At 38.3% G+C, this 576,716-nt stretch overlaps 1 protein-coding gene across 4 annotated transcripts; it reads right to left on the reverse strand.

The window, feature by feature from the left end:
- Positions 1-130,823: 130,823 nt before the first annotated feature.
- On the reverse strand, positions 130,824-356,822 carry DPP10 (dipeptidyl peptidase like 10). Of its 4 annotated transcripts, XM_054381323.1 has the most exons (28): positions 356,714-356,822; positions 348,386-348,481; positions 281,099-281,193; positions 271,040-271,114; positions 223,354-223,371; positions 219,270-219,298; positions 211,905-211,923; positions 208,135-208,187; positions 207,954-208,035; positions 185,106-185,226; positions 181,091-181,245; positions 177,759-177,856; positions 167,748-167,871; positions 165,627-165,665; positions 163,583-163,690; positions 158,872-158,963; positions 157,149-157,196; positions 156,942-157,063; positions 153,143-153,190; positions 151,019-151,117; positions 150,841-150,910; positions 141,477-141,671; positions 139,852-139,906; positions 135,410-135,509; positions 134,550-134,608; positions 134,393-134,465; positions 132,420-132,493; positions 130,824-130,961 (listed from the first exon to the last, which is right to left on the reverse strand). In XM_054381323.1, exons 1-28 carry the CDS (start codon positions 356,736-356,738, stop codon positions 130,824-130,826), a joined length of 2,310 nt encoding a protein of 769 aa, XP_054237298.1. In that variant the 5' UTR covers positions 356,739-356,822. The 4 variants fall into 4 exon arrangements, with proteins under 4 accessions (XP_054237298.1, XP_054237299.1, XP_054237301.1 ...); XM_054381324.1 differs by lacking the exons at positions 211,905-211,923; positions 219,270-219,298; positions 223,354-223,371; XM_054381326.1 differs by lacking the exons at positions 211,905-211,923; positions 219,270-219,298; positions 223,354-223,371; positions 348,386-348,481.
- Positions 356,823-576,716: the final 219,894 nt, after the last annotated feature.

A 576,716-nucleotide genomic window follows, 5' to 3' on the forward strand; every position in this document is an offset into this window, starting at 1 on the left:
TTCTTGCAGTGTCCATGCTACAGGTGAAGGGTAAAGAGATAAAAAGGAATCTACTTTGTTTATTTACAGGGTCTTTTTGTATTGTTGACTTGCATATAGAGCCTTTGTTCTTCTACATTTGTGCTTGAAGACACTGATGTATGCAAATGCCACTGGAAAGAAAAAACAAAGACACAAAGCACTGAAGACAAAGAGGAGGTTCTTCGGGACAAGTTAAAAGAGATAAAAGCAAAGAAGTGACAAACCGAATTAGAAATCTCAAAGGTAAGGAATTCTCAAATGCATATATACTCAACTAACAAAAGAGAAAGAAAGCACAGACTGGTTCTAAACTTTACAAAAAGTTTATATCAACCATTCAATGACCAGTAAAATTTATAAGGGTTTTTTTCTTTTTTGGTTGGTTTTGGCTTGGGTTTTGTTTCTTTGTTTGTGTTTGGTTTGTTTTGATGAAGTTGTGGATCAGCCTTTGAAAGACAGCAGAGAAGAATCAAGAATCAAGAATCAAGAATCAAGAATCAAGAATCAAGAAGGTTGGAAGAGACCTCAAGGATCATCGAGTCCAACCTGTCACCCTACACCTCATGATTATCTAAACCATGGCACCAAGTGCCACGTCCAATCCCCTCTTGAACACCTCCAGGGATGGTGACTCCACCACCTCCCTGGGCAGCACATTCCAATGGCCAACCACTCTCTCTGTGAAGAACTTTCTCCTCACCTCCAGCCTAAACCTCCCGTGGCGCAGCTTGAGACTGTGTCCTCTTGTTCTGCTGCTGGTTGCCTGGGAGAAGAGACCAACCCCCTCCTGGCTACAACCTCCCTTCAGATAGTTGTAGACAGCAATTAGTTCTCCCCTGAGCCTTCTCTTCTCCAACAGGAGAACAGGAGATAATAGCACTGGACTGAAATGTGGATTTTCTTGTTGCTTACAGGCTAGGCAGGATTAGCTAAAGCAACAGGCCCAGAGAACACACACACACACACACTACTTTTAGGTAATGAGCAAAGAAATCAGTGAACCTTTTAACTGACATTTAGAAAAGTTCACCATTTCAGGAGCGATTCCTGAGATCCACAAAGCAGAAAATAAATCTACAGCTAGAGAATAGACACTGCTTTCTGCTTTAGGTTTATTGCTTTCAAGCAATAAAAGAATTTAGGTTGGAAGACTAATCTCACCATGACCCTTCATGCAATTAGTTAAAATGAGTGACTGCAGGATTAGGTCCTTGCTCATAACACACGTTCCTTGTTCCACAGGATCTGTCTTAAACCCTCCAGAATCAGTTCATTCACTTAGTCCCACTGAAGCCAGGGGGATCAAAGCGTAGCACTGTGACCTGTTTGTCATCTTTCTGATGGCAAATGGGTCAATACACTTAATGTGACTGAAGTGCTTTAACTGCTTGCTGTTTCCCTGTGTGGTAAATACAGGAAAGTGATTTGTCTGCTCTTTTGCAGCAGTCTGAGAGACAGTACCCCATTGTGCCTCACTGCAGACAGTACGTGACCCCAGAAGAGGTACTGCCAGCTTTACAGAGGAAATACAGGCAAAGGAAAACTGAAACCCAGCCTGACAAGCTTAACATGAATGACAAGAGTAGACCTGTGCTACTGCTGGAGATGTTCAGGGAAGATGCACAAGGTAAACCTCAGTACATTTCATGAGGGGTCTCCAAATTGGTAGAGTTTTCAAAGTTGTAGATATACATAGGCCAGAAATTCTGAAACTGCTGGCACTTCACTCTCAGGAAACTGTGTTCATTTTAAGAGTTTCCACTTGTCCCAGAATTAGAAATGTGTTCCTAGATAGCTAATCCAGCACAGAGCCTTCTGTTACCACAGTTTCTTTATAGATATTAATAATTTGCCACCAAGTATGACCACTGTGAAGCTAAATAAGCTAATATGCTTTACTTACACATTAATCTTACGGAAGGCTCAAGGGGGAAAGTGGAGGCAAAATGCTTGTGTGGGAGATTAGTCTGGGTTATTCTCAATGGGAGACTAATCCAGAAATAATCTCTACATTTTCTACTCATTTATCCAGAACAAGAATGCATCAAATACTTCCTAAAAATGAAAGAGCTGGGGAGCTTTCCTGTGACAGTTCTGCCATAATTTATTCCTTTCTTTTTCTCTTCTACTACTACTTTTCTGTTTTATGTCGTAGCATCACTGGGAAAAAAACTGAGTATAAAAGACTTAGAAGGTTCATATTTTTCAGTAGACTTAAGAGAATAAAGATGAAAGGGATTTAATATTTTTGGTTTTTTACTCTCACTTTGAGAAAAGCTCTTTTTCTTTCTTCCTTTCTTTCTTCCTTCCTTTCTTTTTTCTTTTTTTTTCTTTCTTTCTTTCTCTCTTTCTTTCTCTTTCTTTTTTCTTTCTTTTTCTTTCTCTTTCTTTCTTTCTTTCTTTCTTTCTTTCTTTCTTTCTTTCTTTCTTTCTTTCTCTTTCTTTCTTTCTTTCTTTCTTTCTTTCTTTCTTTCTTTCTTTCTTTCTTTCTTTCTTTCTTTCTTTCTTTCTTTCTTTCTTTCTTTCTTTCTTTCTTTCTTTTCTTTCTTTCCTTTCTTTCTTTTTCTTTCTTTCTTTCTTTCTTTCTTTCTTCTTTCTTTCTTTCTTTCTTTCTTTCTTTCTTTCTTTATTTCTTTCTTTCTTTCTTTCTTTCTTTATTTCTTTCTTTCTTTCTTTCTTTCTTTCTTTCTTTCTTTCTTTCTTTCTTTCTTTCTTTCTTTCTTTCTTTCTTTCTTTCTTTCCTTTCTTTCTTTCTTTTTCTTTCTTTCCTTTCTTTCTTTTTCTTTCTTTCTTTCTTTCTTTCTTTCTTTCTTTCTTTCTTTCTTTCTTTCTTTCTTTTTTCTTTCTTTCTTTCTTTCTTTCTTTCTTTCTTTCTTTCTTTCTTTCTTTCTTTCTTTCTTTCTTTCTTTCTTTCTTTCTTTCTTTCTTTCTTTCTTTCTTTCTCCTTCTTTCTTTCTTTCTTTCTTTCTTCCTTTATTTCTTTGTCTGAATCATTGCTTTGCCTTGCTTAGAAAAATGTTAGGGGAGGACTTTTTCTAGCAGTGTGTACATTTTATTGTCTTTTAATAGGGCTACAAAATTCTACAGAATGTAACGGGGATTTTTTTTTTTTTTCCATTGTGGAAATGGATTTTAGAACTTTAGAAAATTAGACTCAATGTCCCATGAAAAGCCTTAAGGGAATTTACTGTGCATTGATTTCCATAGATACGCATAGATGATTAAAGATGCTGTTTGCCATAAGAAGGCTGTAGGATGCTGTCACTATGGGACAGGGAATACCAGACATTGTATCATTGTGTTATTTTCTTTTGTCACTGAGCTGTGTGCTGTGATATTGTGCAAAGTAAGCAGCTGTGCAGATGTCTTTTACATATATATAATTATTTTATTATTACACAAGTAAAGACAGAGTTATGTTGGAACAGGCAGATGTGCTTCACCACTCTTTTGATAGTCTGATAATTTGCTGTATTATTTGTTGTGCTCAAGCTACTGCTTACAGGGCATTAAGATCTTGCTGTGAATTAGGCAACATTTGAAATACCAGTGTGGTAATATTTCCATACAAAGTCAAGAAACTGCAATTAATTTATAAGCTCAAACTCAAATTCATCTTACAAAAACAAAAAACAAAACAAGAAAACAAATCAAACAACAACAAAAAAAAAAAAAAAAACCAAAACTCCAAACAACAAAAACAAACAAACAAACAAACAAAAAACCACAAACCCATAAAAAAACCCAAACAAAAACCCCAAAACCAAAAAGATCTGGCAGTTTTCAGAAGCAGTTACTCTTTATTCACCTGTGAATGTTGTTGCAACACTTTTTAGAAGTGGACAGAATTAAAGTTTGAAGAACTAGGGATGGAACTTGGAAACCATAATTTGCTGTTAGTGTGTTTTTCTGGTATTTCATCAAGATGGCTAAGACGCATGAGCAGTACAGCTAGGTGATATTTAATCCTGAATCTGGAAAGTAGAAATAGGGAACATTCATGACCAGTATGTTGCAACCTTCAGACCTGTCTTGTGCAATAGTATTTGCCAGACCCTAGAGACTGAGAATGAATTTCTAGTCAAATTTAACTCTTGGCTGCTATGGATAACAAGATATAGGATCTCATGTGGCTGTTACAATATGTCAGATTAATCCTTTTTAATCTACTTTTGATCAGACTTCACTCTCCAGAGCAGATACTTAAGGCTGAGTTTATCATGGATAGGATTATTTTTTGTTTTGTTTTGCTTTTCCAAAAGGGCACTTTAAGTAGTAAAGAGTCTATAGAAGGCTGCAGTGGCAATAAGGGGAACTAGAATTGACTGCTGCACATGAATCCACACATCTATTAAGTATTTTCAGACATCTCACAGACCTACCTGCTAGAAGAGCTCTGTAAGAGAAGGCAGGAATTTATGATTCTGGAAGCAAGAGTTTCTGGCTGCTGCAACATTGCTCTCCATGCAATCTGAGAACATCTCTTGCAGCACCACCAGCTCCCATGCACGTCTTCATCAACTTTGTTTTTGCAGACAGAAAGCAGAATTAACTTCTGCATCCAAGAGATGAAGGTGCTGGAGAGGGAATCCTGAAAGATAACTTCCTTGCCACAGAGTTATAGCTCAGCTGTGTGCCTTCAACTACAGGAATATTTTCTTTCCTTCCCTCTGAAATGATACCTTGGGGGACCTTTGGTAAGCATATACTGCTAGCTGTGATGGAGGAGCTGTCTGCCTGACAGGTAACTTCCCTTTGGTGAGTGCTGTAGCAATTGGTATAACAGCCAGGTCTTAATTGCCTTTTTTTTTTTTTTTTGAGCACATGAGATACATGTCCACTGCAAAAGCAAAGGGTTGGAAACAAGACCTTGCACACCCTCTGATTTTTGTCTGTCCCTGCACAGTCCTTCCCTGTGAAGGCAAAGAACTGGGACTTTTAATGGAGGTGTATTACTTCTGACAAAACAGCAACCCCTTTGCCTAGTGTACCCTGGCAAAGTGCATAACCACATGTGTACAACGTGTGTTTCATTTCAGTTGTTTGAAACCAGAAGGTCTTTATGTGGTGTTAGCAGTCAAAAAAAAATTCCCCAATAAATATAACAGAACTGTCCTCTCCAGAACACATAACTACCTCCTAAGGAAAACTAAGCAATATATGAAGAAAAATATTAACTTACTATTTTAAAAGATGAACCTTATAGGACATATAGAACCCTCTTAATCTGCATTTTGTTACAGGCATGTCTGGTCCTTTATCTGTATGTTCTAGCTTCTACCTGTTGTTCCTTGTCTTATCACCAGGCACCACCAAAAAGAGACTGGCACCTTCATCTTGACATCTTCAGATATCTATAGATGTTGTTAAGATCCCCTCTCAGCCTTCTCTTCTCAAGACTAAACAGCCCCAGTTCTCTCAGTCTTTCTTTGTGGGAGACATGTTCAAGTCCTTCACTCATCCTTGTAGCTCTCCACTGGATTCTCTCCAGCAGATCCCTGTCTCTCTTGAATTTGGGATCCCAAAACTGGTCACAGGATTCTAGGTGTGGTCTTAGTAGGGCAGAGTAGAGGGGGAGGAGAACCTCCCTAGACCTGCTGGATACACTTTTCTTAATGCACCCCAGGATGCCTATGGCCATCTTAGCTACAAGGGCACATTGCTGTCCTTCAGCTAACTTGCTGTCCACTCCAATTCCAAAGCTCCAAGGTCTTTCTCCATGGAGCTGCTTTTCAGTACTGGTACCTGGTGTTATTTGTCCCCAGATGCAAGACTCTGCACTTGTCCTTATTGAATTTACTTCCCCCCCCCCCCAACTCTACATATTAGGACCACTTTTGAAAAGATTATTAGATTATTTGCTGACTTTGTGAAAGGGTGATAATAGGATGCTTATGCTTACAAACCTTTACAAACAAATGGAAGATCTCAGCTGAAGGGTTTTACTGACCTACACAGAAAGCTGATCATATGTGTGTAGTGCAAATCACATAAACGCATTTCACATGGTGAAATCCTTGCACAGTGGTTTTGCAGTGAGTGATAAAGAAGTCAGGATTTCACAAGATCAAAAACCAATTGCCAGATTTGTCATTTTCTTCTCATTTTTATGCATCACTTTTTTTTTTTTCCTTTTCTTTTCTTTTTTCTTTTTTTTTTTTTTCCTGTGGTATCCTGGTAAGGACAAGTTATAACTTAAGTACTGAAGGCAGATTTTGAGATGCATATTGCATTTAGTGCACAAAGCTCCATGTACACATTATAAGGCTGTCATCATGCCTTTCATATTCTAGATTTAGCATATTAAAACTGACATTACAAATGCAATAAATACCTTTCTCTAACCAAGCACATACATACGAATTCTGAATACAAAACAGAGAGGACTGAGTATTGAAAATACACCAGGATCAAAGAATTCTTCTTTAAATTTTGAACATAAAATAGAGAATGTGGGCATTTTATAACTTGAACAGAGTTCCAAAAAAGTACTGTGAGCCCATATAGACATGAATCCTTTTAATTATCATGTAAATAAGTGAGCTTCTCAAATCCAAGCCCCCTGTGAACACTTATTCCATTACTCTGCTGGAGACATCATTCATCTGTGGTTCATGTTTTGTTTTGTTTTGTTTTGTTTTTCAAAACTTAATGAGTTTGGGGTTTTCTTGTTTGTTCATTTTTTTAATTAATCTTAATATAAGCTACCTCACATCTGCAAATTTAGTTGGTGTCAATTTAATTGGTGGTATTTCATTTCACAAAATGTCAACAGAGCGTTTCCTCTGTCTCACACTTTGACTGAAAGGCAGGAAAATAAAAAAAAAAAAATGAAGAAAAGAAATTGAGCCTTGACATCACTCTCCATTTTTGTCACTTAACTGACAAGGTCACTGAGCTTCCTCAGGCTCCCTGTGTTGCATCTGACTAAAAGAGTCAAAACCCACATCTCAAGAATCAGACATAGTCCTAAACACCCTGTCCTCTTCCCACTCTCCAGCTTCTTGTCCCTTAGGTCAGCACAAGAGGTAGAAATGTAAATTCTCTTTTTCCCCTCTTTCTTCCTCTGTCCCACATAAGCACACCAGATTTCCCTGGCACGTTTACCCATACCTAAGAACTGGAGCAGTCACTTGAGTGTTCTGAGGCATTCATCACAAATGTTCCCACAGACTGAGTCAGTGTTTGGAAAGTGCTTCAAAGTGATATTCTACATTTCTTCATTATCAGTAGAGATTAGGGAGATCAGCTGAGAACCCTAAGTAGCTCAAATGAAGCAATTTCAAGGGGCATCTGCAAATGAACTACAAATTTCTTTTCATTTGGGGCATGGTATGCCAAAGACATGAAATTCACTAAGATTTTCAAATAGATACTTGTGTTAGCTGACTTAGCTTTTGCTTCTATTGACTGCAAGACAGCTCTCAATCAGAGGACTTAAATATGGATTAAAGAAATTATTAACTTGAAAATTTTAGTCAACAGTAATGTAAGTACAGATATTATAAAGGAAAGAAGATCCTTGTATGCACTCTACTTGCAGGTGCAACTAGTTTTCCTCACAACATTTCATTTCATAAACTACATTCTCTAAGTGTAGTTAATGTAATACTAATGGTAACAGCTACTTGCTGAGGAGCAGCTTTTGTATTCAGTGGGTCCCCATGGTAAGGATAAGACCCACCTATATTAGCATGTTAGTTCAGATCTGGACTGCACTTGAAACTCCTGGTTATTGAATTTCCTGAGATGTCTACAAAATCTGCTTTGATTCCTGTTGTAGAGGAATCTCAGATAACAGGCTCTCTGTGGACCAAACCAAACTGAAAAATGCACTCCACTTGCGCATTTGATTTGTTCCAGCTGTGCACCTAATGCCCTCCACCTGTGCACCTAATGCCTTCCAGCTGTGCACCTGATATATTCCAGCCTGAGTCAGATCCAGAGCATGACCCTGCAGACACATGATGTGTAGATCCTGAGTTATCTTCTGCTTTCTAACTGATACAGTCAGAAGCATGAAGCTAATGTTGTGTAGGGAAGGTTTTCTTGGAAAAGCAACAAGATTTATTGGAAGATCTTGGCTTATAGGGCAAATTTAAAGAACTATAGGACTACAATCTTCAGCAGAAGAAATCTACATTGTACATAAAGGAGGTGCTTTAAAGAGAAGAATGCCATGTAAGTGTTTTGAGCATCTTGGCAACTAAATACATCACTTTTAATACTACTCCTCCTACTATGTTGATACATGTGTGCTGGCACTTTGTAATGATCTAACACACAGGTATACCTTCTGATCGTGTGCTGCAATGTTAAGTTTGGGGCTGAGAGGCTCATAATTTATAAAGCACCTTCAATTACTGATGTATAAACTATGTTCTTAAAGCCAGCTGCTGCCTGGTATGTATGAAAAGAAAGACATCATGTGTCCACTGAAGCAAAAAAAAAAAAAAAAGTGCAGCATTCAATAACAGAAATAAAACAAGAAGATAAAAAAAACAGATCATAGAAAATGAGATAAACAAGACTGCTGCCAGAATAGACTCCCATCCACCAATACCCACACACGTCATAAATATGCAGTGGGATATATAGCACAGATAACTTTTACTGAGAAGAATGAACCACTTGTACCCACACACTCTTGTGTGTATTTTCCAAGTTTGTGGGTAATGGTTGCTGAAAGTCTGGTTTGGTAGTGTTCCCATTTTTTTTCTATACAGAATAAGTTATGAGCAAACTTCAGAAGAGGTTTAAACTGATAGATCACATCTGTACATCCCATTCAGACATGCTCACAGCAGCCACTGACAAGAAAAAAAAGAAGAGTGTTTAGCAGACATCAACAAGGAGAAGAAGGAAGAGCTGAAAAGTCATACATTTTTCAGTTTAGTATTTCACAGGCAAAACACATGCAGTGTACACTGAACCAAAAAAAAAAAAAATCTTTTCTAAGGTACTATTAAAGGTGAGAACCAGCCACAAAAGCAATCATTTAAATCAACTCCAAATGGTGGGGTTTTTTTGATGAAATCTGCTATTTTTTTTTTTCATTTCAGCAGCTTAATACCCTATTTCAATCTTTTTTTTTCCCTTTTTTTTTTTCCTTTTTTGTGTCACTTTTGAATGAAAAAATGCCTATTCAAAACTTAAATGCAGTTTCAATTAGAAATGTAGAAATGAAACACAGTTCAACTTGGAAAATATTCATAGCAAATGTCTTGATGTTTTCTTTGTGTCCTTACTCCTTTTACTTTGTTCTTCTCAGCCAGAATGAGAACGAATTTATTATTGATCATGATAACCTTCTTTTTTTTATGGGTTAGAATCCTCAGTTCTTGTGGAAGCAGTTTAGGTGCCCAAAGAGCTCTAACTGCAGCCATGTGCATAGGTGCAAGGCTTCCTGACAGGGACAGCTAGTACAGACATATGTTCAGATGTATCAAAAAACAGCATTAGAACCTTACATTTAGACAGTTTTTTTTTCTTCTGAGTCAGGTCAAATAATTGCTCTTTATAAAAACTTCCATGTCATCTGATTCAATTTTCATTTTTCTTTTAAAGCCTATTGGAAAAACAAAAAACATTTCCTGCTTGCTCTGCCCAGCTTTGCCTATATTTTCAGTTACTTCTAGCTTATAGAATGGAATCATAGAATTGTTAGGGTTGGAAGGGACCTCAAGGATCATCTAGTTCCAACCTTCCCTGCCATGGGAGTTACCTGCTCCTGGAAGAGGAAAAACCCAATGACAGGGCAATGTTGGGTGTTACATCTTAGGCTCTCAGAGGAATTTGTGAACAATGTAGGTAGGAAGGTCACACAGCAATGTCAGTGATTTAGGAATAAGCCAAAAATAAGGAAAAAATAAATAAATGAACAAAAAATGTGTGTGCCAAAGAGGAGGCTTTTGTTAATCTATTGGCTCAACCAGCTTTGAGCAGTGCAAGGAGAACTGATAAATAAAGGTCTGTTTCCAAAGTACTATTTCTATTCCTTCATCAGCTGTTTTCTCAACCCATAAAATATCAAAATCAATTTAGTGTTACTTACTAATAGAGGAGGACTCTGTATGGAGCCCTTTACACTTATACTGATTTTTTAGAGTCATCTGGTCAAAATCTGTGACTCCAGTTCAGAACATGTGTTTCCTTGCAGGACTCAACATAAATAGAGAGAAGGATGTGAAGACTTGAGAAAGAAGCAATGGAGAAATCTCTGGAGGCTTTGAACAGGTCACAGACACATCCAGGTAAATGTTTTGTATATTTACTTATGTGTAAGGAGATATCTGTGTTGAGGGCCTGCTAACCTTCTATTCAATAAATTTGCTATGCAGAATATAACCTGTAGGCAGTCTGAGAAAATTCCTGCTTTTCCATATTCATTCCTCAATGTATCCCTCATTTTCAAGCTAATGTAGGTTCTGCACACCTATGCCTCTTTAAAAAGCAGCCACATCAGTCAGAAGTGAATGGTGACAGTGGGGCAGTAAACCAGACCCTCCTTTTGGAGAGAGATAAGTCTCTTCCCTTTGAGTTTGATGGATGCTGTTTGGATACAGTTGTATCCTGAAATAACACCAGGCATTGTTTTTCCCTTCATTTGCCTTCCAACACCAGGGATTTATGATGTTTTCCCTTTCCTTTCATTGCTAGGAAGGAAAATCCTAACTGGCCAAATGGAAAGATTTTTAGGCTTTTTGTTCTTGCTCATTTTGCTCTCCTTAAATCAGATATACTATTGTAGGCTAACCTGACATCATCCTTGCATTTCTGACAAGGAGCCAGAGCCCTCAGCTGTTTTTCAAATTGGCAGGCACTGAGTAACTTGTAGAGAAAATGAAGTGCTTATTCTTGCTTACAAGATTCATTATTATTTTTCCCAGTCATTATGAATTGAAATAAGCCATCTGTTATAGTAACAGTGTGTCTTGCACTAAGAAGCATGGCTTTAACTAGGAATAGAAACAAATGTCACATAAAAATGAGTCTGAGGATCCACATATACATCCAAATTAGACAGCATAATAATAGCAGCAATGGATATGTGCATAAAACTTGTTGTCAGAATATTTACTGCAGCTTTCAGATTGAGACACAGTAGGCTGATGCCAGTTTAAATTGATAAAAAAAAAAAATCTATTAGCTTGAAAAGAATAATTTTTATTCACTCTCACTTAATATTAAATCTATGTATTAGACCAGTAAGGCAAGAAAATGTGAACTTGGGTACTGAGTATGATTTTCTTTAACATTTTGGATCAGTGGTAGGATCATTTCCAAAACAGCTTAACAAAAACTGAAAAGCACTAAAAATCTCAAAAGCCTTTTGACCTGAAAAAGTTGTTTTCTATTACACATTAAACATAATCTACAAAATAAATTGCTGTGTTTGTGAGAACAGATCACAGCTCTCCTGCAGAGCTCAGTTGGATGGTCTGTTCTTTGGGGGTTTTATCACGATGCCTTGTCTATTCCTTGACAGGTTCATACTTGACAGTAAAATAGAGCTAAAAATTGTATCATAGTTGTACTTATTTTTTTTCCACTTTTTACAATTGTTTTCAGAATCATATTTTATTTGAAAAAAAAAAAAAAAGGAGGCATTTTTCCCAAATACCACTATCTGTTGCAATGCTGTATCCTCTCTTCCCAACTGTTATTTTCCTATTTTTTCTTCATGTCTCTCCTTAACCTTCTTCTTTCAACTTACGTACAATTTCTTTAGGTCAGGATCAGAATTGGTTCAGTGTTCATGAAGCATCCTATATGGAGAGATCACCAACAGTTTAAAGGTCTGTTTTATATACACTAACAGAGAAGGGCTGTGAGGTCTCATCCAATAAACATCTGCAAACATCTACCACCAAATTCTTTGAGTACCAGACCTGTAAGGATGGGGGATTTTAGCTTTGTATGGGCAATCCAAGCCCCCTCTAGAAAACGTGGTGGAGCTCAGTCAAAATGCACACCCCAACAAGCAGACAGTCTAACGTAACTCTGAAAGGAGTAGTGGAATGGGCAAATGGGTGCAGCATGAATTTAAAATCCAATATTTAAGGCATTGTTGTCAGGTTCAAGAGCATGGGGTCCTATTTGAAGAGCTGAGGAAAGACTTTTTTTGTGTGTGTGTCTTCATTGTAAATATGAAGAGGCTGTAGAGCATTAGAAAAGGAGGTACAGGTTCAATTCCTTTCTTTGGCTAGGGGAATTTTAACTCATGCCTTTCTTTTGTTAAGATAAAGCCTGAAACTAAACTTCCAGCAGCAGGTACTATATGAAATGTAAATGTTCTCTAAGTGATTTACAAAGGATTATGACAAAATTCTGCAGCAGAGCCAATAAGTACAGGATATTAAACATGAGACTTGTAATTTCTCTCTCATGTTTGGATTTGGCATTTAAATCAATGGTAATTTTTACTTTGAATTCACTGAAAAAAAAGCCCCACTTGGCTACATCAAAAGATGTGAGGCCAGAAGATCAAGTGAGATGATTCTGCCACTTTACTCTGCCCTGGTGAGACCTCACCTGGAGTACTGTGTCCAGGTCTGGAGCCCTCAATGCAGGAAGGATATAGACCTGATGGAAAGGGTCCAGAGGAGGGACAGGCGGTTGGAACACCTCTGCTATGAGGACAGGCTGAGGGAGCTGGGGGTGTTCAGCCAGGAGAAGAGGAGGCTCTGGGGAAACCTGATAACAACGTACCAGTACCTGAAGGGGGCCTACAAAAAAGATGAAGAGAGACTATTTACAAAGACCTATAGTGATAGGATGAGGGACAATGGCTTCAAAACAGAGAAGAGCAGATTTAGATTGGATGTTATGAACAAGTTCTTTACCATGATGGTAGTGGAACACTGGGACAGGTTGCCCAGAGAGGTGGTTGGGGTCCCATCCCTGGAGATATTCAAGGTGAGGCTCGACAGAGCTCTGAGCAGCCTCACCTCAGGTCTAGTTGAGGATGCCCCTGCTTACTGCAGAGGGGGTTGGAGTTAATGAACTTTGGAGGTTTCTTCCAACCCATACTATTCCATGATTCTGTGATCTGTTGAAAGATTTTATGAATACATAGATGAGCAGGTGACATTTTCTCTTGAAAACTGTTTATGACTGGTAGATTAATACCCACAGGTTAATTCAGCAAACACCCATGGGCACACGAATAGGCTTATGTAAATCCAAGAGAGAGAGAGAATGAGAACCACTTACATAGAACACAAACCCAAAATTTGTCTCAGACATGGTGACCTAGTAAGTGGCAAGCCAGCCAAATGCTGGTCCTGAAACTGAAAGCAGCCTGTGGGGGTTATTGCCAGTTGTAGGGCTTCTCTTCAAATGCTGTTATGACTTGGTAACCTCAAAACACTTGGCAGTCATCCTTCAAACATGCCCAGCTACTTGCCGTGCACACATTCCATGTCCTCCAGACCCACCTAAATGAATGGAAATCCTTGGAATGAAGAGGGTATGTTAACAGGGCATGGCTGCTGTACCTCATTGTTGGCTATCATGCTATTATAGGAGACATTCGTCTTTTATCCTTGTTCAGCTCCAGTAATAATGTGTCATCTAAGACTCCTGACTCTTAATTAGGAATCATACTGCTATTCCTCACCTAGCACTGTTGTACCCTGCTGTGACTTTTCTGTCAGTCTGCTCTTCCCTCTGATAAGATACAAGGTAGGGGAGCACAGGGGTTAATGCACTTATTTACATATGGTAATACAGTGTATAGCAGTGAATTAATAAAACAGTTCACAGTATTTCAGAGCTAAAAAAGCAATTAAGCACCATCTCATCCCTGGTTTTACTTTTAAACTTCCAATGTTTGTTTTGTTGTTTTTTTTTTTATTTTATTTCTTTAGTGAGCAATATCCAATCAGGTTGGATTTGGAGAGGCTGGAAGATAGTTGACATTAAAAATATTCCTTTAGAGCTCTCTTGGTGAATTTCATGGCTTGTTAATGAAATTAAGTATATAAAATGTCTCCTCTTATAGTTTCACCCCTTTTTATACTTTGCATTTCTCCAATGTGGTCGGAGTACAAAAACAAAGGAAAAATAATCCATGGTTACCCCTTTTGAAATGACTGCAAGTACTAAGAGAATCCAGACCTACTAAAGGGGGGTAATTGACTTGATTTGCAGGAGGCCAGCACACCACCCACAGAGGTGCCTGACTACCAGACAACGCTGGATTCCTGCTGTCCAAAACCCACTTTCATCCCTGGTGTCTGACATTGGTCAGTCAAAAGGTAGGATACTGAAATAAGCAGTGCAGGCTGGAAAAGCCAGGTCCTTAGCTCATGCAGAATGGTGTCACTCTGAGAGCAGTGGTACAGTGATGATTTATACCAGCTGAGGAACTAGGTATGTGTGATCTTGCATGTACAGTATGCATATTGTTTTCTTTGTATTTACAGCTATACCTTTGAGGGCACATTGGTTAGGAATACAAATATTTGTGCACAATGATGATTGTAATAAGCAATTACATTTGTTATTTAAATATTTTCATAATTGCTCAGTTCATAAAGCTGAGCACTAAAACAGAACATCTGATAATATGTTACCATTCTTCCTGGTACCATCCAATCCAAAGACAAATTAATGTTCTTTCTGATGCTGTTCATTTAAAATCTATCAGATTGTAACTGCAAATACAGACATGTAGCATCTCAATGAAAGTTGTAATGGAAGAGAATGAATCCCAGAGCTTAAAACCTGTTCTTATCAGTTACAAGCACCAGACAGCATAGGAAGAAACAGGGTAGGAGAGGCATGAGTGGTAGCAGAAGTGGATAGAAACATATTCTGTGGCAGAGTTTGTATTAAGGGTGATACTTTACTATGTATTTAAAAAAATTAAATAGGAAAAATAAGTTCTGCTCACTTTGTGAGTCTAATTCACAGTATCTCAGTATCTCACAATATTTCATCCTGATTCAGGTCAGGATCGAATTTACTCTAACTTGGATGTCATGAGAAAATATCAGAAACAATTCAATCCCACCCTGCCCCCTGGTTGGCTGATTCTACTTCCAACTGAGTAAGAAAACCACACAGCTTCTCAAAGCAGCAAAAATCTCAAGATTATAGTCTCAAGCCATTCTGGGGATGTTACTGTCCCAATCTTGAGACAGAATCTGCCTCACAAGTTTATTAAAGCTAGGTTTGGTGTAGAATTATAGAAAGCTTTGAGCTGGAAAGGACCACCAAAGGACATGTGGTCCAGCCCTCCTGGAATGAGCATGGACATCTTCAACTAGATCAGGTAGCTCAGAGCCCCAATCAACCCAAAACTGAATGTTTCCAGAGATGGGGTTTCTACCACCTTTCTGGGCAACCTGTGCCAGTTTTTCACCACTTCAGTTGTAAAATATGCCTTCATTCTATCTAGTTTAAATCTCATCTCTTTTCATTTAAAACCATTAGCATTTGTCCTACCACAACAACAGGCCTTGCTAAAAAGCTTGTCCCCATTTTCAAGTATTGAAGGGCCACAATAAGATCTTGCCAGAGCCTTTTTTTCTCCCAGCTGTACAACCACAGCTTTCTCAGCCTATTCCTCAGGTGTGTCAACCACGCCACTCAAACACAACTAAACTTTAGTGCTTAATGAAAGGAAGATCCATTAGAAAACCTTGTCCCAGTTGCAATGGCACTAGAGATTAAAGTTGACTGTGGTGTGGCACTGACTTAATAAAAGTGCAGAACCTAGATTCAAGAACCTATCAAGAGTGCTCTGGCTGAGTACTACTCAGCAGCAAGTGGCTCTCTGCAACTAGGAAAGGCAAAAAGTGATATTGAACCTAGAGAACAGGCAATAGATGGCAGGGGAAAAGGTCGAGTTTTTTGACAAGACCTTATCTGTTGGGTCAGGTCAGTAGATTTCCTGTACCCTGAGACTTCAGTATACATTAACAGTAATGGATTTCCTTTGAAATACAATTTATTCTTCTTAAGCTTGATTGTGCCATGTCTTATATCAATAAATATCAAAACTGTCATGATGACAGAATTAATATTGCAAACTTAGGCCAGAATGAATATTGAATATTGAAAAGAGTCCAAAGCAAACAAATTTATGCTGTCTTCAGAAACCTGACAGAAAAAGGTTGGAATGTGCATTAGTCCTTAGCAGAAGTGACTGCAGAGTTTATCCATCATAGTCTAGTACAGGGATGCTGAAGTCAGAAGAATTTATGGAAAGGGGAGAAGGGACCCATAGGCATACATGAGCAGAGGCAGGGATCAATTTATCAGTGGAGTCACTTAAACTAAGAAAACAACCAATAAACAAACCAGGCAGTGACAGCTATTAAAACACTGAATCATGACCATTCTGAATGCAGAATAAGTAAGTGCTATTATTTAGTATGTAGAATACACAATAGGTATTTGTGAGTTTTCTTTGTGATACTGAAGCTAAGGAGCAGCCTCTTGGTTCTGAGCTATGCAGGCCTGATGAGAGAGGCGGGGAGAAATCCCAGCCCAGATTAAATTAATGAGGCTTCTACCACTGATTTCAGCTAGGCAAGGATTTAACACCTTGTTCCCACCAAGAATCTTACACTGTAAATTAATTTTTCTCAGCAGTCTAATACTGCCTCTCCTTAGAGCACATCTTTTCACATTTGTATAGGATGATCACTCTGTATTCAAAATAAGGTAAAATGGCATGAACGTTGAAAACTGTGAGGCATTCTTACACCTCAAACAGCCTCTTAGGACTACAGAGCTAAAGCTAGACAGAGGAATATTTCTTCAATCTGGCCTGCCTGAAAAGCTCCAGTCATCCCCTCTAAATGTTGCTATAATCATACATCTCTTCCTCTCCAGTTCAGATTTGTAAATGCAATGAAATCTTCCATGGTTCATTCTGAGAAAAGAGAATTACTATACTTTTATGGTGGTGTAATTGCTCTAGAGTAGCTAATAATGATGCATCTGCAATATCATAAGCACGGTGTTATAAAATCCAGTGCAAACAATTAGATCTTCAGTTATATCACAGAAAGCTATTTCAGAAATGGGATGGGGTTCAGTCATTCATGTAGACAGATGCTCCCTTACATTTGGTCATGTAGTGAAAAAGAGAGGTTACCTAACCCTTTACAGCCACAGTCAGTTGTTTTAGAAGGTCTGTCAAAACAAAAAAGACTGCCAAAAGCTGCCTACAGATCTGGCATAAAAAAGGAAAGACAAAAAATGAGAAGATAAGTGAAGGCCTTCTTGAAAAACAGATGGCACTTGCACAATTGCTTGTATCTTTTGTGCTAGCAACTCTGTTACTGCAGTTTGGGACACACTGCTTTTTGAGGACACTGGCAGTAATCAGCTCTTGTGCAATGTGCTGTGTGCTCAGCTCTTGGGCTGCACTAGTTTGGTTAAGAGACAGCGTTAAAGAAAAGTTTTCTTTAGGAAACTGAATTAAAATACAGTTTTTAGTATACAGACTTTAAAAAAAAAAAAAGAAAATAAAATTTTGCATTTATTTTGGAAAGGATCAGGGCTATGGAAAATGTCAAACATTCAGTGCACTGTTAATGGATTTTCTGCCAAAAGCACTCTTGACTGTTGTGCTGAAAAGAATGCATCTCAGATTGCTTCTGGTAAATCATTTGTGCCACAGCAGTGTGGTTTGTATTCCTTTTCCACATACACGGAATCTATAGCTTGGCTTTTGTAGACCCATACTTCCTGGCACCTGGAAGTTCTCCCCACTGCAGTATTGTGCAGCATAAATGAATCTCTAGAAGCTCAAGGCTCAGCTTTTCCACAGGGGATCAGAAGTTTCATTTGCGCTACAGTTTTTCTGTTGTGCTTTTCCCTTGTCTTTTGACAAGTTCCTAGCAAACAGGCACAGAGCAAACATGACCATGCTGCATCTTAGGAAAGCTGTTAGGGAGCAGAGGCATATTTCACTATAGGCTCTTCCCTCTGCCAGAAAAGTCCCACTTTCTACCTGGGTGTTCTGGTGTCTCTAGAAAGCAGCTGTCTCTCATGTTTATTGAAAGATAAGCATGTTGAAGCATTTCTTCTTTTCACAATGTGGATAGCTTTTTTTTTTTGTCACATACAAGGTCATTTCAGATAGACTCTATCCACTGGCTCAAAATAGTTATTTTGGGTAGTTATTTTATAAACTGCTCCCTAGAAGCTTTTTCTATACAGACATAACTATTACAGAATCACAGAATGCTAGGGTTTGGAAGGGGCCTCTGGAGATCATCTAGTCCAACCCCCCTGCTAAGGCAAGTTCACCTTGATCAAGTTGTACAAGAAACACCTCCAGGGGGATTTTGAAAGTCTCCAGAGAAGGAGACTTCTCTTCCAGGACTTCTCAAAGCAAAGAGATTTTTCCTTAAGTTCAAGTGAAACCTCCTATGTTCCAGTTTGTACCTGTAGATACAGTGGTAACTGCATCAAACGTCTCTTTCCTAACAATTACACTAAACACACCTTTTCTTGATTCCAGCTGTGATCTATACACGTTTCCAGCCCCTTATTTAAGATGCTGAGACATTTTTCTGAGTCTTTCAGGAGCTGCGTATGTTTCAGCAACAATAAAGCCAGTAAATCATGTCCTCACTTGTTCAGAGTAGAGGGACATTATCAAGTGAGTACTGGCCACACTATTCCTGATAAAGGCCAGGATGCTGTTGGCCTTCTTGGCCACATAACACACTGCTGGCTTATGTTCAGCTGACTGTCAGCCAGTGCCCCCTGGCCCTTTCCTGGTGGGCAGCTTCCCAGCATTGCCTGGGGTTGTTGAGACCAACATGCAGGACCTTGCTAAACCTCATAAAAGTGACCTTAGCCCATCAATCCACCCTGTCCAGATCCCTCTGCAGAGACCTCCTGCCTTCAAGCAGGTCAACACTGCCACCCAATTAGGTGTCATCTGCAAACTTACACAGGGTAACTTCACTCCCTTCCCCCCCCCCCCCGCCCTCCCTTCTCCAGATCACTGATAAATATGTTAAACAAGATTGACCCCAAAACTGAGCCCTGGGGAACACAGCTTGTGACCATCCACCATCTGTATTGGTCTCCATTCACCACCACTCTTTGGGCCTGGCCATCCAGCCAGTTTTTAACCCAGCCTAGTGTCCAATCATCCAAGCCATGTGCAGGCAGGCTTTCCAGGAGAAAGTTATGAAGGTATGTGTTTTCCACATCTGCACTCCTGAGTAAGAAAAAGATACTAAGGAGGGGGAAATTGAATGAAACCCAAAAAGAGCAGGAAACAGCAATATCTTATTCTCCAAGCAGTATCTCAGATTATTCATTCACTTTAATTATTTCTCATCTTCATCTTTCTTGACAGCTTGTGAAATGAAGTCCTTCAGATGATGCAGGGTGTTTTTTGTATTTACACCTTGTCTAGTTTAGAAAATTATGCATTGCAAAACAGAATATTTGCTAATTACTAAGAATAATCATTTTTCTCACTGCAATTTCACGTCATTATCCATTAGTCAGTAACAAAGATTGGCAAGGCAATTGTCTTTGCAATAAAATTAATTAATATTCACCTCATTATCTGCTGTTCAGATACTTCTAAAAACAAAACTTGTGACTTTTTTAGCAAGCAGGCCATTAAAAGGACAAACAAATCATCCGATATGTTAGAAATGGTATTGAATACATGAAAAATGTGAGTGGAAACTGGCTTTAGAAGGACTGTTTCAATTAGGAAACAAATAAAAGAAAGAGTCTTCCCTTTTAGATAGCCCTGATGAATTTCTTCTGCCAAATTAGCAGTCTAGTTTGAGCCAATTATAATAGCATAATATGTGTGGTGGGTTGAAACTACCACAATCTGTCAGCCAGAAAAAGGGGGTAGCTTTAGGGTTTTTTAAACAAGTGCACATGACTTCACCTTTGAAATGGAGCAATCTATGTCAGTGCTTTCTCTATTGCATCATCCAAATCAATCTTATACAGAACTGGCTGAGAAAGTTCTTAAAGGTTTTATGACTAATTCCCTCTCACTTCTAAAATAGAAACATCATAACCATTATTAGTAGTATCAGGTGACTTGATGCCAAGACAGCTGACAAACTCCAGCTATTTTTCACATTTTTTACTCACTAGTTCATTTCATTATGGTTTTATAATATTCCAAACTTCAGCAGAGCTCCAGAAAGCTGCAATAAAAAGTTCACAGGGAAAAGAAAATGGTAAGGAATAGCCAGGAAAATATATTTATTGAATGCAGAATTTATCCATTACATCACCCAACCTACAGCATGGGATAAAACTGAGACTCTGGAAGTGAGATGGCACTTTTCTGCAAATAGGCTAAGAGTCATTGTGCATTGTATCATTTCCAGTCAAACTCTTTATCTCAATCCAGAGGGTTTTGGTTTTTTTCTGTTACCTTCTCCCCCATCTGTGTTGGGGGAGAGGGGGTGTGAGGGCAGGCTGAGCTAATTTAGCACAGGTACCCAGAAACCTGACCACAGGGCAGGAATTCCACAAATGAAACATCCAAAAGGATGTTTTATAACTATAAGAAAATATAGTTTTATAGCTATATTTTCTTATATATAGCTGTATAATTTCTTATATATAGCTATATAATATAGTTTTATAGCTATAAGAAAAGCAGCTGGCTTGTGAATGCACTTACTGTATATGGACTCATCCCATTGTGAGCCAATGAAGTATTTTGCAAACATCTGTTAGTTCAGCACTTACAAGTTCTAATAAAAATTCTGCTTGAATTGTGTTCGCTTTGAATGTTGCCAAGGTATTAGTCATAAGAATCTGAAACCTATAACACGGAGTAAGTTCTGCTTTTGAAGTGGTGTGATTGAAACTTAAGTAGATAAACAAAGCCTAACCAGAATAAACAGAGTGAACAAGAATGTAAGGCAACGCACAATTTTTTGCTTGTAAAGGTTTATGCTTTGTAGTAATTCAAATACTCCTCTAAACAAAACCCCTCAAACCACAAACACCCATAAGAATGCAAATGAATAGGGACTGAAAAGGGGCACAATGGTGATCAAGCCAAACAGCTGCTCAGAATTAAAGTACACATTGTAAACACTGCTTTGCAGAATTCAAGCAGCTTATCTGTTTTGTCACACTGTACTCAAAGAAACCTGAAGACCTCCTTGTGCTGCATGCTTGTAAGGATCCTGACCCATGATATTCAGTGTGGTTGGCAAAGAATTTTAGAGAAATGTCAACGGTATGTTGATATATTTTTTGCAAACCTTCCTTAGTAAATGATAAAGAAAAATATGTGAGCAAGTTGCCAGCGGTTGAAGGGGTTGACATTTAAAGAAACCTGTTTAAAAAGTGCAATTTCTTGAATAATTATATTACTTTTCCATTTATTAGTATCTGACAAGGTTGATATTAATAAATAATAGTCAAGATTTTAGAAATAGAAACTAGGATGTCACCATCTGTCCAGGTGCCTACTTAAAAATGTCATCAGATCTTTATGGCCAGTAGCCTACCCTCCAAATAGGTACTTGCTCTCCAAGACCACTTTATTGTACACTGAATTTTTATAACTAAATATACTAAGTTTTATAACTTAGTACCTTATGTAGCTCCCTCACCTGTAATTTTCCTGACCTGTGAATTTTAGTCTGTTCATTACACTAGAAACCAAAATTTGCCAAGTACAACCCTGGAGTCTTACAAAATCTGCAAGACCTTGTTTGTAACTCCAGGTTAAAAATGTTATTATATTTTTTTCATAACAGCAAAAGAAGGAAATATATTCCACTACAGATTCACTACAGCAAACAACAATAAATGCTGTGTTGCTGTATATTTAATTTCATTAAAAAGTAACTTTATGAATGTTTATACATTTAAATGTGTAGAGACACACATGAATAAAGCATGCTGAAGTGTCACTTGTCTGCCAAGCTATATTGCAATGAATAGGTCACTTGCCAGAGTGAAGTTCTGGAAGGAATAAGCAGGTGGTACAGTAGACAAAGCAGAGAGAAAGCTTTTGATCGTGCCTATTCAATGTGTTACCCAGTGGAGCTGCAATTACGTTTTCCTTTATAGCAAAGGAAGCCATTAAATAATTTACTTAGCTCTGATGTTATTGAAGTTGTTCCAGAGCTTAACAGCACATTGGTGCCTTTGGACTCTTGACTATTTAGAGTGCTTTGTTCATTAAAATTGGAGAAGGGGTTTCATTTTTTGTGTGTATTGTGCACCATACATGTCCTGCATAGCTTTGTAGGTTTCGCTGTGTGGAAAACAGATAGTTCTGACTTTAGGGTTTTCATTGCTCAAGGCAAACTGGAAACAATTTTTGACATCACTCATACTAAATGGTCAGATTTCCTGAATGATGTATATAGAAATGTTCCTAAAGTACCTAGGAACCTTGGTGTTCTTTTCTGAATGATGCCAGTGAAAGGAAACATCTTTTACTGGGTAGCAATGGATTGATGAAAGTTTTGCAGCCCTCTGAGAAAGTCAGTCAAAGGAGAGAAACTGATAATGATAGAGACTGCAGAATACATTGGGTGTTCCTGAAATACTTAATGAGAGTTTTTCTGTTCAGAATCTTGCAAGACTTATTAGAATGGATTAGTTCAGAATTGTATTTGAACTGATTAAAAAGAATTGGTTAAATTCAGATTGTGAGATAGTATTGGATTTTCAATTCTCATTTAAGGGTGATTTATATGAAAGTGGTCAACTAGGGAAAAACTCAGCATGGAAAAGTAAATTCAGAAAACTCTTTTTTTAAAAAAAGAACAAACTTCAAAAAGATTAAAAAAAAACAAGCTAAGGATATTCCACTGGATAGTAGTCTTAATAGGTAAAGAAGAACAGTTAGTTTTGCAATGACATTGATCATCAATACATTTCATGAGAACTTTATAAAATCAATAAAAACCCAAAGAAGATAATAAAAATACGCTAAAATGGAAGCAGATACACTATTTAGAAATGGTCCAAATGACAATGAGAAAATATTCTTTCAACTTTTCTTAAAAGCAAGAGGAATATAAGGTGAGATGTTTTCAAACAACAGGGAAGTTGAGCAAATAAATTTATGAAGAAATCTAATATGACAAATAGTTAGACAATGAAACAATAAGAGCAAGGGCCAGAACACAGGGGAAAAAAAAAAATCTTCTCTTATTGTAATAGAGAAACATATTCACAGCACCACAGCCTAGAATAATTTCCCCTTGAGCACTTAAAAACCAAACCAAAGCAATTCCTCCACAAAATTGAGAACTCTTGCAGAACAACTGGAAAAATGCCAGAAGATTATATGTCTAGATAGACTATGAATACTTGGAAAAATAAGTACAGGTGTACCTAATTTTGATTCCAGAATATATTCTGAAAACAAAGTCATGAAAAAACAATTTGTGAGCAGCAAATAATGAGGTAAAGCTAATTGTATTTTTTTTTTTCCTTGAAGCCATGTAACAAGAAAATATATATTTGATTTGCCATAGTATTGTGGATCTGGTTACACAGGACATCAAACATGGAAAGGGGACAACCACTTTGAAGAATGAGATTAAAACTCTATGTATTCAGAAGACAGGGAAGAGAAATCAATCAGATCAAATTCAGCCTATGTCCTACACTTCAGAAAGGAAAACGGGAATGTGGAAACTGTAGAACTGTAGGAAACCTGCAGAAAGTAATCCTCAGGTAATAAAAGACAAGTCAACAACTCAATAAATATGGCTTGAAGGGTGTCATACTGCACTGTAAGAGTAAGAAGCTCTTGGGTAAAGACCAGGTGCTTAAACTGGACTTTAAGCACTGGAATTAAGTCAGGCAGAATAAAGCTTTATTCTATGGCGAGCAATTGAGGAACTGGAATAAAACCCCACAACTATTTATGATAGAAATAAGAATTTATTAAGAAAATGCAAGCTATGAGTAAAGGCTTGTAGTATTAAGCTTAGGAAAAGAAAGCTGGAGACAGGTTATGGTAACAGCCTTCTTGTATACAGTGTTTTAATACAGTAATCAAAGACCAGTTGCTTCTTGGCATGTGGACAACATGAGCTTACACGAGTGCACATCATGATAATTTGGTACCATAGAAGTATAGTGGACTTTTTAAATTATTCAGTTGTGTAACCAAAATGGGATGGACACTCCAAAAAAACCCCAGGGGTTATAGTATCTATTTGACACACTGATATATTTCAACCCCATGGACTTGTTTCTCTTTGGTTCCTATCACTTTTAGCATCCACAATGTACTGCAGCAGGCAGCTCTGCAGCTCAAACAACTGAGATGTAAGGGAAGCTGCTTGTCTGCAGTCTTTGGGGTTTTTTGGTTTGTGTTTTTTTATTTAATCTGCTCACAGCTAATTGCATTTGATGCCTTTTAGTTCTTGTACTGGAAAAGTCACTAGATAATCAATCTCTTTTCACCCTCACCAGGCATGATTTCCCAGACTTCTATCAAATTCTCCTTCAGCTGCCTTTTCTTCAGTAGGGTAAGTCCTTGTCTGCTCAGTCAAAGTAAGGAAAGCATTCAATACTCCTTTTTGTCTTTGCTGCCCTTCTTTGAGCCTTGTTGCAGAGGAGTGTGGGAATGGTACAGGGTATATAGACTCATGCAAGAGCAGAAATGTTTTCCATTTATTCTCAATTCCTTCTTTAATGATTTCTAGCACGTTATTTCCTTTTTCTCTCTTTATGAGCTGTGGAAAATAACTGAACTACACATTATAAGCCCAACATCAGACTCATCAGCTACATTGTTCAATGCAGATCCCCTCATTTTATATGCAAATTCAGACTGATTCCTGATTTGCTGTTTTTACATTACATTTAATGACTTGTAGTTCACTTGAAAAATCTTCAAGAAATCTTTACTGCATCTGATGTTTTCTTGTTCTCAGGTATGGGAATGATGTTAAGTGATGCTTTGTATAGCACTGAGAGTTGTTCACCTTTCTGGCTCTTGAACTTACTTTGAATTCTTAACTAAATGCTGATGGATGCAATTTGTTCCTGTTCAATGTTGTTGTTTGCTATGTAACAGTTATTGACACTTCAATTTGATTCAGAACTTCAGTGAGCACCCAGTAATGAAGGGTTCCAGTGTGGGAACCTCCCCGTGAATACAAAGGCAGAAAATTAGTTTACTGGTTGGTCTTTTTGTTTTATGAGCGCCCCTTTTATGGCTTTTTTTGGTCTATTGACTCTCAAGACTTTCTGGAAGGCTTTTTTCTCCTAATGTGTTTAAGGAACAATGTATTAAGTGTATAAAAACTAGAGGTAAATAGTTTTCAAATACAAGGTTTTCTTGGTCATTCTTATGGTGTCTCTTACATTCAACTTGCCAGCACCTGCTTTCTATATATTTTTCTTATTTAAAGGTGAACTTAGATTTTCAGAAAGCTGGTACTCTCAGCTTGAACAACCTACCTTCCCCAGCAGTCTAGCCACACCTTCTTCCTTTTTCTCTTTCTCAGTTTGGTTTGGTTTTTTTCCTGAAACATGGTGTGCAATTGCTTTATGCTTTAAAACATCACTACTACCTGAAGGTTGCAAAGATTTAACTACAGCTCCTTCCTCTTAGAAGAGCTTAAAGCCTAAGCATATGAAAATATTTAAAGCTTGAAGAAAGTGTTTGAGATCATTATATCCACACCAATTCATAGGGAAAAAAATCATTATGTGCTTTTGTGTCTACCTGGAATCCATTAATCAACAGTAGCTTATTTTAATGGGTCATTTGAGAACAGCTGTATGCTTAAAACTGTGCTTATGTGAGTGGTACCTCAATGTGAACACACAAAAGACTTTTTTCCTCCCCAGTTGGAGTTTGTATTGACCATTGCTCAATTATTTCAAAACCTGAGGATTAGAGCACTTACTGTAACAACCTATTAACTGAAAGCTCTTTCCTCACTGTGTTATTTCTTGGTAGTGCTGAGTCAGTCACGTTAACTCAGTAACATGCAACAATCATACCTCTAGATTCTAAACAAATTTGCACAAGATTAAAATTTGGTTTATAATATTTCTGTACAAAATTATACTGGTCAAAAAGAACTAGGCCTGTTCTTCAGGTTTTCTGACATCTTCCTTCCAGGCAGAGACATCTTCTTGTTGTAGTGACATGCAGAAAAAAAACACACCTAAGCTTGTGGTAAATTAGAAAGTTAACTACAGAGAGGGAAAGGCAAGAAATATGGAGTGAAGTAATGTTGGAGCTCCCAGTTTGTGCAGCTGAAGCCTAATGCAAATTAGTTTCTCACATTAAGTTCCTGAGACTGATATAGGAAGGACATGGGCCTGATGGAAAGGGTCCAGAGAAGGGCCATGAAAATGATCAGAGGGTTGGAGCACCTCTGCTATGAGGACAGGCTGAAGGAGCTGAGGTTGTTCACCCTGGAGAAGAGGAGGCTCCAGAAAGACCTGATAGCAGCCTTCCAGTACCTGAGGGGGATCTACAGGAAGGATGGGCAGAGACTAAGGGAGCTGGGGTTGTTTAGCCTGGAGAAGAGGAGGCTCAGGGGAGACCTTATTGCCTTCTACTACTGCCTGAAGAGAGGTTGTAGCCAGGTGAGGGTTGGTCTCTTCTCCCAGGCAACCAGTGACAGAATGAGATGACACAGTCTCAAGCTGCACCAGGGGAGGTTTAGGCTGGATGTTAGGAAGAAATTCTTCACATTGGCCATTGAGATGGGATGCCCAGGGAGGTGGTGGAGTCACCATCCCTGGGAGTGTTTAAAATAAGACTGGATGAAGCACTTAGTGCCATGGTTTAGTTGATTAGATGGTGTTGGGTGATAGGCTGGACTCAATGTTCTCAAAGGTCTTTTCCAGCCTGGTTAATTCTGTGATTCTGTGCCTGTTTACAAAGGTCTGCAGTGACAGGACAAGGGGCAATGACTTCAAACTAGAGAAGGGCAGAGGGATCTGGACATGCTGGAATGTGTCCAGAGAAAGGCCACCAGGATGATCAGAGGGCTGGAGCACCTCTCCTATGAGGACAGACTGAAAGAGTTGGGGCTGTTCAGTCTGGAGAAGAGAAGGCTCTGAGGTGACCTTATTGTGGCCTTCCAGTATCTGAAGGGGGCTACAAGAAAGCTGGGGAGGGACTTCTTTGGATATCAGGTAGTGACAGGACTAGGGGGAATGGAATAAAGCTGGAAGTGGGGAGATTCAGAATGGACATGAGGAAGAAGTTCTTCCCCATGAGAGTGGTGAGAGCTGGGAATGGGTTGTTAGGGAGGTGGTTGAGGCTTCTTCCCTGGAGATATTCCAGGTAAGACTCAATGAGGCCCTGGGCAGACTGATTGCCAGAATATTGGTTATAGAGCAGGGCTCAAATGGCTGAACAAAGGTCAATTTCTATACACACAGAGAATTACATTCTACCTCTCTGCATAGCAGATATCAGTAAAGTCTCAAAAACACAGTATGAGGAACAAAAAAAAAAAAAAAAAAAATCACCTTCCAAACTTTCTATAAAGCTCATGCTGCAATTAGATGTAAGAATAAATAACACTTCTTTCTCACAAGAACAGATAGATAAAAAGTAAAGCAGTATCTTATATCTTTAAAAATAAATCATAAATAACACATCAGAAGTGAAATACAGTGACATTAAATAATAATGAAAGTCACTACAGGAGATATTTGTACATGTCCTCACATTTTTTTTTCTTTCCTTCCTTTATTACTGTCTCTTTTTCTCCCTTTTGTCTCATCTGTGGTTTATATCTACAAGCTTAGCTAGTAATTTTGAAATCATCAACTCACTCCAAACTCCCAAGAACAATCTGATCTTAGAAGTTTGATTACTCTGACTAGTCAAGCCAGAAAATTATCTGAGTTTACAAGAGGTTATTTTATTCAGATGCTTCATTGCAACTTTCCTCAAGAAGTTTTGTGAGTGTTTGTTATCCCCCCCCCCAAATCTCGATTCATTTCACACATGACAGTTTAGACAAGGAGGATGGGCAACTTGGTTTCCAGACTCTTCCCAAGACTCTTCTGTTTCTCTTTTACATAAGTGCCTGACTAAGCAGCCCATAAAAAGCTATAACACAGTTAAAGGGAAAGGGTGAAATATTATTCTACGTAATCATACCTCCTGTAAGGAAATTTTCAACACTAAAAAAAAAAAAAAACAGTGCCAAATATAGCCTCACAGCTTCCTCACATCAAATGCAAAGAGTGCAAATATGTTTCTTTCTTTCAGAAGAAATGTGTCTCTAAGAAGAAAAGGAGACCATTCAAAACCCCCAGATTGATCCCTATTATGCCGTGAGTCTCATGTCTACATCCCAACGTTTTTCTTGGAAAATATATTCCATAACAGAACAGCCATTTGTCTTAATACCCCGTGGCTGCCTACAAACAAAGCATTCTGCCAATGACTGGCACAAACCTCAAGCTGCAGCCTGAACTCAAGCTGGTGCTTTTTATTCTTTCCTTTTTGTTTTTTTTTTTTTTTTAGTCTCTCAAGGGCACATCTCACAGCCTGGATGAGAACACAGAGGAAAGCAGATGGCAACAGCATTTGCAGCCTGAGTAACAGCAGAGGAAGCCAAAATGCTAGATTAATGTCTCTGTCCCACCACAGAGACCCACAATTGTTAAATCAATTCTACTTGATTGCATAGCATTGTTTGAGGATAACAAACCGGGCAGGCAACTCTCTTGGTTGAAGACAGACCCCAAAAAGATCTGCAGACTATGTTCAAAGTTACACATCCTGAAGACATCACAGTGAGAGCAAAATGCTGGTGATGATCACTGGCTACTGTACAGCCTGGCAATTTAGGAGGGGGCAATACCACCTTCACACCATTAGTGTAGAATTTAGTGTGTAAGGAGAGGATTTAAAGAGTTCATTCATCTGTCTTGCTGTTCTGGGCTTGCCTCTTTTCCCCAGACTGTGGGGGAATAGAGGGGATATCTGTGCAAGTTTCTAACTACTGTAGATCAGCTTAGAAGTGATAGATTGCCCTGTGTAGCAGTTGCATAGGCAGAGGAAGAGCTCGTATCACAGGAAAGCTGGCATCAGCAAAATATTTGATGAAATGTTGGAAATCTAATGGTTGCCATGCAGCTTGGCACATAGAGGAAGAGTTCTTTGCCTGCTTTATAGGACAGGGGATTCTACTCCAACATGCATTTTTCTGCTTCAATTAATAATACAGCTCATCTCAATAAATAGGGATCCCTTCAGTGGATGTCTGTTTCACCTAGTGCCTACTTTTATATATTATCCAGAAGGTGAACATAATTAAGGTAGTGAATAAACATAATAATGAATAAAATAATAATAATAAATAATGAATATGAATAAAATAACCTCTGAGTCACTGTTTCATCTCTGGTGCAGCAGAACAATCAGAGAGTATGATATAATGTCACATGGTTCAGATGAGCTTTTCACATAATGTGTGATCCCAGACTAAGACCAGATCTCTCATAAGATAAAGGACATGGGATGTACAAGTCTAGATTAGCCAATACTCACTGCTTAAGAGGGAAGTAGGGAAAATAAAAGAGACGGAAGAAAACCTTTAGACTGGTTCAGTCTGCTCAGTGCTGTATCCTAGGAAGATTCCTGCAGGGTAAGATGGCTACATTACAGATGTTTTCCTAATCAGCATATGGATCTCAGTTTGTCACATACTGAGCAGTATTTCCAGAAACCACCCTATACTCAACAGTGATGGGCAGCACAGGAATGGCTGCTCTGGCGTGCAGCTGCTGAGATCTTCCTGTCCAGGAGGTTCTGTATTGCATAATCTAAAAGTAATATTCTACCATAGGAGGGCACTGGCAGCATGTTAAAGTGCCAAGCAGGAGATGGTGATCCTCATCCTCCAAAGCAATATTGCCCTTCTTTCCAGGGAAGGCCATGTAGACTGTTATATTAAAAAGACTACCACTGATTAGTTTTAGAATATCTTTCTCCCTGAAGATGGTCCAACTTTCTTGGGATAACACTTTTTCATGAAGCTGGCCCTTAAAACATACTCTGCAAGGTGCATGCTATGGAAAAAGAAAAAAGGCAAACCAAAATATACTACCATGTTTTTGTTGTATGTGGCTCTGCATTTAATATTCTTAATATTTTCACTTCTGCTTATTGAAACTCCACATACAGTGATTTTGAGGATAATCTTCTTGACTGCTTAATGAAAATTGCATGGTTAGAAAATAAGAATGAGTTACTATTTAAAATAGCCCCTTATGGTTGACAAAAACTGCACTTCTGTGTCATGTAACAAGCCAGAGGCCAAATGAAACTCTAGTTATAAGATGACCCAGATGCTTTGAGGCTGTTTACACATGTTCCTACCTTGTCTCCGTGCTGTAAAAAGGTCAGATGATGATTTTTCCAATTAGAAAGAAGGGAAAAAAGATCACAGCAACCAGAATAGTTGCATTGTTCTGTGTGGGAAAAGTTCACAGATGAGGAGGTAATTGACATAAAAGAGGCATTCAGATATCCAAGGATGATCACTAGGGACCAGCTGAGAATTTTGAGCTTGCTAAAGCCACTAAAGCCCAAAACTTGCTCTGGTTTATATGGGCAGAAAGAATTCTATCAATTGACCTGTTCCATGTCCTGCTCTCCCAGGCCATTTCATTTCTGATTTACACCTCTACAGTTCCAATGCACTTTCTATAGCCTATCAGACCTCATCACTTGGGCTTTCTATTTTTTGTACCATCATCAGAGAATCATGGAATTGTCAGGGTTAGAAGGGACCTCAAAGATCATCCAGTTCCAACTCCCCTGCCATGGGCAGGGACACCTCACATCAGATCAGGTTGCTCAGAGCCACATCCAGCCTGGCCTTAAAAACTTCCAGGGATGGGGCTTCCACCAACTCCCTGGGCCACCTGTTGCAGTGTCTCACCACCCTCACAGTGAAGAGTTTTTTCCTAACATCCAATCTGAATCTACCCATTTCTAGTTTTGTTCCATTCGCCTTAGTCCTATCACTATCTGACATCCTAAAAAAGCCCCCACAAGCTTTTTTGTAGGCCCCCTTAAGATACAGGAAGGCCAGAAGAGGGTCTCCTTGGAGCCTTCTCTTCTCCAGACTGAATAACCCCAACTCTCTCAGTCTGTCTCCATAGGACATAAGAGAGGTGCTCCAGCCCTCTCATCACCCTCATGGCCCTTCTCTGGACACATTTCAGCACCTCCAGATCTTTCCTGCAACAGGGGCTCCAGAACTGGATGCAGTACTCCAGGTGGAGTCTCATCAGAGTGGAGTAGAGGGGGAGACTCACCTCCCTTGACCTGCTGGCTACACTTCTCTTGATGCAGTCCAGGATACGAGTGGCTTTCTGGGCTGCAAGTGCACACCAGTGGCTCCTGTTGAGCTTCTCATCCCCCAGCACCCCCAAGGCCTTTTCCTCAGGGCTGCTCTCAAGCCAGTCACTGCCCAGCCTGTATCGATGCTTGCATCAACGTATTCTTGATTGCTCCCATCCTTCTTAAAGCTGTTTTTCTGTCACATTTTCATCTCAAGACACATGTAAATCTCTGCCATTCTTCTGTATCCTACCTGCTGTATCTTCACATGTTTTTAATAGCCTATTTGAAGATAAAATATCAAATGTAACATTGCCTTATTCCTCTCTTATTTTTCATTTCTTCATTTTCTCTTCTTGACATTGATTGAAAAATACCATCCAACCTCTGCACTTCATTGCACCTCATCACATCTGCTGACTATTCTTTCATTCACTGACATGTTACTCTTGTCCTAAGTTTCTCATACACTGTGATTTTGATTTTTCTTATCTTCATTATACAAGCCTGCTCTGCTATTTCCTATTAAAAACAATCTCACACTTTATCCCATTTGCTTCTGTAGGGACCACTTTACCTTCCTGTTCTCATTTATCTTTATTCTTATTTACCATGCTGTTTTCAATTCCCTCAATTTCATGCTCAGACTTGTTAGCTCTGCCTTGCATCCTTTACACTCAATCAATTCAAAGCACTCATGCCAAAATTTTTAATGGCCTATTCTTAGCCAAGTCCCAGAACTTGTGCTCTGTCTTCATCTCTGTGACCTGACAGCTGCCTTCAATACTGCCACCATTCTCTTTTTCTTGAAATATCATGCTTCTTGATGAATCAATTTTCTCCTAGTTCTTCTCCAAACTATTTACTCACTCATCCTTCTACTCAGATTTAATCCCACAAGCAAAGCCATCTTTGACTAAATGATTACCTGATCTACACCTCAATTCAATCTGTCTTCTGTCAAAAAAAAAAAATTTCTACCAGCTTGTCTTGTTGCTTAAGGATCTGTAGTCACCTGAGTTCGACCTCAAATTGAATAAGCATAGTTCTTCAGTCCTAACCTCTGATAGTTCTCCTTCAAGGAACAGTGTTATTGTCCAATGGTGACTAAGAAAGGCAATAGACAATACAAAGTCATCCCACACCATAACCCTTGCATATCACTTTTCATTTTTTCTTTGAACATAAATCTTATATTCTAATTTCAGTACTATTTAGGCAACAATTTGTATTTTTTTCCCCCCATTTGGCTGGGTAGCTTCCTTCTACAGCCTTACAGTACTTCCCTGTCATCTCCCGTGTCACATATAGGCTGTAGAAAGCTGTGTGTGGACCCTTCTTTTGCTCTTTCTACAGTGTCTTGCATTAAAGGATCTTTATCCCTAAGGAGGTACTTATTATAGCAATATATGTATAGGACAATAGTAAAATCACAAAACCCTCAGCTCATGGATTTTGTGTGCTCTGGTGACCGGAACCTTTTCAGCAATCTTCCTGGTTAAGAATCTTTCAGGCAACAAAGCTTGAAAAAAAAAAAAAAAAAAAAAAGAATTGCCATCAGATACTCTTCCACAGTAATCATTGCAGTTTCCAAAACAATTCCACAAAGATGGTACATCCTTGGCATCTCTACACCACTGTGTATATATAGCCCTTCTGACAGACATGTATATAATGGCCTTTATTGTATTAGACTACAGCAGTCATACGTGTGAGAGGCAAGGTCACTTGGGGTTATTTACCTTCAGCTATTTTCTGGTTTTGTCTGAGCAAATTGCACTTACATCATAGCAGAAATATTAAGACATAAATACATCCGAAAAGAAAAAATTATAGCTTAGATACACAAGAGAAAACTGATTTTACTGCATTCCTTTGTTTGAATGACCTCTCGCTGAGAAACCCAAGGGTCATTATTGTGGAAATTCTAAAGCAAAAGCTCTGTCACCAGGAATCATTTTGATGGAGCCTCATCTTCACATCCTATTGACTTATCTGCTAAGTATGAAGGGAAATCAATAAGCAGAATCATTTTCACATCTTTTAAACATCTACAGTAGTCAAAATATATTGTCCACTGCAGACATGCATCATTGGAAAGAAAAATTATATCCACAGTCTTGAAAATATATATTTTTTTTTTTACATTAAGAAGGTGATTTTCATGTTTTGTCTACCATATCTTGTTTGATGTATTTGTACTAAAGATGTAACTCATGCAGTGACAGTAGAAATGTCATTTTATATGAAACACACTAAAACACAGAGATTTTCCAGATTATAAAGGGAGATCTCAAATAAACCAATACAGATTCATTGATGTTTACTTGCTCTAACAGAGCAATTGGCTTAGTCATTGCTTTTAAATTATGAACCTCACTCCATAAACATCTAATGGAGAGATGATAGCTCCAGAATACTAATTCAGATAACCCAATTTAGGAGCATAGATCTTACCATGGATTATTTAGGGAGAATAATATAAAGTGTTTCTTATGTCAGATGCGTTTCTCATTCATCTCCACCTAGCTGCTTCAGTGGCACTGCATTCATGTGACAGAGAACTGCAAAATAAAATAGATCATCAATTATTCCATACAACCATTTAACTCTTAGATAAAGGTGTAAATTCAAAGCTTGCCACTTTTTATTTATATGGAAAGTGCTTCACATATGCTGTTTTTTCTTCTCTCCAGGGTTAATTTTGATATGGCAACTGGGGTGGGAGTAGTGCTCATGAGAACTAATACTCATGGGAAAATGGGTGGTTTAGCCACAACATTTGAATCCAGCCATTGATAAATGAATCAAATCATGCCAGAAAGTATGGAAAAGTAGTTTCTGCCCACTGGCTCCCTTAGCTGTCTACTTCTTTTCAAGAACCAGTTCCTGGAAACTGATTTTCATCTCCCTCATCTCAGTTAAAATAAAAGGGAATAAAAAAGCCCATAGTTTCTTTGCAAGTAATCCTAGATTGGAACTTATTGAGTCATACTCTGTCTGCTTTGCTCTAGATTCAGATTCTCTGCTCATTCACAGCTTAACTGAACTGTCAGTTTGTCATCTCAATAACCAACCATTACGTGGTCCTCAACAGGGTTGACTGTGAAGGCAGCAATCTTCCACAGTAAAGCCATCAAATCCGTGGGCCAAAACAAGTTTGACAAGCATCAGCAAACATAATGCCAAATTCTATTATGTCATTATTTGATATGATTATTTTAATAAACATCACTATCTTGAGTTATCAAAGCAATGGATGCATGATTTCTGATACTGGATGAGAAGCATGATGGTTTCAATGCATTCTAGAAGGAACTCTCTTCCAGTTAGCACAAAAGTAAATTTGATTGCTAATGTCTGCCTGAGCCTCTAACTGGACTTATCCATTTCTGCAGCCTTTTCCATTCCCTGTGTTCAGAAGATGCAGGTTGTGAATTTCCCCACCCACTTTAACAAGCAGGCTTAGCTCCAGGTAGTTTCTTCCCCATTAGCTACTTGCCAGATCAAAATTAGTCCTTGTCTCCTCACAGACACTGATCTCCTCACTGGCCCCCAGTTGTGGCTGCCTATGTTGAACAGCAGCATGGCACCATAGCTAAGGGATGCACAAAGGATAGAGACAAGGCTTGCTCCTATTCTGGCTGTATAAGCTCTTTAATTATGATCACCTAGCAGATGAAACACCTTGCTAATTCAAAAAAATAAAGTAATGAATTTTTATATGAAGGGCATAGTTTCCTCAAGGCTTTACAAACTAAATTAGTATTCTCTTTAAATCTTTCTTCATGTTCTAATCTTTGAAAATCTAATAACGCATTTTTCCTTTCATTGCATTACCACATCAAAGCAAAACTTGTTGTGTATATTTATTATTCTAAGCTCACTGTCTTTGCATACAACGATACTGTTATGGTCAACATTAGTTTCCAGTAACCTCATCTGCACCATCAACTTTTAAAATTATGTATTTAGTTATTTATTGTAGTAGAAGAATCTTCAAAACTTTTTAAAGAAACTACCAACCAAGAACAATTCTTTAGCCAACATAAATTGTCCTAAGCAGATTGATTTAATCAAGCAATTGTAAAATGCATTTTGGATATATTTACAACTTACCTGCTACCTCTATCAGCCTCACACAATCTTAATTGTGTATTGACTTGTGGAAAAAATTCAGCAAGGTCAAGCTCCAGCTAACATTTGGATGATTACTTGAAGATATTAATTATGCTTATCAATTTTATCAGTATTTGCTAATACTGTCTAATATATGGACTCGAGAATTCAGTCTTCCAGAGGCTTTCAGCAGATAAGCAGCAAGTCAACAATGTTATAAAAAGATCACTCTTACTGTTAGTACAGAAATTTGTGATGCCTTGCCTGTAACTCATCTCAAAATACTCAGCCTCGGATAGTGGAGTAGCCCTTGAACTGGGCAACCTTGAACAGAGAAGATATTTAATCTTGAGCTAAGTGAGGATCATCAAAGGCAGGAGGCTCCAAAAGCCACTTCAGATCAGCTGACCTGTCTAAGCTCTGGGCAAAATGAGACACCTCAGTATGGACCTGAGCTTTACTCTTTCTTTCTGTTTTTCAGATAGTTATGTTACTGTGGACACATAATTGACAATTTGGTTTGAGAGGAGTTATTAATCACTGCATTCCTCATACCAGTCAATTCTCCTTAGAAGTATCACACCTACCTGTAATACTTCTAGGGGGGAGGGGGAGAAAGGCCTGTAGCTAATTATTGGCTGTTTAGAGAAAAATGTGAGCTCTGCTCTAGAATACACTCTCTTACAGGAGTCAAAAGATGCTGCTGTTGTGTTCTAAGATTTCCCAGACTCCAAAAGCCCAAATGGCACAGATTGAAATTGCCTCTCCTCCTTCTTTTTCCCCAGTAGGGGAAAGCAAATTAAGCAGGAGAAAAGGAGAGGTGAAATCACGAAAGAAACAGTCTGGAATTGATTTGGAAGTAAAAAAATTAAGTTTAACAAAAATATATATGGCATTTGAGTAAAAGGAAAGTTCTAAAGTTATAAGGGAAAAAGGTAAATAAAAATACATACAAAATCAGGCCCAGCTGGCATAGGATTCTCTTTAGATAAAATCCTGAGGAGTTTGGATGCAGCATGGAGCAGGTCCCACCACGTGGTTACAGCACCAGCAGAAGTAGCCTCTCAGGCAGGTGAGGAGGAGGGAGAGGAAATGGCTCCCCTTAAAAAGGCTTGGTGGACAGGAATTGGGAGTGGAATAGGCTTTGACCCATGGACCCCTCCCCTTGGGAGGAGGGACCAAGTCTTTCTGCCCACCTGGGTCTTTCTTTGTCCACCTGGGGGCTAGGTTCTTTTCAGCCCACCCCCTCTCCAGGGCTGGGTGCAACCCAGCACAACTGCTAATTCTCTAATTAGTATGGTACCTGGTAGAGCACTTGTTTGTTTAAATCAATTTTTTTATTTAGAATGCAGTTGGGATTACATTCAGAAGACAATGTGTTTCTATGAGTTTAACAACGACCACCCTTTTTCATAAAGACTCTGATGTGAAACTCGAAATTCCCATCAAAACAAGGTAAGCAGACACTCTCTGACCTGTGAGAAATAACAATAATAACTCAAAACAAGCAAACAGAAAACTATCTCTGGGTTCCAAAACAATCTACAAGGATTTTTGAGAATATGCCAGAGCAAAAGCTCAGAAAATGCTGTTGTTTACAGAGTAGAGAAATAGATATTTGCTAAAAAGTCTGTCATGGCTATTTGATTCCTTAATGACCAAAGCCCATTAACGTTCTTGACAAGTTACAGGTCTATTATGTTCTGCTTAAAACTCTTCTCAGCCCTATCTTGGTTAAATTTTAACATGCTCAGCCTCAGGGATGATGCTGTCTGTGTTAGACTCAGGGTCAGAAAAGCAGAGCTGAGATAATCGCCAGACACCTCATAGGATGAAACCCAAAAACTTACAGTGGTGACCACTTTTCTGGTGCTATTGTATCTGAGATACTTTCTTTTATATGCAATAGAGTGTTTCTGGAAATGGAGTCAAGGCTTTTGTTTCCAATGGTGCCTGTGCTAGGCTGGTGGCAAGGCAGGCCAGGGAGATTAGATATTGCTGGAAAAGTCTCTCCATAATTTCATAAATCTGTGAGGCTTTGTTTGATGGTAGCAGTGAGGTCACTGCCGAGTCCTTCATAAAGAAATAACTCTTATGCACGAGAAAAATCATAAAGCAAAAGAAAAAGAGATTTTGCAACTTGTATCTTTGTTTGAAAGTACCTAAAGAACTAAATGTATTTCCCCCAGACAGCTGTTTAAAATGTATTAGAGTACCCACTTGCATTATTTATCTCAGTCTGTGTGTCTGAGCTGATTGTGCCATGTAACTTCTCAGAGCAGGAGAGGAAAATTTGATTAAACGATGTGTGCCTAACTGCCTTTTTTTGAACTCAATACCAACTACTGTGCAATCATGTCTACCTCTTTTCACCTCATCATTTATGAGCCACCATTTACTTCAATTTCCATTTCTATTTCAGTCAGTCTTACACAAACAGCCAATTTTTCACTTTATATTTGGATATATGAACTCTTTTATTGTATTTCAATGTCAGGTTATACTCAGAAAAGCCTTGGAAAATGCTGCAAAGAAATTTCTGATCTTGTATTTGGTTACAGTTGATAAATTTTGAGATAGATCATCATATATTCCTACATGATGGAGATCAACTATGTCTAATAGGATAAAATTTATCGGTTCCAAGTAATTCATATTAAAGAAAAATTAATACACAACTTTTCTATTACAGTCCAATTTACCATTTCATTTGGGAAACAAGTGATTTTGATTCCAAGGAAGACAAGTCACACCTGAATAAAGCCCTGAACAACCTGATTTTATCTCAGAATTGGCCCTACCCAAGCAAGGAGGTTGCACAGAGAGCTCCCTTCCAAAATTCGTTATACTATGACTCTTTATGCAAGACAATTCTGTATTTTCTTTTACTGTTTTCTGTTTGTTTGTTTTTTAACTAAGAGCATCTAACAAACAACACATTATTAAATTCATTCCTTTGCCATGGTGCACTTCTTGTATTCCCACTTCTTTCATTCTCCTTTTACTCAGCTTTTTGTCTTTGCAAGTGCTTTATCTTCCTCCAAACCACCTGCTTAGTTTTCATAATTGCCTCTTGAAGCCACAAGTATAATCACAGGAATAAAAGAGTCCATGGGAAAATTGTGAATGAGAAAGAAAAGAATGAAAAGGGAAGAATAAGTGAACAATAAGAAAAGAAAACAAAAGGCTGCCTTTGTACTTGATGGCCTTCCATACTGTGTCTACCTCCACTGCCAAGAAGCCACAGATGTTCATCACATAAACAGATGAAAGTGTTACTGTGAGGTGTTTGCTGCCAGTTCAGAATCTCTGGCTCCACTGCTATATTTTTTTTTCTCACTCTCTCTCTTCTCACCCTCTTTTCACACTCCCTGTTTTTAAATGACATATACTTTTACTGTGTCCAAAAGTTATTATTAATCCTAATATCAGAAACTATTAATGGCAAGAAGACAGAGTGTTATTTAAATAAAAACAACACCACAATTAGTCTCATTTTGAGTTGTTGAATACGTTCATGTTTCTCATTCTGAGCTGTTTAATGGACTTGTCTTTCTTCCTGAAACATTCTGCTAAGGGCGAAGGAAAGTTTTCTGTCTGTATTGAGCAAAATTGTCCACATAATACCAAACAGTTGTCTGAGGTTAGTTTTCATCACTGCCAAACAAACCCACAGAATCAGCATCTTTACATGTTGCCTCTTACCTGACACACCAAATAAAATGGCCAAGCTTTAAAGAAGCTCTGTGCTCTTGTTTGCATCAAAATGCTGTTTCACAGAATCATTCAGCTTGGAAAAGACCCTCAGGATCATCAAGTCCAACCATTAATCATACTATGGGTAACGACTTAAGTAAAAAGTCCTGCACTAAAAATTAGATACATTGTTATCAGGCAATCAGAAATACTAGACAAAACCAAAAACAAACAAACAAAATAAAACCACCAGAAAACCCAACTAACCAACCAACCAAACAAACCCACAATAACAAGGCTATGTAAAAATATCAATACCTCAAGGGTTTTTTTTTTTTTTTTACAGGGCACTTGCTCAAGAGATACTCCAATCAGTGAATGGAGCCTGTACTTATGGTCTTCAAAGGATCCTAGCAACTTTATGCAGAAAATTTAAACCCAAATGAAATTACAAAATGGTGAGAGATCTGCTAATGACATATCTCAACTGATACGTTGTAAAAATCAGTGTTTTCAATATGAAACTGCTGTAATGTTTGTGGCTCAGAATCCTTTAGAGACACATGAAATAGTTTCAAATAAATCTGAACATTGGGAGCTAAGGAAATAGATTTTGAATCCAGATTTAGGTAGGGACCTCCTAGAAGCAAAAGCTTGCCACATTTCATTAGCAATGAAAATGAAGTTGAAAAACTCTTGCATAAGATAATGGCTAAGGCTTTGTGTGAGGGAGCACCACCAAGATAATCAGCCTTAAGATGTGAGATGTGATCAAACCTCCATTTAAATCAGTGGAACCCTGTTGATTTACTGTGGTTAAGCACTTTTCTGCAAATTTTTTTCCTATTTGATTAATAGATTCATTTGAAAAATTATTGTGTGTTTTATGCAAAGTGCTTCTACAGAATTGTTTAAAAGTGACTTGCAGCAAGTGACCACAAGAGTCACACTGCTCATGGCACTGTGTCATCCCTGGGGCAAAGCATATATCTGAGTTCTGGAGAAATGGATATATGTGGTCAGAGGTTTGCCATGGTGGTGAGGGACACAGCTAAGGTAAGAAAATGTGAACACATGTCTGGGTGTAAAGGCAGACAAGAAGATTATATTCTGAAATGTATTTAGTTCTAGATAAGAAATCATGCTAAAGTATAAACAGGGCCATAAGGGACATAAAAAACTGCATTGATTCAGCCAAAATGGAAAACAAGGGCTCACTGTGGTTGTGTGAGTAAGCATTACCAGATACAGAATGAAGAAGAGAGTCAAAATGGCCTTCCTGACATGTTTTCCGCTGCTGAGATTCAAAGAATTGGAAAATCTCCATACAAAGGTGCAGGATTTGTGAAGCTGCAGACATTTAATACTCTGTGGGACAAAGGAAGAGTCACTATTGTGACCTGAAGAAAATAACTTTTCAGTAGTATGGGAGAGGCCAGTGATGATCCTGAGGCACTTAGGAGGAAAAAAATATGCTGCAATGGTTTTTGACAAGAGAATGTTTAGAATAATATGTTATGAATATATATGGAAGGAAAGAAAGTGATACCATCACATTTGCTTATCAGCTGGGGTTCTGCCCAATACACTCATGCTAGCCATAAAATTTATTACTGTGTTTCTTTCTTAGCTGCAGCAGATGTGGGAAGTATGACTGACACTCCTTCTATGCTATTATCACAAATAGATAGCTATCAGAAAGTCAATCTCTTCCTGGCTTTGCAATGTGTCTCCAGGCTGTGACAGCACTGACACAAGGCATATTTTAAGCTCCTGTAGATTCCAGAATGAATGAGAGATTTAATATGGGGGAATGTTCACTGATAAAAGTGGCTTATTCACCATGCCTATTCTGTGTGCAGGAGCAGATAAAAAGCAAGAAATAATAATAAAAAACATAAAGGTAGATATATTCAAATGTGATGTTGTCCATCACCAGAAAAAAATATTTGCTTCACTGCAGATCAGAAAACTAGGAGAAAGAGAGGGAAAATGCATGTGTCCTATTAATCAGAAGTTGGAGCAAGAAGAAATTATTTACACAGAGAGCACTAATGCCCATGAAGATTACAAGGAAGTCAGAGTGTGTTAGGATGTGCCTGTAACCCACTCTGCCTAGTGTTAGCAGCAAGGACAACCATTTATAATGTATTTTTGGCATTAGCATATTGCAATACACAAACTATGGATCTTTTATATGTTATTAAAGACGTGTGGGAGATGTCTCAAAAATCTTTATATTAAACACACACCTAGAAGTCATAACCAGTGATAAAGTAAACAGTTGTCTAGGGCAACAGGTAGAGGGAGAGGCTGCAGGCCTTTGCATTAGGAGCTGACTTATTTTGTCATTAGGAAACTCCGCTACCACTACAGCCATCCCTCCACTAATAGCAAGAAAACCAAGATACATTCAGAGCTCTCCTGTGGAATGTGTTGCTGCTCCACTCTTTCCTCTATCACTGCTTATCAATGAAAACTAGAGTGCTGTTATAGTTGAGATGGAGTATTTTGGTGCCAGGGAAAGTTTAGCCATTTTATATCTTGGCATATGTTACCCAAACCTTTCCTCTTGCCACAAATAAGCTGAATCGAGAATCATAGAATCAGTCAGGGTTGGAAGGGACCACAAGGATCATCTAGGTCCAACCCCCTCACACTACATCAGGCTGGCCAGAGCCTCATCCAGCCTGGCCTTAAACAACTCCAGGGATGGGGCCCCAACCACCTCCCTGGACAACCCATTCCAGGCTCTCACCACTCTCATGGGGAAGAAATTCTTCCTCACATCCAGCCTGAATCTCCCCACCTCCAGCTTTATTCCATTCCCCTTAGTCCTATCACTACCTGATAGCCTAAAAAGTCCCTCCCCAGCTTTCTTGTAGGCCCCCTTCAGATATTGAAAGGCCACAAGAAGGTCACCTCGGAGCCTTCTCTTCTCCAGACTGAACAGCCCCAGCTCTCTCAGTCTCTCCTCACAGGAGAGGTTCTCCAGCCCTCTGATCATCCTAGTGGCACTCCTCTGGACACATTCCAGCATGTCCATATCCCTCTTGTAATAGGGGCTCCAGAACTGGACACAGTACTCCAGGTGGGGTCTCACCAGAGCTGAGTAGAGGGGGAGAATCACCTCCCTTGACCTGCTGGCCACACTTCTCTTGATGCAGCCCAGGCTCTGCTTGGCTTTCTGGGCTGCAAGTGCACATTGACAGCTCATGTTGAGCTTCTTGTCCACCAGCACCCCCAAGTCCCTCTCCTCAGGGCTGCTTTCCAGCCAGTCCCTGCCCAGCCTGGATTTGTGCTTGGGATTGCCTCGACCCAGATGCAGGACCTTGCACTTTGTCTTGTTGAACCTCATGAGGTTGGCTTGTGCCCACCTCTCCAGCCTGTCAAGGTCCCTCTGGATGCCATCCCTTCCCTCCAGCCTGTCTGCTGCACCACACAGCTTGGTGTCATCAGCAAACTTGCTGAGGGTGCACTCAATGCCACTGTCCATGTCACCAACAAAGATATTGAACAAGACTGGTCCCAGGGCTGATCCCTGAGGGACTCTGCTTGTCCCTGGCCTCCACTGGGACATGGAGCCATTGACAGGCACTCTTTGGGTGAGGCCATCAAGCCAGTTCTTTATCCATCTTGTGGTCCACCCATCAAACCCATGTGTCACCAGTTTGGAGACCAGGATGTGGTGTGGGACAGTGTCGAAGAACTGTAAGGACAGTAGCAAAAATGCAATATAGAACACATAATCTTGTTTTCTATCCAAACCACTGTTCAATGAACATAAAAATATTGCATATAGAAGAGTCTAATGCCTCAGATCTTTACAAATGTCTAACAAATAACAGTTTGCAAGAGATGCATAAAACATCATCCATACATGTTGCCTTATTCAAAGAACATACTTTTGTACTTTGAACACATTCATTTCACACTTTAACATGCAATAGTCTCTCTGCTTGGATTCTGCCTCTGCTTGGACTCAGAGAAGAGGCAGGCAGCTGGTGGAGTCAGATACATGAGAATGCTTTCTCATTTAAATGGCTTAAGCAGTTGTCTTTCACAAGGACAGAGACCATCAATGAGAAGCTGCAAAGTGTATCTATGCTTTGTCAGACTGTAGCAAAGGTTGCATATTCTTGGAAGAATTACAGACTATAGAGGTATAGTGTCAGACATATGGTTGAGATATGCTTTGGAGTAGGCTGAATGGTAAAAAAGTCTTTTCAGCATGATCTCCCTATTGGGTTGGGGCTTTTTTTTGTGAGCTTCAACTGAATCCTTGGTGTTGATTTAACCCTTTCATTGTGGGGACAAGAACTAGTGGGGAAGACTTGATTATAACTCAGTGGTAATTCTTATTACCACTTCTAAATTATAATTAAATATATTTTAATTATAATATTAATAATATTTTAATATAATTATAATGTAATCTATATTCAATCTATATATAATACAATTATGCAAATATACAACTTCTAAATTATAATTAAATATATTTTAATTATAATATTAATAATATTTTAATACAATTATGTTATCTATAATTCAATCTGTATATAATACAATTATACAAATACACAACATCTAAATTATAATTAAATATGTTTTAATTATAATAATAATATTTTAACACAATTATAAGGTTATCTAAAATTCAATCTATATATAATACAATTATACAAATATATAGTATATTTAAATATTTATAAACTATGAATTAAAAAGTGGTAAAAAGAAGATCACTTTGCTTGCTGCTCTTTTTTTCATGAATTAAAAAGAAAACTTAGACAAGTTAAAGTGAAATTTTTGGGAAGAAAGAGATGAACATTATCATGAGCAAAGAGACTATAACTGCCCACGTTTAGATGGAATCAAAGAATAGGTTCATCATTTTTCCCTGAGGCAATTTAATTCACATTTTGCACTGTTCAGGTAAAAGTATATTAATGGCAAATTACAGAAAGCAGTCATTGTGATGTCGTGAATAGCTAATTCCATTGTTAAAATGTATCAGTGATTCTCAGTCAAGGATAAATGACATTGCATTTTCTATGCATAAGGAAAAATCTTTAGTGCAGTCAGGAAACTGATGAAAGTTAAAGATATTCCTTCTGCAAGCCAGGCCTGTTGAAAAAAAATAAAATTCACAAAGAACAAGTCCTGCTGATGGTTTTATTCATTTGTCAGTGCTCTGGGTTCGTGGTTTTTCACCAGTTTCCCAGCACCTTTAGTAAAATAATCCTAATATTTTAGCAACTGTGGTATTGACCAAGCCACAGAGAGTTCCTGGGATCTGCACCAGGCCACAGACTCTGAGGAAGACTAAAACAACCAAACTAAAAAATCTTCACAGTCACTGTAAAATCAGGGAAAAGTAAAAAAAAAAAAAAATCAGATTATTTGGAAGCAAAGTGATTTCAGGTCAATGAACTTTGTTTAGCCGAAAATTTCCTGCTTTTCTCCAGTGCTGGGGGTCAGTGCATTATGCTGAGTAAAACTCAGGCTCATAAAGAGAAGCAGAACTAAAAGCCTTCATCTAGTTCCTCTGCAAGTCTGTTGCATTTGACTCTGAAGAAGAGAGGCAAAAGGAGGCAAGAAAACTTATTTTACCTCCTGGATGTCATTCAAGTATTACCTAGCATTAAGCAAAAGGAGGCAAGAAAACTTATTTTACCTCCTGGATGTCATTCAAGTATTACCTAGCATTAAGCACAGAACAGCCCTTCAGATGGTCAAAATAACTGTTCTAGCCACCAAAGATATCTTTCCAAGGAAGTATTAATTGTGGCAAAGGTTACAACCTTCAGGAATTAAAAATATTTTCTTCTTGTTGTGATGTCATTATTGTTGCAATTCTGAGGAGCTATATACATATATATACATACATTTTTAATCCTTATGAGTCAACAGAAGCTCATACTTCTTGCTCTAAGTCTTCCCAGCTAGCAGCAATCTTTTCTTTCATTTCATTACCCTCCTGATAGATTCCAGAAGTTCTGACCAGGCAACATATGCAGAGAAAAAGAAGAGTTGTTGAATAGAGTACTCTTCTTGTACAGTGCTTCTGCACAACAAGTTTTCTGGGACAAATCAACCACTTGACATCTTGGGATGTGTTAATAACAGTGAAGTGCAATCCATAGCTAATGGCAAATTTTCTATTTCTCACCAGTTTACTTTTCTCATCTTTGTCATCCCCTGGTTTCATTCTTTTAACTTTCTGATGATGTTCTATTTAGTTGCATCTCAGCAATTAAAAAAAAAAAAAAAGGGGGGGGGTGGAGGCTTGAAATTTGGGCTTGAAAAAGTTTCAATATTGCTCTGTTGGTTTCATGGTTACACACAAATGTAGGGAAAAATCCCATAGGAAATTTTCCAGTTGGCATGACAAATTTGTATAATATATTTGTCAATTACTAAAATGGGCTAAACATTTTTCCTTAACAATAAGGCTTTAATTGAAAAGATGTTGAAGCATTATCATACTAATAGAAATGGAGACAAAAACCTTTTCCCTAAAGAATACAGCTAGAGCTGAGGTTTCCATCTGTTCTGCTATGGAAAATAAACTCATTCTGGAGTGGAGGATTTGCAGATTTTCAGGTAAAGATCAGGTAAGGTCACAGAAATGACCCTGAGGCTAATCTCATGGGTTGTTTATTTATTCCTTCCTAGCTGTGGCAGGTCAAACTTGCCTAAGTTTGTCAGATATACAAGGTAAGGTTGATGTCTTTGTTTTTGACTTCCAATTTCACATCCTAAAGCTGAGGTTTGAAAATTTGTTTTCTTTCTCTGTTGAAGATTCTTCCACAAGAGACTGGCTAACTCTTTTGTTCTTGAGGCAAAAAGAAGGAAAATATTGAAGATCTAAGTGCTAACAATAACTCTCTCCCTTGCTGAGAGACCTGCCAAGACTCATCCCTCATTATCCCCACAGGATCCTTATTATCTGTCATAATTTACCACAACTAAAGCATCTCTCCAGTGCACTAAGATGGTAAAGTCCTCAGAAAAATCAGCTTTCTTACCTGATTTTGAGTTGTATGTGGCGTAGTTTTTAGTTATTTCTGTAAACAAACTCTGAGCATGGTTCTACGTATCTTGGGTACTGTACAGGTATCTCCATGTCTACTTCATTATGCTTTACTACACAATATTCACATTTCCCTGTTAGGTTTCTCATCACTTGCTTTGTCATATTAGTCCACAGAAGCTCCTGTTTAAATTCAGTGTGATTATTCACAGAAAAAGGTACTCCTTAGCATAAGTAAAGAGTTGCAGACTTTGACAGCAACAATTAGAGGAGCCCATTTACAACTGCAGTAAACAGGCCTGTATGCATCACATGGACACTGCTGTGCCATGCCATTTCAGATAACCTACTTCTAGTTGGCTTCAGTAACTCAACGACAGTCTTCATTTAGTAGTCTGGCTGTCAGGAGGGGAAAAAACACAGCACAGCTTGCACAGAAGTATTTAAGCAGAAAAGTGGCAATGCAAATTGCAGTCTTCAATTACCATGTATTACCACTTAGATATATATATAAATCCATATTATGGTATATACCATTTATATAAATATACATAAAATACTTTGCACTGTATCCACAGTCTTTGCCTTGCCTTTTTATAAGTAATTTTAAAACCTGGAAAGGAAAATTTAAGTCGGTTCTTTGCTGAGAGTTTCTGTGTCATTCACCTTAAACATCATCCATCACAGCTTGCTCCTACTGCAAGGTCAATCACCAGTGAAAGGCTGTGGGATTCAACATGGGGTCATTTTTATATATTATTAATTTTGCTTGTTAATCTTTCATTGCATAGTGTGGAGAACTGGGGTGGGGCCAACATAACAAAGTTTTTTAACCTTTTCAAACAGCTGGGGATTCAAGATGAAAATGCCCATCTCAATCCCTGAATCTTCTCTGCTTTGAAATAAATAGCTAACTTGCCTAGCACCAATCTGTTAAATCATGGGTAATGACAAGCCACAGACAAAAATCTCCATATGGCTCCATATGTATAAGAGCTGAAAGAAGGTGGTTTGCTTGGGTTGCATCTTGAGTACCCATGCATGGCCAGCTACTGCAGCTGCCCCAAAACTGGGGGAAGATTTCCTGCAGCTACCACACAGCTCTGATTGAGTCACTTGGCATAGAACCATGTGGAAGGAGAATTTGATCCACTAGTAGATTAATTGCATCTCAAGAGTGAGGCTGAATACCTATGTCCTATGTACACCTATGTACACACCTACAGGACCAGATGTCAGCATCTGAATTTTCCCATTGAAGATAACCCTTGAGAAAGTCCTGAAAATAAACACATTCCTTGCTATGACTACAAAGAGTTGGTAGCCATCCATTGGAGATTGCAAAAATTGTCCTTTTTTTTCTTTCCTGTTTCTTATAATTTGAACTTTAACCCAGTCCTTTGAAATTCCAAACAGCTTGGACTTCTGGCCAGCCTTGTGGGCATTCATGCTCTTTCTCTTGTTCACTTGACTTTTCTGTCAAAATAACTTTTCCATTAAAAAAATCTACCCGCTACCTAAAGATTTTCTTTTCCTTTTTCCTGTCTCTCTTTTTTTTTTAATAGGAATTTTCTTTTCTTTGTCCACAGAGACTGGACATATTTCAGCATTCATTTTCAATATCAGATAGTAATATAAATAAATTCTTGACAAAAGGAGCAGTGATAACAATAGTAGTAAGATTTTACTTTTAGCTAATGGGATATGTTTTTCCTCTAGAAATTTTATTGCTCCATGTTTTTTATATATATATATATATATTTGTTGATAAAATAAATATATTACATAAAAATATTGCTGGCAGTTTTATGTTCCTAGAAATTCTATTTGAATGGAATTGTTGAAAGAACCAATGCTATTTCACTCTATTTTATCTTCTGGTACAACATCTCATAATATCCTGTTAAACATGACATTGTTAAGTATGCATCATTTACCACAAATATTGCCACTTAGGTGGTAGGGAACACTTTCAAGAAAGCATATATCAAAATGATGCTTGCATTTCTACAGCTATTATATTGTATTATCTGAAGAAATAGAAGACAGTGAAATTGTTTATTTTCTAATAGATTTGAGGTGTATTCTTTTAAAGTCCTGATAACACTACAGAAAGTGGGATTTTATTCATTTTTCTTTTTTTTTGTTTTTCATTTTTTTCCCCAAGAATCAATCAGATTTTTCAAACACACAGTAGGAAGCTTTGGTTCCCAGAAATGTTTTTTATTTCATACTTCTGTTGTTTCACTCAGCAGAACTACACTCTTTTTTTCCCCCCTTACTTGTTTGAATCAGTGTGATCCAAGCTCAGGACTGCCTGCTTCTTGGACAAATCTCCATCCATGACTTAATTTTTCCACATTTCAGCAAATTCCCCACTAAGTGGAAAGGGACATCTTTTGGGGAAAGAGACAGGAGTTAGTACAAGAGCTCTACCCGTACTTTTAAAGGTGATCATAGAATCATAGAACCAGTCAGGGCTGGAAGGGACCACAAGGATCACCTAGTTCCAACCCCCCTGCCATGGGCAGGGACACCTCACACTACATCAGGCTGGCCAGAGCCTCATCCAGCCTGGCCTTAAATACCTCCAGGGATGGGGCCTCAACAACCTCCCTGGACAACCCATTCCAGGCTCTCACCACTCTCATGGGGAAGTTCTTCCTCACATCCAGTCTGAATCTCCCCACTTCCAGCTTTATTCCATTCCCCCTAGTCCAGTCACTACCTGATAGCCTAAAAAGTCCCTCCCCAGCTTTCTTGTAGGCCCCCTTCAGATATTGAAAGGCCACAAGAAGGTCACCTCAGAGCCTTCTCTTCTCCAGACTGAATAGCCCCAACTCTTTCAGTCTGTCCTCATAGGAGAGGTGCTCCAGCCCTCTGATCATCCTTATGGCCCTCCTCTGAACACATTCCAGCATGTCCATATCCCTCTTGTAATAGGGGCTCCAGAACTGGACACAGTACTCCAGGTGGGGTCTCACCAGAGCTGAGTAGAGGGGGAGAATCACCTCCCTTGACCTGCTGGCCACACTTCTCTTGATGCAGCCCTGGCTCTGGTTGGCTTTCTGGGCTGCAAGTGCTCATGTTGAGCTTCTCGTCCACCAGAACCCCCAAATCCCTCTCCTCAGGGCTGCTTTCCAGCCAGTCCCTGCCCAGCCTGGATTTGTGCTTGGGATTGCCTCAACCCAGATGCAGGACCTTGCACTTGGTCTTGTTGAACCTCATGAGGTTGGCTTGTGCCCACCTCTCCAGCCTGTCAAGGTCCCTCTGGATGCCATCCCTTCCCTCCAGCCTGTCTGCTGCACCACACAGCTTGGTGTCATCAGCAAACTTGCTGAGGGTGCACTCAATGCCTCTGTCCATGTCACCGACAAAGATGTTGAACAAGACTGGTCCCAGGGCTGATCCCTGAGGGACTCTGCTTGTCCCTGGCCTCCACTGGGACATGGAGCCATTGACAGGCACTCTTTGGGTGCAGCCACCAAGCCAGTTCTTTATCCATCTTGTGGTCCACCCATCAAACCCATGATTCACCAGTTTGGAGACCAGGATGTGGTGTGGGACAGTGTGGAAGGCTTTGCTCAGGTCCAGGTAAATGACATCAGTTGCTCTCCCCTCATCTATTAATGTTGTCACCTGTTCATAGAAGGCCACCAGGTTTGTCAGGCAGGATTTGCCCTTGGTGAAGCCATGCTGACTGTACCCAATCACCTCTTCACTATTCTTCTGTCTCAGTAGTGCCTCCAGGAGGATCTGCTCCATGATCTTATTGGGCACAGAGGTGAGACTGCCTGGCCTGTAGTTCCCTGGTTCTTCCTTCTTCCCCTTTTTGAAAATAGGAGTAATGTTTCCCCTTTTCCAGTCCATGGGGACTTCCCCAGACTGCCAGGACTTTTGGAATATAATAGAGAGAGGTTTAGCAACCTCCTCTGCCAATTCTCTCAAGTAGCCATGGGTGTATCCTGTCGGGTCCCATGGACTTGAACACTTTCAGGTTCTTCAGGTGATCACGAACCTGATCTTCACTTATGATGGGCAGTTCTTCCTTCTGGTTCTTGCCATTAGCTTCCATGACTGTTCCAGGAGTGTGGCTGGAGGCCCTTGCAGTTAAGACTGAGGTAAAGAAGTGATCTTGCCACCACCACTGTGAAATGACAAGGATAAGAATTAGTATTCTGAGGAAGCCTACAATTTATTTATATTTCTAAAGCAGCATAGTTTTTAAATTTCTGGGCCCAGATTCTCAAAGATCATCAGACTTTTGAATTCATGTACTCAGGTTAAACTTTACCTTCACTCCTCTAGGAGAAACAAAACAGTAAGTCCACTCAGCATCTTCAAACTGCAAACTGATGCATATTTTATACCTGGCTATTTGGATCAGACATAAAGCAAATCATTAAGCCTGCAGATGTATTTCCCAGATTATTTCAGATTTAAGAAAAAATAATAAATTTTAAATGTTTCTTTCCTTAAAAGGCTGTTCTCCCATCCCAGATGCATGGAACAATTTCCAGCAGAGGGAGACCTGTCCACCATAAAGTCAACAGTTCAAAGTGCTACAGTTCAAAGTGCAGCAAGTGTGAAGTCTCAAAATGAGGGACAACAAATTCAGTAGGCTGACATCACAAATCAAGTACCTTTAAAGCAATTCAAATGTATAAATGGCTTACCTGTCCTTTATGTCACACAAACTCATTCCATATTTTCTCATCTTAAAATTCACCATTCACATTCTGTGGAAAACTGCAACCTTTTAAAAGGAAGTAGAATTGCACTTGCACAATTTAAATTCAGATCCTTATTAAAAATGGAGAGCCCTTTAAACATTTTTTGTTTGTTTGTTTCTCAAAATGCTTTTTAAAATGCCCTTTGTCTTTATTTTAAAAAATAAGCCTGGGAAAATTTCAAGGCAGATTCACTTTTGTAAACAAAGTTATTAGGAGCTAAACGTAAGGTTTATAGTGGAATCTGGCCTAACTGGAACAGATTTATGCTGTAATTAATTATGAAGGCTGAAACATGGCTCTGTAGAAAATAGAACCAATAAAATGGGTAAAAGAAAACATAAATAAGTTTGTCTGATAAGCTGAAAATAACAGCTTAACCACAGAGTTAGGCAAGTAAGAAGGTTAAATGTCACAACAGGAAAAAGCTGGCTGAACTACTAGACAATTTTAGCTGAGTCCTTAAGGAATACATATAAAGGGTATGTCAGGTAAAAATAACTTCTTCACAGAGGAGGAACTACTTCAGAGAAAACAATGGAAGGGAAAAAAGAAAGAAGGCACAAATGCCCTTTTCAGCTTCCTTTAGCAAGCAGGAGAATAGGACCCTGGGTTCAGTTATTACTTTGCTGGGGAGTGGAAGGCAATCATTGTGACACATAGAAAAGTCAAATGTGCTTTCTCCCCTCACTCCTGAATACTCCAATATCATTATATTCTCAGATCCCTTTCAGACTCAAGGTACTCAATTCTGACAGCAGAGTAACAAGGAGTATTGCTCAGAAAATAGAGAAGACTGATTGGAAGAGATCCTTTTTCATGTGACAGAAATAAAGGGGGGGGGGGAAGGGCATGTAGTTAGGAAAAATTAGTTGCATTTTTAGAATTCTGAACTCAGTCAACAGCTTTCTAATATAAGAAAAGAAGGGGGTGGAAGTGGGGGAATTAAACAAGGAATCATATTAGGCCTAGGGAAGTAACAGTTTGGAAGAGATGTTTCTATATGAAAAGCTGTATCATCATAATGGACTACCCACATAATATAATTACCCATATTACAGCAGAAGAGAGAGTTTTAATTTTACATAAAGGTGGACAATAGATGTCAGTCTTTAATTAGTGGGCTGTTGCCAGATGGAGACCTTCCCAGGTGATTCTGCAAAGCTTTGAACTGTGCAATATTTCAAAGCAATAGCTTTCATGCTAATCTGAGGGATCTGAAATATCACTGAAAACATGATTAAAGCTTCACAAGCGTGGTACAAGCCCCATGTTTGTCACAAATGCTGTCATGAAAAATGCAGAGCCTTAGTCGCTAGAGAAAACTTTCCAAAGCTATCTGACAAGTAGCAAGTTTAAATTCACAAGTATTTGGCCCTGTGGAACTGATGGCAAAGCCTATGTGTGTGTGTGTGTGTGCTGGTTTGCCCTCTCAAAACATGGACAGATACCTGACATTCCTCTTAGCTTATTTTAAGTCTTCAGCAGAGTGTTTTGTAGAGTCATCTTCATGTGCCTCCAAACAGCCTTCCCATTACACCCAGCAGAAATGACCTTCACCCATCTGAGCTGGAAACCTCAGTAGGCTGAAACAACATGAAAATATCCAACTCCTCTTAACAAGACATTTTTACTTAGCTTTTTAAACAACTTTCTCACCTGCAGCTTCAGCTCGCAGAGTAGAACTGCGTACATGCAGGCACGGCTGAAACGCCACCATGACATAAGCTGGTTTGATGCATGAAGATAGAATGAATGGTAAAAATGGGGGGAGAAATCCAAAAATAAAAAAGGTTTCATAGAATCATAGAATCAGTCAGGGTTGGAAGGGACCACAAGGATCATCTAGTTCCAACCCCCCTGCCATGGGCAGGGTTCCTGTGAAGGTATTTGAATAATTGTTTCAGTGTGGCTGTAGCAAAGTCAGTTGGCACAGCCTCGAGTAATCCTTTCCTGAAATGACATATTGAACGAAAGTACTTACAGGGTGTGCATATTTTAAGACAGAGAACATTATGAAAACCTGAATAAATTGCCATGAAGAATCTTTACTAATTTATTTAAAAATAATAGCAAACCTTTCTGAATACCATTTCTTCAGAGCTGATGAGCAAAGCCTACACACAGTCTTCACAAAAAAGCTGCCAGCACTCCACAGTATTCTTGTGAGCTAATTACTGAGCTATTACAGTATAGATTAACTTTCAGAGTTTATTCTAATTTTTCCATCCCATATTCCTCTTTCCACTAGGTAGGATTTTTATCCTATCCATATGCTGTGTTAATTTACATGAGAATACAATGGGAATGCATATTCTGGTGAGCAAAACCATAGCTCGTCCCTGTGCTCACTAAGGAAGATTATTACTGTATTTATTGCCAACAAGAGTGATGGCTCTTTCCATACAATTATTGGAACCCACTCAAAACATGCAGTGTTTACAGTCAGTGATATTCAGGGGCCAGAAAGTCAACAGCTTTGGCTAATATGTTAACAGTCACTCACTGAGATACAAGCAGACATGTTCAGCCTGGTGAAGGGAAAACTACATGACAAGAAAATCATTATGGTTTCCTAGTATCAAGCAGATGCAGATATTTTTCTTGGCATCTGGTGAAAGCTCATTTAGGAGCAGGCTGCACGTCACTTCTTCATGGCATTTATTAAGTGGTTTGTCAGATGGTGGTGCACTCTAGCAGTATCCCAGCATGATTCATTTTTGATTTCCAACTGCACGTCACAGATGTAATGAAAAGGGCAATATTCTGCAGTGGAGCAGCCACAGGTCCTCATAAAATGTGGCACATTAATTTCTGAGCTATAATATTATATAATCCCAGTAGATGTATCTTTCCAATTCAAGGGCCCTGAGCAGGACAAGACACAGTCACTTCTGTGAAATGTCTGTTTACTCCACATATTGCTTGTGGCTAAGTTTCTCTTCAAGTTATTGTCTCTAGGAGTAACCTCTGTCTTGAAAAAAAAATAGCACTCATGCATTACAGTGATAGAGAGAGACAAACAGCTATGCAAAGCCTAAGTCTAGTTGTTCAGTCTGACAAAAAAAAAAAAAAACAAAGGAAGAAAATATTAGTAATTCACACCTTGTCTTGAACTGATCGATGCTGGTGCTGAATAAATTTAATTTCATTTTCTGGAGAATTAAATTCAAATACCTCTTATTAAAAAAAGCCCAACATCTTCAGCTGGATGCATCTGCAGCTTTATTTGTGATACTGCCATCAAGCTGTCAGCTGCCTTGCTTTGCACCAGGTTTATTCTCAAACGTGATACACGATCAGGAAAAAAAAAAAGTGATTCATTCCCGTTTGAGATTGAATGTACAGTGAATATGAATTATACTACCATGAATAAGTGTAACATTTTATCCCTCTGTTGAAAAAGACCCCCCTCAGCCAGCAGTCTTGAATCATTTTGCTGGGTAGTGGTTCAGTTGTCAGCACTTTGCAGATCAAAGCACAGATGCACCTGAAGGTGCAGACGGTGCTTTCAGCATTACAGTATAAGCCATACAATTGCTCTGGACCTTCTTACACCCAGGCAATACAATTTCTTCTGTTATGAGGCCAAACCTTTTCACAGGCAGGAGGAAGAAAAGCAAAGAAATGTTACTCATGGAAGCAAGGATGAAGAGGGCTTGTGCAGCAGCAGGACAGGTTTGCACTGGCAGGATGACAGGCAGCTGCATCTGAGAGAACAACAAGCCACAGCACCAAATTTCCCTTATCTGTGTGAGTGGAGGGTCACCTGTGTGACACTTGTCTGAGCTACCTCAGAACGGGGCTTCACTGGAAGCACAATCAGGGATAATGATTTCTGAGAAGCAGCTAATATGGGGCTGGACAGCTTGGAGCACACGCAGGGAGAGTTTGCAGTAGAAAAATAGCCTGGACACAAGTTTGCAGCAGGCCTAGATCTCCCTGGTAACAAGCCATAACTTTACTGATGTTAGTTAGATGTAGGTTGAATTTACCACCCAGCATCCTAAAGCGCAGATCCCAGCAACACGGAGGCTTTGGGGCTTTCTGTCACTTAGCAAGATAGTTATCACACTTTTCTCCTGTTTTAAAAACAAGGGAACAGAATTAGCTTTTTTTCTTCACTTGAATTCTTTTTGTCTGAGCTGATTATCTCTGTGTTGAGTGTGGCAGGTTTTCCTCAGGCATTATCTTTTCCATATTTACTTGCCTTTTGTTATTGTAGATTACTGTGATAGAAATGTAACCATTCCACAGAAGCAGCAGCTTCATGCAGAATGACAGTGAAGTCATGTTTCAAGCTGATGTATCAAATTACTTAGATTACATATTTATAATCATTTTGACTTAATGTTTTCCCAGCACCAGTATGAAGCAGGATGTAAAATGCTGTGCCAGACTTCTGGGCAGCTATAAGAGCGTTCAGCAGCTAAGTGTCTTTCCTTACAAAAACCACCAACATGCTCTTTACAGTTTGAGCTGGTTACAAGTCTTCAAAATTATTTTGAAAGCTTCTCAGAACACTTCTTACTTGCCTATGTGTTAGACTGGAAATATATTCTGGGCATTAAAAGCAATCTGTTGTGCATGGCGATGAAAGCAGAATTATTCTGTCGGCATAGTGAGGTTTAGTTGTCAGAAATGATAGCATAGGGAAAAGGGTTGTTTGGAAGATACACTGTGAAGAAATACACATGCAAATTGACAGAAAAGATGATTAATGTAGCTATTTACATGGTTTAATACATCAGTTTTGAGTGATGCTCTTTGAGATGCACTGATTTTACCTATCCTTCTCCCCAGAAAGCATGAAGTCTCAGATGCTCAGCTAAGGCATTGAGACAAGTCCTTCTTTCTTTGCAAGAATTAATCATCCTTTGTCCTCATTTTTTTCTCATTTCAAATTCCTAGTCAACTTCAAGTTTTTCTTGTTATTTGTTTTGACTTACTCTAGAAAGAAAAGAGGATTTTTAAAAAAAAATCAACCCATTAATAAGGGCCTATTTTAAGCAAAGTAATGGGGAGTTAGCCTTCTTTCCATAATACATCTCAGATAACACAGACAGTTTTCCAATACAGAGGAAAACTCAAGAAATGATAGTATCTATCAAATGAGTCTCAGTGAAAAATGAGACAAGACGGAAAGAGATTCACACTGAAAATAAAAATTAGTAAATACTAAAACACATAAATTAGAAATCTGGCTTCTCTATACCTTCCTTTTTGCCAAGTCTTGACAGATAACTTATAACTTGACCTGGAATATGATAAAAGTAAATATACATATAGCTACCAATCTATCAATAGATATGACACATGAGATCATAGGCTGCTTCATGGATGTTATCTAAAGAAGCCCAGCTGAACCTGGACCAAAAGTGTATTAATCATTCATGTTCAGGTACAGATCAATATGCTGGGAAAAACTTTCATCTTTTCTTTAGAGATAATGTTCAGATATCTTCCAGCCTGCCTGATGCCTGCAAAATCTCTTAAGATACTAGTAAGGATTAGTCTTTGTCTCTCTTGCTTTAAACTCATGAGATACAATATAATAATATTATCCACTGACAACCCTATATTAAATATTTGCTTATTAATTATGAATGGAAATATAAGACCTGTGAAGTTATTGGCAACATTCTAACAGCCTGAGATTAAAGTGCAGGAGCAAATATAACTCCTTGGGATGCAGGACACATCTTGATCCATGTGTCTGTAATTCAGGTGAGGAGTCTAAAATTTGTAACATGGCTAAAAAATGTGGGGAGAAACTCGACATTTGCAAATTATTATCTGCTTTTCTCCCACAGTTATTAACCCAGAAACAAAGATTTCCATGTTTACTGTTGAATGTTTGCTGGTTCTATTACTGTCATTTGGAATTAAAGATACCCAGCATGCCTGAAAATCAGATCCATGTTACTGATTATTTTTAAAACATGTAACAGATTCATTCATTGCCTCTTAACAAAAATAAGTACATTTTTTTTTGCCATTGAACAGATGGAAGAATTGAAATATAAAGGAAACCAGATCCAGGGAGGAAGATTTCTAAGTGAAAAGTATAAGAAAAATGTGTAACACAACTATTCTTTTCTGTTAAAAAAAAAAATATAACTGTGAAAAATTTGGTTGTATATTTTGCTGGGTTCCAGACATTATTTCAGATCAAACCAAGAAAGTGAATACATTAGCTTGGCTCACACACAACTTAAGAAGTGAGAAAGTTTGTTTCACTTGTGGCAGCTCTAAACACTAGCTGGATATACATACAAAAACATTCCCTTTCCCATGGAAGGAACGTGTTTTTCATGGAGAGGCTTAGGCTGGAAGAGGTCTTAGGGATCAACTCCAACCTCTCCGCCATGGGCAGGGATGCCTCTCAACTAGACTCAGCTGCTCACAGCTTCATCCAACCTGGCCTTGAACAGCCCCAGGGAGGAGGCATCCACAACCTCCCTGGCAACCTATTCCACACTCTCACCACTCTGGTACTGAAGAATTTCTTCATAAGAAGTCTAAACCTAGGGTCCCTCAGCTTAAAACCAACCCCCTTTGCCCTATTGCTAGACACCCTTGTAGAAACTCCCTCTCCAGCCTTCCTGTAGGATCCCTTCAGGTATTGGAAGGCAACCATAAGGTCCCTCCCAGCATCTTCTCTGTTTTTCATGAGACTGATTTAAATTATTCTGTCTTTTATACTGCTTGTTTCTCAATAGAGATTAATATTCTTCTCTAGAATTGTTATTATGTCTCTTGCTTAAAACAACACTTGGTTTTGGCCTCTTCAAATACGCTTTCTTATTTTGTTTGTTAGCCTCCTGATCCGTCACTCTGTTGATCTTGATATGTTGCCTCTTACCAGATGTGTCCCTGCCAGCTCCCCAGTCCAATTACTTCAAAACAGAACTCTCACTTTCATAAAAATTCACAAGTGATCTTCCTTTTACTCATCCTACCTGCCTGGGGAAGGATGCTTTCTCGGGCAGAAGCCTGCAATGAGAAGGTCAATGCAACTGCCGTGGAGCATCTTCCTAAACTCTTCAGCATCTCAGCTCACCCCAGCAGGAGCAAACATCCATCAAGTTCCTGTTTGAAAATGTCCTTGGCTAAGAAGCCAAGAAAAAAGCCCTTGGGCTGCTGGATTGGTAGAGTTAGCAAGTTGATCAATAATACAACACATTTTTTTGTGTGTGTTGTGCTCCAACTTTCTTACTCTGCTCTGTACTGCAGCAAGCAGCCCAGAGACCTAGATCATGCCTAAGAACTTCAAATGCTTCAGTAATAAAAATACCAAGAATTATTTATAGTAAACATAACTCTGACAAAAATAAATGTGCTGAAGTGGACAGGTGGAAGGAAGGCAAGAAGCCTTGAGATTTCCAGACTTCTGCACATCATTTCAATCTGTCTTGCTTTGATGATTCACCCTGTGTGATCTACTACCAGCCATCAGCTTGGCACCTTTTCCCATACAAAAAGAGCTTCATCAGTCTTTCAAATTAAACCCTTAAGAACTAATTCTGTATCTATTATTTTTTTTTTTACTCTAAATACCTCAAGATGGGCAAATTCTGACCAAAAAAAAAAAAAAAATCTTTTTTTCAGCTTGCTACAACTGTGCTGTTAATATATATTGATTTCAAAGCTTCATTTGCAAGAAAATTAATCCAAAAGTAGGTCAAAAAACCCACCATATTTCTAGAGATAATGAAGAATGTTCTTTGACTAAAATTAGTTTTTTGCTGCTCTGTCACTACTTCCTTTTATACATGCCCCATGGTACCTATTGTCAAATTAATATGGCTATTCAACATTTCATTGCTTAATTGTAAATTTTTAAATAAGATAATTTATTTTTATTACTGATCAATCAAGTGGAATCTGTAGTTTGTATTCCCCAACTCCATTCCCAAAAATCACTTACCCCCAAAGGTAAAATAACTTGAAATGGGTATAAAAATTGAATTAAATCAATATGTTTTCATTCTGCTCCAGCTCTTTCTGCACTGTTCTACAATTAAAACTCTAGGAGGAACATGATATTGTAGAAATAAATCTTACAGTGTTTAATCACACAAGAAACTGTGAAACATCTTCCAATGAATGCATAAAGGAAATGGTAACTCTCCAGATTGAATGGATGGTTCTGTAAAAATATTTTTCTTATTTTAAAATGTAAAAGTTCACATTTAAGGTGTGTGATGAAGTAGTCAAGCTAGTGCACTTGGTATACCTTAAACTACAGTCAGTTGTGCATATGTGTAAAGCCCACCCACAGAATTTATCACCACCACCCTCCTATGGTACCAGTGAGGCTGCTAGTCATGTACTCACAGGATGCATACAAAAGCATTCTCCTACAGTCTAATCTGCACAGAATTTACAACTGCTAAAGACCTGCTGTGGCAGGTACAAACTACACCTGGGCCCAGAAAAGTCCTTTAGTTGCTCGGGGGACTTGGCCCTCCAACAAATTAACAAATTGACCACAGCCAAACTCTGCCAGGGTATAAATGGAGTCGTACTATGGAGACATGGGTTTTCTCCACACAGAAGCATCCTAGCAGTCAGATCTCTCCCCCTTAGCACCAGACCTCATCTAAAGAGTCCTCATGCCCTCCTTGGTGAGTGTATAAATCCTGGGTTGCCACAGTGAGATTTTCCTTTTCTAATTGAGTGTGTGCACATTTTGGTTCATCTCTCTCCAAATAGTTTAACTAGTTGTGTGACAGTATTTTCCCAAGTGACATCTGAATCTGTAATGTTAGTGTCAGAAGAAAAGCAGATTCATTGTAATAAACAGACTATTTTCAGGTGGTTGTTGCTGTCTGCTTTGTGGGTGCCTCTGTGACACCTGCCTCTGCCTGGTCTGGTGTCAGTGCATGGGCTGGACCTGTCCTGTCTGCTGGCTGCTCAAGGGAAGATGAAGCTCTGGAGGCAGAAGTATTTGAGCTCATGGAGTGCTCGTGGTCTCATCAGTACTTACCAGGCATGTTCAGGGCTGAGAGATTGGCATTGACAGTGAGGACACACAAAGAGAACTTGTGACTTCCTTTGGCCCCCAACCAGAAAAGCACTTAAGCCTTGTTAACCTGTAGACACCTGCAAAATATTACTGAAATCAGTGAAATTTTCTTGATTTGTATGGAACTGCTGAAAGTTTGTATTGAGTTTGTGCTGAAATCCTTGTAACTGTGTGACTGCAATCATTCAAGCAGCAAAGCAGGTGAATAGTAAATGTGAAAAGAGGAAAGCTGGAGGAGCACAACATCTGCAGATCAAGGATAACGTTCCAGATCTGCCCTTCTGCAGGAAGGGAGCAACAAGAGGGCCACAAGCCTGCTGTTAAATTTTTGTAACAAATGTACAACAATGAAAATGGCATTGTAGGAGTCAAAATCAGCAAATAAAGTACCTGCATTTAAGAAGGATGAGGAAGGAAAGTGGTTCAGGAAGTTACTTCTGACCTTGGTCTATTAGTCTGACTTTGATCCATTGCTCTGAGAGAATAATTAAAAACATGAAGGTAAATAGCAAGTAGAAGAAATAGCAACAGGACTTGGACATAAAAAGATACAGCCAGAGGAATCAAAGCCTTTTTTCATTATGTTAACTGCCTGAAGGAAATACAGTAACTCATCTGCTTCTGAAAGTCATGGAGCATTTGATGTGATTCTGCAAGATTATTTAAAACAAAACAAAACAAAAATGTTGGAGACTGTGGGAAGCAGTTGAAAGAATAGCAAAAGATGAGGTACCCAAAGGAAAGCATAAAATGAGAAGGTTGAAAGTGAATTTGCAAAGGACTGGTTCCCTGACAATCATCTGGTTATATTATGCCTTTCTCTGACCTACCTTTAGTTCATCAGCACAAAAATATAAATATGAGATTTGATGATGATGCACAGGTGGGAGGCATCATTAATACTGATAATAATCACTGTGCTATACTGACTGTACCTCCCTGAGGAGTGAGAGCATAGATTTGGGGATTACTGTGCAAGTTCAAGCACAGCTCAAAATGGCGAAAGTGATAAAGATGTGGGAATAGCAGCTCAAGGAAGGTCTGCAGTATTAATGGGTTATAGACTGACTATGAACCTCAATTCCATCAACCACTCTAGTCTCACCTATCAGGTAGTGAACTGACAGAGAAGCACAGGTAGTATTTCCTCTGTGGGACAGGCTGAGAGTAAAGGCAAGTTTTGACAGGAATTGTAAAGAAAAGGATATTAAAGTGATCTGAAGGATGAAAATATCATCTGAACGTGGAAGACAAAAGAGCCTTCTCCCACTTCTTTAGTATAGGAAAATTCAGACTCAAAGAGGACACGATTGTCTAAAGAATAACTAACACAAACATTAAGGAAACAAAACCCCACAACCTCCTAACCTAGAAAAAAAGTGCTGGTAAACAAACAAATTTATATTCTTGTTCTTACTATTAGTTAAAAAAAACCCTCCCAATCACCTAAAGAGCAAAGCAGCAAGACTTTGCCACAGACTTCCCATTGTAGTGGAAGTAAACAAGTCCTACTTTTATCAGACAGTTTGAGCTGTTTATAAAAAAGATTATATCATGGGCTTGTCTGGATTTAGGGATTTAAGAATTTAAGGTTAGCCCTGTGTGTCTCAAAAAAGTACTGTGAGATAGATATGCTACAATCCACCTGCTTATCAGACCACCAGGTTTGGCCCAACATTTAATGTGATATTTAAATAAGGAATATGCCAGGAAAGTGAAAAGCAAACTAACATGTGGAAAATGCCAATAATTGTTTAATAATTTAAGGGTTAATGTAGCAAAGAAGAACATTTTGCCTATGAATTACAAATTATTCAGTTGTCTTCTGGCACACAGCTTGAGTGGTTTTATTTTGAGAGATTCTATTATTTCACTGAAAGGGGCCCTGGAAGGGGACTGCAAGAAAACAGGGAAGTGACTTTTTACAAGGGCTTGTAGTGATGGAATGAGGGGGAAGGGATTAAAGCTTGAGGAGGGTACATTTAGACTGGGTATTAAAAAGAAATTCTTCACAATATGGGTGGTGAGACTCTGGAACAGGTTGCCCAGGTTGGTCGTGGGTGTCCCCTCCCTGGAGGCATTCAAGGCCAGGCTGGATGGTGCCTTGAGCAACCTGGTAGAGTGAAGGGTGTCCCCCCTGTCAATGCCAGGGGGGTTGGAACTAGATGATCTTCAAGGTCCCTTCCAATCCAAACCATTCTATGAATCTATGTAGATGCAAGTATCTGTACTACACTGTGCAGACGTAATCAGAAACAGGAATGTTCGTAGACTTGATTGTTGCATTTTTATTTCTGTAATTGCAGGTTAATGCAATTTACAGACAATGTGATACTGCCAAGCAATTTACAGCTGAGAGGAGGCTGTTTGGCCATGATTGGATGGGTAGTGCTTTGGAAATATCATGGCTGGATTTCTGTGAGCTCTGTGCAAAGAAATTGAATGAAAAATTCTTAACCATTCAAACATTATAACAACTTTGAGTAAATGGGGCTTTACAAAATGCAGATGATGTACCAGTTACAGAGGAGTTAGGTCATTCTTAGGAATGATTCAAGGCCAGGCATGAGTTCCTGGAAAGCCCAAACAGAACAGACTTTTCTAAGGCAGGTAATTACTTTCCATTATTAGGTGATAAAAAGCAGAATTGTTCTCATTTCTTATCTGTCGATATACTCTGAATTATATTCTGATTTAATCTCTTCAGTTTTGACTGTTTATACAAGAAGGGGTGACAATCATAAAGCCAATAAGGAAGCTAAGATATTATTTACTGTTGCCTAGCTGACTCAATCAAGAGTGGTGTGAAATAACATGTATTGTTATTTTGGACAGAATTCTTTTGGATGGGAGATTTTTGATCTTTTTTTTTTTCCCCTAAGTCTCAACAAAACCTCTTTTTCTGTCAGAGTTTCTCTTTGAATATTATGTGGTTTTGACCAAGTAATGAGGCAACAGAGAGCTACATTATTTTTTTTGTTTGCATAACACATCTTCACATCATTAAAGTATGCTACTGCAAAATACATGGTCTAGAATTCTGTGTCTTGAAACGTATCCGCCTAGGAAGAAACACATCCATACTGCAACTTATGTTACCAAAAATACTAGTAATACAATTTACCAGAAAATAAGTAAGGAAATGCTATTACAAAACCATTGAGGTCAGAAGAGACCTCCAAGATCATAGAGTCCAACCATAACCCAACTAACAAAACTCATAGAATGGCTTAGATTAAAAGGGACCCTAAAGATCATCTGGTTCCAACCCCCCTGTCATGAACCAAGTGCCAAGGGACACTTTCATAAGCAGAAACACAGTAGGTAGTCTCCAATATTATCCGTTTTTTTGGACTGTTTTCAGGACTAGGGGGAATGGAGCAAAACTAGAAATGGATAGATTCAGATTGGATGTCAGGAAGAAGTTCTTCCCCATGAGGGTGGCGAGACACTGGCACAGGTTGCCCAGGGAGGTGGTAGAAGCCTTATCTACCTCGCCTGTAGAGTGAGGTGTCCTTGCCCATGTCAGGGGGGTTGGAACCAGATGATCCTTGAGGTCCCCTTCCAACCTTGACAATTCCTTGATTCTCTAATTCTATGATTCTATGTTCAAATTTGCATTTGAAACTATATCCTGAAGCACATCTTCATGCTTCTTGAACACATCCAGGGATGGTGACTTCACCACTTCCTGGGACAGCCTGTTCCAATACCCCACCCCACCACTCTTACAGTAAAGTTTTTCCTAATATCCAATCTGTGTCTCCTGTGCTACAACTTAAGCCCATTTCCTCTCATTGTTATCATTAGTTACTTGGGAGAAGCGACCAACAGTGACCTCACTACAACCTCCATGCAGGTAGTTGTAGAGAGCAATAAGATCTCCCCTTAGCCTTCTCTTCCTCACACCACCCCAGTTCCTTCAGCTGCTCCTCATATGACATGATCAGGTTGGTCAAGTAGGACCTGCCCTTCATGAAACCATGCTGGTTGGGTCTGATCCCGCTTGCCATGTGAGCAGAGGCAAGATGAACCCTTCCATAATCTTCCCTGGTACTCAGGTCAGACTGAAGTCAAGCTATGACATTAATTAAAAAAGAATTGAAAGCAGATACACAGTGTCCATTCGTATCACACATAGAAGATAAATACACAACTTTAAATCAAATAATTTCATAGCAATTTTGAACAGATATACAAAGGCAGAACTGGTAGAATTTGGGATTAAAAAGAATAACTTCTTTGAAATGGTAGCATTGTAGATTAACCCAGAACAAACAGTTCAGATAAATTCTGAAGTCTGGCGGCTGTTGATGCTGTCTGACATCTTTTCCCTTTAAATCTGGCATTTTGTTACATTATATTATATATCAAAGTTTATAGAAACAGATGGAATGAAAAACAAAGAAAATGTATCCTAAAATCTTATATAACAGGCTTTAAAGGGTTTGCATGATTTCAATATTAAATTTCCTTCTCAATGAAAGTATCTTGGACCTCTGGGAAATTAAAAAGACATATTTCTGAGGGTTTTGTAATACCTTCTGACATTTAGACTGATAAAGTGTGCAACACAATAGTTTAGAAGAAAGTAATCAACTGTTGGCTTCAAAAAATACTCCAACCTCAGGCTTATTTTTATTCACACATTTTCTGGGCTATATATAGCATTTTCCTCAAAGGGAGGCTTGGTGTTTTTGGCCTTGAGTTCACTTGTTTTTCCACATTGTACAAATACTACTGTTGCCCTTCCTCCATTAGCTGCTGACATTCAACACTTCTTCAGATGACAGCAGACTGCAGAATGAGTAAGGACTTAGAACATTTCTTGGAGGATTTATTGGTATGTACATCTGAGGACTAATTGTTTTAAGTTAGGCTGGCATTCCTTGCCTTGGGATAAGATGGTCTCAGGAAGAGGCATTGATAAAGTGATGATAATACTATCTTAAGAGTGTACTGAGATAACTGGTTCCAGGGAAATCTTATCAAGGATGAAAGATCAGAGATTCCCTAAACACCAGACATACATCCTTAGAGATTAACAGAGTCACCAAAATCGCCCAGACTGGTGCCCTGATGTTGAACTTAGCTCATTATAATATAGAATACACAATATCATTATAATGTGAAAAACCACACCTCAAAGCTAGAGAAGCCCCCTACCCAAGTAAGCCCTAAACCCATGAACATGTGAAATGAATTTAAAAGTAGCTGAATCTTTAAGATGAAGCAAGAAATAAACTAACCAATGGCTAGTTAGCAGGCATTGACACTAGGCATAGCTAATATATTTTACTGTAGAAATATCTGCTACAAATTCCAACCAAGGTGTTAATTTTGTGGAATTATCACCTCACTCCATTTTCTGTGCAGAAATGGAACACATAACTGTGTCTTAATTGGGCTTTGCACATCAGGTAAAGAATCCAGTACAAAATATCTTTGGTTGGAGCAGTATCCTTGTCAACAGTGAATTACAGGCAGACACTTGCCTTCACCTTGGTAATTCCAAATCTTTAGTGCTATACTGCTTTTTTAATTTATTTATTTTAACAGCCGATGATACACTTGGAAAAATAAAAAGGGTGATTTTTCCCCTAATTAGGTTTGATTTTTTTTCTCCCCAAGTCTACTTGGTCCCTGAGTTAAAAAAACAATTAAGTATGCATTTACTTGATTGGAGTGAAAAGTGGCTTTTGTATTTTATCAAATAATGAAGCTTAAACCTGTCAATGTTCATTTGATAAACAGCTTAGATGACACTCTGGAGAGGGACTTTTAATAAGGGTGCCTAGCAACAGGACATGGGGGGCATTCAAGTTGAGGGAGAGTAGGTTTAGACTAGATCTTAGGAAGAAGTTTTTCAGTACAAGGATGGTGAAATATCCTTGTAGATGGAAGGTGGAATAGGTCGCCCAGAGTGGTTGTGGATGCCCCCTCTCTGGAAGCATTTAAGGCCAGATTGGATGAGGCCTTGGGCAACCAAGTCTAGCTGAGAGGCATCCCAGATGATTTCTGAGGTCTCCTCCAACCTAAGCCATTCTATGATTCTGTGCTTCCTGGCACATCACAGCAATGCCATCTATGGCAGCAGTGTTTGAGATGAAGTTTTCATGCTTATATTTTTTGCCACAAGCATTCAGGCTTGAGAGCACTGGGAAATTCACTAGTCCTCACACAGAGGCTGTCTTTTTACTGGTAGCAAAATTCAAATGAAATAGGTGTTTCCTGTAGTGCTTTTTTTCTATGCAATTTAAAACAGAGCCTGCATCTGCTTCAAACTCAGTAAGAGAGGCAGCTAATGGCAGAATTTCACAATCTGGACAACACAGAAGAACAAGATGTTAATGGAGGAAATTAGTGCCTGGTCTGGTAAATCATTACTGCTAATGCTTATGCAAGTACATCTTTTCTGCTTTTTGAAAAAGAGCTTTCACATAACCTGAGATGAAAGGGTCAAATTTCACATTAGTGATTCTATGCCAATTTAGCTATCAATAATGGATAAAATAACTGAATTTCAAGATTCAGTGAGAACATGAAAATAGTCAGTTGATGAGTAATGTATTTTAGCAGTTTATACTAAATAGCCTGGGATAGTGATTATTATAATCTGCACTTGTGTTTCATTTTTCAGCTGAGGATTTCAAAGACCTTTGCAAACATTATAATAAATCTTTTCAAACAGCAGGGAAGCTTCACAACACCCAGTGCAGCAGGTAGGTTGCAGGAAGCAGCTAGGAAACCATAAGCAGAGAACTGTGGGTGACTTGGTGAAGTTCAGAAGCAGATCAGTGAATTTGTCACTCCACTTCCACTCCACAGCTTAGCAGAGACTCTACACAATGATAATTCACAAAGTATCCTAAATTAACATTTTTTTAAAATATCCTGAAGTGAGAAAATCTCAGACTTGGGATTTTTTTAACTTCTTTTCCCAGCAGATGTTTAACAATGAAAAGTTAGCTGGAAAGCATAAGTGGGAGCTGAAGACTCATTGGGTTTTTTTGATATGTAGCTACCTGAATGCCTTTGAAACTTAGACACTAGATAAAAATAATTCAGGAGACACCTGATTCAGAAAAGTTCATATGTAACTTCATTGTAAAACTTAATCAGTTTTAAGTCCTGTTTCTATACCTTTCCCAGCTGCAAGTTTTATGAAGATTTAAACCTGGGGGGGGAAAGAAAGTCTTTCTTAAAGCTTTGGTAAATGGCATCTGACAAAATAGGAGCTAACTAATCTAATGTAACAGGCACATATACAAAGGATCACTAATTGCTCCAATTTCACATTAATTACTGTTAGATATATAGTCAAATGACCTTTGCATACTAAGTCTTTGTGAGAAAGCTGAAAAAATTACTAACTTTTCCTCCTCCTCCTTGTGCAAATTAATACATTTCTGAATTCAACCACAATTTTTGCAAAGAATGCTTTAGGAAAATACCTTCCCATTCACACTTTTCAGCTAAGGACTGACATTCTTGAAAGATACACTCTTTGTTCTTCTGTGTCATTTCCAATCTTCCTGAAAAGGTGATTATTTTTCCCCCTTGTGTTTTTTCTATTTCTCATAGGAATTTCTCCAAGGTAAAAAAAAAATAAATCCTTTGTGAAAATTCCTTGTAATAAATATCTTTTTTTTTAATAGAATTTTTATTTTAGTGTGCCTCAAGAAATCCATCACACACTCTTTTTTTCTTTTTTCCTCCTGACAGCATCTGCCAATACTTTTCCCTCAGCAGTCAAAACTCCCTTGACTCTTATATACCAAGGTCCTCTTTTAAAATTTATCTCTTCCTACTATTCATTGCAGATTTTTCCCCTTCTTGTCAACCAATAAGAAGGCTATAAATGAATTTAATTATTAGTTCATTACAGATCTGAAAGTGAATTACCAACTATTGCATTTTTAGTAGTACAAAGGCTTTGGCTTCAGCAGGCTGGTTAAGTCTTGTATGGTTTTGCTTCCTCTTCACAGCTCTGTCTTCTCTAACTATTCATATAAACTGATCTACAAATCTGTAGATCTTCTTGATCTGAAACTTCTACAGTTCTCACATAGCTATCTGTAATGTTTGGGGCTTTTTGTATAGGCCACTGCCTTAGGAGTTCAGTTACACCAAGATCCAGTTATAAATTGTTATACCAGCTTATTTTTAATAGAAGGGATCCTAAAACACAACATCTACAACTGCCATGGCACTAGAATCTCTGTGGCAAAGGTCCAGAAAGCCAGAGCTATCATTTGGCAGCACAATTTTGCAAAGCCTTTATGAAGATCTGCTCTTGGTGCAGTAGCAGTGAAAGCATTCAGTGCACAGTCTTTCAAACTGTAGGAGAACAGAAGGTGTCTAGTGGCAGCTGGGTTAACTCCTGGTTTGATTCTCAGTGACATTTATGTTCTTTCAGCGGCACTTGATACCTAAGCCCCCATTAAAATTCTCAGGCTGTCTTTATTTGATAGCTATGTACTTGTACAACAATAACATAAACCTGCAGTGCTGAAATGGGATATCTAACAACCCTGTAGACAAAAAAAATATAAAACCGAAACAAAAAAAACAAAACAAAACAAAACAAAACAAAACAAAACAATAGTAGCAATGCCTCTATCCACAAATGCACAATACTTTCAGTTTTCACTCAGCTGTGATCTTTCAGCATATGTTTCTCACCCAGTTTACAGGTGTAATAAAGTAAAAGGTAACTCTCTCTTTCAGCAGAAATTAAATTTAACAGTTGCTCTGTTACAGTTGTTGTAGGTGGGGAAGATCCTGCTAGAAAGTTTCGAGGCACTCTACAAATAATCCCAATATGCAACTCCAATAAACAAAACGTAATTGGCCCTGAAAGGACAGCAAATGCAGTGACTGCTTCTGCCAGGACCATCACAATGGCACTGCAATGTCTGCTCCATCCCAAGGTTATTGCTGAGGATGTTATGAAGGAAGCACAGAAGGGAGGCAAGAGAGAGAAATTACACTGCTATTTGTTAGTGAGTAACATTTCCAGGTACCATTAAAAATAATTTATCCATCATTTTTTCTTCTCAGCAATTGCCAGATGAGATGAACATCTCATCTTTATGAGGGGCTCACTAGGAGTGCTGCCTTACAGTCTTGCCCAGGGCTGTTTCAATGCCATACAAAGAACAATGTAACACAAGGTATTCAGCCCAGAATCACGAGTAATGAGTGCTTCATAAATCCAGTTCATTTTATAGCTGAAATGTTTAATTAACTTTCTTTTAAAACAGACAATGGCCCATCAGTCTGCCTGAGCAGGATGAGAAGCATCATTTCAGTTCTCTGCTTAGGGGCCCTGGCCTAGAGGCTGATGTAAAATTTAATTGCTGTGATGCCCAAGAACCAATACACTCTTGGTGCTGTTACACATGTCAGGAAATGCAGTGTGGAAGGGTGAAACAGTACCAAAACCAAGCTTTCAAAACTGAAGAATCTGGCCTCAAAAATCAGCTTTTATGTAATAGTAAACTGAGACACCTTCTTATGTATCTCAGTGATTTTGAGTTTACTGGACAAGACAGGTCAGATATATGAGCTCCCTTTCACACGTGTATGCAACATACAAGTTTCAAAAGTCATTCCTTTGCTCAGCATAAGTCCATGCCTCAGGGCTTTGAGAGGAATACTTCGTATAATAATTGATCACACCAAGTGTTCTCTGACTCTTGTGCCCCTAAGATTTCTCTGTAGGGCACAAAGACATTTTGCTCTCACATCATACTTACTTCAAGGGCAACACCATCAAAGTCCATGTCCTGTACATTCCTGTTTCAAGGCACCATCACTGGAACCTGATGCAATGAATATGGAAAAAAAATCCAGAGCCTGCAAAAGCAGCAAATCAAAATAGAAATATTTAGTAAATATTTATGATAGAAAATCTAGCCCTCAGAATCTATGTAAAGCCCTAAGCTAGAAAAAGGAGTCATAAATTGACCAGTTCAATAAGAACTGCTCAATGGGTTTGGATTGGATTGTTTTACTATTTATTGCCTCAAATTCTGTTTTGAATTTGAATGCTTCGTAAGAAGCACCTGAAGTTAATACATCTTACAAACTGAAGAAGTTCTCCTTTTTCCAGCCTCTAAAAATTCTAGTGGAAACAAGACAGTATGAAATCAAGGCCCCAGAGTGTAAGAATGTGTTTTTCAGCATCAAGAGAGGCACAGTATTTACCCACAGAAGTAACTTCAGATGTTCTTTGCTTCGATTTCTCCATAGCTTGTAAAATCTGATTTCTATCCATTCTTGAGGTGCAGGCTAGCTGGACTGTAAAGAGATATTCCTGACTGTTTTTCTAGTTGTTTAAACAGAAGGAAATACAGACAAGCATGACAAGGCTCACCTCCACTGACCATGTGTGTACAGAATTCTCCCTCATATGACACAGAAAATAGCTCAAGTTCAATAGCTGGAAAAGTTATGTGGTAGCTATTGGATCTTTTATGTATAGCTATATGTATAGGTAAGTAGGTAGTTTTTAAGGATTTTGAAGTGAAGTATTTCTCCAAAGCAGCAAAAACTATTCCAACCTTTTCAAGATAAACCCCACTCTACTTATCCAAGCCTTCTGAATACATTGCTTACACACCTGTTTCTTGACTCTTCCACAGAACTGTCTTACAAAAATCTGTCTGCACAAACCAGAGAGGAGGATACACATGCAAATGCCAGCAAGAGACAAGGATCAAGGAGTGATCTGTTGTGCTTACTGTTCCTTATAAATATCTGGCTTCTAGTTCATAGCTTTCACCCATATCTCAGATAACTCTTTAAAGGTTTGGTATTGGTCAGCTATCATCAAAAGAGAAAGTATATGTTGGGATGGCATGATATTTTCTTCTGTCAGGAGCTAGAGCTAGCTATTTCAGACCAGTCACTTGCCCTGTCTGTTTTCTCACAAAAGTATATTCATAGGGGTATTGCAAGAAAAAAATTGCCACTTCTAAAATTTTGCTCTTGTGCTTTAAAATGTATGAGAAAGTTGTGAAACTTCCTACCTTCTTTGCAATCCATCTTCTTGACTACCTAGGAATGATATTGCACAATTGTAAAATGTAATCTTCAAAATATTATGGAAAAAATAGAGCAAATTCCTAATAAAATGCAGTGATGAGAGTGATTGATGTTACTTTCTGTTTATTCCTAGAGAGTGAAGAAGCTTTTTCAGGTTTCCCCAGGAGGCCAAGGTTTACAGCATCTTTGATCTGCTTTAAAGCTGTGTAAGTCCTGAGATGGCTTTTGGGTGGATTTTTAAACCAACAAAAAGAATCCCTGATATTATGCATGTGTGCATCTCAAGTATTGTCTAAATGGTATCTGAGTAAAAGGCTAGCCTCTTCAACACATGGCTGCTTCAGTCCGTTAGAAACATGAGGATAAACTCAGTTTAAGTGAGTTTGTTTGTTAGTAAAGATCAGAAAAGATATTTTTAGTAAAGATCAAAAAAGACAGCCATGCAGTAACTCTGTCACTGGTGTTAATGCAGTTCCCATCCAGCACTCAGTCTTTCTGCATCTGTATTCTGCTTCAGGAATGAGAAGAATGGGGCCATAAACCAGTGAAAGCCAGGTCAAAAAAGCTGAAAAGAACAGTAAGAATGTAAAGTGCTTCTAGGAAGAAATCCTTCTAGGAAACCACATGATACCTGTACCTATACTTGCTATATAAACATAGTAGGATTCCTTGCTCTGAACTTTACCCTCTCTACAATAAGCTTTATGAAGCTCTGCCAAGAGCTCAGTGAGTTTTCACTCTTGGCCACAGCAAAGCAGGAGATGGTTATTTCTCTGACATGATAATGCAGAAATTTCAAGAGTTACAAACGTTGGTGAATTTGCTACTTGGTAGGAAATTTCCCACTGCATAAAATGTCATCAGAAACTGATAGTATTCGCAAGAAATTAAGAAAACTTCTATTTTTGTGTGATGGCACAGAAATAGAAAATATAGCACTGAATATGCTCAAAATGTGGTCAAGTGAATCAGAGCCTGAGGGATTTTTGTCTACATTCTACAAAGTTTCCTATTGGCATCTCAGATTCAGAGAACTCGTTTTGCTTAACTGTTCTTAAGCTGATTTAACAGGGTTTTCTCATTCATATTTATTTTTATTTTATACATTTTTTTTTTTAAAGCAATGCTTTTTCTCTAAATGCCACTGTCTAGTGAGACGGAGCTATTTACAATTTTAGGGCTTTGCTCTGCTGCTTTTTAAGTAATGCATAACTGCTCCAAAGCAGGAACTAGACAATAATGTACTACACACCTTTACAGTGTCCTCAGAGAATTAGAATATCTATACTCTGAATGTAAAGCAAAGAATCCATTCTGTCAAAGACAAGCAGATAAGCCTATAGAATCACTTCAGTAAGTTGTGTGAGTCTTAGAGAGAAAAGGCCTTTCATAGTTCTTTGTTAAGTATCAAATGTTAAAAAGCATTTCCATAATAATGGAAATAAATATACGACTTAGATTTATATCATTTGTAGAGAAAATAAGCCAAAGGAAAATGAGTTTTCTTATCTTTCTTTGCTTTGGCAGTGACAGTATGGGAGGAGAGCTCAGCTGCCATTTATGAAAAGCACACATTTATGAATAACACATTTGATGGGGTTTTATGTTAGACTCTCATCCATGAACATGCATAATGTTTTGAGGTATCATTTTTTTTACACCAATAAAAAACTTGATGGAAGATTTTATGTATGGCATTTTCTCACATGGATGGTGAAATGTTAAAATAAGATCAGTTGAAACATTCACCACATGCTTCATTATCTCCTGCGAAATGAATATCTGGATAATTGGGAAAGCAAAAGTCTTTGGTATAAGAATTTAGTAATTGAATAAAATTACCTTCTGCAACATGAATTTCCATAAGATGAGGATTTTCTTTTCTGCTGAAAAACATCAGGAGTCATGAAGTGTATCCTAACATATTTCTTCCAAGAATGACTTCTCCTGCTTTGTATTCAATACAGAAACTTTCTCTTCCCATCCTCTCTTGCCTTCCAACTTATTAATATTTGGGTTAAAATAATCTTCAAATCTCAAATCTAAATTTTCTGTCAGTTCTCAAGCCAGCCTCCTGTGTAGATCATTTAATTAGCTACTTCATTTACCAAAATCTTTGCCCTCCATTAACAAGCACAAAATATTCAAAGAGACTTCACATCATGAAGAAGCTGAGCTTCCTTGTAGGGTCCCTTTTCACAGAATCACAGAATCAATGAGGTTGGAAAGACTTCAAGTCAGTGACATTGCTTACAGGGTGACTCTCCATGTATTTATGTAAGGCGTATTCAGGTCTGTTGCACTTGGCCCAGACCCACCAGTTCCTTTCATAAAGAATCAGAAGATGCAAAGTCAGTGCTGAAATTCTGCACTGTCACAAGAGGAATTTGTGTTCCTGAGAGCAAAATATAGCTTTAATTAAGTGGAGCTTTTATTTTACATTGTAGCCCTTTGATTTTATTATCTAGAACTGTAGATAGTCTGGACTGGAAGTCATTTTGAATGTTAGCTCCCAGCAAGCAAAACCAAAAGATTATTTTCCTTTACCATCATTAGATCCCAAAATTTACACTCTTTGCACAGGGTTATTATCTCACTAGAGCCAGAACAGCTACATCTGGGGATACTGCTCAAGTCAAACATGCACTGACTCTAAGAACATCCAAAAAACCACCCAACATATTAATGTTTATAGCTTCAAAACATTTCACTGAAAACTCTTTTGGCTTCATTTCTGACATTGATCAGAATACGAAAAACAACAACCAACCAACCTGTACACAAATAGATCTGTTGTTACAACTACTAAAATAATATGTTAGTATAAATTATTTCATGCTCTGTCATGAAGCGCTTTTGTTATTAATCTCTACATGAGGTAGATCAGAACAACTATGCCTTTTTCCCTTTTTATACAGTGCCTGTGAAATACATTAACATGGAGTCCAGGTACATTTACTGTGCCAAAACACTATGAAAACACAATAAATAAACTAGGATCTGTGATTTCCTGATCAGCTTATGACACACATTATCTTTGCTATCACAGGCAAACATGGCTGTTTTTAGAATCATAGAATCATAGAATCAGTCAGGGTCGGAAGGGACCACAAGGAGCATCTGGTTCCAACCCCCTGCCATGGCCAGGGACACCTCACACTAGATCAGGCTGGCCAGAGCCTCATCCAGCCTGGCCTTAAACACCTCCAGGGATGGGGCCTCAACCACCTCCCTGGACAACCCATTCCAGGCTCTCACCACTCTCACAGTGAAGAACTTCTTCCTCACATCCAGCCTGAATCTCCCCACTTCCAGCTTTATTCCATTCCCCCTAGTCCAGTCACTACCTGATAGCCTAAAAAGTCCCTCCCCAGCTTTCTTGTAGGCCCCCTTCAGATACTGAAAAGCCACAATAAGGTCACCTCAGAGCCTTCTCTTCTCCAGACTGAACAGCCCCAACTCTTTCAGTCTCTCCTATTTTAAAATATGGATAACAATTTTTCTTTCTTTTACTTTTTTAATAATAATAGAATTTTTTTTGTTAGCTAGGCACACTGGGAAGCCAGAATGAACTGCATAGAAGACAACTGAGTAGAGAGATGTTTAAAAATGAAGGAGTTTTTAAAGGATGAGGAAAAATATTAAAATTTTGCTCACTCCAGAGAAAAGCAGGGAAAATCAGCATGAATAGTTGAGAGCAAAAAAAAAAAAAAAAAAGCACGTGGGCAAGCCCCTCAAAAAAAATAAAGAAAAGAGAAAGGCTATTTAAAGTACCCTGACTATACTTTAGGTAAGGAGTAATGACAAGCCATTAAGGGCAAGTGTATTGCAACTACAGTGCATCTGATTAAAAGTTTCCAACAGTGTATCCAGGTTAGTTAGGAATGTAATAATTTGCTATGAGACATAGTTACTGAACCAGCACTGGAGTGTTCAGAAGTGGTGCAAAGAAGGCATTTAGAAAATTAAAGCAATTACTGTGCTAATCACATAGGAGGCGAATTAGGAGGGAAAGGAGGAAGATCTTTCCACTTACGTCAGTTCTGGTTGTACAGATCAACAGCACGAGAGAGCTCAACAGCTTTGTTGAATACAAACACTTCCATGTGTGATTTATTAATAAAAGAAGAGAAGTAGCTGATAAAAACACATGCTGTTGAGTCAGAGTGCTATTCAAAACTATGATACTGTTGGGAAAATTCAGGCTGCTTTGCTAAAGTGCTAGTCTTGGTCCAGAATGTATATGTAATGATTGATGTCAAGTATTCAGCACTTAGCTGACTACATCCCACTCTCAAGCAGGTCAATTCACTGCACAAAGAGTTTTAAAGCACTTCTGGAAGATGATGGCTCAAGAAAATTTGCTGTGGTGTTGATAGACTCCTGTAGCAATAAACTGTAAGACTTACCAAAGCACCTTTGGGTGAGCTGGGGCTCTGGGCTATGGACAGCCTTTTCACTGGCGTTTGGTGCAACAGTGGGGAATTGGCAGACGTGAATGTGAGTGCCAGGAGTGCAACTACTGCACTGGTGATATTGTTGTAACTCCTTTGCTCATCACCTTACATTTTCTCATCAACAAAATGCAGGTGATGCAAACAAGATTTAATTTATGTGAGATTTCTTCTCCAGGTGGTCCTTACAGGCATTTTCCCCTGAATGTCACCAGAGTAAGTGACATGGTTGCCTTGTTTTCATGGCATTTACACCAACACCTTTGTTTCACACCATAAGGGGAGCATGTGTCAGTGTAAGTTAAAATTAGATACAGGACACAATAGCAACGTCGCAGAAAAAGAAGCTCCATAGAGAGAAAGGGAAGGTTTAAGAACTGAGATGTCTCAACCATAGAGTTGAAAGTCCTTCAAGTACCAGAGAAGTCCAGGGGTGGACACTGGAAAGTATAATCTTTTGTTATTTCATTCCCATCATGCCTGGCATCTCCCCTCTATAAACTGGCTGTACAGTCAGTGCCTGCTCTTTTTCTCCCTCTCTCTATTCCCAGCCAGACCTTATCTCTTGCAGGGGGAGGTTTGTGGCCTGGTTTTGGCCTTGGCAGAGCTAATTTTTACTGTGTCATTCGGGCCAGGGTAAGGTGGGGGTGGGGGGAGCTGTTGTGCATTGAGGCCTTGAGGTGAGGTCTGGTGGGGGGAAGGTTTTGGATGGTGATGGCCCTAGCGACGCTTTGCAGAAGCCCAGGCTGGAGAGCTGGGCTGAGGTTGAGTATGAATTGCTGGGTATTGTTGTATGTTTTCACATTGCTGTATATAGCTGTGAATAGTACTCCCACTTAAATTTCCCATTCTTTCCACTCCTGTGTGGAGTGTTTTCTTTTACTGCTTTAGGGAGGGGAAAAAAGCATCTGGCCACTCCCTACAGCTATGCCAGAAGGGTATTCTTTGCTCCTTGCAAGTTTTTCCTAAAACATCACATACCTCTGAAACCCAGAGGTCATTTATTGCCAATGTGACAAATACATTGGTAGGCACCAAGGGTAATAACTGTTGCAAATTAAGTTGAGTAATGACTGTACCATCTATTTAATTTCTACACGAGAGGCACACGTGGGACTTAATGTAAGTCAGTATTTATAATCCAATAGATGGTATGAGCCTCATTCAAAGTTACAATCACAGAAATGTCACAAACATTAATTTACAATTACTGCCTGAGGAACAAGCAGAATAAAAACCCCAGAACACCCAACTTAAAAAAAAAAACTCATTGTTAACAACCAATATGTATGGAATTTATAATGAATATCTTAATCATGAACTTACTTTATTTCAAATTAGGATTTTTTTTTTCTTGTAAGAAGATCTTGGGATTTAAAAAGCTAAAGGAGAAAAGTAATGCAGTGCAGCAGTTACCAAAAAAATCCTACTTCTTGTGTTTTTAACTAGATTGATTGCTTCAAATATACTCCAGCTTAGATAAACCCTCAAAATATTTCTATATGTAAAAACAAGGATGTCAAAAACGGAATTTCTGGTGAAGAATGGATGACAGGACAGGGGAAAAAAAGGCAGTCATTGCCATAAATAACTATAACTTAAAATGAGTTCTGAGCTGTTGACATGTATACAACTGAGTATACCGTGTGCACAGCTGATTTTCTAATATTTTAGGTGACCATAAATGGAGCACATAAAAATTATAGATCTACTGTTCCAACCAGCTACTTTTGTTAAGTAGATATGTGACAGGCTGGTTGACTTCAGCTTCTTGTGGAAGCTATAAGAAGCTTGAAGCAAAGAAGCATGAATAAGAAGCATAAGCAGCAAAGAAACATGAATAAATAGCCACTGTGGTTGGATGAACTAAATCCTTGTATTCTTCTCTCAAGAATTAATAAGACATCAATAAAACAGATGTTTATCAAAGATCTAGTGATTTTATTTATTACATTAGACAAAACTGTAATTCATTTCATGTCCTTCCAGCATGAATTTTTGTAGGCTGCAAAGTCTGCAAATGTATACCATGATCCTTAGATTCCCAACAAATTATGAAAGGATAGTAAATAGGGACTAAGGTTCTTTAGTTGGGTAATTCTTGGTTTAGACATAAAACACATTAGACAAAAGACATATTTTCTGCTCAACTGATTTTCATACCCAGAACTTTAGCAGTTCTTTGAGGACCATAGATATCCAGTATCAGTAATCAGTATCCCTTGCTGTAGTCTAGCACTCTTTCAAGAACAGAGCTATCCACATTTGCTTAGCAGCACTGAAAACAGCCTGTTGTCTGTTTTCTTTGATAATATTTATGCTTTACTAAGTTTTTGTTCAAATTTTTTCAGGAAATAAAAATAAAAAAAAACCAAACCACAAACATTTTCTTACACTGTTAAGAACATAATAATTAATCCAGATTCTGAAGTTAGTATTTGTATTCTTGTTCCTAAATCCTGAATTACCTTTATTCCTTCCACAGTTTCAGGGGAAACAAGGTGTGTGTCTAGGAGGTGCATTTTACTGCATGCACTATGTAAAAAGCCTTGCATCTATCATGGAAATAGGGGTTATATTGGAAAAGTTAGTAATAAGGAACCTGATAAAGACTTTCTTATTAACAAAAGACCTTGCTATTTTAACACTGCAAACAGAGGTCATGCTTAAATCTGGTACATAAAGAAAGACCTGACAATCTAGTTCATTCTAATAGAAGCCTGACAGTGTTCAGTACCACTTAGAAAGACGCAGTACCAAATATCAGAGAGTCACCATTCTGCTCTTTTCATAATGGACAAATCTACTCCAGGCTGTTTGCTGTTCAGTGTAAAATACCCCAAAGATTTTTTTTGTTTGGTTGGTTGTTTTAAGCGGACACTGGTAATGAAACAATATAGCAAGAAGGAAATGTTACCACTTCAGAGTAATGTATGCATATGCTCCAACTGGGTCCCTTGACCAGATTAAAGAGTTAAAGGCTCCTCACTACAAAGACATAAACAGGTTTTGTGAATCTCTGGTCACCTGAAATGCATGGCCTTAAACCCCTCCACATCCATGCCTCTGGCTTCTTTTGCATACTAATACTAAAGCAGAAGCACCTGAACACTCTCGCTCCATGATGGACTATGTGTGGTGGGTTCTTTCATCTGGCAAGTTATAGGAGGTTTCCTTTTCAGGGGGGACTTTGAACATCTAGGGATTTTTCTTAAAGTGTATATATATATATATATATATATATATACATATATATATATATATATTCACACATACACATACATATATATATGTATATAGGTGTGTGAGTGTATGCATATAAAATATATCTAGAGAGTGATGTATATATATTTCCACGTATACCTGTATATGCCTACACTTTTACTTTTTTACATACATACATATTTACAGCTCAGGATAATAGCCTTTACTTGAAGAAATCTGGCCCATACAGAAAAGTGAGCCAACATTTATTGATGACATTCTCTCAAGCAACTTTGGTTATCAAGGCTTGTCAGAGATTCAGTGCCTTCCCAACCATAAAGGCATGTACAGTCAATCTTCCTGGAACTCAGCGTGTGAGAGTTAATGAAATTTGACAACTGATTGATGTCAGATGCAGCTTTGAATCTGGATACCCAATTACCTCTTTCCCTTTCAAAGCAGAGGTCAATCTAGTCAACAGTCAACATGACTGTACTGCCATACTTTGCAATTTAATCTGAGAGGTTGCAGGAGATTCTGCTCTTCAGGAAAAAACTAACACAGGGAGCAAAATCTGCAGATGAAGACAACATACATTGACTAACAACTGGTCACATGAGCCAGGTGGAAATATGAACATACCCTTTCTCCATGCAGACAAAGCTGATTTCTTTTAGTAAGCTGGTTGCCTGTGGTTGAAGGTGCAACCACAACACTCTGTCACAATGTCTCCATTTCCCCATGGTAAATACTTTCACCAAGAATTTCCATAGTTCATAAACATTTCTATGCTACAGGTTCAGGGGAAATAGAGTTTTACACTTCATTTGGTGCACTGAAGGTAATTCAAATTTGATAGAGCTGGGACAAATTGCTCCAGCATAAAAATCTAGCTATATTTATAAGCTATAACAACCATTTTTCCAATTGTACAGCTAGCTCATTAGGAGCTGCTTACCTAAAAAATGGAACTGCTATTACTTACTGTGCAGATATCTGCAAGCAGAAATCTCTGTCTTGCAATTAGATGGGCAGACATGAAGATATAGTGATTTCTGTCCTTTCTCTATGCCTTAACTTGTTAGAGTTGAATAAATAGACATTAAGCAGTAAGGTGGAAATACCTCAGCTTGGCATCTGCCCCAGACTTAGTTTTCAGTAATTAAACATTGCATAAAGATGGTATAATATTAACATTCAGAAAGGCAATTTTTTTTGATAATGCAGAATAGTTCCAAAATCCTCTTGAGGGAAAATAATAAAGGGTATCAACAAGGCCTATGACAGAGAAGGACCACAACTATTACAGTCATCATCCCAGGTTTCTCAAGGATGCTTGAGGTAGTAAATCATAGCACTGATCTGAGAAAAGGAGGCTGGGTTTTTACTATAAGCACTTTGAAGCTCTCTCTGGATGAAGAGAGTGAAAGCCATGCAGCTCAACAACCCACTGTCAGGCCTGACTCTCCTCTCTCACTCACCAGTATAAATCAGAATCACTCTGGAGAAGGATTTACAGTGCAGTTTTACACATGTAGCACCAAATGTGCATGCAAGGTAATGAGGATGCCATTTCTAAAAAATTCTTCCTATTTTGATTTTATTTCAATTTTGAAGAGATACAACCCTCATCAACCCTGGAAGAAATGAGTCTGCCTCTAAAAGCACATCACCTCTCTGGCCATGTACAAAATTGTTACAAAACCCCTTGTTTATTTAATCCCATGCATTTTAGAGTTAACCTGGCAGTTTCCAAGGTTCCTCTTTGAAAGCGTTTACCATAATGTCTCACTTATCCACATTGCTAGTCTGTGCATCTCAAGAACCATAAATGCCTTCAGAAACACGATCCTTACCTTGCCAATGCCCAGGTCTGCTCCATGAAGCGCAACCCTGCTGAAACATCACCCCATTGGCTGCAGATGGACTGCAGTCTGCATGTGGTCTGGGATGTGTAGAGCAGTTGCAGAATTAAGACTCACTAGCTGTTATGTCTCACAGAACAGCAATATCTTTATCACCATGACATTGTGGTAGCTGCCAGTGGTGTCAGGCTAAAGCCTGCTGCACCAAGCGCTGCTCATAATACATACAGCTCATACCCTGAAAGACTGGCTTCTTTAGAAAAAGCAGTATAGAACAGTAGGTGGACATTAAAGGTGTGGAGAGGAATGAAATCACAGGCATCACCCTGAGATAGATCCCACAGTTCCTCATCAGTTTGTTGAACCTACTGCACAGCTGATGTGCTCCAGCACTGTGGTGGAGGGACCTCAGCGGAGCTCTGCCTCTCTGCTGTGGGTGAACAAATCCCCACCTCAAGCCCTTCAGAAACATCCCAGCAGTGTGGCCATTCAGCTTGGTACCAGGGCCAGGCTATGACCCTCTGTGCTGCACAAAAATATGTGAGAGTCTGTATTATACACCTCTGCCATCAAATAGAGTTGTGTGTGTGGATGGCTGCTACCATCTTATTTGAAGGAGTGGCTCTCAGAATTGCACCCTTGAAGAGCCATATTCATTTGCATCAGTTATCTATCCTTCAACTTAAATAAGCCTTTTGCAGTTTATTTTCCAGTCAAATCCATTCTTTTCCCATGAAATGGAAGATAGTACAAACCTAATACCTGGAACACTAGCTGTAGATTGTGATCTCCATTTCTGTTCGTGGTCAGAAAGAGGAGGGAGGGTGGATGGTTAATCCAATCCAGGTGAGGTTAGAGGTAAATCAATGCTGCAAATCCTCCTCCTGGATGGGGACATGGGTAAGCCATGTAGGGTGACCTCTGTAGGTCTCACTGGGGCAGCTCCCAGCTCACCATAACTTAAGTTTTGAAACTTTTTGGATTTTTAGTCTTATGCATAGCCCTCAAAAATTCCACTAGTAAATGAAACTGAGCTGAAGATCTCCCAAATTCATGGTTACTGAGTTTGTGGATGATGAGAAAGCTTCCCTTCAGCCAGACCATGAATGAAGCTGTAAATATCTCTTCAGAGCAGCTGGCATTGCTGAGTTTTACTTTTCTGTTTCTTATGTATGGGAGACATGATGAGGCAATGTGCACCCTCTTTTGAATTTCAATTTCTATAATTAATTATTCAGCAAAACCAATAACTTGGAAGAAAGTGATATAGGCCTATTATCTTATAATCTGTTAATGGTGTTAAATTATGGGCAAATATGTACTGTATCTAATTAACTCAGGTAAAACCAAGAGTATCCCTCAGGCACCTGGCCTTCAACCTCACATATCTGATACCGTGATACTTTTCTCATTTAGAAACATAAAACAATCCTAAGGTTCAGGTCAAGGGTCTGGTTACAGGAGAAGCTGCACTCTGAAAAAGTGCCGAGATAGACCTATGCATCATTTCAGGGCAGTTTGTTTTGAACTAGTCATGTTATTTAATAAATTATCCTTTCTGCAAATTCCTCTAATCCTTTATGCTGGTATTAAAAGTTTAGGATTAGCAAAGTCAGTCCTTTGGAAAAAAATAAAATAAAGGGAACCATCAATGCCTTTTCCATAGGCTTTGGGTAATATCAGCAGGTTTTCCAGGTCAAAACACAATTTTAAGAAATCAGACTCTTCTTTTTGCTGGGATTTAAAAATTTCACCTCGTTCCAAAATGTCACTTTTTCATTTAAATCACTACCTCGAGGGTTTACAAACCTGCAGATACAAATTTATTCCTTTTTAAGCAGAATATAGAATTTTAATATATTGCTTCACATTAAAATATGTAAAGGCTTAACTAGATGGCATAATTTACTCTTCTCTTGTATGAAAAAAAGTAGTATCTTGAGCAGAATTACATTACTCCAAGCCTCCTTTGTGCTCTACACTACAAGTGATATAATTTTCTGCTGAAGACATTAATCATTTTGAGACATTTTTCTCATGGAAAGCACCAGTTACAGGAGACCAAACTGCATTTTCCAAGAGTAAGTGAAGGATTAGCTTTCCTCTTATTTAGGTTGCCTAATTTGCATGTCAATCGAGATTATCCTTATGATTTTAAAGTTACTCAGCTCATCTCAAGGAAGATAGTTTGCTGCAGCTGAGGTCAAAGTTTTACTTTTTCACACTATGCAGCATTTGAAGTAAGACAGTAATCACTAGCTGTAACAGCCCTTCCCATATAACTGTGATAAACCTTCTGGTTGGCTCTCCAGCCAGTCTTATAAGAGACTAATCTTGCATGGGATGAATTTTCATATCAAGTAAACATTCCTAGAAATCATTTTCATGAATGTTGCAGAAGTTACCTTTTTTGCAAACTGGAACCACACCACACAGATCAGTCTGTATTTTTCTCTTTTATCTACCCCAGAGAGAGATGTATTACCCTACAAGTATATATGGCTGTGAAAATGGTCTCAACAGGGTTTCCTTTGCCTTTGTTAGATTTTTCTCTGCTAGTCAAGAAATAAATAACAAAGATAAATTTGTCTTTGTTTGTTTGTTTGTTTTCTCCGCCAGCCTGCTCAGACAAAGGCCTGGAATCAGGATCAAGGCTTTAAAAAAAAAAATCTAAAGGACTATTGTATCTATGGCCAGGTGGAGATTCTGCAGCAAAGTATTTTCTGAGCAGCAAATGCCAGTTCATAAACAGAAACACTCTGCAGCAGTTTGCCACATTCAGTGAAGTTTTGTTTAGGGAAAAAATACCTCTCACAGAGCTTCACCAAGAAAGAACCTGCAGACAGAGCTGTGCTGCTGTGAGCTGAGCAAGATGGACGTGAAAGGACAAGAGGACAGAATTAGGTAACTCAAAAAAAAAAAAAAAAAAAAGATAAATTTGTCTTTTGGAAAGTAACAATGAGGGAAACATTACCTGCAAGAAATGGGCAAGCCAACATCTCTGTGGCAAGAGTAAGCATTGGGATACATTTGAACACAGCTCTGCTCTTCGTCTGAGCTCCATTCCCCAATGTGAAATTACCAAGAAACAGAGGCAGGGCTCATGCAGCTATAAAGAATCATTATTTGATCTGAAAGCAGCAGGGGGTTTGCAGAAGAGTGCCAGAATATCACACATTACTTTACTACTGTACCTGCCACAGCCACTGAGGTGTCCAGAGCTCCTCTCACACCCCTGTGGCTTCCTGAGGAAGAACATCTCCACTATTTGTATGGAGAAAATCAAACAAGCAATGCTGTTTCCTACTGTCTCATGTTTTGATTCTTCCTGTCCATGTACTCACAATGGGAAAAAAATGAGTAATAAATTGTATGAGGAGATGGACATCTATTTCCTCTAATGCAATCTGTATTACTCTGAGCAGTCTTCTTTCATGTCACTCCAGTAATGCAGCTGCATCCATTTCCTTATGAACACACATCTAATAACATTATTTTGGTATCTTTATAGCTAAGGCTCTTTTAGGATCAAAAAGAAGGCAAGCACAATTAGGTTAAATAGGACTTGGAGAACTGAAACACAGCAAAACCAAGTGAAAAAGCAAACAAATACAGAGAAAATGATGCAGTGGGTCCAATCCGGATCTTCCTCTGCACTGAATCCAAAATTGTACAAGATGCTGCTTAGTATCACCTAACATCAGTGCCCCAGACCTTGTTTGGCCTTGAAGAATAGAAGATTTATTCAGCGTAATTTAGGTGGATTTTTAGTAGTCATTCTATTTTTTTCCATCAGCCCCATCAAGGAGCAAAATTTGCTTCTCAGCCTTCCCACTCCAATAACAAAAGATTGGCTACCTTGTCAATTAGAAACACACCTAATTACAATGAAAATCTATCCTATGGTAAATGTTAGCTAAGAAAAAACACAGTTCTGTAGGATCTGGGTTTTTACCTTGGATTAAAATGATAATTTCAAAATATCCACTTCAGCTATAATTGCAAAAGATGACTGTATTTGCTTTTATTAACCTCTTCTTGTAGTTTGCCAGCAATATAGAAACCAGTCACTGCCAGCCTTTGAGTGCTTTCATCTGTTTATTGTTGCCTTTGCTAACATATGAGTCCACTACAATCCTGGCTGATTCTAGACTTAATCACAAATAGCTTGTTTATACTGAAGGTATTTTGAAATAATGATTTTTATTTTCTTTTAAGAACAGAAGATTGTCCAAAGTCTACATTACACCCAGTAATAGATGCAGTACAATCCCATACTTACAATGTTCCAACATACTACAAGATGCTTCAGAAGTCATTTGGTGTTTTGAGTCCACTCCATAAAGAATTTGCATATCTTTTAAGTATCTGAGTTTCTTCTGGCCTAAACACAAAAGAATCTCTAGAGATACAAATCTCAGAAAGTGTATAATGAATAAATGGAAAGCACTTTGCATACTAATGCATTCCTATTCTTACCTTTTGTCTTGTGAGAAGGCAACAATTTATTGCAACCAGTTTTGGCACATGTTGGTAACTGCAGCAAACATGAATTAGTAGTGCTGCACAAAAGCAAGCTTATTCCTGAATTACTTGCATAATGCAAACCCTGAAGAGCTTTCAGAAAACTACCAAAGAAAACAATTTACTTAAGTGAAAATTCACCTTCCTTTCCCCCCGCTGCTGCTTTTATTCTGTAATTATGTCCTCAACACTGTAATACCTGTTTAAGACAACAGAAAAGAAATTATAGGACTTGTGAAAAATACTGCTTGGGGAAAATAGGCAATAAGTAACTTGGAATGTGATGCTCTGAACATACAAGTGTCTTTAATAATAATGTGCATATATTTTGGTTGCTGCCTTATTCTTTAAGTGCTCTCAGTCTGAAGCCCTCAGTGTCAGTAGGAAGTTCCTGAGTAAACACCATGCAAACTATATCAAGAGCAAAATCTCTCTGCATTCTTTGCACATCACTGAGGTAGAGAGAGACTGAGAGATCAGCTGAAACTCTCCATTAAAATAACATTCCTAGGAAACATTTATCACTAGGCAGGAACACCACTGAAAATTTACAATCTTAACATTTCCATATAAATGAAACCAAAACATCACCTGCCCTCTTCTCAAGAATTTGCTGCTAGCCATAAATACATATATTTGAAGAAAATGCTTATTAAAGGAAAAGTATAATGAATCTTCCTAAAACATCTTATAAAACACAGCTGTACAAAAGATGAAAACTGCATTGAGAATTCAAAACAAAAATAGAACAACGTTGAACTCAGGGTGAAAGGGATTTGTAAAGGTGTAAGGTGCCTTCCCTTAAGAGACTTACATTAGACATCAGGAAGAAGTTCTTCTCCATGAGGGTGGTGAGACACTGGAACAGGTTGCCCAGAGAGGTGGTGGAAGCCCCATCCCTGGATGTTTTTAAGGCCAACCTGGATGTGGCTCTGGCCAACCTGATCCAGTGGAGGGTGACCTTGTCCATGGCAGGAGGGTTGGAATTGCATGATCCTTGAGGTCCCTTCCAACTCTGACAATTCTGTGATTCTGTGAAGAGAGGTTGTGCCACAGCTAAGCTATTAATGACAGATGTTTGGAGTCCAGAAGTTTGTTGTGGGGTTTTTTTTTTGTTTGTTTTGTTTTGGGTTTTTTTGTTTGTTTGTTTTTTTTTACTGCTGCCTATGCTCAGTATTACAAAGTTCTTTTAAAGTCTAACCTAAATCTTCCTCACTGAAAATTAATCCTGTTATATCTTATACTGTTCTAAGTGGTCATGGAGAATAATTTATTACCCTCTTTGCAAAAACTCTTGAATGGCTCTAATTATACCACATATGCTTTTTGATGGTTATAATTTTAACAAAATAAGCTAATTGAAAGGTTAATTACTGACTGAAAATCATCACAGGTTAACTAAAATACAGATAATGAATCCCTCTCCTAAAAAATCATACTTGCAAAATATGAAGCCATGTTAAGAACTTATTTAGTGTAATTAAATACCAGGAAGGATAATCACAGTGAATTTACATTACAGTTGTGGCATTATTTGCATGTATTTACAATTAGGTGATTCAAAATTAATGGGATACAGGGCAAAAACTGATTCAAAATAAAATAAATATGTTTATGAGAAAAGACTGTAATAACAAGTCCCGAACTTATAACTATTCATGAAAATTGAAGCCATGCCTAGTTTGAATATGTAGATGGCTATTATGATTCTGAGTCAGAAAGCTACTTAAGCACATTGATTAAAATGAGGCTGGTACTTAATTATTTTCCTGGGCTGTGGGTATCTACAAAAATTACTTTCCCCCATTTCTGAGTAATAAATTCATGAAGCCTGAATACTAAGAATCTTTGGGGAGGGAAAGGAAATACCTGACTCTAACTCATCCTCTGGCTTCCCAGCCTCACCACTTGGCAGCTTAACCTCCACGTTTGTGAAAGTGGCTCAGACCTCCTTCTGAGGGATGGAGCCAGTGAGCAGGGCTACACGTTTCTCTGACTGTGCCTTCATTCTCCTGGCACATCTAGGACCAGCACCAACCCAATGATTTACAGAGGTACATGCTCTTCTCCCAAACTGCCCAGCTAGAAAAACCTGAGGCACTGAATCACATACCACCCTGGTACCTCCAGCATCTACCACCAGGCAAGCCACAGGCTCAGATGAGTTTCGGGATCCTAGGAGCCAGAAAAAGTTCCATGTATTGCTAAATCAGCAGCACCACCAAGGCTCCCATAACTTGTGCTATGGGAGTGGTGGTAAGGTGCAGATTTTCATCCACTGGGGGTGGTGCTCAGCCATACATTGTGTGTATGACCATAAAGCAAAGACCTAGTAACTGATCTGAAAGGGTGGATACAGCTGTAGCAACTGCATGGTCATTTAAGCATCTTGTTTAGCAGTCAGGTACCTGTCCTTTGTGCTGGCCCTGAGAAAGAAGGAATTATTCCTCTCTGAAGCCTATGGCTGGCTGTGCACCACAGCCTCTGTGTGGGAGAGATTGCTGTGCACCGTGGCTGCTGAAGCACTGAAACCCTGCAAAAAAGATAAAGTCTTGCCTTTTTTTTTTTCTTCAGCCCTTGTTTCCCACAGATCCCTGAGGGAAAGGTAGTCTTCAGAGATTCAGAGAGAGCAACTGCTTAAATCTGCTCTGGAAAGTGCTGTGCATGACACCAACCTAAATCAGGTTACAAAATCCAAAGTATCCAAGATACATTTTTTTATGTGTGAAAAGGTCATTCATTTATTGTTCTCCCATTAGTGCATTGGAAAAACAAATTGAATTGACTTTTACAGTTACCCTAGGTTTTTTAAGTAGGATGAACTAAAAGGCATGATGACAAAGGGTGCTTCTCCATCTGAGCATTAGAAATGGAAAGAGACAATGGAGACAAAATTTGCTCAAATGCCTCACTACCTGACAGCAAGAAGTGGTGCAGCTTTTTGGGTTGATAAAAGAGAAAGCTGTAATGAAGAATTAAAGAATCTAGGTTAGACTCTAGAGAAGAGCTCTAACTCCCACAGACTTACAATATACATTTTGTATAGTACTGTCAAAATCAAGGGCACATCAAAGAAAAATCCTTCAGGTTGCTATTCTCATGATAAAGGCCTGTAATTGGCCTTTAGCAGGCTTGTCTTCAAATGAATTATCATTATCTATTTCTATTGCTATAGCACATTAAGCAAATGCCCACAGTGGATTTTTAGTATGTTATTTTAGAGGATTAACAGCTTTTTTGTACAAATATAAATAGGTATAACGTGTATGTACATGTATGCATGCACACATAGCTATAGCTGAATAGAGATTGTTTCAAGGTAAGTTTAAGGCAACATTTTTTTTTCCAAGTAGAGGTTGAAAGGGAATACGAGAAGGATCCATGAATATGAGAATAAATGTATCCCAGAATTTTAGCTGCTTATCTGTTTTACTGAGGAGAAAATAAAAACAAATAAAAGATAAAAGAAAAAACAAAAGAAAAAAAAAGAAAGAAGAAAAAAAAATAAGAGAAGAGAAAAGAGAAAAAAGAGAAAAGAGAAAAGAGAAAAAGAAGAGAAAAGAAAAAAGAGAGAAAAGAAAAGAAAAAAGAAAGAAGAAGAAAAGAAGAAAGAAAGAAGAAAGAAAAAAGAAAAAGAAGAAAGAAGAAAAGAAAGAAGAAAAAAGAAAAAAGAAAGAAGAAAAGAGAAAAGAAAAATAAAAAGGAAAAAAGAAAAAGGAAAAAAGAAAAAGGAAAAAAGGAAAAAGGAAAAAGGAAAAAAGAAAAAAGAAAAAATATTTTGCATCTAAATGCTTAATATTTCTTTCTTTGATATTAAAATGCATTGATTTCAGCAGTCCAGGATAAAATAATTTGAACCAACAACACTCAAACGTGGCAACTGCATTTGGAGAAATAGTGGATGTTCTTACATCTCAAATGCAAGGCAAATAATTACACAAGCAAAACACCCAGCTTCATCCTGTGTCCTGAAGAACTAAAGCTCATCATTGATTTGCTGCCCAGACTGCATTCTTTCTTGGCCTGTTGATCCATCTTCTACATATATCAACATCTGCTTTATGTAAAAACTCAATATCTAGCTTAAGGGTTTGTACAAACCAGTCCAAAGAGACATAACAAAGGCAGATATTCCAATGTATAGAGCACTTCCTATAGAGACAGCAGGTGACAGGTTTGGTTTTATCTCTTGCAAGAAAAGCATATTTATTCTGCTTAAGTCTTGTGTAACATCTTTGATACCAGTTTCATCTACGTTATGCTTGATGACATGGGAGAGAATGTGACCTTACTTGCAAGACTGAATTGTCTCCTAGCCCCAAGACACAATAGGAATATTTCTTTTCACCTCCCTGGCCATAGATCAGGCTTAGAGGTTTCTTTGTTGCAGTACAATAAAAGGTTATTCTCCGTAGGTTTTCTCTGTGATTAAGTTTTGACAGCATTGGCCCTGCTGGCACCGTGTGTAGTGTTACAATGGAGCTGTAATGGGAAAAGGAAAAATTGCTCATCTCCTGATGGGGCATTGGCAAAAAGCCCAAATCTTGAAGGCCTTAGCTATAGAAGGTAATCATGCCTTGTACATACAGAAAATAAGCAGATAATGAGGGTGGAAGATGGCATTTTCTGCATCCCTTTCCACTTGTCCCCCTCCTTTCTTCAGACCAGAGTGCAGCCTAGTAACAGTATATAGTGGTTTACTTGCTTTCCATCTTTCTGCAGGCAGAGAGGGCTATGTTCCTCAGGGATATTTGGAAGCAATGCCCTCTCTTTCATTTCAAGAACCATACAGGGATTCTCCAATGGCTGTTCCTGATACCTAGTGATAAGTCTTTAATACATAGATCGAATTTTTTGTTGTTTTTCTTTGCACACTATCAGAAAGATCTGGCTTTGTTTTACACTTGCTTTCACTGGAAGAAATCCTGTCACAGGGCCTTTTGTGGCAGAAACTATACCAACAGAAGAGCCAGCTGACAGAACTAAGGGTCTTCTCCTGCCAGGGGACTAATAGGAGAGTAGAGATTCTCACAGCTAAATATATCTAAGGAATTTAAAGCCTGATATGACCATAAAATTGCCAAACATGACCTTCTTGTGAGAGTAACTACTACATACCAGCTGTGTATTGAGCACAATAACTTGCTTTTGGTCAAAGTATAAGCCATTCTAGGTTAATTTACATCTTCCTGGGAGTTATCCAGTTGTCACCTGAAGATAGAGAGGACCCTGGTACCTGCCATCTCCTCTAATAGCTTGTTGTGGTAGTTAATTCCCCCACACACACATGAAATTACTTACCTCTTCTCTCTCTCCATCTCTGCAAACACCCAGGAAACCTCCCCTTATGTCTAATTTGGCATTATAATCTTTGCCTAATGCCTAATTTATGCTTCACTTATAAAAGTATGTTCCTTTTTTGCCTTTTGCTAGCAAGCTAAGGGTAGTCAGTTCTACAGATTGGGTTCATTTTTTCTCTTGCTGCTATATATTGCAAATAATGTCTTTGTGGCTCCTCTGTGCCTTCTTTCCATTTTTTCTTCTTTTTTTTTTCTTTCCATTTTTTTCAGCAGCATTTTAAAAAATGTCTGCTGTATGCAGAAGTGTGTGCAGTTTATACTAAAAATTGAATAACTTTAGGCAGAAAGGCTATGACCAGGACACCTGTCAGATGACGTAATTCACTGCAGTCTCCTTACTGCCTTTAAAAATGTGAATACTCATCTTCCCCCACAAAAATCCAGCAGGGCATTGCAGGTACAGGAGGACAGCTTAAAAACACACTCTTACATGCCATGGCATTGCACAGGCATAAACAAGTATTACTTGAATCTGCCTGTAGTTTTGGAACCCATGCCACAACCCATGGAAATGGTACTTCCTTTTTCCCTTTCTTGGGTTGAGATACCCCAAATCCAAATCTTCCTATTTTCCCTAAGGAATTGATCTGTCATGACTTCCCTTTGCATACCAAGCAAGAATGACTCTGCCATAAACCACAGGGCTGACCACAACATTCAGAAAAGGCTATACTCAGAGACAAGATGAATGATTTGAGCACTCATTCACAAGACACATAAGGCTCAGAGAAAGTTAAGGACCCTCTCTCATCCTTCATGTTTCCTTATGGCTAATTCACCATGATGGCTCTGGAACTCACAGTGAAGGATTTAGCTCTTCTCAGGCACTATCTAGAGTGCACAGTTACTTAAAACTTTTTTCTGTGTTCAACTCTGACAGATAAATACATGAAAAGTGGATCTTGAAACTATTACTGCATCAGCAAGAAAATCTGTTGGAAACTTAGACCTAAATGCAGTGATAAAAAGTCATTTGCAATTAGGTAGAAAACAAACTTGCAATCCTGACACTTATTAAATGTTTCTACACATGAAGTCAATCATCTTTTTCAATCAGTATTGATTGGATCACCAAATAGTAAAAGAGCAGAGAGAAGTACATCAACTTCTAAAACTAAAAGTGTACCAGAACAAGTACAGCCTCTTTTACAGAAAATTTCTGACACAGAATAAGCTTAGCACTGTCAATAACAGAGGCTGTGAAGTACTTTTCTTTCCCATTCAATGCATCAAAACACATATTTAAAGACAGAGATGAGTCTCCACACTATAGTGAATGAAGGCCTTAACTCTATCATTGAACAACTGACTCCAAAAGTGACATGAGCTTAGTTGGATTTGATTTAATCAGAATGATTTTTTTTTTTACCCAGAATTGCTTGACTCACCACTGCATGCATACTGCTGAGCTCAGTACCCAGTCTAAATCAGTCATCATTAGTGCACTCACCTAACACCAACTGTCTTTACTCTTGAGCAACAGGCAGAAAACAGACTGGCCTTTCTGCATTTTGGAAGGGATTGTACTTCATTTTCAGTGCATCCAAAGTTCTTTCCATTACAGATTTAGCTGATGTGCTACATTTAATGATAATCTTCTGGAGTTTGAGGGCTAGGAAGAAGAGGCTTTCTTGACTTCAGTTGCACCTTAAGAAAATGAAGTACTGTCACCTAGTATTTTTTTATTTAATAAAAGTTGTTCCTAAAGCTATGTATTCTGGTCTCAGAATAACTGAACTGATCTACAAAGAGGTGCACTGCATTCATGATGATAGTACCAAAAGAAGGACTGAGCCCATGAACTGTACTAGGAGACATTTAGTTCCAGAAATACCATAAGGAGCCAACAATTTGCCTTTGATGGCATTTTGTTCTCAGACACACAACTGACCTTTTTTTTTTCTGGTGTAAACTTTCTTCCATCTTTGCATGCCTGAACAGGTGAAAATGTCTCCACTTCCCATATCTTCAGTTGTTTCCAGAAAGAAGGTGTCAGGGCAAAACATAAAAGATATCTCAAGTTCACAATCAAAGGTATAATGGCAAGGGGAGAGCAGCTGGTTATTTTCTCAAGAAATTTTCTCACTATGAGAAGAGTTTAAGTTATCATTTTCTCTCTTGACTAACAATTCAGAGTCTTTTCTCTGTAAAATCACTCCAGTGAGGGCTTTTGCCTCAGAAACAGGTTTGTTTTTTTTTTAATCACAGGATGTTAGGGGTTGGAAGGGACCCAAGGAGATCATCGAGTCCAACCCCCCTACCAGAGCAGGACCATAAAATCTAGCTCAGGTCACAGAGGAATGCATCCAGATGGGTCTTGAAAGTCTCCAGAGAAGGAGACTCCACAACCTCTCTCGGGAGCCTGTTCCAGTGGTCTGTGACCTTGTTCCAGTGGTCTGTGACCCTTACAGTAAAGAACTACCCGCTTGTGTTGAGGTGAAACCTCCTGTGGTGCAGCTTACACCCATTTCTCCTTGTCCTATCCCAGGGAGCAAGTGAGAAGAGCCTGGCCTCTCCCTCCTGACCCCCAGCCCTCAGATATTTATAAACATTTATTAAATCCCCTCTAAGTCTTCTCTTTTCCAGACTAAAAAGCCCCAGGTCCCTCAGCCTCTTCTCATAAGGCAGTGCTCCAGCCCCTTAATCATCCTCGTAGCCCTCCACTGGACCCTCTCCAACAGATCCCTGTCCCTCTTAAACTGGGGAGCCCAAAACTGAACACAGTACTCAAGATGAGGTCTCATCAGGGCAGAGTAGAGGGGGAGAGAACCTCCCTCAATCTGCTGGACACACTCTTCTTAATACACCCCAGGATCCCATTGACCTTCTTGGCCATGAGGGCACATTGCTGTATCCATGGATAACTTGTTATCCAACAGGACTCCCAGATCCCTCTCCACAGGGCTGCTCTCCAGCAGATCACCTCCCAGCCTGTACTGGTGCAGTTTATTATTCCAAGTCTGTCCAAGTCACGCTGGAGAGCTGGGCAAAGAGGAACCTAATGAGGTTCAACAAGGACAAGTACAGAGTCCTGCATCTGGGGAGGAATAATAAACTGCACCAACCAACTTTTGAACACTCTTATGCTGGGATGTCATTTTGAATTCTGCAAGCCAGGCTGACATAGAAATCACATCAGTACTTTCATTCATAATGAATTGCATCTCACTTCACAAGCAGACCCCTGGGAACACCAGGTTCCTGCTGATTCACAGGTGAAGCAAATGTAACTGCACTTTCCTCTTCCTGAACTCCTACCACCTCCTGATGCCATTTATAAACCCATGATAATTTATTTGGGATTTAATCTGAAGGGGCAAAAGTGTCTTTTCCTGTCTTAATTTGGTATTCCACACTACTAGGCAACTTACCACATGCCCTGTCACACAGAGTGTTTCCCAATGCCCACATCAAACTGTCCAGAGAATGCTGCTATAAATTTAGATAAGTACATATGGCTTCCTGTAGTTATCAAATTCAGTTACTCTGCAGAAGACTCTTGGGATCTGAACAAGGAAACAACACAAACTAGAAAGATTTTAAATTATTAGCCCCTATGCTTTAAGACAATGTTGTTTTTTTTTTAAAGGCAGTTTCAATCATAGAATTGTGTGAGTTGGAAAAGGCTTTTAGGATCATCAAATGCAACTGCAAACCTAATACTGCCAAACCCCTCACTAAATCATGTTCCTAAACACCACATCTATATATCTTTTAAATACCTTCAGGGATGGTGATTTGATTATTTCCCTGGACAGCCTGTTCCTACTCATGACAGCCTTTTCAGTGAAAATTTTTTTCATGCTGTCCAATCTAAACCTCTCCTGGTGCATCTCAAGGCATCTTCTTGTCCTGTCTCTTGAAACTTGGCAGAATAGACCAACATTCATTACAGCCACCTTTCAGGTAGTTGTAGAGAGCAATGAAGTCTTCCCTGAGCCTCCTTTTTTTCCACATTAAACAGCCCTAGTTCCCTCAGCTGCTCCTCTGGCTGTAGAAGATAATTTCTGTCTTGGAGATGTCTATTTCCCCACACCTGCTATGTCCTTTCAATCTCTGCCAATTATTTTTCCTGTTAAGATATTAAAAAAAGAAAAAAAAAAGGAGGAAAAAAGACATTACATGAAATAGTTTTCTCTGCAAAGGCAAAAGCAGAAAATGTCTGAAAAATGCACACAAATCACAGTATATTAGAGGTTGAAAGGGACCTCAAGAGATCATCAAGTCCAACCCCCTGCCAGAGTAGGATCACTTAGGGTAGTCCACACAGGAATGCATCCAGGTGGGTTTGGAAAGTCTCCAGAGAAGGAGAATCAACAACCACCCTGGGCAGCCTGTTCCAGGGCTCTGTCACCCTCACTATAAAGAAGTTTTTCCTCATTTGGAGGTGAAATCTTCTATGTTCAAGTTTGAATAAAGATGAATAGTGGCTTGGGACCTCTCCAAGTAGATGATTCATCAGCTAGCTGTTTCTCTGGGGTATGTTTGATGCTAACAACATTTATGCAATATACTCAGGCTTGGGTATGACATGGCATGCCATGAAAGAATAAACAAACTCCTGCTCTACTGGAGAGCTCTCTTAAGCTTTATTATTACCTGCTATTAGTACATTGAATTGGCAGAAAATTAGTCCTTTCCAATATACATCAGCCTCAATAATTTATTTTTGCCTATGTAGTGTTCTAGTGCTTCCTAATTGTGTCATTGTGAGCTGAAATTCCCCCCCCACACACCAACAATAACCAGGCTAGCTCAGTTTCAAACCATCACACTAATCTTTTAACTGTACCTGTGCTAGGATTTTTTAAATTATTAATTCAGTGCCTCATATTAAAAATAGAATGTCAGGTCTTTAAAGAGTGGACCATGAGAAAGAATGAGGACAGTGTTGAGCACTGCATATACAATCTGAACTAAAATTCCTTCAGCTATGACACTGATGAGTCAATAATAAGCTGCAGCTGACAACAACAACAACAACAAAAATCTAAAAAGTACACAAAAAGGTCAAAAAGGTTTTGATCCAACATATTGTGCCAGGGAAAATCATGGAGCAGATTGTCTTGGGGGCAATCACTGCGCACCTGAAGGATGGCCAAGGAATCAGGCCCAGTCAACATGGATTTAGGAAGGGCAGGTCCTGCCTCACCAACCTGATCTCCTTCTATGATCAGGTGACCCGCCTGGTGGACGTAGGAAAGGCTGTGGATGTAGTCTACCTGGACTTCAGCAAGGCCTTTGACACTGTCCCCCACAGCAAACTCCTGGCCAAGCTGTCAGCCTGTGGCTTGGACAGCAGCACTCTGCGCTGGGTTAGGAACTGGCTGGAGGGCCGAGCCCAGAGAGTGGTGGTGAATGGTGCCACATCCAGCTGGCAGCCTGTTACTAGTGGTGTCCCCCAGGGATCAGTGCTGGGCCCCATCCTGTTCAATATCTTTATTGATGATCTGGATGAGGGGATTGAGTCCATCATCAGTAAATTTGCAGATGACACCAAGCTGGGAGCAGGTGTTGATCTGTTAGAAGGTAGAAGGGCTCTGCAGAGGGACCTTGACAGGCTGGACAGATGGGCAGAGTCCAACAGGATGGCATTCAACAAGTCCAAGTGCCGGGTGCTGCACTTTGGCCACAACAACCCCATGCAGAGCTACAGGCTGGGGTCAGAGTGGCTGGAGAGCAGCCAGGCAGAAAGGGACCTGGGGGTACTGGTTGACAGGCGCCTGAACATGAGCCAGCAGTGTGCCCAGGTGGCCAAGAGAGCCAATGGCATCCTGGCCTGCATCAGGCATAGTGTGGCCAGCAGGAGCAGGGAGGTCATTGTACCCCTGTACACAGCACTGGTTAGGCCACACCTTGAGTACTGTGTCCAGTTCTGGGCCCCTCAGTTTAGGAAAGATGTTGAATTGCTGGAGCATGTCCAGAGAAGGGCAACGAGGCTGGGGAGAGGCCTTGAGCACAAGCCCTATGAGGAGAGGCTGAGGGAGCTGGGACTGTTTAGCCTGGAGAAGAGGAGGCTCAGGGGTGACCTCATTGCTGTCTACAACTACCTGAAGGGAGGTTGTAGCCAGGAGGGGGTTGGTCTCTTCTCCCAGGCAACCAGCAGCAGAACAAGAGGACACAGTCTCAAGCTGCGCCAGGGGAGGTTTAGGCTGGAGGTGAGGAGAAAGTTCTTCACAGAGAGAGTGGTTGGCCATTGGAATGTGCTGCCCAGGGAGGTGGTGGAGTCACCATCCCTGGAGGTGTTCAAGAGGGGATTGGACGTGGCACTTGGTGCCATGGTTTAGATAGTCATGAGGTTTAGGGTGACAGGTTGGACTCGATGATCTTTGAGGTCTCTTCCAGCCTTCTTGATTCTATGATTCTATGATATTGCACCAGCTATAAACACAGGTTTTACAAGGATGGTTCAAACAGTTCATGCCATCTTGATCAGACTAGATAGCTAAAATGTGATTTCAATCAGTACAAGGACCAGGCATTTACATCCCTTTTGAGGTCAATGATACATAAGAGTGGTCCTCCTGGGCCAGAAAGAAAGCCAGGGTGTTCAGTATCCTGTTGCTAAGAATTGTCATTTAATGTGTATTCTTATAGTACACACACACACACAAATATAAAAATTAAGTTTAGCACCTGTTTAAGGTTGCTTCAGATTCACTTTCTGCTTACATATTACCAAAAATGCCAAGCCTAACTATTACTGCTGTGTAAGGGCAGCCATGAGGAAATTGAGAGACAGAAAACAGTTTAAACACTGAAGAACAAGGTATTGTTGTCCACCATAATGTTAATGACTCTCTACAGATGCAGAGGTAACATTGTAGAGGTTGGTAAGCATGCAAACACAGCCCAATGGCATGGACCTAACACAGAGTGCTGCTAATGACTGGAGCTGAATGGGAAAAAAGGAATTACTCATCCAAGAAGAAGGGAAAAAAAAAACAATAATAACTAGCAGAAATGTATATGAAGCCATATATAAGAAAGTAGTTAAAGTTACATCAAGTTAAATTCTATCTCGAGCTCTTTAAACACAGCCACAATGAGGCACGTTGTGCTGAGGGGTCAGCAGATGATAGAGATAGAGATAGAGATGGAGATAGAGATAGAGATAGAGATAGAGATAGAGATAGAGATAGAGATAGAGATAGAGATAGAGATAGAGAGATAGAGATAGAGATAGAGATAGAGATAGAGATAGAGATAGAGATAGAGATAGAGAGATAGAGATGAGATATAGATATAGATATAGATATAGATATAGAGATAGATATAGAGATAGATAGAGATAGATAGAGATAGATATAGATGAGATATAGCTATAGCTATAGCTATAGCTATAGATATAGATGATATATAGATATACATATAGATATAGATATGGATAATATGGATATAGATATAGATATAGATATAGATATAGATATAGATATAGATACAGATATAGATAGATATAGATGATATAGATAATTTAGATAGATATAGATATAGATACAGATATAATATACTGGACCTGTAATTCAGACCTCTGAATAAAAAAGCCCCCAGATTTGTTTGGGTAAGAGCCTGATCTTGGCGCCTGGATGAAGAAAATGTACTTGAAGCCTCAGACAAACCCTGAAGGGACTGGTGAATATAGGTCAGGATCCCTCAGTGGCTGTGGCCCTTGGCAAGTCTCAGCCTGTGACAGCCCCAAGGTAATGAGTTGCAAGCTTTCTGCAGAGTGAAGGCTCCTGAGCAAGAACTGCTCCTAAGCGCCGAGTAACTGTTATCAGCCAGGACAGATTGCTATGGACAGGAGGTGAGCACACTGGAAGATTTCTACAAGGTGAAGAACAATTGCAATTCCAAGGCAAAAGTTAATAAGCCATTCAGTATGAAGATCAGTTACTAACCAATTCCCCTACCCAGCAGGACAGAGACCAATCAGAGCAGCAGCACCTCCCAGCTTTCTTGCTAATTTTAACCAAGATGCCAACGTCAAAACATTGTTGGATCAAAGTTTTACAACATATTTAGTAACAAGAAGAAAAACTGCCAAGTTCCTTCACCTATGTAACAAAATACAGCTGTTTATGTTGGGTAATTCACAGTGCTTTGCTTGCAATGTTTGATGAAACACTGCTACCACAAAACAGATTTCCCTGCTTTTGGTGTCTGATTATGTTTTTGAATTCTGACAAATCTGCAACTCTCCCAAAAGCTCTTCCTTGACCAGGTGAGGTTTAGCCAAGGAACTGGATTTGAAAGTCATTCTTGGGCCCCAAGCCTGGTCTTTAGTTATCAACTAAATGCACACTCTATAAGCCTCTTTAATACACTGATCAAAGTCTGGTTTTTAAGTTAGGTGAAGTTTTTGTTGCTCATATTGACTGTTTCAGAGCCTCACCTTCAATAGGTAGAAAGTTTCTTCTTATTTTGAATTTGTACAGACAGAAATAGCTTATTTTCTAGATAAAAGTGCCTCTGATTTTGGCATCATGAATACAAATTTTGCCTTTTACATTTAAAAAAATAAAGTGCATATTTGACTCCTTTATCATCATATTGGCTATATCTCTGCACCATATGGCAACAAATGTAAGGGTTTTTTTTCTGCTCTGTCACTGAACCCAGGAAGTTATTGCCAACCAAAAAAAAAACCACTTTTTTTTTTGCTTTTCCCAGGGTGCATGTCTGGTCTCACTGTCAGGCCCACACAAACTGCAGAGATATCTCACAGGCACCTCTGGTGCTTTAAACTAGACCACAGACAACCTCTGAACACAACACTTAATAAAATACACCATTTCATGAAGAGTGGAAAAAGATGTTTCATTTAATGGGAAGATGAATGGACCTGAGTAAACACTGAACATGTAACTAAAAACTCACAACCTGGTAGAAGCTTGATTCTGTAAGTCATGGAAATTAGGTTTGCAGGTTGTGCAATGCATTGATGTGCCTGGGATGCTGTAGGGCATGGTCCCACATCTTCTCCCAGCCACATACCTCCTCAGATCAGGAACTACATAAGACAGAACCTGGGTTGCACACCTTGGAGATCACTTGTAACAAATCCTCATGGTTTCCCAGACAGCACAGGGCTGAGACACTCTCTCTTTTCTCCCACAGTGCAGATAAACCAAAGCTATCACAGTAAAAAAAAAAAAAAAAAACAAAAACAAACAAACAAACAAAACCCCCCAAAACAAACAAACAAACAAACAAACCCTAGATCGTTGTGGTTTTGAAGCAACCAGAAGAAATCCCTTTAGAAGCCAAGTCCTGTTTCAGTCATCTGTCATCCCAGCTTGACTATTCCTCACAGCACTCCCAGCTCGACTAGCAGCTTTAACTGAAGTTTGAAAAAGCATCAGACTTTGTGTAAGCAGCACCCTGTTTTTATGGCACTTCAAGGAATATTTTGTGGCTGCTGTAAGACTTTGTATGACACAACTTTCCAATACGGAGATGTTTTGAAACTTTTGCATAGCAAACTTGCTAAGGAATGCAACTTTTGCTGGTTTAGAGACAGGAGACTCAGTCCTTAGCAGGTGTGGTTAGGAACAGGTCCAGCAATTGATATTCACATTCTTCAAAATTTGCCCAAAGAAGAACATAATTTGACTTCCAATTACAGATAGAATATAAAATTTCTTAAAAATCATAGCATTTCCTGAAAATACTTTACTTTTAACAATTTGATAAAGCCCACAAGGTGGAATCTCAAGCATTTGCTGGTCAAATATGATCAAATCATACTGCATTACTCTATTATCTCTCTCAACAGCTCTTACAATCTGTCTATAATTTTCAAAGCAACATTATTTATTTTTCTTTGAACTTGTTTGTTCTATTTGGTCACCTAAAGAATATTTTCTCTGAATTTGAAAAAAATATTCTCTGAGTCACACTTCTCAAAGCTGCCTTTTGGCCATTTGCACTTGAGGACAGTTCCAGCACTGTCTTCATTTGTCTTGGCTGGGTTTCCTGTAAAGGCCCTTAGTTCTAATGAGCATCCTCCTATCTCATTTCGTTAGGTATCAGCACATTCAAAATGAGGTCTTTGTGAACAGCCCTGTGTTAACTCCTATCTGTTTCAGCTGGCATCATGTATGCCTGTCCTCAAGCAGGAAAATTTTCAGGGTCGCTCTCTAATGTCGGAAAGGGCAAGAAGAAGGAGAAAATTAAAATATCTGCAAGCAAATAGGTCATCCAAAGCTTCTGTTCCTTTCCTTTACTAATCCATGAGACACCACTCTTTTGTTGTGAAAAGATGTAAGAAATGTTTTGCAGCTACCCCAGATTTTTATGTGACAGCCCAAGACTGAGGTGCTGGAGCCACATCTCCCTCTCAGCTGTGGGAAACTCCTCAAGCAGCTGTACTCGCTTGTACCAAAGGGATTCTTCTCCCACCTTTTCCTCACAACAAATACATCTCTGTTTCCAAATTCATAAATCAATATTCCCCATCAGTTCAGTAAAGGATATAAGCTTTCCAACAGGAGTTGGCTATGAACTGTAGATAAGCTCTCTGTAAGTCATTTTAGCAGAAGCCTGCAGTCCTTGAATGTCATGAGTGTTGATGCATATTCTGAGTCCCTCCAGTAGTTGTGGAAAGCAACCACTTCTGATTTATTTGCCTCAGCCTTGGGAGTGAGGACAACATTTCTACCTCAAATAATTAACATGTTGTCTGCAAGCCCATTACTATACTCTGTGTAAAATCTATGACTCATCCTAGGTATCCCTTAATGTTTTTCTGAGCCCAGTCTATATGTGCATTAGGCACTTGAGATGCATAACTGTTGTTAAGCTACAGTCATTAAAACTACAAGGTCATTTTGAAAATTGAAAAAGTCAGGCAAGCATCTTTTGAATCTGTACCTAGTTCTTTTCACTCCTCATTAAATATCAATTGGTGAAATCTATTGGTCTCCCTTAATCTTTTTATCAGGGGGAACTATACCACACACAGACCATCTGGTGGTGAGCAGCAGGTTAGCCACAGTGGGCTGTTAGGGTTTCATGACAAACTAGCCTCCTGTTGTCCAACAGCTGTCAGTTCTGCCTGTGAAAGGCAAGCTGACATTTTCTGTGATCCCATTCCTTGGGCTGACCTATTCCAAAAGTGTTGAGGGGATTTTCTACAAGAAGCAGTTGTAAGCAGGTGCCTCATGAGATCAAAGTAACTTGGTTATTCCTACAGCAAAATATAAGATGTTTTCCCTAGTGGTCTATGTTTTTCCTCATGTGAGCCTCCATTTCCTTCTTCAGGAAACCTTTCCCTGAAGGCTTCTGCGGTGGTTTCACCTCACCATCATCACCTGAGTACTGTGTCCAGTTCTGGGCCCCTCAACTCAAGAGAGATGTTGAGGTACTGGAACATTCCAGGAGAAGGGTGATGAAGCTGGTGAGGGGCCTGGAACACAAACCCTATGAGGAGAGGCTGAAGGATCTGGGGTTGTTTAGCCTGGAGAAGAGGAGGCTCAGGGGTGACCTCATTGCTGTCTACAACTACCTGAGGGGAGGTTGTAGCCAGGTGGGGGTTGGTGTCTTCTCCCAGGCAACCAGCAACAGAACGAGGGGATACAGTCTCAAGCTGTGCCAGGGGAGGTACAGGCTGAATATTAGGAGGAAGTTCTTCACAGAGAGAGTGATTGGCCGTTGGAATGGGCTGCCCAGGGAGGTGGTGGAGTCACCATCCCTGGAGATGTTCAAGAGAAGCCTGGATGAGGCACTTAGTGCCGTGGTCTGGTTGATTGGTTAGGGTTGGGTGATAGGTTGGACTGGATGATCTTGGAGGTCTCTTCCAACCTGGTTGATTCTATTCTATAAAGCAGAAAAGAAGTAGTCCAACCAAAGGTGGTAAGTGAGAATGGCTTTAACATCCATCAATAAAAACGCCAAAACATTTCAGGTATTCTTAATAATTAAAATTATTACATCTGATGGATTAAATCAGCGATTTTTAAAAGTGGTAAATTTAATGTCATAGGTTTAGCATACAGGAAGTGTTTAGTTCACAGCCTCATTTTAAGTGTTCCTCCATTTTCCTTTTTTAAGATACTTTGTGAATAACTCCTGGGTTTTTTGTCATCATATTTTATGGTTTGGAGAGATAAAAGCTTCACTACTACTTTACTTACTGACTCCTAAGGACATACATCTTTATATATAGTTTGTGAGGCAGAAAAACCTGGATACTTGGAGATGTAGTTATGTTAGATTTAAAAATATTTATAGCATCCTTTCTTCTTTTAAATTACACCCATCAGTCTAAACCAGCACTCACTGAAGAAGCATCCAAAACCTGTGCACTTTGAACTAATTTCTGTGTTTCTGCAAACACAGACTGCTTGTTTTGCCTGTGGAGCAGCTGATGACCTTGTATTGATCACATACATTTTCTTTATTTGATGACTTTGGTGGTGGTGGTTGTCTTTCATATATCAACATGCTTTACAGATTGGCATAGGATATTATGCATCCTGTTTCACCCTAGAAAATCTAAGCTCCAGTTGGCAGAAGTGACCCAAGTCATTGGCAATGCCAGTGGAGTTGTCTAGCAAGGCTACTGCTGGAACCTGGGAGAAACAGGAGCCTCTCACCAGGAAGCATGGCAAAGCTCTCTGTTTGCAGTATCTCCAGCCATTCATCTCACAGAAAATTTTCCATGGAGCACTGTGTGGGAAAGGTGATTCTAACCAGTCATAGCATGATACATAACACAGCAAACTGGGTTTTGTTGCAAAATCATTTGGTTTATGGACTTTTCAGAAGATTAAGTTAAGCCTTCTCAACAGATTTTAATATTTATACCTTTCCTCCAGTGCCTATCAGAGTTTATCAGTCCTCAACTAATCATCCTTGCAAAGAGCAGAAGCCACAGTGGGCTCTCTGACAGAATGGAGACTGCCTGAGGTTTTAGATTTGACAGCACACCACCATAAAAGATACAACCCACTTCTAAAATCCCAGCTGACAAGCAAATACTAAGAGTCATCATAGCACTGCTATTTGGTCTTCTCTTTCAGAACAGAGCCAAGGGCTGCTATGATTGTTCTAGTCTCCCTGAATGCCTAGTGGCCACATGCTTTATTGCTTCATCTGTTCTGACTGGCTGTGTGGCACCTTTTCCCTTGGCTGCAGTAAGTAGAAGGGCTGTGTGGCTAGCACATGGACACATCTAGTTTGATCACTACAACAACTATATGCATAGCTCAGCCACAGCACTTTTACACAGTGGCTTTTGCATACCTTTGGAGAAGAGCTTTGTGAGACAGCTATGAATGATGCCACGTGCTAAAAGAGTCACAGATATGATGATATTTTAATTTGTTCCTCCTCACAGTAAAACTGGAAACAATAAATACTGTCCTACGGTCAATGGGCTGGAAGTAGCTCATTGAATTACAGTGGGACTGGCACAGGATTTGTCTTGTTTTGGTCTTGTCATCTGTTGGCTCTAGAAATACACAGTCCTGTATAAGCGGATGAAGGAGGCAAAAAACCCCTTCACAGTCTGTTCACCTTATACCTCTTAGATCTGACAGAAGCACAGAACAACTTCAGACACCTGTCTGAAGCAAAACCAGCTGAACACCTTGCTCAGGGCTTTCTCCAGTCAAATTTTAAGCACCTCTACCAGGTCTTTGGCATTCTGTTCTTGTGTCCAATGACCCCTGGGATGAAAATATCTCCTCCACATTTTGCAGTTAAACGCCTGTGCCTGTTAGCAAAACAATTCAAACAGAAAACAACTTTCCAAACTGTTGCCTTAGTGTCAGCAAGAATGTTTCAAAAGGTTTATCAGTGTTTGACATCTCCGTTTTCAAACATGTCTTAGGGTTTGAGGGTCATCTAACTACACTAGGAATTTAGGGATATTGGTTAAGAAAGCCTTCAGCTACTGACCTCAACAATTTCCATTAAAAAAAGAAAAAGAAAAAAAGAAAAATATAGGTGGGAAGAAAAAAAATTGAATGGTATCTTTAGAAGTATAATCCTTGACTGGCTCATCAGAAAGACCATTCATGCTTACAAGTGTATTTTTTAAATTTAGACCTATTTAAACTAGATCTTGGTTTTTAAAAACATGTTCATGAAAATCAAGTGAAGTGAGACACAGGAAACACCATGAAATTTTTGCTGGTGTTATCAGAAAAAGGAAAAGAAAAGATAGAAAGTAGCTGTAGGGCTAAGACCCTTCCCCTTTTTCTAATAAATTTCTTGGGTCAGTTTCACAGCACAAAGTGGTTTTCTGGGATCCTGTGGCATTGTTATAAATGATACAGTGGCGGAGGTGATTCATTTTGAACTACCAAAACCAAAAGGCTAAAAAAAATATAATTGCCAAAGTTCAACTCCTGACATAGTTTTCAATTTGAGAAGGGCTCACAGCAAGGCAAGACATGGTAGAGCTCACAGTCCTCCACTCCCAAGAACAGTGCAATGCAGACAGCAGCAGTGGGTAAGTCAGCTTGTTAACTGAGACATATTTTCCACAGCTGCATAAATGATATTCATCTGGAGAGATGGAAATAGCAATGACTTTGTTATTATAATATTAAGGGTGAGAGAACAAATTTTAGTCTGAACACAGAAAGCACAGGTGGCATTACAAAAAAGGAGGATAAGAGCTGTATGCCAGCAGTATTGTAGTAGTAGTGAATTCAGAGTAACACAGTCTCACAGTATATCAGAGGTTGGAAAGGACCTCAACAGATCACCAGGTCCAACCCCCTGCCAGAGCAGGATCATTTAGGGTAGTCCACACAGGAATGCATCCAGGTGGGTTTGGAAAGTCTCCAGAGAAGGAGACTCCACAACCCCCCTGGGCAACCTGTTCCAGTGCTCTGTTTCCCTCACTGTAAAGAAGTTTCTTCTCATGCTGAGGTGAAATCTTCTATGTTCAAGCTTGAACCCATTGCTCTTTGTCTATCACTGTGAACCACCAAAAAGAGCCTGGCCCCTTCCACTGGATGCCCACCCCTCAGATATTTATGCACATTGATGAGACCCCCTCTCAGTCTTCTCTTCTTCAGACTAAATAGCCCCAGGGATCGATCTCTCTCTTCATAGGTGAGATGCTCAAGTCCCCTAATCATACTCAATTTCTGTAAGACCATCTCACAATAGGCAGAAACATAAGCCTATTCTCAGCTAACACCCAGAACTCTTTGCTTGGCACAGAGCCCTGTGCTCTTGCACTCACGTGATGGATGGTGCCTTGAATTCTCTAAGCGCTCTCCAGATTCAGCAATGACTTCACACAGGCTTGAATTAGTCCTTTTCCCTAGAGAAAAAGGTGGGAACCACAGACAACAGAGGAGGGCTGAGGAAAAAAATAAAATAAAAATTGAATCTTACCCACAAATAAGTAGGGATCATCATTATCCCAAGGGAAGAAGAAAACAAGGTGTTGTGTGGCCCCATCATCAAGCATTGCTTTGGTAACAGGAGAGCAAATGAGCTGTACAGACCCTGGGTGGTTGATGGCATTCAAACAAGGCATGGAGGGACATTTCAGGAAAGGGAGTGAAAAAAGCCTTGGTCACAAAGAGAATACTGTGCTAGATCCCCAGGGAATACATTGGGATCTTATTACAGAAGCATCTGGGTACAAGTGATGACACTTTATTTTTCTTGTTGTCATTTACTGTAAGCAATAGTGAAGATCACAATAAAACCCTTGGCATTTCCCTGACAGTATGACAGCTCTTGGACTAGCTAGGCTATTTCAGGAATGCACTTCTCAAGCTTGGAACACCATCAGCAGAGGGGTCACAAGATACAAGTGTTTGGGTCACTGAGTGCAAGGACGGGCTTGGGTGCAGAGGCAGGGAGCTCAGATGGAAAATTCTTGCACTGATGAAAGAGATGGGGAAAGAATTGTATTCAATCCATGTTGCTTGTGTTGGAGGAAATAATAGGTCTGCACAGAGCATCTTCTGTTGTCAAGAGGGTCAGGGAGACATGCAGGGAATTTATGGGTTTAGAACCAAAGTTTTTCAGTCAAAGGAGCTTGAGCTTGCCCACTCCCTGACTCTACCTTCCCCTCTGGTCTGGTTCTGCTGGATGCCTTCTGACAAAGTAATATTTTAATTTGTTATGCTTCTAGAGATCTGAACCTTGCCCAGGCAACAGGCATGCCCACGTATGTAGCATAAATAAATTTCAATAAAGGTAAGGCAGGAAGTTTCATTTCTTTAATGTATGCATGAACACTATGTTTGGCTTTCAGGCAAGAGCTCCATGTTCTCTACAAACACCACTAATGAGCCCCTGTAGACTCATCAAGCAGTCAGGAAGGCAAGAGCACAAGTTATTTCCAGTAGGACACTATGTACCATACCAAGGGCAAGCAGAACAGAGCTGTAAGTGGAACCTCTGCCACAACCAGGTGGATTCCTTCCACCTCAAACACCTTTTATCCTCACACACACCAGAAAGGTCACAGCACACCTCAGTTACATGCATGATGTCAGTCATGTTGGTCAGTGAGCACTGGTGGCTTGTTTTCCAGGTGCACCTGGTGTGCTTCACTGAGTAGGGGACTTGAGCATCTCCCCTGTGAAGAGAAACTGGGGCGTGGGTGTCAAGTGGAGGGGGCCAGGCTCTTTTTGGTGGTGCACAATAATAAGACAAGAAACAATAGGTTCAAACTTGAACATAGAAGAGTTCACCTCAACATGAGCAGAAACTTCTTTACAGTGAAGGTGACAGAGCACTGGAACAGGCTGCCCAGGGGGGTTGTGGAGTCTCCTTTGGAGACTTTCCAAACCCACCTGGATGCATTCCTGTGTGGTTCCTGTGTGGATTACCCCAAGTAATCCTGCTTTGGCAGGGGGATTGGACTCAATGATCTCTTGAGGTCCCTTCCAACCTCTAATGTACTGTGATACTGTAATTGGATCCTTTTAGATATGGTGGGCAGTGGAAGGGTAGGTGCATGCTGTCAGCAAGCCCAGCAGAGCTGGGTAGTTTTGTCCCTCTAGCTCCTGGTGTTCATATACAGAATGCTGGTATCCTTGCAATAATTCACCACCATTGCCCTAAGACTGGAGTTACCCACCTTGAAGTGTTTGCAGCACCTCTGCTGTAGTCTGAGGTCCCTCACATGCTACCAGTGTGCCTCTTACAAAGTACACCATCTCCCACTTCTGTGCTTGGCCAAATTCCTTCATCTGCTACATTTGAACATTCCTCTGGTCAGTGACTGAGCATTCACAAATGAGCACTGTATCTGGATTTTCTTTTATATCTATTAACCACTCAGGGAGGGAAAAGAAAATCAGTTAAAAGACTGACATACCCTTGGATCTTCCTAAGGAACAGGGACTTTCTATTCCTCTGGGTCATATATTCCTGTTCCTTATTCAGTTATGCAGTCCCCAGCAGCTGGCAGTCACCAACAGCTAAATTATAAAGTGTGTTACAAAATATGCATAGTTATAAAACTTACAATAACCACCCAGAGGAAGAGACAGATTTTATGAATTTTTTCCTTCTCCTCTTTCCTCTGTTCTGCAAGCTGATATGACTCAGGAATAGTTTAAGAATAAATATTCCACTACATATCAGGCTTTAAACAACATAACTCCATAAGATCTGTTAGGATAAATTAGAGACTAAGAAGTTTTCAGAAATCTGTAAACACTTTGTAAAAAGGAGAAAAGAGTGTGCTGAGGTTTATGCAAAGCAAGCCACACCACATCCAAACAGTACTGATAAACTGCAGATCTGACAGCTGCACTAAAATGTGCCAGTCCCTGAAATTTCTTCTTAGACAAACCTCAGTGCAACAAACAAAAAGCAGATCTGCCTGAATACTGATAAAGTAAAATTTTCAGCACCTGTGGGCCTACAAGAACCTGAAATAAAACTAACAAGGAAAAACCTAATGATGAAGCAAACCAGGGAGCCTGCATCCCAGGCCTTGGTCGCAACCCCTAAACCTCATTAGTCAGTCTCTGCCCTGGGAAGCCAGAGATACTCCTCTGCATTCCCAGGCTCCCTCCCAGTGCCCTGTGGGGCCAGCCATAGGGGTCACCCATAGGAGTGAATTCTAGCTATTGCCATAAAGTTACACCAACAGACAAACAGGAGTTCAAGAATCAGTGGGAAAGCAAGCTGAGTAAGAGTCCATATAGCCTGGTGAGGACAGATGCCTCAGAAAGACAGAAATCAGAGAGTTTGTTCCCTTGTGCTGCTTTCTTCAAATGCTTGAGTGGTTGCTTTAGATAATTAAGCTGGCAAATTGGAATTACATTCTAACTGAACTGGCAAAATTTCCATCAGAAGGATTCTCTAGAAAGAGTTGTGGAATAGACGATTCGTCTTCAGCATCTGTGGAAAATGTTTATGACAACTTTAAAAGCACATGATGGGAAGTATGCAGCTGGAGACCAAACCCTGAAAAGGACATCCTTTTGTTTCTGTGATATAACCCCAGCCCTGCTGACCCACTTCCACTTTCCAGCAGGCTGTTTAGCACGCTACCTGGACAGACACCTTCCCAGTACATCTGATTGATTAGTTATGAGAAAAGGACTAATGTGAGTTCTAAATAATGGGCAAAAGGGATTTCTGGACTGATCACAGAGGTTTGAGACCCAAGCCATCCATCAAACTTACTCCTTCTCCTCTTCTTATGATCCATCATCTTTTCCTTTAGGTGTGCTCTCAATAAATCTTATGTCAGCAGATCAGAAGGCATGACACATTGCCTGGCTTCAAAGCGCAAATAAACCAAAAAAAAAAAAAAAAAGGAAAACCAAATGCAAATACTTCCTTTGCTACATCTTCAACTGCAGTTGTTCACATTCAACACAGAAAACATCAACTAGATCAAATAATGAGAACATAGATACATATACTAATTTTATATATAGGAGATACATAGAGATAGATGGATAGATATACAGAGATATAAAAAAAAGCCATAGCATAGTAACACAACTAAGCCAAACATCACTTAAATATTGTATACCTTGGTGATGACAGACTTTACCAAACAAGGGAAAAGCAAAGAGGTTAATTTGTAGAGGATCCTGGGTGGGAATATAATCCTGAGTCCAATCTGATGCAAGATGAAAGTAGAGAGCCAGACATGATGAGCCAGACAGTGACCTGTGGTAACTACAGATGTAAGAATCATTCAGGGAGGTCAGGTATTCACAAGCTCATATAAAATGAGGAAATAGATTTCCTGCAGTCTGACTTTATGGAAAACCCCAGAGTAGTTCTACAGACTGATGTACACAAATATACAAGACAAACACAGTCACAGCAGAATGTGTCCCTGGACCTTTCTCTCTGTGTCAGGTTATGGGTAAAATCATGACATCTGCCTGTTTCAGCCTCCCTAGACTCCTTCTGGAACTGTCTGACAAAATTAACATTTGCCTCTTTTCCAGTGCCCCAGTAAGGACTTGCACTAACACAGGCTCAGAAAGTTCAAGTAATGGATAGGTTTAATTTTTTAAATCTACAGATACCACAGATTTGGGATTACTGGTGACAAATGCACTAACTGCAAGTGATCGAGCTCGAGATAATGGACCCTAGCTAACATCTGACACAGCTGGAGATACAAATCTTTGCAATAGCTATAATATATAATAGAAACGCAGCAATTCTTACCAGAAAGTGTCCCTTTCTTGGGTAGAGGAAAAGGAGCACAGCCCATTGACTGTCTTTATCTCTGCTAATTCTCCAGTCTTTCTCTCCAGAGAGGTGATTTCCTCATGGGTTTTTATATCCTAACCCCATCTGTCTCAGATCTCAGATGATGTTTAGCACGATTTTATTTATACCATTGCAGTTAATTAGGCAAAATCTGTTTTGAAGCCACATATTTTTGTTGTTTTAGCCTTGTTTCATTAGATTTAGCTGAAGCAGGGATGGCTTATCTTCACAAGACTCCTTCCGTTCTCTACAGATGTTTGGCAGGCCGGCTTCATAGATCTGTATTCCCTGAAATAACAAAGAGCTCTTGGATGTAAGCATCTCAGTCTTACTCCTGAAGCACACTAAATTAACCTGCATTCCTGTCCCATGGTACACTAGGCAGTTATTCCAATAATTTTGACAATATCATCCTCCACTCAAACTAGTGGTGTGCACTTCACAAGACACCTCTAATAATAATAATAATTAAAAAAGAAAAAAGACTGTGCATAGTTTCAAGATGGAATAAGATGTTCTATCAACATTCCAAATGAACTAATTCAGCCATGGCAAATGAACAGACTCACAAAACAAAAGATCAACTTCCCACATCTCATTTAATTTATGTGATTATGTTTCTACTCTTCACTGCACTGAGAAACCATTCTCTAAAGTATTCAAATGTTTAAAATGTTAATAATCAAAACAAAACCAAACAAACATTATTAACTGCTTGAGAGAATATTTTAAATGAGCAGGAGAATAAAGAAAATACTCCTAATTCACAAGTGTTTGCTGTTCCTGGACTGGAATGCCTCTTCAAGAACTCGACACAGAAGGGGCCAGAGACGTACTGCTGAGGACAGAATTTGGTTCTCCAAGCACAAACTATTCCTACAAAGATTCTTAAAGGTATTTAAAACTTTTAAAAAATTAAATGTTGTGTGGTTTGGTTTTGTGGCTTACATTTCTTCCTCTTTGTCAATGGCTGGCATCCCTGGAGGACTGTCAGTTCTGCCTTCAATCCTGATCCACAAGTTCCTGAATCTGGTTTCCGTCTGCTACAGAGTCCAGCCTGGGACTTATTCCACAGCATCAGTAGTGATGGTGACTAATTGCCAGTAGGGGGGGAGGGGTTCAATATTGGTTTTGCATATATCTCAATTTATTTTTTCCCTTCTCATTAAAGCAGTTTCATTTTCTTTTCCAATCCATATTATTCCATTCCTGCCCCCTTTGGGAAATGAGAGGGATCAATAGGAAGTGTCTGCCACTCGTTCAGCAGCCAGCCAAGCACTAGCCCTTGACAACTGATTGTTCTGTAGCTGGTATGTGCTATTCAGTAAAGTACTTGAAAAATAATAACATATTAACACTACATAACAGCATGATGAAAGGGGCAGTTTAGAGCATGCTTTAGCATTTTTCTACTCTATTTGCATGGAATGGAAAACATTCCCAATTATTTAATGCTGTATTAACTTCTAATTTGCCTCATCTGGCTGCAATTTATTGTATGATTCCATTTCAGAACCAGGGATTTCTTATGAATCACACCACGCAAATCAATACAACGAAATCAAACAAGTCATGATGTTAAACAGTGTTCCATAACCTAGATTTTTATTGGCTTATAGAAACTTTAATTAAAAGTTAAAGTAATTTTGGTTAGTTTATCTGCAATTGCATAGCAAAATTACACCCTGCTGCTTGCTTAGTATTTCTGCTTAGTTTTTGATATAAAAATCAGACTTCTGCACAGCACAATGCTGAAAGGTATGGAAATTATGAGACTATAAAGCACTAGGAACATCACTGGATGCTAGTGAAGTAGCTTGACATTTTCTGTGATACTGCACAAGGGATTAGACCCTCGAACAGTGACACTCCAGGGACCAGTGTTGTTGTATCACTTGGCATGTGCCTGACATAGCAGGACTTGAAAGGCAGTATTTGCAGAAATCAACAGCAAGGAAAACAGTGATAGAACATTAGAAAGGAATGCAAAAATGTCACCATCTGTAGGTTACATCATCTCTCAGGCCAAGTCTTTCCTTTCATCCTTAGTAAATTGTTAACTCTCTGTGTAATGCCAGCTATGCCAGTTCTCTCCCTTTACCTACCAGGTGTCGCCTCTGCCACAGATCCTTCCTGTGTGCTTGGTATCAAATTTTTGGATAACACTGCACAAACCGATAAATGCATTTTAGATAAAAATCAATGAACTCTACCTAGAACAATAATCAACCTTGTTAGACCAATTTTCTCCACATTTTCACTTAGTTTAGTAACCGCCATAACACCTGACTGCTATTCATTCACAGTGCTGGCTAATTCTGATTCATAGACAACTAGGAAGCATTTCTAGCAGACTTTATTGACTAAGGTTTCAAGATTGAGTTATTGAGATCCTACACATTTACTTACTCTCTGTATTTAAAATTTCTGACTACCAGTGATTCTAGCACTATCACATCTCATCTAAGGGAGAATAACACTACACAGGATAATCAAGATTTCTGCATAGCTTTCTAAAAACTTGATTTCTGCAACTGCATAATAATTGCTTTGGTTGTGGGTTTTTGTTGTTGTTTTGTTTGTATCTTTTTCTAATTTTCCTGGCTCCTCTATAATCCCCTGTGCTTTACTTGATGTTGAACTTCACACAGTATATAGAGAACAACCCAGAACAGCTTCGTGATCTCTCCCTTGCATAGTAATAGCACAGTTAGAGCATACCATGCACAGAAATAGAACAATTTTCCCCCTCTGTGCATTAATCTGCATTATTGCCACTGAATTTCATCTGCAATTTTATTGCCTAATCACCTGGGATTGCAGGATTCTTCTGTATGTGTTGGCAATCAGATTTGGATTTGTCAGAATGGAGCAATCTTGTATCGTCAGCCAAGTTGTTTTCTTGGCTTTGTTTTTGTTTCTTTTCCTGTTCATTTATGAATATCTTGAGCAGAAGAAATCCCAACAGTTTTTCCTGGGATAGCTAAAGCCTAATAATTCATCCTCACCTTTTTTTCCCATCTTGTATCTAGTTCTATTACTCTTCTATGACATAAAACTTCAAGTCAGTATAAAAATTTGGTGAAGGACCTTGGGCTAACCAAATAGTCCTGTGTTCATACCTTCACTCTTATTGCAGTAGGGATTTCTGCAAAATTCATGGTGGCTCTCCCTCACTGTATCATCCCTATCCCTGAGTCTTTCCATCGCTTTCTTTCTACAGCTTCTGTTTCTGCATGGGTTACAGAAACTTCCAGGGCTAACTGTAGCTCTATCGTTCAGTGAACCCTCCCCAGGTGTGAAGGGGAAATGGAGAAATGGGAAAAGGAGAGGAGACACATGGGTTGAAATGAAAATGGATTCAATGAAACAGCCAAACCAATATTGATATCAATGCCAACATGAAGCATCAGCCCAGAGGATGTAGGACGATCACAGGAATGCAGTCATTGGGAGCAGAACGGTAAGCATGTCCCTCCAGGGATAAAGAGAAGCAGGAGGAGAAGGGAGAGAACAAGCTTCAATTTTCAGCATTCACCCTTCATACTGAGCATGATATTTATTGTCTGAGATATACCTGTGAGCCAACTCATGTTGCTGACCTGGCTTCTGCCCTCTCAGCGTTAGCTCCTGGCTGACTTGAAACTGCTAATGGCCTGCACACCATGGCTGGTCAATGATTCTGTCCCAGTGAAACCACAATAGCCTGGCAATTTGTAACTGTAAATTTCCTCTATTTGGCTTTACAAACCTTTCTACTGAAGTCTAAGAGTTGGACAGTTCTTTGGACTCAACCCAGCTCATGTCCCACCTCTGCCATGAACTCTGCTCAGAGGTTTCACTGCACTGCACTTGCTGATGATGCTCCCTTCACCGTGCCCCAGCCCTCCAGGCTTCCTGCAGGCTCTCTGCCTTGCCAGGGTTTGTGAAGTTTTCTATCACCAGCTTTTAGGCCTTCAGGAAGCCATGCCTCAAAATCTTTTCTGATCCATTTGTTTTGATTATATACATTCCAGCTAACAATACTTAGGAGTTTTTCTACTTTTCCCATTTCCACATGTTATTAATTTTTAAGGATGTCTTTACTACTCTTAATAGCCTCTTTTACACCACCATTTCACCTGGATTTTTTTTTTCTCTTCTGAACAAACTTCTCCCCCCCCCCCCCCCCCAAGGTGTTTTATTATAATAAATGTAACATTTACTCCAGGCATCTAATAAAGCATCTTTATTATAATAAAACATCTTTAAAGAACCTCTATGCCCCTGAAAGCTGCTCCTGTAACTGTTGTCTTCATTTAATGTTTTTCCTCTACTTAAGATTAAAGTTACTGTATTGGGTGGTTGGTATCTCCCTTTAATCTCTGAGAATGTTGAACAGAGAACCAGGATGTTCACTGATGCTGAGGGGCTCTTCAACAGCTAAATCACATGAAAGGTTCAATAAACTACTCACCACCAAATCACCAGCTGATTTTGCTCCTTTGGCTTCCCTGATTGCTTGATTCAAGAAAGAAGCATTAACATCTCTAAAAGTGTCACCTCTTCACCAAATCCTATGCGGTATTTATCCTGTTTGCTTAGGGAGAAGTGGAACAGAAAATCTCTCCTGATACATGGAAATCAAGACTGGTTTCCTTTCAGAAGCACATCTCTAAACAATCGTATCTTTTAAATTACCCCAAGTTGTTTGGATTAAAGCCCATTTATTTAGTAAATGGAGGTAAAATAATGGAATGGGAATAAAAAGAAGGTCAGACTAATGGCTCTCCTACAATAAAATATGAGAATCTATATTGCTTGCCAAAGTGTTATACATGCTGCTGGGCTTTTGAAGACTTACTGAGCAAAGTAAAACCTCAGGATACAATCAACTGTGATGCTTCTGATTGCTGGAATGGAATGCAGACCTATATACCCTAAATGAAAGCCCTACTGAAGAAATCTAAGACTTAATTTAGGAATCATTTTGCACATATGAACCATGAATGTGTGTTCAAAGTGATCTCTTTCTATTATTTCCACTGCCTTTACAAATGGGATTTGCATTGGCAAATCAGGTAACAAGGGAATTAAATGGAACAGCACTAGGCAAACTAGTAACAGAGTGAGTATGTTACACATATGCGTAAGTGTTTAGTAGCCTACATTCACAAATCCACCCTAAAGCAGAGATTATCACATGGTGTTGGAAAGAATTCTGCTTTTGGGGAGGGGGGAGGAGATTTCCTATACATTCAACCTGAAAGCTAATTTGGATTCCTGCATATTATAGCACAGCACCACTAAAGCTCTGTAGACAATTTGGGTGAAGCAGTCTCTGCTTTCAGGATTTTGCATCCTGAAATAGTACAGCAGATGGTAGAGAGCACAAATCCCACCCAGAGCCATCACAGCCATGCTGTTGACTGAAAGTAACAAGATTTGAGTCACTTCATCAGTCAGCGTAACTGTGCATAATGCCTGGTTAGCCTTTTTACTTATAACAGGCTATCTTCTCCAGACTCATACTGTAAGCATACCTGCAGGTAGAAGCTGAGCAATTGCATCTGTAAACCAGCTGAGAAGGGACTGTTTCAGAGTAGAAGACAGCATGTGTGGATGCAGATGGACTGTGCCTGTGACTTCCTCCTTCTGATGGCTTTAGTGCTAATTCACATCCATCCAAAACACTGAATGAGGCAATGGAAAGAGGGAATCCAAAAAGAGATCCACAGGATTGTTACTGATTTTCATAGGAGAGAGTGCCCCTTTCTATCAAGCCCTTATCAGTGAAGACAGAATAACCTGTGTGTAAAATTGTGCTGTGCACTGCAGATGCAGCATGGATGAGATATCAAAAACTGATCAATGGATCACTCAAATAAGAGAAGGTGAATATGCCCTTCAAGGGCCTCTGTCACTTTTGGTATATAAAAAAATACAGACTGGCCATTTTATATTCTTTTTACTACACATTTTACCAAGATGCATTTAAACATCCCTGTTCTAGGGCAGATCTCACTTCCATGTGAGTACTTGTGGGCCTGTGACTACAAGCCTAAGCCGTTAAAACAGTAGGTCAGTTATAGATGAACATGCAAACATGTCTTCAAGGATCTTTACTCAAAGCCATTTCAGACAGAACAAATCCTGCTACTGTCTGTCCTCTGCCATCTCTATGAGGAATTCTCTCCAAAGCAGCAAAACACAGAAGTCTATAGGGGTTCCCAGCACAGATGAAAACCAATGCAGCCCCACCAGTATTCCAGCTATCTTGCTTTCCTGGATCAACTGGTATCATGAGAATAGAGTGACTTTCCTTGAGCTCCTGTGGGTCTGGCAAATCACTGCAGTTGATTCACCAACGTTATGCAGGCTTTAGGTCAAGACTGTGTTAGAAGCACAGTACAAAGTGGGCATAACTCTGTGACGGTTTTAATTTTTCTTCACAAAGCTCAAGCAAAGAAGGTGAAGGAATGTAAGTCAGTCACTACTGGGTGTAAGCAAGCAAAATAATGATTATTCTAAGCACTTCCATTGGAGAGATAGAAATGTTTAAGAATCTCTACTCAAAACAAGGTTGGGGAGTTGGGGCAGTCTGGGACTTGGCTTGCTTGCTCGGTTTCTGTCTGTCTGCTTCTTTTCTGGCTGAAGATAACACACTGACCTTGATGAGCTAAGTCTAACAGCCTCTCTGCTTCTTGACTCTCTGCCTTCTGCCAGAGGGATCTGGGGGGATTCCTTCTGGTTGTGGGGGAGGCCCCTTGGGGGAAGCAAAGGGAGCTTGGTTGTGCTTTTTCTGTTAATTGTACATATTTGTACATGTTGTGAATTGTGTTATATTTGTACATATTCATTGCATTTCAGCATAGATTGCAGATTTGCTTGTAAATACAGCTTTCATTTGCTTCCAGACTGAGTCATCGTCAGTGTGGGGGGATTTCAGCTTTCACACTGTTACAAACTCCTAGAGATTTTTGCTTATGGTATCAGTTGCTGGCAGGGGACACACTACAAATTAATACAACAGAAGGCTACAAATTTTGAATGCCTACAAACAAGGGAGTATCAACATATCTCATTAGTTTTCATGTAGATAAAGAGCCCACAATATTGTATATTTCCTGAAAATAAGTTTTGGCAGGAAACAGAACTGTCAACAGCAGGAGGAAAAGAAAAAGTGTTCATCAAGAGATGCTTCCTAAAGAGACAGCAGAGGTGTCACTGAGAGAAGCTTAGGGATGACCAAACCTTGAAAACCATACTTGGGTTTTCATAGCACTGATTACTGGTGTCAGAGACCTTTGACCTGTTGAACAGAGAGCATTTCAATTTCATATGGGCAGCATTGTCCATATAAATACCAAGGAAAGTGATTTTCATGAGGCTGGAGATAATACACCAGTTTATCCCAGTGAATTCAGAAAATATTTTCCTATTCATCCTGAAGAAGCATCCTCAAAAACACCACCTAAAGCCCCCATCTGCACAGGACATGAAAGATACTTCACAGAACCAAGACCAAATAGACTGAGTCTCTGATAAATTCCCTGCTAGATCAAGAACAACCTTTCCTTTTTTCAGACAACTCAAGAACATATTCAATACTAATTGTTAACATTGGAAGCTTAGCACACAACAACATCCTATTTCAGTTGCATTACATGGAAGGAGACATCCCACTCAGGGATGCTTCAGCTCTGGATCCCACACACTTTGCCACACCAGGTAGGTGTCAGCAGCCTTGACACTGCCAAGGAGGAGGATGGTTTGGTTCCATTGATACTGTTTCAAAATAGTGACTGATTACACATAGCACAGGGAGCTATTCTCCATTTACATTTCAATGGTGCTGCCACAGGTAGCCTGCAAAATGGATTGATTTAAACAGTCTGTGCAATTCAGCATCAAAAATACCAACTAATGACATTTCTTTCCAGGGATAATGAGAACAGCCCAGAAGGTTTTCCCACAGCATTTAGGCATCTGCACACCTGATTATTCTTCCTAGTCATCTGCCAACCATGAGAGCTGGCAAGTAGTCTCTCACAAAAAAATCCCAAAGGTGTTGACGAGGATGGAGATGGAAAATTAAAGCAGTTACACAGAAACTAGCACTGTGTGTTAGCCATGTCCTGCCTACTCCATCAGGATGGCAAAGAGATAAAGGATCTGACACCTCATTATCAACTAGGAGGGGGCATTTAAGCATTTATTATTCTTTTCCAGTGAGTTTACGGTAGAATTGCATTTCTATGTGAAAACAAAGAGGAATGAAACAGGCAATAATCAGAAAAGCATGGGATGAGACACCACAGCCACTGAAGGAAAAGACTACTTTGTTTGCTATATATTCTCTGGGCCACTTAATTACCATGATAACTGTTCATTTTTCTTTCTCTTCTGCTAAACATTTACTATTCCATGCACCACTCAACCTTGCCATCAGTGAGGATGGTCATCCATCAGGAGAAACCCACAGCAGTGACTTTAGCTTCCATCACATACTCCAGTCCCACCAGCCACCCTGGAGGAGATGCTCAGCTAGGAATAGCAAGGTAGCAATAAATTTCTCCTGTTTTTTATGCCCACCTCCTGACAAAGCAAAACACAATCAGCACTGCACTTCTGCCAAAAATATATGCTATAAGAATCAATACAAATAATTATTTTACCATACATATACTGCAAGCAGTTTGTTTTGCTTAATCCCTTTGCCCTTGCCTCAACAAAGACTCTGTTGGTACAGCATAAATAGATAATATGCCAATACATTAGATTAAAGTCTTTAAGGTAAATAAATCACTCTTTCATAACTTTTCACAGCACTGTGTGCCTATTCCTCTGCTTCACACATGGGGAAACAGAAAAACTGGTGGTCAGGTGGTGTTCTTATTGAGTTATAACTCCAAATGTCAAAAGTCAACCTGTGATACATCTGGAAATCTATGATGTAAACATTAAGCATCTGCAGTGAGAGAACAATACTGTGTCTATCAGTGCCCCACACCCCCATCAGCATTTGCACTGCTTGGCTCCAGTGCAGCTATTGTGGCCTTCCAGTATCTGAAGGGGGCTACAAGAAAGCTGGGGAGGAACATTTTAGGGTGTCAGGTAACAATAGGACTAGGGGGAATGGAACAAAAATAGAAATGGGTAGATTCAGATTGGATGTTAGGAAGAAGTTTTTCACCATGAGGGTGAGGAGACACTGGAACAGGTTGTCCAGGGAGGTGGTAGAAGCCGCAGCCCTGGAGGTTTTTAAGGCCAGGCTGGATGTGGCTCTGAGCAACCTGATCTAGTGTGAGGTGTCTCTGCCCATGGCGGGGGGGTTGGAACTGGATGATCCTTGAGGTCCTTTCCAACCCTAACAATTCTATGATTCTGAGATTCTAACTTCTAATCTCCCCTAGTACATTCAGATGCTGAGAAAAGGACATTATTAGCAAAGATTATAGGGCATAGTCTCCTCTCAGAGGAAATGGAAGAACCCTGCAGCATTCACTCAGTATTTTGTAGTACAACCAACACAGTTCCTTCTGTGCTGTCAGTGTATGACCTGCACCAGACTAGACGTTTTGGGTACCCACATTGTGGTTTAAATCTCTACAGCACTGAGCAGTGCCTTTGACCTCAGCTGACTTGCTGCTTTTCTTGCAGCTGTTCAACAGCTTGTCATTTGAAAGCTGGCCAACAGAAGCACTATACAGCTGGCACAGCTGGCTTATTTGTATGTTAGGTCTGGTCACTTGACTTTTTCATCTAGGTAAAAAGACAGGATTTGGAATCTTTCTTTCTAATAGCCAAAGCATTGTAAATCACACAAAATTAGCTGTATCACTTTCAGTCCTTAAACCCATTTCTGCTCCAGCATTTTAGCTCTGTTCAGCTCTACTCCTTTTTCAGGCATAAATGCTGTGGCTGTAATCCTAAACCAAACCCCTTCTACAACTGTGCATTTAGGGGCTTGGTCCTTTGGGAAGGAGTACAGGGCAGATCTTATCACTTCTTCCCTTGTAAACAGTGATTACCAGCACAAAGACCTGAGAACAAATGTCTCCTGTTCTGAGGGAAGGAAAAGTGCTGGTGTCAGAGCTGCTCTCCAGGAGCATCACTTTCCAGATGCCTTTTTTTTCTTTTTTCCAGAAGATGACATGTATCACTTCTCTCACATAACAATAAAAATGGTTCTAGCTCCAGACCCCCATTGCAGTGCAACTTAATGATATAGTTTGCTTGCATTCAAGAGTTTGTTAAAGAAAAATTTAAACTAATGGGAGCTGGATCCAGTACTGGAGGAATAACAATCCACAGCGTGAACACATCACAAGTGTGTTCCTTGGTTTTCAGTAAACATATTTCCCCCCCACTCTAAAGTCTGCCACAAAGCAAAGCCCAAAACAGGAGCTGAGGAAGAACTGAAGGCTTCTCTGGCAACATCATCAAGATGTAGCTGTAGAAATGACAAACTTCAGCTATGACTCTAGATAAGTGCTCTTAAATCTTTTGCACTGATAGCTACCATATCTTATAATACAGTTTGCATATCAGTATTTCTGAGACATGTTCTCTTAGCTTCCCAGGGTGCCATGCCCACACTATGGCAATTACAGAGGAACCAAGACTGATATGCTGACAAATGCCATGACAGTCAGCTATCTCTGCAGATGGATTAAACCATCAAATATATTGAAAAGTGGGTAATTATCACTGAATTCATTTTTAACACACTTGGAATGATTGCTTTTTTTTTTTTCCCCAACAAAGCCATAATCCTAAAGTGAGTTACAAGAATAGCTTAGGTTTGCTTTTTATTTTCCATCTTTTGTGGACAGAAGGGGCTAGATATGGCAGATACCCTTAAGCCATCACCTCAGCAGAGGCAAAGAACATGATGAGTGTTTCATTCTCTCCAGCATCAAGAGACTGAAACAGACTGGTCCTTACCAACAGGATTTGAGGACTCTCTGCATCTTTTCAGCTGGACAGACCAGCAGGGCACATGCAACAACACTGCTTGCAAGTCAACTGTCTCCGTCCTGGGGGATTTGTTGTATTACAGTCCTCCTAAAATAAATTTACAATTTGCATTCTCTGGAGGCACTAAAAATAAATAAATAAAAGCTATGGGACTTGTATCATGTCTGACAGTGGATAACTAGAACATGTACAGAGTATTTGCCACCCTTTGCAGAAATGAGCTGGACATCCTTACCCTATTGCAGATTTATGTTCATCATTAACATGCACCCCAGCACCACACACAGCCCACCTCGAAGAGAGACACCACAACACCTGGTGTTTGTGTGCAAACCACTCCAGAAGGTTTACAAATTCAATTAAGAAAAGAAGCAATGAGCTGTGGCAGGAAAGATAAGTGTTATATAGGCAGGAAGGCATTACTTACAGTGACTAATCTGCAGGCATGACTCAAGTGACTGTGTGGAAGTAGAGAGAGCAAAAGAGATTCACGCCATGTACAGCAAAGGAATCCCACAAGCTCATGGCAGGCATGCACATGGCATAAACCCTGGGCATTACACAGTGCAGGGCTTTGCCAAGCCTTCAGAAGTCCCAGCAGAGACTCTGGACTAGGTCTGGACCCAACACCACAGCACAAGAGGCAGGTATCACACACCAAGTCTGAGAAGTACATAAAGCTGTGTTTGGAGCAAGTGGGGAATGAGTAGAGGCTCTTCATTTGCAGTGCCTGGGACACTTAAGGAGGTGCTGCAGCACCCCAAGGAAGTGAAGGGGCAGAGGCAGGGAGAGGCAAGAATCAGACCACCCTTTGGCTCCTTGCTCCTGGCAGTTCCAGGCAACCCAGCCCCAGCCCCCCATCAAAGTTGCACACCCTCTTCCCCTGGATGTTGTCCCTGCAGACAAGATTTGCTCTAGCTCTGGTTGTACCCAGATGAGGAGGCCACAGTTCCAAATGCTTACTAAGTGTTGTGATCAAGAGGAAGCATTACTGGTGCAGTAATGATAACTTTGTCTATGTAAATGTGGTGTTTCCTTTGCAAACAAGATTTTTGAGCATAAGTAGCAGCAGGGTTTCTTTGGGAAGATGGAAAGTCTATCTACAACAGTATGTACATAGACTTTGAATATGATAGGAAACCAGTTCTTAACAGAAAAGTTACCATTTATAAACCTGAAACATTTCTAGAACACACTATATTTGTGTGATTTACCCACAGCAACATTTCTACACAGAGCATTGTCTGCCATTTGAGGTTGGAAGCTGCTTTTCCAGAATACATATTTAGCTGTCTTAAGTATCACACATAAAAGATGCACTGCACTTTTCTCTGCCTTGCCAGCACTGTATTTCAAAAACTGCTCCTATAAATTATTGAACTGCTTATTTATTGCAGCACATCTTTGTGGGCTTTTCTGGAGGAGAAAGGAGAGGCTTCAGCCAGTACGTGCTCACCTCAGTAGACCTACAGACACAGACCTTCCCTTCCCTACCCCCTCCCATCACCAGATTTAGAATGTTTTTGTATAATGGCTATATAGAGGGAAATCAAAGAACTAAGTCACAAATTTTAAGCATGGTCTGCAGCACTGTCATCCATTGTGGAAAAGGACCAGGAACATGCAAGAGGTGGCACCTGAGGCTGCAATGTATCCCTGTTAGACAACAAAAGCCACCTGCTGCTTCTGCCCATCACCCCCTTTTGGCATGTGAAATAATGTTAACTGTAGAATAGTAATGACTTGGAAACATCTTCCACGAGCAATTCTGACTCAGTTTAAGTCCTTATATGTGAACAGAGATCTAGTTTTTAAATGCTCTTAATCAAAGTTTTGTTTAGTCTTTAAAAGACAGGAGTGGAAGACTTCTGTTCAGGGTTGGCTCACTCCAGCTGTAGTTCTCTTTTACCACCCTTCAAATACAGTTTTTGAGGTTTTGACTTTTCAGACACTCCACATGAAGGCCCCTTACTGAAAACGCACTACTGCTTGGTTCATCTACAACAGTTTGTATTCAAGGACTGTGCTCCTCTCCTCATTTATTTGATACTTTGCCAAACAACAGTAAGTTGTCATAGACCAGCTTGCAAACAGACTCCTAGTCTCTTCTGTTTCTGTTGGGCAGTCAGGAGTCAGAAACAACCTAAGCCCCTCTGGTTTTCTTCAGGAGCATTTTCATTTTAACACATTTTCTGGTATTTAAAAATCTTATTTAAATCAGACTTGAAGGGTTCCTGAGTTTTTTTATTGCCTCCTTCAATTTTGCCCTGTTTGGAATAAAAGGAAGACTTCTGTGGGGTGCATTTGTAGAGTTTGACAACCCCACCTATTGCATTTTAAATTACTACTACTTCACACACAGACACACACAGTTAAAATGTAAAACTAGTTTGACGTATGTAAAGTTGCCACATGTCTTAAGAGTCAGAGAAAAAAAACCATAATTATTGAAAACATAAAATAGTATTAAAATGATTGATGGTTAGATAAGCAGCAGCTCCCTCACAGCATTCTCCCTCCAATTGGTTCTTAATGCAGGACAGAGAAGTGCTTATCCTGTGTGGTTTCCACCATGATTTCTTTCCCTGCCAAGCACACAGTGAGTGGAGGACTGGAATACACACCCTGTCCTACAATTAAGCACCATCACTGACTTCCCAACCACTTCAGGGTCATGAGGACATCCTCAGGCCCACTTCAGGAAACTCCGCTCTCTCCTTTCTCCCTTTGATGAGCAGGATTTAACCACCCACCCTCTCCAGAACAGCCCTGTAGAGGCATGAGAGGAAATCTGAGAACCAGCTTCCTCTTATCTCAAATATTGCCCCAAACTCTTCAGTTGAAACCCCCCTGTTTCCCAAGGACAAGCAGGCAAAGTGGCTGTCCTTTCAAACTAGCATCTGCCTTTCTCTCCCTCCTTTGCTAAGGAGGCGTTTGGACTGCTGCTCCCCCTCCTCATGGGTTCTCTTTAATGCCTTCTCTAGTGGCATGGGAAAGCAAGTCAACCATTAAGAGAAGACTCTGACATAGTCTTCTTGTCAGATTTCATGTTGTGCAACTCCCCAGCACTAGAATTTTTTGGCACTCAGCCTCACACATTTGGTCTCTGCTATGATTAATGAATACTCATTAGAATACCAAGGGAATTAAACCTTCTCATCCTATTCTCATTACATCATGTTAAGATAGAGAAGAGTCTCGTCCTAATGCATTTATGAGCCACATTTCAATTTCTTCACTCAGGTTAAATAGCATCTTGCTCTGTTTTCCCACTCTGGTGATGGCTCTTCATGAAGCACTGTGCCACTTGCTGCAATTAGCTGAATCTTCTGCTCTTCCAATTTGTCATTGCTGAGCTTACATTCTGGGCTTTGATTTTTTCTTTTTTTCTCTTTTTTTTTTTTTTTCTCCGTGAAGAAAGTGTACTGGTAGTCAGCTCAGGCCCCTCTTGGAAAAATCTGACCACAACCTTGCTTCTAGCCCCATCTCAGAAACAAATTCTTGAACCCAAAAATGGAGGGAAAGCAAAGGTACACAATTTGACAGACGCTTTCACAGTGCTCCATTAAGACTGAAAGTTCTGCCTAAATCGGTTTGCCACACTGCCTTTTTTTTTGCTGGACTCTGAGTAGACTGCAAAATGATTGTACTTGTTCCCTCATTTGTAGTTTTCAGCTTCCTAGGGTAATGTGTATGTTGCATGTGATGTTCTATAAAACCTCCTTTGAATATTTCACTGGTATTCAAATTCTCTGTATTTCCACCAGTATTTCTTACAAAAATACATAATCCCCTCTCCCTCTGTCTTGGTGCAGTACAATTTCCATTCCCATTTTAAAAGCCCAATAAATGTAGTGTCTAGTACAACCCAAAAGGAGAAACAGTTGACAATGTACATAGCTGTAAAGGCAAGTGTTTTGCAAAACAGAAGCTTTCACTGTAACTGCTTCATTAGGATGTGGAAAGACATTTAACAATTCCTCTCTTGTAATGATTATCTGAAAGGTAAGATACAAATTAAACACAGGACTACAAATCCTTGAGAAACCATGTAATTCCTAATTGTTTTGTGAAAATGCCCGCATGTTCTGGCTCTCCTGCTTTAGTTTGCAGTTTTACTGAACCAAGCTTTGCTACATTTGTCTCTAAGGTTCCTGGGACTTGTGGTACACACTACATTGCATCTTAGAGCCAGAGCTCTGAATAGAGCAACATACTGCAATGAAACCTCTCTTGGCTTGTCTCTTCACAACACTTTCACCTCTCTCTGAATGGTGCTGAAAACCTTCTCAAAAATGGACCCTTCACATTGCTTGTCAAATGCTGATGCTGGGAAAAGGCTGACAGGTGCTGCTGCAAAAAAAAAAAAAAAAACAAACAAACAGTGAGCCTCTTCAGATGTGGTCTGTTATTTTGGAAGGATTTGCTCATTTTATGAAAACAACTTTTCCACAATATTCACAGAGATAAAATGTTCTGTGCATATAGTCCTTTTTTTTTTCTTTTTTGCCCCCAGCATTTACAGACTCTGCCAGAGCTGTAATTTCTGCCAGCTGCTCTCTCAGCTGGAGGTTGGTTGAGTGCACCACCGAGTGCCCTGCTTGAGCTCTCCAACCTCACCTCTGCCTAACTGAAGAATAGTGGGGAGTCTGTACTGCTCAGTTATTAAAAAAAAAAAAAAAAAAAAAATCTTATTCCTGATGTAACAATTCCACGTCAATTGCATTCCTGTTCTAGTGTTCTGAATCCCTGCTGGATCCAGAATGGACTTTGATCCTCTTTCACAGAGAGCTGCAAAGTCTCTGCACTGGGTAGAGGACAGGACCATCTGCTTATGCCCTACCTGAGCCTTCTGGACATCATGTCTGTCAACATCTAAATCCTCTTAGAAAAAATGCTGACAGCTGTACTCTGAGCTCACTTGTGACATAAAATACCTTTCAGCAGAAAACTTTCCTTAGGGAAAACTTTCTGAGTAAGTTCCTACCAGTTCAAATTATATTCCTTCTGCTGGTTTTATCAATCAGAAGCTGCTTTTCAATTTAAAAAAAAAAAAATTCCCCCTTTGGTCATGAAATCTAAAAACGGGCTGTTAGCAATTTATGGGATATTTAAATTAAATAGAATTGTACATAACACCCATGCCCTCATGAGGTATAGCCATTATTAAATCAATTTTGTTGTTGTTGAGTTAGGCCAACGTAAAGGCAGGATATTGGATTTCTAAAGCAATTACACAGGCAAGAAGTCTAGCCTGGCGTTTAATGGAAACTTTGGTCTGCATACACTCAAGTGGTTTAATTTCCTTAATTCTATCCAAATATCTGATCAGCTCAATCTAACAGCATTGTAATTTTCAGGCACTGGAAAAGAGACGCTTATTTTACTTACCACTGCACATTTTGGTACTAGATTTGTAGGAAGCATGTTGTGTAACCTCCCTGGTGAGTGAATCATCAACACTCACCTCCTTGAAGCCTCCTCATCATCACCTACCTCCTTGAAGCCAGCCTCCTCCTCGACTTTCATGTATGAAATGCAGCAGATAGAAGTTTAACTAAATCCTTTGCTTTTCAAAGCTCCAGGCACCTTGGAAGTTATGACTCTCCTTAGCCATATCCCACGAGCTCCCCATATTCTGAAGCACTCTCTTATTCAAAGGGAAAAGAGTAGGGACCTTAGAGTAGGCACTGAAAGCTGTTATGCAGAAGATGCACCTGTAATCAATACCCGTGAGGTTCTTTCTTCCCCAGAGGCAACACACTTGACAGCAGGAGTTACTTGAAGTAAATATAAAATGCTAGGACCACTGCACCTTGCCTATGTTTTTTTTCAGGCTGTGCAAAAGGAACTGGCAGTCTCCTTGGGCCAGTCTTCCTCTTGCTTCATTTCTTCAGCAGTATCTAACAAACCTGCTATGAGGGATACGAGGTTGTACCTTGTATCCTTTGTGCTTTATAAAGGAGCCAACACTCAACACTCCCAGGTTTCCAAGGAGAATCTTTGGCTTCTGATCAAATATGAGCTCTTCTGTCATAAAAGGCACATTTCTCAACTAAATGAACCTAACTGAATCCATACTCAAAATAACTGCCAGAGCTGAGAGAACAGAGGCAATCATCTTCATTTTCAGACATTGGTAGATCTACATATGCCAAAACCACTAGAACAATGAGCAGCTGGATATAGCAAATCATGGCAGACATTGATCAAACCAGATCATAAGTAATTCTGTCCTCACTGCAAAAAGATTAAAAAAAAAAATAAAAATAATCGGCCTTTCTTTGTACTTAATAATCTGAAAAAAATAATTCCAATCAACATGTAGTTACTCCTGATTTTGTAATATGATTGAAATTTCAATATGACCTACAGATTTCATACATTTTGCAAGTCCTAATGGCAGAAAAAAGGAGAGAGGAAATCAAGAAGATAGAGATAAGCTCTAGCAAGCAGTAAATGGATATGCTGATTCCCTAGCTTTGCATAAATTAAGAGGACTAGTCTCCTAAGTGTCATATTTTAAGGAAAGACGAATCAAACAGTAGTTTTTCAGATCTAAAACGTGATCACAGTGCTTAACAATGGGTAAAATACAAAAAAAAAAAAAAAAAAACCCTATGCTTTTCATGCCATTTGTGTGCAATGTGTACTAATTTTCCATCAATACTAGAGATCACATAGACTAATTAATGAGTGATTGCTGTTAGTTATGCATACAGAATCCAATAGCAATACTCAGCTGTGCTGTAAGTGGAAGAAATATTTGAACAAGCTAGCAAGAGTAGAGAGAACCCTTGAATCAAATTCTTCAGTCTAACTAGAAACTAATGCTCCTGCAATACCTAAATTTAACACATACAGCAAAATTTCAGTAAACCAACTTAAATCTGTCTGATGCTCACCTTTGTATACACATTTTTATAAAAATACCTGTATTTGTAGAACAAGAGTGAGAAATACTAAAACCATAAACAGCATACCACATTTCCACCCAGATAACCCATGTTTCAGATGACACACTTTTAAAACGCTCCAGGGTCCCCTGGCAAAAGCACTCTCACAGAAGCCACATCCTCACATCACTTTTCATATTCAGGTAAACTGATCAAGACTGGAGATCAAATGTTGGGGTAGGAAGCATGGGGAATGGGAGCCTGAAACAGAGCTATGGGGAAAGGAAGAGACAAGGGGTGGGTCCCACAGATCTGGTATAAGGTATGTCCTGAGCACATGCATAATCCCATCCCTGGAGGTGTTTAAGGCCAGGCTGGATGAGGCTCTGGCCAGCCTGATCTAGCGTGAGGTGTCCCTGCCCATGGCAGGGGGTTGGAACTGGATGATCCTTGTGGTCCCTTCCAACCCTGACTGATTCTATGATTCTATTGCTGTTTATTTTCTATTGCAGGTAACTAAAGGCTGTATATGTTTAATGCAGCAAATCTGAGCACCTGGTGGCTGTCTGACAGCCAACACATACTGGGGTAGAGTAACCCATTTCACCTAGCCTCCACAAGCTGAGTCTGGGTGGTATGCTCAGGGTGTGCACACAGCTTGTGCTTTCGTTGTCTGCTGTTTGCCTCAAATCAGGGCAAAAAGTCTCCTTGAATACAACTGGATAAAGACCTAATTGACTGTGTTTGGTCAGGAAAAGCATTGGTATTGCCAGGTGAGCTTTTATTAAGTAGTGGGTGTAATTTATAAAATCACAATCTAGAAGTCCTAGCCAATAGAAGACTCTAAAATGTTGCTCCTCTATAGAAAACAGTATTTGCACACCTTGTCTGAACTTTTCTCTTTTTGTTGTTGTCTTGTATGGCCTTACTGTTGTGCACATAGTAGCCTCCATACATATCTACTGTACTTAGACTATACATATGTACTCCATATTTACCACAAATACCACAAAGCAAAGCTGTACTTTGTGGCAACACTGGGAGCCAAACGAGATATCATTACACATTGAAATTGTATTAAACTAATTGAAAAATAGTTCACCATTGCTAATAAAACAAGATAAATACTAAACATTAAAAGACAGAGACTTTCCAGTGTTCCATAAACCCACACCTTTCAGACAAATCAATTAATTGCATCATAAAAGAAACGCTAGCTGTGAAAGAAAATATTCCAGAAGAAAGCAATGAGTAAAAAGCTTCAGGTGATTTTTTGATTACAATAAAAACAATTTCCATTCTCCATAAAATATGCAGAACTTTGCATCTTAAATAGTATAGTTACCTTCAAAAAATTACTTTCTTTTTAAACTTACAAGAAATTAAACCTTAATTGGGTAGGAAAGTATTTGGAATATATCCAGAAAGAAAAAAAAATACTGTATCTATTCTCATGTAAGTGGCACAGCATCTGTCAAGAGCTTTCACATACCTTCAGGAAGTTATCTCAAATCAAGTCACCACAGTACTTGATTTCAGTGATCAGAGTTAATATTCTGCAAACCCAATCTGGCTGCCTTGTTGATTCCATAGTTTAAATTTCTACTGCTGTAATTCACCTTGGCAAATAAATGGATGTACGAGGGGCTCACCCTCTGAATAAATAATAAAATTTAACTTCTCTGGAGCTTCCTTTGCCTTGAATAAGAAACATTTCATCTCTTTGTGATGCTGTTGAATCAAAATCCTTTTGCAAGAAACTTAATGAACAGCTCTGGAATAAAAACTAATGGTGTGTTCTGTCTTTGTGCAGCCACCTCGACGAGCATTAGAGTTACATCTAAGATCAAGGGGAAGAAGAGGAAGATGCACTATACAAAATACGTCTTCATTTGAAGAGTAAAGTATTACTCAGTGGCATTATACATTGTTAATAAAGTTTCTTTATCTGAAACTATAATTTAATATTTATGTATCTAATTTACATGTGACAAAGTAGCATATTCTAAAATCAGAGTGAAACCAGCAAACTATTAACTACTATAAACAATACTGAAACACAACTCAAACATATTTTAAGCAAACAATGGACACATTTTGGACTGGGGAAAGATTTCAATTGCACATATTGTTTTAAATACATCTGTTAATTATGTCTTGAAAAAAAAAAAATTATCTTTGAGCCCAGAAAGATTTTCTGCCTGGGGAGTCCTGGGTATACACATAAAGATCCATAGTACACTACCAAGAAGACCCTTATTGGTTACTAGTAGGTAGAGTAATAATAGTGAATGCTGAAATTGGGAAAAGAAACCATCTTCAATATCAGTGATATATGATGTACTAGACAATATATCCCCTTTGAGCAGAAACTAGAGAAAATATCGTGCCCTTTATTATCTCTGTGGTTTCTTATGCGTAATAGGAGAGCAAAAGAATTGCACTTATTGTAACTTTACAGTAAAGTGTTAGATTGCAGCTCACCTTTAAAAATATTAGTGGCCATAATACTTATGAGAGGTTGTGCATTATGCAAGGATGAATAAAGATGTGCACTTAAATTAAAAAACGAGCAACCACTTACAGAACCAACAGTGAGGCTTAACATAACAAACATGCACTAACCCTACACTTATGCAAAACTAAGTTCTTCCAGGAAACTGTAACCAACTGTTGACCTTCCACAAAGGTAAAGGTTTTGTCCCTTGGTAATATGTTTGGACTTTTGTAGTTGAATTCCAGTTTATTAGCTCATGGTCTGTAAATGTGCTGTTCCGCTGTGATATCCTTTAGCTGCCCTTGAGCTTCTGCAGAATCTGCAATCTTACAGTCACTTTTATTTAAGGGTTTTATTGAGCCACAAAGTAAGTCCCCTTCAGTACTACACAAGTAAGCTTCCTTATTCATCCTCTTCAGGTTCCTGTGGTAAAATTGGCGTCTCCTCCTTTAAACAAGCACTAAAAAACCCAAGGATTGTGCTGTAAAGGTGATATTTGCTTTTCTCAGATGCAATGGTATGACCTTCATCCGGGTAGATCTAGCAGAAGAGAAAGGAAAAAGTAAATAGTTTTTAAAAGGCCTTCCAAATATTTAGGCTCTAATTTTCTTTCTCAGATTTTCAAAATGTTTTAGATGACAACAGGATGATAATATTTGCTTTAAGGCATCAAGGAAAGCTAATAAAACTCAAAGTAAAACTAATTATTTGGAATATAAACCTACATAAAACAACCACAGCAGTGGGATCTGCAGAAGTGAAAAAAAAAATCATATTCTCAGTCATTGTGCTTACAACAGTTTACTTAGCTGGCATTTTCAATAGTGTCTAGGCATCCAAATCCCATTAACGTCAACGAGGATTAATTACCTCATGCTTTTAGGGACCTCTCAATATTCCAGCTCCTAAGTGTTCAGTGAAAAACCTTTTTATTCATATTTTTAACTACCTTCCTATCTTATCTAAAGCCCATCATGTCTCTCCTAGACATTTTTATCTCTCAATTCAAATTCCACTAGAAATTTCTCCCAAGGGAGGCTGAACAAAAATTTGTGGGCTTAATGAAGAATTCCAGGCCACAGGGTTCAGGACAGGAGACTTGCAGCAGCCTGAGGCAAAAAGCTTCAGCTGCTTCCTCAAACTCAGGTTATCACCAGGTTGCATGAGAATGGTTCAGAAGAGCTCTTCTGAGATACTTCTGTCATTCCTGCTTCTTCATTTCTTCACATCACCTCAGCTGAAATCACAGGGACAGCTGGAACAGATCCTACCCTACTCAGATTTCACACAAAGTCCTTTTGCCTTGTCTCTTCTGCCCTGATGTGAGCTCACATGCTTTTGTGGAAACTACAGGTTCACCTAAGCTTCAGTAAGGTTGAGATTTGCTATGTGCAATATCAGAGATACGTGGAGAAGTGACCCAAAACCACACAGTTGAGTTATTCAAGAATGTTTAATGCAATCAGAACCCTCAGCCAGCAACATCAATGTATTCCATGGTCTGTGTATCAGCAGCTTGTCCTCTCCTCCTCACTTCAGCCTGTCCCCTCACAGCACCTTCATGCTCTGTAGGGCTGTGGTGAGAGGGAACAGTGCTCTTGCCTTTTTAGCTACCATTTTATAAATTTAAACATTGAAAATAAGAGGAAATTAGTTTCATGCAAATTAATACTTTTGTAGGCAAAATGGGACTAAAATTACATAGTGCATATGGACTCTAAAGCACTTTGTATAGTGTAGGATAAACAGGTGGGAAAAAAGAAAGACAGAAGAGAAGGAGCCCAAAGAGTGACGAGAAGATGAGGTCTATACTAAGAGTAAGAAAACCGAGGTTAAATGGAGTTTTAACTGCAAATTGAGGTAATACTAGAGACTAGAGTCTTTACTTTGTGTAAAGAAAAGACTTTGTGGTAGGGAGGGTCCTGCTTGGAGAAGAAATAGCAACATGAGGTTAAATGTTGAACAATGTTTATATGACATGCATATAAATGCACATACCTGCATAGTGTAATTAACTCCAGCTTTTATTAGATGTTTAATTAGTTCTGCTGAATGCTGAAAGTGGACTTTAGCTGCAAGATAACATTTGGATATTAGAAAAAACTACACAAATATGAAATATTTCTCTATTAAACAACTTTGGCCAAAAAACATTTCCAGCCTCTGTAATTAGCAGCTCTTAAGTTGATTACCCGGTCAGAAGTGCACAGCCCCATGAATAATAGTGATGCAGGGTGTAACAGCTGAGGTTCTAGAGAAGGAGCTGGATGCCCCAAGGGAAGCTATACTTTCCAGGCACTCCATAAGGACTCCTCTCTCTATACACACTGTGTGTATAGATTTACACAAGCTGTGATAGTTTAGAGGTGTGTAAAACCATTCTGTCCCAGCATCATGGCAGTTTATAATTGATTACAGGAAAGCACACTGGATTTTCTCTGTCTTGCACAGGGTTGTTACAGCCCACACTCCTCTAGGTAATGGACTTTCTGCAACGTATGAGTAACTTAATCTTTGTGTGGTAAAAACATGCAACTTTATTACCATGTCCCAGCCCTGCAGAACTTAGGCTGCAAGTGGGCTGGGTGGTGTTACTAGATGGGATATTAAGCAAGGGCAGCAAGCAATCAGAGTCCTAGTCTTGGGCACACTGAATTGCTCAGACACCTATCAGAGTCCCAATTCCCTCTAGCGTTGAGTTCAGAGGGGTAGAAATTGTTACTGCCTTCTACATCAGCAAAGTCTGAGACCTTTATGCCTGCTCAGTCATGCAGTATATCTCCTCTGTCTCTCTCTCCCCTGTTCTGGGGAGAAACACTGAACAGTGTTTTTACCCTTCTGATTACATTTGGGATCCATAGCATAAGTTTGACAATTTATGCTGGGGTGGTATGCTGACGGGTGCCAGCCTTACTGTGCCAACTGTGCATGTAGGCACTCTCCCCTCAGCCCTGCAGTGCAAGGTACTTATCGCTCCAGACTGAGGAGTAAAAAACCTTGTATTATCCCACATTCACCAGGAAAATTTCAGGGAAAGAAGTATGCATGTGAATCTTTACAGAGAAGCTTGTTGCAGCACTGTAATTTGTGCCTGCATCAAAGCTTGTTCTCTAGATGTACATCAGTTAAAGTTCAAAAACACATACTGTAGTTAAATTTGAATCTGTAATTACAATTTAACTTTTGACTGACATCTTATGTTTCCATTTAAAGTGCCAGAATTTACTCTGCTTTACTTATTCTCTGCCTTAAACTACTACTGAAAGTATTGACGCTACTAAAAGGTTCCCTATAGTTTAATCTTCAGATGCTTTGGCACTAACTCTGTAATTAATTAGTTGAAAAGTTTAACTTCTTGTGTGGTGCTGTTCCTCACCACGTGTACTGATAATTCTTTCTTCAATTGCAGAATCTCTGTGCATTTGAAATACCATTAAAAATGTATGTTGTTTTATTAATTAGAGGACACAGTCTCAAGCTGTACTAGGGGAAGTTTAGTCTTGAGATGAGGACAAAGTTCTTCATGGAGAGATTTTTTAGCCATTGGAATGGGCTGCCCAGGGAGGTGGTGGAGTCACCATCCCTGGAGCTGTTTGAGAGGGGATTGGACGTGGCACTTGGTGCCATGGTTTAGTAGTCATGAGGTCTTGGGTGACAGGTTGGACTTGATGATCCTTGAGGTCTTTTCCAACCTTATTGATTCTGTGATTCTGTAATAATTCATGGAGCACCTTTCACTAGCAAGACAGTAGTCTGAGATTTAAACAAATTAGAACACACAGCAACTAAAAGGTACAAACACTCAGCAAGGAAAAACATCATGAGTGTAGAATAAGAAGTGACAACAAAAACCTTGTCAGAGGGATAACAAAACTAAAGAGGTACTTGCTAGTTATGTGCCTCATCAGTCTTTGAATGCCTGCCTGTTAGAACCTCTGACTCCAAATACAATTGTGTCTCCAAATACTTACCATCAGCTGTCCCATGAACTATTAGCAAATTCGCTTCTTTTAAACCATGGAGATTGTGTAACACACTGGATGCCTAGTAAACAAATACAGAGGTTTAAGTGAATTGCATTTTAAGGGCAAAACGGTAATTTTCAATTACTTGTTTATACTAACCTACCTGATAGGTATTTTCCTCTTTTGATGGAAAACCAAGGTATCGTTCTGAAAAAGCTGATGCTATGAAATTAAAACCCAAAAGTTTGTGAATACATCAAAAAACCAAACCAATAACAGTAAAAACCCCCCAAACCTCACATCGGTTCTGACCTAGAAACAGGAGGACCTATTTAAGCCATGAAATCAACAAGATCTTAATTTACATGTACTGTTTAAAACTATTTAAATATGGTTTAAAACCACCTCACAACCAAAATCAAGCTGCCATAAAAAACCCAAACCAACCCAAGCAACCAAACAAAAAACCCCAACAAAACAAACAAAAGATAACAGCACAGTCCCCCCTCCCCCCAAACTCAAACCAAGCCAACTAAACAAAAACCAAAGGAAAAACTAACAGACCATTAAAGTACCCTGCTCTGATTTCCTGTATATCAGAGTTCACAGTCCACAACCTGTGCCAAAAACTTCACACACAGCACTAAACATCCTGTGATTGAATGACCACATGGTTGGTATCATAAGGAATTCAACACTGACCTTAACAGATTCATTCCTATTAAAAGTTTTGATTCAGGCTGATATACCTAAGGGATTCTTAGAAAACGTGGTGCCTGAGCGACTTTCAGTGGGAAATTGGAAACACAACTTCTTTGCAAAAGAAGTTACTGTATCTGCTGTGTTTTGATAAACCATCCCAATGTTAGCTGTCCCTTCCTTTAAGGGAGAGAACAAGAGAGTGAGGTGAAATCTAGTTGATACTGTTACATTATCTGCCCTTAGTTAAAGCTAATAGTAGCTCTCCAGATAAAAGATATTTTGAACAGACCATCACACAGGCAGAGGGCAGGGAATACTCACCATACAACCTCATGTCTGTAATAGGTGCCACCACAGCTCCACACTTGAAAAGCCGTTCACTGGATTTCAGGATCATTGATGCAATGTAGCCACCATATCCCTAGAAATGGAAATGAGACTGTGATTCATGGTGATTGATTATCTTTTTAGCAACACTCAAGTTAAAGGACATTTTGTTAATCCAGTGGCATAATTTCACATTGTGTATTTACATCTGCAAGAATTCTTTTTAAAGGAAATGTAAGCCTATAGTTAAGGATGAATAAAGATCTCCTTTGACCAGGTCATGGCCTTTAAATTAGGCAATTAATAATGACAAGTGTATTTCACTTTAAGCTCTGTAAATCCATCACAGCAGACTAGCCCATAGTTAGAAAAAGATTTGAAAATTACAGGAAGAAAAAACAAACCCAAATCAGTAATCAAAGGAAACGCTTTTAGGAACACACACTAGATGGGACTATTTGTACTCAGTTTGCTAATATAATTAATGTAGATATTTGCTATTTATCAAGATATACTGAGCATTTTGCTGACAGGACAGAGTATGAGAATGGGTGAAACACATTTGAACCTTCACAGATTGAATCCTATTGCTATTAAAAATGTTTCTGCTACAACATTGTCAAACATCCCACAGAGAGGTACAGATCCTGCACTGTTTTGCAGAAATACAAGCTGTATGCAGACACATTGCTCAACATTATGCTAATCTCTGGATGCCCTTTCTGGCCACAAAAGCATCCATCAGGCTGCCTTGATGCAAAGGAGGCAGCAGAGATGGCATGAAGAAGCTGGGAGAGATAGGGCAGGAATGTGCCCCACCACATTCATCTGTCCTTATGGCACATCTACCCTGCACATCATCATCAGGATGAATCATCTCTCCTGCAAAGTCTATAGTACAACTCCCTGGGAAGAGTTGTGACACAGAAGAAGTTACAAAAGCATCACTTTGCATGAAAACATGAAAGCTTAAACTTGAGACAACAGATTTCCCAGAAATGAGAGTGGCAATCTGTATCAGTATAGCTATAATCATTCCCAACCCATAGAAAATGAAATTCTGAGTTGTGGAATCTGGGGTCAATTATTTTCTCATATATTATGGGCTCTTCAAATTTCTCTATTTGCCACTTTTTCTTTTCCTTCATCAGAACTGGAAAATTGATTTTTTTGCAGGGATTTTTCATTGTTCTTTTGTGTTTGGCACAACAAATTTCTGGAAGAAGAAATTATCTTAGGATAGAGAAAAGAAAAATGTAAAACACCAACCAGGCCTAAAAAAGGATATTGCTCATCAAATGCTCACAGAGTTTTCAGCATGGACCTTGAATCCTGCCTGCTGCTCTTCTTCATCTCTAACTATTTAATGAATAGATTATTTCTGTAGAAGAATGGGAATAATTGAAAATCCTTTAGTATTAGCTAAGAAAAATAAGCAAAGAGGAGTATTCTTTGGAATTAACTTACAGTAAATGCAAACAAACCCACTAAAGGAAGACTCAGATATTCAAGGGAGTGTGAACAACTGAGTTATCACTTTTCCATTGAAATTACAGCCCAGGAGGACAAGAGCTGCCCAGAATTGTCCATGAGCAGAAGCAGATTTTATCTAAGAAAGAATTTCTGAGTGGGCACTGGCAATTTGTATAATTCAAAGATTTTAAGAGAATAGCAACTTTCTTCTGCCCCTGGGTTCTCTAAATTTGCTTTTGTTTAAAATTCCATTTGTGTGTTTCCCAGTAGCTCCACAGCACACAATTTCAATCCTAGGATAGCTATTGCCAGGTTATTTATTATTTATGCCATGTATTCATTAAGAGCTTGGTTTAATTCTCCTGGGAATGTCTGTCTTTGGTGCTTGTGCCTTTGCTGCCAGCCAGGCTTTCCATGACAAAGAATGTTACACAGTGAGACCACTTCACAGTGACAATGGAGAAAACAGATCATATGTCCTGATGTAAGGATATATGGTACCTCACCAGCTGGATTTCTGTGGTTACAGCCTAATTGCCATGTTCTCAAGAAGCTAGCTGGCTGGCTGTGAAGGTGTAATTCATGCTCAAGCTCTCTTTCTTCTTCAATGAATAAAAATGTAAACTATGTGGAAACACAATTTGCTATCTGAGAGTTCAGAAAGTCCCTAGGATTGTGCATTACTTGGGCTTGTACCCCTCACAGAGATAAGCAAGGTGGCAATAGCAGATTGCTTGGCATTCAGAGGCAGGTATTTTCCACACTGTGTCTTTCTGGACAGTCTTGTTACTCTTGTGCCTAATTCACAGTACTGATTGTGGCAAGGGTTCTATTTCTCTATAGTTCTAAAACCTCTTAAAAAGTGCCCTCACAGTGTGCAGAGTCCAGCTTTATGAGATGAGCATTAAGCAAATTCAGAGTCATCTTATTTTCAACTGAAGTGCATATTCTATTTCCTTGAGTAAGCCAAACTTAAGGCACTTAATAAAAAAAATCCCATCACAATATTGTACATAGTAAAAAGGAAATTATTTTTAAAGATTTTTAAATGATGACATAAGTAGTGTGGAGGAAACCACAGAAAGACATTAAGTAGACTTTGTTTTCCTGATTCTAAAACTGACTTTTGACTTTTATGAAATTTTGTTTGACAGCAGAAAACAACTCAGAGAGATTAATTTGGAAAGTGTGAATTTCCCTGAATTCAAGGCAATGTTGAAAGCTTATAGAATTTCCTTGTATTTGCACTTGATGTTCCCACATTTCCACCATTCTTTCTTCATTCTTCCAGAAAATCAATGCGGGGACATCATCACCATCATCATCAATACTTTGTGAAATAAAAAATATTTTTGGTGCAACTTTTGGCAGCTGTAAATGTAAAACATTCATGTAAAACCATGGTTACATGTATGCTCTATAATAACTCTCTCATCATGTCACTGCTAATAAATAAGGTATTGTTGAAACTCCTACTGAAAACCAGTAGAGATTTTCAAGTAGCAACAAAAAGAATTTCTGAAGTCAGAAACAACTGAGCAATTTGGGGTGCTTAGTGACTTAATTTCAGAAATGCCATTTTCAGTCACTTGTGGGAAGAAGAGATGAGGAAAAAAAGAGATGCTTCTATATGCACATACTTCCATATACGTTGGCAACAGGCACTAAAACCTTAATTGAAAGGTGTCCCATGATCAGTTGCTGGATGGAATCAGCCCACCATCCTCAGCAGGAAAATCTGACTGCTGCTCTGCAAATCAAATACTAGCTTTGATGCTACTGAAATTCTTTCAATGACAGCTTCTTCAGCTCAGTAAGTGTGGCATCAGCTTAAATCTTTGAGAAGGTCACATCCACATGGAACACCAATAACAGTCACAAACAGAATCTACAAAATGCTACCATGCAGGAGGTAAAAATATCCTCTCCTTGCCTTCAGACAGACAGGTAAAATGCTTTGCCCAAGGCTATGCAGCAAGTCAGCAGCAGAGTGCAGATGAGTATTAAGGGGTTTCATACTGGAATATATGCTGCTTTTGTAAATGATAACTGGGACATTCATCCAGGTATTTGATCATGGTTTCTCATTGCTTTGAAGTCAAAGACACAAAATGTGTTCATTTTTAAGAAATTAATTTTTTAAAAGAGGTTGTACACACTAGTTCATAGAGGGAGCAGAAGTTACGTGGTGTTTCCCATTGCTGGTTTTTAACAGACATCACTGAAATACTGTGTAGTTTCTTACGAAAGGTTAAGCCTTTGCATTTTGCTCTCACTCTTGGGGCAATGCCTCCCTGCCTCACACTGAAGCCTGCTGACATAATAGCAAAGGCGAGACTACAAGGTGGTGCAAAAAAGGAAGTTGTTGACAGTACCATAGGGCTGTTCCTCAGCTAACTTCAAGGGTCAGTAGAACATTCAGATATAAAAGTTGTATTAGAAGGATGTTAGCAATTGTTGGGGAGCTTATCAACATCTATAAATATCTGAGGGCTTGGTGTCAAGATGAAGGTGCCAGTCTCTTTTTGGTGGTGCCCGGTGATAGGGTAAGGAACAATGGGTACAAGCTAGAACACAGGAGCTTCCACCTCAACACAAAGAGACATTTCTGTACAGTGAGGGTGACAGAGCACTGGAACAGGCTGCCCAGGGAGGTTGTGGAGTCTCCTTCTCTAGAGACTTTCAAAATCTGCCTGGATGAGTTGCTGCGTGGCCTGTCCTAGGTGATCCTGCTTTGGCAGGGGTGTTGGACCCTGGAGGTCCCTTACATCCCCTACCATTCTGTGAATCTGTAACTGGAGTCAAAATGTAAGAGAGTAAGAAACAGCAAACAATGGATGTTTTCCCCCTCTCTTTTAGTAACTTAAATTGTCTTACAAAAATAGCTAAATATATTTATTTATGAACTGATACTATTTTCTTAAATAATCATGATGATACATCCTGCTATATTCACACATTACCTTTCCAAATATACTCAGTCTCTTAGGATCAATGAATGGCTGTTTCAGTAGTGATCTGAAAGAAAAAAAAAAACAAAGAAAAAAACCATTTTTTTTTACTTTGTCAATGTAAAATGGTAAATTATACTTACTGAATCTAATATGTAGAGAAATGTACTTGTACAGTAAGGATTTGTCATACATGCACATCAGGAAGTTGAACAAATAGAAGCATTATTGCACTGGGAAATGTGATTTGCTTTCTAATTCCTCCTCTATATGGCAATTAGTGTTGGGCTTATCTCATCTAACTCAAGATATGTGAATCTAAGCATCTTGAGTAAATTGTCCATTTACATCTGCTCTTCATTTAAAGGAGAGAAGAGAGACACCCCCAAAGAGCTTATCCTTCCCACCAGTGTTTTAAACCTCTCCCAGTCTGAGGAGAATCACTCTCCAGAACTGCCAGGATTTTCCACTGACTAGAGCTTAAATGACTGGCTTTGACCAGCTACCTAGTTTTTAGACAGCTAAAGGAAGGTGAGAGCAATACAACTTCTTGAATCTAGAAAATTATCCAAATAATTAATTCTCTCATCAAGGCCATTAATCAGGAACAGTAAATTTTATACAGGAAAGACAGAATTACCTGAGGGCAAAATCCAACTGCTTTTGAGGAGACAAAACTAGAAGCAGTACCTCCTCTCAGCCAAGGCCACCCTCCCCTTTTCTCACACAATGCATCCAAAAAAGAGTCCATGTGTTATTCAGCCTCAGACACCTTAGTATTTGAGCAGGGGGCTGTTCTCACAGCACAGCATATGGCCTGCTTCTGATGACCCTTTCACAATGGTCAGCTTGAATTGCTCTGCTCAGCCCATTCCTGACCAACAAGAACACCAGGAGGCCAGGTATGCTATGTCAGAGACAGTTGCCTACTCATGCAATGGCTGAAGCATCAACCCCTTTCATAAGAAGGAAAAAAAAACCCCAAAACATCTGCCTTAAAATCTGTCTTTTCTTGAGAATCCCCAGAAACATCTATCCAGACCTTGATATTAGCCAGTTTAACTTGGGCACCCTGAATAAAGAGTGCTGTCAAAGCCATGTATGATCACCCCACTGATAGAAATGGCTCTTTTTCTAGAGCTGGTGGATTTACCAGTCTAAGGAAGACAATGCAAATGAGAAATAATAGGCATTTGCCCAAATTTTGCTCTCATGTACATCACTATAACTCTACTTGCTTCATACAATCACTCCAGAGTTCTGTGGCAGGAATGAGAGCAGTATCCTACAGTACAGACCTAAAATATTGTAACACAAACGCACTTAAACATTAAACTGCACTGCAAGATATTTTCCTATTAATATAGACAAATATGAGTTAGCACATTTAAATTGCACACAGAAGGAGAGCTTTATGAAAGAGAAGCACAAACACAAAAAGCAAATGCCTCTTTGAGCTTTCATTTGCTGTATCTTCATTAAAAGATTATTGTTTCAAAATCTGCAACTGCATTGGAAATAAACATTAGCAGCATTTGCTATGCAAACAAAACATTCTGGGCAGTCTCAGTTAAAAAAATGCTCATTCATCAAGGTGGAAGAAAGATAAAAGAGAAGAAAAGTTTGCACATACGTACTCTACAGCTGCTATTTGGTCCTTCACTTCCACTGATCCCAAGCAGCGGTGGACCTCCTGTAGAATCTTAAGGCCTTGAAATCCACTCCCTCTGCCATCAAATCGAGCTACGATGACATTATCAGAGTTGACAAGCACTGAGTCCCAGTCAATGTGAAACTTATCTGTAACCAACTGGCTGCCTGGAGCTTCATCACTGCAAATACCAACACACCAGACACAAACGAAGACTATTGACAATGTGATGCACTTTGCCATTTTCTGATGTTTTATTTAACCTAGATGGCAGAGTTCAGTCGGTTATGCAATCCTGCTGCATTATTGCCACTTCCATCAATACCATCACATTAGCTAGTGCTGCTATTCCTTCAGTAGTAGTAAGCAAAATGATTTCTTTTATCTTTACAACCACTATGTTGCAGTGTGGCCAATATCTGAATATACTTTACAGAAAGAAACAGAAAACTAAAGCATGTAGTGCCGCTTATAGGTTAATAAAATGAAAAAGAAAATAACTATCACTAATGGCTAGCTCTGAGAGGGCTCAGGAAAAATTCGTTAAGTCACAGTAAAGAGACAAAAAGGAAAATTTCATTCAGCACTCTGTTTGTAATTTTGTAGGATATACAATACTATTAAGAAGAATGTCATCTTAGAAAACAAAAATAATTGCATTATTGTATCCTTGAATGGATCTTTTGAAAATAAGGTACAAAGAAGGCTAAAGTACACACTGGAGAAAATTACATTTTCTCCATCCAAATTCATAGCAAGAAATGAAGTGAGGGTGATAAGTTTATTTTATGACTGTAAGAAAAAAAAGTAGTTTACAGTAGAAAAAGTGGAATAGAATGGGAGAATACAATAAGCATTTTCTATTGAAGCCAAACATACTATTTTCCTTCCAAAGAAAATAAAATGTCAGTTTTTAAAAGGGTAGCTTGTCATTATTTTTCCCCCAAGATAAACACGGAATAAGAGGGCATACTACCCTGATGTTGTACAAAATGCAAAATACTTCTATGCAGGCTGCATATGCCAGTTGAATGCAAATTAAAATGTTAAAGTGTCTGTGCAGGCTGTATGGAAATTAGGCTGGGCAGTGTCTGTGGGAATATCCTGTCTAAGGTGAAAGAAAGATGAAGACAGAAATTATTATTTTGCCAAAGAGATTTATATAAACCTGGGGGCAGGAGAGAGTGATATAAAATCTCCTACAATAACTCCTGTCTTACATGTGCAGTAATGTGATGATTTCATATCTGCTTTTTCCTATGTGGACAATACAGACCATCCTCAAGGTAATCACTCTATTAATTAGCAAGCATATGATGAATACATGTTCTCTAATTCAGTCAGACCTACCTATGTAGTTGCTATATCATTCACTGAAATCAGGATTACTTGGTTATTGACCCAGTCACAACATGTTATGCTTGATCCACCATTATTTTGTGCATCAAGTTGGTATTTGGCTTCATAAAAAGAAAGGAAGTGCATTTTTTTTGTTTGCTTAACCAACTCAGTTGTGATTATGCTAACTGCCAACAACGCAGAAAAATTAATTTGGAAATCCCGATTGTCATGTGAGCTCTGCAGAAAGCACACAATTGAGAAGTGTATTATCATTATTCTTTACAGTGAGAGCAGGAGCAGAACAATTCTTTCCATTTCTGCCTACTGTACAGAGCAACGCTTTCAGAAGCACTCTACACTGACATAGATAATGTCACAAAACTTTTATCACTACTTCCAGTAGTAGCAGCCTCAGAGTAGTTGGAAGTTTTTTCAACTTTTCCACAACTTACTTTCCACAATAAAGTAATTTATCAGAAATATTCTTGTTTGGCTAGGTGTCTTTCCAACAGCTGAATGCACCCTATACAAGTCAAAATACCATGATTCAACCTGCTTCCCACCCACCTACTGTAGGAGCAAAATAAATACAGTGCTTACATTTGTGTTATGCATGTTATATATTCAGGACATAGCTAAATGTATGTGTGTGTATAAATATATATATGTTATATATCTAGACACTTAGGAACAGCAGCAATATTTGTAAGCACCTCTTTGTATCAGAGAGTGCTTAAAACAAAAAAAAAGGTTTTTCTACTAAGAAAGGAGTAAGAGAACCTTAGCAAGATTCTCAGTGGAAGAGAATTAATAGTGAGTTTTCCCAGATTTCTTCTCCAGAGGGTATAGGTGGACTCCTTTTAGGCTCAGAGTTTAAACACTATACATCTTCCACTCCTGCATGATGGGTTGTTTGATGTATTGCTTTTGGAAGCAATTTTCCAGTAGCTAATTTATTTCAAGAATGTCCATATAAGTGGTCTGTGACAGGCATTTAAAGCCATTTCCATTGAGGTACATGTCAAAATTCCCATTAACATCAAAAGGTCCCTTTACTCTTCAGTTGCTACTATAAAATGATACTGATTACCTGAGGTGTGCTTCTGTCCTCCACAAAGAGACAGCATATATTCCATGCACCATTTACACCCTGCTTTTAACCTTTTAAATGGGGTTCTTGCAAGGTATTAATCCTTTATGCAAGTTTGAACATCACCCTGAGGGCTCTATAAGCAAGTAAGTGTGTTATCACAGTATAATAAAAGATGCACAGCCCCTTGTCAAGTTTGTCTCAGGATCACATCTATCTCAGATGTCAGTTTTTGCTTTACGCTCATCACTACTTACAGTCTAATTATAATTAACTGCTGTTCAGTGGTATTCTCTTTATAGAGTTATTCCTTGACCCCACTAATAGAACTGGAAGAAAGCCCATGCCTTTTGTGCTTGGGTGTAATACAAACACAGAAGTATTCTTCCCACCCAACTACAGACAGTCATAAAGGAACCATGGACTAGCCAAAGTACTACAGCAAAACTGAAGCCATCACAAAAAGGGCTGTGCAAAGCTACAGGCTCTTCCACATCCCTGAAGGGTTCTTTAAGGAGCATCATCTCATGAGTCAGACAAGTGCAGAATGATTCAAATGAAGGCTACGCCTAATTCTTCCTGATTATTCCTGGAAAGTGACAACACTTGCACATTCCCTTTTTTAGTTTTGCTCCTGACTTTCAAGGTTCAGAGCTGCCTTGTGTATGTCTCTGGCAGTGACTACACTCAGATTATGAGTCCACTGTGGCAGTGCAACTGCTGACAAGTCAGGCATACTGCTGAAGTTCTATTGAGGTACCATTTAAATAGACAGAAGCCATCAATAATATACCAATATCATTGACCTTAGTGGGTAATTTGCTTCTTGTAAGGCAGTCACATATATCTCAAATTGTCTGGGAAAAGGGGCAGGTCACCATAAGTTCATATATGGCTGAAAAGAGAAGAATCTGTTATTTTAGATTCTATAACTGAAGCCTTAACTCTGTTCAAGACTTGAGTTACAGCCTATAGGGAATAATACAGTGTTAACCAGAGTGGCTGTTGCTGTCGTACTCTGAGCAGTACTCCTCTGTCACTCTGCTATCACAACTGCAGCAACAGTTCTTCAGGTTTTGTGCTCTTTAAAAACAAAGTGGTAAGATTTTAAGTAGGAATTTTAGAAGTTATAGGGCTGACCAAGCAGAGTGGGGAGACAATTGTAAAAGGCATGTGGCAAATTACTCTTATCATCATTGCTTAATTTGTAGTACATCTCTATTTCTGCAGAACAGTGGAGTTGATACATCGGATGGATAACAAATATGTGAGAAAGATTATAACTCAGAGGATAAAATCTACGTAAAGAAATGCCACTAATGAAAGCAATCTTTGCCTTATGCTGAAACTAAGGAAGGAAAGCAGCTCATTTTGCAAAACTCATGTAATAGAAAAAATCCATCTCAGTTTCAGATTTCATGACCAAAGATATATGTCATCGTGTGTCAAAAATCAGGGAACTTTAATTGCTTTAAACATTGAGGACAAAAAAATCCCAAACATTTTCTCTCTGGTTTTACATCCTCTTTACATATAACAAATTGGAACTAAAAACAGATAGTGAGTTTGCAACTCCTTCTGCAGATATAGCCAAACAAATTAAAACACATCATCAGAAACTATTCCTTTACTAGAGTGGAATCATGTGATAGACAGGACTGAAGTAGACAATACAGTAAAAAAAATAATTATTCTTAAAATATCTTTCTGAAAGCCTTGCAGTTGAAGACTTTAAAAATGGAGTTCTAAGAGATGCAACACTGTCCTGTGCCATAAGCAAATGTGAAGTTTGGAATCTCATCTTGTCTTTTTCTGAAGACAAATAAATGAGCATTTTAATCACATAGTAAGATATGTACTGCTGTGGGGGGAAGGGGAGTAGGGGAGGCTTAAAGAGGATGGATCATAGCTCAGCAGTTCCCCAAGCCTTTTGTGGTGGTAAGACCAAAGAGAAAAGGTGAAAGGGAGTGAGCAGATCCATCACTGCCCATAGCACTGGGACTGCTCCTGCAAATGAAATAGCCAAAGTGAGCCTCCAGTCTATCCCTCTTTGAATTGAATTCTCCCTTCAGGTTTTGAGAAATCTTACAACATTCAAAGAATGGGAAAAATCTAAAAGAATGAACCAGAAAAGATTCTCCATCAAATACAGAAACACAACAGAGCAGTGAAATATTGCAATGCTCAGCAGAGGAATCTACATATCTTTATACTTCACCATAGAGCCAAGCACTGTTCCTTCCCTTGCAACAGCTGCCAGTTAAAATGAGTAAAATCCTCTATGAAAAATGAGGTACACAAGACAGCTGTTAACACGCAAAGTGTTGCCATACCTCAGATCTCAAATATTTCCCAGTACTTCCATTATGCCTCTCTACATTTCTTTTAGTCTTTTAATGAGTTATTCTTGAAGCTGTAAAAAAGCTCTTCGCTTCCAACCCTGTTGCCTTATCTTGTTATCAGTCCTGAGAGCACATTAATTGGTGGTATAAACACGTTTGATTGCCTGTGCAAGGCCTAACACTTTCATCTTTGCAATAACAGGTGAAGCAATTTCTGTTTATTACCAAAACATAAGAAAACAAACAGAAACCTCTTGGAGACAATTCCTTGCTCCTTTGGAGAATACCCATTTTTTTTTTCTCTTCAATGATCAGAAAAATTTTCCACTGATTCAGTTTTACAATATCCACTTACATATTGGCCAATTTTAAATAGCACAAAATAATAAATGCTGACATTTAAGATACATTATCTACAGATTTTTAAGGAATGAGGTTAATTATGTTCAAGAAAAAATAAAGAATGATCATCACCTCTCATTTTATTACTCAGATTAAATGCCAGAGTCTTTACTTAATCATTTCCTGTGTGTTACCAAGGAGTTTATATTCTGACTTTTTTTAATGAGTAAGGTGAACCATAATGAGAAAATCAAGGAACTGAAATTTAAACTTTGATCTTAGTTACACAGAAAAGAGATGACAATCACTCTTTCAGGCAATTACTGTACACCTCTCTAATCTATAGCTACACTGTATGTATTACATCAGAAGGAAACTGAATATGAAATGTATTAGTGGTTTAGGAGAACAAATGGAAGAAAAGAGAGTGTTGTAATCTATTTAGCATTTTATGGCCAATGCATCACAATTCTAGGAAGAAAAATAGTGCTAGGCAATGTAACTGCTTTCTCTATGAGCCCTGTCTTTTAGATAGTCTAGCCACACAGATGAACAGAAATTTTGACTTAGCAATATAATGATCTTCTATTTGAGCGCTGCAGGCAGCATTGCAGCATGTTTTACAACTTCTAATGGATGAATCTTCACAAAATCCTTATGATGAAGGTTACAGGATATTCAGAGTTTGGTCCTTAAGATGTGCTTGTGTGTAGTGTGTATATGGAGCTGTACTGAGTTCAAATCCAAGTTTCACACCAGGACTATAAGCCACTTGTACAGACTAGGAGTTAACACTCAGACACCTGTGTGCTATGTGCTGGAAGTTCAAATTTGCCTGTAGACACCCCTGTATGAATACAGAAGCCTTACTTATAGACATGTATGTTTGAAATGGCTATTACCTTTCAGTGATTAGAAAAAAAGAAAAAACACCTACAGATTTTTGAACTTTCTCCCCTTTAACTACTTCCAGATTGTGTTACCATAATTGTAATCCTGTTGATACAGAAAGCTCATTGACATCACATAGAAATAGTTACTGCTGCTGAAAATTTACAGTAAAATTATGAACCTCAGCCATCAAAAACTCACTTTAGTCTAAGCCAGCAAAACCAGCCACCAGCACAAAAATTCTGTAAACAGAGATGAGAGCACACAGATAGATTAGATCCTGGCAAAATGTGAGGCATTTGAAAGATGAATTTTCACCAAAGGCTTGGAGTGACTGAAACAATGATTGCAGCCAAACAGCCAGTCAGACCCTGTTAGATCTTACATATTTATCCTCCAGCTTAGGGGACAAAGCATCTATACACACATAGAAGCTCATATGCACTTAACTAAGCTTTTAATTTGCACCATAGAGACATATTAGTTGAAATTCCAGTTTAAATTCACATTCTCTTTTCCTTGCCTTCCATTTTCCCCTCCTTTTTCTTGTCTTTGTCACATTACAGTGCTACTGACAGAAAGCAAAAACCACTTCATATCTGCTAATACTCCACTCTTCCAGATACTTATCTTCTCTGTATATACATCTAAGTGTATGATGCCTGAATCAAGATGTTATATACAGCATCTCCTTAGATGTACAATTATAACAACATTCTTACCAAGGACATTGCTAAGCATGCTTTTTCAAACTCTCAAGAGCTGGAATATAATGATAACTATATCATGGCTAAGGATGGAAGCAAGAAAGCAGGTGCAGCTGAACATTATGAAAGGCAGTGCTTGTCATCAGCCACAAATAACAGTTCTTGTCTGACACTTCCAGCAGCAGGAACAGGGTGTTCCTCAATCAGTCCCAACAGTACCACTCTGGGACACAGTAAAGTTAAGTAGATAGGAAATGACACCACATATATCAGTGTTCCCTGAAAAGCTATGTGTTCTTCTTGGACCTGAACAGTAGTGTAATATTTATTATTTTTTTTTCAAAAGTAGTAGTTCTGATAATGAAATAAACTTTAAGATGTCAATATGGAGGTGTGTGGATCAAGAAATTCCCCACTGCACACATACAGACATCCCATCTTTCTGTCTCAGGAGCTAGGCAGAATTTATTAGGCTCAACCAACCATCCTGCAAGGGAATCCCCACAACTTAAGTCACAGTTTTCAGTTTTTATCTTATTTGGGGACACCTTTAATTAAAAAAAACAAAGGATTGCTGACAACCTTAGTTTAAAGTCTATAAAAAGCCACTGAAGAAATATAACTTCTTTCACTTCTAGGGATGAGAGGGACACAAAACATGCAATGCTACATGAGCCAGAAGAGATTTCAAATTTTTGGTTTTGCACTTTCACTAGTGTATAGGTTTGTCTAAAAATAATTAATTGTTAAGGCTAACATTAAGAATTCAGCATTGAAAAGGTAAGGACTTAACTAAAAAGAAACAAAGTCTCCATATAATAAATACAGACACCAGATTGTGTATTGGTAAGTGGATCAGTTTCCTTTTTATCTCTCATGCTAAGCATAACAAAAACCCAAACAGACAAAACCCAAACAACAAAAACCCCCCAAACCCCAAACAACAAAGAAAGAAAACACAAACCCCACAGAATTAAACAGCAACATAAAAAAGGCAATTATAAAACATATCCATGCATTATGACTTAGCCATTTTATTTGCTTCCTGAGTACTGACAACTTTGATAAGTTTAAATTCAGATCTTGCCTCAATACTGGTCTGTGTTATTTCAACTTTTGGTACCTAAAAACATTTCATAATAGTATTTCTTTAGCTTTTTTTTCCTTCTGCTGTCAGCTTTGGCTGTGGCCTTCTCAGGTTTCTGATCATTCCATCCTATCTTCTCTAGGCTCTACATGAATACATAACCTCAGATTCTACCATAACTGCACACATCAGATTATGTATTTATGGGATGTTTAGAAAGGAAAGTGTTATACCGTTAACACCTAAGTGCTTCCTGACTCTCAAAAAAAGGAGTAAGCACTAATGTTTACAACTCCCTGTTATGCTACTGGTGTCAATTCACAGAGTAGGTTTTTGCCTTTGGCACACTTAAAAGAGCTCCTCAAAATGTAATCATGCTTCAAGATCCTGCTAGCAAATACCTCAAGGATAAAATAATCCATGTGTCTAGTTTTTCCACAAGAAAAGCAAAGTGTGCTCATGAGCCACTTACAGCAGAGAGCCTCCACAACTGCAGTTGAAAACAACTGAAAAAATGAGTTTTAAACACAAACTGAACTTAGAAATAAGCAGTTTTATGCCTCTCTCCTATTATCTTAGATTTGATCTAGGTAGAGGAATCTGGGATCAGAGAGCAGCTTAAGCTTGTAAATTTGACATCACATACAGCAACAAGGATCTCTGCTGTCACTGAGGGGATGTCTACTCCAAGTGGTACAACTCAGCTAAGGAGGTATTTTCATGAATTTAGCAGTACCCTCCTACACTTGTGATTGTGAAATTCACACAAATCCCTTCAAATGGGACTGGAAGAAGATCTGTAGGTACAGGAACGCCATGGCAGACTGATGCTGAACTCAGATGGAGAGCAACAAATGATGTCCTGAATTCATCAATGGTTCTCCTAGGTAGACTGCAGGCACCCTCCTGACTCTGCCCTTTTTCTCTGCTGTACATTCCATAGACATGCAGCTTAAAGGCTGACTTTCTCTACAAGAAGTACACATGCTGTTTCTTTTTAAACAGACAATGCAGGTTGCCAGGGAGTACCTCCTTCCTCCCATAGATGTTTTCTACAAACATCAATAAACGTTGGATCCTGTTTATAATGCCTTCAGCCACTGATGCTCATTTTTTGTTCTTCTTTGCAGTACTCCTGAAAGCAATTTTGCTGCATGCATCTTAACTGAGCCCCTTTTAGAAGCTCTATCTGTTTCTCTGAGAGATAAAAAGGAATATATGCTCTGAATGAGATCCTCTATGGGTAGGTATCAGTATGGGTCCAGGAAAGACTGCAGAAGTACTCACAGCTGCACCAGAAGGGCCAGTGTCTCAAATACATAAAAGCACAATGAAGTAGAGCTAGGTTTGACAGGCTCAGAAAACCCCAGACATCTCTAGCAGAGAGTACTTATAACAAAATCTTCCCTAGAACAAGCCATTTCATTTATCAACTTAAATCCATGAGGCAATTTTCCTATACAATGTGGAAAAAAATTCTAATTACAGAGTTAAATTTTTTCTATTAAACACTTTTTTATTATTTTGAGTGATTCAACAAAGATACTTACATTAGTAATAGAAGGGCATACTGGTTTCGATCCGTGAAATCTTTTGGCAGTGACAGCTGTAAAGGGAGTTCTTTGAAGAAAAAAGCAAAACATTAAAGGCTGGTAGTCACACAGATGAAAAACAGTAACATTGTAAGAAAGCTTTTGGTTTGGTAAAAGAGTATTTTCCCACATTTACCGTAATCCTCAATGTGAAGCATTTTAATTTCAGTTCTGAAATTCTTTTTCTTCAGAGCGACTTCTTTCAACACAGCATTACTTTCCAAAATATGAAACTCTACAGAAAACAGGAAGGAAAAGCAAACAGCAATTTGAAAGGTGCAGAGAATCATCACATCAGAAATAAATCATGATTCAAAAAAAAAAAAAAAGAAAAAAGAGACAAATGTGCAATAGTAAGTTTGTACATGAATTCCTTTTGTGAATACTTTTTGATAATGCAACTGCTTTGCAATTCAGGAACTGAGCAATCAACTTAATTCAAAACATATACATCTATTCCATTCACTGGCTTCAGTAGGCTTTGTTCCCATTAAGCACTGAGGAATGAATTTTCTGATGAACAACATGAATGGTAGTATCCCTGACAAATACTGACAGCAGCTGTCACAACAAAAGGTCAGTCTGCTGGTCAATATCCTGAGCCTCAAGCAGGAATCCTTTCCAAGCTATATATTCCAACTCAATAGTTAGCCAGGATAGCTCTACTTGATCACTGCACATTCTTCTCTGTCTTCTGCAGTTGAATGAAGAGTTAGACTTCACTTTGGTTTCCAGCTGCAGATATATTTGAAGAAATCTTTTCATACATGAAAGGATTTTTTTAGTTTTCTTTTTTTTTTTTTAATTCAAATTACCAACCTTGCTTCCAAAATGTAGATTTGGGTGGTTTTTTTTATTAACAATAAACCCTCCACTTAGGGCCCAAACAGATAATCTAAGGAATGTTTGTTCTGGGCAGTAAACCAAAATGATATAATTATACTCTGAGGATGGAATAACTGAAGTAATCCTTAATCATTCTTTTATGAATTGTAGAGGATAATCTAATCTTGCAGGGAAACACTAATGGTAAATTATCTCTCTCGTTATTTGGTTTCTTGTTGTTACAACAGACATCTCTCTCATCTGACTTCTTTTGTTTTCCATTAAACTGCTCTACATAAATCTGTTTTACAATAATTCACTTTCAACAGTATTTTAGATGCAAATAGCAACAAGTAAAAGTCTACTGTGTAGCCCTACAGAAGTCACTGAATTTACTTTGGGAGTAGCTATCCCTTATTGGGTTGGATAAAACCCCCTCCCACTGCTGTGCTACAGCACTGAGCTTTGAAAACACTAACAGTGACATAAAAAACACACCAAACAACCCCCCCTAAATAAGTATACACATTAATTAATAGTTCATAGCATGATGCTATTGATCAGCATGCTACTTCAACATTAAAGAGTATGTTCACTGTAATGGCTGAATAGTGGCTGGTCCATGACAAAGGGGATGCATTTCAGGACATTCATATTCTGGGAAAAACTTTTGGGATAATCTAATGAATAAAATGAGGATACAGAAAGATTGATGTAGTGTTTCTGAATTGAAAGCTGTCTGCTTTCCTCTAATTCACCCCTTCATGCTGGAGTTGGTAGTAGCTGAGTTGCTACTTCTACTGCACCAGAGAAATACCTAAGAGAGAAAAATTCTGCTGCTGAAGGACAGTCTTCAATTAGAAAACACCTCAAGCAACAAGGAAGCAGCAACAGATTTGGTGCCAATATACAAAAAACAATGAGTAAACTTGAAAGTTAAAGGTATTGAATACTTTTAAGAGTCCTTTATTCTTGGATTTGCTATTACTGCAAATATCAGTGGAGGTGCTCTGATTTGAGAAATACAAGAGAAGGACTAAGTCCATTGTATTTGGGTCAGATGTTGTGATCAGTCTTCCAAAGACTGTACCTTACTTCAAGATAATTGGATTGTAACTTCAAAAAGATCTCTAAATATACAGAAGGTATATCATAATGGCAGCATAATTTACATAGAAAGTGAAATGGATGAAGACCAACCTGCCAGCTAATTAACTCAAGTGTAAATAGAAGATTAATTACATGAACTTAGCATAAAACGTATCTGAAAAGCCAAGGAAAGTTTAGTCATTTATTAACTTCTTTCCTTATCATTTCCAGATGTGAATGTTAATGGTACTTTATATGAATTTTCTTCTCCTATATACTCCCCAAAACAATCAAGGACAATAATAAAATACACTTACAATATACCTATTCCATAAGGAATACTCACTTGCTGTATTACTTGTACTGTGCACACTAACAACTGGAACACCTGGCCCTGTTTTGAGGAGAGAAGGAAAATAGAAGAAGTGTAGTGTAGTTAGTGGTCAGTATTTCAGCAACAAAGAATGAGAGCATCATTTGCCACGTTAGACCAGATCCTAGAGGGCCCATACAGATGCTTCCCTTCAAGCAAAGCAGTAACTCCACTGCTGTTTCCTGGGAAGAACACAGGTTAGACTGCAGTACCAACAAACCTATTCAGCAAGCAGTCTAGTTCCATGCACCCAGATGAAGCCTTTCTTTTTCCATTTTTATTTTTTTTTAATCTCCATGTTTTAGCTACAATTGAAGAATAAATTACTATGGAGGCACTTAATGGCACTGTCTAAAATACAGAAGTTCAGGTTAACTGGGAAATTAATTTATGATAACATTCACTTCTCTTTTCTATGAAAAAAATCTCCAAAGGTGCTGAGAAATTATCACATTTTCCCCTAATTATCTGTTTAAGAAGCTTCTTTGGTGTGCCAGTCCTGCAAGACCAACAGCACCATGGTTAAATGGAAGTGTAATCTAATCTTATTTCATGGTAATGTCATATTTCTACTGTACCACTAAGAAACTAAATGCACCAGGAAATATAGTCCTTGTCAATAGGCACTGAGCAAATGCACAAGATGGCACAGGAAACTGTGGTGGCCAAACACTCTGCACACTCAGAAGTATAGCTGAGTTTGCTCTCCCTGCTCTGAACAGCCACCCCAGTGTAAACTTGCAAAAAGCAATGTTGCATCTCACCCCTAACCTGGAATTTGTGCATAGTGGTGAGACAAGTTTAAATTACATGCAGACAAACACTATTGGGCTAGGAAGGATGATGCAGAAAAGATGAAGTCCCTGAAGACCTAATGGCAGACAAAAGCATGAACTCTTTCAAATTAGAAATTAAGATTCCACTTTTTTGGAAAACCAAAAAAATTCCCTTTGAGAGCAGTTCAGAGACAGAGCTTAATTTATGTGTTTTGAGTCATTACAAGAGGTTGTCTCTCTCAATTAATTACGGCATGAGCCTAGGGAAACTCAGACCTGAAATAGTCTGATGACATTCACAACCTCTGACAGCCTTCACTGAAGACTTTTTTATCATTTTCACTCTCTGCCTCAAGGGAGGATATAGACAAAAATCTTACAGGTAGATTGCTGAGAAATCAAAGCTTTCTGCTTTAGTTCTCCAAGAAGAAAATTTCTTCAGGTGCCTCTTTTTGTTTTGACTTGTTTTTTTTTTTTCCAGCTTTTTTTACTTCTTCTGAATTTCACATTTTGCTTTGAATTCCAATTTAAAACTGACCATTTTTATAGGGTAAAGCACTGCCATTTTCCAGACCAACTCTATTTTTCATACTAAATGTTGGAAGGACAATGACAGATTTTTAAAAGAAGGATTAGAGTAGATGAAAAAGCTAATCAGAAAACAGAAAGACAGATTTGTGTTACAGGGATCATTTTACAGCTCTTCAAAAGCAACACAGAACTTGGATTTCCCATTGACCTTTTATAACTAACACTAAATCCAAAGCTCATTTCCTAGTGTATAAAATGGGGAAAATAATTACTCACTTTGTAAAGCATCCTATTTGAGTAGAAAGATTAACATTTGCTAGTGTTTATGAAGTGCTACAGGAAAAATCCACAAGCAGTGTGGAAACTAAGTGTAAAGGATGCACTTGCCAAAAATTGCTAGGCTGTAGAGCCAGTCCTCCATCTACCAACCTAGCTGTAACTTCTCACTCAGGAGACTCTCTGGAGATAGATAAAGCTGGTATATTGAGAGGTCTCCTAGCTGAGGGAGAAACTATTCCAATATAGTTGTTCACAGGTAGACAGCAAGTGGAAGAATTAAAACTTCTATATAAACCAGTCCAGAGTCCCCTGGGGATTTTTCTGGGCAAATGGCAAATTGCTTTTGTAACAATTTAGTCAGGCTTTTTGTTGTGTGAAAATGAGTGTGTATGCATGAAGACGTGATGTCATCTGTCTCCTTGAAGCAGTATACCTTATACTCTTATAAGCAGCTCCCCACAGAAGGCTTTAAGTATCTGCTCTATGGTGATGGTGCCATCAACTTTGATGCTGTCAAGTATTCAGCCTACCACAGGCATTTTATGGAGCTGTGGTAGTGCATGGGGACCACATTGCTGCTGTAATTGTCATGCTCTGATAGAACACAAGAGAAGACCTCTGAATAACCTTAAGATGACAACTATACATTAATGTTAGAGGTAGAAAAAAACTTAATGACAGTGGTTTATCATCCCTGCTCAACACCTGCAGCTTTGGGCAGTCTACTGGTTGCAACTCAGTGGAGTGTAGGTTTAATCCTAGGAGGATGATCTACAGTCTTACCAGCTCAAATGGAGAACTGCCAACTGCAAAGTCACTGAAAGTCATGAGCTTGTGAGCAATTTCATGTGCAACCTCCTACTGGCATCCACATTTTTATATCAAAGTTAAAAATGACAGACTGAATATACTTAGCTAAAACAATAACAAGAAGCTATATCTTTGGGCCCTAGCACATTGCTGATTCAGGGTAAAAAAACTTCCCAATTTACAAACCCTCCCTCTTGCAGGAATCTGAGACTTTCCCCACAGGGACTATGTCAAGCACTAGGGATAACTCCTCTTAAACCATGAGGAGCTCATTACTAGTGCAGTCTTTGCTCAGATAAGGGCTTCAGGGTTAGCTCCACAAATTCTGCTGCAGCTTTAACCATTTATATGCCACACAGATGTATAAGTTTTTTTTTTTCTTTTCTAATCACCTATGTATTATAGGTGCATTTCCACAAAAAAATCTAACCACCTTATTTTAGCCAATATATATTCATAGTTTGTTTGTTTGAATAGATTCAATTCACAAGCCAGGAGATGTTTTATTTTTGTGCAAAACAAATGTACAGTTGCAAAGAAATAGAAAACCAGCACGCAAATAGAATGGGCTTTTCATATGTATTTTGGATGAATTGTGTTCTACTCTTCTCAGTCTGATGCTAGCTGATAAAAAAAACTGGGAGAAGGTTGTGTGTAAAACATTGCAAGTTTCAAGGTCAACAGGTCTGCCTATGCACTTTATTATTGATTGTCTCATGTTTTTCTGAGCCTATTTTACAATCTTGCTTATTTCCTGGGTGGAGGTTATAAATTTGTCAGCGTGGCATGGTTCCACTTCTCTGTTTATATAGAGACTCTGAAGGCACTTGAGGCCATTTAGTGCTATTGGCATGCAGCTAACAACAAAAAACTGGAAGTTATTTTATTGTATTGATAAGGAAGATCTGCCTCTGTGGATTAAACCATACCTGTTTTTTGGTAGACACAGACATACACACATATCTGGGTGAGTGTGTGTAGACATACTGTATGCATACATGTACAATGTACACACATAAAGACACAGTGCTACAGAAAGCAGGCACTCATTTTTTAATTAGTTATAGTTGCCCAAGATTAATCCCAATACATAATAAAATGAAGCTGCTACAAACCACAGTACCATCACTATAAATTCCACACTTTTATTTGGGGTAAATTTGAAAGTTAGTGTCCTTTTCTAGGCCTAAAGGGTTAGCAACTTTCTGATATCACTTGATATTTAGGTTTGGCACTGAACATCTTTAGTTACAGTCATGCAATGAGCTCTGTACAGAACTTCAAGTAATCCACTATTGAGCTATCTGTTAGACTCCAGCCTAATGCACTTCTCAAGGGAACACTGAAGCAAATAACATGCTGTGCATTTGACTTACCTTTGCAGTGGAGTATAAAATGCCTATTCAAGGGGCTAAACTTTGCACTGAAGTATGTGCACTGGTCTTTCAAGAAGTTACATGAGAGACACTGACGATTCAGTGATCCCACTGTTGATACACTGGGGAAAGAAATGATCAGAAACAATTTTCATTGGAATAAAATGGGATGAAGAACCTGTTAACACAGCCCCATGTACTTCTTACCTGTGCAGCTGTCTTCCTCTTGGGGATTCTTCAGTGCTTAAGAAATAACTGTGCCCAAAAGAGAAACAAAGTTAAACTCAGCTTGGTGAACTGCCTGATTTGTGTGGTGTTTAGAGAAGTGAGAGATATAATAACTAATATTTTTTATAATTAAAAAATTACCAAATATACATGAAGATCAAATACCTACATATAAACCTAAGCTCCAAGATTAAACTTAGACCCAGTGTACAGAGTAGTTATTTCAGAGGCTACATGAGTTCATATTCAAATGATGAACAAAGTATTTAATGTTTTCTGTTTAATTTCTGTAATGCCCAGAAGCTCTAGTAGCAACTGGGACCCATTTCTGCATATTATAAATACAGAAGAGAAAGCTTCTCCTTCACTCCAAGAGTTTGCAATATAAATCCAAGGAGTAGAAAAAGGTCACAATGAAATTGTATCATAAATTTCAACAGGCCTTATGATACCCAAAAGCCTTTTTGAACTATAGAACGACTTTTTCTTCTATCTAGAGACAGAAGCTAGCACCTTAGGCAATGGTTTACAGACAAGGTTGTGTGGGTGGAAAGAGTGCTGCTGCAAGAATATCAAGACAAGTCCTTGGTGTATCTCACATGAAATCTCCACAGAGTTTCTGTCTGAAGGGGAAAAGCAGGGTAAGGAAGTCTTCCTAAGTGGTTGAGAAAACCCACATGCAGTCTGCCACTTCTCTGCAGGCTGACTACATCTAGACCTCATTTTTTTCATCTGAAATTAGGAGAAGCATCAAGAAATTCTCTATGGATATATCTTCAAAACCCGTGGAAGGACCTGTCAGAGAGGGTGTCTCTCCAGTACCAGTTGAGGTGACAGGCATTATTGCAGCCTCAAAATGCTGAAATATCAATAATTTTAAAGAAAATTCAGCACATCTATTTTTTCTCCATGTGCAGATATATGTGAAGACTAACCAAGATCCACTGAAGTTCTGTGGAGCCTTTAGATGGTTTGTATCCTGTATTGCTCAAAAAGATCACCAAGTATGTGCTGCATTTCCTACCCACTATAGCACTAAGATAGGCTTTGGAAAGATGTCTTTGAGTGATCTGGGTGAGAATCAGGGATCTGGATGATCTTTTTATATAATTTGAATTTATGAGGCTGAACCAGGTCCCCAAAGTCCAGAGACCTCATTCAAGAAACAAATAAGCATGAAAACTGAAGGTTTTAGTGTTTATCAAGTACTAAAAATTTACTATGACTTCTTACCTGGAATTCAGGAAAGAAGTCACCAAAATGCTACTACTAATGCATGGTGTATTGATTCTTTTATTTAAAAAACCACAATGACTCAGCTGATGTTGTGTTTGGTTTGGGGTTTTTTTAACCTTAGCATTAAAAACACACAGAGTAACACACTGAGAGATAAATTATCTTATAACTGCATTTTGTGTACTAAGGAACTCAAAATTTATGGTAATGCTCCAAAATGAAAGAAATACTGTTGGTTAATTTTAGATAAGCTATTTCCAGTTAAATGGTTGTGGAGTTTCCTTCTCTGGAGACTTTCAAAACCCACCTGGATGCATTCCTGTACAGACTACCCTAGGTGATCCTGCTTTGGCAGGGGGATTGGACCCAATGATCTCTGGAGGTCCCTTCCAACTCTAATGTAATGTGATGCTGTGATACTTTAATAACTCAGATATTTTTCATAGACAAAGAAAATAGTGCTTACATCTTTTCAGTATTTTCATCATATGCCAGGATTTTGATAACTTCCCAATTTCCTGATGTCAAGTGTCTCACACTGATTTGTTCACTTTTAGTCTAGAGAGAGATGGAAAATATTAACTATCACCTTACCTGTTACATTTTTTATAATCCTAGCAGGATTGTCTGCATGTCTTTACTGATTACAGCTCTTTAAACTTTAATATGCAACATAACATCTTTAAATCATAAACCTCACATTCTTATAGGCCTGAACTTCAAGTATCCTTTCCCTCCCATATACTAACACCTCAAAGTCATTAAAATAATTTCAGTTTCCATAACAATTTTTCTTCCAGTTGTTCAAATGCCAACAAACAATAGAAGTCCTATACTTCAGGCTAAAAATTATGTCATATTGCAATATTGCACATATTTTGTTTCTATGAAAATTTCTTTTTATTTATGGCTGCACAGTAGTGGAATCTGAACAGACCCCTGGAACTAAATATCTGCATCAATGTTCTCACCAAGCTTTGATGTTTATTATATGCTTGTACTGAGCCAAGATTACAGCAAAGATTCTGTGCCAAGTCAGGACATCAATACCACTTTCAGCCAAGGAGACAGGCAAACCTTATGAGAAATCCACTGACACAGAAGTTCACAGGATCTAAGACTATTTAAAGCTCCTGCTCCACCATGCACTCTGGAGAAGCCTCTCTTTATCCAGGGTCTAAGAGTCGCTCCAAATTTTGGCAACTGAAGCAACTGCTTACACGTTAAGGAACACCCCTTGTTCCCTCAAATAAATTGTTTCTACCCCAGCACAAGACCAGAAGAGCAGCTGCTACAAGGGGAAATTAAAAACCTGTCTCAGAGAAAGTGATGGCAGGTTTCTAAGTCAGTGCACCCCAAGGTAGAACCAAACCCTTTGGCTGGAAGCTATAGCAGACTCCTGATCAGACACAGGTTAAAAAAAAAAATGAAATCTGAAGAGTAAGAAGCTCACTTGAGAATGCTTCCTAGTGCAAAAGGTAAATTTTTTGCATAGGCCTCACACTACATGAATCTGGAGTACCAGTCCATATATAAACACAGTGGCTTTGTGGCCTACAAAAAGTCATAAAGTTTAAAAGTGTTTTTGAAACCCTGTATTTCTGAACCATATCTTGTAAACTCTGCACTTGACATCAACAGTAGCAGTAACCAGAAAGCAGAAAATACTCAAGGACATCTCTGAAATGTGTCTGGCAAGGCAGAAACAAGTCCCTTAGAGAAGGAGCTAATAGAAACTCTAAAAAAAAAGTCTTGCAGGCACCAACTGAAATCAGAACAGTGTGCAAGGTGCTGCACATATGTTTATGATCAGGATTCTCTTGTTTAGGAATGTTCTGATAGGCAGTGCTGTCTCTAGGAATGGTTAAAATATAAATTAATGATGTACTGTGACTACTTCATCTCTAGAGAGAGAGAGAACTTGAAACTATTGAAAGAGATATTTAAACATTGAGATCACAGAATCTAACAAGAAGCAACAATAAAAAGCCCAGCCAAGCATTAATAAACATGGTTATTTTTCAAGGTTGCAGCCATAATACATAATTTATGAAGCTTGCAGGAAGTTCTTGCTTGGTCCATTAAATTACTTTATAATTCTTATTTTGTGGTTGGAAAAAAGACTTTCTATAGTTGCAAAATCCCATGTAAGACACTACTAGATACATAACACATGATTCAATCCTATTTTGAGATTAGTTTCTTTTTAAATATTTCATAAATTACTAAAAGCATTTGAAAACAAAAAACCACACATCTAGTCCAGACAGTTCTTCATTCAGAGTAAATATATATGATAGACAGTAAAATTTTAAACAGTAACTTCCCCTTGCACGAAGATCTAATTAGATGTTTCTGACGACCTGCTTTGATTATATAATTGACACATGCTTTTCCAAACTACAGTTCAAAGAGATGCAACCCAAGAAAGATTATAATAAGTCAACACTCCTTGTAAGATTGACAAACAAGCCTCAGTGTGCGCTTGCAGCCCAGAAGGCCAATCACATCCTGGGCTGCACCAAAAGATGCGTTGCCAGCAGATCCAGAGAGGTAATTCTATCAATTTACTCTGCTTCGGTGAGACCTCACCTGGAATGCTGTGTACAGGTCTGGAGCCCTCAATACAAGCAGAACATGGACCTAATGGAGAGGGTCCAGAGGAGGGCCACGAAAATGATGAGGGGGCTAGAACATCTCTGCTATGAGGACAGGCTGAGGGAGCTGGGGTTGTTCAGCCTGGAGAAGAGAAGGCTCGGGGGAGACCTAATAGCAGCCTTCAGTACCTGAGGGGGTCCTACAGGAAGGATGGGGAGAGACTGTTTACAAAGGCCTGCAGTGAGAGGACAAGGGACAATGGCTTCAAACTAGAGAAGGGAAGATTTAGATTGGATATAAGGAAGAAGTTCTTCATGATGACAGGAGTGGAACACTGGAACAGGTTGCCCAGGGAGGTGGTTGAGGCTCCTTTCCTGGAGATATTCAAGGTAAGGCTCAATGAGGCCCTGGGCAACCTGATCTAGTTGGGGATGTCCCTGCTGACTGTGGGGAGGTCAGACTGGATGACCTTTGGATGTCCCTTCTAGCTTGGACCATTCTATGATCCTATGATTAAATTAATGCAAAGCAAGCCATGAAACTACACCTCTTTGTCACTGTATGTTGACATTGGTTCTGTGTTTTAACTTTCCTGCACTTGGAGGCTGATTTTTGTACATGAGCTGATATCTGTACTAAGTAGCACAGATAATTAAGGAGACTATGAATAGCAAATTCCAGTGTCATCCAACCTCCATAATGAAAAAAAACCTCATCATCTGGGCACTGGTGGCCTGCCAACTGCTTTAAATTCTGCAGCACACCTGTCATGCTGCTGTGGCTCTCACAAGGTGTGACAAACATTTGATATGACAAAAGACTTTATGTGCAATGGTTAATATAATTTTTATGCCTCCATGTTTGCTTTAGAAATAATGGACAATCAGGTTAATGCACTGTGTAAAACACATCATATAAATACATTTCCTGTCTTTTACTGCTCTGTATCAGGCCCATTACCACGCAGAATGTTGCCTACTGATGAAGAATGGTTGATACATAGGATATTACAGTTCTTCTTCTTCTCAGGAGCAGATAGATACTAAAAGGCAAATTTGCCATTCTTGGTACCATTCAGACTTGTGTATTCATGATGATGGTGATCTAATTAGAAGTGGTTTTGACTTTCAGAGCCATGAAGTACCCAATCCTCAACTTCTATCTAAAAAAAAAAAAGGATAGAATACTAGACACTTAATCATAAATCTGACTTTAACCCTTATTCTGGTGGGATTAAACATGTATGTAGAAGCAGGTGTATACTTTGTTATTTTATTAAATACTAAATCTATTAAATATTAAAGGACTTAATCCTTTGCTGAAATATTTTCCTTAATTAGGATCAAGTTTTCTGGGCTCTTTAACATTGAAAAGTATCAGAGCCTATAGTTTTAAGGCAAATTTGATAGTATCTAACATCCAAGGGAATCTTGCAAGATCATTTTTACATTTACATCACTATTATTTCATGTAATTTAAAGATAATTATTCACAATGGGAAAGAACCCAAAATAAAACCTGATTGAATAAATAAGTTTTGCTTCAGTGTGATTTTTTTTTGTGTGGTCACTATATTAATATGCCTTTACCAGATTGTCATCTGAGTTGGTTCTCTTTAGAAGATAGAATTTCCCTTATCTTACTCTTTCTTGATATATTTACTATAATGACTGAGTATCTTGTTCTTGCATCTTCAGGTAAAATTTTCCTCAAACTTCTTTTGCTCTTCTGCTGTCTGCAATACACTGCAAATATATTACAGACTTAATAATGTTCATACCAGAACACTGTCATAAAGGGAGATAATAGAGTTGCCTGGTGCTATTTTGATGTTTTGGGTGCCTTGATAATCCCTCCTATGTCATATGGCTCTGCTAAAGTACCTGGATTAATGCTCTGCTGATTTAAATAGATGCCTTGGAGTATTCCGTTCCAGAGCATAATTTCCTTTATTAGTTCATCACAACTTCATACTGGTGACCTTCAAAGTCACAGCACAAATTGATCTTCTTTCAGATTCTTCTTTGGAAAAAGTAATGACTCTGGGAAATGCAAACCACTGGAAAATGTTGCAAAGGGTAATACAAGAGTCCTAATTTTCACAAAATATTTAAGTTTTGGGTATTACCTCCCTTTACTGTTGCATCTAAGACCAGATTCTGAATATTCTGAATTGGCATTTAAAATGATACTTCTGCATATATAGTGTATATGAAGAGGGTAAAATGAGCATTTCTGCAGGTGTCCTGAATTTCTGTGGCTATAAAACATAATTATTGACAGAAGGGTTTATAAAGAAAGTATCTCTGCTTGTCTGTAGAGATACAAAATACAGATGAAATCTTCCAGAAAGAGTACTTTGGAAGTACTTTTCATTTACAGAATTTAAATGCCACCACATCAGAGGTAAAGAAAGAACTCCATTTATTCTGGAAGAAGTTACAAATATGTCCCTCTGAACTGAATAACAACCTGGACAGGACAAATGACTACAAAACATGTGGAAACCTTTGCTTGGGTTATGCATCCTCGGTAAAAGTCCATTAGGATATTAAAAACATTCTGAATCAAAACCTTACCTGAACAATAAACATAGCTATGTGGTGAAATTCTCCCCTGCCTCCCTGCTTCACTGGGACAGTCATGAAGAACTTACTGCCATCCTTGGAGAACACTGGTTCTTCATTCTATAAACATAAGACTGTGTCAGTTTGTCACACTTTCCACTCCACTGCCAAACAAAGCATCAGCTTAATTTTTTTGTCTCTTTGGTTTTGGTAGTTGCTGTGCTCCTAAGACAGTGAAAAATTCTTAGATTTTCCCTTGTATTCTTGTACCCTTGTATTCTGCTAATTAACAAAAACATGGTGGCTAAAGCTAAATGTAGTTCATGCCAGCAGCTACCATTGTGCAGTCTTGTCCTAAAGCATGGGTTACAGTCCTTGCAAAGCTCTCTCTCACAACATGAAGTCTGTCAGTTTCATCTGTAATGTAGAGGAATTTCCAGGATACATTTCCTTACAGACATACAGACAGGATACATTCCCTTACAAACATGGGCTGCATCAAGAGAAGTGTGGCCAGCAGATCAAGGGAGGTGATTCTCCCCCTCTACTCAGCTCTGGTGAGATCCCACCTGGAGTACTGCATCCAGTTCTGGAGCCCCTATTACAAGAGGGATATGGACATGCTGGAAGGTGTCCAGGGAAGGGCCATAAGGATGATCAGAGGGCTTGGAGCACCTCTCCTATGAGGAGAGACTGAGAGAGTTGGGGCTGTTCAGTCTGGAGAAGAGAAGGCTCTGAGGTGACCTTACTGTGGCCTTCCAGTATCTGAAGGGGGCCTACAAGAAAGCTGGGGAGGGACTTTTTAGGCTATCAGGTAGTGATAGGACTAGGGGGAATGGAATAAAGCTGGAAGTGGGGAGATTCAGGCTGGACGTGAGGAAGAAGTTCTTCACCATGACAGTGGTGAGACCCTGGAATGGGCTGCCCAGGTTGCTGCCCTATCCCTGGAGGTGTTTAAGGCCAGGCTGGATGAGGCTCTGGCCAGCCTGATCTAGTGTGAGGTGTCCCTGGCCATGGCAGGGGGTTGGAACTAGATGATCCTTGTGGTCCCTTCCAACCCTGACTGATTCTAGGATTCTATAATGACACAGATAAGTCCTATTAGTGATGAGGAAAATGAATGTTTCCATAGCCTGGACTCAGCAAAATATTTGCTTAACACTCATTGATTTTGACAGAGTTGTATGGAAAAAACTAAACACATTGAAGACAGATTCTGTTACTGTGGTCTTACTATAAATTGCAGCCTGATGTGACACCATCTCCCCATGTCTAACCTTACACAGAAATATTACAGGAAGACATCTTGCTATAATACCATAGCTCTTTAAAAATGATTTCTGACTTGCACATTGCAAAATGAAGCCTGAAATGTATTTTAAATAGATTGTGTTTCATCCATTTATTTGGATGAAGATCTCTTCTAAAGCTATGAAAATGGAATCATTTGCTGACATACTAGCTCAACATATTGTTCAGGGTATGAATTTAGAAATATTATTCTTATGCATTCAAATTATAGCCCACATGACCTCCAATCTTTGAATTCTTTTGGGTTTAATTTGGTGAGGTTATTTTTCAATCAAAGAAAATCAGCAGAGTACATAAGACATGCTTGGAATGGTATTTCTCTGATCTATGTTAAACCATCCAGGAGTTAGGTAATCAGCTGGTTATCAAAGTACTTACTTGAATGGATGAAGAGAGACCAGAGACTGAAGGGAATATTGCTTCTGAAACTCACACAGGTGTCTCAGTTTAAAGGGCTGAATAGCTCTCTGGAAGTGCCTTTCTGCCACTGACATGGTCAGCTAGGTAGCAAAATGTCCTCTGTGTGATGCAAAGTGACAGGATTCCCACCACCAGAAAAACAAGCTGCCATTTGCATGTTTACACAGACACTGCTATAATCTTCAGCTGTTAAATTAATCCAGGATCCTAAAAAGTATTCCATTTTATATGGGTTTTAATAGCTCACAAAATAACATAGAGTTAAATAAAAATGACATTAAAGCAGTTACACATCATACACCCAGAAACAGCATTGATACTATACCTGTTTAGGGAGCCACAGGTCTGACTGCATTTCATATTTCTAAAAAAAAAGAAAAAAGAAAAAAGAAAAAAGAAAAAAGAAAAAAAATTGCTTTTATGGACTAGCAAAGGTCTCTAGCTATTTCATGTTTCTTTTTCACATCTTTTCATTGGTGATTACCTTGAAACAAATGCTAATTTAATTACAAAGCTGCTTTATTCAGAGTTTTTTTTGTTAGAACACCAGAGGGGATCTAAGAATACCTTTTCAGTCAAGAAGCTTTATACAGACAGTTCTATTTTGTTTTTTATCTCTAGGCATCATCTGACAACTGGGTATTTTAGGTCCTTCATCAACACTGGGCAAATAGCCATTATCAAACTCAAATGGTGAGACCTTCTCAAATCACAGTCCCTTGCTTTAATGGGTTGTAGTGTGACATTAGTGAAAACAAAAAAATAAAACCAAAAGCAAACAAACAAAAAAAGGCAAATGATTGTTTTTTACTGGTCATACTCATATTTCACAACCCACCATCCAAAAAAAAACCCAAATATCATGCACATTTTGTTGAAAATAATATAGAATATACATCCATTCTTGTAAATTGCCACAGTCACATGAAGTCATGAAAAATTATTAGCTATAGAAGCATCTGTATGTGTATAGCCTGAAAAATGAAAAATCTGTAGCTCTTACTGCAGCTGGTTTTATACAGTACTTTTTGGAATTGAGAACTCATGCAAAATGATGGAAAAAAATAGTTTACAGTTGAAATCAAGTGTTGTGATATAATGTTAAATTCTCACAGTAAGATCTTTCCTCATCCATTACTTAAATCAAGGGCATCAGCTTATCCCAGTGGATGCAGTGTTGGAACTACAGGGGGCTGCAAGCGTGAGCCTGGCCTGAGCTGCACCCACTCCAGTGACAGTACATCACTATCCCTCCTGACCCATCTGAGAAAGTCCTTCACTGCATTTTATTTCTTCTGGAGTGGGACTTCTCAGTCTCTCACTCTCCTATTATGTCCCAGATTACAGGTCCCTGGATACCTACTTCAGACAAGTCCAACTGACCTTGGAGCACATAAGGGTTCCTTTTAGAAGAGACTGCTCACAAAGGTTCATGACCAACTTCCTAAATAGGCTTGCAAGAGCAAGGTAAAAAGCAATCCCATCAACAAATTTTGATGTTCCCAGACTTAATCCATAGTTTGGAGACACATTCATAGTTTCTGAATCAGGAAAAGCAACCTAGACTATGTAGCAAAAGCAGACAAGCTGGGATGTAATCCCTTAACACTTTTACATGGTTGACCAGTACAGCAGGCACTGATGGGAGCCTTTTGACTCGGAGGCCAAACCAAGACAGATATTAATCACTCATATTCATTTACACTGCCAAATTGTACCCTCTACTGTTGGTACTGTATAGAAAACATTTTTTCTTTTAGCTGGTTCTGGGAAGAGATTATGACTCAGAATGGGAAAATGGCCAACTGCATTCAAGATAAGAGACTGACTGTGAAAATGGTGAGATGTAATGCAGGACTGTCAGAAGTCAAAGTCTGGGTCAAGGGATGGGATGTGGCTGGATTAATGTAGAAAAATGCATTTCAGCTTGGCTTGCATTCAAAATGAAACATCCTTGTTGACTTTCAACTTTAAGTTTTTTTCTGAAGTTACTTAATTCTGCTGTCAAATTTCCAGGAATTATCAGAATCTTACACCTTTTCCTTAAACACATGTAAGCTGTGAGAAGCAGAAAGATCTGAGATGAGACTCTGTAAGGATGTGAGAGGAGAAACCAGGCAGATGGAAATATCTGATGGAAAGGCAAGCTTGTCACTGCACTAGCTATAGTCAAAGTACATCGGGTTCACCAACTGCAGTTTCCACTGAACTTAATGAATGAACGAAGCTTAGTAATTGTGAAAATGTCACTCAAAGTTGCTAATTGCATGCAATCATTTCACCAGATTTGGAATTTTCTCACATCCATTTCCTCCCTGTTGACTAATTATACTCAGCTTGCAACTACTGCAACAGCAAACTGATTTCTGAAAATCTTTTTCTGAATATGAAAACAAAATACAGAAGAAACATTAAAGAGAGAGCTTAGGAAAAATATCCAACTTACCCTGGCACAAGCCCCCGTTGTGGTTTCACAAACTGTAAGGATGGAGATATTCTGAGGTCTGTTTAACCACCTCACTACAGCCTTGGTGTTGCTTATCCATTTCACCATGGTGATGTAATATTCCCTAAATAAACATTTGAAAAAACAATGTTCGGATCATTCCTATTTCAGATTGGACTTTCTTAAAAATAAACAACATACAGTTGGATTTGTACTGCATGACAGTACTGACACTGAGGGGTGGAGAAAATAATGCCAAATCACAGAATTACGTAATCACAGAAGTCGGGAGGTACCTCTGAAGATCATCTAGTCCAGTCACCCTGTTAGAGAAGGATCACCTAGAGTAAATCACCCAGGAACATGTCCAGGCAGGTTTTGAATGCCTCCAGAAATGGACAGTCTGCAGCCTCTCTGGGCTCTGCCACCTCAAACTATGCCCTGAATCTGTGTTCCTATGAGTGGGAAGATTTGGTCCTAGTGCACTGTTCCCCTGGGAATTTTGCACTCTGATAGCACTTCTATCTCAGCCATTTGTAATACATGAACTATACCAGTTTAAAAGCATATGATTGTGAAACACTCCTTTACAAATATCATAGAATCATAGAATCACAGAATCATAGAATCATAGAATCAAGAAGGCTGGAAGAGACCTCAAAGATCATCGAGTCCAACCTGTCACCCTAAACCTCATGACTATCTAAACCATGGCACCAAGTGCCACGTCCAATCCCCTCTTGAACACCTCCAGGGATGGTGACTCCACCACCTCCCTGGGCAGCACATTCCAATGGCCAACCACTCTCTCTGTGAAGAACTTTCTCCTCACCTCCAGCCTAAACCTCCCCTGGCGCAGCTTGAGACTGTGTCCTCTTGTTCTGGTGCTGGTTGCCTGGGAGAAGAGACCAAACCCCTCCTGGCTACAACCTCCCTTCAGGTAGTTGTAGACAGCAATGAGGTCTCCCCTGAGCCTCCTCTTCTCCAGGCTAAACAGTCCCAGCTCCCTCAGCCTCTCCTCATAGGGCTTGTGCTCAAGGCCTCTCCCCAGCCTCGTTGCTCTTCTCTGGACACGCTCCAGCAATTCAACATCTTTCCTAAACTGAGGGGCCCAGAACTGGACACAGTACTCAAGGTGTGGCCTAACCAGTGCTGTGTACAGGGGTACAATGACCTCCCTGCTCCTGCTGGCCACACTATGCCTGATGCAGGCCAGGATGCCATTGGCTCTCTTGGCCACCTGGGCACACTGCTGGCTCATGTTCAGGCGCCTGTCAACCAGTACCCCCAGGTCCCTTTCCACCTGGCTGCTCTCCAGCCACTCTGACCCCAGCCTGTAGCTCTGCATGGGGTTGTTGTGGCCAAAGTGCAGCACCCAGCACTTGGATTTGTTGAATGCCATCATGTTGGACTCTGCCCATCTGCCCAGCCTGTCAAGGTCCCTCTGCAGAGCCCTTCTTACCTTCTAACAGATCAACACCTGCTCCCAGCTTGGTGTCATCTGCAAATGTGCAAATATGCAAATATGCAAATATGCAAATATGCAAATATGCGTGAGCCAGTACTTGTTGGCCAGCTTAAAAACAAACACTAAAAATTAAACCAGAAGCCAGTATTTCCATATAGCAAACACCTTCAGAAGACACACCCTTTTGCAAAAGAATTCAGCCTTACTAACAAAAAACATCTGTAAGCCTGCAACATTGTGCAGGCACAACCACTTTAAAATGTCACTAGTTATAAGTATTTTATAATGAGAATTCTTCATAAAAAGGAAGTCACAGTATCACTGTAAATCAACTTTGTTTAAATCAGTAGGTCATAATATTGGTCAAATTGTCTCTCCCTCAATGACCTTGGCTGAGCAAAGGAGACTTCCCAAGCACAGACATGGTATGGAGCATCTGCCTTCCTCCTCTCAAACTCCTCTGAGGCTATCACACTTTGGATGTTACAGAGGAAGGCCTGTTGCAGCTTGTCATCCCAGCCAGGTTATTTGCTTCACTTTTCTACTAGTGGCAGCTTTCACAGTCAGGCTGAGTTGTGTGCAACACTGGGGCAAATCGGTTTGGAAACTCAGCTCCCCCTTTAAATGAAGGCTCTTAGCTTGCATATGATCAGGCTTTTAATGTAATCTGATGGAGTTCTCATTACTATTTGACAACACATTAAATTATACATTCAAAAGACCTCTTACTAGATCAACAGCCAACAGCAAAGTGGTGTACAACTCTGGTGCTGCACACAGGAGATGCAGGAGACAGCAATTCACTGCAACTTTACCCAAGCCTCAGGCTACTGCTGTTTGAAGAACTTTGCTGAACACCCAACATACACAACTTTCTTTGGCTTCACGTTTGACTATTAGTAAGACAGAATTTTCCACATATGAATACCAGAATGATGATTTGAAATAGTTACTTCAGGAATATTCTCAGTCTAATACTTCTGGGGTTTTGTTTAAAAAGCTTTTCAACTTACTGAGGAGCAAAAATGTGTGTCAAAAGTAACAGAAAATCTAACGTGAGACCAGGTGACACAGCCAACAAAGCAACAATCCCAAAACCAAACCAATGAGTGCAACACCAACTCTCAGGTAATTGTTTCCCCATAGAAGTACTCAAGAAACAAGAGTTGAAAACTTCTGCAGTTGTGCTTCTTTAAGTTTATACAAAAATCTTTGTAATTGTGCACAGAGAAACATGAAGACATCAAAAAATAAATGTTCAAAACATGTATAGACAGACTGCCTCCTCTACCAGTACTTACACACCAATACAACATCTGCTGACAACAAAGCCCAAATTAGCCCAGAAACAAATTTTATAAAACAGAGCTTGGTCAGTTCCATTTGAAAAAGTCTTCACTGAGGACTGGAAACAGAAAATGTAATCATTCAGAATCCAGTTGATACAGTAATTAATAGTCCAAATCAAACCATAACATCATCTTCCATCACTGACAAACTCCTTGATCACTGAAGTGAAAGTATACTTAATTTTAAAATGCTTTTTCCCCCCTTTCCATCAACTATCCATAAAATTATGTTAAAATTTCACTACATTATGACTTACTTATCAAGAGTGTAGTGTGTATATACATATATATATGTGGAGACACATGCCCTTCTGAAATACAGCCATGTCAGAGTTTGTAAAAGAAAATCATATGTTTTATTAGATTGGCTGATATGTTTGAATAAAAACAGAGAAGCCTGAAGGGCAAAAATTGATTTAGGTCTGAGGAAGCTGCTATTAGTTTATGTGTCCAAACTGTCCAGGCTTTTTTTGCAACTAATCTATTATTCTAATAATGAAATAAGAACTCTCTTTTCCTCCACACCAAATACAAAGGTGTGCTGGATTATCAGAACCTCTGCATCAGTACATGCATTTAAGTTTCCTCACAACATCAAAGACTAAGACTGATTTCTGGACAAAGATCCTCAGCCTGATACCCACTTAATTATGTGCTCTACAGCACTTTGCATGTTCAGAACTTTACTTTCATCCTTGTTCAGGAACATTTCTTAAATCAGACTGTGGATTAGTTCACTGCATGTCCGAAGAGTAACAAACACAATTACTGATTACCTGTGCAAGGGTGGTTTAAACTCACCGTGTCACACAGGGGCTGTGCAGCTGAGACAGAATCCACATTTAGTATTCAATTGGGCTAATAAGGGCTGACTTTTCTCTCTTGTTGTGACTTGCTTTATTCAAGCTGTGCCTGTACTCTGCGTAGCCAGTTCCAGGTTTCTCCTTATTAATCTCATTTCTCACAATGTCATTGTAAGATAATCATGAGAACCATAAAACCTGCTTGTGGATACCCATTTCCTCTATCCCCACCATCTCACCAGTTCTCAGGGTTCTCAGTGAAATCACTGATTATCAAGAAAACCTCATTTAAACCCTGCCTCTTAGACCTGCCTTTTAATTTTTTAGCCAGTCCCCATTTCATGGTCTAGCCAAGTTTTTGTCTCTAACTTCTTCGAGTCTCTTCCTTCACATCTCCCCTAGGATTTTTTCCCTTTTCCAGAGTTAGCTTTCTTTACTCTGTATAAAGCAGACAAAAAAACCCAGAAAAGATAGTCTCCTTCCACAGCATCCCATAATCAAACAATATTGAAGGAGCTTGTATGTTACTTACTTCATTCTAAATTGGATTGAGCCAGGCAATGCAGAGAAACAAGAGCTTCAAGCTCCTTGAACAGACAGTGAGCTACTTCTTATTCCACATTTGGTATTTAAATACGTTGCTTGGCTTGAAATTGACCTAAGGTACTGTGATGGTTTTATGACTGTCTTTTTAATTCTTCTTCACAAAGTTCGAGCAGAGAAAGTGAAAGAAGGTAAATAAGTCACTATTGGGTGTAAGAAAGCAAAAGAGGTAATTATTTAAGGTAGCCAGTATAAAGAAGGTAGAGCTTTCCCTTAGGCATGTGAACCAGCAACATGACTCATATACAGTCAACTCAACAACAGGAGCTGGAAAATCTCATGTATACCAAGGAGGTGCTGCACAGTGAGAAACTTCAGGTCTTGGGGCCTGAGGGAGATGAAGGATATTCATTCTGAAAAAAAATTCCCAACTGTATGTGTTAAGAAAGCAAATGTATTTCCTGAATATATGGCAATTTTTTTCCAAAATGCTGGTAACTTGATGAAATCTGGATTCATTTTGCACTGCTGATAAAAAACATGTTAAATATCAAAAGTGTTTGCAATTTGCTGAGATTGACAGACCCAATTAAAAAAAAAAATGTTTTGCTCTTATAGAATGTTTTCCTTTATTTTGATTATCTCTGTTGATACACAGTGGGATGGAGGGCTTTTTATCAGTTTGTTAATACATTTATCATCACTAAACAATGTCCAGCACATCTTGTTTCACTTGTAAGTTTTGGGATGCCTGTGACTAGAAAGATACATATGTGTGTTCTGCTGGCTGTGATTGCAAGTGCTTAACAAAGTCCACAGAGACTAAAAGCCAAACGAAGGAAAGGGGTTTGCACTACATTACAACGGAAGCATAGTTACAGTCATAATTAAATTTGAAAATTAGATAGGTTTGAATTAGACAGACTAAAATCACAGGAGAATAACTCACAGGATGAAAGTGAAAAATAAATAATTTTCAAGAAAAAGAGTCAAACTTTGCAATTTCATACAATTCACTATATTGAAGAAAACGGATTTAATTTAAGCCATTGGGCTTTCTATGAAAGAAATCTGATGATAAGTATATGTGGAAGATATTTATGGCAACGGGAAAAAGAACATTAATTTTGTTGATGGTTTTAATAGATTTTGATTTAGATAATAAATACAACAGGGTTCAGCTAAACAAAGCCAATTGATTATGTTCTACTAGGCTGCTGGCAAACTGTTAAGCAAGAAGACAGACAACAGAAATATGCTCCATGCACAATGCTCTAGGATATTTACTAGATTCTTAAATGATTTACATTGTAGTATATTGAAAAGTGTATAAGAATTTAAAGATAATAGTAGAAAACACCCTTCTCTGAGACACAAATGGAAAACACCACAAATTCAGACATGACCTGGAAGGCAGCTAAGATAACTACATGGTATACCTGATTTTTTCTATGCATACATTGATGTATCTACTGAAGTTTTCTTCTGAGACTAAGCCACAGGTATTCAGTTGGAAGGAACTTTTCTACCGCCTCTTGCCTATGGGTGCTGGTGGCTAAACAAGCTTTCCTCCCCATTTCCTGGCAGTCATAGGGGTTCTGGCCATGACCATCTTGGTAGACACTGATGGATTCTCATTGTCCCCTATGAACACCCAAGCTGATGTGGGTGATGCTCTGCTTTTACTGGAGATGGACAGAGTAACCTCCCTCACTCTGCTGGCCACAGTGCTCTGAAGGCTGTCCAGCCCTGGTGATTGTATGTGTGTTGTCAGCCCAAACCACAAACATCTCGGGCAGGATGGCTGGGCAGGCAGCTGGGTCCCAGCCCCTGCTGACCTAGCAGATTGTCCTGGCCCATGTGCAGAACTTGCACTTCTTCCCACTGAACAGGGAAGGGAATAATCAATAAACGCCTTGGCATTGTGTGGGAAAACTTCAATAAAATAAAGTCTGTGAACATATTTTTAGCCTGTAGGCTTTGGCTGAGTAGATTACAGCCGTTTGCTGCAAGGTATGATAGTGAATTAATCCTTTACATTAACCTTGTGAGACAGGTAATATTACTGCCAAGTTACAGAAGAGGGGAGGGGCAGAAGCATGAAAGAAATGACTAGTCATAGCACATCTAAGAAAAGCTGGAAGCAAATCCCATTTTTCTTAACACCAAATTCCACGCACCTCTATCTTCCCCACTTCCAGTCAGAATCAAATATGCTTTAAATTCCAAAGCAAAGCTCAGATGAACTGGCTGCCAGAATATAAACCCAGACTTTCTAGATTCAGAAGGTGAATTCAAACTAGAAGTATATAAATATCAGAACGCTTTTGTTGATTTGGGAATGTGTGGATAATAAAAACATTGCTGAGGCTTTTAAGAGCATTATTTGAATTTATGCAAAGAAGTTCTTGGGTGCTTTCAATTCCATTATAAAATGTTAATTCACACAAGTTAAAATAATTTAACTTTATCGTACAAAGTCAGAAGGGTCTCGTATATTTCAGTCTCTTTAAAAGCTGGTATAAATGAAATGAGAATGTGAACATCTAGCATTTTCTCAGGCATTTAAATACTATTGGAAAAAGTCAGAAAAAGGACTGACTTAATTTCTTATAACTTGCACTAAAAAATCTTGTTCAGCAGTGACTGGGACCAGTGCAGAGTAACACAGCTTGCTCTCTAAGGCTAAGAACAGGGTAAGCAAGGACTGGATGATTCCCACATTGAGACTTTCAAGACCCAACACACAGTTTTGGCAGAAAAATCTTTTCATCTTATACTGAGGCACAGCTCTAATAACTCAACTGCAACTTCTTTCATCTGTTATGTCACTTTTTCTTTCCACTTTGGAAAAGCAATTACATTTTTCTGCCTGACAGGTCTAAATTCAAGCATGGGTTTTGAAAAATCAGCATATGCAAGTTCTTAATATTGTATCAATATCTTATATCTAAATATCACTATTTAAAAGGATTCTTCAGGTGTCCCAAGTTACAGTGGTTTGAGCTGAGGGCTTGCACACCATATTGCTCTTTCAAGATTTGCAGCAGGAGGCAAGTATTAGCTTTCCAGTAGGAACTTCAGGGGCTAGCAGTGTATGAATGCACACATATTTCATCTTACATGTACACTGGCTTTCTAGAATTAATGAGAAAAAAAAACCCTGCAGTACAAAATCATGTTTGCCACTGAAGAAAACACAAGAAAACAGAATGCAGTTGCACACATGGAATATAAACACCAAGGGGAGAACAGTAATTGCCAAGTATAAACCAACACGTTTAAAGGAAGACTGCTAGCCTTTTTGTGGCATTAACAGTACACAGTAGATGCTAATTTTTTTCCCCCAGAATAAAACTTTCAAGAGTATATTTACAAATGTTATTGCTAACTTTATACCAGAATAACCTGAACAAAACTTGGGAAATATTACTAAGGAGCTTTATAGAATCACTTGCAAGCAATAAATCAAGGCAGAAAAATGAATTTACCCAATCTTATATCAAGCTTCCAGTGCCCCAGAAGTCAGAGAAACAGTTTTCTGTATTCATAAGTCTTACACTGCACAGAGTCTGGTGAGACCTGAGAATCTAAATGTTACTTTTTACAGTTACAGAAACCTCATTCCCTACCCATTTATGTGGCCTCTCCACATAGGAGTGAATCTCTCCCCTAACAGGGGCTGGTTACGACTTGTACAACACAATTTCCAAAACGTTTCTGCCTTGAAAGATCCACAAAACTATGTATGATAGTGTCCCATTCCATTTAACTCTGAACACACCCACTACCTATTTACTAATGACTCCATAATGGACTGATTAGAATGTCACTGAAAAGACTTCACCACTAGAACTACTGCTTTCATTAAAAATAACCTCCCAACCATAACAAACTCCAAGATTTACACTCTAGAATCACAGAATCTCAGAACATTCAGGTTGGCAAAGACCCTCAGGATCACCAAGTCAAGCTGATAACCCTACTCTACAAAGTCCATCCCCCTAAACCATATCCCCAAGCACCACATCCAAACAACCTTTAAACACATCCAGGGTTGGTGATTCAATCACCTCCCTGGGCAGCCCATTCCAATGCCTGACCACTCTTGATGGGAAAAAATATTTCCTAATGTCCAGCCTAAACCTACCCAGTTGTAGCTTGAGGCCACTCCCTCTTGTTCTGTCACTAATTACCCGTGAGAAGAGACCAGCAGCAGCCTCTCTACAATGTCCTTTCAGGTAGTACGTAGAGAACAATGAGGTCTCCTCTCAGTCTCCTCTTTTCCAAAGTAAACAGCCCCAGCTCCTTCACTTGCTCTTCATAAGATTTATTCTCCCAAAACTCTCAGAGAAAACTCTGTTCAAAGCTCATTCCTCATACTGTCTATATATTGATACATGAATATATATGGATTGATGAACAGTGTGAAGACTGATTGCTATTCAAATCCAGAGTCAGAAAGCAAGATTTACAGGATATTTGGCAGACAGCTATATTGTTTTTCTAAATTTTATGGCATGGACATTATATCTTAATAGCTAAAAATAAGATGAAGCTAACTTTTCTCCAGGTATAAATAGTTTTACTATGTCTTTTGACAGTGCAGCAAAACAGAATTTTAAACGTGAGTATTATTTCAATTAAACAGCAGCAATATCTTTATCAAGGACTCAAAAATCTGGGAAAGATGCCTCTTACAAGGCTTACAAAAGAAATTCCTCAAATTGAGCTAATGCTGGCCTTTAGCTGCAAGTTGCAAAAAGCCTAAAGTTTTAGGATACCAATATTCATTCTATTGAATCTACTTATAGGTTTGCTGGGAAGAAAGGAATCTGAAAAATCTAGAGGGAATGATTCTAAAAATTCTAGAGTGAAACACTAACAACATTTGTAAAAGTGTTTGTTTTTGGTGGGGGTGGACGTGGATTGATGGAGTTATATATTGCTTTCTTGTTTCACTTCTTTGTGCCTTCTGACATTCAAAGGACAATTTTTAATGCTCTTTAACAGAATTAAGATGCTAATCATTGGCATGTGCATTGAAATCACAATAGGGATTTAATCTATCCACCTGCAACTCTATAAACTTGAATACGCATTTTGGAAGGGATGAAATTTTTCTTGCCCTTAAACAAAAGTCTCAAGGCATTTCAAAGCAAGAGCAGGTAATTGGGAGCTCATCTTAAGGTAGTAAGTTTAGCAGAAGATTCACTGGTTGTAGGCAGACCTCATTTCTTCAGCCCCAAAGTCAAAGGGACTTACAAATTAGCACAGTTTCTCCTGAAAATCACAGTACAGCTCTTAGTCTATGTGATCTTGTGGCATCACACCTCATCTTCTGTCACTTCACTGCATTTGTCAGCTGTGATAAGAATCAACTTTCTGTAACTTGATGGATTTGAAAAGTTCAAAATATTTCTAAATGCAGGACCACCCTGATTTCATGTTCAGTGCATTTGTAACACACTTCTATATTCTGCAATCTCATTTCAGAAACTGAAAGTAGCAAGTTGGCACACAGCAAGGACATCTGGGAGTAAATGCACTGAAGGACCTCAGAAACTGGGAGGTGCTCAGCCCCTTTGACCATAGCTTAAGATTCTTAATGTCATCTATTTCAAGTAAATTGGAGCTTCTGTGGGCATCAGACATGACTAAATATGAGATCCATGTGATTTTTTAAGAGGAGCAGCAATCCAATACAGCTGTATTTTATCATCATTATGTTCATCTATGGGGATTCCCATCAAAGGCAAGTGTTGTGCTGATGTAAAAAAGCAATCATTAGCTTGAGAGACAGTCAGGTTAAATTAACCATGAGTTTCAAAACAATTAAATTATATACCTTGATTTAAAGCTGTCAGGTGGCATCAGTTCCAGTGTATGTGCTGGTCCATACAGATTAACTACAAACAGCTTTATTGTTGGGTTTGTTTGACCTGCCTTTGAAAAAAAGAAGATAGGGGCTTTAGACGCACTGAATCAGTGTCAGCTAAATAGAATCACTCATTAACATAATTCATTACCTTTTTAATAATGAGGTATTATTACCTTTTAAAAATCCTAATTTTTAAAAAATATTTTCACAGCCATATAAGTTAGTTTAAAAAAATGAAGCATTAATTAGCTGATTCTCTCACTGCGCTTTATCAATGGCAGACCTTCCTGTACAGATCAGGGGACCAACATTACAAGTAGTTTGCTTCAGTTCAGTAAAGTCAGGTGCAAGCAGCAGTAGATACATCAACTGCTGGTTCCTAAAACCAGCAGTTAAACCCAGCCTCCAGCAAGTTTTTTTCAGACATTCTTTTTCCTTGTTCCAAAAAAAGCTGTTGTATATGTGGGATAACATTCCTCACCCCCTTACAGTTTTACCCCAGACTTCCTTCCCTGGCTTGCTGAAATGGAAACCTATATATCTGCCACTTTCAGGACCCAGCTTCTTTGGCAGGACAGCTCTAAGATGCTTCTTTTTGCTAAAGGAGAATAAAATGGCAGTTTGATATATATCCAATGGGAAAAGTCTGCTAAATCCTGAAGATCTACACGAAGTCAGAATTTGTTCTTCTCCCAGAAACATGGCTCATTACTATGAGAGCTTCCTCAGTTGAAGAGAAAGGGGCTGGAGACAAAACGCAAGGATGTGCAGGGCTGGCTATGAGTCATATTCAAGCTTCTTTTTCCCATAAGTCACCAGAATCACAAACCATTATAGCATCCTTGGGATACTGGGGATGAAAAGTGTGTCTCAATAGGGCTGGCCCCTGTGTAATACAGAACAAGGTAAAACCACTGCTAATACAGACCTAATCATAATATACTATATATAAAGTTGTATATCTGGCTCCTCACAGGGGTATTTAGAAATGCAAAATAGTTTGGGAGAAATACACCTTTAGAAATGAGACTTATCTAAAAATATACTCTGAAAGCTGCCTGCATTTGTTTCTGAGCGGTACGTGGTGCAAGAAAGTGGCATTTGTTTATTTTTAGTAGTGCTAAAAAAAAAATTTTGATAATGGGTTTAATTACACTCCTGGATTTTAAGCAATTATTTTTTCTTTCATAAAAACTTTTACATTTTCCTCCAAAATAATGTGGTCTCTCAAAGGCATGAATACAGCTTGCACAAATTAAAAACTGTGGAAGAAAACCACTGAGAGATCAAGTCCTCAGGACACAATTGCAGTCTCCTTATATTCTTTAAACCCTACATTAACTACATAGTGGTATCCAAGTACCCTCATTAGGAGGGCTGCCAGGAGTGATTACTATCCAACATCAAGATGAGCTGTAGAAGGACACTCCAAAACACACCTTCACAGCAGGCATGGCCAGATCTGTGCTAGCCCCTGAACATGAGATACAGATGTACAGCACTACTCCAGCTCTGCCATCCCCAGCCCTGCTCCAGACATGACACTGCTCAACACAGGCTGCCAGCCTGATCTAATCTCTGTTCAAAGCTGCACTTTCCCAGCACATTGTCTCTGCTACAGGTATTTGCTGTGTGCCCTACTCTGCTGCGTGGATATGCCTGAGCTTTACAGCAGTGGGTCTACAGCTGTCTGGGGCAAACACCAAGTGCTCCCACTGCCTGCAGTGGACTTGGGCAGATGAAGGTGTTTCTCCTACCTGAGTAAAAATCACTCACATCCACACCTCTCCCTTGACAGTTAAAAGCCACAATTCCTCTGCCACTCAAAATCTCCTCATGACAATTTAAATTTTGTTTAATACCTGAATTTGTTCAGTAGTACAAGAACTCTTTACACTGAAACCCTACCTTGCCCTCAATGCATTCAATAAAATTTAAACTTCCTTTTTCTTTTTTTTTCTCTTTTTTTAAAATACAATCTGTGTGTCTGACACATACACAGATGAACATGTCTCAAACACATGAAGGTTTCATTTTATTTTTTAATCATAGACACAATTTTTTGATGGCTTCGTTCTATAATAAAGACCAAAATTTTTTCTTTCATCTCTGTTGCTATACCACAAGCTTTTTTACCAATTAATGATGTAGCTAAATTGGCATTAAATGGAGACATTAAATAAAGATAATGTTTGTTCATTAATGAGATTACTGAAGTAGTATTGTGTATCACTTTTATGCTGAATTGCTCACGAAATGGAATTACTCATTTCTTGTTTACAAAGCTGACTTTGAATTTTTTTTTCTTTGCTGTGTCACTCAAGGCGTTTTGCCAATGCAAGCTTGTTAACTACCACTGAAAATACTGCTACTCCATTATTTTAGAGCATTTCATAGTACAAAGACATCATATTTGCATATAATCGTTTCTTAGTACTGGTACAGCCTAACTGTTCACCCATCACCAGAAAACAGAAGCAGATATACAGTAACACTTTCTGAAGCCTTCGATGAACTCCCCTTGAAATGTCAAAGTACAATGCCTACAGACATACATATCCTGTCAGAAAGGAACTCAGACAATTTGAAATTGCACACAAGGGATGGATAAACTGTTAAACTGGAATATAATACCTGTGCTGGAGCTCAGCACAAAAGTGACGGCTAGGGAGGCACCTAATGAGGAAATCCCCTGAAAGTGAGGAATGACTTCAGACATGAGCCCTGTCTGGGCTGTTCTTTCACTTTCCAGCAGGAATCTAAAAACCCTTCTCTAAGTCTTCTGAAACTCTGTGATAGTCCTATTTTTCATATGTTATTATTTTTCTCATTTTGATGGCTAGGAAAAGATTTTTCTGTAGCTTGTCTTATTCAAGGTCAGACTGGCACATTTGTTAATAACAGCATGAGTTACTGAGATCTGTGTAACTGCAATGGACCATGCCCTCTGCTTTGCACACAGTGTATATTACTCCAGTGCAGTTTTGACAGTATCTTTTTATTTTCCTGTGCAGTCCTTCAGACATATTAATCTTCTCTCAGAAGTGGTGGATTGATTTTACCAAGGCATATATCAAAGGTTAAATTACTATGAATTAGTTTGTCTGCTGCTCCCTCACTTCATAGCTTATTTCTAGCAAAAGGTCTAACAGTTCATAGGAAAAAAAAGTGTGATTAATATTTGCTGAAGTGCAATATGAACAAAACAAGTCTCTAACTAGAGACACTCCTTCCATATGGTTGAATACCATCACTGAACAAGGAAAAGGAGGTGGGGGCTGCATTCACACTCATCTTACCTTAGGATAGGGATATTGCTTTCCTTTTGGATACAGACCTCCAGTAAACCGGGGAATAATCATGTTTGGTACCAGAGAGTCATTTATGGTGAGGAATGCCAGTCTTTCACCGTCTGGAGACCACCAGTGGGCAATGTGAGAATGAAGAAGTTCCTCTGCAAAATCAGATTTCCTTAGGGTCCATGAAAATAATTATCACATAGTTTCCAGCTCATTCAGTTGGCACTGATTTGTTCTTTCTGTGCCTACTTAAAATGCATCTGGTGCAATTTCAGTAATTTTGCATTATCCTGGGTTGGATGTTTGAACAACAAGGCATATCAAAGGACCAAACTTCAACCGTTTTCCTCAAATGAATACTTTCATTGATGTCAATATATCGTCTAAAGATGAAAGATAATCCTAACCATCATATGTTTACTTCTTTTGCATTCTGTTAGATGTGTTTAATTAATTTTTAAATTATTTGGACCATTTTAATAGGGTTTTTAGTATTGTCAATATTTTTTTTTCTTTTAATAAAAAACTTCTTTATGCCTGATTTGTCTGAGCTGTGGTACCTGGCAGCATGCACATCCTCACGCAGTGATATTTATGTGATTGTTTTTGGAGTGCAATATTTTGATTTTTTTTGTCTCAGTCAACTAGTCATGTTTAATTCTTACTAAGTTCAGTTTTTCTGCAATTCAACTTTTGGAAAATCCAAACCAACCTATACATTTTTATAAAAATTTTGTTTGATTTTCCAAATGAAAGTAATTCTCAAAAATATGATGCAATGTTTTCTTGCATTTATTGTCACTGTATTTCGTATTCAAAACAAACAAAACAGAACCAACCATAGAAACAGCACCTAAACTCCTAGAATCCCAGAAAAGCAGCTCCTGACCAATTTCAAATTCAGAGGTCTGTTTTCCACTTGTGAAAAGATTTCTTTTTCACTATGCATTTGATACGTTGACTTGTTTCGTGAGCATTTTGTATTTACACTTGAAGAATTTGGAGGGAAAATTAAGAACAGAATACTGCCAGGAACAAAGACCCAACTGCATTCATATTTTAAGAGTCTAACCACAAAGCCACTTAAATTGTCAATGAAGACTTTCCAAGGTGAAAATCACATTCTGAAAATTTTGAGTGGCTTAATGGGTTGAATTATCTAAGGTTAGATGCAATGAAGCTGGGACCTATATTCAAAGCCATATACTACTCTGGGTCATGTTTCTCTCCCCAGCAGGATAACTAAAACCTTTCACACAAGAGAATAGCAGAGAATGAATGGTGAATATCAGATAGCAGAAATCACATCTGTGTTTGTTTTAAAATATTGCTGCTTGCATTCAAACAAGGTTATTCACACAAGGAAAAGCTATTCCCAGATGTTTTGCAAGGTAAAATACTAATAACGAACTCAGGCAAAGGATAAAAGAAAACAAATGAGGTCAAAAGGAGGAACAGTTCTCGATTCAACTGAAAATCTTTTAGCTTTATCTGAACAGCATTTGGCCTGCTCAGCTTCTAATGCTACTAAAAATACCACTGAAAGTAGAAGATGGTTCTAAGTTAAACTTTGGTTAATGGACAAGAAGCAGTATATTCATTCATGGCAACAGACATGGACTGTGGTCTTCCAGTGTGTACAGACAGAACTCCCTTTTTCTCCGACTTTAATTATGTATATCGAGCCTTTCAGTCCTCAGATATTGATTAATAAAATGTATCTGTAGGAATGACAGGCACACACAGAGAAGCAGGAGCATAACCTCAGACAAGCGTCATTGCCATTATTCTGGCTTGCTGCTCCTGTTCTTTCCAAGATACCTCATTCTTTTTCTCTGTTCATTATGAAACATTTGCAGCTTAAAGAAACAGTGTTTCATTTCATCAACAGCTTTGTTGATCTTTCACAATATTAAGACACAAAACATCCACATCAACCTTTGTCAAATACTGCTTCTGAGATACAGAGTTAAGCTGAAATATAACCTAGATTAAAAAAAGCATACTGGCATGTGTGAAAGTTTTGATTCTCTTTACATTCCAAATGTGGACCTTATGAATATAGAGGTCCAAATCATACAAAAAAATCCTCACACTTCTTCCATGAAATATGTCTTAAATTTCTATCTGTATAATTCTGAGATGTGGTCTACTCTACCCCTTCCAGACAGCTCAATTAAAATGCCTGTCAAATACCAGAAATGACATTTCACATTGGGTAACTTTTTGTGGTCCCTTTCAGTCTGAATTATCCTGTGATATCCTTATGATCTTTTGCAGACTGGAGAAGAACGCTTTTAAAAGAATTTCATATTACATTTTGTTCTGTGATGCAGAGTTTTATACTGATCCTTCACTGCATGTTGTTTATTGCAGCTCCATGCTGCAATCAGTTGTACCCCAAGGAGAAGAGAAACATAGGCAGCCCTCTTCTGAACAGGTATCCTCAAAATCCTTGCAGAACTGGAGCCATAACTGCCTTGTTGCATCCATGACTGTGACTCTTACTAACTTTGCTTTGTTTTGGCAAAAGCTTGATATGCTGCTTCAACTTCGATTAGCTATATAGGCTTAAATTCCTGAATTGTCATGCAGTCATGTTAGATTTAAAGAATATGAAGTGCATCTAAAACTATATTCCATTCCAAAGATGTCCTTTGTCCTTAGGTTTTGAAATATGCTGCCACATCAAAACAATTCATATAATTAATAGCAACCTTGGAAGTGGGTAACTATCAGACACAGACATTTATATGACTAAAGGATGCAAATTACTGGTCTCATTTTGGAGTTTACTTGGGCAGGGATTTTTAAAAATCCTGATGTGAGCTATCTGCTCATAACAATGGGAATGCCAAGAGGTACAGACAGACTACACTGAAATTCCTTGCTGTATGGCATTATGACATTCCTAAAAAAGCACTCTGCCCTGCAAAATTCTACATATGAGAAGCTATGTACTTCACTAACCAAGTATTAACATTGAGCTATTGATCTATAAAATTACTGGATCTCATAAAACAACTGAAATGTTATTTCAAGCTCTTGTATGAACTCAATAATCTGATCCCATTTTATTTCTCTGTTGCTGTTAAAAGGATTTTGCATACAGAGAGAAACAATCTATGGCAGTACAGAGAAGCTAGCTGGCTTCAGAACACAGAGGATATCACAGTCTGAGCTGTCCTCCACACTATTTTATCACTGCTTGCTAGCAACAGCAAGTTTTCCAGGGGTCTAGCCCAGATTGGTTTATGCAACAGTAGCATTCACTGTGGAAGTAACAGTATGATGCATTTAGGTCTTGTCAAACACTCAGTTTGAATTCAGGCATGTTTTTCAAGTCAAACACAATGGTACTGCTTGGCTTGAGGGACTGGAGTCTCTCATGAGTCATACTTAACACACAGGACACCAACCACAAAAAGAAGTACCATCTCAGGCAGTACCATCTCTGATCACCTTCTGCTCTCTATCCAGCAGCATAAAGACAAATGCAGCCAATGCTGTTTCTGTGCTATGGTTCTTCTGTGCTGCCTTCCATCACAACTCTTGTTCACACAAGCAGCAGCATCCTTTCTCTCCTAACTTGTGTTGTAATCCCACAATAGCTACATACATAGGGAGCTATTCTAGACAAGGAAAACACACAGGGGATTTAGTTTTACTTGAATAGCTCTGCTTGAAATGCCAGCCCCACTGAAGTTGGTAGCAATAACCCACATCGATATTTCACTATTACAGCATCTTTTAAATACTACCTAGTGTTCATAATGCATTTGATACACTCTGATTAAAAACAAATCACTTTTTCTTAGAAAATATTGCTGTATGCGAAACAAACAGTCAATGCAAAGTATGAATAGGTACAAAGGCAATCTTGCAAGAAAATGAGAAGGCACAGAACCAAACCCATCCTTACATAGCATTTTCTGAAATGAATAGATTTGTGCCGTTGGGTCTGTACAAGAACCTCTCAGCTGTTTTAATATACAGACATTTTTGTCTGGCTTACCTTCATATAACCAGTCTGCAATTCCATTAAAAATAATTCCTTCTTTTCCTGAAGATGTCAGGCGCAGTGAGCTGCTCTTTACATCAGGCTGATAGTAGATGTTGTTTTCAAAAATATAAATCTGGATGAGGTAAGAGGAATGGAGAGAAAAAAAAAAAGAACATTTTGGTAGATATAAATGAATGTTCAGCACTGAATATATAGTTTCCTTGGGCTCAGAAAAGTCTACAGAATAATTCAACCTGAGTTTTCACCAACATTGGTTAATATTTCCTTTTACTATCAATTTGGACAAACTAAGCAAACTTTTAATACTTATGCCAAGCTAAATTCCTCCTTTGAAATTGTTTTTCCAGTTGAAATGTTTCCATTCGCTTTAGGAAATATTATTACACTTTGTGGAATCATACAGAAGATAAGTTTTATATCAGTTGAATAGATAAAGAAATTTTCTATTAATTCCATTCTATCTAATAACATCATCTGTTTTTCTAGCTGTGAAATTAGACACACTTCTGCAACTACATATCATGCAGTACATGCATCAGAAACTTAAGTTCCAGCTTTATATCATGGTGTGATAACATATTGGAGAAGCAAAATAAACAGCAGACTGATGTTAACTTTTCTCAACTTGCTGAAGCTTTCTGACTCTGACACACACGAATATTTTACCTCAAGTGTGATACATAAATGCCCTTTTATTTTCAAGCCTAGACCACTCCTCCTTTTCCTGCAAGTAAGAGACTAGACAGACTGTCCTTTCCTCCTTTACTGCCACTTCTCAGCCTTGTGTGTGCTTGCCTTTTCTTGTTCACTTTCCTGCAAAGAATTCACTCATGTTGTGTGACTGAGGTCCAGGCTTCATGACAAAGTGCAATAAAAGAAAGGTAAAGAGGGAAAAAAAGGGAGAGGATGGGGGAAGAATGAAAAACAAACAAACAAACATTGGAGGGGTATGATGATGGCAAAAAGGGTGGAAGGCAATTAGTGATGACAAGGAGGGTTTATGACATGGCAATCATCACAATCTCAGATTTTTGCCACAACAGGCTATGGACCTGCCTTTCTCCTACTAGTGAGGAGACCTTCAAGCACTTCACTGCTTTGATGTGTGTTGTCCTGAATTTCCTCACTGGCCCTATCTTTCCCCGTTCAGGTTAACAAGAAACAAACATCCAAGATACTAACAACACAAAAGCTACAGATGGGTATATAAAGCAGAACTACAGCTACCAGCATTTCCTGTAATAATGCTCTTCATCTTCTTTTGTCTGTACTCCTTCTTTCCTCATCTTCCTGAGTTTCAGTGCCTGTGACTAGACTGGTATTTCAGCTATCATCTCAGACTTGTAGCCTTTTTCTTTACTTTTTTCTTAAATTACAATGTGCTTGCACAGCTTAACACTGAAATCAGACTAGTTATGCACCATCTTGATCCACATCAGGAAAATGCAGCTAACAGCATTGGAGAAGCAACATATAATACATGTTTTTTTTTATATGATTTCATCAATGTACACTGATATAAGGATAGTAACATGAAGTAAATACATTTCCACCAAAGACCATTATAAAAGGCTAGTCATTTATCATTCCTCATACTTCTATGAAAAATGACTTATGGGAAAATCCTAACCAGAAAGCTTTTCTCTCTGCTTCTAAATTACCATGTGAAATAGATTTCCCTAATGAGTCCCCAAACTAACGCCGTTTTTTGATTTTTAGCAGTAGCCACTTCATGATTTCTGCTGTAGAAAGCAATAAAGCTGAAGGGTTTTTTCATACCACAAGCAAGGCAATGATTAACCTTTACTGGGAATCAAGTCTGACTTAGAAAAAAAGTTCTTTACTGTTAGAAATTCAAAACTTGGCGATGAGTTCAAAACTGAAGTAAAAATAACTGATCCAGATTGAATAATATGAAATGCACCGGCTGGTAATAACATTTATAGCTTCACAAATGATATTAAATAAAACTTGGATGTTATGGTAAACTGATGTATGATCCAGCATTAATATCAAAAGAAAACAAGGATTAGAGAGTGTCAGACATATCAAGCTTCTGAAATAATATCAACAAACACTTCTTGTCAATGTGCATTTCCCCAGTAAATACGTTATGTTTTTTTTTCCCTAAGGTAAAAGAAACAAATACAAGTAATAATAAGACATGGTTAATTGCTTAACCAAGAAAAAATAATTTAGGCAAGTACATTAAATTATATAAATAACAGGAACCACTCTACTGGCTATTGCTTAGTAAGCAGCAATTTCTTACAGTTGACAATCTCTTCCTTTATAAACAACTACTTTCAGGAGATTACAAAAAATCCTGCTTGATCAAATTATTATATTTTATTAAACCTTCTTCAATTAAATGAGCTCAATCTAATTAATTTTTGAAGATCAGAAGCATCATTTTTGCTTTTCTCATGCATTTTCAAGCCATTTGTATTTTTAATGGGGAAGATATGCATAGTGTCTAGTGTCTGTAGTGAAAAAAAATTCATTTAAAGCCATCATTGCCAAAAAAAAAATACAGGATTAGGAACTACTTGTTTCATGACTGAACCATGAAAAGGTCTTTAATCCTGTTATTACTAGTTAGCAGGTATTGATAATTCCATTTGACACATTTCAGGTAAGTAAATATCTCAATCCTTGTGCCATGGATTGCTGGCTTCCTCAGCTTTATCCCCCATTCATTTCCTAAAACTTTGTCTCCATCCACAAGCAGTTCTCAGCCACTCCCTGAACATCCTTGCAATCCCCTTAGTCAACTCTAGTCATCTAAATTTTCCTTCTCTCCTCATTACCTGTGATAGGTATTCTTTCAACTCTGAAAGCTACCCTAAAGAATAATTTTTTTCTTCAACGTGAGAATTGGAACATTTTCCTGAAAAACTTCAAGGTGACCTGGCAGCTCTCTCCCTAGCAAGCCTCAGGCTTATTGCTTACCTGAATTTAACATTAAAAATGATGAATTCATGTTGCTTTTCAAAATGTTTATGAAATACAACATCCATGTTCCTCCATGTAACTAAACAGCTTGCAAACACACATCAATGATTTAGGGTTGGTGCACTGGCACCTGTTGCTCTGCACTGCCTGCAGCATTCTGAAAGATCAATATCCTCACGTTTGAGCTTGCAGAAGCATCTTATGAAGATTCACCATTATGGTTAGTCATTTAACTTCACCTGTAATTTTGAATATTTGTTATATTTCAGGAGGTGCCACTTTCCATTTGAAGCCCACAAACTGCTGTTTGTACAACATAGAAGATTTCACCTCAACATGAGGAGAAACTTCTTCATAGTGAGGGTGACAAAGCACTGGAACAGGCTCCCCAGGGGGGTTGTGGAGTCTCCTTCTCTGGAGACTATCAAAACCCACCTGGATGCGTTCCTGTGTGGACTACCCTAAGCAATCCTGCTCTGGCAGGGGGGTTGGACCTGATGATCTCTTGAGGTCCCTTCCAACCTCTGATATACTGTGATACTGATAGGAATGGCTTTGTGCACACCTCCTATGACGATGCTGCCTAAAATTCTGCATTCCTGAACATGCAAAGTGCTCATCTATAATTATTTGTTTCATTCATCTCTTAGAACTAAAGGTTTGGGAGCTAAAATGTTGACTTCTGCAGCAAACCAGGCAGCAGAGTTGGAGTGACAACATTATTGTGAATTGGTCCATGAAGCTCTTTGCTTTGCTCCCTGTAAATCCAAGTGCAAACTAAGCACAAGTGCAGTTACAAAACCCAGACTCCTATCTCACATTACTACCAGAGCAATGCAGCCAAGAAAGACATTTCCCACAGTCATAATCATTGTATGACTTCTTCCCTGTATAGCATTTACACGGTATAAATGTACCGCAGATACAATTCTAGGCATACTAAAATGTAAATAGATGATTGCTTGAAATTAATTTTGTTCACATGAGAGTCAATAGATCTTGCTCATTTAGGCTTATTTTCTGCACATACAGGACTGACCAGCAGCTAAGCACCTTGACTTCATGGCCCTCTATAATACCCATGACTAGAAGAAGCATGTGTACAGCAACTATGGTTTTACCAGAGAGCAGTGAATTTGGGATTTTTCTCCCTGGTTAGTCCTCAGTCCCCATTAGCTTGCTGTGGCCATGACACCACTCCATGCTCTTCTTGCTGCAACAGGTGGTATCAAATATGAAGTCACTTCAGCAGGAAGATGGATATCAGTTTTATGTGGATTATCACAAGTCTATCAACTAAGAATAAAAATATTCCTCAGATGAAACATGCAAAAAAAAAAATAAAAAAAAAAGAAATCTACACTAGGCTCCAGAAGCAGAGGAAGTCCATAACTATCATGGTTGATCTCTATCCCTGCTGCAAAACATCTAAGTTCCTTTTCTTTGGTTCATACATTTTTAGCTTCCTTGCTCTATCTAAACATTGTCACCAGTGCTTTCTGTTGAAAACAGTATCTGTAGAAAACTCCTTACAGCTCTACTTTATGCTGTACTAAAATATATGTCCAAGGCTTTATATCAAAGCCACAAAGGCTAGATGGAAATTTTTATTTTTAGGTGGCAGCTGTGGCTGCTACTCAGCTGCAGTACAGCAATACAGAGAAACCGAATTTATGAGCAACAATTTGGCCTTCAAAATTGAGTGAAAGAGAGAGGAAGTGGTTGGGAGAGTGCTCAGACTACTACTTTTCTTACAACAGAGACTTAAAACTCTTAAGTACCACAAGGCAGATAGCAAATCATGACACAGGGATAAGAATTATTGATCAAAACAAACCAAATTGTTCTTGGAGCAGAATCTTGCCTTCAGTAAGTCAGGTAAGTCAGTATGCAAATGTGTGCCCAAAGATTTCCAGGGCAGGGACTTTACATAATTCATCACTTTGTGTACTGTGTTGTGGGCAATGTCACCTAAACCAAAACCATTCCTTGCTAGTCTATCTCTATTCAGGTAATTCAGAGCAAGTAGAAGTAAAAGGGATTTCTTAGGACACGCTTGAGTCTAATTATTACATGAGTACTAAAACGTTGACTGTAACTAGTGAATCTTCCAAAACTGCTAAAAGAGGAGTTGCTCACTGTGTATGAGACAGGTAGTCTCATGAATACACCAAGGGATTTGTGCCAAAATGCTTTTGCAGCTTTCAGGCATGCTGATAAGAAAATAAATTGGAAAAGGCACAAACTGGAACCAGGCTATGCTATCTTATATGAAAATTATTATTACACTTTTTTCCCCAATACCTTTTCTTCACCATCTATTTCCCAAGAATTTTTTAAAGTGTTTAAAATTATTTTTAGCTAAGATCCTTAGCTAATAATACTGTAAATAGGGATAAATATAAAAACCTATGGCCTTCAAAATGATTTGACTTTTTGTTGTCTTAGACACTTTGCACAGCTAACCACATCCAGCCTGAAAGCAAATGAAGGAAAAAGCACAGCATTTATTTTATGAAGTATTTTCCAATTAATGAAAAACAGCTGCAGGAATGTTTTTGATTAGTGAGAGATTAATTATTGATAATGATCACATTTATTTCAACTGACTGTGAAGAATGTGAAGCTCTGCTTACTCTAATATTCTACCTATAGAACTAATTCTTCTCCTTCTTCCACATCTGTCAGCCTTGAAACTGGTTTTGTTTTTCATAAATCTTCTCCTAAATTAATTTCTTCCAAAGCCACTTATTTATTGTTTGTGACATGTTTCACAATTACATGACTTTATTTCAGGCTAAAGTCTTAAGCAGAGCACCCAGTCCAAGCAGTTAGTTCCAGATGGCAGACAGCTGTGAAAACATAGAGACATCTAATCCCACAGCTTAACAGCAAACCCAGTGCCAATAGTTGGAGAGGCCCCCTGTGTATCTTTAATCATTTCAAACACCACAGGCAGAGAAAAGCTGCTAAATTACAGAAAAATACTCCACTTTTTCCCTTTAGGTGCTCCATTGTAGCCTTCTGCTTGGGTGTATCAACACTCAATCACTCCTCTGATTGCAGCGCAGTGTACTGGCAACAGTTCAAACTTTTTACCCACCAGCTGGGCAGCAGTAGTAGTTTGCCTGGAGTTGTGTGGAGGTCACCATACAATGCTGTGAGTGTGTGTGAAACAGGGCTTTGAGGTCTTTACCAAAGCAGGGTCAGCTTCTCTACCAGAGGCTGCCAGCAGCTGGTTAGTCCTGGCACTTGAAACAGAACCATGATCAGGTATTTGCATGTCTCCTAGAAATTCATTCAGACACCAAAGTTTAGACTTGTATTTAAATCCAGAAGCCCAGCATTCTTCAGGCAGATGAGAAACAGAGCTGCAGCCCTGGCTGTTAAAACCTTTCTCCTTCACTGGAACATGTCATCAGCCTCACACACAGAGAGAACCTATGAAACTGAAGCAAATTTCTCTCAACCCTGACGCTAAGGAGGTGCACTTGATCTAACACTAGTCCTTTCTCTAACTCAGTCATGGACAAACCTAGTTTTATGTGGATATGATAAGGTGCCTTACCATTCAGCAAGTTCTTAAAATTTCATCATCTCCCAGTCTGTACTGATATCAATGACTGCCACCCTGACTGAGATGCAGGACTTTGCATTTTGACTTCCTGAACCTCACGAGACTCTCCCTCCAGCCTATCCAAGTCCCTCTGGATGGCATCCCCTCTTATCAACAGCACCACTCAGCTTGGTATCATCTACAAACTTGCTGAAGGTGCACTCAATCTCACTGTCTGTATCATTAATGAAGATATTGAACAGCACTGGTCCCTGCACAGAACCTTGAGGATCACCACTTGTCACCTGTCTCCATCTGGACATCAAGCTATTGACTTCAAGCTAACCATATAGGTATTCTGTATTGCCACTGTTGTTCCTCAGTATGAAAGGGAAACACCTCATGTACAGAGACAACATTAGTCACTCATGCCATGATTTGCCCAGGATGAAGGCATGTTTCCCCAGTCTGTACCACAACCACATGCTCGTTGGCCTGTGCCACTTCTTAGCATAGTGTGGCCACAGTTCAAAAGCCACAAGAAGGTAAGCTATCCTATAAGGCACGAATTTGAAGATCTGCAGACCAATGTTTCCACATCACCTGATGTGAAATGATAGCAGAAGTCACTAATAACTAACAAAACCAGAAAAAAATTAGTTAGTTCAGCCTTTAAAATTGCCTTGATATATATTAGAGGGAAAACTTGGACTCCTATTCCATAATGCTTAATATATCAAGGTCTTATTTTCCTGACGTGATGAGTGAATCTTTCTAATTAATCCTCCAGAGTTTGAGCACAGTAGATTTGTTTGACGTCCTGATTCATATCACCACCACAAATACATTTTGCCATCAATAATAATAGAAATGGGTAATGCAAGCTGCAAGTAACAGTGAGCTTTGCAGCCATGACTTACCCTTCCATTAGTTTTTACAGCTACTACAATTAACTTTCCAAGTTAAAAGAAAAAAAAAATCCCAGAATCCAGCATCTTGTTTTGAAGGAAAGAAATGTTGGAGTATGACTAATGGCATGGTTCATCATGACATGATTCATTAAGGCAAATATCTAGTTCAAAGAAGGTGACAACCACACTCTACAACTACTTAGCAGATGCAGGTGGAAAAGAAACAAAGGCAGCATCTGTATCATTCACCTTTAGTTAAAGAAAAAAAAAATATCCCTACAACAAGCACTGGTCTCTTCCTGTAGAGGTGCCTTACTTATGGAACTAGGAAATCATCAGATTCCTCAAAAGTCTCTCCGACCAACAAATATAAATAACTATTCCAATCTGGAACAACCTCAGCACTCCCACTTAATACCCCAGAGAACATGACAGTCTTCCTTATCTTTTACACAGGGAACATGAACTCAGAAAAAACTAAGGAATTTCTGATTTTGCCTAGAAGGAGACCTTTAGGCATTCAGTAAATGCTTCTGTTGCAGAACTCTGACAGTTGCTAATGACAGTGATAAAGATGTTGACCTGAAGCATCTTCAGGCAGACCATTTCTGGCTAAATTCCTGTGGGACCTTGGCAAGGACACACAGTTCACCACTCTCTGCACTGGCACAGGTGTCTTCAGAGCCCAATGTTCTACGTAACAAACCACTCAAGTGGACCACTTTTTGCTCTGTTCAGGGGAATAAGTATTTTTACTGGTGCAGAAACAAGTGTTTGTCCTGTGCATCCACATAGATAGTCTGGCTAACCAGTTGACTCCACCATCATCATCATGGCTGATAGACCTTGTGCTGAGATGTAGCTATTAGACTTCTTCATTTCCTAAGCATATGGCTAAATTCCATCCCTCCTCCTTGTGAGACTGCCAGTTAATTAGTTGGATAATTAATTCTTCAAAAGCTTCAAGATGTTTTTCCATCTGGGCTTGCCTCTTACCATTAGTTCTGACTCCTGTCTTACCATACATTAACCAAGGCCAAATCCAACTGCCCTTGAAATTTCCAGATAAAAGGTGTTTTTTTGCTAACAAGTGTTAAAACAATATCAGGTATTCATTGAACAGAAGAAAGTAAAATAAAGAATACTTTCTCAGTCACTCAGCAAATTTTATACTTTCCCAGATTCAGGTACAACAACAAGTTGGAACAGCACTATTTTGCAATTCATACTGGAAAGAGAAAGAATTCATTTTAAAACAACTTTAAACTGCTTTTTAGAAAAGAAGATGGTTTCAATTCTCACTTCTGTTTTGGCCCCAGTTATGGTAAATGAAGATATTCATGCACTTCCTTCAATTTGTAAATCATATTTGAACTAACTTTGGATTATAGGAGTAAGTTAAAATGAAAGCCCTGTTTCATTTTTTCAACATTTGCTGTCAAGATAACAAGTTTGGCTTTCATAACAGGATGTCAGGGGTTGGAAGGGACCTCCGAAGATCATTGAGTCCAACCTCCCTGCCAAAGCAGGACCACAGAATTTAGCAAAGGTCACACAGAAATGCATCCAGATGGGGCTTGAAAGTCTCCAGAGAAAGAGACTCCACAACCTCTCTGGGCAGCCTGTTTCAGTGTTCTGTGACCCTTACAGTGAAGAAGTTCCTCCTCATGTTGAGGTGGAACCTCCAGTGCTGTAGTTCATATCCATCACCCCTTGTCCTATCACAGGGTGCAACTGCGAAGAGCCTGTGCCCTCCCTCTCGACAGGCAGCCCTCAGATATTTATAAACATTTATTAAATCCCCTCTCAATCTTCTCTTCTCCAGACTAAAAAGCCCCAGGTGTCTCAGCCTCTCCTCATAGGGCACATGCTCCAGTCCCTTAATCATCCTGGTAGCTCTCTGTTGGACTCTCTCAAGTAGATGCCTGTCCCTCTTGAACTGGGGAGCCCAAAACTGGATGCAATATTCCAGGTGTGGTCTCACCAGAGCAGAGTAGAGGAGGAAGAGAATCTCCCTCGATCTGCTGGACACACTCCTCTTAATGCACCCCAGGACACCACTGGCCTTCTTGGCCACAAGGGCACATTGCTGTCCCATGGACAACTTGTTATCCACCAGGACTCCCAGGTCCTTCTCCAGGGGGCTGCTCTCTAGCAGATCACCTTCTAACCTGTACTGGTGCAGTTTATTATTCCTTCCCAGGTGAAGGACTCTGCACTTATCCTTGCTGAACTTCATTAGGTTCCTGTTTACCCGGCTCTACAGTCTGTCCAAGTCTTGCTGAATGGCTGCACAGCCTCCAGGCATATCAGCCAAGCCTCCCAGTTTGGTACCATCAGATTCATTTAAGTATTAAACATATTTGTTGCCACTTGCTGGTTCACAGCTTGGAAAAATTATACAAATAGCTTCACTTCAAAAATTTACAGCTAGTTTTCACCAATTAAAAAATTGTTGCAAATCAGCCAGAGTGCTTGTCAATGTGTTACCATTCCACTAAACATCTGTCTTGCTATCTTCTCTATCGATATCCAGCATGCTCCAGAGCTTTGATAGACACATTTTTTCTAATAGAGCCACTGATTATGTTAATGACAGTTGTGTGTAATGCCTGTTCTCTTCTACAAGTCCAAACTGAACAAATGTTTTCCTGTTCATCTATGATTTCTCTTATTATACCACTGGGGTTTACTGACTTTAGTTGACTTTGCCAGGCCATCGTTATACACACTGCTGCAGAAGATGAGTACACTTCTCTGCCCTTTCCCCACGAAAAAATCTCACTGAATTGAAACACTGATGTTCTTCCCAGTAAAGAACAAGGTGTTTTCCCTGTCAATGCAGCACTGTAGATGCTATTTTCCTTTTTCCTCTCACAGAACACACAAAAAATGCTCATTTTAGAAGAAAACTTTCTAACATCATCCAGAAGAACTGACCACACAGGGTGCAGAGCAAGGTGTTGCTGAACACAACTATGAACATGGAGACGTGGTGCTAAGGGACATAATTTCATGGTGGACTTGATGATGACTTGAGAGCGATGGAACAGGCTGCCCAGGGGGGGTTTGTGGAACCTCCCTCTCCGGCGATATTCAAGACCCTCCTGGATGCGTTCCTGTGTGATCTGGCATAGGTGATCCTGCTCTGGCAAGGGGGTTGGACCTGATGGTCTTTCAATGTCCCTTCCAGCTCCTAACATTCCGTAATTCTGTCAAACAGTTGTTTATTACTCAGTAGAAGCTCCATGATGGCAATCCAAATCTCCTGATTCATATCAAAACTCCTCCATGGCCCAAAGGGCACAAGCTGCAGTGAGCCACATAAATCCTTCAGGTCTCTATTTGGTTGCAGGAAAGAAGTGGCTATTCCTACATTCCGTGACAAAGCAGTGTTGTGATACCATTTGGTACATTTCTTCCTACAGCTTGAGACTCAACAACCATGCTCAACACAACTACTGAACAAAAATACTGGCAAATGGGCCATTCAAATTGCTCACGGGCTCCATGCAGGGTAAGGCTGATGCATACAGCACCACTATTCCTGTGACAATGCACTACAAATGGGTGGTTCCAAGTTAGATGTCAATTTACTAGGCCATACATGTAAATGTGAGATCTGTTGTGGACAAAACCCACATGGACAGAAGAGATTTCTAGAGGGTACTTTGCACATGTGGGAAAAGTAGCAAGATAAAGTGTGAACATCTACCATTCCTGCCCATGGTAATAAGTTGTTGAAGAAGCTCCATTGTAATGAACTGGGTCACTGGCAAGTAGAATGCAAGATGGAGAACTAGTACCCCAACCAGAGGCATTCCACTGGTGCAAATGATTATTCTGCTTATGTCTTCCTTACAGGTCCTTCAGTGATCTTCAGAATCAATGAGAATCACTGTAGCTTGGATAATATAAAACACAGGAAAGTGGCTTATAAAGCTTCTAGACATGTGACTTTTGGATAGATATATATTCATTAGTGACTTTATCTGTTACAATTACACAGATTATTTAAAAAATCTTTTTCTTTTTTCCCCTCCACATCTTACAAATTGTCTACTCAGATCAGTGTTAAGAGATGACAATTTCATGGAAAGTTTCATGGAATTGTATTGCAAAGCAGCTTTATGTTATATCCTTTTCCCCTACATTATATGTGTAGCCAGTTTAGATTGTGAGCTCCCAAGGACAGGAACTGCAGGCTAAAATGCAATAGGGCTGCTTTGCAAGTCTCCGGTATTGCAGAATGTCTCTGATCTCTCTGCAAATGAGTCAGAAAACAACAGATAATAACAAAATGATTGCAATAATAACTATATTCATTCTTAAAGATACCAATTTTCTAAATATTGTGACTGACCTTCACAGGAATTTTCTCAGAGGAAGTTTTCAAACATTTTGATTGCGTTGCAATTAAGACAGACAGGAAGTAGCTGTTGATCAGCATGGAGAGCTCAAAACACATACATCCCAGTGTCATATACCACCTTTTTTTCTTTGCCAGTTACAATATGTTAATTTTATTTTTGCAGTCATCAAGCTGACAAACATAGCATGTACAGGACACCGAAGCACCACTTCCTCTGCCATCTAGATTAATGCCACTGCACTGCAGTAATGTGTTACAACAGTCATTTCTGAACTGCAAACAATCTACAAGCCTATTATATTTAATGGCTATTTAGATAGTTTATAAATCCACTGTAAACAACAGCAAGAGTACACGCATAATACAACTATAGATTCGTTACTAATGTCATGAACTATGCCAGGCCATGAACTCACAGAGTATTGATGATACAACTTGATGATAACTGTGATGTTTATGTCCTTGATTTCCAATTCAAGTGAGCAAGCATTGCCCTCTTTTGTTTAGACACACATTAATTGTGTTGCCTTTCCAATGATATTGGATCATGATGTTCACTCAATTCACACCTTGCCTAATCCCATGACAGCTTAACTCATGAGTGCAAACATTGTGCTCTATATTACATAAACAAAATAATATATAATATGTGAGCTATGACCTACACAAAAAGCTACTTAATAAATCTTTGTGACTGCACAGGAAATCACAGGAAAAAAAAGCTACTGCTTTGCCTGTGGAGCTGCCTGAAGAACTATGCTGGTTGCAGCACTGTGCAAATTGTCTTAAAGGGATTGGACTGCTCAGGTCCTTGGTCTCTGTGAGGTGTATGGCAGGCTTATATATGAACAGGAACTCACACTTCTTGTACCTCATATTTACTGATAGCTTCTGACTAATGAACCAGTGTGGAAAAGCAGACAGAAATGCCACTCTTGCATGCCTGAGTTGTCCCTACAAACTGCCCTTACCATAAAATCATAGAACGGTCCAGGCTGGGAGGGACCTCCAAAGCTCATCCAGTCTGACCTCCCCACAGTCAACAGGGACATCCTCAACTAGACCGGGCTGCCCAGGGCCTCATTGAGCCTTACCTTGAATATCTCCAGGAAAGGATCCTCAACCACCTCCCTGAGCAAACTGTTCCAGTGTTCCACCACCCTCACAGTTAAGAACTACTTCCTGATATCCAATCTAATTCTGTCCTTCTCTAGTTTGAAGCCATTGTCCCTTGTCCTCTCACTGCTGGCCTTTGCAAACAGTCTCTCCCCATCCTTCCTGTAGGTCCCCTTCAGGTACTGGAAGGCTGCTATTAGGTCTCCCTGGAGCCTCCTCTTTTCCAGGATGAACAATCCCAGCTCCCTCAGCCTGTACTTGTAGCAGAGGTGATCCAAACCCCTGATCGTTTTCATGCCCCTCTTCTGGACCTTCTCCATCAGGTCCATGTCCTACCTATAATGAAGACTCCAGACCTGTAGGCAGTACTCCAGGTAAGGTCTCAGCCGAGCAAAGTGGCAGAATCAGCTCTCTGGATCTGCTGGCAATGCATCTGTTGATGCAGCCCAGGATATGATTTGCCTTCTGGGCTGCAAGTGCACACTGCCTGCTCATGTCCAGCTTCTCATCCCTCAGCTCCCCCAAGTCCTTTTCCACAGGGCTGCTTTCTAGCTTCTCATTCTCCATGTAGTGAGGATTGTTCCAGCCCGGGTGCAGAACCTTGCACTTGCTCTTGCTGAACTTCATGAGGTTCACCTGGGCCCACCTCTCCAGCTTGTCCAGGTCCCTCAGGATGACATCCTGTCCCTCTGGTGTATCAACACTACCACACAGCTTGGTTTCAAAATCTTTTGAGCTGTTCATCAGTACATCAAAGGCTCATTTCACACTGATACCAAGCACAGAGTTATACCCAGACTGATCAGTCTATAACAGAAGATACAATGAAAAAAATTTCAACCTAGTTATTCCAGAAGAAATAAGGCAGTGTTGGGAGACTGGAAAAAATCTAAGGCTGACTTTCTGGACTGGATGCCAGAGGAGAAGTTTTCTCTGTTTTATTTGTCAATATAACAGAAAGTAGCAACCTAAAAGCAAGGGCCAAAGTCAAAAAACAACAGAACTGAAACCTGAAATTTTTCTACTGTCCTTACAGTAGTAGAAGATCCCTGAGAACTTCATAAATTATTCAAATGATGAAGTAGACCAGGATGCCTCTGAGTATCTTCTACATGAGAAACTCAAGCAGGGTTTAACACAAAGCTTTCTTCTTTCAGCTGCTATTACTGACCCTGCCTACTCTGTCATACAGTACATGTGTCTTTGTTTTCTCACTGTGCACACTGTTCAAGTTGGCAGTTGTCTTTGTGATAGGCCAGCATTTTAGTGGATGACATCTACCTGTACAGACTCTACAGCCATTTATCACTTCACACAGATGGGGCATACAATGCAAGAAAGGCAATTTGTCTTGAAATACCTCAATAGAATGAGAAATTTCTGAGTGACTCTTATAATAGCATTTCTGTTTGGGATAGTTCAGAGTCTGTTAAGAAACATTTGAAAAAAACCATTTGCTTTCTTTCCACACAAAACTTCTCTATTTCTGTCATTTCACTGGTACCTGCCACTATACAGTGACACATAGATGTACAGTGTTCTGCAATCTGTATGACCAGTACTATTAGTCCCTACTGATCAAGCTCTGCTCATAACATACACTATGTTTACATGAGCATATGAATACTATTAGTACATTATGCCTCCAATACACACTAGTCCACCTGTAAAGCTCTAAAGAGAATCATCATAGAATCATACTTTGATCTGCACAGGTTTCTGTTTTCCTCATTAATACTGTTTCCATCAGCTTTAAAAGACCTTTCTAATATCACTTTGTTTCCACAAAAGTAAGAGTTTTAAGTGTTGGCTGGCTGCTGGGTCCTTCAGCCTTCTTTCCTCCCTGCCAATTTCCTCCCTGCCAATCAAAGCTTTGTTTTCTCTTACAAATCAACAGTGTAACTGACTTTTTAATCCTTATTCTCCAGGGCCATTCTGGTCTTGGAGCTGTCAAGCCCCACAATTACACATCCACAAGAAGTTGTCTGCATTTTGCTGTGTGGCTCAGGTTGAGTCAACATGAAAGCCTAACTCACTTTAACACAGTGTGGCAGGAGATTAACCTGCTCTGATCCTTTAGCACAAACACACTGGGGAAATAATAACCCTATCGTAGGGAGGGGAAAAAAAAATGCAAGGACATTTTTGGGTTGGTGACAGCAGAATTTAATGTCTCTTTTTCAAGAAGGACTTGGCCAAAATAGAGAGAAGGAGTCAGCAGGGGAGATGAGAAAGCTGTGCAGTCAATCTGGTGGGCTTCTTTACTTCTCAGCAGAGTTATCTTGCTGACAGAGATTCAACAGAGTCCTGACATCATCATCTATGATGTCTATATAGCTTCAATTTATCCATTTATTTATTAATAATAACAAGGACCATCTACCCCATCTTTACACATATGCAATGGGTAGAGTCTTGACTGACTGACCTAAGCCAGAATGTCCTATCTTGACCACAGAAACTAACTTTCAAGGACACATGATATGACACAGGATTAGGCATGACTTCTTAAATTTTTTTTTAATGTGTTAAAGATGAAATGACTAAGTAATTATATGACCTGTGGACATTGGTAAGCCTGCAATGTTTTTGTGCAGGATTCTGGAATTATATGAAAATACAGTTAATAATAAAACTTGTTACCTATTTTTTTTTTTTTTGCAACTCTTCCAAGATTCAGCTGGACAAGGTGCTGGGCCATGCTATCCAGACTGTGCTTTTCTGAAGAAAAGTTGGACCTTCATTCCTGAGTTCCCTTTTAACCTGGTATGCTATGAGCTCTGATTTAGCAAAAGGTTCAGTCAGATTTTGACCTCTGTTCACATTGACTGTGTACTTAGCTTTTGAGTGGCTATTTCTAAAGAATTTTAGATTTCTGAATTTTTTTCTGCATTACATAAAACTATGCAATTTTCAGACAAGTACAACAGACCCATTTTTTGAGTCATTGGACTTGCAGTTAATAATCACTAACAGACAGAAATGTGAATATTCAGATATGCTTTGTTACACATACACATGTTGAACAAAATGAGATTCCAGGTAAGAGATATGTATAGCTATTTTCATCACTCACTACAGGTTGCTGCACAGGAAGGTCCTCATGATTGCTCCTATCAAACATTCACCTATGCTTTTTTGCATGTTTCTTATATGGAAATATGTCTATACACACACACACACACACAAATACCTATGTGAAAAATAAAGAATTATAATAGCTTTCTATTACAATGATGTATCAAATTTCCAATATATTTGCTTGCAAAAGAAATATTGATCTGAGACCGAAGAGAAAAATGCACTACACGTGCATGCCTTACACACTGATTCAAATACTAGCTGCATGCTAGAGCACTGATAATAGAATAAGAATCAGGGAAAGGAAACATCTTTTATCTCCCTTCTCAAATTATTCACTATAAAGCTGCTGGGCCTTTTATTGTTCCACATGAAAAACAGTAGTAAAAGAATAATGCTCCTATAAAACATACGATTTTCTCATTATTTCTTCACATCTTTCAGACACAGCCAGGTAGTTATTCTAACAAAGGGCCAGCAATATCTAATCCTTAACAGTTAATATTTTTAAGTTACCTCTGATTCCAGGACACCTTCATTGAATTTTGCTAAGCAAAATGATGAAGCAACTTCTATGCTCAAGACAGCCTTGCTTCCATTTATAAATGTTCCTGCTCCCTGGAGCTTCACAAAACTTTTATTGAACATATTCAACCTTGATATGTAAAACTGTGTTTTCCACTGCTTTCCAGAACTGCCTGTGTTTGCTGGCTACATTCTACATTCCCATTTTCTGAGATGGAGAAAACTGCTTTTGCAAGAAATATCACTTTTGAAACTAGAGAACATGCATTTAATGCTTCTCCTCCAGCTTCATCTATATTTAAGTGCAGCGGGCACCTAGAAATTAATAATTGAAATGGAAATTAATTCAGAAGAATACCTTCAGAGAAACTAATAATTTAATTTTTTCTTTGAAGAATAGTTTGAGTTAAATGACTTAGATGGAAAGGCAGAAAAACATTTACATTTTACAATGTTAATTTGAGAAATCTAGGAGGAAATCCAACATGTGGCAGCAGCTTAGGAGGAAAAATATATTGCCCATGCTCACCGTGGCCCTAATGAAAAGCAGTTCTTGCATGAAAAAAATATATCAGTAGAATGCTTTTGCAAGTAGGCTATTAAGTGACTTTCTGGTAGACTTGAGTCTTTAAGGGGTTGGGCAAAAACTTAACTAGGTTGACAATGCTTAACCATGCAGTTTGCCTTTCTTCATAGAAACATCCTCAGCAAGACAGAAGATCTCCAAATATGCTCTGAAGTACAGAAGCTCTGTAAAGAACTCCTCATCCATTGCAAGTAAGAAATCATACCTGAGGTCAATGCTACATTAAAATGTTCTTATTTATTTCTGGTTTTCAGAATAAATTCAGGCAGACATTCCCCTCTCAGTTTTACTGCCATTTTCGTCATTATGATTAGAATTAAAGGAAAATAAAGCCTTGACATTTCCATATGTGTTTTAAAGCTACATATATAAAAATACACCAAGTCCAAAGAGCAAAGGAGTTTGAAAATGAAAACAGCAGACTAACGATATTTATTTAGATCTTCCTTCATTAGCATTAATTGAGCTTCTATTTGACTCATGTACCCTAAGAGATCTTTTCTTCTTCATTTGCAAACAGAAGTGTTTTTGCCAGGAGGGGGTGCCAAGTACTCACAGCATTAATTAGGCAAAAGATAAAACAGAGAGTAAATATTTTACAGAAAGGTAAGTTACCAATGTTTTATAGTAGTTCTACTTTGAACCTTGATAGAACAGACATTAAATGAAGCTTTCAGCAACTAATGGCTGTTAAAGCATCTGTTGAGGAAGGTATGTGTCCAGCATACTCCTGCTAATGTCTCATTTAGTAAAATTAGTCCAGTGCTCATCTGCGTGGTTGATAAATAATATCAAATACACTTCTCTGCTGCAGTATTTCTATTGTGTAAAGCAGTATTTGAAAGCCATAGAAAAAAAGCTAAAATTCTGAAGCGAGGGCAATTGTAAGGAAATGTCATGTGAGTTCAACAATCTGAAAGTTATTTGCATTTTTGTGGAGTAACAGGTGTTGATGGGGTTGATGGCAAAATTAACCTCCAAACAAGACAACCAGGATAGAGGTGACTGAATACAAAGCAGAAGGAGAGAGAGTTCTTGAAGTGGTAACATTTATTAATAACAATTAAATGCAGATTTTGCTCTGTTTTGTTTCTGCGTTTCTGTTTCTATGCTTGGCTTTAGATAGATTTACTATAAGGTGAGGTCCTTTTTCACAGGGTTTTTTGTTGGTTTTGTGTTTTGTTTTGATTTTGTTGTTGTTGTTTGGTTTTTCTTTTTTTCCATTCTTTTTGCAAAAGCTTCAGCTTCCAAGCCCTATTATCTCCATATATTTTGTTACTTTTTGGTTGGTTGGTTGGTTTGGTTGGTTTTGGAACAAGAGGGTAATTGCTTGTTATTGTTAATATTTAAAATATCTTCTAAAAATTAATGAGAGTAATGCTGAATCCATAATTCACCTGCAGTTAAAAAACTGTGCTTTGTGCATACAGGAGACTAGGTAATTCTACCCAATGATGACCTAAATTACCTTAAAGCATAGAAGTAGCTCATCTTCAGCCCTACCTTTTGATAAAGCTATGTTTTGTTGATGGCACCAAATTTTGACAAAAAGGTCCATCAAGCTTTTCCAGGCTGACCTTTTCAGTATTCTGGAGTGCTTTACTATTTTCTTGGTTTCTGCTTTGTTAAAATATGCATTTACTTATGCATAGACATTCATACATAAGTCAATCAATCATTATTTATGCTGATCCATCCAAATAAATATATAACTCAAGCTCCCTTCAAATACACTTAATACATCATGAGAACAATACGCTCAGTGCAATAAGTAACATAAAACACACATAAATGCCCTGTTATAAATGTAAGGGCAAAGTGACTTGCATGGATATATGTTCATAGAAAAAAGTGAAAATAAAGTATTGCATAGAAAATAAACGAGTTACCACTCAGGCAGAAGAAACTTTACACCAAACTTTTAATAGAAAGCTGTGTCAAACTGAATAACTTTTAAACACACTTCACTGGGAGCTACTTGAAGTAATCCATCTGATAACTAATCAGAAGAATTCTCTGTATCACAAGAGGCACTGAAGAGAAACACTACATCTTTTATAGAAAATTCTGCATACACTGGAGACCAGAGGTCAGCTTTTATATTCAGGCTTCTACTGCAATAAATCTACTGCAATACCATACATAGATCTAGACACAAAGGGCTGTGTTAGATACAAGCCAGGTCCAGCACAGAAACATAAAAGTCATTTCTACAAACTATTAGAGAAGATGAGGTCAGAGAGAATATTGCATTAAAATTAGATATTTCAACACCAGAAACCCTTTAAAATACCCCAAAGCATTCTTATCCTCAGTGAAGCCTTCCTACCAGGCATGGGATATCTCGTCTTCAGACACAAGCAATGAGGTCTTGAACCAAGTAAACTGCAGGCAGAAAAACGTTTATGAAACCAATTAGATGTCCAATTGTGCTGGTTTGTTTTCCCTGGAAACTCGATGATGCTGTAATGAATTCTATAGATGTGAAATAAAGAGATAATCAACTGATCCCTTTCAAAAATGTAATCAAACATGAGAAAATATGAAAAAAAATTAGCAAGTACACAAATAGCTCCCTAAGACACACAGAAAGGTCTTTTAGATCTGGAACAGTTCTAACACAGTTGAAAGACAGCCATTTAAAGAGTGTGACCTTGAAAACAGTTCTGCAAAATAACAGCTACCTGACCTTGAAATACATTAATTCATTAGATAAAAGTTTCTTCTCGCTGATGGCAAACATTTCCAATTACACCACCACAATGACATGACTCAAACAGCTGACACTTCTCTGAGCTTTCCTTCTGACAAAATTCTCTACTCTAGGTCAACAGCAAGAAACCGAAATAAATTCCAGCCACCATGGCAGCTTCAAAACAGGGGTGTTATGGTCCAGTCATCTGGTATCTGATAAGAACCTAACTCTTTTCTTCACTGCAGCCATATTCCCTCCTCTGTCCAATAAGCTCTGTCTGTCGTCACACAAATTTTCCTGCTCAGTCATTCCATTTCCATTTTTTTCCTCTTCATCTTCTTATATTATCTGTTTTACTTGTCGAAGAATCCAAATTAAGATTCACATGTAATCTATATGGCTCTTCTGCAGAACTAAGGATTAGAAACATCTTATTTTACACTCCAGTCTATTTATGGAAATAGCTGATCCAACTCCATGTGTCATCCCCCATCATCTGGATTTAATCCAGGACCTTCCAAATAGTTACAGTGCATAGTTAGGACTTTTGGCTCAGTCAAGCATACCTGTGCCTTGTGTCGTGGCTGTAATAATGCTATTCTTTTTTTGCACTGCACCTGGAAGAGTTCTGTTCCTTTTTATTTTAGGGATTTATATATATTTGGCTTATATGATATTCACAGGGTATGTGTCATGGATCTTTCCAGATGAAACTTTTATATGTAGTCTGTTTTCTAGTTGTTCAGTTCTAGTTGTCAGTTGAAATAAATGGCTCTTGGAGGTTACTCAGTAACCCAAGTGCCTTATGAATACATATGCATTCCACTGCTTGTTTTACTTAATATGAATTATCATTGTTTCTTTATTATACGGATAAGACACATTAAGTATTGTTTAGGAAGGGACATTAGCAAACCAATCATTGTGTGTTTGGCAAGATGGATCCATGAGGCTGCACCTTTGAGCCCAGACATGTACTATCAGCAGCTACTGCTGATGGTCCCGTTACAACTCTCTCTTTACCCAGTTTCACTGCTGATTGCTTCCTGTACCATCTTTCTCAAAACAGTTTGGTTCTAATGACAGATTTTATAACTAAGAGCAGTCATGGCAATCTGCCCTCACATTTTCTCTGCCTAACCTCTTCTGCTGGAGCAATCTTTACTGTCCTGTTTCTGGTAGAGGCAGCTGTTCCTTTGGACAGTAGCAACAACCATTATTCACAATAGTTTTTATTCATTAATGCTCATTCTACATTTCTGGCTTTCTGCTGAAGTGGGAAGATAATGTGGCAAGGCACTTCTTCCACTTCAGAAACCTTCTTTTATCCCATAAAAAGCTTCAAGAGGACATCTTTCTTATTGGCAATTCTTATGGAAGTGACCTTCAGTATACTGTCATTGCTGATGAACATCTATACGACAACACTTGGTATCATTCAGAGTGCACAGATTTTGTGTTTCAATCAAAGTTATTATTTCCTAATTCTGATGACCATATGGCACCATAAAGCCCACAGTAAAGCAGATATTTTTAAAGCATGACATTAACTTTACTAGGGACATTAACGAAGATGAGCAATGTTATCTTCACCAAAGTATGAATTATGCCAACGTTTTGAAATTCAGATGATAAAGGTTGTACCTGAAATGACCACCTAGTTTTTGCAGTTCTGAGACTTAATAGGAGTCCACCTGTGCCTGTATCTGAAAGTATGCATTACATATTTCCAGAAAGATAATCTAGGCAAAACTGATAAAGACAGCATTATTCTAACATATTATTTTCCTGAAGTTTATGATTGGTAAGTCTGCCCCTGTTCTTTGGATACACCCCAGGAAAAAAGAAAATTAATTTCTCAGCAATCAATGCATGTAATTGTAGTTGTACTTCAGATTGCTACTCAGAGGTGCAGCAGAGACAAATATTCTGAGCTGCAATTTAATTTGAAATATTTTAAAATTCTGTTCATTTTTGCAAATGCATCACCTTTCTGCTACAACCTACACAGGTTGAGATGTTCCATAATAATACCTGGTAAATAACCTATTTGTTACCACCAATCCTGTCTATGTGCATTCATTACTAACAAATCAATGTTTTTAATTATTAAGGCATTACAAGCATTTTCCCATTACTTCTTCCTTCCTGCATCCACTTGCTTACTGCAACACACTTTAACCAGAAGCATTTTCTACATTGCCACCATCTTGATGAATGATATATGCAACAGGGTACAGTCTCAAGACACTCAACTTATAGCCTTTCTGTATGAACAAGTCAAATGTGCAAAGAGGCTTCGGGATCATGCCTGCAGGCATTAATGAGCTTATTAGAATACTGTAACAAGGATTATCTGAATTTCTTATTCAGAGAGTTTTATAAGTCTCTTGAGTTCAACTACCAGCACAGGTCAGTTTAAAATCATTGCTGTTTTAAATTCACTTTTTTTTTTTTTTTAATCTCATTGAGACTGGTCGTGATGATCATGGATGATTTGTGTCCATAAAAAGTTATAAAACTTTTGGTAGAAAACAATATATGCAACATAGGAATTCTGGTTTTATTATTCTGAATCCAATGTACTGCAACTGACCTTGGCAGCAGTTTTCATACTGAAATGAAAATACTACTTTTATTGAATACATCACATCCACTTTTGGATGCTAAGCTTTTGCTTCTGACAGTTTTCATTGATCATGAACTTGAAAACTTCACCTTCAACTTTCCTCCTCTCATAGGAGTAGCTATAAAGATGGTCATTTTGAAAACTACTTGAGAGCATATTTAGATGAAGATGTGATTCTTTCAACAGTTCTACAATTAAAGGTGATTACTTCAACACTTGAAGAAAAACATGTTTACATGTTTTCAATAAACATAAATAAATAGATCCTCTAAAAAGTGTTACAGGACAATACTAGCATCATGCATAAATATAACAAAATGGATCTTAAGGCTTTTTTTAATTATTATTTTTCACTTCAGCCTGTCTGAGTAAATGCATCATTAAACCACAGCATTTTTAATGACTGTACTTACCAGTTGCTGTCCTTGGACACCCCAGGCAGCATACTGTAAAACAGAATCCTCTACTTCTGGAGGGTTCAACTCCCAAACTTCCCTTGAAAAAATGGAAACATTTTTACTTGAACACACTCGCATCACCTTATGCATAGAACCACTAACAATGACATCACATTGAAAAAACAATGTGACCTACCTTGTGTGTATGTTATAAATCACATAGGAAGCTGTGTAAGAGTAATGAAAAACCTGTCACCAAAAAAAAAGAAAAGAAAGTGTAAGAATTATAAAACCAAATAAATACTGGATTAAATAGGCACCACCATTATGATAGTCACAGTCTTTTAAACTCTATCAACATCTCTATTACTGAAAGGAAGATTTTACAGAATTAATTATATCCAACAGTCTTGAATCAGTTTTGAGAGCTGTCTGAAGGACTCATCTATTAATGTCACCAGACACTTAACCTGTAAAACAGCTGCACAGAAACAGTCCCAGAAATATTTCTGTTCCTGTTCAACAATAGAATTCAAAAAGACAAAACCAAACCAAACAAAACCCCGTAAGAACATACATTTAAAAAAACACATCACACAAACACAACAACTTTTGCCTGCACTACTTCATTAGTTTATCTTCAAAATAATTCAAAAAATTATTTTACTTGAAATGTAGACGTGGTATTTTTTCTGACCACCTGCCTGAACTATGGCTCACAGAATAAAACAATGAGTGCTTACTGGGGCTCTGTTTGGTCTGGATTTCCTTAAACATGAGTCAGTATGATTTTAACCAACTTCCTTTGAAATGCAGGGAAAGTTTGTTTTATCTGAGATTTTTTTGTATGCCACACTTTGGGTAAAACAAAGAACTATTTGTCAGTAAACCTTCCAAATTCATCAGGAAGTTACCAGCAGCTTCTGCTATTAGAAACCCCAGGATTCTCTGGACAGAAGACACAAGAAAATCTAATGGACAATTTTATGCTGCTATCTTTATTTGTTGTGAGTTTGGTTGAAAACAAATGAAATAAACAAGATTGTCATTTGAGTGCAAAATATCAAGGCCTGATGTCTGTAGACCCAGAAGACCCATGGTGGGGAACAGCATGGTACAGTGTGCAATGTGATACACCAGCACCACAAAGGCCTAAATTCAAAGTAAACTATTACAGCTTTGCTGTAAAGTCAAACATACAGTGAGTAACAGACATTTTGCTGTCTTCTGGACTTTGGTGCCTGGTTTTGACCTAGCTCATGTCTTTACTACTATGTTTCACATTATGAAAGTAGCATAGTTAATTACTTTTCTTACGGATTGAAATTACTTCATGGTCTTGGAATATAAAACACATTTGCAACTAATTGTTACACTGTTACTGTGCTATGAGAAATTCTTGTTAATGTAAACTACTGTCAGAATGAAACATAGGGTGACATCCACTAGACTTACTGTAGCTTCTCATCTACAGAATTACAGTATCCTTGCTTAGACCATAGAGGACTTATTTCAAGACAGTGTCAGGCTAGTTCTGGTTAGATGGAAACAGATTCAGCTGTAAAGCCGAAACCTTGATATAGATGTATGTGTGGGACCTCTTCAGTTTATGTTACCCACATCAGGAATCTTTCAGTGTCTCCTCCAAAGAGACAAAGGAGGATCACATATGAACACAGAATCACAGAATGGTCCAGGCCAGAAGGGACCTCCAAAGGTCATCCAGTCTGACCTCCCCACAGTCAGCAGGGACATCCCCAACTAGATCAGGCTGCCCAGAGCCTCGTCAAGTCTTACCTGGAATATCTCCAGGGAAGGAGCCTCAACCACCTCCCTAGGCAACCTGTTCCAGTGTTCCACCACCCTCATAGTCAAGAACTTCTTCCTGATATCCAATCTAAATCTGCCCTTCTCTAGTTTGAAGCCATTGTCCCTTGTCCTGTCACCACAGGCCCTTGCAAACAGTCTCTCTCCTTCCTTCCTGTAGGCCCCCCTCAGGTACTGGAAGGCTGCTATTAGGTCTCCCTGGAGCCTTCTCTTTTCCAGGCTGAACAACCCCAGCTCCCTCAGCCTGTCCTCATAGCAGAGGTGCTCCAACCCCCTGATCATTTTCATGGCCTCCTCTGGACCCTCTCCATCAGGTCCATGTCCTACCTATATTGAGGGCTCCAGACCTGTACACAGAGGTACTAGAACTAGCCCGTCACACATGAGAGGGGTTTCAGAGGTTGCTGTTTTGTCTGGAAGTCATTCAGTAACAGAATCACCTGAAATGCCCTTCCACTGCCTCGTTGCTGCTATCAGTTCCCTGTCAATGCACATGCAGAATTTAGCAAGTCCTAAATCCTTGCTGGTCAAAGCTGCAACAAGCCCACACAGGTTTGCAAAATTATCAACAGTACTTTGTGCAATAGCTGAATTTCCCTTCTACAAAATTTCCCTTCCATTTTCCAAGTCTATGATGATTAACATCAAAAATGTGCTTCATTGGAAAGAATCACAGATGTATTAATAAGCATACCCCAAGCTGTCAGTTGCGTTTATATTACAGCTTATAAAAGAGTGCTTGGTTATGTAAAATATAAGCCTCTTCTGAAAAGTGCTAAGTATGACAGAAATAGAGATAAATTATAATAATATTATGATTGCTGTAGGAGGTACTAAGGCACCAAGAAGAATACTCTAAGTAAACTGATTTTCTCTAAATAGCTATCATAAACATATTCCCTACCGTGTCTTCATACTATATATACATACAATTATATACATAGCAGATGCAGACAGACTATTTGCTAATCAGAGCATGGTAGGAGTTGGAAGGAACCTCTGGAGATCACCACTTTGATCAGGTTGCACAGGACTGTAGGCAGGCAGGTTTTGAAAGCCTCCAGAGAAGGAGACTCAACGACCTCTCTTGGCAGCCTGGATAGAGTTCGTCAAGTACTGCTGGGAAGACAATGAGACAAACCATTGGTCTCAAAGCTCCTGCTCTCTTTTATAAATCTTATATTGCTAGAGGTAAGAGACAGCAGATCAAAGGGACCTAAACAGTTAAATCATGGTGGTTTCTGCACATTGCCAGAGGCTACCCAGGAGGTACTTGCCCACAGCTGTTAAAGAGGACAGTCTCATACAGCTAGTTACAGCAAAGAGGAACATGTTGGGTTTTTCTCCTTCCAGGAAAAGGAGAAAGTATATCATAAATAATGTGTGGAGAGCTGCTAAGTATTTAGAATAGAAATATTTTTTAAGTAAATTAGACAGAATATATTTCAACAAGGAATGCTAAACCAGTAAGTCATTTTGACAGCTTTAACAGAAAATATGTGATAACAACAAGCACACCACTTCATATTTCACGTGGAAACTCTCCTCTTGCCTTGTGATGAAACTTTTATCTAAATGCCTATGCATTTCGATAAATATTAATATCTTTATAAGTATTAATACATTTGAAAGAACTCCATAACCAGAGGATAGCAACATTACAACAGTTACTTTAAGACAGGATGGTGACATTTTTCTGTTACTCGTTAGTTTTAGTTCTTAATAGGAATGCCTCACATAAACTACAAGTAGGAAGTTTCTTAATTCATGCTTGCAAGAGCCACATACTGAAACACAATCACTATCAACATTAAACTAAAAAAAGACGACATAAAAAGCCTTTCTTTTTCAAATCTGGGTTATATAGAAAGTGTTTAGGAATCTCTTATAGTTTTGTATAAAGTCTTATCCATTTGCCTTCCTTTTGCAGCCAGCCATATGAGTGGCTGGGACGACACATCTGTTTATCCCTAACATACCAGATGTAGCATCACACAACAGGAGCCCAGCTGAAGGCTCCAAGCATGACACTAACCATAGGAAGCATCAGCAAATATCAAAATACCAGAAAAAAAACTCTTCTGCCTAGCCACAAACTGCATTACCCTGGGAAGAGGCTTGGGAATTCTGCCCTGCAACTTGTTTTTTGGGATATGCACTAATAGGAAAAAAAAAAAAAAAGGGTAATTTATGATGAAGTTTGCAAATAAGCAGACTGAGAGCCACGTGGGTAAAGTTCAGGCTGTACTGACCCTTCACCATCTACAGTGAAAGGCTGGTTGTTGTCTTCACCATTTATCATTTCTATTCCAGAATGTTTTCATACATTTCCTGTACTCCATGCCTTCAAAATGGGGTGGTATTGAAAGACTGACCTAAGGCTAATATTTAAAACTGGGCAATAAATTATTCCAGTTGACAGGAAAACAGAAGACATATTTAAGTAGTGTGAAACCAAGCATAAGGGAGAAAGGTTCAAGAGAAAAAAGACTCAAGAGGAGAATCAGGGAATATCTCTAAGTGAGGCAATGCAGGAGAACAAAGCCTTTAAAAATATTAAATTAATTACAGTAATTTATGCACTGTCATATCAGTGAAAGAAAATGAAGACCAGAAAAATGCCTGGCATAATTAATTAGTAAAACTATACATATGACACCATGAGGAGCCTTACTTTCACAAGTAACATACATGCTTATGACTGTTCAGGACTTTCTGACAACTAAATAAATTTCCTGTTTTGATTATGATAAGCTGGAAATGTTCCCCACAATGTCAAGAACTGTGAAAATGGCTTTTTAGATCATATAGATGGCATACTTTCTCCTAAATATATATATTTTTTTCCTGTAGAATGTAGTAGGTAATAACAATTGCATATCATGATTCCTTCTGAATTCAGTCTTTCAACAGTTTATAAACTGAAGAGAAGCTTTCACATGATGCTGCCCAAAACTGAAAAACTTAGCTTCATTTGTGCATGCAAAAAACCAAAAGAGTAACAAAGGACCTAAAAGAAAAAGGTGAAAAAAAGTATTTCAAGACAAATTACTTCAGTCAAAACCTACTGAATTAACAATCTATTATTCAGCTAACAGCCAACAGTAAAAAAATCCCAACATACTTATCAATCATGATCTGAACTTTTAGATGGCATATTGTTTGGGGGTTTAGATGTCCTTTATTTTCTACCTGTCAAGGAATGTCTGTCTCTTTCTGAGGTTTATAAAAACAAAATACTTGTCATGGAACTCAATGCCTAGCCAAGCAAGAGGCAGGAAAACAATATGTTCTATACACTTAGTCAAATACACTCCAGTGATTCTGCTATATACTCCAGTAAATATTCATTCCACTATTCTTGGGTAATTTGGAAAACATCCCTCAGTAGAACACTGCTTGTGCTAAAAAGCTGCCAAGAAAACGTCACTAGTAGTATTTCTACAGGATGATCAGGGCTCTGAGCTCCAGGGAAACGGAAGAGAGCTGATGACATTAGAACCACACACTGCTATAATCATAAAATGCTCTGGCATGCCAAACACCTTGACATATTCTCTGTCCATTTCATATATTATAAATCAATTATACTTGTTCACATGTTATTTATTTAGAGCAATAATGAAGCCTCCTTGCTAGCACAGTTTTTTTTCAAGGTATTGAACTAACTGGCCTATATTTTTGCTTTCACTCATGCAGACAGTCATACTGTGAACTCATCTCAGTGCTGCTACACTCTGTAAATTCTCCTTTCTGGATAAAACAGGACCTCACAAGGCATAACAACACTCAGTCTGAGCAAGAACAATAAAAACTGACGGTATATGAAATACGCTGAAGATTTCAGCATACGCTAAAACACTTCCAATTATTCTGAAGTTTACCAGCCAAATAGGGCATCTATCTCACACACATTTGGTTGATACATGGTAGATATTTATTTAGTTGTCCTTTAGGTAGGAAATAACAAAGAGATTACTTAAAAGCCATGGCTTTCCCATTAATTAAAACAAAATAAATAATAACGCATCAGAGTATCATTGGGTAACTGAAATTGTACAATATGTCATCATGCCCATCTCACTTGTTTCAAAACATATACACTGGCTTGGAAGGAGATGCAGTTTCTCAGACAACTTCAAAACTGTACAGATCTTTATGATTCATCAGTGAGATATCAGACCTTCTGTGTGTTAATTCACACTTCCGATCACATGTAAATCTAATATTTTAAGAGACTACCAGTCTGAATGAAACATTTTTAGCTGAGAAAGTTTTAACTGCTGCAGTATAGGGATTCCTTCCAAATAGTATTATTCATAAAAAGAGAACTATCAAGAAACTGCTTTTATTGCTTCTCAGGCAGCAGTTCAAAGCTAAAAGAACCCCACCTGGAAAAGATTTTGTGTGCCTAAAAACTTTTCTATTTTTCCCAGCTCTATCAATTGATTTAATAAAAGATATTAGCTCTTCCCTCAAGTCTTGCTTCATTTATCTCTTCAGGCCATCACATCTATAACAATGTTACTGAGAAACAAACATTCCTGAGCCCAACTGAAAAAAAAAAAAAACACTACCTAAAAATGATCCTTCCAAATTAACAACCTGTGTTACAGTATATTCCACAAAATACACGTGAATTGAAAAATCAAGGGAGATGACACAGTGAAGCAGGGAAATAAATAGGAATACATCTGGCCAAGGACACTTTTTCATTCAGATGCAGCCCTCCTTGCTTTTTTAAGATCTTACATAATACATTAGTGAAATGGCTCAGCACATTTGCAAACTGCCTTGGTGGGTGCCAGATACAGCAACTACTATCTGTTGTACATGGTTTGAAGAATCCTAACATGAGCAGGATTTTGCCTTCATCCTCTTTTCTACCACTGAATTAAGCATTTGAACAATTACCAACAATTCTACTTATGCTTGAAACTGAACAAAAAGACTTAGCCATTGTAAAGCGGTTACAAGGAAGCACTCCCACACAGAACCTCATGCACAGGTCCAAGATTAAACCTTCAATAAAGTTTCACTAAAGACTCGAAAATTCAATTTAGGAAAAGAAATGCAAACATGGTGTGTTGTTTTTTTTTTTTTTTTTATATCTTGGAAGAAAAGCAGAGCCTGCAGAACATGCCATGAGCTACAAAGATAAAGCAAGTACCAGAATAAGAATGGAGAGAATACAAGGGGAACATAATGAAATATAGATGCACAGGATGGTTACTGAGACCTTTTGAAGCGCTTACTGAAATTAATGCTCTTTGCCTGTCACACAGTCACATCTAAAGCAAGTAACACAGCAGACAATATGAGACTGTGTTGATGGCTTTGGGTAAGTCTATCTCACAGAGGCACACAACCCATCTAGCTTCAAATGATTTAACCCCAGTTAACTGGATGTGTAATGAAGTGCAACACTAAGCTGGTTGTGCATGAGCTTGCAATATAGAGCTTTGTGACACAGCTTCTGAAGCATAATGCTGCATTGATCCAGCCAGAGCATTTTCAGACCACAATCAGTATCTACACGCAGTGCAAGGACACACAAATTAAAATTAAAAAGGAGGTTGGATGGCTCCATAACATATTCTGCTGTATGGCAGAGTTCTGATTTTTGTTACTTAATTTTCTGCTAGCATATAATTAGTCAGATAAAACAAATTGCATTATGCATGAGTTATATTCAAATTTACTCTCTCTAAAAAAAAAAAAATCACAGCCTATACAAATTAAAGAAATGTATATAAAGTTTATAGATATTGGCTATAAGAATTGTGAAACATTATTCTCTAAATTACTTCTCCTTTAGCTAATGGAGTCTCCTTCTCTGGAGACTTTCAAAACCCACCCGGATGCATTCCTGTGCAGACTACCCTAAGTGATAGTGCTCTGGCAGGGGAGCTGGACCTGATGATCTCTTGAGGTCCCTTCCAGCCTCTGATATACTGTGATACTGTGATATTTTACGCTCAGTTTTGCTCTGTGTTTACTGGTGCAATTCAGATCTCAAGCAATGAAAATAAGAAAATACTTTGAATCTTTTAATTAAAATTATATACGAACTCTTTATTCTGCTACACATTTGGAGAACATCAAAATATTTGCAGCCAGATTTCATCCTTTATGGTAGTTTGCTTAAAGCAAATGAGTTACTCCATGTGTGTACGGATGTTAGTCTTTGCTTTGTCCCATCAGGATTCCAAGTAGCAACACCAAAAAAAAAAAAAAAAAAAAAAAAAAAAAAAAAAAAAAGGATCAACATTCACAAACAAACTTCTATCCCTCATTTTCCTTTAGGAGCTTTACAACACGTGACTTGTTAGGACTGCAGTGCAAAGAAAATGGAATCAGCATCTAATGTGCTGAGCCAGAACTTTCACAAAACAATAAAAATGATACATTCTTTTCTTCCCTGTGTATTACAAGATGTGCAACACCCCTGTTAATAAAACCTGTGATGGAGTTAATAAGATGAAATTAGTAGCAGCATGACCACTGCCAAAGGCAAAGTACAGCTGCTGGATGAATTCCCCATCCATTTTGCAATGTATGTGCTAAATAAATTAGTAATGTTAATGCTATCAATAACATTATTAAGAGAAATACATCTTTAAAACTCCATTAACATTCACTACAAATGGTCTCCATATGCCTGCCCAGTCTGACTCTATATGTTCTTCAGCATGGGGACTGCTTTTAAAGAGGATTAAATGATTAAATATGGCATGGTCATGTTTGGATATCACATAATTGGCTGCCTGAACAGGTAAAAAGTGAAAAGAGAACTCTGCAGTGTTAACTCCTGAGCCGCATATGTATGAAACCCCTGTATAACACTTACACTGCAAATGGAGAGTTTGAATAAAACACAAACTATGTCAATAAGGGACTGACTATGTACATTTATTAAAGTAACATTGGTTAAAGATGGGAATTGCATTAATTCTTGCCATGGCAAGTAATACAGTGAAACCTCTGATTCTGTATTGATAACAAAGCTTGATTCACCCTGGGGTACACACCAGAGATGGTTCACAGCATGCTTCAGTGAAGTATGTTGTCAGGAGGTGGTGTGTTATTTTGCTGGTCCAGGATTCAGTAAGACTTTAATCACTTGAATCATGGAATGGTTTGGGTTAAAAGGGACCTTGAAGATCATCTAGTTCCAACCCTCCTGACATGGGCAGGGACACCTTCCACTGGACCAGGTTGCTCAAGACCTCATCCAACCTGGCCTTGAACACCTTTAGGGAAGGGGCATCCATGACCTCCCTGGGCAACCTTTTCCAGTGTCTCACCTCCTTCACTGTAAAGAATTTCTTTCTAATATCCAGTCTAAATCTACCCTCTTCAAGCTTAAATCCATTCCCTCTTGTCCTATCACTACAAGCCCTTGTAAAAAGTCCTTTACCACCTTTCTTGTAGGCCCCCTTCAGGTACTGGAAGGATGCTATAAGTTCTCCCTGGAGCCGCCTTTTCTCCAGGCTGAAAAGCCCCAACTCTCACAGCCTGTGTCCATAAGGGAGATGCTCTAGCCCTCTGGTCATCTTCATGGACCTCCTCTGAACCTGCTCCAGCAGTCCCTCTTATGCTGGGGGCACCAGAACTGGATGTAGCACTCCAGCTGGTGTCATGAGAGCAGAGTATGGAGAGCAGGGGAGTATGGAGAGCAGGGGAGAATGACTTCTTGCATCCTATTGATCACAATGCTTTAATGAGTTAATGGTTTAATGACCAACTTCATATGCGTTATATCTGGGGTAGAGAGAGGCACAGAAATTAACTCCTTCATGAACTGTAGATTTTTCACCACAATCCAGTAAATCTTTTCACTCTACCTTAATTTTAAATGGCAGTTAATGATACATTATTAATTCATCATTCATACAGCTAGAAAGGACTGATACAATCATCATGTCTGACCTCCTGTATCTGAAAGAAAGTTTATAAGACATTGTGTGATACAAAAACAGAGATTCTTCAATAATGATGAGATGATGAATTTCCACACATATCTGAATCCTATTGTTTCTATACAACCTTAGAAGTATGAAACTAGAGATAAATGCTGCCAACATTTATGCCTAAGTATCTATATATTTTTCCATAGTATTTGGCCTTTATAGAGGGCACAGCTTGTTTCTGAAAGTTCTGTATCTAATTGCAAAGAATTAATCTAAGATAGCTTGATGCATTTGAGCACTGAAGTTAAATGACAAGGTTATAACTTTGCAAAGCATCGTATTTATTTGTTTCAATCAACATCAATTATTTGTCATGATTGATAAGAACTACTGCATATCATTGGTAATAATTTATGGTTAGCATTAATAGTTTGGGGTATGAAATATTGCCAGCCATAACAACTAAGTACTGCCAAACCAATATAAATATAAAGGCAAGACATTTCTAAACACATAATTTATCCATAAGAAAAAAGGCTGTCAAGGAAGCCTACAGAAAAAATAACCTCTAGAAAAATCTGCTAAAGCTTCGACTGTTCCACATATAATTTTTCAGGAAGATTAATTATCTCAAGAAAAAGACATCCACTGCAGAATGTTAATTAATTCACAATCAATTAATCTCAGTTCATCTAACCAGCAGTAATATGATCTGAACCACAGTTCAGAATAACTGCAGAAGCTCCTTTTTCTTCTACATCAAGAACTGAGACAGACCACCCTATATTTGGATACGCAACTCAATCATTTTTTAATATATAATAACTTCAGATGAGTGAATTATTCAAAAAAGAATGTTCTGCATTGCTACTTCTGAAAGCCTCATATGTCACTGTCATTTGAAATTCTATTAGTTACACTATCACGTAAAACATGTTTCTTGAGTCTTGTATGGGATGACTTACAACAAAAATGTATATGAATTTTTTTCTGGCTTATTCACCTTCAGCATTCAAACCCAGGTATGACTTCACTGCAACCACAATTACATGATGGTAAGGCTGGTAAATCTTAAACCTCAAGCATAATGTGTGCATTTTTGATGTTGATACACATGTACATGCACATCGTTCTCAAATGTGGTGGTTTAATTTACTTTCCTCTTTGTGACACTGTGGAAGAAAAATTGAGCTAAGACTTGGTTTTCTCTAACAAGAGAAAGTGTTCCTCACATTGCATTTATTCAAACAGATGGCTACAGAGGAAATTGGCAAAAGTAGAAAAAATACCACCTTGTTTAGAAGATACACATCTACTTGTGGTGATATTTACAGAAATGTACATAAACTGCTTCAAATGAAACATTCTGTGCAAAGAAATCGGTAAAAGAGTTGTCGAGGAAATATTTTCTAAAATCAGATTTCATATAAAATGAAATGCTCAGGTCCTGAGCACAAAACTGAACTGAAAGATGCCTTGAAATGATGAAGATACAAAAGAAAATCAAGGCATATAATGTGACCATTTTGAAGACAACACAACAGTCTCTCAATATTTTTTTTCTTCTCCAAACAATGTGACTCACTCAGACAGCAGTAAGAAAGGAGATACTGGATGCTTCTCTACTGTTTGCTTACAATGACAGGAGATGAAAAGACCCTGTGCAGCTGGAGAAAGTACAAGCAAAGAGATAAAAGCCTTGTGAGTCTGAAGAAATGTAGAGAAAAAAAAAATGGAGGAGAAAACTGTGCTGGAAGATGCAGATGAGTAAACCAGCAAACCTACAAGATGGAAGAAGGAAGCCAATAAAATAGGGCTAAAAACATCAGCACAGGAAAACAGAAATAACAAAGAGACAGAACAAGCTCAGCAAAACCACAGAACTGAGCCCCCTAAAGGGCTGAAAATGAAGAGCATCAGATCAAAAGGGAGGGAAAGCAATAAGCAGCAGGGAGGTGAAGCAGTAGGCAGATCTGCACTGTGTGGGCATGGTGGCTGGAAAACAGAGTTTCTTGAGACCGATGAAGGAAATTTATGCAGAGCAGTCTGGAATTTCGAGCCCTAACCTTTTGGAGAATGGAAGATGTGAGTGAAAAAGGCAACCCCTTCTCTCAGGAATCAGACAGTTCAGTACCTGAGTACATGAATTTCCTGCCTTTCACTGCCTTCCTTAGCAATATCATTAATTGCTGAACATTGATGTCTCACGTGGAGAAGCAGGAATGCAGTGGGTGCTTCTCGTGAGAGCTCATCTTCTCATCTTTGGAAGTCTCCCACAGTCATATCAGCACACTTTCAATGGTATCTCTGGGTACTAGGCTGTCTAGGGATTCTCTTTATATTGCTAGTGGGTTTTTTCAATAGTATTCAAATCCCTATTTAGTCTTTTGTGAGAAGATGACGATGACTACCTTGATTTTGAGTATTTACCTGCATGTAGGTTGAGCTACAGGTTTCCCAATTACTTTTGAAATGTGTGTGCTTAAACGTGCTTGTACTTCCATCAAACCTTATGACACAGGCAGCCAACATGACCAGAACTCCATCACTCCAAACCCTTTAGAAAGTCTCTTTAAACTCTTCAGATGATTTAAACTCCAGTATCTTCAATAAATGATACCTATGTTAAGACAGCATGAAAAGAAAACCTTGCCATAGGAGTAAGTTCCACAGGTATCACTACTGCTAAATTTCTTCTTTAGTTTTAAACTTCAGGTTTGGTCATGCTCTATTCATCTCCCTTATCTCTATGATTTCTTTGGTGCTGCTGGTCCTGCCAGCTGGCTTATATTGTTCCCCTTCTGTTCCACTACCTTTTTACAAAACTGATCAAAATACCACCTCTACATCCTGTTTCCAACAATTGAGCTCACAGCTAGTTATGCACTCCAGCACTCCCCATTAGTAAGTTACGGTGTTGCTGCAGCCAACCAGGCCTGCCTTCACTAATTTTCTCTTATTGTAGCATATTTCTGTATGAGTCTCTGTTGTGGCCATTTTATGACATTATACTTCCTTTGATAGGGCAACATGAAGTAGACTCTTGCAGCAAATAAAAGACCTCTTTATGATGAAGCGATTAAAAGGTCATGATAAGAGAACTTTTCATTTAGTACAAGGGACTACTTAATGATGATCTCAAAGCAGCTATCATGAAGCGATGAATACCTCACACCAAACTCTGCTCTCCAGGAAATAGCTAACCTGGTGCTGTATTTGCAGACAATAAATAGAATTAAAAAGGTTAAATTTGTGCAGGTGGTTGACTGCCTTCAATGAAACATTAATTTATTGCCTGAGACCCCAGGGTAACAACCTTTCATGCTCAAATACCCAATAAGAATTGCCATTACTTAAAAGGAACACAAAAATTGGATAATAAAGGGGCACATCTTAATATTTCTCTAAAAAGTGGACCAAATCATTTGATCTCACTATCAGTGTTCCTCAGAGCATGAGGCTGAAGCTTGGTTTAAAGTGTCATGTGCAACAAAGACAGCTTTGCAGTGATGTTCTTTAAAACGCTTCTCTGGGACAGTTACATAAAGGTCTAATCTTTGCCATCTACTTCAAGGTATTTCAGCTCTATGTATTTTAAAAAGATCCTTCATTCTATCTGTACCAAAGTAACTGCTAAGTCTCATTTTGCAGAAATTCACTTATTCAACACTCCTCCTTTCAATGCTGTTGAGAGATGCAAATGCCAGCAGTTATTTCTACTTTCCAGACTGACCTGTTGGCCTAGTCATAGAAAAGATAGTCAGCCAATTTTTATTTTGATCAAGGAGCCAGGAATTGAGCCAATGCCTATTCTAAGAAAGATGGGATGGGTTCCTCATGTATAATGTAAGTGAGAAGTACCTCTGACATACAACAAGATATAAAAAGAGAATTATGAAACCAAACAGTTAAAATATCTGGGGAAAAAAATGTTTTGCCCTTGGGCGTTAGCTCTGGGACAAGGTTTTCAATCGCAGGATTATGTATTACTTAAAAAACAAAGCAATGCCAACCATTCCCATTTATATCCACTAGCCTGGTGGATTCAATTATGTTGTTGCAATGGCGTTTCTAGTGAAAGGAAGCTCTCTGCAACGACCTGGGTCAGGCAGACTCTTTTCTCTCAGACTAAGTAATTCTATATTACAAGACAGACACAGACATTTCGTGAAGGTTACATGTTCCTGCTTCAATGAAGAAACAGCAAATTCTAGATTCCAATGATAGCCAGTGTGATATTTTGCTGCCTTATCTCTATAGGCTTTTTGTTTGTTTCCTGAGGAAGTGACTAGTAAAGTGGTGGTGGTTTTGTTTGCTTTCTTGTTGGTTGTTTCTTTTCATCTCTTTTTATCCTTTCCCTTTGCAGATTGTTATTACCACATCTTTATTCTATTTTAAAAACAATAACTTATTTTGTAGTTGATTTTAAATATTTCCCAGAGAACTAATTCCTGCTCTGACTGTACAGTCAAAAAATATCGGACCAGTTGTTAAATTGTACCAGATATTCATTCTTGTTAAGGAATGCCAAAACAACTCTTTCTGCTGGTTTTATTTAGTACTCTCAAATGAGATCACCATTAATGGTGTACATAGCAATGGCTACTGGCAGAATTTCTTCATTACCACTACAAATCTCCCTTCCATGACCTCCACATAATGGTTCTTCCTGTGTTAACATACCTGGTAAAATGCACTGCAGTTTATTTCCTGTTTTACACTGTGCTAAGACATTTAAAAGGGAGTTGTCAACTATGCCGTTCATCATCCTCACCTACTGTGTTGTCAAAGCAGAGAAAGACAAGTTCAACTTCAAGAATGAATGCAGCAGAACAGAAAAACTGTCTGTATTTTGCCTATCCCTGTTGGCTGGTATTGAACATACCAAAAGCATGGGTGACAGATATTGCTGCATGACTGATAGTACAGATGGTATTGCTGGTATTAATATGGCTCCCCTGAGAATTAACTTTGCTGTGACAGTAGACCTTTTCTTCTTGTCTTTCAACATTTCATAATTTTGTTAATCATATTTATGGATTTCCCCATCTGTCATCTCTCTAGTTTCCCTATTTCCATCCAGAGGCATCAGTTCCAAGTACTTCATTAAAGTCCTGTTCTCATAATCTGTACAAACAAGATTTACAAGGAAGTGCATCATGCTTACAGCCAACTGCTTCTCATGGTGGTTGCTAGTCATGTGGACAGTGAACTGGTTTCAAGTTGTTGTAGGACACATTTTATTATGAGGTACAAACTCATATTGCTATCTCAAGTAAAAAGCTGCATTAGCATCTTTTACAATGTTTTTCTAATGGTTTCTGAGAAAGAGCTGCAGTAAGTGTTTTCAAAATGTTTCACACCAGTCATTAGCTAAGCAAGTATCAATAACACTACATATTTTCTCATATGTAGATTAAATGATTTCATGATTCAGCTTACCACACCAAGTTAAGAACTCAGCTGGAGTTGCTCTTTTAACACCTTCTGTATGTGCTTATGTTAATTTTCAAAACCTTCTTGACAGCCTGCTTACACACTTTCTGAGATTCTATTCTGACCCCAAAACACTAGTGATTTCAGATAAATAATAAATGAAAGTTCAAGAAACAAACCAGATCTTTCTATCACTTGTTACATGGAACTTTCCTTTTGCAATGGTTTTCTGGTAACACACTTGATTTGAAATGTATCTATCATTGCATATACCAAGTTGAGCATGATTATGAATGTGATCTCCACAGGGACTTTCTTCTTTTGAGAACCTCTGCCTTAGTAACCAAACTACTTCACATAGAAACTGCAAATTTTGGATGATGTTTATATAAGCAGAAGTGTTATATTTCACGTAAATCCTCTGCCAATCCGTAACAGTTAGAAAAGGAAGGCTCAAGAAATCAAAGCTCTCATGGGGTTTGCTATGGCAAAGATTAATAACCTCAAAAGCCACTCTGTGAGAACTGAATTCAAATATCACAGTGAAATCTAACATGAATGTTTCACATTATATTTTTAAAGCAAATAATCTAGATTTAGATTTTGGCAGATTATCTGATAAAGAAAAGTTGAAAGGAAAAGACTCTTGACAGAAGAAATTCTTGGTTAGGGAAGCCTATCCTCACTTTAGGCCTTTCACATCTAGGTACTGATAAAACATATTTTATTGCCTCATCCTGTTAACTATCCCCACAAGTGATGTGACTGTATCTGAAAAGAGATGGCTATGAGAAATTTGCATTTCTGCTAAAAACATTTTATTGATCTTTGTTAGTTCAGGAATGTGTGATTTGTATCCAGAAACCAAGAAGTAATACATTTAAATATGCACTACTCTTAAACTGATATATGCTCACAGCAGTTCACTCCTATATAAACAAGGGACAATTGGAGATTTTCAGTTTGCACGATGAAAATCTTAAGAGCCATTTGTTCATGGAGATGAGCTAAGTAGTCATCAACCAATGGAGGGCTACCAGGATGATTGAGGGACTGGAGCACATGCCCTGTGAGGAGAGGGTGAGAGACCTGGGGCTTTTCACTCTAGAGAAGAGAAGATTGAGAGGGGATTTAATAAATGTTTATAAATATCTGAGGGTTGGGTATCAAGAGGGAGGGCACAGGCTCTTCTCAGTTGCACCCTGTGATAGGACAAGGGGTGATGGATATGAACTACAGCAGTGGAGGTTCCACCTCAACATGAAGAACTTCTTCACTGTGAGGGTCACAGAACACTGAAACAGGCTGCCCAGAGAGGTTGTGGAGTCTCCTTCTCTGGAGACTTTCAAGCCCCATCTGGATGCATTTCTGTGTGACCTGTGCTAGACTCTATGGTCCTCCTCTGGCAGGGTTGGACTTGATGATCTCCGGAGGTCCCTTCCCACCCCTGACATCCTGTGATCCTGTGCACTCATGGGAATAAGACTTCAGCAAATGGGTTAAGACTTCAGCAAACTATTCTGTGTTGGAGCTCTCTTGAAGGGACAACAATAACACCAGGACTCTGTTGTGGCCATATCTGACATCATTTTCAACGCTTCTTCTGCATAAAACATATGTGGGGAATAGAATTCTAAACTTTCTAAAGATGGATGGATGGATGGATGGATGGATGAATTTAGGTGTCAGATAAGGTAATGAGATGTCAGTAAGTCAGTGAGATTCATACCTCTAGGAGGATTCTTAAAGATAATCTTCATTGCTTATCTACACCTTTAGGCATTTAAATACCTCCATGAATTTGACAAGCAAGTGCTTGGAAACTGCTACCCTTAACCCTTCCACACATGCTAAAGTCATCATAACCAAACCACAAAGAAATCCAATTATTTTACATCAAATATCCAATGTAAAGTGCTTATATTCCTTTCACATACTCAAATGGAGAAAATTTCCACAATATAACCACTTACTTGACATTTAATTCATCTTGTAATTCAATGGGCAGAATTAAATGATTAAACCCAAAGTCATTATGTACATAATGAGTAAAAACAGATCAATCCTTTTTTTAATTTCAGTAGCAGGGGTTGTAAAAATGTTTAAGCACCTTTAATATGAGGAACTACCTGGTAAAATTCACATTTGTGTCCTTTTAAAAATAATAATAATGGGACTTTAGTCAAACTAAGCTTCTTAGATTTCCAAGTAAGCAGTGACTATTTCATGATAACCTACTGGCCAGAGTCTCTGTTGCTAGACTCTTTTCTGACTCTGGATTCCACTGAGCTATGTCAACTATGAACATCTTTATCTTCTTCTGAAATATTTTGCCTTTTTTTTTTTTTTGAAGCATGTTTTATTTGTCACAGGGGATAGGCAATAAGGCACACAGTCAAAAGGGAGGGCAGACTTTTCTGTGTGGTCTGTATTTTGACCAGTTCTCTGAAGGCTTTATTTCACTTACAGCAACTCATTGTCAATTTATCAAAGCCCTTACATAATCTCTGATGCTCATACTGGTACAGCAGTTTGAGTGACTTTCACTCAGTTCTCTTTAGTTATATTTTCTAAGATCTATACATTCAATACGGGAGCTAAAATAAACAAAAAAGAAAAAGAAACAAGGAGAAAAAAAAACCAACGAAACACCAACAATGCACAGAAACTTATACAATGATTCAGGCTTCCTTCGAAGCCAAGAATCTTGTGTTAGATTAACAAAGCAGCAAGACTTTGCACATGACACACATGGGGGGCAGAATTCCCAGTAAACCCAGACTCTCACAGGGTGCAGATTTCCTCTCCATCTGGTTCTGTGGCCTGGGACTGAATGATGTAACCTGTTCAGCATTCTCTCCAAGTCTTGTTCTTCACTGATTGAATTCAATAACAGAATTTCACTGTCTTTAAGGTACAGAGCACAGCTATCCTCAGGAACATAAACACTTCAGGCATTTATTTCACATGTAGACCTCAGCTTACCATTAAACAAATTTTTCATAAAACTCTGTACCATTCCCATTCCAGCTAATGTTAAAAGAGCACAGACAGATAAGCATTACATGTAAATGCTTTGGGAATGAGATCAAATGTGACCCTAAAAATTAGTACTTGTTAAAAAGCTGATTATCTTTTCTTCTCTCTTTCAATATTAGGGCTGGGTGATAGGTTGGACTAGACGATCTTGGAGGTCTCTTCCAACCTGGTTGATTCTATGATTCTAAAGAAGGATGATCAGTAATAGCACTGCACCTACAAGTGCAGCACTACTGATGCAATATAGGGCACATACAGGTCTCTGTAACCTACTGCTGGTTTATATATGGGTGGAAGCTATATGATTAATTGCATATTCATTTAGTGGGGATTTATAGAAGTCTAATAAGAACTTAAGCCTTCTTCTTTCTCTTTTCTTTTTTTTCAAAACTAGGTCAGTGGCACGTGACAGCTGACATATATATATATATATATATATATATATATATATATATATATATGTGTGTGTGCATATATATAACTCAATGCTCCTGAGCTCCTTCTGTTAGCAGACACTTCTTACCAGTACTTAAGAAATAGGTAAACTTAGTCAGGTAGCTAATGATCTGCTTTGATACAAGAAGTTTTAACTCATCATCCATTCCAGTTCTTAACTACTGGGAGTTTCCTACAGAAGACCACTTTCTATACAAATGTATTATTTTGGTAGAGATGATCTAACAGGATTCCTACTACTATTTTAATGTAGGAAAACATGCATTTTCCACTATTCCCAAGCTGACCCTTTTAAATTTTCGTTTGCATTCTGACATAGTTCCTAACTGAAAGAATCTCTATTAGACCACCACTAGATGTAAAATGTAACACTAAATGTAACTAGTCCTCCCATTGTGGCCACTGCAGCTAATCTGGACACAGAGCTCCTTAAGCAATTACCCTTCTGGTGACTGTAACACTGGAATACAAAGATGAGATAAAGATATTGTAATGCTTTGTACAGCAAGATTGTGTCTAGCCAAAGCATTCAATTTTTATTCCATACTAAGAATAAGACATTTTCTTCTCTAACATCTTCTCAAAGATTTTTATCACAAAGTGTATTATATTTCATAAACACATTTTATGAAATAAACCAGTTTGACTGCAGAGTGCTCTGTCAACAGCATTTTAGAAACCAGTTATAAGTTATTATTAACTTGTTAACACTGAAGTGTAATCCCTTGTCTAATAAAATCAGCATGCAACTAACTCTGAGTAATAAATTGCTGTGTGCAAACTGACAAAAACACTCTCATTTAAAAAAAAAATTAAAAGAATTAGAAAAACCTGGAACTTGATACTCTTCAGTGGACTCTTCACATGCAACTTCATTGTAATTTAACTAAATATTTGCTAATAATAATAAAAAAGAGACAACTAAAAGCAACTTTTCGTAACTCATAAATACAAATGTTTTATCAATACAGCAAATTACATTAGTTTTCAGTAGGTCAGACAGCAATAAAATTTAAGTACTATTGCTACAGATTATTAGCTTTAAATTCAATTTTCCATCTATATCTGATGGCAAGTAGTCCTTACTTCATGATCTTCCAAATTACTTCTTTTGGAATTTTACTTTTTCTTTTTTAAATTCCTCCCATTTACCTAATTTTTCCAGTCATGATGTGGTTTTGATTCATGCTGTATCAGATTTGGCTTGATAGGCTTTTCTCTACCAAGATAATGCAAAAAGAGAGCTCAGTGTAGTCAAGAAACTGGAATCTTACAACTCTGTCTGCTAATGCAGAAGAGCTGGTTGACTGATCATACTTCATGCAACTTAAACAGGTTTTGCAATCAATAGAAAAAGGGAATTTGTTATGTCTCAAAGATGTGCATAAATAGACTTTCTCTATTATTGGATTCTCTGTGCACTGTATCAGAGTAAGGGACTGTAATACTATGGAATATGAAATGAAGTATCCAAAATATCAATGCTTGATGCAAAATCTGACAGAGAACCAGTCACAGCTGCACCTCAAGACAGAAAGAGCTGCCCCTAAAGCACACAGAAGATGCTGGCTTAACCAAGTTAGAGGTAAGTATCCAAGAATGGAAACCCTACAAGCTTTCTAAGAAATTTAATTTAGGTTATAACAATCTTTAGCATGAGAAAGGTTTCTCTTAATTCCAGCCTTGGAATTTCTCCTTAGGAACAGGTTAAAATCATTACTTCTCATACCACAAGAAAATATAAAAGAACATTTCACAGATTTGAAGAATTACCTCCCCAGCCTTCCCTTGCTGATGATAAGGAAACCAAAATTTTTCTTGACCTAAATAATTCTTTCAAGACTTCATACAGAACCCACATGCTTAAACATTGAAGTATGATATTTCCTCTTTTTTTCCTAAACAGCAGGACATTATTCTTGTGTTTGATTTGTGGCCTGCCCCATACCCCCATATCTTTTCTACAATACACTGCCCATTGCATATTTATTTACTAGATCTATTCCCAAGTAATTTTAAGAACTTGCCTTTGTGGCTATTGAAATATTCATATTCAAATCACTTTTCCAATTTGTTCATACAGCTTTCAATTCTAACCTTGTCCCTGAGGCTGCCAGTAACCCAGTTTGAGATAATCTGCAAATTAAAAAAAAAAATTTACTCCCCACTCCAAATCCAAATCACTAAGGAAAACATTGAAAATCACTTGATCTCTGGCCAGAGGCTTGTGAACTATGAATCCATCTTCTATGACCATTTATTTGCCAGCACTCACTCCAAGCACAGAACTGCAGCCTGCAGACCATGGTTCCTCAGCTCCCTGACAGCAAATCATAGAATCACAGACAGCTTAGGCTGGAAGGGACTTAAGCAATCATCTACTCCAAGCTCCCTGCCATGGGGAGGGACGCCTCTCAAGTAAACTTGGTTGCTCAACGTCTCATCCAACATGGCCTTGAACACCTCTAGGGAGGGGCCTTGTAAACTTCTAGCAATTTTCCTCCTCAAAAATCTAACTTACTCCCTTTCTCCACCAAAGCTCCCCAGAACCTCCTGTTTGGTCTCTTTTAAGGGAAGACCACTGCTTCCCCTTTTCAGTTTTACAGATCTTGTCTATCTCCCATATGTCTTAAAGATAACAAATAATCACAATTACACTACCTTGGCTAATTCCCTCCAGCAATTTTTATCAGGACCAGGAGAGCAATTCCAACCTTTTATTTCACCATCTTAAGCCAGTTCTCACTCATTTGTTGCTAATGTTAAACGCATTAACTGTAAGGTCACATCTAACCTTGCTTTTGAACACTTTAGCCTTCACTGTTACAAAAGCTCCTTCTCTCTCTGAGGTACACAGTGACTTCTCCCTCACTTTTTTCTTGCATTATTGTTGAAGTACTTTTTAATGCCTCTTCACCTTCACTCAGTCACCCCAGGGGGAGTTTACAGATGCTAGGTCCTATATGTCCTGGACATTCTGTAACTACCAGCCAACATCCCAAGATGTATTTCAAAAACATGTAGATGTGGAGCTTAGAGACAAGGTTTAGCAGTGACCTAGCAGTGTTTGGTTAACGATTGGAATTCATAATCTTTAAGGTCTCTTCCAGACAAAATGATTCTGCAGTTCTACACACTGACACAAACCCAAGTGCATGCAACTTCCTTGTTCCTCTGTCCCTTCCCCCTGTCTTGTACTTTCAGCATGCTCTACGGGACAGCTAGCCACGGTGCCAGGTGTGATTCTGTGGTGCTCTCCTAAGCATCCTCTACACTACCCAGAGGACCAAAATTTGCTGTGCAATTCATACACAACTTCTGCATCCCTGGCCATGGTATCTGACTGATTTTCTCTGCTTGTTCTGATTGTTCTATTTCTGTACAAGGTTTGGCATAAACATTCGTTTCTTTCTTTGGGTCATACATTTTCTGCAGACATCCAGCAAAGCCCATGCAAGAACAAACAAAGGAGATGATGAATGAAAACAGGAAACAGCCTTATTTCTAGCTACTGCTCCAATAAACTGCAAATAAAAGAACAAGGAGAGAAAAAGGATCAGCTATTGCTCTACAGTTGCAAGCCAGAAAGGCAGCTTATAGCAACCATGCTGCTTGTGCTGTGGCTCTGATAAACACTTGTGCATCAAGATTCAGATGGAAGTTAAATACATAACTGCATCATCTGGTCAAGTTTTTTATTAATTTCATCTGGAAATCTATGTGAATACAGGATGCATTTTTCAGGGTAATTTAAAAGCCAGATGTAAAACAGAATTCAGGTTTAAGTGGATCATAGACAAAATCTCAGCTGCAACCCAACACTGAAGCCCTGGGGGAAAAAGAATCACTGGAATAAACTCAGTTATTGACTACTCCTAGAGGTGCCCTTTCTACATTAAAATTCATCACATGAACGAAAAATAAACATCAGTGTTTTGAAACAGGTGCCAGGTTGCTCTGCTGTCACACATAACCTACCATTTGATTTCCCCAACAAACTGAACTCTTTGCTCTTGTCGATGAAACATCCTCAGACCACTGTTCACTGCACTTTCACATACCATGCCCCAGCAATCACTGCTGCCCTTTCAAACACTGCTCAAGAAGGCAGGAACTATGGTGCCACACCTGCTGGCTGCCTCAAAGCACTGGACTATTCAGGAAGGGAAGATTTCCCCCCTGTCTCCAGCAGACACTCTCTCCCTGAAAATCTGAAGATACATAGAACCAGAGACATGATCACCTCAAAGACCACTGCTTACAGATCCAAAGGGACAAGGACTTCGAGGACTTCGAGGGCTCCTGCTGCCATTCACAACCAGCTGCAGCAAGAGACCGCCTACAGCAAGGACCTCAGCTGGGGACTGCAGACAGAAGCAGCTCATGCAATTAGTCAGGGCATGAGGGATGTGGTTCAGATAAAACCTCTCCAGCCTGTTTTGAATTTAGCTCTCCCTGCTTTCAAAGTCAATCTCAGAAGAAACTCCTGAGTCACTTTGGAACTGTTCAACGATCCAAATAATTCTAAACTGGACTCATAGGGACATCTTTCCATGTAAATTCAGTTTCAAGCCAGGCAACTTAATACTAAATGGGAAGAATTTATATTAGCAAATGACTAACCTTCTTTTTGCAGTCCTTAGCAGAGAAGAAACTACTGTGGTATTGAAGAAGTGTTTTTTGGCATATTGAATGGGCACAGAAGTAAACACATACAACCTTAGTATGTCAATACTTTGTGCACCTCTGGTCCTCATGACTGTTTTTTATTTCTTTTTCTACTGATTTTTAAAGTATGGCAACTAATGGAAGAAAAACAAAACAAAACCAAAGACCTTTTTAGATAGAAGCTTTCTGTTTTATACAAAATATGATGAAGTCAGATTTAAATACATATAACCTTGGGGTTATACAGTGTGAGTCCTTCCAAATATGCTGTGCTCTGATAATAGCTGACATTTAGAAAAACATCTTCCACAGTTATGCAATAAAGTTGATAACTTTCCAGAATGAAATCAAGTAAAATTGTGAAACTTTGTACAAAGAGCTGAAAGGGAAGTGGAGAAAGTACTCTGAGCAGACTGGCAGACCTTGGACATTAGCATTTGCATTGACCTTTTTTGCAATACAAGGGCCTTTCAGCAAAAGGCACTGGATTGGCTTTTCTTTATTATTGAAAGCTTCAAGAAAAACAGTTCTGTTATTTCTGAGAACAAACCCAGGAAACCCTTCCTGAAGCAGAGGAGCAGGATAGCAGGATAGCCAACAGTGTGTGGCACAGCAGTAAAAAGCTTCTCAAAGCACCAGGAGCAGTACCGATTCTTCAGGGTTAGCTGAACCCCTGTTAAAAGCCTGCACATGCCTGTAAGCCTGTGGCTTTGACCCTATCAAAATGGGATTCTGTATTTCCCTGGGTTAGTGGAAGAAACTCTTCCCTTTTCCCCAGAGGAAAGAAGGAACCCTATTTATGAATCCTCTCAAGAAAAGGCAAGAAGAGAGCTCTCTATATTTGTATATGCATACATTAGCATCATCATATATTCTGCAATCCCTCATTAGACACAATCTTCCAGAAATGGGTTATTCTATTTTTACTGAAATTATTTTTCTTTTTTAAAGAAATTTTATTTTGGGGACGTCTGAAAATAGTGATACAAAAAGTTACATAATAAGAAAGAAAAATGGGAAAACTGAGTGTGTGTGTGTGTGTGTATATATATGTGTGCATATAAAATATTCCATCTTCTAAGAATAAAACATCAGTAGCTGCAGAGAAATTGAAACTGAAGCTTCATCTTTGATGCCACTAAACCAACCATTATATAAAAGTCTTATGATCTTAGGAAATCAAAGAGAAAGATGTGTAATTGCCATAGGTACTCACAGTAATATAGGATATACTCCATTCTGCAGAAGATGAAAGGAATATGCAAAAGAAGCAGATGTCATTCTGTGTTTTACAGCATTACCATGATAACTATCCCTAAGATGCCTGTTTGCCTTTGCTGTGAAATGAAATATCTTAAATGCAATAATAAATTCCTGGAAGAAGAGAATAACAGAATTCTACTAAGAATCTAGCCTCAGGTATGGCCTAAAGTATTCTCTGTGGCAGGAAGAGGGAAATGTGGTAGCATGTACTTGACACACACACTGTTTGACTAGACAGGCTGTTTTATACTTGCCCACAGCTGCACAGAACCTCCTGTGCAAGTCTTTTCAGTGGCACACCTGGGATTAAAATACAACCTGAGTTAAGGTTGCTTTGAGAAGTATCTGCCTCTCATGTCTTCTGTGAGCAACCCAGACATCCCTTTTTTGTTGTTGTTGTTCGTTTACGACAGCCTACATATAATTGCCAGTACCATAAAAGTTAATGGTAATGATTTTACTGATCTGAGAATTGGAAAATTAGGAGAATGTGCTTTTAAAATATTTTTTCTTAATTTAGTAGTACTACAAAAATCATTGTTCTCACAGACAGGATGGGATTCTGGCATTGCTTCATTATTTAAAATAAATCTGAAGATGATTCAAGCAGGCAGAAATTAAAGCTATATCCATAATATATTCTGATTACATTGTAAATTAGGGCTGGACTACTAAAAAACACTTAACCTCATAAAAATGAGTACAAATTGCTACTATTTAGATGTGCTATCAGTCTTCATTTAATCTGCAAGAAAATAGAGCACAAGCTATTAACACTGAAGTATTAGCCCTAGAAGTTTTAAGGTTACATTTTCAATCACCATTTCCTGTCTTCCATTTCTTCTGTCTCAAATTCATGTTATGGCAGCCTTATTCATATTTAATAGTACCTTAATTAACTGCTAATGACATTTAAATAAACAGAATTAGTAGATAATTAACATACTCCTCAAGACATGCAGAGAGGGGCAGTACCATTGGCCATTTACAGTATATATTTTCTCTTCCAAGTTGTTATAAATTGCAGTGCCATTTTACAGAGTTGTGCCCTCCTGTACTCATGAAAGGCAGTTTCAATTATTTTAGTTAGAGTGTAATTTTAGACTTAAAAGTAAAGATAAGCTGTACAAACTGATTATTTGTGATCTCGCAACATACTACTAAGGGGTTAGAAAAGACATTTTTTCACAAAAAATAGAACTTGAAGAGGTATCTAGTTTCTGCTATTTTACAGGACTAAACAGAAATTAGAGTTGCTGTGGCAAATATGAACACAGAGAAGAGCAGCAGACTTTTCAAGCCCAAAAGTGACCATTGTATCTATGGAGCTCTTGCCAAGCTGGTGTGCTAATGGCACACATTACCCTGTGACTGACACATCATGCCTGTAATTTCTGTATGATTTTGAACATTCCTTGAAGAAAACCATCAAGCCACTGTTATAACCTGTGGTCAGCCCATCTTCATTCTACAGCCATAGTTACAGCATCAACAAATCCTGTCTTGTTTAGGCAATCACTAAAATAAAACAAATACATTCACATCTCTGTTTGGAAAAATCCCTCCTCAGGACTTCCTTTGCTCTGAGTTGATTTTTTTTCCTTGTGACCTGATCGAGCTTTACTAATATCTAAACACATGCTGCAAATTGTGAAAACCAAGTGGAATTTTTAAAAACTAACTTATACCCATTTTTAGTAAATTATTAACATACTTTTTGGTAACAAATGCCATTATGAGTGGAAAAAAAAATGTATTTGTGAATGTCTTTAAAATTTCACATTTCACTCTCTGGAGAGAAAGAGAGAAAGAGGAGAGAAGGGAGGGAAGGGAAAGGGAAAGGGAAAGGGAAAGGGAAAGGGAAAGGGAAAGGGAAAGGGAAAGGGAAAGGGAAAGGGAAAGGGAAAGGGAAAGGGAAAGGGAAAGGGAAAGGGAAAGGGAAAGGGAAAGGGAAAGGGAAAGGGAAAGGGAGGAAAAGAAAGAACTGCTTTATTGAGATGTCTGACATGTAATGATATGTGATGGAGGGGTGAAAAAATTTCTTCACTCCTTGAACCAAAGCTCACAGAAGCAGAAGAAAAGGTACTTCTCCATGCCCTAACCCTCTGACTCCAGAACAGGATGGAGTATGTTCACTCTCAAAACAGCTCTGCATTTTCCTTTGCCTCCCTGCTAACTCAACTTACATTAGCATGAAGCCTTTCCTGGACAGAATGAAAAGAGTTACATCAATAAACAGAAAATTAAATTTAAAATATTAAAAAAAAAAAATCTTATTTACACTTTCTTTTCCTGAGAGACTCTTCCAGACACTGTGGTGATGCAATTCTGCATTCACCTATCAACTGGTCAACCCAGGCTCTGCACGGGCTGTTGTGGATGAAGGCTCCTGAACAGGACCCACAGCACCATCCCATGACCAGATGTGGAGGGACTGAGTGGGACCTGCATCTTGCCTGAAATGCCAAGCTCACTGAGGATTAGATGCATCAAATGCTAATGTAGCTACAGTCATCCTGTTTTCTTGAAATCTCTGTTTCAAAGTCTTAAGGAAACCACGAGAAGAGACATTGAAGTCAGTCTTCTCTATCACTTATCCAGTCACATTAGTATTGTGGTTAGAACAAAATATGTCATGATGATAATTCCAAGGTGGTGCAGTCTGATTGCCTTATTTTAGGCTCTCTAAATTACATGAACTTAAGTTCATTGATTACACTTTTTGGAGGCTCTGATTTTTTTCTGCACCATATCCTTTTTTATTTTATGCCCTAGCCTTTCATCATTTTATTTTTGTACTTATCTTGGCTTCTCACATTTAGGTTCCTTCCTTTCTTCTTTAATTTCTTCCAGTTTTGTCTTTTTTCTTAATCACTGCCCACAGAAAGATGCTGCTTGCTGCACATTTTCTTTTTTTTTAAATTTTTTCTGTCTCTTTTCCCCCCCCTTCCTCCTAGCTACTTCTTTCTCTTCTCCATTCTTTAGAAGTTTCTAGAGGAGGTAGGTTTCTGCATTGAAACATAATCCTGCTGAGAATGAAAGACAATGTCTAGAAATTTATGAGCTTATTCAGCTTCCCATCTGAATAAGCCTGTGGGTAACACATTTCAGACTCAGGTAATCTGTTTTGCTCCCAGTAACCATGCCACAGTTTCACAGGAAAGCAAAGGAAGTGTTCTGATACCTTAAATTTTGCATCTCACCATTAAGATGATCCCACACAATTTTTGGCCAACGTAGAAACTGTGAGAAAATTATCCAGCATACAGTAGTGTGGGTAACCATGAAAAATTTCTGTTCCCCAGACCTTCACTCCAAATGGGATTTCCTGGCAGGAAAGAGATGTGACTCTCCCTGCTTGTAAGGTGACACCAATGCAAACACTCTACTAAAGATGAAGGATAGCTCTATACAACCTTTACACTTTATTTAGGGCTTTCAGCATGACCAAATCCCAGCAACAGAAGCAGGTTTAGCAATTGTAAAATGAAGCAAAGTAACATGTGGGTTAGTTGATTATTCACAATCCTTGATTGGATTTCTCTTTTTACAAATCCTGCAATCAACAGAATTTTTAATCTGTACCTTTTATTATCCTGACAAATGCTCTTGGCTTACTAAAATTTGATTACCTGATTGCAGATTAAAGAAGAGAGGATTAATGTTTTTTCTTAGATTTCTAATTATTATTTCCCCGCTTTTTATTTTGCTCACAGTACAAGAAAATTATGAGACATTAGGGTACTCACACTACAAGTTTGTCAATACTTCCAGTAATCTCAATTATTTAACTTTAGTTTTTAGTTTCAGATGAGTTTTTTGGAACTACAAGTTAGTTACTGACTAGGAAGTAAAGATCATGAACTGAAGAAGAGATGAAAAGTCAGTTTAAAAGCAGAAAGTCAGTATGGTCAAATAGCTTCTACTTAATATATTCAAATTTTGTCACAAACTTATATAGCTCTCTTGGGCTAATAATTGGCTTTGAAATCTGAATTAAATTTATTTTTGCAATTTACAGTATCAGCTAATACCCTTTTAATACATATGCACTATCTGAGGAGAACATTTAGACCAAATTATATATCTTTCCTGTGCCAAGGGATACAGCAACAATTTGTATTTTAAATGCTGAAACAGTAGTAAGTAGATCATTTCAGACACGCAGTCTGTAGCTGACTATAAGAAAGCAAAGAAATGACATAACTATTTATGCTGGAAAAGACCTTTGAGATCACATCCAAATACTAACCTAGCATTGCCAAGTCCACCATTAAACCACATCCCTAAATTCCATATTTACAAATCCTTTAAATACCTCCAGGGGTGGTGACTCCATTTCCCTCAGCAGCCTGATTCCAATGCTTGATACCACTTTTGGTGAAGACATTTTTCCTAATGTGTAATCTACACCTCCACTGCTGCAACTTGAGGCCATTTTCTCTCATTCTATTACTTATTACTTAAGAGAACAGACCAACACCCACCTCACTACAACCTCCTTTCAGGTAGTTGCAGACAGTGATAAGGTTTCCCCTGAGCCTTCCTTTCTCCAGGCTGAACAATCCCAGTTCCTTTTGCTGCCCGCATAACACTGGTGTTCTAGACCTTTACAACCACCTTTGTTGCCCTTCTTTGGATTCACTCCAGCACCACAATGTCTTTCTTGACAAAAAACCCTGAACACAGTATTCAATGAGACCTCACCACTGCTGGATACAGGGGGGCAATCACTTCCCTACTCCTGCTGATCACACTGCTTCTGATACAGGCCAGGATGCTGTTGGCTTTCTCAGCTACTTGGGCATGAGAAGTTTCTAACAGAAGACAAGGTGCTTGCTGGAAACAGAAACATGAGATAGAGCCTGACAGGCAGCACTCACTCCTTGTAGCAAGCAGAGTCTGGCCTAGGGTCACTCTCACAAAAACAACTTACAGAGGCTCCTGAAGCCACAGGTGTCGAGGCTGGAGGCTGCAAGTTCTCCCTCAGCTCTGCCATCACCAGCCCTACAGGAGGGGCATGACTTAGAATCCATTGATAGATACTGACAGCAAGAAGAGGTCTCTGTTAAAGGCATTCTAGGCATGATGGTTTCTACTTAAAAAGAAAATCCAGCATCTCCTAACAACATGTGTGACCTTTCACAGGAGAGAAGTCAAGTCTATTCAGAGCACTAAGTGCAAGACAGACCTTGGGTGCAGATGTTGCCTGCCAAGCTGCAGGCTGTGCTATGACTTACTATGAAAGAGTTTTTAAACAAAATCCTTAAAAAAAAAAAAAAAGTTTTCACAGAAACACTGTCAAAGCCATAGTTACAGTTCCCTGTGAAGATACTAATTTACTTTTCTGAAATGTTCATTGCTAAGTCTAAGATCAGGTTTTTGAATTGTGTTCAGGGGCAATTTATGTATGAGTAAAAATACACTCTATCCTAAATGTACAGAACACTAATTTAAAACCATCTATCTGCAGCAATATATGACCAATCCCCTACTGAAAAATTCAGAAGTTTCTCCTCCTTCACATGCAGCACCATTAAGCTTTAAGAATAGGAGTCCTGGCATACATTTTGGATGAATTATGAGGCTTCTATTTCAATTTTTCCAGCAAAAAGGTATAGGTTAGACATAATGCAGATATGCTAGCAAGTACAAGTTTCCTATGGTGCACATTCAAAAATATCATCAAGAGGACAGTTTAATTTATCAAAATGCCAGGCAGTGCTAATGCTCAACTAAATATGGTTATTTCCAGAAATACTTAAACTTTGTGGGAAAGCTAGTTACAAGCACCAGCCTGTGGTGCTGAATAATAGCCTGAAAATCAAACCAAATTTTCTTATGTGGCTCTTAGAGGGTTTAGCATCAGAAGGTGGAGTCCACTCTTTTTTTTGTTCCTAATAAGGGTAAGTCAAAAAGAAAACAAAACCAAACAAAAACTCAATCAATCTACAAAAAAAAAAAAAATCCCATAGGACTGCATTGGGCATAAGATCCCATCACACCATATCTAACTATGTGAGATGCTATTGCCAAGTTAGACCATTTTTTTGACAGACGAATCTAAGGAAAACTGAAGCATTTAAAAGTGGTTGTGGTTACTCAGGACTATTTTATCTTAATTATTGAAATAATACCCCATAGTAACATAAAACACACCACTTTTTGGAGATCCATGTCTTACATAGCACAAAGCCTGAGAGAGTACTTTCAAGGTCCAAGTTTGACAAGGGGTTTTGCTAAGAGGAGGAGGTGTAAGTTGCTTGCTCAGTGAAGTAACTACTCGGCATGTTTCTCACTCGGTGCCCATTTTGTATTGTAATTTCTGTACACCAAAATACTAAATAAAGTACTTTTGCTGGTAAAAAAATATGTTCAGGAAGAGCTGTTTGCCTGGTAGAGCTGGTATGATAATCATTTGGGAACTAGGTGCCTTAAATGGTCTGCCCAAGGAAAGCATGTGTCTTTGGCAGCAGATGAAGCTTCCTCTGAAGCTGACAGTTTGAAAGCCCAGCAAGAAGGCAGTGGAGATGTCACTGTGTCTGAAAGTACATGGACATTTTTCAGTAATCCATCACAGGAAAAGAAAAGGCTTCAAGCACCTTCAATTTTTAAAAAAGCTGAAAAACTGATATATTAAACAACATGAACAACAAATCACAATGTAATCAACTTGTGTCTTGTTGGCACTTCCTCATGGGGTGATTTTACTGAGTCTTCTGTGGTTATTTTGGATTCACGTTATTTTATGTAAGATGTGAGTTGGGTGCACTCATTTTGAAAATGCTGGGTCTTTTATTCTTCAGGTAGTTTGAGGAAAAGCCTATATTCAGCCTCTTCACCATTTTGTCTGTTTTCACTTTATTAAATAGAGCTGTTGTATTGTTCCTTTAGGCTACATTCACTAAGCCAAAGATAGCACACTGACAACCAACTGAGAGGGTTCCTAGTAAAAGCCTTGTGACCTATATGTTGTCAGCCTTGGACTACGCTCTTAATACCACAGAAAGCAGAAATCAAAGCAGCAAGGTCACAGCCCATGCTCAGTCATGAAAAACACAGTGAGAGAAAGTACATCTTAGCACTGCATCACATTTAATTCACTGACAGCAGTATTTCGACATCCTGTACATGGCTTGTCTAAAACCAAATGTGATGTCCCCATTTCTTTATTATTAATCAAACAGGAATATTCAATTAAGTTTCCCCTTATAATTAAACTTTCACTTTATGTAATATGCCATTTATGCAGAACCTGAAGTTGCAATCATTGCTAGAGAAAAGAAATGTCAACTTCAAAGTTATTACCTGCTACAGATTAGAAATTCTGTCTTTGCACATGATGGTTATAGGCTGCAGTCTCTTTAAAGAATTTAAACCTGGCTTCAAATTCAATGAAGCACATATTCTTTTCCCATAACAGGTGATGATGAAACAGATTATTTGAAACATTTAAATCAGAAGACATTAAAACCACATAAGCATATAGAAATATTGAAAAAAAGGTCAGGTAGAAAGCCTAAGTATATATAGTTCATAAAGAATAATGAGAACAGAACTTGTACAAAATTGCTACTAAAACTCACAGAGTTTTATCTTCAATTCACTTTGAGTATCTCTGGAAGTCAATTAATCCAGGGGCATTCTAACTTGCATTCAAGAAAACCAACGTACATGGTCTTATTATACCAAATTACATACATAACCAAGGTGTAATTAGTACTGTAGGAGAAAATAATTTGTTTTATGATATGTCCTCATTGTGTCTGAAATTTTAACCCAAAGGTCCTAGCTCTTGGGACTTAGTAAGTACTTTGCAAAGTATCTTCTATCTTAATAGAACTTTGCAAATTATTGCAACTTTAGCATTAACTTATGGACGCATTTATTGTTAATGACTTGACTTATTCACATCAATCAAGCAGGTCACACAGGTCACAGAGCCTACCAAGGGGCATAATTCCTAACTCAATTAACACCAGCACTGACAGGGTTTAAGAAAACTGCAAACGGCCACTTAACAGTCTCCCATCATCTAGAGGAAAATCGAACCAAACCAAACCAAATCAAACCAAAACCAAACCAGTTTCCTGATTTCTCAGGATACAGTCAAGGTTGTTGGGTTTGGGTTTTTTTAAAGAAATATATAAACAGGGAGATTTTTGTCTTTTTTGACATTCTGGACTGAAAAGGCAAGGCAGATCTGAAGGTTTCTAAGACTGAGTGATGTTAAGCCAGGGAAAGCTTTAATTATCTAAAGAAGCAATGGAAAAATTAAACCCTTCTGCCCACTCTGGGCTAACATGATGCTCTATAACTTGCCCATGTTGTCATTTATGCCAGAGATATAATTTTAAATAGGGTGGTTAAATAAACCCCCATTTCCATTGTCTTATGCTGAATCAATTCTGCATCACTAAATAACATCTGCCTTCAGCACAGATGGGCTTCTAAGAAGTACACAAGTAGAATTCAAATATGTTGATCATGGTTTCAGGTGAACAAAACACACGTAAGTTGCTAAAGTAAAATATTAATAGATATTACATACAAAGAAACAGGAAAATTGATTTGGCACCAGCTGAGGACAATCAATATAAACCAGTGCTTGAAAAGAGATGAAAGAGGAAAGAACACAAAAGGTTGAACTGGCAAGTGCATTGAATGTATAGCCTGTAGCTATCTAATGGCCTCTCATTATGTCTGATGATAGTGTTTGTGAACCATTACACTTAGTAATGGTAGTTTGCTAATGCCATACAAAAACTGAGGTGCATCCTCAAAACAGTCAGAAAAGGTGAGAGGTTGGATAGGATATCCAAGCACAGACAACAGGAATTATATGACTTCTGCAAATTCTTGAGGATTATTATAAATACAAAGAAAGTTAAATATAGGGCCAGTTCAGGATACCTGTACTGGTAAAAGTAGACTAACTGTTTTCAAATTTTGTTTTAAACTCTCATACTATGTGGTCTTTTTCCTGAGATCATTATGGAAAGATTTCTCCGTCACACATTAATTTGGAACCCTTGATAAAAACGAGAAGACAACTAGAGGAAAACTTGAGGAATGTTTTTAACCTTGACACTTTTACTTCTCCCAGTTCTATTGCACAGAAGCTGGGTAAGAAATGATAAAGTTTTTATAAAAGATGGGAGAGAAGGAGGAATAACTGATGGTGAACTGCAAGGAGCATGATTATTTTAACAAATCATGTTTCAAGAATCAAGAATCAAGAATCAAGAAGGTTGGAAGAGACCTCAAGGATCATCGAGTCCAACCTGTCACCCTACACCTCATGCCTATCTAAACCATGGCACCAAGTGCCACGTCCAATCCCCTCTTGAACACCTCCAGGGATGGTGACTCCACCACCTCCCTGGCAGCACATTCTAATGGCCAACCACTCTCTCTGTAAAGAACTTTCTCCTCACCTCCAGCCTAAACCTCCCCTGGCGCAGCTTGAGACTGTGTCCTCTTGTTCTGCTGCTGGTTGCCTGGGAGAAGAGACCAACCCCCTCCTGGCTACAACCTCCCTTCAGGTAGTTGTAGACAGCAATGAGGTCTCCCCTGAGCCTCCTCTTCTCCAGGCTAAACAGTCCCAGCTCCCTCAGCCTCTCCTCATAGGGCTTGTGCTCAAGGCCTCTCCCCAGCCTCGTTGCTCTTCTCTGGACACGCTCCAGCAATTCAACATCTTTCCTAAACTGAGGGGCCCAGAACTGGACACAGTACTCAAGGTGTGGCCTAACCAGTGCTGTGTACAGGGGTACAATGACCTCCCTGCTCCTGCTGGCCACACTATTCCTGATGCAGGCCAGGATGCCATTGGCTCTCTTGGCCACCTGGGCACACTGCTGGCTCATGTTCAGGTGGCTGTCAACCAGTACCCCCAGGTCCCTTTCTGCCTGGCTGCTCTCCAGCCACTCTGACCCCAGCCTGTAGCTCTGCATGGGGTTGTTGTGGCCGAAGTGCAGCACCGGCACTTGGATTTGTTGAATGCCATCCTGTTGGACTCTGCCCATCTGTCCAGCCTGTCAAGGTCCCTCTGCAGAGCCCTTCTACCTTCTAACAGATCAACACCTGCTCCCAGCTTGGTGTCATCTGCAAATTTACTGATGATGGACTCAATCCCCTCATCCAGATCATCAATAAAGATATTGAACAGGATGGGGCCCAGCACTGATCCCTGGGGGACACCACTAGTGACAGGCTGCCAGCTGGATGTGGCACCATTCACCACCACTCTCTGGGCTCGGCCCTCCAGCCAGTTCCTAACCCAGTGCAGAGTGCTGCTGTCCAAGCCACAGGCTGACAGCTTGGCCAGGAGTTTGCTGTGGGGGACAGTGTCAAAGACCTTGCTGAAGTCCAGGTAGACTACATCCACAGCCTTTCCTACGTCCACCAGGCGGGTCATCTGATCATAGAAGGAGATCAGGTTGGTGAGGCAGGACCTGCCCTTCCTAAATCCATGTTGGCTGGGCCTGATTCCTTGGCCATCCTTCAGGTGCGCAGTGATTGCCCCCAAGACAATCTGCTCCATGATTTTCCCTGGCACTGAGGTCAGGCTGACAGGCCTGTAGTTCCCAGGTTCTTCTGTCCATCCCTTCTTGTGGATGGGTGTCACATTGGCCAGTTTCCAGTCTTCTGGGACCTCTCCAGTGAGCCAGGACTGGTGGAAAATGATGGAGAGAGGCTTGGCCAGCTCATCTGCCAGCTCTTTCAGCACCCTAGGATGAATCCCATCAGGTCCCATGGACTTGTGAATATCCAAGTGACTCAACAAGTCTCGAACTAATTCCACATGGATTTCAGGAGTACAGCACTGCTCCTTGACCCCATCAACCAGCTCAGGAGGCCAGTTATCCTGAAGTCCTCCTGCCTTACTGTTGAAAATGGAGGCAAAGAAGGTATTTAGAATCTCAGCCTTCTCCTCCTCCTTAGTCACAATGTTACCCTCCACGTCCAATAAAGAGTGGAGGCTCCTCTTGCCCCTCTTTTTAGCATTAATATATTTATAAAAATGCTTTTTGTTGTCTTTCACAGAAGCGGCCAGTTTAATTTCTAACTGTGCTTTTGCCTCTCTAATTTTTCTTCTACATGATCTAACAACATCCTTAAACATATCACTAGTTGCCTCCCCCCCTTTCCAAAGGTGATAAATCCTCTTTTTTTTCCCTTAAATCCTTCAGGAGCTGCTTGCTCATCCAGGCCGGTCGTCTTCCCCGCCGGCTCGTCTTACGGCATGTGGGAACTGCCAGTTCTGTGCCTTTAGGAGCTCCTGTTTGAAGTAGGTCCAACCATCCTGGACCCCTTTGTTCTTAAGGGCTGTTACCCAGGGAACTTTCTGAATAAGTTGCCTGAACAACCTGAAGTTTGCCCTCCAAAAGTCCAAAAAAACCTGTTAAAACCTGAGATGTTGATCACTTTGATAAGCTTTCGAATTTCTGCAGGAAAAATAAAATAGGTAAAATGACTATAAAACATTTGTTGAAAATTACAATTGTTTTCAACAGCACTACATCAGAAAAAAAGAAAAGGGAGGGAAGGAAAGAAACAACCATCAGAGCACAGTATCAAAGGAATATTGAAAAATTGATGGCAGGAAAAGAGACCACTGCCATATGATTACAGGCCATTACCAAGAAAAGAAGAACTATACATGTTTCTCAGGTATACTGGTTTGAGTTTTGATGGAGTTACAGAGAATTACTAAGTCACTGCATGAAAAAGATAACCAGCCTCTGCTGAGGAATTTACAGAATAGCCCAGGTAACCAGATTCATATTCAGTTTTAATTATATAAGAAGGCATTTACAGCTAAAATGTTGCAAAATAGCTAGTGTAGGACAAAATTCTTAAACCCCAGACAATTCCTGTTCTATAAAGTTCTTTAGGTATTTGAAATCTGCTTGAATTTGAAAATTGCATGAAACCTGAAATCGCTCTAAATTCCTTTAGGAGTTAGAGCATGTTGTTTAACGTTATAGTAAACAAAAAGTACAAAAACAAAACAAAACCAAACAAAGATACAAAAAACCCCACACAAAAACAAGGAACCAAAAACCAATAAACAAACAAAACCCACAAAAAAAACCCCAACCAACACAAAGACAAAAATCAACCAAACAACCCCCCCACAAAAAACCTCAAGCAGTTTGCACTGTCATTCTGCTAATCTTACAAAAAACACTTAGTAATCAACGTTCTTAATTTCCTCTAGTAAAGCTGGACAAAGTGGAATGATCTCTTTGGGCATTCATAATTACAATTTATTTTTTTTTTTTTACATCAGTATCATAAATCTACCTTTACTAGCCTACCCTTCTAAATTAAGCTTCTGCACTTAATCACCCCTGGAGAATAGTGAGGCACCAGATAAACAACTCTCCTATCTTATACATCTCAAATCGTGGATTACTGTCAGTTCCACATCTTTATTGAAATGTCTTGCTTTTGTGTCCTGCTCATTTCCATTGATGAGTGTCATTTGTTTCCTTGCACATTTTTTAGGGACAAAACAAAACAGATTTTTCTTTTGCCTTTTTAAAAGTTAAGCCTTATCATCTAGAAAACATTTTTCCATCATGAAAACCTTTAAATCACATGGAACTGACAGTCTGAAGAACTGCACTAAAAGAAAGGGAGATCAAGCTTTCAGACTTCTCAGAAGGTGGAAGATGCAAGATACCTGCACCCTTTTCTTCAGAGCAGCTCTTTAGTAAGGATCTCACCTGGATTCAGTATACTTAACAGTAAGCCTTTACCAAGACCAACTTATCTGAACTGCTTATGTGCATTTAACAAAAACACAGGTGAAGTTCAGTCTGGTAAGCTTTATAATCATTTACACTTTAGTCATTTTAGATATCTGGATTTTATTCAGCTACAAGCAATGTAATTTTAAAGAAAATTATCATAAAAAATTATCATAAAAATTATTTATGACAAAGACCACTGTTAATCAAAATGAACAGTAGCATCTTGACATCTTGATTAATCACATTTATTTATTCCATTTTGTCAGCATCTGCTTTTGGGAGACAGGACAGATCCCTTTAGGAACCTGATGAATCACAGTAATACAAAAATTTCATGATAAAATCTTGCGGTCTTTGAAAGTTCTTTCATGATGAGCACCCTATGTGGTTTCTGTTGCACAGTTAACTTAAAAGAACTGTATGTAGTACCCTTTTGGAGTTTACAGCTCTGGCAAAATAGATCTAAAATTTTAACTCTGATGCCCTGCACTTATTACTGGTTGGTAAGCTGAAGGTTTTCAAATTAAGATTTCATTTAAGATTCTTTTCCCTGTAATAACATTCCACTACCCTTGAAAGGAAAGCAACAACTGCCCTGTGGACGAAGTTCTGATAAAAAGCATTTAACAGAATTTTTTCCCTATGACTACACAAGTTATTTGAGTACATAACCTCTTCTATGTTCAGCTCTTATAGGAACTCATTGCTGTATGACACATGTCTACAATGTACAGATAACATGGATTTGCAAATCCTCTAGATGGCAACACCAGCAGCTTCTGCTCTCACCAGGACTGCCACACAGCAGAAGACTGTTGGAATTCCAGCAGGATGGCTGGAACTTAGGAATCCAACAGCTCTCTAAAATTTACTACCCCACTGGGAGAGAACAAATTATAAACAGTGCCATTGCCAATTCAAATGAATTGCTTTCACCTGATATAGAAATTTATAACCATCAACCTGGCTCCAAACTGTTTTCATAGCAGATTGAAGTATTACATAGATATTCAAGCCTGATACATTAGCAGGTTTGGCAGCTATTCCTACCTGACATTCTTCAAAGTCTCACTTGGCTAACAAGCTTCTCCTCAATTAAAAAAAACCAAATAGTCAGAATGATCCCCATTAACCGAGGAGAAATAACAGTTTTAAAGTCTTTATTTCCATCTTATACATTGCATATGAAAAGTCTGATCCATCACCACTGATTCAAGCCAATGAAGACAATGGAATAAGGAGACAGCTCTTAATCATATTATTTATTAAGAGCTTAAAAGCTAAGAAATCAAGCAGTGAAACAATCCCAGATTTCAAGGACATCATCACAGTGTAGAACTGGATGAGGTACTGAGAAAACTAATTTCTGCTCAAGTCAAGGATATGTATATCATATTTTAGCCTGGAAGCCAGAGTCCACTACCCAGAGCACGTTACACAGGCACTAATTTAAAAAGGAAATGAGAGATGAATAGCAACTTTTGATGCTGAAAAAAACCTGATTAGATGACTATTAAAGCAATACAGACAACTAACAACTAGCTCATAGAAATGCAAAACTGATTCTCTTTGTACCATCTTCAAACTTATTTCCCAGTATACACTGGTTTCCTCCAACTGAGAGCTTTGAGAGAAGCTACAAACTTAAAACAAAAATCATATACTAGTTACGTGGTATAATAATACAGAATGTTGCACATGAAACTTTCCTCAGCCTTGTAGTCTACACTCAGTCTACCCTCTTCAAATATAGTCTATAAGCAAGAACTGAGCAATACAGAATAGTGTTTCATGCAATAAGGCATCCATCACATCTGCAAATACTGTGCACAAGAACAGCTATTATGTATAAACAGGTTTTAAGTATCCATGAGTTGGCTCAGAAGATAAATGTAAGAAGCTTTCCTTCATTGCTGCTTTGAGGTTGATGATCATAATATGGAACAGTGGTGAAAGAAATAAAGACTTTGTCAACTTGAAATCCTGGTTATCAAGTATGGGTTGTATTTGCACATAAACAGCTGAAACACATTGTACCTATCCCTTTATTCAGGCATCTTCTTTTAGCCTCTATTTATTTGTGCACATGTGCATGCAGAACCTTCAACTTCACAGCTGATAGCTTGTCTGATAAAGCCTCCTGCACGACACTTGAAATTCTGCCAGTTATATTAAGTACCAAACAAACCCATAGTGTTACTGTGAAACAAAAACAGAATAGGGAGATCTGAGAATAACAACCCCCCAGGAGAATGCAATAATGCTGCTGGTTTAAATGTAACATGAAGGAGAACACCCCATATGCAGTCTCTGTCATTCTGTTCTGTCTGCTGTATGACTCAGAGTAAACACATGCTGTTGCAGGCATATTGCTGCTGTGGGTTCAGATTAAATGCAGATCATGTGTGCCATTAAGTCCATTTCACTTATATATATCATGGCACAGACAGACATAAATGGGTTGGATGAAAGAAAAATCACTAAAACATGTGTCAAACTTATTTTCCAGTACCAAAAGCATGTTTATCATAAATAGTTGAGGTTTCAGCAAGCAGTACATTGTCAAATCACATTTCCTAATGAGTCTTTTTTTCTCAACAGGTCTGCCTGGCTTGCACAGAACTGTGCATCAGAAATTATTCTAAAATCTTAGCTTCAAAAAGTGAAAAAAAAAAAAATAAAGGATTTAAGTTTCAAGTTAATCAGAAGTGATTACAGTCCAATGTTTTAAGTACTGAAACTTGAAAGCCACTCCAATATTTTCTGGAGTGTCTGAAGGCAGTGGCTGGCCAGGATGGAGTGGGACAATATTTCTGTTTGAAATTCAGCCACTGCATTAATTCAGAGTTTAGAGGGAGGGAGAGTGCTTTGAAAGAAGAAAGGGACAGCTTTTATAATTACAATATGCTCCTGATTTTTTAATATATTTTAAAAATAAAACCTAGGAAAAATGTGTTTCACTAAACATGCACCAAAATCAGAACTATCAACTAAAATAAACCCCCTCAAAACAGTAAAAGAAAAATACATACTATCATAGTAATGTTAAGCAATACCAAATCCATGAGAAAACTTTTTTTCATTCTTATTCTCTGACCTATAAAAGATTTCATGTGTTGTTTATAAAAGTTTCAGGCTCCCAAATTAAAATGTTACTTATAACTTGGACTGAACGACGACAAATGGATCAGAGAAATATGACATTTAATTAAAATCTTTACTGCCAACATATTGTATAGTTTTCCCACCAGAATTTCTTAGAATGAGGGGAATAGGAGAGAAGGCAAGATGAAGGGCAACAGCCTTCAAAAAGTAGAAGACACAGAGATCTGACCTGCAAGCTGGTGATGTCTGCAGGTCCCTCGGGCAGCTCTGCTGATAGAGGTAATAGGAAAGTTCCTCCACACTAATTTCATTTCTGTAAAGCTCAGCAGCTGCAGATGATCTGCTACTGACTATTCTTCTTTCCATTGGATTTGAAAGTGTGATACAACTGCTGAGAGTGGTTTCAGAAACCACAACTGTCTGACCAACATCAAAATCATAACAGTTAGTGGGGAAAAAAATCCAAACATCTGAAATGTCTAGAAGTGGAAAACGCTATAGAGAAAACAACTATTATTAGCATATAAACTTAACAATTCCATTCTGGCAAAAACACAAAGGCCTCTTCAATGCCCTGCCCAACATCATCAAATCCTTGAACTGCCCTTGCATTTGTGCTGATTCAATCCTATTGAAGCCTGAATCAGAATCTCTAACAATTGCCTATCATAATGGCTCTTCTACTATCCTGAGCAGCAATCAGCCTCTTACACTTTCTCTTTGACTTGCAGACATTAATGGAGATTAAAAGGCTGAGAGTTTATTAATTCTCACCACGTAATTTCTACAAGGTTTCTATTTCCAGTCATCTATTTGTTATGCTGTTGGATTTTGTTTGCTGGTTTTCTTTTCTTTTTTGTGTTTTTTTTTTCTTGTTATTGCTGTTGTCATTTGCTTTGTGGGGTTTTTTTAGAGCACAACACAAAATACATGTTTTTCCAAAATTAGCCTTCCTGAGAAGTTTAATTAGGGTAAGATGCAGGAAAAACAGAGATGGTTTATGTCTTTTTGGGCAAAATATTTTGTTTGCATCTCAAATACATTCATTATATAAATGCATTTAACTTCTTTTTTTTATTTTCCTTTAACCAATGAATCAGTTAAGTTTTTTCCAGAATACCCTTTCTTTCCTTAAGGTATCTTCCTCTCAGTATTACAGCTTAAAGCAAACCCTGTAATATGGCTAAATTTCAAGATATCTGAATATAAATTCTTGCCTATACAACCCTATCATGCCCAAACAAAACATACACATAATTTTTGTCAAAGCTGGCAGGTCTCTTCTTGTTCTGGGTTTGTGCTGACCTCAATCACTGTTGATCTCCATGTAGTGAAGTTACAGCCTAAACTGGAGTTACAGAAGTCCAACTCCAATAGTTTTCTACTTTTTCTTCTCCTTTTCTATCTACCTCCTCTTGAGCCTTCCTGCATTTCAAGAGCAGTATCTGTCTCTGCACTTAACCCCATTTTCCTCAGCACCTAGTCTTAGCTATGAGCATAATTCCTTTGGCTTCAGGCTGCACTCCCAGGGTTTGCAGGAGCCCTGATAAAGGTGGTATTTCATAGAGATAAAAGATCCAGCCAGCAGCTGCTCTCTGCACAGTTCTGGCATTCCGCAGCAGAAGAGAGGCAGGTGTCCAAGTTATGACTAAGTAAGACATATGAACTCCTTTTCCAGTTGATCCACTCCTTGGCAGGATCTTCTGTGTGAGACAAAGCTTTCACATCCCAAGGAGCTCTGAATCAAGCTCGGAAATTACAGGCACAGCCATGGAGATAGAAGTGTCAAAAATGGTGCCACACACAAGTAAGTGCTGACATCGTTGCTATGACTTCAGAGAGGGTGAAAGCACTGAAGCTTTTTCCAGGCAGACATCAAATTAAGGATGATTTTGGATATGATCCATTAAGAGCAGAATCTGTATAAGGGATTTATGTTACAGCTTCCTATTTCTTCCTTCTTAAAACACAATCACTTGCACATCTCAAAATGGCCATGACGGACAAGAAACAAAGAATTGTGTGAAAGTGCATGAACTTGAAACAGGGAAATGGTTGACTATGCTGTCATTGTTACACATCCGTAAGAAGTTCTTATAAACAGTCAAAGTGTGTCTTTCTCACAATATTTTGTCACAGATTATAAAAGCATGCTGTTCATAGATGCAAATTTAAGACAGCACTCATAAAAATGTAACATTTGGTTTGGAAAAGAAGGTCCCCTCTGTGGGCAACATTTGTCAGGTATGTCCTTGCAAACTGTTGTCTGGATAGTACTGGAAAAAAATCCTTACCACCAGTACCTACAAGTAAAGAGAAAATATCAGGTACAGTGCAAAGCATTATAGTTCATCCTTTGCCACTGTGGTATCTCTCTAAGCAGAAATGATGTCAGTAATAGCTACAGGTGAACAGCACTTCTGGATCTTATCAGGGTTTCTGCCCTCCTGGAGAGGAACATAGGCAATACATCAACCTGAACATCCACCCTACTGTGTAAACATGAGTCAGGCAATAGGAGCCTTTCCACAGCAACACCACAAACTCACAAAATTGCACATTTTCCTTAGCTGTGTGTGATGACAGGCTAGAACATCCTTTTCATCAGGGCCATAAGGAAAAGTGAATTATGCCACAGGGGTCTTAAAGGGATATTAGGGATGTAGGGAAGATGGGCTCAGGCCCCAATAGTAGAGGTTCAGTGAATCGAGCTGGACCTGCTCAGTCAGATTTGTTACAAAAGGAGGAAGGTGATAGAGTTCCTGTTATCAGAGAAAAGAATCTGTTAGGCAAAACTGTTTGGGTATTTCCTCCTTCAGGAGAGGCCAAACCTGTCTGAGGGGTGGTTTCTGCTGAAGGTCCTGGGCAGTCTTGGCTTGCTTGCTGGGCTTCTGTCTGTCTGCAGTTTCTTCTTTTCTGGCTGAAGATAACACACTGGCCTTGACTAGCTAAATCTAACAGCCTCTCTGCTTCTTGACTCTCTGCCTTCTCCCAGGGGGGCCTAGGGGGGAAGCCCCTTGGGGGGAGCATAGGGGGCTTGGTTGTGCTCTTCTGTTGATTGCACATATGTGCAGTGCAGAACGAGCACGTGGTGCCTAGCACATGGCAAAACAGTGTGGGTGGAGAAAGGTGTTTTGTCTACATCATGCTTGAAGACAAGTGTACAGATACATAGCAATGCAGATATCACCTCTGACAGCAGTCACGCTACTGCCAGCTTAGAATATGAATCCTGTGTAGTATGAGACTATCAGCTATTTTACACCAGCTGTGTGTGGGTTGGAGATACTAGATACAACAGGAAAAAAAAAGAAAAAAACCAAAATATGTTAAGGATTTTTTTTTAAGTTTACTTATAATTTGAAAACCAAAATGATCACCATAGCAACATGTGTATTCTGTTGAACAAACATGTTTGTAAGTAGCACAGACATAAGGGTGCAATTAGCTTATGCTGGTTTAGACTGCTTTAAAACCAAAACAATACAATTTACTGCATCCTTTTTATTTTCCTTCTAATTTTGGTGTTTATCAAATATTTTTTAGCACTATTACTTATTATTAAGTCCTTCCTCTGCAGGACGTGTTTCTCTGGAGTTTGTCTGGTTTTTTTTTTCCTGTGCTTCTATCAACTGATGGCATCCTTACCTGGTATGTGCATGACAGGACTGGGCCCTTCCTAAACAAGCAGTCTTGGTTTGGTAGTCAAAGGAAACACAAAAGCCACGAAATGCCTATTTTGAGTATTCTTTCAACCCATATGCTCTTTCAGTCTCTAGTAGTACATCTCAACAAGGCTGCAGAGCTGCAAGAGTTTCTCATTTCAGTTGCACACTCTGAGAGCTAACTGCTCAGTGCTCTAAAACTACTGCATTAACTGCCTCACCCCCCCTGATAAGGCTTCTCCATGCCTTAAATACATACTCATGGCTGTTACCAGATCACCAAAACCTAAAACACCTTGACTGCATCCCTTTATAAATGTATTACCTGGTTGGAGCTACCTTAAAACTGGAACACTTTGGAGTTTAAATGCCTTAGCAAGAAATATTTATTTTCTTTTTTTTCTCAATTTTCAATTAAGGAAAAAGAAAGCTGAAAATTGCAGGTCCTGAAACTGCAACACTGTCACAGCTCTAATGGCCCCTCTTCCACTTTCATACAACATTCTTCCAATTTTCATCATCACTAATTCTCCTTTGCTTGTCAGCATTAAAGATCATTTTGTGGCAAGAACAAGTGGAGCACAGGATTATGTTTACATATAATATTTGGATGAATAATAAAAAAAAGACATAGATTAAAAAAAAATAAAATCACCTTCTTGCTCATGAAAACAAACAAAAAAACATTTTGTGACACTTGAAAATCCTCATTACTGTGTATCAGTGGGAAAACTGGTTAATAAAAAAATGGGGAAAACACCTAAATAAAATTCCAGTATCTGAAAGGTGACAGCATCCACACTAAACATAAAGACCATGACATGCACTATCCTGCACTCATAGAATCATAGAATCAACCAGGTTGGAAGAGACCTCCAAGATCATCCAGTCCAACCTATCACCCAGCCCTAACCAATCAACTTAGACCATGGCACCAAGTGCCTTATCCAGTCTACTCTTGAACGTCTCCAGGGATGGTGACTCCACCACCTCCCTGGGCAGCCCATTCCAATGGGCAATCACTCTCTGTGAAGAACTTCCTCCTAATATCCAGCCTATACCTCCCCTGACACAACTTGAGACTGTGTCCCCTCGTTCTGCTGCTGGTTGCCTGGGAGAAGACACCAACCCCCACCTGGCTACAACCTCCCTTCAGGTAGTTGTAGACAGCAATGAGGTCTCCCCTGAGCCTCCTCTTCTCCAAGCTAAACACCCCCAGCTCCCTCAGCCTCTCCTCATAGGGTTTGTGTTCCAGGCCCCTCACCAGCTTTGTTGCCCTTCTCTGGACATATTCCAGTACCTCAACATCTCTCTTGAATTGAGGAGCCCAGAACTGGACACAGTACTCAAGGTGTGGCCTGACCAGGGCTGAGTACAGGGGAAGAATAACCTCCCTTGTCCTGCTGGCCACACTATTCCTGATCCAAGCCAGGATGCCATTGGCTCTCCTGGCCACACTGCTGGCTCACGTTCAGCCTACTCTCAACCAGTACCCCCAGGTCCCTTTCTGCCTGGCTGCTCTCCAGCCACTCTGTCCCCAGCCTGTAGCGCTGCTTGGGGTTGTTGTGGCCAAAGTGCATAACCCTGCATGACTACCTTTTCCCAACAACTGATTTTTTTTCACTTTATTCCAAAGCAGAGACTAGGTATAAACTAGCATAAGAAAGTAGTATAGCAGAGAAAGAGAACAATTCTCATAGAGAATGAAAGCAGGTCACCAAAGCCATGACATTAACACACTTTCATATATTCTTAAAACACTGATTCTACAGTAAATGCAATCCCTATAAATGATTAAATATTTAGAATGAGAGGAGATTTTTTTCTAATTCCACTCATAGATCAATGTTTCTTCTTATTCAACGTAAGGTCTAGTTTCAGTGTTGTCTTACCATGTTTCACAGTCTGCACTGAAGTTTGTAACTGAGTCAGCTTTGATTTCAAGCTTATTTAATCTGCTTAGGTATCTTTGTGCATTTTGAGTCTACTTCCTGGATTCAGCTCACCCTTATATAGTCTTTTTCATCCACTGCCAAAATCCAAGGTGGAGGGAAAAACCCTTAGTACAGACATCACACTAATATTCATTACTTTTGCCTCATTTAAGTTACTGAACCCTTTTCCTTGGCTAACACAGGAATGTTGAAAAGAACTGGAAAAAATTTGTCTGAAATTCCCTGGAATTCACTAGACTAGGGCTCCAGAGAATTTATTTGACTATCAGAGAAGTCTGATCACATGCTTCTTTGTTAACTCACATTGATGGTGAATGGTTCTGGGTGATAAATATTTTACAGTAGATGTTTTAAAGAAAAAAAAAAAAAAAGAAAAAAAAACAAACAAAGACAAAAGGAAATGTAATAGATTATAGATGAACAGTGGAGAGATTGGTATTAGTGTTTTGTGTAGGACTGGAAATGAATGCAAGGCAGTTGAAAGCAGAAAATCATCAAGGAGAAATATATCAGAGTTTGAAGATCAAAAGGATCTAATGCAATTAGATATGGAAATCTTCTTATGTATCACCCAATCCACCTACTTCATAGTACAAAATTCTGTTCGGTATGGTATAGTATTAATAGGCTTTCTGTAACTAGTATGTACTCTTCATGATTTTCCACAATTACAGATATGACAGCTAAAGACCCAGTTTCACTAAAATCATCCTTCAACAACTTTTGGAGATGTTAGAGTAATCCCTTTAAACAACCTCTTTGAACAAAGAATTTTTTTCCAGAGTTTAAATGAATATATAAAGTGCTGCATGTATTTCCAGCTATACTTTCAGTTTGACTAATAAAGTAGCAAGTACAACAGAGATGAAATTCTGTATGCCATTTGTATAGTAAACTACAACTCAAATTTATTCAATAGCTCTTTAATCAATGTCCTGAACCAATTATCACTCGTTACTCTTGATGTATTGTAAGAGAACACATGAGCATATATCACTTCCAACAATCATAACATTTTATGCTAATTTAATATACTACCATATATATGATCCCAAGGTTAAAAAGAAAAGAAAAAAGTCTCAAACATTTCTGAAAGAGATACAGCTCATAAATTGACTTTTATTTCCATTATCTAAGGTAAGTAAATGTATAGATTGATAGATATGCGAGCCACTACTGGCAATAATTTTACATTTGGAGTACTTTATCAGATATAAAAAGAATACAAATGGTGACCAAATCTAGCTGTCAGCATTTATCATCTACTGTATTAATTTCTTACTCTGCATATTATTTAAACTCATTTTTATATGCATGGGAACTTTTTGTAGTCTCAGGCTTTTTGATAAAGCATCACAGTGACAAGCCCTCTGTAGGAATTAAAATGGGCTATCCTTCTAGTTCATCCCATCAAGCTGCACTCAGCATGAGCAAGACCATCTGCCCACTTCATCAGAAGATACATCTAATGCCAGTCATTCTGAGACTGAGATACAATCAGAAAAATGAGTAAAGTAGTTCTGGAATAAGGTATCTTTGAACATTTAATCACTAAGTGTGCTCCAGTGTCACAGTGTAGCCAAATCAGAAGTTGCTGTGACTGCATGGTCTAGATTCCCATTTTTCGCTGGGACGTACTTAACTCACATTTCCTAAGATTCCTTATGACTGACTTATTTAAAAAAATATCAAATAAGACAAGTAATAAGGAAAGTAGATACTACTAATTGTGAGAAAAGGCAAAATAATAGACAGAACATTGATTAAGTGAGGATTTTGAGATGAAGAAATATATTGGGGAATGGACTTTCTCTCTTAGGAAAAGATAAAAGAGGAAAACGTGAGAGAGTGTGTACTTGTAACTGGGAGATAATGTGATTAAGTAACAGAAAGTTGGTCTCCTGAACACTAAACAAGGTAGAGGAAGGAAAAGCAAGCAAGAAAAGCCAGAGAAATGGAAAAAGATAAAGAAGTATGCGTGAGATTACTCCAATAGCTGAGTATTCTAAGGTTCTGATTATGGAAGCATACCAAGAAAACACAGCAGGAATTTGGGAACACTCCCTAGTGGAACATAATAACAAGTTACTAGAATAAGTGCAAATAACTGGAAACCTAAGACTACTAATATATATTATAAAAAAAGAGTTAAGAATGACATATCATTGGATATTAGTAATAGGGAAGAGAATGGTAGAGCAATCAGTACCTCATGGTGACCCTGGCTGATTCTCTGTTTATCCACATTCTTTTGCTTGCCACATTTACAACAAGTTCTAAAATCCTATGTGACTGTAAAGCTGAAAAATTACTGGAACAATAATACAAGCTAAACCATCCCAACAGACAGCCTTTTCCTGAAATTTCCAGCCAGTTAATGTTGGACAGCACAGTAGGTGGGTAGCATATTTTTGGAACAATCTACAAATAGAATATAAATTGTAATGAGCTACAATAGCTTTAATACCAAGCTCATATTTTTTTTTTTTTTTAGTTTCTTAATAGTGTTCGCTCTATGATGACTTTAATTTCATCTGAGAAACTGGAAAAAAAGGAATTATGGCATTGGCGAAGCAGATGGCTGCTGTAATGAATACCACAGCAGAGAGTCTGAGTGAAATTCCACTGATGAGAAATACTATTAATATAAAAGTTTTCTTTCTCAACTTGATAATCTGCCCTTTTGGGGAGGACTAGTTTGTTACATGCCTTACTTCAAATTTAATTGCTGTATTTTTACTTTACATGTGTTAGCTTAATTTTTTTTAAGTTTCCTATGTGAAAGTCACACCAAGCATCCAGACCAAATGCTTCTAATCTTTTAACAAACCAAATAATCAGGCCCAATAACACATCACTAAACCCTTAAGTTTTTCCCCAAGCATCCAACTGAGCTTTTTTTAATATTAAAAAAAAATTAAATGTGGATATATTGCTAAAGAGAACAACTTTACTGTATAATTTTAAAAATCTATAAATACATAATATATTCAAATTTGAAAACATCTTTGTAGGACTCCTGAGAGGTACAACTCATGTATGTGGTCACATCACTTGGGGTGGCTGCTATACAGAGTAATTCTATGATACAGAACCTCAAGTAAGCATTATGGGATCATATATAGGTTGAGACTAAGGCATATGGAAAAAAGAACCAGCACCTCAAAAAGAAGACTGATCTAATTTCTCTAACATTCATACAAAAGCTTGAAAAATATGAGATCAGGTTACAGAGAAATCAGCAGAGAAATAGTCATAGGTTCTCCACTAAAATGGCAAGGACCACTTCAATTTGCTAATTTATGTGTAACTACAGTATATTTACACTACTTCAAGTAAGTTCTTCAACCATTATGGTAACTTGACTCTTCCTGATACAGTGCCAAGTTAAGGTAGCACAGCGTTTTTCAGGAAAAGGCTCTTCAGCTTTGACCAACATTCACAGACATCATTACATGACAAATAGAAACCTCACAACAAAATGCAAAGGTTTATACAGTAAATTAAACTATCTGAAAGAAGCCTCAAAAAAAAAAAAAAAGGTTACAATAGTACTAAGATCTTCCCTTGACCTCAAGACTATTATGATGAGCTAAAAGCTCATTTAACATCATGTCCTTTAAGATCTTTATGCCACTGTACCAAAACTTCTGTTACTGTTAGTGTTGCTGACTCAAAAAGACACCTGAGGCAAAAACAAAGCAGCACTGGCATGATATGCTGGAAAGAGAGACACAAAGTTACTCCTGCCAACTTGATCATCATCTTATTAAGGACTGAAATTCAAAGGGTTGAAGGAAACTGAAAAAGCCAGATGCATTTTTAGAACACAAGGACTGCAAGACATCAGTGTAGAACAGAGCTAGTAGGTACATTGCAGCTGCAAAGTATCAGAATGTATAACTAAGTAAACAAGCAAGGTGTGTAAGGGCTTATGTCACTAACAGCCACTTCCTACTAACCCTCCAAGCTAAGTTTACAAAAAGGCAAATTTTTGCAGGAATGAACTACATAAAGTAACAATTTCTCCATCAGAACTTGAATGGGAGTTCAAGGAGTTGAGCTGGATTTGTTAGATCACAGTTTCAAACGCAGGCACCCCCAGGGGACAGTACAGAGACAAGGAAATACAACAGGAAAAAATGGAGCTTCAGATGCACTTAGCACAGAGCATCAGTGGCTTATTCTCTCACTCTACAAGTTGGTGAAGACCAGGGAGCAACACGAAGACCCTGTGCATCTTCTCATTACTCCTTGATCATAAATCCCAAAGACAGAACAGCTGATGTGAGTAGGAGTAATATCAATCCAATCCCAGCTCCCCATGAGGAAGAAGCAGAAGAATAGGGTGGCTCTCATTCCCCTATGCAGCCTCTTGGTCTCAAACATGTTAAACATAGCACTTTCACATACATGTCAACACAAAAATGAAGAGAAGTTTGTACAATAACCAAAACAACAATAAAAACAAACGAACAACAACAAAAAAAAAAAACATGGACAGAAGTTGGCAGTGACAAGAACTTAAATCAATTCTTATCTCAGCATCCACAAGAAGCAGCTGAAGGTCACATGCTGGAAGCTTTCCACTGAGGGAAAATGTAGTTTTAAAATATCCTTATGATAATGACACTGAAGACAGCAATTAGAACCACCACAAGCTGACAGTGCATCAGGGCTCAGTGAATTGCACTCAAAATGCTACAGAAAATAGCAATGATGATAGCAAGCTGTCAAAAGTCTCTGTGCGGCTGTCCCTAAAGAGAACGAACACTACGGGAATCAAGATGACTAATGTTCACAAAGGCACAAACAGCCTACAGACCTAAAGGCTGACTTACAGCACAGCTGACATTCTGAAATCATTGATAAATCTATCCTCTACTAGATCCTGCTGCAAATCCTGGCGGCACACTGAGCCTTATTCATTGTCCATCTGACTGTTGCACTACGGAGATGACTTTATTACATTTGTGTGAGATGTAGACAAGAGGCAATCCAAAAGTCCATTTTAAAGTCAATGGAAAAAGCTCCACTGACTTTAATGGCGTTTTCATCAAGTTCAGAAGTGGTAAGCACTTTAGGTGCCTGCTAGATAAAGGTTGCTACTTAAATATGAAGTTAATGATATTCCCTGCACAGCGAAAGCGAAAGATCGTAGAAGGAAATTCAATTCTGAAGAGCTTTCACTGGTTCTCTGAAATGTGACAAGCAGCTTTGGAGCTCCCATGGCACAGAACACCCTCCAACTTCAAGATCATTTTTTGTACAAGCATTTGGGACTAGCAAATATTCTCTAGGGGACAGCTTTTAAACAAGTTTGGTCATATTCAGAGCCATTTGCCATTGCTACAGGTTGTGCCGACACTGATACTTGAACCTTACTTTGATCTGACGAATATTTTCCAGGAATGTGTCAGGATTTCAAGATTTCAACCTACATGTTTTTTTTCTTCTTATGAAAGCAAGCAAACAACAAAAATAAAAGTCAACACCCTTCAAGTCGAGCAATTTGAGTTAATGCACAACACAAAATGTTACAATTACACTTTTCATTACTGCATGACATTCTTCTGACCAGAAACTCATGGACTGGAATTAAAAAGCAGTTATTTGTTACTGGGATGTCTTCATTTCTTTTTTAAGTCACTAACTTTTTTCAACTTCTCTATTTTAAGCAAAAATTAATTATTATTCAATGCATGCTGCTGATAGAGACAGAATTATGCAGAATAACTGGGGAAATAAAGAAACAGATGTCTTTTTTTTCCGCTCTCATATTTTAAGATAATTGGTTTCCAGATCTGGCCAGCCTGTTTCACTATTTAATCATAATAAGAAGTAACTGTGAAGCTTCAGTCAGTCAGAGCTTAGGTTTTCCCTTCATCTATTTTCACCATTTTGCAAAGCACAAATATTTTAGAACTTCTTCCATCCAAATCTGACTGCTGCAGTGAGAATTTCATGTATCTTTTGAGGCAGAGGATGAGATTTCTCATATACACAAAGGCATAGAAACATTTAGAGAATTGAGAATGCAACGAAACATAAAAGAGAAGGATGAATAAAACTATTGAGAATGGTTTAAGGAATAGATGCGTTTGGCACTTTACAAAACTGGACATTTGGGTAGACCTTTCTTGGGAACTGTTCCAAAATAAAATATAAAAAAAAAATAAAATATTTATTTATTTTAATCTTGGGAACCTTTATCTCAAGGGGCAATACCACTGACATCGTAATACTGACTCACAGACCCACTCAGCTTGAAAGGATCTTAGGAAGTCTTTAGTCCAACTTCCTGCACAAAGAAGTATTAACATTGAATCCAGACAAAACAGCCCAGGGTTTGGTTTAGATGCTGATCTGAAAGTGCACAGCCTTTCTGGGTAAAGTTAAACTATGCTTGATTGCATTTAACAAATGAAAAAGAGATGCACATAACGTGGCGGGGCAGGGGAGGTTGATTTCAAGATCACTGACAGACTTTATTCAAAAGATGTATGACAACACTGACAAAACTAGAGAAGTCTTAACTCTTTTGGTTTGTATGTGCTTCCAATTTGTCCATATTACTTAAGTTCTAGGGTATTTTAAAATAAATATTTCAATCTATATTTATTTAAATAACTGCATATATTTATATATATTTAATTACATCCTTAGCTACACTTAAGATATGAAAAACAGAAGGGTTCCTTTACACAGAGATGTGATTTAGCTTTTCTAAAGATATCAAAAACATGTAAGTCCAGTATCTTTGCTACTAATGTGACTTCAACCACATGGCAGCACATCAATCAACACTGTGGAATAACTCTGCTTCTGAATTTCCATTTTATAAATGATTGCTAACGGTCAAAGACAAAATACTTCAGAGGATGAAGACTCTGAGCTTCCAGACTGTGCTTAAGGATTCCATTTCATATATCAAATGTATCTGGAAAGTTTAAAAAAAACTGACCAACCAACCACATCCAACCCCCTCGCCCCCCAAACCCAGAAACTCACTAAGACATCCCTAGTTGGTAAATTTAATTCATAACATAGCAGCCAAAGAAAGATGTGAATTCCTTCTGGTACAAAATTCATGACCACTGAGAATATATACTAGTTTGGCTGCGAGACTAAAAATCTGAATGTGTGATCAATGGCTATTTTAAGATTAAGTGACCATTTGAGATTACATTCATCAGGACTAATAGTATCTTATTTAAACCTTTAATGAGAAAGCTATAACGCATACCACATTTCTCAGTAAGATATATTGTTATTGAATTTCAGATAGAAGATATTCTGAAAAATGAAACCCCATAGTTTAAAATAGATTTTCTAAGTGTATTGAACACATGAAGTGGCCTGTAGGTATTTGTTAAGATGGCTATCCTCTAAGTAATCTCATCTCGTTTATTTTCAGCACATACAGAAAGAATATGTCTTTAAGTTAGACCTAAAATTAGTCATTATGGAAGATGCTGATGTCTACATCACAAAAAACATACATGGTGTTTCAATAAAATGTTTTAGTGATTTTGCTCCTCAGAAGTCATTTATTCATTGTATTTGAAGATGTGAGCCAGCTGTTGTATTTGAGAAATCAATAAGCATAGCAGTTGAACTAACAGCGATTCATGCTCAGGGTAATACTTATCAAAACAGAGAGATGTGTAAAATATTTTTTTAGTCCACATTCTTTTGATAGCAAGGAAGGGAACTATTATTTCTTGGAAACATGGAACAAAGACCTTTTCAAAACAGATGGGTGTATCAGCTGACTGTAGTTGCTTGTGGTCAACTCTTGCAGATCTTAATCCAAATTAAAGCTCTCTTCAGCTTTTCCAGCCCCTAACAGCTACTGAAACAGTCTCCAATTAGAGCTAGAGTAGTCCTTGACCTGATGCTTATTCAGGCTGTCCTTGCTTTTTTTTCTTTATTAAAACAAACCGACCAACCAAAAACAACAAAAGAAAAACCCAAATTAAACAGTAACAACAAGAACAACAACAACAAAAAAAAGCCAAACAACTCCAATCAACCAAACAAAAACCCAACAAAACCAAGAAACAAACCCTTATTTTTCCATTCAGCATTGCTGAAGAACAATGATCTCACAGATATTTGATACCAATATCACTAGTACCTGATCTTCTAAAAAAAAAAAAAAAAGCATACATTACAATGGGATTTTAAAACTAACTTTCAGTTGTACAGTTCTGGTAACTTCATCAATACGCACAACGCATTGGAGCAAGAGGTAAGTGGGATTAAAAAAGGTCTGGTTTTGTTTTAAAAGTGCTTTTTTTTTGTTTGTGGGCTATGACAGACATACCCTTCACTTACAACAGGCATCTCAGGGGCATTAGAAACAGAGAGGATGTAACAGGGCTGGCAGTTTCACAGCTGAAAGTAGAACTGATGAATAAAAGAAATAGCCCCTAAAGACAGCTGCTGTCTTAAACAGTGTGATACCACCTATTTGTGTAGCATTAGGACACAGGGATTGCAGTCCCTGTGGATTATTATGTGATGTAGGAATACTACCATGTGAAAATCAGAGTTATGTTAAGACCAAGTTTCTAAACTGCTGGATCTTGTCAACTCAGCTGGACATTGCTTCAACCTTCCTGAAATAACAGAATTCATACTTGTTACAAATGACAATATTCTTGAAAATCAATACCTTCTTTTTCTGACAATAAACATTTTGTTTGAAAAGCCAAGTGCCCTAGATTCTGCTTCTACAATAGCAAAGCACAATATTCTTTTTTTCAATGCTGGCTTCCATCAAGAAGTTGAAAACAGGAATACTGGTTTTCAAATGCTGGCAATTCCACATGAGAAAAAAAGAAAAAAGAGCTATCTTCTAGTTAAATTAGAGTTATTCCTTTTGTTTACATCTAAAATGATGTTAAACAGCAATTCTGTAAGAAATGGGACAGAAAGACTCTAAGTTATCTGCAAAGCAACATCACCTTGTCTCATGTTCTTACCTATGTAAAGTGGAGGGTGATCTGTAGTTTTTATACTGTTACACAACATGGAACCTGAATATATTAATCACCATGTCAGCTGATGAAATCAAGCACTTCCTAGCAGAAATTTAAGAAAGATAGGTAAGTGGATACATATGGGCACATAAGTGACAGGACAGCTCTCATAACAGATTTAAAAACCAAAACAAAACAAAGAGAAAAAAAAACAACAAAACAACACAGTAGAAGTATCCAAACAGTTTTCCTGCCTTTTTACTTCATAATTTTTCAAAAGGGACAAATTGTGACAGTTTATCCTCTGTTCACAGCAATGCCCCAGCAGAGAGCAGCTCTGTTATCCCATCAAAAATAGGCAATAATGTAAATATATTAATGCATACCTGAAGAAAAATAATGCAAAAAGATATGCAGATGCTCCAGGTATAGAACTGTGACTTCTAATAAGTAGTAAGGTGGTAAGTTTTCTGATGAATTTAATGAAAGTACTGGACTGCACTTCAACATGGATGACATATGAACAGGCTGTTTATCAGAGAAATACTAAACAAACATCAACACCCACCATCCTTAGCATAAAATACATTCTATTTTCCCCATCTTCTATTTAGGGGGACTGATGGTTATTTTGTTGTGATACATAATTTAGATGAAACCTTGGATAGAAGTGAGACACAATCTATTCATATGGATAGTCACTTCTATGGCATAATTCATACAAATAGTCACTTTTATGGCATAATTCATGATAGCATGTAACATCACCAAATTCATTTTGCCAGATTTTACTACAAAAGACATAGAATCATAGAATCAAGAAGGTTGGAAGAGACCTCAAAGATCATCAAGTCCAACCTGTCACCCTAAACCTCATGACTATCAAAACCATGGCACTAAGTGCCACGTCCAATCCCCCCTTGAACACCTCCAGGGATGGTGACTCCCGGTGACATCTTCTCAGGCAAAGATCTTGTCTTTTTACAGCTCTAAAATGCCTTGCATATCTGTGGGGCTGTATACCCTCCTTTTATTTGGAATAAAGTTGATTTCTGTCACAGCAGTTGGTAGAGTACTGTGGTTTGGATTTCAGATGAGAAAAATGCTGGTCACACACTGATGTTTTAGTTGTTGCTAAGCAATTAAGTCAAGGTCTTTGCAGCTTTTCATAGTGCCCTGACAGTGGAGGCTGAGAGTGCAGAAGGAGCTGGGAGTGGACACAGCAAGGACAGCTGACCCAAATGAGTCAAAGAGGTATTCCATATCATATGACATCATGCCCAGTATACAAAGCAGAGGGGAGCTGGTCAGGGGCCATGGCTTGGGGGTTGACTGAGCATTGTTCAGTGGGTGGTAAGCAATTCTACTGCACATCACTCATTTTGTACATTCTATTATTATTGCAATAGAGTTGAGCGAGCAGCTGTGTTGTGCTTAATTGCCAGCTGGGGTTAAACCACAACACTACATAAAGTCAAATATAGGTGAGTGAATAGTATGCTGAGATCATCAGCAGCCTAGCTATTATGTTAACAAATTCTACTCTATCCAGATAAAACTTGAACTGAAGGTAAAGCAACAGCCTTTAAAAGGGGAAAATTTGAGAAGCCCACTTCCATTAATTTCTCAATATCTGACCTTTTAAATGCTTAATTTGATCATACCTAAAAGAGGAATAAAATATATTTAAAAATACTGGCAAATTTTGAGGGTGAATCTCACTTAAAAGTCCCTTTGTCCCTTTTTTTTTTTTGTTATTGTTGTTGTTTGTTTTTTTCTTATTGCTGAAAAAAACTTGGTCTTTATTGTTCTCAAGGTAGAGATGAGAGATAAGGATGAATGGGAAAGTCATGTCTGGATCAGACTTTTATTTATGATCTCATAAGTTCAGCAGTATGCACATCCTGGACTCATCTCAAAATGAACAAATGAAAGATTAAAGATCACCCTGAGGACCTAGGGAAGTACACATGACAAACAGGTTTATCTTAAAAAAGCATGTGTTTCTGGAGAAAAAAGTTGTATGAATTTTGTCTCAGACCTATACTTCACAGACAGCACCACAAAAAATGCTGTCAAAATCACTGCTCAGATAAGAAGTCTTTTGTTACTCTTTTGTATGGAATAATCTTGTTGAGAAAAGATTGTTTCTACATGTTAAAAGACAGATTTCATTTCATCTTGGGGGTATATGTTTCTAAACATTAGCTAGCATCTCTAGGTAGTACTCTTCAAAGTCAGATTTTCGTAAGCGCTATATAAACTATCACCCTGAAAACACCAACCAATGCCTTCATTAGAAAATACAACATAATGCAAGATGATTTCTGTGTCCTCTAAGTTTTGCAGAAAACAAGTATCCAATAATCAATTTCACTGACCAAGAAGATTAGTGACCACTGAACATTCGGTTTCCACTTAACTGGAAGAAAGACAATCCCCTAATGCAGAACAGATAATCATAAATGAAGGTTTCACTGTATTTTTCCACTCATGTATTCTTCTAATCTGCAGATAAACTCCTGAAGATCATTTCAGTGCACTTGAGTAAGCCAGTATCAGTGTTAATCTCTAAAAGCTTGATGAGCCTGTCACTTGTAGCCGTTTGCTGCAGACTGTGGTCAGTACTCCCTATCATTACCCTCTAAAAATAGGCATTACAGCAGCAAAGTGATGACAGGCATCAGCACACAGCAGATAAGCAGCTTCTTTCTCTTGGAGTTTCTTTGCTTCAGATGCTGTGTTGGACTCTCATTTTTACTTCAATACATTATAATATTTTGAAATAATTTTCATTCCTACTGAATGAATGATGTTTAGAACTATTTTCCTCCTACTCTTCTGAAAAGGATTGGGTTATTCTTCATCCTGATCTTACCATAAGAATTATTAAATGTTATTTTCATGGTGTTTTAAGCTAAATACATTGTTCTATCAGAATTATCTAGCTAAAAAAAATTACCATTTGAAGCTCTAATTCAGAAAAAAATATTTCCTTTTTTAGAGAGTTTATAAATGATTATGTTTCTAAACTACAGCTGAACTTCAATCTGTCTTTTAAGCACATTTATGAACCAAAGGCTAAAAAATCCTGCACATAATACATCTTGCATTGAAAGCAGGAAATTATGTATTAGTAACAGTAAAGAGAATGAAGCAAGAAAAAATCCTGAATGCTAGTATTCAAAAGGTACTTGAAAGCAAGCAGAATGAAAGGACAGTTTGTATGAAAAAAAAAAAAAACAAAATCACAAAGAAAGGGGTTATTAAATCAAGTAAGGGGAAAAAAGGGAATTAAAAGAAAAAGAGGAACTCATTTACTTCTTCACTTGCTATTCTGTGGCATATTATATTCTAGCAAAAGCATGGGAAGAACATGCAAAAACCTCATTAATGTCTGGAATAAAGCTTATTTTCATTTTATGCAGTCTCCAGGGCCAACTTGCGAGGTACAAACTTCTGCTGAAGGACACCAATGGTAAAGGACTTTTTTAGGACCTCAGACTTCCCCAATAGTAAAAGATATTCTTAGGACCTCAGTATTCAGTACACTGCAAACTGCAAATTACTGCCCCATTCTTCACCATCAATCCAAGTACAGAACGTCCAATCTCCATTTTCTAATCAAAACTATAAATCAGGATTTTGTAGTTGTGAGTAACATTATGAGCAGTGAGAGAAATTTTAAATGTAATTTGGACACAGTCCTTATTAAAATCAGTAGTGAAATAACCATTCTCTGGAACGTTCAACTGGCTTACATACCCTGCCTCTCAGAGCATCACATTCCTTGCCCATATCTTGGCAGCCTTCAAAAGAAAATCAAAAAGTTATAGCACTGTGGAAATGTCTCCTCTCTGCATACAACACATACAACTGTCTCCCTGCTGCTCTGTTCCCACTGTCCCAGAAGAATCAAGCTGGCAGGACATTCAGCAAGAATGTATGTGTTCATTTCTCAAATTAGTTCCTACTTACTGATTTGTTGCCTTGAAAAATGAGATTTTTTTCAGTGATGGTGACTGAATTAGGGTGAGTGGCAGAAAGAAAGTTTGAACTACACACAGTGGATCCATGCAAGTTTTGCTAAAGTAATAAAACCAAAACAAAACAAAAAATGCAAACCACACAAAAAACCCACAACTTGAAGAATCTATGAAAGCATTTTAGACATGGAGAACTATGGAGTACTGCAGCAAAAAAACACTCAGAAAGTACCTCTAAAATTGTCACAACCTTCTATTAGAAAAGAAAAAGCCATCCAGACAAACTGCTTGTTCCAGTAATAAGTGGCTTACATTCTGTGACCTGCCATGATACAGATGGAGGGGAATCTGCTGCCCAGAAGTCAACTTACAACACTCTGAATTCTTTAGGAAAGGAAGTTTCTTCCACATAAATTTTATAAAGCTATACCAAAACAGCTGCTATGCCACATGAAATTGTATTGTTCCTTCTATTAAGCATGATATAAATGATTCACTCAATTATTACGTTTGTATTCAAAGAGGGCTTATTTTCATGCAGATTTATGTCCCGTTATGCACAGAGGACATTCTTAATTGCCCTGAAACAACTGCAAATTTAATTAAAGTTTGCCATTCCAAGCATAAAATAGATTAAAGAAAATGCTGACAACACTAAAATAAATATTCAACTATTTAATTTAACTCCACGTTTATTTTTTAATCCAAACATCAAAATAACCTTGTTTCTAATTACGATTTCGTGACAAAATGTCTTGAAGAAACATTTGTCTCTATTTTTCTCCAATCTGTTCAGCTGAAACGCACTAGCTTATTTATAAAACTGTTGATTAATAAATCTGTTCCAGCTGTATTACTGCATGTTGCAAAGAACACAGACTAATGTGTGTAAACAACCATTATCGTTTGAAAAACCCAAAGTCGGAAGAGTCTGCAAAAGGAGAAATCCCATCAAATATATTACAGAATGATTATACACCTAAATCCTAATAAAGAAGGAAAAATAAGGGTCAAATCCATGTAGAAAAGTCCAGGGCTCTGTGGAAATTCATAGAAGATAGTGAGATCAACTAAATGCTTATAGTGAGTTGCTTTTGATTCCTCAAGCTAGGTATCTTTAAAGGCTGAACAGTATGTTGTGGCACATGACAATAAGTAACCCTGAGTTTCATAAAATGTTAAACTCAAATGAAATAAAAGCATCTGAACTGATTCTACTGAAAATAATTTTTAATGTCCAATTAAGTTATGCTGTTTAGTATTAATCTTATAAGAAATAAATTTAAGAATTTATACTTGATAGCTAGGGGAAGGAGAAGGTCTAGAGGTAGATTTCCTTTCATCAAGACCAAATAAGTCAGGCTCTAAAACAAAAAATAAAAACTGGGGAGGAAAAAGGCTTTTTACCACAGTAACATTCTTTTCTAACTTTAAAGAATTGGTTTAGACTTTTGGCTATTTTCCTTTCCACCCTAAGTAACCAATTCTTCTCAGGACATAGCAGACATCAATGGCATTTGTTAGTATTTACACGTGACTGATAACATGCAGCTATTAACCAATTTTAGCACCATCACCATCACTTCTAGAGGATGCAACAATCACAGTATGTTTCTGCTTTGAAAACCATGAGCCCAGCTGGAGCACTTGACAGCAAGCATCACAAGCCTTGTCTAAAGCCATCCAGGACTACCACCACAAATTGCTTGCCAAGCCCTTTTAATTTCTTATTTTAATTAGAATCATAGAATAGAATCATAGAATCAAGAATCAAGAAGGCTGGAAGAGACCTCAAAGATCATCGAGTCCAACCTGTCACCCTACACCTCATGCCTATCTAAACCATGGCACCAAGTGCCACGTCCAATCCCCTCTTGAACACCTCCAGGGATGGTGACTCCACCACCTCCCTGGGCAGCACATTCCAATGGCCAACCACTCTCTCTGTGAAGAACTTTCTCCTCACCTCCAGCCTAAACCTCCCCTGGTGCAGCTTGAGACTGTGTCCTCTTGTTCTGCTGCTGGTTGCCTGGGAGAAGAGACCAAACCCCTCCTGGCTACAACCTCCCTTCAGGTAGTTGTAGACAGCAATGAGGTCTCCCCTGAGCCTCCTCTTCTCCAGGCTAAACAGTGCCAGCTCCCTCAGCCTCTCCTCATAGGGCTTGTGCTCAAGGCCTCTCCCCAGCCTCGTTGCCCTTCTCTGGACATGCTCCAGCAATTCAACATCTTTCCTAAACTGAGGGGCCCAGAACTGGACACAGGACTCAAGGTGTGGCCTAACCAGTGCTGTGTACAGGGGTACAATGACCTCCCTGCTCCTGCTGGCCACACTATTCCTGATGCATATTACTTCTTGTCAACATATTTGAGCAAAGGAAAAAGCCAGATGCAAAATGTAAATGCTGCAAACCTCAACCCTCTAAGTCACTACCAGCAACTGAACTGCAGAAGGAGGGAAAAATTTCTTTTTTGCAACAAAACCAGGAATTAAATACAGAAACAGAGCTGTATTGTAAAGTGATATATGTCTTCAGCATATATGGAGAGCAACATACACATCAATGAACTGTCTTTATTGTGGGGCAGGGATTCATCCCTGATGATGCAACATTTAGATATAATAAAATGTAATGGATACTTGCATGTTTTCCTTATTTTTCTGTATCAGCTATATATGCTATTACAAAGAAAAATCGTGAACAAACAAATCCATCCAAAATTAGTATTTCAGTAGAATCAGATGAGAAAATTAAGTCAGTATGAGGGATTATTAAGTTATTTCACACAATTATAAACAATCAAGAAGGGAAATAGGAAGCTATAAGTAATTTTCAGGCAACAATCAAACTGGAAACCTTCAAGCAAAAAAAAAGGTGGACTGAACAGCAGCTCTTTCCTAGTTCATTGGTGTTTGGGTGTTGTAAAAAGATCTTGATTCAAAATGCACTGGAACTGGTAGAAGAAAATTGTATCTGGCTCTAGTGCCAAATAAACAAATCATTTAACATTAGCACCCCTAGAATATTTCAGATCAGCTTCCAGCACATTTTCCAGTTTGCAGATATCATTCTGAAAGCTGTAGGTATACAGATCAATACAGCAATGTTACCAGGAGACAAGAAAAGTTTGCATATTGACCTAGAAATTAATGTTGTATTATTCTAAGATTTTAAATCCACAACACACATCTGTTGTACTATCAGTTACCAATACACAACAATAAGTAAACTACTGTACTGTAGTTTAAAGTGCTAAACAATAGTAATACTTCCTCAATATCTTTCTATATTAAGGACACAAGTAATAACATGCATTTGTAAATTTTACTGTTCCAAAATAAAATTAAGAAGACCCAAACCAAACTTGCTTGAATAACCACTGAGTCAATCAATCCAGAACTATTCTGTAAAAAAGAACAATTCATATTTGGATAGAACCTTTTATACAAACACCAATATGCACAGAGGAAATTAATTAAACCAGTTTCTTTTTTGTTTTGTTCAAAGATTTATTTAACAAAATCTCTATGTGGTACTACTGATAGGAACTCTTTTTGACAGCGTAACAGCCTGCAAAATCTCTAAATACTATGAGAAACAAATACACCACATTATGTAGTCCAAGAGACTTTCAGACAATCAGGTTTCAGACTACCAAAACTGGGAACAAAACATGAATCAGAGTGTTTTATATATGTATATAGTCCATAAATGACATGTAGAGTTTTTTCAAACAGGAGAAACATCAAAAGATGGGTTTTCACACAATCAGCTAGTCACAGAGCAGTTTAAGGGTTGTGAAAGCTTTCATAAAGAAACCAGCATGACACTTCAGAGGAGACGCAGCAATTTACCTTGTGTTATTTTCTGCACACACTTAAATACATACTTCACTATCATTGCATCAGATGGTTTTTGGGAAAAGAAATCTAGCGTATGAATCATATTACATTATGTTGGAATTGCACATGAAATGTAGAAAACAACAAGGGTTTCAGAGTTTCAGTTTAGATGCTCTCTGATTAAGAATAGTTGGCTTACCTGTTTAACATCATATGCAAGGAGAACAAATCTTAAGTCTGGTGAAACAGAGTATCTTGATGCTTTGAATGTTACCTGAAATGAAGCAACAACAAAAGTGAGTATGGTTATTCCCAAATTTTCTTGCAATTAAAAACTTCCTATTTTAAAGGGAGATCTGGTTTAGAACATCTATACAATATTCACAAAAGAAAGGCTTAAATAGTTCTTAGTCTGTTTTGCAGATACAATAGCAACAGGTGAATGTGGCTTCAACAGTAAACACCAATTAAGAAGTTGATGTATTTTTTATCATGGTTGCTCAAGGATAACTACTATTACCAATTCATTTACAGAAGCTAAAGGAAGACATTTTGGCTGGTGTGTACCTCAGGAACAGTTATAAGGGAGATTCATCACTAGGTTAGGCTTGAAGATAACATACAAGAAACCAAACAGGTAAACACTCTATTGCTTTTCTTTTAAGGCCACATACATAAACATTTTGAAAGGCAACTTGAACTAGAGAAAAACTCATTCTTAAAAGAAAGAAAATGACTAGCACAGACCAAAGTGAAACATAAAGTAGCAATAGAAAACTAATATTGCTTTATGTCTATGCAAAACTACATGGCACCCAATTGAATTCCAGGCTGTAATTTAATCAAGGGGTAATGTTGATGTCAGAAAGAATTTAATACATCTGATGCATACAGAAGATGAGACTGTGCTTTAAAAAGCACTGAAGGAAATAATTTAAAATGAATCTCAAGACACCTACTTGCAGAATGAAAGGAAAAATAAGAAGAAAGGAAAAATACAAATCAGAATAGGATAGAAAAAAAATATGAGATCCACAAAAGTACAAGATGGAAGAAAAATCTAGCCACTATTCAAAGGAAGGCTTTCCCTTATTTTACTTCTTAAGCATCCTCTTCAGTTTATCCTAATCCCACTGCTAAACTAATGAATTCAATGGGGATTTAAGGTACACGAACCAGAATTCAGAAAGTAATATATATTCAGAGTAGCTAAGGAGTTATTCCTAGAAGAAACCCAAGCAGAAGCTAATCTTCCAATAAACTGAGAAGATGCTATGTTTTGCTATGCAGATTAAATTCAGGTTCCTAGATAATATAATTAGAAGAAAGCTATCCAAAGAAATCTAACGGAAAAAATTGTTTTGAAGAAAAACTGTGTCTTCATTTGATGCAAGAGCATGGCAGTATCAAAAATTAGAAGATAAATCTACAGTCTTGAGGAAAGAGAAGGAAAAAAAAAAACACCAAGCTGAAAGCATTCTTTTATACCTATAAAACATTCAGAATAGATTTCTACTGTGCCTAAACTGTCTTTTATGCATTAACCATCTTTGCTTAAGCAGAGACCGTTAATGTTAATCTATGAGTAGCATTCCCTTTTCTTGACACATTACTGAAAATATTTTTAGATGTGAAAGTTCTCTGCTTTCTACCAGCTTATTAATTACTGCCCTACTACCTCAGTCTTCCACAATATATAACCCAGGCAACTTTTCAAATTCATTCTCAGGGAGTGTGGTGCTTACCATTTCAGGCATTTAATAAGAATATTCAGCTACTGAATATGGCACCACAAAAGTAATGATGCACTTAAGGTAAACACCAGACTAGCTCAGCTGCAAATGATTGGCAGTTAGAGGCAACACTAACAAGAGCTACTCACACAGCCTGTATCCACTCATAGAGTTTTGTGGAGTTGGGATTGCAAGTCATTTGAATCCTGCTGAAGACAACCATATTCATTCAGCTTGCACTCACCTGCAAAATTCTGTTTGCCTCCAGAAATGCCTCAGATACATGGCATACACACAATGCAAATAAGCTATACTCTCTTGATTGCAGGTAATGGTTTTGGTAAAAACAGTTTTCTTCTTTGTTAGTATAATGCCATTATTCTTGTTAAACAGTTTTCTTTTTGTTAGCATAATGTCATTATTCTTGTTAAAAGGAGCATAAAGCTGCTTCATACTTCTTAATGTTTCATTTAAGAAATGGGGAAATAAAAATTAGACCAGCAGAAACCATGTGTTCATTGCCAAATCTGATAGCAATGGTGATTTCTTTAAATTACCATAAAAACATAATTAGCCCATTTCTTAGTTTGGATTTATAATCAAGCTGTTAAGGAAATATATGTTTATTTGTAACACAATTTCAGAAAGATCTAAGTGACCTTAAATGATTTAAATTTCCTTAGAGTTTTTGCTTGGGTTCTTTTGTTGGTTCGCTTTGGGTTTTAGTAAAGATAAGAACAATTTTGGAGATTAATTCAGAAATTGTCTACTTGTATGCACAGAAGCAGCACTTCTATATTATCAAAAAGAAAAACAAAGTAATAAAAAAACCCTCACCTGACTCATTTCCCCCACTTAACATGGCTCACAATCTGTAATTCAGTAAAACAAAGGTTTTTCCCCATTAATTCTATGAATCTGTCTATAGTATTTCATCAGCCAACAGATCCCTGACTCCATGAGTGAGGAGATAAAATCAGATGGCTATGTACTTAATAGAAAATCTCAGTTCCTGCTGTATGAGGTGAAATGACAGTCAGTCAAGCCCTTGGAGATTTTGCATTGGGATACTCACTAGAGAGATATTTACTCTTTAAAAAGAGGTTTGTGAAGATTTTGACCCCAAGGGTTTCTTCTCTTCTCAGGAGAACGTATTTTTTAGTTTTAAAGAAAAGTGTTGGAAAAATATCATATTGGAAATTAAAGAAAATTCAGGTGTCTTGGTATCAAAAAGCTGGAGGATGCTTGTTCTACTCTCATGTCTGCATATCTGCAACTTTTCCAGCTTCTTGCTTTGTCAGGAGCTATTTAGCCTTTGTTCAGGAAGACAGATCTAAATGCTGACCTTTATGATTATGCCTCTATGGTTTGGTCGTGCTTAATTCAGAGAGGAACATCTCCCTTATGAGGAAAGGCTGAGAGAGCTGGGTCTCTTTAGCTTGGAGAAAAGGAGACTGAATGTTTATAAATACATAAAAGGTGAGCATCACGAGGCTGGAGCCAGGCTCTTCTCAGTGATGTCCAATGACAGGACAAGGGGCAACAGCTGCAAACTGCAGCACAGGAGGTTCCATGTAAACATAAGGAAAATCTTTTTCACTGTGAGGGTGATAGAGCACTGGAGCAGGCTGCCCAGAGAAACTGTGGAGTCTCCTTCACTGGAGACATTCAAAACCCACCTGGATGTGTTCCTGTGTGACCTACTCTGGGTGATCCCGCTCTGGTAGGGGGGGTTGGAGTAGACAATCTTTTGAGGTCCTTCCCAACTCCTAGCATTCTGTGATTCTGTGATGTCTAAAAAATGTAGCTCTGGAAAAATAAGCCCTGAAACAGGGAGAAGTATAACCAGATAATTAGGTGCATTCCTTGAATGCAAAAGCACAGCTTAGTTTCCCTCTGTATCATTGCCCAGTATCTGACAGGCATTGACCAAATGGTAATGCACAAAGGGAATCAGATGGGCAAGAATTCCACTAGCAGCAAAATGAGAAAGCATTTGTCATATAGCAGTTTCCTTGGGTAGTATCAGCAATTAAGGAGAAGAATAAGATTTTTCTTCTATTACCACTACTGAAACTGAAAGGAGAAGATGGACCAGGGAGAGGTTAAATGAGAAAGAAACTAAAGAGTGGAAGCTAGTAGAAGAGCAAGCCGTATAGCAGCAAAAAAACAGGAAACCTCTGAGAAGATAGGTTGTAATCAGGAAAGTGCATGCTAATTAGAATATTGAAAAACTTGGGTTTCCAAAGTTACATTTCTTAATGTACTATTTCTTGTGTCACCTGAGTATTTAATCTACATCCAAAAATGCTGCAATGCTCTCTGCAGTAACTGTTAACACACAGATTTCCTATCCAGTGTAAAAGATGAATGTCCTTTATGACCTGATATAAGCTGAACTCTACCCTATGGATAAGGGCCATCCTGGATGGATGGTTCTCAAAAATACAAATCAAATTCCCAAATCTCATCTGACACTCTTCATGTAGTCCCAAGATATTTTCACACACCTAAGCAGGTGATCACAGGACGTGAAAAAGACATGAACAGACCTGGGAAGCACACAGGAGCCTCACGTCATTGGTTCTCTAGTAGAAAATTACCTCCACACTGTAAATCACAGAATTTTCTCCCTCTTACCCCTCATCTTTGACAGTTAACTCTTAACTATTAAGATTATTATTTGGAGAGATTCCATGCAGACATACCCTAACCTGACAGTTACAAGGGAGTACTCTCTTCTGCATCTTTTATGTTGAAACAGCTTTCACTTGGACAAAACCCAATGGCTACTACCAAAACACAGTGACTGCAAACCCCTCCATCTGTCAGGCTTTCTCATCTCTGCACAGTGATGCACTGCAACATTAAACCCTAACTCATAAAACCTCTTCTACTGAAAAGATTTTGATGAAGGGATTATTTAACATTTAGAGCAGCATGGGAGAGCAGAGATAATGTTCACAATGTTCATAACCACCTATTTACAACATTCAACGGTCATTAAAACGTCCAGTGTTACAACAATTACTAATATTTATGTGGTTATGTAATGTTATTTAATGTGTTTACTGTTATTCAGCCTTTCATTAATCTCATTATGTAAGGCTTTTAAAATATAAGCATGTAAACTACTCTTGTAATTAAATCTACATTAATCAACAAAGGAACTATAATTGCATTAAGATGCTGCACTGAGTCTCCCATCAAAAGAGGGAGAGGGTGCAGTGGAGGTGAATATAAAATATGTAATATAAAAAAAAATCAAAAAGAGGAGAATTATCAACAAAAAGGGCTGTTTATGAACAATACTTCACAAAACCCCACAAAACAGTCCGTGCCAAAAGCTCTCCACAGACTAACACTCTCATTCTCCACTTTTGGCTGCAAGGCCTCCACATGGTTTTCACAGCTGAGCTGCCACAGCCTAATGATGATTCACGAGCCAAGACTACTCCTGCTCTGCTCACCCTTCTGATACCATCCTCTAATTAGCAGGCAACAAGTAGTAACACTTCTTTCTCCATCCTTTGTAAAAGATGGTCTACAGTAATATGACAATCTAACATACTCTGGAGTATACTCTCAGCAAGCCCATGGAAACAGGTTTGCGACAGTAATATTTGTTTGCTGTGCACCACGATGCTATAAAAGGCACCAAAATCAAAGCAGAAGAGCAAGACAGAGGTGCCTGGGTTTTAAAAGAGTCCAAAGCATACAGCTGAGGGAAGCTGTTGTAAATATGTGTCCCTATTCTAGTTTCCAAACTGAAAACAAACCAACAGCCTCTTATTTGATGATTCAAAATATATCCCATCAGCTACATTTGAAACACTTAAGGAGTCACGTTAGATTCATCTCTGACTGAGGATCCTGAACTGTGTTTGTTAGGGTGTATGCATGGAATGGGTTGCCCAAAGAAGTTGTGGATGCCTCATCCCTGGGAATGTTTAAGACCAGGCTGGATGAGGCTTTGAGCAACCCAGTCTAGTAGAAGGTGTCCCTGCCTATGGCAGAGGGGTCTGAACCAGATGCTCTTTAAAGTACTTTTTAACTCAAGCCATTCTATGTATTCAGCATCCAAAAAAAATTTCATATATTCACCACAAAATCAGTGGAAATCAGGGCTAACAAATAACGGTCTTAGCACGTCCATAGTTGTTCCAGTTTTTCCTAAGAGGGAGAAAGGAAGGCAAAATTTCTACAGTTTTCTTCCGCAGGATTTAACACATTTGGAGAGTACCAAAACAGAGCACAGTCCCTGCACACATTTTTTTCTCATCTCTGTGTGTGTTTGTTTGTTTTCTTTAATTTGGGTTTGGGCTTAAGGATTGTAAAACACACCAGAGAGGTTGAGCTAGGAGCATGGTAAGGGACCAGATGGACAACCTCCCATAAGCAAAAATTCTATGTGGTCCTCCACGCACTGCTCTCCAGCTTAGCCAAACTTTGGGATGGGTTGTGTGTGAACTGCTAACCTGCTCTACGTAATAGTTGATGGCAAAATAAATAAATAAAATGCTTGTTAAACACTGAAATTCTTTTGATAAGCATGGCATAATACTGCTTATTTTGGAACTGAAATGTGTAACAAAGTATTGTTAAATGCTGAAATACTGGGAGGCATGTCACTTACAATCATGGTGATAGGCAGCTCAGACAGGTGATAGAGAACATATTGTAGTCACACACCGAGGCAGCATCACAAACATCAGGATGCCACACAGTGATTAATGTCTAGGGCTTTTTTTTTGGCTTCAGTTAATAGAAGACTTGCCCAGCCTCCAGCTGTTGACATTTGTATGCTGCTGGCTCAGAATTTTAACTGTTTATTAGACAGCTTAAACAGAATGCACTACATGAATACACTCAGAGAACAAATATGCAGAAGAAAATGTCTTTAAACCACAACATCCAGTGATGCTAACAGATATTCTCTGTGCTTTACAAGATACCAAATACAGTGACATAACTAAAAAGAGTTATCTGGAGAGCAGCCCTGAGGAGAGGGACATAAGGGTGCTAGTGGACGAGAAGCTCAACATGAGCTGTCAATGTGCACTTGCAGCCCAGAAAGCCAAGCAGAGCCTGGGCTGCATCAGGAGAAGTGTGGCCAGCAGATCAAGGGAGGTGATTCTCCCCCTCTACTCAGCTCTGGTGAGACCCCACCTGGAGTACTGTGTCCAGTTCTGGAGCCCCTATTACAAGAGGGATATGGACATGCTGGAAGGTGTCCAGAGAAGGGCCACCAGGATGGTCAGAGGGCTGGAGCACCTCCCCTATGAGGACAGACTGAAAGAGTTGGGGCTGTTCAGTCTGGAGAAGAGAAGGCTCCGAGGCTTTCCAGTATCTGAAGGGGGCTACAAGAAAGCTGGGGAGGGACTTTTTAGGATATCAGGTAGTGACAGGACTAGGGGGAATGGAATAAAGGTGGAAGTGGGGAGATTCAGGCTAGATGTGAGGAAGAAGTTCTTCACCATGAGAGTGGTGAGAGCCTGGAATGGGTTGTCCAGGGAGGTTGTTGAGGCCCCATCCCTGGAGGTGTTGAAGGCCAGGCTGGATGAGGCTCTGGCCAGCCTGATCTAGTGTGAGGTGTCCCTGGCCATGGGAGGGGGGTTGGAACTAGATGATCCTTGTGGTCCCTTCCAACCCTGACTGATTCTATGATACTATGATATAAAGGACAGATTATTTTATTAATAGATTGACTGCAGAAAAGGATGCAATTTGAAAAGTACAAATGAAAGTGCAAATGAAGTGCAGCAATTTCATCTATTTCTGAATAAAACATAATGAAACTGGAAAGAAATTATTTTAATTTTGGAATGTTGGCCACATACTTCCCTATGACCTTCTCTCCAGGTGCACGAATATCTTTTTAAGTTATTTTTATAGCTGGAGTCTTGTCAAATCTTTTATACATGTAACACATGTTTTTTTCAAAAACTGCAGTCTGTTTTTTGCAGACACATATCCATGTTAAGCATATTGCCTCTTCAGTAGATCTACTCGACTTTTAGACAATAAACAACACAAAGAAGGATAAAGGAAATGTACTTTGCGCAAAAAAAGCAGTCTCTAAGATGCAAAAGAAGAGCCAGTGACCTGCACACAGTGGAAGACTGCTTTAGGGGATTAATAATGAAAAAAGAAACTATCTTCCAAGCTGCTGGTTCAAATACAGCCCAATCAGTAGTGACAAAGAGTCATTACTAGCTCTCTGCCTCTGCACAATGAGTTCAGCACGGCAGTTCAGTTTTCAATGGACAATTATCAACATTAGCAAGAAAAACCTGACACTTCTGCAGGCTGCTTGAGCAGAGCAGCAAACAGGAGGAATGCAGATTGAAAGCAGACTAATAACTCCCATCACAAGGTGACTCTTCCATGACTAAAATCCTTTGATAGGGAAGAACATAAGAACTTGTATTGCCACTGCCTCTGTTGGATCTGTGTGGTATTTTACGAGATATATCTGCAGAGTCATTAAGCCAGACCATTCTAATTATGCACCAGTGATTAAGCAGATGTGAGATTGAGCAAAGAAAATGTTTGATTAACAATCCAGGTGTCTAAGTTTGGAAGAGTACATTTAGCAGTGTTAATTTCAAGACAGTGGAGCCTAGAAGAACAGGACACCTTTTGATTTCAGCCATACACTCTGCCTCTGCAATGTTATACTCTTCTGCTAGGATTGCTGACCACTTTGTCAGCAGACAAATCAGCACAGCAACATTTCCTATTGCTGTCTGCCAAACATACACCAACTACTTCCACATGAATAATCATTGCTGGAATTATTTACCTCTAACATTCTTAGCTTTTGACTGTGTACAAAGAGGAGCATTGCAGGAAAAAAAGGACACATTTTTATTTGTGTCTGTTCTGTCCATACTTGTAAAATGGTTACTTGAATATAATTCATTATGGATGGGTATCTCACATTTCTAATTAAGAGTTGATACCTAGTGTCTAGAGCTTTCTCAGTCTGCCTGACTTATGGATAAATCAGTTCCATAAAAAGCCCAGAGAAATGCAGCTTTGTGAGAAGAGGCTACCCTCACAGTGTGAAGCAGCTGTCCATGCTGATCCATTGTTACTTGGCAAGGCTGGCTTAGCACAACGGTCTGAATAGCTTGTCATCCTGGCATTACACTTGACATCCCATGAGCCAAATACTTGCAGCCAAAAATATATGAATTCATCTTCAAGAAAACTAAAGTCTAGTTTTATAGTCAAGGATGTCCAAGCAGCTTGCATTCATGTTATTAACTAAAGGCAATAGATAGGCCTGACACAGTTAATCCTTTACTTAGCCAGGCAAGTGCTCACACACACATACACAGATAAGAGGGAATATGATTCTGTAATACCTTTTGGTTTGTACTTTACAGAAATTCACCTTTTCACCCATTTTTAATTCTCTGCCAGCCTTTTTCCAAGTGAAGAAGTACCCTAAGGCACTTCCCAGCATATGGATGGCTTCATCTTACTGAAAGGGAGCCTGACACACACCTTTAAAATGCAGTTCTTTCCTCTCCCCCTCCTTCATCTTTACATTGACCTAGGAAGTCAGCATCATGTTCTTTCTCCTGAAGTTCTACTCTCCTCTTTCTAGTTCAAGGAGTTAGAAGAAAAGGTCACCATGAGCTTTACGTTTTGAAAGGAAGAATCAGCATCAGCAAAGGCCATGAACAGACCAGGAATAAAATCAGCCTTTGCTAAAGACTGCTGATGAAAATGAGTTATCCTTTGGGTCTGCAGGTGCAAAAGATTTTAAAAACACAGGGATTAATAACAGCCAGTGGTCTGTATGGAGTATTTATGAAGAAAGATTGACAAGTCACACATTTATGCTGCAAAACTGATAAGAATTACAGGGTATCACTGAGAAGAACACCACAAAGCAGAGGAAAAAGGAACCATTGACTAAAGCATAAAAGCACTCAGCAATTACTGCAAGTCAGAAACATGTGCAAAGCACTTATGTATGTACTAGTCAAGAGGAATAATCCACAATCATCTAGCTCACCATTAAAGCACAGAGGAACAAGACAGAGACTAACAGGGATAGGAAATATATTTTTCTTTGCATATTTAATTACTTAAAGGAAAATCTTAATACAATTTTTGAACACTTTTTCCCTATTCAAAGAGTGACAAGCTCTCAACGTCTGAGTGAAATTCCCTTATTTTATGAAATGTATTATAGCAGACATCAGGTAGAGTCACCAGCACATATGCCAGACATGATCCTTCAATGGCCTGGACAAAGCATGGAATACAGCCAACAACATATACACCAACATCTTGGTTATTTACACACAGCTTGAATAAAACAACAAACTTCAACCAGAAACTGTGCACTGATAGAGGAATGGATTATGCTTTCCATTTATATGTAATGAGGTCTAGGTTATAAACGCATTTTCTGTGACCTTTAAACATACTCACTCACTCCTCTTGCAGGAAAAAAATGTAACAGACTTCCACTAAGAAATAAGTAAATAATATATATTACTTACAAAAGTTGTATTTTCCAGTATTAATGTAGTTGTATTTGTTTCTACATTCAGTTCAACAACATGTCCATTCCTGGTTTTATACACCACTGCTGCATCTGCAACAATAAAAGCATTAGAAGTTAGCAAATACAAAATCTGTAGAGAAACCCAGCATATTGAGGTCTCTGGAATATCTTTATTGCACTATGCAAACAAGATTGAGAGAAAAATTGCATTCATAATAGCTAGTTTTTTTTTGTTTTTTTTTAATTTGCCTTATGAGCTTTAAAAATACCAGTTTATGTCTCATAGCATGTTCATCTCACTCAAAAATATTATTTAATTTAAATGGAAACATTTTCCATGGTGAAATCATACCCAATGGGATACCTGTGAACAAACTGACATCTTGAATGTAAAACTGTTCTCATTTAAATCTGACTATCACTCTGACACTTCAAAGACCAACCACGTGCACTGTGAAAAGGGACATATCACAGTATCACAGTATCACAGTATATCAGAGGTTTGAAGGGACCTCAAGAGATCATCATCAGGTCCAACCCTCCTGCCAAAGCAGGATCACCTAGGATAGTCTGCACAGGAACACATCCAGGTGGGTTTTGAAAGTCTCCAGAGAAGGAGACTCCACAATTCCCCTGGGGAGCCAGTTCCAGGGCTCTGTCACCCTCACTGTAAAGAACTTTCTCCTCACGTTGAGCTGAAATCTTCTATGTTCAAGTTTGAACTCATTGTTCCTTGTCTTATCACTGTGAATCACTGAAAAAAGCCTGGCCCCCTCCTCCTGACACCCACCCCTCACATATTTATAGACATTGATCAGATCCCCTCTCAGTCTTCTCTTCTCCAGACTAAACAGCCCCAGGGACCTCAGTCTGTCTTCATAGGGGAGATGCTCAAGTCCCCTAATCATCCTCACGGCTCTCTGTTGGATTCTCTCCAGCAGGTCTCTGTCTCTCTTGAAGTAGGGAGCCCAAAACTGGACACACTATTCCAGGTGTGGTCTCACCAGTGCAGAGTAGAGAGGTAGAAGAACTTCCCTTGACCTGCTGGACACACCTTTCTTGATCCATCCCAGGATCCCATTGGCTCTCTTGGCCACAAGAGCAAATTGTTGTTCCATGGAGAGCTTGCTGTCCACCAGCACTCCAAGGTCTTTCCCTGTGGAGCTGCTTTCCAGCAGGGCAGCCCCTAACTTGTACTGGCGCTTGTTCTTTCTCCCCAGATGGTAAGACCTTGCACTTGTCCTTATTAAACTTCATGAGGTTTGCCTGCACCCAGCTCTCCAGCCTGTCCAGGTCACATTGGATGGCTGCACAGCGTGACAGGGTATCAGCCAACCCCCCCAGTTTTGTATCATCAGCAAACTTGCTGAGGGTACTCTCAATGCCCTCATCCAGGTCATATATACCAAAGTAAAGTTTTGCAAAGAAAAAAGCTTTTGCTGAACACCATGTTCACATATCTCCTTAGAAGTGATTCTAACAAAGCCTTTGTTCTCAGGTTAGAAGAAAACACATTCAAATCACCAAAACAGAAAACTGAGAGTCAGGCTTCTTCAAAAGGCAGACTTCACTGGACAATAATGATACCTCTCACTGACCATGGGCTTTCATCTCTATTTTGGTTTCAGTAGTTAACTTTTGAAGTACATGAATTAAAGAAACACTTGCAAAATGTATAGGGACTCTCGAATAAAAGATACAACAAAATATCAAACAAGCATCAAGCATAAAGACAGTCTTCAAAAGTCATCATATTAATTTATATGGAAGTCTCGTTCCAGTCAAGATCTTGCTATGCTGGATAATGTGATAGTTGATGATCAAGCAACATCATGATGCTTTTTCCATTGATAGCTCTAATGTAAATAAGAGCCATAAACATAAATTTGTTTTGACGTTTTTGCCATCTAGAGTAAAAAAGTCTAAAGAAGAAAATAATACCTAGTCCTTAACATTGTCCCTTTACACAACTGATTGATTTATTTTGTTTATTATCTAAGTGTCTTCACCATGAAAAAGTTCAGGAATCCATGACAGTTCTCAAAGCCATCAGAGATGCAGAGCTCCAACTTCAAAGAAATTCTGATTTAGTTTAAAACAAAGAGCAGTATGACATAAAAATCTCTTGGCACAAATTGCAGCACTGGAGAGCCACGTTATCTATGTGAGGACATCACTAAAACAGAAAGCATTTTGTCTTGAGCAAAGGAGAATGTAAGGAATCCTCTATGAAGAATTCACTAAGCCTAGATGATGAACACAAAAGAGTCTTCAAAACAGCTCATTGAAAATTTCCTACTTGAAAACTTTGGAAACTCCAGAGCACTGGATGACTTGAAAGTTTATTCTGTGTTGCTAGAAGGTAAAGACAGCCAACAAAGGGTCTCTATTTAAGTTATCCTGACATCAGTCCCAAATAAAATAGTGGCAGTAAGTCCAGGATTCTTCCTACAAAATAGTGGCTAACAATATAGGATCAACACTGCTAAAGGTTCTGCTCAAGATTAATACATGTGTTGTTGGCAGGAGATGCAGCTCTGTACTGTTCCTGGCCTATATATGTCATTCCAAAGAATGTCAAAATGCAAGCAAAGTATCATAAAATGCGGAGAAATCAATGCAAAACTTTTTGGTTTTGACAAGTGGCTTGACCTCCATCAATTCTACAATAACTCGTTTACCCCCATTTATTGAATTTTCCCTTATTTATTGAATCGACAACACTCTGCCATGTCCCAAATGCTAGAAAATTAATTTGCAGTACTCATTGTTCCAATTAGCTTCATACATGACACCATGTATGTTCACAGATGACAAAAAAAAAAAATCATACTCTTAAATTCTAATGAGAAATTATGAATTATTTGTGGAGGGAAATGGACTAACTCACATCCTTCATTACATCACTATCACTGAAAATCACACCCTGAATTGTGCTAGTGTGAGAGTTTGGCCCAGTAGGGAAACTATTTCCTCCAAAACCAGTTTTTTCCTTGTTTAAAAATGCACAAATCTGTTTTACTAGAAATTTGATTACATGTCGTCAGTTTCCTGCTGCACAGAATCACAACTGACAGAACAAAATGTAACAGATAAAGAAGATATACAAAGAGCTGAAGTTATCTGATGCAGGTGACACAGCCTGTCAATAGCACACTGGGGAATTTAAGTCTCTTGATTTTCAGTCCAGTGCCATATTCACTTTCACCTCAATACTGATCCAACTTTATAGCAGTTGGAACTCTTCCTCTTTTATTGGTGGTATCTGCATAGTCAGACCTTTACACCACACAAGCAGCTCCAGGATACTTATCACATATTCAAGCTTTTTCTCCTACTGAGTCACTCCAAGAGACTCCCTCCCTGTGTGCCTTAAACTGTTGATATATTTATTAACAGCATACTTCAGCTCTAAGAGTCAAGGGAAGGCTAGTCATGTCCTATGCATGATTAAACAAAGGTGATGTGAAATCCTGTAGGTCTCTAAATCTGGGATATATTACAAGAGATCACAATTCAACAGAGATATGAGACATGACCAGTTAATCAAATACTAAGAATTACCAATGTTGTACTTAGAAAGATCCAACAGCTTCTGAAACAAGTGGGGTTTCCTTTAGAAAGCATAAAAACAGGAACCTTGCCCTTCATGGACCCTGTAAATTTATGACAACAGAACTGCATTACAGTCTCACTAAAGCCACAGGAGTTAGGATTCCTGAATCTGAACTATTCAATGCATGATTCATCTTAGCCAAGTGAGAGTTGTGGTGCTACCAGTGGGCTTATTTTATTGAATATTGTTCTATTCTGTTCATAGATTTCTTAAGCTGTGAATTTTAACCTGTGAATACACATTTTGTTTGTCCTCTAGCCTTTAACATTCATCATATTCAAGCTTATTATAAACCTAAAAATTGCTGAGCTTGTAAATCTACACTGCCACTATGTTCACTGAGATTATCTGCAGATGGGAATAGTGACAAGGGATAGCAGAATCAATAGATCCCATCTGGGGTAAAGAAAAAAAAAATCCTACCAAATCCATAGTACTGTTGATGTAAATTTTGTTGGTAAAACAAATTTACTTTGGTAGAGTAATTATTAGATTCTAATAATTTGTTGATAGTAAGGTTTATTTCATGGTAACTCCTGAGATATATTTGTGCAGATCCGTCAGTTTCATTGAAGACAGACCACATGCAACTTCCTAGGACTGGGCTTAGTGTTGTAGAATTTACTGTTACTGATATTGAATAGTTTGAAGAAGCAAATGGTTTACAAAGAAGATACATAGAGTATAGACAGATATTTGCTGGCTAATTTGTTTATAGCACTCTAAATCACAGCCTAACCTAGTTGTCTTCTGGAGCCCAAAAGCAGCATGCATTGACATTAAGCATTCACATCCTAACAAATGATGAGTGTTACAGAAATCTGAAGAACTTTTGTTCACTTCACATTCTCAGTTCTCATAATACAGAACAAGGACCCAAATCTGGGGCTTCTCCCATCCAGCAAGTACCATAGCAAGAGGAGCAGACACATAGTCCCATCCCTCTACCAGATCCTGCTTTTCACTTGGCTGGAGGATGCCTAGCTGATCAGCTCTGGGGCTGCTGCTCACAGGAGCCCCAAGGCGTTTCTGGGGGAACAGCAGCATCAGCAGTCAGACAGTTTTGTGCATAGAAACCATCAGCTATTAAGACAATATATAAACCAGTCTTGAGGGAGTAAGCAGCATATAGAAAGTGAAGGAGAGACATTCAAGCAATGCTGAAAATCTGCTCCACAACATCTAGAATAAGAAGGCCTCAGGGGAGTCTTCTGAAATTACTGATGGTGTTAACCTAAAGGTTGTAAACACTGGAAAATATTTATTAAGATTTGGTTTGTTTAAATAGAACTCTGGTTTGCAGCACAAACAGCAGAATTAGCAAGTCAGAGTCCTCCTTTCCCTTGTATTTTGCTTTTTGTAAAAAAGCATAAACACAGAAGAAGGTTGATACCTTGCTGTCAACACATGCCAATCAGGCTTTGCTGTACACAGATTTATTAGAACTGCAGATGGCATTTCATGAAATTGATTATAGAAAATGCCATGCTAATTAAAATAGAGAATGCTTTCTGATTAATGAACAGGAGGTGCTAGACAAATCTTTGTCTAAGTAAGTGTTTACTAACGAAATAAAATAGTAATTTACAAAGATATTACAGATACAGGCCACATCTCAATACACCAGATCAGTCACATGTCAGCTGAGCAAGATTTTCACTGCTTTTCAAAAAGTTTAGGCCCTTCTTACTAGTGCTTTCAATACAATATTTGTTCTGTACTGGTTTTAGAACGTAAACTGTGACTCTTCCAGACAACCTTTTATTGTAAAGAAGATTCCCTATTCAAAATGCTTTGTGAAGTGGTAGAGACAGGCAATTCCTGTACTTTATGACTTCAGATCTTCTGCTTCCTTTCCCTCCTATGCTAAAACATTAATAAAAAAACAAGAGGGCATCTTATAGCACAGTAGCTACAGAAATGCAAGCAGCATGGTCAGAGTAGCATCCTGCTGGATATAAGCAAATCCACTTTGCTGAGAAGGTGGACTTCTCAGTTATTATATAGAGCTGTACTAATGTGAAGATACAGCCCAAGAGAGCAGATCTCAAATGTTATGCTGATATTGATAGATTAGCCAGCCTAATCAAAACCAACCTGAACTTATTTTTTATATTTATATATATATTTTTTTAAATATACTTCTATTTATTGCATGTTGCATATTTGTGCAGAAAGGGGTTACTAGCACAAACTAGGATTGCAGGTATTTGCACAAAGCCTGCCCTCCTATTTTCTTCAGCTCTAGAATAAAGCAATCAGGTACAATGGATTGGCCTGGAAATTTCAATTCTCTATTCATAACCAGTGTATACTCCTCTTTTCCTAACCTTGTTGTTGGATCTCAAACCAAGCCATGCTCCATTCATTCTGATTGTCAGTGGTCCCAGTTACTGTATCAACATAAGAAAACCTTCAGCTATTGCCAACAGTCACTATTCATTTATAAAATTGCAGGTTCTTTCCCTGTCATGCAATTGCACAGGCTTGTGCCTCATTATTACAACTGCTGATATCCCTGTGTTCGCCCTTCAGATGGGACAGAGACAGATAGTTCTTGAATATTAACAAATCCATAGGGGGACTGGCTTAGAAGAAAAAAAAAATGCAGTAGTAAAATGTACAGTGCAGTTAAAGCAAGACTTCGTGAGTTTGAACTGAAGCGAGTGAGGAAATATTCTCTTCAGAGCTGTGGGAAGCAATAAAGGTGAAAAGCGATCATCAGCCACAGGTAGTAATGTCTGTGATGAGCTCAGCTGGAAGAGCACACCTGTCTGCTGCCTAAACAAGTCATTCCTGTAGATGCTGGAAAGATGGAGCTGATTTATTTCACAAAGACAACAAAGATACAGCTAGACAGATTGAAAAGCAGATAATCACAGAGCATGTATCTGAATAAAGTTCCCGTGACTCTACTGGGACTCTACCCAGACACATTGTGGAATCCACATGTGTCGTCAACTTAGTTTTGCAGCAAAACTAATCCACCACACCCAGGATTTTGAAAGATATATTCCTCTTCTACGTACTGCTGTGATAACACAGGTGTTCTAATCTAGAATTTTCCAGTGTTTTCCTGCAGAGAGCAGAAATTGCTTCCTGGAGCTATTTGTTTTCCAGTCTTCATCCAGTTTCTTCATCCAGTCTTCCTGGATGAAGAAACTTTTCTGCAGTTCTCTTCTACTGCCCTGGGTTTCTGCTTGGAAGTGAGCACAGCACCTCTGCAGAAATCTGGTCACTCAGACTTCCCAAATTCAGGCTGTCCCAGCAGTGTCTGCCTTGTTTCCTATTTCAGGAGTAGACTCACAGTAACAGAGCTAGAACTGAACTACAGCCTTCTGAAATCTTCAATATATCAGCAAGATGTTAACTTACATCATTTAAGGAACTTTCTAACAATTACAAAAAGTTGAAAGAAGATATGAGTTATGCCACAATCTCCTATCAGAAGTAATTTAGAACACAACAGGACAAAGCACTACAAAGCAGATGAAGAAAATTAAACGTAAAAAGCAGATCTATGTGTGTACTAATACAAAAGGGAGACAGTTATCCAACCCAAAAAAACCAGCTGATGAACTAAAGCACAAGGTTTGAATATTTCTGTCTTTCCTCCTCATACTTTTCCCATTTCACTTTTCTTAATGCAGAAATCCCCATCTGTGTTTCTGTCATTAGTGGGAGGAAAAACTTAGGGATATTCACTTCTCCCCTAGAACAAGGCATGATTTCTTGGTGTTAAATGGTTGGGATAACAGATTTGAGTCTGTTAGTCCATTCCAATTTGTATGAAATGCAGTTAACAGTAAATCAGCACCAGGAAAAAGAGAAGCAGAAAGAGCAGCATTCATGGCAGACACTGTCAGCCATGTCACTCTGACAGCCTTCCAGTAGGCAATATCACTGCTCATGTGCCACATAACTCTAATAATGTCCACTAGGTTTTTACTCCTGGAAACTTTCTGGTAGCTACACTTTCACTTAGCTGTTTTCTCTGCTTAAAAAAAAAAAATATATATATATATAAAAAAAAAATATATAAATTTTATATATACACACACACACATATATTTAGGGGCCTCAAACTGGAAAATGCACTGTACTTAATGTACTAAAAAATGTGAAGAGAAAGAATAGGGAGAGTTATACCAGCATTTCAGTTTTCTCACTTCACATTGCACAGTGATGGTGAAACAGACATTGTTGTAGACGTGATTGCCTGACTACAACATTCCATTTTTTATTAAATTTTCCACAACACTGCTCAGATTTCCCAAGTAAATGGAAAAAGTTTTGCTCAGGAATAAAATAGCATCTCTGGTTGTTCTCTTGCATTGCACTAAGGACTATTATGGAGCCAGCTTGGCAATGGAGTCAGCCAGCTGTTGCTTGAATAATGTACAAGTCCCTGGACTATTGAGAAAATTGGGGAACAAATTATCAGTCAGTTACACATCCATTCCAGACTCCTCCCCAAGGAGACAATAAGATATCTCAATAGAGCAGCATTTCTCTGACAGTCCCAGGAGTTGACCTGTCTGCTGAGACTGTCAAAAAGACAAGCCAGACACATGCAGACGGCTCTACTGTGGAGGGGGCAGCATGGCCCAGGCCTGATTTCACACAGTTTACTGAACCAGCAAAGATGTGAGACAGTGATTTCAAAGGAAGGAAGATTTATGTCCTTTTCTACCTGTACATAATTACAATTACAGAATCACAGAATTGTCAGGGTTGGAAGGGACCTCAAAGATTGTCTAGTCCCAACCCCTCTGCCATGGGTGGGGACAGCTTCCACTACATCAGGTTGCCCGGAGCCACATCCAGCCTGGCCTTAAAAATATCCAGGGATGGGGCTTCCAACACCTCTCTAGACTACCTGGTCCAGTGTCTCACCACCCTTTTGGTGAAGAACTTCTTTCTAATGTCTAATTTAAATCTACCCTCCTCTAGCCATCCATTCCCCCCAGTCCTATCACTACTTGTCACCCTAAAAAGTCCCTCACCAGCTTTCTTGTAGGTCCCTTTTGGATACTGGAAGGCCACAATAAGGTCTCTTCAGAGCCTTCTCTTCTCCAAAGTGAACAACCCCAACTCTCTCATCCTGTCCTCATGGGAGAGGTGCTCCAGCCCTCTGATCATCCTCATGGCCCTTCTGAAATAAAACTGGCTATTTCAACCTGCAATAGAAATGTGAACTTATGGTGCCTTTCAAACACTCCCGGGAGCTCACCAGAATTCCCACTACCATGGTGCTCTCGATGTGACTGGCATTCCAGAGAAGCCCAACAAGTGAGAAACTTACCATTTAAGGTGTGTGTACACAGCACAGTAAAAGATCAGTCTCTGGAGCAGCTGTAGGGCTGTCGTTTTCTCACCCACTTTGTCTACATGAAGACATCTCAGCAAGCTGATTCAGCTCGAGTCGATGGCTTAATGCCTATCACCACACTCAGGCTGCAGGCTTGCAGTGCAAAGATTGCAGGTATAATATTGAAGTGGCCTTAAGGCTGTCCTTAACAGGCTGCGTAACACAGCTCTTAAGAATCTGGCACTCCCAGCAGACCACATCAAAGGCAAACAAGGTCATGGCGTAAGATTTCTGGATTTACACTGACAGTGCTGATGCTTACTATTTACCACTCTCCAGATAATTTCCTTAGCATGTGGAAATTGTGCCAAACCCAGTACAGACTCTACAAAGCTTCCTTTTGAAGAAACTCTACTCAAAATAGAGGATACAGCACATGTGGTTACATATATCTAGAACCTAAGTGAGAACTGAGGATAGAGCACATGTGATTATGCAGTGTAACATCTAAAACATAAGTGAGAGCAAGGATAGCCTAGAGTCAGAGTATTTGCTACTGAAAATCTTGCAAATGGTTTTGTGGAGAAGAAGTATTCACAGGCACTTGAAAGGTGAAATATATATATATATATACATACTATCAAATTACTTTTATTCAGGTCTTAGCAGATGTTTCATTCAGCATGGAACAACCTTCTATCAGAGCATCTAACTCTTCAACTTTAGTCAATGAAATTAGAGGACAATATTCTATGTCTCAAAAGAAATGTGCATATAAAACAATATAAAAACATATAAAACAGTGGCAAGTAACATTTCCACTCAGTGCTCCATTTTCCTTAATTTTTAATGACTATTCACTTCTTCAGAATAAGCTTTCTACTGTAACGAAAATTACAATCACTAAATTTACCACATCTGGTATGGCTCTTATAAGACTGCATCACACAAAAACATACACCTCAGTAGCCTTTACAAAAGCAAACTTTGTAATAAATGCATTGACTTTCTTGAATACTGGCCCATAGTGAATACAGGACGATAATAGCCTAAGAATGAAAATAATGCTGATTATTTGGAGTGTGTTACAATATTCAGTGATGAGGAGAATATTTTATTTTATTCAGCCTAATTTGAATGCTTTTCTTCTGCCTCTTCCATGACCAGTACAGCACAGAGTGCATCTCCATTCACAAATGGTACCAAATGTTTAGTCCTCATCAACACCAGGAATCACAGAATTGTTTTGGTTGGAAAAGATCCCTAAGATTAACAAGTCCAATCATCAACCTAACACCACTATGGCCATTAAACAATGTCCTGAAGTGCCATGTCCACAAGTTTCTTGACAAAAACTGCTTTGAATTTATTTACTACTATGATGAAACGTTAATAACAACAGATGTGGTTCCTTGAGGTTCTGCACATGTGGATGCAAACCTCGTCCAATGCCTCAAATACACTGCCACTTCGTGTGAAAGCTTGTCAACACAGCTGCTGTTTTGCCTAGCAGTGAACAAGGTATGCCCACAGCTCAAAGTCTGAGCCTCAACCTCTAGAAATAGTTATGTCATCATCAACTGGATTATACTAATGTACACAAATTGAGATGCCGAACATGCAGAACACATTGCTAGTTATCTGTGAAAATCAGTCCCCTCATTTTTAGTACTTTATGCATATGCCTGAGACTGAGTATCTGCTAAGTACTGAGTAGCAAAAGGTAAAAAGTATGTGATCTTAGATATGTAGGTTTAAATCTGCTCTGAAGTTTTTCCTTAGAGGCAACAAAAAGGCATCTTTTGCAGTTCACAATTTTCTGCCACTAAAAATGATCGTGAATAATAACTCAAAGTATCTGTGCGGAATAGAAATGCTTCTTATTTTAATAAATATTCATCATTATGGCACAAATGTACCATACAAATGGTACAAAAAAGTTCAGTAAGCCACCAGTCCATTTGCTCTTAACCCTTTATTACAAGATATTTATCATGTGCTTCAGTTTTGCTGCTCTGAATCCAAGTGTTGCTAAAATGTAGACATCTTTGTTAAAATCTGGACTCGACTGGAGTTAATGAGAGTTTTGCTTCAGTGCAGTGGACCCACAATTTAGCAGGTGCAGGTAAATGTCACAAAAACATGCAACTGAGAGCACTTGGGGTTTGTATTTTTTTATTTTATACTACCAAAGGATAAACAAAATATTCTAAGTGGATCTAAAAATTAACAAAAGTAGGGAATTTTCTGTTCCCTTTTAATTATTTAATCTGCTCTTTCCAAAGAACAGGTGTCTCATCTTCATTTACAAGAAAAACATGTTGGTTAAATGGAGATCATTATTTCTTGAGAATTATTAACCAACCTTTAATATATAAACTACATCAAGGCATTGTTTTCTGATTTTATTTGCACTTAATATATCAGTCTACATTGAATTATTTCTGCTTATCAGTCATCTGGATTTTTACTAGAAATTAGACATAGGAAAAGTGCATATACAATTATTTTCTTTGCCCAGAAGTATTAAAACCTTTGTATCTGAATTTAAGCTGTGAAATGAAAGCACTTAAGAGATCTTGTTTTCTTCTGTGTTCACTACCTACCATATGACTGGAGTTCTTGGGAAATAGCCATGCTAGCTAATTTGAAAATTACATGGTGAGTGTGTAGGTCTCTAATTGACATAGATAGGGAAACAAAGCTTTGGCATCAACATTTGAAAACACTGGCAGAATTTCCTCTGGCATTCAATTGTTTTGTTATCATTGTGTAGTCTGTACATGTAATTCTACTGGTCTGCTGAAGCATGAGGAACCAGGCAGTGCCAGTAACTGTGTAGGAACACCAGCACACTGCTTGTCTTGGGGTCCTGTCCTACATAGCACACCCATTACAATCTCCATAAGAGCAGTAAGTGGGTCTGAAGGATGAAATGATTTGTGCAACAGTCTTCTCCTCAGGATGCAAATAGGAAACTCAGATGCAAGCTCACACAAAAAGATCAGCTAAAGCCCCTCATAATGACCTGGAAAGAGCATTCACAAAGAGATTTTATTTGGCTCACAGATGAAGTCTTATTTCCAAAGGGAAAGAGAAACAAGCAATTTAAGTTTTAATTATAACATTATCTTCATGTCCTTTACCTTCTGCCTTTAAAAATTAAAAAGGCAACACATTATTTAGGGACACTGTGTGCAGCTCATCTATTCAATTAATTTAAAATAAAATGTATCTGAAGGGCAATATTACAATAAGAAGAAAATCCAAGAAAGGTTGAACAATGGCACTCTTGGCAAGCCAAAAACTGTTCTTTAACAGCAAGAACATCTAGTGTTAATTTGACTGTGTGTTACCCACAAAAGGAGAAGCCCAGATCTGCTCCAGGTGTGATGTGCAAGTCACACAACAGAATTTGTCTCCGTATTTTAGTCATATGTTAGTTTCAAATAATAAATACTTAAATTATGGTTCCAAATTTATCCTACTGATTATTCCAGGGAATTACACTGATTCTGATCAGGAAATTAAGCAATTCACCTTTTATTATTACATTTAGATCTTGCTCCACTTTCAGATTAACGTTGTTATTGATTTTGTTAGTTACTGGTCTTCCCTAAGTGAATGTGTCATTTTTTCATTGAACTGCTAACTTGCTCAATAGCTGCTACAAAAACCTAGAAATTATTCTATTAAAAGCTTAACACACCTGCTTGGGGATTTTTTATTTCTGTGCACCAAAAAAACGCTAGAAAAATTGCTGGGAGGACTGAATAAACTAGAGGATGAAAGATGAAAATTACACACTCAGCAGTGCTCATAATCTAATACAATTAAAATGGATCCAGAGGAAGTACCGCGATGTCATGAGGAAGCCTTGAACAAAAACATCCTTGCTTTTTTTCCTCTACTTCACTACCAGGACATGTAAAAGGGCTGATCCTCAATTAACAGGAATGAAATTTGATTTGGTGTTAATTGTACCTGTGGCAAAAGATCCATATTTTCAAACTTAAATATTTTGCTTTAGAAGACTATTATATACCTTTCTAAATGGGAGATCTTCAGTTTGTTCATTTTTATACTCTCTATGAAACATTTTCCTGATGTTGAATTTGTCAAACAGATTTTATTCTATTATTTTCACTTCCCATGTAACGGGAAGTAAATATAAAAAAAAACCCCAAACTTAATGCATCAAATTGGAACACAGACAGAAGTGTTCCAGGTTTTCCAAAGGAAGATTACTTTTTGTACAGCTAAACATTAACTTTATTTTAGTTGAATGTTGAAACTGAACTGACTGCGGAAAACCTACATATCAGTTCCATATACTCATCTGCAGTACATGAAGCAGGTTTTCACAGAATCACAGAATGTTAGAGGCTAGAAGGGATTTCAAAAGATCATTTAGTCCAACCCATCCTGCCAGAGCAGGATCACCTAGAACAGGTCACACAGGAACGCACCCAGGCAGCTTTGGAATGTTTCCAGAGAAGGAAGGTTAAAAAACCAAAAAATGTCCAGCGTTTTCCTATTGCCTCCTATCTCCCACCAAAACAGCCTACAGGAACAACAAAGAGGCTTCATCCATGACTGTAGGTCAGAATTCAAGAATCCTTTGTATTCTATACTGAAAGAATCACCCTACATTTTTTAAAAATAGACCTGTTGCAGAGGCATGGACATGCACCATGACCAAAACAGACTTTCATAACATATTGGACTTTTTTTTTTCCCTATATATAGAGGAAAAAAAGGGCAGCATAAGTTGTAAACTTGCATCTAGTTTTTTAGCCCCTCACATTTTTAGCCCCTCACATTTTCAGGAGCAGTATCTTTCAGCAAGGCTCCATTTAGTGGGACTATTCAACTTTTCAGGGCTAAGTCTACTCTGCATACCGAGGGATGTATTTACGATGCACAAATATACTTACACAATACATTCTGTACTTGGCCTTCTGGGAGTCCCATGCAATGTGATGCAATGACAGAGCTCATGACTGAATACTCAGTTTCTATCACTTTAATTAAGATGTCCATATAAATGCCTGTGCCCCACACAAACTCACATGTCCTATCTGCACAGAACACAAACTTTTCCTGCAGTGGTCCAGTTCTGGGCCCCTCAATTTAAGAAGGACATTGAGATACTTGAACATGTCCAGAGAAGGGCAACGAGGCTGGTGAGAGGCCTCGAACACAAGCCCTATGAGGAGAGGCTGAGGGAGCTGGGATTGTTTAGACTGGAGAAGAGGAGGCTCAGAGGTGACCTCATTGCTGTCTACAACTACCTGAAGGGAGGTTGTAGCCAGGAGGGGGTTGGTCTCTTCTCCCAGGCAATGAGCACCAGAACAAGAGGACACAGTCTCAAGCTGTACCAGGGGAAGTTTAGGCTCGAGGTGAGGAGAGTTGTTAGCCATTGGAATGTGCTGCCCAGGGAGGTGGTGGAGTCACCATCCCTGGAGGTGTTCAAGAGGGGACTGGACGTGGCACTTGGTGCCATGGTTTAGGTAGTCATGAGGTCTTAAGTGATACGTTGGACTTTGATGATCCTTGAGGTCTTTTCCAACCTTATTGATTCTGTGATTCTGTATTTTCCCTAAACACGAAACCCAACTTTACTGTTATTGTAACACTTATTTTCAGTTTAGACAAAAAAAAAAAAAAAGCATTGGATCGGCTTTAAAGGCACAGCCCTGCACTGACAACAGAAGCATTCCACTTTTTTCCCTCCAAGAAAAGAACCCACAAATGGAGTTTCCTAGGAAAAAACTACTTCCTAGTAAGAAAATAGCTACTATATTTGAAGACGGCTATCTTGTTCCATGCAGATGCCTAGACTGGGCAAAGAACCCTTGGCCTGATCCCAATGACTCTAAGAAATACTTTTCACATTTCTTACACAGCAGAAGGACAGAGAAAGAAAGCTTCCACGCTCCCTGGAGTGAAATATCAGCACTATGAGTCAGTGTTCAGTGATGAAGACATGCTTGGCATACTTGGGTTTGGGGAGATGAGAGGAAAAGAGAGAGGGGAAAAAGGAAAAAAGAAAGCAGATAGCTCTTGGCAAGAGATTACTTATTCCCTACAGCAAAGAAAGCAGTCAGGAAAAGACTGTATTTGAAACTCATCACTGACAGAGTTTGGCAAAGCTTGTCTCTGCCTCTTACTGTAGGATTTACTCACTGTTCTAGGAACTCACTGTTTACCACTAGGAAAAATGGAAGCATACACCAAATAATAAAAATATATTCACTATTTTCATTAAATAAGCAAAAATTACATGAGTATCTATGAAACAAAGTTATTTTTAGCAATGAAAAATCACACAAAATTTTATCATCCATGTTCCTGCACTCTTACAGCAAATTAAACACTCTTAGAATCGTAGAATCATAGAATCAACCAGGTTGGACAAGACCTCCAAGATCATCCAGTCCAACCTATCACTCAGCCCTATCCATTCAGTGCTAAAAATTGTCATTGTAATAACCTGCATTTCATTTTTTGTAACATGCTAGATTGTTTTAAGACAAAAAGCGTTTGAAGCCTTTCAGCACAAAGTTATTTCTAAGTATGGGGTTTCTAAGTACTAGTTCTAATTAGTATATGAGATTCTACTGCATATATTTTTGTTATTAAATAGATGGCTAGAGGTTAGGAGCCCACCCAGAGGTATACATGATGGGGGCAGGATAAAGAGTACTATGATCACAGAATTACAGAATCAAGGAATTAAAGACCTTCGAGATCATCAAGTCCAATCTATCACCCAACACCATCTAATCAACTAAACCACGGCACTAAGTGCCTCATCCAGTCTTATTTTAAACACCTCCAGGGACAGTGACTCCACCAGCTTCCTGGGCAGCACATTCCAATGGCAAATCACTCTTCCTGTGAAGAATTTCCTCAGCTGCTCCTCATGGGGTTTGTGCTCCAGACCTCTCAACAGCTTTGTTGCCCTTCTCTGGACACGTTTGAGCAACTCAACAGATTTGCTAGCAAATCTTACCATAGTTAAATGTTGAAGAGATAGGGCATCTAACTCTATACAACATACACTCTATACAACATACACTGTTATAAATTCAACAGCCTACAAATAATAACCAAATGCTAAATATTAGCTACAGTACATAGACCACATCAGGATTTCTGATATCCTTTTGAAGAGGTAATACAACAAAATTATTGCATCCTTGTAGAAGAGGTAATACTCATGCCCTTTAACTTAACATCCTTTTGGGAAGCTCTTATACTGCCTGACTAAAAAAAAGAGTAGCTATACACTTACCTATGCAATATATCCAATTAACATCAATCACATCATATATTAGTGTGAACAATGAATCACAAACCAAGAAAATAATACCAATCCCACAACTTCCTAGACAAGTTATTTATAAAAAATACATTTCACAAAACATACATGTGATGCAAATGATTCTTTTTCAAGTAGCAATTAAAAAATGTAATGCCTACTAAAATCATGATTTTCATGCAAGAGAAGCCAGGGTGGTATTAAGCACTGTTGAGACCAAGGAGACACTGAGATCACAGAATGTTAGGGGTTGGAAGGGACTTTCAGTGATCAAGTCCAATGAGCATGAGCTCACAGGGAGGGAGAAGAATGGCAGCCACAGTGGCCCAGGCATATTTGCCCAGGAAGGGCTCATCATTCATCCCAGATCTTCAAACTGCAGTCAGCTGGCACAGCATCAGTCACTTAATCTGAATCATGAATTCAGATGGATTTACTTGTTCACTACAGATGCTGGCCAAACTCATGCATAATTAATCAATATAATGATGTGTTCAAGAATGCCAAAAATAGGATGTTTGGTTTATTCCTTTTATAATTATATTGTTATTGTTTTTTAAAAAAATTGCTAGTGAATCATTTCAATGATATGTGAGTTTAGAGAAAATGTTAGAGTATTTAAAAGCTGAATATATGAGGGTAACTTCTGACCAAGTCATAGGAGAAAAACACTGAGGGCAAACCCCAGCACAGACAAGGGCAGTACTTTCTACGTCACTTAAACTGTCCTCACATCCAGATTGTTTTGCCTCTCACCCTGAGCAACTTCAGCTATAAAGCACTTGCCTAGCTTTGTTTTAGTTAGAAAAATTCCCTCTACAGCTCGGGTACAGAAACAGCTCTCTACATCATACTTTATTCTGCAATTGCTTGCAGTCTCACTCATGGAAGCGCACTGTGATGACTTCACAGCAGTAAAAATCCTGGTCTCCAGGAGGGTTAAAACACGTTGTATTTTTATTTGGACAGCAAACAAAACGACCACTATTTCTAATTTGGTTATTATCATATGCTTATTTACACCTTTGCATCCTCACATTGGTAATATACCGTAATAAACCCCAAAATTATATACACAATACTACATCTCAGATAGCCAGCTGAAGGAGTCATTCCTCACCAGGAAAGGGACACTAGAAAAGGGATTCTGCCTTGTATTTCATGGGAGAAATTGTTGCCAAGATTAGAAGAATGTATAGGAAAACATTTTTCTAGTTTTCCTTCTGCAGACACTCTTGTTGTAAGAAGATAATCTTTGCAATAGCCCTAGGCTTCATCAAGTAGAAAGTTAAAGCATTTACTGTCAGTCTAAACCTTGCATCACTCCTTTCCTTCCCTTTCCTTTCCTTCCCTTCCCTTTCCTTCCCTTCCCTTTCTTTTTTCTTTTCTTTTCTCTTTCCTCTTCTTTTCTTTTCTCTTTCCTCTTCTTTTCTTTTCTCTTTCCTTTTCTTTTCTTTTCTTTTCTTCTCTTTTCTTTTCTTTTCTTTTCTCTTTTCTTTTCTTTTCTTTTCTCTTCTTCTCTTTTCTTTTCTTTTCTTTTCTCTTTTCTTTTCTTTTCTTTTCTCTTTTCTTTTCTTTTCTTTTCTTTTCTTTTCTCTTTTCTTTTCTTTTCTTTTCTTTTCTTTTCTTTTCTTCTCTTTTCTTTTCTTTTCTCTTTTCTTTTCTTTTCTTTTCTCTTTTCTTTTCTTTTATTTTCTTTTCTTTTCTTTTCTTTTCTTTTCTTTTCTTTTCTTTTCATTTTCTTTTCTTTTCTTTTCTTTTCTTTTCTTTTCTTTTCTTTTCTTTTCTTTTCTTTTCTTTTTTCTTTTTTCTTTTCTTTTCTTTTTTCTTTTCTTTTCTTTTCTTTTCTTTTCTTTTTTCTTTTTTTTCTTTTCTTTCCTTTTCTTTTCCTGTTTTCACCAGGCTTTGTTTTACTTACATCAAAGTTTTTTCCACCTAAACTGAAGGCTGGAAGCTAAATGGGTAGCAACACTTTATTTCATGCAGTCATAGACCACAGATGCTGACATAGATGCCAAAAGAGACTGTTAAACTCACCTAGTCTGACCTCTTACACATCATCTTAATTAAACAAACTACCAAAAATCCAGAAATTCTTCTAAAAGGGCAGTAACAAGTAAGAAGAAACATATAGGAGTAAGAAGACATGTATTAAAAGTGGCTAAAGGAGCTGAGGTTGTTTAGTCTGGAGGAGTCCCAGGGGAGATCTTGTCTCTCTCTACAACTACTTGAAAGAAGGCTGGATTGAGGTGGGTGCAAGGTTGGACATTAGCAACAATTTCTTCCCCAAAAGGGTTGTCAAGGCCTGAAACAGGCTGCCCAGGGATGTGTGGAGTCATCATCCCTGGGAAGTGTTCAAAACTGTGTAGATGTGGTGCTTAGGGACATGGCTCATTTGCAGACTTGGCTTGAACTTGATGATCTTGGAGGTCTTCTCCAACCTTAACAATTCTACATGTGAAGTAGAGAGTAACTTAAAGGAGTATGTTTAACAGTAATGTTTCTAAATACTAGTAACTCATTAATACTATGAAGTATAAATAGATTTAATTATTTTAATTTTTTATTTCTATCTCAAGTTTATAGCTGGAAGGAAAATCTCAGTTGTGAGATATATCACATCTAATGAATCAATAGCTGTGTCATGTTATACAACCATAAAACAGAAGAACAAAAGTTTTACAGTGAAGGACATTCAGTGCACAAAATGCACTTCCAAATGTGCTTTATCTTGGTGAAAAGCATCTTCTACAGAAAGCAATAGATGAACTCTCCTATTTATATGCAGACTGGGAATGATCTGGGGACTATGCTGCAGAAGATAACTAGCATCACCTGAGATAGAACCAGAATGAACATTTATGATCCAGATCAAAAAATAAAAGATTGGTATTTACTTGCTTATATACATACCAGGGCAAAATCCCTGCATACATTTGTTTGTAAAGTTCACTAGTGAATTCCTTAAATAAATCTTTCCTCCTCACAAGAAACTACTAACACTGAGAAAGAATTTTCATTGCAGAAGACATAAGAGATTGTATCAGTTCACCAGCTGGTGATTCCTGTAACACAGAGAGACACAGATATTCAAAATATTTCCATAAAATGTAACACTTAAATGTTGCATTCACTCAGCATTAAGAGTTATTGCTATTCATGGAGGGTCCATGCAGGCAACGTCTGAGCGTTACAGCAAATAGAAGGCACTAAAGTAAAACGGCAGTTCACTTGTTTTCAAAGGCAAATACATACTTACAGGCAAACATTTCACAGTCTCTTCAAATCTAAAGGAGAGAAAATGAGCTGACAAAGCTTTCCTTCCTCACTCTGCTGTTTTTTAATAGATAGAAAAGATAGCTGGGCAGCTCCCCTAGACATTTGTCAGGAGAGATCCTGGAACAGATCCCAACAAACCTTCAGCAAAGATGAAGGTGTTGGAGTCTGCATTCAAAATCAAGGACTTAGTCATGAACACACTATAATTGGTGGCTTCACAAAGGCAGCATTTGTACATGGAGTATAAATAAATGGTTGAGGAGCAACATTCTCTCTTGAATCATCTAACAATTGCTTTGACAGAATTATGGTTGCAAACAACGGGAAGAGAACTACAGTGACTTCTGTGCTACTACAGCCAGAAAATGAAAATGTGCATTTCCTGCAGAAGCAACAACACATAAATGGTGGGACTTTTATCTCTGATTTTTTGGAATCCTGTAGCGACTTTAACCTCACTATTTTCTTACGTACAACACTTTGTAGTGCTACATGCGGTATCACCATTGTATTGCTGTCTTCTAAAACTATATACCAATCAGCTTTGTTAGTACCAACAGGACTGCCCTGCTGGAAAGCAGCTCCACAGAGAAAGACCTCGGAGTGCTGGTGGACAGCAAGTTCTCCATGGAACAACAATGTGCCCTTGTGGCCAAGAGAGCCAATGGGATCCTGAGATCCCATCAAGAAAGGTGTATCCAGCAGGTCGAGGGAAGTTCTTCTACCTCTCTACTCTGCCCTGCTGAGACCACACCTGGAATCCTGTGTCCAGTTTTGGGCTCCCCAGTTCAAGAGAGACAGAGACCTGCTGGAGAGAATCCAACAGAGAGCCGTGAGGATGATTAGGGGACTTGAGCATCTCCCCTATGAAGAGAGACTGAGATCACTGGGGCTATTTAGTCTGGAGAAGACTGAGAGGGGATCTGATCAATGTCTATAAATATGTGAGGGGTGGGTGTCAGGAGGAGGGGACCAGGCTCTTTTCGGTGGCACACAGTGATAGGACAAGGAACAATGGATTCAAACTTGAACATAGAAGATTTCAGCTCAACGTGAAGAGAAACTTCTTTACAGTGAGGGTGACAGAGCCCTGGAACAGGCCCCCCAGGGGGGTTGTGGAGTCTCCTTCTCTGAAGAATTTCAAAACCCACCTGGATGCATTCCTGTGCAGACTATCCTAGGTGATCCTGCTCTGGCAGGGGGTTGGACCTGATGATGATCTCTTGAGGTCCCTTCCAACTTCTGATATACTGTGATACTGTGAACTTAGTATGGTATATGATATCACCAATCAGACTTCCCATTAAGGCCATTAAGACATGTCTTTATCACTCATCTCATTCTTAACTGCACATAGTATTTCTCAGCACAGATTACCCCAGTATTGATGTAAGGTAGCCACACAGACTATATTTATTTAAGCATTAGGTGCAGGGTATTGAGATTAAACTTGCTTTGAGACAAAATACTACATACAGTTTAGCTAAGTACCCGTGCCAACAACCCCTGCAGGTAACAGTGGTAGTTCAAGAGAGACAAAATAAGATCTTACAGCTTAAAATGAATCTTTGGCATGCTGAAATGCTGAGGACATTATTTGAAACCTTCTGCTGAGCCACAGAACTCCCTGCCTACTGTATACTGCAATTTGCATATCACTCACATAACAGCCTTTATTTTTCGTTTTAATTGGAAGGAATATCTTTCATGACATCTATAGCAGATATGCCCTTCCCCAGGTCTGAAAGACATTGATCTTAGCACAGAGTATAACCGAAGTAGTATCATTATAATGTGCTTAAAACTCCTGCCTTTATTTAAATGATGCCCTGTTTTTAATGATATTTTTACAGTGCTAGAGGAGATACCTGACTTTTCCCTAGACATGTAGTGATGACTGAAGGTTTCTGCACAATCAATTTCTATCAATATTGGCTAAGAGGTTGATGTGATCTGATCCACCATCAGCATTTCACATACACACAAATATCCATCTCTCTTCCTTCAGTTCTGCTGCTATAGCAAAACATTCATTCACTGCAGTCAGTTTTTCAGCTGAAAATGAGCAACCTTTGCACTAATATCAGAGAGGACCAAACACAGTCACTTTAGCACCCACAACAGACAAACCTTGCTTTAACTGCACACATCTCTTGAGAAAGAACTCAGAACTGCTGTTTTTGTGTTGAATCAATCAGCCTGGTGAAAGGAGAGACAGAAAAGATTTCCTGGTGCTGCAGCAATCATACATTTCACTCTAATTCTCTGTTTTATTCATAGCTTTAGGATAAAAGAAAAGTGTATTTCTGTATGGACCATAAAACCATATTTTATATATACTCAATAGTAACAAATTTCTGTTAAAGGTAGTTAGATAGGTGAGTATATTCCATTGCTAATTTGGATGATTAAAGTTCTCTTGCTTCCAGTGACCTTTGCATTGACAAGCCTAAGGAAGAACAACTGTGTAAGCAGCAGAGAATAAAAAACAACTCTTTTTTCACTCCTGTTCAGGGTCCTCATGGGAGCTGAAAAAAATAAGGCTATCAGTAGAAATTAATTACTGTTTAGATTTTTTCCATCCTCTCCCTGGGATGTAGGGACTACAGGTCACTTCTGCTCTCATCTTCCTATAAAGATAAGCCAAATTGATTGGCTTGTACTGACATGGTGTAAAAAATTATTGGCCAAAAAGTAGAGAAAAACTACCCAGTAGAAAAATCCACCTTTTCATTAGCTGGAACTTTCTTTACAAATGTGTAATTTCCAGCACCAAGAAGTCAGATTATATCAGATGTGTGCTACAAACAGGTAAATCATCTGAAAACACCAGCAGATGTTGGTTGTTGCATGCTTTTTAGTAAATGTATATCCAAAAAGAGAAATATTGCTGAGAAATGTGTCTTACAAGCAGAGCTTTTAAAAGAAAATGGAATGTAAAGAAACATTGTGTAATCATATCTGTGGGATCATGTATCTTTCATGGGATGAGCTGTTGTGAAATTAAATTGCCTTTAAATAGATTCAAGTGGGTTTTTTCAGCATGCTTCTTTTTCATATGTACCAGAGGTGAACAAGCAAGACTCAGGATGACATTGTGATCTATACTACCTCTGCCTTTCATGCTAAATAACAGTCACAGCTATTTTTGATCAGGCAGAAGAGGAGGACTTTCACTGTAAATTGAGATGTTTGGCTATTTCCATATTTTCCTCAAATTCAGCTATGATAACTTCCTGTTTCTTTTCTTATATTACCACATTTTCTTCAGAAGGGTATGACAAAAAGGCCACTATTCAAGTAAACAAACCAACATCTTATTTTGATTCACAATGGCAGTCCAACAAGCATTATGAGATAGGACATGATTCTAGCTTGTAGGCCTCCTGGACTCACAAACAAACATTGATGGTATCTCTGGAAGTCATGGTACCAAAGCACAGCCTTCAGAAGTATTTCCAGAGTGGACTTTGATTGGTCTTGGTGGACTTTGATTCAGTCTCACGGGCCCTCACTTGCACCTCCTTAGTAACAAGAGCCAAAGTCTCAATACCTGCTGGCTCATATCTTAACAAACAGCATTCATGGAGGGATCACTGATTTAGAGGAAAAACCCCACTGCTCAATGATACCACATCAAGAGCCAAGTGTTTGCATTGGAGTTCCAAAGCAACTGACTTCTTTTCCTTTTGTTCTTACAACCATGCAAGTTTCAGATTTTGAAACTATTAACTCTTTAAAATAAAGACCCAAGCAGATTATTACAAGCTCACATTTGAACTTTACCAAATTAGCACTAGCTGACGTGTCTCCAAATGTCAACAGTGTAAATATTCACACGCTTACTAAAACAAATTTCTGGCCACATTAAGCAGTATTTCTAATAAAATCTGACAAATAAGTAAACATGGGAGCACTTTAGGTTTGTTCAGTTTGCATTTTTTTCATCATAATGACTGAGGACTAGCATGCAATATTGTCCTTGTTAGTAGTTCTAACACCTACATATATTTAACAGTTGTGGTGTGAATGTGGTTTAAACATTTAATCTGGATTGTGATAAATTAATGGAAAGGCACTTTTGATTCTTGTTTAGAGACATGAATCAAGCCTCATCACTACCTTTTCTAAGAAAGCCTAGGATGTGTTACTTACAAGAAAAGAGACCATAGCGATAGGACTTTATGGTTCTGACTGACATCCCTGTTTGGGATAACCTCTGGAACACACTGGTAAGGGAAAGACTGTTGACACATAGCTTTTCACTGGTACTGAAGGAGATGACATAAGTTCTAATGGGCTGCTTAATAAAATCCTTATCTATAAATAGTAACCTTATAATTGTGAAAAGGAAACAGAGAAGACACTTGTGGCTACTGTGAGCTACTTGTGGCAACTGCTGAGCAAATCTTGTAAGTAGCTAACGATCATACTATCCATGGGTTAAGTTACTGGGGTAACACAGGTTCAAATACCAACAAAAGTGAGACAAAGTACATGATCAAACACATCGCCTCTTCCTTCACTACATACCACTTTCCATCTTTTTCCATAACTCCTTACTTGTAAAAAAACCAAACAAGTACACAATCAACATAAAATGATTACTTTACCACTCAGTGCTTCCTTAGAAGGCACTGAAAGAAACCCACCTATTTATGGGCAGAATGAAACACACAGAAACATCCTAGAAGTTATAAAATACAATTCACTTGTGTGTGAAGACAAAAAGAAGTCTGTGTTAAATAAAGTTTCATGAATGATTCACAAGGCACATAATTCCCTCTATTTCCAGCAGTGTTCTTGAGCCACTTTAATACTTCTAGGTAAATAATTCATGTTACTTTTGTTTCTAGTAATAATGCATTCTCAGAAATGTTGGGTGCACATTATGCTAGAATCTTTCTCTGGACTTTCAGGTTGTGCTGCCTTAAACGTACCTCACTTAATTCTAGGGATCATCACCTTCAAAGAAGAATGAGTAATGACAAAGCTTTTAGACATAGCTTCAGCTGTAACATGTGAGAATTGGCATGAACACACAAAAGTTGGTATATGTAAGGAATATTTCTTTTAGTAGTCAGTGAGAACTGAATACAGTTCAGACAGTCCCACTATAATGAGGAATAGGAAAAAGATTTGAAATTACATTTGTGTTCAGAATGGTCTTCTCTACACACACTTATCTCCCTTACTTTATAAGCACTGATGCTCTCCTTAAAAAGTGTCTCTATATATGACACTTTCCAACTTGCTACAGGGAAGAAAATTATTTCAGAATGATTATTATTTAGCACATTTTTACTTTCATCCTGAAAATATCTTCCTATATATGATAGTATAATACTGTTGTGTCCTGTAGCACACTAGCTGTGATAAGAGTTGTAAAAAAATCAGTTACTAGCTTATAGCTGTTAAAAACAGGCAATTTTAGGATATTAAAAAGGTAACAGAGTTTCACACGTGGATTCTCATGTGTAATTATCATGAGCGGATTCAGCTACCACATCAAGCAGGGAAAAATACCTTTTCTGAGTTATTGGCAGAATCGCCTTTATCTTCCAAAAAAGCAGTGGGAGACTTAAAAATCTCAGGGTCTTATAATGGAGTAGGTTTGGGCCATCATGCATACCAGCAATTATCCCAACCACTGGAGTGATTTATACCAGTGCTGTACCATGGATGAGTAAGGAACCGTGGTGTTTCTTGCTATTTGTTTCCAGAAGAGCACAGCAGTTACTCACTCATGTTATGTTTCTCCCTACTAGTTTTATGTCACAAAACTAAGATCCAAACCCATTATGATCCATCCATGATAATGCTTGTAGAACTACAGTGTGCTTGCATTATGCAGCTATTGATCACTCAAACAGGCATAAAACCCCAAAATGGGAGGGAATACAGCCACTTTGAACACAACTGAAATCCTACTCATTCTGATCAATAGGAATAAGTGGGCTGAGATCAATTACACAAAGCTCAGTATTAAACAATAATAGTATTGCAGTGATCAAGTGCATGCATAGAAATATGAAAATTTGAGGTGGGAGCTCAAGCTGAGAGCTGTTTTATTATTTGAGATGCAATCAAAGCAGAGAAAAAGAAAAACTAATTTCCAATAATATTTAATGCTCATGTTGAAATGGGAATACTACCTTAGCATTATCTATTTATTCATTTTGGTAATCTTCTTAAAGAACAGTCTATTAATCACATATTTTATTGCTGTCTGCTTTCTTTGCAGAATTGTCATGAATAATAAATAATTTGCTGTATCAGCTCCAGAGGCTCAAAAAAAAAGAATGTACAGCAAATTTCTTTCTTCCCACTATGTGTGATTTCATGCCTCATTCTATTTCAGTTCCCTCCCACATGATGTATTCCAAGCTTGAAAAAAAGAAAAGGCATGAGTTATCAGAGCACACTTCACTACTAAATACTAATCATTTAGTCTCTCACTGGCAGTGAAATCTACTTTACCATCACTAGTGGTGATATCTTTTGATTCTGTAAGAAGCCATTGAGGCAGACTTAAAACAGTAGAACAAAACAGAGAGTTTTCAGTGTTTGGATTTGGTTTCAATGTTATGGTAATTTCAGTTAATCAACAAAGACTGAATCAAATTGAAGCTCAGTACAGTTACTGATTTAACTTTGGATTTTTAAAAATGTAAATGTACACATCTTTGTTTTTAAACATTTCTGCAACTGGCACAATTAGATCTCTAGATTTTGTCATATTTAAATGCTTATAATAGTCCAAGATGATGATCCAATGTTATTAGTTTCACTGACACTTAAGAACTTTTCCAATCATATTAAAAAAAAAATGCTTCCCTCTGGCAACTTAAAAATAAAGGTACAAAGATAAAAATAAATTACAGAATTAGATCCTGATATATCTCACCATAATGCTATCATTTACTCAACTGACAAGATGCAAATTTACATTAGCTCTAGATACTCTGGATATGCCTTTTGTTTTGAGGCTTTTTATTTTAAAGATACCAACAGTAACCATGCCAGAATAAATCTTGCTGTTTGAGTGGGCTTAATCAAGCAATTAAATCCACAAGATGTAGCATAAAAAAAAAAAAAAAGAAGCTGGTGAAAAATTGCCAGTACTTTCCTTTGAAACACAGGTGATGTTTACCTATATTCTAGGTGCTGGCAGAAATACTATGCAAAACTAATAAATATAGCTTAAGCTTAAATATAACTTCTAAATATAGCTTAAGCAGTGCTTTTGTTGGCTGCCTAATTCCTCTAGTTCCTAATGGTGAATTTCACTCTTAGAGCAAAACACTTTCTAAGCAGTGGTGCTAAATTCTCATGTTTATGTCTCAGCTTTGACATACTTAGAGGTACTTCTTGTCTTTGACAATTACTATTTCCTTCCTTCCTTCCTGTCTCTTGATTGGGCAACATCACAGAGGAGGGGGACATTTGAAACTGGGAAGTTTCCAATAATCAGATTTAAGTCTGGTCTCTATACATTGCAGATTGATATTAGAACGGAATTCCAATCTTAAATAACTTACTGTACCAACTGTGGGAATCCTTGATCTCTGCTAAGGTGTTCACTCTCGTCTTTGAAGTCCAGCACTAACGTTAGTTTGAAGAAAGATTCTCACCTGTCAGTCCAACACCAAGAGTCTCCCACAAGTGGAAGTGTTTGTGGTTTTATTGTAATTTCTTTGGAACCCTACAGTCGTCAAGAGAGTATTGCTAATCATACAGTAATTAATCCACGTGGTGTTTCCAGCTCTCAGGACGTGCTCAGGGTTTAACTGACAAAACCAAGAGACCCATAAAAAACAACATAACATCTGCAAATGGCAAGATGCAAAGGTGTTTTGCCCCAGCAGCTTTAGGAGCAATGACATGATCTTTCAGCCAAGCAACCCTAAGAGTTCCAGTGTGTTCACTGACAAGTCACCATGTGGTTTGGTGTTCACAGCCACCTTTAGAGTGGCTGCTTAGTATCACTACAATTATTCACCACATAAACACACAGAGATTTGGCCTAAACAGAAACACATTCTACATGGCCATTATGATTTATGAATAAAAGAGAAAAAAAAATAAAAAGTCATTATGGGAACATGAAAGACAGAGAAAAACATTTAAGAGTGAAGTTTTAGTCTTTCCCCACTAAATGTCAAACTGCACCTTCAACTCCCTGAGAGCATGTAATAGGATAAAAGCAAGGCTGACAGTTATTCAACAACTCAGATCTTTCAGTAACAAAAAAAAAAAAAACCCAAGTTGCAATTTTCTGTGAGCAGTGCTAAGAGTAGCCAGGTTTCAGAGGAAAGAAAAATAATTCAGCTGTTTCTTGTCTTAAGAAGTTTGCAGATACAAAGAACCTAAATATAAGGTCAATTTACAAGTTTATCCTTCTCCTTCTCCTTCATTCAGTCACGTAGACTCTTCAGAGAAGATATATTTACTGCATGAGCCTTGTGTAAGCACAGGGAAAGTAAACACGTAAAATGGGATGTACTCTGCAAAACATGCCTTGGTACTTACAGATCCTGCATTAAACTATGATTTCTTTATTGAATTTGAAGCAAGAATTAGCACGTGAATTATAACACAACAATGACAAAACAATACACAGGTTTTGTTGGGTTTTTTTCTTTTTCTTTTTTTTTTTTCCCCAAGAACACAAAGTCCATGGCAGATCAGACAGACTAGGCTGTGCTACTGAACAGCTGGACTAGCTGTAAAGCACATACAAGACCCCAGCCTTTCATCATATTGAACTATTTGGCCACATTCCCTGAATTAACCTTTTACTTTCTGAAGCTTGTGGAAGTCATCTATCATTGTAATGATCTCTGCAGTTAGTAGATAGAGAGGTGCCAATCTTTCTAAGATACTTTCTACTTTTCTGGGAGAATAGTGTTCAGAATTATTTAGTTGTCAAAAATGTGACACAATAATGCAATAAAAAAGGCTTCATTTGGTAGTGCAAATGGATGAATAATCAGGAGAGTACAATCAACTTCCTTTGGACCATCACAATGAAAAAGTGAGCCTTCAGTATTCCAGATAAATGTGCTCAATTTCTGAGGGCCTGAAGCCAAAATTGTGATCCTGAAAGCCCCCAATTACTGCCTAAACACAGGGACTCCTAAATGGCAAGGAACTTTACTTTTTAATGTCACCATTCTCCAGATGCTTTACCTTCTGCTTCTGTGCATTCATTACACAACCAGAGCTGAGCATCCTGATACCTACCTGCTTGCAAGCCCCAGTCCAAATCAGTAAATTAGCTGTCCCACAGTTCAAGTCCTCTGTGGATCTCAATCCAGGTATTTGCAAAAGCAGAGAGAAACTGGACTGGAAGCTTCTGTTCATAGTTTGGTAAAAATACTTTTTTATTTAGTAACATTTAGACAAGATATAGAAAACACTTTAAACTTGTATTCTCCTTAAAGACATTACATCCCATCCCCTACTTTCCCTCAAAAATGCTGCCAACACATCAGGTTTCAGGCTGGTTTTGATTAGGAAGCACATTCCTCCTTCAATGAAATTATGTAAAATAAATAATGATTCACTAGAGAAGTGAGCAGGACTAATAGGGACACAGTTCTGCAGTTCAGTTGTTCAGTTTTTCATCTGAGAATGTGAGATTCCTTACAGGAGAGACTGAGGTAAAGGTTTATTTATGCTTTTTAATCAAAAGCTGTCCAGAGCAAACACAGCTTAATCTACATCTGTGACTACCCAAAGGCATTTTCTCAAGTCTTTCAAATTTATGTGTGGCTTCTCCATTCATCACCAAAATTTTTGTAACATGCTTTCAAAACTGGAGACCTCCCAACTGGAATTCTGTACTGATCCTGCCAATTCTACATCCTGAGCTGAAGGTTACCTCTCTGCTTCTACTCTTCCTTTCACAGCTCTAGGAGCTGTGTGATGGTACCACTTCTGCCAGCCAGTTTTTTGCCAGAACATCGCTGGGAACTCACGTGTCCTTGCTTATCATCATAGCTAAATCTTCCTCAGAGTCATCACTTTCTAAAGTACAATCATATCACAAGAGCAATTCGACTGTACCACAGCAATTTCTTTCCCAGATGTATTTGTTTGGGTTTTGCTGTCAAAAGAAATATAAAATCATCCTGAGTTTACATAGATCCACATTATTGGTGTATATGGCATAGAAAGAAATACGAATTACTTTTACTCACATGAGGAACATATGACGTAGAAAGACATTGAGATTACTTTTACTCACATCAGGATCTTAACATCATTTACAGCAAATTGTAGCAGCAGTGATTTACTTTCAGTTCACTAATGAATATACCATTAGTGTGTAAGTGTGGGACCCCAGTTCACTCATTGGGAACCCCATTCAAACCATCCTCATGACATCACTTTCCACTGACAGCTACATTGTAAGGCCTGTCAATCAGATAATTCTTAATTCATTTAAAATTAATTGTACTGCTATTCTCTACTGCCATTCTGTTTAGTGTGGTGGCTGAAATGACTTGCACAATTCTAAACATCAGTATTTATGGAAAAGTAGTCATGGCTTCGAGTCTCTCATTTGCACCTACCTTTTCCACTACAGGTCATTTTAAATACATCTTAGGAGACAACAAGCCTTTAAAGCTAACAAAAGTTTGGGACTTACTCTCTCAGAACTTAAAGATTAAAAACTATCCATCTCAAGTACAGGTTACAGAAATGTGTGAAACACAGCAAGACAGGAAAAGCTCTTTGAAATTAAAAATAACTGTATGTGGCCACATGGCTGCCCAGAATTAGACATCCTTCACAGAAAGGCTGGGATGAAACTGTGTCCTGGAGGCTTCAATAGCCCTGAACATGAAATACCAGCCACTCAAAAACTCTGCCCTCAGACATGACAGACTGAATTCCTCACAACCTCTAAGGTGCTACTCTGTGCACCATCTCATCAGCGATTTTATGTGGGGACTGAGAAGACAACGCTTGGAATTGCTGTATGCTTAGAAACAAATTAACCATAAAAATAGGCCTCCAAATACATAAAAAGAAAATTGGGCTCCATGATCCCAATTAAATATACATTACAGCAACTTTTTGACTGCACTAAGATTTTATTTCAGGTCTTTCACAACATAAACCAAACACATGCATAACCACAGGCAACTGCAACTGCATTTCTGAATGGAATACTACTAGAAAGTCCTGAAAGAAAATCCTGATTTTATTCGTGAGAATTCCTAACTAATTTAAATGTCAGTGAAGCAAGTGCACACCTCTCTGTACATTTTGTTCCTCCCTATCTATCAAGTCCAGAGTCTTCAGTGCCAAACCAGTGAATCTTCCAAAGCAAAACCAAATCAAAACAAAACTCCCCCCCAAAATAAAACCACTACCAACAACACAACAAAAACAAAACAAAACAAGCCCCAAACAAAAAAAAACCCACCCCAAAAACTGTCACACATTGTAACAGTTATGAATTATGGATATGAAGAAAGGCTGAAGGAACTGGGTTTGCTCAGCCTGGAGAAGAGAAGGCTTAGGAGAGACCTAATTACCATGTACCAGTACATAAAGGGTCACTACAAGGATGACAGAGACTCCTTTTTTTCACAAGGAGTCAGATGGAAAAGACAAAGGGGAATGGGTACAAGTTGCTCCTGGGGATATTCCAGTTGGACTACAGAAGAAATTTTTTCACCATGAGAACACTTAGACATTGGAATTATCTCTCAAAGGAGGTATTGGATTCCTCTACATAGTCAATTTTAAGTCTCAGCTTGACAGGGTGCTGGACCATCTGATTTAAACTACACTATTACCTAGAAAGGTTGGACCAGATGATCCTCGAGGAGCCTTCCAACCTGGCATTCTATGATTTTATATGTTTTAATTGAACAGTCACCACTGAATTCTGTGTATTAGCATGTATTAGCATCTGGTTTATATGCTTTATACTATAATAGCTTTACAGAATCACGGAATCAACCAGGTTAGAAAAGATCTCAGAGACCATTAAGTCCAACCTATTAACTAATACCTAACACCACCTGACAACTAAACCATGGCTCCAAGTGCCACATCCAATCTTTTTTTGAACACTTCCAGGGACGGTGACAGCACCACCTCCCCAGGCAGCCCATTCCACTGGCCAATTACTCTTTCTGTGAAGAACTTTCTCCTCACCTTGAGCCCAAACTTCACCTAGCAGAGCTTGGCTCTGTGTCTTGAGACTTGTTATTGGCATAACAAACATACTACAATAAAATATGTAAGAACCAATAGCATATAAAATGCAATAGCATTTCATTTGCCACATTCTGTTCTGCCTTAGATACGACGTTGACAAACATAGAACCAGAGAAGACAAAAAAAAGAGGGGTTTTCAAAATTTTCAATATATTTTTCATCAAATAGGGACCAAAATATTGGTTTCCCAAGCTGAATGGATCCATTCTGGCTGATAATGGTCTTCCATCAAATAACAAATGTAATTTGGGTTTGTGTGACTTTTTGAGGTGATGAAGCAAGGTTTGTTTGCTGTATTGTTTCTAATCCAATGCTATTTGCAAATATTAAATGGCAATGATAAACACAGCACAGTCAGCTGTTTCCTTTTAATTCTTTGGACATTTTTGCTATGCATATCCACCTCCAGAATATCTATTATAATCAGACGTAATGCAGAAGTTTAAATGTAAATTTTATATGTTGGGTAAGGGCAGATGTCCTGAAACAACACAGACTGAGTGAAGTGCACTATTAATAAAAAACATGGTGAAGCTGCAGAAGCCTGCCACGTTCATGTGGCAAGAAAACATCACCATATGACTCATGGTCTTCACGCTTTCTACAAAGGCACGGAATTAATAAAATGTTCTCATGATCACAAAACAAACCAAAAAGAGAGAGAGCAAGAGAGAAAAAGAAAGGGAGGTCTTTCACCTAAGTCCCTAGAACATAGGAGTTGGGAAAAAAAAATCTAAAAATGTTACTTTTCTAGAAATCAGGTTTTATTTGCTTGCTTTTATAAACTGCTGTTAAACCTGGCAAGAGCCCTTATTCAAAGCCACTTGCAGTCAACAGGATTATATTCAATGTAATTTGAAGTAACCCTCTGGGTAGTTTGGATCAGATCACTCCCTCAGTATCCCAAGAATCTCAAAACTGAGGGCACAAAAAATTGTAAGAATCCCTCCTCATGCAAATAACATCACCAAACTCAATGTTTCTCTGTAAGGACTCTTCACATAACAGTTACTCAAAATTAAGGTATAATCCTTTGCACACTGCTAAGGTCCTGTGTTACATAACACAAAGTCAGTTCAGGAAGTTCAGTCTAAAGGATTACAGTTCTGTGGTGTAACAGCTTTCAAGCTAAACCTGAACTTGTTATCAAGTGTCCTACCATGCTCCTCTAAAGGAAAAAAAAAAAAAAAAAGGCAAATCTCTCTTACTAGCTTGTTACTCTTCTGCAGAAAAGAAAACAAATGTATAGCAGGAAGTGCTGCAGCCCAGCAGGATTTAACTTGTAGACAGAGAGAGTGCCGAAGATCTAACATCCTCCTATAGTAACTGTATCAGGGTTTTTAATTCAGACCCGCTTTAAAGCAGGTGAACTGAACTTCCCTCAGGGACTGAAGCAGAGCGTACTCCTGGATCCCTTTCATCTGAAAAGAATCCACTTCATGTGCTTTGCAACCAAACCACATTGCAAGGTCAAGTACAGTAAGTGGAGGCAACAGGGTAACTCAGTTGTGTAGTGACAATACAATTCAAGCTAAAAAACTGGTTGCAGAGGCACTCAAAAGATACCACCACCCTGAGAAAACTGCCACAGGTCCACGCAGCTGGGATGCCCAACACTGCCCCTGTGCCTTCACAGGGTGAGGCTAAATTAGATCATAGTGTCCCACCTCTCCCAAGAATATTTAACAAGTGATCCTCATCGGGAAAGATCTGGAAACATCTCCCATAACAACAGCACTTGGATTATGATCTTGAGTGCTGCAAACATGCTGCGATGTTTCATCTGCATTGCCTTGCAAATATCAATACATGAACATAATAATATGAAAAGTTATGCTTCTGCTTTAGAGCTTGCAAGCCTGAGCCTTTATTCCAGATGTGCTGGATCAGAATAGCCACACATTTCTTTACAGGTGCTGTACAATGCATAATCTACACTAATATTCACCATAAAATCAAAGACAAGGCTAGAGCTGGTAGGAGTGAATACAAATCAAGCTATAAAAGTCTTGCATTGCTCCTTTTTTTTTGTTCTCTTGTCCCTAATGGTAGCCAGATACACTAATTATACACAAACAAAATATTTTACTATGACCTTGGAATCACATAAGTAATATCAAATGAATTTCTGAATTCTGAAAAATGCTTTAACTATTATTATATTACACAGTTCTGTTCACAAAGAGGTTATTAACAAGCTTTTATGTGTGGATCAACCACTTGACTCCTAAATAATGTCCTTTCAGTTAACAGGAAGAAAAGTAAAGGCAAATCGATTTATTGGAGTTTTGAGACTGCCTTTTAACTTTGTCACCTAAAGGAACAAAGAAACTGTCATTAAATTACAAGGTTACCAGATTTCTTGAGGGTCAGGTAATGATAGGACCAGGGGGAATGGAAATAAAATAGAAATGGGTATATTCAGATTGGATGTTAGGAAGAAATTCTTCACCATGAGGGTGGTGAGACACTGGAACAGGTTGCCCAGGGAGGTGGTAGAAGCCCCATCCCTGGAGGTTTTGAAGGTCATGCTGGATGAGGCTCTGGGCAACCTGCTCTAGTGTGAGGTGTCCCTGCCCATGGCAGGGGGGTTGGAACTAGATGATCCTTGAGGTCCCTTCCAACCCTAACAATTCTACCATTTATCTTACAATGCAGTTTACACAACTCACTCATCTTGTAAAGGTGAATACAGACCTGACTGAGAGATGATGAAGAAAGAAAACAGAGTATGGTGACCTCTGTGGATAGAGACAATACTAATAGTTTTGGAAACTCATCTTTGATTACCTTCTCCCTGCAATCCCTCCACATTTTTTAAGCCCTTTGAAATCTATGACAAAATTCTCAGTATTAATTTTTGTACCCCTAGTCCTATATGCACATAACACTTTTTCAGAAGCAGCTAAATTCAGTCTTCATAAAGAGTGAAGTAATATTTCTCAAGTCTCAGTTCTCTCTATAGCCTTATCATTGCTGCAAAGTGTCACTGAGACAAGATCAGAAAGAAAAAGAGTAAAGCCATGTGATCTACGCATGCAAACCAGGAACATTATCTTGTTTGGACATTCTTTTCCTGTAGGGAGATTGAAAAGAAAAGAAAAGAAGCACAGTCTAGCTGGAATTTCCAGTATATTTGTTCCTCAGCAGAGGTGGGAGGGAACGCATACTGTAGTCCACATTTTTGCAAGTCCTGGCTTAGGAGAATGAGTCAGTTTGAGGGGTGCATTATTACTCCTGGGTAAAGAAATGTGTCTGGGATGTAAAAAAACACAGTTCAGTTTTTTACATTTCTCTATGTGGAGATCTTGCCTGATGGCAGACATATTACTCATATTCTGACTCATTTCCTCAGTTATTAAAAGGGGAGAAAAAAAGCATTTTTGTTCCTCCATAGATAAATAAATATACTCACAGCTGTAAGGCAATAAGTACCCCAAACAGACAGACCAATGTTTCTACAATTTAACCAGCTTTTAAGGCTTTACAAGACAGTGTCACTGAAACTTGCCTCCTACGTTCTCCCAGTTGGTAAGCACATTATTTTTAACAAATTAATTTAAATGAGTGAAAAATCTGAAATTGTTTGCAAGCCTACTGCAAATTCACAGCATCAATTTTTTTTTCATAAGGATTTTTCAGTAAGCAGCTTACTATGTATGCAATGATTTCATGCAGCTTATACAAAATAATGTTATTTCAAAATTAAAACAGACAGGCAGACAGATTGCAGTCATTCAAATCACTTCCTACAGGATATTACTCCAATAACCTAATAATAAATGGCCCCCCCAGGGTACAGCTAGGACCACTCTACTGGAGTTGTCATCTTCCAGACTTAAAATGAGCACCATTCATCCTGGTAGATGTTCCACTACTACTTTCAGAAAACTAAATTAGGATGAAAAGCAATTCCCATTTAACAGAGTAGTATCCCCATTTTATGATTCCTCTTAATCTGTTTTGGTTTAATTTGCTTTTGCATAGTTATGGATTCTCCATCTTGGTTTACTTTACTGATAGAAAAAAAGATAAATATAGACACTTAGAATTATAAACACAGGACATTGTTTGAGATAGTGAATTTTTTCAAAGCCAGTTATGCCTCTAGCTGCAGTAACAAAAAGGACACAGCCTGCTGATGTACATTGGCCAAACAGAAGCACATGGCCAGTGAGAAAGATGAAATAAAGCAGAGACAGCCCAAAGATACCACTGGTGCCACTGTCAGCAATTGCAAGCACATCAACTTCCATGATGTACATACTTCCCACCCCAAATAATGTGGTATTTTCCAAACTCTGGTAGTATGGGTGGTAGGAGAGGAAGAGACAAGGATCCATGCTTAGTTTCTGCTAGTTCCTAACCACTCAGATATAGGTGAAGAGAAAAATTCAAGCACCCTACAGCTCCAGTGTCCTAGACTGCAATTTCTCTCTGTGTGTACCCTACCCTATTTGCTGTGTTGTCTTAGCAAATGCAGAACTTGTGCAACAGGGAAATCCACCCTCATTCTTCATCTACTCAGAAAAAAAAAAAAAAAACAACACAATTGTAATTATGTTTGCATTTGACTCCAATATTTTCCTTGCCTTCTGTTTGAGTCTTGACTTTCTAGAAGACTCAGTCTCTTAGCTGTCTAAGTACATATTTTTGCTGCACCAGGCAGGGTTCCCCCAATGGGAAAATGTCAGAAGCTGATGGGCACACTCATTTATCAATTTCTAAATCAGCATTTGGTTATAGCTTTTCTTTTTTCTCTCTTTTTTTTTTCCCCCCACCTCTGGAAAGCTTTAACAACTGTGCTCTCAATATGGCATTGGTTGATGACATAACACAGCATTAACAGTCTGATGATGCACCTAAGAGCATTAAAACAATTTCATATAAGGTATTTCAGTAACCACAGCTCCATAGAATTAATTGAGGAAAAATAAAGGAAGACTTCTATGCATGGAGTCATTTGAATAAATCTACTTAATTCATCAATTTTAAAACAGCTGGGAGGAGAAATGCAGGTCTGTTGGCTTTTAAGTATTTCACATTCTGACCAGTGTTCTAGAAGCACTTTGTTTAGGCTTTTGTGTATCCAAACCATTCTGCCCTTTCCTGTCTTTTATCTCCCACTGTCCTTTCTCCTGTACATAAAGAGCTCCTAAATTTCAAACCATTTAGTCATATCTAACCTTTACAGCTTTTTTTTCTCTGATGGATGTATTCTTATGAAATGAAAATTCTTCTGTAACAGTAGAGATTGTTCAATAAAATGTAGTACTTGGTATGCAACAATAAAATGCTAATCACATGAATTTACAATGCATTTATGTAGCATGATATTTAATAATGTGGGGTTTCTTTTCACAGTATTTTACTAAATTATATGAAATTCACTAATGTAATACAGGATTTATTCATCCAGTTGTTCAAGAACTTATCTCTCCTCATCAGTCCTGCATTCTAACATTTAAAGTACAGGAAAAGAAAATGTTCTGAAATGCAGACTAGAGGATTGTACTATATAGGGTTTGTATTTCTTATTATTACTGATGGGCTCCAAGCATGGGGTCTGAGATATTCTTTTTCTTTATTTATTCTTGAGCTGGTTTTTGAGGATTTCTTTCATTAGTGTAAAACTTTTATGCACAGAAGACTAGGCAACTAAACTAAACTAAACTAAACTAAAACTAAAATGTAAAACAGATTTTAAAAATCCATTTGTGGTGGTATCCTTCCCTGAATCCATAAACACAAATTAAGGAAACTGTACAACTGGGCATCTTCTCACAGAAATGAAACCAAAAGCAACACTTCCTGAGGTGACCTTTCTGATCCTCTGAATGAACCCCACCACTACACCTAAAGGTAGGCACAACTCAACAGAGCAGCAGAGTGAACACATGTGACTCCAAACAAAACTTCTGCTATGGTTCTACTTAGGCAAGCCAAGCTTTGTGGACAGAAAAAATGGAACAGCAAGCGTGGCCCTTCACCCTGGATGAAAACTGCTGCTATATCCATTATATCCAATGCAATTACTGCCTAGTGATGGCTCTTACAAATTATTTAGTCACCTCTGTCTGCCTTCACACCTCTAAAAGTACTAAATAAACACGACCACAGTGAATGCCATTTGCTAAACCAAATGTTCAATTAAGAAGGTTCTGGTAGTAAACATACAGATGAACTTCTCCTTCAACTGGTTCAAAAACAGCCTGTTGTCCACTGCCAAACAGAAAATTTCTTTCTGTCTAAAGGAAACTCTGCCAAGGGAATTCACAGACATCTGATCCTATTTTACTATTTTTTCCCCATTTCTTCCCTAAAAAGATGAAGGGAATATTGCTAGAAAAATACATTTTCAATTGCTTAAACCACCAAATCATTAGGCACTGTATTATACAAGTTTAGTAAGTAATGAGATAAGAAAATATTTTGAATCAAGCATTTTACTTAGCTACTAGTTAGCAATTGCAAAGAACAGTTTTTCTTGTAAAAAAAACAAACCAAACCAAAAGATAACAGCATCAATTATAAAACTCAATCACTGACAGAAGTACTACTTTACAACAGGTAAATACAATTGTTTCACTTTAGTTTGGAGAAGAGGAGACTAAGGGGTGACCTCATTAATGTTAAAAATATGTAAAGGCTGAGTGCCAAGAGGATAGAGCCAGACTCTGCTCGGTGATGCCCAGTGACAGGACAAGGGGCAATGGGTGGAAGTTGAGGCATAGGAACCTCCATGTGAACATGAAGAGAAAAATTTTCACTGTGAGGGTGATGGAATAGTGGAACAGGCTGCCCAGGGGCGTTGTGGAGTCTCCCTCTCTGGAGATATTCAAAACCTACCTGGATATATTCCTGTGTAACCTGGTATAGGTGATCCTTCCAGCCCCTAACATTCTGTGATTATGAAATTATTTTTCTGAACTCTTCTTCAGCCATCATAGACATTGTGGTGCAGTCCTCCACACTTTAAGCTAGCTCATATTACTCAATTTTTGAATAGTCCTTACTCAGCTTCAGTATATTAATATGTGCTACTATACTAAAACCTGACTGGCAACAGCCCTGAGCAACCTGATGGAGATGAAACTGTTGTGAGGCACTTTCACAGCACATCAGAATTGCTGTGATTCTGAATTCCAAAGTTTTATAGATCAGCAGCATTGTTCTCTCTTCATTGCTTCATAGTGTGGGCTTGGCTTTAAATTACTAGTACCCTACTTTCTCTGAACAAAAAACAAACCAACAGTTAAAGTTTTGGAGATTGAGTGCTGAATATAAGACAGAACCTTAGCTGATATAAATCAGTGTAACACCAATCACATCAATGGAACTAATTCAAAAACCCCAGCTGAAGAACTCTTCTATCCCTTGAGATGCACCTTTTCAAGTTTTTGCATTAAACATTTATTAGAATTTCACTGACTGTCTTAAAATATTCTTGCCAAAAAAGGCCCACTATGCCTTCTTTGAGAATTTTAATTCTTGTGCTGAGGTCACTGTCCTATAGTTGTCAACATAATAGCAAAAGAGTATAAAAGAATCTATTTCTATACCAAGAAAGCATATCTTTCCTCAGACTGTTATAATGGCTGGGGGAAAATAAATAAAAATATAAGCTTTAAGAGAATAAAATCTTCATCACTCTTCAGATGCTTCTGCTTTAAATTGAGAAAAGTTTAAAAAAATCAAGAGAAGTCACAAAGATGCAAAGATGTGGTCCTAAGGGACATGGTTTGGCACCAGACTTGGTAGATAATGGTTGGACTCAATGGTCTTAAAGTTTTTTATTCAAACAAAGCAATCTTCGGTTCTATAAGAAAATTTCAATTCTCATCTGGCTTGCTTGCAATGAAGCCACAAAATAACATAGAATCATAATCATAGAATGGTTTGGCTTGGAAGGGACCTCCAAAGGTCATCTAGTAATATCCCCACTGCAGGAAGGAGGGACATCCTCCACTAGTTCAGGTTGCTCACAGCCTTGCTGATGGGGCCTCATCCTTGTCCACTGATGTATTAATAGGCAGCATCTTGCAGGGACATCTTCAAAACCAGACCTTCATAAAAGCTTTGCAGCCTACATTTAGGTGAAGGTCAGAAATGATTGATCTCAGGAGCACTAATGACAAAGACACATGGTTACCCAGGCAGTTGCAGTTAGAAGAAAGACTACTAGGTTGTAAAAAGTAAAGTAACAGTAAATAATTCTACATTTCTAAATTACATCAATCTGAGCAGAGAAATGTGGCAAGTTCTGCAGCTTGGTTTTCTGAAGGTACTACTCAGCTTCCTGTAGAAGTGCAGCCTGCCTTATTAAGAACAGGTCCTGCCTGACATGAGGTATTAACACATGCCTGACAGTGTTGCTTTGCAAAGTTTTTAACTAGCATTTCAGCTCTTTGTGGACAGATTCTGAGCAAGCATTTTTCTATTTGCTCTGAAAGTCTGATGATTACCCAATTACACATTTGTTCTAACACACTTACAAGTCAGAGTCCTATAAACATGGTCCTAGCTTCTGTCAGGATACCTCAGACTTGAAAGTTGATTTGTTTCAGTCCAGACCAAGACCTTCAGTGGAACCTAAACAGAGCACAGTCCTAGACACTCGAAGCACAACAGTTGTTTTGCATGGCTTAATGTAAAAGCCATTATCAAACAAATACATTTTACAGAAAACTGGATATAGATAGCACATGGCACTATAAGAAATACACACATAATAATCAATACAAAACATTATGCAATGGGTCATATATATGGGTTAATGGGGTCACTTAATCACATCACTGATATGCCAAGACAGTGACTGACAAACATGAGAAAACAGTGGGCTCTGTCCCTCCAGACAGTGCCCTCTAGATAAAGACTTGCTATATTTAATCCCAGTGGGTGGAGGACAGTGACAGCAGCAGGTGCCCTCCATCACTTCACAGCCCAGATGAGACAGAAGGATGAGCACTTCCAGAGATGGATAGTGTTGCCTTTGGAATGATGGTCTTTCTAAAAGATTTCATAGGGGTATTCAAATAGCATGCAAGCTTTAAAAAATAATTAAAGAAATTTACAGAGTGCACCAAGTTAGGCATGTAGTAGCCTGATCTACCAGAAATCCAAATCTAGATAGACTCCTCTGTTTCTGGGAAAAACTTTCATTCTGGTCCTGAGACTATTAAAGTTAAAATCAGCAGGATTGAAAATATTTCACTCAAGGTTATGCTTTCACCATAAATTTAACTTTCTGCTGTTAAAGCTTTGCTCAGTTGAATTACCACTTGCCTCAAGATCTCCTATGACAGCAAGATCAAAAAGGTTCATTCTATCTATATTATATCTCCATTTTAGTGCAATCACGGAAAGACTTCTCTTACTGAGAAGGAAAGCAATATAAATGGTGTTTATTATTGTACTGGGGGCATTCTTCTATAATTTTTTTTTCTTTTCTAAATTGAGTATATTGCCTGCAATTTTTTCAGAAGTGGAAATCTCTGTTTCTGACTGTACCCTTTCACTTTCTTTTGTGTTGTATGTTTAGAAAATAAACTGAGGATGTACCTCTATGAAACTACTATGTTTTTAACACCTTTCTCAACACATTCCTTTTCCTTATGCAGCTTGATTGTCACAGTCAGATCCTGTACTGCCTTGAAAATACAATATTTCTTGTTTTCTTCTGATTTCTTTTCCTAAGACATTACAGTTAATTTAGAACTCTTGTAAACAATTTAAAAATATATATATTCTTCCCAGCATTCACTTCCTTGTGCTTGTCTCGATAGCATTTTGTTCCTGAGTTTGCTGTTGCACTTTACTGAAAGATAGAAGAGGGAGCATTGAACAGTGGTAATATGATCTGTGCTCTGTACAGAAGTGTCAGGTGATGGGATATAAAGTCGATCTTCCAAGCTCAAAGGTGGACTCAAATTTGTCATTCTGCCTGAAGACCAGCCCCAATCCCAATTCCATATATGCAGATGTAGGGTGTGGTGACTACCTGACACCAATGCAAAGCTTCTGGAATGGTTCTCATGTAAAACAGAAAGATGATGTAATTTTTCCAAAGCTGCTGCATGAATTGTGGGCAGCAGCAGCTGTGAACTGAAATTGTCTCTTTCCTTACTGTCTCATACCTACTTTATGCATACATTGCCTTGAATGACTGACTAGCTCCAAAAATCTTGTGGAGACACCAATACATCTTTACTCATCCCTGCTTCATATATTCTGTTTGAGTTATTGAACTATTCCTCCAGAAACACTGGGAGAAAGGACTTATTCTGGTGTAGTAAATGAAACAATGAACTATCTTCATGGTAAATGCTCTTCTGATTTTCATGATGTTTCCCTGGTGAGTCTTTTGTTGCCTTTGAGGGGATAAGCAAACCAACACTATCCCTTTGACTCACCTGCCACTGATGCATCTGGCAAAAGCAGATTTCTTATAGAGGCACACAAATCTTAATGGTGGAATCACAGAGGCTTATAATCACCAAAACATAGGCTTTGGTTTGTGTGACAAGGAACCACACTTACAATGGAGTTTTGGGAGTGGGTTCAGGCAACTTCTGTGTATAAAGAGAAAGAAATATCTGACAAATGGGGATTGATATAAGGATAGTATACAGAGTAAAGCAAGACAAGTCCTGAAGTGATCATCTGTAAGTAGCCACTTCCCCTGTACATAACACTTATGTGCTCTGGTGCTCTGGGAAGTCTTTTACAGTGTAAGTTTTTTCCTTTATTCTTAAAATATCCAAAATAAATCCAGTCTGCCCTGTAGGCACTGTTGAATATCTAGCTCCCAGGCAAACAAAGACAGGGAAATCTGAAAGCCTGCTAGGGCTTTCTCTGTGTCAAACTAATTCAGTCTGATACGGAATACTGTGATGAGCAGAGACACAAACCTCAAACAGATGAACGAGGTAATTAGGAAAAAAACTCACAAATTGTATCTCTGGGTTAAAAAAAAATGAGATGCAAGAAATCTAGCCTGTGTTCTTGTGCTTAATTTTGATGTTAGCTTTTTAATGACTAAAACAATCCCTGACAGAAAAGACTGAGTGATGATATTGGTGATGATCAGCTATCACCTATGGTGATTCACTGTTAGTCCTTGGAGTCTGACATTTAAAAACAAAGTGTGGTCAGTGCTTAAGTCACCATAAATATGGTTTCCTGAAGGCTGTAGTCCTAAATGATCTGAATTAACAAATACAGGAAGGTCACTTCACTATGATATGAAGGTCAGTTTCATCTCTTTAATTATATTAACTTTTATATCTATCTGCTTCATTATTTTGGCAATGTCAAAACTATAACTCTTCTCATGTACTTTGGATAAATAATTATTGTGTTGCAGAATTCAAGAACAGATCAGATAAGTCCTGATCTTTGAGCATCCTCTGTCCAAGATGATGCAAATAATTTGCATTTATTGTCATTAACATTAAACTTCTGATTTTTTTTTCCAAGGTTTCTCAGACCTTACTCCAGCCATTTGTCAGGAGGAAATAGCAGGAACTTTTGATTAACATTCAGATGACTCCATTTTTGTTTTATTGATATTTTCTATGATCATTCACCCTCATCACATTTGCATTGGCCCAATACCTTGCCCTTCTTTGGAAACTGCAAAATCAATTTCATTCAAAGTTGTATCTACTGCTGTGCTATCCAGAGGTGGATCACTTGCTTGGCATGTGTATGTAGTGAACATTTAATCCTCTGCAATTTTATACATAAATTTTACGTATTTATAATCCTCTGCAATTTTATATATAAACAAGTTTCATTGTTTGTGTTTGGTTTGGGGTTTGTTTGGTTTGATTTGCTAGGGCTTTTTAGACTCTAATTTGACTGGTAGCATGAAGCTGTAGAGGATGCAGCTGAATCATGAGATAGCCAAGAAATCTCTTTCTGGTGATATTTGAAACAGAATTTTGTTTCCTAGAAAAATGATGAAAAGACCACTCTGGTACATTCTGGAGCAGAGATTTTTTCAGTGCTTTGTGCTGCAGTGGCTTCATTTTGGATAAAATGATTAAATATTCATTGATCTTGAGTGCTGCATGGATTAGGCTTTAACTACGTGACTCAGAGTAGGGTATTTGACTCACTAAGTGGATGTCAAAAGCATGCAATATATTTTATGCAACCTACTGCTGCATAGCTCAAAATTATGTAATTATACCATTTCAGCAAGGATCCTAATACCAGTTATTTGATCACCTGATGTAAAAGTAAGCATGGATAAGAAGAGATCTCAGAGAGCTTTAAACCAGATTAAGAATGATGACTGAAGAAAAGCCTGAGAACTCATTTGTTTCCACATTGCAGACAACTGACAAGTAACCTTGTGGCTAAGGCGGCCAGTGGCATCCTGGGGTGTATTAGAAGGGATGCTAGCAGGTCAAGAGAGGTTCTCCTCTCCCTCTACTCTGCCCTGGTGAGACCACATTTGGAACACTGTGTCCAGTTCTGGGCCCCTCAGTTCTGGACCCCCCAAGAAGGACAGGCAACTGCTTGAAAGAGTCCAGAGAAGAGCCACAAAGATGGTTAATGGAGTGGAACATCTCCCTTATCAGGAATGGCTAAAGCAGCTGGGTCTCTTAGAGAAGAGGAGACTGAGCGGTGGCCTCTTTAATACTTATAAAGATGTGAAGGGCAGTGTTAGGAAGATGGAGTCAGCCTATTCTCAGTGATGTCCAACGATAGGACAAGGGGCAACAGGTGCAAGGTGGAGCATAGGAGGTTCCATGTGAACATAAGGAAAAACATTTTTACTGTGAGGGTGACAGAACACTGGAACAGGCTGCCCAGAGAGGCTGTGAAGTTTCCCTCATCCGAGACATTGAAAACCTGCCTGGATGCACTCCTGTGTGACCTACTCTAGGTGATCGTGCTCTGGCAGGGGGATTGGACTAGATGATCTATCAAGGTCCCTTCCAATCCCTGACTTTCTGTGATTCTGTGACATAACAAAATGCTGCTGAGCTAAAAGAGGAACAAGAGAAAAACAACAGATAAAATACTGAAAGAAGAAAAGTCTTCAAGATCGTGGCTCTGAAAAATACTCCTTTTTCCTAGTTTCCCTAAATTCTGGTTATCTAAGTGCCTACATGATGGAATAGAAAGTAATTAGTAAAAAGCTTTTATATAATTTAATACAAAAGACAGCACTATGGTGCTGTGGTAGGAAAATCTTCCAAGTTGTTTTTTTATTTTGCTGGAATGTCTGTTTAGAGCATTATTGTACAGTACTTTCACACTGTAATTGCAGGTGTGTGAAACAGCCTTGGCATGGTAACACAGTCCTTTCATACAATTTGGTTTTTCTTCTAAAATGATTTCTATTTTATGAAGTTCTTAAATACCTGTTCTGTTTTCAGACAAAGAATTTTCAAAGGTGTGCTGTTTGACTTACAGTTTTTGGGTTCTAGTTCTAGTTTCCACTAAATTTAAGTTGTTTGCAAGATAAAGGGTGACATTTGTCATAAGGACTTAATTTCTTTTTAATGTTGCTGATAGATGAATGCTGAGTAGGTGCAGTTGTTAGCTTCTTTCAGTTAGCTATTTCTATAAATTTCTGGGATCAGTATTTAGTAAATAGGTGGCAAGTGTGTCATCACATGGTTTCTTCAGCTGGAGAGGATGTTCCATGTGCCTCCAAAATAGTCTTATGGGTCTTCTTTTTACTTTCAGAGTTAAAATATCACAGTATGGGATGCTAGGGAGTTGTGAAAGGAAGAAGAAAATACCATCTCAGAGGGTAATGTTGGAAGTATTGAGATTAATTAGTTTGGCTTTGTACTTTCTGCTCAAATGAAAGAAAGAGGCTCTTGACATCTCATGATCTGAGGTGCTCTGAGTTAGCTGCTAAAGGAGCTTATTCTTTGGATTTCATTTAAGATGACATCTCAGGATATAAACCCTCATACAATAAAAATATGGGTTTAGATAGCCTCCTAAATTCTTTGGTGTGTCCGTGGTTCACAATCACAAATTTCAGGCTTTTAGCTTTTCCAATTTGATGCTAGGGAAAAGAGACATCACAAATATGGTTAGTGTGCTTTGGAGGGAAGCTTTGTGTCTGATTTCTATGGAGTATGACCAGAGCTGTGAGAGGTAAGAGGAAGAAAAAAAAAAATCTACTATCTTCTGTTCAACAGACCACTTACAACACTGTTAATGCACCAGAATCCCAAGACTGAACTGTAAGAGGAAGTAGCAATACACAAGAGTAATGTCTGATAGCCTTTGGCAGGAGGGTTCTAATGACAAAAAAAGCTGTGCATCCCAGTTATTCTAGACCCAGACTATTTTTTTTTTCTGTGATATCTACTTATTTGCAAGAGCTAAGAGTCAGCACACTTTTTTTTTTTTTAACTAATATCATATTTTTATTTTAGTCCTTTATTGGTAAGATCCTTTTAATGGTTGTGTGTAAGCCCATATAAGCTGCAGTAAAATCCATAGATGTATTAGGGAGGGAAATATTCTACAGGTTGCAACACCTCTAACATCTGGCTTAGGGGGTTTGCTTCTCAGTATCTGCTGTACTGTTTGAGCCCTGAAGAATCCAACACAGTCAAATGCTAACTAACTGCACATTTGACTTTAGTTAATCAGAATTTTTCATTAAGGCTGCATGGCAGTTTCTTAATTGCTAGAACAAGAAATTACTGTAATGTGAGATCTATTGGATGAAAAGTCCTAAGGCATCTGTTCAAACTTTATATGGGAGTATTGGCATTAAAATATTTATTTGGCTCTAAATTAAAGACTTGTTTACTGTGTGTTTTAAGCCTTTAGTTGTGGCTTATAATTCAACTGACAGAAGCCTCCTCAGATCTTTCTTAGGATTTAAAAGGATTTATTACCTTTGTATTAATCTAACAATTCAACTAATTTGGTTGGTTGATTCAAATACAATATTGAAGTCAGCTTGCTGGTTTGACCTTGATTTGATTGTTATGCTGACTTATTCCTGATTTAATTTAAAGAGTAGCTCCTCTTCTGTTTTTTGGTGGGTTTGGTTTGCCTTGTTTTGTTTTTCCCAATTTTGACACAAATTCTGTTTATAATATTTGGCTACATTTCTTTCACAAAAAAATGGAATTTCTGAATACCTGATTAAAACCCTCAATTGCTTTTTCCTGTGGTTTCTTGTTACTAAAAGGAGTTGCTGAAAGAACACAGGAAAGACATAGACCTAATGGAGTGGGTCCAGAGGAGGGCCATGAAGATGACTGGGGAGCTGAAGCACCTCTCCTATGAAGAAAGGTTGAGGGAGCTGGGGTTGTTCAGCCTGGAGAAGAGAAGGCTCCAGGGAAACCTAATAGCAACCTTCCAGTACCATAAAGGAGTCTACAGAAATGCTGGAGAGGGTCTGTTTACAAAGGCCTGTAGTGATAGGACAAAGGGCAATGGTTTTAATTAGAGAAAAGTAGATTTAGCTTGGATGTTAGGAACAAGTTCTTTACCATGAGGGTAGTAGAACACTGGAAGAGGTTGCCCAGTGAGTTAGTTGAGGCTTCAGCCCTGGAGATATTCGAGGTCAGGCTTGACAAAGCTCTGCACAACTTGATCTAGTGGACGATGTCCCTGCCCACTGCAGAGGAGTTGGAGCAGATGACCTTAGGAGGTCCCTTCTGACCCAAACCATTCCATAATTCTGGGATTAGAGGTCCCGTAAAAATAAGTGTGTTAGTAACTTAGTAATAAGTCAGTAACTGAACTTTCTGCCACACTTCATGGGTCTTAGTGTTAAACACATTTTCCCTAAAACTATCTTGCAGAAAAATTTTAAAAAACTGATTGTCTCTTTTTGGAAACCCCTGACTGTTCAAGGTGCCTACTGGCTTGGATTCAACAATGTAACCTGTGTTCATAGAATCATAGAATCAACCAGGTTGGAAGAGACCTCCAAAATCATCCAGTCCAACCGATTACTCAGCCCTAAGCAATCAACTAGAGCATGGCACTAAGCACCTCATCCAGTCTTCTCTTGAACATCTCCCATGTGGCAACTCCACCACCTTCCTGGGCAGCCCATTCCAATGGGCAATCATTCTGTCTGTGAAGAACTTCCTCCTAATATCCAGCCTATACCTCCCCTGGCACAACTTGTGTTAGCACTACAGGTACATAGAGTCCATGAGTTTTCCAGTTTAATAAGGAACTGCTCCTTCTTTGTTATCGGATCATTAGGAAATAAAAATTATATCCACCTCCTCCTAAGTTTGTGTCATAGCAAAAGGTAAAATAATCAATAAAAATAAAGTTTTGTAATCTGAGTTACAGCAATTTCTTCTCCATCTATGACCAACATCCTTCAACACCAACACATAAATGAGATGGTTGATCTGAGCCTACAGAATCCAAAATCTCGACAACACAAGGAGACATGCAGCACACATGAAATTCTGAATTAAAAATTTACCACAGTGCTAACCACATTTAATCAGCTTACTTCCTTCAGTCAGGAAATATTATTATCTCCCCAGGAAAATAATATTTGAAGATTTCTACTGTAAAGAAGCAGCCTAAAAAAGGCCCAAATAACCTCTGGGCGAATCTCCTCCCATGAAACACATCACTAATCCTGTATCTGAAGAGGTAAGTCACCTAAGGGTATTCTGCACTTCTCCCTGCCACATTAAGCATGATGGAGTGAGGCTGCCAACACAGTAGTTTTCAATAGGAAGCATGTAGCATGTCTTATTATGCTTTGAGGAACAGATTCAAGCTTCCTGCAATGAGGCATAAGAGCTGTAAGGGCTGACCTCTCTCATCTCTTTGACCTGCTTCCACTAACACAGTTCTTACCCTACAGCTATAGAGAACTAAGAAGGATTTCCACCTGCTGCATTTTGGCTACACCTGAACAAATGAGCAGACTTTTCCATTGAGAAAACCCTAACAAAAGCCAAAGTTAAAGAACCGGATTTATACTCAGGTTTCAGTCACATACGACATAAGCTTCCAGGAAGAAAAGAAATAAGACTCTGAAGAAACATAGAATTTTGGTTATTTTCATAAACAGAGACTGCTTGATGCAGTCAGCAGTCATCAAATTGTTCTTTTTGTTCCCAATTTATAAAGTAACATGACAGTTTCTAACTAAAGAATCTAAATTATTGTTTCTTACACTGATGGAGAAGGGTAATTCCTTGCATACCTACTGTTTCAACTGCACAGTGGAATACAGGACTCTTTCTTCAGTTTTTCATCTCTTAAAATAGCTTTGTAATTAAAAAATACCAGCCTCACTTGTTAGGCTCACTGTTATCAGCAGCAAGAGTGAGCCTGCAGATGGAGAATATTTCAGCCTAAGTTTATTACTACAGAAATCAACAAGGTAGCACATGAAATCCCCAGATGCACTGCTATGAAACAAATCTGAGTAAGGCAAAATCTATATACCCTCAAAACCTATTAACAGAGTTGCAAAATAAACAAAAACTCAGCTTCTATTTTTTTTTTTCTTTTTCCCTGGCTTTCATTTTGTACATGTTTCTGTGCGGATACTGTTACCTAAAATTGGAATGCTCTAAATTTGTGATCCCTCACTGACTATGGAGTAAGGGTTTGTCTCACATTTCTTCCCTGTGGCCAAGTGGCATTTCTGCACAGCAATTCCTTTGGAATTATTTCATAGAATTATTTAAAGATTTAACACATTTTGTGGAAATACTGCTTACCTTGGCTGGTACAGGTGGGAGCAGGGCAGAGGCAGCATACTGATATTGTTCTATTTACTCTTTCATTTGTTTTAGCAGCTCTGACTCATTGGGTGCTGATGCACATGGAAAGGTATAACTTTTCAGGAAAAAAAGACTGTTTTTTGAATAACACACAAGGATTCTAAACTCCTCTGGCTTTTAACAACTTCTCCAGCTTCAGTACATTTCTTTCTTTGATCTAAACTTCAACATTAACTTATGAGACAGCACATTGGAGCAGGGGAATATATTGAGGTTCAATAAAACCACTGAAATTCATTTGTTACAGGAACCCCCTTCAAGCACCTTGATTTGAATTTTTGCCATTGGTTAGAGCACAACCACATTTTTTGCATCAAGTACTAAATATTGGCATTTAAACACTGACGGATGTATGTGGGGAAAAAAAGGTCATTGGTTATTGAAAAGATATTTTGATATAAGAGAAGACTTGCAGGTCTAGAAAATGGTGAAAATAATTATTATTCTAAGATGTTATGTTGTTTCCTTTTTATATTGACTTGATTTTTTTTTGCTTTTAGCTTTTTGGGAAATGGATGATTTAAAAGTGCCACACAAGAAAGAAATTAGTATGTACTGAGGCTAGGCTACAGGGTCATTCCTTTCCTGTAACATGCATTTAGTCTCTTTAGAGCTTCATTCAACAAAAACATGAATGTGTGAGTACATTCCCCTTGCAAAAGCATCATAATAATCAGCACTTTTCAAGAGACTGAAGGTAAAAATTTTTGTCAATTACTATTTACTTTAAAAAATTACTTTTGCTTACATATTTGCTAAAGTAACCTTATTAAGTAAAAGTCAGTTTCATGCACAGTGTTAGGCACATGCCTAGAAAAAGTACATACAGTACCTAAAACCCACAACCTAACAACATACAATTGTCATTAGAGGGTCATTGTGTATACCTCCTCATTGCATTCCATCCTGAAGAAAACACCACAAAGAAAAATATGCTTTGCAGTATGTACTGTAAGTCAGAATATTTGGGATTTATCAGGAAAGAGATTCTTCAGGTCACTTCATGAAAGTCAACCACCTGGTGACTGTGTGATTGACTGCATGGTTTCAGATTATGCTCCTTGGCATCTCTGAGCCATCAGTAGATGAAATGTGAAAGGACCATCCAGCACAAGTTCTCTTTTTAATTCAAATTAATTAAATTGCCATTACACTGACTTAAGCACACAACTGTAAATGTTAATCTAGGCATAGCACAAACATTTGTGCATTGCTCTTTGTAATCAGTTAAATCCAATTAAAACAGACCAGCAGTGTAGATATATCCTTTAGGATTTTATATACGCATTATCTAAATCACTTCAGGAGTTGTTTGGGGGTTTGGGGTTTTGTTTTGGCTTTTCTTTTTTTTATTTTTTAATTAAACTTTACCTTTAATTGCTACCCAAGAGCTCTAAGTAAAGTCCTTCTATAGTTTTGCAGAAAGGTTTTTCAACCCTGGAACGTATTTCTCTCAGAATTTGGCATTGCAAGGTAGTCATCACCATAACATGCAAAAGATAGAGATATGAAATCACCTTTACAAGATTCATGATGGATTTCACGGGCTAATCAATACTCCTGAAAGGGAACAATGTCCTGCAACAACGAAAACACAGGAAAGGGAGTGATGAAAGTGTTCACTTCACATAAACAACCCCTTTCCCCTGTGCTTCTAGGAAAAGCCTCTGAAAAAGGGGGGAATAGAAAAAAAAGGGGGGAAAAAAGGGCATACCAAAAAGAAGACACAAAGAAAGCATTTATTCCCCTCCCTGAAGTTCCTTCTTCCCCTGACCTACTTAGAACCAAATGAACCTAACCTGTCCCAGGCAGATGCTTGTCTCATCATATGATTTTTCTCCCTTTAACCCTTGGTTTCACGTCACAAAGCAATCTTGGAGAACACAAACTGGAGTCCTGCACAACGGAACTAAAACTTTTCCAGGAGAATACCAGATGCATTTCAGCAGCAGTTATCCTACAACCTATGGGATCAGACTGAAGCTGGTCTGAAATAAAACATCCCTGTTAGCCTACAGGGTGGAAGGTGGTCTCAGCACCAAGCTGATTCACTTTGAAAGGCCCTTCCTGCAGCCTCACACCACTTGCTAACACAGATGCAGCCTAAATCAATCATCTCTTTCCATCTCATCTCTGGAAACAGAGTCTATAATTTCTTTCTCTTCAACTACCACTTTCATTTCTTCTGTTCTATGTCTTAATTTCCTCACATCAGACCAGGCACAGTGAGTGTGCTTCACATTGATAATGGGACCTGTTTATCTATGGTGGAAAATGTGCTGTGAAGATGATGCACATTTTCTTTGGGGTCATTATTTCCATGGTTCCAGAAATAAGATACTCCTACTAAAAAGAAGATGCAAAAGAAGGAACTGCATCCTACTACTATGTAATGACTTACTAGTTGTTTCACAGCAAAATGGGATTTTTACTAAAATATGTATTGTAGCACCCAAATACTCTTTAAAGACTAGGGATTATAGTAGCATTTGGTACTCAGTGAAGAACCAAACATAGATTTACATCATGCTCCATTCTTCATTTAAGAGAATTTTTTAGTTTACATGCCCAGGTAAAATAGGCTATCCTATCTCCAAAGATAGGTGTGGCAGTCAATTTTGTAGGAGAAAAAGATTTTTTTCTGTTACAGTTCTAATATACCCATATCCATAGGCAGCATTCCTAGTTTCTGACACAAAAGTGAAAAATGGTTGAAGTGTTATCAAGCATAAGATATGTAGGCAAAGACAGGAATATATGAAAGTAATTCACCTACGACATGCATATTAATAAATCAGTCTCAATGCAGGTTAGAAAATAAGCTTTGTCACCTTGTTCCCATTTTAAATAAAAACATTTTAATCCATTCCCCAGTTGTATTGAAGAACAATCAAGGCTAGAAACTCTGTGCAATTGATGCATCATAACCAAATGCCAAGCCAGAAATTTGTAGTTAGGGCCGACAGCTCATCTGTTTCAGCAGAACTCGTGCCACTGAGATGGTCTTTTCCCATTTCACATCTGCTTTGGAATAAGACAAAATGTCATACTCAACTCTCAGTTTCTCCCCTTTGTCATTTCATATCACAGCTGTAATTTTTATTTAACATCCTTCTCCGTGGCGATTACATCTCTCAATTTGTTGCCATACAAATTAGGAAGGTACGTGCCAGCTTTTACCATTATCAGCAGAGTCTTCTCACTGTGTCTTGATTAATTGCCCATTATATTAGATGAAACAACAGAACTTACATTTTGAGAGTGTCTTTGGTTTGTAATATGGAAAGAAATCTAAGTCCCCACAGAGACTTGCTCTTTTGCCATTATCATTATTACATGTTTTCAAACTAAACTATCACATCAGCACACTCGTTTTGTGGTGAAGGATGTCAGGATTTTCATCAGCAGCCTGGCCTGAGCCAGTAAAAGAAACTCAATACACAAATATAAAAATAAGACATCCCTCTAAATGTAGAAAATGTGTACTGGGTATTAAGAAACTGAAGACAAACAGAAATAATATCCACACATGGAGTTCAACATGTCAGCAAAAGAAAAAAAAAATTCAAAACATGGTTCTCAATGTTAGAATAAATAAGTGGAATTAATTTAATCACAAAATGTCAAAATTTTCTCCTAACCTGTCTCTAGAAAACTCTGGTGTTGTAGAATTTAGCATTACAGTAGGCATATACATATAACATATAAATTAAGAATAAATAAGTCACAGTAGGACACCAAAGTATCATGACTACAGGTATATATCATAGTGAATCAAAACTTCAGTCCTGCTAACCATTTTGGCCAGAGGTCTGGTCAGCCATGGAGATTGCTCTAGCGATTCCTGGTTTTTGCCCTTGCACCAAAGATTGACTTTGCAGTCTAGCAGTTTCGTAATCCTAATTCCCAAGTCTGTCTTTAGTGACTTCACATTTTCTTGCCTGTAGTTTCCACCTTCAAATAGGTCATGAACGGGTAAGAAACTGCACTGAGTCACTCACTCCTGTGCATCTGGTAATTTTTTTAGTCCAAATACTTCACTACAAGGAATCATGAAGTACCTTCTCCCATATGACCTTAGCTGTGCACTGTTACACCGAGGCTGTTATCAGAGCCTTCTGGAATTCAAAACAGCTTTTCCTTCTGCTCCTTTCATATCATTGGAGGCAGCAACTGCCTTCTCTTCTAGCTGTCAATTCAGCTGAATTCTGACAACCTTTGGGTAGTCTGGATCCATAAATTCCACTCCTCTGCTCAAAAGAATCTGTATCCAAAGAACTATGATAACTAGAAGGTAAATGATAATGTGTATTCTCCATCAAATGACAGCCTAAGGAGAAACAGTTGTGTGTTTTTCTTTTTGCCCTTTTGCTCTCCTGCACATTTTAGAGCTGTGGGTTTGGTGTGGTTTCATTTGAAGTTGCTATGGCTTATCCAGCAAAGTCTTTTCAATATTTCTATCATCTTAGCAGAAAGTTTGTTTTCTTCCTTGCATCTCTTTGTACATTCTCTGCCTACTTCTATGCACTGGATTCAACAAATGGTCTTTCTGCTTTGCACATTCCTTAAACCTACTCCCTCTTTTTGGCAGACACTTCAGGTGATGTATTTGCCACCAACACAATCCCTAAGGCCAAAAGCAAAAGAAATTCTCTGAGGACTCAACTCCAGCTTGTGGCAAAGTTGAGCACCAAATTTTATATCATGGGTGAAAATAATAAATCAAAAAAGTATTGTTACATCCTTATCAATTTTACTCAGGTCTGAGATCTGTGAATTAGAATCTGAATGCAATTTTTATTCCTCTGCTCCCACACAACCTCTCCCTGGTTCTCAAGGAGGTTTCAATCATACAGTGAATTTGTCAGATGTGGGAACATCAAGGAGAAGCAACAGAGGTTAATATTAATAAACTACCTTTGGGAAAAAGAAATAATTAGCTTTCTTTGGTCACACTGATTCACTCACTTTGTGCATGAATTGCATAACTGCTTTTAGTTTCCAGATGAACCTATTGCACCTGTATCACCTTCAATATGAGCAACTACTAGCAACAACTCATCCTTGTTCTTCTCAAGCCATTCAGCCTTTTGTCAAGTGCTGTTTAGTGTTTGCCATCATATGTGAAGCACAGGATCCAGGGACAATTTATCTCCTTTCTGATGCTTATTGGTTTCTGCTCACAACAGGAAAATTAAAGAAAGGCACAAGGAACATAGCTCACTCGTCTATCTCAAATTCAGTCAGATAAAACTTGATCTGAGGTTAACCTTGGAATTGATAACTCAATGGAACAGTTATTCAGCTGTCAGCTAAAGATAAATAGAGAAAAAATGAGACCGACAAGAAGTAGGCTGGGTATCTAAAAACTAGATGTCAGATGACTTCAACTATTGATATGTCACAATGTAATGTGAACTAAACACAATACTAGTATTTACAAGATTTCATTACAATATGTCAGTCAGTGTCAAAACACTCAAAGAAGAAGGAACAGGATAGAAATTTAGAAAAGAAAAAAAAATCAACACCAAAGAATCTCCACTTCCCATAACATCTCACATTTTCTTTAAAGTGTTATAATTAATTGGAGTGCAGGCTCTTCAAAGCCTAAATGCATAACTCCCATTAGCACTAATGGAAGTTAGACACACTTATCAAAGGGGGAAAATACTTCTGTTTTTACAAAAGTAATCAGTGTGTCACAAAGCTGTATTTTGCTCAAGTTATCGCTCGCATGCTACGCAAGATGAGCACAAGGGTTTGCCTTCATTTAAATTCAAATTATGCACTTAGAAAAGACTGAATGCAGGAAATCAGTTTGCTATTATGTTAAAAAAACATTGCAAAATGCAATAAAAATAATCCCCCTTGTAATTAAAGGTTGTCACAGTAAAATGCTTTTAAAAATCCCATTATTGAAAGAACTTTTCAGTGTTATTCTGGTAAAGTTTTAATCAGGTGATTCCTCTCTGTGGTCTGTTATTCAATACTCTCCCAAGGAATGGTTACAATTTTGTCTGTCAGTAAACTGGTTTGGCCCATCTAGATGTTCTATTTGGGACAGACTGTTCAGCAAGGTCTTCCAGATCTCTAGTCTAAATCTACCCTCTTTTGGTTTAAAAAAATATCCCTTGTCCTATTGCAACAGACCCTGCTAAAAAGATTGTCCTCTTCTTTCTTATAGTCCTCCTTTAAGTACTGAAAGGCTACAATAAAGTCTCCCCAGAGCCTTCTCTTCTCCAAACTGAATGACCCCAACTCTCAGCCCTTCCTCATAGGAGAGGTGCTCCAGCCTTCTGACCATGTTTGTGGCCCTGCTCTGGACCCAACTCCATCACAAGTCTTATAGATGCCCATCTGACACTATTTGGTCATTAAAAGTAAGCAAAACACTGGATCCCAGTTCTTACTCCAGCACAAGCTTTAAGACAGTTTAAAAAAAGAATACAAAAAACATAGCAAAAAAAAAATCTCAAAAAAGCATGCAAGAAACCATCTTTTCTTTCATATCAAGCCAGAGTTTCCCTATGCTCAGCACTGTGCACTTGGTAGCATTGTCACAGCCAGTGGCTGTTAATAGCTTCTCAGTATTGAGTCCCCTGTTCGGTAGAATGCTTTTCCTAACCCTTAAGTTCCTCACAACTGTCTAAACAACAACTAACAAATAGTTTGGCAACAACCAAACAAGGAATTCCTTAAATTCTTTTACACCTAAGAATAAATGTTATTTTGCAAAGCCTTTTACTTAAATTAGTATATAGAAGAGCATGATAGTGAGTTGTGGGTGCTCAGCACTCAAGAAAAAAAAAAAATCAAGTTTTATGTTATGATGCAAATACTTTTTTTTTTTCTATTTGACAAATAAAACATTATAAAATACTATTCAGCAGAGACATTACAGCAACTAGAAATACCAAAAACTCCCAAGCCTTTTCAAAATTCTAATTAAAAAATAATAACCATATATTCTAACTTGATTTAAACTGAAATATCTTTTTTTTTTTTTAATCTTCACCTTAATTTAAATATATCTTCCATTATGACAGTGTACTGACCTTCAGAATTAGGCACTGAATGAGCAGGAATTCACTGCCACAGATAGATCAATGTATCCAGTTCAACTTATTGTACAGGACTGACTAAGAAGTTTTGCTATGAAGCTTTCTGTGTTTATTAAACAAAATCAGGAAGCAGAGAACAAAATGGATAACAAATCAATCAATGGCTTTACTATGTATTAAAATAACTTTCATCCAACACATTACCAGTGCTTGGAATTTGGAAATTTTATGCTTTTCAACAAAGGGAATGTTATTAACCGATGTTCAGAAAAATCTCACGAACCAGCCAGGAGTTATTCATAATACTCTCATCTCTGGGAAGTCTTGCTCTCAGATGAAAACAAAGGATATTTCAAACGTAGTTTTATTTCCTCAGAAGTACACCGTTACCTAATCCAAACAGAACACCAACACAATAGAATGCCATTTATTGAACACTCAGACTTGTTAATCTTCATAATAAGGTTTAGAGTAAAAGACACTGGTAATTCAGAGTAGATTTTAATTTAGTGGTGAGTCAAACATTGGCTGAATGCTGTATTACCCAGGACAGACATGTCCTATCATAAAAACAATGTTTGGTTAAAACTAGGAAAATATCACTTTGAGGATAGCAGTGAGACAGAAAGCATTTAGTCCTGAAGGGCATATTGTCTGCCTCTACTTCCATATACTATACACCAAATTGGGGGTCAGAGGAAGGAGGAGGGAGGTGACAATGACATTACCTGAAGAAAAAATTTGTGCATCTTCACTCTTAGTTCTTTTTCCTCATATATTAGCTCAGTAGTTAAAAAATGTAATATAACTTTACAACTTCTACTGGAAGGACACAATAGAACTATTGTTATTATTTCCATTATAGTAACATGCAAGGGCTAATCAAGGTCTTCAGAAATAATTTTGAGGCCAAATTGTTTTCGACTAACAATTTACCACAATGGGAACTCAAGAAATAGCTGGAAAAGAGAAATGAGTATTAAGAGAGAGAAGAACATTTATGTAACACTATGATCACTTCAAACTGCTAAAAAAAGAAAAGATTAACTTGTTAGCACAGTGAGTCCTTGCCTCTAGGAGGACAAGGCCCAACTCTGGGTATGAACACGGAAAAAAGATAAAAATTCATAACTTGCATAAATTACTTGTGCAGTTACACAGAAAGCAAATGACTAGCATACAACTTTGGAACATCTCATAACAGGAGCCTATTTCTTTACCTCTATACAGCTGGAATCCATCAGAAAGCAATGCAAATGCTGCAACTTATAATAGCAAATCTGCAATTGCCTTCCATGAATGGAACATGGCATCATTGTTGGGGTAATTCATAATGTGGTTTGGAGGTGTAACTGATAATACACCTTAGAGCCTCCTTCTCTAAAATTGCCCAGAGAGGTGAGAAGAAAACAAAATGTTGGAGAGTATAAGCATTTTTATTCCAAATAAGAATAAATTGAAAATATTATACTTTGGGGGTTTTGTGTGTTTTGTTTAAAGAATGAATGATCTTGGAAGTCCCTTCCAAACAGATAAGTGTTTTGTGATTCCATTCTTTGAGTCTGAAAAGATTCCTCAGAATTTCAAATGGAATGTTTTGAAACTCTTCTTTTAACATGTTGAACCATTCACTCTGATAATACCAATACACTACTTTTGCAAGAACAGAAGTGTGCACAAGTAAGAAAACACATGAAAATGACAGAGAAATGTCAGAACAAGATGATTATGCTAAAAAGATTTCAACAACAACAAAAAAACCCCACGTTCCTCAAAATGTGAGAAAGCTGAAGTGAACTATTTACACCTTTTTCACAAAGCTTCCCCAGAAACAGTCCTTTCTACAAAACTTCCAAGTGAAGACTGTAAACAGAAAATAAATTGTCAGAAAACTTTTCTGCCAAAAATATCTTCAGACAACTGTAACTGTCACTCTTGATCTAACTCATGCCAGTAGCACCTGAAAGGTTATCATCACCTGACAGCTGCCTGGTGACCTTTACAGATGAGCTGTCTCAGTTACAAATACATAAATATCTGAAACATCATTACAGAATTAACAGACTCATTTTGGCAGACAAGCCTTAGGATGTAACTTCCTAAGAACATAGAGATGGGTGCTCTAGGATGGGGTCAATAACTATTGCTTTTGAAATGATTACAATTAATTCTCATAAAGTGCCTGTCCTGCAATAGAATAGATTAACTAACCTGAGTTAAAGTTGAACTGCTCAGAGCATGAGAGGCCAAAATCTAAATTCTCTCAAAAAAACCCCAATTGTTTATCCCATTGTTTCATGTTTTAGGAATTTTATTTCAACAAAGTGCTCTCACTAGAGAGGTTATGGACTTGTATAGCCCTATTAATGGATCAAAATCTGCATTTATGCATTTGGCAAAATGAAAACACGGTTGCTACAACAGTTACTAGCTGGCAAATATCAAGTTGCCTTTGGTTATCTCAACTTTGCATCCTCCTACAGACAATATGGGGGCCACATATGATTTTTGCAACAGCAAATTAAAAATGTAATTAAATCAGATTGTCAAAAATGTAATCATTTAAAGTTTATAGCATTTTTCTTCACACATGCCCAAATAAAGACAAAGATACAATTCTAAAGCAAAACTTTTGGCCAGACAAAATGGCAGGCAGGATGCTCCTCAGGTACTTGAGTCAGCAGCACTGGGGCAATAGTATACCTGTGGTCCAGTTTTAGAGCTGGCCACGTGAGTGACACATCACATGAGTGCTTTTAATACCAGCTTCACATCACCTGTTGATCAGGAGGGGCAACTCATGTCTCTCAAAGATTATGAACAGTAAGATGAAGCAGAAGTTTTCACTGCCTATACACATCCTCCCAGAAGCTACCCAGAGCTACAGAATAAAGAGATGTCTGTAATGCTATATACACACATCCTATGGCACCAATGAAGTTCTAGCATAGGCCTTTGTGCTCTCCATTGGACTGTCCCTTAATTTGTCTCTTCTGTTCCTGCCTCTGCTTTCTCTGAGCCCCTTTGTTTTACTTTTTTTTCTCATTCTTTCGTTGTCATTACTTGTTTTATGTTTTTACCCTACAGATTTCTCCCTCCAGTGCCTTCCCTTCTAATATCAATGTACCTAAAAGAATAGATCCAAACAACTGCAACGAGATGCAAAACTGTGTAACACTTGTGCCATCTCCTGCTGCTCAAGCAAACACCTCATGGGAGAATTTATCAGAACTAAGGCACTGAGTAGACCCTTGAAAGAATCCCAAATATATGATCTAATTATGTATAAATTACAGGTAGGTAGATAGATAGATAGATAGATAGATAGATAGATAGATAGATAGATAGATAGATAGGTAGATAGGTAGATAGATCGATCGATCCACTTCCCCAAGCATACTGAAAGCAAAAATTTGTTTTTCAACATAATGAAAGAGAAGCAAAATCTTTCAAGCACACATTTTCATATGAAGAATGGCCTTGTCTTGGTACACATTTCTGTGTGTCTGAACTGCTTTGACATGCCAGAGGCAGAGGAACAGTTCACCCATTTATGCAAAAGTATAAATGACACAGAAAGCAAAACAGACCAGGGAAATAATGGATGAATGGCAAATATGACAGAGTGTCTCTGAAATTTGCTATTTGAACAGGAAAAGGAAAACTCAGTAAATGCACAACTGAATCAACTAATGAGAGAAAAAAAGAAGTTAAAAAAATCAAAACACTAAAGGCAAAGGAAACCTATGTACATGTCCACAGATACATATATGTTTTAAAACATTTTTTTAATCCATTATGTAAGCATCTGAACAATATAGGATGGTACACAAAGCACTGCTTTTACTGCCTCTTAATTAAAAAAAAAAAAAAGGACAATAATGCATAAGGATTACAAATGTAAAATTTAGGTGTTTAAAGATAACTGCTTTAAACACTGTACAGCTTACCAGTCTGCCATAAAACACAACTGAGCATTTGTTAAAGGAAAAATAAGTAAGAAAACTGAAGATAATTGAAAGGATTTCTTTTTGGCAAAAGGAAACAAGGCAGAATCAGCCAACAGTGCTGCTGCACATAGCAACAGCTAAGAGTGTATCCCCCTCCTGCAGCACTCTTTTTAAGAGAAATTGCTGATGAGCAAATTAGAGCTGGCTTAAGTGAGCCTGTAAGAAGGACCATAAAAGCACCTGACTTGTATAAACAGCAGTTTCCAAAGGAAAGGGAAACAGACCACTACAAATTCAATCCATGAAGGACTACAGCTCCAGCCGGGCAACAGGTACCTTTCTGCTCAGGAACATTTATAGTAAGTGGGGAAGGCAGAACAAGGAGGCACTGGATGAAATGAATACTCTTCACACATGTATAAACCTGATGATGTATGAACACATATCTCTGAAGTCTTTATGTGTAACAGAAAAAAGGGTGGCATTCTGGAGGGAACTACAAATCTGTTGTATAGCACGCACCATCTATTATCATCCCCAAGCTCCCAATCCACTGTTCTGGTTTGATCATGTAGTGAAAATATTTATCCTAGAGTGTAGCATCCTAAGAGTAATGGCATAACACATCCACCTTAGACTTGTTCATCACATTAAGGAGACTGCTCTCTTAGTCAAAAATATATTACTGAGAAAAGGTCTCTCTCTTTCATGGACATTGCTATGGTAACTGGAATAGTAACCTTAATACATGCATTCCACTCAGGAGACTTTTGCTTCAACAAACAGGGAGAACTAAGATTTATTAAGTATTTGGTCCACTTTCTTAGCAGTTCACATCCACAATTACTGTACTTAACCCTTGCTATCTATAAATACTGCTTGGAAGATGTAAACCATTCTGCTAACCTCTTTCAAAACACAATACACCTTATACAACAGACACACTCTGCTGTGTAAATTTTAAGTAAGGACATTGACCTCTTTATTAAATTCTTAATGCTTAGGGTTGTGGAATGAGCCAAAAATCAATAGGGACATAAATTTTAAGAAGGATTGCAATGATTAGCTGTATTTTTGTCTAAAGGTCACAAAAGGTAGTTGGATGTTAGGAAGAAATTCTTCACCATGAGGGTGGTGAGACACTGGAACAGGTTGCCCAGGGATGTGGTAGAAGCCCCATTCCTGGAGGTTTTTAAGGCCAGGCTGGATGTGACTATGAGCAACCTGATCTAGTGTGAGGGGTCCCTGCACATGGCAGGGGGCCTGGAACTAGATGATCCTTGGGGTCCCTTTCAACCGTGATTGATTCTATAATTCTATGCTCTTTTAGCCAGAAAAAAATTATTTCATTTTTCCTAACATACCCCAACCTATGGATTTTGTCCCATAACCATAGATTTCAATCAGCATGGAATCAATCTACATCTTAATGAATACAACTAGAAGCAACTAAGTTATCACAAGAAGTAAAGACTTCAGGAAAATGAATTTCTGGTACTCTGTGGAAGAAACCAAAACACAAAACATCAACAACCAAAACCAAAATCAAAGGGTCAGAAAACAAATGCCCAGGAAAATACTTTTGCAATCAATAATGGTACAGAGAGCTACAAGACAGTATAGAGGTCATGACAAATGCAGGATACTATTCATGTACAACGTATGTGGTGAAGGAAGGGAGATTTCTGAAGAGGTGCACTAAGAAGTCACTTACAAAATGCAATGGTGACACAAGTTAATGGCCCTGAATACATAGCACTACTTAATGCTTGTTAACAATCATTAACAGTGGCACCAGTATCGATACTGCAATGGGGCTTAACATACTTGATTTGAGCAGAAATTACCCAAAATCTACTTCTAAGTAACCAAATCATGTGGTAAAGACATCGATAACACAAGAGCAGGAAGAAGTCCAGAGCATGCAGCAGATCCTAACAGTGTGGTCAGGCAGGGAAGATCAGTTAAAATAGCCACTAACATTATTGAAAGACTGGATTGCATGCAGTCCAGAGAAAAAAAATTTCCAGAGGGAAAAGCTTGCTTGTGTTGCAACTGGTGAAAAAAAGAAATTTAATCAGGAGCACAAAACACCTTCCTGAGAAATAGGCTATACAACTGCTCATCCTCAGGGTGGGGAATCAGAGGATGTAAGGAACAGTAATCCTCTGGCCTTCTCCCCACTAGGGAAAGCTCTGCTGTCACCCTGGTGACAGTCCCACAGCTGCAAAGCCACAACATCTAAACAGGTGAGATCCACTCACAAAGACAAGTCTCTGAATCTGAAGCACAAAAACCTCTCTGCTTCATGGAAGAAAATTAGTATTTCCCTTGTGATAATGTTTATTGATGAAAAGGGTATTTTTTTTCCTTCTGATAAATCCCTACAGATCTCCACTTCCATGCAGAAGAAAGTATAGGATTTTCCCCACCCTGGTTTTTAAGGGAGTGTGTTAATTCATGTACAGGTGCAACCCAAATTATTTCATGCTTTATTATTTGCAATCCTACTTACGATGCTGCATAATTTATTTCCATTTCTATTTGCTGTTCACAGTAACACTTTTGTAGCTTTAAGCACCTCACGTTATTTATCTCCTACTTTACATTCCTGCTTCATGTTTAACAATAAATTCATTCTCTAACAGGAGAAATGGATAGAAAACCAAACCAAAGAACTACTGCACTTAAACTTAGAACAACAAACAAAAAAAATCAACCAAACGAAAGCAATCATCCCCAAAACACCCAAACAAACAAGAAAGTGAAACTTCTTCCTATTCCAAGACTGGGCATTGTTTTGAGAAGCAACAATTCCTGCAACAAAGGATTCAACAAGGTACCAGAGGTACCTCCATAACTTTATCCTGAATGACCATCTACAGGGAACTAGGGAAGTCCTCAGATTCAGCATAAATACAGCCCCAAACTCCTTCATTGGATCCCTAGTGAGAGCTTTGAATTATTCAACCCATTTCACAACAACATTGCTTAAATGCTATTAACAAGTTATTTTAACAAATCAGTAGAATGGTATCAATCAAAACTTTGATTCTCATTTTTAGCAGCTTCTGTGAGAAATTTAGCCAGCCTGGAGACAGTCCATGCATCTTTTCAAATTTTCTGCAGATTTTCCAAGATACAGCCATCAGACTTGGCAAAATGTGGGCATGTAATGCACACCACTGCCAGACTTCTATGAAAGAATTTTAGCTAAAAGTCTTCAAAGACTGGACTGTGATCTACATTTTTTTTTTATTTGCTCTTCTATGTGCTGATTTTTCCCTATATGAGGAACCAAAGTCCAACCACCCTCTGTTGCTTTTCAGAAATAAACCCTTCACACTGAACCACAGGCAACAAAACAACTCCCAGGCCTGGCTTTCAGCTTCAGGCTCTGCACAGATAGATTCAGATAAATAATGAAAGCTACATGTAGAGCTGGCAAAAGTTCCACTGTACATTCTCCTCTTCCCTTCTGCCCAAGTCTCTGACACAACATTAATGCATAATATCACAGCCTAAATACCCGAATGTCAAAGACAGCTCCTGCTACACCAAAAATGCACTTGTGCCCAGTGGCTGCATTCCAACCTGGCCACTTCAGATTCTCATCTCATTTAAAGGACAGAAATAAAAAATAAAATTAACTCATCATAAATTACAAGAGTAATACTAACATATATAGATACACAAATCTAACAGAGGTGCTTGTCTGATTATTGATTCCAATTCAGTATCAAGTTTCTGGAGTAGAGTCTGTCTTCTTTTACTGCTCAGTGATGGACTGATTTCTTGCAGTTGACCTATATCTACTAGCAAACATCACAACCTGCTCAGGTCTGATAGATCAAGTTCGTATTTGCCTCACACGCACAGGAAAAGCTTCCTTTAAAAAGTGCTGAATGTTTTAAATCATGGTTTCCCACACAAATTTGGCAGAGGTGGTATGGTGGAATCTGTGAGCTGTGCTTTTCAAACCACTTCCATTTTCATCATGCAGTTTTTAAAGCAATTTCAACCATCTTCATTCCAAGTTTCCCAGACTCATTTTTTACATAATTTCTGAAACCAGATGCTCTTTCAGATAACATAGACTGATCTGACTGATGCTTGTGTATACTCTCCATCATGGCCTTTTAAATACAGTTGACGTGATCAGATTTATAATTGAAAAAGCTTAGTCAACTACTATGTTATTCTTTTCAAGAAAAACTGTAGCCATCATGCATATTTTCTTTCTCTTTTCTTTGTAAATGCTTACCAAAAAAAAAAAATCCAAGACATTTTTAAAAAATTGCCTTTGAAGTAAAAGGAAAAAAGAAAGGGAGGTAGAAATCTGAAAGATACCTGCACAGATACATGTTCAAATTAAATTAAATATGAACATATTTTTTCACTTTAAAGCTAGCTCAGAATTTTTTCTTTTCTTTGGCAACAGTTGATTATCTTCAGATAAAGGACAACATTTCCTCTGTGGCTTTAAACATTTGCATAATTATTAACTTTGGTGGCAAGTACATAAAATTGTGGAGTCAGTTTCAAGCAGAAAAGGAAATGGACTGTAAAAACTTCTGTATGCAGAGCTTTTCTTATTAAAGAGTACACCAGAAATAACTACATGGGGATGAATTTTGTAGTGGAGGAACTTGCAAACAAGGAATAAAGAAGATTGTGTTTGGAAGATAACGCTATTCAGGCATCAGTATGGAGTTTCATTAAACAGCAGCAGTTAAATACTAGGCCTTACCTAGGAACATCAGGCTTCATCTAGCACTTGAAATCCTTAAATTAGATATTTTCTACAAAAATATTCTCTAGAACCTATAGAAACTGCTTACAGCAGGAATCACATTTGCGGTCTCTATTCTCACCCCTCTCAGGAGGTCAAGATGATGAAACTTTCAGATGGATACAAATTATATCATCCCAAGAGGAGCAAAAAAAACAGACTTCTGGACTCTGCAGAGTCCAAAGCACTTACCCTGACAATAACCAAAGCGCCAAATGCTCCCCTCCAGCTCCACAGAAACGAATGCTGAATATTGTTACATATTTCATTCTCCATGCATATAAAGCCACTATGGCAATGCTACCATGCCAGGAAAGAAAATACAATCTTAAATCTTGAAAACAAAAATAGAAGCAGGAAGCAGAAATGAGACTTCTCATTTCATTTATTATCTGGGATACTGACTTCATTGACCAAACTGGAAATTTTCAAAGAGACAAAAAACCACTATACATAATTCTGTGTTTATCAGGAATATTAAATAATTTCTAAACTAATTATCCCCACTTTTTCCTCAGTTCACATATACATAATCTATTTGGTTTGTGTGGCAAGATTTTGTTAGAAGGTCTACAGGGGTGGCTTCTGTGAGAAGCTCGGAGAAGCTTCCCTTAGGTCTGACAGAGCCAATGCCAGGTATCTCCAAGATGGACCTGCTGCTGGCCAAGGCAAAGATAACAACAAAAGTGGTAGCACCTCTGGAAAAAAATGCTTAAGAAGGGGGAAGAACCTCCCACCAGGGCAGCTGGGTGCCAAAAGGAGGCTGTGACCCCATGGGACAGCCCCTGCTAGAGCAGGCGCTTGGCAGAACTTGTGTACTCATGCAGAGAGGAGCCCACAGTGGAAAAGGTTTGCTGGCAGGACTTGTGACCCAACAGTGAACCCATTCTGGAGGAGTTCGTGAAGAACTCTAGCCTATGTGAAGGATGCATGTTGCAGAAGTTTGTGGAGGACTGTCTCCTGTGGGATGGACTCTATACTGGAAAAGGGAAAGAGTGTGAGGTCTCCTCCCCCTGAGGAAGAAGAGTCAGCAGTTGTGACTAGGTCTAAGTGTTGCATCTACTACAGAAGACCCAGCTGGAATGCTCACCCACCACCAAGAACCTGGACTGTGCCTATGAGACCTTGCAGGAATCTTTCTTTTACTTCTTAACTCTTTCTCTCTACTTTTCCCCTCTCCTTTGTCTTCCCACTTTCAATCTGCCCCAGTTCATTACTGAGAGTTTCCACCAGCTCCAACAAACACAATTGGCATCGGTTCACTTTTATTTACTCCAATCTTGGTGTGACTTCCCCTGCCACCCAAGGACTGGCACAGGATATCAGGTAGTGACAACAACCCACGTGATGGAGAGAAAAGGAGTCCAAAAAGTTGGCAAAAAATAATTTTAATTTCTTTCTTTTTTGCATTAAAACCACATAACTTTTTGGGAATCTGCATAGCAGTTATAAATCACTTAACAAAGTAGAACACTAAATACAATTTGCAGACATCAGAAAATGACTAAGAGCTGTAGAAGTATATTGAAATATTTAAAAATCCATTCCAAATGTGAGGAGTTAGAACCAGTTCTCAAATCCCAAAGTCCAGGTATTAATAGGAACATTTAATTTTCTCAATTGCTACTTTTGAGAATCCATAAACAACATCCAGTTCTTCAAAACAATTCATCACTGCTTCCAACTGAGTCAGTAGCATAAAAAGAAAATTTTAGTGGGTTTCTACCAGAGGAAGCTTTAAAATTAGAAAGGGACTTCAAAAATTAATGAAACAGACATGACTCACAACTACAAGGGAAACTGGGACACTGGCCAGTCTCAAGAGTCTGAAATTTTAACTGATTCTTCCTCAGTGTCTGCAGAGCTGCATCGTTCAGCACTCAAAATTTTTACCTAGTTTTGAATGATGTGAGTTTTGACACTTACCATTAATCCATTTGGCTTCTGGATTGTGAGCTATCAACTCTTTTCTGAAGAGGTCTTCCAAGGACAACCTGGTTTCTGACGAATTTGCGAGTTCGTCTGAAACAGACATAACAAAAATCATTTCAGACAGTCATTAAAAACAGTACACTTGCTGTAGTTTGTAAAACACTGGAATCACAAAAACAGAACACATAGTTAAAAGTCATGTCAAAAACAGCAACCTTGATTTTTATTTTATTTTATTTTACTTTATTATTTTTTCCATTACAAGAAAACATTTCATTTTTCTTCAGTAAAGCTTCAGAAACCCAAACCATTCCATGAACCTATGAAAACAAAATGTCAGTACCTTATGGACAGGATAACCAATGTAGTGCTTGGCTATTTATTACACTGGGATTATAGTGGCAAAACTCCTTCTTCCCATAGTCCTAAACCGTTAAGTTTTGTTTATAAAATAAAAATTCCATGACAGCCAAAGAACATAGGCCACATTGATCACCTTATACAGACAGAAACTACAAAAAATCCTCTTGTAAGTAAATTTGGAAATAATATCACAGAATTATCAGGGTTGGATGGGACCTCATTTAGTTCCAACCCCCCCTGCCATAGGCAGGGACACCTTCCACTACATCAGGTTGCCCAGAGCCTGGCCTTAAAAACATCCAGGGATGGGGCAACCTGTTCCAGTGTCTTGCCACCCTCATGGTGAAGAACTTCTTCCTGTCGTGTGATCTAAATCTCCCCTCCTCTAGCTTGTACCCATTCCCCCTAGACCTATCACTACCCAACATCCTAAAAAGTCCTTCACCAGCTTTCTTGTAGGCCCCCTTCAGAGAAGTGCTCCATCCCTCTGACCACCTATTCTACAAATTAAAATGTAAAAATTAGTAATTCTCTATGCACATTTTATAGGCTGTTCTTGCTCTCTAGTGATAAAACAACATAGCATTTGGCTAACTGCCTTGTGTTTTTCCCAAACATGATAGAATCCAGGAATACTATGCCTCTGAACATTAGCCAACATTCATTTTCAAAACAACAAGCAAACAAACAAACAAAGTTGCCAGCTCTTAAAATCATCTCCCTGCTTCAGAAAAGAATAAAAAAAAAAAAAAACTTTATTGAATTCTACTTCTCTTGTGCTGTAGGTATTCTACTTCTCTTGTGCTGTAAGTTAAACAAATAATAAGTAGTAAAAATTCAACAGTGAACTGTCACACTAAGATGACATCAGAGGTACTATTAAAGCAATAATTTTGCTGTCAAAACACAGAGTTTCTGATGAATGTTCACTGATAGTAGCTATGCACTTCACCTGCCTGCTTTAGGCTATTTAGGAGAAGAGCAGCCACCAAAAGCTGTGTTACAACACCTGTGCACAGGCAAAAAAAAGAAATGCACCTATGCACTTCCTACACAATCAACTAGACAGATGCCCAGCCAGGTCTTTTAATCATTTTATCATCATTGGGCAGGCTTGGCATTGATTACTGAAGTATTTCTCTGCTCTTCTGAGCTTTTCCTTCCAATGTGTCAGATCCACCTTCTCTATTAGAGGAACCTTACTCAGAGTTTGCCCTTACAGGCTGCTGATATCAAAGAGCACCACTGATGTTAGACTCAGAGATAAAGAATATCTAGGAGCCAAGGAACAATCTTGTTATCTTGATGTTGACCCATTATGCTACCAGCACTTTTTTAACAAAGAGATGTGCTTTGTAAAGGTCATATCCTGTAATGAATTTCAGATGAAAATGTGACCCCTTCACAGTGAATAAAGTTAATCACGGTCTTCATTTAGCCAAGTTTCTCAATCAGAAAAGCTGAAACCTCACCGGAATCAACAACAATAAGATTGTTTTGCCTTTAAATGTCAGCAGTGCCTGCTGTAGTCACTTCAGTCAGTATTAATAAGGTGCATCCTTGCTGTATTGAAGAGAAGCTCCTTTCTAATGCACATCATAAATTTACGATAGAGACAAAGCCATCACAGCTGCTCATTCCACAGTGCTGCTGCATTTTGCATGCACCTCCCTCCCAGGTCTCAGCAGGTCTCCAGTAAGCACTTACTCATCTTAATCAACTCTTCCTGTACTTGATGTCTTATAAGTCTAAGCATGTCGAGTTGTTCAAATCCTCTCTCTTAAGACAAACATTCTAATCCTTAAATAAGCTTTTTGCCCTCTTCTTACCATCCAGAGATCAAAATAGCCTGTTTGGGGTTTTTTTTAGTCTCCAAGTCCAGCATGGGACATAGTATTCCACTTGTAGCCTTACTAGAGCTGTTTGTGATCCCAAAAGGACTCCCCCTCTAATCTTTCTTGAGTTTGTTTCTATTTATTGTGACCCCTTACATCTTGCCAGTTTGCCTACTATCAATCAAGCTCACACAAGCTGTTATGCTGCCAAAATTGTCTTACCCAAGACAGTTTAGTTTTCACAGATTTGTTTTAATTATTATTATTATTAATTGCTTTCATAAAAATCACTGATCAACACACCATGTACAGAAAGGCTATCAGAGAAGAAAGCTACACCAGTTCTGCTCTCTGTCTTCTATTTAATTCACGTGCCTGCCAAGTAATCTTGGCATAATTTGAATTTTAAAGTAACTTTTAAAATTGCTATTTGCATGTGTAAACTGGAAAATACTGACATCTTCAAGGAACTTTACTATATGTTTGAAGAGTGTGGGGTTTTTTCTAATGCTAAGTCATTGCCAAAATAGAGCATGGTTTGTGGTCCTCGACATTAGCTTTCCACCCTGTCAGCATCTCATATAGTATATTTTTTTTAATGTTAATTTGACATCAAAAGACTCTAAAACAGTCATTTAAGTTTTCAAAATGCCTAATTTCTATGTAGCAAGATAATTACACATCAAGTGAACTCTAAAAACATTCTACTGGACTAATCATAGAATCATAGAATGGTTTGGTTTGGAAGGGACTTTGAAGATTGTCGAGATCCAATCCCTTTGGGGGAGAGGCATTCCCTGGACAGGGACACCTTCCACCAGACCAGGTTGCTCAAAACCCCTTCCAACCTGACCTTGAACACTTCCATAAATCTACCCTTTTTCAGTTTAAAGCCATTACCCCTTGTCTTATCACTACATGCCCTTGTAAAAGTTCCTCTCCAGGTTTCCTTTAAGTACTACAAGGCCACTATAAGTTCCCCCTGGAGTCTTCTCCAGGCTGAACAACCCCAGCTCTCTCAGCCTGTCTTCAAAGCAGAGGTGCTCCAACTCTCTGATCATTTTTGTGGTCCTCCTTTGGCCTTATTCCAACAGGTCCAGGTCCCTCTTAAGGTGAGGGGCCCTGAGCTGAACACGGTATCCTTTCTTGAGCACAAGCACAAATTAGTACTTCACAAAATAAGTTTTTTATTTTAAAAACTGTCTTTTTCCACTTCATGTTTATTACCAAATAGCCTACTATCTCTTTTTCATTTCCATTTTAAATTTTACTCAAGTTATTCCTTGAAGGAATCATATTTCTAATGTCCTCACACTATTTCCCACTGATGTCTATATTTTGGTCCATTATGTATAGAAAACAAACAGGGATTACAGAAGATACAAACAAAATCAAATGTTAAAAACTAAATGGCTACTTCTTAACCATGCATCAAACTAACAGATCAATAACTGCTGTGTGAAATGATAAACCTGTTACTAAACAAGAGGACTGCAAAAGCAGAAATTAACAGCCTTGTTACTTTTCATAACTTTATTAGATATTATTCTTGCAGTTTAAAGTAGTCTAAACACTTCATAAAATTTACCTTGTAACTTAGCAAATAAAACTAATAATGACATAGTGTAGTATATTATTAAAGCAAATTCCTTACTGACTTTTTCTATAGGAAAATAATTTTTAACACTAGAATTGACACTAAAGGCTTGATGTTAAGTGCCATCTGGCTAGGGGGAAAAACATCACTAGTAAACTGTATGCAAGCTAACAGATATATCAATAACTGGGAAAATTAGTATAGTTCATATGTTTGCATGAAAAGAGAAAAAACAACTTGCTGTAGTCAGATGTCAAAACTCATTTGCTAATTTACAGTAGTTACAGGCAAGAAAATATAGCATGAACAGAAACCTGAATCTTCTGGTAATGAATCTCCACTTGCTTTCTATTCATTTAAGAGCATTATGACAGACAGTGTGGAGGGGTCAGTCCTAACATTGTTCTAAACAGAGTATTTCTCTGTTGGTTATAATCCAAATGGACTCTCTTCCTAGAGCTTGATTTTACTCAAGCCACTCTCAAAAAAAAAAAAAAAAAAAAAAGCATTTTCTGACAGTTTGGCTGACCTAAATGTTCCCTAGAGGAATTTTTCTGCAAATCTGCCTTATTTTTGTTCGCATCAAGAGACAGCTGAGTTTGCTTTGAGTCTATGATTAGAGTTACATGTCACTTTGCTCAACAGTAATTATCATAGATCAGCATGCATGGTTTAAAAGCTAACATCAAAAGCTCAGGAAAGGAATTCCACATAAAGCATTTGAATCTGCCACAACTTCAGAAACAGTAAGTTAACATGAAAGTAAAAGTACTGTCAGTCCCAAAATGAAAAGCAGCCTTAAGTGCTGTGGCAAAACACCTGTACAAGAGTGGCAATGACTGTACAACTCAGACTATTTGTAGGTGATTTTCCATATAAAAGCCTTCAGCTCCCAGTACTTGAGCATTTCTCAGTTTTGGAATATAGATCAACAGTGGTCAATCAGGTAGGTCTTCAGATAATTCCTATGATGTGGAACACACTGGCACGGTGCAAAGCACAAAAACATGCTGAATTAAAGGCAGGAGTGAGGTGCTCATCCCAGAAAAATCTACCTATCAATATTTCAGTATGTGCAGTATGTGATTAAAGTTTGAAAACATGAAAAAGAATAACAGATGAACAGAAAGATACCTGTATTATGTTTATATTGACATACAAATCAAATAATAGCATCACTTTCTGCCCCTGCCTTGGCCATTAATTCCCAATGTAAAGAAAGTTAAAAGATTATTCCCAAGGTATTTTCTTCTTTCTTCTCTCTTAAATAATTCTCCAGTCATCATCTCCAAATATTACACAAAAATCACTAGATTTATAATTAAATTGCCCCAGAGAATAGACAGACTCCTGCTCTGAAACTCTCAAGTTTTTCCACAGTTTTTTTCAGTCCCTTACTTTAACAAGAGTAACCTCATTTTTTTGTAACTTCATTCATTTGCTTTATCATTGCACTTATCTAATTGTAAAGAAAACTAGCAGGGATACTTGCCTGCAAGCCTTCTACTCCAGGCTACAGAGAAGTGTAGCAATTTGTACTCACTCAGCTGTTTTTTGGGATGTTCTTTTTTTTTGTTTGTTTTTTGTTTTGTTTTGGTGTGGGTTTTTTGTTTGGTTTTGGTTTGTTTTTATCTTGCTTTGTTTTGTTTTTCCAGGTAGTGCTTAGTCTGCACAGGTTCATAAAGAACTGTTGAGGTCCAACAAGAGGTTACTGGACTGGGAGTCCATTCAGACTGTACCACTGATATCTTACATTACTGAATGGTCTAATCTTCCATTTTCCCATCTCTTTGTTCTTCTGAGTACTAGCATAGATGAAAATCAGTATAAAGGGAACCAAAAATATTATTAATATTGTTGGTACAATTTACTAAAACCACAGGCATAATTGCAACACAGATATTTCATACTTAAACAAAAGCTAAGATAGTAGGTCTAAATACATTTCTTATTTCAACACAGTTCCTGCTTAGTGTTGTATATTAAAATTGTATTTCATGTAATAAAAATAATAACATTTACCAAGAATTTCCATTTAGGTTTAATAGAGCTTCTACCTTTACCAGAAGATAAAGCCACTTTGAAGCCTTTTGCATATAACTTTCATAGATGGTTTTCTTTTAAAAGCTTGTTATCTCATATGGAACTATTGATCCCTCTATCAAAAAAGGCATGAAAGTTACTCAAAGTTGGACTGAAGTCAAATGACAACTGTTAAAGCAAACATACATGGACCTAGACTTTCATATATTGTGAACAAAGCAATGTAGAGGTAATTGCAGGCCTAAGAGATGATTTCTATTGGATTTGGCATATCAGTAAATACACTTTTGCCCCCACAAAACCTCTCTCCATAAAAAGAAGCAGTGTGATGTGCAGTACTAAGGGGCATTTACTTGAAATCCAAGAAGCACCCATCAGTACAGGCAGAGCTAATTAAGGAAAGAAGTCTCAAAGTAGTATTTGAAATGAAAGGCAACATATTCTAAACTATTCCAAGGTGATATAGGACAAAATTCCCACTACTGCACTGAATACCCTAATTCAGGTCTTTTATAATTTATGAGAAGAATTTGCAAAGCAAGTATTTAAAATAAGAAATTGGTAGCACCTCAGGATTGAGCAACTTGCAATAGCCACACCTGTGAAAGTCTCCAAGTTTTCCCTCTTCTCATATGCTAGACATCTCAAAGTAACCTTACCTATCTTCAAGATCAGACAACTTCAGCTACAGTGCTTAGTGCTTACCAGAAAAGTGGCAGAGTATCAGAATATTTTCATGATTAATGAATCATGAAAGTGAAGGAGGAACAGCACTAATTGGGACCAAAACAGGAAAAGCAGCTGTCCTACAATGTACCTCCAAAGCTTTCTTTGGTAAGCATTTCCAACCCTCAAGAAACTCCAGTTTTACAGACCTAGATCATTCTGGGAAAAACATTTTATTTATATCAAATTCTAGAGTCTCTGTAGGATATCTTAGACCATCTCAGCTGACAGAACCAGTTTTCCCTCGCTTGACTTGAAATGAAATATAGGTCCCAGCTTACACCAAGTTTTCAGGCAAGCTCTGGTTTTTCAAACAGCCTCAGAGATGTTGTAATTCACTCATCTTCTTTAACATATTAAAAAAAACACCAAAAACATTTCCCTTGGTTGCCTATTCTTTTTCCCACTAGTGCCTTCAAAGACTTCAATTTACGTTTTTACATCATTAATAATTCTATATAGATATAAGAGCTAGAACTGATGTTTGTTATTGTGAATTCCAGTAAAGCACTTCTGAGATTTTACAAGCTTTAAAAAAAAAAAAAAGTTACATCTCCTTGAAAAGAAAAACAGACTTCAGCCTTGAAGTGTACCAGGATATGCCACGTTTTGCCCTCAACAGCTGTTTTTTATTAGTCCTTGAAGAAACTGAGACAATAGCAGCACAACTTTGCTTTTATTTTTCTTAAAATGTTCTAAGTTGAAATAAGTAAACAGTCATCCTCTTTTTTTCTTTTTTTTTTATCATTCCCTGGACAGCACCATGCATATGTACTAGATAGTTATACAAAACAGAAGCAGCAGAAGAATCCATAGTATTCCTACATAGTCTTTCCAGATGTCTTATTCCCTCTGACAAGCAAAAATTTTTGATCCTATTCTATTCAGTCTCATCACCCTCCTTTCAAGCAGCAGCAGCCTACTACTGTATTTGCCCATGAACAGTTCTACCCAACTTCCCTTGATGATCCATCCAGTCTGGAACCATCATTTAACTAAAGCACTTCATTAATATTTTTGTTTATATAAACTGAGCACTTGCATGCCAGAACATCTGCAGACCAATATTTACTATCTTGGCATGACATCCTGATCAAATACTTTACATAACTTTAAATCTGACAACAAGAATTCAAAGATATGTTTTAATATACAAGCTGTGCAGTGTTTCCTTCTCTTATGTTCCTACACGTTTAAATGGTTGCTGCCCCATCATCAAAAAGAGAATATTTAGAAAAATAACTCAGATCAAATTAGAACTAACAAACAAACAAACAAAAAAGAGTAATTATTTTATGTGTTCCAAATGAACTCTGAAGTAATTTCTCCCGTCTTTGTTTCTGAGAGGATGAAAAGGGAAGAAGCTTGAGCATATATGTATAAAAGATTCATCCTTCTGGTTCAGTGAAAAGTTTCCTCAGTATTAGCTTCCCATGATATATAGCTTTCTCTTAGCTTATCTGTGAGTTGGAAATTACATCAAAATCTTATAGTCAGCTCAAACCTGCTGAGGCTAATGAGGATTGCTGGTAGCTGTCTCAAGGCTTACACAATCCTAAGGACCTACTGCCAAAGCCAAACGTTTCTGCTCCGTAAGGCCTCTAGTACATCTCAAGTCTGTAGACAGGCACCAAATTTATAGTAGCCAAGAGTTAAAAATACTTAAGGGCATACAATAAGTTAACATTTATATGCCATTTAAATAACTGCATTATGAATCATATACCTTCAGTAAGATAAAATAAAGAAGTAGGTTACCTGGGGTTAAAAGAATGACAGACATAGTGATGAGTGAACAAACAACTAGAATCACCAGCAGCGCAATAGCAATTCCCTTCCAGTTCCTCTGCGGAGGGCTGTTACTTCCAAGTTCCTACAGGAATGGAAAAAGATAAAATAAAAGGAAAAGACCATGTTTCATAATCATATATTGCTAGAAAGATTAGTGATAGGAAAATTGCACACTGGATACTCATAATCACAGCATGGGAGGTGATGATGATCCCTCCACTCTCAATAGCAGGATCACAGAATTAACCAGGTTGGAAAAGACCTTTGAGATCATTCAGTCCAATCTATCACCCAACACCATCTAATCAACTAAACCATGGCACTGGTTAACACCATAAACACCTCCAGGGACAGTGACTCCACTAGCTCCCTGGGCAGCACATTCCAATGGCCAATCACTCTTTCTGGGAAGAATTTCTTCCTAACATCCAGTCCAAACCTCCCCTGGCACAGCTTGAGACTGTGTCCTCTCATTCTGTCACTGGTTGCCTGGGAGAAGAGACCAAGCCCCTCCTGGCTACAGCCTCCCTTCAGGCAGTTGTAGATAGCAATAAGGTCTCCCCTGAGCCTCCTCTTCTCCAGGCTAAACAACTCCAGCTCCCTCAGCTGCTCCTCACAGGGCTTGTGCTGCAGACCCCTCACCAGCTTTATTGTCCTTCTCTGGACATGCTCCAGCAACTCAACATCTTTCTTAAACTGAGGGGCCCAGAACTGGACACAGTACTCAAGGTGTGACCTAACCAGTGCTGAGCACAGGGCAGAATGACTTCCCTGCTCCTGCTGGCCACATTATTCCTGATGCAGGCCAGGATGTTATTTGCCTTCTTGGCCACCTGGGCACACTGCTGGCTCATGTTCAGCCTACTGTCAACCAGTACCCTAGGGTCCCTTTCTGTCTGGCTGCTCTCCAGCCACTCTGTCCCCAGCCTGTAGCACTGAATGGAGTTGTTGTGGCCAATGTGTGGCCAAGCCAGCACTTGGATGTGTTGAACTTCATGCTTTTGGACTCTGCCCATCCGTCCAGCCTGTCAATGCCCCTCTGCAGAGCCCTCCTACCTCTAACAGATCAACACCTGCTCCCAGCTTGGTGTCATCAGCAAACTTACTGCTGATGGACTCAAAGGTGTGTAATGCTTATGGTTTTTTAAATAGATTTTTCTTTTTAAAACAAACAAAAATATGTAATTTTATCCCCTAAGAGGCAATCAAATGAGCTTATACAAGCTGTCCAAAATACAGCTGGTATTACAATGAGCTGAACATAAACTTCAGGACAATAACATCTTGTAGTTTATAAGGTAATTACAGAAAGGAAATGTTGCAATTTACTGTAATTTCACCTAATGTGGTATGGACCATAAACATTTAAATATATATCCTTTTAAAGGTACTTTATTAAACTTATTTGTAATAGAAAACATTTTAAAAAATGCCTGAGGCTCCAAGCACTCCATCTGAAGCCACACAGCTCTTCTTTCCTACACAGTAGTTCAACTGTAAACTGTTCCCCCATTAGTCATAAAAATACAACAGTAGGTTATAATAAATGTTAATTAATGTTTCTGTAACTACTAGTACACTTACACCTACTTCTCTGTGCTTGCATACTTCTATTAACTCCAGCGAGATGACATTTAGGTTTGTCAGTAGTAGCAATATCTTGGTTGTGTTCATGGTACAGTCTGAGACCAAATAACATGCAAACATCTAACAACAGAATGACAGAGTGCAACATATTGCTTCATACAACCCTAACTTTCTCTCACAGGAAACAATTTCTCTCTCTCTACAGCTAGCAGGCATAAATGTTTCTTTGCCACAATTACCCGAGCCTTTACTATCTCAAAATTAAATTGCTACAGGAAGGCTCTCAGTAAAGAGAAACCTGGCAGGGGCTTCTCACATCTCACTCCAGCCTGCTTCCAAAGTTGAGTTATGTTACATGAGACCTTCACAGTCTGCACAAGCTTCCACTAAGCTCCAAATAAATAGCAGGTGAGGTAAAAAATGCGGGCTTTAGCCCATATTTGCCCTTGACAAAATCACATAAACGCCTCTCTTCCTCCTCAGGACCTGCTGTGGTAAGGTGCTTCAAGCAGAGCCCAGCAAGGCCGCCTCTCCACTGAGCACATAGGGAGCATCTGCCACAAAAGATGGGAGATTACTTCGAGTCTCTCTTATTTGATCTGTGGTCCTGGGTTTGCTAACCTTGCCCCTTTCTGGCAAGCAAAAGGGCAGAGGGATGGGGGAAACTCTGCCACCTCAGTCATCTTGTTCTATGACAACACTCTTGTGACTTCTCAGCTGTTGCAGACCACCTCAGCACCATACACCACCCAGAACAACATCTCTAGTGGTTAATTTCTACTTGTAAAAGATATTTTCTATCCAGGAAACCATGAGGAGTTCCATCAAAAAGTCTCTACACAATCCCATAGAGATTCTCAGTCTCAGAGAATCCCTTTCAAACTGAGCACTGTGCGACCTTCCTGGGAGACTCACCAGGCAGGGGAAGCCTGATTATCATAACCATCTTTTAATCTTATTTATTACTAATTATCAGAGCAACTTCCTCACTAGCCTTAAAGATGGTTTCATGACAGCTTCACAAGCTCCTGTGGTGACCCCAAGGTTATGAGGATTGCATAGTTCAGTCCTTTCCAGACAGCCTTGGCCACAGTGACGTTGCAAGAATGCCTTGGCCTTTCCACACAAATACAAAACTTTCATGTCCCACATATAAACTCAGATCCAAGCTATTATTTTCCCTGAAGAATTATTTCAGTGTTAAGAAGACAGCCTAGAAAATACAAACTTCTTCGATGATACATAACAGAGTCTGATTTTAATTGAAGCAGGTTGTACAAACAAGTGGTGGTGAGAAAGCATTAGTTACCTCCACAGAATTGTGAAACTCTATTCCAAAGGACTGAGTCGAAATGACAGAATCTGGACAACTTGATGAATGTACCAAAGCCTCTAAGAAAATGTACCAAGTCCTCTTTATTCAGAAAGTTCTTCTCTAAAGACATGGATATTGTTCAGTTTCTAAAAATAAAGCTCAATTTTAAATGCTTCTGCAAACTTTTGAAACTACTGCAAAAGGATAAATGTAGTATTGAGCATAGAAAGCTTAAGGGAAATCACAGTGAGAAAGTGGGGCTCCCAGTAGCTGAAAATCCTGGAGAATGGCCTAAAAAGAAAGACTTATCTCTGACTAACAATAAAGTACTTGATTTTAATATTTTGATAAAATGTATGAGTTGTTCTGATTTATTAGATAAGAAGTTATTAAAAGGTCATGACAACGTTTCAATCCTGAGGGGCAACATTCTGATAAGATTTTGTGAAGTATATGTACACTTACAAAAAAGATCTGATAAAATATTAGAAAAATTATTTTAAGGTGAATTCATAGTACAACCAGTATCAAGGATACCTGCAACCAACTTTCTTGATGTTAACTACAAAGAAAAAAAAAAAAACAACCCTACATTTTTTTCAATAGAGTAAGTTCCAACAATAAAATATTTTTAGCCTCGTGCTGCTCTTCAAAATAGCATAAGGCAGCTAAATAGGTATTTAGACCATGTATCACTGCAAGACAGAAACTGTCATTTTTGAGTATGACTAGAAGATAGAGGCATTCAAGAGGAAGTATCATAGAGAGCCATTCAATGAGAAGCTTTGGGCATCATACGGTTTCCCCATAACAAACTTCTAACTGGTATGTAACAATAATGAACACGCAGATGGGGATTTAAGGATCTAATTCCTAAAAAGGCTCTTCTATTAATGTGGTTTGAAAAAATACCAACTCTTGAATATGTTTTTCTTTCTATAATACTATTATAGATTTTACAGTCTAAATCTAATGAATCAGAAAATAGCTGCTCAAAGCACGATACATTGCAGGCTTCCTCATTATTTAAAGTACCTTTTTCACAAGCCATTTAATTGCATTGTTGCCAAAAACAATCCTTAGGTAATACATATCTCTGAATGTGGCTTGTGATTGAGTAATTTTTTTTCTTCAAAGAGAAAAAAATCATTATGTGCATACACACAAAATATGTACACCAATGTTATAGAACCTAATGCTTTTGATCTACTCCTGCAAAATGCTAAAGACCACCTTTTACCATGAGTTTTATATCACTACCATCAATGAATTCAATCTATGCAACTGAAAGATTCTAGCCTAGGAACCTAAACTTTCTGCTCTGTGATTGTCTCCATTTAATCTCTATTGAAAAGACCCCTAAAAGAAAAGGTGTAACTGGATGTCAGACTAGTTTTACAAAAATAGGTATTACATGGCATTACAGAGGATGCAAACAGTGTAATTAAGTAATCACACCACAATTTTGCAAGAGTAACTAAAAGAAAAGCTAAACCAACAACCTGCAGAGATGACATGAGAGGCTGAGGCTGTCAAAGGACAGCATGCATCATTTCAACCTCAATCTCTTCATGCTAAATCCCATCACTGCAAAAAAAAAGTATTTCAGAAAGAAATGCTGAAAATCTACACACAGGAAATAGAAGTCAAATACTCTGATGCGTTATGCTGTCTCCTTTCCTATGCTGATTTCTAAATATAAACTCCCTCTGCAAACACAATTTCTTGACTGATGATCAACTGATTCACTACAAGCAGGAAAATCTTTCAGGCACTAGCAGGACATAGCTTGGAATTTCACAGTCTATGGCATGTAACCTCATCCGGCAGTTCTAAGGAGTTGTTCTCTATTTTTGAACGATAGAGAGAGTCCGACATGGATATTTCATCTTAAAAATAAAAAAATGACAGTATTACCTACATAACAGCTGTTATCCCTGAATGAAACAAGACATAATCCACGTTCCTATTACAGTAGAAACAACATGAAACTAATTTCCATTAAATTTGTTTCACATAGAAATATTTTTTAACCCTTGACAGAGAAATGTAAATGTTTATACTTTCAGAATGCTGTTTCCTTTTAAGTAGCATTGGGGATATTGATTTGTGAAAAAGAATCACTTAAAATTAATAGATGTACTACTGTAAAATAAAAACAAACAGAAACCCCTCAAGTATTTCCATATTTTTATCTGAATAAACTTCCAATCTTTCCTGCAAGCAACATAATCAAAAGAGAAATCACACCTTCTTTCCTAAAGCTTATCAAGTTGCACAGTTTTATTGTTAATCAATGAAGATAAAAAGCCTTAAAAAAAAAGAAAGCCTTTTCTAGTGAAGGGGCATAAATAAGGAGACAATACAAGGTCAGAAAATATTTTTATACCATGCTGCATTAATAAGTAAAGGTGTTTTTTTTAATTAATAGCATTTTCCTGTTTTCTTGGGAAACTTTATATAAACCACAATATAATTTCTACCATGGAAATAATGATGGAAGCAGTGGGAGACTGGCTGGTACAAGCAGGCACATTGAAGAGCACTGGCTAAAGCCTGGGGACTAAAGAGTGCCTCTGCAAGGCTTTCCCAGATGAGGCAGGTTAGTTAAAATGCTGCATCTCCTCTGGGAGAAGAAATGAAAAACAAACTTGAAGAGACAAGCTAACCCTGAGAGCTGGCTTTTTCTCATAGGACTACCTGCCCATGCTGAGATTGACCTAGCTGATGAACAGTGATTGGTAAGTCAAACAGAGAAAACAGGCATCTGTCTATAAAAATTAAGAACACGAATTCCACCAGTTTGAACTGTGTAGAGCTGGGTACAGCTCAAAGTGAAAGATGAGACTCTGCCATTATTTCTGCAGTCCAGAGTGAACTTTATTTACCTGACATTCTTAGTGGTACAAGCGTGCAGATGCACGTTGGTGTTTACCTCTAGACTGTGGGTATTTGAAACAGAAAACCCATCAGCACAGCACTGCAGCACTGCAGCACTGCCTGGGGGTTGGCTGATTTTGTGTTGAGGCACTAAGGGCAGATGAAGACCTACAAGAAAGCCAGGAAGGGACTTTTTACAAAGGCTTGTAGTGATAGGACGAAAGGGAATGAATTGAAGCTTGAAGAGAGTAGATTTAGATTGAATAGTAGGAAGAAATTCTTTGCAGTAAGGGTGGTGAGACACCAGAACAGGTTGCCTGGGAAAGTTATGGATGGCCCCTCCCTGGAGCTGTTCAAGGCCAGGCTGGATAAGGCCTTGAGCAGCCTGGTCTAGTGGGAGGCATCCCTGCCTATGGCATGGGGATTTGATCTAGATGCTCTTTAAGGTCCCTTCCAACCCAAACTATTCTATGAATCTATGAATCTTAGTTACAGAGGCCACAGGCTGGAGTAGTTTCTGCCCATATAGCACCTTCTGAAACCTTGAATGGTCTTCTTTCTTTTTTCCTTTTTTTTCCTTTTCTTTTTTTTCCTCCCTTTTTTTCCCTTTCTTTTTTTTTTTTTTTTTAATTCTCAGACTGTTTCTACATTGTCACCAGAAATAAACAAGACAAGATGAGAGTTTCAAGGGCAAAGTGCATTGGAGTAGGAAAAGCAAGTGTAATTTGCTTTGAAGTAGGAATGAGAATGTCTCACTGCAGCATAGATGTAATCACAGTATCACTTAATGACTCCTCCAGCATCTACTTCATTAAATTCTACCATTTGCATTCCCAAAACATAAAAAAAAAAGGTGATAACAATAAAAGACAAACTGTTTCACATTGTATCTCAGGTGTTTTAAAAGACAGACCCAGGACACTTATAATAGAAAGACTGAGTTCTTTATATAGCTGGTCCTGCAACTGATATTAACTACTACCTGTCTTGATTTTGCAGCATGCTATTTGCAGGAAAATTACCACAGCAAGCATTTAGAATTTGTGATGAAATGATTGCATCCATTCCCTTCCAGCTGTTTTTGTCTAATCCCATGGCCTAGATGGCAAGAGACTCAGAGACAGATCCACAAAGTGGCACAGGATAGCTATAATCCATTTGCATAAGTACCTATCATTTTCATCCCTCATGCTCCCTTTACAATTCACTGTGTCAGAAGATCCTATAGCTCCAGTTCTTTTCTGACTCATTATGGTCATACAATTACTTTCCTTGGTCAGTATCTTTATTCATCAAAACATTGGTGCTTCTGTTCAGAGCCATTGTAAAATGCCACTTTCACAGGAACTCATGACTGTCAGCTCTGTGGGTAATGGGCATTTTAAAGAGAGCAGCCTGTTAGCAATTACCCTCCTTAGAACAGGTGCAGGATTTGGATATGGGAACAATCTGTCTTCATATCTTTATTTCATTGGGCTATGCTGGTAAGAGAAACCTTTCCTTTTGGAGAGCCATGCTGAAAAAAAGCCCAGCCCAATCCAAAACCCACTCAGCAAAAACAAACTAAAAGAATAAATGTGCATGTGTAAGTCATTCTGACAAGTGTTAATCACCCACATTGGTGATTTTCTTAACTTTGCAGAACATTTTTTGGTTTTTTTATCAGCCTTTATAATTTATTTTACCAAACAGAAAGATTTTTTTCCCCTGGACCTGCAAGTGCCCACTCATGAGCTGAATTTTGGTAATTTTTCTTATTTTGGAACAGCTTTGTCAATGTCCTTAGTTTTGACTATTCACAAAATAGATCAGAAGCATTTATGGAATTTAACATTTTATGGCCAGCATTAAGAATGCATTTCACATCTTCCAACTCATTTTGCAGTATACCTTACATTTACTCAAAGACAATGAGCTAGCTATCACACTAGACAAACAAGTGAAAGCCTAACTTCTAAAGCATTCTATCGAAACCTCTGTTCAAGGTCTAATCATTGTAGATGAATATAAACTTTTGGTCATTCCTTATACATGCAATAAATGCAAAGCAAAGACGAAATGCAGTTGGTACAACCAACCACACGTGTGGCACATGCCCAAGTTAAAATTTGTGGCCATTCACTTTTTTTTAACACAGTAATATTCATATTTGCAGCATAAGAAAGCAAGGATGGGAAAAAGCAAACTGTCACAGTGCACAGTATTAAAAAACTTGTTAAAAGTTAGTCATGGGGAATACTGTCATAAGGACTGTGGAGTAGCAGAGGCAGAGGAAGACATGGATAACATAACAATGGATGACAAAACCATGGTCATGGTGTAGAGACAAGCTTGAGCAGGCAATGGAATTCCTCTGGTTTTTGGAGCTGAGCTGAACGTTACACACTTCCATGAGGAGGTATAATGCTACACAGACTTGTTGCAGCAGCAGAGGCAGCTTACACTGAAACTCAGCATTTCAAAGGTGTTAGCCCTTCCCATCCTGTCTTCACAGCCTTTTACAGTTTGCTTCTAAAAATGTCTCAGAAGTAAAAATACTGTATTCTTTTTCTAGTCCAGCAAAAATATTTGGAGAATGAAGGAGAATAAGTGTTCTGGCAAGACGTAAGTATCTCAAGATTCAGAAGTACACAAAATCTGCAGATATCCACCTATAGGGATTTTTGTAAATTCCTAAATGGAACAGCTACTGAATATATGCTTTATTAAACACATCTATTTGCAACACTCATCCAAACTCCACTGTAAATCTCACCTCCAGACAGTGGGGCATCAGGAGCATCACAACCTCTCTGAATGTCTGAAGCTCACTGCTAGTCCTTATGTGTCTTCAGGTTACGTTCCCTGGGTCATCACTGGACCAAAGCTCCAATTTTCACACTATGCTACACCTTCTCTTTCTCACACGAGTCTCATCTTGAAGCTAATGACATTTTTGTCTGACTATGAGAAGCTATCTATGTATCTCAAAAACTGCTTCAAGATTACACAGAAATAAAACAATTGGTTCATTTCCAGTGAGCCTATCAGTATCTAGAGAAAATCAACAATTCATTTTTCATTACTGAAGAAATGTTTGTATGTTTTTTTAAAGCAAGTAATGCCACAGACAGAAAAAGATGGCAAAGCAGCAGGCACAAACATGCTTTTATTCAGGGTTACTGTGATGTAAAGGAAAAAGTCTGTACAAGTGAAGTGGCACAATCATTTATGGCCCAAAAGGTATTTTCACACATTTCTATTGATCCAAACTTTAATGAAATGTCACAAGATCCTAACATACTTCTTCAATTCCTACAATGTTGAAGAAAAATCCCCCAATCAAGTAAAATAAAAGACATTTAAAAAACAAATATGAATACAGGCTACACCTGGTGCATACCTACAGATCTTTCAACAGATAAAATCAGTGTTGTATGCTAAAATTAGTCCTGTTCGTTACTCAGAAGCTAAATTATACTTTGCTTGATTTGCTTTTAAAAACAAACAACAAAAAAACCACAAACTTTTAGGTGTGTTCCTATTTCTCAGTATATTTGTAAGGTCCTATAGCATATGACTTTTAAAAATTACATCACTGATTTTGGCATTAATGACTGGATCTGTGTGCTAGCCTAACACTACATTTCACTGAAGGTAAGAAGTAATGCAGTAATGAAACAGAAGTCAAGTTCGGGTTTATGCCACATAATTTTACAATTTAAATTTAGCAGAACTCCCCTATATTTAGTGGTATAACAACGAGCTCTGCACTAGAGCATAGTTTTAAGTCAAGACCACTGTTAGATTAGAAGAATCAAAATTGCCTCTTGGGATTTTCTCATTGTTCAGATACTTATACACATGCTTAATTTTGTGCTATTTAAAAGTCCTGGGGAATGAATTTGACAAAAACATTTCTTTTAGATGTGTGATATTAAATCAAGAGTTGTGAAAATATGGAACAAATTTGTAAAGGTAATTTTTTTTTAAATATTTTTCCTAATATGCCTTCTTGTATTTAGTTCCAGATTTACACAGAAGTTGCATGCAAATAAAGGTAATTTTAATCCAAATGTGCCTTAATATGCCTTTCTGTGCACATACACATGCACACACATACACCTATCACTGAATATGTTTACAGATAAATATTCTTGTAAATAAATTAAAATGTAAATAAGCTGAAGAGTGTCAGTGCCAGGAAAAAGAACACTGTAATCTCTGTGTTTAGGGAGATCTAAGGTAGTAGAAAGTTAGATTGGTTTCCCAAGGTCATGTGAGAATGGTAAACCATGCAGCATCTCTTTATGCAAATATTTGTAAACAAAAACTGTAGCAAACAAATTTTTTGGGGGCCAGTATCACTGGGCTCTGGTTAGGAATTTATCATTTAGTTTTTCAGAGTTCTCTTCACGATTAAATTACCTGCTTGACTGAAAACTGGAATTTTATTTGAAGTAAAAATTAATCAGAAATAAAGATACCGTTTTAGCCTGAATTTTTTTAGGGGAAAAAGACCAGAGAGGTGATCAGACAATTTGTACATTGGATATTATATTTCACAGTAATAATATATACAATAACCCAGTGGAACTGAGATCATAGTTCACTTAAAAACAACCCAAGTCTTCACAGCACTAACAACATTACATTTTCACACACAGAGAGAGCTTATAAAAGAAGCATTTGTGGAAAGACTCTGGGTCACTAGATCACCTCCTTACATATACTCCACTCCATTAAAAAGCAAATGCAGTATAAGGAGAAAAAAATTACCAGGAATTTTTTGGCTGTTCTACAGGATTCATTTATTTCAAAAGCATACTTCAAGATAATGTAAAAATTCAGTTGGTTTGTTCCCCCACCCTATAAACTCTTCTTATTACTAACGGCCAACTCTATCTACGCAAAACATTCCAAAGGCCCTTGCAGGAAAAAGTAGCACCTTGTGACTTTCTACCTCTCAGTTAATGCTCTGACTGGTGCAATAGCTGGAAAGTTCCAGCCCTGTAAGGGACAGATAAAACTAAGCACATAAAGTGCTTAGATCTGCTTTTGGAGATAATAAACACGGATCGAGAGGAAAACCAGAGGATGACCAAAAACTAAGACACTTTGTTATTCTACATGGCATTCCTACTTTACATACAGATCTTTGCTTATCATAGAATCACCTGGTTGAAAAAGTCCTGCAGGTCATCAAGTCCAACCATAACCTAACATTATTACAGTAGCATGAAGAATATGGAGGAGCAACAAACCGTATTACTGCAACTTATGGAAGAGTGCCCAAAGCCTTTACTTGCTGGGGGTTAGGTAATACTATTTCAACCTGTACAAAATAGCAATAGTTGAGTTATTTTGTGTAGCTAATTTACAGTTTTTGATAAATCAAGAAGAATATCTCTGCACTGCACAGAGAGAAAGTAGTAATCCATCTGTGTTTCAACACAAAAGCAAAAACAAACACGGAATTAGTAATTCCTGTAGCAATCACAGCTTCCTCTGAGGTGTACAGATGGTTTTTAACCAAAGTTACATCTATTGTAATATGATCATTTCTTTCTAAGCCATGCAAGCAAATGATATCACTGCCAGAAAAAAAAAAACATTTCTGAGATGCATTTCTATATAGTTGTAATGGTATGGGAACCACAAGCAGAACAACAGAAATCAGATAATTCAGGTTTAGCAGGTTTTTTGTAAAATAAACAGGCAAGCTCTGAGATTAAAAGGCAGATGGGGCACTAAAAATATTGTAGAGGCTCTGTCATACTCTTAAAAGGAGAATAACAGATCATGGCATGAAAAGCAATGATATTGTCACACACTTCATGCATACATTAGTATTTATAGTAATAAAGGTGATAGCATAGCACTGAATTACCTTAGAGATTTTGGCAGAAATCCATCCAAACCAAGAGTTTTGACTTAGAGCAAGAAATTAATGGCACCTTTCATTTTCTCCAGAATAGTCTTTTTCTAGCTGATTCTCATTACAAATAAGCCAAGGATGAGTTTTATAAAACATGTATTCTCTATTTTCTTGTTGGTTTCTTGCCATTTTGAGAGTTAGAAGAGTTCTAATTAGAAGTTAGTTAAACAGAGCCAGAGAAAGACGGCAAAGATCTCAGTAACATCAGGGCGGGTACCTGCCCGTTGGCAGAGCTGCTACACTAAATTGGATGAAAAGTTAATGCCCTGAACATAATTTACTGTCTACAGATCTAGCACTCACAAGAGATACTCAGTTCAGAATCTCTCCTTGGCTTTGAGCTTTAATATAAGAGCCAAGTAATTCCTTCAGATCCACTACTGAAATGTCTGGAGACCGAGGACCGTATCTGGTTTTGGGCTGCAAGACATGCTATAATACTGTGGCTTTCTTATACGTACTTACAGAGATATGCTCTAGGTTTAAAAGGAAATGGATTTCTGGGATACTTCATGATTCCACAGATTAATAATTACAGAAGTGTCAACCTCAATTTCATTTTTCTAAATGCTTGTCAGGAGTTGCTTTTTTTCAATGAGACTGAAGGAACACATTTAGTCTGTCCTCAAAAATGACCTACTACAAGTTAGAATCCAGGACTACACAGACAACTAATCTTGAATAAGTTATTTAATCAGCTATAAAAGGATAGCCATGCAAAAATAGGTTCATAGGTAATCTGAAATGGTCATAAAACACATACCACTCTCAGAGCAGAGACAAGAAAATATCAAACTAACACATAGCACCCACAGTAAGTATGAATTTCTTCACAGACAAGTGGTAATTATTAACAAATGTCTCTCCAAATTTATGGAAACCTGTCAAAATTTATTTTTTATCTACTTCACAAAAAGGGAATGGTACCTATCAAAAGCGCAGCTGTAGTTAACATCTGACTATTGCAGGAAAGTTTCCTTCTTCATATTTTCTGTTGATTCTACACCTGTGGGGTTTCATTCTGTTTTCTACAGCTCATAGTGCTGGCATGTTGCTTATTCCCTGCTGAATAACTGAATCATCCTTTATAACTCTGTCTCCTTTGTGCAAACAATTTATTTTCTGGGAACAGATATAATACAAATTATTAAGTTACAACTTCAGGTAGCTTTCCCACAGGATCAAAACTTCAAATAACATTAAAACTAGCCTTGAAGCTAAAATGATACACACCAAGTGAGCAGCTGGCTACATGCTGCACCCATGATTTCTGGCTACAGTGGCCCATGGAGGAGAAAGCTCCTCAAATCAAAGATCGTGGAGACATCAGCCAAATCCATTTTTTGTCTCTTTGCTCAGTACATGGCATTGAAAACACAAACCATGGAATCATAGAATCATGGAATCAGTCAGGGTTGGAAGGGACCACAAGGATCATCTAGTTCCAACCCCCCTGCCATGGGCAGGGACACCTCACACTAGATCAGGCTGGCCAGAGCCTCATCCAGCCTGACCTTAAACACCTCCATAGATGGGGCCCCAACCACCTCCCTGGACAACCCATTCCAGGCTCTCACCACTCTCACGGTGAAGAACTACTTCCTCACGTCCAGTCTGTTATCTCCCCACTTCCAGCTTTATTCCATACCCCCTAGTCCTGTCACTACCTGATATCCTAAAAAAGTCCCTCCGCAGCTTTCTTGTAGGCCCCCTTCAGATACTGGAAGGTCACAGTAAGGTCACCTTGGAGCCTTCTCTTCTCCAGACTGAACAGCCCCAACTCTCTCAGTCCGTCCTCATAAGAGAGGTGCTCCAGCCCTCTGATCATCCTTATGGCCCTTCTCTGGACACCTTCCAGCATGTCCACATCCCTCTTGTAATAGGGGCTCCAGAACTGGACACAGTACCTACATTCCTGATGTTATTCTTAATGAAAATGTATCAAAACGGCTATATGACATAGTAAGATGGAGTAAGAGTAATTTTTCTGACCTTGCAAAACAGATGTTAGTGCTAACTATTTCATTATTTCCCCTAGGAGTACATATACATTAATTATACTTCATGTGATTATGTGAACCAGAATTTGAAAATTAAAAAAAGCGAGAGACAAAGAGACATTTTGATTTGGTTATTTTATTACCTGAGTATTTTTATCTTGTGCAGGTATAAGGAGTACTTGCATCTTAATACAAGCAGAAAGCTAGATTGTGGTTCAAGAAAGAATAGAAAAATTGAAGGAAAAAAAAAACAAATAGGAAACTAGACGTATTAAAATATTCAAGAGAGTAAGAAAACATCTTGCCAAGTACAGCTGTCCCAACAGTACTTTCATGAAGGAGAGTTTTTATATTAATCTGTTTTGTATTCATCTGTTTAGAATAATTGTACATTCACCTATCTTAAATCAATGTATCACAGTTTCACAGTATATCAGAGGTTGGAAGGGACCTCAAGAGGTCATCAGGTCCAACCCCCCTGCTGAAGCAGGATCACCTAGGATAGTCTGCACAGGAACGCATCCAGGTGGGTTTTGAAATTCTCCAGAGAAGGAGACTCCACAACCCCCCTGGGCAGCCTGTTCCAGTGCTCTGTCACCCTCACTGTAAAGAAGTTTCTCCTCATACTGAGGTGAAATCTTCTATGTTCTAGTTTGAACCCATTGTTCCTTGTCTTATCATGGTTTATGTATGGAAGCCAGAATAGCAGGAACTAAACTAATGTATGGAAGACCGAATAACACAAACTAAATGTATGGAAACCAGAGAGCTGGAGAGACAGGATGACCACGTATCATCCTGTGCTTCTGATTTGTGAATTGAAAGAAGGGAAGACATGAATCTTGAACTTTATATTTAGAAGCTTGAGGCCTGTTTACCACACAGGAAGAAAGCTGTCACACTACAATGTAATGTTTAAATTAAGGAGTCTCTGTAGAATGCTCATCTAAGACAATGTATAGATAATAGGAAACAAGACAGGGACAGACCAGCTTGTCCTGCAGACGTGAGCAGAAGAACAAGAAAAAAAAACAACCAAAAGAGCATACCTTGCAACTAAGAGCATAAAATGCAACTAATAGGAAGACCCTCCCAAGCCCACTGCCAGGAGACACTGCCATGTATAAATGAGAGGAGCTGAATGCAAATGAATAGGAAATAGCATGAATACGTATCAGCTAACTGTATATTAACTGTGTAAAACTTGAATTCAGACACACACGTTTGGAGGGGAAACCCCCCATATGTCCAGTGCTGTGTCTAGCACTGTACATAAATTATTAAAGAACACCTACTTAACAGTCTTAGCTGTTGAGTTTTTCGAGTTCTCTGTATCCTTTATAGGTCAGCTTCTGAAACAAGAAGCTACTAAAAATATATACATTAATTCCACTGGGTGCCCTTACCAAAGAGGCAACCAAAGACTGCAATTTACCCCAAAGCTGCCTATATACCACTCAGCATCTACCAAGAAACATACTTAACCTCCTCTCTGAATATATCTGTGTCAGTACTCAATGCACTGCAAGACATCGCAATAAGAATGTTTTATTTTCTGTTTTCTATTCATTCCCTGAGGTTATTAGTTGCATGTTTAGGTAACCCTGCAAGTGAGCAATAAAAGAAACCCATGGTGCTGTTGTCAAGTAGTTTATTTTAAGACTGTAACTTCAAATATGTAAGCACACCAAGCAAGAAAAGAGCATAAACTGCTTAAAAAAAATGAGACTCCTTGTTCTGTAACATGCCAGCCACCCAGTAATTACTGTGTTAATGCAAAGGTTACAAAGAAAAGAAAAACATATGACTGAGATTACAAGTCTAGCTATTGTTATAGAACAAAGGAGAAGAATCAAATCAATGCCTTAACTACAGCTGCTTTATCAGGAAGTGCCCACAAACAATACTCAAGCTTTCCTTCATGACCATGCATCAGGGCTGCAAATCTTCATGCGTCCTCCACTTGTGCTCTAAATTGAAAGTGCATCAGGTAATTAGGCAGATGAATGGAAGAAATCATTGGTACAACTAATTGCAGCTCAAATGTTCAAGACAACTTCTGAAATAGCTTTGTCAGATAGGAGCCGATAGGCAGAAGGAAAAGCAAGTGGGAATTCACTCAGCTCAAGCAGCACCATGAACAGCTCAATCTCCCCTGTGATTCCTTCTTCTGTAACTGGGTTTACAAAAGACTCCTTATGAGAAAAATTAATTATAATGAGGCCACTCTCATCTCAAAGGAGAATATCTTCATGACCCATATCTATCCTGATACCTGCGTCCATTAATGCCAGTTAAATTAAGGGCAGATCCAGCTATTGCTAGATAGCACTAACACATAACTCCACTTATAATGGAACATTATCACATTTTCAATTATATATCTGATTTTCAATCACACCTCTTTTATGGGTCACTGTCTTCTGAGATTACAACAGTAATTTTTATACTTAGTTTAGACTGATAATCATAGGATAGGTAAAAACTTCAGTAAGTACTGCAAATAGTGGCACAAAACACTACACTAACAAACGTTTTGCTTATGCTAACAGAAATACGGGCACCAAAGTAGCCAAAACATCAGTCATGCCCTTTACCCCTTCAGCTTATTTAACTTTCTACCAAAACCACTCCACAAATTTGCCAAAACTGAAGTATTTTATCAGTTATAGGGGGTTTTGAGCCTGACTGCACTTTAGTAACCCAGATAAAATAGATGATACAAGATCAAAAGAGAATGTTACTCAACATGAGCATGGAAATTTTCCTTTACAGACACATCATGATTATCTAAACCTGAAGAGCTTAGTTCGTTTCCACTTTTAGTTCCTCCTCCTCATTTATAAATCTTCAATCTCAATTGTCAGCTTTCCATCTAAGGCTACATTAAAGCTGGTATCAAGGGTTCACCATAGAAAAAGAATGAGAAATTCTGTGGGAAAAAAACAAGCAAACAAACAAATAAAGCAACCAAACCCTTAGAAGACAAAGCACATAAATTCAGCAATTCAGAACTTTGCAAGGCAGGCAAATCTATCTACTCAAAGCTTCCTGTAAACACAGCATTTACCATAGCTGCATTCATGTAATTAGAAAATCTTAGTAAGCTTAGAAGGAAAAATAAAATATACAAGTATCTTCATGTCAGGGAAGTTTTCAGCAGACTGAGAACAGCAACATCTTAGTACTGAATTTCTGAGTACTATAACATTTTTATTTGAACACTGAGTGCTTGTCCATTTCTGAAGAAATAAAAAATAAAATAAAAACCAATAGAATAAAATTCCCTAGGCAGTAATTTAAGTCTTTCCTTGACTGGTTTCTTAAGTCCTCAGAAGTTTTTTCATCTTGTCATTGTGCCACAGAAGAAATCACCTAGCTGAAGGACTGAGGAAAATCACAACTCTGGTCTACTCAGTCATTCAAAAATGAGATATTTAAAATTACCACCTGAGGTGCAATTTCCAATAGTCTTTAATAATTCTTGGATTCATACTATCTGGCTTGCTGCTTTACAATACATTAACCAAATTCAGTCTTCAGGTGTATCTACCCAAACTTTTTGAACTTTGCTACTACTGTGTGAAGACTTCTCTTTAAATTGCTAAAATTCTTGTTAATCTTCAATTCATTTGAAAAACCATTTTCTTTATTCAGTTTCATAAAACTGGAAGTACAAGCAGAGAAGAGTTGCTGTAGCAGGTCACTGAAATTTTATTCCCCTTCCCAACTAGCCTATTATTCTACTCTTACTCTTGTTTTTGTTACCCCTAACACTGGCAGAAGAGAGTTTAAATTACTTTCATTTCTTCAAAAGCTCTCTGTTCCCTCTCATCTTTACCTTTCCACATTTTACAGACACCATATAACTCCATCTTCTCCCTTCCACAGTTCTCATTTTCTCTACATTACAGTTTTACTATCTAGAAGTGTAGTAGCCCTTTTATCTACAGTGACCATTACGAACATGCAAGGTAAAGCCAAATCACTCTGCTTTATCAAATGCTCATGGTCACAAGAATACCTTTTAACAGTTTTAATGCATATAAGCACATAAGGCTTTCTTTGAACAGTATTAAATAAGATTCAAGTAAAAATTCCATTTATGAGCAATGTTGCATTGTGAAACTAATTCATGATCAACTATATTTCATCCAAACAAATCATTAAAAGTAGTACCTAGGCAACATTTTAATGATCTTCAAAGTTATAGAGCCTGTGAACCTGGTAAAATTGTTTCAACTACTCCAGGAGAGAGGTGAGGTTGAGTTCCAACTCTGTAGTCCCTGGGAACGTTCACACACATGCAAGGGAACTCTGCAGACAGTTCACTAGAGATGCATCTGCAGTGCATGCTGTGTGAATTAATAGAGTTTTCACACAGCTTTCAGTAGCTCCTGTGTTTCTGAAGTGCTTTGAGCATACAATGCACAATGCAAAGACAATTTACATTCACTCCAAATACTTGGTAATCTCCAGGATTTAATGCTGCAGTATTTATTAGCCCACATCAAAAAGGATTTGTCAAAAACAAGTAGCACTGCCAATCAAATAAAATCCACACTTTTCTTTGCTGTTGTAGACCAAAAACTTCTGTCAATTCTTTCTTTTGAGCTAATATTGTATTTCTGAATGAAGGTAGCACATTACAAGTCTATGCAGTATTTACAGGAACATTACTTTATATTAAAACTTTATGCATGCACAATGACTGCCTGCTAAATACTAAAATACAGCAATACACTTGGAAGGACAATGATGCTCCTATGCCCTGCCTAGCAACAAGCAAAACTTCAGAATGTCAGAAATGAAAATAAGAAACTTCAGAAAGGGTAAATGTTTAGTGGAGCAACCTTGAGCAGATACCACAGATACAAATGAAAGGTAAAAATTACACATGAACCTGAGTCATTACTATTTGAAATTGAGTGAATTTAGAATACAAGGTTTGGGTGTGGCCTGTGCTCTTACCCACCATAGGAACCTCAGATTTTAACATTTGAGGTTTGCTTTTGATAGATAGGTGGAGAGAAGAAGTATATTATTATGCTAGTTATGAGTTAGACTGAGAAAAAAATATGGAGGGTTTTTTTATAAATTAGTATTTAAAAATTGAGATTTAATAATTTGAAAAAATTCTCCCCCCAAAATGAGAGAAATTTCACAGAAATTTCAGAAGTGTTTCCTTTCACAGTCACAAGAGAGGAGTAAAACAATTCATGTTGCTAGACAATTGGTTCTCTTTTTTTAACGTGAATTATTGATTTGGAGTGTGTAGTCTGTAAATGTATTTGTATTGCACATACTTTGTAAGGATTCTTCCGTCATGAATGGATAATGCAGAAGCATGGATGGACCTCAGACCCCATTTAAAGTCCTCAGCAGCCTCTCAGGGTTACGCTTTTAATAGCGCCTAAATGAAGTCCCTTTATTTCAATGGAGATTACTTACTTTACCTTAGTACAAACAGTTCCACTAACATCCTAATCAAGTTAAAGCACTATGAAAAGCACTGCATTTTAATTTCCCTGTGCTTTCGTATGTACAGGTAGCAGCATGCAAATCTACCCCATACTACTCAGGCATTCTCCCTTTAAAACTAAAAAGAAAGCATAAAAGTGAACGTAAGTACCAGCTGAAAATTGGGTTTGAGCTACAACACTAATTTTAGTTTTTACTATCTCAGTGCATAATCAGAGAAAATCTCTCTACCTGATTAGAATCCTCCTTTATTTACAAAGCTTAGCTGAGCTATTAAAGAGGATCAGTCATTTCATGCATATGGGGCTCTGGGCAACCTGATCTAAGATGATCCTTCTAACTGCAGGGGGTTTGGACCAGATTGCCTTTGGAGGTCACTTCAAACCCAAACTATTCTATGGGAATCAGTAATTAAATCACAGTGGAGAAAACTTAGCCAATACAGGGATAGATGCAGCAACCGCAGACAGCCTCTTAACTGGGAAACCCACAGGACCCCAAAGCAGCCAACATGAGCTGTGTCCCCCAAGTGATGATAAAATACTGATTTATCCTCAAAATGTGCTCAAAGAACAGCAATTTCAGGCATCAAAAGCACCTTCCCACAGCGGAAAGGTATCCTAGCATGTGATTTCTTCCACCACAGGAAGCATATTGTGTTATTTAGTGCATCTAATTTAAAAGATATATAAATACGTTTGCATATCAAACAGAAATATGTATCTTAAGTTCACAGGGTAAAAAAAAACATCATGCCTTAAAACTGGGATGTAAAAGCATTGAAACAAAATGAGTTTAGGAGGGGTGCTGTTTTGCCAAGAGTCCCAAGTCCATAGTTTTAACATATACAGCAGTTTTTCTTAGTAAACATTTTTCCAAGTAAAATCAATTCCAGAGTCCGTGTCTTCAGAATGAGGCTTCTACTCCTCAAACGTGAATTTACAGCTTACAGGTATCCTGGGTTCAGGTATTATCATTTTATTTTAGTGGAGTGGTTAGAGGCATTCTGAGCCTACTTAGCCAAGAATTATCTAACTCCAGAAAGGAAAGAAGTACCAGAGTTTTTTCCATCAATGCATGTACTCTAGGCAAGGCCATTTTGAGGACAAAACCTAATTATCATTTTGACATAGTTTTACCTTCAAAACCAAACATGAAAGTAATAGTATAATATGCCTCACTTCCCTTGTCTATTTTTTCTGTTTTAATTTTCTAATTTTAATGAACAAAGGCACTTGAGAAGCAGATCCATTACACACAAAAAATAGACTTCAGTCTTCAAATATGACCTTTTAATTAAAATACAACAGATCATTACAAAAAATTATTTCAACAGTTGATAAAGCTGAAAATACAATTCTCTTCTAACTCTATGCAAGGCAGTAGTGCCAAAGTTACAGACACTTTAATTCTCAAGAGAAAATAATACTGTTTGCAAAGTGAGTGGAGGACACAATTTATCAGATTTATACCAATTCTTTTCATGCTGAACTTAAGCATGGAGGCACAAGTAGAGGCAACAAAACATCCCAGTTTCCATCAGCCCAAACCCACGTATCTACGCAGGCTGCACTCACATAACAGTTTTTAATGACTTTTGGAAGAAGGAGGATTGCAGCCAGAAGAGAGGTGGTATTTTCACCATTGCAGATGGAGCATCATCCTAAATGCAGGATATGGAGCAGGCATATGAAGCACTGCTCAGATTTAAGTAAGAAATTAAAGCTACTTGAAGAGCAAGCTAGACAGACTTCACCTTATGTGTTTCAGCCAGGAGGCAAATCTGCTATGGCTCTACATTTTTCCTTAAAATAAAAACTGTCACAGCAATCCCTCTCAAAAGACAGACCAGTTTGGTAAGAGATGTTAGTTAACAAGCAATAGATCTTGTCACAAATGGAAACAGACTTTTGGAAATGCATCTATATGAGAGAAAGAATAAGTGGGGAGAGGGGGATAGGGTAGATACATAATGGAAGTTTCTGGCTTGAGAGAAGACTCAACTAGTCTACTCTCAACACTTGTTCCTGGGATTTTCCTCTGAAGAGAGGATGCAACCACAGAAAGCAGAAGCTTGGAGGCTGATCCCTGCACCCATGATGCTGCTGGGCTCCTACATGAACACAAACTGGGCAGTCTTGGGCAAAGCAAGAGCATGTGCCTCTTCACTGATGCTGGATCCTTTACAAACAAGTTTCCTCCTGGAAACTTCACTATTTCTGCACTCCTTCTAACAGAAAGGACTGTCTAGCAAGAACAAACAAAACAGCAGCAACCACAGGAATGTGCAGTGAGCTCTTCTCCCCCATAGTCACTGAACGCCCACCCTGTGAAACCAGACAACTGGATGGGAAAGGGGAACACTGTGCTTTTCTAGAAGAGCCTGAGGTGCACACACTGTAAATTCTTAAGCAGTTATGCAGGAAACCTGCCCACCAGAAGCTCACTTTCCTTTGATGTTCACCCAGAGATGAGACAACTACTGTCTCTACACAGTGAGGCCATTTCCAATCCTAAAGCTGTGCATGTACTAAGCAGTCTACCAGGAAGAACAATTCTTCATCTTCCCCAGAAGGTTCAACTGGAGGAAAGTCTCTTCTGCTATTGATGGCAGCTGCGAAAGAGACAATTCATAACTACAAAAGCCCTTCTACAGCTAAGCCAGTAAAATTGTCTACCTTACATCATGCTCACATGCACATCACTGAAGACAGTGTAATGAAACCCAGCTCTCTCAAATCTTTCTCCCTCTAAGAAAGCTCTTTTTATAAATATTTCTTTAACATCAGTTTAAGAGATACTTAAAGATACAGTTAAGAGATACTATTACTCAATCCCTACACATCCATCATGATGTACCTGTCCTGAACAGATATTTTTATTAATGTTTTTCTTCACTGGTTCTTATCTAAAAGATGCATTTTTCTTGGACTGCTGGTGACAGATAAGATAGTATTAGGAGAATGGTGATGTATTGCTTCCTAAACATTTTGATTCAGTAAGTTCCAAGAAAACCTTCTAGGTGCTCCCCATGATTATGGTTTCCAGTGCAAACAGGCACCTGAGAGCATTGCCTTGCTGCAGTACATGGCACATTTCACAACTAAATACTTTTTGGTGGCTCCACACTCTCTCTTCAGCCTGCCAAATCCATGGAGTTTATTATTAGGCAGGAGGTAACAACTCACACACAGCATTTCAAGTTGTTTGGTTCCTCACTCTATTAGGCAGAAGAGTTCTGATCTCTGTACTTTGGATGCCAACATGGATCAGAGCCAACCTTAAAAGTATGTAAATCTGAACTGCTGGAGAAGTAATCATTAATTAAAGACATAGGAACTTAATTCAAAAATGTTTGATGTAAGATTAATTTTAAAACTGACTCAATTAGTATTCCATACACATGCCTAGGATTTTATATATTGCCAAACACTGAAAAGAGGAGGACTTTTGAGAAAGATGATGAATGGTATGAGTTTGCACATCAGTCTTTTTCATTTTCTGACTGCAGAAAAGTAAGATATACAGGGTGCTTTTTTTTGTTTTTTTTTTTTTTTTGCCTTTTTTTTTCCCTTCCCAATTTCAGCATCTGAAATGTTCTTGAATTTCCTGGAAATAATTCTCCTTTTATAGGTTGCCACGAATCAGTCCCCTATTTCAGGGTTAACAGCCATTTCTTGACAGAAAATAAATACAAAAGGACAGAGCTGAAGATTAGAGTTTATCTGGCCTCAGAAAGCTGTAGGGTACAGCATGCACCTTCACAAGAATATTAACTGGGTCTGGGTTGGTATTTTTGGGGTTTTTTTTGTTCTACAGCTTCTCAAACAATACAGTATGCCAGATTATGACTTCAACTACAACTCTGGAGCAGTACTACCAAAATCACAGGAGATGATTCTAACAGAGATGAAACCCAAACTGAGTCCACTGTTTTCTGAGGCAGAGCACAGTGGTACACTATGAACCTCATTGAGTTAAGGTATGGGAGAAACCAACAGAAAATTCAAAGACAATGACAAGATCCCCTTTGGCAGCAGACTGAAACCAGCACATTTTAAAAAAAATGTAGAACATGCCCTACTGAAGAGATTATTACAAAAGTTTCCCCTCCTCAATGAGGTCTTTGCTGATGATAAGGCATGCCAACTACCTCAGGGAGAGAATATGGGATTGAATCCACAGGTAGACCTCTATATAAATCATCATTTGAAGCTGTGCTCTTGATGATCCCTCAAAGTTTCTATTGCTTTGGTTGAGTAAACCCTGAAACCATCTAGGACGGCAGACCTTTACTTCTAAAAGTTCTTTTTATACAATACCTGAACAAAGAAAGTTTTTGAAGCAGACAATTCTTATCGACTTCTCCACACACCTTGAAATGTCTTCTTAAATGTTGTAGATCTCTCAAGACAAATGAACAACTGCTTTTCTGGAATTTAGACAGTAGAAAACACCTTACAGTTTCTTTGATCCTTCTGAGAATTCATGCATCCTTATTTGTGATAAACCTGGATCTGGATTACTAGGTGTCCATCACAGTAATGAACAGAGCATCACTCAATACCAATAATCTATTTTCAAAATGTAAGGTGCTTTTCTAATGAAGAGTGCTTCAGTGCTTCATTCAAACTTTGCTTAGGGTCTGAATGCAGCTCCTGAGCCTCTTGCTAAATGCTCACTCAATGATGTACTATTCATGTACCACAAAGCTGAACTATTACTTGCAGTGCTTATACTCATCTTTTTTTTTCAGTAATTTTAAGTGATAATCTATCTGTTACACACCATCCTACAAAGCTGCCTTGGTAATCACCTCCAATGGTTTCTATAGCTATTGTTTGAACCACAAAGAATTCCCCTTTAAAAAAAAAAAAAAACTGTCTGCAGATATCATGCAGAGAAAGTCCTCTGACAGTAGTGTCTGTCTGCACTCCTTACTGTTTTCTTATTGCAATTTCTCCCTGTTTTTTCCTTAAGCTTTACTTTCTATTTTTTTCTGTATCTTTCTACATTTTTGTGGCAAATTGCTGCTAGTTTTGCCTACGAAATACAAATATCCCTAAACTTGTCTTAAAGAATCAAGGCCTTTTTCCTGAACATGCCAAGCTCTTGACTATACTCTGTTTTCTTACCCAGGTTTTATCTTTCCTACCTATTTGCAGGATTTTCTAGTGTCCTTGCTATAAGTGTCTGTAAATCATAGCAAACATCTCCAGCTCTTAATCAATTGCTGGTCATCTTCTAAGGACCCTACAGAGCAAAACAAGTATCACAGAGGTAAAATAGAAATACAAAGTGTTAATGTTCTCTGCTTTACAGATCAAGCAAATGTACACAACCAACATGTGCTTGTTTCCAACACAGCCTCCACAGAATACTGAGAACGGGAAACCAAAAACTTTGCCTCACTCCACTGCAGACATACAACACTTCATAGGCAAAGGTAAGTGACAAGGACATATCTTGAACTCTTCATCTGTATTATTATATTGTCCACCCATAATTTCTGTAATGGATGTTTAACCTTTCCTTCTCTAATGCGTTAGTAATATATTACTTACCAGAAAATGTGTTTTACATGGCATTCTCAACCTTCACACTAAGAGAATACAGCCTTTGACTACCCTTCCTCTGTGCTTTAGTGCCTGTATTGGGCATGCTTGCTATGGAAGGTCCTTCTCAGGTTTGAATACTCACAAAAAAAAAAAAAAAAAAAAGTACCTGCCAGTTTATGAAGAATTGAAACTTCCTAATAAGACACACAAGACCAGAAAGGGAAAGAAAAAAAGAAAAAGAAAAATCCAAACCACAAAGAAAACAAACCTCTCAGTATAATCCTGTTCTTTTAAAATGGATTAAAATACAACACAGTACAAATTAAGAACATAAACAGAGTAGCACCAACTGTGAAGTTAATAAAACTCCTTTTATCATCATGAACAATGAACTGGAAAAAATAGATAGAGCTTTTTCCCCTCCCACTTATGTAGCACACTAAATTATTCTGTGTGTTTAAAATGCATGTTAAATTATTGACCATACCACTCTCTCTAGTCCATAAAAAATCTTGCAGAGAAAGGCTTTGCCTACGGTGCTCAGAGCTATGCTAGCTGTAGCCATGCTGCACAGCACTTGATACAAGTCTCCTCTGGGCCCTATGAGGCATCTGTGTTGACATAGTTATTTATTTGTGAGGGACTTTTCTGGTTCAAAACGCACAAAATAAACAAAGACCTGAGTTGCTTTATTAAAAGCCTGCTTTAACATCACACAGGAGATGTGATATACAGCAAGGCCTGAAAGCCTGTCCCCATGGTGTGTGCCAAGCTTTCCAGAATAGTATTGGAGAAATAAATGGAGGTTGTGGAAAGGACGAGGAGAGAAGAAAACTCAATGCATCCTCTACAGTAGCACCTACAATGAGCAGTAGTCCCTGCACTAAAATAAGCCCAGAAACAACACCTGAGCTTTGCTTTTAAAATATACTCATCATGTATACATTAGTGCAAGCCTTACGCTGCATTGTTAAATAGCTGTCTTCATCTACAAAAAATATCTCCGTGCTTTTAAGGCACCAACATCTGCCTGTATTTGCAGTCATATTGAAGTATCTTGGGGAAAAAAAACCAAACAAACAAACAAAAAACACCCCCACAGAATAACTAACTACGGATACTTAAAATATTGTTTACAAAAATAATGTGGTGACTATGGACAAGCAGCAGCTAAAATCAGAAAATGATAGGGTTTTTTTCATAGGAATATAACACAAGATATAATTCATATGTCAAAGATGCAACTAACATTTCTGAGGCAGATGACAAAATAAAATCATCAGAATAATTTCAATTATATAAAAGTACTGTGCTGCGGGTTTGTTTGTTTTTTTTTTTTAATTCAGAAAAGCAAATTAGCTTCCAAGTCCAGCGCAATGGTAGTACAGGAACTTTATGCTGTTTACATCTTGGTTTAGAATCAGGAATTAATAACAGTAACAAGCAGCTTTGTTAAGGATTAAACACTGATACAGTGATATGGACAGCAGATACTGAATAAATGAGAATTCAGTACGAGTTCATTATGCTCCCAGAGCAAACCAGCAAGTCTTGTCTCTGGGATGGATGTATTTGCTCTCAGTAGTATGTTGTAGAGCAAATAGTGGAGTTCAACCTATTCCAGAAGGATAGGAAGTCAGGAAAGGCAATCTGAATAGCAGCAGTTTCCAAAAGTATTTACTATTAATGAATTACATGATTAAGAGAAGTCTTGCTAGTAAACTCAATGAGATTTCAGTTACTCAAAAAACCTATTAGTCACCTGCCTTTCTTTAACCTTAATGGCTGCAAGAACCTACTCAAATTTAACAAAGATGTGACAGGACCTACAGGTCTTATATGTTTTAAATTATTTATTTTGTGCAGTGCATCCACTGCAGTTTTTTCTCAGTTAGACTAGAAATATTCCTGGCAGAGACAGAAATAGCTTTCAAAGACAAAACTTGGTAGCAAAAACAAGTAACTTCTGTATGACACAGTAAGATATATGTTTTAGACACCGGCCAAAGGCTGACCACGTGTCATCCTCCCACATGGTGTTATGGCAAGAGTATCCCTGGGAAGGTTTCTTCTGGTACTCAGCCTCCTCCCAACCTGTCACTACTCCCATCTCTGGTGCACATCCCAGCAAGGCACCTAAGCAGCAGTTCAGCCCCCTAACAGACTATCAAAAGGCTCAGCATCTAGTGATCAGATCTAGACCCTTACATTGTTTACTATTACTTTCTTCCCTTTCACATATGATCTGCCAGTGAAACATCTCCAAAGATGTTTCCTATCTCCAAAGATGTTGCCTATTCAGCAAGCAACTTTGGCATCATACAACTAGAGTAATATTCCTTTTCTTTCCTGCACTCTCAAGATCAAAGCTCTCTCTAAGCATTTGAGCACACAGACAGTCTGGCTTCTTGTTCTGGAAATATGCTTCTTTCTCCAGAACCACAGAAAAAACAAATCAAGCCATTTTATCTTTAAATAGCCATTATATCCCAAAAAGTGTCTCTTTTCTGGAGAAGCTGTCTAAAAAGCATCTTCAGTTTACCAAACCAATCTATCAGTAACCCAAACCAAGACGCAGGTACCCTACTCAGCTCTGATCTCTCACATACATCCTGCTGGGATTTTGTGCAAAATAGGGAAGCAAAGACACTTTGATTAGTAATTATGAGTTTTAAAAGTACAAAGACTGAAAAGTTGATGAAATTATTTATAACCATCATTTCTAACTGTGTAGATGTATTTCTTTGCTTAAACTAAACATTATTAAGTAAATGTTATTACTAGGAACTCTTACAGCACTAATTAATTCTTCAAAATGTTCCAGTAAGTTCCATCAAATATGATACGCATCAAAATCACTGCCAGGACACATACAAAAGAAACCTGACAACATGCAACCGACAAGCTCCTGTCTGCCAGCTTGCAGCAAGGACACTTTGGCCCTTCACCACCACACCAAAGACTGTAAAGATAATGTATGCATTGCTAATTTCAAGTAACAACATGAAAAGAAACACTTCAGTTCCGATGCATTGCACTTTGCACTTCACACACAATCTGTGTATTTTACAAAATGTCTAAGAAGCATGACATTACAAAATAAAAACAACTAATTTGGAGCAGGAGACCCTTTAGGAAGTTGTTTTTAGAAATGCTGCTTTTGTTTTCTCTTTCTTTGAGAAACTTCATTTCACTATTGGTTGATCTACCCACCCTGAATTTTGCAAAACATTCCTGTCAGTTTCATGCCAACGGTTAAAAATAGTTATGAAAATGACAAATCTGCAAGACCTTCAGTATCTTCTTTCCTAAAAATCAAAGCAGTAATATTATGTGTAGATATTCCTTCATCTTTCATGAATGAGGAAAAATATCAGTTTCATTAAACCACTATGCTGCTCTATTTTTGTAAATGGTTCCCAGTTAATAAGGTTCAAATTATTTACAGCATTATATACAGCCTTACAGCACATCCTGCACAAAACTGTAATAAATGCATCAATGAACTAACTGAACTGCTGTGCTCACTGTGGGCCTGCTTCAGCTCCCAGCTCAGCAACAAAATTTGGTACCCTGTAAGATGAGTATAAACTGTTTAAGCTGATGCAATGTTGAGAATATTCAGAGTTTGCCGAGATAAGAATAAGCCCAAGCTTTGCTGGGAGCAGTTGAGCAGTAAATGTCTTCCCACTGGCTGATGAAACCATCAAGAAGAGTGAGCTCTAGCAGGATAAATGAGGTCACTGTTTGCAATTCCCTGCCAGCTTGCTGGCTGAACAACATTTGTCAGTAAACCTAAAGCAAAACACACTATACAACAAAGCTGTTCATAAGCCATTGTTCATCCCCTCCAAAACCAAATAAATGAAAAATTGCTCTTAATTCTGAAACACATCCTCTATATCCCTTACTGTTATAAAGATGATATTCATCTAACCACTGAAAAAATTTAATAGAACTTCCAGGTAATCAGGATCTACTGAAATAAATGCAGAGCAATGGCTGTAGCACTACCTCCTAACCAGCTTCTCCAGAGACATGTTTACAAACTCTTGGAGGGCCAGTATTTAAGACAGCCATTCATTCACATGCGATAGTTCATCGTGTTAGTCAGCCTTAATGAACAGGTCTACGCCAGAGCTTCAGGCAATCCTTTGATGCTCAGTCTGGCTGCATTGAAAAATTGCACCAGGAAATGAATTTAAGACTTTTAAATAGAATACATACAGAGAAGGCAGCTGTTCTGACGGGTTTAGCCATGCTGTTCATGAAAATGGCATGTTCCAGTCCATGGTTTTCTTGAGTCCCCAGAGACCACTGACACCAGCAACAAAGCCTTCTACTAACTCGTGATTTAACTCCCTTTGTGCTACCACGTAAAGAATAGCTGCACAAGATAGTTCATGCCAGGACATCTGACTAACAACAACAAAAAATCTTTAACCTCATCCATTTCTAATTAGGCTTTGTCAATAAGAAACCCTGGCTCAGCTCCTCATACAGGCCCCTTCTATTGCCGTGTGTAATGTTGGCACTGTTTATCCTTGGCAATTTTAGTCCCACTTTGAGAAACAAAGTGTCAGCATCAGGAATTAAATGCATTAAAAAATGAACACAGGAATGATCACACAGACCATTTGTTCCCTTAAATACTGCTTATCTATAAATAGATAAAAGCATTGCATGGATAACTGAAGGATGCTTTGACAAGCCCTTGGGAAAAGACCTTGCTACTGCCAAGACAGTGCAGGGGCACACCTCTTTTAGAGATACTAACAAGAGGGCATGGCACAAAGAGAACCTCTCACCCCTCTGTAGACTGTGAGTTAAGAGTGGAAAGGAAGCAGAGGAATGGATCCACCCTATGGTTTTGAAGCCGACACCCCAAAGAGATAGGCAGGGATGCTCCTCACCTCCCACCTCCGATAGGGACCAAAAGGCATTGTCTTAATGGGGAAAACTAACATCTTCCTCCCTTGGAATATCCCATGGATATGACACATCCAGGGATCTTTGCTAGGGGTAATAGCTCTGCACCACCTTGCCATGGCCACAGGTGGGATTTCAGACATGATTTCAGACATGATGGATGTTCTGGTCAGGTGCAGGGTGGACTGCAGAAATTACTTTCATTACTTTGGTCACTCATCTCTGCTACCTGCAAGATCAAGCTCTCTACTATCAATGCATACTTTCCAATAAACTAAGTGGCATAATTAATTCTTTAATGCAGAACAATGATGCTATTTCTTCTGTGATTTTATGCTGAAACTGCAGCGCATTAATACAGGATGTTGTGTTATGGCAAGCAGCAACACCCTGCCTGAGAATTTTAGAGGCAGGAAAGTTCTCAGGGGTTCCTTATTAAAAAAAAAAAATTAAATCTAGGAGACCCTGACAAAAGTAATACACAAGATACAATGCAATTACTCCCAACTGCTAATTTAACAGTTTCTTAAAATGCCATTTCCTAGACAGCTACTCATGCTTCCTGAGGGAGGCTGTGATTAGCCAGGGTGAAGTCTGCACTTCTCTACATCTGTCCTTGCACAAAATCACAGGCTCCTCTTCCTGGACCTGCAAATACAGCCCACAGCTCATCCCAAAGCCAGCACTTGGGCTTGTCCAGAGTCTCAGGCTCTCACCCCCACAGCTTTGCTCACACTCTCGAGAACTGATGTGGCATAAAGCCAGCAGGTTGTCCTGAGCAGAAGGCTCTGCCATAACACCGGTGAGTTGGGCAGAGTCACTCCTAGGTAGTTTATTGCCAGCAGGGCTCAAAAGCATCTCCAAATATCGTCCTTCTAGCCTCCTTCTCATTTACTCCTTGACTGAGAATGAGATAGACATATAAATGGGCACTTACAGGATCCCTGTGTGCATTCAGATGTTCATGTAAATTTTGAGACACTGACAGAAAATGCTGCAGTTTAGGAGAACCCTGGGGCTCTTGGTTGTGCACAAGGCATCACAGCTGCCACGACTGCATCCTGATGAGTGTCTGAGGTAAAGAGCATGGAAGGCACATGGATCTGCACCCACATGCAAATCACATTTAACAGACCAGACCTTCATATCTGCCTAACAAGGTACCTCTCAACTCCCGAAAACACATAGGAAGGGGACAATCACACCAGCACCTGCCCTGACACTGTTGGGCTGTGTCATCAAAGAGTGGCCTGTGAAAAGGAAGGAAAGAAACCAGGGATCATATATGCAAATAGTCCTCTTCACTGCTGAGAGCAAAGACTAACCCAGCTATACAACTGTAAACTATTCACAAGACATCCTGAATTTTGATGGGATACTATGTCTCTTAGGGCTCTTGCCGTTACGAAGATGACTATGTATAGCCTGAAGGCACACTAGCCAAGCGTGCCTTATGGTACCAGTAATTCCTGAGAGCTGGTTATGAGTGAAGAAGCTGCTGCTGCCTCCTTTCAAGAATAAGGAGAAAAAGATATACTGCTGAGACCAAAGCTAGTACATGGAGAAGATGGACAATTTTTCCAGAGGCAAACCAAAACCAGCAAAAACATAAGATGCTTATAACATTTGATTTCCAAAACACAGTATTTAGAGCCTTTCATCTTCTTAACACACTAATCCAGAAGACAGACAGGTGGGGAGCAGTACATAATTAGGACCTTACAAAGGATGGTTGGTGAAACAAGATAAACTGGAACACAGCTTTGTTCTGAAGCTCGAGAACAGGCTGTACCAGCTGAGAGTGTCCTGCAGGCTCTGCGGTAAGGTTTTAGGAATGTATCTTTCACAAATATCTTCCACCAGAATCTCCTTTATCTCACATAATGATGAAAGCACTATGGCAGTGAAATGACTTTTGGTTTGACTAGCTGACACCTAGATTTCTCTTGGAGGCATTTTTCAAGAAAGTCCCAACATTATTATAAAGTAAGACTATGCATGATTATTAGAGACCCTTGTACTAGGGATAGGGTGATAAGACTATAAATCTTCAAAAGTAATCAAGCATTTCTCTGACATAAATCTTCTCTTTGTTCTTTTGTGGGAAAAATATAGAGATTGGGTCTTGAAGATGTACTCATACCACAAATGAACAAAGATAAAAAAACACATTGCTGGGAAGGAGAAATCGCTCCTTAACTTCATCCTGCTGTCAACAGTACCTGAGCTATATTCTCTACCAGGCTTTATCCCATTATGTCCCTGATTGCATGGGATGAGGCTTTCATGTAGCAGAAATATTCACACTGCCTTTGTATCTTCAAACAAATTTTCATCAAATGCTTGTCCATGGATGTGGGGCAGCCCCACTGAGGCTGGCAAGCAGCAGGGAAGCAAGGCACGTGGGAAGCAAGACACGAGCTATTTTCCAGTACAGCAAAACACAGAGAGACATGAGGTGGAAGGAAAGGGGAAATCAGGAGAACTCTACAATAAAGCCTGTTCTATTTGCCCTCCTTTTCCATTGAAAGTACTGCCTATTTGATCACAGGTCAAAAATAATTCACCTCTGTCACCTCCTTCCTTTAAGGGCCACAGTGAATTTCCTGTGCTGCAATGAAAAACCAGAGGAAGCTAAGCAAAACGAAGCCTGCAAAGATGTGAACAGCTTCAGTCGAGCACAGAGCACCCTGATGCCAACAAGTGAGGCCATTCAGACAGTGCAAGCTCAGGGCAATGACAGACATTTTCATTGATAAAAAGTATTTTAATCCTCTTTCCATCCTTGTTGGAGTTATGCTTTACAGTTTTCCTGACTTCAGCTAGCTAAGCATGGACCTGGATTTGAACCCAAAGAGAAAGCACAAAAATGTAATGGTGAAGAGGTTTTTGCTACCACTTGATGAAAACACTTGGAAAAAACACCCATCTGTGGCTGATGCTTCAAGGAGAACAGTAACACTTTTGTCTTTCTGTTCTACAGTCATATAGTTGCCACAGTGATGATTTCCACTCTCTTCATGTGACAGCAAAAACAGAAAACAAGATTGTTAACAGCTTGGGTAACACTGCATAAGGAAAATATTTAAATTTCAGGTGGAAAAACATCTCAGCAGTGAAAAATATAATATTTGTGCTGCAAAATTTAACTGTGGCTCTCAAAGCATATTCAGAGACATACATGAGCCTCAGAGATGTCAGTGTCCTGTACTTCTCCCACACTCATGAGAGCAAAATGCTCTCATGAACAAGGCCAGTAAGCAACTCAAAGGAAAGCAGTATTTTCACTCAGCACTAAAGCTCTTGATACACAGGAAAAAAATAATTTTTATGCCACTCCACACATAAACTTTTCTTAACAGCTTGCTGATTGTTTTTAAAAATACACAGTACAAAGGTCTGTAGCTTCCTCTTGTTGCTCATAATTACAAAACATTAATCTTTGTCAATCACCTTTGTTTATGGTTTACATTTTGTGACACCAGAACACACTGACACAATGACAATTTCTCTCTTGGGAACCAGTAGCTTGAGATAACTCTGAAACCATGGCATAACTAATAAATCCCTAGAATTATTTGGCATAAAAGAGCCCTGAAGTAGCTTCCATGATTTTTAGTCAAGCAGTCTTAGAGTGTTCAAAGATACTGCAGTCCTTCTCTCTTTGCTGGCTGTGACTGTCTTACCTAGTTCCTCCTGTCACTGAAGTTTCTGTTGTTTGCTTTCCATTTCAAAAGGAATTGCAGAATAATGTTTGAAGAAAAACCAGCTCATACATTGCTATGTTTTATGAATAGGAGATGTTCCTAAAAATGTATTCTGTGAATGCATTTTTAATCATCAGAGAATCACAGAATGGTCTGGGTTGGAAGGAACCTCAAAGATCATCTAGTTCCAACCCCCCTGCCATGGGCAGGGACACCTTCCACCAGACCAGGTCACTCAAGTCCCCATCCAATCTCACCTTGAACACTTCCAGAGAGGAGGCATCCACAACTTCCCTGGGCACCTGTTACAGTATCTCACCACCCTTGCTGTAAACAGTATCTTCCTCATATCTACCCTCTTTCAGCTTAAAGCCATGAGCCCTCATCCTATCACTATAAACCCTTGTAAAAAGTCCCTACCCAGCTTTTTTGTAGCCCCACTTCAAAGACTGGAAGGCTGCTATAAGGTCTCCCCAGAGCCTTCTCTAGGCATGAACAAAACAAACAAAAAACATAGTATTTTGTATATCAGATTTAACTTGCCTATACTGGGATCTGAAATCACTTCACCATGCTAAGATCCAGAATCCTTCCAACCATCACTGCAGACACCTAATTTAAGAGCAAGGTTACCCAGGCTTCTGTCTATAATTAACAGCAAAAGACTGATGACCCAAATCATTTTGCTGAAATACCTAAAATCTGTCTCATCCTCCCTGCAGATTTAAGAACTTCATCTAAAGGCTTAAAGTCAGGTAAGAAGACTTTCAAATTAAAAATAAATTAAAACAAACCCCAAAGAACGAAAAGCAACCCAGAAACCTAGGACAGGATATTAAGTCTCCTTTAAAAATACAAAAGCCAGATGGTTACTCAAGGTCCACAAAATATTTAATGACTATGAATTAAAGTACGTTGACAGAATCGTTTTGGTTGGAAAAGTCCTTTAAGATGATAAAAAATTGAGACAGTTTTACAGTTTAATGAAGCAGATGGGGAGAGCATGTGCTGTTTTCTAAGCACAAGAGCCCAATCAAAACAAAACAACATTCCTTCTGATGTCTGCATGTTGGTAAACTCAAGGGATTAATAACAGTATTCAGAGCAGAGCTTCAAAAAAAAAAAAACTTGTAAATGAAGCAGGATGCTTATCTGATAAATAGCATTAGAAATACAGAAAACACATTTCAAAGTTGTATATTCAAGCCATTATTTGAAAAGGCTTTGTCATGGTGGTGTGAAAATTAGTTACTATCTACTGGATTGTAATTATTTCTGCTTTAGAGTGGTTTTCAGGAGCCCAAATACTCCAGGCAGGCTGCTAAGAGTATTTGCCATTTCTGCATATTGATCAGTTATGTTCCACTCCAGAGAAATGAATCTGCAAAATCAGTCTGTGACTTTCTTCTCACGTCTGCCAATGGAAGAAGTGAAAACATGCTTCAGCAGTTGCAGCTCCAACTGGTGGTAAATCATCCCATTCATACTCCAAAACAGGTGGAGTGAGAAATCGCTGTGCCAACAGTATGCTGGTGACAGGTAACACATTGACAGCAGCATGGCACCCTGACTGCAGGCTGTACCAGCTCATACCAAAATTAGCAGGTGCTGATGCTGCAGCAGCTGTGACACCACACTCATGCTGCACTGCTCCGGCCACACATGCTGCTGCCATGCATCCATCTCCTTCCCCAGTCTTTTCCATTACGACATCTGAGAGAATGTTTACAAAGGCTGTAGTGATAGGGTGAGGGGCAATGGTTTCAAACTAGAGATTCAGACTGGATGTTAGGAACAAGTTCCTTAACATGAGGGTGGTGGAACACTGAAAAAGGTTGCCCAGGGAGGTGGTTGAGGCCCCAACCCTGCAGATATTCAAGGTGAGGCTCAACAGGGCTCTAGGTAACCTGATCCTGTTGAGGATGTCCCTGCTTACTGCAGAGGAGGTTGGACCAGGTCCCTTCCAAGCCAAACCATTCTATGATTCTATGACCTCAAAACACACATGGTCCCAAGGTCAGCAGCAGCAGTGGGTGATGGTTCAAACCTGACTCTATGTGACCCAAGACACTTTCTGTGAGCATTAGTCTGCACCTTGGTGAACAATGGGTACCTCACCCACATTGCTCCCCTCCTCCAGCGTTTAAACTATCAAACCTTGTCTGAAATCTCCAATTATAATACAAAAATACCACAACATGTTACAGTATCTTTTTTCTTTGATGTTTCACTTGTGTCATGCCCCAGTCCCATACGCTATTGCAGGAGCCCTTCATGCAGGTCAGCAGCAGGGGAGGAAGAGGCAGATTATATCCAGGTAACTGATGTTTTTATTATGTAAGCTTTCTGAACAAGAAAATGGGATTTAGAGCTTTAGCTTAATGTTTAGGGATTGGATGACTAGATTAAAGCTTTTAACTCACCATTCTGTTACTCCTCTCAAGACTGGTTTATCCCATGGAGGAGAAGGGGTATTGCTTAGAGGAAAAGGTTATTTGCTGTCAGCTTGGAGTCAAGGGTTAATAAGGATGACATCCAGCATTACCAGTTAAGAGTCTTGTAAGAATGGAGAATCTCCAGTAAGACTGGTGTCTTCAAAGGCATAGCACAATTGGAATATGGCTATTCACTGAGCAACAGGGCTATTTGTAGATTCATTATTTAATAAGAAAAGTATCAATAAAATCTCCAACTGAATTTACAGAGCACAGAACCCAAGATGAAGACTTAAGTAAATCTCAACAGTTACTGCAACATGTTTATGAGTGCTTCCACTGGCAAGCCCTGTATTTTGGGGAATAATAACAACATTTTTGCATTTTCAAAGCACCTGTTACTTCAGCATTTCAAACTGCTTCACAAATCTTAACTGCCCTGGGAAGCAGGTATCATTACAACCAATTAGAGCTTGGTTTAGTATCACTAATCGTTTGGTGCCTCCAAACTTCCAAATTCAACTGTAACACCTAGGGCATCTTCTAGGCATATGAGTGTATTTTGAAAGGAAAAAAAAAAAAAAAACTCAGGAGGGAAAAGGCTGACAATACCTTTTATATATATTAGCTACCATAAATCCAGGCACAAAAAGGCTAGCCCTGGTCAGAGGCAATGCAATAAAACTCAGAATAAACCATACTGTTTCTTCCAGAAATTATATTTAGACTCTTTGAAAGAATTGATGAGGGGCACATATCCAAAAAGGACAAGAGAGAAGAATTGTTGCAGCTGTGAAAAGGAGCAAATGCACTCATGATCCTTGTCAGAAGTGCCAGCTGGTTTTCCTACCAGTAACTCTTTCCAGAGGCTTTTTGCAGCCTCGAGCTTCAGTGGTTCATGGTCTCGTGCCCAACCCTTGAGGTTTTGGGGCATACAGCAAAGCACAACCATAATAGTTTCACACTTGGCATGGTCCAAGTGTCAGGAACTTATCCCAGGGTTCAAGATACCAATGGTGGGGTAGAGAGTGAACTCTCCAAGTCAGCATGTACAAATGATTATAACACAGATTGAAGCAGACATAAGTTACTGCTATAAGGTATGCTGAAGATATTCTTTTAAATCAGTTCCTTACAAGCCTACAGTTGTTAGTGTTCACCAAGAGTCCTTGAACAAGAAAACTCATCATGAAAATGATCCTGAAGTTCTAGTTAAAGGTTTCCAACCAAGCAAGTTAATTCTTTTCCCAGTATACAAACTTACTGCCTGTTTTTCCATTTTGATGGGATTGTTTGTCAATATTCTGGTTTTGTAGTGATTTTTTTCTTTTTTAATCAAATAACTTCAAAGGAATTAAATACTCTTCCTTCTGTACTTTCCCTCTGCATGGAAAGATTCTGTCCCCATTTCAAATACAGCCAATGCAAGCTGCTGCTAGGTTTGTCAGACCACAGCAATTCACTTCCATTTTAGAAGAACAGAAATAGAAAAATGGCAAATCAGAGAATGGGGATAACAGTGTTAGCTTTCAGACTAAGCTTGATACTTATCCTATCTATTTAGATTTCAGAAAAATGCTTTTGTTTCCCTTGATCTTAGAATAGCAATCCAATCTTGGATGAGGATTAAAGCCTTGTCACAATATAAATAAAACTTTCAGAAACACTGATCAACCGTCTGCTCTCTCAGAATTAAGCTGGAACTGCTGAAGTACAAAACCACTGAAATAAAGTCTTTGGTGCCACGTAGCTGAAGAATGGAGCCCTCAAAAAACCAGCAGCTGCTTTGAAGAGAAATAATGAAAGGTCCTACAACCTTGTACAAAAATCTTTCATTGCTCACTAAAAAAGATGGGATATTTCAGCAACTTTGACAGATTCAGTGCAGCATGCCTCTGTACCAAAAGCCCTGGTTCAGAGAGCCATAAAAGAATGGGCTTTTCTTGGTGAAAACAACTCACCCTCACTCAGATTAACCTCCAGGCAGCCTCCAAATCCTGTTTTTACTTAGAAGTTTTATACTCGAGGTGAACTTCTGCAGAGTCTCAAATTTCATGCTTCACCAGCATCAGAGTAGGCTGTATCCTGAATGCAGTGCCTTTGGGCAATATCTTAAAAGCTGACTAATTTCTGACTTTTCCCAAGTGATGTTAAATCTTGATAACAGGGAATTGTTTTCAAATACTTCAAGGTGAGGCAGACCCCTCTAAGTCTCAGAAGATGAATGTGACATGATGTGAAAGTAGATGTATTTTCCAGAAGTATTACATAAAACTTAGTCTGTGAATGCATGAAGGGCTCAGATGATAATGGGTAGGGAATTTTTTGTTAGAAAAAAAGAGTCACAGAGACAGAAACAGCCTTGAAATATGGCACACAACAAAAAGGGGACAGGGAGAACAAAACAAATAACAAAACGAACAAACAAAAAAACCCAAACAAAAACAAAACCAGAAAGTACTCTGTGGTGTTATTGGTTCATCAAGACGGATTTGTAAGAGACTTAATATGGTAAATACCCTTATAATATGAAAAGATTATCTCCATAACTATCTTCCCTTTCCTCAATGCAACCTCACCAAAAAAAAAAAAAAAAAAAATCTTTCTGCAGGGCAGGACAAAAACCATTCAAAAGGTAGAAGCTTCTCCTCTCTGGAAGGATCCATTAATATTATCTGGAAGTTTCCATCCTAGTAGAACAAAAATGTGAAATCTTTTCTAGTAAAGAACCAGCTATTACTATGTTTTCTACAGGTCTGGTGGAAACTGATAGTCCATGTATATCACAGTTTGTTTGATGGGGGTTGCAAATCCCTCCAATGCCTATGAAATTTTAAGGATCTGCACTCTTCACATGTCTGTTCTCAAAAATTAGGGCTCTTAATTCTAGCCTGAACCGATATATCACATATCAGTTTTGTACAAATATCCATGGGTTATGCTCTCTGGTGACTTTGCTTTTTTGCAGAAATGATTAGGAGATATACAACATCTAGGGAGATACACTGTGGAAGAATCAAGACACAGGAGTGAGCTGTTATAATGCATTATATAGGCTGATGAGCAGAGAAATGAAAACACAAGGCATACTGCAGGACAAAGCACATTGTATGTATTTATATAATACACACAAAAAAGATGGACAAGTATAAATCAGAATGATGAGTTATTAGAGGAACTGAGTCAGGAGAAAACTGTGTTGCAGAGCTTTGCAGTGAAACTGAAGGCAACACACCATCACAGTTAGTTCACTTCAAAATACACTTCCAGGTCTCCTCCAGAACCAAGGATCACTATGAGAAGAGTATAAAGTCTCAGCATTACAATGGCAGTAGCCCTTACAAAAGCACCCAAGAAAGCAGACTCAGACTAATTAAAAAATACCAAAGGTAAGGTAAAGTTATCTCATGCTTACACAGTGTGGCAGATATTCTAAGTTTGCATACTCAGTGCTTCTTTGTTGTTTTTCCTGATAGCAAAGAGGATGAGGAGAGGAAATTGGAACATGAAAAGTTTCCACAGCAACACTGATAAATCCCACTATGATCTGCATGTGTACACACCAATACATAAGTGATTCTTCACACACCACAGGCATTCAGTAAAAATTCAGCTACCATAATAGAATAGTGCTGGAGGAACCCTGAATGAATAGGAGATAAAGGCCAAGCAAGCTCCCAAGTCTACAGAGAGCTCTATGAAGGCATCAAGCTCGCTCTCCACACAGGCTTCTCAGTTCAGCTCAGCCACTTTATGTCATCTTCCAGCTGTAAAAGCCAAGCCTTCTTGGCTTGCACTCCTATTTCAGAAGCTCATAATGCTGTTGGTGTGGTGCCTTACCCACCCACATCTTGATTTCTGCCCCCTCCTCATCCCAGCCAGTCTTTCCTGTCCTCTCTGATTTAACTTCAGAATAACTATGAAATGCCCAAATGCCCTGAAAAATATTCTCCTTTTGCATTTGCTCCACCAGAAATTGTTTTCAATTTTATCATTTGGACCTTAGAGTGTAGTTCCTAATATGAAAGAACTTATTCAGCCCTCCCAAGCAACAGGGAAAAAAGAAAATTTTTAGACATTGTACGGCCTGGACTCCTGTGATAAAACTAAGATTTCAGATTATTTCTAACTGCAGCATATGTGGAACAAGCCACATGGAGGCTGTTATTTAAAGCCTGGTCATTTGATCCTCAATCTAACTTGACCAGCCACCTAAAACTAAATCAAGCACTTGGAAAAATAAAAATAACTTTTTATTTGCTTGTTTTGATGAACTACCAGTGCTGTAAGCAAGCATTATTGGAAAATATAATTACAATCTAGAGAAAGGTCCATTTACTGAATGGAAATCATATGTCCTTAATGAGATGGTAGAAAAGATGTATTCAATGTATTGCACACTGCTCAAGCCACAGCTACTGATGTATTTGACATAAGGAATATAGTCTCTGAACACCTGCTAAGCATACTGCTAGACTAGACAGGTGGTTATTCCTGCCCTAATGACAGGAACAGACTTGGTTGATCCACGTTAAGGATATAAGCTCTCTATCAGATGAAGGCAATTCTTATCTCCAGGAAACAGCACCAAGAAGCCCACAGTAGCCTGCTCAACCCTGTAGAAAGGTGAGATCTCTCACTCTGGATAAAGGACAAACACTCATCCCTCTGATATAGCAGAAGTTGCACTCACTGGATAGTGCCAGGGAAACCACTGGGAAATCCAGTCAGAGAATCTACTGTACAATGAACATTTTAATTCATTAGAAGGGCAACAAGGCTCATGAAGGGCCTGGGGCATATGACCTACAAGGAACATCTGAGGGAGCTGAGGCTGCTCAGTCTGGAGGAGGCTGACGGGAGACCTCATCGCTCTCTACAACTACCTGAAAGGAAGTTGGAGCAAGGAGGGGTCCAGCCTCTTCTCCTTGGTGACAAGTGACAGGACTAAAAGAAATGATTACAAACTGCATCAGGGAAGGTTCAGGATGGATATTAGGAAACATTTCTTCACTAAGAGGCTTGTCAAACACTGGAATGATCTGCCCAGGGCAGTGGTGGAGCCACCATCCCTGGGGACTGTTCAAACAGCAGGCAGGCCTGGCACTTAGGGACATCGTTTAGTGTTGACCCTTTCATGCTGGGTCAAGGGTTGGACTGGATGATCTTTGAGGTCTCTTCCAACCAGACATATTCTGTGACTGTGCAACTCTGTGATTCAGTGTGACAGTTTAAAGAGCTACCTTCATTGTCATATGATTACACATATCCTAATTCCTTAGGATCACAAAACATTTTTATGCAGCAACTTAAGAAACAATTTTCACCTGACACGAAAATATTGCAAATCCTCAGAGTCAGTATCACTCTTGGTGTGCATGTGAGTGTGCACATCATCCAGAGGGGCACCTGCAACAGTGAGGCTTCATTTCAAAGATGAGCATTCTCTGATTCTCAAATAGCAAGTATATGTGTTCAAAGGAAGATGCACTGAATCCAGGGAAGATAACCAGGTAAAAAAATTTAATGGCTGAAACATGCGTTGAAACTCTAAGAAAGCATGAATGAGTTACTGTAGCCCAGAAGTCAGTAGAAACTTATGCACAGATAATTTATCTAATGTGTCACATTCCTACTGTTCTGCACCATGTTGCAAAGCCTGCTGTCATCATGTGCTATGCTAGCATGTCTATTAGTTTCCAAAAGAAAATCATTATCTTGGCCTGCCTCTTGATTTTGTTGAGTTAAAATGGCCAGCTCACCTGGCCATTTCAAAAAAACACAAGCTGAAAACTTGTCTATAAATCAGATACCTGACAGAAAAATAAGGATTCTGCTCTATTTAGCAAAACCAGGGCTGTATTGCATCAAATGCAGTCTACCTTCTGTTTTTTAATTATGCCATCACTTAGAAAAAAACTGCACTAGTATAATGGTTCAATATTCAATATAATGTAGTAGGCTCAACAGTGCTCCACCAGTCACAAAAGAGATATTGCTGACTTCTGTTTGTGAATAAACTTCCTTTTGTCATGATGTAATCAACTTTCATTTTTAATCTGCATACATAAAACATTAAATGCTAGAAGCTTTAATTACTTTGAAAAACACTTGCTGAATAATTTAATCTCAAAGCACAGTTTTCTCCATACTAGGGCACTCAAAAAAGTCCTTAAAGGCAAAATCCTCCCAGCAATCTACCAGATAAATCTGAGAGCCTTTGGAGAAACAGTTAACTCATTTTCAATGGCTAAACACTACTTCTACAAATACTTTTAAATACAAGATTTGTCTACCTATAGTGCAATGTCAGGAAGAGAGATATAATAAAGCAAAGCAACATTTTACATTTGACCCAGTCACAAAATCAAGTCCCAGTATACCAGATGTAAAACAAGACTTTTCTTTTGGGGGAAGAAAATACCTCCATGAAATACAAAAGGCCTGATACACTAAACAGATGGAGTCATTCCACTAGAGCCAAGTGGACATTACTCATTTGCATGGCCAAACACACATCTGCTAAAGCTAAAATGTTCATGTGTTTCTGTGCCTGCATTAACTGAACCACCACTCTGCATATTCACAAGACACTCACAAAGTTTTCTTTCACTGCAATAGTCCATGCAATAAAAAGCAGGAAAGAAGTATTTTCATCAACACTTACACAGCAAGTGAGATGCTATCAAGGAGGGAAAAAGGGGGGGGGGGGGAAGGGGGAAAGGCAGAAAAACAACAAAACAAAACCAACAAAACAAAACCAACAAAACCAACAACAACAAAACACGAAAGAAGAAAGAAGTCTGCATATTACTGACAGTCAGATGCAGAAGTACAGACTTTGGAATCCCTTTCAAGGTCACAGTTGCAGCTTTCAAATCCAAAAGTAAATTAATCACTAAAAGAATTAAAAATCCATAAATTTAAATCATTATGTTCTGTCACTTTGCTGCATGGAAACTTTCCTAACAGCAGGATTTGACATTTAAGTTTGCAGCTCTTCAGGAAAAGTTCCCTTTATCTCGTATATAAGATAACTTCTTATTCCTTTGCTAATACAGTAAAGATTTACAATAGCATATAAAAAAGTAAGGAGGAACTTTCTATCATTGTCAAGCAACAGAAGGGGATAAAAACGAGAAATGATTTGTTAAAAAAGGTTTGCTGGGCCAAGAATTTTTGCTTGGACATCTTTCCAAAAACCATTTTTAGGTCAAATATTTCACAGGTGGAGAGTTCAAAACTTACCTCAGCATTTCTAGCCCAAGGGTTAAATGGTCTCACTTAAAAAATACTGTCCTTATTTCACTTTCCCTTTGTTCTTTTATGTATCTATTGGTTCTTGCTATAATTTCTCTGACACTTAGTACCCATGTGTGACACAGACCAGCATGTGGAATGTAACACAGACCAGGCACTTCTTACTGTGCATGTTTCATCCCTTAACTAGTCAAAATGACAGATTTCAGCCTCATTCATTCCTGCTATTGGGTTGTTTCCATCAAGATCAGCCCAGCACACATTGTAGATGGCAAACATGCTGAACTCTCTGCTTTTTACTCCACTACAGCAAAACAGACAATGCCATTCATTTCCCTCATTAAGGGGACTGGTTTCCATGTAAATGTGACTAGAGCTCATTACTCTATACTGTACTTGAGCACACCATCCAAGTGCAGCACAGACAGATAGACAAAAATCTCAGATACTTGCTCAGATACTCAGATATTTGCTAACAATTTTCTGTGCTGCTCCTCTTGTCCTCATTACCTGTGTACATTCCTACAAATGATGGAAAGGCTCAAACTGAATCAAAAGCAACACTTGGTAGTCCTCAGTGGTTACAGAATACTGAAAAATAGGTGAGTACTTAAGACTCTATTCTGCTCAGCTGAGTCACAGAGGATTGTGCTAACAGGCAGAACAGATCAGGAACTTATAGCCCTTATCTGCTGGGGTTATATACTGATTCTACCCATAATCATAGAATTATTCACATAAAAAAGTGAATAACAAGTTTGCTCTATGAACTACTTTATAGGAGATCAGTGAAAAATACACTGGATTATACCTCAAGTTCAAAAGGATCCCCATTATTTACAGTTTAAGAGTATTTTCCTAGAATAATGGAAAAAATTCTGCAACCAGCCAAGAACAGAAGTAGGGGTTTTAATCTCTGATTTCCTAATTGCCATCCTCTTCCAGTTTAGTGGCACTCTTTTAGGTACAGTCACAAAAGATCATATGATCTATATACCTCCAGCAAGACTTATCCTCATAGAGAAAATGTGTCTATTTTCTCTCCCATACTCAGATCCTGAGTGGTCCCCATAGACCATCACTCTAGTGAAAATGAGAACTCTTCCTCACCTGCAACCCATTCAATTTCCATCTTAACTGCAGAGGCAACAAACACTGGCACATTTGAAAAACAGCAAACAAATACCTGCACTTCAGAAAAAAAAAATCTAGCATTGCAATTAAAATAAAAAAAGTCTTAAAAGGCAATTTCATCAGGTCTACAACAAAGTGAAAAACAAAGCAAAACCAATTACTTTTAAAAATATGTATTTCTGCATCACCTTCTGTGTTTGTTAAAGTTAGGTGTATACTGGCAAGGAGAGAGGAGCAGAACTGGAGAGGGAAACCATTCATGTTTAGGTCCTGATGACCACAAACTGTGTGTTTCTTGGGGTTACGTGGACGAGCTCTTGCCTAACCCTGGGGACCACACACCCAGTATCAGCTGCAGCATGCCTAGGGTGCTCCTGGAGGACATCACCTTGCTTAATTTCATTCTAAAAGAATCCACTTCACATTTTGAAACTGCTCTGTGGTGCAAGCCAAAGAGTTCAGTTCGTATGATCAGATTTGTTTCACTGGTGTATTTCTGATCCAAACTAAAACACTACATGGGTTTAGCCAAGAGTTACTGCACTGCAACACCAAAATTTACTGCACACCAAAGGAATGCCGAAGGGCAAGCTTACATGCAAAGTTTCAGAGCACATTATTTCAATGGAAGTATTTCCCCTCCTAAAGATGAGCACACACATTCAGCATCTCGCCCACCCCACTGCAGGGGAGAGGAAAGAAGATGCCTGACAAAAAGAAATGGAATAGGTAATTAAAAGTAAAGAGAATTACACCTTTGTAAGTTATAGTAGTTTAAAAGATATTAACAACAGCAGGTAAGGACATTTATCTACTTTACACTTTCAATGTCTTACTTTGGAAGAAACTTCATTTTTAGAGGGAAAAGAAAAATTCCTTTACTGAAGCACTACTTCATCCCAGGAAAAGAAGTGCTGTTAAGTCCACTTAGGCTGGCAACGGTGAGCTGAACTTACATTTTAGAAAGGAATCTTTACCCTCTCAGAAATGAGGCAAGATTTAGGTAGAAGCAAAAGACAAAGGAAACTCTCAAAGCTAATTTTGAGGGGGAAAGTTGTTCTGGGTTTGGGGGTTTTGTGGCTGTTGTTATTGGGTTGATTGGTTGTTTTTTAGAGTAAAAAGATCCACAGCCCAATTTGTAGCCCCAGCAGGGCTGGGTACTGTAGCTCCAAGTGGAAATAATGCAGGGAGGTGGCCAGAATGAGGGAATTAAAGAGGCCTCAGGAAAAGCACATTTTCAGGGAAGATTTACAGGTTGGACTTTGATGATTCTTGAGGTCGTTTCCAACCTTATTGATTCTGTGATTCTGTATCAATACATATTCCACAAGGATTACTTCATTTTCATTTCCTGATCAGTGCATTCTTGAAACTAAAAGTTTAATGTAGATTAATGTTATGGAATAGGAAATTAAGAGTGTGAGTTGTTCTAACACAATAAAATTCTGTCAAATGTCTGTCTTCTGTGGCTTCCACTTGGGCAGCTGAGACAGGTTACCACAATGACACTCCTGTTTACCTTAAGTCAATTCTCTTCCATGCCCTCAAAGCTAATGGTTTCTCAGTACCTAACAGAATTACTGGATCACAATGAAAGTATCAAACTACATGAATTCATTATATGCATGTTACTGGCCTCCGTTCTGAGACTTCTTTTACACTGTGAGTAAAAGTAGTACACTTAAGTGAGACAGCATTCTTCAAATGATTAGCAATAGGGAAATAAAAATAAGGAAACAGATGACAAAGATGTTGCTTTGCTTACAAAGAAAAAAAGGCTGTTACAAGAAAATCATTAGGAAAACCTCTATGTAGAGAGATACAGTCACTTTGCTAGAGTCTACAAACTCATCCCGATGAGTTTTCACCCTCCTTCCTTCAGTTGTCACTAGCTGCGTCATAATGAAATCAGAAATTCAGGATCTTAACACTGCTACTTAGGACTATAACACTAAGCTCATTTCTACCTACAGTACCAGGACCCAAAACAGGCCAATCCTCTCTTCAGTAGAGAGCTGCATACAGAGACCCTGCAAGGCACACAAAAGAATTGAATGTACTATATATAGGTGTAAACCCTGTCTTTCTTGGATCAGGTGAGCAAACAGCTTGCATAAGCCGACAGCTGCCTTCAGGAACCTTTTCAGCCTGACACATAATACTAGAAATATAGTTCTGTCCTTTTGAATTTGAAAACATGCCACAACACTGAACATTTATTACCAAAAAACCTCAGAGAATGCCAGTGACAACGTTTTGATAACCACCTTTCATACACCTTGAGTACTGCAGCTCTTACTGTATATGACAAGATGTTTTCCCCAAAATTACTACAGTGTAAATTTTATGATTAGTCCTGCAGACTTCAATCACATAAGTAGTCCCATTGACTTCAAAGGGCAAATGCCACTGAAGTAAACAACATGTAAATAAATGTCTTAGAAATGGGCCAGGACATAGAAAGATTTTCAGGGACCAAAAGGGAACATATAGTCAATGCACCACAATAAATGAACTTCTGAACCAAAATAAAAAGAAAACTTTTCAACTAATTTCCTCACATTGCAGGTGCCCACTCACTGAAAAGTCTTCTGACTTAGTGTGATTATTATTTCAAGAAGATTTAAACTTATATTTATGCCTGATGACATCCGAAAGTCCTTGACTAAACTTGACTAGGATGTGTTGTATTGCTACACACACCGAGATATTGCAGAAATCTTCATAAATCAGGTATAAATTCCTACATTGAGATTTCCAGCAGGAACTGCCAAGAAGATCTTGTCTTACTAAAGCCACTCTATTTTTATAGTAATTTTGTTTTATTTAGAACTGACATTAGAGCATCTAATATAAACAGCTCTTCTGTAAGACTCCAAACCACAGCGCATCATTACTCCTAATTCAGTCTACTCATGCTCAGACCCTTACTCTGAAAGACTGCTCTAATATGTATTAACTGCTTTGATCTAACCAGCCTCTGAACTCTTAGGATGGAAAAGGGGGAAGTCGGCAGCCCCTGCACTTTCAGGAGCAGAAAGAACAAACGCAGAGGATGAATGATCAGTTGCACTGGCAGCGTTCAATTTCATTTCCTGCGCTCGCCCAGCATTTGAAACAAGTTTAATGCTTTTTCCCACCAGCGCCTAGAATTCTATTTCCAAAAAGAAAACTCTAACATTTGCCCAGTTTGTTTTCTGAAAAGTTACAAGGTATTGGTTTTTTTTTTCTCCCTGAAGGAATATAAATTGCAAGTGTTGCCCCAGGCAGCCTAAAATAATCTAAAAGCATTTAAAGAATCTTTATTTTTCCCTAAATTATCACATTTTTTAATACTTCCTAATTGATTTTCTTTAGACAACATCCTCCAAATGTCAGAGGGTTTTTATCTTGCTTTAGAATCATTTAAAATATTTACAGAATCTCTACATAAACAACAAATAGTAAGTTATGTTGCTGTTGCCAGCAGTATTAAGAGCTATTAGAAAAGGTCTTTTAGCTTCAGCCTTGGATCTGTAGGTCACAAAGTGTCCTTCCTAATGGATAAATACAGTAATTCATCATCATCAGTCACCATCAGCATTGTTCTTTTTACTGTCATATATTCACGAGCATTATTTGATGCAGCTGAGTGGAGCATAGAAGAAGTGTATGATTAAAGTGGAAAGGGACAGAGTTTCAGACAGTTGAGATTTCATGGCTAATGCATAGACTTGAAATATGACACAGGTCTTATAATTGTTACAAAGATGGTGTCAACAAATTACAGCTACCTGTTGGCAGGACATGGGAATTCATAGCAACCAGTGAGTCTGCCTGTGCCTTCCAATGCAATCTTAAAGGAAGTACAGTCTTGTAAACCTACAAGTTTTTCCATAGGTCAGGCACATTTCAAAGCTCTATTAGTTTAAAATTTAAATAAATAAATAAATACAAGATACTTCTCTAGGGATCACATATTACATTCAACCTTATTACCACTATGGGAAGAAAGTTCCAATTCACACTTTCACGTTAGGAACACGTGCAATCTCTGAATGCCCCCAAGTTATTAAAAATGCTAAAATGAAGGCTTTCAAATTCTAGAATAACATCAAACAACTTCTCAGTTTACTTCAAGTTCCTCCCTCTTGTTAATTATCAAAATAGTCTGCCTGAGGCAATACCTTCAGTTGCAAGACACTGGAAAGAAATACAGAAAGCATGTGTAAAAGTAGCTAATACAATACGTATTTTCAAATATCTGAGGCTACTATGTAACCTGCTTCATGGCTGAAATTCACTTTAACACAGCAGATCCAAGAACATTGCCCTGTTCCACAGGGGGGTGGTTTATGTACTACGTTAAGTAATTCCTTTAATCCACCTGCAAAGTGGAGAGCTCTACATGCTGAAAAAGCAGATGCTGTCTTATGCTGCACAGATTCCCACACATGTTTTTCTTCAAAGCAAGACACAGAGAATCTACAAAAAGGTATGGAAACCGTGAAGGGAGGGAACAAAGTGCAAGAGAGCATGAGCATGATTGCCTTGCCCTATGTCCACCAAGAGAGACATCTTCAAGGCTGTGATTTAAACATGTTCCTAGAGCAGAGGGTTGATCAAGCACTAGAAAGTTTTCTGTAAAGTTCTCTGTGTTAGGAAACTGAGTTTATGGAGACACTCATTGCTTCTGAATTTGGGATGTACAGGGAAACACACATACTGTACAGCCACTTAAAATATACCTCATATGACTGTTCTCTCAAGCTACCTGAGATCCTATACGTACACAATTTACAAGATGTCATATAAAATGATATTTCACAATGTACATGAGGAAAAAAAAAAGCACCAAAAATTAGATCCTTCTTGCCTCTGCTGCTCCACAGAGCTCAGAGCAGAAGACTAGAAATGTAAAGACAGAAAATGAGCTTTGTGGGTTTTGTGCTCATCACCACAATCAAATATACGACTGAACTACATTGAAAGAGATACACAGCAAAGAGAAACTGAATCAAAGCCAAACAGAGTGTTTGAAAGATGACACATTCCATGTCTTCCTCTAGAATTTAAATCCTGAACAACATTCCAAACCACAAGTTAATACATTTTCATGTATGCTTGTGCTGATAGTCATATATCCAAGAGATACTGCAGGCCTGTAAAACTTCTTTCTGGATCCAGCACAGATACAGTATGACATATATAGAATACATGAAATAGAATTTAAAAGTGAAAGCTAAGATTTAGATGTAAGCTCTTACTCTGGGCATCATAATACAACCTTCTTTCTCCACTTTTATTGGCTTTTTTTACCTGATGTTTCTGGTGTTATGTTGAAACTTGCAAACCAGAGGGCTTGATATATTGCTGCAATAAAACAAGTAAAAAGTTCTGCTAGGTTGGTAAGAAGGAAAAATGCAAAAGTCACTTTGGATTATGTACTTCAGTAGAATTTCTTATTTCAGCCTGCAGCCAGCTGTGAACACAACCAAGAGCAGGGGACATGGATTCAACTAACTAAATCTTTCAAGTTACTGGAACTGTGGTACACATAGGATTAAAGAGTTCAACTTTCTCCCTGACCTATCAAGTTCCAAATGACCTGTGTGGGGCAGGGGAGAGCCCTTTTACCTTGATAAAACCCCATTAAGACAAATACTGCTCTGGATAGACACAGCTATCCATCAACATTTTTCCTACTGCAAGATCAGTCTATCTTTGGGAAAAAGAAGTAAGGCAATAAAGGAAGACATAAGAACATAAACCATTTTGGCTTCAGTCGCTGTTCAGATGTACTTTTAGAGTATGCCCCTTCTTTCATGACCAGAGAAACTGGTCCTGAGACAGAAAAAATTCAACTCCTTAAATCAAAGCAGTGAAGCCAACAGTAGGCATATAATTTAAATGCTTACCAAATAATTTCTCTATTTAGTACAAAACAATACAGTCTTATTTCATTTTTCCTTACCTGTTCTGAAGCAGGTAAGGAATGTAGTAGATTCTAAAATGACATACAGTAAAAAAAAAAAAAAACTAGTTTTTATTTATTTTTAAATCAATTTTAAAAAGACCTTAAGCTGGGAGATCGAGAGGGCTCAGGAGAGAATGATTACAAATTTCAAAGGTCTGTTTTCTGTACAGACAAAAAAAAGCAAGTAGCACCAGGTGGTGTAGATCATCTTTTTTTTTTTGTAAATAGACTGAAACCTCACAAAAGTAATACCTAGAGGAATTGTCTTAGTTTTTCATCTGCAAAGACAGCAACATTCATCAACCAACAAGTCATACAATTACGTTATATTTTTCAAATACGTTGTGTCTGATGACTACTGAATATAACGATCACTAAACATCATTGTCCAAGACCCCAAGGACAATCCTTAAAACCTACAATATGAAAAGCACTACTTTTGGTACTCTCTAAGAGGATCTGAGGGAGGCACATTCACTCCTGACACAAGTCTGAGGGCTTTGATAGAGCTTTCCAGAAATGAGCAGAAATGCAAGTAATTTACAGCTATTCTCCTTTTAACACATATATCATCTGCACATAAAACTGTAATTTTGGCAATAAATATGACTCATCATCTAGCAAAGAGCTGAGAGTAAATCTAGCTAATTTATCAGACTGATCACCAAAACATCAATAGCACTGTTAATGAAAGTTGTTATTAGATGCTTTGGCCCAGGGGAGGCTGGGTTTAAAAATACCATTGGGAATATGTTGGATATGAAGTTGTATCCAACTTGTTTATAAACTGATGGCTGTGGAGTCTTCAGTCCGTTTATCCAAGCTTTTATTTAAGTGGAGGGTACCAGCCTGCTGTAATTTGAAATTAGAGCTCAGTTCCCAAGCCTATACATTTACCACAAATGCATGAACTTCAGCATGGCAGAGGTATATGTAAAAGCAGATTTTGAAATCAATAAGATTTACACTCAGAAAATCTTGGTGTAATTCCTTGTTCCTTTTTGGACTTCCTACAGGACCAGCCACTTCACTACCAGAAAAGATTTGCTGCTCTTACCTCAGGAAGCCCTCTCAGCACAGTTGTGGCTTCTTGTTAAAAGTAAATAAATAAACTAAGGTGTCGCTTGTAACAACACTAAAGGCTTATGCGTTAAACAAGAGTACTCTCACAGAGACAGATTTATGGAAATCCCTAAGAAGGCTGAATTTTCAACTTGGAAAACTTGGGTGAACATATGAGCCCCTGTGGAAAACTTGGGTGAACATATGAGCCCCTGTTCATTCTCCTCCCCATGCACACCACAGCACCCACCACAGCTGCAGCCCTGTAATTGCAACCACAAGAAAGCCCAGAAAAAGCTTTGAACCCGTAACAACCTCTGTTGGGATTGCAGCCACATCCCACTGCTGTAAACCATCCTGCAGCCAAGCCCTGACCAGGGCTGAACTACAATCACATGGAACATCTCTGATGAGGAAAGGCTGAGGGACTTGGGACTTTTTAGTCTGAAGAAGAGCAGACTGAGGAGGAATCTCATCAATGCTGATCTACACTTAAAGGGTAGGTATCAGGAGGATGGGACCAGGCTTTGTTCAGTGGTGCCCAGTGACAGGACAAGCGGTAAAGGGCACAAACTCAAACATCAGAAGTTCCATCTAAACATGAGGAGAAACTTCTTTAATTTATGGGTGACAGAGCCCTGGACAGGCTGCCCAGAGAGGTGGTGGAATGTCTGTCTCTGGAGCCAGTCCAAAGCCACCTGGACGTGTTCCTGTATGACCTTCTCTAGGTGACCCTGTCTTGTCAGAGGGGTTGGACTTGATGATCTCCAGAGGACCCTTCCAACCTCTACCATTCTGTAATTCTGTGTGACTCTGGATCTCAGCTGCTGCAAAGGTGAGTGTGGCCTTGCTGTTCATATGGACTCACCGAGCACAGCCTCACTGTACAGAGCTCACTGCAGGACTTTGGACTGCACTCTTATTATTAGCATTTAAAGCCAAAGAAAGACTTGCCATCCATTAAGAGCAAGACTTTGCATATGATGCTGTTATATACAGTGTGATGTATCTAGCACCTAGGACAATAGGCTACCAAAGTTCATTCAGTGTCACCTGATACAGATATACAGGACTTGATACCCCATGTAGCCTGACAGAGTAGTGGACCACCTATCCACACCACCAAGAGACTGAGAACTCCAGAGCACTTGGGTAATACTATTTCTGTATTTAGGATAAGTTCCTAATATTTAGCATGCTTTAAGTTGAGAACTTACTGCTATTCCTCATCATGACCTAAAAGAGCAGTCAAACTGGTAATTTTTGTCATATAATATTAAGCTTAATTCAAAAAGACTTCCACCTCCAACAATAAAAAAGCATTCTAGCAATTCAACATGTCTGAATTCAATAGAAAGAAATAAAGATTGCTCAAGTTCAAGTACTATCTGTTCCATCTAAAAGCAGTACCCCTCTAAAGCAAAACAATGTCCCTGAAATTTACGAGCTCTGTGAACCTCTGAGGCTATTTAAAGTGATCTTGACTTTTCCATAAATTCTAGTATTCGCTTGAAATTTAAGTACTGATGGAAGTTACCCATCTTTTTCAGATAATGTAACTTATGCAATTAAGAAGACTCTGCAAGCTCAAATGTATTATTTTGTTACTATTACATGAAAATGTGTCACTATGCATAGACTTCTCAGCAAAAAGCACACATTTGTGAGTTTATTTGAATGAATGGGTTCACTAATTCTGGAAGGGGGAAGCCAGAAGCACAACATGCAGCCTGGCTGTGAATGCAGGACTAGGGTATGGGCTTTGTAAAGCGTAACTGTGCACAGCAGCTTTCAGTGTTGGCATTTTTCACCCAGTTTGAGTGTACCAAAGAGAAATTAAGCTCTGTAGATGCACATAACAGAGACTAGCATTGTGAAATGCACCTCCCCACGTCCTGCCAGCCCCATCCCGCATACAGGAACCCAAAAAAGAGAGTGGAGGATACTGACAAAACGCAAAATCCCTCCGTCTCGGAATACCGCCAGAGTTCGCACATTTGTAGGTGTTTGCGGGAGGGAGAAGGCGACCTGAGCCGCGGAGCCTTCCCGGCGGGCGGGAAAGCAGGTGCATGGCTCTGGCTCTACCATGCCGCCCCGCACCCAGCCCTGCGGCAGCGGGCACCGAAGGGTCCGCATCGGGCGTCTCGTTGGGAGCACACACACATCCCTCTTCGTGCCCTAGCGCTACCGCCCCAGAGCAACAACTACGGCGGTCTGGTAATGAAAACTTCGATTTTGTGATGATGACATCCAAGTTCAGCTGCTCCCCCGTCACCCATCCCTCACAAGCGATAGCCGACCGAGACTCGCCCGTCTCTATAGCGATCCAGAGACATCCGTAGCCCTGCCAGCCCAGCACCCGCCAGCCGGCGGGTAGGCACCCGTGGGGCCGAAAGATGCGACCACCGCCCGGGCGCTGTCAAAAAGCCGCCGGTAAACATTGTCGGCCCCGCGGGGCCGCTCCCGCCCCACCGCGGACTGGACGGCGATGAAGAGCGCGGGCCCGCGGTGTCGCGGACAGCACCGCCGTGGGTACCGGGAAACCCCCGCGCCCCGCTCTCGGACGCACCGGACCACACCGCCACCGGCAGCTTTGGGCCGCTCCACATGTGCCACAGCTGCTTCCCCGGCCCTTGCGGCCGGCAGCCTCGTCTCGGCGCCGCTAGAAGGGTAAGATCCCCCAAGCTCCTGTGCCTCCCCTCGGCGCAACTCGCGGGGAAGCGGAGCGCAAACTCCTGCGGGACTCACTGACGCCGGGGGCTGGGGCTGACCGACCCCCAGCTCCGAAGTGAGCAAGACTGGGTCCCCTCCAAGTGGCCCCGCCGCTCCCCCCGCATTCCCCGAGGCGGCTCCATGGGGGTCCCACTTCCTCCGGCCGACCCGCTCCCACGGCACCCGCACAACCCCCCGGACTTTTTACCCTGTTCCGCACAACTTCTCTGGGACAGCGGCTGTCCCACCCCCCCACCCCCTACCCCCTATATCCCCACGCCACTGTCCATCCCCCGGCCCCCCAGCGCCTCCCGCTACGGGTCCCACCTGGTCGGGCTGCGGCGGCGGCGGGTTCCCCCTGCCGCCCGGGTGCGCCGGCTGCTCCTTCATGGCTGTCATCGCAGGGGGCTCGGCTTGACTCAGCTCGCCGCCTCTCACTGCCGTTGCGGCCCCGGGCACCCCTCCCTCGGCGCCAGCCGCATGACACCAGCCTCCCCTGGAAGTGGCGCGGCGGAGGAGGAGGAGGAGGAGGAGAAAGGGGAGGACGGGCGGGGGTCGCGGAGCTGCCGCCGCTGCGCCGCTACCGCAGTGCCCCGCCGCGCCGGTGCTCAGGGGGTGCCCGGCCCCGCCGTGACCGCTGCCGCCGTGCCCCGTGCCGGAGTACAGCTGCGCATCACTGCCGGGCGCCGGCCGCGGAGCGCCCCGCGGCGGGCACTCTCTGTCCTCCTGCCCGCCCCGCTCCGCTCTCCTCCGCTCCGCTCCGCCCGCCGTGGGCCGGCCCGCCGCCGCCAGCAGGTGTCACAGCGGTTCCCGCCGGCCCGGGAGAGACCATCCGCGCCCCCGCCACAGGGGCGTCGCTGCTGGCTGCGGTGGGGCCGCGCCGCCCGCCCCTCCTATAGCTACCGCCCCGCAGGGACCGGCCCCGGCCCAGCGGGGTCCTTCCCCGAGCTCACCCGGCCGCTGCTGCCCCGCCGGCAGAGAGAAAACACGAGGTGGTGTGAACGGGTAAAAAAGGGAAAAGGACGCACAGTTGTGATACTGGATTTCATGTGATGTTTCTTGCCCCCAACAGCTTCAACCGCCCCCCACGGGCCGGATCTGCCCACCGCGGTGCAGCCCAGCCACTGCTTTTCAGCAGCGATCCACCCACCAGCTAAAGGTGGGGCTCCCATACAGCAACGTCCCCTAGCTTGAGGAGCTCACCATGGAGCATCATAGCCCTTGTTTTCACGAAGGTGCTCATCTTACGAAGGCCGTGGCTGTAACAGGGGTCTCGAGTAACCATTTTTGCTGAACTCGGCAAAGAAAACCCTCATATGGAGCTAGGAAAAAAGAGAACTTCGGGAAGACCTTAGAGACACATTTTACCGTGAGTCCCCAATATGTATCATCTGTTGGCTTCAACTTTTTTTTTAGGATACATCTTTATGAAGGCATCCTATTATAAAGAGACCATCTAAATTGTTTCCTAACCATCAAGAAGGAGAACAGTTGAAAACGTGAAGGTAGGTGCTGACTCAAGGAAGTGAACATGAGCCATTGTAAAGAAGACGAACCTCAAACACGAGCAAGTGAAACACTGAGGCTTGGGTTGGGCTGTTTGTTAATTCAGGTGTTTTGTGCATGCACAGCATGCCAGATTGTCATTGTGGAGGAGCTACTGTGCTGGGTCAGGGATGCATGGCTGATGGAAGCAGTCCCAGTGCTCTCTTAGCCAGCTTGGGTCCTAAGAGACTTCTGAGTAGAAGGCAAGCTGTCAGCACAAAATAAGAGAAGTGTTTGATCTTTTAAATATTTTTTTTTTGTCAAACCTGACAAGAAGGATTAGTTCTGACTGGATGGTGAGTGCAATTTATAGCAAAGAGATAAGATTTCAACCTGTGGTGGGAACAGGTTAGAAGGGAACATGAAGATGAGAAAGAACGGAGCAGCCAGCTGACAAACACAGAGCATTGAGTATTTCCATCTTCCTGTATCAGCCACTGCTGTGTTGACACCTCCAATCAACAAACACAAGTTCTCTTGAAGTCCCAATAAGACTTCTAGGAATCAAATGCACCTTACGAACACCTAGGCAAAAACTAGCAGACAAATAATGCCTACCGTTAATTTGCCAATAGCAGGTCATGTCAAACAAATATAATTTCTTTCTTTAATAGGGTAACAAGACTGTGGATAGGAGAGCAATAAATGTCATCTATCTGAGTTCAGAATGGCTTCTAGCACTAGGTTTCAGGACAGCTTTGTGCAGTAGAGGGAAACATAATCTGAATAAAAGTAAAACAATTCTCTATAAAACTGTCTCCACCACATCATTTCCAGGAGCCCACAGACACAGCACAAGGCTGCAGCACTTGGGTTCCTCAATGATCCATCCTCATGGGGTTTCCCCTTTCCATTACCACCAGGGTAATTGAGCACACTATGCTGACAAACACTAGATTCACAAACTGAATGAAGCTGGGGAGGATGCCAAGGATGTTGGAGGACACCATCAGAGTTAAATGTGATCTTGACAGACATAAAGACTTGTGTGCAGCTCAGTAAGGATGTGTGCAAGGGACTGTGTGAGGTATGGAGAACAGGTTAGATCACATTGTTAAACAAGGAATGGATGTTACAGAGGATCTCAAGATTGCAACTGTCCTACCATGGTGAACCAGACAAATAGTGCACTGTGATGGACAAGCATGACTATGGCTGCCACAACTCATGGAGAAATCCTGCCCTTGTCAGCTCTGTCAGGGCATCTGTTGAGTACAGGGAATGTACGGCTGAGACCAGGGAATGCACAGTTGAGACCAGGGAATGCACAGTGACACGGATGTGTAACAAGGAGAAGGTGAGGCAAGCACGTGCTCTGAAGAAAAACTGAATATCATTGGGATCAGTTAAGGTCACAAAGCTGGGGGCAGATATGGGAAAAACGTTAAAATGATTAAAAGATACTACAAAACAATTAAAATAATCTCCTGTGTACATGGTGGGTTGGATAAACAGCAACAGGTTTTAAAAGCAGAAAGAAAGATTTGGGGTAAACATTAGGAAAATACCATCATTATTTCCAGATGTGGGGGGAAGGCAGAGCCATGGACTGTGTTGCTGTCAAACCTTTGAAGGTTTGGGTGCCTCCAGCCCTGGAAGCTGATAAAATGCCTGTTCTGGAGCTATATGAGTACCGTTGGTGTTGCAGAGGGCAGAATTGTTTAAACTAACTGACTCAATCTCTTTCTGTTGCTGGCATCACAATTCCTTTCTAGCATGATACTGAGAACCACACACAGCCCCCCACATGAGATCCAGCTGCAAGAGCCTGCAGCGAGGACTTGGACTGCTCCCCGTGGGTGTCAGCCTGCACAGTTGCTTTCTTTCAGCTCAGGCATAGGCATCATCTGCTCCTGTGCTCCCCTTCACATCAACTCTGCCCCTACCTCTCCATTTCATATCTCTGTTTTCTCTCTTATAATTTATTATTTCCCTAGCTTCTGTACCCTTGCTGCCACCAGTCCTATCCCTTTAACTTCCTGCCCTCTGCCGCTGTTTCTTTTCATATAATAATGGCACTATACAAAGAAAAAGCAAAAAGGGTGACCAAGATGGCATTTTCTGTATGCCAATACCTATCACTTTGCTTTCCCTCTGCAGAACAGCCCTTACTGCCACTCCTGCCTGTGCCTTGGCTGCATTCTGTAGCACTTGGGGTTGTATTCTAAGCAATACATAACACAGGGAGACTTAGATTTTGCCCGTGGCCTCTAGGTGCTACAGTAATACAAATAATAAGTCTTAGAAGGAGACATGTTCTGATTCATGCTGTTTATGGCACAGGTCTAGTGCAACTCCACTAATTACTGAGCCCCTATCAGAGCTGAAGAACTCTGATGATTTAGGCTCTGAATGGGCATGTTTCAAAAGAGATTAATTTTAGCTTGTTTTTGACGAGATTCATTGTGATGGAGTTCAAATAAATCAAGAAGGAAAAAGACATTAGCAATCAGTCTCAGCTCAGACACTGCAGCTCCCAGCCCAACTCCAAAGGCATGGGAGTGATGAACACATGGCACAAATGGAGCCTTTGGCACTCAGGGATGTTCTCAGTAACTCCTCCAGCCTGAAGTGGGAGCTGGCCAGAAGAGTAGTAAACCGGGGTTTCTTCAGAGAGAAAAGGGAGAATTCTCCTCACTTGTGATACCCTGACATGTGCTATTTGCACATACATCCAGGCCTTTTATGCCTATTTTCCTGGCTTATTTACTGCCTGTTCAAAATCAGCACTAGGTATTAGTCTACTATGTCAAGAAAACAGGTATATTCTTAAGTCACCATGTGGCATAAGCTGTAATGATCAAATAATACTCTGATGGAGCTGATATTTAGTTTATGTGGAAGACAAAATAATCATGTTACATTGACTCATGCACCCAGATCTTGTGCCTGATGAGGAAGATGGAGGAAATTACAAGGAGTCTGTAACATAACATTTCAGTTGATTTGAATTAGTGTAATGACTCTGTAAAGAACTGATCAAGAGCATAATTCCATTTCTTTTTACAGCTATTTCACCCAACCCTTAAAGTGCTTTCCCTGCTGATACTATAAGGCAGTTTGGTGAAAATGGTACAAGAATATACCATCAATACATCTTAATTGCTGTTACCCTTATGGCATCAGTTTTAGTACCAAGCTCCAGTTTCAAAGATGTGTCCTATTAATAGCTGTGGAACAACTGGTCTTTTAAGCAACTCAGTCAAAGGAGTTTTGAGCAGTAATTTACTAAAAATCACCGAAATAATAGTTGCTATAGGCAGTGGTGAAAATTTGAGAATTAATTTAACATTTCCAAAGAATCAATATTCTGAATCAACAAATAAGTATTCAAAAATAATGTCAGAAGGGTTGATCAAATACTATTAGTATGAGTTTTGGTACTGATTTTAAAAAGCTTAGCTAAGACTCAGTGTGTTTGCAGTCAATCCCCCAAACTCCACACCCAAAATACTCATGTTTCAAATAATTCTGATTTATATACACCAACAACCAACATGCATGACCTTTATGAAACTTATGCTTCGTATGTCAGTCCACTATAGTTCTAAAACCTCACAGTGAATACATGGTGAATGGATAAGCAAGCTTTTTTTAGCCCAGTTGCTACAGCTTTGAAAAGAATCAGAAATCCATAATCAGAGTATATTCATAAGATCTGATTTGAAAAAGCCACCAACAAGCTCTCAAGCTATGACCTTACAGCTTTATAAACACATCAGCACTAGGCTGCACAGAGGCTGTTGATTATATGACAGGAGGCTTTTCTCCTCAGGTTATAAGAGCCTGAAAAGTAAGGCTGCTACCAAGTGAGATACAAGCCTGAACTTTGAGGCTAGAGATGACTGACAATCTTTGATATCAACTGACTTCATGGCAAAAACCCCAGACATTGTTTGTAGGAATGGGTCAGCTGCATGTAAAAGTTGTGATGGCCTTCTTTGTTTTTATGGAAATGCTTATAGTTAGCAATCATGCAGTATTTACACCTTCACTGGGCTTTACAGTTACTAATTACAGAGTGATTAGTGCAATATAAAATACACAGAAAACAAAACTACCTTTTGCAGTTTGGTTCTTTGAAACTCTGTCATGAAGTCAATTTATTGAGATCAAAGATCCTTGAGATCAGCTCTAGCCTAAAAGTACAGGTTTGTAGCTCACTTGTAGCCTTACTGCTTAGGCTTTTATAACTGAGGAGAAAAGCCTCCCATTAGATACTCCACAGACTCTACACAGCCCAGCACTGGCAGTTATGAAAGCTGTAAGGTCATAGTTTGAGAGCTTGTCAGTGGCTTTTTCAAATCAGATCTTATGAATATACTCTGATTATGTATTTCTGATTCCTCTTCAAGCTCTAGCAACTGGGCTAAAAAAAAAAATCCTTGAAATGATAAAGGTGAATTTAAAAGTCAAATCATAATGACCAAAACCTGAGAATAGTTAAAGTGATTGTTCATCACTGGTGTTTTAAGTGCATCTGTGAGTTTGCTAAAACTAAAAACACTTGTCCAGAGAAGAGCCACTCTGAGTCACATAAATCTGAAAGCCAGAAAAAATGTGGTTTTGTACAGAATTATTTTTTTAAATTGTGGTTTTAAATGACAGTATATTTGAACTTTGTTTCTTAAGAAATTCTTTGAGAGGGAAAATTTGAAATACCCTTCTGCATTTAGAAACACATTATATTCTAATACCTGCTTCAGTGAATGGCTGTTTTCTTTGTATGTTTCTTTCCTTGTCTTGTTTCAGAAAAAAACAATCAATGCAAACACTGAATTAATACAAACAAATGCAAAGATATTCCAGTAGGAAACTTACAGGACTTAATAAAACACACGTGCAAATATTTCAGCAAAATTATACAGAACAGGATTACTTTTCCAAAAATATCCCTCATTAAGCAACAAAAAGCACAACCACAGCATTCACAAGAGTTTGAAGGAATAAGTCACAAAAGAACAACACAGGAGCTGTGATTTAGCTGTGGTCTAATTGAGGATGCCCCTGCTTAATGCAGAGGGGGTTGGACTAGATGACCTTCAGAGGTCCCTTCTGAACCAGACCATTCTATGATTCTACAATTCTATGATTCTGTTTCAGATCTATGGCATCCCCTCCTGATTACCTAATGTATGGAGTCGTAAATCACAAGAGTTGCTAAGAGAATCGGAGATACACGAACATTTGTGTCCAATATCACAGCATGAAACTGGGATGCAGGTGGCTACTATAGTCACCATGTGCCACTGTAGACTGACCTGGTCCTGCAAGACCTTCCACTCTCATCTCTTTGTGTGCCATAGCCAGAAGCCAGGCATGGCTTTATATGAAGTATCTATGGCTATGGGGAAGAATTTCCACATTCAGAAGAAAGCTTTTTGTTTGTTGCAATTCTGACCAGCTTTATGATATTCATAAAATACTTCTTACCAATGTAGCAAGGAGCAAATTTGCAAAACAGAACTATGAAGTGAAAAACAATACGAATATTTTGACAACAGTACTCGTTCAAAGTTCAAAAGGAAGGCATGTCCTACTCCAGAGGTCTCTGTGAAGTAATACTGTACAAATGGATTAGTGGATTTTAAATCCTAACAGTAGCTCACAGCAAAGATCCTGATTCGAATCTCACAAGCAGTTCACTAATATGAAAACAGCACTACTTGTGCTTATCACTAAAACTATTTTTATCCAAGAAAGCAGGTATAGAAGTTATGGTAGTTATAAAAGTTATGGATTAGGCTGAGAAGAGGCAAAACTACATCTTGGATTTTGAAACATATTTTCTCTTCCTTAGCCATTGCACCGTGTCTCTAATCTGGCAAAAGTTACTCAATTAACTCCTCACCCATGAAGATCTATAGCAAAGCTTGCATGTAATAACTTTTGACTTACTTTGTAATTCTTAGACACACTTGAATTTGAGGGGGAAAATAGTACAATTTGGACTGAGGGTCAATCTGCATACCAAAAAAAAAAAAAAAAGATTCAGATTGTTGCAGTTCTCTTGATGCATATTTGCAGTAAAATATATGACTCCAGAAATATAAATATATTGTAACCATATACTGACAAATCTGCCAACTTTTAAAGATGCCAACATATGCCTGGTCCCATACTGACATAGTTAAGAACCCAGACATCTAGAAAAAAGCAAACAGACACTAGTGCAAGCTCATGTTTGAAACCACAAACAGCAAGACTGATTTTCTTTTTCCTTGGCTAGTCTTCAAAGAACTTCATACAGCATGCATGTACAGTAACATTAAACGGTTCATTGGGGATCTCCTGTCTTATTCCACAGCTTACAAAAACACAATTGGCATATTCAGGAGTTGAAGTTTCCTTGCTGCTCTTGGAAAAACCTGTCAGATTCACAGATATTTAACCACAGGGGATGCAACTAGGAAGTAAGAGGGACATTTATAAAAGACTCAATAGACTAGGCACTTTATTTATTAACAAAAATTACCCAGATTGAATGCTTCATTCAATTGAGCAATTTTGAAAATGTTGCCCTAAACAACACACAAATCAACTGAGATGGACTAGAAAGCCCAGATTTCATTTGCTAGTTTGGCAAGTTGAGAAGAGGAAGAGTGGGATGAAAAGGCAAAAAAAGAAAGAATAAGGGGATGTAAAAAATTGAAATAGAATCTTAATTATATGCCATAACCTACAATAAAATTAAATTTGGGGAAAAAAAAGTTAAATTTTTTAATAGCACTGAAATATTTTTCTATCACTGAAGCAAAATTATACATTTTCCCTATTATATTACTTAATTAAGCTTCATTATCTATATTACATGGAAGTGATATTATGTTAATTTTACTTTATTGCAAAAGTCAAAATTAATTTAAGGCAGAAAGTTAAAGAACACATTCTAATACCAAACTATTCTCTGCTCCTTTTCTACAATTTTGTATAAATCTCTATAATTCTCTGACCCTTTTCATCAGATTTCAATCTTGCAGGGTGATTGCCCTCTGAAGTATCTTCCACCCAGCTCTAATTCCTTCTACAACTAAACCAACAAGACTTATGATGCTAGCAACTATTAAACCCAATTTTCTATTGAGAATTATATTTTCCTTTGAAACAGAGGTATGACTATGTGCATTTTATGCTTAAAATTAGAAAGCTCATCAAAAGAAATGTGACCAGCAGGATGAGAGAGGTGATTCTCCCCCTCTTCTCTGTTCTCACAGACCCCTTCTGAATCACTGCATCCAGTTCTGGTGCTTCCAGCATAAGGAGGACATTGAACTGCTGGAGTCAGTTCAGAGGAGAGTCACAAAGATGATCAGAGGGCTGGAGCACCTCCCCTGTGGGGACAAGCTGAGGGAACTGGAGCTTTTCAGCCTGAAGGCTCCGGGGAGGCCTTACATCAGCCTTCTAATACCTGAAAGGGGCTTACAAGAAAGACAGGAAGGGACTTTTTACAAGGGCTTGTACTGATAGGACAAGAGGAAATGGATTGAAACTTGAGGAGGGTAGATTTAGAATAGATATTAGAACTTGAGCACAGAAGATTTCACCTCAACATGAGGAGAAACTTTACAGTGAGGGTGACAGAGCACTGGAACAGGCTCCCCAGCGGGGTTGTGGAGTCTCTTTCTCTGGAGACTTTCAAAACCCACCTGGATGCATTCTTGCACGGACTACCCTAAGTGATCCTGCTCTGGCAGGGGTTTGGATCTGATGATCTCCTGAAGTCCCTTCCAACCTCTGATATACTGTGATACTGTGATGCAGTGAGGCTGGTGAGACACTGGAACAGGTTGCACAGGGAGGTCATGGATGCCCCTTCCCAGGAGGTGTTCAAGGCCACGTTGGACAAGGCCTTGAGCAACCTGGACTAGTGGAAGGTGTCCCTCCCTATGGCAAGGGGGTTGGAAGCAGATGATCTTTAAGGTCCCTTCCAACACTAACCATTCTATGAATTTATGAATCTAACACTGCACAGTTTGGGTTTAACTCTATTGGCCACTGTGGTTCTGGAATGCCTTAAAACACTGGGGGAAAGAAGCAGAGAACAGCAGTGCCAGTTCTGATTAGCAGTCCATTGACAGAGTGGGTCTTAGCATCTAGAAGGACTAATTCCTACATCAATGGAAAGGAGAAAAGATTTTGTATAAAATTATACCATTGAGTATTTTCCCATGATGTTATTGCAATATGAAGTGGAACTGTCACAGAACTATATGATAAGAGCCTATTTATCCACAGCAGATGTTATATAATGAAAGGTATAAAATGTTTGTATAAAAATATACATATACATTATATGAGACTTGGGTAATACCTGTTCTTTCCCAAAGGTTCTGAAAATGTTCTACAAACTCATATACAAATTATCCATGCAGAAAGCTATTCATCTATCAAGGAAACATAAATACAGCCCAAGGCAAAGCAGAACAACTATGTAAATACACAAAAAAAAAAATTACTAAATGAAGGAACTATTCTCCAGTCAAGACTGTGAGGAAGATGTTAAGTATACAGTATATAAATACACAGGATTTGGGGAGAATCTTGCTTTTGTAATCCTGAGCCTTGAACAGAATACAGCAGGATGTCTCTTGAACATTGACAATCACGCCACTAACTGAAAGAAATAAATGCTTAAGAATATTAAGTGTAGTAATAATGCTTAAGAATATTAAGTGTAGTAATAAGAATGATAGGTATAATCTAAGTATATAGCCTATTAAGAATTAATAAGAACTGTATTAAAACACAGCAAGGCAATATATCCAGCCTCATGGTAAAGGACTGCCTTAGAAAGAAGTGTGCATTGCCTCCTGACAAAATAGGATACAGACCACATTTTGGGGTCACAGGCAAGTAAAATAAGTGGGATGACTGGGAAGCCAAACCCTGTAAGTCTAGTTAACTGCTTGTCTTTGTCCATGGTTCAAAATATTGGTGTCACAATAAATAAATAAAATACTGGTGTCACAATAAATAAATTTAAAAAAAATAACAAAAACGTTCTGTTGATGAAGTTCAGCTCAGAAACAGAAACACCTAGAAAAGCTAGAAAGGAATAAGTAAATTAATACAGTACTTGACTCAGCAAGTCTGCTCAATTTCTATTGGAAAAAGTTTATGCAACCAAGTGTTTCCAAAATAAAAAATATCGACCTTATTCAACACTGCCACTTGGATTGCATATGGCTGAACTCTCATTTCAGACCTAATTCTGATGATGGTGACCAGATACTTCATTTGGATAATATTCCATTAGTTTACACAGCATTTTCAGGTTGGCAATCATTTCAGCAGTTCTCAATAAAGAAGGTGGCAGAGATACTTTAGAGTACTTGCAGAAGTCAAAGAGTGCAAAAGCTCTTTCCCTTTCGGTATAGAATCATAGAGTCGCCTGGTTGGAAAAGACCTAAAGATCATCGAGTCCAACTTAACATCTCCCTGTACACAACTACTAAACCACATCCCTAAGCTCCTCATCCAAACATCATCTAAACACATCCAGGGATGGTGACTCCACCACTTGCCTTAGCATCCTGTTCCAGTGCCCAATGATCCTTTCAGTGAAGAAATTCTTCCTAATATCTAATCTAAATCTCCCCTGGTGCAGTTTAAGGCCATTTTCTCTTGTCCTATCATTGTCCTGGGAGAAGAGGCCATCTCCCAGCTCTCTACAACCTCCTTTCAGGTGGTTGTAAGAGAGCAATGGTGTTTTCTCTCAGCCTCTTCTTCTCCAGGCTGAACAATCCCAGCTCCCTCAGACCTCTCACCCTAATTACCAAGAATCTCTAATGAGAAGCAAAACACAGACAGCAGGAAAGTTAACATAGTTGGAGACTTGGGAGGACATTAAGAAGTGTTACAAAAACTTTGGGACTATTTTTAACCATGAGAACTAGACACAAACCTCACACTTCCCAATTGTGTTGATGGTGTCCTCTCAGGAGACTTACAGAGAACCACATATTGGCACATGGGTGCATTGATTCTAAATAACTATCTAAAACCTGGCCTCAGCATCATTAGTCATCTGGGAGCTACATTCAGAAAACCTCTCGAGGATTTCGACAAGCTATCGGGCAAGAGAGGCAGATAAAGAATTGCTGATGCTTCTAACCCTGGAGAATCCAGTAAGTTTGAGAAAAAAATACTATTAAGGGGAAGAGCTATCCTTCACATCACTCCCCTAAGCTAGGCTGATACAGTGAAAAAAAAAATCACACAGAATAGCAAAAAAGTGGATATTATGAAAGTCTGAAACTCTCAGGCCAGCTATTTGGTTGAGAAATTGAAACAGAATTATAGGAAAGGAAATAACAGAGCCCCCAGTTAAGTATCTAAAGTATTGATATGTAAATGCCATGAAAATGAAAAACAGCTGTGAGAAGCTGAAGTTTTAGCACACGAACAAAAACATAAGCAGCACTCTAGCATTAATGGGATGTGTTGCAGAACTGGGATTTTGCTGTAAAATGGTAATAAATTGTTCAAGAAGAGCAGAAAGAAAGAAGAAAGGTGGCCTTGCCTCTGCATCAATAATACACATCCTGGCTCTGAAGTCTGCAGTTCAACAAGTCAGAAGAAATTACTGTCTTCTTGAATGACTCTGTGTAAGCATAAAAGGGCCCACGAATAAAGGTGCTATTCTGTAGGGAGTCATTCTTTCCCTATTTAACCTTGAAAATCAAGCACAAGCCTTAGTCTTCACAAATATCCTGAGATTCACATCTTTATACTGAAGGGAGTAATATGCAGAGACATCCTAGGGAAGGATCAGGCAGCAAAGAGGATTTTTATTATACAAATATCTGATGGAAAAGCAATACAGTTGACATATCAGCTTTCTGAATATATGGGGGTAAGTATTTTATTTTCCAAAAGAAAGGAGAAACCATCACGGAAGTAGAAGTAATGTTTAAAAAAAAATGGTTAAGGATCTAAAGTTTGAAAGTTATTCTGACAAGACGATTAGGAAAAATGAGAAAAGTTAAAAGCAGATAGAGGCTGTAAGCAAAGGTAGACTCCAAAAGAAGAAAGAGAAAATGAATAAGTCTGATGTTTTTAATATTTTGTCACACACAAAGAACTGAGACTGAGTACTTCATTTTCTATGCGCTCATTAATCATGAAGGCCAGAACATAAAATTAAATAAAAAAATCAGGTAGATAAATAATTAGACAAATTGACTTTCAGCTCAAGAAATCATTCTCACTTGAATAGATTTGAAAATTCAACCATCTCTGAATCATTTAGGAGATATCTCTGCAAAATTTTTAAATACTGGGGTAATTCTGGTGGATTGGAGACTGGTAAAAATTGTTCATCCCTTTAATAAGGAAGAGAGCAAAGTATATACAAACATCTTAGTCTTCAGTTCCTCGAAAAACAACCAACCAACCAACCACACACAAAAAAACACAAACAAAACCAAAACATCAACAACAAAAACACCCAACACATAAATACAGAACTTAACTTCATAGAAGATAAGGTGATAAACAGAACAGTCAGCAGTAATTTATCCACACCAGGTAATATCCAGCCAATAATCTGGTTTTGCTCTTTAAGAGACAAACTGAATAATCAGAGGAACGTGCTGTAAGACTTCAAGAACAGTACCACATGATTTTCTCATAAGAAAATGAGAGTTAGATGAAATTAGTATTGCACAGCCAGTTCACAAAGTAGATGAAATATCAATTCTTAATATTAAATTGCCAAAAGGGGAAGTATTTTCAATTAGAAACTTTCAGGAACTTTTGTACAAGTCCATCATTATTCATCATTATTTCAGTCATTAGAGAGTATTCTTACAGACATTTGTAAGTACGAAACTCAGCCTTGGGAATGTGCGGAAAGGTCGATTATAAACAATGTCAAGAACAGGATCAGAACTGAAAATTGGTTGGGAAAATGATCCTTAATAAGCAACGTGAAATTCAGTCAAAAAGTGTGGATTGTGCCACCCAAGCAGAGCTGAAACCAGATGCACAAAACCAGCAAGAGGACAAAGTATGGTCCGCAAGGCGCAGAGAAACACTGTTCCATGCTTTATGTTGCAGTGAGCCGCAAGCTAAATACAGCTCAGCAGTCTGGTGCTGTTCTCCAAAAAAAGCAGATGTCATTCTTGGGATGGATGAAGGGCAAGGCTTCTATATATGCCCATAACAAATCAATCTTGTGGGCCTGTGGTTAATTTTGGTCACAGCACTACAAAAAACAAGATGAGGAACACCACCACCAGTAGTTAAGGCAGCATGAGATCTGAGAAGGTAAAGTTGGATTTGTTTGATCTAGAGAAAACATGCTTAGATTTGACTTGCCTAGATCTGGTAAATCTCCCAGGATGGGAACAAGTGTTAAAGGACAGAGGACACCTGCTTTTTCAAAATCCTCTTTTGGAGCAAGACAAGCATTTCCAGTACAGGAACCACTGAAATGGTTCAGGGCTGTGTTTCTATTGATAAGGAATTTCTGTCGTTACTGATCAGATCTTAACTGACCAGGTACTGTCTGAGGTGGTTTACAGGCACTTCAGGAATAGACAAGAAGAATATGAGGGGTTCCTTCAAACCCTCATTCTCCATGATTCCCAGCATCCTCTGCCCTCTGGCACTCCTCTGCATGGTAGCTGAATACAATTCTGAATGAACCTTCCATCCATCCTCAGACTGCTGTATAAATAAATCCAACGACACTTTACTACCTACCTGAAATTAAGCACATGCTTAAGTGCTTTGCTCAACAGCAATATACTTTAAGCACATACTTTAAAACTCTGCAAACTGTGTCTTTATAGCTTTCCAAAGTCATTACAATGGTGACATGGGTCTAAATTATTGCTACACAGGAATGTAATTGCCTTCTATAAGCAAGAGACCCAGAAAGGAGCAGAAGAATGCAAAAGACTGCTCATCTTCATTTTGTACATGCATAGTTTTTTTCACAGCACACTGATGAAAATTACAGTCTTCTGCACAGTCCTGTTCCTAGAGAGGTATTTTCTGAAATCAATTGCCATGCAGATTTTAGGTTGAATAACATTCACTTAACATATAAGTAACTTCAGGCTTAGCACTCCAGTACAAAGACATGAATTTAACAAGCTGTGCACACCTCATCAAAGCAGCCTTATGCAGTAAACTCAAACATAATTTTAAAGCAGAAGGAAAATCAGAAGGTTCTCCGATTTGAGGATTTTCAAGCAAAAAAACCCCAAATCTAGATGGCTGCCTTAATGCTACCAAACTGACTGGTCTCATTTTTTTGGTGGAAAACCTCCAAAACTATGACAATATATATGCTTTCCTCTTTTTGTTGTTTTGTTTTGCTTTGCTTTGTTTTGTTTTGGGTTTTTTTTTTTTTCTGGCTCACTCTTTCACGCCTTCTAAACATACACTTATTCTGACCCTTGGGTTTGAACATTGACACCTACTTCAGTTTAGTCAATATTTAGTTGTCTGATCAAAAGCCCTTCACCAAAAGTCAATATTCGTATTTTCTTATATGGTAGCAAGCAAAAGATACTGCAGGGCTGTGATTTATTGTATTACCTTCCAGGGTGCATGAACTTTTTTTTTTTTTAATTGCATATTTTATGGCATGCTTAAACTGTATTTAATTACTTGCTGCAGAATGAAATCCTTAGAAAGGTATTCCACATTTCATCTTTCAACCTGACTTTATTTAAAGAACAATATGTCATATTATCTTCCTAATCCTGAAGAGCAGTCTACTACATAAAGAAAATTGTATTTAAAACCAAATATTTGAATGCTCAGAGTTCTCAGAAAATCTGTCATCACTGGACAGCAGGACGAGAAAATCCTGATGTAAGAAGCAGACCGTCTGAAAATTATTTGCAATTCTTAGTGTTCACACAGTCACTGTTAAAAGTGACATTATCAGTGACATGTCATCAAGAAAAAAAACTGCAAAGACACAAAGAAGACAAAGTAATTTGCAAAAATACAGTAGGTCATCACAATGATGCCAGGATAGCTTCAGGTGATAGAAATTTTACATATGCTCATGTATTAAACACTCTAAAATATTACTTAACCACTGGGTTCAGGTCATAATTTGACATGTTTTTTAATATATTAATGACATCTAGTGATATAATAAGTGTTTGGTAACACATCCAAAATTACTTCTTTCCCACTGAGGACTGTCCTTCGTTGTCACTTCTTACCTTTTAATTAAAACGAAATCACAACTCTTAACTAAAGCAAACAAAGTAACTATCCACTGCTTCATTAAAAAATAACAGCTTGAATGCACATTTTGAAGGTGTTTAATGAAACAGTTTCATTATCTTATCCAGTAGCCCCAATGTTCTGTACCATTCACCTCTTAACAGTGGAAGAAAATTGTTAATACTTTGACATTCAGGAATAATTTAATTCTTGGTGTCTGCTCTGGACAGCATTCACCAAATTTAAAGCTTTTTCCAGACTCCTGCATTTCTCCAGTTAGCTCCTGCCTCACCCACTCTAAGTCTGAAAGCAACACATAGCTATTCAGACACTGCCACCCAGTCAGTGCTATCAATGGGTATTTCGCTCCATTGGTGCTGATCTTAGCTTCCAAACACAGAATTGGGTATCTCACTCTGACAGAAACTTTATGGCTATGAATGTTAATTGACTGAAACTTTTCAGATTAAAGAGACCTCCAGCTCTCCACTAGCTTGGTTGAACAGTTCAGTATTTCAAAGTTTGTGACTGAAGAGTTAACTCACAGTGCTTGATTGGAGACCATTTGACATGAAGTACATGGTAAATGTGCAATACGTGGAGTGTTTAAAGCACAAAATAGGACCTTAAACTCAGCATACAGGTGAGGCTCAGCAGTCACTAAGTATGAGAGCCAGCTTCATGCCCTCTTGCAGCACTGGCATCTCTGGGACACTGACAACGTTTCACAGATTTAACACACTGTCCTGTGGCGTTGCATTTGGTTTCTCCCATCCTCTGGCACAGGGTCTACACTGAGTGGTTGCTATGACCCCTTAACCTTTGAGCCTTATATACTGAATAAAACGACACACAGGTCTGAAGCAGTTCTCCATAGCCTTTGCTGCCACTTCTCCCTGCTCATACAGAAGCACAGTGTGTTTTCTAAAGGTCCTGGGGTTTTGTTTTGTTTGTTTATTTTGTTTATTTGTTTGTTTTTCTTTTCCAGCTAATTTGACCAATAATTAATTCCTAAAAATCATAGCAGCAGAAGAACTGATCCCTCCAAAACTGGATGCCATCAAATTGAATGCATAAACCTCTAAAGACCCTGAACATTTGCAAAACATCAGCAGAGGTAAAGCATAGAAACAATGAAACAATGAGTCAGTATGAGTCACTCATTACAACAGAACATTAGGCCATTAAATCCTAAAAAAGAATGACAGCACCAAAATACTTAATTTGAAAGCAATTCTAACTTCCTAGAGAAAATTTAATAAACAAGCATTTGACAATTAGATGAAATGAGTACCAAGTGCTCCAACCTTTAAATAAACCTGCCAGACAAGCACAAGGCTCTAGAATCACAGTATGAAGAAATGTCATTAGGGATGTGTATGGTGAGCAATATTTTTTTCTTGATTTTAATGGAAACTGCACTCTCTGTGGACATCATTACAGATAAAGATGTGCTACACATCAGGCCCCAACATGGTGTGGGTTTTAACTTTCCATTCAGTTCTGAAAAAAAAAGGTTAATGCTCTCATATTTTCATGCCAAGTCTCAACAGACTGGGGAAGAAAAAAATAAAAGAAATTGAAAGCTAAAACACTAAGTAAAACAATGTATCTGATGAGACATTATTTCATTTCAAAATACTGACAATAGTGGACCAATGAACATACTGCAGGAAATCAGCCCATAACTACCACTGTTGGCACAAAAAACCTAACAGAGCTTGTCTACAGGCAAAATAAAATAACTCTGCATTTATTGATAGAGATTGTTTAATTAGTTATGGGCTAATTATCAAATCATGGGAAAAGAAATAAAATGTTTCATTTGGTCTTGCTCTAAGCACTGAAGTTGAGACATACAATGTTGGATATATATCTCATGTCCATCATATAGATTTGCAAGTAGATATTCCTTTTATGAAAGAAAATACTCTGTTTTATATGGCTAAACTAACAGATAAATTCCAAGGCTGCATAGCAATGAGCAAAAATCACCATTAGGAGAACTACTGATACCGAAATTAATTTCTGAGCATTTTTTAGATCAAGGGGAAAAAAACAATCCCAAGACATTGCATTTCTTCAGATACAACCAAAGACATTTGTTGCATCTGTACTATATCATCTTCTCAGCGAAACATCATGTTCATATGCAAGGCTGGTCACAGATGGCAAACATCATTCCCCTCTGAAAAAGCCTCAGAAAATCATATTGAAAAAGCCCACACCTTAAAAAAAGTACAGATCTGTGAGTGATGCAAACAACAAAAGAGCCTGAGTGAGCAGTGTGCACTGAGTGGGAGTTGCATAAAGTCACAACTCCACAGACCTTTGCTTTCTCATTTCCTCTAAATTACCCCAGGACTCTGGCTATTACTACCTGTAGGGTCCATTTACTAAAGAGAAAAAGAAAGCAACTATTTTACCCCAAATAATCACCATATAGGGTGGTCATAAACACACTGCAATTCTTTTTCAATATAATTTAAAGTATCCATTTAAGGTGCAGGAAATGGCTAATAGTGTTCACCATTTATAGTTCACTGTTTATAATGCTCACTATTTATGTCCTGATGGATTAGGTAAGTGTATAAATAAACTGCAGTAATTTATATCATTCCAATATGAAAAGAAAGAAGATATCAGAGATCATTTAATAAGAGGTTAAACAGAACCACCTCATGAGCGCAGCATCACAAATAAAACTACTTTTGCATTATATCAAATCAGATACATTTCTGATGACATATAATTAAGACAAAGGCTCAAAAAGAAGCCTGAAACACTCAATTCACAAAGTCATTTTGAATTAGCTATTAAAATTATAAAATATTTATTCCCTCTTCAAATGTAATAATCTCAATCAGCTGATTAAGCTTTCTCAGTTCAGAATAGAATGGTTTGTCGGAGGTGATGCTATGAAAATGAACAACTAACTCAGTATGTTTACATTTCAAGGAAAATATGTAAAGCAAGGTTAGCATAACTAATTAAAGAATCCAAAATTTAGCTCTTAAGAACCAGCTATGGCATCAAAAGGGATGTAATGGCCCTGAAGCTATGCAGAGAGCTTTCAGAAACTAGACCCTGATTTGCACGTGTTTCTTTCCAGTTATCTCTCTTCTTTCTCTTTCATATGACAAATCCAAGTGCCGGGTGCTGCACTTTGGCCACAACAACCCCATGCAGAGCTACAGGCTGGGGTCAGAGTGGCTGGAGAGCAGCCAGGTGGAAAGGGACCTGGGGGTACTGGTTGACAGCCGCCTGAACATGAGCCAGCAGTGTGCCCAGGTGGCCAAGAGAGCCAATGGCATCCTGGCCTGCATCAGGAATAGTGTGGCCAGCAGGAGCAGGGAGGTCATTGTACCCCTGTACACAGCACTGGTTAGGCCACACCTTGAGTACTGTGTCCAGTTCTGGGCCCCTCAGTTTAGGAAAGATGTTGAATTGCTGGAGCATGTCCAGAGAAGGGCAACGAGGCTGGGGAGAGGCCTTGAGCACAAGCCCTATGAGGAGAGGCTGAGGGAGCTGGGACTGTTTAGCCTGGAGAAGAGGAGGCTCAGGGGAGACCTCATTGCTGTCTACAACTACCTGAAGGGAGGTTGTAGCCAGGAGGGGGTTGGTCTCTTCTCCCAGGCAACCAGCAGCAGAACAAGAGGACACAGTCTCAAGCTGCGCCAGGGGAGGTTTAGGCTGGAGGTGAGGAGAAAGTTCTTCACAGAGAGAGTGGTTGGCCATTGGAATGGGCTGCCCAGGGAGGTGGTGGAGTCACCATCCCTGGAGGTGTTCAAGAGGGGATTGGACGTGGCACTTGGTGCCATGGTTTAGATAGTCATGAGGTTTAGGGTGACAGGTTGGACTCGATGATCTTTGAGGTCTCTTCCAGCCTTCTTGATTCTATGATTCTATGATTCTATGATATAGCACAAGTCCTCAATCTAACACATTTTTCTTTAGGGAAGAAGGATACTCAAAAAGAAGGTTTTAATACCTGTTAGAACCTGAAAATCCAGATGCAACATTTTAAGAAACAGGATAACATGTGGTAACAGAGATGTGTGTAAAGCTCACCATCCGTCTGCGTCTTCTGCACTCACAGTGGAATGGGTTTCAAAACTCATTTAAAAATTCACCAAACACTCTTTCAGTTTTTTTAACTATATCTACCATGCAGATTTCTTCCTAGAAACGTGTTGATTTCCAGTAATTTTTTTGTTAGACAAATGGGAAAGTGATAGAGTTCTTCTAAATAATTTAAAAATTATTTTAAAATTAAATTAAATTTAAAAATTATTTAAAAGACCAACAAAATGCAATCTCACTCTGGGGTTTTGTAGTAAGAAGTACAACTGTGCTCTGCAAATGTAAAGTCAAAAGAGAATAACCTCAGAAGTCAAATCATAAACATTATCTTTATCAGGGTTTTGGTTTTTTTCCTAAAATGAAACAAATAAATTAGAAGAAAAAAGATGGCCATTTCCTGTAGAATTGTTATTGAAATAGACATATTCCTGTTGAAATGATTCAGTTCCCACAAAATTGCATTTTTCTGATTAAAAATTGTCATCTAGAAACATTTCAGTCAGTCATCCATAATTCAAAAAGAGAAGCTTCTGCTTCACTAAATGTTTAGTCTACATATTGAGTTAAAGCACTATTTCACTGAACAAAGTTTATCTGGGAATATTTCAAAGCAAAATGAGGAATTAATTTATCATGCCTATGATAATGACACAGTGTTGGTACTCATGCCAACATCACATATATATTTTTCTAAGTCTAACAGCTCAGTAATAGCTAATAGATATTGAAAATATGCCACTGATCAATCTTGGACTTCTCCCATTAGTATATACTTTTTATTCTCTGATTTAAAATAATATGTGTTAAAGAATTACATTTGGCAAAAGCAATTGCCTACTTAAACTATTTCTCAAAGTTATTTAATATCTCTTAATATTAGGAACTCATTAAGGAAACTATTCAACAAAGTTTAAAACTCCTTTAATGTTTAATTGCATCTTTGATCATTAATTACATCTGCAGATAGACATAACTTTTAAAATCTTAATTTTCTCATTTAAGTTCAAAACAGAGTTCATTGCCCAATAAATTTTATTTTAGTGCAAAGACAAGGTCCATGTATTGATGAACCTTTTAAAAGGAACTTACAGCTCAATCAGAATAAAATTCTATTTATCTACCATATCATAATATGAGAACAAAAAGCTCAACTTTGCAGCAGAAAGTTGAGTTCCATGGAAACAGCCTTTCAGATTTATTATTTATGCATTTTATATTACAAGCTAAGACATGGAGGTATATTTTTTTTAAATTTATAAATATTTACTGCCAAAGTGAAGCCCCTGAACTCATTAGTGAGGTGACAGAATCACAGAAAACATCTGATTGGAAGAGACCTCAAAGATCATCCAGTCCAACCTTCCACCCAGTTTAGGGTCAATCCTAAACCATGTCCCTAAGTGACAGGTCCACTCACTGCTTAAATACCTCCAAGGACGGTGACTCCACCACTGCCCGGGGCAGACCATTCCAATGTTTGATAACCCTCTCTGTGAAGAAACATTTCCTAGCATCCAGCCTGAACCTCCCTTGGTGCAGCTTGCCACCATTTCCTCCAGTTGTGTTGCTTGACACCAAGGAGAAGAGGCTGCCTCCTCCCTGCTCCAACCTCCCTTCAAGTAGTTGTAGAGAGTGATGAGGTCTCTCCTCAGCCTTCTCTTCCCCAGAGTGAACAACCCCAGCTCCCTCAGGTTCTCCTCGTAGGCCATGTGTTCCTCCCCCTTCACTAGCCTCTTTGCCCTTCTCTGGACACATTCCAAAGCCTCAATGTCCTTTCCTGTAGTGAGGGGCCCAGAACTGAACACAGTACTTGAGGTGTGGCCTCACCAGTGCTGAGCACAGGGGGATGATCACCTCTCTGTTCCTGCTGGTCACACTGTTTCTAATTAAAGCCAGATCTTGTTCTCCTTGTCCACTAGAGACAACAAACAGTAAGGAGTCTGAAGCAAACATCTACTACCTAAAGGTTTATCCAACTCAGTAGCATGTGGTGCAGAGCCTTTCCCACAGCCCAGGTTCTGTGAGACAGTGCTCCTTTCCAGATCTGGTGTAGGGGAAGATTTATATGTCACATTATCTAATGGTAAAACACTGGCATTCTATGTCTTCCTACATTGAAATAAACACACTTCCCTTCTGGCTTAAATTATATCTGCTGTGCCTTCACAGACAGGCTGCAACTGAAGAAAAATGATCCTGATGTTATTAGGTCTAGGAAGGGTGAAAAACTGACTGATCTGACTGAGCAGTGGAACAAGCTCATGAACTCTCTGATTATGAATGTATAACTCATTCTGCAATGGATTTTTTTCAAAGTAGAACATGGGAATGTTTCTGAGATAGCAAACAGCATTTTGCTTAATTCAGTGACATGAGGAACAAACAATACTTTTTTTTTTTGCAAATATCATCACTCATAAGAAACTTTCCTGCTTCACTTTCTTTTCCTTCCTTGCCTCTTTTCCAGCATAAGCAATTTGAATTTTCCTATCTGCTACTTCATTATTTTCTGTTCCTTTGCTTCCAGAACAATATTATTTTCCAGTATGCTATATTTAGGAAGTTCACTCTTATAAATAACAGATAAGAAAATATTAGAAGTCACACTTCTGTACTTATTATCTTTTAAAACAATATAATTAGAAAATGCTATTTATGACACAAATGCTATTTTTATCTATTTAACTTAGCTGTATGCAGGAAAAGTTCAGGAGTAAGACATTTAGCTGAAAGATCGGGAAAAGGGAAATGAAGTTGCATGTGATATTTCTAGAGATGGAGATGAAAAGGCAAGCAGTTGTACATATCCCACTGCTGTCTAGTCTTTGAAAGTTACATTTCTGACAGAGGAGTTTTGGTTAAAGACTGAACTATTTGCATTATACATCCCCAAGGAAGGAAAGTAGTGCATCACTGGGTGGTATATTAACATAGCATAACAATAATGATGGATGCTCAGATAACATAGGTCTGGCTGTGTCTGCTTGGGTTTTGTGTGCTGATTTAGGTGGCTAAAATATGATGCAATATTTAAAGATGTACATTGTATTTATATTTACACTTTGGAGTTTTGGTTGTTTGGTTTTCGTTTGGGTTTTTGTTTTTTTTTTTTTTTTGTTTGTTTGTTTGTTTTGTTTTGTTTTGTTTTGTTTTGTTTTGTTTTTTAAATTCCTGGCATGCTCTAGTAATATTCTCAGTATTCCTACTACAGTTAGGCTGGCCAGATATCAGGAAGACTTGGGAACAGTAAAAGCACCCTTCACTAAACGTTCCTCTGGCTGCATAGTCAGTTCCAAGGGACTCCAATTCCTTTTCATTTCATCTAAAATCTTTTGTTCATTTTTAGCAAAACTTATTTGGGAAAACAGCTTCATCAAGTCAGGCAGACAGAGCTAACATTTCAGTTTGACATGAATTAGTCTGAACACAGACACATTTTTTAGATAACAACTTGATTGAAAAACAAAACAAAACCACACCAGGGTTAGATAAAAATAAGATAAACTTAGCAGACACTTTTAGCTGTGTTCTTTCAAGATTATTTCTGTGACAGATTTGTTATTCCTTATTCTCTGTGCAAAGAGCTCCATGGCCGATAAGTGAAGGAGACCATGAACAGCTCAGTCACAGGTTTCTTCCTCCTGCAAGAAGCACCTTTAAGAATTTTCCCTATTACTTATTAAAAAGTTTCTAGGCAATTTCATATATTTAGGCAAGTCTGCTATTTCCAGATATTTCTTTTTTTTAACTTCAGAGCTCACACAAACTCAAGTTCACCGCATTTTAACAACAAAAAATAGATCACAGGAAAGCACAAAAATCTTTACTGATTTGTTTTTACTGTTAAATCTCAGTTGCTCTTGAAGATCTTACTGCTTTTGAGTCAAAGCTCATCACTGCTCTTCCATCATTCACTTCCTCTATATAAGTGAAGAATCCACAGCATGCAGGCTATGATTTATGCACCCAGTTCTCCTCTGTATTCTAATTTCACTGCTTTTATGAATCCCATGTGTCTTTTTTTCCTTGACCTCACTTTTCAAATGAGGAAGATCACTTATCAACAACTTCCAAACTGCTGATGTGCCTGTTTCTGATAGAAAGCCTTATACCACTCATATCATTTATCTGCAAGCATTAAACCATACAGTTTCCAGCTGGTGCAGCAGTCCTTTGTCCTGGAGAAACAAAACAGTCTGGTTTCAAACCCAGCAATGAGTAAAACCTGCTTTGACTAACAAATAGCATTTCTTTCGAGGTGGCATCCGACAATTGAACAGTGCTAATTTCTGAAAATCTTTCTTGTTTCATTAAGGAGTATTAAGAGATTAATATTTAATCCATTCTGGTACATAAATGATGAGGGTGTGGATAAAATATTGAGTCTCATTCCTCTGGGTTCAATTCTCTTTCAATACTTGGGGGGAATAAATTGCTGGCAAAAGTGATAGGTTAATGGTACACCTGTTCACTTATTTGTTTTTAAAAATGAAGAAAAATAAAATCAGACTCATCTGAGTAAGTAGTCTGGAGTTTATGAACAGATAAAATCTCAAAAGTTCCTGATCATTCTCACAAAACCACAACATTTACTGTGATTTTGAATCTTCAGACCATCCTTTTGCACTTACTTTACTGTATCCTACACCTAATATAACTAATGATTTGGCTATTTAAAACTGTATTTCCTTGGGTTTGAGTTTTAATGTGATATGTTAGGCATTAGAATATACCATGGTGGAGAGACTTTCCTCTTCACCTTATGAAAGTAAAAAGAAATACTGAAGTAATGCTCATGCCCTTGAGGCATACTGTTTTCAAAACAAGAGTGTAAGGGGAGAATAATGTTAGATTCTTTCTGATGGTCTTATTCAGCCTTTTGGCACACAGGTAATATATTAAAGAGAGCAGACAGTGATAATAATTTAGTTTGCTGAGGATTCTTAATGTTATTTGAAAGCATGACTCCTGTGATTGTAAATACACTCTGACCATGACTCTGTGCTCACACCCAGCACTTTTGTAGTTATGCTCTGCTTTACTAATCTTTTCCAGAACTGTTCCACATTCTTTCCTTCTTATCCTTCTTATTTTAAATAGGCCATAATACTAGAGGAATCTAACCCCAAATGACCATAACAAAACTCAGATAGATGCTAAACAGACATCTTCCTTGTATAAATAGAAATATAAGTGCAGTTGTAGCTCCTGTATGAAGACAGTTTTGATACAGATAGTGCAAGAATCAATGACTGTAAAGACCTTCTGCATAGATTGTTAGACCATGTTGAAATACAGAAGCTCCAGCCGCCTACACAGACTGAGCTGAAATCCATACCAGCATTTCTTCATTACTGGTATCCTTCTAAACAGGTCACAACCCCAGCAGTGGGAAGCCTTTCACAGCTACAGCCTCTCGGTGCTCATTTGTGTGAGTGAACATACTCCTGGACTGCTTCTCATGGGAACTGCTCTCAGAAGTTAAGGAATCCCAGCTCTTCTCATTGACAATACAATGGCATTTGGTCCTCCCCGAAGGACAAGAATAATTTACAGAGTCCCCAGGGAACTTTTCATTTTTCATTCTTTTCTACAGTAGTTTCCATCTTATATTCACCTACTTTGAACTTCGTGTCCTTCATTCTCAGTTTTAGAAAAATGACAAAAACATGCTTTAGAATTATATTTGTTTCTAGCAAAAACAGCTTGAAGTTTCTGTTTATTGTTCTGGTGCTTTGTACTTTTTTTGCTTGCTTGTTTCTTCTAGACTAGTTTCTATTTTATTTGTTACATCTTATAATTCAATAACTTTTGTATACAATAACAATATATTTATGCTAACTGTTCAGAACAATTTAGAACTGTAACAGAACAGTTCATTTTCCCTCAGGAAAACAATGACAAGCGAACTATTATAATCTGGGTAAATTCAATTATTATTGGAATCACTGTTTTTAATTCATTTTAAATAGTTCAGCATGAGTCAGTTCAATTAAATATTGATGTTACATTTCCATGAAATAATCAGACCATAGCTGGAGTTACAGCTTCAGTCAAGAGCTACTTGTTTTGTTGTATTTGCTAATAGCACAGTGTTAGCTGGAAATTGCAATAAGGTTTGCAACTGGAATTAAAGCTAAGAATAAATAAATCTATACTTCCTGTGTGATTTCATTATTCAAAATCTCCCTTACAGTGAATGTCTCTCAGCTTCATTATATTAGCAGCACTATTTGATTATAATCTGGACATGTTTTCGGAGGTCCAGTCCACAGGTGACACAATGCAGATCTTTGTATTAAAGACGTTTTTTTTTTCAAACATATCTCTCTTTATATACATACATCTTTCATTTAGTGTAATGTTTGCCAGCCGTATTACCTTCTACTCACACATGCATTTGGAAAATCTCATAGATAGGCAGGTTTTGTACAATAGCACTCTGCTGGGCACACACTAAAGTTTTGTAATATCTTAGGATACTACAGAGAGAAGGACTTTAAATATTAAAAAAAAAGAGAGTCACCATGAAATCTCTCTCTAATTTGAGTGTTTGTATAGTTTGCAGACAGAGTCTTACAGATAGAAACACATTCATCCTATCAGGAAGAACTGTTAAGCCCAAAATGAGTACATTCAGAATCCAATTTCTTGTTCTGTAGGATTTGATTTGCATTTTTACTAAAATAATTCTCTTTTCCTGAAGTCCTGGCCACCAGTAAATATTACTGCTCAGTTCTTCAGTAGAGATGGGTTTCAACCACAAACTTTAACAGGCTAATGTGTTCAATTCTTGAAAACTGGTAACGCATTTTAAGCTCAAAGTCAGTGTAGTCATATAGTGAGTGGGGAACTGCAATCAAACTACTTTGGACACAAACCAATTCAATACAATTTTATGTTGCTTATAACCTTCAGATTTTGGAAGATTTTTAGTGTTCTTTAATGGTTTAATACATACATCTTTTATCCACAACATGAAACCCAGTAGAAAAGACAGATCAGCAGAAACCTAAGAAAAAGAATGGGAAAGCTTGCTTTAAAATTTAGAATCAGAGTAGCTGTTTCTGCTCTCCTCCTTTAGTGAAATGCCCAAATACCACTTTCCTAATCTCCCAAGGTCTAACAGCTGCACACAAATGTACTGAAAAAAATAGTAGAAAAATTATTTATGCATCAAACCTAAGGCCAAATTCTTTTTTTTTTTCTTTCCCAGTATAATCTGCATTTTGAGTAAGCCAATCAGGCAATTTCCATTATCTGATATAAAGAATGTCAAATAATAAAAATGCTCAGTTGCTCAATTTTGTGCAGAAATACAAGAAGGCATTTGAAAGACAGAGTCACAAGAATACTGAATAGAAAACCTTCACACAAACACGCCATTTGGGCTGCTGTATTTCAGTGGGGAAGGAATATTATCCCTCTTCAACTAATAGATAAGGTGTAGAAGAAGGAGAAGAAGGAAAGAGACCTTTCAAATGAGAACACTCTTAGTGAGTCACCACTGTCATAAGAGGCAGAGTAAACCCTACTCCTTTTCAAAGAATTCAGAAAGGCATTTGGCTATTCTGGGTCCATTTATCTGCTTGTAGGATCCAGAAACAGGTGAGAAGTGTCAAGGAAAAAACAAAATGGTGGATCTTCAGGGCATTTTCCTACTATGCACTCCTGTACAGCTCATAGTATTTAAAACATGCTTTACTACATGTTTTTCCTATTTATTTTGCCAGTGCCAGCTAATAAACTTCAGTCATCTTAGCTGACTACCTAGCATGACAGAAAACAGTAAAAGCCTACACAGGCACTGACAGATTCTGACAGAAGAGATGGGAAATGGTAATGTTTTTAACACAGTTGAATTTAAGCTTCTAGCAAATGTGAAACCTCAGGTGAAATGTTGGGATCATTTTCTGAAGTCCTTTTTCTCCTACACCCACATCCCAATCAGCTGTACCGAACAAATAATAAATTCCCTGTCAGTCTCCACCAGCCCCAGTAGAACTGCAGCAGTTTTGCATCTCCACACATAGCTCTCTCATGCAAGACTAGACAAGAAAATAATTTGGTAGTCCCACACTTTCACAGGCCTGTTAATTACCTGATTTCTCTCCACCTTTGCTCTCCCCAGCTAAGGACTGCATCTTCCTCAAATAACTTATCTGGCATTTGGGGGGAATTTTAAGCGACCTAATCAGGTTGGGGAAATGCAAATCAGGTATTGGAAAATAAGCAATGAAACTCCATCTAGCTGAAAGAGATTTTGTTTTGAATTGATCTGCTCAGAGATACTCACACCCTCAAGTAAGCCCAAATTCATCCTCTGCCTTGGAATTTTTTATGCTTGTTACTACTACATATGAACCCCATACTGCCTGAAATTCAACTCTGTGAACCTGAATCTTTTCTCTGAGACTTTCTGAAGCTCTTTTTAGCTGAAACACACCAACATCCTTTATATTTTAGACGTATACATTAGATACTTGAAATCTTTCCACAGGGAGAGGGATTTTGCCACAAAAAACAGTGGCTGGTGCAAAGGCCAAGGCATACGAATCACACAGACTCATGAGCAGATTGTAGTAGTAACTCTTACCAACATTAAAGCAGACAAAGAAGAAATTATCTCCTGCATAAGTAGTGCATGAAAAAATAACACATTTCAAGACAGATTGTTCTAAATCATGAGATGCTGATTTAGGTAAACTACCAGTAGGGTTGTGCTTTATTAAGATACATAATTATAGCTTCAATTCACCTGTCCTTTGTGACACACCTTACAGCAAGTTGTTAGCAAAGACAGACTGTTATCTTAAAATGATACACAAGCAGCATATTGCCATTGTAGAAGGCTTCCTGAACAAGTCAGAGTGTTAATTGAATGTTAAATTTCTGGATTTGACACTTGGAGGCTTTGACAGGATTGGAATGAATGGTAGCCCACTGGGAAGCAGGAAATAATAGCTATCATAATGCTGCTAAGAGCACTGCAGACTTCTGATTCAAGGACATAATGCAGCAGTCAGGTGGATTTAAAGCCACTACATTCACATCTGTACGCAGCAGGAATCATGCAAGGCAATGGCATAGGGAATGTCTCTATGGATAATGTACAACATAAGGCTTTTCCTTAAAGAAGGGAACTGTCTGTGCTGTGGCCAGTGCTGATTAGGGATGTTTAATGCATACTGTCTGGCTGAAGTGTGCCTTGTTTCAAGCAGCAGATCCCCTCCTGGAAGCAGGCTGGCAAGATGTGCACCTGAAAGACAACTCCCAGTCCAAATTTGTACATGGATTTCCAGCACTCTGCAACTTCCCTAAAGCCAGTCACACTGTCCTGTGTTATGGCATCCCACTAATTTACCCCAAGAGTATATGTCAGTCTTTGCAGCGATCTTTTATTTGTAGAAGAACTGAAGAACAGAACTTTGATCTGGAGTTTCTGTGTGCTCTGGGACAAACAAAAAGCAATGCACTTGTTAAAACTGGCACAGTGGAGCTGGATGTGGCAGAGCCCTGGGAACTTCCATACAGCAGCAGCAGCAGCACAGGTAGGTGTGCAGTCAGCACAGGTAAAGTCCTTATGGATTTTGATGAGAATACAAATATGCAGTGCCATTGATGTGTAAGTGAATTGGGCTGTCACACAAGAAGAATGGTATGACTGAAAATGGAAGCAATGAGTACAGAAGGTAATACAATAGCACTGAGTACAAGGCCATGAATGTAGTGACTAGCATGAATTGCAGTTAAACTGAGCATATTGAAGAAACTGCATAGGAGGCACGGGATCAAGCACTGGTCAGCTGTGGAGGAAGTAGGGAAAAGGAAAAAAGAAGTAATGCATTGTGCATGCAGAGAAACATTGCCCAGAAGATACAGCCAGTTAGAAGCAGAATTGTATGATGCACTAGCCTTGCCTCAAAGGCTCTGCACAACTCTGTTTATCTGTGTTGAAATATAAAGAACTAAAACCTGAAGAGAGGAAAGAGGCATCATAATCAAGGGAAAGTCTTCAATCCTGGCTTGTTTAGCCTAACTAAACAAGGCTTTGGAGAAAGTGCTCTTAGAAAGCACTTCAGGGACACAACAGGAAGGGAAAAGACATTTTTTAATCTAAAGTATAATACTGGCACAGGAACAAATGGGTATAAATTGAACAGGCAGAGCATTAAAAGATGATTTTGATTTGAAGAGAGTGGTCCTAAAACAGCCTTGAAAGGAGAGTAGCAGGGGCAAATAAAACCAAACAAAACCCAAGAAAATCCAAAACAAACAGAACAGTTCACAGATGGTGTTTATTTAGTTTATTTAAAGGATTAGGTGATATATTCACACACCACATCAGAAGACTGCTTTTGATGACCCAGAAGTTCTGGGAATCCTGCCTCCCTTGTACACTGGCATCTCTATTTGACATCAGGACAAATTTAAGCAAGGTCTACCACATCTTAAGAAAATTCATGTCTGATTCTCTTCCAGACCATGCTATCTAGCTATGTCAATTGTCACGTATATGTACTACAGCTGAAAAATACTACTGAAAATACTACTGAAAGCTACCCTTAAATGCATTGTCTTGTTGCATTTCACTAAATGAAAGATGCCAATATTCAATCTTCCTCATGCCACTCTGTAGTTACCTTAAGTCTCAGATATATTTGTGCAGTTGATAGAGTAAATGTGAGCAGACCACAATTTTAGAAATGACAAACTAGCTGTATGATGCATTCTCACTATAATTTGAAACATATAATTTAGCAAGCATTACATAACCAATTTTCACCTCAAAGAAGTACATTGGAAATAAGGATTAATATTTTCCTTTTATTCTCAGCATTGATCAAAACCAAGAGTGTAGTCTAGCTCTTCCATATTGCCACGGAAAAATGCTAAACCATGGCGATGAAGCTCATTTCCTTATGCTGACTGAGGAGCAGACATTTACAAAAGTTCCTAATATTTGCATAGCCAATGCAAAGGCATATAATGTCAAATTTGCATGAGATATTATCTTTTATAAACAGTTAATGTCTCTCTCATTATCCCCTTTATGAGCCTGTTGTTGAGGGGGTTTTTAAGAGCCTCATAATTTTCATTTGCTAGGATATAAAAATAACAACTTGATTTGGATATTATCTTAAAATGTTAATCACCTTTCAGAGTGCATAGAGTATAAATCAATGCTGTCAGCACTTAAACTACCACACACTACAATAAGGTGTGTCCTATTTTAAGGCATTCATGACATCAGCCTTGTATAGCATGAAAAAGTTTGATCTGAAATTGGAAATGTTAGGATGCAACTAAGTCTACATAATACATAAAGTTGCATCTGTTCTGCAGGGTAACTTTTAGATACCTACTCATGCTCAGGAGGACTAGCAGGTATCTAACATTGCATTGTCTTTACCTATACACTGCAAAGTGTCCAGAGAAGGGCCACGAGGATGATCAGAGGGCTGCAGCACCTATCCTATGAAGACAGACTGAAAGAGTTGGGGCTATTCAGTCTGGAGAAGAGAAGGCTCCAAGGAAACCTTATTGTGGCCTTCCAGTGTCTTAAGGGGGCCTACAAGAAAGACTTTTTAGGGTGATGGGTAGTGATAAGGACTAGGGGGAATGGAAAAAAAAATAGAAATGGGTAGATTCGGATTGGATGTTAGGAAAAAGTTTCACACCATGAGGGTGGCGAGACACTGGAACAAGTTGCCCAGGGAGGTGGTGGAAGCCCCATCCCTGGAGTTTTTTAAGGCCAGGCTGGATGTGGCTCTGAGCAACCTGATCTAGTGTGAGGTGTCCCTGCCCATGGCAGGGTGGTTGGAACTGGATGATCCTTGGGGTCCCTTCCAACCCTAACAATTCTATGATTCTATGACAATTCTAAGTGTGGTTGAAAACCACTGTGAAAAGATTTAAGTTCCAATGAGTGCTTCTGTTATTTGCTCTTTGTTATTCATATTTCTATCCAACAGGATTATTGCTGTGATTAATCTAATTAATGTTATACGCCAGCTGAGTTTTTCCTGTATAGCAGTGATCAGTCATGTTATTACTTGAATTCTCAGGCTTGTGCTCATTGGAGTTTTATCTCATCTCATACTGCAAATAGAAACTGGCAGTTTTCACTTCATACAGATTTGCAGACTCACAGTGAACAGCACATTTTTCTTCCTCTGTTTGAAAACAGAGCAAGATACTTGCTCACATTCATAAAGCGTGAGTGAACAGAGAGGGCTCTATTCTGTCCCTCCTCACCAGGTTCAGGCTGGTGTAACTTGGCACTAGTACAGTAACTTCTAACTTACCCTTTTGTACTGGAAGTAGGGTACCAAGTTCTAGGATTTTTCTCAGCTGAAGCTGGATGAAATCTACACAAAACAGTTTGCTATGTAATGAATGGTTTCACCAGTCAGCCTTCATTATTGCCTGGAAGACTAAATGAGCCCAATACAGTTGTTTACTGTATTTCAGATATCTCTTGTAGTAAGTATAGAAATTCAGACAGTGTTTGTACTGACCTAACCTTGTTTACTCATTCATGTTAATATAGGCAGTTGCTAAAAGCATGCATTAAACTGATACACATTTAGAATAGCAAGCTGCAATAAAAGATGGATTGTGTATTGTTATGTATTAGAGTTATTTCTGAATTGATTTAAAGCTAAAACAATGCTGTGTTTCTAAGAAATATATTTCTGTTTTACCACTGGTTGCACACTGATGTGATTAAAATTATTTTGGTACAGTCTTCCCTGGAATAACTATGAGACAGTAGAGTCTGATGCAGAAAAAGAACATGCAAAATTCAAAAGGTTACGGTTTCTTTTAGGCTTTCCAGTTGAAATTTCAACCTCACAGGCTCACTGAGGTAAGTTTGCTATTTTAGCACTGATCTGTCAGCTTTAGGGTATTTGGAGGCATGACTGCTCATGTGCAAATTGGCTCAACATCAAGTTTATACCCCACTCTATCACACCTTAGACACTTCAGACAGAGCACTGGTATGGTCGAGCTGCATAGCAGTGGCAGAACAAGCTCTGTACTCTGCAGGCACAGTGGTTAGGGATGGTTGAAGTTTGCAGGGAGGCACATGCTTCGTTTTATGCCACTCATACGTCAGATTCCCTTAGGGCAAACTCCTCTTTAGAGAGTAGTACTGATACTTTATGCTTTCTCTCTAACCAACTATGAAACTTTGGTTTTGACTGAACCTTATAAATATCCATTCATGCATTACTTCAATAAATGCTTATTAGCAATAACTATCAGGAATTTGGAATTCAGTAAACTAGTTTTATCCTTTCGTTTTCAAACTCCAGACAAACAGTTGGAAAGGAGACACTGGTAGATTCTTTAAGCCAATGTAGCATTCTGCCCCTGGTTTCCATTTCAGTAATTTTACCTCACCATTGCTGCCTGAGGTGCACAGATCATTTAGGTACCAAATGATCACAGCACAGACTAAAACAAATTTTATGCTGTTAGGGAGCCCTCAAGGAAGTCATAGGGGTTAAATGACTGCTTTCATTCAGCTTAGTGCTTTGATCTGCTGGGAACCTTTTCCAGGGCTCCAGCAAGAGATGTAGCCTGCCTGCTTCACTGCTGTACAAACAGGAATCCTTTCTCTGCAGAAGTGCTTGTTTCCTCGCTTCCCAGAACACATATTGGTATAGCTCACTAGACAAGGAGGATGAAAAAAATAAAATTGCAATTTGGCAGTCAGCATAGGTATCTCCTGTACAAAGAGGCCTGCTGGAGTTGGAGGCAGCTTAAAGAAAGACTTCACTGAAGCTGGAAGTAAAGGGCAAAGGCTTTTGACATCTGGTGCACCAGGAGGAGTTGACACCTTTTCACCTCAGCCCTCCCCTACACATTTCCCCAGAGACCTCTCTGCCAAGTGTGTGAGTTATTTTACAGCAACAGGTTGCACAGGAGAAAAAAAACAGATGTACAGCAACAGCAAAAGGCAGAATGACTAGGAAGAGACTCTTGACTCAGGCTGCATGATTTGCAAACAAAATTACTAAGTAAACTTACAGGCTTGCCCCATCACACATTCCTGCTTACTCTGTTCATGTGAAAACTGTCATGAACCACAGTCAGTCTGAGGCTGAAGGACACAGCACCCTGCCCATGGCTTTTTTCAGAGGATGGAGAAGTCATATCTCTCTGGAGAGGGCACAGATCTTTTCACAGGGCCTAATGACTACCTGATGCCATGACAAGAATGGCTGGTACAGTACATGTTCTCAAAGAACACAGCAGGGACCTGTCTGGGCAGAGCCTACAGACCTGACCCATAGGGCACATCAAGCTATTGTTGAAGGAGTATATGGAGATGAGGGTCAAACTCCCCAGGTTTACCTTCTCCCCCACTTTCTCCAAGTTCTACAGAAAAAAGGTGTATAATTTAGGTCCACACTTACAAACAACTCAAAAAAATGAAACCAATAATACTTATTATATACAGTCATGGTGCATTTTACCTTCTGCTGGAATCATATCATGGAATACTAATTTTGAGATCTATCTCCCTACAGTGAAAATGAGATAATCAGCAAGAAATTATATCAAAACAGACCTGAAATATGCAAACAGACAGGAATGGGTGTTACATTCCAAACATTTGGCATATATACTTTTATTCTGAGTAAATGATACATGTGATGAATATATTTCAGGCAAAATGAGGAAAGGAAGAGAACATCAACGTTTATTTTGACTCTCTAAGTGTTCCTATCTATTAAAGTCACTACCCTGGCTGTGAATCACAACATTCAAATGTATTGGTGTGAACTTACATTTATAAATCTACTTCACCTATGATCAGTTACACCTTGAAGGCACCAGTTAGGTGGAGTTATACAGAAAGGAGCCAATTAATTGAAGGAGTCACTGTGGAAAGCAGTCTCTGCAAGATGAGCATGACTTTTAACCACAGGAAGTAAAAATGAAGGTTAAAAACCAGTCTGCAGATACTGACTAGAAATGATCAGCTTCATCCTTCAGAGACACAGACACACACCTAACTTTGTCCTTCAGAGACACAGACACACGCCTAACTGTACCTGCCTGCAGCTCAGTGAGTCTCCTCACATCCCAACATCTTGCATACAGCACTTGTCATCTTCAGCAGTCCTACTGCTTTGAAAATATAAACCTCACCTCTGTAAATGCGCTCTGATCTGTGTTCCAGAGAAGTTCCTGCTGAAACTTCACACTGAGGTTCTCCAAATTAAGCTAAACTGTTATTCGTGCTTACATCACAGCAGCACGTTGTCATTTATGTAGGAGATAATTCTTTTTTACCACGTTCAACAGAAGCAAGTCTGTCCCAAATGCTTGTAATGATTGCTCTTGTAACTAGCTTCACTGAACACGAAGTTGTTCACATGAGGAAGCAAATAATTGTTGGCATTCTGTTTTGAATTTTTCCTTTTTTATTGCAAAGTTTTAAAAGGCATTTATTAACTAAAAAAAAAAAAAAAGAAGGAAAAAAGAAGAAATGAAGAAGAAGAAGAAAAGAAGAAGAAGAAGAAAAGAAGAAGAAGAAGAAAAGAAGAAGAAGAAGAAAAGAAGAAGAAGAAGAAAAGAAGAAGAAGAAGAAAAGAAGAAGAATAAGAAGAAAAGAAGACGAATAATAAAAGAACAAAAGAAGAATGAGAAGAAGAAGAAGAAGAAGAAAAGAAGAAGAAGAAGAAAAGAAGAAAAGAAGAAGAAGAAGAAGAAGAAGAAAAGTAGATTGGCAAGACAGCACAATTACATCACTGCTGAGCTCACAATAAGTTGTTGTCAGCATTTCCAGTGTGTGCAAACTAGAACAGGGTTTTACAACCTGTCACCATCTTCTGATGGGCAGGCAGGTCACTGTTAATAATCACAAGAAGGCTCCTTTCTGGGATCAGACTTCTCCTGGGGATACTCTGTAATATGACAATCTAGAATACATTTTCCCTCCCAGCATGAAAACTGTGCTCCTTCCCAGGAAAAAACAGAGAGCTGAGCTCACTCATTTGAACTCACCTTTCCAAGTCCAGCAGGTAATGCAGGGGCACCTCAGCCCTGTTTGATATGGCAAATGTTTGCAGCACTCATTCCTCAGGGATTTTTAGTAACAGTTGATACAGGGAGCAAACTCTGTAGCACTGTATGTGTGTCTTATTTTTAGAGTGGACAGAAAGATATTTTACCCCTCCCCAAAGGAGTAAAAAAAAAAAAACAAACAAAAAAAAACCTCTCCTCACAGAACTGGAAATTTAAGTGGAAATACTGTTTACAAATATGTGCACTGTTTACACAAGGGCAAAACACCCAAATTCACATTTCAGCTTACAACGACCTCATTAAGCCAAAACCCTTCCACCAAAGCAGACTTCAATGTCCCCCAGACCTCCCACCATTCCTCCCTACCCCCCCAAGCTAAGCCTAACTAGTTTTGCCAAGACCAAGCCAGGCTGCAAACCTCCACCACGCTGCAAGAGAGAAGAGATCAGTGCTGGGAGGGGAAAGAGAGGCAGAAGAGGGACCCATTGACTCTGCAACCTGTTTATATAGCAGGTGCAAGGCTTATGGGATAAAATACCAACAGATTACAATTTCCTGCACCTGTCTAGCATGGAAGACTTTTCTGCTCTGTGGTTGACACTCAGTCTTAAACCCACAATGATGTCTTATGAGAAGCACCCATTGACTGAGAAGGGATCTAATCAATGTCTATAAATATCTGAGGGGTGGGTGTCAAGTGGAAGGGGCCAGGCTCTATTTGATGGTTCATAGTGATAAGACAAGGAACAATGGGTTCAAACTTGAACATAGAAGATTTCATCTCAACATGAGAAACTTTTTTACAGTGAGGGTGATGGAGCACTGGAACAGGCTGTCCAGAGGGGTTGTGGAGTCTCCTTCTCTGGAGACTTTCAAAACCCACCTGGATACGTTCCTGTGCAGACCACCCTATGTGATCCTGCTCTGGCAGGGGGGTTGGACCTGGTGATCTCTTGAGGTCCCTTCCAACCTCTGATATACTGCAATAACCCAATAGGGTCTTCTTTAGGCTTCCTATTTGAGAAACATCTCTGAAAGCAGTTAACAGACATTTTGGAAATGTCACAATTCTTTATGCACAGATTCCTATTCCAGGAATAGCCAAGTGGTCACTAACATGACACAAAGATGAAGATGTGTAGGAGATGTTTGCCTCTACTTGGGCAGACACATTTAAACTGCTTGTAAACAATAGGTGAAAACAACAGACCACCTATCTACAGTCCTAAGGTAGCTAAATGAGGCAAATTGAAAGTGAGGGCTTCAAACACATTTAATGAGTGAATGTTGATGCTTCCAGACCTACAGGCCAGATGGTCTTATTTCTATGAAGCCCAAGGATGGAAAAAAGTAAGAGCCTCCAGGTGTCTACTGTACATTTCAATCTGTGATAGTATTCAAGAAATGACAAGTCTGATAAATTAAACCCCCAGGAGGTAAAGCCAGAAACAAAGAGAATTTCTAGAGAAGATATAATATGTGCAGTGACTTACGGAAACAAAATAGCAATTAAAGCAGCTTCCTACAAAAGAATTGTAGTAATTTTATTTAATCCAAAGAATGTAATGAGTTTTTTTGTAGCTGCTAATCTAGAAGAAATTCTTATTTGCTAGCCTTCACCACTACTAAAGTTTTCTTCCTCCTTTGGACTTACACCACCTGGTTTGTCCAGCTCCCTACATAATGCCCATTATGTTGCAAACTAATGTATTATTTACAGTTTGCACTAACATTATGTATAGTCTTGCTGCTACAGTAAATCTCAAGCAGATGGATCCTGTGCTTCCAGAGAACCCTGTCACAAAAGGGGCATTGCCTGCATGCCAGACTGACTCCGAAAACAAAACCCTCTTGCAGAATGGTGATCAGGGTGAACCATATTTGGGCAAATAGTATTTAAAACAAATAGTGTTTTAAAACCACTTTAGGCAGGTGTGATTTGCTGATTACAGTTTCACTGCACCAGTTTCCATCAGGAATGCTTTCACATTAGTTGTTTTGGTTTGGTTTGGGTTTTTTAATTTAGAGGAAAAAAAGGCTATTCCTTCCTTGATTGAAGATAACATTGCTTGAACTATCACATACCTTATTCCAAGTAATATAAAAAAGGTACTCTGGAATCAAGAGATTTATTTTCTCAAACAGGCAAGGAAACACACTACTGAACATTTTTAAAATACCCATGTGGATAATTTTATGCAAGCCTTAGTGCTGTCTAGTTTCAGTACAGCAAGGTTTTACAACATATCACTTTTGTCTTTTATTAAAATTCCCAGTTCTTAGAAAACAGGAGGCTGGTTATTTTTCAAATTTACCTATATTTCAATATGCTGAAATCATTTATCACCAGGAAGCAGAAGGGTTGCCGTACAAATACAAAGTAAGTACAGCATCTTACCTGATCCAGGGAAGGCATCTGACACAAAAGCCCACTGTATTTGGTCAATGCTATTGTAAAATCAAGGTGAAGTACAAAAACTCCTGATGCTCACTCAGCAGATGTGAATTCAGAGGATTTGTGATATGCTAGAGATGAAGTTGAAAGTTACTCACCAAGCATGCTATCAGGGAGAAAAAGGATTTCTTTTATAAATGACACAAAGAGCCAAATTATAGAAAAAGAAGGTAAAAGAGTCAGATTATAATAAACAGGCCCTTTTTCTGAGGAAAAATCTCCAAAGGAAAAGAATAAGACATTTTTATGCACCCAGTGATATAGAAACACGGTGGGAAAAGATTGGATAGATTCAGGAGACAACAGCCAAAGAAAGAGATTAGCTAACAATGGACAACCTACCTACTTCCCCAAGATCATTTACCCCATTAGCTGATCCAGGTCATGGCCCCTAGGAGTGACATCACACCAAAACCTGCAACCAATTCTGGAGACAGTACCATGTATGAGGAGAGATCTGATGCTGCCTCTTAAACCTGTAGCTTCTTGACTACAAAGTGCAATGAAAGTCTGAATGCTCCACAGGACTGGATTAGAAGCAGCTCCTCTAGTATTTTGTTTGATAAGGCTGCTTCTGCCTTTTTTTAGCATTTCTAAAGCATAGTGGTTGAGCAGACTCTCCATTCCCACTGCCAAAGAGACACTCATTCCAGAATGAGTTCAAGGAAGAGCATATGACAAAGCACACTACACACCACACCAATTAGCCTTGACGACCACTGATGTCAGCCAGGGAAACAGAGCAGCTCCCCAGATTCCCACATGTCCTTCCTCTGCAGCAAGCAGAATGTAGCAACAGAAGAAAATAGAACCATTTGAGTATTAATGTTATGTTATACCTGGTATAACTTTTCTTTGACCTCCTTCCCACTGCTTTTCATCATCATGCTGCAAGTAAAGGAAGGCCCTGTGACAATTAACTTGGAGAAAAATATACAAAGAAGGAATGAATCACATTTTTAAAAACTGATAGATTTTTTGAGTTATCTGTCAGGAAAATTTGATACTTTGGAGTGAAGCAGAGTCTCACAGCATGTTCCTGGAAATTATGAAATTTGTATATTCTTTTGGGAGGTGAGTTATAAAAGTAGCATCTACTGATTCCATAATGAACTTCAGTGAAACTAGCTGTTACTGCAGAGAGCTCTTACATTAAAGGAACCTTGTACACCAGGACTTGCATAGTAGAGGCATGGAGTACCATTTCCATAGCTGCCTCTCCATAGTTCTTTGGTTTTCTTCATTTTGCCAGCCAGAGGTGTTTTATTTAGCCACTACTGCTGCATTCCAGTTCAGTAGGTTCATATGTGCAATCCCTTGCACATCTTCCCTCCAGATTAAAAAAATCTCTCACTAAGGACAAAGGGAGAATCTGTTCTCTCCCAGAGCTGATCTTTATAGAAGATACAGTTACTTTCATTTTTCATGTTTTCCTGCAATGCTGCTCTAATAATACCAGGTTTGGGGGTGTTTTGGGGTCTTATTAGTGGTTGTCACTATCTTCCTTTTATTTATCCTTTTATACGTTGGTTTCCAGTTGCATTCCTCCTTCCCAGATCATATTTTTCATACTCTGTGAGGTTGTCTCTGATGACTGAATCTGCTGAAAACTTAGGCTGAAAGTGCTGGCAGTGCTGACAGCCCCCTTAAAACTCTTCCAGTACCCATCTTGGAATGATTTATTATCTTTGTGTTCCAAAGGCTTAAAAATATACACCAAGATTCATCATCTAGTTAAATAAATATTAGAAAAAGATAAAGTTGATTAGAGGAAATGATTAAAGGGTAATAATTTTATTTATAAACCCATGAAAAACTTGATAATAAAAGAAATTACAGATGAAAACAGAAAAGACTGACCTAGGACAAACGTTGGAGATGCAGCATGATCAACTATATGTCCATAATTCCTGCCTAATCTGCTTTTGAAGATATCCAGTGAGGAATACTCCAGAGCCTCTTAAGGCAATCTCTTCCAGTACTTCACCATCCTCATCTTTAGAAGGTTTACCCTCACATCTACAACTTCACACCTTTATATAGTGCTACATGATGGCATTAACAGCCCCATAACCACAAAATTGGCATGAGAATAATCTGAAGGAACATATAAAAGCCTTATAATGGTCCCTAAGTTGCTTCATACTTAGCAACGGGGGAAAACCAGCAATGTGTAAGAAAAAATACAGGACTATGCCTTTGTTTTACCAAGCTGTGAAATCAGCCCAGTGAAAGTGGTGTTACATGAGACCTGAGTAGTATCAAGATTGTGATATCTGATGTTCAGTATGAAAACCCAGGAGCTGGCTTTGCTGCTGCCTCAGTTGCAACCTAAGATCTGGGTCACTGTATTTTTACAAGTCCTGAAGAAGTTGTAGGTTGATTCAGAAGATGAGAAATATCTGTGAGCTGTGAGAAATATGACTAAGGCTCTATCTTGGAAAAATGTGGAAAAAACAGAAAGGTGTGGTTTAAAAATAACATACTGCTGCACATCTTTACTCAGATCATAAATGATATTTAGCTTGGTTTATCCAAAAATTCACTTATTCATTTCAGAAATCTGGGCCTTGTTTTGTTGGATGTCAAGAAGTAAAATCTTAAAAGCTATTGATTTTTGAGAACCATGACTTTGTTTTTTGTGGTTTTTTGTTTGTTTGTTTTTTAATTAAAAATATTAACACTATCCTATGTCTATATTCTTGGAAAGTAATATTGCTACATAGAACAAACACCTGTTCCCTTATCTCTGCTGAAAAACACTTTATTTTACAATTTACTTCACAGATGACAGATTACTTGTGCTATTCACTAGCTCACTTGCCTTCCTGAAACTAAATATGAAGAAAAAACTGTACCATAAAAAGGAATTTTTCTTTTCCTTTTTTTTTTTTTTTTAGACCAAACTTATTCTAAGGTCTCAATGAGAAGCAGATGATGGTATGTATTTTGAGGAGATTATGCAGACTGCAGATTTTCCACTGATGTTAATGCTATATAATCCATCTCCTTGACGTATCTGCAATCTTTATAGATCAATAAGACATGGAAATTCTATATTGGCATTTCCTAATGAGCAGAAGCATCTGTCTGAGAATCTTGTAAACAAGCTTCTCAAATGCTTTCTAAAATTTTAGCTTTCACTTCACTACTACTACTAATCTATATCTGTATCTATATCTATATTTTTTTTTAAAGTTAGAACTCTGCGAGGTTTGTCCTGGAAACATTCCAATCTGAGGAATGTAATCTCTGAAGATGAATCTACATGCATTTGCTGAAAATCTGAAATTGAAGTTGATGTGACCTTTCAGTAGCAGCTATCTCCCACATTTCTGATGATTCTTTAAACAGCAGCCTCAGATATAATAATCCATTGCACATCAAAGCATAAAACCATAAATAACTTCCTATAGTGATTAATCTAATAGTCTGCTCACAGCCAAATATATATATGTATATATATTAAAGTTCAAACAAACCTTATCACAAGCTACATTTTAAACGGGCAAGTGTGGCATCCAAAAGCTTTTAGGAGTGCCCCAAAGGATTTTGCAAGTTGTCCACTGATTGTGCTTTACCACAGATGCATGTACATAATGATCTGACATAGTCCATAAGTCTGATCTCCCACTAATCAATGAAAGGTGAAGTACAGCTTTGAATATACATCTTCTGTGTTCTAATTGCTTATCTTACAATTGAGTCAGGTAAGGAAATATCCTTTGGGGGTCCCAAGCACCTGTAATACGCACAGGGAAATACTGAGTAGGAAAAAAAAAAGAGAAGATGCTGGCCACAGGTGCCGAGGTAAGCTTTCATGGATCATAGCATCTACCAAATACCTGAATTAAGCCCATCATGTCCAAACACAAGCTAATAAATCACTACAGCAGTCCCTCTGTTATTCCAAACTTGACTAGTTCAGAAGAACAAATGCAGAAGTCCCTGACATAGGAGTTCCCAGGCAGGGGAATCTTAACTTTTCATACAAGTTGAAGGAACTACATACTTAACATATAAAAACACATTTTATGAGCAGACTCTCAACGTCCTAAATAAAGGTATGATTAACATTAGACAGCCAGAACTTAAGCTACTTGCTAAGAATAGAGCAAACCGGTGATGGTATCATGAACTAAAACTGTCTCCATTTGCAGAGAGAATAGAGAAGGGAAAATGGGGCTTGGCAACCCTCAACAATGAATTATTGGGCTACACAGCAATAAACTTAACACTTAGGTTGTAAAAGGAACCATAAATGCAACCACAAGCCCCTGATTTATGTACTAGATAGATCCTGGTTTGAGATCTAGATTAATTCTTTAATAAAGATGCTATCCATCACTGCAAAAGACCTGCCTAGGTTGTTTATTTCCCTATCATAAACAAAGAGTGTTAATTATGTTGTTTCAAATATAGTAGGACTTCCCTAATACTTACAGTCTGCTACACTGCAATGTGTCTTATGCAGGAATGCATAATATTTTCAATTGAAAACGATTTACCAAATTGAAAACATAATTTTCTGTCATTGTAAGCCATATACTATGTTACAGCTTGCACTGCTACAGGATAGCAATAGGAATAAAAAGTAATCAAATATGCCTATTTTTACTGTAAAAAATAAAGTTGTACATTATTTCAATTATCAGTAAAAGAAATATCACTAAGGATGAAATAAAGCAAAGAATTAGTTTCAGGAATGTCAAAGTGCCAGCAGCTGTGCATGTAGAAGTATAAATCTCACAAGTTCAGGCATTCTGGTCAGTTTTCTATCAGCAGGAAGAGAACTGTCATCAGTAAAGCAGTTCTTACACCATCCCATCTCGTATTTATTTTGGTTATAGGTCCTCTTCTAGGGTAAATCCAAATCTCAGCAAAATTAGATTAAGAAAAAATAGGATTCATCTGATCATACAAAGTGGGAGCTGATACCTGGTTGGTCCCAGCTTGCACTCAGACTTTGACTTTGCCCACGTTGCAGCTGAACACTGCAAAATGAGAACTTACCCCAACCCAATGCATCCATGCCACACTGAGACAGCTATAACAAAGCCTTCAGTACCAACTTGAATCTAGGATGCAACTTTAAATATATATTTTTCTCAGTTTCACCTGTGGCACAATCCACTTAGATCTATTATTATTATGAAATTGCAAACATGGGTTAAAAAATTCATTACAACTACTTTTATGAATGGTTTTAATATCAAACTTGTATATACATTTGATTAAAAATAAAAAAAATACTCAACTTCTACCTGCTACAATGTCATTCACAAATAGAACAATAGGGTTTGATCCTAAAAATAAATGTTTCTGATTTCAAACGATGATTAAGTCTAATGCAAAGGCATAATATATATTTTTTAATACTTTGTTTTATGTCTGGTTTGTTCCAACAATTAAGTATAAGTCAAATTTGTTGGGTTAAACAGCAGTGAGGAGTCTAATTATGTAACATCACTTCAAGCCCACACTGAGCCTTATACAAACATCTCTGAAACCAATGAATATCATCCATTGATTTCAGAAAGTTCTGCATTAGATCCATACTCATTTCCTTCTAACTAATAAAGTCTTGGCATTTTCTCAATATCATTTTACAGGCTTCCTTCTTTGCTTCCCCTGTGACTGTTTCCATCTCTAAAAAAAGATAATGGATTTTACTTTATTCTTTAATTGAAAACAAAGGAAGGAAAGCAATATTTCTGCAATATCCTTCTATATCCTTTAATTCGAGTTCTAACAATTATCTACATGGTCACTTTATCCTTGTTTTGGAGTTAAAGTTAAGATTTCTTTATCTCAAGTGTCTGGATTTAAAACCTTGTGATAAAAAAAGAGAGATTTACAGTGGTTCTCAAGTTGAAGAAAGTAATATTTGGAATATTTTTTTCCATTCCATCTATAATCACTAAATGCAACCACTTGGTCTTAATAAGAATCATGTATCAGAACCTGAAGTTTCCTGCATCTCAACAGCTCAGCTTTGGCTTGAAAGGTGTTTGGACAGAAGTTCAGATAAGGTAGGTTTTTTTTCCTAATTTTGTCTTGTAATCTTGAGAGTTACATTTCTCTACCACCTCACTGCTGATTTAATATAAAAAGTTTTATTCCCGTTCCTTCCCAGGAGGTCAAGACTATGTCCTAATTTACTTTTTCATTCTTTTGGCTTCAAGCTGGTAGTACAAACTTGTGCACATTTTTTTTTCCAGTAAGCCAAGAAAGCAATACCTAGAAGTTTTAGTAAATCCTACTTTATTAAAAAATATATAATTTTTATTTACAGTCTAAAAGCCATAAAAGTTGATGGGTTTTTTTTCTGAATCTATGAGAATGCCCATTATAATTTGTTTACTTCAAGAACTTCCATTATGCTTAAGAATTCCTTTCTTTTTCTGAAAGAAATTCCGTGCAGTGGCCATGTAGTCCTGATTGAAACATGCACCAGTTTGACCTTTTAATTTTGTTTTCATTTACTTTAGAGATAAAAAAAAAAAAGACTGATGTTATTGTTTTGTAGCTGGGACACCTGTATCTTGTCAAATTTCCTTTAATACATGGTAGTAAAAAGTGCTTATCTCAACCTGCACTCATGTTATCCAAAATGTTTTTTCCTCCTGATTTACATGATTAACTTATTTAATGAGGCAGAAAGAAGGTCTCATCCATTGCACTTAGTCACAAGCAATGCAGTACTGAATAAACAGTAACAGCACATTAATCTCTCTGACTTTTTGTTATTATCCACTAACAGGAATACATTTGTACCTGCTTTCACGGTTAAATGCACTCGTTTTCCAGTTTTAGGAAGGAAAGAAAAAAGCAACCCCAAAATTATGACACAGCATATTAAGAAATGCACTGTAGGTACTGAAGATTGTGCATTAGAGCCCAAGAGGCATGGTTTGCTCACAGCCATCTGCTAGAGGTCATGCAGACCTCTGACACCATTAGAGAAGTTTAGGAAAGGAGAGTATATAAAATAACTCACCCACAGGGAAGGGAGCAAGTGCATCAAGGCTTGCTCTCTTCTTCTTCCAGCAGGAGTAGAATAATCAGAGATGAGTAAAAGACCCTGGTCATCTATGTGTGGATGGGCACAAGGTCTTTCTGACCCCTCCAGCTGTTGTCACATGTGTGTGTTCTCCTACATAGAATCAGTTTCTTCAGAGATGGAAAACATAATTATCTATCATATATTGCCTTCTCCTACCATTTTCTCTCCAAAGAGGTACAGAGAAAAATGGCCACTAATAATCATGTTCACAAGCTGCTAGGAAAATATGACCCCAGCCATGATCATAGCTGCTGTACAAAATCCCCACATGGACAGGGTGGAAAGCATCAAGAGAGGAGCCACAAGAATGATCAGAGGACTGGAAGACCAGCCGTGTGAGGAAAGGCTGAGAGAACTTGAGAAGACTTCAATGAGACCTTGCTACCATGTACCAGTAAATAAAGGGTGGCTACCAGGATGATGGAGACTCCTTTTCTACAAGGAGTCACATGGAAAATATAAGGAGTAATGGGCACAAGTTACTCTTGGGGAGATTCCAATTAGAATCCAGAAGAAAATTTTTCACCATGAGAACAGTTAGACATCGGAGTTATCTCCCAAGGGAAATGGTGGCTTCCCCTACATGGGTCAGTTTTAAGACTCAACCTGAAAGGGTACAGGGCTATCTATTTAAACTACACTATCACCTAGAAATGTTGGACCAGTTGATCCTTGGAGTCCCTCCCAACATGGTATTCTGTGTTTCTATGATTCTATTTCTTTCAGCAATTTGTCACAGCTGCCTCAGATCCACCTCAGTAATCTTTCATTTGGTATTTTGGAGTAAAATTCTCAAGTCTTGAAATAAAAATAAGTTTCTTAAAATATCCCTAAAGTCAATCAAATAACATTAACAACACCACAACAAACTTTCTATCACTTATTGGAATATAATATTCCACTTCTTCACAATTACTCTAGCATTCAAGGAAGGAACGAGAAATATAGAGAAAAAAATGAAAACTCATTCCAACACTGCATTAGATACAGAGTACCCAGACATGATACAGTTATTATGTGCAACCATTTCAATTACAAAGACTGCTAAAGCATGTAATTTGACAGCCACTTCATGCAGTATCTCTTCAGCTGATCTGACAATAAGGATCAGGTCCTGCGGATTGTCAGCTTCCCAATCACCTGAGAATGCTACCAGTTACTTAACAATCTATTTTCTTGTTTTAATTGCATTGTGTCCCCCTGCTAAATCTGAGGTGCTTTCGATGACAAGCATCATAACCCAAATGTGCAGTTTGTAAAAGAGTCAAGTTACTTAAAAAACACACTGTCTGCAGTGTGCTTCAAGACTGGTTTTATGTTCTTACCACAGTAGATCATCTTTTTATGTTGCAACATTTTGTATATTGCTTAAAAATTAATGAATATTATGACAACACAAGTGTTATCATGAGAATCATTTGCTCTTTGGAATTTTAAAGAGTATTCAACTGCCTGGTTAGCATTAGTTTTTGTAAATTAATTTTGCAATCTAATAATAACCATCAAGGTCTATGGCAGAAGAGCTTTCATGATGTGGCACCTAATTATAATACATTCTTAACTATCAAGCATACGAAGACTGTGCCAGAGATCCTAACAAATGCATCTAATTAAGTGCCTCCAAAGGGAAAAAACTGGGATCACTTAGTATGCTGCCATGGGTTGAGTTGAATCCGCTGCTAATAGGCAATCCCATGCTGCTGCTGTGCCAGCTTCAAAATGAAAGTGCTGGCTGGAGCAAAGTGTCATGGGGCTTGAAGTTCAGGTTGTGACATGAGAGGCTTCCTGTACTGGTTGCTGCTTCTGGTTTCTGGGTATAGGCCATTGGCATTTTCTGCTGGACAGGCTGTGGGTTGAGGCATGGGGGGAAGGTCACTGGCTTCTGCTGCTGCTTCTGCATTTTGTTGTGCTTTTCTACAGACAGGCTAAAGTCCTTGTGCATTGTATCATTTCCAGTAAAACTCTTTATCTCAACCCAGAGTTTAGGGTTTTTTTTTGTGTTACTTTCCTTCCCGTCTGTGTGGGGAGAGGGGGGCTTGTGAGAGCTGTCTGTACTGGCCCAGGACACGGGTTTAATTTTCTACCATCCAAACAAACAAAACCCAATTCTTTCTTTCACCAGGTTCCCAAACATTTGTTGCTTTGAGACGTAGGTAGTATCTCAGATGATCAGGGGCAGTAGCAGCCTGAAATATCAGTACATTGTTCATAGAAATCACATGCCCTATAGGAAATCATCCAGTGCAACATTTTATTTTCCAAAATACTTTTGGGTTTGGTTTTGTTTGGTTTTCAAAAGACTTCATGGGATTTTCAGCAGAAAACTTTCATTTAATCAGTGTCTCAACACCAGATATTTTTCTCCTTAAATTTCCTGAGAAAAGTACAGCTGGCTGTAATTGTTATAACCAAGGTAACACTTAACAATCAATACCATATTTCTTGGCATAAGCAAGTCAAATTATTGTAGAATAAAACATCTATTCACCTATCAGCCACCAGTATTTATCTACATCTGCTGACCTTTGATTATACTGCTGAAACTAAAGGGAGGACTACCATCTTTTTATTTCATTTTAATTTTGCTGATTTTACAAAACAGTAAGAAAGCATTTACCAGATGAATCATTACAAGGACAAAATATCAAGATGCAAATTAACCTCCATGTTTGTGTAATTATGACTATGAAATTCTTCCTGCATTAGTAACTGATGGGAATATAAACATCAATTTAGTGAAATAAATAGCTGGATCCTAGAACAAATAATTCAACCAGACATAAGGGTTGCTCCTTTCCTATGATTTCTTGAAAGGTGATCGATGCCTCGATGAGACAGGTGAGGAACTTCGTATTTGGATTATGGAAGTACTGATAATTTACTATAAACTATGCAATCATGCTAGAAATTGTAGAATCATAGAACCATTAATGCTGGAAAATATGTTTAAGATCATCAAGTCAAACAGTAACCCAACTACACCACTAAACTATATCCTGAAGGGCCTACACACTTCTTGAACACCTCCAGTGATGGCAGCTCTACCACCTCCCTGGGCAGCCTGTTCCAATGCCTCACCACTCTCTCAGTAAAGTTTTTCCTAACACCCAATCTAAACCTCCCCTGGCACACCTTAAACCCATTTCCTTTCATCCTTTTGCTTATTACTTGAGAGAAGAGACCAACACCAGACTCACTACAACCTCTTTTCAGGTAGTTGTAGATAGCAATAAGATCTCCCCTTAACCTTCTCTTCTCCAGACTAAACCACCCCAACTCCCTCATCGCTCCTCCTATGACATGCCCTCCAAACCACTCACCACCCTTGTTGTTCTTCTCTGGAAGCACTCCAGAACCCCAATGTCTTTCCCATACTGTGGCACCCAGAATTGAACATAAGCTGTGGCCTCACCAGGTCCAAGTACAGGGGCATGGTCACTCTCCACATTGTTTTTGATACAAGCCAGGATGCCATTGGCCTTCTTGGCCACTTGGGAACACTGCTGGCTTATATTCAGTCACCTGTTCACCAGCACTCCCAAATTGTTTTCCACCAGGCTGCTTTCCAACCATTCTTCCCCAAGTCTGTAGCATTGCCAGGGAAAATCATGGAGCAGATTGTCTTGGGGGCAATCACTGCGCACCTGAAGGATGGCCAAGGAATCAGGCCCAGCCAACATGGATTTAGGAAGGGCAGGTCCTGCCTCACCAACCTGATCTCCTTCTGTGATCAGGTGACTGCCTGGTGGACGTGGGAAAGGCTGTGGATGTAGTCTACCTGCACTTCAGCAAGGCCTTTGACACTGTCCCCCACAGCAAACTCCTGGCCAAGCTGTCAGCCTGTGGCTTGGACAGCAGCACTCTGTGCTGGGTTAGGAACTGGCTGGAGGGCCGAGCCCAGAGAGTGGTGGTGAATGGTGCCACATCCAGCTGGCAGCCTGTCACTAGTGGTGTCCCCCAGGGATCAGTGCTGGGCCCCATCCTGTTCAATATCTTTATTGATGATCTGGATGAGGGGATTGAGTCCATCATCAGTAAATTTGCAGATGACACCAAGCTGGGAGCAGGTGTTGATCTGTTAGAAGGTAGAAGGGCTCTGCAGAGGGACCTTGACAGGCTGGACAGATGGGCAGAGTCCAACAGGATGGCATTCAACAAGTCCAAGTGCCGGGTGCTGCACTTTGGCCACAACAACCCCATGCAGAGCTACAGGCTGGGGTCAGAGTGGCTGGAGAGCAGCCAGGTGGAAAGGGACCTGGGGGTACTGGTTGACAGGCGCCTGAACATGAGCCAGCAGTGTGCCCAGGTGGCCAAGAGAGCCAATGGCATCCTGGCCTGCATCAGGAATAGTGTGGCCAGCAGGAGCAGGGAGGTCATTGTACCCCTGTACACAGCACTGGTTAGGCCACACCTTGAGTACTGTGTCCAGTTCTGGGCCCCTCAGTTTAGGAAAGATGTTGAATTGCTGGAGCATGTCCAGAGAAGGGCAACGAGGCTGGGGAGAGGCCTTGAGCACAAGCCCTATGAGGAGAGGCTGAGGGAGCTGGGACTGTTTAGCCTGGAGAAGAGGAGGCTCAGGGGTGACCTCATTGCTGTCTACAACTACCTGAAGGGAGGTTGTAGCCAGGAGGGGGTTGGTCTTTTCTCCCAGGCAACCAGCAGCAGAACAAGAGAACACAGTCTCAAGCTGCGCCAGGGGAGGTTTAGGCTGGAGGTGAGGAGAAAGTTCTTCACAGAGAGAGTGGTTGGCCATTGGAATGTGCTGCCCAGGGAGGTGGTGGAGTCACCATCCCTGGAGGTGTTCAAGAGGGGATTGGACATGGCACTTGGTGCCATGGTTTAGATAGGCATGAGGTTTAGGGTGACAGGTTGGACTCGATGATCTTTGAGGTCTCTTCCAGCCTTCTTGATTCTATGATTCTATGATTGTTTGGAGTTGCTGTGACCAAAGTGCAGGACCTGGCACTTGGTCTTGATAAACCTCCTTCCCTTGACTTCAGCCCATCGATTTAAACTCTCCATATCTCTCTGCAGAGCCTCCCTACCCTCAAGCAGATCAACACTCCTGCTCAATTTAGTGTCATCTGTGAACTTGCTGATGGTGCCCTCGATTCCCTCATCCAAATTATTAATAAAGATATCAAATGGAACGGGTCCAAATACTGAGCCCTGGGGGACAGCACTTGTGACCAGCCACCAGCTGGATTTAACTCCACTTATCACAACTCTTAGGGCCCAGCCATGCAGCCAATTTTAATCCAGCAAAGAGTCCATATGGCTGAATTATGGGCCACGAAGCTCTTGAGGAGAATGCTGTGGAAGACAGTGTCAAAGGCTTTATTAAAGTCCAGGCAGACAACATCCACAGCTTTTCCCTCATCCACTAAGCAGGTTACCTGGTCATAGAAGGAGATAAGGTTGGTGAAGCAGGACCTGCCTTTCATGAACCCATGATGGCTGGGTCTGATCCCACTGTTATCCTGCACTTGTCATGAGATCTTCTTTTATCTACAATTTACTGCTTGAGTAAAGACACTAGATGTAGTAGCTTGCTGCTAACCGTGCTAGTAAAGATGTTGTGATATCTGTTGTTTTTTTTAAACCTCTCTACTAAACTGACTTTCACTTTTTATACATTCAAGCTCCAAATTTCTCATTTGCTCAATTTGATAAATCCAAGGTGTCATTTTTTCCAAAATCCTCCTCAAAAGAATCTCCATACTCAGTAAAACTTTAGTTGCAATTATTATTGCAATGTTTATTGTCTTTTCTAAATACTTTTGAAATCACAGTGATGTCTGTTGGTACTGCATTGTTTCAGATCCAGCATGCTTGCCTGAAATATCTTCTCTCCCAGCCTCCTCTTGGAATAAGCAATACTCTTTGCCTATTGTATCACTGCTAAACCCATTTTTGTCTCATTCTAGCAAAGTAATTTGAAACTTATTGCTTCAGACTCTGACACATTTATAAATCCCTTTAAAAACAGAGGAATATAAGCTAACATTATGTGGTACCTTCTTCCTTGTCCTTAACATCTCAACTAATTCCTCACTTGCAACTGTTTTATTCTCTTAAAGAAAGGACAGCTATAAATACTGCTTCTCTCTCATTTAATGCAAAATTAGAAAATGAAGTTATAGACAGTTGACCCAACTTCTCCAGTAAATACATTTCTCTAGTAAATACACACCTTATCTTACAGCTACATGCAGACCACTACTTAATATGTTATGGATATTTAATTTCTTCCTGAATAGAACCATAAAGACATTGCTTAAAAACACAGATAGAGTATTTTTGGTTTTATCTGACTCTAGCCAACTTTATTATATGCACTGAACCTAACAGAATTTGTGAAGTCAAGAAGACAACATCTGCTATCAGCCTGTTTTTACCTCCTCTTCCCTGAACACCATTAAATGTTTAATGGAGCTTGCTTTCTATGGAAGCAAAGCAGGGAGTGAGTAGTTAATAAGACTGAGCACTGCATAATTTACTGGGAAATAGTGAATTCTGTATGTCTGGGAATAAGTGCATAAAAAGAGATGTTGCTTTGCTTCTACATAGCAGTAGCCCTATGAAACAGCAAGCAGCTATGCATTAGCTAGAGATAAGCACCATCTTGGTGGTCTCCTTGCATTCTTCCATACAAAAATACCTCCCTGGCTGGCAGGCCCCAGAAAGACCAAGGATGCAGTAAGAAAAGCCTGACCTTCTTTATGGGGAGATGGGGTTCATCACAATGGGAGCACAGGGAAGCTCACCTCACCATCACTTGTGGGGCAAATCCAGTGCAAAGAAGTTTGCAGTTCACAAAGCCAGAATCATTACTGAATTTCAGTTAAAGTATTTAACTACAAAAAGTCAGTTTTAACATTTGCATTCCTCCTAAACAATACAGGCTCTTTTTAAAAAAGAAATCAGTTCAACAGCAGTAATTTGCTGTCAGTCACATCACCTTCTGAAAAGCAGAAGCTCTTAGAGACAACAGTATCCAAAATACCTGCTAAGGGGATTACTCAACTTCAATGCCTTTTGATCTATGATAAATTGGTCTACTGGAAAATTGAGACTACACTTTCTAACACTGGTCCTAGGCACGCTCCTATTTTTTCAAAGGTGTTTATAAATCTTTACTATCACTTTTAAATAATTGACAATGATGTATTTATTCCTTAGATATTACTAAAATACTATGGACATGATTCTAGGAGCTCAGACTAGTCCATATGTGCAGCAACCAAACACATAGTTTGCATCATGCATTTCAGATCTTTTAAAATGTAGTCCAGCTGAGTAAAATGTTTTCAACATAGGAAGATAAAAAGATCCAAATATCTTCACTAAAAATCTCTTCCTCACGTGCAAAGAAAAAAATCTCCACAAGCTGTACAGATACTAAACGTTATTTTTGTAGCTTCTCCTGGCTCTCAGTTTCTTAGGATGAGGGTTAGACAGAAAAAAAAGGGAGAAAAGGTAAAGAAGTATTCCTTGGAAACAACACCAAACCCACATATTCAAGTGAAACCAAAAATCTAATCTAATAAACATTTTGAAAACCCCAGGAAAAAAAAAATCATTTCTGTAGAGCATGAACAGGTGAGATGCTACATCTGAACAATTAATTGGAACAGCATCACCATCATTTTAAAAAACATACAATGTGTATTTTTCCTAAGTAGAATACTTAAATTTTCCAGATAACCCATCCTGTCTGGTCTAGTAAAGGTCTTCAAGTTTGCTTGCTATTCAGTTCAAAGGTCATGATAAATAATCTAATACAAAATTCCTATATTTAAATGTCTTTTGAACAAGATCAGTATTCTTTCAGTAATTATTGCCTGAAATCTAATACCATCTCAATATTTTCAATAAATCAAGACATAGATGAAAAATGAAGTGTGGTTATCAGTACTGTTTCTGTGGAAAAGACAAGAAGCAGTTGTAGCAGTTAGCTGTATTACTCAGCAATTCCAATATTCATTTCCCCAATCCCCAGCCATGAACCAACATCCATCATCATGCAGTCCCACAGCAGAATTATCCTGTGTGTTCTGTCTGCTCTTCAGGTGCTGCATTGCTGGAGTACACACCACCTCTATTAGTTACAGTAGAATCAAATTACATCCCTAGAAGCAAAACGCATTTCCAAAGTCCTCCATCTTCGTAGGTTACACTGTGATGAAATGCAACACTGTTAGTCTACAGATGAGTCTTTTACGTGGGGATGCACATTCTCAATTGATTTAATGAGTAAGAAATGAAGAAACAAGAACATAAATAATAAATGTCAGTACAATCCATCTATGGTTTCATTTTCTAACTCTTCTTTCTACTTCTAGATGTTGCAGTGTCTATCAAACACCAACCATATTATTAATCTCCTCACAAACTGGCTGATATGAATACTTACTGCATAGTTGCATCTTTTACCTCCTCACTTGCATTTTAGATTAATGACTAATTCTGCTCTCTTAAAAAAAAAAAAAGGAAAAAAAGAGGCAAATAAAATCTCAAGTAGTTGCAGGGTACTACAAGGTACAAGACATTCACATTTTTATTTGTCTGTGCAAATGGAAGGTATAATACTGGGACACAGTGGTTGTTCTTTCCAGATAATTATATTTTGGAATTGCAATGAAGCAAACAGACTTTCCTCTCTGCAGTGCAGAAGTTTTTACAGCTCAAGATACTACATCTTACTGGTCTGAGAAGATAGCATAGTCTAGGGGTTAGAAAAGCTGCCTGCACTGTGAAAAACAACCTTTGAGCTTTCCTCAGTGCTATTTCCTATGCATGAAATGATCATCTTGAAGTGATCCACAATGCTGACCTTGAGACTATCTCAAAAAAATTGGTTTTCTGTCAAGACTCACTACCATGTTTCCTACAAAAAACAATCAAACAAACCAACCCAAAAACATCCAGGAGGGTGTACATATTGGAGACAAGGGGTTGGGTAATGTTTGTAAAAATCAGTCTCTGGCTGTTGTAAGATTCCTGACTGGATTTTCATGTGAGAGGACAGTGCTCATCAGAGCCCATCCTGCAAATCTTGCCCTGTTTGTCTACTAGAAACATCTTTCAAGTGTTCGTATCTCAGCTGTATATACAGCCTCAAAATACAGCATGGAGCCCTTCATAAGCGGTAGGGAGGAATGTCCCCTGCTCACTGCCTCTTCCAAAACACAGGCAAGGGGAAGGCTATAAACAACTAAAAGGAAGTTTTGTCCCTCACACAGAAGTAGTCAGGTTGCAGATGTCCTTGCAACAGGATATTGTACACGCTGATATTTTATAGCAGTTCACAAAGAAGGTGGCCAGGTCAGAGAAGAGAAATCCTATGAGATTTCTAAAGACACAAAAGCAACCACTGCCTCAGGAAGCCACTAGCTTTAGAGGCTGAGAGATCTGGAAAGAAGCAGTTAGTATTGTATGTTTTATAGGTTTAAACACATTTTCTCCAGGCTACTTGTAAAAATACAAATTATTAAAAAAGCATAGGAGTGAAAAAAAAAAAAATTAGTCTCTCCAGCAATGACTGTCCTGGTTCTTCACCTTGTACAGACATTGTTTTTTAGCTGATAGGTACAAAAAAAGTATTGCTCTCTCCTGCCTCCAAAACAGTTTTGGCATAATACAAAAGCAACCACACACAAACCTGTTCTTCCAGTTCAAATTAATATTAAAGACGTGTAGCTTTATACAAACCCCAAAAGCAATATATATGTGGATTAAAATAATTTATAGAAACAACAGATTTCAATTAAGATAATTTTATCTATTAGATATTCAAGCAGGAAATTGAGAAAGTGAAATACAAGTAAAGTGGGTATTCAGCTAGCAGGCTTCCTCATACCTCAACTTCACAGATGAAACACTTTATGTTCTTAAAATCTAAAGAAAATATTAAGTTTCTTCACTGAGTATGAGTTCAGGCAAAAGCACTAGTGCAAGAGAGTGGAAAGGTAGAAAGTAACAGCTTGTCTATTTTTAAGAAGAATGTTGCAAAAAAAAAAAAAAGGACATGTAGTTGTGGGTTGTATCAGAATAACAAAGGACATAGAAAATCCTGATCAAAAGCGTGTAAAGTAATGAAAAAAAGTACTAAGATTAGATAAAAATAAGTAATGAAAAAAAGTACTAAGATTAGATAAAAATAAGAATTCTATACATGGGAGAAAAAAGTACGTAGGCATACCCAGGCTGACAGGGCACTGCCATATGTCCTGCATAAACCACTGCAGTATGATGAAAATCTGGAGGTATGACAGAAAGCACAGGGCATAGGCAGTGATTTGTATTAAGAATTATTCCACAAAAAATACAAAGCTGGGAATTTTTTTTCAATAAATACTTCCTTTCCCTGACCAAAAGTGCAGGCTTTCAATGGATGCATCTGCTTCCCAAGAAATATTGTAATCATAGAGCAATCAGAACAAGATTTTACTCAGAAAAGTATTTTCAATTTTCAGGTCTTTTACTTCAAAATGTCCTTTGGGCCCAGAGATGATGGAGATGATAATAAACTAGCTTTAGATATTTGGAGAAAATAAAATGGGGGGGGCTTGATACTTGACCAAGATTCTGTTTCTCTAATACACTATCTCAGTGTTTCATGTCAAGTGTCTTGGTCCAGTTTTATTGAAAAAAACCACCTAAAATGTACATATACAAGATATAAAGACTCGGGCAAAACTACAGACTCTACATTTGCTGCAGTGGTTAGAAGGTAATCATAAAAAAAAATAAAATTGCATTTACATTTAACCTCCTCCAAACCTGAAAACACAGGTTTTAACGAATTTTTATTTAAAAACAGAACAGAAATAAAATTCTCAAATGTGCTTTGAAGAATATTTTAGCTTTTGGTTCATTTCTTTACTGAAAAACACTACTGACTTTGTTTATTACAAGAAGTCTTCACTTTGAGTTGCATCTTGAGGGCATATTACAAGATTTGCCTGTATGTGCAGTACAGTAATTACTTTTTTGAACTGCACTGGAAAAAGGAAATGAAGTCAGCAGGTTTATGATCTCAGAGCTTTTTTGTTTTAATTAAAAGTCATTAACAGCAACCCTGAATATTCAGTTGCTGAAAATGCCCAAATAGAGCTCCTAAACCAGAAGCTAGAAGCTGTAGGCTTTGCAGCTTGCTCGGGCTGAATATATGGCAAAATCCAAGGTTTTACCTGTGCTAAAGAGTGGACAGCAAACATGACAATAAATGTTCATTATTTAAAAATCAAATGCTGAGTGTAATGTGATTAAAGGTTAAACTTAGTGGAAGTAAAGCACATTAATTTATATTATATTCCCTTTATGAATGTGTTGTTTATTAAATCTCTTCTTGATTTATGGCATTAGAAACTTTCTAAGTCACACATTTTAATGCACACACTCAGTCATAGCTGAATCACTCACTAATGTGCTATATTCCCTGATGAGCTGGCCAATTTAATATCCAGGCTGATGCCAGAATCTCAACACAATGAAAGCCCCTTCATTGACATTCTAATGCAATATCTAATAACAATTAGATTCCTTTTCCTTGGTATTGTATCTTGCTATTGTCATTCCAACAACAGATGCTTTTCTTATAAACCACTGAATTTACTCAAATTTAAATGTCAGGCAGTCCAAGTGAATGCACAGTCCATGAACCTGCACTAGGGAAAATGAGCTCACATCTGTCTCATTATAATATATTGTATTTCCATTTCATTTACTTTCAATTCTTAGCAGAGTTTCAAGCAATTTCTCAATTTCCAAACCCAGTCTCATCTTAGAGGAAAGTTAGTTGATTCTTTTTCCCTTTCTATGTATTGCTTGTTGGTATATTTTTATGGTATCACACGAGATGCCAGCACAATGCTGCTCTCACAAACACATCGTTTAACCACTCAGTGAAACAACATGAGCAACCACTATGCAGAAGTTACCAATCCAGAAATTCTACAGATCAGGTTTCCTGATGAACACTGCTGCATAATTCCAAGTACCATATACATGAGTACAAATTTTATACACTGCATAATTAATTCAGTGGGACTTCACAGCAGAAAGTAAGAGCACAGCTAGGCTCTGGCAATCTATAGCTATATGTATTGTAGTGCTGGAATTTTACAGGTGTTTAGTGATGCAGATAATGTCTCAAGGAGTTTCTAAAGTCCTTTAGTATTTAGGGAATTCGGTCCTTAGATGTTTTCTAATACATCTCATTAGCTGCACCTCTAAGTACATCAGTACATATAAAAAATGTTGTTACTGAATTCAGTATCTGCAGATTAAAACAATGACTTGTAGGGGGATACTATCTTTGCAGATCACACTCCATATAAATCATTTAATGTAAGCAATATGGTATTTTAAGAGCATGACAAAGAATTGCTTTGTCTGATATTCTTAAAGACACAAGGAAAAAGATCCCAGCTAATTCTGAAAGTCTAAAATTATGCTAACATGTTGCAAAGGGCAGCTCCGTTTGATCTAAACTACAGGGCAATCTCGATTGCTATAGTTTTGTGGCTACTTCAATGTGGTGGCCATTTCTTGTTATCTTGCAAATATACAATTTCCAGACTGCTCAATCCAAGATTACTCTGTGGGGTTTTTCTCCCCCCATTCTTTCAATATTTTCTTATTTTCAGGAATTTTAAATGAACATTTTATTGTCGAGTTCCCTGGCAGCTGTCCATGTGAGTTGGGAGTGTAGTTAGAATACAAATGAGAAAATTAATTAGTTGGTGACAGTTCAGAATATTAGTTTTCAGCTGCCAGTTTTCATTAGGTCTCTCTTTTTCTGGATGTGCATGAAGTGATTGACAGCATATTTCAGAAATACACAGGATGATTCAAAAAATTTCATACTGAGGAACAATATGAATAACAATCCAAAATGAGTACATTGGACAAAAATGCAGGAGTTTGTACTTTGATATGCCAGATTCCATAAGAAATGACAACTAAAACACTCTATGAAGTTTTTGAGGCTACAAAATATTAGATTTATTGGGTTTGTTCTCAAAGGGTCAGTTGCTATATATCACTGGATATCAGGAAGTTCTTCACTAGGAGGGTGGTGGAACACTGGAACCAGTTGCCCAAGGAGGTGGTTGAGGCCCCTTCCCTGGAGATATTCAGAATGGGACTTGACAAAGCCCTGGGTAACCTGGTCTAGTTGGGGATGTCCATACTGACTGTGGGGAGGTCAGACTAGATGACCTTTGGGTGTCCCTTCCAACCTGGACCATTCTATGATCAGTGTTCAAACGCTGGCCTGCAGATGTAGCTTTTCTCTCAGCAGCACTGCTAAAACTCAGTGGCTCTGTGAATCTTTTTAAAGTTTGCATTAAAAGTAGAGTTAATTACCTCAGGAATAATAACTTAACAAAAAAAAAAAAAAGAGAGAGAGAGGTTAATTACTTTGAAGAATAGAGTTAGTGTAAAAATAATGTTTCTTGAAGAACAAGTTTAATCAATTTACTGGTACACCTGAACAAAATTAACATTTTAGCCTTGTGCAGCCTTACCCCAAGTCAATCTAAGGTAAATATGACCCCATGATGGCTTTCTCACTACTCACTATTTTTCATTATTTAGCATTGGCATTGTAATTTCTTTTTTATCTCATTTATGTTCTCCTGACATACAACAAAATCAGGCTTTAGATCTCAATAAAACATTTGTGGCTCTACTACATTATTGTGCAAATGCGAACATGCAGATATCTTATTAAAATGTCACTGTTTCAAAGATGTCTTTGCTGAAAATGTTATTTAGATGAAAACTGATTATCACAACAGTAACAGCTCTTGTTCTGTAAAATTTCATTTTAGTCCAGCCTGGTTTAGAAGTCTACAGTTGTCAAACCTTGCATCTTTCTCTCTGATCCCTCAAGCAGATGCATGTCTTTTGTTCTTATAATAAAACACATGTCTGTCCTTTAGCTGATTAGTGTATCAGTGAGAACAGAACAAGATATTCACTCTTTCCAAAGGTCTGCACATCAAAGACAACCTTAAGTAGTTTTGTGAAATTAGTTGTATTTGTCAAAACTCTAAAACTGCAGAAGGATGGAGTGAGAGGAGGTCATCAATGCCTTGCGTCTTGCACAGTTGGTGTACACAAGTGGTTCAGATACACATCGTTGTCTATGAAATTCTGTTGGTCTACCTCTTGCTTTCTAAATAATATTTATTATCTTAAGTAAGCAACAATTCTTAAACATACACAGAAATTTCAAAATATTATACTTGAATCTAAACATTCACAAATCTTTGTGATAACTATGTAAAGACAAAGGGCCTGAAGTCAACCTGCACAGTAGCAGCTCTTCACCACATAGATCTTTTCATGGATCACAGCTGTACAGCTCAGAACCCTGCTGTGCTTATGCCAGATATTCCTCTCTGGAAGTTACTGCTCAGAAAAGTCACACCACACTGCACTGGGTTAGGCATTCCCAGGAACACTGAGAAATCCACACATTTTAAAAGAGTGCCCTTATTCTGCTTAGATTATTTGAATACCTGCATTTATCTATACTGGAAGAGAAGCATTGCTACTTGACCCTGGAAAAAGGAACTAAATTTCAGGCTAACATTTTGTTTTAGCTTACAGACTGATTCTGAATTTTTATATATTGTGTAGAGTCAAGAATAATTATTTCTGAAATGGGACTGCAGCTATGATAAAATCTGAGATCAGGATCACAGTAAAAGATAGAGCAAAAGATGATTTTAAGAAATAAGTTCCAAATGTTAATTCTTTTCTTAAATTAATTTGTATAAATATCTATAAATTCCTGGGCACAAAAGACTAAGTTTAGTAATTAATGTTGAAAATATTATCCAGTCCTCTTTAGGATTAAAAAAACCAACCAAACAAACAAAAATAAAAACAAAACCACAAACCCACAACTGTTTTTTGTTTTGTAGTTTGATGGGTTTTTAAATTTTTCAATAAAAAAACCTATCAGATACTCTAAACATTCATTACAGTGACATGATCAATTTTATCTATATTGGGTTAATATGATGCAGGTATAATAATGGGTGAAAATGATGCATGTAACAGCTACAATATCTTGGCAACTGTTTGTGGAAAGCTTGCATACCACCTTCTCAGCTCTCCTAAGTGTCAAAGGAAATTATTGTGGTGTTTTTTTTTCTCATTTCAAACAAATCTTACAAAACACTTACAACACTGGCTGCTGCAAGAAGGGTCCAGTTAGTAAACTGTACTCCATTCACTCAGTAGGGGAAATAAGGACACCAGGTTCTGGGCTTCAAAGTGGCCTGCAACTGAGAGCTATCTCTCCATGCACAGATGTACATTTGCAAACTTCCCAGTCACCTGGGTTTCTTCAGAAAAAGTGCAGTGATTCAATCCAGTGCCAGGAAGGGAGGAAGACAACAGCTGCAGACGTTCACACGTTACCTGCAGCACAAAAGCAGCCCGGAGTGGACAAGCAGTGAGCTCTGTAGGCATACCTCGCTAGTGAATTAGCAGCCTCACCTCCATCCTCAGCAATACAATCCACTGTATACTCATGAAACGTAAGGTGGTAGGCAAGGTAAAAGAAGAGAGACATAATCCTTTTCCCTGCTATCTAGATTTCTTTATTCAGACTGTGTATGTAGATGTTCATGAGTGTAAAAATCAGTTTAATACAGCTTTTACATTCTTTATCTACTTCCTCTAGTATGGAAGCAAATATACTGGAACAGCAGCAGGCTCCTGCCATCATTGAAACAAAGCAGGCTAGATTTAAATAGTTCTTTTAAAGGATCTGTGCAAGCAGTCAAGAAAATATCTAGAGCTACAAGCAGCAAAATCAAAGGAGCAGGCCAAACTGAGATGAGAAAACATGTACAAATGTGAACACACAATAGCATCACCACTAACAACCACTCAACTCATAATCTTGTAATACACTACAAGTCCGACAGGTCCTCATGGGCCTCCCTGCTGTGAAAACAAGAAGAGTTTTCTTTTAAAAATAACCAGGAATAACAAAATGTAGATCTATGTCTGTGCCAATATATACAAGAGAATGAATCACATACATGAAAATTGGCAACAGTCTGACACATTAAGGTGGTCCTCACAAAGATCCCCTAAAATCATATCAAGTGCTGCTTTATCCAGGCAGCCATATGATTACTGAACCACAGTAGAGACATACAGCCTGCTAAATGTGCACTCTGAACTCACTGTAGGGAACAGAGGGCTTATGTTAAAAGGTCAATGGTGTTAATTCTCTGTAAATGTCTTTTGCTCAAACATGAATCCTTAATCAATTCACATTTCATAACCACCTCATCGTTTTCCTAACATTCCTGTTCTACTCTTAAGGTGGAATAAAAACTTTGTCACAGAATCAGAGAATAATTTGGTTGACATAAGCCTCTGAAAGTTGCTCAGGGGTTTGTTAGGCTGACAAGCCAATACAGTCAACATAGTCACAGGAGAAATGAACACCACGGACCATGCCCTAGTATAAACTCAGGTTTATACTTGTTTTACATGTCTTGTCTCTGCATGTCTCTGCATGTCCAAAACCACACTGCAGCCAGCTACTTCTCTGTGTCAAAGCACTGAGTAAGGCATCATCTAAGGGATTTACAAAGCCTCAGTTAGTGACCTAAGTTTTTTAAGTAACAAGTGCCATCTGTATGGGATTTACCTTCTTTTGCAGGAAGGGTAATTTGAAACTTTGAAAGAATACTTGCATTTCTTTAAGATTTTCTTCTCTTCCTTATCTGTATTCTGCTGCATCACAGCACTGACCCTAAAGGGGAAAGTACTAACAGTTTTCGCTGAAGCAGTAATTCAACTTTAAATCAACTGCTAGGGAGTGTATGGGAGTACTGCCTCTCTACCCAGCTAGAGGAAAGCATGACCTCCACAAATCTCTGATTTACACTGAACTGACATGTGTTTAACCATTTTAGTATTAAATCTGTTATGTATTCCAATGGTCCTTGCTCCTTCAAGACCTCACTGTCTGATCAGAGATATTGTAAATGCAAACTCTGCATTCTGATTAGTCATGAACATCACAAGAAGGCAGCAAGTGACCTTTTTAGTTCACTTTTGCAAGCCTTCCAGTAATCAGCATCACAAATATTTTGGCAGAGTTTGTTTATCGAATCTACTGGAGCAAAGTCTATTTCAGGAGGTTGTTTTCTTCCTATTTTGGCTCCTCTACAGGAAATGCAATAAAGTAATAGGTGTCTAGACTCTAATAGCTGTGTTCTCTGATTCAAAGTGTATACAGCCATCCAACCCAAGTTAGTCCATCTAATCAGACTGGGGAAAGGATTGCAGAAAAAAAAAATAAAACAAGATTTAAGAAAATAGAGTATAAAATGCAGGGGGGAAATCAGTAAAACATCAAAACCAAAATACAAGGGACAATTAAAGAACTTCTATATAGAAGTAATTTAATGTAGAATTTTTTGCAGGTAGTGCTGTTAAAAAAAAAAATCTCTAGAATAGAAATAAAAATGATGATGCAAAATATATGAAAAACATCACAAGTCTGTTTATCCTGCTTTCCAGATTGTATTATGGCTAACAGAGAAAGGAAGTCCTCAAAGGAGGATCCTCTTCAGGGTGTTAAATACATACTGCTCAGTCATATTGCTTACGGATTCATATCTGCTTCTGGAACAGCATCAAAGCACAAAACAACTCAAGGTCTCTACATCTAAGGTTGAACTGGTGATTTTGTTATTGGGAAGCTTGAGCAACTAGACACAAGCCCTGTAATGTAATTTCTTAACACAGGGTGCATTAGACAGCGTAAGCAAACTGGTAGTGTGAAAGGTGAGGAGGTATATTTTAAGACTAGAAAGAGATAACTAATTCTAGCACCTCAAATCTTGGTGTTGGATCAGGGATGTGCAGAGGTACAGAGTGGCACTTAGCAGTCAAATAGTGCCTTCCACTTCCCTCACAGTAGCAGGTACCAGGGAACATTATCAGTACCAAAAGGACAAACATATTCATTAACTTGAGGAAACTATCAAGAAGGTAGCAGGAGGATGTCAGAGCCACTCTTCCCCAAACCCTCCACAGGTGAGCACTTGAGGCATGGTGGGCAGCCTAGAAGATGCTGGAGAAGAGAGAATATAGCATGTAGCAGCAGGAAGCTTAAGAGGGAGAAGACTACTGCCATAATTTTTCAGACTCTCCTCAGAAATCATCATCACAGTTCTGAGAATGAAGGAAACAGTGCTGAACTTAAAACCTAGAAATGTTCTGAGGGATGATATGTGGACACAAGTATCCTAACTGATTTTCCTAGAAACTAGAGGATAGGTTGCCTCAAAGAACTTTAATAGATTTTGATCTCAAGGAGGTCAAAATAAATCTGAGACTACTGAGGATATAGTGGATACATACTTCTATAAACAAAAAAAGAATGTGACCTATGTTTTTTTGAAAACAAGTCAAGCACAGCTGAGTGGAAAGCTTACAAAGTTTTATTTTAACTATCCTCTTAAAAGATTTTGCAGGCTCTATTTGGTGATGATGGGATTTTACAGTATTTACAAGGGCCATTTTGCTATGCATCCAAACAACAGTCCACTGTTCTGCACACAGAAGTCCACTAATTTAAATCTTTAAGAGGCAGAGGTCAGCTATGAGGTAGATATTCTCAGGCTATATTAGAAAATTTAGAAACAAATTATATTAGCATTCTTATGTACAAAAAAAAAATATGTCAATTTAGGAGAGACTAGATGAATTAATCAAATATGGTAGAGTATATTAACCATGGAAAACTCTGCTATAGAAGATAGAGCCATGGTTGAGAGTCAAGTACTAGCTGTATCCAAAGGAAAGGGCATTGCAAAATGTTATTTTTATGTTGATCCATAGCATGTGATCTTTATACATTTATTCTCCATTAAAACAAGGTAATGTCTGGGGGTCTGTTTCCATCACTAGCAGATATATGAATGAACTGGCTTTTTGCCTCAACTAATATTTTCTGAATGAATAAGAGCATTAGCTCTAAGCAAGACACATTGCAGCAGCACACTTCACGAGGCTTTTCTGTACAGTCTTCTGTGCCAGCAGAGAAAATCCATTTCCTGACTTTGCCATCCCATTTCTTTTCTTAGGGATCTGTTATGCTTGTAAAATCTTGGCACTGTTAAAGACAATTGTATGTTGGATAGGAGCAGTTGTGACTATCATCATCATTTGAGCAAGGAAGATATTATGGGAAGAGGGAGCACTATAATGTCTCCCTCTCCATCTTCACATGCTGTCACAGATCCCTTTCTCAGCTTTGCTCTCTGCTATCCAGCCTGTCTTGGCTGGACTAGGTCACCCAGTCTCAGTCAAGTAGGAAATCTCTTCATGGCAGTGGCAATTCCCAGAAGAGGAGTGTCAAATGAATCAGCTGCACTGGCACCCTTGCCCAGATCTGCAGAGTTAATTGCTCTCTCTAGTTCAGTATTCGATGTAAACTCTCTAGAGCTTAACAAAGCCTGGTGGTACAGGAACGAGGCGGCTGTGCTCATTCTGAACTCATACAGATTACTGCCCATACTGCCCAGATTCTTTGAGCAACATGCAACTTCATCTACCAGTGATCTTAAGACAGCTTCTCTGTCAAACACACCTGTAATGGTCACCTTTTACAAACTGGATGCCAGGTATGCTTCCAGAAGCAGTTCTAAGTAGAGTTGCTGTGTCTCCCAACTTGAATTCATGATCAGCTCAGCATGACACTGTTACTAATGTCATTTCAGAAAAATAGTACAAGCCTCTATCCTCAGGAGATTCATAGACACAGAGATAACTTTGCACTGACACATGCTCCCATAGTTTTCAGAGTTGTGTTGCATATTGAAACAGAAATGCTCTGTCCATTCCATAGAAATTATCTTCTCTCCTGCATGTGGGCACTTAGAAATCAGGAAGTCCTCAGATTTAACAGATATAGCAAGATGTCAGTGAATAATATTTCTCTGTAAGAGGGCTTCAGAATTATCTGAGACAGCAAAGAATGACTCAAAGTTTTGTTCCATCTAGCTGGAAAGGCAATAGGCTGACACTGTCATTCATTCTATGTCTAGAAATGGAACAGAGCCCTCTGCCTCAGGGCCTTGCCTTATCAGATGCAGGACAGGTGCAAGGAGGGACAAGTGGCTACGAGGGAAGTGCAGACAGTGCAGTGAGTAGTATAGCATAACTACAAGCCATAGAGCAGAGTGGTGGGAGAAAGGGGTAAGAAGGTTGAAAAACAAAATAGAGTCATAATTACTGAATTCCCCAAGGAGAAATTTGTGAAACAATGCTCATTTTCAGATTAACACAGATTAACACACTTCTTAAAAAAAAAAAAAAATAGGCAATACTAATGAGCAAGCAAACTGGTTGAGAGTCAAATACTACCTTCCCAAGTATCAAATGGGAGACATTTTCAGTTACTTTGTGTATTGAATACAAAGCAAAATCTAGAGATTAAATGTCAACAAATGAAGGCAAAGCATTAATCTATCACTCCTAAATCACTAACAAGCTACTATCTATCTTATCTCTGCTTCACTTATTGACAATCTCTATTTGTTTCATCAAGAAAAGGGACAATCCATTCAGGACTCAGCATACATCCTCCTAAGCAGAAAGAAATACTTTGCAATAAATGGCAGTAAAATGGCAGACTGTGCACTATAAGCAGACTGTACCTTGCACAAAAGCACTTAGTAAAGAAGAATAAAAGGCATTATTTTCTTCCTTTTGTATATATGTGTCTCTCAAAGATGCACACTCAACTTACTCTCTTTGGAGAACAGCAGGAACTGTTTCATTTTCATACCTCTAGAGAAGAGAACCAAGTCTGAAATCACTCTTTCACAGTTCACGCCAACACACTCGACTGCCCACATCAGCTGCTGGGGGAGCAGACTTCATTCTTTGCAATTCTAGGTAAAATTGTGCAACATCTAGGACAGATCTCCCGGCATACCGCGGTTTGCAACCAGATCTTATTTAATGGGGCATGCCTTTTGGGGAGAGCAAGCTTTCAACCAGACAGTAATGTCATATAGAGCTAAAGAGCTGTTTTTAAGAGCTTCTCAAGAACTAAATTATGTTGGGGAACCCAGTACCTACATGAAGCGATGGATAGGAGACCATTAGTCTGTTCCAGTGTGCCTGTACTCAGAGTCAGCAGGGAAGAAGCAGGCAGTAAAACAAACAGACTACAGATCAGAAGGGAAAGGAGAAACATGATGTAGGGAAATCGGTTAAAAAGAGAAGCTTCTCAGAGAGTTTCCCACTAACATTTTATCTCAACATTATGACTGAAAAGAAATATTTAAAGCTTTGCCAGGTTAACTACTCTGCAAACAAATATATTGCAGCCTGGGCTGGGCAGATGTAAAATCAATGCTATAAACATGTGTCAATGCTAATATTGGCTCATATTTCTACTGTTTATAGCGGTTAACCTGCACCTCAAAGTAGTCAATAATTTTTACATCAGTAATGAACATTAAGGTCATTGTGACAACTGCAGCTGAGAAAATTTTGTAGAGCTTTTTATGACAACATTTGAATAAGCACAACACTTTAAACCAAAACTGGCCAAAATTCTGCCCTGCTTACCTGCACAGTTATCAAGTGTAATTTTGGAGCCCCATTTATTGCTGTTACTAGAACTGCAGGGTTGCTGAATTCAAAAAAGAAAAGCCAGAGAACAGGATGCCAGAAAGTTGACTAATAGTAAAGTTCTGATAAAAGCATTAGTCAGAACACAACAATCAGATAAAATCAGAGGGTGAATAAGTTCACCAGTAAATCTAGGAAACACAACATTCCTGATGCTGAAGGAACAGCATAAATTATTTGCTAATGCAATACAGTACCCACACTCTAATCCATGACTGTACTTTCTAATATAAATGCAGTGTAATTAGTTAAAATAAGAAAGTGACAAATGCTGTGTGTTCATCAGAAAACGGATAAAGCAAGCAGATAAAGTGCTTTTACCTAGTAATATTTCAAGATTGTTCCAGTGTGTGTCAGACACCCACAACAGTTTACATTCATAGAGAAGGGATAGACTGTGTTGATAAGCACAAAATTGGAATGATAGGAGCCTCAGCTTAGTCCTTAATGCTAAACTCTCTGTAAATGTGAAAGCTGGGTTCTGGAGATAGCAGACAAATGTCATGTTTGAACAAATGATATTGGGAAAAACTAACTGGAGGTCCCAGAAATAGAACTACAGTGAAGGTACAAAACCACAAAGGTAGTTACTTCCCAGATAGTATCTATACTTCAATCTGGACAAAATGGAGGAACACAGATTAGAGATATCTCTGTATTATATAATCACAGAGAGAAACCACTTTAAATGGAATGATAAAAGTCTGAGATACAATAGGCATATTTAGATCACCTCGGCTATCCTCCATCACTTCAGGAACTGAACTATGCCACATGACAAGTGTTCAGATTAGTTTTAAATGACAGGAGGAGGCTGAGAATATGTAAGAAGGCAACACAAGTATTCATTTCACTGGTTTACATTAAATAATATCAGTATAGCCAGGAACAGCTATACAAGATAGTTGTTGAGTATGGCCAGTATTATATTAGGCTTAATGGGACATGAGAGCTCAAATCACTGTACTCAAAATGCTTGTTCCTCATGGGTATATTTTTCCTGCATTAATACAGACCTTATTTTCTGACATGCACTTCACTATTTTAATACTTACCACAGAATCTTACTAAGTAACAACTTGCTAGCTAGTTCCACTTTTTTTTTTTTTTTGTCCATTTACTCAAATACAGAGGCACTTAAATATCTCCCAATTTTAGAAACAGACTCATGAAAGAAAATTGACGGCTTAGCTAGATAATTTCCTACTGGGCTCTACTACTGATACACTCTCATCATTGTTGCTGCTACACTTACAGCAAATATAAACATTTCAGTAGCTCAGTTTTCCCAGCGTTACCAAGGTTCTCCAGAATCACCAATGCCTCTTTCCTGTATTTTTGGCACCATTTATTCATACAGCCATTTGCAATCCATGTTAGTCTCCTTCTTCATTTATTGAGTCCCTGTGAGCAGCATTTGATTTTCAGTAATAGTGACAAATGTAGTAGAAAGTCATATATATATATATATATACACACACACATGCATGCACATGTATCCACCAACCATTCATCTGTCTTCCTGTGCAGTTAAAATGTCAGCTAGATTTGAATTCACTTGTTGTGGTATTTTGCTGCTCTAACCTTTCCTTTTTGAGCCTTAACTGAGATCCTGCTTAATTTTGTTTAATCCTTTTTTCTTCACTTATGAATGGATAAATTTTAAGGGACCATCATCAAATATTTTGCAGATAAAGTCTTTAAAAGCCCACAAGTTAAATAGGAGCAAAACAAAGCTTTCTTGGGAAACAGCAACAGCCAGAACACCTTCTCTCTGAAAATATTTCCCAATAAACACTGAAAGTTCAAATCAGCCCTAGACAGCAATCACATCTTCCTCAAAAAATAATTCTGGGAAACATCATGAATCCTACACTGTTTTGAAAAGCCCAGCAATAAGATTAAAACAAAACAAAACAAACAAACAAAAAAAAAAAAAGGGATTGGAGGGGGGAAGGGGGGAAAGGGGAAAAAGGAATTAAGAGTAAGCAAACTTGGGAGTGACTGGCAATAGCAAGACTTAACAGAAAATTCAGGACACAAAATAATGCTAACTCTTCCCCAAAATGCTTAAAATACTGTGAGGAGTGAAGTAGGGTCTGGTCCTTGCTAGAGGTCAGTTTCAAAACAAAAGCAGCTCAGTAACTGGTAGACATAGACAGGTGTTGCTACAGTCAGTGTACAGAAATGGCACAACACAGAATCTCAGAGAACTGAGATGAGTGAACTAAATTTAGACAGAAAAAAAAGAAAACAAAACCCAAAACCAAAAAGGAAGGTATTTTCAAGCTCAGAGCTAGCTGTATTTCTAGTTGTAGGGAAAGCAGCACTAAGACAATAGGAAAGTAACATCTGATTATTGGTTCAGAAAAATATGTATGATAATGCCCAAAATATGTAATTTATTAGAGCAATTTGAGATGTGTCCACTTCGGTCAGGGCAGAGCCCTGTGCCCTTGGCAGCAGCATAGACAAGCACATGGAGCTTTGCCTTTCTCACCCACCTCAGTGTCCAAGCCCAGCATGAGCCCTGCACACCCTGCAGGAGACCCCAAGAGAACTGAAGAAGTGCCCATGTGGTCCAGCAACTGCTGAAGAGACAACTTTAAAAGAAGCAAAAGTATCTGAAGATTCAAAGAAAAACATTCAGCAATACTCAGCACTGCTGCTGCAGAATAAACAAGGTCTCAATTATTTTGTAGCAGAAGACTCACATCATGCAGTTTCCAAATCTTGATCTAAACAAAAAGATTCTCTGTAATCTCTTACACCAGTGGACAGTCTTTTCTTACACAGCAAGCCATCCTAAGAGCTGCAGTACATCTGCAACTGAACATGGGCTGTCATTTATTTCATACACCAAGTCATACTCATGTACAGCGTTTGAATATCAGAGATACAGCTTTCCTGTGCAGTGCATGCAAAAACCTGCAGAAAACTTAAATATGGGGAAAGCACCAGTTGTATCTATGAGTAATGAGCTGGGAAGCACTGTAAAATGTGACAAGGCAGTTTGTGTGGGACCACTGGCAAGCTCTGATACATGGAGGATGTTAAGAGAAAAACTGCTGCTTCACAAAGTCTGGTGCTTACTACAATTTAGGAAGAAATGCCTGAAAAATAAGCTGGTGCTAAAGTAAAATAATTTAACTTAAAGGAGTAATGCTTTTCACACAATATCCTCCCTCAGTTAATTTTGACTCAAATCCTCCCTCCCCTTTTTTCCATACGTTTCTAAATACAGTCCCTACATAAGATAATCTCTTCAGGTTCACTCTTTTAGAAAACTGCTTATAATAGTTTCTTATATTTCATTGCTCTGCTAAGCCCTGTAATATCTTTTTTAGCCCAGGACATGAGGCATTCTACTGTTGTGAACATCTGAGCATCAAGCATACAGTATCATTTATAAATACTGCAGTATGTCAAGGCTGGGTTTTGTTAATGTCACACCACTGTGTCTGCTTCCCATTCCACCTGTTTTATTTGACTTCTTTAAATATTTGTAATAGAAGTGAAACTGCAGTCCCCATGAAAAATTGGTTTAAAGGACAAAAGCAGTTCTAAATATCACTTCACTACATACCTTGCAAATCTGCAGCTAATTCTTTAGTAACAAGTATGAATGTCAAGAGTTTGTTTTCCCATTTGCTACAACTATCATTAAATATTAAGGAGACAAAAAAACCTTGATCCCATAGAAGGCTAAGATTCCAGAAGGAAAACAGAAGAGAAATGGAGTGTCTGGGAAATTTCTGCATTCAGTTGGAAGGCCATGAGGTCTTTAGGCAGCACAATCAGCTGCTAATAACATCACCTCAGACTGTGGTGACAACTGTAGAAGAAAAAGCAAGAACGTGTCGTAATTTCTTTTCACCAGACAAGGTTGCAATCAGGACATTGCATTTTAAAGCCAAAATTCCTAAAAATCACTGTTGTCTAAAGTAAAAGATGTTGGGCTTTAAGTTGGTAAACCAAAGTTTTAGCTTGTATAGCAGACCTTCAGAAACGGAAATAGCTACACTGATCATGATGACCTTCGACAGCAATAAATACGATTTAAAAAACTTTCCTCATTTCATTCACATTCCTGGTGTTGCACATTGGTTTGCACTGCTGCAGATGATTGAAGCAACAGCAAAGCTTTATGTAGAACAATACCAGGAGCAGCCAAGATGACATCTCAGAAGCAGCATTGCTAAGGTCTGCACACAAGATCAAAGCTAGACCAAGCCAGACGGGAGACTTCTCTGCCAACAGGCAGGCAGGGTTTGAGTGCACAGCACCATGGGGAAGTTGCTCTCACCCAATGTGGGCTATTTAAATGTCCCCCCTAAGAGTACCAGCAACCCAGAGCACCAGGGCTGACAAACTTGGCAGGGCAGAAAGGACATGGTGCAGCTCTTGTCACAGCAGTTCACACAGGCAGGGCAAAATTTCTCTCCCAGACCAAAGGTAAACCAGCAAGATCAGCAGGACTGAGGAAGCTTAACTGAGGTATCCACTTGGAGAAAGGACATGTCCATGGAGATGTTTACACCTTGGCTGCAGTGGCTTCAGATCTGGAAGTGGTGAAGCCATCTTGCATCTAGGCAACATTTAAAGACTTATAGATGTGATGCTGAGGGACATGGTTTAGCCCCAGACTTGGCAGAGTTAGAGAATGGTCAGACATGATGATCTTAAAGGTATTTTCCAACAAAAATGATTCTGTGGTTCTGTGAAAATGATTCTATTTGATTGAGAGATAGAGATAGATATATATATATATACACACACCCCTCATATGTATGCCTCAAAGCTGACACCTCAGCTCAGTGGAAACAGAACAGAGCTCTCAGGTTTTGTAGCTTATATGCAATGGTCTTTTTCATTTAGAAGTAAGCAGGATTACTTTCAAATACAGCCCAGAACCAAGGAGATTATTAGACCTAGTAATTATAAATATGCTGAGTTTTTGCATAACCACAAAGTATTCCTAAATTTTCATTTTTAAATGACAAAAATTGTTCTCTAGTCTCAGTTTTCAAAGAAATAGTACAAAAAGTTGTGAGTGACTAACTATATATATACACACACACCCCCCTTACCAATGGAGCAACATCAACCTATTACACAATTAAATTTCATTTTACGTCAAAGACCTTAGGCTAGGGAACTTTAAAGCAAACATTTTGCAACCAGCTTAGTTTGTTGGGGGTTATGTTTGGTTGGTTGGTTTTGTTTTGTTTTCATGTAATTAATGACTAAGAATTAGAAACATAAGTATATTAAGAACATATGAAGAAAAAACTAAATAAACCCAGACAAGATCCAAAATGAGCATAGAGAATTATAGCTTACTCCTCAAACTGAGAGCACAGACCCAGGAAAACAAAAATGAAGAAAGTGAAGTTTAGGTATGAAAAGGCACAAGGGGGAAGTACATAAAGCCCCTCACTGAGGGCCTTCTACTGTAGGCAAAGGATTTAGAGGAGCTGAGTTTTCACCTAATAACAAAACATTCTAAAGGAATAACAGAAATAAAGACAGAATCCACATTTGATTTTAAACATATGAAGTATAAACCATGTTACTGAATATTTGGTTGCTTTGCCTTGCTTCCTCTCAGAGCAAAAAGATATAAAAATATATCTTTAGAATCCAGGGGACTGCATTTTTTTAAGAATTAATTTATCAACAACAAACACTAAACCAGCAACATTTACCACTTTAATAAAAAATTACCATTTGCTTTGTTTTGTTGTTTCCAAGATGCTTATTTTCTTCTAAAGAAGCATTTGCATTAATCTTATCCAGCAGTCCATTGTTTTTATCCTGCAGTTAGCTAAACTTCTCTTGTGCTTGATAGTGTTGCTGAAATTATATATGACAGTGCTGATACAGCTATTCAGTTGCATGTTCAAGCCTGCATCAATAATGAATAGTTCTTAAGCTGCTTTGAAGCTTTGGTTATGAAAATAGAATTAAAATGTGATTACTGTCACAGTAATACTGCCAGATTTTTTAATGAGACAATATTCTTCGTTTTGTCTCAGAAAAAAAAAATTACAAACAATGCAAAAACATGATTAACACTTAGATTAGGCTTTGCTGTATTACATTATAGATTAACTTTATGCAGATGTGCTCTTTTCCTTCATTCTTCAGGGAAAAAAAAAAAAAAGATATTATCATTTGGTTAATCTAGGTACAGATCTTCAAAACAAAACAAGTGAAAAACAGACCAATACTAATGATGCCCGGCTTGACAACACAGATTTTTCTTCTCTCCTTCTCTAATCTTTCATTAAGCATCCCCTCAGGGTTTCTCCCTCATTCTTTCTCCAGACCCTTGCATAGCGTCACAAGCAGAAAGAATCCCAGACTGAAACACGGGACCTGAACATCCACGATGTTTTGGCAAATTCCTAACAGGATTTAATTAATGTATTAATGCAATCTATAACAAAATAAGAGTCATTTGTCTCATTCAGAAAGACTCAGATTGAAATAACCACTGTGGCACAGGTCATGCCTGTGTGGCACCACCAAAAATCCAGTGTGTGGAGCAGATTGTGTCTACCATACCATATTAAAATCCTGCATTTCTCAATATCACAAGAGCTAATTTCTCTCCCAATGTTCTTTCAAATGATACCATAATATTCCATAATGTTCCAAGGGCTCTCTAAATCTCACATTTTAAGAGCTAGAAAGCAGAGCATACTGGCCCCCAAACCTTTGTTTGAGCAACTCTGAATTTCACATATCTTTTAGAAAATCCTAGAAATACAGCAATATCGTATTGATATACAATAATATCATACCTATCTAAAATACAATTTATGTCCAAATATGTGTCATCATTCTTACTGTGTTCATCAGTGTGGTTTCTCCCCAAATGATTTAAACAGATTAACTTCATTTTTTAATTTTAATTTTTAAGAAAGAAAAGAAACTATACATCTTAAATTACTTCATAACTTAATAAATGCAAAATGCCTTAGAAAATATGAAGAAGGTAAAAGAAGAAGTTTAAGCCTAGCCAGTCACTTTTCCTCATTGAGCTGCTCTCGAAGGGCCAATGCAGCACTGGAAAAAGTATATGGGTTTGAAAAAATATGCAGGTAGCATTTTAGTTATGCAATTAACATACACCCATTATTTATTAGTAAAATCCATTTACTCAAACTAGGAAGAGCAAAAATATCACAATATACTGAACCATTACTTGAATGCATTTATTTCTTCTTTGTGTAACAATAGCTTTGACTGGCTAAATTAAGCTCTTTGATCCCAATGACAAACCAGCTGCCATTTTCTGCAAGCGTACCTTTCCACATTTAGGGATCTCCAGAAAGCTGGGCTTATGCTTTGCTGAAATAAGCAGAGATGACAAAGGACCATCCTTCCTCAGTCTCTCTCTGTTAATGGTAGCTGCTGATACAGAAAGACCAAAGACTTGAAGCACATGACTTCTGTATCTCAAAAGAGTAGCACTGACGAATAACAAGCTGCACTTTCAGTTAATAATTGTCCAGATGAAACTGTTGAGTACCACCCTGATCACTGGGACAGGAGCATCTGACTTGCCAACCACCTTAGATGAGTTTCTATGAGAGGATGACAGCTCCTTCTCCACTGCTTAAGGCACAGTGGTAAAGAGCTCATTTGAGTTCTGATTAATATTTGCAGGTACAGCCATTTTTCAGCCTGACACAGTACTTGTCACTGCACAGTACTCTTAAAATTCTGCTACATTCCATTCACTTGTTTGCAATATGTAAGCCACAGAAGTAATAAATTTCTTTGCCACAGTTTTGTGCTATTTGCTTGTCAGGGAACGTGGGAAGATGGAAGACAAGGTGAGCAATGACAAGGACATTTGCAGAGCAGCTCAGTAATGCAAGCTCATGTTATAGAGCTTCCATTAGTCAGCCTGGTCTTGGGACAGAAGATGATGTGTTTGAACCTCAGAAGAGCATAGATATGAGATTTAGAAATACAGCCTAAAACGTTCCCTTTTCCAAAAATAAAGCTGTTGGGTTTGAGTTTTTTTCAGCACTCACACCTTGGGTTTATTTCACCAATTTCCTAAATTTAGTGTCTATTCTCTTCCTTACTTGCCAAGCATTGATGCATGTGCAACTCCTGTAGCCTGTGGTTTTGTGTAGTTATGTGAATCACTGTGCCGTATTTCAACATACACAGACAGAATTCAGCTGAGTTATCTGCCCGATTTGCAATAAGAATTTGATTCAAATGATATGGCTTGGATTGCAGTTATTTAACTTCCTTCTTAGGCAAGTTACAAACAAACCACTTGAAATTAAAGTAAAATTATTCTCTAAAGCTATGTCAGATTTCTGATAGGATAGGTAAAAGATAGGCATTCAAGGCTCCTATATTTAGAGGGGGAAAAAACCAAAACAACCAAGAGCAACAACAAACACCAAAGGAAGAAATAAAGAAGACATTCCCACAATTTCTTCCATTAGCTTCTCAGAAATCAGATCAGAGAGTGTTGGTTCACTCAGTTCTCAGATGATGAGGGAGTCATGGCTATGTGGTTACTTACTGGTATTTTTTTCTCCATAATAATAATGAGAGCAAGCATTATCACCCTTCATATTCAATCAGACCACTTGAAATACAGCCCCAAATTACAATCAGTAACTGCTGGCAACTGAGGTTATATGGATGCCATCAGTACATGTATCAGGATAAATCACTGTGACTTTCACCTCTCTGCCTCCTAATGATACCAGCATAACTTTAAGACAGATATTCAGTTTCCTACATGACATTGAAAGACTGACAAAAAGACCCAAGCTAAAATAATGGCAAAGGAACAGACAATAAAGACAAGATCGTGGCATACTGAAAGCTTTACATAACACCTAGGAAAAATCACCATCATTTTTTTCTCAAAAGATTTGATAATAAGTTCTTCTTCTTAAACTGCTTGATAGTTACTAGAAGCAAACGGCTTATCATGTTAACTGCTGTCATCTCACTTTCACTTTCCACCCCTTGCATCTGCTGTTTTTATCAACCTTTTTTCTCATCTTAAACATAAACTGTAAGACATTTGAAGAACAACATATGTTTTCTTGTGATGTGTAGAGACTGCAGCTAGACTAGCAAGGTCATGTTTTCTAACTGGCCTGCAGGTACCTCTGCAATACCGACATTAATAAAATCTCAAGAGGAAAAAAAGCAATCTAACCAATTATTGGAACAAGCTCATCAAAGGAAGAAAGATTTTCCAGGAGAGAAAAGCTGCTGTTACAGCTGCTGTCAGCAATATTAGAAAACTGAGGGCCCAAATGTTATCTGGGACATTCCAAATGAATCCTGAACTATAAACCAAATGGTAATAAACAAAGCTATTTGTCAGTTGACCCCCCTTGGATGTTGTTAACAGGCTAACAGCATGCCCATAGCCTATGGCAACCCGCAGACTCCCAGTGATAAAATCATGACAGCTAACAGATGAATCCTTTCTGAATTCTATTAAATAAATTAATAATCTTAGCAACATCATTACAGCAAAACATCCATCTTCTGCAACAGCTGTTCCTCCATTGCTTCTTGCATTTATTTTCTGTGCCTTTGCCATGCCTTATGCAGTACAGCTTAGCTTACAGAGACTAAACTTCAGCATATTAATGACAGACCTATGAATAGAGATTATTTGCATTTTTTTATGCAGTTCCATCACTTTGTGCAAAACACAAGCCTTTGCTTGAACATAAAAATGTAAAAAGGTCACAGGTATAAACTGAGGATAACTGTACTTACCCACCAACCAGAGAAGATATTCAAAACTGAGGTCGACAACACACTTAGCATGGATTTTACAGTGAGACTAATTTAAATTCAAATGAAAAAAGGTAATCTTTTACATATTCTTGAAATATCACACAACACAAGTGCTACATCATCTTTATTTATATTTCCACTGCCTTGTTTGGGTGTCTCACAAAGAATGAAAAAAACGCAGAAATAGTAAGTTGTGGAAAATGGAATTTTGTCTAGGAAGACACTTTTACAAAGCTTACAACCCCAAAAGTCAAGAAAATGCAGGGTTAGTATACTGTGAGTAGATTGTTCAATGAGAAATACTGTTCTGGTTCTTCTACTATAGGATTAGATATATTATATGCAAAAAGTAGCAAACATTTTTCTCTGAGCATCCTACAAGAATGTTTAACAGATTTCCCACTCACTGCCTAAATTATAGACCCAAAAGGAAAGATAAAATTTGCTATGCTTAATCATAAGATGCTATGCTTAATCATAAGATACTACACCTGCATAAGTGCATTGTCATTAAAGAGTTTCAATGATCACACAAATTGAAAAAAAAATTTAAATGGTTTACAATGTTGGGAGAGCACAGTTAAGCCTAATATGTTCCCATCTGCTCTAATTTGTATCTGAGTGTCTGCTACTGTCTTTTGTTTCTATAATATGATGTTTGTCTCATATGATACTGTCTTTGAATGCAAGGAGGCATTCCCTAGGGCTGCTCCCCGCCCTGTTCAGTGCTCCAACATAACACTGGCTCACAGGAGAAGTACTTAACAAAGCATTATCATCTTTAGATGATAATTCTAAATCTCCTTCATTGAAGTCTGAAATAATCCTCATCCATTCCTTTGTAGGAAACTGTGGCATGGGAATTCCATTAGAAAAATATTATCATTATTTTTTCCTGCTATTCTCCATATCTATGTTACTATGGAATTACCAGGCAAATGCAAAATATGTAAAAGGTGTGAGTGAGACTTACACATAACTTACATAGTCATAGATGGAGGATTTTAGTAAACTCTTACTTGCTAAGAGCAAACTCCAAAGCAACAAATACAAATCGAAGGATGTTTGGCCTCCTCATAGCATCATAGAACACACTGGGTTGGAAGACAGCTCTTAGGATCATCTAGTGCATCAGAGCCCCATCAAGCATGACCTTGAATATCCCACTGATTGGACCTCTACCACCTCCCTGGGCAACCTGTTCCAGCGTTCCACCACCCTCATAGTAAAGAGCTTCACCTTTATTTTGCCAGAAGGACGTTCAGACCAAAGTTTGGATCAAAGGTTTTTAAGTAACTGTAAAAATTCATGATTCATTCATGAAGACCACCATCAACTAGAAAAATACTACAGAGAAACTGAGTTGAAAGCTGTATTTTTAACAGCAACGACAAAAAAAGAAAACAAACCCAGACAACTGTTCAAAAAAGGAAGTTGCAGAACTGCAGTGGGAGTCAGGTGGAATGTTGGGACCAAACACCAAAATTACAGAGCTACAAGATCTGTTTAGATTTCATCCAAATTCCACAATACTTTAATTTTTAGTTTCAACATCCACCTGTGTCCTTAAGTTTTCCCGTGTTAGTGATGAAGATACCGTGTGCTCCAGTGCCTGAGCAGGAGAATGGAAAGAGGAAGGTCTCCTTGATATCTAGGAAAGGCAATCCAGCTTCCTCTTCAAGGACACTCCCACATTTTATTTAATGATGGTTCAAAGTAAACTTGCATTTTATGTCAAATATTTTTAAAATGGCTAAGAGGACCATCTTTATGAGGATGAGCACTTTGTCTTCTTTCTCCAGTTCCACATCAAACCAAGAAAGCCCTGCTTAGGCTTGCTTTCAGAAAGTTGCAAGCTCATTTCAGCAGCCCTTTGCTCCCTGACCTTCCAGTGTTCATGAACCCATCTCCTCACTGAGATACAAATGACAGGAACAGAGGCAGGATCAAACAGTATCACCAGGGCTGCTCAAAGCAGCATTACATGCTTAGGGAGCCAAACTTCTTAACACAGGGTCATGCAACCCACTTGAGAAGCAAGGGACTGAGAAAGAAGGCATTAGGGCTCAAGTCCTTCTTGGATCATAGCCAGACTATTTTATAGTGGAAGATAAAATTTAATTAAATTTCATAGGTTAAGAACATTTCCTCACTGTTGTTGTCTGTCATAATGGTTTAGAAATGCATAATCAAGTCTCTTTCCCTTTCATCCACACGTTTGTTATTAGATTACTGCCCTTGAGAGCTCAGCTGCAGACACCAATTTTTTCATACTTTTAAGTGACTATTGAGACATTTATTCCAAGAAAGAAATAGACATATGGCAGAAAATGTGTGGCACAAAAAAACACCCACAAAATACATTGAAAAATCTATTTAAAAGGAAGACACCTCACATAACTGGGAAGGTACGATGTAGATATCTGTTTATTTACTGGGAAGAAACATCATCCTCTCCAATAAATTATCAACTTTATATTCACTCAGTCCATCAAGAGACTAGCTCCTCTGGGCAGGTGACTATTCAGGCTCAATCTAAGTCTCTTCTTGGATGGGAATATGGATGCTGGAAATTTGGCTTAAAAGGGGAAAATTTTAAACAATCTCTCCAAAATAGCCTTGAATTACGATCCTTAATGGGTTTTCCTTGATCTGCCCCATTTTAAGACGCAAGGTTGATCAAGAATCAGGAGGGTTATCTGCTGTAGAGCCACTGAATCATCACCTCAATTACAGAGGCTCCATAGAACCTGGGGAGACAGCTCTGCAGGTTTACCTCTGCATATTGCTCTGGGCAACCTGATCTAATAGAGGATGCCCCTGCTTACTGCAGAGGGGGTTGGACTAGGTGACCTTTGGAGGTCCCTTCCAACCCAGACCATTCTGTGATTCTGTGATATTAGCAAAGATAACACATTATCTCAAGATAACAGTCCAGTCTGGGGAACAAAACAGCTGCATAGGACCTACACATGACCCTCTCCTCACTAGTGTGGCCTCTAATACCTTGCAAGAGCAGTTGTAGTCACCCTCCAAATGCACCTGAGAGCATTACAATTGACAGGTCAATGAAAGAGCAAACAGCAAGTTTCATCCTCCAAATACATATGAATGCTTCTTCTAAAGATCCAACACAGCCTTTTATTTGGGGCAGGTGGGCAGCCTTCTACTGTTTGAGACTTTAAAAGCACCATTGGTTTGTTGAGCTGTGCCTGTAGTAAGGAACAAAACAAAGATGAATCAAGAAGACCTTAACTAACCTGGGAGCCTTTCATTCATTTCAGTCCATTCTTCTGCTCCCTACTGGAAAGTCTTGGCTGCATGTGGAGCAGAGAGCAGAAGCTGGCCTCATTCATCTCCAGCTCCAAGAACAAAAGTTAAGGAATGGTGCACTCCAGTAGCCTTGCCCTCTGCTTTAGAAAGTTTGCCTTCACCTGGTGCTTAGCTGCTCAAAAGGTAGTTTCTGCTGTCCCTCCCCCCATTATTATTGTAACAGGCTACAAAGTTTCCTGAAGTCCTTTCAATTCTCTGGTCTTTGGACCCAGCTTCTCATCCTTAGGAGATAAAAGTGGAAGAGTAAACCATTCAGCTGAGAAAGTGAGGCCTAAGTGGCCTAAACAGCAGGAGTTAATTAAATTCAAGATACATCCAACCCAATTTGAAGTTCTGTTCTGGCTGACCTGTCCTGGTGATCAGGTCATGCCGTACGAGAGCCAGTCATTCAGGCTGGAATGGGAAGCAGAGATGAAGCCTTACAGCAGTCTAATGTGACATCCAAAGCTCATACTCAAGAGACCCTTTAATTCATATGGTACAATGTTAAAGTTAAGAGATTGGGGGTGGATCTGTGATTGCTGCCTGCTTTGTGTCAGTGGGGCTCACTTATCCAACGTCCATATGATCATATTTAGGAACGAGATTACTGTTCATTACAGCATGAAGGGAAGGTGTTCATCCCAGTTTCACATATCAGGCAGAGTGCTCCCAGCTGCTCTATTGCACCCTGTTCCACCCAGGGCCGAGGTGACTGAGCCAGGCACCAGATCCAGACTATCTGCACTGGCTCTGGAGCGGCCACTTGTCCACAGCAGTTTTAAAATTTGGTTCCATGTATCCACATTGGCCAGCTAAGCAGCCCAAACTCAGACCGTCAGACTGTTCATAAGTTTCATTGCTCCTTGTGGAAGGTGATTTTGAGGATCTTGTAGTATATCTTCTGCCTAATATCCTTCACATACCATCAAAGACTGAGATGACTTATGTGAGAGGTTGTCCACATTGCTGACAAACATGCTCCAAGGCAAGCTCTGAAGACTTGTTTGATCTGAGGATACTGGTAAGGACCCATAGTAGATAAGTAGCAAATTTGGCTTTGGGTCTGACTTCAAAAACATTGTGCACCATGGGTTAGATGCTCCCACAGCTAAATCTAAGATGGAAGTAAAAAGATCTATGCAATGTTTCTAATCTTGAAAATTCATACCTGATTTATGGTCTCAGCTGATTGAAAACTATAGAATTAAATTTTTTTTAATTACACATTTTACACTACCATAGTTTTGAAGAAAAATTTGAACTGCAGACCTTAAACTCCCTAAAAGTACGAAAACACTGATTTTTGTTGTCTTGTCATACAGAAATCAACTCCAAACATTCATCTATAAATTCTTTAACAGAACAATCTGCAGTACAAGGAACAACAACAGATATGCTCACATTACCTTCCTAAAAGCCCTTAACAAAACAGTTTGCCTCATGCTTCCACAACTTTTCCCAGTATCTACCAGGGAGTCCAAGAACATACAGGAAATAATCTAATTCCTAGTAGGAGCAGCTGTTCCTTAGAAAAACATGGCCTGAAGTGTCCATTTGTCTTACTTGCCATGCAAAAATCAAGTTTCTAAAAATTTAGTATCCATCACTTCAAATTACAGAACAGAGACACACTAAGGTTTTCTTTACTGTTGTAATAAGATGATCTAGAAAACAAAAGACTAGAAAGACTAAAGCCACTACTTTTGCTTACTTGGAAAAGAATTATGTTACCTACTTGTGTTTAAAAAGTTAGTTTTCTGGACAGCAAATAGGACCAGATCAAAAGGACATTTTTTCCTACAGCCTTAACTGCTTGCTTGGTACACTCTAGAATACCTGCAAGTGCAACTGTACTACATTCTCCTGACCAACAAAACTGGAAAGGAGTGGAATTAAAATATTAAGACCAAAACCCTACATGAGTTATACATACACATTTTCAAAAGAGAAACAGATAGTATTTCAATCCTTAAGATAAAAATCATACAAAACAATAAGTACAAGTCTATATTATTCCTGACTAAAAAAAAAAAAAGTAATCACCCAATAATATGGTTGTTTTTTAAGATGTCTAAGAATTTTACAGCAATTACAAGAAAAATCTCTCAGGAGAATAGTTAATATTTTCTTTCCAGTTTTGTTGGACAGCTGTCCAACTCAAAAAAGCTAATTGCAGTCTGAGTACAAAAATAGCCTTCCTTGGAAATTATTGAATGGTCACATATTACTGAATTAACCACAGCTTTAAATTAAAGCTACGTTTTCTTTCTTCTCTGATTCTTTACTCTTATGTTCATTATCCTTTTATTTTAATCTGGAATTACAAAAAAAAAAAAAAAAAATACTTCATTTTTCATTGACAGACCACAAAGGAGTAATCAACAGGTCTTAAGGTAAAATTGAGACTTTTCAGTGATTCTTGTTTATGTTATGTCATTTTTCTGACTGCTGATGAACACACTTTTGTGGTTTTGTGCTTATTTTGATCAGGCTTATACAGCAATCTCTTGCCTTATTTTTTTTTTTTTTTACTCAGATGAAAAATTAATAAATGCCATGAATGTGATATACAATCTAGCCTCCAGGCAATTCCAGTGCTTAAATTGGGTAATTACACAAAACAACTCACATTTTTTCCAGCTAGAATCAATAATGAACTGTGGAGTAAAGTCCTAGAAACACAAAGGCGTTAATGTGGGTCTCAACATCTTTCCATTCAAAACCCTCAGAGCTTGAAAATCGACCTTGAGGTGCATGCCTGATGCTATGAAGACTCATGTGGAGATCCACTATTCTAGAGCTTTCAGTGTTTCTTGCTGCATGACAACAGCCTTGGGCCAAAAATTTGCCAGCTCTGCAGTAAAAATCCATTAAATGAATATGGTTGGATGAATGCTGTACTTCTTGCTCATAGGTACACAGATGCAGCTAAATGCTCAGTATTAACCTAAAATTTGAATATTTTCCAAACAAGTACATGAAATGAATTGGGACACAAGAGAAAGGCAGAGAGAGTAATAACCTGCAATAAACCGTTCATGAAATTGTAATTGGCTTATACTTAACTCTGGAGTAAAAGAATACATAGAAATCAAACGTCATAGTGCTTAATCTGCCTTTGCAACATAGGAAGTCTCTGTTACAGTCTCTGCTAAGACTGAGATGTAATCAGAAGCTTTTTAGTTCCATTTGTTTCACAAATCATGTACAGGTTGCCCTGTGACACAAAGTCTCTATTGTATAACCTACTGTTTGTGCCAGACATAAAAACATCAAGATTGCCATATAAAGTAATTGAAAACAAAGCATGACACTGACTGCACCTTTTAGAATGTCGACTTCAAAACATTACTTTATAGTACCAGATCCCTTTTCATACCCAATAATTTGTAATAAATTAATGACAGCAGCACTAGCATGCCTAGGGCACACAGACAGACACACATATCTAATGGCCTAATTCATGTGGCCACTGATTGCAGAGAAGTACGGGGAATTTCATCAGCTCAGATTGTAATCAAAGAAAAGGTCAAGTTTCCTGTAGCTGTAAGTCAATTGTAGGAATGATTAAAGGTGCATCCACCTGCCTGGCAGGCGCTCCTAACCTTGCCCATCACAGCCTCCTCACAACCTGGCTCCTCTCCTCCTCCTCTAAGGGAATCAGGTATCTGCCAGCAATTAGCCTTAATGAGCCAGTAGTATTTCCCTGAGAGAGATGTTGACAAGCCTAATTGCAGAAAGCAACTGTAGAGGCTCTGCCTGTCTGAGACAGAGCTGTAACTCCTAACTTGCCAGCTATTCTGCAAAGCTCAGGCACAGTACAAGTGTATCTCCAAACAGTCAAATCCAGCGAGAATGCCAGTCTATTACTTTCTTGAAACTAAGCTTTGTTTCCACCCTTGGAAAATGGTAGATATTCTCAGTGCAGACAGCTTTGTTCATATTTTGGGTACTGATGTCGTCTTCAAGTTTTGCCTGACTCACTCTCTACTTAAAACAGAAATTTTTTTGGAGAAATCAATACCTTGCATCACCACACCACAACAGCATTTTACTTTTATAGACAGTTTGTGTTGTAGATATGTTAATTACACTGTAGTTACTCTGATTACAATGCAGGTCTAATTTTGATTTCTGTAATTACTACCACTTCATATAGCTAGAAGCTTAATTTAATGCCTGAATTACTTTTAATTACCTCTTAAGTTCCTTACTTTCATATTTGATACATGCACTTACTGCAAAATTTCACTATCAGAAGATTAACTTAATTACCTTATTTTCAAGTGAACTTTTATTCTTGGGCAATTCCTAGTGATCTGTGTGCTCACATCTTTAATTAGACTCTAGCACATTATGCATTTCAGTGTTGAGAATGCACTACTTTAATTGCCTTCTTTTTGAATCTGGTAATCGCATACAGTCTTCAAGCTTCCTGGAGTTAGATGCGAGACAGGGATTTGGTTTTACACATAGCTCATCATATAACACAGCCTGACTGAAAATTATCAGTAAAGAAGTGCAAAGATTTTATAAAACTCCTATTTCCTGAGTTCTGTAAAGAATCTCACACACAGTTCCACCAATGGATGCTTTGGGATGTTGTGCAATTCTCTCATAAATGTACAAAGTCCGATGAAGTTCATTGGTTTTCACTGTACAAGCACTTGGCTTTTGTATCCAGATCTGATCCAAAAACTTTAATGCAAAGATTTGCTCTAGCCTCAGGGGCCAATTCCAGGTCTGACACACTTCACTTGAATGGACCTGATCACACCCACTCAAGAGCTGAATTAATTTCAAAACATTAATTAATGTCACCAGGGAGTGTTTAAATGAAGGTCTTTGCCACACCTCTAAACCAACCTATCATTATCTTCCATTGCTACAATGACAGCAATCCCAACAGACATCCTTGCAAACTTCTGTAATAATAATAACAATGTCATCCAGTCATTAGAAATTTTGAGCAGGTAATAGAATTTGAAACTCATTCAATTGTATCTTTCTAACTAGGAAAAGGACTATTATATTATTTTTAGGTTGGATACAAAATTGGAGAAATCAGTGCACTACAGGTTAAAATACTGTAGGCACCTTTGAATAATTAAAATCATATTCAGTGCAGTAAAATACTTTACATTCACAGGATTTGGATTTATCTTGAAGCTTTTGAAAGCAGAGTTTACCATTAAAAGACTAAACCAGACTGTAAAATTATGTGTCCTTTGTGATGAGGACTAGTGAATACTATGCATTTTTATGCTATATATTAGGTTCCTCTTTCTTATGAGGCTCTAAAAACAAGCATGAGACATGCAAATACAGTGATTGAAATAAGTAGGAAAGCACACAGACAAAAGAATCCTCATTGTTTCTAGTATATTTTTCTGACCCTAATCTCAATGGTTAACTGTTGCAGAAACTGATCTGAGATGCATTAGCCTTTTTATGTGCATGTCTAGTAACAACTTCCACTCCCAAGACAGCAAGTGACTCAACAAAGGTAAAGGCTTTCTGTATGAGTTGTTCCATTGACTTTGGTAGTGCTGTTTAAATGGGAAAAGTTAAGCACTGCTTTAGAAGTGAAATTTCCTGATAACTACTGCTAGGAGATATGATAATGTGCAATATAAAGAGGAAATCAAACGTTACAAACCACTACAAATCCAAATGAGGTGGGCTTCTTTACACAGAGAAAACCCTCAATTCTGAGTGAGGTCAACAGGAACAGCAAGTACTTCTCCCTTCAGAAAATCTGCTTAAGTTTGTGAGACAGTGTATTCAGAAAACATTTATGCTTAACAAATTGAAAAATCTCAGAAAAGCAACAGTCTTAGCTCATTTTTTTCCTTTTCCGTTTGGTGAGCAGCATCACATGAGCGCAGAGATGAAATGTGTCTGTTGACAATTCTGCTCAGCTATTCAAATTCCTTGCATACAGCATTCCTGATAAGTTAAAGATCTAAAATTGTTTTACCAGTGTTAGTGTGCAAGTTAATTGAAGGTCTTATATGAATCCATATATGCTACTGAAAGCTGATTAAAATAGCTGTATGAAAGGTACTCTAAGGCAATGCTCTTTCACTCTGTCAATTAGTTTTTTTATGAGATTCCAGAGAGAAAAGAAAATAAGGGGCAAAATAACATTGAAAAGAAAAATCCAGTGATGCAATTTAAGCACAAATGCTCTTCCCACAGTGCCTCCTGGCTCTCTGTGTATGCAGACATACATAGGCACATAAAGACAGAGCCCTCATAGTGCTTCATTCATCCTCCCTCACGTTCCACATTTCTCACATTTCATTCTCCAAATGCTGTCAAAACTAAGAGGAATGATGCTACAGGACACCAAGTGCTATAACTTTGTGCTCTATTGATTATTTTTTCTTTATTTTGGAAATGCAGATATTTAGACTGCCAATATTTACAAAGAGTTGCTTGCTTATATTACTATGCTCTTGCACACAAGGAATACACCTTTCACATAGTACATACCAGTAACATAGGCTTTTTCACAGGATTTGCAAGGTTTTAAAAGAGTGTCCTGGTTCTCTTGGGGATGGTGCCAGCTATTTTTGTGGAAGCTTTATTGAAGTATCAATAAGTGGTGGGAAGAGGGTAAAAAAGTGTCAAAAATTTCTCTGTCTGCCTTTTTGAGCTTAATGCTAACCACCTAACTAACAGCTTGCATAGCTCATAATCACACAGAATTTCTCTAATGTTTCTAATGCTTATGTGCTTGGTAGTTCAGATAATAGCTTACATATTTGTAATTAAACTGTTGCCTAATTTCATGTGGGATGGTTAAAACCTTAGTGGCTTCTTTGTACTGGGCTTTTTTGCATAAGACAGTCTGCTTCCACATGAGAAAAGAAATTATTGTGACGGGTCAGAGTTATACCCTGGATTCAGCTCTTCAGGTCTGAGCCACTGATTTTGGTTTTTTCTTTACAAGATGATGAGGGTGAGAAATGGATGTGGCATCAAGCATAGGTCTTCTTTACAATAAATCCTGCCTATGCTGATCTAAAACAAATACTGTTCTCTGCCTGAAGTTTCTGGGTTGTAAACAAACAGCAACAGAAGAAACAGAAAAAAGGAGAGATCTGTAAAGGTGTTTAATTTCCCAGGTATCTATGGAACCAGATTTCAAGCATGATCCTTTCCATCAGCTCTTACCTTTCCATTCCTCTTGGCTGGAGCTGGAGGAGTAAGAGGAACATCAGGACATGGGAAATATACTTTTTAAAAATCTATCACATATGTATGTACACATACAGCACAGGTACCCACACCAACATTTTGCTCATCTGTTCCACATAACTTCTCTTGGTTGCTTGTATATGTAGAAATATTATAGAAATAAATAAATACTAACAGTGACAATTGAGACCTGTACTTTTTTTTTTTTTTTTTTTTTAATAGAGCTGAATTTTAAATATATTTACATAGCTGATTCAGATCATCTTTTGCAGGGCTTTTTACTGGATATAAGCTTCACAGCCTATTGAAAAATAATCGCTGTGGGACCTTAAAACACACATAGGATTAGGCTAAGAAGAAAAAGTCACAGAACTATGTATCCTAAATTATCTCTCAGCATTTCATTATGGGGAACATTAAACAAACAGTATTAATGGAAAAACTAATTTATTTGCAGGAGTATAGTTACCAAGAAAACATTTCCCTCATTTTTAATGTAATATGGTATTTTTAATTAGTTTGAACCTTTAACTACATTCCACAAATCCTTTTACTTACGCAGCCTATTATTTTTTAGTTAACTACTTTCTGCAAATCCTATTAATATTAAATTTTAAATTTAGTAAATGACTGAAGATACCAACTCAGAATGATGTGTTTTAGTTGACGCTATCTTGCTGTCCAACTTTTTATGAGCGATGCATATGAATTCTTATGTCCTGAACACCACAAACACTGTGCGAGTTATTCTTAAGCAGCTGAGTGATGGTTTTCCACTTTACCAAACAACAATTGAGAAAGGAATTCCTGTATTTTGTAAACTAAAATTCCGTAAATACTACTTGCTAAAAAGCCAAAATTTTTAACCTTTTCTCATGATGAGTAGCACACTGTCTACTGATCTTTCAAATATGTATTTGTATGCTTTATGCCAGTAAGTATTCTGAAGTATCAAACAATATTTGCAAACAAGCACATGCTCAATCTTCAGAATGAAGTTTTCCCTTTGAACATAAATCTATTTTGTTGTAGGTAAGTCCCACTGAAATAAACTACTCTTGTTTTCTTATATTCTGACAGACATTTACGTGAAGAAAAAAAAAAGGTTAAAATCACCTTTCTTGGGAAAAGACACATTTTTTACTGCAATATGTTTTAATTGATTTTTTCTTTATATATTTATATTAGCAATCACTTTTCTTTAAGAACATGTTGAAAAGTACTTGATTGTCCTTCTTTGACTAGCCTTCTGTCAGCAACTATTTGCATTTGCTACATTTTGAAGTACCACTTGAGATCTTAACTCAGTGACAGATGGAGTTATGGTTTTGATGCTAGACATGTCAGACTCATGGTATAATTTTAAAATGTAGCAATGTTACAGGCACATGGACATGGTTTATATTCCATATCAGTCAGATAATGTTTGACTATGTGTGGAACTTGGTCACTTTCAGCTACTGGAGGGAAGTAAATACATTCCAGTTAAATGTAAAGGACTACCTTTCTCTTTGCTCTGTGACTAAAAAGTAATTTCTTTTCTTACAAATACAGGAGGCTGTGCCTTCAGAGTGTTCACCCTTCTTAATGATCGTATGTACACAGAGAAATACTTTTTCAGATATGAATTTTCAGTTACCATTCTACATTTCTTATTTGAGAGAGCAACATGACAATACTAAACTCAAGTGGTAATTATAAAACGAGAAGCTTCACTATTGAAGTGCTGGTTTATCCAATTATTTCCACAGCATATTAGGCATATATTTTACTTCCAAAATATATCAAATTGTGTTGTTTCCTCTCCTGTTACATCAGACACATAATAATTCACAAATGCTTGCTGTCTCCCAGCTGATGAGATGGTTTACATGATATATTTATCAAGCTAAAGAGTCCTGGTTTAGATAATTTAACATAATGAAGCCTGGTTGCATGCTAGTTTATTGTAAGATTTCCACCGTACCAACAATATATTGCACTGCAAAAAATTCATATGGTTCAAGGTAATGATGCATTGCATTGATACATCAAATAATTAAGAATAATGATTAATTCACTGATATACAATCAGAAGAACATTAAATTGGTAATATATTATTGCAACAAGATGCCCTTAAGGATGCTCTGAACATTTACATCAGTGCACCATCGGCTGAGAGGTTTAGAATGTAAAAACCCACACTTGAAGTCATCACAGAGAACAATTTTAAAGATGCAGGTATCTCCTTAAATGTCTTAGTATTTTTCTTCAAAAGAGAAAATATAGGAGAGAAATTCTGTATTTGGTCCCTGTGACAGAGAAGATGAAAACCACATTTTAAAACCACTGTGTAACAGCACTATTGAAGGGAGAACTAATTTTAAAAAGGACATCAGAAGCCTTTAGGACACAAAGAAAAGCCGCTAAATGAAACAAGTTCAGTGTGGCCTTTTCTGTGCTATGAACATCTCTAATTATTTCCAAAATGATCCCACTACTGTTTTTGTGTGCAACCTTACTGGCTAGAACATAGTACATTTATAACTTCTAAAAGATAATCTCCATAAATACCTCATTATCTTATTACCTGCATTAGGCTGGGAACACTAACTTGAAAAGACATTACCTATAACATTAAGATGTCATATAATTTAACTGAGCTTTCCTAAACCAACTCCCTTTGTAGCCTCTCTAACAGACACACACCTCTCCTTTTTCCTTTCTAAAATCTGGGATCAGTATAATTACTGCTCTTTGAATTTTTCAAGTACCACAAGTTATTTTTGTAATAGACTGATATATTCTAAAGTGAACTACTACCAGAGGTAGCTAATCCCGTAATTAAATGTATGCTCTTCCCTTTCAGTTGCTTTGTTTAAGTAGATTTCCCTTTCTGAGCTGTTAAATTTTCTGTCCTTTGTTACTAAAATTTCATTTTTATTATTGTTATCGGGTTTCCAATGAATGGGCTAAGGTAACAATAGCATTCCAAGGAAGGATTACAATATTTAGAATAAGATACCTCTCCAAAACATCATTTACTATAGAGACAAATTGTATTTTTAAATTCATGTGACATATAATTTATTTTCCTTAAAATGTGGAGTCCAGTAGTGAAAATTATAAGCTTTGTTTTACACACTATTATTAAAAGTTTCTAGAAAAGAAATGATTAAACCATGGAATCGTCTGAAACATTTTGATAAGACAGCTTTTTGCTAAAAAAAAAAAAAAATTCTGTAGTTTTAACAAGATGACAATGATGAGGCCAGAGGGCAAAATCAGTATTTACCACAATGCTGGTTCTTGACCTATGAAATCACTTTATTGTTTGAGTGCAGCTACTGAATGTATAAAATGATCTTTTATCTGCAGGTATTTATATTTATCTATAAATTAGTGCTATTAAATGCTTAAAAATATAGACATGATGTTTCATATATAGAAAAACAATCATCTCAAAATCCATATAAATGCAGGTGTATATACACACATCAGATATACATACAGATGTGTGTGTGTGCATATATAAAAAATCACATATATATGTGTATAATCACATATGATATAACCTGCCCATTAGTTATCTGCTACCAAGGAAGTAATTACCTTGACTTCTGACTCCAGTGCCTCCTTGTGGCAGTGTAAAGAGGAACACAGATGCAATTGTGAGAAAACTCATTAACTTCAATTGCTCTGCAAATTTCATGACACAGATCACCAAGGCAACGTAGTTAGTGCTAAAATATACCCTTTTCTAGATTAATTTCAAACCTAGAGAGCCAGATAAGGTAACAGGCATCCAGGATAAAACTCACGCTGTTCTGCTGTTTGCCAGTATAATGTTATTTTCTTACTGTGGTCCTACCCTCATTGACTGGTCTCTTGGTAGACATTTTTTTCAACACTGAACATCAGACATTCTAAATAAAAGTTACATGACTATTTATTTATTGCAATTAAGCACAAAATGCTATTGGTGGCTGGATTTTGTTTTATCCCTTTGATTCAGGTGAATGTAACTAATCAATGCAGCCACGCAAAACTTGTTTTAAACTAATGACCTTTAACTGACTTAGGTGCAACTTTTGCAAATCTCTGCACACTTCACAACTGCTCAGTACACTGCCAGCTTTTAGGGTGCATATTTAGCTTTACAGAGGCAACAGCCATGGACACCTGAGATTTCACATTCATCACACCACGGCCATGTGGAATTTCACCAAGATATCAACCACTGAATGTAAATACTCATTTACAAATGCCAGTATCCAGCACCTGAAATAAAGATAATTTCCTCAAGAAAACCTGGCAACTGTCACCAAATTAAGTAGTTTAAGTTGCCCTCAACAAAAAGAACAAAGTAAACATTCATGAAGCAGCTCCCTTAAAAATCCTGATCTAGATTGCCTCTACCACAATTGTGTGACTGCTTGTAAGCCTGCATTGGTTATTTAGAGGTTTAACCAAGGATATTAAGATATTTGGATTAAAATGATCACATATGCCCTGCTTTTCTAATTTACTTCTATTCTTCCCCTGACTTCATTCTACACAGAGGAACAGCAGAGGCTCCTAGGAAGTGAAATTGGATGATATTGCTCAGTCCTGCTGCGGTAGTGGCATATTGCTCAGAGCAGCGGTACAGAATCTCCCATGTAAGGGCATATATACCATACAGGAGAAAGGGAGGAAGAAAGGAAGGGAAGAAGGGAGGGAAGGAAGAAGGGAGGGAAGGAAGAAGGGAGGGAAGGAAGGAGGGAGGGAGGGAAGGAAGGAGGGAGGGAAGGAAGGAGGGAGGGAGGGAAGGAAGGAGGGGGGGAGGGAGGGAGGGAACCGCTCTTTGGGTGTGATCATCAAGCCAGTTCTTTATCCATCTAGTGGTCCAGCCACCAAACCCATGTTTCACCAGTTTGGATGTAGTGTGGAACAGTGCCGAAGGCTTTGCTCAGGTCCAGGCGAATGACATCAGTTGCTTGCCCCTCATTGATTAGTGTTGTGACCTGTTCATAGAAGGCCATTCATTTGAGCCAAAGAATTTCAAGAAGGTGTGAAAAGGACAAGAGGCTCTGACATGCTTCAACAAGTTCTCCAAGTGTCATCACAATACCTGAAAGCCTATAACCACAAAAAAAGAAGCTAGAGGCTGATGCTGTTAAGAGATGTGGCACTTCATATTGCAAAGCTGTTCTGCTCCTTCTGAAGTTTTGTTCTCTCCTGCTTCTTCATATAGCTAATATTCTGAATGAGAATTATTAACTTGTGAAAATAATGAGAAAAATCAGTCAATGCTTGGGTATATGAGTAGGCACAAATGTACCAAAAGCCTGTAATGACTGTTGGAAAACCCTCATTAGAGAAGCACAGCTCTTACACAGAGATTATTATTGGATCCCTCACTTTAGAATCAGAAAAATTAATATATGTAAGAGAGGTGAAGCACTTTAAAAGTTTCCATAGTAAGCTAGTATTCAAACTAGAGAATACCCAAGAGGACTGATTTCACCATCTTCAAACTATTGTTAGATCACTCCCACCAAATGCTGTTAATTTAAGCAGCATTTTAAAATAGTAAGTGTTAAAACTGCTGCTTAGAGGAACATCAGAAATTCATGTTCTGTTGAGTACCAAATTCATGTACACCTCATTACTTCTAGAGGGAGGTCCAGCATATCATCACAGCAAATGCACACTCAAATTATATGCATGGCATTGCACACCTTTTCTATTACTGATCCCTAACAAATTAAAGTACAATAAAAATGGAAAAGAAAAAGGTTTTACCTGAAATGTTCATTGCATAACCACCTTATGGGATTCAAATGCTTAAAACTCTGTATGGAGGCCACATTGTTTACTATTTATTAAACATTATGCCCCAACTGGAGTCAAACTTTCCCGAAAGGAGGCTTCAAAACATAACCTCTGACAGGAGAAGCAGGTAAGCATAGCTTTCATAAATGTATATGTCCACATAAGAACATCACTACCGATAGGACCATGCAGATTTCAGCAGAGTGCTGTGAATAAATTTCACTGCTCTTCTTGCATAGTACATCAGCAGAGATCATACCATCACCCAGCTTCGTTTGACAGCCTCTGTGAGTGTGGACAGAAAATGCAGTTCTCCATATCAAATGTTCTGTGTATCAACATGAAAGCAGTGAATGCATTTCAAGCACCTTACAAATTTCCTTCCACACAGTCAACAGGGACAGTCCCAGCACAGCTTATAAAGTACATTTCTTCTAAATGCCATTGCTATCAGACGTTAAGCTCAGTGCTGTGTCTCCTTTTTAGGGGAGGAATCATAGAATCAGCCAGGTTGGAAGAGACCTCCAAGATCATCCAGTCCAACCAATCACCCAGCCCTATCCAATCCACTAGACCATGGCACCAAGTGCCTCATCCAGTCTGCTCTTGAACATCTCCAGGGACAGCGACTGCACCACCTCCCTGGGCAGCCCATTCCAACGGCCAATCACTCTCTCTGTGAAGAACTTCCTCCTAATATCCAGCCTATACCTGCCCTGGCACAGCTTGAGACTGTGTCCTCTTCTGCTGCTGGTTGCCTGGGAGAAGAGACTGACCCCCACCTGGCTACAACCTCCCTTCAGGTAGTTGTAGACAGCAATAAGGTCACCCCTGAGCCTCCTCTTCTCCAGGCTGAACAAGGAGTTTGGCATCATTAGAATTTAATTATTTACACTCTCTTCTTCCATCAGACTTTAAATTAAATAAAAGCAACACTAAGAGTAAGCCTCTGAGATGTCTCCTGACACTTTTTTTCTGCTAAACTGTAACACTCAAAGCTATCTAAATATCCCTAAGATATTTTTGTGGTCTCTCCATCAGCACAGCATCAGAGCAAACAATAGTCATTTTCTGCTCCTTCAAATTAAAGTCACTTCCTTTTTAGACATACTCTATGGGAGGAAAAGACAGGATTTTTTCAATGATGCTCCACAGGGAACTATTGAATTATCCTAGGTGGAAAGGACCATTTTCCTTGTATCAGACTCATGGCAGACATGCAACAGTTCTTTACACCTATGAGGATTGTCAAAAAGAACTATAAGCAAATGTACGAGAAACTCAATTACATACCACTCCAAAAGAATTTCAGTTTTACCTTCAAACCTGGTTATAGTTGTCTTTGCTTAGAAAAGAAAAAGTTAAAGTCCTTTAACAGACTGGGCTAGAACTAAGCTGCAAGTAAGAAAGCACATGATTAATTCAAATTGTAAGTATACAATACAGTTAGGTTAGATTGCAGTTCTCCAAACAGGGTGCATTGTTACTGATATTACAGAGTCTGAATTTCAATTACACAGAGGGGGAAACTGTTTCATCCATACAGCTCATACCTTATTACGGTTTGCTATTTGATTTACATTATTACTTTCATTAAACTGCACATGTTAATGCAGGTATTAGCCCACTGGGTAAAGCATTCTTCAAATACATTAAGCATTCTACAAATTGTGCTATTTAGAGGACTCTTAATACCTGAAGAAGGTAAAAAGCTTGATAGATGAGGTGATCTAAAACACATTACATCATCTCACTTGATGATTTCAGAGGTCTTTTCAACCAATACAATTCTACAATTCTATGATCTCCAAATCTTTACAAGGTTAGAAACTGCACCCAGATCTCCTAGTGAAAGGACAGGCTTAAAAAGATAAGGACTCTCCCCAGTAATTCATACTTCCTTTTAGAATACCTTTTCTAGAAGGTTGGAGGTGGCTCAATAACTCAGTTGAAATAACTCAAAAAAGGCTGGAGTTTCTGCCTTTACAACTGTTTCTCTTTCTTACTTCACCAAATGTGTGTTATTTTAAGTAGAACTGGGGGAATTATTTTAGTTTATATACTTGTATACTTCTTTTGATAGAAAATGGGTAAAAATTAGCAGCCAGCATTGCTGATTGTAGCCCCAGAAATGATGAGCCATCAGGTACAAGACAAAAGTATTCACTGATTTTTAATTTTTTTTCCACAAATGTTACTAGATGCAAAATTCACTGCAGGCCACGCAAGGGTATTAGTCCTGCAAACATCTGTGTAACCTGAATGAGATTTGTTACAAGCCAGGACCAAGAGCAGGAGTGTTGCAATACATTAGACATACCACATTTTGAAACCTTATTTTGTGTACTCAGGGTAACTTCCAATATTCTTGAAGGGCAAGAGCAGCTTTCAGTAATTACTATCTCCTTCCTACTGAGATTTTTTTTTTTAGCCCTCAGCTTCCACTTAAACTGAGTTAACTCTCTATCAGCTGGAACTGCACCAAATCAAACATTAAAAGTTATGTCTCTGGGATGTGATCAAGTCATTATTTAACAAAACACTGTATTTCTGCATCCAAATGGAACACATCTAATGATGGATGGCTAAGTAATCCAGGAAAAATGAAGGGGGCTTTACTCTTCTCAACATTATCTACCATTTGTTACAGTTCCTCTCCTTCCCTCCAGGTTTATAGTGGGGTTAGTTTCACTGCAGGAAGAATGAAAAGTACAGATTCACAGGACAATAAGACAGTTAGGCAGCAATTTACTAGAAAAGTGTAAACATTCCACATCCAACTCCTTGTGGGAGATTTTAGGGCCTCTTTCAACATTTTTGCACAGAAACCTCATGCTGACAGGACACTAGGGAAGAATCCATCCACTTTGCATAGATTTCAGATTTTGACTAGAAATTTTTGCCCATTGGAAAAAAAAAAAGTCTGCATGTCAGGTAAGTAGTTTTCATAAAGGCTGCCATGGAAAAACTGTAAAAGCATCAACATTTTCCAAGTCTTTCTTTAGCTTTGTACAACTTTACATGCTTCTCCTCAATTACTTTATTTTTTGATTGGAACATTTCTCCTACTAAAATTGATGATAATCAAAGATAGTCATCAATTCCAGAAGAAAGGAAACTATGTAAGCAAGTCTCCTGTGACAGGTAAGGATCACCCAATGAGATGTCTAGGTATCAGGAGTTCCTCTTAAGACTGTCTTTTTGATGATACCTAAATCCTGAGGAAATACCCTTCCCTGAGATAATGTGGACAAAAGAAAGGAAAGACAAATTCATATAGATTTTGTCCTTAAAATCTTTCAAGGGTGAGTATATTTAGAAAGAGGTAAGAATTCAGATCAGGATAACTATTAGTTCAGTCAGAAACTAGTAAGAGAAGTCTAATCTTACTGCAAGGATCACACAATCCCCAAGGGGAAATAGTGTTGATTTTCTCACTCTCCCATAATGATACAGCCTGAGGATTTCACATAGGTTAAGATATCTGTAACTATCTGTGCATCTATGCCTCCAAGTAGGAGAAAACCAAAATGGATCAGCTGGTGTATTTGGAAGAAGAGCAGTGATCTATGATCTAGGGAACACTGAAGAAAAGGACCACTTTGTTATGTACACTCACAAGAAGTCCATAATTTAAATAGAAAACTGAGCACTCAGAAGCTCCCACATTCTTTTCTAAACCTGAAGTTAACATCTGCTTTGTGAAGACTCCCAATTAATGAACATTTCCACAGATACTACTGCAAGTTGAAGACACAGCAGGCAGCAGCCACCATACAGCATACAGAGAGGGCTGAGGACACACTAGCTGCCAGCCCACAGTTACAGCCCCCACACAAACTGAGCTCTGCCTGCCTTTCCCACCACTGCAATCATTTCATCTCGAATCCCTGACTAAACACCAATTTTTTCACCGAACATACAGGGACTGAATGTTGTCAAAACTTCAGTCACATTTGGGTGGCATTAGGTAACAGGTCTAAAAGCTTTGTGAGTTTAGAGCAAAGAGTGCAACTATGTCTCAGCTCTTTTGAAAACCATGCTAGGGATTCTGCAACTTGAAGAGTTTCAAAGACAACCAATAAAATTCACTGCAGAAATACAACGATGTCCTTCTTCAGAGCCTGTAAGAGAGAATACACTAAACACACTATACCAGGTCAAACTGGTTTAACAACCTAACAATTCACATCATTATTTTTCCATTTACCAAGCATTCATATATACAGCAGCACAGTAGAGAAGGAAAGGGAGCTGCTGCCTAGCTGATACTTTTCAACATGCAAGAAAAGCCTTCCCTTCTGAAGAAATAGGGCTGCAGGGAAAAGCTGTTTCTCTCTCAAAACCCAGTGATGTGACTGTTTTCACAGTGAGCTCTAACAGCTCATTGTTAGCTTCACACACAGAAAACCATGTTGCAAAGTATGATAATACATTGCTCAAGCATTTAAACTAAGCACTGTGTATGTTCACTGCTAATCTATACTTACAAGGTATTAAGATTCCTTTATCAGTTCATGAGCCTAATGTGTGCAGCACCTTCCCAAACAAGTAACTACAATCTGGGGCAGCAATCAGGACAGATGTTAGATTGGGATCGGGTACCGTAAATGTTACTGAAAGATATAACAGAGGAGCTACAATCTGTTTCTGGAGGTGGTGACAGTTATCCAAACAGAATGCCATCAGCTGAAGACTTTGAAGGGGAAGGAAGGACTTGAAGTGAGAAAATGTTACATCTTCTCTTAATATCCTGTCATCTAGGACTGAAAAGCAATGATCATGAAGTCAGTTTTTAATGATGTGGTGTGTGCTAGCATCTGGATTTTTACTCCCAAACAGAGAAAACAGAAAAGAACCCAGCATGTGTGAAGATTATGGTCTGTAAAAGTAAATATATATAATCTAATTAAAATAATTTTAAAATATAAAATTGATCTATATAACTTTTAAAACATTCATAAACTACCAAATCCAGAGGGTTTATGTGCAAAGAGCAGATCAATTACCTCTAAGAATTATTAAAGAGAACAACAATGACTTTAAAATAGGAAACCATCTAAAATTAGTTTCTCATGCAGCTGCTTTTAAAAACATTAAAGAATCCAAATATGGAATAGACAATGAAAACTAATCAGCCCAGGAAAGGCATAAAGGACGAAGAACCCTTTTATTATTGATGTTGTCTATAAGACACAAATGACACATTATTCTAAAAACCCTATGAAAATATACCATTAGCCTAAATTCAGTTTTCCCTAATAAATTATTTCCAGCTTTATTTAGTATTTTAGTGACTTTGTGTTTCTCTGCAACTTAATTTCCTCCTTCATTAAGTAGCGCTCTGATTTTTCTCTTTGATGAACTCTTGTGCCTTCGTGTTGGAAAAAAGCATATGCACAGAATAACTAAAACATTTTCTGTTTCCTGTAATCTTCCAGAGTTTTCTCCCTCCAACTTGTAAAATTATAAAATGCACTCAAATAACAGCAGTGCTGTTTCTGGCAGGAACATGGGGTCAACAACCAAAACCAAGCATGTGAAAAGAATGTTCTGAAAATGTGAAATGCTCTACAGGATCCAGAGAAGCACAAGTTCTTCACACTAGGTGCCTATTACATAGGTCCCAACAGAACCATAAATCAGGGTGATATAAGAATGAAAACAAAAAAGATGGCTGAAACCCAAGTTCATAAATTCAAAATACTGGAATTCTGCATACACGACAAAGAACGATATCTGCATTTGTGTTTACAGCACCACAAATAGCTCCCTATGAGGAAAGTGAAGAAGGTGGTGGTTTTCAACAGCAAATGTCTTGAACCAAAGGCAGTCAAAACCCCCCGGCAACTAAGTTTTAATGGAATATAATTTGCAATTGTGTTTCATTCTCTCCAGTATTATACCTTAATTAAAGAACTTGCCATTTCTCTTCAAAACAAGGGGACAGGGAGAGGGAGAGGAGGAGGAGGAGGGAGACGGGGAGGGGGAGGGGCAGGGAGAGGGAGAGGAAGAGAGAGAGGGAGAAGGAAGTATCTTCTGACATGTGAAAATGAGAATCTGGAGCGGAGCAGGAAGTTCTGAAGAAACAAAACTTACATAAATTACTGTAAGGACAACTCAAAATATCAAGATGTAGGCTTGAAAGGATCATGAAAATTACTTTAAAGTCTTCAGATGTAACACTAATTTGCAATTCATTCACTTTGGGCTTTTAAATGGAATAAACTCAAGATTCACACTTTGCATTCTGTGTATACAATTGAAAAAGTACCTTATGAAAAGAACAAATATCATAAAATTCATTATAACATCCTAAATGTGCTCATCCTTTGTAACATCCTAAATGAGGCAAAGGCAATCTTTTGTTTTGTGGTACTGTTTTCACATCATCACCATGAGGGCATGGGTACAGAATATCTTCCTGTTTCTGGTATTGCAGCAACTCGGATGGCATGCATCCCTGTTGGACCCCATACACCTAAGGTAGCAGGCTGAAACAACCCACAGGAAATAGAGTGTGCACATATAGATGATATTGTCTTAACGTGCACACTCTATGTAACACTCTGGAAAAACTTAATTCCTCATTACAGCTGGCCCTGAAAGCATTCTAGATTTCCATCATCTAAACATGGCCAGATCAATATTTTGCTTCACTCTTGTCACAAAAAAAAAACAAAAACAAAAACAAAAACAAAAACACCCCACTGATGCAGTTTTACATGGAAACTGCACAAATCTGCAAAAAGTCTTACAAAAATCCTCAAATAGAACTGACTTGCAATTGTGGTTTTGTCTTGGAGTAGTCATAGTACTGGTCAGATGAGTACTGGTTCCTGCAAGTTAGATGTTCTTATTCTTTTCCATCTTTTACCCAGACAGAAAAATATCTGGTCTGCCCACTTTGGCATAATTCAGGTGTTTCCTAATTAAAGATGGCCAAAAATCAAGTCAAATATATTTACCTATGTGCACTGACAAAGACATGTCTCTGATAAGCCATACAGCACAATATTTGTTAGCACTGTAACAACCAAAACACAGTGGCACAGACAATGGCAATCACTATAAAAATTTGATAATTCAGATGGGTTTTATCAGACAGTAGTTAAGTCTGCAATCATGGAAATGTTAAAAGGATTAAAGTAATTCAGCTTCATTATTTCTGTAAGGTTTAAAATAGCAATGGAAACTTAAATACATTTTTGTAAGGTCTTTGAACACTAAAAAATATTAGGAAGCACAGAGGTCTGTAAGAAACTGTTCTTGAAATACTACATGAACTTCAAGAACAGTTCCATTTCTTTCCTCCAAATGTATCTGAAGTTTATGCTAATAAATACTTTTCTTCCTTTTACTGCTAGAATTTCAAAGCAATAACACATACCATCAGCAACAGCAATTTTGCAGAATCCTCTGTGTGCAGAATGTGCACTTTCTAGGGCTCTCCAACAAGGAAGCTCATAATTTTTTAAACAATAACTGTATTTTCCCCTTAAATCAGGAAAATCTTAGATGTTTATATGTCAGAACACCTGGTTCTTAATAGAGGGAAATAATTGTGCATATCAGGACTCTAAATGCTTACTAAGAGCTATCTACATCAAAATTACTTAACTAGTTAATGAATAAAATACCAAACCAAAACAAAGATTTGCCTTGCAAGTGTTTTGAGTCATCTCTCAAAAAGAAACTAGAAAAGCCCAATACATATGCACACAAACCAAGATTCTTTAAATGTTTCTTTAGCCTTCATGGTAAATCAGACAAATTTATCCTGCTATGACTTGTGCAGTTTGAATGGCACAACAAAATGGTTTTGCAAGTGAAAACAGCTTTCTGTTTTATAAAATGGAAAGTTGCCTCATCAAAATGAGGAGCGAGAACTGGAGGTCAGAACAATGATTCATCTTCCTAAGGCAGAGTCACATCAAAGCGACCTTGAAAGAGTCAAGCAGTTACTGACTGGCATTTGAAAGAAGAAATAAAATATATATATATATATAAAAAAAGAAAAATCACATAAATGAAAATTGTCTGAAAATAAGCAGCAATTGTCTGTCTGGTTTTGGAGCTATTGTGCCTTCTGCAGTGTACCACTAAGATGGGTGATTATAGAAATTATTGTAAAAGACAATCATTCAGGGAAGTTTTGAGAGAGACATTGATTGGTAAGTGCACAAAAGATGAAGAAAAGACCAAAAATTAACAGCAGTAAAGAAAGGGAAATTCATTAAAACAGAATAAACTGAAGTCAGATATAAAGAAGCTCCTAAATTTTCTTTTGTTTAACATTAATCCTAAGAAGTTATTGAAACTGCGAGACATTCTTAATCCAGGAACACATTTTTTGTTTTCTATTAACAATCAAAATCCAATTTGTTCCGTCCCCTCTGATTTGGTCTCTGCAAACAGTAGTGCTGAACAATACTACCAGTCAAATCATTGGAAAAGGTCCTGGTCACTACAGGAAAAGTCCCTGTGCATCCATCATGTAGGTCGTCTTTTTCAAACCTTCTGTGCCTGTAACCACCAACCCCATGGCAACACATACACACGGGGATTATTACCTGTCTTCAGAGTGCAGAGGCACCAACAGTAATTGAAGGATGATCAATTCTCATAAAGCCAAGCACCTACGTTGAGCATCACATTTGAACACTGTGTAAGGAGTTTAGCCCTAGGCCTGGCTCCTACACAGCCTTTCTGCTTCCTTTGTATTTTATTAAACAGCAAGAAAGAATAGGGCTTGTAGATGCTGGAGCTTAGAGCTATGGCTGTTAGCCTAAGAGACAAATATTAACTCTCTTACAGTGCCAGCATACATGGATAATGGAAAGCTCCGTAATCCTTGTGAATGTTTCATATCTGCAAAAGGACTGCTACCAAAACACTTGTGAAAAATAGCTGAAAATAGCTTGGGTTAGAGAAGAGGAGTTAAGATGGATGGTTTCTTAATTGTAAGCATTCTCCTGCATTCATATTCCTTTATTGAACTTCCCTTCCAATTTTACTGTCATCATCTCTTCTCACATCCCTCTTTGCATCATCACATATCCATATCACATATGCATATTTTCATAATGCATAGCTTTGTCGTGGTATATATATCACAGGATCTTCAAGGAAATGTAACAGGAGAGTGATTTTAGCTAACCCGATCTGAATTTAACTGGATTCTGTTTCATATACAGTACACAAGTTTCATTAGAGTGTGAAGAGTATGGTCAGAAGAGAAGGACATAATCCCTTAGAAGAACAAACTGCATTTAGAAGCAGAAGCTTCATTTTCCAATTATCCTTAAAATCAGAAGTATATTTCTTGCAATTATTATATTTTTTTTACAAGTTACCTAAAATTTAATTTAGGTAACATAATCGGGTTTGATTTTATTTTTACTCATACATGCATTTAATTTGTAACATTTTCAGAGTAGCAATTTCATTTACACAACAGTTTGTATATTACTTAAAACTATACGGACAGCATCAGCTGGTAAAGCTTTGATAGAAATTGATGTTAATGAATATATTGAATTATGAAATAGTATCTAACATAGCAAAGATGTCAACTTTTATATGGTTAGCTACAAAAAAGCAAATAGTTTGTGATGTACATGTTAGGAACTGTGACCACCTGGATAATGTATTTGAACACTATTGTGTCCTACATGTATTGTGATATAGATGTGGTGCTAAGGAACATGGTTTTGCACTAGAATTTATTAGAGAATACTTAGAGTGGATGATCTTAAAAGTCTTTTCCAATTAAATTGATTCTGTGGTTCTATATACCAATTCTCAAAAAAAAAAAAGGCTTCCACAAAGTTATTTTCACACAAAAGTCCAAGTAAATTTTGACTAGATTAATTATAAATATCATGGTACAACCTAAAGGCAAACTGAAACCAGAATCTCTTTATGTTCTCTATTACACACAAGGAAACATTGCACTCAAGGGCTTCCAAAGCAAGAATGGAATGGTACAAAGCACACCAAAAGAAAAAAAAACCCTATAGGCTGAGACTTTTCTAAAGTCACTTAGCAACGCATGTGAAAAGGAAATGTTTCCCTGTATGATGAAGATTTTTGTTGCTGGCAAATAAAAATATTTGCTGTTCCAAGCAAACAGGATGAAGAGTCAGAAATATATTCCCAAATTCTTAAATAACTTGGCTTAATTTCAACAGCATATACAGTTTTTTCTTATGACTTAAAAGTTTTTTCAAACTTTAAGTGATGAAGGCACAGTAAGTATAAGGTTTAAGATTTTGATGCTGAGTCAACTCCACTGATGAACTTTTGTGCCCACTGAAAATAACTTGTGCTCATAACCTATATCTACTCTTCAAAACTGGTTTCTCCTTAGCCATAACTAATCCCTCTTTCCAAACTGTTTCACAGTGAATTCTATTATTTCTTCAGTTTCATGCTGTACAATTAAGTAGAAGACCTCACAAACACTTTCTACAGAAAACAAGCTAAAGTTGAGCAAGAGTAAGCTGAGCAAAAGAGGACAAGATACACCTAATGCATTCTTGACACATGCCAAAGAACAAGCATTCAGACAGCACTCAACGCTCCGTAAATGCATCAGAGAAAGTGCAATAATTCACTCTCAAGATGAACCTTTAAATGAAAACAGTGTGAAACTGAACCAATGTTTTTACAGTTCTAATATTCAGATCTCATTTAGCCACAGACATGGCATTGATAACATAATGGTATTTCCATACCCTTTCAAAATGTAATGTCTGGTGCTATCTGCCATCATCATAGCTTTTGCTGTTATTATGATGTTAAGACCACAAATGTACTATCTCCAGTTCATAACAAAAACTGGTGAAAATTATTTATTTTTCCACTTTGAGATGACTTTTGTCACAGCACAGATAAATTTTGTGTCATTTGGGAACATATATAGTCACGCTACTTTAAGAAATATGTTACTTATGCAACACTAGCTTGACCTCTCAGTATTTTAATACATGTCATTCCTTCAAAGCTCCTTTCTTTTATAATTTTCTTCAATAAGGCTACTTCCCTTTTAGATACCAATTAATGAATACAAAGCCTGAGTAACAGCCCTGTAAAGCAATGAAGAGGCTGACAGCTGATGTTAAAACGAGGGTGGAGTATATTCTGAATGTCTGCCTAGTTTCCACAATCCCTATGGGATAATAAAGCAGTTTAAAAAGACAGCAGTGGAATGGCTACTCAATCAAATTACAGTGTGCAGAAAAGGTCAAAGCAGTAGAGAACAATGATATAATTCAGAGATTACACAAGGTATTAAAATTCGGATATGACATTCTGTGAGAAAAAGAAAAAAAAAATTCTAACAAGGACAGAAAATGGCAGGATATTAATCCATTCCCACGACAACATTTGTACCCAAACTGTAAAATGCACAACTGCAACCTTAGTTAGATCTTTGCTAAGACTTTCATGACTTTGGATACTACATATTGAATCCCTGTTAACAAGTTCTGCTTATATTTCACGGAACTTGAGGAAGGGATGAAGTTGCATGACATGAGTTATACTTTTAAGGATATACACATTTTCATCATATCAGAGCCTACTGCTTGAACATGTGATTCCTGTGCCCTGTAAAAGCCTGAACAGATACAGATACAAGTCAAAAGCACACTTGAGTGTGCAAAATTAGGTTAATGAAATTATTATTATTTGTACTCCTGTAGAACCCAAATTCCTTAGTCAAGATCAAGGAACTATTATATTTGCTATCATGGAAGCAAAGGAAGACCTGGCCACTTTCACCCTAACTGGTTACAACTCTAATGTTAAACATGACATGAGTGGAGCAGATGGCAGTAACAACTGTAGAGACAACATAAAGTCAAGCTCCTAACAGCTAGTGAGGAGCCTGATCAAAAGACAGAAATCCGCAGGAAGATTCCCACTGCTTGAGTGAGCATTATATCAAGCCTTTGATCACTCCAATTATTTTCCTATCATTTAGAGTCCTCATTTTTATAACTCAAATAAATGAATAATATCAACTACTCCAAACAGTATCGCACCTTAGCCATCACCATACAACATATTTATTGTGTATCACAACAGAAATATATTTTGCAAAACAATTAGAGGAAAAGTAGTGGCTGCTGTAGAGTGTGGAAAAGACATCTGCAGGAGCAGCACGCATTTCAAGTTCACTTTCACTGAGGCAAACAGAAAATATTTTGCATAAGATGATTTCTTTAATGTAGAACTGAAGGAAGCAGAGAGATGCAATGGTAAATTTACCTGAAGCCATTTCAATTTTTAATATAGTTAAAATTCTCAGACTAGTTATCTGGAGAATACCTGAAGTCCAGCCTTTCATTAACATTAAACCATGTACCTTTGTCTTTGACACAGCAGTAGCATTAAAACTGGTTACAAAAGTTTAAGCCAGAAAGGACATAAGCCACAAAGGGACTCCTCTTTTCTGTCAGTGTGACAATCCTAATACAAATGTAGATTTTATGTTCCATTATTTTTGGCAATTAAAGGTCAGTTTGTACATACAGAAAGTGCACTTTCCAAGTGTTTTGAGTTCATGCCCTTCTATCATGAAAACTTCCCTATAGGGAAAAAAGCCACGAATATAACCATTAAGAATATTGTGTCTGATGATGTAACATGCTGGCTTTAGCATTTTTTCCCTGTCTACAGAGCCTCAGCAGGTGAAATAGTTATCTGTGTGTTTTGCAGCCAAATCTCAGAGGCAGGATTTATTTTTCCAGACTTTCTGCTTAGCCCATGACTGAGAATTATTTGCCCTTATTTCTTGTCATCTTCTTTTGTACACCAGATTCAAATGAGCCTGCACAATAGCTCAAATGTTTAGGCTGCTAGAGTCTAAGATATACTCCACTAAACACTGAACAGTGACTTGGCCTTTAAGAAGATGAACCGTTGTAGTATCATTAAATTATATTTTCAGGCTAAATATTTAAAGAACTTCTCAAACTTTTACATATTTTAAACATTTAAAGCCTTTTTGCTTATGTAGAACACGGAAGAGAGGTTGGGAACCTTTATTATAAAAACATCAAATCAAAGTAATTTGTTCTACTCTCCCAGCTTGCATCCCTAGTTAATAACAGTGTTAGCTGCATAGCATACTCCAGTAACTCAGGTCAGAGCAGCAAAGAAATGAGTTAGAGAATAATGTAATTTAACAACTGTTTAAACATAATATCACAAAATCACAGGGAAATTTAGACTGGAAGGGATCTCTGGAGGTCATCTAGTCTGACCTCCTGTTCAGAACAGGGCTAACTTCAAAGGTAGATGCACTTGCTGAGGACTTGAATGAAATATGTATGTATAGATACTACCCAGGTCTTTTTATTTTCAGGCTATGGTCTTAAGATCCCTGTTATGGTCTCTCTGGCCCTACAAATATTTCATGGTTTGTTTGTTTGTTTGTTTTTCTGACAGTAACTCAACCTCAAAAGCTACTGGGTTAAAAATGCTGCTCAGAGAATGTTTCCTAGTTTGTGTTAGAGGAAAAGGCTGGAGCTTGATTAGTATGTCTAGAGCAATTACATTTCACATTACTAAGAATATCAATAAAGAAATATTGTAACAGCTCTCATCATGAAAAAAACAGATCAGCCCACCAAATATAGAAGTCAAAAGATTTATCAAACCAGACAGACAGACTCAGGTAAATTACAGTAAAAACACTGCATGTAAAAAAGTAAGAGTATTTACTTCAAAGCAGCTATATATCTCTAGATAATCCTATCAATAAACTCAGAAGCAGGCATAGTTGTCTTGATGCATTTTCCCACATCCACCTAAGAAAGTAATGATGTTGGTTACAATCTCCCAATTACAAAACAATGCCCTGCAGAATATTAATTTTGCAGTATATTAACACGAGGGGAAAAAAATCCTTATTGATCCATTTAATCCAACACACATTCAAACGGATGAGCAAATTTGCAACAGGTACTGTAAGATTTTATTTCTGCAGCTCCCCAGGGAGTCTCAATCCAGGCCTCAAAAGATCTGAAAACTCTACCCACTTAGGCATCTGTTTGTATGATGCTGGCATACAAATTCTTCTCCATGCTGAAGCACCTCTGAAACAAATGTGCAGACACCACAGCCTTGTACACTTCTTATTAAAGGTTTGTAATACAGTTATAAATGTTGTTACTGGTAAATCTCATAGTAAGAGCTACATTGTTCATGCAGTCAACTCTTTTCCTGTAATTTGTAATGAGCAGCTTCAAAGCTTCTTTCTTTCATCCTTGCCACTATTCTTTCTACTTTGAAGCTGGCACTATATTGGAATAAAATAACTGTCTCAATAAACACTCTTTTCTTTCTAGCAAATTAGAGCTTTAGTTCAAAATATATAAGGCTATTGAAGTCAGAGTTATGCCATGAATAAACTACCCTGGTGATATTTTACAATTGGAAGTCATTACAACACAAGCTTTAGGTTGCCTGTGACAGAGTTTGTTGCAAAATGTTTCAGAGGGGACTCTCTTTACTGTCTTTTCCCATTCCATTTTAAATGTTTGATAAGTATGTCTTCAGGGAAAGACCTCTCTTTGCAGTGTCTTTGATTCAAAGATATTGTTATCTTCTTCACTTAGGAACTACTGAAAACATAGTTTATTACTGGGAAATTTGTGAGCTAAGCTGTGTCATATTTCCTAGATAATATGCTAGGCAGAGAGCAGCACTGAGCATCTGGTGTCTTTTACCACTAAAAGAAGAGAGAATGACCTTGCACAATAGAAAAGAAATAAACTTCCAGCATTAACTGAGCCAAATCTCCTGGGAGGCATGTGGTGGCATCATAATTTCTTTTCTACCACTGGTATTGATGTGTGCAGTGATGCAAAGAATGGTAGAAAGAATAGAAAGGCTCTGATTTTAAAAGTACAAAAAGATGAGGACAAGCAATTATATGTACACTGTATTATTTAAAATTCTATCACAAAAGAGAAATAGATAATTGTACACCATTCTGTGAAAATTACTGATTATGGTCAGTTTAAGTCTTGAGAAGTGGTACTACAAGATCATAAATCACTGTATTTATGTCTCCAAAGAGATGGAATGATGTCAGAAGGAAGACATCTACTGTGATTTTAGTTTCTTTTGGTATTTTCTGAGACCACAATACAGAGAAAAGTCAGAGCTTAGGTGGCCATATGACAATAAATCTACTCCATAATCTTTCATTCAGTTCTACTAATCTTGCCACAAAGAAAGACAGATCATTTTAGGGTGTCTGATACAGAGCAATATCCAAGGTACTTCACATTCTGCAAAATCTCTTGAAGGTTCATCTCACATCCCATTCTAATATGCCTTAAATAAATCGGTTCCTTGCCACTGAAATCCACCCAGTTCTGGGACAAAACATAGTAACTGTATGAGTCTGTATTAATACAGTAACACCAGCTGAAGTCCTGTGGCCCAGTGCTGTCATACCTCAAATAAACTGTCTTCTGATACGTAATGGACACATGCTACTGACCGAGCAATCACTGCTACAGCTGGATGGTTGGAATTGGCATGGGGCAATCTTGAGACACAAGATCTTCTCTTCTGAATTCTCCATTCATGACACAGGGAATCCTTTATGTTGAGGCCAACCAATGGTGTCAGAGACTACAGATTTCAGAGCTCAGGACAGCAGGAAAGGTGGCCTGAGTCTTTCTAAGCATCAGATCACACATATGAGACATACATTCTCATAGATGGCACTGTGAGAGTGCATCTCTTGTAGATACACCAGAGAGACATGGAGTCCATTCAGTACTGAGCCCCAGGCTTTAAACCAGATAGATCTCATGTTGGATGTCAGATTATAAATGGCAGCAAATGATAAGAAATCAAATCAACACTTGTGGAGAATCATGGGGAAATCCTTAATGATATGAAGCACCAAGAGCTGTTTGCTGCCTATTCTGTAAGAGAAGCCCATTGAAATGGTGACTAATACTGTCATACTGTTCAGTATGGACTGAAGCATGATGTCATGTACCCAAAATGCAACAACTCAGACAACACAAACTATATGTTTGGAAACTTCCTCCTCAACACATCCAGTGGGACTATTAGGCTATGCACACATTAGAAAAGCAACTGAGGTAGCAGCTGCTTGAGATACAAATGTTAAGCTGAAGATGTACAGAGACTCACAGTAATGACACAGCAACTTCAAAACTAGTATTAGGAAATGTCCTCCAAGGGAACAAATTTTATGACTGAAACTAGTTTAGAGTGAAAGAAAATCAAATTGATTATCTTTTGGGGTAAGAAGAGAAAAAAAGATGACCCCTGTCACCCAGAATATTCAAGGTTTATTCTTTTGGTTATGCACTTTAGATTATGGATTTTAAAAATGAGACCTTAAGCATATTCCAGCTACCTAAAACATCATTATTCTTATTTTTAATGCAGCTATTGTTAAAATAGTGCCCAAATGTCAGTCAGGTGAACTCATTCTGCCAAATGACAGTAATAATCATTAACAAACAAAGCTTGCTAATGGTTTATAATAATACTGCCTTGCACATTTTTCCCTTAGAAACTGATGGCTGTCAGAAAAGCATTCTCACAACGGCACCTGTAGGAATGTACACTTGTACATTATTCCATGCACACATAAAATCTCAAGTCTTTTGGACTCTGGCCTAGTGAAGTCATGGAAAGACTCAACAGTAATCAGGTAGTGAGATCTTAAAATAACAGAATTTTTTTATTATTTACAGCATTTTGTCATCACCTAGTTCCCCACATTTAATACAGCTTGGTAGGAAGTTCCTCAGATCTGGCACTTGGACCCTGCCACACGCCACCAGTTTCCCTTTCCTGTTTTGCTGTGTAATGACTCTGAGTTTACCCCAAGATATAAAGACCTCTACAGGAAGACATTTACTCATTACATGCAAAATAATTATTGACCATAGACCCAAAGGGAGGAAAACAGTTCCATTTATATCTTACCTTGCCTGATGAATATGTTGATAAAAATGCATTACACTGAATTACTTAAGGAGGCACAAGAGGAAAACTCAGTTGTATGTTCTATAGACACTATACTATTTCTATACTATTTACTGTGCCTTCAATTTGCAAAAGCTGAGCAATCAAATACTCCTTGCATCATCTTTAGTTGCTCCCATATCCAGTGTACAAGTGCTTACATAGTAATTCTTCTGATACATATTTTTAAAGTGTCAGTTTTCTCATTTTTTTAAAGTAGTTAACATAGACCTCACATTGTCATCTTAAGCTACTACGAACACTGCACTGTTAATTTTCAGCACTTAAACCTTCTTTTATGGCATTTATCTACGTAATTGTGGAAGAGATCTGCTTTTAGATCACTAAATCTTTGTTTATTTAACTTCTGCCATTCAGAGATGTTCGATGGAGAGATAAATTCAGCAAAACCAGCAAATTTAGTCTAAAAGAATTGGATACATTCCTTAACATAAAAACAGTAGGTGAAATAGCAAAAAAGTTAACTTGTCCCTCTTTTTCCAGTCCATAACCTTCTATATAGAACACTGAAACCTGCTGCAGGAGGTTAAATGGTGACCATACAAATGTAACTTTTTATAGCAGTGTCAGCTGTGTCAAACTAATTTGAAGTCACAAACCCCTCTTTTTGGTGCATCAATGATTTTTACTATGATGATGATATGATAACCTGAGTTATTAGGAAAAGCAATTTCCCAGTTATTGTATCGAAAGGCAGTAATTACTTTTTCAATAAAGTGAGAACTATTAGAATGGCAAAAGGGAAATAAATTCGCTTTATACCCTACACTCAATTAAACTATCATAGCAACAAGGCAATGAATTAAGGTAATTTGAAGGAAGGAATGGGATTTTACATAACAAAGTGACTCAACTTTTTGAAAATGCACTGAAATCAAATGTATAACTGCACCAACAGCTCCTATGTAAAGGCCTTAAGACCCTATGTAAAAACAGACTTATAAAACATGTCTGTTTTTATAGTACAACATGTGGAACTGTCACAAAGAGTATACAGAGGTATGCATCAGGTGTGCTAATCTTGTCCACTGTAGACTCATAAATTGGGGCATCACAAATAAAGATACATTCCTATCACTAAAAAAATTTAAAAAAAAAAAATCATCTTTTAGAAAGTTGCCATAAAGCTGAAGTACATTTTTCTATGATCAAATCAAGCCATTGTATATTTTGCATGTACAATAAATGCAGTTCCCAAGATTTTATTTTCTTAAATAGGAATTCAGAATGAGAATTCTGCTTATGAAATTCCTTTTTACATACTTTGAAGTGGTCCAAGTATTTAGTAGCCAGACCTTATTAACCTTTCATGTTTAGGAATTAATAATTTTTTAATTAAGCATGTTTCTATCACTTTACACATGTTTGAGGTTGTTCATGGTAAATACTAGGCCATCTCTACCTTTACTCCAGCAATCTTAAAAAAACAAAAAACAAAGCAAGGAAAGAATTTTAAAATTCAGGCATACAATCTTTCTATGACTCCTGACGCTACAATAAGGGGCAAAAAAGGCAATTGTAAATTCTGGAAAATGGAAGCGTTGTCCGTGTCTGCATCTCTCATACCAGCTCTGAATCAAGAGATCTGTGTGACCTTTTTACCCAACGCTTGCCATAATTTCCACAGAGGAAAAACAAACAAAAAACCCAAACAAGCAAAAAGTTAAATACATGGAGCAGAACATAAAGACTGCAGGTACCCAGTAGGGTCTGACAGTGCAGGAAGTCTGATGTAATCTAACAGTTCAAACACTGTCATAATCACCTCTGTTCTGTGAAGAATGACAGGTAAGTACGGAGAACCTCCTCTTGTCTTATCTAAATTGAACAAGTGCTTACCTCTCTTTGGATTATAGAAGGGCTACTGGGAGTCTAGACTCTTAACTTCGAGACCTCAGGTAAGTGCCTGCAGTAAGGTGAAATGAAAACAAACCTTAAGTTTCTTATTAATGAGAATTAAAAAAATATAATTTTGGTTCGTTTGGTGTTCCAAATTCATTATCAGTTCCCATGAAGCTCCTATTTATAACTCTGATAAGTTCTACACTAAGGAAGTTTTATTTGCAATTTTCATTTTCCAACTGTTTATATTTTATAGATCACAACAACAAAATCAAATACTGCAAGTAACATTTCTGTAACAACATGAACTTAGCCAACACCTACCAAATGTAAGAACACTGGAAGAGAACTGACCAGTTGTGAGTTCTGAACAAAGTGAGCAAGACTATAGCAAGGTGACTTTGTATAACCTGTGACCTTCCTACATCAAAAACAGAGCATTCGGTCTCTTCCAATTCGGTCAACATTGGTTATTATATTTTGATAACCAATAGAAAAAGGAAACTAAGTTCTAGCCATGTTTAGCTATTAATGTGCAGCAGAGCTAACCTACAAAAGATAGGAGCAACATTTAGTATCTTTAGGCTTTTAGTATCTGAGGGATTGCATGCAGTAAACCTGAGGTTCACAGTTTGGATGAACTTCTTTCATTTTATTGTTCATCTCCTTCATCAGAGAGTGCAGCACTGAAATGAGCTAATGACTCTTACCACATTATCTCCTCAGGAATGTTATGTAGCAGAATATTTCACGTATTAGTGCACCTCAGCTATCTTGACATTTAATGGTAATCAAATACCTTTTCTTTTTGTGAAACTGACACAAGAATTGTCTTCAAATCTCTAGGGGATGCAGAAAAAAAATCTAGCTTTCAGAATATTTGAAATTAGTGTAATGCAAACAATTAAGATAAGCTTCAAGCTTCTCTGTGGAAGAACAATCCAGTTTTCAGGCTAAAATTTTATCATTTATCAAGTACACTGTTTCAGAAGTTAATATGAAGTATTCAAATGGGAAATACAAAGCTGATATTTATTGTCTCTAGGTGAATGAGGATGAAGACAGAGTATTTCCATCATAAAGTTAGCTTGGCCACCTTTATCCATTTGTTACTAAGTTCTGTTTTATTTTAGTTCACCATCTCAAAAGAAGTTTTACATCACAAAATATCCACCTCCTAAAGCATAAGGTTAGAAAATTCAGTGTTTCCTAGAGAAGATTTATAGAATTTTACACCCATATCTATGAACTACTGTTTCATTATATAATATTTATCTCAAAAGACTAGACACTAGTTCCCCATCACATGAGTTTGCTGTTGATTACAGATATAAGAATCTTTTCTAATAGTCAGAGATCAGATTTGGATTTTTTTCATAATAACCTTCACTTATTTGTCTTGGTATCTGAGCTTACTAATAGGATGGTCAGTGATTCCAATCATGATTGCTTAATATAGGCAGATGTCTGACCTGCCCACAGAATTCTTTCCTCGATCCCTTCAAATAATATTTTCCCTTTGTTAAGATTTCTCTGCTCATGTCTCCTCTGGAAAGTGGTACTGGACTACTCAGCTGCTGAAATTGTATCTTTTACTCATCACACTCCATGCTTTCCCAGACAATGAAATCTAGGTTTTATAGATATTAAATGCTGGAGGTTTTTAATTTCAGAAATAAAACATAAACCAGGTAGGTTTAATACAGACATGGGTAACAGTGACTTACCTCAGTCGCTCATCTTTATCAATATCTATCATTACTGTGTACATATCCATCAGATTGAGCACAGTTTCAATGGAAAAAAAAAAGACTTTACAGCCCCAGGGAAGCGTAGGACTTACATCTCTTCAATGCTGTGATCAGAATCAAACATCACAGGCTGTATGTAATGCAAGGGAGATAGGAAGCCATTTTGGCCAAGACAATCGTATTCAAAACCAGAAATGTCACTGCAAGAGATGCTTTCTTCCCCATAGTATTCAACAGCTCTGAAAATTCATTCTTGGAAGAAGAAAGCCCCTGGTGAGGCAGTAGTGTACTTGAAACATGGAAAAGCAGAAATAACCCCATGCATTTTAGTCTTCACTGTTTCTAAAGAAATACTACTGTTAGTATGAGAAATATTATCTCCTTTTTTCCCTGATTACTGTGCTTGTAGCACACTTAAGCAGTTGAACCAAGCTTCCTTGATTTACTGTTTATTTCACTGAAGACAACATTTTACCTACATAAAGCAGACATTAAAAACCTCATATTGAAGCTTCTCAGGAATTTGACATAAACTCTTTTTACTAAATAGAAGATTCAGTAGCAGCTCTGAAATACTACACTGTATAGAAAAATCTCCATGTACATTTTTTATAGATAAGCCAATTAAACATTTCCTATTCTTGCCTTCCTGTTAGTACTAAGGCCTAACACAATGTTTCAAACATTTTATGTTTAAAACATAACACTAGCTTTTAAAATGCTGAATTTTATTCACTAGCATAACATTACTTTACCCAGAAAACATCAAATACATTTTAAGCTGTGAATCAATCTATTTCTAGTTCTCCTAATTCCATTTTTTGCCTCCTCAATTATAAATGAGGAATTTTATTGATTGCAATTAAAGTTGTGCTGAATTACTCTGGGAGAAAAGAATAATCAAAAATCTCTACTGATATTATAAGGGTGTAAAGTTCACTCATTTCCTACAATACGAATAGATACATTGTGATTATAACTCAAGTAGCCCTGTGGTACAGAGAACAATAACAGAATCCATCTCTATGCTGTTGGAGGTGGTACAGACTGGGCTATATTTTTCAACATTGGATTACAACTGCAGACATTTCACCTGGCCCTATTTAAGGCAATCTTCCTCCCTCTTCTTCTCCTCGTGTATGCAAAGGAACTGAGAAACAGACCTGAGTAGAAAGTAATTATCTCCAGTGAAGATAAATGTCCATATTAGAAAAGAAGTTGGAATTGTGTTGATTAGTTAATAGCTGTTGGCTGGTTCCCTATTTAGCATCTAGATCTTCGCAAGTCTCTTACCTGGGCTTCCTCTTCCCGCCTGTATTACTGAAAATATAGGCAACTCAGATCAAAGGCACCTGAGACCTCAGCACTGCAACTTTGAGCAAGCCTCCTTGAGGATCCACAAGCCTTGATACTCAATGCCTACTGACGCAGCAAATAAATAATCTATATTTAAATCCAAAAATACTTGAATCTGCTGAATAATTTATTTTAGGAGTTTCAAGTAGTTCATGAGGCCAATGGAAGAGAGAGGGTTAACTCCATGATGCCTATCTCCCACATATAACTCTGAAAATTCAGTGTCAAAAGACAGCATTCAATATTAACGTTGCTGTGAATTTTTGCCAAAGCAAGTGAGATTTTGTTACCTTTGTGGGATCAAATTGAAGCAAGATTAGATTTTTCAATTTGTTATATGCTCATTTATGCACTGAGGTATGGGTGACATCACACATGGTGTAATATAATGTTATTTTGCTTACTGAATCTGCTTTTAAATTTTAAATCTTGTCTTGCAATATAGAATGAAGCTACAAACAGCCAGTCGTCCTTATCAAGTCAATTGTTATTATGGGGATGGGCCACCCTGAGAGGATTCCTGCAAGTGAATTTGAAAGCAGTGACAGAGACCTGATGAGCAAAACAATAAGCTAGAGCCAGACATCTAGACATCTTTCTTTGCTACAGAAATCCCCAGAGACAAGCTTCAATCTACATGCCAGAAGTGACTGATGGACAATGAGTATAGCATAAATCAAACACTCTATCATAAGTGTTCATATTTATTTCATGTTACTATCATCCCAACTCATATAACAAATGTATTCCAAATTTCCAGTGATCAATGGTTATATTTATTACACGTGAAGTTGATTTTTGTAATGAAAGTTTAATAGTTCAGGAACTCAGTGTCTTTCTAATTCGTCTTTTGAATTTTTCTAAGCAAAAGGAGCTGCCAAGTGCCATTTCCTAACCACAATTACAGTATGTTTAGCAAGCGTTTGGGCAGAAACACGCATTTAGAGTATCTGAAATGCTATAAAAACTTCCCTCTGCAATTATGTATTTTCATTTTATATTGTAACCATGGATTACTGCTGAAAGCAATCATAATATGCGGCTGAGGAATAAGAATTCTTTCATGCAGCAGTACAGTGTAGCAATGCAATGAAATGCTGATTGATATTTTGAGGACAACACTGATAAGTGCAACAGAGAAGCTGAAAAGTAAATTTTACCAGAGGAATTTGCACAGAATCCCTATACAATCCTAGAAAGAAGTAAAGGAATGGGTTTTTTTAGGAAATATTCCTGAAAATACATATTTTATACAGTCTTCTGCAGTTTAAAAAAAAAAAACAGGTAAGACCTGTAGACTGGAGAAAATGTGCATTTTTCTACTAGTTTCAACATGAGTTTACACTATGGAAACATATGTAGGTGCTATTGAAAGCTTTGATTACACATTTTTGGCACTAAGGAAATACCATCCTCACTCTCTACACTTCATATTGAATACAGAAGGACAAAGTCCTACTGCAAAAAGTCACAATTTTTAACTGCTTCCCCTATACTAGAGCACTCCACTAAACCAGGTATGTCTTCTGCATACATCCAAAATCCACATATTTCTTCAAAGCATATTAATCTTTGAAGGTTCCTATGCCTTTGTCTTTTTCTTCTCAAGGTTTCCATTGAAACATCAGTTAAATGTATGCCTTACTTCATAAATATTCATGGTAGTCCTTTTTCAACTGCAGGAGATGACTGGAGCCATAACTGTTCAATCACCAAAGACAACTTCAATAGATTTTCATTTTTATATGATACTTATTGCTTATACATTACTCATATCTATTACATATCTGTACTTTACTGACAGGCTCACTTTACTCTGTGGCAAGTTTACAGATATGGATTCAGTATAACAGCACGTGCTAATTCACAGATTCCATCTTGCTTCATGTAGTCCTACACACACTCTAGCTACCCTAGGCATTATAAAATTAACTAAGCACTGTAAAATATTGTCACTCACAACAAAGAGCTAGGAGTTTGCAGTTATCAAGTCCATATGTATTAGAAAAAAAAAAAAAAACACAACACACCAAACCACAAATTCTGGGATGTTGCATCAGTTTTAACTGCCTACAAAGTAAACAAGTTTCTTATGCAGCAGCTCCTTTGGGACTCTTCACTCCGATAAGTTCTAAAAAGCAGAAATAGATTTTGTCCCATTCAACATAAATTGTCCATCACAAACTGGAATACAAAGTAGTTCACTCTCTTTCTTATTATGTGTCCTGGGGGAAATGTGGTGAATTAGTGATTTATTATCTGATTGCCCAGGATAGCTGTCAGGTAGATGGACCTTGACTCACACACAGCAGGATTGCCAAGAAATCAAAACTAGAGTCCACATTTAAGATAATAATGAAGCTTTTTTAATTGGATTTTTCTTTTTTTTTAAGTTTCTTAATAAGAGATTAACTTCAGGGTAAGTCAAGGAAGAAGCAAAAAAGAAAATTAATTAGTCCTGAATAGTTCAATTAGAACTGTGTTTGGTTTTGGTTTTGGTTTTTTTTTTTTTTCTGGGTTTTTTTGTTTGTTTGTTTGTTGTTTTTTTGTGTGTGTGTGTGTTGTTGTTTTTTTTAATTTAACATATAATTCTACACCAGTGCCCAATACCAAAAACATCTTCTATTTATATTCAACAGCACTAGTAAGGTCCTATTCGTGGAGTCTACCTTTCCAGATAACATTATATGAATAGAGTAACTCACAAAAGAAACGGTCATTCTAATTTAAGAAACAGAGGGGAACAATAATTTTACACCAAAACTAAAATGCAGTCTCTTGCTGCAGCTCCACCAAACTGCAGACACTTTAGATCCATGCCATTCTGTTGGAGTAGAATCTAGGCACATTTATTACAACAGGTGACACAAAAAGTGTTTGAAGGCACTGGGGCTTTGTGCATTACTAAGCTCAAAAGCAAACCATGAGTCCACTACCCAGAATGTAATTTCAAATTGAATTTACCATGCAGTGGCAGGTATCTATCATTTCAAACAATTTAAGGCACAGTTACCATTCATTCTGCTTCAAGAACCAGACTGCTAGCCTCCACTGACTTAGCTTGTCACTGCGAACAAATGCAACTCATCAGCATCAAGGCCATATAAGACAAGAACGCAGGAAATCGAAATTCTCTTTCTTATCCTGGAAATACACAGCTCTAGAATATTTATAAGTTTATTATTTCTATTTAACATATGTATTAATTTGAATAGACACATAATGAAATAGAATGTGGAAATGAGTTAGGTTTAAAACAGATGCCCACTTAACTTCGGGCTTTTGATTAAGGTGGAGAGAGGTGATTCTCCCCCCTCTATACTGCTCTCATGAGACCCCACCTGGAGTACTGCATCCAGATTTGGAACCCCTAATACAAGAAAGGTATAGACATGCTGGAACATGTCCAGAGAAGGGCCACAAGGATGATCAGAGGGCTGGAGCTCCTCTCTTGTGAGCACAGTCTGAGAGAGTTGGGGTTGTTCAGTTTGGAGAAGAGAAGACTCCAAGGAGACCTTATTGTGGCCTTCCAGTATCTGAATGGGGCCTACAAGAATGATGGTGAGGGACTTTTTAGGGTGCCAGGTAGTGATAGGACTAGGGGGAATGGATCCAAGCTAGATGAGGGGAGATTTAGATTAGATGTTAAAAAGAAGTTCTTCACCATAAGGGTGGTGAGACACCGGAACAGGTTACCCTGGGAGGTGGTGGAAGCCTCATCCCTGGAGGTGTTTAAGGCCAGGCTGGATGTGGCTCTCGGCAACCTGCTCTAGTGTGAGGTGTCCCTGCCCATGGTGGGGGGGTTGGAACTAGATGATCCTTGAGGTCCCTTCCAATGCTGACAATTCTGTGACTGTGTATCCAAATTAGGAGCCTCTTTATACATGAAATGAGAGTGACACAGACCTCAGAAGGACAGTTTAGAAGTCGACCTCACTCCTCCTCTGATGATATCTATTACATGACTTGTCCCATGGAGAGCAAACTATCCTGAGAGTTACAAGATTCCTAAGTTTACACTGCTGAAGAAGTGATTGAAGTTGGCTGATTTGGGGCCTGAATAGCTACATTGATTCAGGGCTCATACATTGGATAAATCTACTCTGTTTCTAATGTAGAAACACTGAATGCTGCAAAATTCAGTATTTATTGAATAATATGATTAATTACTGAATTGGGAGGAACAGAAGACAACTGTTTGGGCATTTATTTCAATACCAAGTAACTCAAAGATAAATAAATATATAATTGAACCCAGGTATGTACATGTAGATATCCAAGAGTGAACATGGATACACAATCCTCAGAAAACTAGATAGGGGATTCTGTTTGTACCTGCTTGAGCAGCATTCACATAGCCATAGGGCATGCTACATGGTATACAGAGGCATTCAACCTGCTGCAAATCACAAGGCTGCAAGTGAATTCTTCGTGTTTGGAGGATTTTCTCCATTCTTTAAGTGGCAAAAAATAAAATCTCTGTTTTTCAGTGGAAAGATTCACTGTGACGAGGTTGAAAAGGCCAGAGCAGCACTCAAAAGCATTTTAAAATTTGAAAACTGCATGTTTAAGTGACATGAGTTTTTAAGAGCTTGGAAGGAAATGAAAACCAAAACCAAACAGTCAGATTACTTCAAGCACTGCAGTGACAGTTATGTGGAAATGCAAATCCTTTTAATTTAAATTAATTATCACTCACAATTTTTGTTTCTACTGCAAAAAGGCTTAATGAGAGAGCTTAGGTTAGAGAAGGTAATTTCAAATAGCATTCAAGAAAGCAATCTGCATAAACAGCAGATCTTTGTCTCTCACATAAAGCAGCAAATCAAGAACAGCCTTAGCAAAGAGGAAGAACACTTCTACCCTTCAATTATGCAGCAAGGTCTCTTTTGCATGGTCAATTTTAGAGTAAAAACTGACATATGCAGGTATTACAGTGACTATTGCCCTGAAAAATACCTGATTTATACCAAATCTACTACTACCCCAAATCAACTGAGTGTTACAATGAGTGTTAAAAGCATTAGAACTTCTGTTATTTCACTAGGGAAAAAACTAATCCTCACAAGAAATAGCCAACAGACAACCTTTTAGAAATCAGTAATTACCATATTGTAGTTAAAAAAACTACTTATGATGAGAAAATTTCATGGGTCCTAGCTAATATGTACTGAAGGACTGACAGATTTACACTCCATCTTCCCTTTTTTCTCTTAAAAATTCATTCCATTTAAAAAATGTCCTGCTTGCACCTAATGGTAATGGTCACTACATACAAAAGCTCTGCAATTTATCTTATTTGTCAGGTGTAGCAGATCACACATTTCTTTAACCCAATCCTAACTGTTCTGAGGTCTTTGGGTAATTACCCAGGGAGTCAGCTATTTCTACGTGAGGCTCTTTTATGCTTGAGATACACAATCTTTTACTGTAGGATGATCGCTGTTGATATATAAGTGTATTCTTGAATAGGAGACCATATGGTAATCTATCATCAGTCCCAAGTACCCCTGGTTGATAATGTTAAGTACAGTAACCTAAGTGGTGATACTTTGCTTTTGGTTTCTGAGAAGACAGTTGTCTTTTCTTCCTGAAGTACCATCTCAAATCAGTGATGCACCCTGTGGCAAAACTTGGGATAGCCAGGGCAGTTTTAAACCCAGTCATTCCAGTATTGACCTACACTTCTTCTTGAGACAACTTTTTGAGAAAATAACTGGATTTCATAAGCTCTGCACTGCCCATTTTGCAGATTTCTGGCAGGTCTCCGATTCAGTGCATTGAACAACTGAAGGCATCTGATCAGGTGTCCTCGAAAGGATACCATTACTGACAGAAGAGCTCTAAAAGGGGCTGGAGAGCTGTGTTTATGTTGGCAGCATGGTAAGTTCTACAGTCCTGTCTCGTCTGTTGTATTTACACACATGCACCAAAAAAAAAAAAAAAATTCATTATCAAACAATTCAGACACAAAGTAATCCCTTGCCATAAAGCAGCCTACAACTCCAGAGCATGACCAGCTCAGTAATAAGATCAAAGTAGTAAAATTCAAATCAAGATTATGAAAACATGACTAAGATTATTGAATAAAATGCATTCACTAAATTTAAAATTTAATCTCTTACATTCATAGAATCATGGAATGATTTGTGTTGGAAAGTACCTCTAAAGTACATCTAGTCCAACCCCCTCTGCAGTATGCAGGGACATCCTCAACTAGATCAGGTTGCCTAGAGCCCTGTTGAGCCCCACCTTGAGGATGTCCAGAAATGAGGCCTCAAACACCTCCCTGGGCAAACTGTTCCAGTGTTCCACCACCCTCGTGGTAAAGAACCTGTTCCTAACATGCAGTCTAAATCTACTCTTCTCTAGTTTGAAACAATTTGCCCTCATCCATCACTACAGGGCTTTGTAAACAGTCTCTCTCCATCTTTCTTGTAGGCCTCCTTGAGGTACTGGAAGGTCACTATTAGGGCTCCCTGGAGCCTTCTCTTCTTCAAGTGGAACAACTCCAGCTCCCTCAGCCTGTCTTCAGGTCTAAATATCTTGGATTGTTGAGATCTTTTGAAAAAGTCTGTCCTACATTTTTGAGGGAAGTAAACCATATAAACCAGGATAGGGAAAAAGTTCTCTTGAATTAAATGGTCAAAAAGTACCAAAGCTTTGAAACGATGTAAAAGTTATTCTCAACAGCCAAAACTAGAACTGTAAACAAACAACAAAAAAAAGAATATGAAAAGAGCATCATGCTAATGAGTAACTGAGAGAGAGTCATTGCGCTTTGTTCTTAAAATCTCAGCTTGATTCCAAGTGGCATCATGTCTTTTCCAATTACTTTAACTGATCTAGTAAAGTCTTGTCATCACTTCTTACATAGATTCTTCCACCTAGCACCTAGCTCTATGGCACCTTTATTTTTGTTCTACTTTACAAACACATTTACTATTTCTTATAGTCAATCTCGCATATTTTTTTTCTTATTTTAAAATTTATCAAATGACTTACTTATGCGTATTCTGTGAAACATCATTTAACTAGGCATAATTCTCACTCAATGCCCTAAGTTCAAACAAAGCTGAATTAATACAAAACACTACATAAAATTTATCCAAAATTAAGATTGGCAATTGAAGCATAATCATAATTGGAAAGAGATTTAAAATTACTCCTAGGATATAAACCAATATACATTAATGTAAGGAAAGACAGACATTACATTATGAAATGTTGGGCAGCCTTTTGTACAGGGAGGAGAAAAAAAAAATCTCAGTGGTCTCTCCCCAACTTTTAAGACAAAATTAGCCGTGCAGGTCAGTGTAAAATACGTTGGATTCTACCACAAAGTAACAGAAAGTAGCTATAGCATAACTTTACTGCTTGAAGTACTAACATTTAAAAATTATACACTCTTAAACACCTCTAATTGGTTTGAGATAGAAGTGTCACCTTTTTTATGGATAGCAGCATGCATGAAAGTAAATCTGAAACCTGTAAAACTTTATGGGTTTTTTATTTCCACAGAGCTAAACCTCCTGCATTCTGAGTGCAGTAGCCATGATTTTTGTTACCAAGTGTATCAGAATAGGACAGTCTGGTGCTGTTGTAGTCCTGAACAGCAAAATAGAATAGGACAGCACACAGAATGGGGCCGTGAAAAGCTGTAACTTAACAAGAACAGGTAGAAGAGCCCAAAAGGATCAAAAGAGGTAGCCATGAAGCATTAGTGATAACGGCCAAAAAGCACCATTTCTAGCAACACAGTGGAGAGACAAGGAGTATAACAGGAGTAGGAGAGAGCTGAAAGGAAGACACAAATAAGAGTGACATCTACAGAAAGGGCTGAGAAGCGTGTAGAAGATACGGCAACAGAGGACCAGAAAAAAATTGATGCAATTTCCACTAAAAACAATCTTGTAACCTAGTCAAGGTAATAAGATTAAAGACAGCAAGAAACTGCAAACACAGAGAAATTATAATTGCAAAATATTTCTACAGAGTTACCATATTGGGTGTAAAAGATAGGGTATTTAGCATCAGCTCTCCATCACTCAACTTGCTACAGTCTCCAATCAAACTGAATTGCAACTGTCCAGAAATGACACAGAAAAATGGAGACAGATGACTATTAGATGTAGCCATTGTTCATTTGCTTGATGTCAGTGTCTTTCCCTTCAATGGTCATTTTTTCCTCATTTCTGTTAGCCTAGGGTTTCCTTCTTCATCCCAATGTTCTTATAAATACCTGTGTTTTAAGTAGTCTCACATATGCACAATGTTTAGTAGAATAAGAAAGACAATATTTCCTTTCATTTAAAAGTCATTTTAATATATTTATATAATTCTACTAACTTCTGCCAAGTTTTGACATTCATTCACATTATACACAACTATGAACAGCATTCCAATGGGGACTTTCTTAAAATGTTTCATACAGAGAAAGTGGTTTGACTCTAGGATCCGTATTCAACACTATACACAGATAAAATAGTTTATTAGACATTGCTTTTATAAGTTTACCCTGACCCACACCAGCATAAGCTCAGCACATAGTCTCTTACAAGACAATGTTAACATTTCTGTCTAGTAGAGTTCCTCAGGGGTTGGAACTGGATGAGGGAACGGAGTGTACTGTCAGCAAGTTTGCTGATAACACAAAACTAGGAGGAGTGGCTGACACACCTGAAGGCTGTGCTGCCATTCAAGGAGACCTGGACAGGCTGGAGAGCCAGGCAGGGAGAAATTGAATGAAATACAACTAGGACAAGTGCAGAGTCTTACATCTTGGAAAGAACAACCCCATGGATCAGTAGAGGTTGGGGAACTGACCTGTTGGAGAGCACCACAGGGGAAAGAGACCTGAGAGTCCTGGTTGCCATGAACCAACAATGTGCCCTTTTGGCCGAGAAGGTCAACGACATCCTGGGTTATGTTAGAAGGGATGTGCCTAGCAGGTCAAGAGAGGTTCTCCTCCCCTCTACTCTGCCCTAGTGAGGCCACATCTGGCATACTGTAATCACTTCTGGGCCCCTCAGTTCAAGAAGGACAGGGAGCTGCTTGAAAGAGTCCAGCACAGAGCCAGAAAGATTAAGGGAGTGGAATCTCTTTCCCATGAGGAAAGGCTAAGGAAACTGTGTCTCTTTAGCTTGGATAAGAGCAGACTGAGAACTTAACTTCATTAATGTTTGTAAACATGGTGAGTGTTGGGAGAACAGAGACAGGCTCTTCTTAGTGATGTCCAATGATAGGAAAAGGGGCAGCAGGTGCAAGCTGGAGCATAGGAGTTTCCATGTAAACATAAGGAGAAGTTTTTTTCACTGCGAGTGTAGCAGAACACTGAACAGGCTGCCCAGAAAGGACTCTCCTTCTCTGGACACATTGGATGCATTCCTGGGTGACCTGCTCTATGATCCTGCTCTGGCAGGGGGGTTGGACTGGATGATCTTCTGAGGTCCCTTCCAACCTCTAACATTCTGTGGATTCTGTGTTCTTCTCCAATTCATACTCCCACGACACTTGGCCACAGATATTGAAAGGAGCAGAGTGCCTAAAGTTTCCCTGTGAATTTTCCTAAACGGAGCACAGTGATGAATAAACCCAAAATTTCCTGTACCAGCTCAGCCAACATATTTCACAAGAGCAGTCCTGACCTCACTTCGGCAGCACACTTTCAGTTCTGCTTCTAGGGAGCTTCCTAAAGTCTGCTTTGCAGAAGAAAGTCCTGTTAGTGCATACACTGGTAGCCAAGATGTACTATTGACCTAAAAAGCAAGGCGAGGTCAGCACTATCAACTGCATTTTAACAGAGCTACTGCTTTAGGATTTGACTTAATTTGCACAACTGCACTAATGACATACATCATGCTTCAGCATCCATCAAGCCAACTGTCATTTAAACTGAGAGTCTAACACTATTTTATGACTATGCTTGATCCGAAACCATAAAAAAAAGTGACTATTTGCTATTAATTTTGCTTTCCAATAAATCCTGCTTTAACAGATAAGTATTTTAATGGATAAGTAGCTTAAGAAACTGAAACAAGGTCAGGTAGCAAGTATGACCTCTGTAACTAGCAATACTACATATTTGGTATTTGACAGAACCTTCAGGCTTAGTTTGATTAGTTACTAAATTTATGGCTAGCCTACCGGGAAAATCACAATAATTGATATAGGTCATAGATAATCAAAAGTGTCTCTCCCAGTGGGATGAAACCTATTAAAATCAGATATTTAAATCTCTTTACACTTGTGTATTCAACTCACATGCAAAATTATTTGTCCCAAATCTTAGTCTCCAAGGAAGAGTACAGACATTTTTCATTGTTCTTTATTTCCTGCTAATTAACATTTTCAAGAGATTTGAAACAGACGCTCAGTATACCCCAAGGATTCTTTCTAGATGCCAGATCTTTGCTTTATCCTATTGAAAGAATCAACTTTAAAGCTGTGAATGTTTAGATTATTTCAATTGACATCCTAAAGGCTAATGTATTTTAAAAGGAACATTACATACAGCCCATTATTTCTATTGTGAAGATCTGAACTTAAAAAGAATGTTAATTACATCCATTTTAGCTATTGATTGAAAAGTCTAGCTTTGCTACTGAGACTGCTAGTGCACTTTTTCCATAATAATAATTGTTATGACAAAGGAGTAAGATGAAATCAAGAATTATTTTGTCCAGCAAAGTTTAAAAAACAAAATAAAATGTGATAATCAGTAGACTGTACATAAAACATAAGTAGCCAATATGTATTTTGCCATGGAATTTATTAATGCAAAGTTAAATTGTAACTGTAAGAGCCTGATAAAATCCTATCAAAGCCAAAAGGACATTTTCAGACTTCAAATGCCATGGGTTCAATTTTTGAGAACTGTTCACACTTCAAAGTTTTAGTTAGAGATAGGATTTTTGTGTGTGTGTGTGTGTAGATTTAATTTTTATTCTCATCTAAATTTAAAAGTAGTAACATCTTTAGCTATACTCCATAGACAAAAAAAAAAAAAAAAAGTGAAAACCAGAACCTAGTAATACAAAGCTTAACAAAATTCTTTGTAATTTAACTGAACGTAGATTCTTAACATACGACCCCAAGACTTTTAACATATGACTCCAAGTTTTACCAGATAATTGTATTTGTGGTGTTCTTATTTAGAAATAAAAAACAAATATTCTCTTTTCAGCAGGCAAAATTCAAAAGAATAGAGAAGAATTTTGAATAATAGCTGCCCCTGGGTCGTATATGTAGCCCTTGAGAGTTGACCTAAAGCTCACATTTGAGCTTTTAAGCTTTAGGTTTCTGGCACCATTTTAATAGCAGATGACTATGTGCTTGCCAATCCTACCATTGGTAATGTCACTCCAATCAACTGTGAAAAACCCTCCTTAGAATAATTATACTTTTCTTTTTTTGCACCTTCTTCATGATTCACACAGCCACCCAGGATCTGGAAATGCTTTGCTTTGATCCTCTTTCCTCGCAGTGTAAAGCCAATTTTTTTTTCCTGTAGTCTAGTGTATTTAGCCAGTAAATTAAAGTGTGTGAATGGAGAGCAGAAGGAAGGTAGAAACCATGGTTACTTTCCAATCAAGTCAATATACTACACCAGGTTTTACTCACCTTGACAACATCCCTGCTCACACAATGCAGTCCCAATATCATTTCTAGCAGTTACGCTATTCATCATTTGAAATGCATTCTGCATTTTCATATTCATGAAAGTGCTATAAGAAAGTTGTTAGATCCTTATAAAGATTTCACTCAATCAAGGCTGAACATGAATTCAGTGCCTGTACAAGAAAGGCTATGTGAGAAAGCATTCAGCAATCTTTATTAAAGTATTACTAGTAATATAATTTCTCTCACCTGCCTATAGTGGTTTACTGTACAATTTAAAATTTTTGTTCTTGCCAAGAGAGTGTTCTTTTATGTATTATATAAGCTTTGTGATGGACTGCACAACAAATGGATTCATCTCTATCAAGAGAAAGTCTCCTAGTCAGGACAGGGCAGCAACATGACCACTCCAAAGGCACTTGGCACTAATAGAGATTATGCAGACCCTGACTTGTGTAACTCTATAAATGAAGTTCTCACCATGACACTTAATATGAAAATGCACTGTCATTACTATCTGCATTGGTTTTTAAGGTGCTAAGTCAGGGCTGGGCCAGCCAGTAAACAAGTGACAGATACTATTGACCCTTTTCCTTTCTCAAAGGGGAAAAGAAAGGGAATAATGAAGTTAGACCTATGAATTGGAAAACTAAAACTACTTTAGTGAAAATAAAAACAATAAAATGAAATACATGCAACTACATATATGTCATGTATTGTGGAGTCATGGAAACGGGAGCAAAATTGCAATCTTCAGCTATCAGTCTTCTCTGGTGAGAGCTTGCAAGTCTGGACAGAGAGAACTAAACCAAATCACTTAGCTTTCCATACTAGAATTCACATCAAATACACAAAGCTGTGGAGGGAGAAAACAGGAAGAACTTTCTAAGTAAGTCTCAGATTATGAAATGGGATCAGGAAAGAAGAAACAAAAGCCTGTTAAAGATGTACTCTCTAGTCAGATATACTCTCACTTTTTATTCAGGTTTTAAGAGTGTCCCAATACTTTGGTGAAAATAGCTTTCCAATATTTAGTTTACTGTATTCTCACTTAGTGGCAGAACCATTAGCTAATGATTGTCCTATTTGAAGCCCTCCATATCACAGCAGTATTATAATTAGCTTAGCAGAGCAATGTGTTTACTAATAGGAGAACATATCTAATATTACTACTCCACAGGAATATCTAAAGTTATCTGCTACTGCATTGAGAAGATTATTGATCAATGCAATGCGTAAACACACCCAAATCTTATTACAATCAAAAATTAAATTAAAATTGAAAAGATTCCAGGAAACCAAACCACTGTAGAACATTTTGCCATGATTTTGTCAAGTGTTCCCTAAAAGAAAATCGCAGACAAAACACCATTTGACATAACTGTCAGTATCAAGAAGAAATTTTAATTTTTTTTATTGTTACGAACTAACAACTGTTCATTCCAAGGAACATAGCTCTCATTTTCTACAAAAAGACATTAGAAAAAATGTATTACCCACTGACAGATTGATAACACTGTCAGGTACTTTAACAGTCTACAAGGTGAAAGCCTTGCATTACCCTTAGAGAACTAAACTTCTTGTTAGTGGAATGTCATAGAAAATGTTCCTTGCTGTTGTCAATTTCTTCTTCTAGTGGGCAGCCAAACAATCCCAAACCAGAGAAGGCCATCCCATGAATTAGGTAGGAAGTTCTTTCTTTCCTGAAACCTCTGATCCTACTTGTCACAGTAAGATATCGTTTTATAGATACCGGGGCATGAAAGGATTTTACTCTATTCCTTAGTGGAGTGGATTGACTTTGTCAGATGGTTCCTGTCCCTCTTTCTAGCATCCCTTGATCCTCAAAGAGGGTCTCATGTTCATAGAAGCTTAATCCTTACTGACATTAGCTGTGCAAACATTTGCTGCCCTGCAGAATCCATCCACTGTTTCTCAAACCCTTCCTCCTAATGGACTAGATTAAACAGAAAACCAGATGGGCCCCTACACTCTCGATCACCATTGCTACACCCATGCAGTTGCAGTTGATATGCTCCAGGCTTCCTCTGACAGTATTGCTGCTGTCCATATAGAAGAATGGCAGAGGATAATAGTCCAAGGGACAGAAAAGTCTCCACAGTCTGTCCCCAACATCCCAGATCCAAGCTCCTGGGTCCAGCCACAAATCTCCCAAGACTGCTGCTCAGGTCAGCAGAGGGGGTTCTGCTGTGCCACAGAACAGGAAGTCTCCCAGAATGATAATTCACCTCTTCCTCAAAGACATCCTGAATGGCTCAGGCTAAACCAGTACAGACGCTTTGAGGGACAGATGTCCTACACCCCCATCTGCCGTTTTGGCACTGAACCTACTCTGGAGTTGCCAAGCTGCTGGCAGAGCAGCAGACTTCCTCCTGGTGCAAGAAAGCACCAGCTTCCAGCCGTCAATGCCGCAGAACTCTTGCAGTTCCCAGCCTTGTAAGCACATGAAAAGATCACTTATCCCTGCCCCACGCTTAGTGACAGGCCCCAGGCACTCCCTGCACCCCAGCCAAAAGAGCTGCATCCTGGGCAGAACAGACCAGTAGCTTACTGAGGTGAGGCCCCTGGCATGCAAGTGAGTATAAAGGTTCTGTGGCCTTTGCTGAACAGTGTCCTTGGCCAAGATTTTGGCCCTCTGTGTGCACAGCAAATTGACATGTGTTGGTTGTTTTTGTTAGTTGTGTTGCCAAACACAGCACAATACATATCATCTGTCATTCTCCAAACTCTTCCATCTACACCTATCGTAAAGAGAAGTATTAAAAAATAAGGAACTAAGCCTTGGGAAAAAAAAATCAGTCTCACAGTTAGTAGCAGGATTGGGTATAACAGTAATATTTTCTCCTAAACAAAAAAAATGAAAAAAAAAATTATCAGTGCTATGAAGTTAGCTCAAAGATTGTTTCTACTCTCCTGATGAGTCAATAAACTCCTTACAGAGAGAAGCCCAGAATGAACAGATTTTAGTGCTTTCAGTCACCACATATATCTTCCCAAATGTCCACTTATTAAGAGACATAATACTGACATCTCAGGTTTTTACACTAGAAATTTAATAACACCTTCAGCAACTATATTATAATCTAATGACAAAAAAATATTACAAAATTGTTTTCTCTGGAAACAACTAGAACACTAATATTTCAAAACTGACTTTGTAGGAATGACAGAATTGGTTGTACCAGAAAAGGTTGTGTCTTACCGTGAAAGAAAGCCTACAGCCAAATATAATACATTCAGTTTAACAAAAAAGGCAGGATTCCCAGAGATCTTCATTACCTGCATAAATATAAAAAGAATTGTGCAAGTGAAATACAACTTTAATGCACCAAGTGTGAAATAAGTGAGATCACTGGAAAAAAAAAAATCACCTTTAAATACATAAATAGCTACTGTTTTGAAGCAACTAGTCCATAAATTGTTGATTCAGAGGTAAACATTGTGCAAGACATCTCACAATGTAACCACTCTAATACATCCTTTACTTTAAAAGAAAGGACAAACAAACAAACCTAAAAAAAAGTTTCATTTCAAGAAGACAATGTGCACGACAGTGTCAAAACTTACCAAAAGAAAATTTCACATAGACAAAAGAACAGAATGTTGTGAACTGAAACACAACAGAGTAAACAAACTACTTTAACAGCTGTGACTTTGAAAGCTTTTACTTCCTTCATTATCCCCCTAAAAGCTGAGACAGATAAGTAAGGCAGCTGTAGAGGAACAGCAGGAGTAAAAGATGTTTCAGAACATGGAGGTCACATTCACAGCTTTGTAGATGAACCTGTGCTATTTGAGACACACATAAGTACTTCAGAAAGAGGATGAATAGAGAGGTAATAATATCTGATGATGATACAAAATTATTCAGGGTGGTAAAACCTAAAATAGACTACAAAGAATTTCATAGTATTGAGAGAAACTTAGTGTTGACAAATACAAAACTCTGTAAATGGAGAGAAAAGTAACAATGCTACACCCACACAGCATTTGGCTCATACGGCTCGGGAAGGTTATCTTGTGAGAGTAGTTCCTGAAACACCAGCACATGATTCAGAAGCCAGCAAAATGACAGAGTGCCAGGAATTCCTAGCAAAGGAATGTAGAAAAAGGACAAAAATAATATTCCACTGCATAAATTCATGTTGTTCCTGCATCCTGAACACTGCATGTAGTTCTGATTGTTCCATCTCAAGAAGGACACAATAGAAGGGATAGGCAACAAGGATCATCAGAGAGAGACGAAGGCTTCGATACAAGGAGTTTTGAGTCAGACTCCTCATCTGAGGAAAAACGCCAAGTGATAAAGGATGAATAGGGAATGATTAGTCACTACTGCTCATAAAACAACAACTAATGGACACCAAATGAATTTTTCAGGCAGCAGTTTTAGAACAAAAGGAAAGTCTTTTTCACAGACTTGTAAATAAATTATCAGATTGATTGCTGCAGCCGACGATGAAGATGGATTTAAAAACTGATCACACAAATTCAGAGCTGATTAAGATAATGTACTGAATGCACTGCAGTCTACTGAACGTCGTGTGATAGTTTACATTTTGATTGCTATTTTTTTCCTGATATTTCTTTCTAGTCTTTGAACTTGTCACAACAGCTTCCAATATGAATCAGCACATGGAAGAGCAACCAGCTTCCCCAAAGTAACAAGTAATACAAGAAATGGCCTCGTGTTGTACCAAGACAGATTTAGGTTGGATATTAGGAAAAAAATCTTTCCAGAATGGACTGTAAAGCACTGGAATAGGCTGCCCAGGAAACCGGTGGAGTCATCATCCCTGGAAGTATTTAAAAGACATGTAGATGTGCTTTCACATGTGGTTTAGTGGTAACCTAGCAGTGTTGGCTTAATGGTTAGACTGGATCTTAAAGTTACCTTCCAAACAGAACAATTCTGTAATTCTATGATTTAATCTTAGGACAAAATAGTAGCATAATAGGCTCAGCTTACAAATTTTAGGATCTGTCATAGCTGTGCAAGCTTTGTTGATGGACTTAAACCAACCCAAGTGCAGCCTGCCTCCAAAGACAAGGTTCCACTCTAGTTATCACATCCTGCCATAAAAGTAAAACAAACAAACAAACAAACAAACAAAACAATCAGTTTACAAGGATCCATAACCTTGGTCTGGATTCCAGGGGAAATTTAGGTTCGAGGTGAGGAGAAAGTTTTTCTTTCAGAAAGAGTAATTGGCCAGTGGAATGTGCTGCCCAGGGAGGCGGTGGAGTCACTGTCCCTGGAGGTGTTAAAAAAAAAAGATAGGATGTGGCACTTGGAGCTACGGTTTAGTTGTCAGGAGGTATTAGGTATTAGTTAATAGGACTTGATGATCTCTGAGCTCTTTTCCAACCTGGCTGATTCTGCGATTCTGTGATTGCTATGCAGTCACAGGAGTAGGCACAGACAGATTTGATTTAATCATATGACAGCTTGGACAACTACTTCTGCTGGAGGACCTGCAATGGACTGATGCACAGTCTATTGAAGGGCTTCCTGCAGTATCCTGTCCTCTAGCTCAGTGTATTTTGTAGGGACTGCTATTCAGCAATGCTGACCTTTTAATGTGAAGATATGTCTGTCTTTAAAAATCCAAAGCTGTTGAGAGTCTTAAGAATAAAGATAACATTGTTAAAATAAGGAGCAATTAAGAAAATACTTTCTCCACATACAGTCACAAAACTCTGAGCTTCTGCATATCAAAATGTTCTCTTCCATAAATGGAAAACCCCCCACATAGGGGGTTGTGGAGTCTCCTTCTCTGGAGATACTCAAAATCTGCCTGGATGAGTTCCTGTGTGATCTACTCTAGATGATCCTGCCCTGGCAGAGGGGTTGGACTAGATGATCCTCCAACCTCTAACATTCTGTGATTCTGTGATATGCTACTGTTCAACATTTATTGTTGAATTATATTTCACCAATAGAACACAACTCCACTTCCTGTGAAATACGGTTCCTTTAATTTCATAAAAAGATTTTTTTTTTCCTCCCTCTGGGGCATTTCAAAGCATTTAAACTATGATTAGCCTCCAAAATATATTTTAAGTATCAAACACATGCTGAAGGAAACCAAAGATGAAAAGATCACATGTGAAATCTCTGCAGACAAAAGAAGAGTGAGTTTCCCTTTTCATTATTTTATACAAAGAGTTCAAGTGTATATTTCTGAGTCACACACACTCAGTAAAATTAAATGACTGTATATAAAGCAATATAGTTTTGGGTCTAGGAAGCAGCAATTACTATTTTATGTAGTACCTGCTAAAAGCTGCTATCCTGAATAAGACAGATGCTTTAACCTTTCACGAGACATGACTGATAAATTTAGGCAAGGATAAAATCAGACATTTGTTCTAGAAAGTCTTTCAAAATCCTAATATTCATATGTTACTGATAAACATACAAGACAGTTCTCAATGCTTTTAAATAAAAATTAATACATTTTATACTGAGCATACCAAACAGTCAATAAAACTTGCAATTAAAATAGAAGGACTGTATACAGTTCTAATAAATTATAACACTCTGTGCTCTGGCAAACTTACAAAATGGCTTATTTTAATTTCTAGGGATTTCTCCCTAGTCTTCATATTCTGCAATTCAGCAAGCACTACTGCCACCTCCTGATGGCCATCAAAATGAATCTACATTTTGTACATGTGTTGTTAAAGCTCTCTAGAAATTAATGTTCAATGACCCAGTCGTTTGTTGCTAGCTTTTTGAAATCTATTTTTCTAGTATGTTGATTGTATTTCTATATTTCTGAAAGGGTTTCTTTATGAAGCCATTCTTTCCCATCCCTGATGTCTCATATAATTGACACCGATGTCATCCAATTCACATAATAGGGTTTATCTTCACATGAAATCATTTTACCACAAAGACCACTCCTTTGTCTGAGGTCAGTTTGAAAGATAACACATTTGATCCTAAAAACATTGCTAATATTTCTCATCTGCACATGAACAGTATTCCTCAGCTTTCAAAGCATTAAAAATATTCTGATTTGTACTGTAAAAGCCATAAACCTTCACAGTTTTTCAAAACAAGAAGGGGATTATCCAGAAGCAACAATATGCTGTTCAGAGAGGGAATCTTAAAGGTCACCAGAACTCTCCAAGTGACAGTCCTTATCACAGATCTGAAGTCCTAAATCACTGGGTCTATTACACAGCTTCTCCTCCAACTTATCAAGAAATCATACACACAGGAAAGCAGAGAGAACAAAGAAGAGACTCTTTAATGATTAGGAATGTGACAAATGTGTATAACCGAGATTCATGTCGTTGTGTCAGTAACAGCAGATTCAGTAAGTAGGGCCAGCTCCTATAGGAGAGATTTATTAGGCTCGCAATATCCTACCCATCTGACCTGTCACTTTGTGCACTAATACAGGTAAATCTGACATTTTAACCAGGAAGGCCAGCCAGGTACACTAACTAGACCCTTCCAACATAACATTTATGTTAACAAACGGAAATGTTCAAAGAAACATCTAATTATAAAATTTCCACACAATTACCATAATAAAGCCACAGGTCTGGACAGGGAAGTAGTAAAAAGTAACAGTGGTCTATGAAAGCATAGCCCAGAGGGCCAGTTCTGGACAAAATCAGACCACTAAACTACATCTCCGTGTCTGGGAACCAGTACAGAAAAAAACAGACAATCACAGGACTCTTAAAGCACTTTGGAAAGAGAGGGAAAGAAAGACCTAACGAAGGGGAAAGGCCATCCAGAGTAAGAAGCAGTGACACCAGTAGAAGTCAACTCTTTCTTTCATGTCTTGCACATATCTCATCATTGTGTTCCAAAGATTTAACATCATAACTAATCCTGTAGCCTTCAGCACAGCTTCTCATGTGATTTAAGACTATAACTAAGCATTTACCACAGCAAACTAATATTAGTCTTCTTAATGGTCACACCTCTGTGGAGCCCTAAGTACTAGCCAACCACAACATAGACTTCAGAAACCAAATCAAACACGGCTTTAACAAATCATTAAGATCTTGTTTTCCTTATAAAATTTTAACTCAGCATAAGTTTGGTGAAATCTGCAGAGTGACTGCTCTTATGCAAAGAGGAATTCGACTTGAAAAAATATTGTAACATTTAGCTCATCATATTGCCAGTAATGCAGTTACCATTTACTTTTTATATACTTCTCAACATTTGTTACTTGTATCATTTCTGACTTTATTCCTTTTTCTCCAAAATTGCTGCTACCTTTAGACACAATAGGCACTTCAACACAAAATCATTTCACTCAGGAAAGACCTTTAAGATCAGATCTAACCATTATCTAACTCTAGTGCTAAACCACATCCCTAGCAGCACATCTATGCATCTTTTGAACACCTTCAGGGATGGGGATGCAACCACCTCCCTGAAGAGCCTACTCCAGTGTTTGATAACCCTAACATAGCCATGTAGAAAGCAAACAATGGTTTCAGCTGTTGAACCACTACTTGCTTTTATTACCCAATAGTGGATATCACCTCCTAGTTATCTTTATCAACTATACAGAGAGGACATTGTGGATTTAGCCAAAAGTGATATGCAGAATGTTAACCAAGTTCTTGTTTGTTGCAGCAACAAGGCTTTTCAACAGACTCACCATTTCGAGTAAGAGTCACTCATGTAATAGAAACACTTTATCTGCTCAGACAGACCAGATTATGCAATCATACATATACAATATACAATAACATATATTGAATAATCTGGAATCAGTAAGTTGTGTGATGCCACTTCTCAATACAATATTTTTTTTTTTTTTTTTAGGTTTCTTACCTTCATCATTGATATTCCTGAAGACATTACACTTTAAACATGTTAAAGAACAAACTACATCAAGCACAACATATTTGTAAATTATTGGCCAAAAAAAAAATATATTTAGAGAGAAGATTTATCAGGATATATAAGCTGGACAACTGCAACACTGAAGCTGCATTTTTACTTAATATTTCTAGCCTTTTTTTTTTTTTTTGGCACAAACTCATATTTTTCTACTTTACTTCTGGCTGATATTCATGTTGAGGTTTTTCTATTAGCACAGCCTATTTCCCCTAGCATTTCAGAGGGCTGCATTCAATTTCCTCTCCAGGAATTTGAGCAGAAAATGGGATTTGCTTGGCATTCTTCTTAAATTTTGAAGCTAGTTTCAGCTTACTATTTCATCATTATCATTCTTCTATTTTCCTTCTTTCTTTGAATTGCACCTCTGCACTTTTCTCCTCCTCCTCCCTGACTGAATTGTTCAATTTCCTCCTACAGTCTTTTAATTGGCAGCCATGTTCATCACTGTAAAGGATTCTCATCTAAGGCATGATAATGAGTTCTTACTTAGTAAGTTAAAAATCACCTTGAATTTGTGTAGTGAGAAAACAAAACAAAAAAAGGAAAACCAAATGTAACACATTAGGCAAAGTTTCTACACGACAGTGAAAGTTCAAATATTTTCTTTTTTTCCTGAGACGGGTATTTCCTTGTAGTTAACAAAGCAGAAAAACAGACACAGCATAAGATTGCTTTGGCTGCTACAGTGTTCCTTGGCACCTAATCTTCAATCATGTTGGTGTAGACAAAGGAGTCTGTTCCCCTCACATCCAGACTGGAAAAGGTCGTATTTAACTTGTTAAAACAGAACAGTAATTCTTAGCTTCATACAAGCTATAATGATCCATAAAAATTATCTATATCTTTCTAAACTGATTGTATCACAGCCCAAGTGTGCAAAAGTGGCACTGTCCTGTTGGCAGGTGAAGCATAACCATCCCTTCTCCCCACAGCATATTAAAAATATGCTCCAGAATCAGCTAGGAACACTCTTGTGGGTGGTATTTTTGAATCTGGCACAAATGCTAGAGAGATGTTTTAGGGAATTTAGATATAGAAAATTAGCACTGAGAGTGCTATAATTTCATTACCATCTCCTAAATGCAATGCATTATTAGACTACAAATGTGTTGTAAATAAAAACTGCCTTTGATGATAATTACAGGATGCGGATTGAATAGCTATGGAATCAATATTAGGAGCTGCTTTGGTGTTAAAAGGTGTTAATTTAGGACAAGCCCCTCCTTAAACCACATGTAGTCTTAACAGAGAATGCAAACACAGATGATGCACCAGTATTTCTTTTCAAAAAATAACTTTTGTCAAATGATGATTATCTAATTCCTCTTTAAATTAGAAATTTATCAACCCATAGGAAAGTTTTTAATCATTTTTGAGGCATAGCTTTTGTGCATATCGAGGAAAGAATCTATCCTCTGTGGGTTGGTAGGTAACACTGTTATCCTTGATCAAAACATTTTTGACCTATAACTGACCCAGTCCACTATGGTGGAATTATCTAGATCTAATTGCAGGAAGAAAGAATTATGACCAGAATTTTTCATGAGGACAGTACAGGTCTGTTACCCTTCACGTCTTAAGTTCTCTACCTCCAGTCAATGTGGAGCAGCAGATGAAGAGCAGAAACTCTTTCAGTCATACACAATGTGCTGACTGCAGAGAAGAGCACAGTCACTGTTTGTCATGTTGTGGGATTTATTCAATGCTTTTGTTGGAAAAGAATTAAGAACTCAGTGAGTTAAGGCATTTCTTTTTGCATTTGTTTGGTCTCTATGTATTGTCAGTAATGAGGTGGACAATGAACTAAAGAGTGAAACTGCCATGCACATACACACAGTTCACTGAAATGGCTCATTTAGGCAAGGAGTAAACAGTTTGCCTCATTAAATCCACCAAATCTTTGACAAAATTAGGAAAAGACTGAGTTTTAAATTCGTCAGTATTGAACCTAATTTGATGCTGTTTCTCTTAAAAACACAAACTATAAAAAGCATCTCTGCATTATATTGACATAGTTCACGTCCTGTTTTTCATTCTCTGAGAAATGTTGCCATGGTATTTATAGTAGGCTGAATTCAATTATCTGGTATTATACACAATTGTACTTCTGATTTCAGCCATTGGGCTTATTTTTGGGCTGAATTAGTCAACCAATAATTTCTTCATAAATTTAAATGAGTTCTTACCAGCACTGCTACAAACTACAACAGGTATCTTCTTTCTAAAGAAGGATAAAAGACTCACAGGACTGCATGTTTATTAGCTACCAAGCATCTATATGATTCTCCAGGGCTTAGATATTTGGTGGGTAGTAGAAATGTCATAACATTAAATCCATACTTTTAAAATTGAGTAAAATTTTGGATATAATTTTTCTCTCTTTGGAGATGTTACTGTCATCAGAAATAAAGGATTAGTGATAATGACAGTTGCACTCATCTTTTGGTGATATTTCCCCCTAACATATAAATATAATTTAAAGAGAGAATGAATCTGACAGGAAGTAAATTCAGTTCCAGTGTTTGATAACAAAGCCTAAAGTCCTATGAGTGATACATAGCAAGCTCTTTGCTCAGTATTAAGATTTTTTGTGCCTATGATTTGGACTGATCACTGCACACTGATGAGGAGACTGACCAGACCCATGCCTGCCTTCAAGGACAAACAGGTCAAACATGTACCACACACCTCATAAGAAAATTGGACAAAACACACATGCATTTGATCTTTAAGAAAAAAAAAAAATCAAGCTTCTTTACAACTGGGCTTATTTTCTCCTATGACAAAACCACAGCATCAAGCTAACAGAAACAAATTACCCAATTTAATGATTCTTTTGTTTAAATAATTTATGAATCTTACATGTTATCTTCCTCTGTTTGAAAATTTGAGTACTGACAGCTGGGGAGTCGACCCACCCAGCTTTAAGAAGGCACTGCGTTATGGTTTAGTCTAGGCTTGAGTTTTTAGATGGGTTGGGGTTAATTTCAAGGGTTTTGTTTGGGCTTTTTGTTTTGTGTTTCTGGCTTTTAAGGTTGACCCATCCTTCTTCATTTTTGCAAATTCATAGTTGCAAACCAACAGTGCCATCCACTGTTTTGCTGGGTAATCTTACTCAGTGGATTTTTCACACTGTTAAATTAGAAAAAAAAATGCTCTATAGAGTCTTTGTGCTTGCAAACACAAGATTCCTGGTACAGGTAAGAGTTTAATGCTTCTAAAGTAAAAAGCCAAATGGAAATTGTAAAGATTTGTACTGAATGTAGAAGTATTGATTGAGTTCTACAGAAAACTTTCTGAGCAATTCAGATTTTTCCCCTGTAACTGTAGTCTTTTTATGCAAACATGCTGTATACAATTGATTTTTAAAAGGGCTGTAAGCTAACTTCATGTCCACATCACAAATGGAACAATTCCATCACTGCACTGAATTACTGTCAGCATGATCAGTTCTGGAATCAGCGTTACCTTCAGTGGTGAAGCTGCCTGGTATAAGCAGGGAAGCTGGGTGCAATACCTGTGCCTATGCCCAGAATAGGTGCTACACCAGTAGAAGGATGTGCTGGTTTTCAGTCACATAGTCCCTTGTATGCTTCAGCTGCAGGAAGGGCTTTTCATTTTCCCAAGTAATTTATATTTGGATTGACCTACACAAGGTTTTTCCACTTATGATAAAAAACCCCACGCAACAGTATTTGCATACTTGCAGGAGAGATAAAGACCTACATCATCTGTATAGCAACTACATATGTAAACTGACTGAATACAGTAGAACCTCACCAAGCCTTCTCTTACAAGGACACCCAAAAGAAGGAGATCATATCAGAAAAGGATTCTAAGGAATTGTGTACCCCATAGCTTGTTCTGGAAATCCAATTAAAACAAGCCCACTTCAGTAGTTTCTCCTAAATACTCAAAAAAGTAGGCTCAGATACCATCAGGTTTTCATGATAAAATAATTTAGGAAAAATAGGTAATATAGTGAAAGTCATACTATTGCAAAGTCACATTCAGTTCAGCAAAGAGTTCATAAAAACTGTGAATATGCCATCCAGCTGTGCTTACAAAGCTAACTAGTGGTAAAGGTAAATTAATATGTCTATTAATACCAGAAAAATATATAAAGCATCATCACGGACCTCACATTTTAGATAAGAAGCAATGACTGTCATAACTCAATTTCAGTTAAAAAAAGAGGATTATTAAGTTTGCGGTATTTGTGCTAGCATAAGGTCTCAAACACATTCCAATGAGGTCAAAAAGCATGTAGTAAAAGCAGTTAAACTAATGTCTGTTGTACTTTTTGTGGACATTCTTAATAAGTACAATTTTTTTTTTTTATAATACAGCATTTTCTTCTGATACATCACCATCAACACTAGCTGATAATAAAATCAGTCTGTGGCAAAATACATTGACAATTTATTTCTTTTTAAACAGGATTTCAATTCCCTGGTGCAATTATGGAACTTGAAATGCAATTCTCTTTAGAACTGCAAAGGAATTAGGCCAGAAGAACCCTGTTAAGGGTAACACATGATAAAAAGAAACAGCTTCAAAGACCTCTTTTATAGTGCTGTTGCCTCATGTCATGTTACATTCCAAGCCTGAGTTGTATTAATGTCTGTGAAAGGACAATGAGAAAAACCAGAAAGCAAAGAAATCTGTGTAGCTTAGCATTTCAAATACTGACAGAAGAACATTTGCTGCTGTCCTATCACAATTTAACATTCTACATTGGCTATGCCTTTGAAATGCAATAGTTATTTGGTAGGATGTTGACAGAATCATCAGTAATTATCATTTAACTGAGCACTGTAAGAAGCTAGAGAGAAAACCTAGTCTTTAGTCTGATGTCACACAGTGGGTAATGGATTTTTTTTCTTTACATTACTATTATGAAAAATATATCTTATTTTCAACATTTCACATTAAGAGACTCATTAAGCCTAGAACAGATACTGAACAGACACAGTGAAAAACAAACAGTAAAACAGTTCAACTCTACGTATCATTGGCAGGTAATGTGGGGAGGTCTGTTTCTGTAGAAGAGCAGTGTACAGCGCAATCAGAGAAGCCCTGTCACCTGTGTCCATGCCTGTCCTGGTCAACTCCGAGGCATGCCTCTAACTAAAAATAAACCATTAAATGAAATATAAAGCAAAAAATTTAGTCTAAGCTGAACTAAATGTTATTAACATTCATAGATATTTATGATTACATCAAATTAACCCACCCAACAAAGCCCTACTGCACAGGGGCAAAAATATCTATGTCCCTTTGGCTCATTACATATGAGTCAGTTATCTACATTATTGACTAACTCTGTGAAATAGATGTCCCTTGGTACCATTTTTGGTGTGTAATTTGGGATCATAGGTATGACCCAGGGCATAAAGGTTTAAACCCAACAGGACTGAACCGGGAAGAAAAGAGCTCAAATTTGAAATACCTTTTTGAGCAAAATATTAAGAGTATTTATCTGATTGTTCAGCTTGTTTGATGACCATTGCCCAGGTTCTCAAAAGGAAGGTCTTACTACATCATTTCCAGTTCAGGATCAAAAGGGCAAAGACCCAAGGACTGTACCAGTGCCAACAACAACAGTGTGTGTTGCCCTTTCATTGCACCCAGCTACCAGGCACAGGGAAGTGTGAAATTCCTACTGTTTGCCTTTTGGAGCAGAGAAAGCATTTCAGTATCCAAAAAAGCCAGCAAGTCACAACTCAAAAACTAACCACTGATCACTTCCACTGGCAGTTCCTCTGTTGTGTAAATGCAAAATAAACAGAGTGAGAAATAAAACAGTTGGGGTTTTGTCTCAGTTTTTGATGTCCATCAGCTTCTCTTCTTCCACCAGGATGAAAATTATTGATTCACAGAAATCATAAAAATGCAGGTTTTGCTACCCTGGAACGTAGCTGCTTCATGCAAGGATTTGCAGTTAAAAATTTGTCATTAAACTTCTGTAGTCCATCCTGTAACACGAACCAGTTTAGCATTGGGTTAGTAGATACGGATTTCCTGATGGAGTATTTCCAGCTTAGGGAATGAACTATGTCCCTAAATAGTTGCATTTGTTTGCAGCCATCCTAAACTGCTTCTAACTGGAGTAATTAATATCAACTTCATTCTCCCCTATACCTTGTTTATTACTCTCTGAATCAGCAGAAAGAGAAGACAAAACATCAAGAACATCCTGACTACACCTTATCAGTAAAGCCTCAAAAGCTAAATTTTACTGTATTTAAACAAAACCAAAGCAACAACAGCAACAACAAAAACCAAAACAAACAAACCCCACAAACCTAACCCCTAACCTAACCAGACCAACCCAAACAGGATGTAGCTGGAGGCAGGTAAGTCTGTTTACATCACCTACATGACTGTCTTTAGTACTGATACCCTTCAAACTTATGTTTGAGAAACATTTTAAGACTTCAGTCTTGACTATTTTAAAAAATCCAGAGTGACAGTAAATAAGTAGATCTTTATGAAATAATTAATTGTGAAATCCCATGCTTTTTAATTTAAAAATAGAAAGAGTTTGGCAAAATCCACTTGTGAAACTCTCCTATTAATGTCTGATTGCTTTAGGTAGATCATCTCCAATATTAATAGCTGTTTCTGAGAAACTAAGAAAGGGTCTTGAAAAGAGAAAGGCTTGGATAAGCAGACACTTTGATTGTCTCCCAACGTAACTAAGTGTAACAGGTTAAGGCAAACCAATGGGTTTACCTGTCTGTTTCCCCAATCCCAGAAGGGAGGGAAAAGCAATACACACAAAACCTCTCAGTTGAGACAAGGAGAGTGAGATAAGATTTTAATATAAATGAGACAACATAAATGCACAATTGCCTTAGCCTATTTGCAGAAAAAGCACATCAGAATGCAGCAGCAAGCAGAAGTGAGTAAGCTGAAAACCCAAGCCAGGGAGCTACTCCTCCATCCCTCCCTGGCCCACTGCCACCTCAGTTGAAGAGAGCTAATACCCAAAACCCCAGAACCCAAAAGCAGCAACCAGAAGAGGAAGCCTCTCAATTTACAATCTGAACTTCCAGCTCCATAATACTTTGCTCCAGCCAGCACTTACATTTTGAAGCTGGCATGAGTCAGAACGTTATGAATGAGAGTACAAATATTCAACTTAACATTTAAAAAATTCATCTACAGAGACTGATTCCTCTAAAAATTCATCCAGCACTCATAGTAAAAGAAAGGCAGTTCTCAAACATAAGGAAAAGGAACAGAAAATATCATATTCAGTGGCACAATTGCTGTGAGGATGGAGATTTGCTTTCTCTGTCCAGGGTTTATACTATTTCTTCTTCTGTTGAAATTATTTCCAGAGGGATGAAGGCAGCCACACAATAGTGAAAGCTATTCAGAAGTGTTTGCACAGCTGACTGATAGGGTAGGTCTCTGGTCACCCTGGGTTATTCACAGAGTGAGGAAACACAATAGAAAGCATCCTGAGATGCTTATAGGATACACAGAGGAGATGCCAGTCTCACATCAATAAGATGGAAAGGAAACTGATTACAATGTTTTTCTTTATTAGACTATGACACCAATAAATTCAGAAAAATCACTACCTGCAAGAATTACCTAAAATTGGAAGGACAGAAATGGGGCAGCCCGAGTGACACATATTGTCTTACAATCCTCTCTGCTTTCTTTTCTCCTTGGACATCTTTGGGGTTTGATGGAAAACTGGGAACTGGAAAGTGCAAATCCAGAACTGTCAGCCTGTTCTGTGTAGGACAGAGGACATCTGGAGAACAGGATGCTATTCACTACAGCTCACCATGCAAAGTGGGAAATGTCAAATAAGAAAAACCCCATGTTTCCTAAAATTAGTAGAATAACTGACCAATTTTAAACACCAAATCTATTCAAAGAAGTCAGAAAAAATAAAACACAGTACTGGAGATGAAGATGAAACACACAAAAGCACAGGACAAATTCCCAGTTCAGTGTAAAGGAGTTCTGCTGGACCCTATGATGACACTGTGGTTCTCTGCAAGGGTGTATGCCTTCCACAGCCAAACTGCTTAGAGGAACTACTCTGTTTGGAGAAACATGGTTTGAAACTGGACTTGTTATGGCCAGCACCCCAACTGTTCCACCTTTCAGATATCCCCCTTTCCCTGTACTGGAATTACAAATGGCCATAAATCAGGATAATATGCTTTATTATGACATGCTTTAAAATATTGCCAGCTGTTAGTCTTATGTTTCTGTAAGGCTTACACAATGTAACTGAAGGTTAACTGATCAGACTTCCACAGCTTTTTGCAGTCCTCTAGTTTTAAGTTTTGTGAGCCCTGTATAACTACTATGACCATCCCTTCACTGACAGTTTTCTTGAAAATTTAAAGCTACAATGCAAAGAAAATTATATATTGCGATACTTCATATTTTTGCTTGAAATTAAAATGAAAGCCAGGAGTAATTATCTCAATGACCACCCCACAATTTCCTTGTCATCACCAGCTACAGCAAGCATGAGAGGAACACAAAGTTCTTTTTGGTCTTATGCTCTCTTAGAAAATTTTCACCTCACCTGAAAGAGTCAAGATGAAAGGCTGGATTACCTCCAGTACAGACACAGTCAACTGTAACTGAAGGTGCAAGTGAATACTTTCACTGCTTCAGTGTAGAGCCAGACAGGTCAGAAAGAATCATCAATAATAAAGAAAAGGAAAAAAAAAATTGAAAGATACTCTTGTATGAGATTCATAAACTGTCACCTAAAAAATGAATAATCCTTGATATGCCAAAAATTAGAATTTCAATTATGTTTTACATATGAGAAAGTGTAAGAAAACATAACCTCACACAATCAAAATCAAAGTCAGTATTCAGCTATACAAGCAATAGTAATACTGGTGCAATTTAAAGTTGTCTGTGCAGGTATAAGCATACCATATCCCTGTTATTTGGAATTTACATCCCTCTTTTGAGCCAGTCTTTGCTCTTGCATAGTAAAATCTATTATCATTAAATCTCTGCTCACCTAGTAGATGTGAGAAAATTATAAGAAGTTAAGCATATTTTAAAAAAAGGAAAGAAAAAAAAACCAAAAACCAAACACCAACCCAAGAGAAATAATTTCTGCATCTTAGTTTTCATATGAAAAAGAACAGAGGTTCAGCAACCAATAACTCTAACGATTGCCTGCTAGCAGCAGACTGCCAAGACACAGTGCCTGCAACTCTGTGCTACAAATTTGCAGCTGATACATAGAGAGTAATGTGGGAACGCCACTGGGAAAAAATTTTAGACCTTCATTTGTGTACAATACCCTCTAATTTCACCTTTATAAATAAACATATAGGGATATATCCCTATCTACCCACTGAACCATGGAATTCCTTCCTCCACTGTTTACAGAGGAATCAATGAACTGCTCTGTCTGGTGCCTCTTTGCAGCTATGTCATATGCAATTAACAAAAAACATTATATAGGAATTGGAACACCTAAAAATATCACATATCCATAAACACCCTGGCAGGTAGTGATAGTGTGCAGACTAGGCAATAACAACTAGACTAGCAGTAATTTAAGATCAACTTGCCTTCATTTTGGTTTATGATGTTTGTAATTAAGTCTGATCTGTTATTCCCTACTGCCTTCTAAACAGCCTCCCTCTAAAAGGAGTTTCAGTGGCAACAACAGTTCTATCAGCCAGTAACACTATATTATCAATTACATCTTCATCTGGTTTAGGTACTTGGATTTAACTAATTTAACTGGAACAACAACTATTGTCCTTGACTGGAGAACCTTGACTCCTGCTGGAAGTCTGATTTACAAAATAGAAGTGATAGTTTCTATAATTTTTATCAAAAAAATTATCTCTGATCTGCAAGAGATTGATGTGTGCAGGAGGTCAGTAACTGACTGACTTCATATACATACTACATGTTACAGAAATTCAGACTACAGAAAGGCAAGAGTGTTAGAGCTAGTGATAGACATCAATCATAGTTATAAACAGCATACTAATAAACCCTATAAATAGTTGAAGTAGTTTAAAGAGAAGCTACAATATTTCAGGGGTATTTTGTGTTTATTTACTAACATTTTAATTACAGCCTCTATAAAACATTTCACTGCAAATATCAGGAATCTTCTCAGTCTTTTCTCCATAAAAGTTCAGCTTCTACATGCAGTTTATTGAAGATGCAAAAAAGATTGCCACAAAGGAGTTAATCACCTTCCAGCAGTTGCTTGGTAACCTACTCTGCCAGCCCTGCATCTCTGTTCCACAGTGTTCAAAGACTACCAAAATTCACTATTGCTTCATCTTGAATTTCATACCTTAAGCATATGTCCCTCTCTTTTCTTTTTCCCCTAGAAACCAGAACTGATGCTGAACAAGTATCTTAGAGTAAATCACACCTAAACTTCTTGACGTAATCTTTCTTAACACCCTGCTGTTTTCTCTCCCTGAGCCACAGCCCTGCCTCCTTAGCCTTGATGCAGCAGCAACAAAGCCAAGAGGTTCTGGGAGCAGAAGCTGCAGGAGGTGGCCCCAAAACACGCAACACAAAATAACCTCTGGCTGCCACCAGCTGAATCACAGTTCCTTGTCTGCACTGAGTTTTAATTCCCATTTATTGTCCTCAGCTAGTTTATAACCCAGAGAAAAACATATTTCAGTCATACACTCTGAACTTACTGTGTTTTGTGAAATCACTTCCAATCCCATTTAAGAGTGCTTGTTGTTGGTTGGGGTTATTTGTTTGTTTGTTTGTTTGATTGGGTTTTTTGTTTGGTTGGCTTTTTTTTTTTTTTTTTGTTGGGGGTTTTATGTTGCCATTTTTTAAAAAGAAAAATCACAAGTGCTATCCAAGTCCAGAATGAACTCAAAGCACAAAGCAACAAAGGCAAAATGGGGGTATTACAAAAGCTATTTCTAAATTCTATTACAGAGAAAAGTGAATAGCTACTCATTTTTGTCACTAGGTGAGTTTTCCACACCAAAAACTCAGCTGTTATATTTCACAGCTCTTCCTCTAACAGGGTGACTTTCACCTCTAATAAAGGGTCTTCAAAAGACCTATGATGCTATGTAAGGTTGTCGTCTCTGATGGCAAACTAAATTTCACCACTGATAGGACAAATCCAGAGTTCCTCCATGTGCATGTCATTAGCCTACACAGCTGAAGGCATTTCCTGTTTGCTAGGACACAAAATCACCAGACAAAACTAAAGCCAAACAGTGTTGGAATCAAGTTCAAAGGAAACACGTTTTTGGTAGTCAACAGCTCTACAGGAAAGTGAATGGTAAGAGAAAAGTGCTAGAAAGGATGTGTGTGGACATTCCAATAACTTCTAAAGAATTCAGATATGTTTTGCTTTAGGCTTTTTAACTTGTAGAAGAAACAGCAACATTAGAAACAGGCTGGTCATGGAGACTGCTGATAAAAAAAAATATTTTTGCACTACTTTACCTAATTCTCTATTACTAGATGTTTCAAATACTTTTGGTTAAATGAAATACTAACAATTAAAAAAAAATATATATAAAATATTGAAAAATAGTAGGCTGTTTAAAAAAGGTAGTAAAATAAAGAAAAACCGTAAGAAAAAAGTAAACCAGATTGATTATTTTTAGAGTCTGCTGAAGAAACAAACATCACCATCTTTCATGACTTCCCACTTCCTTTAACAAGTCTTTGGCCCTTACTTCTTTAAGCCCTCTATCTTTATTGTTAGCAGATGCTGACTGTAGGAACTATTTCCCTATACTCTAATTAAACCATTTTTTAATTCCCACACTGAAGGCATAAAAGCTGTATAAACAAAATGATTACTGACCGTTACAGAAGTTCAATCGATACAGCCCAATTCGTTCATCATGTTGGTTTATAATTCAAATGGAAAACTCATTACACATTACAGAGCAAATAAAGCAGCCAGTACTTTACTGTCATCTACAAGAGCAACACTAATTACTGCTACTTGTCTGAGAAAACAGGGGGGCTGGGTTTTATTGGTGCTCATATTTGCAAAATATTACACACAAGTATTAACTTTTTCCACTAAAGAGTATCTTTTGGTGTACCTGAAATTCCCAAATTCCTAAAAAAAAATATAATTTTGAAATTTGGGCTTATATGTGGTTTTTTTTTTTTTTCTTTGTTACTGAGAGTTGGGTTTTTTTTTCTGGTTTTAAATTATGTTCAAAGTTGTCTCTGCACGAACTGGGCAGATGCCTTCAGACTGTGGGTTGCTGAGAGCAACAAAATGAGAACAGCCCAGCTGCCCACTGTCTCTGTGCCAGAGTGCTCAGCCTAAGGGTGCTCCTCCCTCCTGGAGACACAGGGTGTCACACAGGAGCTCAGCATCTGCAAATGCAAAGTACAAGAGCTGTAAGTCTGAATTTCCAGTTCTTCCCATCCAATCCCTTCCCTATTTCTATTTTCCTCCTCTTCCTATACCAGTCTAGCTCTCACCTCTCTGCCCCAGAACTGCTAACTCCTGCACTTCTGGCCCCACTGAGCAGCTGAGATGGCATCCTAGGTAAGTCTACCCCTCAGACTGATGAAAACAGAGTATATTAGCCTTCAGTAAGTTTCCTCTCCTGAAGCCACAACCAGATGTACTACCTTAAAGGCAGCTGAGATGTACCTAAACTTCACCACATAACAGATAAGTTATGGGGGCTGGGGGTTACCTCAAGGAATGTCTTCTTAAACTTGAGAGTTATAGAGTGCCAAAAGATCCTCATAGGGAGACTAGAAAACAAAACACAGGAGCTAGAGTGAACCTTCCCTGATATTGCTCACATGCCTTCACCGTGAGAGCTGGCTGAGCTCCAAGGAAAAGAAGTATTTCTTTCTTTCCTTTCTTCTAAGGGTACTCAGACAGGACTGTTCATATACTTGATAAAAATGTGGTCTGATTTGAGACTCAGAAGATGATGGTGTACTTGCTAGATTAGCTCAGTGTCTCAGGGGTAGTAGCAGCTTGTAAGGGCTCAATTCTCTCAACGGGAATCAATTGTGTGGAATTCAGTAACTTTGTTCTCCCCATCATCCTCTCAAGAACCGGGGCAGAATCCTGCTCTTAACTAATGAGAGCCAGAGTGCTGCTGGGATGAGGAGGAGAACACACACCCCGAGCCTGTTAGAGCAAAGCTAGAGGAGGTGGGCTGGAAAAGACAGAGCAAGCAAGGAGTCTATTTGAGACATCAGGTCCCATATAGTAGGTTTTGTAAATTATCCTAAGACAAATGCAAAACCTATACACTTTCCCTTGTACTGGGAAGGTTTCTTTTTTTAATTTAAACTTCTGCTTTTCAATAATTTCAGGAGTCGTCTCATTTTGACCCTCACAGCAAAAACACAAATATTAATCCTAATGTCAAAGCAAATTCAGATGACAATTAGATGCAAGTTTTAAATGACAGACCCACAGAGAATCAGTGTTGAATTATAAAGTGATTATTATTTTATCTATAATTCTTTTTTGAGAAAGGTGCTGTATTGTTTCAGACATTGTAAAAGCAGATAGTGACAGTCATTGGCTTAAAAATGGTTGCAACCCAGGGAAGCAAACAGAAAGATTGATAGCAGGAAGCAGCATATCATTAGAGTAATTTAGCTACTCTTTTCTGACAGTATTACGTTAGAATGGAACATCCTAGTCAGGCTGAAATCTCATTTTAATGAGTTCCATAGGAATAAAAAAAAAATACAAAGGCACATATCTTGTTAGCACTACAAGTATCATAATTATTTTCCCCAAAGGAAAAGACAAATAGTCATATTCCATTTACTATTTAGTGATAGCTGCATGCATTGCCATGGCAATCAATTTAAGAGACAGATAAGCTAATCAAACTCTGGCCACTCATGTTTCCTTGAGTGACACTTTATTCTACTAGTAGTTTTGGAGCTTTCACATGCTCACAGACACCTACTTTTCAGACCACACTAACTGTTCCCCTTTGAAAAATTCATAATTTGAAGGGCCTTCAGTTTAGAATTTCAGAGGCTGATGTTTTCCTGTTTTGAAAAATTCAGATGAATGTAGTAGTTTGCAGCCTTGGTTTGTTTGAATTTTTAGGATAGCTTTATTCTCATTGGCAATCCTTATTAATCAAATTTAATCATGCACAAAATTCCTGTACTAGAGTTTTAAAATTCATCTAAAACAGAAATCACAGCCAAATCTTTATTTATGCAATTGAACAAAAACATGAGTAAGATGAGCCAGCAAAGCAAAGCCAGCAAAGAGAAAAACCACCACAGGCACCAAACTTAAAGGACAGGGTACCAAAAGAGGCATTAGGAGCTGTGGAAAGGCATTAGGTGTTTATTTCACATACACATCATGAACTAGTTGTACAACGGAAGAAAAGTAAGAACTAGAGAGTTACAAGGTCAGCTGTCAGGCTGCAGTACTTCAATTTCAGTTGCAGAGGCAGAACACAGGCAACAAAATGCAACTGGTGAGCTGCATGTGCATTTCAATTGCAACACAATCTTGCAACAAGATCTCAAAGTGCTCCATGGAAGAGGGTGATGCTAAAACAAGAGATGCTGGGATAGATGCTAAAGAAGCTTCAGAAATACTGAAATCCACATAGGAACAGACTGGGGTGTTTTCCACCATCTCATGACATACCAGTTGATAAGGCACTAATCACTGCTCACAGCACAGATTCATTAATGCCTGCTGGTATATGTTTAGATTCCCTGAATTAATCCCAGTACAAGCAGTAGTTAAATGCCTACACTTTAAGATTTCTCCCAATTTAAATCAATATGAATACTCAGCTCACATTACACTCATCTTTAATGGCTTCTCTAGATCGACTTGCTGCAGAAAATAAATATTGAGTTATTGCCACGTAGATCAGCAGAGGGCTGTCCAAAACACAACAATCCTCTTTTACACAAAAAGCATTGAGGTTTTGAAATATTTTCACCCTGAAAAGAGATGTAATTTTATCACTATTCCATAAAATAAAATAAAATAAAATAAAATAAAATAAAATAAAATAAAATAAAATAAAATAAAATAAAGAGACTGATCACAGTAAGCACACTAGAAAGTACTCGTCACAGACTATCCATCTTGGACTACATTCAGGCAGTAGGAAAGCCCCTACTCTGCTGAGAATGAAGACTTGAACCTTGATCTCCCTTCTAATGAAGATCTTTTGAATGAGGTTATCTATTAATCATTGACCTTTCTGTGTTTTAATTGAACATTTCATTGAGAAGAAAAAAAGGATAGCAACTGATACTTCTGAAAGCTTCTTTCTCAAAAAAAAAAAAATTAAAAGAAAAGAAGAAAAGAAAAAACAAACATTACTTTGTTGACCAGCTGTGATCAGTTCTTTATTCCTTCATGCAACTGTTATGCAGGTAGCAAACCCTTATGTAGATAGAGGTTGGAAGCAAGCACTAACTGGCAATCTGATGACAGTGGTCTCCAGTCCCATCCAATATGCCTCTATAAATCACCCTACAGCAATGTTCTTACTACAGAAATTAGTCAGCACATAGTCCACCCTTGCAAAAAAGTCATACTGCTTTAACTGCAATGGCTAAAAGTAACACATTGCAACTAAGAACATAAAAATTCTGCAATTATATAAAAAGGGACAGAATTAGAAAACTGGTAGAAGTGCAGCAAGGCTTTTATCAAGTGCAAGACAGAATAATTGCCTAATCTCTAAATACAAAATGTTTAGAAAAGTTTTAGTAATTAGTTTTGCTTTTTAAAACCACCAGTGACCATTGAGAACTTAACTGATATTAATTCCATAAATCACTTGTATCCTGCAGTCAGTACAAAACAATTTCATATTTTTCTTATCTGTGAGTTAGTTTTCCAGTCATGTTTAAAAAAAAAAAAAAGTAGTTTTTATTAAAATATGAAAATGAAGCTAATACAAATATATCCCTACTTAATACAAATATATCCCTACTTAAAACAAATTTTGTGGGTTTATGTACCAGTTTCTGTAGGGAAAGCTAAGTTTTCAGCTATCTGCTGACACTGACTCGAAAGAGTTACTAACATTACTGCTTTGTGCAAATGAAGATTACTTAATTTCAAGTGATGTCTACTGCTATCTTCCTGAGCTCTACCTACTGATTATCTGAGAGCCTGCCAAAATCTACACAACTCCTAAATGCGTGGCATTACCCAATACAACTCACTAAAACAATCTAGGAACTTCTCAGCTCTGGCACTTATTTAATTCCAATTACAAACATTTTTCAGAAGGTATGATTCTTGGGAGAGGAAAAATGAAAATGCCAGGTTGTTCTTGATGTCTAGTGACAGCAAAAGCAAAACTATTCCTTGACACAGTGGCATCCTTCTTCAAACCCTCCGTAAGACTTGAGCCAAAAAGAAGCTCTGAGTATAGGATGCTGCAAGGCTGAAGATTATTTGGGCTCTTCTAGATGTTTCCCTGTTGAAAAAACCCAAAGCAATAAAACACTCAGTATGCAAAGCCAGGTTGTTACAGAAAAGGGAGTGCACTCCATTTATGCAATTTCTACCTTCACAGTTTCTGAATACTCCCTGGAGGAGATCCCCAAGGGCAGCTATTCATCACTGAGACCCTGGCAGCATGGCTCTTTCACAAAGAATATTTACAGCTGTGGTAATCCATAGACTACATTAAGAAACTTTAATCCAATAATGATTAGCTCTCTTTTTCTTCAGGATCTCCAGGGCCAGGTGTCACTTGAGCACGTATTTTAATCACTGTTTGTGTCTGCAGAAGCCCCTGCACTGCTTGTGTGTCACTACACAGTCCTATTTGGCACAGCACATGGTCACTACTAACTTAAAAAAAGTCAAAACTTGTGATTTTCTCCCCAACAAGTTTGTCACAGTGCCAGTCATGAGCTAGCTCTTGAAGTCAGGCTTTTGCATGACAGCCTGAGCTGAAGTTCAGAATGATATGTTTGGTACAGTAGCACTGCTTTCTGAACCTGCTTTAATAAAAATCTGTCTTTGCTTGATTTTTGCTTTAGGCTCCTTTTTACTTATGTTTCTTTAAATTACTTACTATATTCGCTGTTAAAGTAAACTACCTGTAAAAGCACGTCAATTTCATGAAACAAAATCCTCTTTACACTACTCAACTAACATTTTTTTTTCTCAGAAACAGCAAACAGCACACTTGAAAAAGTAGTATGCTCTTTTCCAAAACTCCTGGTCAAGAAGTTTGATTTATTCTTAACAGCAATGCAACTGTTCTCCTCAAAAATGCACACCATGTGTTTGCACATTTATTTTCTTCAGTCTTATATCTTGTCACCTCAGCTACAGCATTTACTTAACACCCATTGAGTTTTATTTAGAGAACGATAGTATACAAACTAGTATTTACTGAGCATGAATATTCTATAAGGTGCTCTGGAATTCTCCAGCTCACTGACTTTACTGTCATTGGAAACAGCATTTTATTGTTAATTTTTAATATATACATACACAAAATGTCCAGGTCTTCCTTTTTGTCAGCCACCTATGTCAACATTTTGTGACAACAAATTATTGCTACAAAAACTGAAGAAAACATTTAAACTAAGAGCCCAGTAGTATCCTGCACTGAAGCATCATCCAAAAATTGTCAGTGTATGCAAGACAAACTGTGTAACTAGGCTTAGTGCCAAAGACAACCTGTTGTTCCAAACAAGAAACCTGCAGGGCTGCCAACAGAAATTGTGATGAGCCAATTCTACACAAGGTGTAAGTGAAAATTTCCAATATAGTTTCTTCAAAGGAAAGTTGAAGTTTCTGAGGACTTCTAAACAAGGGAAGAAATGCCTGCCAGTTCAGATCTCTCTGCCCTTGCACAAATCACCTGCTTCATTGATCTTCCTGGCCCTCTGAAGAAGCTACAAACTAGGGGACATGGTGGGAGAAGCACTGGATCAATGGTCTCTTCTTGCAGCTCACTTAGCTATAGCTTAGTGGATTCACTGTCACTGAACACAGATCACAGTCCCATGAAGAAAGGGTAACTGAATCAATTAGAATTAGTTCCATTAGATGTAATCCACTTCTGATCTCTTTAAAGGAAAGTTCTTAGGATGAGGAATCTTGGTACAAAAGAAAAAAAGTTGGGGTGAAAAGTATGACTTTGCATACACGAAATCAGAACTTGTCATTTAAGGTTGAAACACATCCTCTTTTTTAATACAGTCATGCAATAAAAAGCTATAATATGAATTCTTAACATTTATGTTACGGATAGGTAATAATCACTTAGCCCATTTCAGAGTGCAAGCACATTGAAAAATCACCGGTGCAAGAAGATTTAGGAATTTTTTCCTGTCTTTCCAGTAGATCAAGTGTATTATGTATAGCATTATTGATGAAGTTTGCTAGTGATAGTTCAACACATCTTTTACATACCTGCATTAACAGAAATTAGAAATTTAATTTTAAATTATGGCTGCATAATTCTAATTTTTGCATATGGAAGCATTGTCAGAATATGGAGCTTAATTTTATTCAATATTCATTCAACGCCTTGATGGACTATGAATTTGAAAGTCAAATACCAACCCATTTCCTTTATAATCAAGTCCCTGTTTAAAAAAATGTTATAGGTTATTTGCAACAAATTAGAACAGGAAGTTTCTGATATCATTCAATAAGAACTAATTTATTTCATTAAACACAAATCCACACTTCCACCTCACTTTAATTCTGAAAATTAAACTATGCATACAAGCCTTCATTTTATTATGACCCTCTGATTTAAGCACCCATAGATGTTTGGAATATTTGGAACAGCACTATTCAAAACAAAGCAATGGCATTCATAGACCACATACAAAACGTGGTCTCATATACAATTTCACTATGAACATACTTCAATATGCTGAATCAACCCCTTTTGCACCACACTTAACTAATATCTGTTCACATTACAATCATGATGAAATATCCACTTATACCTGAAAACAAATGTGTGTATATATATATACATAAACACACATGTGTATGTATAGAGAGAGATATATTTTCATGCAGGAAAATTACACTTCAGGTTAAATATTCCAAGTACTACACATCTGTCACGCAATGGTTAGCAATTATGTAAGTATAGGTGTTGCTCATGTTCTTGCACAAACACTTAGGTACATAGTATACACCTAGAAGACAGTGAATATGAAGCATCACCTCTCTGGATTAGCATTATGAATAAAATGAAGCTAATGTACAATTTTAACATACTATATACACAATTCCCTTCTGACTCCAGGAAAATGCATCCTATCACAGAACTGCAAAAGACAAGGACATGTTGTTTTAGCAATGTATTATTAAATCACATCAAACACAGTTCCTTGATCCTTTTTTCTTTTTTTTTTTTTTTTTTTTTTTTTTGGGGGGGGGGGGGTAAGAATTCAGAGAATTCAGCTGAATTATCAGAATTTCTTCAGGTTGTATTAGAAAAACACATGCTGAGATTAAAGGCTAGCGTGGAAATACCAGTAGGACCAGAGCATCATTAATAGCACAGGATTCTCTTGCATTACACAGGTTTCTTTACTCCATTTCTTACAATCCAAGAATTCCAAAATGCATTGCTTTCCATCCATATCTTTAACTCTAAATACCTCAAAATGGTGTGCCTTAACACCGGAATGGGTATTAAAATGGAAGCTTAATTATCAAACTGGTGTTACTACTAAATAGAATCAAGTTGAATAAATTAAGCATTCCTTCATCTCTTGTTCAGAAAGCAGGAAAAAGGTGTTTGTATTACAAAGGGGAAGGATGCTGAAAGTGAATTCAGAAGTTTTGCTTACACAAGCACTGCTAAAGTTGTTTTTATTCATAAGAGGGGTTTACCATTTATAAAATATCATAAGTATAGGCCTCTATAAAAGGCCATTAGATTGAGGCAAGGTGGTGAAATTAAATCACATATACATAGCAAAGGGGGTGTAGTTATTGGTCAACAGCAGTCTTATCTGAGACAGGAAAAAAATGCCAATTTGCATGAAAAATATACTAAAGATTCAGGTTTTAAGATGGAACTGTTAATTGAGTATGCATCAACTGTCATTTAATTTGTTCAGTACCATGAGTATCTATTTTGAGTGGCCAAACAAAAAGTTAAGATTGAAAAGTTAAAACTCTGTTGCACAATACTTAGTAGGGTTTGCACATAGCCAAGAAAATCGTGGACTATGAGCTTTTTATTGTTAAAATAAATAAATGGTACCAGCAGCACTCCTCTGTAACACCCATCTATTCAGACAAGGAAAGCTGCAGAGTGACAGTCAAGGACTACACTTCTGAAGAGTGGCTGAGAAGCCAACATCCACAGCATAGGTGTTTCTGGACTTACTTTGTGAGTATTATTCAGGAGTTGGAACCACAGGCTCCACTCCTAGAGAGCATGTATTGATGCCATATTATCAGAAAGGAATCCACTTTGAGATCTGAGAACATTCCAAACTGGTAAGTGGGAACAATTCAGTGATGTGTCAGAACCAAAGACTAAAACACTCCTGGTTACAGACCCTATGGCTGAATCAAGGAAACAGATGCTCCAGATTGTGAGAACAGTTCACTACTCCAAGTCTTTCAAGTAACTTGCCAATTCTTGTTCCACAGTTACATAGCATTCCTCAAGAGTTAGGCAACTTCCTTCCATGCAGAACTAGATAGACATAAGTAAAAACAGACTGAAAAGACTCACTTTTATTAGGCTTAACTTTTGTTTTTACCAAGTTAACAGGTTTTGAGAAGTATCTGTATTATGCGGACTTCTGCATTGGTCTGTTCATTTCAAGTCAACCTTTTCAAGGTTATGTATTTATTTTCAAAGAGCAAAACCAAAGTAACAAGAACTCTAGAGATCATAAACAGGATGTTAGCAGGTGTTGTTACAAAACCAGTATGTGTATTCACTGCATCTTGCAGCATATCAAAACAGTGCCTAAAGTACGCTTTTTAAATGTACTTTCAGGGTTGTTATCAGTTGCCTTTGTTCCACAGATACTGTTATCTTTTGAGTCTAGTGATAATTGCTTCTGAGTTGAATAGACAGCATCACTTCTGATCAATTCCAGTTCTGACATGCTCCGATTTGGGGGAAAAAAAATAATTGAAAGAATTTTTCAACAAAACGGGAATTGTGTTCACTCAGCTTTAAGTTGGTAAGAAATTACTTAAATAGAGGATTATATGTTGTAGAAATGCTCTGATATATCATAAGGAAAGGAAATAATAAAAAGAATAGATATACAGGAAGGAAGGTTTTATTATGAACTTGAAAAAAAAACAGTAAAAATGTACTTGAAGTTCAAAGAAAGCAAAAGTGTACCTATAAAGGCAGGAAATAAATTGGATTACTTTTTATGTAAAAACATACCCTGTAGTTTTCCTGTTGATATTTACCTGCTTTGAGAGATTTGCATAAAAATTCCGTGTACGCAAAAAAAAAAAAAAAAAAGAAAAAAGTCCAAGCACTGTGTGGCCAGTGGTCAGTGATATTAATTCCAGTCACAGAAACAAAACCACAAAACCAATCTGAGACAGACAGTACAGCCAATGTCATTAGGGTCTGATTCTGCTATTGATAAAGTCAATGAGACTTCAATCTTAACCTGTGCCTAAAGTTGCAGATGAGAGAAATAATAATAATTGCAATGATAATTACATCAACTTCAGTGATATTAAAGAAGGATTTTGCTAGATTAGATAGGACTCAAGCTTCATGCCCAAGAAGCACTCAAGACCTCACACTGCCCTTCATAAGAGTTGCAACACTGTGGTTTAAAGTACTGCAATATTAACTCTGACTCTGCTATACTTATTAACACCTCTGCAACAGAAAGCATTCCTAAAATGGGGAAATAAGAATCCTAACTGCATTGCAAATGAAATGATTTTCATTTTGCTTTCTCACCCATCTAAGTAGAGGGATGATGTTTCAGAAACAGTCTGCTCAGCGGCAAGGAAAGTCCTCTGTTCTCTGGTTTTGTTTCAGTTACTGATTCCAGAAACTTCAAATGACATAAGAAGAGAAATGGGAAGTACAAATCTTTTTATCCATTTCACTGAACAGCACAAAAAATCTTCTACCCAAATGTGAAGATTCGTCATTTTACCAGTAAGAGCCCAACCAGCATGAAATCTCATCTTTTTTGAATAATCATTAAACTGTTGATGCATATTTAGCCTAGCTTTAGGTTTTAGTAATATTTTCCACAGGATTATTGATTAATAACACTGGCCTCTCCTGGTCCCCATGCCAAAGCAGTCAACACACATCTGAATCCCTGAGTCTTGAAGAAATACAGTATTAGCACCACTGAGGCAAGGAAGATGCTAAGTGTAAGAGGAAGAGACCATCTGTTTTTATATCTTCCAGTTAACCAGAGTTCAGACAGGCCCAAATTTAAGACTTAACAACTTAAGGCTACAGGATTTCAGTTTGCTTTTATGCCCAGATCCTCCAATACTTCTGTAAGTGCAGGTATGAGAGCACAACCACAAGCACAATCTCCGAGTGCCAGCAGATCTGGGCTGGTGCTGGCTCCATTCTGCCTGGGCAGAAAAGGGAGCAAACTCATGCTCAGCTCCCCATAACTTGGAGAACTATCTATAGCCATGGGGCTGGAGCATGAAAGCCAGAGGCATTACAACATCAACTTTATGACCACAGACACCAATAAATAAGCTAGAAGTACCTAATAAATTTTTCACCAATAGCTTGTGAGTCCAAGACAAAAAGATTGATCAAACTTACAGGCAAGCCCATTTTCTGGCTATATCCTCACTGTTTAATACTACCTGTTTCCTTTTAAACATTAATGGAAATCCAGGAGCAGATCTGCAAAGCCACAGACTCTTCCTCTCAGCACAGATGACAAAGCTCCTGTACCTTCAGAGTGAATCCCTGACAGATTCAGTGCAGCAGAACAGCATGGAACTCCCTGCCAGGAGAAACACAAATACCTGTATTGTGCTGTATTAACAGCATGTTTTCCTGAGATACTTTGCTTATTTGTACCCTCCCCAGATAGTTGTTGGGTAACACAATCTCACACATTTGTAAGCTAATTCAGAGACCAAACACAAAATACTACACTAGGGAACAGTTGATGTATTGCAATGGTCCCAGCAGACACTTAGATTGGCAGGAAGATGTTGTTACCACCTTCTTAGAGTATAACTTCCCTGAGAATTATATTTTATTGGGAATTTGCCTTGCAATTTTTCTAAAACAGAGTTAAAAGGTAATATATAACTATTCCAACCTAACGAGTTTGCATCAACAGAAAACAAATGGAAAATTATTTTGCAGACTGACTCCCCTGTGGGAAGAATCCTGAGGTAGTTTCTTTAACCCTGCTAATGTTTGTTGCCCAATTCAGGCTGTTAAGTCATATGCTGCTGGCTACCAAAGTTTAACAAGCTTCTTTGCATCAACAGAATTATGTCTTGTTCTCAGCAGAATCAGATGTAATGAAGTTGCTCATTAAAAATAATGAGCTGGTTTAGTAATGAGCCCTGATCTACAGCCCCAGTCTGTGGAATATCTTATTTTCAATTGAAACATAATTAGATTCAATTGAGGTCCCCAAGTCAGGCTATTAAAAGGTAACCACAAAAATCATACTTAATTATGAAAGCTGAATACAGAGACTTTCAGAGACTCCTGTGTAATGCCTATGCTGTTGAAATATTGGTAAATATTAGTTAAAAAACATTAATAATGCCAAAGTTGAGTAGTAGTCCTTAATTGGTTATAGAACTAGTGTTTCTAAACTCAAGCCATTACACTTACACTCCATTGCCTGAGGACAATTGTTTACATATTTAAAGTTAATGGCTTGAAATTCAGTGGTATTAAGATCAAACGATTTCCACTGACACCAGAAGGAAGTGACGAACTCTGATAAAATCCAGGCCACTAATTTATGCACAGAGCTAAAAATTTCTCTTCATGCCAAGTGCACAAAGTTAAAAATATATCAGTCATAAGATGAAAGCAAAGATCTAGACACAGGTGTCAATGCCAGGAGGTAATGTCCAATGGTCATGAAAACAAATCTTGTACCAATGTCTTTGCATGAGGTCAGCCATGTAGCACAGCCAACAAATGACACCAAAGCACATCTGAGAGTCTCTAGACTGCTGCTTATCACAACTAGCACTAAGAAGTTGAAAGGAATTTTCTGAGTGACAATTAAGAACCTTTAAGAGCAGCTAGCTCTTAACAGATACATCTCAGCCTGTCAAGCTACAGATCCTGTCGACTTCCAAACATCTCCATTGACATCCTTCCAGCAGGATCTCTAACCCTGACTCTCTTCCTTCCATTGGTACCTTTCCCATTGCTTGGTACCAAACCAATGACAGAGAGTTTGGAGGTGTCTTGGGGTGTTTTCCAAGTTGTTGTTTTTTTTTTTTAATTATTTTCTTGTGTGTCCTGTTGCTTCTCCAAATAGTCTGTCTCTGTGCAAAGTATGAAGGCTGAGCATAGCCTTAAAATATCTTTATATGCTCTGTGAACCTAATTGTAAATATTTTTTCATGCACAAGACAGAGACAGAAGCCTGTCAAATAAAAACTGATCACAATATATTATCTCTAACATCCAAGTCTTTCTGCTGAGATCACCAAAGCTGCAAACTAGTGCCAAGCTTACTGACAGATTTTCTATGAAGACTTCTGAAGAAACAGACTGATAATATTTTCACACTGAAAGCTGAAGAGTACTAGGAATAAATGCAGTTATTATAACATTAGGTAAAGGCAAGGAAGGTGGTGTTAAACCATGCTGCACATGATGCACTCTGCATCAGAAGGTGCTAAAGGACCTTTTAGTACATTCATAAGAACCTAGACTTCAGATGTCTGTTTTTGAAATTTAGCCTACAACATCCACCTGACCCTTCAAGTCCTCAGCTACATGCCCTGAGCACAAGCAGACTCCCAAGATGCATGAAAAAGGGGACATCAGGTAGCAAAGACATGTTCCTGAAACAACCCCTGACATAAGGGATGTAAAAGTAGGCTCAGTCACTATTCTGTAGCCTGCTGATTTTCAGATAACCCTGTCCCACTGCACAAGATATGATGCACCTCTCCCAGACCACTCTAGTTTTAAAATGATCGTTTCTCAGTGCTGAATATGAAAGATGAGATCTTAAAATGCAGGCCAATAATAAAGAAATAAACAAGTAAATTAATTAAAAATCTTCTTAGATATTCATACAAGTAACTGAAATGAAAATGTTCTGTCCTCCAGTATATTGGTAATTTTTATACCTCACAGTGCCTGGATAATCCAACTAAGGATATTTAGCAAAAAAAAAAAAAAACAACAGTAGAAAGGCAGGAATACTGAAACAGCTGCTGCAGACCATTTCAATAATTTATTCACTTTTTTCCTGGTTTGCAGATTTTCTTGCAAATGTTTTAAACCTTGTAATCCACTTTACATAGGAGAATAAAATATGAGCAGGTGTTCTAGCTAATGTACTTTTAGTTTTGACAATCTGTATACTTTATTTAAAATAAAGTGCTTATCAGAAATACAGAAGTCTGAAGTCTCCAGGTCTATTTTGTAGCAGTGGAAGCCGACGTGAATGCAAGATTGTCACCTCCCTTCATACACACTGCATAAAGTTAGCAACACAGTTTGATAAGGCAGGCAAAGATGTAAGCACCTCGGTATACTTTTACACTTTTTAAAAGGAAGATTTTACTCTTTGTGCAATGGACTTTAATTACGACCTACAAAATGTACGGTAATAGAAAACACAATTTTATCCCTTCTTAATCTTCATTTTTCAATCTTCTGCTTTTTAATCATTTGCTTCATTGACCACTTACTTGGTTAATTTCACTGAATTATTATGCTGAGCCACAGAATATTATACTTTTATTGGTGAGCTTAGGAAGATAGCTTATTATAGAACTTTAATAACTTTAAAATAGACTTTTGCTTTAGCCAGGAAACCTTATAAAAATGTTCTACAACATTTACCATGGACTGGATGACAGACCTTGCTTTTTGTAGTAATCGAAATATTGATTTATTTTCAGAAATAGATGTAGTGTTGTAATCACATATATATTCATTACAGCACAGAAGGGAAAAAGCCTCTGTCTGTCTGTCACCCTTTTGTATCCAAAACTTTTAAATGTGCTCCAAGATTTTACTGCTTTCATGTGTCTCCTTTACTTCTATGTCCTGTGCCTAGCTTAGCTACAGCCCTGAGTACAGCAAATTCTATACATACTCACCCAACTCCCAGAAAAAAAGTGGTTGCACATAGTCTCCAAGATGCTTACTGGCATGGGAGGAAGGAGGCAGTAGACAGCTCAGGGTCCTTGGAGCAGTGCTGCACAGAGGACACTGAAGCAAAGCAGAGAAGCAGTGGAAAGCAAAAACATGTTCTCTGATGTTTTGGAGCAGAAAGAGAAGATCAGAGATTAAAGGAACCTACAGGCATTGCCATAAGGAAAGAAACTTTGGGAAGCTGAAAGAAAAAGGAAGATCTATGAGGAAAAAAAAGATCAAGTGAAAGATCATGGAAAAAGATAAACAGCATGTCAAGAAAAAAAAGACAATTCTGTCTTCCCTTGCAAGGAAGTAAACAAAGCTTGAGGGTACAGAAGCAAACAACTGTTTATGTTACAGGTAGTAAGGGAAAATGTGGATATGAAGGGAAAAGTAAACAAGGCCAAAAAAAGAAAAATAACCAGAAGGTAAAATTGTCTTAAAGACCCTTTTCTCTGCAATAATGGAATGGCCTCCATTGGGTTTCCAACCACAGAGCAAGAGGAGAGAGAGAATCTGTAAGTGAAAGCACATGGGAGAAAACAAAAGATTCAGCAATAAACACCTAAACAGAGGTAGAATGTGTAAAATTCTCTCTTTTCTTACCTTTAGCAATACAGATATCTGGCAAGAGAACAAAAGTTTGAAAGGATTTCAGTCAATGTTCACTGAAGAAGCGGCATTCATTGAGTGCATGAACACGAATCCAAGACTTGCATTTGTAGTTGAACGAAGATACAAACATGCACATCCACCCTCTTCACTGCTCTCAAATCAACTCCAAGGCTCCAGTTACCATTTGTTTCTACCTCAGCATCCCCAACCGACTGTACCACCAGGGTAAGGACAATGTGCCAGGAAACAGATTAAGACTATTTTAATAGCTTAACTCTTCCCTTTCAATACATTGTTTCCCTCTTCTAATTTTTTTTTCCTCACAAGGCTTAAACATCCCTCCCCAAGTGACATAGAACAACTTGCCCATCTCCAAATTCACCATAAATTATGTTTTACCAGTTACCTCCACTTCATAAACTGCAATTCATGTGTTATCCATTGAGGAGGTCGGTTTTACAATGTTCAAATATTTTTTTTACACAGCCATAAACCTTTTCTGTTAAAAGCATGTGAAACTAATGATAACCAAGGACAGAGGCTCCAGAATAACTGTAACTTGAAATGCCTGTGTGTATATTTTATTTTAAAGTTCAAGTCATAATATACTACATGGTTTTAATGAATACCTATTAACAAAGAACAATTGCAGAATATGAGATTGCAAATCACAATTACAGTTCACATTAAAATTAAGTATGCTAAACATTGTTAAATAATACATATTATGTTTCTCAGAAAACTATATTTTTAAAGAGGACTAGAAGTGTTTAGTTTTGCTTTTATTGTTTCCTAGTCCAGAGAGAAGTGAAGGTGCTACAATTCTGTTCTATTTTAATGCTGCTTTTCCTTTTGACAGACAAACTGCCTAGGTATTAGAAAACAGAAGGTAGTAAAACTCTAGCTCATCTTCAAGCATAAAAAAATAAAGCAGGAATTTACAGGATGTAAGAGTAAAGGGCAAAGATCCCAACAGGAGTTCAGACTTCTTACAGTACAACTATGCAGCTCGGTGCAGTGTTGTGCCGTTATTGGTTCAGAACCTGAAGGCTGTGTATTTTCTCAGTATTATGCTTAAGGTAATTAGCTGAACTCTCAGGATGTAGCAGCTCAGTCACATCTTGACTGAGACCCACTTCAGCTCCAAAGCTGGGTCAGTAATTAGATCAGAAATCTATGCATTGCACTCCAAAGCAAAGCATGGGCAAACCGAAAGTTTGGCAAGTTGAGAAGCAGAAGCCTTGGGCTGTTTCTGCTTCAAATGTCTTCAGTCAAAGCAGACTCATGCCAATGCAGAGCAGTGCCACTCTCCTGACGCCAAAACTTCAAGCAACAGACACGAGTTTCAGCTGAGAACTATCCAACATGAGTATTTCGTGGGAATCAGGACACTCTGTACAGATTTAATGTCAGTAATATTACACAGATACAGATTTAAATGGAATTTAATTAAAATAAAAACAAGCAAACAAACAAACAACCCCCCCCACTTTAAAATATCTCCAACCTTTAAAGAAATCAAATTTCTATATGATATACAAACCTTATCACAGACCTACACAAGCAGTTCTAAAACACTAGCCTTCCAGTAGCCAGTAAATTCAATGACAATGAAGTCCTCAGAATTGTAGCATTCAGGCAGATTCGGGGTTAAACCCTGAAGATTAAGTGTCTCCTCCTCTGTGAAATCACAATATATCTCTACATTCACATGGGACTAATCTATCTAAATATTAATAAACACATCAATAAAAAGAGTCAAACAGGATTATCACTGATGCAAATTCAGCTTTGCCTGGTCTGTTCTATTCAGATTCTTTTATAGCATATGGGTATCTTTGTTAAAGCACTTACTAGCATCAGGATTATTTTATCCATTCAAAGTTGGAGCTGTAGTGACAAAGTAGGTTTTAAAAAGGTGATGCTAATACCTGAAGGCTCAAATACATGTCAGGACTCTTGACACAAGGTATAGCCATCCTCTGAAATAGGAAGTGCCACAGAAATAAGAGAAATAACGTTTGGATCTTTCCATGAGTTGGCAATTCACTGACATTTTAAAAGGACCCACTCACTTATGTGCAAGTTTTTTGGTTAAAGCATTCAAATCTCTGCAAATCATTATAACTTAATGTTGTCGATCAATTGCTTGGCAAATATAAAAAGCATTTTCAGCAGGATCCCATTCTGACAGTAATACTCTGTTCTTCCCAGCACCTAATCACTAAATACATTAGGGGCAGCTTTGCACTGAACAGAGACAGAATTGGGAAACCTAAAGGATATACCAAATGGTAGTAAAATGCAGTGGCCCCTAACTGTGCCATACACAGAGATCATGCCCTAACCATAGGCATTTCTAAAGCAACATAGCAATCTTCATGGTCCGGTACTTGAAAATAGTTAAACAGAGGCCACTTAGTGCAACCCCTGCTGTCATACTCATGTGATTTCTAGCAGTCCATAGTGGCAGACTTTAAGCCTTCCCCTGTAACTTATCCATGCTTCACTATCCTCATTGTTGATGGAAAGCTTTTAGATCAGATGCTCCTAAGTGTCCCACACTTAAACTGAATCCCATTACCCTGTCTCATCCACAGTGTATGTGGCTTATCTCTTTCTGTGTCATATCTCTTAGAACTGGAAATGTGTCTTCCTTCATTTCCCCTCCCTCACCCACTTAAAGCTACAGTTCTTTCACGGTTTACAGGACTTCTAGTTGTTGGCATGATGCTCAGAACTCAATGCAGCCTCTTATCCCTGCTGAATATGGCAAGAATCCTTCATGCATCTCACTTAATGCATGCCTACCTAAATTATGCAACATCCACAAGGACTAAGGCATTGAAAGATTTAAATGTCTGCCCTTCAAAACAGAAGCTCAAATCTGTTCTCAACTCATAATGACAGCAAGATGTTAGGAACTGCAGGTATTAACGGCTTGTTGCACTAGTTCACACCTGTTTGTATTACAAAGGCTTACCTCATACCGCTACCAATTTGCGCCTTCTGTTATTTTCAAGACTACTAATTGTCAATCCACACTAAAAAAAAAAAGATTCAGCATTTAAAAATCAGGCATACTTGGAGCAGCATATAGATTTGTTAATCCAGCAAAACATCTGAAAAAAAAAAATCTTCACAACAACCACTCATACTCTTAAAGTCAGGCACATGTAAAAAGAGTTTGTCAGGAAGAGAGCAGAAGGTACCAAGAGGCAGAGTTCCACGTTTGTTACTGCACTCCTGTGCCTCAGCCAAGAGGCTTAGGAACAATACTAGCAGCTCAGTCACAGTATTCTCAGTGGTAGACTTTCAAAGACATCATCTGTCCAATTTAGAAACTTTGCCAACTATGCC

This window comes from Indicator indicator, chromosome 5, assembly GCF_027791375.1.
Source record: "Indicator indicator isolate 239-I01 chromosome 5, UM_Iind_1.1, whole genome shotgun sequence".
NCBI classification, from domain to species: Eukaryota; Metazoa; Chordata; class Aves; order Piciformes; family Indicatoridae; genus Indicator; species Indicator indicator.

What these genes read in the sequence shown, in the direction of transcription:
- DPP10 (XM_054381323.1), bottom strand. Translation starts at nt 356,738, where the DNA reads ATGTCTGTCATTCTTTTAACCCCAG. An exon ending in CCTGACAGCTTTAAATCAAG is followed by an intron (nt 167,872 to 177,758) that starts GTATATAATTTA and finishes ATGTTTATTTAG; the next exon opens with GGAATATTACATCACCATGG. An exon ending in GCTTCACATTGAGGATTACG is followed by an intron (nt 150,911 to 151,018) that starts GTAAATGTGGGA and finishes TTTTCTTCAAAG; the next exon opens with AACTCCCTTTACAGCTGTCA.